This window comes from Culex quinquefasciatus, chromosome 3, assembly GCF_015732765.1.
Source record: "Culex quinquefasciatus strain JHB chromosome 3, VPISU_Cqui_1.0_pri_paternal, whole genome shotgun sequence".
NCBI lineage: Eukaryota > Metazoa > Arthropoda > Insecta > Diptera > Culicidae > Culex > Culex quinquefasciatus.
The window spans coordinates 15,067,014-15,581,659 of NC_051863.1; the positions used below are offsets into that span (position 1 = coordinate 15,067,014).

Genomic DNA, 514,646 nt, shown 5'->3' on the forward strand with positions numbered 1-514,646 from the left:
TTCAAAAAACTTTTATGTTCACTTTTTTTTACTTTTAATTTAATATTAGGTTAAAAAATAAAAACAAAAAGATACAAAATAATAACAGTTCAAAGTACTAAAAAATAACACTTTTTATCTCGCTTTTTATAACTTAAAATTTAAAAAATAATCAAAAAATAGAGCAGTAAAAATACATAAAAAATTAAAATAATAAAAAATAAAAATAAAATGCAAACAAAAATGTAATTTTATTTTTTTTTATAAACCAAAAAACACTAAATTGAAAGTTAAAAAAAATAATTATAAAATGTTTGGTTTAATTTCGATATTTTTGAATACAGTTCAGACCTAGGTTCAGACTCAATTATCCGAAGCCTTGATTATCCGAAGTTTAGATTAACCGAAGTTCGATTATCCGAAGGTTTGTATGGGACTTCGGATAATCGAGAATATTTCTGGAGTTTTTTTTGAAAAGGTCCAATAAACCAAATTTTCAGTTTTTGCATTTTGGGTGTTTTTTAATACCCCTGACTCACGACGGTTTCAAAAACACCCAAAAAGCAACAACTGGAAATTTGGTTTATTGGATCTTTTCAAAAAAAAAAATCCAGATTTGTATTTTTCGTATTTTTTTTCTTGCTTTTTTTTCGTGATTCGATTGTCCGGATAATCGAGTATGGACTGTATTTACACAAATGAAATAAAACAAGCACGAAATTATATTTAAGAATTTAAAATTTTTCGAACTTCATATTTTTTGTGGGTTGGTTGAGTGTTTTAGCAGAATGCATTACTGTGAAAACAAAGAGACGAGTTGTTCCTGAACAACTCGTCTCTTTGTATTCATATTTTTTTTGAATTTTTAATTTTTATGTTAAATTTTTGGATTTCAAAGTCTTATTTTCTTCTTCTTGTTTTTTTTTTTCGTTCTTGAATTTGGTTTTGGTTGAACTCCTTTATTCTTCTAGAAGGCCGATTTCCTCCGATTTCCCGGCCAACGCGGTTCACCGGACTCTTTTCCTCGCACCATTTTCCCCTTTCTCGATGTATCGGTTTCCGCGCCGGGTAAGCCTTCCTACCACGGCCACATTCCCTTCTTCGTGACCGACCAACTTTTCGGGAACCTGTTTCCTCGCTTCAGTCTGTAACCACACCGAAGGGTGTTTTTCCAGCAAAAAATCAAAACAAATTTTCGTAAGTGTCAATTTTGACATTACGTTTGACAGGTTGACGATCAATTTCGTCGAGATTTTGACTAGCTGAAGCCGGATTTGCCTAGCTGAAGTCGGATATGCTTAGCTGAAATTGGATTTGCTTGGATTTTTAGGATTTCACACGTTGAGTCGGATTCAATCGGATTTTTTGAAAATGCTGAAATTTTAACCAAAATTCAGCATATTTCACTGTGTCGTTCCCCTCGGTTTTGCCCTAATGTTAAATTTTCAAGTGACTTTTAAAATTTTTAATCTTAAACTTTTGTTTTGTGATTTTTTGAATTTTGGAACTTTTTGGTTTGAAATCTTTGAATTTGCAAAGTATTGAATTTTGATTTTTTATTCATATTTGCTTTCTTCAAATTCTCAAAAAAAAAAAAAAAAAAAAACGTTCAGAAATCCACCTTCAGGTGGTTGATGTTTTCCTCTCATTTAAAGTGATTACAACCCCCCTAAAGTGTCCACATGTTTATGAATCTCCCCTAACTTTCGCAGCACCTAAGAGGTCCTAATAAAAATAAGTGATGAGTAAAAAAAACAGACTTCCAACAGACTTTTTGTCAAGATTATACAGACACGGCCTTTGAGGAAAATGGCATCCCTCTACACGGCTGTTTCGTGGCGATCAGACCCGACCAGTTGAGGTTATGTGAATTCAGACCATTTTTTAAAACGCTTGTAATTTAAGATAGGTAAGTCAGATCTTGAAAATTCTTACTCAACCTAAAAGGTCTTCTTATATGCTTTCTAAAAATATATAACATGTGAGGGTTTCATGAAAAAACCGCCCTTTTTACCATAATTTTAATTTAATATGGAACAGTTTTTTTTAACAAAACTTTTTAAATACATGATAAAACTGCATGGATTTAAATAGCAACTTAGGGGACGTTAAGACGGATTAAAACCATTCCGGCCAAAATCGGTTGAGCCTGTGTCGAGATATTCCAGTGACATTGATTTGGTACACATGTCTACATACAGCCAAACACACAGACATTTGCTCAGCTGGTGATTGAAGGTAGGTCTAGGAGGTCTAATTAAAAAGTTTATTTCCAAGTGGTTTTATAGCCTTTCCTCAGTAAGGTGAGGAAGGCAAAAATGTATTCAAAACTATGCTCCCGGTTTGCCGTTACTAACTGGGTGCTGATGAGTTCACGACTGATACCGAAAGATTTTTTTTCTTGAGATCAAATTAGCTATCTGTTTTGCTACGTGAGGTGCAAAACACGGGGGTAAACCCGGTAAGAACCAAAGCGAGTGTTAAATGGATGAATGCTAATTAAAATCTTGTGAAGTTTTTAAATAATTAAAAATCAATTTTTTAATACACTGATGAGGTATTTGACAATAGATTATTTCGAGTTCCGCGGCATTTCACGGTATGCACCAAATAACACGGCCACCAGTCACGACGCTCTAGCAGGATTCTGGCAGAACCAACTCTGTTAGAATATTTTGTGACTGGGCAAGGTTAAATTTTACGGATTACGCGGCATTCGCAAAATCGTAAAAAATCACTAGCCCTGCTAATAATAGTTTCAAACGATGTTTCGTTAGTATCAACCCATTTTGCAAATAATAGTAAATTTGAGCATTTCAATAAATCACAAAAAATTATGACAATTTTACTGCCGTTCTACGCATAATTCGACGGTAACATTTCGAAAGGCATCATGTACATTTTGACACTTGCTGGGTTATTGCATATTCTAAAAGTACTCCTAATAAGCTACCTCTCCACCAAAAATGAGCAAAAGTTACTTCAGTAAAGTCTGTTTAATCATGATTTTAAATAAAGTAACATAAACAAAATCTCTGCCATCAGCAGTCCCTGTTTATATAGCCCTGTCAACCTGTCAAACAAAAGACTACATAAACCTCGTGACGAAAAAAGCATCATGAACAAAGCGCCATGTACATTCGGAAATAAAACGACGGAAATAATGTTTTATTGAATTTGGATGATCAAGTATCAATGAACGCAACGTTTTTCATCGTTTGTTATTATTAGAACATCTTATTTTGCTTTTATCTTAAAATGGGAATTGAAAATGGATGCTCAACATTCAAATGCGTTTTTCTCAAAACGCATGGTTTGTACATGATGCTTTTTTAAATGTTGGCGTCGAATTGTTTTTTTTTCAAAATCCTAAAAACGTCAGCGCAAATTTGTGTTGTGCAGTTTTATGCAGTTTGTTGGTCAGAAAATTTACACTCCTTTCGCGCAAGTTCATCCCAACGTGCACTCAGCTGCCACCTGTCTTTCTTTTCGCTGTCAACGAAAGGGGTGAGGAGGGGGAGTTGGTGGGAGTCACAGCCCACCCACTTTCGATGCGTGTTTACGTTTTTTTTTCGCTCATTCACAGTTTTCTCCCCTCATTCATCACTGACTGGGTCGTCGAGCGAGCGAGCGTTTTTTTTTCGTGTGCGGAGGTGGCCAAGCCAGGTTTAATCGATAGGTGAAGAAAAATCTGGTCTCGTTGGAATTTTTAACGCGTGCGGGTTTAGTGGGTATTCGCGATGGACGTGGCCAAGTCCCTGTTTGGTGCCCGTGACCACGAAGGTTACGCTGGCAAGGAGGAACATATGGTAAGGTTGCGACTTTTCTTTCGGCGTCGAGGGCGATTTCACTTTTTTGATTGTTTTGTTTCTAGAAAAAGGTAGAATCTGCAAACTCGGAGGACGATGGTGAGCTGGTCGAGTTGGCCGAGGGGTTGCACATCTCGGAGAGTGAGATTCGGCCGACGGCTGGGGGGCCGTTTTCGGCGTTGACGCCGTCGATGTGGCCGCAGGATATATTGGCGAAGTTGGGGCAGCCGGAGACGGACGAGCCGCCGAACCACCAGCCGGACTATCGGTTCGATGAGTTTGGGTTTAGGGTGGAGGAGGAGGACGGACCGGAGCCGAGTTCTAATAGGTTGTTGAGTATTCCGTTTATGGAAGATCCGGCGCAGCGGCTGCAGTGGGTGGCTCATTTGGAGTTTTCTCATAATAAGGAGGCTACTGAGTTGACGTGGGACAGCGTTGAGGTGGTTCTGCCGAGGACGGAGAAGCTGAGGGCGATGGTTCGTCAGGGGATTCCGCACTCGTTGCGGCCGCAGATGTGGATGCGACTGTCGGGGGCGTTGCAGAAGAAGCTGAAGTCGGAGACGACGTATCAGGATATATTGAAGGCTTCGTCGAATGATGCTCTGATGACTTCGAAGCAGATTGAGAAGGATCTGCTGCGGATTATGCCGACGAACGCGTGTTTCAGCTCGCTCAGCAGCACCGGAGTTCCGCGGTTGCGTCGGATCTTGCGTGGTATCGCCTGGCTCTATCCGGACATTGGATATTGTCAGGGAACGGGCGTGATAGCGGCGTCGTTGTTGCTGCTGCTGGAAGAAGAGGACGCCTTCTGGATGATGGCCACGATTGTGGAGGATCTGCTGCCGGCGTCGTACTATTCGTCCACGCTGCTTGGGATTCAGGCCGACCAGCGGGTCATGCAAACGCTCATCGGAAGCTACCTGTCCGGGGTTGATGAAACGCTCAAGAGCCACGACATTGAACTCTCGCTCATAACGCTGCACTGGTTTCTGACGCTGTTCGCGAGCGTGGTTCACATGAAGATTCTGCTCCGGATCTGGGACTGGTTCTTCTACGATGGGTCGATCGTGCTGTTTCAGCTGACGCTCGGTCTGCTCAAGATCAAGGAACCATCACTGGAGAATCTGGAAAATTCCGCCCAGATATTCAACTCCCTGTCGGACATTCCGGGCGACATCGACGACGTGGAGCACCTGTTTGCGATCTCGACCGAGGTCGGCGGCTCGCTGTCTCCAATGGTGATCGAAACGCACCGCCGGCGTCACCTGGCCTATCTGATGGCCGATCAGGGCGGGCTGGTCGGCAATCCGGAAGCCGGTTCGAACCTACCGAAGCAACATCTGGCCAGGCGTCAGGTCAAAAAGTCCAAGTCGATGCTGCAGATGATTCTGTTCGGTAGCGACGACGGCGACGAGGAGTTGAAGAACAAAAACATCCGCCAGACGGAGATCTTGGTAGATTTGAGGGAGGCAATCCTAAAGGTCGCCCGCCACTTCCTCGCGATCGAACCGAAACTCGCCTCCCATATCAAACTGGTCGCGGATTACACGATGGACAGTCACGCCAAAGACCACGAGAACTACATCAACGTGTCCCGCACGCGAAGCAGACGCGCCAAGGCGCTGCACGACTTTGAACGGCACGACGACGACGAGCTCGGTTTTCGCAAGAACGACATCATCACCATCATCAGCCAAAAGGACGAACACTGCTGGGTTGGCGAGCTGAACGGCCTGCGCGGCTGGTTCCCCGCAAAGTTCGTAGAACTCCTGGACGAACGCAGCAAGCAGTACAGCTGCGCCGGAGACGACGCCATCTCGGAAACCGTGACCGACCTGGTCCGCGGAACGCTCGCCCCCACCCTTAAGCAAGTCCTCGAGCACGGAATGCGTCGTCCGTCGTTCCTCGGCGGCCCGTGCCATCCCTGGCTGTTCATCGAGGAAGCCGCCACGCGCGAAGTCGAAAAGGACTTTGAATCCGTCTACTCGCGACTCGTCCTCTGCAAGACCTACCGCCTCGACGAAGACGGCAAAGTCCTCACCCCAGAGGAACTCCTCTACCGTTGCGTTCAATCCGTCAACCAAAGCCACGATGCGGCCCACGCCCAGATGGACGTCAAGCTGCGCTCGCTCATCTGCCTCGGCCTCAACGAGCAGGTCCTCCACCTGTGGATGGAAGTCCTGTGCAGCTGCTCGGAAATGGTCCAAAAGTGGTACCACCCGTGGAGCTTCATCTACTCGCCCGGCTGGGTCCAGATCAAGTGCGATCTGCGGCTGCTGTGCCAGTTCGCGTTCAACCTGAACCCCGACTGGGAGCTGCCGGCCAAGCGGGAAGCGGCCAGCCAGAGCCAACCGCTGAAGGACGGCGTCCGCGATATGCTCGTCAAGCATCATCTTTTCTCGTGGGATCTGTAGATAAAAACACAAAAACAGTAGCTAGGCGCGTGTTCAAATAGTTCAACCTGCAAATTTTATTTATCAGATGAGATTTATTTTATTTACACCATATTTGTTTTTTAATTTGTTAACAAGAGTCTCGTTCGTTCTGTTTTGGCCATTTCTCCTCTTGCCGCATTTGCAGTATTAGTTTTAAGTCTGGAAAATGTTTTGAGTTTCATAAAAAACGTAGCATTTATGAACGGAACATTGCGGAATAAAAATATGCTGTAATATTTACTTCTAAAATATATATGTACAACTACCAAACAATGTAACAAACTTTGCGAATAAATAAACTTATTAAACCAAACTTTAAAACTGTTTCAATTAAAAACAGCCAAAGAGAAATTCCAACAAAATATATGTTGATTTTATCGAGTTCTATCGGGCGAATTATATACCATTTCTTTATTTGCAGCGCTTCTCATTCTCTACACCACCAATTAAGCTGTCCCTCTGGCGCAGCGGATAGCGCGTTGGACTTCTAATCCAAAGGTCGTGGGTTCGATCCCCACGAGGGATGCATCCTCACGGAAATATTATTTTTGCCAACGTCATACCTATCCTTTTTCAACAGCTAATTTTTGTGCTACTCATTTATGGATTGTTTGAAAATCTTCTTTTTTTTAGAAAATAAAATGTACAGATAAATATCAAAATTTCGAAAAATGTATCTCAAAATGCAAACATTTAAAAATTTTCAGGTGCTCAAAAAACAACAGTTGTTTGAAAATGCAAAAATAAGTGTTATAAAAAACATGTTAAATAATTATACTTATATTACTTGTATAACAAACAAATTTTGAGTCAGAAAAAAATGTGTGATATGGCCTCGAAAAATATGTGAATTTACATGTTTTAATGTGTTGCTGCTAGTTTTAATGTACATTCATACAAATAAGTATGTGAATATTCTAATATCCGTAGCAGGAAAAGGGATTTTCTGATCAATTTGGTGTCTCCGGCAAAGTTGAGGGATAAGATTAGGTTGAGGATTAGGACTTTTCGGTTTTTTTTTTTTCTTAAAATTTTGGTACGTTCTAGAGGAAGAAAAAAGGCATCTTTTGTGTTGGAGTAGATGGTGCAAAAATCATTACAAAAGAAGTGTTTTTTTTTTATGAAAAAATGTTTTTTGTTTTTCGGAAAAAAATCAAAAATATTTCCAAACTGCAAAAACAATGAAAATAGCTTCAAATTTTATTCGATTAGGTGTAACGTTATCTAATTAAAAGCATTTGAGTTTTTTTTTAAATGTTAATTCTTTGAAAAAACAATCCTGCAAATTACTTTATTTGACTTTTTTCACCAGACTATCGATGCATGTTACAATTTTGTGAGGAATGCGTTTTTTCTGTGTAATCTAATTATCCCTAATTTTTTGAATATCGACAAAATAAGTAGTTTCTTGATTTTAAAAATTTTAATTTATTTTTGTAGAAAGAGCAGAAAATTTTACAAAAGTTTATTTTTTTTCAGGCCAATAGTTTTTAGTTGAAAAATTTCAGCTAAATAATTAGACGACACTGAGATAAACTCAATTTTCACAATAAAACTCTTTAAGAGTCTGTATCTCAGCAACCAGCAGCAGCCAACCAAAGTCAAGTGAAAACAAATTGTGGGAAATTTTCAATGCTTGCGAGGATGCTTTTTAAAACATATTCTTCTAAATCACAAAAAAAAATCGAAAAAAAACTAACACTGTCTATAACTTTAAAAAGGTAAATGCACCGTGTGAATCATATAGAGTAATGTTCGATTGAAAATTTAATTTTGCATCAGACAATAATTTTTGAAATATTTTTTTTTCAAAAAAAAATTTTTTTTTCGTAAGCTACTCTTTTTTTAAAGTTAAGTTCCGGTACAAGATTTTGCACCACCCTAAACATGACTTTTTTAGTTTCCAACTTTTCATTTCTTGCTAAATGAGTAGTATTTTTATTTGCATTTATCTTGTTTAGTTTCTGTTTGTTTCTAATAGTATTTAGCTCATTTTACCACTACTTTTGCTTTTAGTTTTTTCATGTTTTTGTAGTTACTTTTTGAATTTTTTGCTTGTTTTTCCCTTTTTTTTTTTACTCTAAAATGGTAGCAATATCATAAAAATTCGTAGATCGTCTGAACCAACAAAACATAACAAAAAAGAATGCATACACGTTTTTATATAAAATATATTGAATGTGAGTGAAAATACACAGCAAAAATTGACTTTTGAAAAACATTATAAAAAAAATTTCATAAATTTTAGGATTTCTTCTTTCCAGTGCCACAGTGGGGCGAGGTGGCAATCTAGCGGGACAAAATTGCTAGCGCTCTGGGGTTACGTCCTAGAGCTTCGATGTCTTCAGCAAAGTTGCTCAGAAAAATCAGGACTACATTTTGGTAATAAAATGTAGTTCCAATTTTGGCCGCATAGGTGGCGCTGAGATTTAACTTTTTCCAGTGACCTTCTAGCGAGTTGATGTCTTCGACAAAGTTGTAGATCTCGCCAAATTACGTATAGTAACCGAACATGTCGAAATTTTCAAAAATAACTGTGCTAAGTTACAGTTAGCTTAAAAAATAGTCATAAGATAAAGTCAACATAGCGCCGGGGGGACAAAATATGGCCCGTGAGGTGTTTTTTTTTGTGGCCCGCGGACCTATTTTGAATAAATGGTTGAATAAATGGCCACTTTTAAGTGATATTTTTAAGGTTTATTTTAAACTTTGTTATGCTTATAATTTATTTTTGTTAATACAAAACTAATGATTTATCAATTTTTGAACCTCATTTACGACACAATGTTAAAAATCTTTCTAATTGAAAGAATTTCACACGTTTTAGTGTAAATGTCAAATTTTTCATCAAACATGTTTGGAAATGTTTATGAAACGTTCAAATTTGACTTAGGTAGAAAACTTTAATAAATGTGAAAATATTAGTATTCTGTATTAATTTGAAAGTCATTACCCTTTTTTATAAACTGAGCCTCAAAATTACTTTGCATTAAGAAATTTTCCACCTCATTCCACCTCGGAGGAATAAGGCTGTTGCAAATACAGTATGTACTTAGTATAAAAGTTTATATAACTCTGGAAGTTCTATATAAAACTTCAAAAATCAAATTATTCGCTCTACAGCATTGCCTTGGCGTTCTCGATTCCTACTCGAAACTAGATGTTCGAAGGCTTGATTGATGATTATTCTATTATTTTAAATACCAAATTAAAAAAAAAACAGAAATTTAAAAAAACTTCAAGTGATAGATAATTTTTAAGTCTCTTTAATTAAAATAAAGTTATTTCATTTTTTAAATAAACCAATTTTTTGGCCCGCAAGCTAAATTGTGTAATTATCAAACTAACTGTAACTTAGCATAGCTATTTTTGAGAATTTTGACATGTTCGGAGACTATACGTAATTTGGTGAGATCTACAACTATTTTCAAGACACCAACTCGCTAGAAGGTCTCTGGAAAAAGTTAGATCTCTGCGCCACCTATGCGGCAAAAATTGGAACTACATTTTAGTACCAAAATGTAGCCCTAATTTTTCTGAGCAACTTTGCTGAAGACACTAAAGCTCTAGGACGTAACCTAGCAATTTTGTCCCGCTAGATTGACTCAATATTCATAACTTAATTATAACTATTTTTTAGACTAACTGTAATTAAGCACAATTATTTTTGAGAATTTTGACATGTTCGGAGACTATATGTAATTTGGTGAGATCTACAACTTTGTCGAAGTCACCAACTCGCTAGGAGGTCACTGGAAAAAGTTAGATCTCAGTGCCACCTATGCGGCCAAAATTGGAACTACATTTTAGTACCAAAATGTAGCCCTGATTTTTCTGAGCAACTTTGCTGAAGACATCAAAGCTCTAGAACGTAACCCCAGAGCGCTATAAATTTTGTCCCGCTAGATTGACTCAATATTCATAACTTAATTATAACTACTTTTTAAACTAACTGTTACTTAGCACAGTTATTTTTGAGAATTTTGACATGTTCGGAGACTATAAGTAATTTGGTCAGATCTACAACTTTGTCGAAGTCACCAACTCGCTAGGAGGTCACTGGAAAAAGTTAGATTTCAGTGCCACCTATGCGGCCAAAATTGGAACTACATTTTAGTACCAAATTATAGCCCTGATTTTTCTGAGCTACTTTGCTCAAGACACCGAAGCTTTAGGACGTATCCCCAGAGCGCTATAAATTTTGTCCCGCTAGATTGCCACCTCGCCCCACTGCAGTGTTTTAAAAATATTTAAAATTGGTAGAAAAATGGATTTTTGACGAATGTTTAGATATTTGGTGGTATAAAAGTCAGTTAAAAAATCGGGATTTTATGTACCTATTTTTTTCTCAAAATTACAATCTACAGCTTTACAGAAGACACAAAATCGATCAGAAAATCTCTTCTCAGGATTCAGGATTTTGTAGTAGCAGTTGTTAAAATTGTATGGAAATTTGTTTGGAAAAATTAAGGATGCATTATAGCTTCTTGTTGACATATGGAATGAACGGATAAAATTCATGCGAGTAAAAAATTTACAAGGAAAAGTCGATTTGCGAAAACGTGTACTTAAACTCTGAGGTGATTTATTTCAAATGTAAGCGTTAATTTGAATAGAATTTTGAAATATTGTTATTCAAAAGATGATTTTTGAAAAATCATGTTTTAAAAATGTGTCAATCGGGTCCTTAAATTGGATTTATTAGCTTATTTTTCTGAGCATAATGACCCTTTGTACAAGCGCAAAGGATTTAAACTGAATTTTAAATTCAATTAAAAAAAATCACGGCCCTTCTTGGCAGTGCTTTTCAATGGAACCGTAGTTGATCCATAAAAAATATTGTCTTGTCAATTATTTTTTTTCTGCAGTGATCAGGAATCTTATCGTCTAACTCAGGCCTGCCCAACGTCCGGCCCGCGGGCCGGATCCGGCCCGTGAAGCCATAGGGACGTGGCGTTACATCGTGCTGCCATCTGGTTTTTTTAAGCGCAAGAGTGGAAAAGTGCTGAGTCATCGTCTAAAAATAGACGGCGTCCTATCTCGCCCAGCAAAATGGCGTCGCTATTTTTAGACCACGTTTTCCACTTTTTCTCATCGAAACCGACTACTTTATCGACTTAATTTTGCTGGGCGAGATAGGACGCAGTCTATTTTTAGACGATGACTCAGCACTTTTCCACTCTTGCACTTAAAAAAAAACAGATGGCAGCACGATGTAACGCCACGTCCCTATGAAGTATTAAATAAATTAAATTATTGTCTGAATTCAAAAATAAGCTTGAGATCAAATTTTAACATATTGCATGAACATTCTTCATGTTTGAATTTAATTCTTATAATTTTTGTATTGATATTATCAAACTGAAAAAATATCTATTTCGTAAAATTGTTAAATTTATGAAAAACCTTCGATTGTTATCTTAAAATTTACAAAGAAAAGACTTAATGTTATTTCTTTCAGTTTCAACTGTTTTTACTTCAATTTTAAGTTTTTTTTTCTATTTTCTTTTTTTTTAATAAGGCCGATGCAAATATTTAAAAAAGTTTTTGTTCTCGGCCCTGGCCGAGGTCAAGGGGGGGGGGGGGCAAAAAATAAAAAAATATAAAAATTTAAATAACAAGCCATAGTCTCTACATTTAAATGAAAAAAGTGTTTTAAAATGCATTTTACACTATTTCAGTTGTTTTGCAATAATTAGTTTTCAAAAAATCTAAGATCTGACAAAAACAAAAATTGTATCGAAAAAAAAAGATTTTGATCGAAAATTTTCAAAAAATCTTAAGATTTTTTAATAAACCCAAACATGCTAAAAATTATTTTAAACGCAGAAGAATGTATTTTAATTTGACTTCAGCTGGTTGCACATGAATTTTCATTTAAATTGACGAACTGTCACTTTTTACACGGCGCTCACGCACATTATCAAAACAAACGTTTGGTAGTGTATGTGTGAAATCCGTGTAAAAGGGGTATCAAGCTAAAAAGTGACTCCGTTCGTTTGACAACAGTTGGTGTCAAACTATTGGGGTTTGAGTGTATAATAAATTGTTTCTACAAATTTGCTGAAAGTTTTAAATCAATAAGAAAATTCGTACGCAGGATGTATTTGTATTGATCAATTCTGGAGTTTTTTTTAAAAGGTCCATCAACCAAATTTTCAGTTTTTGCTTTTTGGGTGCTTTGCTTTTGCTTTTGAAACCGTCCAGAACTTGATATTTTTGACAAGACACTCGCCAAAATTATAAAGAGACTTGTATATGCAATTCCAACAGAAAAACAAGTCCGGAAGTCATTTGTACCAAAACTTGGGCTTTGGAAACGCTTGTTTTTTAGGGTTTCGCAAATGTCAAATTTCTCATCAACATTTCTATTTTGCTTGGTAACTTCTAGACTCTAAAATTCGTAACGGTCCAAAAAATTTCATAATCTTGTCCAATCATCCAATCAACGCGCTTCACCTCGGTTGACGCGGTCCAGCGAAATGGGTCAATCACGTGTCGTCTCGTCGTCGCTTTTAAGTCGGTTGTCCCACCAAGACAAGATTGACTGACTGACGGGGGACATGACCATCTACTGCGGTTGCACCAAGATGCTCTGCACGCGATATATAGGTAACAGTTGACAGTTGAGAGATTTGCATGTGAGATTCGGGTAATACGGATTGGATCTCCAACACCTATTCATAAATCTGGGCCAAGTGAGCGGAGAGGAGCGCGCGCAAACCGTTGCTGGTTGTTGTGGATTAAATTGAATGTAATTCTCTAATTTAGTTCAAGCTAATCCCATCGGGGCAACGCTGGACGCTGGGGTGGACACGGAGGGAAATGTGAGTATTGATTTACAATCGATTCTTTAAACTGTAAGGACTTAAGAAATTTAGGATTTTTAAAGACACAAACATTACAGAAATATTTCCCTCCGTGCCTTTTCAGGATCGGTTGGTGACTGTGACCATCAATCTCGCGGAGATGATCGTGTCCACCGTTGAGCACCACCGGATTACCGTTCAGCTTAGTTCTCAGTACGAGTTGGACCGGGGATCGGATTAGACGCTAGTCAAAGTCGGAGAATCCGCGCGCGCGTGTTTGTGTGTGTGTAGATGTAGTCAATCAATTAATCCGGGACGAAAATAGATATCCTTTAGAACTGAGGGCGCGTGGCGCGTGGACAACCGTTAAAGATCGTTGATCTGTCGTGACAAGTGGAAAGTTTCCGTGGTTTGAAAACTAAAGTGGCCACAAAATGAGCGAACTGGAGGATATTGTGGAGCACATGAGGCGCTTTGCCTGGCCGGATTATCTCGTGTTTGTGTTGATGCTGTTCCTGTGCATCATGATTGGGGTGTACTTTGGGTTTGTGCAGCGGAAGCCGAACACCGAGTCCGAGTACCTGATGGGTGGCCGGACCATGCTGGTGTTTCCGATCGCGCTCTCGCTGATTGCAAGGTTTGGTTATTTTGTTATTTACACCTTACCAGTATGGGGATTCCCCCATATTCTAGAGCTTGGGAATTTAGATTTTAGGAAGGGACACATCTTCCTGGGATCTCTATCAATCCTATAGTTGCTATAAATCTAATTTAAACTTTCTACGAATAAAGAAAAAAATCTCATAGATATAATTAAAGAAATCATCATTCAATTAATTAAATGCTCGATTATTACAAAAATCGAAAAATATAGGTTCAATTTTCAAGTCGTTCTTGGTTACGTCTGGCTTTTCTTTCAAATTTAAGTCAGTCATTTGTTTTAATTTATGACAGCCTATTTTCACATGATTTTTATTGGTGAAATCAATTCAAATCAAATTAAATTTTGGCGAGTGCCGTCAACGTGATGACATTAGTCATAAGTCATAAAAATTATTTATCATTTAAAAAAAAATCTTATGTAAGCCATTTTTGTGTATATGGAGCCAGTTACACTCGATAATGACATTTGAGAAGGGCGTAAGTGTTTTAAATATTTTTGTATTTCGTAAGCCCATACTTCCAATTGAAATGTGGTCAAAGACAAACGTATGGGAAATTGGACGAGCTTTTCGGTAAAAATATTTTCGAAACTGAAAAATCAATTCTGTCATAAAGAAATTGCCAAAAACCATCATAAAACCTATTTTTTCAACATTTTTATTTTTAAAACCGCTGTATCTTCACAAGGATTGGACTTAGGACAATCGGTTTTTGAAAATTTTGATGTTTAGAGCACTTTTGAAAAAAACAGTTTCAGTAAATGATTTTTGTATTTTTGTAGGTGAGTTGCTCCATCCTGCATTTTTTGTGAGTCTTTTTGTAACATCTTAGGCTATTTTTACAAAAATTATGAACGAAAAAGAAACGTGGGCTCACCTTCAAATTTGACTTTTAAATTTAAAAATCAAAAAATCTCATGAAAGTGACGTGTTTTTTTCTTTCAGTGTATTTTTTTCGGAAAGCCCGTCAAATTTCCTACAAGTTTGTCTTTGACCACTTTTTGATACGATGCAACGGCTTCAAGATACAGCAATATTTAAATTACGAAATACAAAAATATTTAAAACACTTACGCCCTTCTCAAATGTCATTCTCGAGTGTAACTGGCTCCATATACACAAAAATGGCTTATATAAGCGTAGGATAACTTCTGGAGTTTTTTTGAAATGGTCCAATAAACCAATTTTCCAGTTTTTGCTTTTTGAGTGTTTTTAGAACCGCCTTGAGTCAGGGGTATTGAAAAACACCCAAAAAGCAAAAACTGAAAATTTGGTTTATTGGTCCTTTTCAAAAAAAACTCCAGACTTGTCTACAAAGTTTCATTGAAATCGGAGAGGGTCGGGTACAACCGATTCCCTATTTGACATGGAATTGCTCCCTTTTTAAATTTTTATAAAATAACTTTATTTATTGCGCAATTCCCACTAACATGGACTTCGCACTATATTATTGCTACCGATCGCACTATTGCGACTTGTCAAACTGTCTTGGAAAATTTAAAATTTTCACAAAAAAGGTCAAAGCGAGCCCCGGTTGCCGATCGTTTTTCAGCTGTCAATCGCAATTTAAAAGTGTGAAACGTCCAGTTTGGTGGAAACTGCGACTGGAAATGTAAACAAACAAAAGCTGGTTGCCTAGTTTTTTTTAAATGTTGTTGTCAAAAGTGCGAGAAATAAGTGCGGGAAAATCCAAGTTACAGTGAAAGGATCAATAATCAACTATATTATACAACGATGAACAAATTGCATTTAAAATTTTGGAATATAAGTTACGTGTTTTGATTCAATTGATTAGTAAAATAATAAATAATGAAAACATATATGTAAACCATTTTGCAATGTATTATATTTTTTCTTGAACTATCAATAAATGTTACAACTGCTTTTAATGAAGTAGTGCGTAAACTTTATTAAAAACTAAAATTTTCCCGTATTGCTGAAATTAGGGAAAGCATAAAAAAATATGTATTGCACTTATTTTAATGATTCTAGTTTGAATGACATGCTTCTTTTGGAGGTATTTAAGCAAATTAATTTGTAAAATCTCAATAAAATTGAAACAGCTGAATAATAAAATCTTGCCTTTTTTATAAGGTCCTGTAAACCAATGTGAAAACCTAATGTTATTGGAGTAAGCGGGATACACTCAATTTTTACATTTGTTTGCAAAATCTTATAAAATAATCTTGAATTCAACTGGCGGAAATTCTTCAAAATTTCCCAAGACTAATCCAATGCTCCTTTTTTTTTAAATGAATAATTTGTGTCAGGGGGTTTTATTTTGTATCTAGAACTACTGCTTACTTTTAAGACACTTTTCTGTTAATAATTTTGCTAAAAGAATACATTTAACGTTTATTTTGAGCAGTTTTCAGAGTACCGTGAAATTGCCGTGAAATTTCAATGTGAGCAATTCTCTACAAAACCGGCCGATTTCGACCATTTTTATTTTTTGTATTTTTTGATTTGGCTCAAACTTTGTGGGGGCCTTCCCTATGACCAAAGAAGCCATTTTGCATCATTAGTTTGTCCATATAAATTTCCATACAAATTTGGCAGCTGTTCATACAAAAATGGTACGTAAATATTCGAAAATCTGTAACTTTTGAAGGAATTTTTTGATCAATTTGGTGTCTTCGGCAAAGTTGTAGGTATTGTTAAGGGCTATTTAGAAAAAAATAGGTACACGGAAAAACAAATTTCCCGATTTTTTTATTAACTTCTATTTTACAAAAACTCAAATTCCCAAAATACGTATTTTTTGATTTTCGAGATTTTTTGATATGTTTTAGGGGACAAAAATCCGCAACTTTCGAGCTATAGAGAAACATGGTCAAAAAATCTGCCGCCGAGTTATGATTTTTTGAAAAACTGGTGATTTTGGAAAAAATCGAAATTTCATACATAAAATTTTTGACCTCATTTTTATGAAAATTGAATTTGCAATCGAAAAGTACTTTACAGATTTTTGATAAAGGGCTCCGTTTTCAAGATATAGCCACCGAAAGTTTGATTTTAGCGAAATATTTGCAGTTTTCAATTTTTAAAAATAGTGACCATGAGTGACCATTTCTAAAAATATTTTTTGAAAAGTTCAGAAAATTTTCTATAAAATTGTCTAAGAGACATTGAAGATTGGACCTCTGGTTGCTGAGATACAGCGGCTTAACACGAAAATTGAAGTTTTCTAAGTCTCGCCCAAACAGCCCACCATTTTCTAATGACGATATCTCAGCAATTAATGGTCCGATTTTCAATGTTAATACATGAAACATTCGTGAAATTTTCCGATCTTTTCGAAAAAAATATTTTGAAAAAAAAATAAATCAAGGCTAACATTTTAAAAGGGTCAAACTTTGAATATTATGCCCATTAAAAATGCTAGTATTGATTTATTTTTTTTCAAAATATTTTTTTCGAAAAGATCGGAAAATTTCACGAATGTTTCATGTATTAACATTGAAAATCGGACCATTAATTGCTGAGATATCGTCATTAGAAAATGGTGGGCTGTTTGGGCGAGACTTAGAAAACTTCAATTTTCGTGTTTCTTTTTCTTTTAGCCGCTGTATCTCAGCAACCAGATGTCCAATCTTCAATGTCTCTTAGACAATTTTATAGCAAATTTTCTGAACTTTTCAAAAAAAATATTTTTGGAAATGGTCACTCATGGTCACTATTTTTAAAAATTGAAAAACTGCAAATATTTCGCTAAAATCAAACTTTCGGTGGCTATATCTTGAAAATGGAGCCCTTTATCAAAAAATCTGTAAAGTACTTTTCGATTGCAAATTCAATTTTGCATAAAAAAATGAGGTTAAAAATTTTATGTATGAAATTTCGATTTTTTCCAAAATCACCAGTTTTTCAAAAATCATAACTCGGCGGCAGATTTTGACCATGTTTCTCTATAGCTCAAAAGTTGTGGATTTTGTCCCCTAAAACATATAAAAAATCTCGAAAATCAAAAATACTTATTTTGGGAATTTGAGTTTTGTGAAAAAGTTAATAAAAAATCGGGAAATTTTTTTCCGTGTACCTATTTTTTTCTAAATAGCCCTTAACAATACCAACAACTTTGCCGAAGACACCAAATTGATCAAAAAATTCCTTCAAAAGTTACAGATTTTCGAATATATACGTACCATTTTTGTATGAACAGCTGCCAAATTTGTATGGAAATTTATATGGACAAACTAATGATGCAAAATGGCTTCTTTGGTCATAGGGAAGGCCCCCACAAAGTTTGAGCCAAATCAAAAAATACAAATAAAATCCATTTCCGGTTTTGGTAGAGAATTGCTCATGTTTTGTAATTGGCATGCCACGTAATTTCGATTTTTTTTGCCGTGAAAAATCACTAGCCCTACTAATGATCAAATAAGGCATTTTGTTCGTTCAAACATTTCTCCATACCACTTAAGCAGCTGTCCATAAGCCTGTCCCATTTTGAGGTCATGTCGAGGAATTTCATGTGCTCACTTCTTAAATAATAGAAACAATGTTTTCTTAGACAAGAAAAAATAATAAAATACTTTCTCGCACCCCCTAATCGATTTGCTGAAAAAAGTCACTTTTTTGGACAAATTTTCTAAAATCGCTTGGAATCAATACAAAAACTGATTCGATCAGGTGTGTACTATCTTCAAACGATGGGTTTTTGTCCAGAGATTAAGATGCACTATCAGTATTGGACCAAAATTTAAGCTTTTGGATTATTTCCATACAAAACAAATCTTTTTGATATGGAGAGTGGACAATCCTTGACCTTTCAGACATATGCTTGCAACATCATGTAATTAGTAGGCCTTGCTTCAGAATTCTGAGAAAATTTTGAAAATTGGAACTTTTTTTCTCACTAAAATTTAAATATCTCGGCTGTGGAGTGTCGAAATTGCATTTTCTTAGATAGAAAAATGTTCGCCATAAAATTTTACAAGATTTTTTTTTAAATTTTACAAGATGAGTATCGTGCAAGCAGTGGTGATGGGAAGGTGGATTTTTGTGGTGTTCTCTTTGTGCTATGTTCGTGTTCATGTTCCAGTCATGCATGCAGTGGGGGGTCATTGTGGTAATTAATATTATTGCGCGTCAGTATCGTGTGGGCAGCAGGGCCAGGAAGATGGTTTTATTGTTGTGTTCGTTTTGTAATGTATTTGTATTAAAATCTAGCATGACTTTTTGTGGTGATGGTATGGTTTTGGTGGTGGTGGTGGTGGTGTTAAAAAAAACAAACGTTCAATTTACTAACATTGAGTCCAAAACCTCCCTACAAACATCTATACCACTAGGTGACGTAGAGATCTCTGCGCATTCTAGATAGATGTTCACTAACATACCTTCCAATCCCCGAGGTTAGCAAGGTACCGGCCAGGAGCCCGTTATCTTACTGGATAGTATTACACGCTCATCTAAAGAGGAAAACATGGTATCTCCCGTGTTGGAATATTGTAACCGGATGAGAGTCTAGTGCTATCATACGTTTAATTACAGTTAAACAGCAAGTTAAGCGTTGTGCAGCCATCCGGAATTTTGCGACCTTTATTGCTAATGCTAATGCTGATGCTAAAATTTTTAAAATTTTACAAGATGCATGTATTGGTTTTACTGGGAAAAATAGGCTATACTGCCCACCATTGAAAAAACGGCTAATATCCACTTTTGGCAAAAACGAGATATTAGCACCAGGTGGTAGAGGATGTTCCAACGCATCTTCTGGAACATGAATTTCACTGAAATAGTGTTTAGACTTGGCTGCCGATGCGAAAAACCAAACGGCTAATATGCCACTCTTATGGGAAATAGCCTTGACAGAGATTTTGTGACAAACACTAAAACGCGTTTTTCTCGGAATACTTGATTTGGCATAATAGCCGAATTTTCAATTATGGGCAGTATACCCAAAATTAAATGAGAATTTCTGAAAAAAAGTTTCGAAAAAAATGCGATTTTTTCGACATAAATCCGCCTGGGAAGGTCCAAAAGCTTAAATTTTGGTCCAATACTGATAGTGCATCTTAATCTCTGGACAAAAACCGTTTGAAGATAATACACACCTAATCGAATCAGTTTTTGTATTGATTCCAAGCGATTTTAAAAAAATTGTTCAAAAAAGTGACTTTTTTCGGTAAATCGGCTAGGGGGTGCGAGAAATTCTGCATCTTGATGATGATAGGAACACTCCAGAAAAAAATGCACTAAAAGTGATATTCTCAAACCCATATTATTTTTTTAATGTTTTTGGATAGAGGTTTTTCAGCTAAGACAAAGGACTCATCCTATGAACAAGTAGGGTAAATCTATGATTTTTAATTTGAATGTGGTTTTACCTACAGATTCAACATTTTTATAAAACTTATGCCAGATTCGAATTAAAAAAAAATCCAATATTTTGCTGTACAATGTTCCAATTCTTCTTTGATAATTTTATGAAAAAACTGTAAATTTAGAAAAGAAGATAGTTGATTGAATTATTTTACAAGAAAGTCTTTCAAAAATCAATGACAATTCTTGAATGTATCTGTTGTCAGCTATATAATTGGTTATTTAATTGTAATATACGGGGAAACTCTATTTAAATCATGTTTATTAAAGAAAAAGTTCATACCTGTTTGCGCACGCAAAATTTGATGTTCATTAAATATTTTAAAGCACAAAAAAAAACAATCCCGTCTTTTGCAACCAATATCATTAAAATTGAAATCGTGAGAAATAATCGATTTTGTTCTTCAACCCAGCAGAAAGGCATACGATTTAAGGCAAGAAAATTCATTTGTGGCGCCGCCTACATTTAAAACATAGCGCGCTGCAAAACTTCAACTTATTTTCATTTTTTTTTCATGATTTAAAAAAAAACAATAGAAATGTTATTTTTTTTAAAGAAACATTTTGAAAAGTGAAATTAAATTTGAAATCCATTTTTTTATGATAAGATGCTCCATTTTCATGTTAAGGTCAGTTGAGGGTTAATGTCAGGTAAATAGTAATGTTTTCAAATATTGTTCATGTATGTTCATTCCAAAAATGTTTTTTTTTCGATTAGCTGGAAAATTGGTAAGAGAGCATTCCAAAGAATTGATATGAAGTCAATTGTATAACAGGTCAGTTTTAAGTGGATCTAGGCTAAATAGAAAAACTCTCAATGTATTGTAAAAAAGGAATTGATTTTTTTTAAACAAGGCGTCATCTTCAAATAACGTACAAAATGCCAAATCCATTCACACACTCTCAGACCCTCTCCCTCTGCTGAACAGTAAAAAAATGCACTCTGTTCTAAAAGCATTTTGAAATTTTTTTTTTTCAAAAAGTTAGCCCAATACATTCATCTGAAGTTTTTGTCTCTCCCCTTTTAGAAAATTTGCCCAAAAAGAAAGGTAAACAAATATTGCTAAAAAAACAAATTTAGTTCTGTCAAACGCGACATTTAAAAGCTTTTTACAAACTTTGAATTTCATCGGAAAAATAAAAGATTTTTTATGAATTCTAAGAGTTTTTGAGTTTTTGAAAGCAGAATTCATTTTTTTAGTGTTTGTATTACCAAAAGATGCTTTAAAAATTTTTGTTTCACATCTGGTTATTTTAGTTTGCCAAGTATTTGGATATTTTTATTAAAAAATTTCATCTTTTTCTTGTTTTTTGAAGATTTTGGGAAAAACGTCGTTTCAGGATTTTGGCGGCAGGTTCTTACCAAAATTTGTTCAACTGTGAGATTCAACAACTCTAACAAAAACACATTTCTTCTTTCAGTTTCATTTCCGGCATCACCCTGCTAGGACTACCAACCGAGGTTTACTCCTTCGGAATCCAGTACGTGTACGTGGCTCTCGGTGTCATCGCGATGGGCCTTGTTATGGGCTTTATCTATCTGCCCGTGTTTCACAAGCTAAACATCACTTCCACCTACGAGGTAACGTACCAACCATTGAAAAAAAAAAAAAACAAAAAGTCTAACGAACTCAATTTCGTCATCAACATTTCGAATGCGCGGGTGTTTTTTTTTTATGGGGCCAACACGATTATCTAATTGAATCATCGTCCGAAATGATTGTTTCGGAAAGTAAATCCCTCCAACTACCACTAGCAAAGTGATCGAGTGAAGAACCTTTCCCCGATATTACATGCAAATAGCGAGCAGCAAACTACCATAACAAAAATAAATTGTTGTAGTGGCGCTTGGCCACTTTCGCCATTCACAGAATTGTTAATTGTACACAATCAAACGGTTTGCCATTCGACAGTGAGAGCGAAAGTCAAGCACGATTCTGTTTGCTCTCGCAAACACGTGCTGCTACCGGTCTGGTGGCGTCGCGACGCTTTCAACTGCGCGCGCTTTTCGGTGCGATGTCAACACCGGCGACGTCTGCTGTTGATTGTGGTGGTAGTTGCAGGGTTGTTATGGTGCAATTCCATCTCAAATCTGGTATTTTTCTGGTACTTTTGTACCCGACCCTCTCCGATTTCAATGAAACTTTGTAGACATGTTATCCTAGGCCTTTATAAGCCATTTTTGTGTATATGGAGCCAATAATACTCGAAAATGACATTTGAGAAGGGCGAAAGTTATTTAGATATTTTTGTATTCTGTAATTTAAAAATGACTGTATCTCGAAGCCGTTGCATCGTACCAAAAAGTGGTCAAAGACAAACTTGTAGGAAATTGGACGGGCTTTCTGAAAAAATACACTGAAAGAAAAATACACGCCACTTCTATGAGATTTTTCAATTTTTATGTTTAAAAGTTAAATTTCAAGGTGAAGTCACGATTTTTTTTCGTTCAACTTTTTTGTGAAAATAGCCTAAGATGTTACAAAAAGACTCACAAAAAATGCAGAATGGTATGTCCCTCCTAAAAAAAATTACAAAAATCAATTACTAAAACTGTTTTTTGGAAAAGTGGTCTGAACGTCAAAATTTTAAAAAGCCGATACTAGGAATCGATTCTCCAGACAATTTTACATAAAAGTCTCCATATTGACCATTGTCCTAAGTCCAATCCTTGCGAAGTTACAGCGGCTTTAAACTTAATAATGTTGAAAAAACTGCTTTTTTGCAATTCCGTCGTGAAACTATTTACTTTTCCTGTCATTCTTGAACGACGAAATAGCCTACTTTTCTGTACCAAAAATAACAGAATCGAATAGCAAAACATTTCAAAATAAATGCTGAAAAGTTCTACTTTTCAGCACTCAAATGGGTGCTGAACTTTTCAGCACTTTTCAACATTTTTTTGATTTAAACGATTTTTTGACAAAATACATGAAAATTTGACATAAAATTTCACTCAGTGTGTGTTTTTTGGAATTGCAAAAAATGTTGTATGGAACTCGTTGCAAAACTTGATTTTTTCAGCACTCTTCGTATTTATCCAACTCGGTGAACCTCGTTGGATAAATGTACGACTCGTGCTGAAAAAATCCTCTTTTTGCTACTTGTTGCATAAACTACTATTTTGATGGTTTTTGGCTTTTTCTATATGACAGACTTGATTTTTCAGTTTCGAAAATATTTTTACCTTAAAGCTCGTCCAATTTCCCGTAAGTTTGCCTTTGACAGTTTTTCAATTTGACTTGTCTTATTATTTACGTAAGCTTATTTAGTATCCAGGTTTCTACCACACTGAAAAAAATATTCTATTTACAGTTATGAGCAATGTAATTAAACTTATATCTGTAAGCCCATACATTTAATTGAAATGCTGTCCACTTATGGGAAATTGGACGAGCTTTCCGGTAAAATATTTACGAGACTGAAAAACCAAGTCTGTCATATAGAAATTGCCAAAAACCACTAAAAAACCTATTTTTCAACATTTTTATTTTTAAAACCACTGTATCTTCCCAAGGATTGGACTTAGGACAATGGTCAATATAGAGACTTTTAGGTAAAATTGTCTGGAGATTCGATTCCCACTATCGGTTCCGAAAAATTTTGACGTTTAGACCACTTTTCAAAAAAACAGTTGCAGTAAATGATTTTTTTAAATTGTTTTAGGAGAGACATACCATCCTGCATTTTTCGTGAGTCTTTTTGTAACATTTTAGGCTATTTCCTCAAAAATTTTGAGCGAAAAAAAAAAATCGTGACATCACCATCAAATTTAACTTTTAAACTTAAAAACTGAAAAATCTCATAGAAGTGGCGTGTATTTTTGTTTCAGTGTATTTTTTTCAGAAAGCCTGTCCAATTTCCTATAAGTTTGCCTTTGACCACTTTTTGATACGATGCAACGGCTTCGAGATACAGTAATTTTTAAATTGCAAAATACAAAAATATTTAAATACCTAACGCCCTTCTCAAATGTTATTTTCAAGTACTATTGGCTCCATATACACAACAATGGCTTATATAGGCCTAGGATAACATGTCTACAAAGTTTCATTGAAATCGGAGAGGGTCGGATACAAAAGTACCAGAAAAAATCCTTATTTGAGCTGGAATTGCTCAATATTTATTCTCCCCCTCTACAACGCAAAATTAAGTGGAAAATGGATTTTCCGAGGGATGGTGAAGCTTTGCTGTCTTCAGAAAAGTTGTTGCAAATGGAAAAGGGGAACTTTTGGTTTGGTTAGGGTGGTTCACGATAAGGGGGATTTTTGAGAACTTTTCAGAAATATTTTTGAGATTTTTTTTGTCTTCTAGAATGTTGTTTCCAAAATTTTATTTTTTTACAAGTCAATTTGGACTTAAAGGACAAAAGTTAGGGCCATTAAAAGGTAAAAAGAGGTAAATTTAAAATTTATATATCTCGAAAAGCGTAGGCCAAACTTTAAATGCCAGGTTGCATTCGAAAGGGATCTAGCACTACAAACGCTGAAAAAATCTCAGGAGTGTTTTTCTTTTGATTCGAGATATCTGCATTTGAAAGTGTCTACTTTTCAAGGGACCACCCTAACGAAATTCAAAAAAATTGTCCAGCTATATATTTAATCATGCAATTTTGCTCGCTGAATCTGAATCTGCCCTCGGAATTGATCCAACTTGTCAAAATATTTTTTTTGTGGTCATATTTTTGGTTTCTATGTGAAACTATCAACCTTGACGCAGGAGAGAGAGCAGAATTCTGTGTTCAAGTTCAAGTCAGATTTGGGTAAATTTTTTGATAAATATTATTTTTTTTATCCGTTCCCCATCCCTCCTAAAACATATTTTTGTTCGTAAAGTTCAGAAAATTGTACAACCAGCTTTCAAGAAAAAATGGTAATGTTCCAAACTTGTTTATTTGATCAGGGTGACTGTAATCGAAATGGAGCCATTCGTCACCTTTTAGAGATAATTAGTTTAATAGGGCTATTTTTAATAACAAAAACTTTTATTTCAATGTTTTCTGTTTCAGTACCTGGAGATACGTTTCGATAAACGGTTACGAATGTTCGGTTCAGTGATGTTTACCATAATGAATGTAAGTTTTATTTGTCATAAGAGGCCAAATTTAATCCATTTAATAATATTATATTTTCCCCCAACAGATTGGTTACTTACCAATAGTTATCTACGTTCCAGCACTTGCTTTTAATCAAGGTATTTTTTTTCTACTTTTTTGTGATTGAAATAGTTTATCTTAAGGTGCCATTCTACTGCCAAAAACATAAATAAGACAAGACACATAAAATATTCCAAGGTTTGAATCTTGTCTAATTTGAATTCAAATTAAGTTTTCCTGCAATTGAATACCTCCTTAATTGAACGTTACACAAATTATTAATCTTTTACTGTATTTCGTCTACACTTTTCTCTTTTACCTAAACACCACCACCACCACCACCCCCCAGTGACCGGCGTCAACATCCACGTGATCACTCCTATTGTTTGTGTCGTGTGCGTGTTTTACACCTGTGTGGTAAGAAATGGCGTCCTGGTTTGCGTCCTAGCTAAGCTGGAAATATTTCATTTGTAGGACAGACGCCCTCATGTTCTTGCATGTACTTCATAGTAGATGAACTTGCATGATTCGACCGATTTCATTGGTATGTTGGATTGGTTCGTTGAAATTTTGGGATTAATGTATTTTAACCTTCTTTAGGGTGGCCTCAAAGCGGTCGTTTGGACCGATGTCGTGCAGACTTTTTCGATGTTCGGCGCGCTCGTGCTGGTGGCCGTCAAGGGAACCATCGACCTGGGAGGATCGGATGTTGTGTTCAGGAGTGCCTGGGAAACTGGTCGGTTGGAGAGGCCCAAGTATGGTCATGGTTTTGGGGGTTTCCAACGCAAGTCTTGGGTAATAACGTTCTGTTTTTTTGTTTGTAGCTTTGACATCAACCCGACCACGCGGCACACCCTGTGGTCACAGTTGATCGGTGGGTTCGTGTACTGGCTACAGACGAACGCCGTCAGTCAGAACATGATCCAGCGGTACCTGTCGCTGCCGTCGGTGAAGGCTGGTCGGCGGGCTCTGTGGATCTTTGTCTTTGGAGTTTGTCTGCTGATGGCGTTGTGCAGCTACTGCGGCCTGTTGATCTACGCGACCTACCAAAACTGCGACCCGTTGACGACCAAGGTGCGTGTGTATTTGCTAAACGTCAGTTTGAAATATTTCACGCCATGCAACATTTCAGCTCGCCAAAGCCAAGGACCAACTGCTCCCACTGTTTGTGATGGACATCCTCGGGGAACTTCCTGGCCTTCCTGGGCTTTTCGTAGCTGGAGTGTTCAGCGCGGCGCTGAGTTCGCTGTCGACCTGTCTGAACTCAATGTCTGCCGTCATTTTGGAAGATTTTGTCAAGCCTTACGTGAAGAAGCCGCTTTCGCCGCTGGCCATCAACTGGATCATGCGCTCCGTCGTCGTTGGCGTCGGTGCCCTTTGCGCCGCGCTGGTCTTTGTGGTCGAGAAGATGGGCACGGTTCTCCAGCTGACCATGAGTCTCGAAGCCATCACCAACGGACCATTACTAGGCACTTTCACGCTAGGCATCCTGATTCCTTGGGTTGAGTCCAGGGTGAGTATACTCCACCAATCCCATCAGCCAAGACTCAAACCTCCCTGAATTTCTTCACAGAGCGCCCTTACGGGAGGCATCGTCGGCGTCCTGTTCATGTCCTGGCTCAGCCTTAAGGCCCAGTACGCGGTCGCAACCGGTGCCATAACCTACCCCCACAAGCAGATGTCCGTCGAGGAGTGCAGCTACGAGTTTGACCGGTCCGCCCTGAACGCCACCGTCACGAGCTCCGTGGCCGCCGAGTGAGTCCGATTCCGACCTGGAAACGTCATTTTTTTTTCAAACTCCATCTTCTTCCAGGGACATCTTCCCTCTGTTCCGGGTGTGCTACATGTGGTACACCTTCCTGGGGGCGGCCGTTACGATCTTGGTGTCGCTGGCGTGTACCCTGGTCTACGGACGGAACGATCCCAAGACGGTGGCGCCGGATCTGCTGGCGGGATTCGTGCGGCGGTACGTGTACGGAGGGGAGAAGGAAGAAGCGACTGGAAGCGGATGCAACGGGAAAGAGGTTAAGGCGAGGTTGAACAATTCGACGGGGGGTTGTAATCACGACGAGATTTTGAAAGAGTCGCAGCTTTGAGGAGGCGCGGGTATTTTGCGGAAGATGCAAGTGTTCCTATTTTATTGTATGATGATGGATTTATAATAATAATGATAAATAAGAAAATAACTGGTACACATTCAATGAAAATCACACTCCTACTTCTATGAGTCACCATCCACATGTTTTAGCCTTAGGTTTCTGATGGGATCAGACGTATTCAACAACCTAAATAACGTTGTTTCCAAGGTTGTTGACGATAAATTGATGGAGGCTCGATAACGATAATTCTATCGTTATTTTCGGGACGATATCAATAATCTATCGTTATCGTTATTTCGATAATTCTATCGGCGATATCATTTTTAAAATCTTTCTAAAAAAATCGTTGCACTATGGGTATCAAATATTGCAAATTTGAGTATGTACTTTCGAAAAATAATAGTATTTAAGAAAACTCTGATAAGTTGAAAAAGCATACAAAATTTCACTTCGTTGGATAGGCATATTAAAAAATTTGAAAATTTTAGTATATGAAAAAACTCTAATGAAGTGTAAAAGCATACAAAATTTTGCTTCGTTTGAAACCCATATTGCAAATCGTGAAAATTTAAGTATTTTCGAAAAAATACGGTATTTTGTGAAATTGTAGTGTTTCAAAAAACTTTAAAATGAAATGCATCGTTGGATACCCATATAGTAAATTTTGTCAAAATTTAAAAAAAAAACCTAGTGAAGTGAAAAACCATACAAAATTTTGCTTCGTTTGATACGATGATGGTTAAAATTTTGCTGCGCACTAACGAATATGTGTGTGTGAGTTTTTAGTATAAGTTTAACGATTTTTAAATAGTCAAGATATTTGTTTCGATCATGTTTTAAGTTTTGTAAGCTTATTTTTAATTTATTTTGTTTTTATAGTTTTTAAAATTTGTAAAATATTTTTTTATGTTTGTAAATTTTGTAAATTTTATTGAGTTTCAAGTTTTTAAAGTTTTTTTATATAAATTTGTTTATGTTTTAAAAGTTTTTAAAGTATTTGGAATCTCCAAGTACTTGAAATTTATGATTTTTTGTGTATTTTTTCAAGTTTCAAGTTTTAAAAGTTTTCAAATTTTTCAAGTTTTACAAGTTTTTTAAGTTTTTTAGGTTATTCAAGTTTTCATTTTTTTGTTATTTTTTCCGAGTTTTTCAAACTATCAAGTTTTTCGATTTTTTCTGGTTTTTTATGGTTTTCAAGTTTTTTTTAAAGGTTTTTCATGTTTTCATTTTTTTTCCGAGTTTTTCAAATTATCAAGTTTTTCAAGTTTTTCAGGTTTTTTAAGTTTTTCAAGTTTTCAAGTTTTTCAAGTTTTTCATGTTTTTCAAGTTTTCAAGTTTTTCATGTTTTTCAAGTTTTTCTTGTTATTGAAGTTTTTCAAGTTTTTTCAATTTTTTCAAGTTGTTCAAGTTTTTGTAGTTTTTCAAGTTTTTCATGTTTTTCTTCTTCTTGTTTCTTTTTAAAGTTTGCAAGTTTTTCATGTTTTTCAAGTTTTTCAAGTTTTTTCAATTTTTCAAATTTGTCAAGTTTTTTAAGTTTTTTAAGTTTTTCAAGTTTTGTAAGTTTTTCAAGTTTTTTCAATTTTTTCAAATTTGTCAAGTTTTTTAAGTTTTTTAAGTTTTTTAAGTTTTTCAAGTTTTGTAAGTTTTGTAAGTTTTGTAAGTTTTGTAAGTTTTGTAAGTTTTGTAAGATTGGTAAGTTTTGTAAGTTTTGTAAGTTTTGTAAGTTTTGTAAGTTTTGTAAGTTTTGTAAGTTTTGTAAGTTTTGTAAGTTTTGTAAGTTTTGTAAGTTTTGTAAGTTTTGTAAGTTTTGTAAGTTTTGTAAGTTTTGTAAGTTTTGTAAGTTTTGTAAGTTTTGTAAGTTTTGTAAGTTTTGTAAGTTTTGTAAGTTTTGTAAGTTTTGTAAGTTTTGTAAGTTTTGTAAGTTTTGTAAGTTTTGTAAGTTTTGTAAGTTTTGTAAGTTTGTAAGTTTTGTAAGTTTTGTAAGTTTTGTAAGTTTTGTAAGTTTTGTAAGTTTTGTAAGTTTTGTAAGTTTTGTAAGTTTTGTAAGTTTTGTAAGTTTGTAAGTTTTGTAAGTTTTGTAAGTTTTGTAAGTTTTGTAAGTTTTGTAAGTTTTGTAAGTTTTGTAAGTTTTGTAAGTTTTGTAAGTTTTGTAAGTTTTGTAAGTTTTGTAAGTTTTGTAAGTTTTGTAAGTTTTGTAAGTTTTGTAAGTTTTGTAAGTTTTGTAAGTTTTGTAAGTTTTGTAAGTTTTGTAAGTTTTGTAAGTTTTGTAAGTTTTGTAAGTTTTGTAAGTTTTGTAAGTTTTGTAAGTTTTGTAAGTTTTGTAAGTTTTGTAAGTTTTGTAAGTTTTGTAAGTTTTGTAAGTTTTGTAAGTTTTGTAAGTTTTGTAAGTTTTGTAAGTTTTGTAAGTTTTGTAAGTTTTGTAAGTTTTGTAAGTTTTGTAAGTTTTTCAAGTTTTTCAAGTTTTTCAAGTTTTTCAAGTTTTTCAAGTTTTTCAAGTTTTTCAAGTTTTTCAAGTTTTTCAAGTTTTTCAAGTTTTTCAAGTTTTTCAAGTTTTTCAAGTTTTTCAGGGTTTTCAGGGTTTTTAGGTTATTTCAAGTTTTTCAGGTTTTTTAGGTTATTTCAAGTTTTTCAAGTTTTTAAGTTGTTCATGTTCTTTTTTAAATTTTCCAAGATTTTTAAGATTTTTAAGCTTATAATTTTTAGTTTTTGGTTTTTAATTTTCTTAAAGGAGATTTTTCTGAGATTTTAGCACAGATATGATTTATGTTAATGAAAACTTCTACATAAATTTATAACACTTACCTTTTATATTTTCATTGTTAATTAGGTAGCCATTGGACGAGATTGTCACATGTTATCAAAAATCAACAAAAAGCTTTAACTTTCATGCATTTTGTTCCTTACACACTGATTCTTAACCAGGGACTTTTCACATTATTAATTTTCACCACATTTCTTTCCTCCTCAGAGTATCATCAAACATTTATTCCCCTCTTCTTCCTACCGCGACCGACTACGTTGCCGTTTACTCTTCTTGGTTTTCTTCTGCTTGTGCGCATCCCGCCTTCGCGTCTCCTCATCGTCATCGGACGATCCTCGCCGGTGGTTCCGCTCGCGATCCCGTGACCCCCGTTCCCGCTCCCTCGAGTACTCGCGCCGATGCTGTTTGTACTTGTGGGACTTTTTCTTCGTCCCCGACGACGTTCGGGACGGTTTGTGGTGCGATCGGTGGCGGGAATCGTCCTCGCTGGTGGAGCTGTCCCTCCGCCGGTCGTCACGGTCACGATCTTGGCGGGAGTTGCGATCCTCACGGTCACGATCTTCGCGGTGTTGGGACCGGCTGGAGTGCTGCTGGGTCCGATCTTCGCGGGAGGTGACACGCGGGGGAGGACTTTCCTTTTTCAGCTCCCTCTGAAGACGGGGTTCTTCCGAGGTCGCTGTCTTGTCGTTGTCTTGTCTCTTTTTGTACTCCTCGTACTTTTCCTTATCTGTAAAAATTAAAAATGAAAAGCAATTAAAATCTGTTCAACTGATCATTTGACCGACTCCGCAAACTCACTCAACACCTTGCCGTACTGATCAAACTCGGCCCTGGACACCAGCTGGAGCAGGTACTCGTTGACGTAGTCGCGGTTGCCACCGATGGCGAACTTGACCATCACACGGCCCGTGTCTTCGTTGAGGCTTTCCACCTGGAATTCATTGGAAAGAAATTACAACCATTAGTGTGTGGTGGCCGCCGACAGTGAAATTGTCTTAAATTTTCAAAAGATCCAATAAATTAATAATATTAGCATTTGTTTTTTCAATTGAGGGGCATTTTCCAATTTATCAATTAATTTCACATGGGGGAAGAGGTCAAGATTTCCCAAAAAAGTATCCACGATAAACCACGGATGGTTTTAAATAAATCTAAAAAAATCTCGAAATCTAAAAATCACCAAATCAATTTAAATTTAACCTGAATTTAAAAATATCCTAAATTTAAGACCATAAAATCAAAAACCAGTAAAGAGAGAGTAGAGTGTAAAATTAAAATATTCTATTGAATTTAAATTGATTTTATTTTCATTTAGAAATTAATAACCCAAAAAAATAAAAAATTCAATTATGTAAATATTAAAACTCGAAAATTCACTTCCTCAAACATTCTTTAATAAGGCATTATTTGCAACGGCCTAAGGAGATTTTAAAAAAATACACTCAGAACTCGGGTATTCGAAGTCCTAGCCAAAATGTCACTTTGGAAAATTTAGTATGAATGAATTTAAAAATGTTAGAATTTTACGATTTGAGAATTAAAAAAATTTTAGTTTTACAAATTTAACAGATCTGACAAATTTTACAAATTCAACAAATTTAACAAATTTAAGTAATTTAACAAATCTTAATAATTTCAGAAATTTTAGAAAATTACTAAAATTTCCAAATTAAAAAAAATAACAAATCTGACAAATTTCAAAAGCCAACAATTTCAATAAATTTAACAAATTTCAGAAATTTTACAAATTTTAGCAATTTCAGAAAATTTTGAAAATTTAAAATTCAGCAATTTTAAATTATACAAATTTTACAAATCTTACAAATTTTACAAATTTTGTAAATTTTGTAAATTTTACAAATTTTACAAATTTCACAAATTTTATAAATTTTACAAATTTTAAAAATTTTACAAATTTTACAAATTTTAAAAATTTTAAAAATTTTAAAAAATTTACAAATTTTACAAATTTAACAAATTTAACAAATTTAACAAATTTTACAAATTTTACAAATTTTACAAATTTTACAAATTTTACAAATTTTACAAATTTTACAAATTTTACAAATTTTACAAATTTTACAAATTTTACAAATTTTACAAATTTTACAAATTTTACAAATTTTACAAATTTTACAAATTTTACAAATTTTACAAATTTTACAAATTTTACAAATTTTACAAATTTTACAAGTTTACAAATTTTACAAATTTTACAAATTTTACAAATTTTACAAATTTTACAATATTACATAATATGATGAGGAATTTAAGGAATTCAGTTATTTCAACGAATATAACAAAATTAACAAATTCAACAATTTTAACAAATTTAGCGAATATAGGAATATAACGAATATAACGACTTTAACGAATTCAATTAATTTAACGAATTTAACAAATTTAATAAATTTAACAACCCAACCCATTTAAAATGCTAGTCTAGATTTAAAAAAATTCAAAATATTTTTTTCGAAAAGATCGAAAAATTTCACGAATGTTTCATGTATCAACATTGAAAATCGGACCATTAATTGCTGAGATATCGTCATTAGAAAATGGTGGGTTGTTTGGGTGAGACTTTTTCTTTTTCTTTAATCCGCTGTATCTCAGCAACCAGAGGTCCAATCTTCAATGTCTCTTAGACAATTTTATAGAAAATTTTCTGAACTTTTCAAAAAAAATATTTTTAGAAGTGGTCACTCATGGTCACTATTTTTAAAAATTGAAAAACTGCAAATATTTCGCTAAAATCAAACTTTCGGTGGCTATATCTTGAAAGCCCTTAATAAAAAAATCTGTAAAGTACTTTTCGATTGCAAATTCAATTTTTCATTAAAAACTAATGTCAAACTTGTTTTTGCATGAAACTTCGGCTTTTCCAAAAATCACTATTTTTTTTAAAATGCATGACTCGGCGGCAGATTTTTTGACCATGTTTCTTAATGGCTCAAAAGTTGCGGATTTTAGTCCCCTAAAACATATCAAAAAAATCTCGAAAATCAAAAAATACGTATTTTGGGAAATTGAGTTTAATTAAAAAAAAAGTTGATAAAAAAATCTGCAAATTTGTTTTTCCGTGTACCTATTTTTTTCTCAAAAGTCCTCAACAATACCTACAACTTTGCCGAAGACACCAATTTGATCAGAAATTTCACTCAAAAGTTACAGTTGTTTGAATATTTACATACCATTTTTGTATGGACAGCTGCCAAAATTGTATGGAGACATGTATGGGTGAACCAATGACACAAAATAGCATATTTGGTCATAGGGAAGGCCCCCACAAAGTTTGAGTCAAATCAAAAAATACAAAAATAAAAATGGTCGAAATCGGCCGATTTCGTAGAGAGTTGCTCAAATTTTACAAATTTTACAAATCTTACAAATCTCACAAATATTACAAATTTTACATAATATGAGGAAGTTAAGGAATTCAGTTATTTCAACGAATATAACAAAATTAACGAATTCAACAATTTTAACAAATGTAGCGAATATAGCGAATATAACGAATTTAACGACTTTAACGAATTCAATTAATTTAACGAATTTAACAAGTTTAACAAATTTACCGAACCAGCTTAACAAATTTAGCGAATATAACGAATTTGACGAATTTAACGAATTAAAAGAATTTAACGAATTTAAAGAATGTAACGAATTTAACGAATTTTACAAATTTTACCAATTTAACGAATTTGACGAATTCAAAGAATTCAACGAATTTAAAAAAAATAAAAGAAGTGAACGAATTGAAGAAATCTAACGAATTTAACGAATTTAAGGAATTTAACGAATTTAACGAATTTAACGAATTTAACGAATTTAACTAATTTAACGAATTTAACGAATTTAACGAATTTAACGAATTCAACGAATTTAACGAATTTAACGAATTTAACGAATTTAACGAATTTAACGAATTTAACGAATTTAACGAATTTAACGAATTTAACGAATTTAACGAATTTAACGAATTTAACGAATTTAACGAATTTAACGAATTCAACGAATTTAACGAATTTAACGAATTTAACGAATTCAACGAATTTAACGAATTTAACGAATTTAACGAATTTAACGAATTTAACGAATTTAACGAATTTAACGAATTTAACGAATTTAACGAATTTAACGAATTTAACGAATTTAACGAATTTAACGAATTTAACGAATTTAACGAATTTAACGAATTTAACGAATTTAACGAATTTAACGAATTTAACGAATTTAACGAATTTAACGAATTTAACGAATTTAACGAATTTAACGAATTTAAGAATTTAAGAATTTAAGAATTTAAGAATTTAAGAATTTAAGAATTTAAGAATTTAAGAATTTAAGAATTTAAGAATTTAAGAATTTAAGAATTTAAGAATTTAAGAATTTAAGAATTTAAGAATTTAAGAATTTAGAGATTTAAGAATATAAAAATTTAAGAATTCAAGAATTTAAGAATTTAAGGTTTCAAAATTTAAGAATTTAAAATCAAAATTGTTACATAATTCCACAAGAATTGCTCTGCTTTCAACTGTTGACTGATAGGGTCAAGTGTGCACGAGTTAATTAAAGAGTTCAATCTAATTGACAGACACGTCTGCTGCGAGTTCTTTCGGACAGAAACCGATATCTACACTGCCAATTCGAATAAAGTGGAATGTGTGAAGTTTTAACTTGATATTCAAAGGTAACTTATTGCTAAAATCCTTCCAAAGTTAGTTTTGCAGTTTTCTTTTTTTGATATTTTTTTAGAAAACGTTATTTGACAATACCATTTTAAGTGAGCAAACTGAACAATTTGTGGACATCCCCGTTCGAGAATCGTGCGCTCCGCAATCATTCGCTGCTCGCTCAGCAGATTCCAGTCTTGCTTAGAACGTTGATTAGAACGGTACTGGGCTCGTCCAACGGTCGGTGTTGTGCTTATTTATTATCTCATTCCTACTGCCACCTGTTTGATGTGGCGAGCATTTCAACCGTGACAATTCAACAAAATACGGAAGACCGTGCCCAGTCGCGTGTTGGAAAGTGGACGCAGATTTGCATCTCAATTGGTGGCGGAAAAGGTACGAAATTGTTTGGCTCGTAAACTATGCAAATAAAGTGCAAAATGTATTTCATTATCAACCCTCACGATCTGCTGATGCATTGTCGGAAGAATCACACTACTTGGTTTAGTGATATTAGACTATCAGCGTGATTGAAAAACGTTTGTTGTTACCACACCCTCAATTTGAATTTATTTGTAGACACAAAAACAAACAATTTTTTTAAACCCAAACCAAAAAACTATAACACTAATTGACAGCTTTTCTGACAATTATCGTTTATCAGTTGAGCAGTTCTCTACGGAATCATTCTTTTTCTTTAATTTTAATTTTTGTATTTATTTATCCGGCTGAAACTTTTTGGTGCCTTCGATCATATAATTTTCCATACAAATTTGGCAGCTGTCCATACAAAAATGATGTGTGAAAATTCAAAAATCTGTATCTTTTGAAGGAATTTTTTTATCGATTTGGTGTCTTCGGCAAAGTTGAAGGTATGGATATGGACCACACTGAAAAAAAAAAATGATACACGTTAAAAAAATTGATGATTTTTAATTTAAGTTTTTGTCACTAAAACTGGATTTGCAAAAAACACTATTTTTTTAATATGTTTTAGAGGACATCAAATGCCAACTTTTCAGAAATTTCCAGAATGGGCAAAAAATCTTTGACCGAGCCATGGTTTTTTGAATCAATACAGATTTTTTTCAAAAATCGAAATATTGTTCGCAAAAATTGTTCAATTTAATTTTTCGATGTAAAATCGAATTTAAAATCATAAATTACTTTAGTGAAATTTTGATAAATTGCACCGTTTTAAAGTTACTTTTTTTGAAAATAGTCTCAATTTTCCATTTTTTTTAATTAGTGCGCATGCCCACTTTTGAAAAAAAAATATTTTTGAAAAGCTGAGAAATTCTCTATATTTGGCTTTTTTGAACTTTGTTGATACGACCCTTAGTTGCTGCATATTGAAAAAGGAAAATTGATGTTTTTTTAAGTCTCATCCAAGCAACCCACCATTTTCTAACGTCGATATCTCAGCAACTAATGGTCTGATTTACAATGTTAAAATATGAAACATTCGTGAAATTTTACGATCTTTTCGAAACAATATTTAAAATAAATAAATCAAGACTAACATTTCAAAAGAACCAAACATTCAATATTACGCCCTTTTGAAATGTTAGTCTTGATTTAATTTTTTTGAAAATATTGTTTTCCAAAAAATCGGAAAATTTCACGAATGTTTCATATTTTAACATTGTAAATCGGACCATTAGTTGCTGAGATATCGACGTTAGAAAATGGTGGGTTGCTTGGATGAGACTTAGAAAACATCAATTTTCCTTTTTTTCTAATCATTGCATGGCAATATGTCAGCAACTAAGAGTCGTATCAACTAAGTTCAAAAAAGCTAAATAAAGAGAATTTTCTCAGCATTTCAAACATATTTTTTTTCAAATATGGGTAATCATGGGCATGAATTGAAAAAAATGAAAAACTGCGACTATTTTCAAAAAAAGTTACCTAAAAATGGCTATAACTTGAAAACGGTGCACCTGATCAAAATTTCACTTAATTACTTTTTGATTTTTAGTTTGATTTTAAAACGATAAATGAAGTTGAAAAATTTATGCGACCAATGTTTCGATTTTTTTAAATATAATTTTTGATAGATTTTTTTTTTCCTTAAAACATATAAAAAATAGTGTTTTTTGCAAATCATGTTTAAGTGGCAAAAAGTTAAATTAAAAATCACCATTTTTTACCGTGTATCCTTTTTTTCCAGTGTAGTCCTATCCATACCTACAACTTTGCCGAAGACACTAAATTAATGAAAGAATTCCTTCAAAAGATTTTTGAATTTCCATACATCTTTTTTGTATGGACAGCTCCCAAATTTGTATTGAAAATAATATGAACGAACTAATGATGCAAAATGGCTTCTTTGGGCATACCGAAGGCACCAAAAAAGTTTCAGCCTGATTAAAAAATACAGAAAAAAAATCTAATGATCGAAATAGGAGAGAATTGCTTATTACCTATTTTTTGACAATCTTGAACAAGACAAGTTCCAAGCCGAACGCAACCCCTGCTATGATCAATCCACCCAGCAGTCCCATCCAGGCCGGCGTCAAGTCCGCAAAGTGTAGCATTTCGTCGACCTCGGTGTGCATTATGCCCAGTTTCTGCAAGCTGGGATAGGCTAAAGATGTAAGGTAGTCCTTAATGCCAGCTTCGATCAACGCTGCGCACACCAATTGGAACGCTTCCAGAAGGGGACTTCGCTTTAGCAGCCGGAACTTGTAGACCACCGTGTTTAGGGTTTGGTCCAGGATGTTGTAGCGGAACATCCGGTGCTTGTGGTCGTAGTACATGGGTAGGACGCCAACGGCGGTTTCCCGGACGACTACGTGGGCGTGGACCATGTCCATGTTGAACACGGACTCGTTGCTTACGACGGTGGAATTCCCCAGAATGTGATGCTTCGAAAGGTAGCTGTTCACCTGGGTGTTGGATTTGATCTTTATCCCAGAGTCAACCAGGGCTTGAAGTGTTCGTATGGGATGGGATGAGGGTCGGTTGACCAACAGTTCAATCAGTTTGGTACTATACGCGTTGGTCATGAAGAACATAAACACCACCAAGGCAAGTAGTATCAGCTTTTCTCTCCGAGTAGTTTGGTGCAAATCGTGTTCTTGGAAGCCACACACGATAAATAGAAAGGGATCATTGCGAAACGTTGAAGAATACATGAGGTGAATGATTTCCAAGATACCAATGAGTACAGATAGAACTACCCAAACTTTCCAGTCAAACGGTATGAAAAACAGGTCTATAATACTTAGCGGACTACTTGGAATTAGAACTACCTCTGAGCTGGTCATGGTTGTGGCTAAAGTTTCAAAGTTGCGCTCTTGCGACGATCTCATAGAGTAATAGGTACAGTCAAAATCTACACTGTTGTCTATCATGACCATTTCATAGCAGAACGTACTTGATCTGTGGCAAGAGTGCAGCACTGCCAGCACGGTAGTATTCATGAGGGATGCTGTGCTCCTCACCAAGGTAGCCGTAAACAGTTTACATCGATACAAAGGTCTTTCAATAATTGTTATTGGGATTCCGTTGAGACTAAAAAATCGATTACTAGCAAACAGCCGCTCTGGTTTTGGGTAGTGCGCTATACTTTCATGAGAAACTGAACCGTCCATCAGGACGACATTATAAAATAGCAATGGAACCACTAGTTGCTTATAGAAAAACGCCTGTTCTTCGGAGGTTACCAAAACCAACACCTTTGTGCTGGAACTGAACGCACGTAGATGTTTCGCCAGTTGATTGATACAGAAGAAGACATCACCTTGCAGTACGATTAGCGTCGGCTTCGCCGGTAGATACCTAGTCTGTTCCATATTCGCGCCGCACGAGATTACAATCCTCGACACACTACTGTCCAGCCGGGGATCCCGGATGACGCGACCGAGCAGACCATCGTGGAAAGGATTCCGCGGGGATAGGTCGTAAAAGACGACCTTCGGGACGGCGGTTTCGGCGGCGGCCAGATGGTTGATTGTGGCCACGATGTAGTTCACCAAACTGTACCGTACGGCCACTGTGGACGCGAAGCAAGTGACCAACGTGAAGATGGTCAGGTTTCGTCCGGAGTAGGCCATGGCTGAACGGTAACTGAACTGGTCATTCCTATACCAATGCAGTATGTATCTGCACGTGTCCGGTGATTAGTAGCTTGATGTGCACGTGCTGCGTCGTGGGAATAAAGCTTAATGTTGGTTTATGCTGATACAAACTTATCTCAGTCCCGGGTGTAAGGTGGTAACGGACTTGTCGCGGCTTATAATGACCCAATTTAGATTGGCAAATATCCTGGTGGTCAAACTTCGAGGTAATTGGTAACTTATTCATGGGTATGGTGCATTTGCACTGTACACGTTAATTTATTCCTTCGTGGTTCTCAAATTCATGAACACAATTCACGATTTCGGGAATTGATTTTTTTCGTGTCGGGTAGAACCAAATTTGCACCAAATGGCAAGTCCTACCTGTCGTCGTCGAACAAGGCTTGAAAAACAGGTTGGTCTCAGACTGAGATGAGGAGCAGGTTTTCAGATTCAGATGAACGTAGCAAAAATTTACATGGTGAAACGACGAAGAAAATAGTCAAAAATTAAAAAAAAAATCAAGAACAATAGGAAAAAAATCCAAATCACTACACAATTAAAATTCTATGGAATAACAATAGAAATTCACTCCTTTTATAAAAAAAATACACGGGTAATTCTCCGCCAACTCCCACAGCAGTTGCCCCGACCCCTCTTCGATTTGCGTGAAACTTTGTCCTAAGGGGTAACTTTTGTCCCCGATCACGAATCCGAGGTACGTTTTTTGATATCTCGTGACGGAGGGGCGGTACAACCCCTTCCATTTTTTAACATGCGTAAAAAGAGGTGTTTTTCAATAGTTTGCAGCCTGAAACGGTGATGAGATAGAAATTTGTTGTCAAAGAGACTTTTATGTAAAATTAGACGCCCGATTTGATGGCGTACTCAAAATTCCTAAAAAACGTATTTTTCATCGAAAAAAAAAGCACTAAAAAAGTTTAAAAATTCTCCCATTTTCCGTTACTCGACTGTAAAAAATTTTGGAACATGTCATTTTAAGGGAAATTTAATGTACTTTTCAAATCTACATTGACCCAGAAGTGTCATTTTTTCATTTAGAACAATATTTTTCATTTTAAAGTTTCGTGTTTTTTCTAACATTCCCGGGTTATTTTTCAGAGTGTAATAATGTTCTACAAAGTTGTAGAGCAGACAATTACAAAATACATAGACATAGATACATAAGGGGTTTGCATATAAACATCACGAGTTATCGCGATCTTACAAAAAAAAAAAATTAAAAAAAAAACTTTTTACGTTGCTCTTTGTTTCGTCGTAGGTGTCTGTCGTGGGTGACTATGAACGGCCATGATCGATAACGACCAACTTTTTCAAAACTTTTTTTCGTAAAATCGCGATAACTCGTGATGTTTATAAGCAAACCCCTTATGTCTATATATCAAATTTTTTGTAATTGTCTGCTCTACAACTTTATAGAACATTGTTACACTCTAAAAAATAACCATGCAAAGTTAGAAAAAACACGAAATTTTAAAATGAAAAATTTTGTTCTAAATGAAAAAATGACCCTTCTGGGTCAATGTAGATTCGAAAAGTACATTAAATTTCCCGTAAAATGACATGGTCCAAAAAAATTTACAGTCGAGTAACGGAAAATGTGAGAATTTTTAAAACTTTTTTAGTGTTTTTTATCGATGAAAAATACGTTTTTTTCGGAATTCTGAGTACGCCATCAAATCGGCCGTCTAATTTTACATAAAAGTCCCTTTTGACACCAAATTTCTATCTCATCACCGTTTCAGGCTGCAAATGATTGAAAAACACCTCTTTTTTCGCATGTTCAAAAATGGAAGGGGTCGTACCGCCCCTCCGTCACGAGATATCAAAAAACGGACCTCGGATTCGTCATCAGGGACAAAAGTTACCCCTTAGGACAAAGTTTCACGCAAATCGAAGAGGGGTCGGAGCAACTTTTCCCGATTTCGTGTGAGTTGGTAGAGAATTACCCACACAATACATTTTTTAATTAAAAAAAACTAAAGAAAAAGAAATAAAGAAAACTAACAAAAAATTCTACAAAATAAAAAAATAAAAAAAATAATCAATTGAAAAAAAAATCAGCTTGAAAAAAATAATGTTTTTTTCAAAGTCAAATTTAGTTTATTTTTGCTTTTATCTTAAGGGGTTACATACATGTAGAAAATCAAAATCATATTACAGAAAATTTATAGAGTACACTAAAAGATGATTTTCAATCACTCAAGAAAGTTTCATGAAGATATTACATTATAAAATTGAGTTAGAGACGAATTTAAGCTCAACATTTTGCCGTGCGCAAAGCGGACTGTCAAACTTTCTGAGCGTTTTTCTCGACACGCCGAGTTGATTTAAGGGTGCAACGATATCTCGAGATGGGATGGACCAAATTGGCTGAAATTCAGGGTGAAGACTCTCAAGTCATATCCCGTGCGCATGACGAAGCCCGATTTTGAAATTTTGCTTTTTAAAAAATATAAAAATCAAAAACTGACGATTTTTTTATATGAAAAACACAAAAATATTTTTATTTTTTATATAAATAATTTTTTTTGAAAATCGGCCTTCGTCATGCACACAGGACCGGTTTGACGAGTCTTCACCAAAATTTTGAGACGATTTGGTCAAGGCAGTGTTGAGATATCGTGGCACCCGTTTTTTGAAACTGCTAACTTCAAATAGCCATATCTCGACAATGATACAACCAAATGTCTTCAAATTTGTTTTGATAATACATGAAAATGTATATTTTAATGCCCTGAAAACAGATTTTAAATAAAATTTAGTGTGTGCTGACACCAACCTCTGTTTTTTTGCCGATTTACATGTATGTAACCCCTTAAGTAAATTTCATTGGAACTTGAAAGAATAACTAGGTTCGCAAAAGGTGAATTTGATAATCTAAATACTTGGAAAAGGCTAGGTTTATTGGAATCCACCTTTGCTGGCTTGCTGCATTCGTCGGGTGGCGTTTTCCTAGACAAAAAAAAAAGGTTCGAAATTTTCGAATTCGGGTATTTTAACCATTAGTGGACCCCCTAGTAGAGCCGAAGCACATTTTTCATAAATTTTCAATATTTTAAGCACTTTTTCATAACCCTTTGTACAAAATAATGAAATCTGAAGTCTTTTGAACAATTTTGAGTATTTTTTTCATCAGTTATTTGTTTTTTTTTAACAGAAAAATAGCCATTTGAAAAAAAAAGTTTTTTTTTGCCTGTTATGGACCCCCTTTTCCTGTAGTGGACCCGGGTCCATAATCCATTTGTGGACCCGGGTCCACTATAGGCAAACTGTTATTTTTATACCAAATTTAACCGATATTTGATGTTTTGATGCATGGTGTAGGTCTAATGATAGATATAATGAATAAAAGATGGATTTTGCTCACTTTTCATCATAAACAAATATGTTTTGTTAACAAATTTGGCTTTGAACCACAAAAAACCTTACAGACATTTAAACACATTTATTTCCGAAAAAGATCAGAGAAAACGTTTCAAAATCCACTGTAAACATAAAAATAATTACAAAAAAGTAAATTTGATGCAATTTTTTCCATATTAATTACATAAATGGTTGACCGAAACTAAACAATAGATTTGTTTACAGTAGCTGATAAAACCACGCATGTTTATTTAAAAATAATGTTTTGTTATTGATTTATTATTATAAAATATCATTTCAAACTGCAACTATGATGCTTCAGTTAAGTACCATTAACTAAAGTTTTGATTTATTATAAATTCTTTCGGCTTCAGCATATTTGGTACTTTTAACATGTAAACAGCTATAGTTATACTCATAATTGAAAAAAAATGCGTTTAGGTTGATTACAACAAGCATTAATTGTATTTTTTAGAGAAACTTTTGCTTAAATACACATTTTTCTTTATTTTTGTAAGTTAAATTAACAGGGGTCCACTTTTGGAATAGTTTGGTTTTTCTTTGTCCTATATTGGACCCCCTAATTTTTGCTCAAAAATTAGCAGTTCTTCGCTTTATTTTAGTAAAGTTCCTTAAAATAACATTATTTCGACTTGCTGAAGTTGAATAATCAGTCAAAAAATGATTGGATAGTTAATTCAATCATAAAATATAAATGCAGTTTTGTTGTGAAAATGCTAGTGGCCATTGCTAATTTCAGATGTCGAACACAAAACACTTATTTTGGCTGAAAGGACACGTAAATGTCAGCCAACATTGTTTTAAATGATGCTGATCATGCCAAATAAAATATTTGTAGACAACAACACGCTTGAAATTGTGATTTTATTGAATTTTTCATCAAAAACCCTTCAGAGGGTATAGGAAAGGGGTCTACTAATGGATAACGTACCCTCTTAAATTCAATAATTGAGAAATTCGAAAATTAAAAAAATACTCGTAATTAAAAAATACTGTAGTTAAGAAAACCAAAAAAAAATCACCTTGAAAAAACTAATTTATTTGATATCTGTATTTAAATTTTTGACTTTTCAAACTATTTAATAGTTAAGTAAATTTTTAAAAATTACTATTCAACGTAAAAAATGATTGAGCAATATTAAAAGAAAATAAAACGTTTTTTGTTATGCTAAAAAAAATAATTTTTGATATTCCTAGTGCAAAAAAAAAGTTTAAATAAAATGTTTAAGCTTGAAAAATTATTTTTATTTTTTATGCATAATTGATTTTAATGTTTCGAAAATCACTAAATTCGTATTTTCCTGTATTCTCTGCTTTGTTTGCAATAGGTCGCAACAGTCATCGCGTTTTTGGATGAAAACTTACTCGAGAATTCTTGAATTTTTGTTTTTTTTTTGCTTCGAATTGATTTTTTAAATTGTTGAAGTTTCAAATCTTAGAATATCAGCATTTTTGAACTCGATTATTTTTATTATTGAATTGAGAAATTTTAGAAATGAAGAGATTTGGCATTTTAGAATTTCAATGTTTTGGATTTTTGAATAACGATGTTTTTCAATTTGGTCATGTTTTCTCTAACCTACTTTTTTGCATTTTTGAATTTCAAAATTTCAAGATTTTCCAAACCATAGAGTTTTTGTTGAATTTTAGAAAATGAACATCTCAAAATTTAACATTTTAAAATTTAAAATTGTGAATAATTTGTTTTGTTTTGAATTTAAGAAATTTTGCATTCTAGAATTTTAAAATTCAGAAGTTTTGGAATTTTGAATAACTTTTTTTAAATATATTTTTGATCATATTCTCTCACTAACAAGAGAGTTCTCTATGATTTCGCATTTTTTTTTTGCGATTTTTAAATGTTTGATTTGGATGAAACTTTGTCAGAAGAAGCAATTTCGCATTATTTGTTTTCCATACAATTCTCCATAGAATTTTGCGGGCTTGGATAAAAATGGGTATGCAAATGTATGAAATTTTGAGATTTTCTGATTAATTTGGTGTTTTCGGCAAAGTTGTAAGTTATGTGATTTGAACTGTTCGGAAAAATAGGTACACATTTTTTACATTTTTTTAAAACCCTTAGTCAAACTTTTAGTTTAACTATTCGTTCCTAAAAGTTCAATTCTCAAAATTAATATTTTTTCCAAGAGTTTTGGATTGTTGTATGTACAAAATTGTGCACCTTGAGAAGGGATTTTCTAATCGATTTTTTGCTTTTGACAAAGTTTTAGGTTATCATTAGGACTGTTCGGAAAAAGTAGGTACACAGAAAAAAACCTATTTTTTATTATTTCATAATGCGTATTTTAAAATTTTCTGAGTCTTTTGATATGTATAAAAAACATTAAAAATCAATTTTTAAATCATATTTTTATTTACAATTGAAAAGTATTTTACCATTTTTTTTAAATAAATGTTCCGTTTGTTAGTAATATCAGCTTTTAAGTATTAATTTTACGTTTCTTTTCATGTTTTCGTGAATTTTGAAATACTTCTCGAAAAAAAGCACTCCTAAAAAAATTTATTTATGAAAAGCTAAGAAAAAGTCCTGTTTTCTCTCTAAAACTTTGAAAATTGGGTAAATTAGTTTCTGAGACACAGCCTCACAAAGAAGTCGAATCGATGAAAATTAATTTCTCTAAGTTTTACCTAATTAGTCTGTAATTTTCAACTGGCGATATCGTGTTTCCACGCTTGATTTTTAATGTTAAATATTGAAACTTTTGCGAAATTTTCTGATCTTTTCAAAATCGTTATTTCCGTGTATGTACTTATTTTTTCCGAAAAGTACTAACCATAACTTACAACTTTACCGAAGACACCAAATCGATAAAAAAATCCCTCCTCAAGGTACAGAATTTCATACATTTACACTGCTCATGTTCGCATAAATGGATACGGATACGTAAAGATACGATATTTTTGGTTTTTCTGAAAGAGCACACAACTTCATCAAATACTGAAAAGTGATAAAAAAAATGCAAATAGGACATTTATGCGATCAGGGGCAGTACTTTGCCCTAGTTTTGCGGTACTATTAGAGTACTAGAAAATGAGTACTCGGTGTTCATAAGATGGGATTAAATTTGGTTTTCAGCTGATCTACCTTTGGTATGATCAATACCGGCGCCCTCCGTGGGAATGATTATAACTAGTAGTGGGTTTCTTTTCACGGCCAGGCCTACTGCGTGAAGTGAACCGCTGGTTCGCTGAAAAACGGTGAGGTTGAGTGTTTAATGCTTTATTAAATGTTCAAACAAGCTAGTAATCTCGCTTCTTGTAACACGTTTTCATGATCCACATATGATCTTGTTCAGACAAACTTCCAAACCAAACACACTTTCTGTACACCTGGGCGTTGGATTTGATCTTTATGCCCGACTCGACCAAGTCTTGGAGTGTTCGGATTGGGTGAATTGACACCCGTGATTGATCAACATCGTAATCAGTTTGGTACTGTAGGCATTGGTAATGAAGAACATCAGCACTACCATTGATAGTAGTATCAGCTTTTCTCTCCGAGTAGTTTGGTGGAGTACCTTTCCGAGAATTCCTTTCTGGAAAGGATTCCGGAGCGAAAGGTCGTAAAATACAACACTTGGGATGGCGGTATCAACCGAAGTCAGATGTTTGATAACGGTCACCACGTAATCCTCTAAACTGTATGGAACGGTCACGCCTTCAGCAATGCGGGTGATGGCGATGAAGATTGTCAGCTTACGTCCGAAGTGAGTCATGGTTGCAACGCAACTGAGCTACAAACCAGACGAAATGGTATCAAACACCACGTGCTGCGTATTTGGTAGTCTCCAGAATCCCTTAGGGAATCGATAGAAGTAAATATCATCAACTATTAGAAAAAATCCCCTATGAAGAAACGACACCGAGCGATGCAATCCGATACATGTGTATATCTACAAAACCTTTATCTACCACACGAACCCGAAAAATTTCGATAATCTGGCGATTACGGATTCCCGATAAGACAAGCAAATCCCTGGCGCGCCACCTGGTGCACGATGATATCCGAGCTTTCACCCCCCTCTTCGAAAAGAATCCCGTAGTCCGTATTCAGTTGTTGCAGCAGAATGTCCGAAACCCAGCCGGTGCCGATCATGTCGATGGTTTCCTCCGAGGTTCACCCGCCGGAGTGGGACTCGCCGGACGCGACCAGCGGCTCGTTCCAGCTGGTTCCGGACGTGGCCGCACCAACGGGATCCTTCGTGCTGACCGAGGAGGCGCCCATAGTGGGTGACTCGAATGGGTCGTTTGTGCTGAAGGAGTCGGTTCCGATCGTGGGTACCGAGGAGTCGGACGGATCATTCGTCTTGAAGGAGGATGTTCCGATCGTGGATACGGAAGAATCGGACGGATCGTTCGTCCTGAAGGAATCGATTCCCATCGTGGACAGCGGTCCGTTTGAGTTACCTCCGTTTGTGGAGCAGGCGATTGCCAGCGTAGTCCCCGAAGAAGGATTCACCCCGGGACACTTTGTGGTATCGATCGATCGAGCTGCGGAGTGCGAGGGATTGATCGGAGAGATACACAAAGCCGTGGTGACGGAAGGTGAGCGGGAGTTGACGATCCTCTGCAAGATACCACCGCTGGATCCCGTCCGTAGACAGCAGTTCAACTCGAACATCCTGTTCGAGCGGGAAATCAACGTGTACTCCAACGTTCTTCCCACCATGTTCGAGTTCCAGCGGCAGAAGGGAGTTACCGAAGAGTTGAACGCCGGATTCTTCAACGTTCCCAAGTGTTACCTCGCGCGGTTCGATCCGGACAACGAAGAAGCGCTGATCTTGATGGAAGACCTACGCGTTCGCGAGCTGGCAATGTGGAACAAGCTGGAACCGATCAACTACGAGCACGCCCGGTTGGTGATGATCCAGCTTGGCCGGTTCCACGCGCTGTCTTTCGCGATGAAGGATCAGCGGCCGGATCTGTTCGAAGCGTGCAAGATCCCGGACGCGATGGTACCGGCTATGCAGCACAACGACCAGCTGATGGGAATGTTCGGAGTGGCACTGGACGCGGCCATGAACGTGCTGGATCCGGGGGATGAGCGGACAAGCTGGAAGATGCAGGGATTGCGGAACGACTACTTTGCCGTGCTCGAGAGCTGCGTAGACGTCGAGCGTGTCGAGCCGTATGCGGTGCTGAACCACGGAGATTGCTGGATCAACAATCTCATGTTCGGTTACCAGGTATGACGTATTTCAACGATGATCTCCACGAACTAATCACACGATTCTTTCCAGGACGGAGCCGCCCAATCGGTGACCTTCATCGACTGGCAGCTGGCACGGTACGGCTCACCGGCGCTGGACGTCCTGTACTTCCTGTTCTGCTGCTCGGACGAAGCCTTTCGCGAGAAGCACTACGACGAGATGCTGCGCATTTACTACACAGCCCTGAAGGACCTGCTCGAGCAGCTGGGCAGCGAAGCGATGGACGTCTTTCCGTTTACCGCTCTGCTTCGCCAGCTCAAATCAACGGGCAAGTTTGCGGTCATCATGGGCGCCCTGGACATCCCGATTCTGTGCACCGATCCGGCCGACGTGCACAGCCATGGCGACGCTGCGACGGCGTTTGCCGCCTCCGGTGAAGCCCAGCAGCGGTACGCCCAGCGGATGGGTGGTGTGATTAGGGACGCGATCAAGTACGGTTATCTGTAGATGCGTCAATAAAGATTTGCTTCGTTCAAACTTTCTGTCTTGTTATCTAATTTCGAAACTCGAAGTTGTGAATCACAGTTACTTTTATTACCACGAGATGTCTCCGCTATCATCGTGCAGGTCGTCAATCATACCATTTGATAAGCCCCCCTCCCTACAGATAAGATAATACCGTTGCAACTATTGCAGGTCGCACGCAGAAATCACCCGTTAGTCACGAAGATAAGCTCGTACCACCATGAGCGACGAACCGTCCCAACTTCCCGGCTTTGTCCGGGACGCCGTGCGGCAGGTCGCCTTGACCAAGCTCGGCTTCACGGAGGGAAGCTGCGTCATCGAGTACAAACCGGGTTCGAACTGCAACGGACTGATTGGGGAGATTCACCAGGTGACGCTCCGCGAAGGTGATCGTTCGGAGGAGTTGTTCTGCAAGATCCCACCCCAGGATCCGGAACGGCGCGGACAGTTCAACTCGGACGAGCTGTTTGAGCGGGAGATTCTGCTGTATTCGAAGCTGCTTCCGGCGTTGTTTGAGTTCCAGCGGCGGAAGGGAATCGCTGAGGAGGATGGATTCTTCGATATTCCCAAGTGTTACCACACTCATTTCGATGCGGAAGCAGGTGAAGCTTTGATTCTGATGGAGAATCTGCGCAGTCGAGAGCTCCGGATGCTGAACAAGCTGGAACCGGTGGACTACGATCATGCACGATTGCTGATGATCACGCTGGGACGGTTGCACGGACTGTCACTAGCAGTGAGGGATCAACAGCCGGAATTGTTCAAGCGACTGAAGGTGGCGGACATACTGTTCAAATCGATCAAAGCAAGCGAACCACTGCTGGAAATGTTCAGCTCGGCACTGGATGGAGCAATTTCGTTGCTTGGACCGGAAGAGGAATCTGCTCGTGAGCGGATGGAGGCTCTCAAGGCGGACTTTGTTGGCAGTATGGACTATTGTATGGACGGAGCCAACGCGGAACCGTACGCCGTAGTGAACCATGGCGATTGCTGGGTCAACAACTTCATGTACGGATACAAGGTAAGTGTCTCCTGTCTCCTAGCAATCGGATCATAACCTCCAAAGTTTGTTTTATTTTTGTATTTTTTGAAAATACTCCGATTTTTACAATTCGTATTATTGTAACTTAACGAAACGACATTATGTTTGCAATTTTTACTTTATAAGAGTTTTATGTAAAATACAGGATTTTTCACAAAATAAGGTATTTATTCAAAATTACTCAAAATATCATTCGCAACATGGGTTTGATACAAAAGCGATATTGTCTATGCATTTTCACTTCATCAAGTCTTCACAAAAAAAAAAGTTTTTAACAATAATATTTTCATAACTCTCAATGTGGGTATCAAACGAAACGAATTTCAACTTTATTAATATTTTTTTTTTTCACAAAATATCAAAATTTTCACACATCATCATATTTTTGAAAATACTCAAATTTTTATAAATTGCAATATGGGTATCAAACGAAGCGCAATTTTGCATGCATTTTCACTTTATTACAGTTTTTTTGCAAAATACTATTTTTTTACAATATACCGTATTTTTGGAAATAATAAAATATTAATAATTTGAAATAAGAGTATCAAACGGAGTGAAATTTGGTATGCATTTTCACTTTATTAGAGGTTTTTATACATACTAGAATTTTCACAAAATATATATTTTTTTCGAAAATACTTTTATTTTCATAATATGCATTATGGCGATAAATCGAAGCGAAATTCTGCATGCATTTTTAACTCATTTTTGTGGAATACTCCAATTTTCATTCAATAACTTATTTTTCTAGAATACTCAAATTTTAATAATTTGAAATACGGGTACCAAACCAAGCAAAATTATCTTTGCATTTGCACTTTATAATTTTTTTCTTTATAAAATTGTCAATGTTTTAAAATAGATCGTAGTTTTTGAAAATACTATTTTTTTAGAATAATTTTCAATATGGGTATCAAACGAAACGAATTTATGTTTGTATTTGAACTTTATTTAATACAAAACTGCAAAATATCAAACTTTTCACAAAATATCACATTTTTCAAAAATACTCAAATATTTATAATTTGCAATATGGGTTTCAAACAAAGCTATATTTTTGATGCATTTTCACTTTAGTAGAGTTTTTTTTTTCGTAAAATACTAGAATTTTTTTTACAAAACATCGTATTTTTTAAATACTAAAATATTCATAAATCGCAATATGGGTCTCAAAAGAAGCAAAATTTTGTATGCATTTTCACTTCATTATTTTTTGTAAAATACTCAAATTTTCACAAAATATTGTTATTTTCTTTCAAAAATACTGAAATTTTAACAAAATATTTTTTTAATTACCAAAATTTTCATATTTTGCAATATGGGCATCAAAGGAAAAAAAAATTATGTATGCATTTTCACTTTATTAGAGTTTGTTTTGTAAAATACCAGAATTTATACAAAATATCGCAATTTAAAAAATTAAAACATTTATAAGCAGCAATATGGATATCAAAAGAAGCAAAATTTTGTACATTTTCACTTCATTACAGTTTTTTTTTTGTAAAATACTAAAATTTTCACAAAATTCAATTCAGTTTTTTATTCAAATATAACAAACGATTTATAAATGAAAAATTATGAAAATTCTCACATTTTTTTTAGAAATGGTCATATTTTCATAAAAAAAGTATTTTTTTGGAAAATACTTTTTATTATTCGCAATTTTCTACGCATTTTGACTTATTATTTTTTTTCAGAAACTAAAATTTTCATACAATATAGAATAATCAAAATTCAAAACTTACAATATGGATATCGATTATCCGCCTGCAAAATTTTACTTTGGGTAATCGAAACTCATTTTTTTGTTGCCTTATTTTTGTAGTGCATAAATATGACCCCTAAACTACGTTAAAGTGATTTAGAATTTTTAATTCCAAGATGGCGGTCAAAATGTCGGCGATGTAAATTGAAAAAATGCAGTTTGTAAATTAACAGGTAATCAACTATTCAAATTTGACTAAAATGTGGTCGTAGAACTAAAATTTGTTGTTTAAATAAATGTTTATTTTGGTCATGATTTGATAATCCGAAGCCGAAGTTCCATACAAATACAATATTCGGATAATCGAGTCTGGACTGTATTCAAATTTTAATGAAAATGTGGTATTTTTAAAGTATGGAAATTTGGGAAAATTTGAGTATTTTAAAACAAAACTGTAATATATAGAAAAAAAACACTTCTTGCAAATTATTTAAAATTTAAGTGTTTTTTTTAAATACGGTAATTTGTAAAAAAAAAATATTTTTCAAAAACACATAAACAAATTAAAAAATCTAAATAGCGCTTCGTTTGATAATAATATTTGAGATCTGCTTAATATGACGAAAAATTAGGCATCGAAAATCGAAAAAACACGGTATTTTGAAAATTTGATTACAGTCCAGACTCAAAAATCCGACTTTTCGATTATCCGAAGGTTTGTAAAAGACTTCGGAAAATAAAATTTTGAAAAAAAAAAAAAATATTGGGTAATTCTCCGCCAACTCACACAGCAGTTGCCCCGACCCCTCTTCGATTTGCGTGAAACTTTGTCCTAAGGGGTAACTTTTGTCCCTGATCACGAATCCGAGGTCCGTTTTTTGATATCTCGTGACGGAGGGGCGGTACGACCCCTTCCATTTTTGAACATGTGAAAAAAGAGGTGTTTTTCAATAATTTGCAGCCTGAAACGGTGATGAGATAGAAATTTGGTGTCAAAGGGACTTTTATGTAAAATTAGACGCCCGATTTGATGGCATACTCAGAATTCCGAAAAAACGTATTTTTCATCGAAAAAAACACTAAAAAAGTTTTAAAAATTCTCCCATTTTCCGTTACTCGACTGTAAAAAATTTTGGCACATGTCATTTTATGGGAAATTTAATGTACTTTTCGAATCTACATTGTCCCAGAAGGGTCATTTTTTCATCTAGAACAAAATTTTTCATTTTAAAATTTCGTGTTTTTTCTAACTTTGCAGGGTTATTTTTTAGAGTGTAACAATGTTTTACAAAGTTGTAGAGCAGACAATTACAAAAATTTTGATATATAGACATAAGGGGTTTGCTAATAAACATCACGAGTTATCGCGATTCTACGAAAAAAAAGTTTTGAAAAAGTTGGTCGTCATCGATCATGGCCGTTCATGGTCACCCGCGACAGACACGGACGACGAAACAAAGAGAAACGCAAAAAGTAACTTTTTCAAAACTTTTTTTCGTAAAATCGCGATAACTCGTGATGTTTATTAGCAAACCCCTTATGTCTATATATCAAAATTTTTGTAATTGTCTGCTCTACAACTTTGTAAAACATTGTTACACTCTAAAAAATAACCCTGCAAAGTTAGAAAAAACACGAAATTTTAAAATGAAAAATTTTGTTCTAAATGAAAAATGACCCTTCTGGGACAATGTAGATTCGAAAAGTACATTAAATTTCCCATAAAATGACATGTTCCAAAATTTTTACAGTCGAGTAACGGAAAATGGGAGAATTTTAAAACTTTTAGTGTTTTTTCGATGAAAATACGTTTTCGGAATTCTGAGTACGCCATCAAATCGGGCGTCTAATTTTACATAAAAGTCCCTTTGACACCAAATTTCTATCTCATCACCGTTTCAGGCTGCAAATTATTGAAAAACACCTCATTTTCGCATGTTCAAAAATGGAAGGGTCGTACCGCCCTCCGTCACGAGATATCAAAAAACGGACCTCGGTTTCGTGATCAGGGACAAAAGTTACCCCTTAGGACAAAGTTTCACGCAAATCGAAGAGGGGTCGGGGCAACTTTTCCCGATTTCGTGTGAGTTGGTAGAGAATTACCCTATTTTTTTTCTAATTCTTAATTCTAACGTCAAATTCGTGTACTGCGTCGAAATTTTAGCCAAATTTAAATTACTATTATAATTTTATCGATTTAAAACCTCATCTTCCAGGACGGATCCCCCTCCGAACTCGTCCTGCTGGACTGGCAGCTCGCTCGGTACACATCACCCGCCCTGGACCTGTCCTACTTCCTGTTCTGCTGCACCGACGAGGTCTTCCGGGAAAAGCACTACGACGAAATGCTCCAGATCTACCACGCTGCGCTGTCGGACTTCCTAACTCTCCTGGGTAGCGACCCCTCGAAACTACTCCCATTCGACGCCCTGCTCGACCAGATGCGCAAGTTTGGCAAGTTCGCGCTCATCATGGGCGCCTTCGACATTCCGGTGCTCTGCACCGATCCGGCCGAAATGCCCGATCTGGGCGGCGAGCTGGCGTTCGCCCAGTCACCGGAAGCGCAACAGCGGTACGCGTACCGCATGGGTGGCGTCATCCGGGATGCCGTGCGGTACGGTATCCTCTGAAGAAGTGTACTAATAAAGAAGCGTTTTGTTTTCTTATCGGCTGCGGTGGTTTCAGCTCTAAGGTTTGAAGAATTCCCCGGTAGATGGCTCTTTTGGCCAATTGCCCATAATGGAAATTTGGCCGTCAAAGATAAAAAGCACAACGGGTGTTCGATTAGATAAGCACGTAATAATCCAATTTGTAGGCCGTTGACGCAAGCTGCGCCGTGACCCCGTCAGTAACTTGACGAGTTTTGACGAATCAGCACGATGGGTGAGGAAGCTCCGGTATCGGTTGGCGAGGAAGTTGAAGCGGTTCCTGCGGAACCGAGACAGGAAGAGGTTAAGGTAGCTGCTACATCAGCGGTACCAGTGGTAGAGTCCGGCACGAAGGAGCTTCCCCAGTACATGCACGATGCCGTGGCTCGGATTGCGCCGGAGCAGGGATTTACCCCAGGTCAGTTCAAGATAGACTTTGAGGTAGGTTCCGGCAAGGGGGACGGATTCGTGGGGGAGATGTTCCGCGCTCGGATTACCGAGGGTGCACGGGAGTTGGTGGTGCTGTGCAAGATCCCGCCGATCAACGAGGCGCGGAGGCAGCAGTTTGGTTCGATGGTGATCTTCGAACGCGAGGTGGAAGCGTACTCCAAGTTGCTACCGGCGATGTACGAGTTCCAGCGGGAGAAGGGCGTCACGGAGGAGTTGGATGTCGGATTCTTCAACGCTCCCAAGTGCTACCTGTCGTACTGGGACGGTCCGAAGGAGGAGTCCGCGATCTTGATGGACGATCTGCGACTTCGAGGTTACCGGATGTGGAACAAGATGATACCGGTGAACTACGAGCACGCCAGGCTGTTGATGGTTCAGCTGGGAAGACTGCATGCCGTGTCGTTCGCCATGAAGGATCAACGTCCTGAAGTTTTTGAGCAGTTCAAGCTTCCGGATCCGATGACACGCATGATGCTAGAGGGTGAATCCGGTGCAGTGTTCGTTGGTATGATGAACATGTCCATGGATCGCGCGATAGGTCTGCTTCAGCCGGAGGAGGAGAAACTTCGTCAGAAGCTGCTGAAAGCGAAGGACAGCATGTTTGATGATTTGAAGAATCTTACCAGTCCAGCTCAGTGTGAACCGTACGCCATTCTCGGACATGGCGATTGCTGGGTCAACAACTTCATCTACTCGTACAAGGTATAGTATCCACCAAATCTCATACTCCAGTCCCCGTCCAACGAATCCCAACCTTTCAGAACGGAGTCCCCACGGAGATCGTCCTGCTCGACTGGCAGATCTGCCGGTACGTATCCCCGGCCCTGGACCTGCTCTACTTTATCTTCGGCTGCACCGACGGCGAGTTCCGCCGCAAGCATTACGACGAGATGATCCGGCTGTACCACCGGTCGCTGACGGAGCTACTGGAGAAGCTGGGCGGTGACCCGACCCGCCAATTCCCGTACACGGCACTGCTGCGCCAGCTCAAGCAGCACGGCAAGTTCGGCCTGTTCATGGCGATCTTCATGGTGCCGATGCTGTGCGTGGACAACGCGGACCTGCCGGACATGGACGCGCAGGCGGAAAAGTACAAGGAGACCAAGGAGAGCGGCGGAATGGAAGAACTGGACAACGAGTGGATGCAGATGATGACCAAGTCGGAGGACAAGTACCGCAAGCGGATGGGCGACGTGCTGCGGGATTTGGCCAGGTTTGGTTACATCTGAGTAAGATTATTTGTTGATATTTGTTGGAAATAAAGGTCAGGGTTTGACGCACGAACTACTTGCTTGTATCTCTTGAAAGAATGACTAACCAGCTATGACGGACAACAGGTTGAAGATTTCTATATATGGTATAACAAAAATCGCTTCTCACCACTACCGAAACATTCGATTAGATAAGAGATCCAACGTAACAGTAAGACCATTCACCTTCACGCTATCATCGGTACAGTCTACCTTGAGTGATCAAAAAAGACGCAGCTATGGCACCGTCTCTGGAAAACCTACCGCAGTACATTCACGATGCGGTAGCTCGGATAGCCCCCGAGCAGGGATTCACTCCTGGTCAGTTCAAAATCAGCTTCGAAGTCGGTTCCGGAAAGGGTGATGGTTTCGCTGCAGATATGTTCCGTGCCCGGATAACCGAGGATGGCCGTTCATTCCTTTGTGGACCATCATTCAGTGAGGTACTCCTGGATTTTAGCTCCTGAAAAGTGCTTAAAAAGTGCAAAAATGCCTCAGGGCAAGAAAAAGAGGCGGTCCTCACCAGCAGGATCGGCAGATTTGAAGAAGCTAAAGAATGCCGAAGCGCTACCTGCAAAGCCAGGCAGTTTGAGCAAGGACGCTCAAAATTCGTCTGGAAACCAGTTCGCTACCCTCCCTGTGGACGTGAGCGAGAAGGAAGAATTTGAACGACGGGAGAAGTTGCCACCCATTTTTGTGAAAACATTGTCATCGGATTCGGTGCGAAAGTGGCTGACCGGGTTTATCAAATCTGGTGCTTTACGAGCTTCCATTCGCTTGTGTGCTGATGGACTCAAAATTCTGCTACCTACCAGAAAGGATTACAACTACGTTCGGGATTTCCTGAACAACACAAAGATTGAATACTACAGCCATGACGATCCAGGTAAACGCCCCATGAAACAGGTCCTCCGAGGCCTGTACGACATGGATGTGAGTGTGCTGAAAGAAGAGCTCAAAACTCTGAAGTTGAACGTGATCGAAGTCTTCAAGATGACGAGACACAACAAGGACATCAAGTATCGTGATCAACTGTATCTGGTTCATCTCGAGAGAGGATCGACAACGCCGTCTGAGCTGAAAGCAGTTCGGGCAATTTTCAACATCATCGTGACTTGGGAACGTTATCGTCCAGTGCACCGTGACGTGACACAGTGTTCGAATTGCTTGCAGTTTGGACATGGTGGAAGGAACTGTTTCATCAAGAGTCGTTGTGCAACCTGCGGAGGTGAGCACAAAACTCAAGCGTGCAACACAATCAACGAGAACATCGAAGCGAAATGCTTCAATTGCGGCGGCGACCATTCTACCAAGAATCGAAGCTGCCCAAAACCTGCTGAGTTTGTAAAAATTCGGCAGCAAGCGACGACGAGGCACCAACCAAATCGTCGCAAAACACCACCAGCATACACGGACGTGGATTTTCCTGCTTTGGCGTCACCAGGAGCAGGATCTACTCGAGTGGTTCCAAATCTGCAGCCATTGCCGTTGAATCAGCGGCAAAGAGTTGCAGAGCATACAACACCTCCAGTGAACGAAGCCCGCAGACAGCACTTTGGCGCAACGATCATATACGAACGAGAGTTCGATGCGTACTCGAAGTTCTTACCAGCTATCTTCGAGTTTCAGCGAGAGCGGGGCGTTACGGAAGAACTTGGGGAAGGATTCTTCAACGTACCCAAGTGCTACTTGGCGTACTTCGAAGCCGAGAAGGAGGAGACGGCAATCTTGATGGAAGACCTGCGTCTCCGAGGTTACCGGATGTGGAACAAGATGATACCGGTGGACTACGAGCACGTTAAGCTGCTGATGGTTCAGCTGGGAAGACTGCACGCCGTATCGTTCGCCATGAAGGATCAACGTCCTGAGATATTCGAACCCTTTAAGGTTTCCGATCCGTTTTCAATGATGGTCGACGGAAATGAACCAGTTATGGGAATGATCCAAACGTCGTTTGAACGTGCCATTGGATTGCTGAATCCAGAGGACAAGCTGCTGCCAAAGTTGCTCGCGTTCAAAAGCACCCTATTCAAAGACTTGAAAGACCTCATCATCGGGCTACCTACGTTGGAGCCAGCCACAACACAATTTTAGTGCTCCGTTAAAATTTCGATTTTTTCACGCCGCGGGTGAAGTATTTAATCGCGAACTTGCCGCCCGGAGATGCCCAAGCGTGGCGCTAGGCATGGCAACTCGAATGCAGCACCGGGGACCTCGCGGAACCCGTCTCCTGGCCGGATTACTAAAAATAATCCGGCCAATAGTCAAATCAAGCCTTCCACCGCGGCGACAGCGTTGGAAGGCATTGACAAAACAAAGCTGCATCCACACTATCGCAGCCCGTACCAGCTACGTGTGAAGACAGCTAAGGCAGGCCGGCAGGCCTCCGGCGTCTCCTCCGTCACCCCCGTCCCCACACGCAACGAGTTCGAGCCGCTGAGTGGTGACGATGAGGACAATGAAGACGACTGCAGCACCAGCAGTAGCGGCGACGATGACGACCCTGCACGCGGGTCGAAGAAAGGAGAAACCAGCAAAACTGCGGCGAAGGAAAGAAGACCTCCGCCGATATTTGTCGTCGACACACTAGCCGATCATGTGGACGAGCTACTGGAGGTCAAACCTACTGTTTGAAGATCGGTAAGAAGAATGTGCAAGTGATCACGTTGTTAAGAGCGAACTACGATAAAGTGTTGATGGTCCTCAAAACACACAACGTGAAATACTTCACATTCGATCCGGCTGAAACAGTGCCGGTTAAAATAGTCCTGCAAGGGTACACGGACCGGCCAGTGGAGGACCTGGCTGGGCACCTTGCCGACGTTAACGTTCACCCCCGGGACATCAAGGTGCTCTCAAGAACGACTACCGTCACGGGTACTCACGTGCTGTACCTACTCTACTTCGATCGTGGAACCGTCAAGCTCCAGGATCTCCGACGGAAAAAAACGTTGGACGGTTTCTGGGTGACTTGGAGGTATTTCTCAAAGAATTCGACAGACGCAGCTCAATGCCACCGTTGCCAAAAATTCGGCCACGGCTCAAGAAATTGCAACCTCCCGCCGCGCTGCGTTAAGTGCGGTGAAATGTATTTCACGGAGAAGTGCAAACTTCCCCAGAAAGCGAGGCTGAGTGAAAGCGACGCTCAGCAGCACCGGTCGCGTGTCAAGTGCGCGAACTGCGATGGCAACCATACAGCGAACTTCCGCGGCTGTGCCGCGCGTAAAGCATACCTCGAGGAGCAGGCTAAGAAGAAAAAGAAGCTTCCAGCGACCCGGCCGCCTCAAGATTAAGCCCAACCGTTCCTGTAGCTGGACAAGGCGCGGCAGATCGGATTACTCCAGCGATTCCTCCCGGCTGGGGAGGTTCCTACGCAAGCGTGACCGCGGCGAGCGGTACAGTTCCGGAACAAGCAGCTGTGTCCGGAGATGACCTATTCACTCTGCCAGAGTTTTTTCGCTCGCGGGGAAATGTTAACTCGTTTTCGTGCCTGCCGGAACAAGGCAGAACAGTTCATGGCTCTGGGAGAGCTCATGATCAAATACGTATACAACGGATAAGCTGCCTCGTGCAGCGCTGCTCTTCGGCGTCAACAGACAAAATCATACTGTGATCTAGATTTAAGTTTTCCTCTAACTATCCCCTTTCTATAGCAATTTTGTAGGTTTTTTTTTCTTGAACTTTTTCCTACTTGTGATTAGCCTTTAGAATAACCAATTGTGTCAAAAGACAAATTTATCAACACATAGCTGAAAGGACCTCCAAATCTCTATTAGGTTTAATTGTAAAGAAAATTGTGAATTGATTATTTACTTAATAAAAACTGAATTGAAAAATTGAAATTGAAAGACCTCATGAATCCAGCACTCTGCGAGCCGTACGCGGTTCTTGGTCACGGTGACTGTTGGATCAACAACATGATCTTCTCGTACAAGGTAATTGCTCAAATACTACCTCCAAAACCCATCTTCCCAATGCTTCCTCAAACTTTCAGAACGGCACCCCCTCCGACATAGTCCTGCTCGACTGGCAGATCTGCCGTTACGTATCCCCAGTCCTGGACCTGCTCTACTTCATCTTCTGCTGCACCGACGGCGAGTTCCGCAGCAAGCACTACGACGACATGATCCGGACGTACCACCAATCGCTGTCCCAACTACTCCAAAAGCTCGGCGGTGATCCGGCCCGCCAGTTCCCGTACCCAGTCCTCCTCCGTCAGCTGGGCCAGCACGGCCGGTTTGGGCTGCTGATGGCGGCGTGTCTGACGCCGATGCTGGTCAGCGAGAGTCGCGATCTGCCCGACATGGAGCAGCTGGCGGAGCGGTTCGAGGAAACGCGCACCATGACGCTGGAGGTCAAGACGGACGAGACGGAGCGGCGGTACCGGAAGCGGATGGGCGAGGTGCTGCGGGATGTGGCCGCGTTTGGGTACATTTAAGAGGGGGGGTTTAGATGATTATCTGTTTATATAAATAGCGTAGACTATGATGCTTGCAATAAAAAAAAATACAATGGAGAATTTCCCTTATCCTCTTAACATTCAAACTCCCAACCCCTTAAAAAAGTTGTAACGGTATCTTCAACTTGCTGATTCTCGGGCATTACTTAACCAATCGTGAAAGATCAGATTGGGTACACATACATGACGAAATCCAGTATGCAATCCGCTAACCCGCTAGAAGATTTTATTTTCCTACTTAATGTTCTGTAAATGATTAATTATTTAGGAAATGAGAAAAAATAGAACTGGAAGTAACTTTTTAGATACGTATTTTATTCTTAAAGCTTTTCTACCAAACTATGTATGTTTATCTCGGTTTCCCTCTAATACTTAAATTTTGTTGTCTTAAAATCCAAAGCTTGCTAAAATTTAGAACTCATACATAAAATATAGTTAACAAATAAGAATATTTTGAAACGCAATGCTAACGAAGGTTGATTTTTCAAAAATGTGTACATGTTTTGGGTCCCCCCCTTCATTTTGTCCGGAAATTTTCGAGAGCGGTTTGAAAAAAACACAAAACATTAATGAAAAATATTATTTTTGAACTAAGATGAAAAATATTTAACTCATTTTTTATTATTGTTTCCTAATTATGTATTTTAAAATACAAAAATCAATATATTATATATTAAAAAAATTCCAAAAATGTAGAACTTTTTAAAAAGGCCGTTGCCAATATTTTTTGAAGTTTATGATTTTTGAAAAATATTTGCAACGGCCAAATTGAGAATATACTTTTGTTCATAAATTACAGAAATTGTAAAGATTTAAATATATTTATAAATATATTTTAAATTTCAAAATTTAAAAATCCTCCTTTAAAAAATCAGTAATTCAAAAAAATGTGCAAATTTCAGCATTACAATAATTATAAAAATAAAAAAATCAATCTTTAAAAAAATTTGTTTATGAAAATTATAAGAATTTAAGGATTTTAAAAATTTTAATTTTTTAAATATAAAAAGATAAAAAATATGTTTTTTTTTAATTTGGAATTTTGAAAATAAATAAATCTTTTATTCTTATATGTTTCAAAATTAAAATTTTAGTGTTTTTTAAGTTTCTAAATTACAAAATAAATGATTTTTTGAATTCTTGAGTTGTTATTTTTTTTAATTGTAATGTTCAGAATTTAGAATAATGCTATTTTTTAATTCTTGAATTTTTAAACTCTACGAAATCTGCAGATTACGACATTTCTTCTAAAGATTTTTTTGATTTGGTTCGAACTTTCCTATGACCAAAGAAATCAAGTTGTGTCATTGGTTCACCCATACAAGTCTCCATACAATTTTGGCAGCTGTCCTTACAAAAATGGTCCGTAAGTTTTCAAATATCTGAAGGAATTTTCTGATCGATTTGGTGTCTTCAGTAAAGTTATAGGTATTGATAAGGACTTTTTAGAAAAAATATCTAAATGGAATTTCATTTGCCGATATTTAAATTACTATTTTTTACAATGAAAAAACCCAAAATCATTTTTTTACAATTTTTATGATTTTTAATCAGTGACAGGGACAGGCAAAATTTAGTTTTTGAGAAAAAAAATAAAATTTTAGTCAGACCAAATTTTTGACTTTACAGAATTTCAAAGATTATTTGATAAAGTGCAGAACGAAAGAAATTTCCCATTGTTCGATTTTTTGGAATAGTTATGATTTGATTGGTTCCATAATGATTTTTTAAAAGGTTCTGAAATTCAGCGAATAAAAAGATACAATAGAAATTTCTCAAGTCTCATCCACACATGTACACACTTTCTAATGCAGAGGCATCGAAATATTGATCTTTAGAAATTGTTTTTTTTTTTGTGAAATAAAGTTGATTTAAAAGTCGGCAGAATTTTTTGTTTTGAATGTTCCTCGAAGATACCAACTCTATCAGAATATTACTTTAAAAGGCTTCTTTGGTCATAGCAAAGGCCCACACAAATTTTGAGCCAAATCAAAAAATAAAAATTTAAATTAAAAAATGAATTAATCTTTTCAAAAAATTTAAGGATTTCAAAATTTCGAAATTTTAATAAAAACATTTCAAAATATATTTTTTTAAATTTTGGAATTATGAAATGTTTTCTTATATTTTGTTATGTTGAAAAACTTATTTTTTTTATTTTAGATTTACTGAACTTCTTATGATTTTTTTTGGGTCAATACATCTTCAAATTATTATTTTATTATTTAACTATTCAATAATAGTTAAATAATAAAATAATAATTTGAAGATGAACTTTTATGTTGTTTTTTGAATTCAAATATTATTAGTTTGTGGTTTAACGTGGGTCATGAGTTTTTTTTTGTTTTGAAATACATATCTGGAGTTTTTTTTTAAAGGTCCAATAAGCCAAATTTCCAGTTTTTGCTTTTTTAGTGTTTTTGAAACCATCTTGAGTCAGGGGTATTGAAAAACACCCAAAAAGCAAAAACTGATAATTTGGTTTATTGGACCTTTAAAAAAAAAATACTATAATTTTTTTTGAATATTTTTGTTAGTTTTAGTTCTAGCCGTGCATTTGAATTAAATAAGGGATCAGTAGTGTAAAACTTCAAAAGTGTATCGAAATAGTAGTTTATGCAACATGTTGCAAAAAGTTATTTTTTCCACACGGGTCGTACATTAATCCAACGAAGTTCACCGATTTTGTGTGAGTTCGTAGAGAATTACCCATAATGATTTTTTTTTCTTAAAAATTACAAGAATGTCAAGGATTAAAATATTAAAAATTAATTCTACGGGAGTAATGCGTGAAACTTTGTTTTGTCCCGATCACGAATCCGAGGTCCGTTTTTGATATCTCGTGACGGAGGGCATGATTTTGAACATGCGAAACAGTGCAAAATTTGAGCCTGAAATTGAATTGAAAATTGGGGTACTATTAAAATTAGACCTGATTTGATGGCGTACTCAGTTACTTCGATGTAAAAAATATTGGAACATGTCATTTTATGGGAAATTCAATGTAAAAGTACATTGAATTTCCCATAAAATGACATGTTCCAATTTTTTTTACATCAAGTAACGGAAAATGAGAGAATTTTTAAAACTTTTTTAGTGTTTTTTCGATGAAAAATACGTTTTTTTCGGAATTCTGAGTACGCCATCAAATCAGGCGTCTAATTTTACATAAAAGTCCCTTTTACACCAAATTTCAATCTCATCACCGTTTCAGGCTGCAAATTATTGAAAAACACCTATTTTTTCGCATGTTCAAAAATGGAAGGGGTCGTACCGCCCCTCCGTCACGAGATATCAAAAAACGAACCTCGGATTCGTGATCAGGGACAAAAGTTACCCCTTAGGACAAAGTTTCACGCAAATCGAAGAGGGGTCGGGGCAACTTTTCCCGATTTCGTGTGAGTTGGTAGAGAATTACCCAAATGTTTTTCTAATCCTGGAATTGTGAAAACTATTTAATCTTATTTTTGAATATTGAGAATTTAAAATTTAGTTTTTTTATGAACAGGTAGTTCAAAAAAAACTATTTTTTATTCTTGAATTGTTAAATTACAAAATTATTAGAAGATGAACTTTTATGGTTAGTTAAAATTAGTTTTTTTTCAAAATGGAATTACAAAAATCTATATTATGTAAAATTATCAAATCAAGAGGATGACAATGTTCCAACGTGAAGTATACTCACATCAGCGAAAATTATCCCCTGACCGCAAGCAACTAATACTAAACAAAATAGCTCCGCGTTGGTGCTAGCTAGCTGTGCATAGAATACGTACTAAAAATAAAAACACCTCTTGGTGAACGTGGCGTGGTGACTTCATTCATCCGATCTCACACACTTGTAAATCGTCAGAAAGCTGTTAGTTTTGTGTGTTCGTTCTCCAGTGTCAAGTTAGTATTCATCAACAATCCGCGGTGGTCAACAGGTTAGATACTCTCGCAATTTACGTTGGTTTAGTACCACTCAAAGCTATTGTTTATTCAACTAATTGAAGACTCGAATTCCAGAAGCAAAGCTACAACAACACCAATCGATACATCCAAGTCAAGCAAAAATTACCTAGTCACACCCATCTTATCTCAAGCAGGTACTATTTGAATACGGGTTCTGCCGGTAGAAGTGCCATTTCAGTATCACCGACAACGTCGTCCAGCAAAAATGGAAGCCGAACCTTCCTCCTCTCCCCAACAAGACTTGGTCCTTCCCCAGTACATCCACGACGCCGTTGGCCGGATTGCCGTCGAAAACGGTTTCACGGCGGGTCAGTTCCGGGTCGACTTCCAGGTGGGATCCGACAAGGGCGACGGATTCTCCGCGGACATGTTCCGAGTTCGCGTTACGGAGCAGTCCCGCGAGTGGGCCCTGCTGTGCAAGGTGCCACCGATCAGCGAGGCCCGCCGACGGCAGTTCGATTCGATGGCGATCTTCGAGCGGGAGGTGGATGTTTACTCAAAGCTGTTGCCGGCGATTTACGCGTTTCAGCGGGAGAAGGGCGTGCGGGAGGAGGATGGGTTCTTCAGCGCTCCCAACTGTTATCTGTCTTACTATGAGAAAACGAGGGAAGAATCGGTCATCTTGATGGACGACTTGCGTCTCCAGGGTTACCGGATGTGGAACAAGACGGTTCCGGTGGACTACGAGCACGTCAGGCTGTTGATGGTTCAGCTGGGACGGCTGCACGCCGTTTCGTTCGTCATGAAGGAGCAACGTCCGGAGCAGTTTGAGCAGTTCAAGGTACCCGATCCGATCTGCACCATGATGAGATCGAACGAAATGTTCACGGTGATGCTGCACATGTCACTGGATCGAGCGATTGGAGTCCTGGCCCCCGAAGAAGACAAGCTACGCCAGACTCTGCTGCAGAGCAAAGACACCATGTTCGACGACTTGCAAGGTCTGGTAGACCCAAAGAACTGCGAACCGTACGCAGTTCTCAACCACGGAGACTGCTGGATCAACAACACGATCTTCAAATACGAGGTAAGCCCTACAACCTTCAAAAGCCAACTCTTCACCCAAATATCTCTTCCAGAACTCAACCCCATCGAAGATCGCCGTCCTCGACTGGCAAGTCTCCCGTTACGTTTCCCCAGCCCTGGACCTGCTCTACTTCATCTTCTGCTGCACCGACGGCGACTTCCGCCACAAGCACTACGAAGAAATCCTCCAACTCTACCACACCTCCCTGTCGGAACACCTTGAAAAGCTCGGCGGTGATGCCAGCCGGCAGTTTCCGTACGAGGAACTTTTAAACCAACTCAAGCGGCACGGCAAGTTCGGCCTAATGATGGCGGTCTTTATGGTGCCGATGTTGTGCGTTGAAAACGCGGACTTGCCCGACATGAACGAGCATGCGGAAAAGATGGTGGAGAGCAAGGAGGTGGATGTGTCGTTTATGGTGGGCAAGTCGGATGGCAGGTACCGGAAGCGAATGGGGGAAGCTTTGAGGGATTTGGCGGCGTATGGGTATGTGTAGAATTGTCTTGTTCGTTCTGAATCAAATACAAAAATGATTTCAATATTAATTAAATTAAGATGTGAAAAAAGTTAAATCAGTGAAAATGTACAATCTCCATTGTGTAATAGTTCAAAGTAAGAAACTATCAAAATAAAACTATCAAAACCTAGCTTATGCAACGAGTTCCTAAATGAAGAAACTAATTAAATCTTTTTTTTTTTTTTGTTCGATGCCACTATCCACTGCGACCAGGAATTAGATCTATTGCGGACTTGCAATTCTATTTATAGAATCACAAAGGCTTTTTTCTGTTATTAGGCAGATGGGACACGCACACACGCTATTGTTGAGCAAGTGTGTCGAGCGATCCACTGCCGTAACTTCGCCGCCGAAGAGGTTTGAATGTTTTTTCAATCCTCTTTGGCTCTGCCTTTTCCACTCTGTACTGTCCAAATGTATCGCTAGAACCGAAGTGCACATTTTACGTTTACTTATACCCAGCTAGCCCTTAAGTTCTGGTTTCTGGAAAACTCGTCCCTTCAAAGCACTTTTTGCGATCGGGCCGTGGAGCTCTGTAGGGCAATTATACAGAGAACAGTTGGTCCTTATACATGTGAAGAGTACAGGGGAAAGGATGTGCCAAGCAATGTGGGTTTGAAACCACGATCTTCCGCTCGTAAAGCGAAACCTGTAAATTAAATCTTGCCTCTAATGTTGCCATATCATAACTTTGACGTTCAATAACAGCTCATAAAAGGCGTTTTCAACTGAAATCGAGTGATTAACAGTCAAGTTACTAAGCCCCATTTTAGCGTTACATGGATTTTCAAAAAGCTGTAACTTGGTGAAAATTACATGAAATATCAACTTCATATATACCATTGGATTTGAAAATTAATCAACTTTAAGATAAAAATATTTAATATGGTGGTTTAGGGGGGCGGGTCCCCGGGGGGAGGGGCCAAAGGAAAAAAAACAGCGTTACATGGAATTCAAGGGCTCAGAGCACATCGTAAAATAACCCAAAATACCAACTTATATAGGTTTTTGGAAAGGGGAGAATCTCTACTTTAAGGGAAAAATATTTAAAACATGTTAAAAATATTTTAACAATTTTTAAAAAATAGTTATCGTAACTATTTTTACAAAAGTAATATTCATTTGAACTATAAAGCCAAATTTTGAAGAAATATGGTCATGCGACATATCAAAATTCATGAAATTATTCAAGGAATCGATATATGAGCAATTCAACCTGATTCGGTTGAACCGGTTCAAATAACCGGTACCGGTTGAACCGATTCCGGGGTTGTATCACTAACCATGTCATGCGACGTGTCAAAACTCTTCAAATTAGCTCAACAATCTTGTCGTGATAAATTTGAACCGATTCAGTTGAACCGGTTCAAATAACCGGTACCGGTCTGAACCGATTCCGGGGTTGTATCACTAACCATGTCATGCGACGTGTCAAAACTCTTCAAATTAGCTCAACAATCTTTTCGTGATAAATTTGAACCGATTCAGTTGAACCGGTTCAAATAACTGGTACCGGTCTGAACCGATTCAGTGTTTTTACTGCAAATCATGCCTTGCGACGTGTCAAAACTCTTCAAATAATCTCAACAATCTTTTCGTGATAATTTTGAACCGATTCAGTTGAACCGGTTCATATAACCGGTACCAGTTTGAATCGATTCCGTGTTTTTACAGCAAACCATGTAGTGCGACGTGTCAACTATTTTCAAATAATCTCTACAATCTATTGGTACTGAATATGAACCGATTCAGTGAAACCGGTTCAAACAACCGGTACCGGTTTAAACCGATTCCGTGTTTTTACAACAAACCATGTAGTGCGACGTGTCGAACATTTTCAAATAATCTCATCATTATATTGGTACCGTCATCAGGGGTGACAATGGGTCTGGGGGTGAGATTGGGTCATACAAATATCAGCATTTTTGTATGACCCAATCCCAATCCCCAGACCCAATGTCACCCCTGATGACGGTAATGAAATTGAACCAATATGGTTGAAGCAGATAAAATTACCGGTACCGGTAAGGACCAATTTTATATTTTATAGCAATCCAAGTAATGCGACCTGTTTTCGCGAATAATTTGAACCGATTTTGTTGTACTGTTTCAAAAATCTGGTAACGATTCGCACATATTCCATGATTTTACTGCAATGATATGGTCATGCGACGTTTAACATAAGGCTACTAAAAATCTTTTTCATAGTTTTGTCACTCCCATCCCTTCGAAATCTACTCGAAATATCAGGGGGCAAAAGACATTTCAAAAAACTTCAAAATTTCGATAGAAATATATGTGCAATCAGCTGAAATCAATTTAAAATGCATTCCTTTGCGTTCAGAATCATTTTTAGCATAAGCTGGCTTATAAAAAAAAATATGTTCGATGTAAACCTTTTAGCAATGTTTGTCGTATTTCAAACTATTTCCTTTTGACTTGAACAGTCCAACGTACAAAAATAACAACCGTTTCCTACCATAAATTGATAAATTGATAAATTGATATATTGATAAAATAATAAATTGATAAATTGATAAATTTATAAATTGAAAAATTGATAAATTGATAAATTGATAAATTGATAAATTGATAAATTGATAAATTGATAAATTGATAAATTGATAAATTGACAAATTGATAAATTGATAAATTGATAAATTGATAAATTGATAAATTGATAAATTGATAAATTGATAAATTGATAAATTGATAAATTGATAAATTGATAAATTGATAAATTGATAAATTGATAAATTGATAAATTGATAAATTGATAAATTGAAATTGATAAATTGATAAATTGATAAATTGATAAATTGATAAATTGATAAATTGATAAATTGATAAATTGATAAATTGATAAATTGATAAATTGATAAATTGATAAATTGATAAATTGATAAATTGATAAATTGATAAATTGATAAATTGATAAATTGATAAATTGATAAATTGATAAATTGATAAATTGATAAATTGATAAATTGATAAATTGATAAATTGATAAATTGATAAATTGATAAATTGATAAATTGATAAATTGATAAATTGATAAATTGATAAATTGATAAATTGATAAATTGATAAATTGATAAATTGATAAATTGATAAATTGATAAATTGATAAATTGATAAATTGATAAATTGATAAATTGATAAATTGATAAATTGATGAATTGATAAATTGATAAATTGATAAATTGATAAATTGATAAATTGATAAATTGATAAATTGATAAATTGATAAATTGATAAATTGATAAATTGATAAATTGATAAATTGATAAATTGATAAATTGATAAATTGATAAATTGATGAATTGATAAATTGATAAATTGATAAATTGATAGATTGAATTGAATAAATTTTGCCAGGCCTTCGGATAACCGAGTCTGGACTGTACATTGAATTATGCCAATTATAATTATTTTATCATTTTATCAATTTATCAATTTATCAATTTATCAATTTATCAATTTATCAATTATTTATCAATTTATCAATTTATCAATTTATCAATTTATCAATTTATCAATTTATCAATTTATCAATTTATCAATTTATCAATTTATCAATTTATCAATTTATCAATTTATCAATTTATCAATTTATCAATTTATCAATTTATCAATTTATCAATTTATCAATTTATCAATTTATCAATTTATCAATTTATCAATTTATCAATTTATCAATTTATCAATTTATCAATTTATCAATTTATCAAATTATCAATATATCAATTTATCAATTTATCAATTGATCAATTGATCAATTGATCAATTGATCAATTTATCAATTTATCAATTTATCAATTTATCAATTTATCAATTTATCAATTTATCAATTTATCAATTTATCAATTTATCAATTTATCAATTTATCAATTTATCAATTTATCAATTTATCAATTTATCAATTTATCAATTTATCAATTTATCAATTTATCAATTTATCAATTTATCAATTTATCAATTTATCAATTTATCAATTTATCAATTTATCAATTTATCAATTTATCAATTTATCAATTTATCAATTTATCAATTTATCAATTTATCAATTTATCAATTTATCAATTTATCAATTTATCAATTTATCAATTTATCAATTTATCAATTTATCAATTTATCAATTTATCAATTTATCAATTTATCAATTTATCAATTTATCAATTTATCAATTTATCAATTTATCAATTTATCAATTTATCAATTTATCAATTTATCAATTTATCAATTTATCAATTTATCAATTTATCAATTTATCAATTTATCAATTTATCAATTTATCAATTTATCAATTTATCAATTTATCAATTTATCAATTTATAAATTTATCAATTTATCAATTTATCAATTTATCAATTTATCAATTTATCAATTTATCAATTTATCAATTTATCAATTTATCAATTTATCAATTTATCAATTTATCAATTTATCAATTTATCAATTTATCAATTTATCAATTTATCAATTTATCAATTTATCAATTTATCAATTTATCAATTTATCAATTTATCAATTTATCAATTTATCAATTTATCAATTTATCAATTTATCAATTTATCAATTTATCAATTTATCAATTTATCAATTTATCAATTTATCAATTTTTATCAATTTATCAATTTATCAATTTATCAATTTATCAATTTATCAATTTATCAATTTATCAATTTATCAATTTATCAATTTATCAATTTATCAATTTATCAATTTATCAATTTATCAATTTATCAATTTATCAATTTATCAATTTATCAATTTATCAATTTATCAATTTATCAATTTATCAATTTATCAATTTATCAATTTATCAATTTATCAATTTATCAATTTATCAATTTATCAATTTATTAATTTATCAATTTATCAATTTATCAATTTATCAATTTATCAATTTATCAATTTATCAATTTATCAATTTATCAATTTATCAATTTATCAATTTATCAATTTATCAATTTATCAATTTATCAATTTATCAATTTATCAATTTATCAATTTATCAATTTATCAATTTATCAATTTATCAATTTATCAATTTATCAATTTATCAATTTATCAATTTATCAATTTATCAATTTATCAATTTATAAATTTATAAATTTATCAATTTATCAATTTATCAATTTATCAATTTATCAATTTATCAATTTATCAATTTATCAATTTATCAATTTATCAATTTATCAATTTATCAATTTATCAATTTATCAATTTATCAATTTATCAATTTATCAATTTATCAATTTATCAATTTATCAATTTATCAATTTATCAATTTATCAATTTATCAATTTATCAATTTATCAATTTATCAATTTATCAATTTATCAATTTATCAATTTATCAATTTATCAATTTATCAATTTATCAATTTATCAATTTATCAATTTATCAATTTATCAATTTATCAATTTATCAATTTATCAATTTATCAATTTATCAATTTATCAATTTATCAATTTATCAATTTATCAATTTATCAATTTATCAATTTATCAATTTATCAATTTATCAATTTATCAATTTATCAATTTATCAATTTATCAATTTATCAATTTATCAATTTATCAATTTATCAATTTATCAATTTATCAATTTATCAATTTATCAATTTATTAATTTATCAATTTATCAATTTATCAATTGATCAATTGATCAATTTATCAATTTATCAATTTATCAATTTATCAATTTATCAATTTATCAATTTATCAATTTATCAATTTATCAATTTATCAATTTATCAATTTATCAATTTATCAATTTATCAATTTATCAATTTATCAATTTATCAATTTATCAATTTATCAATTTATCAATTTATCAATTTATCAATTTATCAATTTATCAATTTATCAATTTATCAATTTATCAATTTATCAATTTATCAATTTATCAATTTATCAATTTATCAATTTATCAATTTATCAATTTATCAATTGATCAATTGATCAATTGATCAATTTATCAATTTATCAATTTATCAATTTATCAATTTATCAATTTATCAATTTATCAATTTATCAATTTATCAATTTATCAATTTATCAATTTATCAATTTATCAATTTATCAATTTATCAATTTATCAATTTATCAATTTATCAATTGATCAATTGATCAATTTATCAATTTATCAATTTATCAATTTATCAATTTATCAATTTATCAATTTATCAATTTATCAATTTATCAATTTATCAATTTATCAATTTATCAATTTATCAATTTATCAATTTATCAATTTATCAATTTATCAATTTATCAATTTATCAATTTATCAATTTATCAATTTATCAATTTATCAATTTATCAATTTATCAATTTATCAATTTATCAATTTATCAATTTATCAATTTATCAATTTATCAATTTATCAATTTATCAATTTATCAATTTATCAATTTATCAATTTATCAATTTATCAATTTATCAATTTATCAATTTATCAATTTATCAATTTATCAATTTATCAATTTATCAATTTATCAATTTATCAATTTATCAATTTATCAATTTATCAATTTATCAATTTATCAATTTATCAATTTATCAATTTATCAATTTATCAATTTATCAATTTATCAATTTATCAATTTATCAATTTATCAATTTATCAATTTATCAATTTATCAATTTATCAATTTATCAATTTATCAATTTATCAATTTATCAATTTATCAATTTATCAATTTATCAATTTATCAATTTATCAATTTATCAATTTATCAATTTATCAATTTATCAATTTATCAATTTATCAATTTATCAATTTATCAATTTATCAATTTATCAATTTATCAATTTATCAATTTATCAATTTATCAATTTATCAATTTATCAATTTATCAATTTATCAATTTATCAATTTATCAATTTATCAATTTATCAATTTATCAATTTATCAATTTATCAATTTATCAATTTATCAATTTATCAATTTATCAATTTATCAATTTATCAATTTATCAATTTATCAATTTATCAATTTATCAATTTATCAATTTATCAATTTATCAATTTATCAATTTATCAATTTATCAATTTATCAATTTATCAATTTATCAATTTATCAATTTATCAATTTATCAATTTATCAATTTATCAATTTATCAATTTATCAATTTATCAATTTATCAATTTATCAATTTATCAATTTATCAATTTATCAATTTATCAATTTATCAATTTATCAATTTATCAATTTATCAATTTATCAATTTATCAATTTATCAATTTATCAATTTATCAATTTATCAATTTATCAATTTATCAATTTATCAATTTATCAATTTATCAATTTATCAATTTATCAATTTATCAATTTATCAATTTATCAATTTATCAATTTATCAATTTATCAATTTATCAATTTATCAATTTATCAATTTATCAATTTATCAATTTATCAATTTATCAATTTATTAATTTATCAATTTATCAATTTATCAATTGATCAATTTATCAATTGATCAATTGATCAATTTATCAATTTATCAATTTATCAATTTATCAATTTATCAATTTATCAATTTATCAATTTATCAATTTATCAATTTATCAATTTATCAATTTATCAATTTATCAATTTATCAATTTATCAATTTATCAATTTATCAATTTATCAATTTATCAATTTATCAATTTATCAATTTATCAATTTATCAATTTATCAATTTATCAATTTATCAATTTATCAATTTATCAATTTATCAATTTATCAATTTATCAATTTATCAATTTATCAATTTATCAATTTATCAATTTATCAATTTATCAATTTATCAATTTATCAATTTATCAATTTATCAATTTATCAATTTATCAATTGATCAATTTATCAATTTATCAATTTATCAATTTATCAATTTATCAATTTATCAATTTATCAATTTATCAATTTATCAATTTATCAATTTATCAATTTATCAATTTATCAATTTATCAATTTATCAATTTATCAATTTATCAATTTATCAATTTATCAATTTATCAATTTATCAATTTATCAATTTATCAATTTATCAATTTATCAATTTATCAATTTATCAATTTATCAATTTATCAATTTATCAATTTATCAATTTATCAATTTATCAATTTATCAATTTATCAATTTATCAATTTATCAATTTATCAATTTATCAATTTATCAATTTATCAATTTATCAATTTATCAATTTAATCAATTTATCAATTTATCAATTTATCAATTTATCAATTTATCAATTTATCAATTTATCAATTTATCAATTTATCAATTTATCAATTTATCAATTTATCAATTTATCAATTTATCAATTTATCAATTTATCAATTTATCAATTTATCAATTTATCAATTTATCAATTTATCAATTTATCAATTTATCAATTTATCAATTTATCAATTTATCAATTTATCAATTTATCAATTTATCAATTTATCAATTTATCAATTTATCAATTTATCAATTTATCAATTTATCAATTTATCAATTTATCAATTTATCAATTTATCAATTTATCAATTTATCAATTTATCAATTTATCAATTTATCAATTTATCAATTTATCAATTTATCAATTTATCAATTTATCAATTTATCAATTTATCAATTTATCAATTTATCAATTTATCAATTTATCAATTTATCAATTTATCAATTTATCAATTTATCAATTTATCAATTTATCAATTTATCAATTTATCAATTTATCAATTTATCAATTTATCAATTTATCAATTTATCAATTTATCAATTTATCAATTTATCAATTTATCAATTTATCAATTTATCAATTTATCAATTTATCAATTTATCAATTTATCAATTTATCAATTTATCAATTTATCAATTTATCAATTTATCAATTTATCAATTTATCAATTTATCAATTTATCAATTTATCAATTTATCAATTTATCAATTTATCAATTTATCAATTTATCAATTTATCAATTTATCAATTTATCAATTTATCAATTTATCAATTTATCAATTTATCAATTTATCAATTTATCAATTTATCAATTTATCAATTTATCAATTTATCAATTTATCAATTTATCAATTTATCAATTTATCAATTTATCAATTTATCAATTTATCAATTTATCAATTTATCAATTTATCAATTTATCAATTTATCAATTTATCAATTTATCAATTTATCAATTTATCAATTTATCAATTTATCAATTTATCAATTTATCAATTTATCAATTTATCAATTTATCAATTTATCAATTTATCAATTTATCAATTTATCAATTTATCAATTTATCAATTTATCAATTTATCAATTTATCAATTTATCAATTTATCAATTTATCAATTTATCAATTTATCAATTTATCAATTTATCAATTTATCAATTTATCAATTTATCAATTTATCAATTTATCAATTTATCAATTTATCAATTTATCAATTTATCAATTTATCAATTTATCAATTTATCAATTTATCAATTTATCAATTTATCAATTTATCAATTTATCAATTTATCAATTTATCAATTTATCAATTTATCAATTTATCAATTTATCAATTTATCAATTTATCAATTTATCAATTTATCAATTTATCAATTTATCAATTTATCAATTTATCAATTTATCAATTTATCAATTTATCAATTTATCAATTTATCAATTTATCAATTTATCAATTTATCAATTTATCAATTTATCAATTTATCAATTTATCAATTTATCAATTTATCAATTTATCAATTTATCAATTTATCAATTTATCAATTTATCAATTTATCAATTTATCAATTTATCAATTTATCAATTTATCAATTTATCAATTTATCAATTTATCAATTTATCAATTTATCAATTTATCAATTTATCAATTTATCAATTTATCAATTTATCAATTTATCAATTTATCAATTTATCAATTTATCAATTTATCAATTTATCAATTTATCAATTTATCAATTTATCAATTTATCAATTTATCAATTTATCAATTTATCAATTTATCAATTTATCAATTTATCAATTTATCAATTTATCAATTTATCAATTTATCAATTTATCAATTTATCAATTTATCAATTTATCAATTTATCAATTTATCAATTTATCAATTTATCAATTTATCAATTTATCAATTTATCAATTTATCAATTTATCAATTTATCAATTTATCAATTTATCAATTTATCAATTTATCAATTTATCAATTTATCAATTTATCAATTTATCAATTTATCAATTTATCAATTTATCAATTTATCAATTTATCAATTTATCAATTTATCAATTTATCAATTTATCAATTTATCAATTTATCAATTTATCAATTTATCAATTTATCAATTTATCAATTTATCAATTTATCAATTTATCAATTTATCAATTTATCAATTTATCAATTTATCAATTTATCAATTTATCAATTTATCAATTTATCAATTTATCAATTTATCAATTTATCAATTTATCAATTTATCAATTTATCAATTTATCAATTTATCAATTTATCAATTTATCAATTTATCAATTTATCAATTTATCAATTTATCAATTTATCAATTTATCAATTTATCAATTTATCAATTTATCAATTTATCAATTTATCAATTTATCAATTTATCAATTTATCAATTTATCAATTTATCAATTTATCAATTTATCAATTTATCAATTTATCAATTTATCAATTTATCAATTTATCAATTTATCAATTTATCAATTTATCAATTTATCAATTTATCAATTTATCAATTTATCAATTTATCAATTTATCAATTTATCAATTTATCAATTTATCAATTTATCAATTTATCAATTTATCAATTTATCAATTTATCAATTTATCAATTTATCAATTTATCAATTTATCAATTTATCAATTTATCAATTTATCAATTTATCAATTTATCAATTTATCAATTTATCAATTTATCAATTTATCAATTTATCAATTTATCAATTTATCAATTTATCAATTTATCAATTTATCAATTTATCAATTTATCAATTTATCAATTTATCAATTTATCAATTTATCAATTTATCAATTTATCAATTTATCAATATATCAATTTATCAATTTATCAATTTATCAATTTATCAATTTATCAATTTATCAATTTATCAATTTATCAATTTATCAATTTATCAATTCATCAATTTATCAATTTATCAATTTATCAATTTATCAATTTATCAATTTATCAATTTATCAATTTATCAATTTATCAATTTATCAATTTATCAATTTATCAATTTATCAATTTATCAATTTATCAATTTATCAATTTATCAATTTATCAATTTATCAATTTATCAATTTATCAATTTATCAATTTATCAATTTATCAATTTATCAATTTATCAATTTATCAATTTATCAATTTATCAATTTATCAATTTATCAATTTATCAATTTATCAATTTATCAATTTATCAATTTATCAATTTATCAATTTATCAATTTATCAATTTATCAATTTATCAATTTATCAATTTATCAATTTATCAATTTATCAATTGATCAATTTATCAATTTATCAATTTATCAATTTATCAATTTATCAATTTATCAATTTATCAATTTATCAATTTATCAATTTATCAATTTATCAATTTATCAATTTATCAATTTATCAATTTATCAATTTATCAATTTATCAATTTATCAATTTATCAATTTATCAATTTATCAATTTATCAATTTATCAATTTATCAATTTATCAATTTATCAATTTATCAATTTATCAATTTATCAATTTATCAATTTATCAATTTATCAATTTATCAATTTATCAATTTATCAATTTATCAATTTATCAATTTATCAATTTATCAATTTATCAATTTATCAATTTATCAATTTATCAATTTATCAATTTATCAATTTATCAATTTATCAATTTATCAATTTATCAATTTATCAATTTATCAATTTATCAATTTATCAATTTATCAATTTATCAATTTATCAATTTATCAATTTATCAATTTATCAATTTATCAATTTATCAATTTATCAATTTATCAATTTATCAATTTATCAATTTATCAATTTATCAATTTATCAATTTATCAATTTATCAATTTATCAATTTATCAATTTATCAATTTATCAATTTATCAATTTATCAATTTATCAATTTATCAATTTATCAATTTATCAATTTATCAATTTATCAATTTATCAATTTATCAATTTATCAATTTATCAATTTATCAATTTATCAATTTATCAATTTATCAATTTATCAATTTATCAATTTATCAATTTATCAATTTATCAATTTATCAATTTATCAATTTATCAATTTATCAATTTATCAATTTATCAATTTATCAATTTATCAATTTATCAATTTATCAATTTATCAATTTATCAATTTATCAATTTATCAATTTATCAATTGATCAATTGATCAATTTATCAATTTATCAATTGATCAATTTATCAATTTATCAATTTATCAATTTATCAATTTATCAATTTATCAATTTATCAATTTATCAATTTATCAATTTATCAATTTATCAATTTATCAATTTATCAATTTATCAATTTATCAATTTATCAATTTATCAATTTATCAATTTATCAATTTATCAATTTATCAATTTATCAATTTATCAATTTATCAATTTATCAATTTATCAATTTATCAATTTATCAATTTATCAATTTATCAATTTATCAATTTATCAATTTATCAATTTATCAATTTATCAATTTATCAATTTATCAATTTATCAATTTATCAATTTATCAATTTATCAATTTATCAATTTATCAATTTATCAATTTATCAATTTATCAATTTATCAATTTATCAATTTATCAATTTATCAATTTATTAATTTATCAATTTATCAATTTATCAATTTATCAATTTATCAATTTATCAATTTATCAATTTATCAATTTATCAATTTATCAATTTATCAATTTATCAATTTATCAATTTATCAATTTATCAATTTATCAATTTATCAATTTATCAATTTATCAATTTATCAATTTATCAATTTATCAATTTATCAATTTATCAATTTATCAATTTATCAATTTATCAATTTATCAATTTATCAATTTATCAATTTATCAATTTATCAATTTATCAATTTATCAATTTATCAATTTATCAATTTATCAATTTATCAATTTATCAATTTATCAATTTATCAATTTATCAATTTATCAATTTATCAATTTATCAATTTATCAATTTATCAATTTATCAATTTATCAATTTATCAATTTATCAATTTATCAATTTATCAATTTATCAATTTATCAATTTATCAATTTATCAATTTATCAATTTATCAATTTATCAATTTATCAATTTATCAATTTATCAATTTATCAATTTATCAATTTATCAATTTATCAATTTATCAATTTATCAATTTATCAATTTATCAATTTATCAATTTATCAATTTATCAATTTATCAATTTATCAATTTATCAATTTATCAATTTATCAATTTATCAATTTATCAATTTATAAATTTATCAATTTATCAATTTATCAATTTATCAATTTATCAATTTATCAATTTATCAATTTATCAATTTATCAATTGATCAATTGATCAATTTATCAATTTATCAATTTATCAATTTATCGATTTATCAATTTATCAATTTATCAATTTATCAATTTATCAATTTATCAATTTATCAATTTATCAATTTATCAATTTATCAATTTATCAATTTATCAATTTATCAATTTATCAATTTATCAATTTATCAATTTATCAATTTATCAATTTATCAATTTATCAATTTATCAATTTATCAATTTATCAATTTATCAATTTATCAATTTATCAATTTATCAATTTATCAATATATCAATATATCAATTTATCAATTTATCAATTTATCAATTGATCAATTGATCAATTTATCAATTTATCAATTTATCAATTTATCAATTCATCAATTTATCAATTTATCAATTTATCAATTTATCAATTTATCAATTTATCAATTTATCAATTTATCAATTTATCAATTTATCAATTTATCAATTTATCAATTTATCAATTTATCAATTTATCAATTTATCAATTTATCAATTTATCAATTTATCAATTTATCAATTTATCAATTTATCAATTTATCAATTTATCAATTTATCAATTTATCAATTTATCAATTTATCAATTTATCAATTTATCAATTTATCAATTTATCAATTTATCAATTTATCAATTTATCAATTTATCAATTTATCAATTTATCAATTTATCAATTTATCAATTTATCAATTTATCAATTTATCAATTGATCAATTGATCAATTGATCAATTGATCAATTGATCAATTGATCAATTTATCAATTTATCAATTTATCAATTTATCAATTTATCAATTTATCAATTTATCAATTTATCAATTTATCAATTTATCAATTTATCAATTTATCAATTTATCAATTTATCAATTTATCAATTTATCAATTTATCAATTTATCAATTTATCAATTTATCAATTTATCAATTTATCAATTTATCAATTTATCAATTGATCAATTTATCAATTTATCAATTTATCAATTTATCAATTTATCAATTTATCAATTTATCAATTTATCAATTTATAAATTTATCAATTTATCAATTTATCAATTTATCAATTTATCAATTTATCAATTTATCAATTTATCAATTTATCAATTTATCAATTTATCAATTTATCAATTTATCAATTTATCAATTTATCAATTTATCAATTTATCAATTTATCAATTTATCAATTTATCAATTTATCAATTTATCAATTTATCAATTTATCAATTTATCAATTTATCAATTTATCAATTTATCAATTTATCAATTTATCAATTTATCAATTTATCAATTTATCAATTTATCAATTTATCAATTTATCAATTTATCAATTTATCAATTTATCAATTCATCAATTTATCAATTTATCAATTTATCAATTTATCAATTTATCAATTTATCAATTTATCAATTTATCAATTTATCAATTTATCAATTTATCAATTTATCAATTTATCAATTTATCAATTTATCAATTTATCAATTTATCAATTTATCAATTTATCAATTTATCAATTTATCAATTTATCAATTTATCAATTTATCAATTTATCAATTTATCAATTTATCAATTTATCAATTTATCAATTTATCAATTTATCAATTTATCAATTTATCAATTTATCAATTTATCAATTTATCAATTTATCAATTTATCAATTTATCAATTTATCAATTTATCAATTTATCAATTTATCAATTTATCAATTGATCAATTGATCAATTGATCAATTGATCAATTGATCAATTGATCAATTTATCAATTTATCAATTTATCAATTTATCAATTTATCAATTTATCAATTTATCAATTTATCAATTTATCAATTTATCAATTTATCAATTTATCAATTTATCAATTTATCAATTTATCAATTTATCAATTTATCAATTTATCAATTTATCAATTTATCAATTTATCAATTTATCAATTTATCAATTTATCAATTTATCAATTTATCAATTTATCAATTTATCAATTTATCAATTTATCAATTTATCAATTTATCAATTTATCAATTTATCAATTTATCAATTTATCAATTTATCAATTTATCAATTTATCAATTTATCAATTTATCAATTTATCAATTTATCAATTTATCAATTTATCAATTTATCAATTTATCAATTTATCAATTTATCAATTTATCAATTTATCAATTTATCAATTTATCAATTTATCAATTTATCAATTTATCAATTTATCAATTTATCAATTTATCAATTTATCAATTTATCAATTTATCAATTTATCAATTTATCAATTTATCAATTTATCAATTTATCAATTTATCAATTTATCAATTTATCAATTTATCAATTTATCAATTTATCAATTTATCAATTTATCAATTTATCAATTTATCAATTTATCAATTTATCAATTTATCAATTTATCAATTTATCAATTTATCAATTTATCAATTTATCAATTTATCAATTTATCAATTTATCAATTTATCAATTTATCAATTTATCAATTTATCAATTTATCAATTTATCAATTTATCAATTTATCAATTTATCAATTTATCAATTTATCAATTTATCAATTTATCAATTTATCAATTTATCAATTTATCAATTTATCAATTTATCAATTTATCAATTTATCAATTTATTAATTTATCAATTTATCAATTTATCAATTGATCAATTGATCAATTGATCAATTTATCAATTTATCAATTTATCAATTTATCAATTTATCAATTTATCAATTTATCAATTTATCAATTTATCAATTTATCAATTTATCAATTTATCAATTTATCAATTTATCAATTTATCAATTTATCAATTTATCAATTTATCAATTTATCAATTTATCAATTTATCAATTTATCAATTTATCAATTTATCAATTTATCAATTTATCAATTTATCAATTTATCAATTTATCAATTTATCAATTTATCAATTTATCAATTTATCAATTTATCAATTTATCAATTATCAATTTATCAATTTATCAATTTATCAATTTATCAATTTATCAATTTATCAATTTATCAATTTATTAATTTATCAATTTATCAATTTATCAATTGATCAATTGATCAATTTATCAATTTATCAATTTATCAATTTATCAATTTATCAATTTATCAATTTATCAATTTATCAATTTATCAATTTATCAATTTATCAATTTATCAATTTATCAATTTATCAATTTATCAATTTATCAATTTATCAATTTATCAATTTATCAATTTATCAATTTATCAATTTATCAATTTATCAATTTATCAATTTATCAATTTATCAATTTATCAATTTATCAATTTATCAATTTATCAATTTATTAATTTATCAATTTATCAATTTATCAATTGATCAATTTATCAATTTATCAATTTATCAATTTATCAATTTATCAATTTATCAATTTATCAATTTATCAATTTATCAATTTATCAATTTATCAATTTATCAATTTATCAATTTATCAATTTATCAATTTATCAATTTATCAATTTATCAATTTATCAATTTATCAATTTATCAATTTATCAATTTATCAATTTATCAATTTATCAATTTATCAATTTATCAATTTATCAATTTATCAATTTATCAATTTATCAATTTATCAATTTATCAATTTATCAATTTATCAATTTATCAATTTATCAATTTATCAATTTATCAATTTATCAATTTATCAATTTATCAATTTATCAATTTATCAATTTATCAATTTATCAATTTATCAATTTATCAATTTATCAATTTATCAATTTATCAATTTATCAATTTATGGTAGGAAACGGTTGTTATTTTTGTACGTTGTACTGTTCAAGTCAAAAGGAAATAATTTGAAATACGACAAACGGTTTAATTTCAAATACGACAAATACGGTTTAAACCGGTACCGGTTGTTTGAACCGGTTTCACTGAATCGGTTCATATTCAGTACCAATAGATTGTAGAGATTATTTGAAAATTGTTGACACGTCGCACTACATGGTTTGCTGTAAAAACACGGAATCGATTCAAACCGGTACCGGTTATATGAACCGGTTCAACTGAATCGGTTCAAAATTATCACGAAAAGCTTGTTGAGATTATTTGAAGAGTTTCGACACGTCGCATGGCATGATTTGCAGTAAAAACACGGAATCGGTTCAAACCGATACCGGTTATTTGAACCGGTTCATTTGAATCGGTTCAAATTTATCACGAAAAGATTGTTGAGATTATTTGAAGAGTTTTGACACGTCGCAAGGCATGATTTGCAGTAAAAACACTGAATCGGTTCAGACCGGTACCAGTTATTTGAACCGGTTCAACTGAATCGGTTCAAATTTATCACGAAAAGATTGTTGAGCTAATTTGAAGAGTTTTGACACGTCGCATGACATGGTTAGTGATACAACCCCGGAATCGGTTCAGACCGGTACCGGTTATTTGAACCGGTTCAACTGAATCGGTTCAAATTTATCACGACAAGATTGTTGAGCTAATTTGAAGAGTTTTGACACGTCGCATGACATGGTTAGTGATACAACCCCGGAATCGGTTCAACCGGTACCGGTTATTTGAACCGGTTCAACCGAATCAGGTTGAATTGCTCATATATCGATTCCTTGAATAATTTCATGAATTTTGATATGTCGCATGACCATATTTCTTCAAAATTTGGCTTTATAGTTCAAATGAATATTACTTTTGTAAAAATAGTTACGATAACTATTTTTAAAATTGTTAAAATATTTTTAACATGTTTTAAATATTTTTCCCTTAAAGTAGAGATTCTCCTTTCCAAAAACCTATATAAGTTGGTATTTTGGGTTATTTTACGATGTGCTCTGAGCCCTTGAATTCCATGTAACGCTGTTTTTTCTTTGGCCCCTCCCCCCGGGGACCCGCCCCCCTAAACCACCATATTAAATATTTTTATCTTAAAGTTGATTAATTTTCAAATCCAATGGTATATATGAAGTTGATATTTCATGTAATTTTCACCAAGTTACAGCTTTTTGAAAATCCATGTAACGCTAAAATGGGGCTAGTAGTCTACGGGTACTTTACTGGCATAGTTGCCTGACTGTTAATAGGAATTGATTAATGCTCAATAGGAAGTGATCAAACAAGTTTCTATACATAATTTTGCAAAATAAGTTGTTTAAACAGTGAAAATCGGCAAATTGGACGGAGTTAGGAGCGAGTGCTTAACCTGCCAAAGATACGAGAATTTCCCCTATGTCTAAAGAAGCTTTTTTGAATTTTGAAATATGAATTTTCTGTTCGAATTGTTTACATTGGTTAAGGACTACACTGAAAAAAATTATACACGCACAGCAAAAAAAAGTAGCAATTTGGCTGCGTGTAAAAGGCCTGGGTGTAAAATAAATGTTGCATTATTTTATGAAATTCTATGTAATATTACACTCTAAAATGTGTATCCCTTCAGTATGGGAAACCTGCTTGACCGAAATGTCAAGCTGATATCTGCGTTTATCCTATCCATTCCTCATCGGTCTGATGGCCGAGCGGGCTAAGGCGCCAGTCCTTACTGTTGGTGCTGGATTTGAATGCCGTCGATTACAACTCTTTTTTTATATGTGATATGTTGATATGCTGCATCAAATTCTAACTTTTCAGAAATTGCCTAGCATACATGCGACTTTAGGAAAGGGGCCATATTGCCCCTTTTACCTTAAAAGTAATGTAATCTAATCTAATCGAACAAAAGCGAGACACCTTTTATCCTAAAAGTAAATTTATTAAAGTAAATTTTCCTACATATTGTTTTTATCTTTAAAAATATTTGTACAAGCGTAAAATTAAACAAAAAGTAATTCTTAAATTCTTAAATTCTTAAATTCTCAAATTCTTAAATTCTTAAATTCTCAAATTCTTAAATTCTTAAATTCTCAAATTCTTAAATTCTTAAATTCTTAAATTCTTAAATTCTTAAATTCTTAAATTCTTAAATTCTTAAAAAACAAATTCTTAAATTCTTAAATTCTTAAATTCTTAAATTCTTAAATTCTTAAATTCTTAAATTCTTAAATTCTTAAATTCTTAAATTCTTAAATTCTTAAATTCTTAAATTCTTAAATTCTTAAATTCTTAAATTCTTAAATTTTAAATTCTTAAATTCTTAAATTCTTAAATTCTTAAATTCTTAAATTCTTAAATTCTTAAATTCTTAAATTCTTAAATTCTTAATTCTTAAATTCTTAAATTCTTAAATTCTTAAATTCTTAAATTCTTAAATTCTTAAATTCTTAAATTCTTAAATTCTTAAATTCTTAAATTCTTAAATTCTTAAATTCTTAAATTCTTAAATTCTTAAATTCTTAAATTCTTAATTCTTAAATTCTTAAATTCTTAAATTCTTAAATTCTTAAATCTTAAATTCTTAAATTCTTAAATTCTTAAATTCTTAAATTCTTAAATTCTTAAATTCTTAAATTCTTAAATTCTTAAATTCTTAAATTCTTAAATTCTTAAATTCTTAAATTCTTAAATTCTTAAATTCTTAAATTCTTAAATTCTTAAATTCTTAAATTCTTAAATTCTTAAATTCTTAAATTCTTAAATTCTTAAATTCTTAAATTCTTAAATTCTTAAATTCTTAAATTCTTAAATCTTAAATTCTTAAATTCTTAAATTCTTAAATTCTTAAATTCTTAAATTCTTAATTCTTAAATTCTTAAATTCTTAAATTCTTAAATTCTTAAATTCTTAAATTCTTAAATTCTTAAATTTAAATTCTTAAATTCTTAAATTCTTAAATTCTTAAATTCTTAAATTCTTAAATTCTTAAATTCTTAAATTCTTAAATTCTTAAATTCTTAAATTCTTAAATTCTTAAATTCTTAAATTCTTAAATTCTTAAATTCTTAAATTTTAAATTCTTAAATTCTTAAATTCTTAAATTCTTAAATTCTTAAATTCTTAAATTCTTAAATTCTTAAATTCTTAAATTCTTAAATTCTTAAATTCTTAAATTCTTAAATTCTTAAATTCTTAAATTCTTAAATTCTTAAATTCTTAAATTCTTAAATTCTTAAATTCTTAGTTTTCTTCATATTTGGCTTTTCAGTACGTCGAATAAAAGTAACAACCGTTTCCCTTCGTTACTTCTTATTTTTCGTATTTTTGAGGTAAAAAAACCTGCGGCCTTTTTCGTAATCAATTTCATGGGATTAGCAGCGGGTTAGGCCCCATTGTGGCGTTGGGTCTTGTCCTAAACTTTCACGTTTTGTTTCAAATTTTTTAAAGATTAAAAACTCTATGTTTGATTTAAGGTGTTTAAATAAGCGTTACTCAATGTATTCTAATTGATTTACAATCGTTTTTACACTGACAATTTAAATTTTTGTTAATATTTTTTTCCTCATTATTCGAAGGGGGGGATACCTAATTTTTCCATTTTGTTTTGTCTCTCAGATGTCGTAAGCCCCCCCCCCCCTCGAGCGGCTGTTCCCCAGGTTAGGGGCGGCTCGAAACAGCGTCTGTTCCCCAGGTTAGGGGCGGCTGATTAAAAGTCCCAGTGCCAGGGTGGGACTCTAAACAGTCCTGGTACGACGGCCCTCCGGCGAGACAGGGGGTTGGTGATGGCTACACGCACCCGCCGTAAAACAGAAGTGCAGAGAGCTCCACATGCGAGCCGATCCAATCGCCGACCCGATTTTCGGGGATCCAGGGATTGGAAACTCGGGACGTGGAACTGCAGGTCTCTCAACTTCGATGGGAGCGACCGCATTCTTTCCAACGAATTGCGGGTCCGCGGCCTCGAAGTCGTGGCGCTGCAGGAGGTGTGCTGGACGGGGAAGGACCACCGAGAGTACGGGGGTTATACTATGTACTGGAGCGGCGGCGATACACACGAGCTGGGGACAGCTTTTATCGTGCTGGGCGAAATGGCGAAGCGCGTGATTGGGTGGTGGCCAGTCAACGACAGAATGTGCCGGTTGAGAATCAAGGGCCGATTCTTCAATCTGAGCATCATCAACGTGCACAGCCCGCACATGGGAAGCGACGCCGATGACAAGGACGCTTTCTACGAGCTTCTTGACCGCGAGTACAGGAAGTGTCCAAAACACGACGTCAAGATTGTCATCGGCGACTTAAACGCTCAAGTCGGCCAGGAGGAGGAGTTTAGACCGATTATTGGGAGGTTCAGCGCTCACCAGCAGACGAACGAGAACGGCCTACGACTCATCGATTTCGCTACCTCCCGAAACATGGCCATACGTAGTACCTTCTTCCAGCACACCTCCTATACAAGTACACCTGGAGATCACCAAACGACACGGAGACGCAAATCGACCATGTTCTCATCGATGGTCGGCACTTCTCGGACATAATCGACGTCAGAACCTACCGTGGCGCTGACATCGACTCGGACCACTACCTGGTGGTGGCAAAGCTACGCCAACGCCTGTCCGAGGTCAACAAGATCCGGTACCGTCGCCCGCAGCGGTATAACCTGGAGCGACTCAAGGACCATGAGGTCGCTACCCAGTACGCGCGGGAACTCGAAGCTGCGTTGCCTGACGAGGGTGAGCTCGACGAAGCCCCTCTGGAGGCCTGCTGGAGCCATATGGAAGCAGCCATCAACGCAGCGGCATCGAGCGCCATCGGGTACGTGGACCGAGTTCGACGGAACGGCTGGTTCGACGAGGAATGTCAGGCGATTTGGGACGAGAAGAAAGCAGCGGGGACAAGTGGCTGCTGCACAACACCCGTGGGAACAAGGAGTCGTACAAACAGTTGCGAAGACAGCAAACCCATCTCTTTCGGGACAAGAAGCGCCGCCTGGAAGAGTTGGAGTGCCAGGACATGGAACAGCTGTATCGCTCCAACGAAACGCGTAAGTTCTACAAGAAACTTAGTCAATCCCGGAAAGGCTTCATGCCGCGAGCCGAAATGTGCCGGGATAAGGACGGAGGAATCTTGACGGACGAGCGTGAGGTGATCGAAAGGTGGAAGCAGCACTTCGACGAGCACCTGAACGGCCCAGAGGCGGAGTACCAGGGCGACGGGAGAAACGACGTCAGCGGTATGGTGGACGGCGAGGACGAGCCAGCACCCACGATGAGGGAAGTTAAGGATGCCATCAAGAAGCTGAAGAACAACAAAGCAGCGGGTAAGGATGGTATCGCTGCTGAACTCATCAAGATGGGCCCGGACAAGCTGGCGGCCTGTCTACACCGGCTGATAGTCAAGGTCTGGGACACTGAACAGCTACCGGAGGAGTGGAAAGAGGGAGTAATATGCCCGATCTACAAGAAGGGGGACAAGTTGGAATGTGAGAACTATCGAGCCATCACTATTCTCAACGCGGCCTACAAAGTGCTGTCTCAGATCATCTTCTGTCGTCTGTCGGAGCGAGCAAAGGATTTCGTTGGGCCGTACCAAGCCGGTTTTGTGGAGGGAAATCGACGACGGACCAAATCTTTTGCTACGCCAAATCCTCCAAAAATGTCGCGAGTACCAGATCCCGACGCACCACCTGTTCATCGATTTCAAAGCCGCGTACGACTCGGTCGATCGCGAAGAGCTATGGAAGATCATGTACGAGAACGGCTTTCCCGGGAAGCTGATCAGACTGGTGAAATCGACGATGGACGGGGCACGGTGCAGCGTGAAGATTTCTGGAGCGATGTCCGACCCGATCGAATCGCGCAAGGGACTGCGACAAGGCGACGGTATCTCCGGCCTCTGTTTCAACATTGGGCTTGAAGGTGTTATGAGGCGGGCGGGCTTCAACATGCGGGGCACGATTATCAACCGATCCAGCCAGTTCATCTGCTATGCCGACGACATGGACATTGTCGGCAGAACGTTCGAGGAGGTGGCCAGGCGGTACACCGAATTGAAGCGGGAAGCGGATAAGGTTGGATTGAAGGTGAACGTTGCGAAGACGAAGTATCTGCTGGCAGGAGGAACCGAGTCCCTTAGGACTCGCATAGGACCGAGCGTGACGATCGACGGTGACGAGTTCGAGGTTGTGGAGGAGTTTGTGTACCTCGGATCGTTGGTTACGTCGGACAACAACTGCAGCAGAGAAATTCGGAGGCGCATCATCACCGGTAGTCGTGCCTACTACGGACTCCACAAGACCTTACGGTCTGGTCACCTTCCCGGCGTACAAAGTGTACCATGTACGAAACGCTGATAAGACCCGTCGTCCTCTACGGGCACGAGACGTGGACGATGCTCGAGGAGGACCTGCAAGCGCTTGAAGTTTTTGAGCGACGAGTGCTTAGGACGATCTTTGGCGGCGTGCGTGTGAACACTGTATGGAGGAGAAGGATGAACCACGAGCTGGCGCAACTCTACGGCAAGCCAAGTATTCGGAAGGTCGCCAAGGCTGGCCGAATCCGGTGGGCCGGACACGTCGCAAGAATGCCGGACGCGCTGGATGCGCGCCAACCGAACCAGACTATCAATCCGGTGAAGTTGGTGTTTAATTCGGAGCCGGCTGGAACGCGGCGGAGGGGGGCGCAACGTGCACGGTGGTTGAACCAAGTGGAGGAAGATCTGGAAAGTGTGGGAGTTCCGCAGCGGAATTGGAGAGTAGCAGCCCAGGACCGAGTCCAGTGGCAGCGCATCTGGAGACAGCTCATGACCCGGAGGTTGTACGAGCAGTAAAAGTAAAAGTAAGTAAGTCGTAAGCAAGGTTGCCAGTTTGCCAGATAAAGCTGGGAATGACAGATTTTACAAGTTCCTAACGGAATAGAGATAAACAATACACTACTACAGATTTCGACAAATGTTTTTAGGCTTTCAGCCGATTTTAATTTAATTTATGACCAATTTTTTATTGCATAATATTTTTTAAGTGCAAATTTAGCCAATTTAAATCATATGAATCCAAGGATTTAAGCTGACAAATTTATTTTTTTTACGCAAGATTTCCCCCCTTCAACCCTCTCCTATCCGTTACTACACGGAGAAAAATAAGTTCTGAAAACGCTTGCCGACGATGTTAAACGATTTGAAGAAAGCAGGTTCTGAACCAATTAGTTCCAATATTTGAGGGCCGTTTAGTACCCTAAATGTAATTATAAAACATCTGTTCTGTATAACAAGGTATAAGGTATGCATTTTCAAAATTTGGTAAAAAAAATACCGAATTTAAAATCATAAAAAATATGGAAAGATATAAAGTAAACTTCCCCAATCAACGGGTTCATGAATCCCTGAATGAATTGAAAGAAAAGTACTCTGGCTTGACAAGAGATAAAACTCGCCAATTCACGATCACATCCCTAATCAAACGCATCAGGACAGTTGCACCACAAGCCATCGAACCCCTCCGCGCGGTCACCAACGGTCAGAACCAAGCTGCGTGTTATCATCATCTGCCCATATTCGTATTCATCATCCTCCGATTACGGGGGTCGGTTTATCTAATCACAATCCCGAGCGATAGCTATAGAAACCGACCAGCTGGACGTACTCCCGGCCCAAATCGAACTCCGCCGTCAAAGTGAAATGTCCGACCAGAAGAAAGAGCAGCAGCAGCAGCAGCCGGAGTACGTCCAGGTCGGTCTGGAGCAGATCGCGACCGAGCAGGGCTTCACGGCGTCCCGCTATCGCATCGAGTACGAGTCCGGCTCGTCCAACAAGGGCGATGGCTTCGTGGGAACGCTGTTCAAGGCGTACATCCGCGAGGATGGCCGGGATGAGTTGAAGCTGGTGGTGAAGGTTCTTCCGGAGCACGAGCTGAGGCGGCAGCAATCGCTTGGGATGTTCCACCGGGAGGCCATGGTGTATAATGCGGTGATGCCGTTGTTTGGGAAGTTCCAGGCCGAGCAGGGTTTGGATAAGGAGGAAGGATTTTGGCGGATCCCCAAGTGCTACTACGCGAATTGCGACCTGGAGAAGATGGAAGCGGTGGTCATCATGGAGGATCTCCAGCTGAAGGGATTCCGCATGTGGAACAAGTCGAAGCCGGCGGATCTTGAGCATTCGCTGCTGTTGATGAAGCAGTTGGGAGCGTTTCACGCGGTGTCGTTCGCCATGAAGGATCAGCAGCCGGAACAGTTTGGTCCGTTCAAGCACCTGGTTGATCCGATGAAGGTGATGATCGACATGGATCCCAAGAAGCAGATCCACGCGTTGTTTGGCCAGATGTATGATCGAGCGGCTACGACCCTGGAGGAAGTCGATACGGAAGCGAAGAAGGCCTTCGAGAAGCTGAAGGGAACCGTTGTAGATTCGTACGTGGAGTGTGTGAGTTCGGAAGCGGCGGAGCCTCACGCCGTGATCGGACACGGAGACTGCTGGATCAACAACATGATGTACACCTACGAAGACAAGGTAAGCTCTTAAAATGACCACCAATTGAGTACCCTTCAACTGACCCTCCCCCCTACCATCCCAGAACCCGAACCCCAAAGACATCCGGCTGATCGACTGGCAGCTGTCCCGGTACGTGTCCCCGATCCTCGATCTCTCGTACTTTATCTTCATCTGCACCGATGAAGACTTCCGCGCCAACCACTTCGACCAGCTGCTCGACTGCTACTACGATTCCCTGTCCGAGCACCTGAAGAAGCTCGGCGGCAACGCCGAACGCCAGTTCCCCCACGCCACCTTCCAGGATCACTGGAAGCGGTTCGGCCGCTTTGGACTGCTGATGGGACTGATCGTGCTGCCGATCGTGTGCACCGCCAAGGAGGAGCTTCCCGAGATGGAGGACTACATCGACCGGGCCGAGCAGCAGCAGGACGCGGAGTTCAACTTTGGCACGTCGGAGCAGGCGCAGGAAATGTACCGCACGCGGATGGCCGGCATGATTAGGGACGTGGTGCGGTTGGGTTATCTGTAGAGTTTGGGGAATTCGAGGGGTGCGCTGCATAATCGATTAGGGGGAGGGCGGGCTTATCTGAGCAGTACAATAAATGAGACATTGATTGTACGAAAATCTGGGCTATACATTCATTGAAAATAAGTAAGGCTACACAGCAAAAACAAAGTAGTAATCCAGCTGCGTGTAAAAGGCCAGTGTGAAAATAAATTTTGCAATATTTTATGAAATTTTATGTAATATTACACCCTGAAATATGTAGCCCATTAGTATGGGGAAACCTACTTGACCGAAATGTCAAGCTCATATATGGGTCATTCCATCTCAACTGTGCACGAAAAAGTGCAAATTTGAAAATTGCCCTCTCCGATCCTGCTCAAATTTGGCAGGGCTGTTGATACTATCAAAACATGCAAGAATCCCGAATTTCATCCAAATCGGACCACCCCCTCCATTTTTGTACCTCCCCATAAAATCGACTTTTTGGCGATTTTTGACCAAACCTCCTAGTTTCAAACGACGATAACTCAGGAACCACAAATCTTAGAGGGTCGGTCTTAGACTCAATTTTGAAGGAAATTGGACGTAGAATCCATTTCCGTGATCAAAATGTTGATTAATTTATTTATTCTACCTGTATTGCGCAATTGAAAACTTTAAATGGCCGTATCTCAAAACACCCAAACTTATTTTTTTTATTTGACCTCACCATCGGGTTCCCCGGCCAATTTTACATAAGAATCACTTATCGACAGAAATGAATATGTTTCGTTCCAGAGATATCGAATTTTAAAGTTCTGTGTTTTCGAGATTACCTACATCAGCTTCATTCGCCGCATCTGCTAGAAGCACACAGGCGGGCCGATCAATAACAGCTACCTGGTGTTCTGGGAGATGAATAATTTAATTTAAATTTTAAAAAAATTACGCAAATATTTATTCAAATGGCTGATACCTACCTTGATCAATCTATTTTTGTGAAAGGAATATTTATTGGGTTATTTTGAATGCACCGTTTTTTACGTGTTGCTAATCGTTTCAGAGTACCTCCGAGGCCATGACTAGGGCCTTTATCATGGGCGGTAGCAAAATAGTGCCATTCAGCAAAAACCCCAAAACCTGCTTTAATATTATTATTATTATCATTATTATAGTTTACTATTGACACTTTACCATAATTTGGCAAATCTGATTTATGGTTTAAAAGATTGATCATATTAAATCAATTTTTATATTGTTAGCCAGCTCCATTTGATTGAAAGATGATTTTGGTCAAAGTACATTTAATTTAAAAAAAATCTTCATACGTGAGGACAGCAGCCATGAAAGAAGAAAAAAAAACACTGTTGTTCGGACGGTGTCGAAATCATCGCAACTAAATTTGGGGAATTAGCCGCTTTGAAGCAGATCAAACTTTGTGATTTGCTTACATTTTTCAATTTTATACTTTCCAGAAATCCTTTTCCTACTCCTTGTGATCGTCCTTCACTAGAATACAACGTATCAACAAATTTTATTCATGTTAATTCATATTTTTTACTCAATAATGTATCGTTCACTTGTGTGTGTGTCGTTATTGCTCTGTCCTGTGGGTTAGCACATAAATTCATTTCATTAATTTTTTTGAGCAGATATTTCGCGATTATTCGCGATTAAACTTCAGTTTCCTACAGTGTTATACAGTTAATTTTTGCCCAATTTGGTAAAGATTATTTATGATAAAATATTATTTCAATAAATGACCAGGTAGCAGTTATTGAAGCCTGTGTGCTTCTAGCAGATGCGGCGAATGAAGCTGATGTAGGTAATCTCGAAAACACAAAATTTTAAAATTCGATATCTCTGGAACGAAACATATTCATTTCTGTCGATAAGTGATTCTTATGTAAAATTGGCCGGGGAACACGATGGTGAGGTCAAATAAAAAAAATAAGTTGGGGTGTTTTGAGATACGGCCGTTTCAAGTTTTCAATTGCGCAATACAGGTAGAAAAAATAAATTAATCAACATTTTGATCACGGAAATGGATTCTACATCCAATTTCCTTCAAAATTGAGTCTAAGACCGACCCTCTAAGATTTGTGGTTCCTGAGTTATCGTCATTTGAAACTAGGAGGTTTGGTCAAAATCGCCAAAAGTCGATTTTGGGGAGGTACAAAAATGGAGGGGGTGGTCCGATTTGGATGAAATTCGGGATTCTTGCATGTTTTGATAGTATCAACAGCCCTGCCAAATTTGAGCAGGATCGGAGAGGGTAATTTTCAAATGCTGTTCCGCTTCAGATGGAATGACCCATATGCGTTTATCCTTGCCATTCTTCATTGGTCTGATGGCCGAGCAAGCTAAGGCGCCAGTCCTAACTGTTGGTGCTGGGTTTGATTGTACAAAATGGGCTGGCCTAGATTCCGTTTACGTTTTAAAATACGTGTTTTTTATACTCTAAATATGTCCGAAAGACACCAAAATTGAAATGGTTAGCACACAATACATCTATCTCATCAAAGAGCGGAGATAGTTTTTGAAAACATTAGAAATTATTGGACCACCCTAATATTGTTTTGACCAATCTTGACCAATTTACAACCGATTTTACATGTTTTTCAGTGAAAATTTATGTTTTTTTTTATATATTTGAAGGGGGAGACAACAAAATTGTATTGGCTATATCCCATATTTTTTGAAGGCTACGTAGTTAATGAACAATCCCACGAACCCACGTTTTCTGTGTTGGATTTGAAGTATAAATGTCCAAATAACCCAAATTTCCAGTTTTTTGCTTTTTGGGTGTTTTTGAAACCGCATTGAGTCAGGGGTATTTAAAAACACCCAAAAAGCAAAAACTGAAAATTTAGTTTATTGGACCTTTTTTTAAAAAAAAACTCCAGATATAAAACTTAAAAAAAGAAGGTAGTCTTAAGCAAACTAACAAGACAAGACACGCACCCTTATAATTGTAAGCCTGAAATTTGTAAAGAATTAATTTTCGACCCTTTTTCAAATTTTAGTCTTGAATTTAAAATTTCTTTGTTCATCGGTTCCCTATGTTTTTTTTTTTCAATTCGGTTTTATTGGTGAATAATCAAGATACAATGAGTTATTTTGAAGTGCATAACAGAGTTTTGGAGTTCCTTACAGCTGTGTGTTGCATCATAATCCATTTAGGAACAATTATTTCTTTAACTAAGGCACTAGCAAGAGTAAGAAAAAACTATAAAAAAAAAACTTACAGAAATTGCAAAGGAAAGGGGATAGAGGAAGAGAAAGCTTAATACTAGATCACAGAAAATTTATCCTTTGTAGATGTGTTTGATCATCAGTTCCCCAAGGGCCAGGAATTGTTCTGCCTTGTTCCGGCAGCTCCGAAACCGCGTCATCATCTCCCCCGCGAGAGCAAAGAACTCCGGCAGGGTGAAGAGATCTTCCCGGTGACTTCTTGCTGGGCCGTACTGCCGCTACCGGCAGCGACCACGCTGGCGAACGAACGCCCCCAACCAGGAGGGAACGCTGAGTTTTCCGCTGGAACCGTACGCTGTCCAGCTGCAGGAACGGCTGCGCTCGTACTTCGCTGAGGAGGGTGGGACGCTTTCTTTTTTCTCTTTTCCTGCTCCTCGAGGTAGGCCTTGCGCGCGACGCATCCGCGGTAATTGCCGGTATGGTTGCCGTCACAGTTCGCACACTTTACGCGCGGCTTGGTTTGTTCTGCGTTTTCCCCCAAGTCCGCCTTTCGTGGCAGTGCGCACGCCTCCGAGAGGTGTGACTCACCGCACTTCACGCAGCGGGGCCGGAGGTTGCAGTTCCGCGAGCCGTGGCCGAATTTCTGGCAACGGTGGCATTGCGCTACGTCCGTCGGGTTCTTGGTGTAAAACCGCCAGTTTACCCAAAAACCGTCCAACGTTTTAGTCCGCCGCAGGTCTTGGATCTTGACGGTGCCGCGGTCGAAGTACAACAGGTACAGTGTGTGTGTACCTGTTACCGTTGTCTTGCGCGAGAGCACTTTAATCTCCCGCGGTTTTATTCCGGCGTCCGAAAGGTGACCCTTCAGGTCAGAGATCGGACGGTCTTGATAACCCTGCAAGACGACCTTAACAGGGGGCTTCTCGGGGTTGAATGTGTAGAAGTTGAAGTTGCTACGCTTCAATTCTTCAAACACCAGGTCGAAATTCTTTTTGGTCAGTGTGATCACTTGCACTGCCGACTTACCGATTTTCAGACAATATCCGAGGCCTTCCAGCAACTCGTCAACATCGTCCGCTAACGTGTCCAAAACAAAATTGGAGGTGGTCTACGTTCCGCTGGAGAGTTGTTCTTTTTGACGTCGGCACTTTTTCCGTGCACGACCATCATCGTCGTTGTCGTCGTCGGTAGTGCTGCTACCGTCAGAGTTGTTATTTTCTTCGTCGTCGCTCAGCATCTGGAACTCGTTCCTGATGGGGATGTTGGCGGATGTTGATGTGCCACTGGTCGTGGCACCGGAAGTACCGGAACGGGTTCGCACTGGTGATCTTGGGACATATCCAGGATGTAGTAACTTTTTGTCGATGCCTTCAGCGCTGACGCTCCCCTGCGCGATGGCGGCCGACACGGCGTTGGTTTGTTTACCTTTTTGCACACGGCCGGTAGACGAACTTCGCGGGTTTTTCGAGGCCGCACTCGAACTGCCACGGCCACGGCCGGCCTTTGGCATGCTGGAGAAGCAAACTCGCGGGTAACCACAATCAATTACGGCGAAAAAAATCGAAAAAACGATGGAGCACTGAGCACTAGCTGCATGCTCTCGTGCGTACACGGAGGGAGCTGTTCCCTATGTTTAAAAAGCCATTTTACATCATTACTTTCTTCAAACAAGTCTCCTACAAATTTGAGGCTGTCAATAGACAATTTTTATCTCGAGAAGGGGTTTTCTGATTGATTTGGTGTCTTCGGCAAAGTTGGAGGATATCATTAGAACTATTCAGAAAAAAAAACAGTTGATAGCTCTAAAAAATTCCCGTTTTTTTAATATTTTTTTATCCAGAAAACTCTATTTTCACAAACTTAGCCCCCTGGATATTTTAATTTTTCAATATGCACCATTTTTTTCGGAAATTCAGTAAAGTTTACTGAGTTTTCATCAACAGAAATTTCAATAAATGCTTCAGCAATTTAGACTATACAGAATTCGCAGACAATCGGGTCCTATGTCAGTTTATATGTACAACGGTAAAAAAACACGATTAAAAACTATTTCTAATCATTTCATATGTTATGTTTCATAACTATGTGTTTAAGATCACTTTAAAATATTTAAAAATCAAACACAACACATTTAAAAGTTCATTTTCACTTTGCTTAAACTCATATTCTATGGCCCTATTGAAATGTTAGTGGTGACTTCAAAAATCTGAATATTTTTTTTTCAAACAGTTGAGAAAATTACACACAAAGTTACACACCTTTTTTTGAAAATCTGATCAATGCTTTCCAAGATATCCGAAGTAACATTTCAATAGGGCGAATCTGCATTTGTAAACAAGCAGTCTATCCCTTTCGCTCAAGTGACAGTTTACGTCAAGTAAGAGGGGGATAGACTGCTTGTTTACAAACGCAGATTCGCCCTATTGCACTGTTACTACGGATATCATCGATTGCAAATTGGGGGTCAATTGAGAAGAACTTAAAAAAATCTCATTTTTGTTCATTTTCATTCCTTGCCATGCTAAAGGTTGGATCAAGAGTGTCCAAAAAAGCAAATCGTAGATAATTTTCGGAGCATTCAGAAAAAAAATTGTAGGATTTTTTGTTTTGTTGAATAATTTTACCTAAAAATTACTATAACATAAATTTAAGAAAAAAAAACAGGGTGACCACTCAAACCCAATTTTCAAATTCCCGACTTTTTCCAGACTTTTCCAGAAAGTTCAAATAATAGGCATTTTTTATCTAAAGAATGATTTCAAACAATAAACTTTCTTAAAAAAAAGTCAATCTGAACCATCGAAAAAAAACTAAACGAATTTTTAAAAAATCAAAGAATAGGCAATTTTTGCAAAACCCAGATACTAAACAAAAGATAAAAAAAAATACTCCAAAAAATTAAATTCATTATTATGATTCACAGTACAAACACAAACAATAAGTCTTTGAAAAATAATCGAAAGTTCAACAGTACTTAGGGACCATCCATAAACCACGTGGACACTTTAGGGGGTAAGGCGATTGTCCACGATCCATACAAAAAGATTTTTGTATGGACAATTGTCCACGAAGGGGGGGGGGGGGGGGTAAAAGATTCCCAAAAAAGTGTCCACGTGGTTTATGGATGGTCCCTTATAACCTTCATATTATTTTTTTAAAATTGGCAAACGTATAGTTTGTGATACTTCGGTTTAACTGAAAAATTTCAATCAAATTTTTTTCAAAGAACGATATTAACATAATTGCTGTTAATACTCTTTCAAAGAATTTAGAAAAATATCAAGGAATTCATAAAAAATTGCCCTTTTTAATTTTATAGTTTTTGATATTGAATTTTTAATCAATGTTGATTTATGTAGTGGTCAGTTTTCAACTGTTTTTTTTTCAATAAAACATCAGTTTGATATGATTTTATGTTTTCCCATTTATTTTAACAAACATGTTTGAAGAGACAATTATTCAATATTACTCACAAAAAAAGCTCAAGGATAATATTCGGAAAAAAATAATAATTTGAAATTATCTAATGAGTTTAGTTGAACAATTAGAAATATTTACCAAAAAATCATTGCCAAACTCAAGTTGGAATCTGTTTCAAATATTCAATCTACGTTAGGCTCTATTTTTATATTAGTTTTTCATTAACTAATAGCGATCATTTGATTCATAAAAAATATTATGAAAATCTGTGCAAAAGGCAGTATTTAAAAAAAATTGAATGTCTTAAACAGCTATTCCAAACTCAAATATGTTGAAATAGTGAAAATCTTAAATTTAAACTAAGTTACTAAAACAGAATTGAGTGAATTTAATTTGAAAACTGTACAAAATATTACAAAATTATTCAAGAGTTGAAAAAAAAATCATAAATTCTCGACTTTTTCCCAATTTTTGGAGGATTTTTGCGAATTCCCGGCTTTCCCGATTTCCTGACTTGAGTGGCCACCCTGACTTTAAAAGTTCTGTTCGATTTAGAATTTCATAACACAATTTTACAAAAAAAAAAATCATGACTTGGCCAAAAACAAAATGTCCGTCATACTCTAACGCTCTAAATGAAGCAAAAACGAAGACGGTTAGATTGTCAAATCGAAAAAGGCAACAAAATACGGTTGATCTGATCTAACCTAACCCTAGTCCAACCATTCCTTCGGAAGCATCCTGGAGAATGTTGAGGCGAGTACTGCCAACGCCGTTCTTTTCTAAACGGCCAGGCCAACTGCGTTACGTTAACCGCAAAGAAGATTCGTTGAATTGGGTTGAGTTTGAGCAAGAGTGTTTTAACAACAATACAGTTCTGAATCTACAGGGAAGAAAGAAACGTGAATTCGCTTTAAAGTGCAACAAAATACGGTTGAAGTTGTGAAATTAGACCCAAATAGCCGTCAACAGAAAACAATAAACAAAACAAATTGCATGAAAATGAATAGAAAGAAACCCCTAAAAGATAAGAAAAGTCCGGAGAATCACCAAAACAAACACAGCCATCCCTCTCGTGGCAGTAAAAGTTACCGAGCGCGACAAGCGCGCGATAATTGCCCGAAAAAGCCCACTTGCGTGTGCGAACGCACACATGGCAACATCTGCCATAAAGAAAAAGCATTCATCATCAAAACCACTGTATCCGACCACTCACTCGCGAAACTTTGCTCAACAATCTCCAACAAGCGCCGGAGACTCTCAGTACTGTCACGACCGGCGACATGACGACGACTACACCTGCTCCCCCGCTCTACGTTCGCTCCAAGCTGGAGCAGATCGTTCGCGATGCGGGGTTTGTCGTGTTCCGGATTGAGTACGAGCCCGGTTCCAAGCAGGGCGACGGATTTATCGGTCAAATTTTGCGGGCTCGGATCCGGGGGGATCGTCGGAAGGCGGAGGATGGCAGCGTGGAGAAGGGCAAGAAGTGGTCGCTGATCTGCAAGTACTTGCTGGACGATCCGGTGCTGCGGGAGAAGTTCAACTCGATGGTGCTGTTTGAGCGGGAGGTGTTCGTGTACCGGGAGGTGCTGCCGGAGTTTGAGCGGTTCCAGCTGGAGCGGGGGTTGGTGCGTGGGGATGGCGTTGGTTTTTGGAACTACTTGCGGTGTTACTGGGCTGGACACGACGAGGAGCGCGGTGAATCGGTGTTGATTCTGGAAGATTTGGCCGAACGTCGGATGGTGATGAAGGACAAGTACGTTCCGACGGACTTTGAGCACACCCAGCCGCTGATGGTGGCCCTGGGGAAGCTGAACGCGTGCTCATTTGCAATTAAGCAGCAGCGGCCGGAGGTATTCGACAAGATCCGCAAGCTGGACTACCTGATGCACCTGGTAATGTCAACGGAGCAGACGGCACCGCTGGCGGCGAGAAATTGCAAACTCGCCGCATCGCTCTTCACCGGTGCCCAGCGAGACCGGTTCCTCGCCCTGCAACACAACCTCTGGGAGAAGGCGCGCCAGCAGGTGGCCCCGGAAAACCTCGAACCGTACGCGGCCTTCAACCACGGCGACTGCTGGATCAACAACGTCATGTACGGCTACGATGCCAGCTCCGGCGCCGTCAACGACCTGGTTCTGTTCGACTGGCAGATGGCCAACTGTGGTCCACCGACGGTAGATCTGCACTCGTTCGTCCACCTCTGCGGACGGGTTGAACTCCGGAGGGAGAAGCTGCCCACGCTGCTGGACGCGTTTTACGACGCCTTTGCCGGGACGTTCCGTCGGTTGGGCGGAGGGGATCCGGAGCAAGTGCTACCCCGGGACGTGGTGCCGCGGTTGATGAATCGCTTTGGGGGACCCGTGTTTGCGATGGGGGTTTTTGGGATGCCAATTTTGTGCCAGTTGCCGGAGGAATTTTTCCAGGAGGACGAAGAGGGTCGGGGGAAGGAGCAGTACAGGGAGTCGTACGGGCGGTACGTTGAGATGGTGAAAGAGTTTGCGGTTGATATGGTAGACGTAGAATTTTAATAAAGTCAAGCATTAACAATAGGGTTTGAATTTAAAAATCACCAAAAACTGGTTTTTTACCTTTTCAATCTTAGTGTTTGTAATTTTACAAGAAATCCCCGACTCGGAGCAACTATAATTACTACAGGCCAATTAATCTCAACGCAAAATACGTAATTCCCCTCACTCAACTTCGAGAATAAGGTCTAAAGAGCAGGTATCGTACGAACAATACGTTAAAATGTTTGAATTTGAATAAAGTCCTAAAAAAAATATAAATTTTGATCAACTCACCGTCCCGTAAGCATCCTTCTGTCGTCCGGTCAGCACCTTCACGAACGCTCCGTTCCGCATCGCCAGCACTTCGTCCTTCGCCGGCGGGATAAGCTGCTTGCTTGCGTCCTTCGGTGCCCGTTCCGCCCCCAACCCCAACCCTTTCGGACGCATCATCGGTCCCTCCGGCAGCAGCTTATCGTCCTTGTCCTTCTTCTTCGCCGGATCCTCCTTAAATCCCATTCCCCGCAGCATGGCCATCCCAAACGACTCGATCGGAATCGCCTCATAGTCATCCAACGTCGACTCGCGCGCCCCCTCCAACGGCAAATCTTCCGGCTTCAAAGGAACCACAAAATTGTCCTCCTTCCCAAAATTATCCTGCCGCTCCCTCAGCTCTTCCATAATCTCACGAGCCGCCTTCTGCTCCAACGTCTCCACCCTCTTCTCACCAGCAACAGCCACAACACCCAGCCCACGATCTTCCTTAATTTCCTGCAGCTTCGCCAACCTCCCCGGAACCGTAGTTTTATCCTGCTCCCGCAGCGGAATTACCAAATCCTTCACTTCCCCATCACCGTTCTCCCTCCCCACAACCCTAATCGACTGCTCCTCGACGCACGAAATCAACTCGATCTTGTCCCGCTCGTCCTTCTCCCGGACCCCGATGGCCGACGGACCGGCCTTCAGCGGCGCCTTCCGGACGCTCTTGCTGAAGCCGAAGCTGATCTTTTTCATCTCCATCTTCGCTGCGGAACAGAATACACGTTCAAAACACTAACACTAACCGCGAAATGTAGCGCGGATCCGACGGAACACCGGAACGTTTACGGTGCGTTCGTCCGAAAAAAAAAGCCGCCGCGATCCAAACAAAAAGCGACGTTCCTCTGATGACAAACGACGGCGCACCGAAAGCCGCGGAAAGAGAGAAGCAAAACAAAACTGGAAGAGAAGTGACGTTTGGAGCGAACACGTTAAATGGAAATGTTAAAAAAATAGTAAAATTGAGAGATTCGACAGAAACGTGCACGCATCCTGGTGGCGAGTAGAAGCACTACGCAACGATGTTCGGAATGACAACGTGCTTGGAAATATTTTTTTTTGTAGTTTTTGATTTTTATTTCCTTCAAATATTTTTTAACTTCGATGAAAGTTATTGTAAAGTGTGGCAATCGCATAAACGAATCGAATGATGTATAAATCATAGGGGCTGAGTTAATTTTTCATGTTTTTTCCTCAAATTTACCAAAAAGATCTTTTGAAAAATTGATTTAAATATGATTTATTTGATTGATAATACTCATTATGTGTGTATTATTGCTAGAACAAACTATTAGAGTCATATTACAGCATAATTACAATAATTTTCTCAAAAAATTGCCAGTTATTCGAATTTTTCCAAAAAAATCCAAAAAATCACCAAAATGCATTTTTAAGATCAATATTTTGGTCAAAGGGGAAGAAAAGTAAAGTTTAAACACTTTTACATAACATTTCATCATTACTGTTAACTTTTGCAACATTTAACTCATGTTATCCAAAATATCGATCATCTTTTTAGAAAAATTGTTTAAATAAAATACCAGTCACAATTAATCCACAGACAAACAGATGTGACTCTCTATACAAATTATTTTTGAAATCCATCGTCCTTAATCAACCCCATCAGATCACGGCGACGCCAGCGCTGCCTGGTGAGCTGATGCCGAAGCGCAGCCCAAACATACCAATACAAATCCATTACTGTCATGTGTCATGTCAGTGTATGCGTGAGACAATCAAGCCTTAACGATTGTAAACATCAACAGCTGACCGACATAATTTTGTTATCATCAGTACCCGATGCAAAAAATAAAAATCAACGTCGAAGATGACGGTTAATCAGTTCCGTTTCCAATGGCAGAACCTCATGAGCCAAATCATGCGGCAGCACCAGCAACGACGCACTACAACCGCAACGATAGAGATCAAACCACTGGTCCTCCCCGTTGCTTCCAAGTTCTGTCGAAGATTCCTCCTCCCCCAGGAAACATCCGCGGGGAACGTGTCCACGGCGCAGTTAAGTTGCGCCAAACAATAAAAGCAAGGCAAAGGTTCCAAAAAATGCTGCCGTTAAATTTATCTCGAAACAGAACCACAGAAACTGAACTGTGGAAAAAAGATTGAGTGGCGCAACATCGCCAAAAGGCCAAAAGGACGACCAGCAGCAGCAATCTGAGCAGCAGTCCACGAAGGATAAGCAGGTTGCTCCGAATGAGATGACTCCTCCGCAGTAGCGGGCACCGCAGCAGCAGCCTCGACATCGGCAGGCAGTTGAACAAGCCTACCGGGTTAAGATTGGGGCAAGAGGCTATGGCCAAGGGAGCGTTCTTTTATTACGTAACGCGAAAAATCGTACTTTTAGACCCCCTCCCCCCCCTCGTAACAAAATTTCCATACAATTTTTTTAAATTTTGTATGGAGCGTAACACGGCCTCCGACCCCCTCCCCTACTGCGTTACGTAATAAAAGAACGCTCCCCAAGGCTGCCCCAACCTTTTCCTGCAAAGCCTGGATTGCGATTCACCGTTAGATTTCCTGAATTCCATAAATTTTTGTGTTCGCATTTGCTGATCGCACGTGCTCACGCTCATAGCATAGCATAGCATAGCATTGGTGTCTACCCGTAGCTGCTACTTCGTTATTGACCAGGACCCCCAAAAATTGCTCCGTGGACCACAGATGAAAAGTAGGAACCAATCATCACCCCTTCGCAATTTTCAAAGGTCCCTATCATGCTGATCAATACCGACGCCGGCCACGACCAGTGGTAAGACACGGGGAAGTGGATGGGAATGTTAGTCCGATACTTGAGTGATGGGACCGCCAAATCGACTGCGTCTCCGACAAAGTATCACATGAGTTTTGAGGGGTTAGTAAGATGGGTATGAGGTCAGGATTCACTGTGGTAGGTGATGCGACCATAAGCAATTTGTTTATCTGTTGAAATTTTAAAAATCTTAGGCAGCCGGCTGCGGAAAGATACACAATCATTGATTTAGAAATAGTTTTAATTCGAACGCGGCGCCAAATTATCATTCATTCCCCCGTCGGCGTGCCTTCCGAGCAACGACGCTGTGAGAAGGGCTCCTCCTTTTACTATTTAAACAATATATTAAATTGTATTTTCTGTGGTTTCCAAATGAATTATATCAAAACTTTATAGTGAAGTTTGCAATGATTTCATCGTGTTGCAGGATTTTATGACGAAATGATCCGAAAATAGTAATCTACGAGACCGACAGAATTGCGAAAAATAGTAACTGAAAGTTTTCGTTTCGAGCAGTTATTAATAAAGTGACACTATCACGAATGGTACATTTTTACGAATGGTGCATTTTAAGCCGAAGTCGTTATAGGTGGTTATATCTTTTACGTTATATTTATAATTATCGGAAAAATAAGATCAGAGTAAGAGGAGAACGAATCCGTAAAAACGACGCATGAACTCGAGTTAGACATTCTCGTTTAACGACCGGTATATTATTTTTACGCGACTTGAAAGAAGGAAAGAAGAAAAAGAAGAGGGAAAGTGGGGAAAAAATATGTAAAATATAAGATACATACAAGGATAAATTAAAGTAAATAGATAGATTGAAATAAATAAGTTAAAATAAATTGATACATTAAAATAAATTGGTCAATAAAAAAAATAATAATAAAATTAAAACCATTCATGCTTCCATCCATACATGAGCCAAATGATAGAGTTCACCAATTGTGGAAACTCACAAATGGCTCTTCACAAAACTATTCATGCATCCACCTCACTCGACTCACACATACATGCACACAAGCAAACTCACCCAGGGTTCCCAGTGTCGCATAAAACACGCTGACCTCTCCAGTGATAAGACACTCACCAAGGTATGCTTTTCCACCTAAAACACCAACGTTTGCATGAGCTTTCCGTTATCGCCCGTTAATAACACCACACCAAAGCTCCGGAAAGCTTTGAGATTGACTCCCTCTGCTGCACTATGCGTCGACATTCATTGTTACGATTCAAAGCAAGCAATACAACTCTTTCCAAACCCCCCATTTTGTTACTTTACCAATAAATCGTACTTAAAAATTACAAAAGCGTTGACTATGATTTAAAACTAAGAGGGATAGACACTTGTGTTTCAACAAGCATCTCTTAAATCTACACCTACAGCAACCATTTCCCGATTAACACTGATCATTCAAGTTTTTAATAATTCACAACCCGATCAAACCTTATACCAACCCCAAGAAAACAAAATAACAACACTTTTATCGATTCAAACTGTTTACCACAACACATGTTCTCACACAATCTGTACTGCTCAACGCGTTCGCATTTATATCACCGTAAACACTTTTACCAGACTTTTGAATAAGCTATTCCAAGCTTTTACTAATTTTCTTTGTAAACTGAATATTTTCCTCTTGCACTTTAGATTTTACACTTACACTTTTGTGTTTTGATAATCATCGATTCATCAAATCAAAACAATCCCCAGCACTACAACAATCACCTTTTCAGTTGGCAGACGGCGATATTGCACGGAGAGCCTAAACGTCAGGCTCCTCAAGCAAGCGCTTGGCAGAAAAAAACACACACACACACACGCACAAATCCCCCCATCTCCCACCCAACACACCCACGCAAACAAATCAAAACACCAAAGCACCCACTGCAACTTGACAGATGAAACTTCTGCCACTTCAATGTAAACATCAATAAAAGCTAACACCAACACAGTCATGCATCTGAAAAAGCTTTAGGCAAGCTTGACGTCGTATGACGTTCATGACGTTTTCTCGGAAGGAACAGGGGAAACGAAACTTCGCGAACGTTCCAAACAAAAACAACGAATGCGCTAACTGCAAATAAATCACATTTTTTTGCAATAATTTCAAAAACTATGACTGAACTTCACTTGATTCACCAAGAACATGTCGCGAGCTACCGGAAAAACCCAACTTCTGGGTAAATTGTCGAATTATACACACAACAAATACAAATATTCGCGGAGCCACGAACGACCGATCTAATCCGTTCCACTTGCCAAAAAGCTCCTCATTTGCTGATCGCACGTGCTCACGCTCAACTTAAAAACAAAAATACGCATCACACACACTGAGAAAAGACGAGTGAGCTGTCACGACAGCAGCGCCATCAGCGCCGGGTGAGTGAATGCCGAAACAAAATTGCATTTGAAATAACCGTTTTTGAAGGACCATGGTCCGGCACTCGAGTGTCCCGTCTGTTTGTCTGTGATTAATCACTACAAATCACCACGCATTATGATCGTTAGCGAAATTGCCACACTTTGCAATGCCCCACTTTTCTGAAAATGCTTGATTTTTCATCATAAACGTGATTTTTTCCTAAAAACTGCTCAAACTGTATGGGGGCTGTCATTCCGAACACCGCTGGAACAACAGCGAACCTAGCGGAGAAAACGTCGTCGAATTCTTCAATAATGGGAGCGTTCTTTTATTAAGTAACGCGAAAAATCGGACTTTTAGACCCCGTCCCCCTCCCCCTCGTAACAAAATTTCCATACAAATTTTAAAAATTTTGTATGGAGCGTAACACGGCCTCCGACCCCCCCTCTCCCCCCCTACTGCGTTACGTAATAAAAGAACGCTCCCTTAAAACTAGGGGTATGCTAAAGGCCGCCATCTCGGGTGAATGAGATTGAGGTTTTGCAGCGCGACTGCGTTTCAAATGTAGGTGGCACCAAAATGAGGTTACTTGCCTAAAATCGTATGCCTTTCTGCCGATTAAAGAGCAAAATCGATTATTTCTCATGATTCCCTGCATCAATCTTCATGAAACTGGTTGCAAAAGACGAGAAAAATTTTTTGCTTGAAAATAATGAACATCAATTTGTGAACTTTTTCTTTAAAAAACATATTTCAGAACACGAAAAAATTAGTTTCCCCATATATATCAATGAAATAAACAATGATATAGTTGATAACAGATGTGTTAACGAATATTCAACCATTTTTATTGATTTTTGACAGACTTTGTTGCCAAAAAGTTCGAATTACTGTCTTTTACTAAATTTACAATTTTCTCATAGAAAAATCAGACAAATATTGGAAAGTTGCACACCAAATTGTTGGAAATAATTTTTCTCATCCGAATCCGGCATAAGTTTTATAAAAATGTTGATTTTGAAGGTTAAAACACATTTTTTCGAAAAATCATAGGTTTACGCTATTTGTTCATAGGTGGCGACAAGTGTCTTTTAGCTTTGCTGCAAATTCTCTATTGATAAAGCGCGCAAACTGCGCACAGTGAAAACAAACATATTTTTTTTATTAATAATTCAGTTTTTGTTATAACAATTACTGTAGTAAAAGTCAAATTACACAGTATAGCAATGTTAAACGTTTCATGTGATAAAAGTACAACTTTAAATGAGGTCATCGGCCTTAATAATCCCAACTTTAGTAGTTAAAATTGATTAAATCACCTCAGAAACATATACTAACTCTTAAACGTACATTGCGGTAAAATTTTACATAAAAACAACACACTCAACTTTGGACTCAACCCCCGGAATTAAAAATTTGAATCTTGTTTAAAATTGGGCCGTTGAAAATATTTTTCAAAGTTCAAACCGAAAAATCAGGGGGCAAAACAAATATTTTTTCAAAAAACTTCAAAACTTTAATGAAACTTGACCGAGCCACGTAGCCCAGTGGTAACGCTTCCGCCTCGTAAGCGGTAGATCGGGTTCAAATCCCGGCTCGGACCAACACAACTGGTGATCTTTTCTCTTCTGGAATCGATTGCTTAGTAAAGGGAAGGTAGTGTATCGTCACAAACTGGACCTTATCACGACACCTTAGGGAGGCGACCTGTGGAATGTTGACATTAACCTTAACATGTTAACATTAAGTTGAGAATGAAACTGCCACTGAATCCGCTTTGTAAATGCCGGCCCCGATACTTTTCAAGGGTGTTCCCCTCAGGAACTGGGAAAGATTTACTTTTTAATGAAAATAGAAGTCAAATTAACTGAAAACAATCTAAAATGTATTTTTCAGCAATGTTTTGATTTTTTATGGAATATTTTTGAAACTAATGATTGCAAAACTAATTAACTGGACAGGGGTAAATCATAGACTAATTAAAGACTAAACACTCCGAACATTTTTTTCAAAAAAATATGACTCATATGCTGTGAACCGCGTGAACCACGTTGAACCGCATCGGCTTACCCCCCGTATGACAGATTTCCTTGGCCGCACTGCCTTTTTCAATTTTGCTTTGTGCTGTTTTGCGCGCGTATCGCATCGAGGCGCGATCGTGTTTGTTTTTGTTTTCGCATCAGCTGGACGGCGGAATTTTTGTTTTTGTTGCAGAACAACTTCGATTATTATTCAAACAAAATGGTAAGATTCGATGCCAACATTTCAAAAAGCATCATGTACAAACCATGCGTTTTGAGAAAAACGCATTTGAATGTTGAGCATCCATTTTCAATTACCATTTTTATATAAAAGCAAAATAAGATGTTCTAATGATAACAAACGATGAAAAACGTTGCTTTTATTGATACTTGATCGTCCAAATTCAATAAAACATTATTTCCGTAATTTTATTTGAGAAAAACAAACATAACTTCTTTTGAAATCACCAACGTCGATATCACCCTGCTGTCACTGAGGGGGGCGCTTTGTTATGATTCGTTTTTCTTCGCCGAATGTACATGGCGCTTTTTTCATGTTGCTTTTTTTTCGTCACGAGGTTTATGTAGCCTTTTGTTTGACAGGTTGACAGGGCTATATAAACAAGGACTGCTGATGGCAGAGATTTTGTTTATGTTACTTTATTTTAAATCATGATTAAACAGACTTTACTGAAGTAACTTTTGCTCATTTTTGGTGGAGAGGTAGCTTATTAGAAGTACATTCAGAATATACAATAACCCAGAAAGTGTCAAAATGTACATGATGCCTTTTGAAATGTTACCGTCCGATTTAAGTGTTATTAAATAGCACAAGATCAGTTGAGTAGTTCAAACTCTTCTTGCGATATGAGGATTTGAACATATTAACCAGATTTTCCTATCTTAAGCGAGAAATCATTTGTCTCTTTCCAGGGAATTCGCTGTCATGTCCTTGACCACGCCCGTGCACCGGCCTCCCAGATAAATGGAGCGGGGTCATTCGGTGCCCACTACCACCAAAACAAGTTGAAGGAACTTCAGTTGGAAAAGCAAGAACTGGCGGAGAAGAAATGCTCGAGTGAAGGCGTGAAATGACCAGGCTGAAGAGTGCCGTTACCGTTCCTCAAGGACGTGTGCAAGAAGAAGGCTTCCTTACCAACGTAGACCCTGCGACCAAGAAGAACCGCATCCGCGAGGGGAAGGCCCAACCTGGGGCTACCGTAGCCAAGTTGTCGACTTATGTGTGGGTGTATTTGTGTGTATGTTACTGATGTAAATTTGTGGTTAAGTTTGAATTGAAAATATATAAAATTTACAGCTTTTTGTCGATGTTTTAATCAAATATGCCATTTCCCGAGCTGTTATGTTAGAACCTGGTTTTAAATTCCTTAGCCACAGAAATGTCTTTTGATGACCGTGACTTAGCAAAATACAATCATATTGTTACAAGTCTTTTTCATTGTAAATTTGATTGTAAATGATGATTGATCTAATCAACACTCTAGACATCTTTTTTTAGTTTGAATAAACTTTTCGATTGAAGATTTAATTGATACTAAACAACTTAGAGCTATATCCAAGGGGGTTGACACTCGGTCATTCTGGAATAATTCCGGGTTAATTCTGGAATGACTGGAATGACGAGGATGATTCTGGCAAAAATGAGCAAGTGCAGATAACAGTGTGGCTGTCATAATATTTATCTTTCAGAATCAAAACATTTGTTGGTGCTGGGTACTTTGGAAGGGGAGTCTGCGGTTGTTCTGTGGACCGTGCCGTTTAGATCCGGAGAAACGACTGGACTGACATGTTTTGGCCTACACAAGTGTCTGACTGAGCGAACCGACCCGAAAACAATCCGGGTATTGGCCACGAGGTTGGCAGGATCGGCGAACGAGAGTTGGAGTTTGAGGAGTCAGTTTTGCCGACGTGTGTATGGATCGGTATTGGATTCTTGGCGGAGGGCGCACTCTTGACAGGTTCCTGCCATGGTTCTTCAAGGAGGTGTTAGATGATGGAGTGAAATATATTCTTCCGGACAAAACCCGCTTTCTGGTGGCCGCGCTGGATCTGTACTTTCTGTAGATGTGCGGGACGCAGTTCAGGATGAAATAAATAATGAAGATTTGGATCTGCTGAGTCCTTGGCTGAGTCTCTTCAGCGAGTTTAAACAGAGTCTGCTCAGTTTCGCGAATAGGAAATACAGTTGCAGAGGGTCAGGAAAGATCTGACGGCGGCGGGGCAGAAGTAGGGAACGAGACAGGGCCAACTCGTACAACAGGCGGATGTTCAGCTGTTTTTGCGGAGGGTGGTGGGGAGAATGAATTTTCGGCAGCGGCCGGAGATCTTCTGGCCGATTTCCCCCAGACTTTTCCCAGGTTTCTGAGTTCGGTTATGCGGTTACACTGATGGATTAGGTCAGATTTTAACTAGTTATTGTGGACGACATGGGCCAGATTTTAAGCGTATATCTTGGCTAGGTTCCGGCGTATTTCGGGGACATGATTTCTTCTAATTTTTGTTTTGGATTTTTTTTAATTTTTTTTTAGATACAAGTATGAAGCTTAATCACATGATTTTTTTAGAATTATATCAAACCGGATTGGGAGTTATTGCGATTGCTGGGGTTTCCTGCGTGATGGTGCGACTGCGGTGAAAATGTTCCACCAACTTATGCTGGGAAGTTGCAGAAGGTTCCAAATCAGTTTGAAGGGTCCGGGACTGAGTCAGGTTTCCAGAACGGTGTTCAGCTTCAGAACCAGGACGGAATGGTTGACTCCCATTTCGATGCGACCTACAGACCGGATAATCCAAACCAGCTGGCTTCTTGATGGCTTCCTTGTAGAGGGTGAGGGAGGGGGGCGTTGGTTCGGAATGCAGCTTCCTCACCAACTAACGCGTCGACTGCTACCTGAGGGGAATTTCACGCGGCTGATTGTATTAGAGCTTGGGCATTGCCAACGCCGTACCGGCTTCGCCAAGTTAGGCTTATCCAGATCATGCTGTCGGTGATCAGTTTCAGGTAGTACACGAGCCGGTTGGACTCCCAGTGCGGCCTGGCGATCTCGGAATGGTGGTGCCGCAGCAGGGTCGCCGTTCGGAGAAGGGGAACGCAAGGCCGCTGCAAATGCTTCTCCAGGGTGAGCTTCGTGCAGGGCAATGTTCCACTGCTGCCGTTCGCGGTGGACTCGCCGTCATCGTCTGTCGCTGTGATCGATCATGCGGCACTTTCGAGGCAGATTTGTGCATAGCAGGTTGAGGTTGACCTTGAAGATTCTGATAGAGTAGGCTGAAAAAAGAGGGTGATAATCCATTTCAAGAATATCCAGCTAATGCTGAGATGTACTACTAACAAACTTACTTTGATCCAAATGCAGCGCACACATGTCGTTCAGCAGGTTCGGAGGTTGTACCGAACCGGTTGCCGTCGCCAATCCTGAACTGCTGGTTTCCTCTTTCAGCCGTTTTCACCCACATTCGGAGATTCGTCGTTGAACGTGGGCAGGGGGACGATGCGGTCATATTTGGGGTTGTAGCGTGAGGGAGCCTCCTCGTTGAATAACTTGGGAGGTTCATGGGGGCGTGGAGATGGCCAAGGTGAAGAGGGATTGGATAGTGACTGGTATTTTTCGTGTTGTTCTGGTACGTGTTCCGTACCAAGGGCGGGCGGGTGGTCCGCCTGCCGGCTCTACCATCTGTCGTTCATCAGGGCATCCAGAAACCGACATCGCGAGAGCTGTCTGCGATTTGCGTATGACAAACTTGCTCTTCTGAGAACAATCGCGCGGCTGTTGGGGTGAATCGGGATCATGTGCTCCGGGCGGGCCTTCTCTCACGTGTTTCTGGTCAATCGCTAATCGAGCTCTGTAAATAGAGATTTTATGAAAGAACCATAAACTATCAACGACCAACTTCTGTTCACCCATTGATTCTCACATTCCACGCAATGTTTGTTCATATATCACCGTCGGCCGTCGTGCGTCAATGTCTGTCCTGCACTTCGACGGTCTTGATCTGCGTCTTGGGCCGAGCCTTGCCGCCTTCCTCGCGTCTTCGATTGGCTAAGATATTCCGGCCAGTTCTTGCCCGTGTTTCCCTCCTCGTGTATGAGCTGGTATGATGGCCACTTTGCTGCCGGGCTTCAGCTTCTGGCTGAGTTCTTCGAAGTCATTCATACTCTTGAGTGTCTTCAGATGATCATAGACGGCCAGCGGCACCGTGACGAACACTAGCAAGTTTTCGGCCACGCCTCGTCACCAGTAGTCAGGAAGACCTTCCGGTAGGCCACGTCGATCGACTACACCTCGTAACTTCTCGCGATGGCCACTCCTCCGTTCGACGCTTCGGCCAGCTTCGGTGGATCGATGTAGAGATCGTCCGGCTCATAGGAGATGCTCCGTTCGCTGTCGTTCCACTACTTGTACTTTAGCGGTTCCATTTCCGGGTTGAGCATGGTTCGTTGAAGGGTGGCGGTTGCATTTGCGGCATCACGGCTTCGTTGTTGATGGCCAGCACTTTGGCCGTCACGTCATGACCCTAGATAGCGCGGAGGGCGGAGAAGCTTGCAGATCTGCGTCAGTCCGCGGGTCGAGCACCGCGTTGAAAGGGGTCCTGGGATGAGGCAGAGTGGCGCTGTTTGACTGCTGCTGGTGGGTTTTTCGTCGGAAGGGCCAGCCTCCCGCTGTTACCGCAATGACCCGCCGGATTGTTTATGGAGTGTTGTTCCTTTGACGGAGAAGGTAAATAACGATGGACGTGCCGGAGATGTATTGTTCAAGTCAAGTTTCTGAAAGAGAACTCGTTGTTAAGAGCATCTAACTTGTAAATAAAAGAAAATACTTCGAAGACCTTCGAATGTGAACAGATTCACACTTGGAACTGGGAACCAGGAGAGCCTGCTCCGCGGCTTTCCCCCTCAAAAGTGGACACCACTGTGGCTATACTCTCCGATCAGTGATAGCCCAATCCGACGTCCCCCAGTCGTCATCGCCACTTATTCCAGGTTACGGTGGACTGTAGCAACCACCACCCGTCCCATTTTGTCGTGCCCACACATTTCACTGCGACCGACGACGGAACATACGATGCAACCTACGGGAACACGGATTTATTGGCCCTGAGAAGGATTTTTGCCGTTTGTTTACGTTTCGGCACAAAAAATGCAATGACATTTCCCAGCTCAACACGCAAAATTTATATTAGGAAGAATCAGAAAAATTGGCATCATTCCAACATCATTCTGGTTTCATTCTGGAATGAACGGAATGATTCGAATGAAAATATTTGATGTGTCAACCCCCTTGGCTATATCAGTTGGAACCTTGGTTGGAAATGTCCTGTAAGGTGGAGTTGGACAGCATTCTAATCAGGAGGGCTTGCGTCTAAGAAAAGCTTCAGCGTATCCTGGTTCCGATCGGTTCAAATACGTTCGATTCTACGACTTTCCCCGGGGTTCCGTGTACCGGAACCGGAAGCTTTCACACCGACCACCATCGTGTTCATTCCGGGAAGCACACAAGCCTTTTGCAATCGTTGCTCTCGCGTGCTTAATTTCTTGTGAAACCGGTAATCGGAAGTACCAAGGGATGTTACATGACCGCATGCAGCACCTGCTGATCAACCCGGAACCGATGCCGAATGGCCATTTGTTCCATCGGCGACTTATTACGAAATCGACGGAAATAGAAGGCAAAATTAAAATTAAATTAAAAAATTATGGCGATCAGCCTGAAAAACCTGTCGGTTGTTCCGGTTCTCCGATATTATTGGGATGGCAAATGCATCCTCAAATAAATCGAATGTGTGTGTTTGTTTAGATTCACCAATCAAAACAAAAAAAAAAGAAACGTCAGAAAATCGTCAGTGGAGCCAGTTCTTGACATTTTGATCTGTCATTTTTGACAGTGAACCGGCCGTGCCGAGGGGTCATAAAAAGGTTGAGTCATGGTTCAGATCCCACTGTATAGTCTTTTATTAGTCTATGGGTAAATGCTTGGGTAAATGTATATTTTTCTTTTATGTTTTTGCTCCCCCCCAATTAAAAAATTTATGTTGAAGTTTTAAATTCAAAAATTAAAATTAAAATTTCAAATTCAAAATTTCAAATTGAAAAATTTTAATCAAAAAAAAAAATTTCAGCAAATTTAAATTCAAAAAGCTTAGTTAAAAAATTCAATTAAAAAAATTTTGATTGAAATGTTTTTTATTGAAACATTTTAAATTCTTAAGTTTTCAATCCATACATTTTCAATTCATAAAATGAAAAAATAAAAAATGTAACATTTAAAAATTTTAATTATTTATCATTGAAAACATTGAAATATTAAATCTTGCTTAAATTAAAAAAAAAATAAAAAAAACATACAAAATTTAAGGTTGAAAACCTTAAAAAAATATTTTTTTAATATTATTAAATGCATAAAGTTCAAAAGCTTTGTTTAAAAATTCAATCCAACAAAAATTATAAAATTCTGAAATTCATAAGTTGTCAATTGAAAATAATTCAAGACACTATGATCTTAAATTCGAAGCTTAAAAATTCAAAAAAAAAATAAAATAAAAATAATAATCTTTAAAAAAATTATAGTAATTTCATATTCTGGATTTTTTCTTAGGTCCTTTAACAAAATGTAAAAATTCAGTGAATCACCCTCATACCTTTATTAATGGCATTTGACTTTGATCTTAAAAAAAGACTAGATTTAAACATTTTAATATTTGAAAATTTTAATTTTGCAATGTCTTATAGTTAAATATTTGAGTTACTTTTATTAACTGATCTTAATGCTTTTTATTAATTTATTAAATTACAATGTTTTGAATTTTTGATTTTTTTTGCATTGTTCCAATTTTCAATTCTGTTTGTTAATTATAGAATTTTGGATTTTTTGAGTTGTGGACGAGGTTGTGGATGAATTTGTTCCTAAAATTAGGTATTAATAGCTGATATTATTGTTCACAACGATAAAGCTTTTTTTCTGATCGCAATAACCTTTTGTACGACCACAAAGATTCAACAATATAAGGCTTTCTAGTCAGAGATTTACCAATACATTCAAAGTATGTTTACATTACAGCTGGACGTTTGTTTGCATCAGGTTTCCTATCTCTTTCTAGCAAAAGTTTTTTGTCCGGCGACTTCTAGATGGTTTTTTTGACTGGCCGCCCGATATGTCAGAAAACATACTTCACAGGGCAGTGACAGCTCGAGCTCGATCAATGTTTGCTTCAGTACACTGTGACGAGAAGTTCGTCATTTTTGGGTTAAATTATATTTTTTTCACTGGGCCTAGAAAGCCTTATATCTTAAATCAATTTTGAAAAATATTCTTCGCAGCCTTACGAATCTCAGAAATTTTGCAATGGTTTTAGCTTTATTTTAAAATATTGCTCCAAATCAAACAAAACATATTAAAAAAAATGTTTGAAAGATAAGATAAAAGTTTTTGCCTTTTTTTTTACTTAGGCGAACACTTATAATTGCATCCGAAAATAAGTAATTTTTATTCAAAATATCAACAAAGTTTACTCAAATTAACCCATTTCTTTATTTTTCTAATTATCCGTGCACGCTGCAGCAAAACTGTCAAAACAAAAGTACATGCAAAAAAGTTACGAACGCCGAATCAAAACGAAACGCCAACAAAAACGTCACCGCCGAGAGCTGCGGATCACTCCTTTGGCTTTAAATTTTCGCCCTGCAGTTCAGTTAAATCGTCGCATCTGTTTGGATTTTTCGCTAGAACGGGCTTAATCGATAGAGTTAACCTTCCGTAGATTAGTGGAACGTCGCGTTCAGTTGGTGTGAGCAAAAGTTCGACGTGGGTGGAGCATAAAGTTATTTTTTATTTAAATTTCCTGAAGCTGAAAAATAGTAAACAATTCGCTCAATATGGTGACGTTGGATTAGGGTTTTAGCAAAGACGAAAATAATAATAAAATAAAGGTGCAAAGGTTCAAAGGTTTATTTTTATTTTGAAAACCGATATTTACTAGCGTAAGCAACGAATAAAATGCTTTGCTACGAGGGCCGGCTGAGTTTGTACTGCTTCGTCAGTGCAATCTTCAGCCTGGCGCTGCTGTGGGTCTTCTTCGATTTGGGCATCTTTGCCGATCCGGAGTGGGCCGGTTTTTGGGCCCGGGTCGTCCTGCTGGCCGTGTACTACCTGGGACTGAACGTCGTCATCTGGCTTAAGTTTGCCACCAAGGATTATCAGGTGAGTTTAAAGATAGAGGAAAGAATTTTATTTATCTCTTAGGAAAATGACTCAAAATAAACACCAGCTTCACGGGTAGGTCGGAGGGGCACACGGGAGGCGAAAGGGTTTTCCTGATGACTTCATCGAAATCTGGCCGTACACAGCCTCTTTGTTTACATCTCATTTAAAATTTATTCACGCAAACATGAACGGTCTCGGGTTGATATGTAGCAGTTTCTTTTTTCAAGCTTTTCTTGAGTGAAAAGAGTGTTAAACTCGAAGAGAAAAAAATAAAATCGATTACAGACTATTTCCAAAGAAGATATTTTTAGAATGGGTCTCTGGCTATTTACGCAACATAATGAGTCGGGTTTTTAATTTTAAGCAACTTGAACGCAACTAATTCTCCCCTTCCGGCCAGGTCGCCGTCCGGGCCACCTTCCTGGGGGCGGTGTTCGCGCTCGGAGTGGTCATCTTCCAGGCTGGCGCGGACGAGTACCGGTCGTTCGGGGTGTACGGCACGCTGATGGCCGTCTTCCACTACTCGGAGTATCTGGGGATTGCGTTCTGCAATCCGAAAACCCTGTCGCCGGATTCGTTCATCTTGAACCATTCGATTCATTATGCGCTGGCGGCCGGAGCGAGTTGGTTGGAGTTCTTTGTCGAGGTGTACTTCTTTCCGGGTGAGTTCAGGGAGGGGGTATTTGAGATTCATTATTTTCTAACTTATTGATTATTTTTCAGAAATGAAAATACACTATATTTTGTGGATTCTTGGACTGGTGCTGTGTCTGGGAGGCGAAATTCTGCGAAAGCTCGCGATGATTACTGCGAGCAAGAACTTTAGTCACATTGTAAGTAGAAGCAATAGACACCAAGAAATAATTGTATGGCAGAACGAGTTTCGGAAAAATGGATGACCGATTGATTTTTGTTTTTATTTCGGTCAAACTTTGTCCATGAATTCTCTATATCCACATTTAAGGTTTGTGCAGTTTGTGACAGCCCGTCGACACACTTTTTCATTCAAATGTCGAAACCATGGCCAGTAATTTAAATTTTTATAAACGTTTGAAAAACGGAGAAAACGAATCCTCATTCAACTGGCGATATCTCGGAATGAATTCTATCTATAAAAATACCTTATAATTTTACTCCTTTTAAAATCTAAGGATTGATATCAGTTGCAAATTTATATATATTAAAAAGTGCAGAAAATCGCACAAAAAAAATTTGTTTAACCTGATTTTTCACCATCCAAAACTCCAAGATGCATTGTTTGGGTTTCCCTACACATGTTTTAAGAATTTAATTTCGTGTTATTGTATATTTCCATGGACCTATTTTTCTGAAAACTCTTTTCCTATTTTAAGTTTTTTTTGTGTTTCTAAATCCGTATTCAAAAACATTTAGGCAAAAAAAACGGATCATTAGATATCACAACAAAAAAACTGATAAAGTATTATCAAAAAAAAAAAAAAAAAAAAGCAATACAAAATTGAAAACCTACAAAAAAGAATTGCAGAGGCATTTTTTAAAAGGGTGATGTTTTTGTCAAGACCCGAGTTGACGGCAATTATATCATCAATACCAATTTATGTTATTAAGATGTTATGGTTAGTTGTTAAAAACAACTTCTACACGCAGAAAAATAAGGCATATTTGAATCAACAAAACGTTTTGTTGATTTGAAAATCATATTTTTTGTTGAATCAACGCTAAACGTCAAAGCAGCTTTTTCAAAACAACAAAAGACTTTTGTGGAATCGAGAAAATCAAGTTTTGTTTCAACGCAAAATCGGCGTTGATTATATTCAACAAAAATTTTGTTGATTCAAACCTCGTACAGGCTGATTCTACAAAACATTTTTCTGCGTGTAATAACAGAGCAAAATACAGGAAAATGTACTGAGAATATTTAACAAGAGAAAATTACTAGCTTTGCTTTGCATAGGGGAAATAAACCCTTTCTAATCAAACACCTATCTTCCTCATATGGAGAGTTTGATGCTCGATTAAAGCTCCAAAAATTCTATTTGGGCTATAAACTCACCAGCAACTGCATCGCCTCGAGTAAGCACGCAAATTCATGCCGTTTACTGGCCAAAAAGATCAAATTTAATGCACTTTTGATCATAATTTCTATTTTGCGAGACCATTTCTCATCATTTTGGTGGCACACACATCCACACGCAAGATGAGAGCTTAACTGCTTAACACTGGAACGCCCAACGCATGTCCAACTTACACGGACGCCCAAGCCTCCCAAAAAAGGTGGAACGGTAACTTCAACTCGCTGGTTCTCGGGCCTAACTCAACCAATCAAGATGACTCTTCTTTCCGGTGATTTGTTAGGATGTCTAGATGATTCTAGAACTTTGCAGAACTTAATTTGATCAAATCTGTAATTTCTGCGACCGAAAACATCGTTCCACCTTTTTTAAAAAGACTACCTCCGCGGAATTTTTGGCGAATTTTTTTTTACACGCGAAAAAAAAAGTTGGAACGATATTTTTGATCGCAAAAATTACAGATTTGATCAAATTAAGTTCTGCAAAGTTCTAGAATTATCTAGACATTCTAACAAATCACTGGAAAGAAGAATCATCTTGATTGGTTGAGTTAGGCCCGAGAACCAGCGAGTTGAAGTTACCGTTCCAACTTTTTTAGAGCCTTGGGCGTTGGAATGTTAACGAAAGTCGCCATCAATATCTTTTCACTTGCGCTAACGATTTCAAAGCGCTTAAGATATAAAATTGCTTCCAACTACCGGCAACATGTTCTTTTGACCATTACTTAGTCACTCACTTGAAAAATAATCCCGAAAAATGTAAATAATTAGCAAGCGCTAAGTCTTTTGACGTTTGACTTTTGACGACCCATTCCAATCGAAGGCTGAAGAAAACCGAGCGAGGAGCGAAGGCAAATAAAGAACAAAGGGTGGCCACCAACACCACCAACATGCTGGTGCAGCGCTTGTTGGAGTGAGCAAGTGCTGCCAGGAAACTTTTGCTATAAATGCTACTTTTCGTGAGTGTTCGCATAAAATTTCATCAATTTTGGCAGCACTAAGCAGACCCAAAAGAGCTCCGGAAGAAAAAAAGAACTAAGCTGAAAATAGAAAAATGGGCGTGTCCCAATGTACTCGACTGATTAGAATGCATTTTTGAAATATTTTTTTTTAATGCCTGTAAAAGGAATAGCAGAACTTTTAATTACAGTGAAAATAAACAGAAATGTTCATAGAAAGTTGCTCTACTCGTCCAGATTTTCCAGCATCATTAAACCACGACCGCTTGTTAGGCTTAAAATGGGCATATTTCCCCTACATATTGCTTATTGCGAGATAAAATCACTCTTCTCTTTCGCTTCGACTGACTTGAGATTATAGCCGGCGAACTACCGCGGTGTGAAAATCAGCAGGTTGAGCTGAAATTCTACGTTTATTGGCTGTCAACTTGGTTTGTTTTGAAAATTTCCCGAAAAGTCAGCTGAAAACTCAAGCCAACCTTTGACAGCAGCCAAAAATTTGTTTTGCCTTAGAAATCTCTTCGGGTTGTCAATAATTTTACATTTTCATGGCTTGCATAGACTTTTTTTTTCAGCCTGCATACACGTTGCCTTGTTTGCGAGTTTGGCAAACGGTCAAACACGAAAAAAGTGCGAGTTTGTTTGTTTGTTTGCGGTAGTGTAATGGCTCCTTTAGTGTGGTTCGCTCCTTCCACATATATTTGGACTGTATGCAAGTGTCGGCAGTGTCTGAATATTTTTGAAAAAATCAAGGTGCACGCTTTTCTGGAATCTTTTAAGTTCATGATTCTCTTCGAGTCATTTTTGTATATTTTTACAGGTCTGTGATGTTCGATGGGATGGGTTTAACCCTTTCAGGCCTGATGAGTCATAACCCAAAAACCGAAATTTCCAAAAATTACCGATAATTTTCGTATGGTCATAAGAATCATGTTTCCTTCATTAACTTAAAAAAATGTCTCAAAATGTATTTTCCCTCAAAAAGCAATTAGCTTGTAAAATGTAAACTTAGATATATCTACCCTCCCTGCAAAGGAATAGGATTTTTTTAAGTTGAAAGGTTCTCTAAATCTCGGAATTGAAAATGTAATATCCTGAATAAAAACTGTTAAATTCTAATAAAACACAAATTAAAGGGAATCGAATTATAGATATTCTGAATTTAAAGAAAAGTATTACGCCCATTTGAGATGCTAGTCTTGATTTAAAAAATTTAAAAATATTTTTTTCGAAAAGATCGGAAAATTTTACGAATTTTTCATGTATTAAAATTGATAATCGGACCATTGGTTGCTGAAATATCGTCATTAGAAAAAGGTGGGTTGTTTTGGTGAGATTAAGGAAACTTCAATTTTCGTGTTTCTTTTTCTAGCGGCTCTATCTCAGCAACCCGAGGTCCAATCTTCAATGTCTCTTAGAAAATTTTATAGCAAATTTTCTGAACTTTCAAAAAAATATATTTTTAGAAGTGGTTTCTCATGGTCACTATTTTTAAAAATTGTAAAACTGCAAATATTTCGCTAAAATCAAACTTTCGGTGGCTATATCTTGAAAACGGAGCCCTTTATCAAAAAATCTGTAATGTACTTTTCGATTGCAAATTCAATTTTGCATTAAAAAATAATGTCAAACTTGTTTTTGCATGAAACTTCGATTTTTTCCAAAAATCACAGTTTTTTTTTAAATTCATAACTCGGCGGCAGATTTTTTGACCATGTTTCTCTATGGCTCAAAAGTTGCGGATTTTTGTCCCCTAAAACATATCAAAAAATCTCGAAAATAAAAAAAATACGTATTTTGGGAAATTGAGTTTTAGTGAAAAAAAGTTGATTAAGAAATCTGCACGTTTTTTTCCGTGTACCTATTTTTTCTCAAAAGTCCTCAACAATACCTACAACTTTGCCGAAGACACCAAATTGATCAGAAAATTCACTCAAAAGTTACAGCTGTTTAAATATTTACATACCATTTTTGTATGGACAGCAGCCAAAATTGTATGGAGACTTGTATGGGTGAACCAATCACACAAAATAGTTTATTTGGTCATAGGGAAGGCCCCCACAAAGATTGAGCCAAATCAAAAAATACAAATAAAATCCATTTCCGGTTTTGGTAGAGAATTGCTCATATGGGACATTTATGCGATCAGGGGCAGTGCTGCGATCTTTATTTTCAGTATGACAAATTTACTTTTTAAAAGCTTTAAAAAAACAACTTTTGACTGCACAAATTTTTTGGCTGACTCACTTAAAAAAACATTTTTTATTAAAAAAGGCTTACTAAGCAGTAAACACTGTAAAAACTGTAAAAACTGTAAGAAATTCAAATTTTATGTCAATTTGTGCATTTTTAGACAGCAATCCAAGTTTCTTTTTTTCATTTCACTTTTTAACGAAATGAGTAATTTTGTTATCTTGCCCCATTTCACAGTTTATCAACCCTGAATTTCTAGCTAGAAAAAAAGTGTTTTTTGAGGGCTTGCTCTGATGCTATTCATAAAGCTAGTCGTAGAAGGCGTAGATTGCGAGATGAAATTTTGGTGCCTTAACAATGTTTTCTGTAACAATCGTGAACCATCCTAATTTTTAATCAATTCAAAAGTTGTTCCTTCCCACGGCTACGTCACGGCTGTCATCCCTGTCATCCACATACAAGGCGAGTGAAGTCAAAATCGAACCAAGATTTGGCGCATTTTTGGCGCGTAGCATTTGAAAAGGTCGTATGCGCATCGGTTATAATTGACAAAAATTAAAAGTTTTTTTCAGTTTATTTTTTTCTTTAGAAAGATTTACATTTAATCTCGGACCTGAACTTGGGGATCAGCATTTAATTCTATCGAACACCTTATGTTGGCTTATCACCTTTTTGGTGTTCAATTAAAACTAGTATAAAACATTTTTGACGGAAATTGAGTGAGTATTTTAATAGCGCAATCCTGGAGTTGTTTATAAAAGCTTTTTGGGAATCAAACGTTACTTATGTTGTTTCAAAGAATTGAATCTTTTTTATTTTTAGTTTAGTGTTTTGTGATATATTGCTTGGATGGTCAAAAAAAAACTTTGTACTATTTTGATATTATTATTGTTAAATGTGGAGAAATTTAAGTAATATTTGTAATTATCTCAAATATATATGCAAAAGATAGTAAAAAAATAATTTGGTAAAATAATGTATGTATTTCATACGACCTTTTCAAAAACCACACGTAAACAATACTGACAGCGCCTCTGACGGTGACATCAGAAAACTGCATGCGTGTCAGATCCTTGCTCCTTCCCAGATGATTGACCCAAAATAAGACAATGAGAAAAAACTCAATTTGCACAGAATTCTTGAAACCAGTTTTCAATCTTAAAACTGACTTTCACGAGCTTGAGCAAATTTGGATTTTCAAAATACTTTTCCCAAATTATTTCTTAATGTTTGAAATTTGCAAATTGCTTTATAAAATGAAAAAAAAATTTTTTTTTCGATATGTTATGCCATCTTGCATTTAAAAATTCTAAATCATTTTAGAGTAGTTTATGGGTTAAGCTTAACCATCAACAATACTGCCGTTCTACGCATAATTGTCCCATGTCATTTTTGGACGATTTTGACTTTTTGACATTTTTAAGTTTAGTTTGTCGTATACTTATAGAAAAACACATAAAATCTAGTACTTTGTTCGGAAACTCATCAAAAACAACACCAAGTCTGTTTGTCCCATCGTTACACTTCTACGCATAATTGTCCCACGAAGTATTTTCTCTCAAAGAATCATTAGTTTAACGAAGCATTATGACTTGTTTACCTATTGTATAGCAAGAGGATCATAAATAAGAGTGATAAACTACTAACTGGGGCGATTAGGGACACATAGGACGGATAGGAACCCACGGGACAATTATGCGTAGAAACATAGAAATCGGTCTAAAAATTTCAACAGCGTTTTTTTCAGTTGCACTTTTTTGAACATGGGACAATTATGCGTAGAACGGCAGAATAAGACATCCAATTTTTATTCTTTATTCGGTTATCCGAAGTGAAATTTTTCCGAGGTCTTCGGATAATCGCGTCTGGACTGTAAATAAAAAAAAAGCTTATCTATCGGTGCGCCGTCAGATCTGCCATGCCAAGAGATGGTCTTATTGCTAAATTTTATATAATATTTCAAATTGTTCGAATTATTAATGAGAGTTTTGTCTTTCCCCTTCCAGGTCCAGTTCGAGCGCACCCAGGGCCACGAGCTGGTCACGGACGGCGTGTACGGCCTGATGCGCCACCCCTCGTACGTGGGCTGGTTCTGGTGGTCGATCGGGACGCAGGTGGTGCTCGCGAATCCGGTGTGCTTCGTGATCTACACCGTCGCCAGCTGGAAGTTCTTCCACGATCGCATCTTCATGGAGGAAATTACGCTGCTGAACTTTTTTGGTGAGGAGTACTACAAGTACAAGCAGCGAGTGCCGACGGGACTGCCGTTCATTAGGGGGTACAAGGTGGAGCTGTGATATATCGAGCGAGCCGGCGACGAGCTGCCGGACGAGGTGGAGGGCGGTGGTCGGCTTGAAGATGGGTGGACAAATAGCAGGGAAGAGGGGGGAGACGAGGATGAAGATCGCAGAAATATGACGGGTGGGTTCTACCACGGTCGCAATCGGCGCTATTCCGGTAGCTACGATAATTTGTACGACGAGTCGACGATTGTTTGAGCGAGTGAGTGAGAAATGTGTAAATAGGAATGATTCTTTTTTTTTCTTCTTTTATACTCAAACGTTTTCGTTCCACCAAAAAGTTTGTTAGGTCGTAAAAGGAACAGTTTGCACAGTTGACGTTTAGCTTTAGAGAACTTATTACAAATGTTACAGTCGTAATAATTAAATGATTATTCCAATCAATAAACCATAAACTGCTGAAACTATCAAAAGTTTTCCAACCAACTAAAAGTTACTCATTTCAAAGACAGAGGGTGAAACTTTATTCAGACAATTCAAGCTTAAACCAACTAACAGAAGAGACTCTTGCTTACTTATAGACATAATAAATTCTTCTGTGTCACGCATCGCCCCAATTTTTTCAAACGAAATATTACTGAAACATAGTCAAAGAACGTGAAAAACGCGCAATAATCACACAACACTCTTGTTTAAAAGTTAAAACAATACAGTTCAAATAAATAAAACCAAAAACCAAATCCCCCCTCTCTAATTCCTCTCAATCCGAATCTTGGCCGACTCCTTCACGTTAAAGTTCGGCACCCGGTCCTTCTTCCCCAGGATCTTCGTCGTCGGTTCCACGTAGTTCACGTTGCTAATTATATTCCCAACCCGCCGTTCGATAATGCCCAAAAACAGCTTGGCGTTGTTCAGCGTAACGGTGCGCGCCGTCAGCAGGTTCAGAATGGGCGCCTCGTCGCAGTGCAGCATCTTGTAGATCCGCTCGGACATCCGCAGCAGCTCGTCCAGCTTGACGTCCCACTCCTGCTTGAGGTTGAAGGCCGCGTCGGACGATTCGCGGCCCTCGCGCTCGTTCCGCCGCAGCGTGTCAATGTTGTCGTCCACCGAGGACACCTTGGACTCGTTGATGGCCATCTGTTCGGCTGGAAAGGGAAGAGGGAAATCGAATTTTTGAGGCTGAGTATTCAAAAACACCAAAAAACAAAAAAAAATTAAATTGTGAGTATTGGACCATTTAGAAAAAAATCCTACCCCATTTTAGTCAAATAAAATTAACCAATGCATGTTCTCAACAGGGTTGTTAAAATATCAAAATATCACCTCTCAGCAACTACAATTATCTCGCCTGAATATTCATGCCTCAAATACAACTGCTCTTCTCTCTTCATTGAAACTCTCAGCGCCGAACATAGCCGAACACGTTTTTGTGTTTATCCACTCGCGATTGACATTTTCCTTTTCTCTCTCATTCTCGCTTCCACGATCATCCTACCGCAACAGCGTTTAACCACAAAAGCCGCCACAAAACCAATTTTGCAAACGCAGTTTGAAGGGGCGTCATGCGTGGTCGGCTCATATTCGCCATCTCGCGTTCTCTCATTGCATTTTTCGGAGAGGTTGAGAGACTCAGCGGTGAGAGCGCATAGTCGAGGAAAAGGGAAGGAGTGATAGAGAGAGAATGACATCGCTGGGAATCACGAGACACAAGAAGAGATCTCACAAGCTATAGTGACGGCCGCTATACTCTCGGATATTTTTGGTGCAGAGATAATCTATTGATAGCTTTTCTATCACTCTTTTGCAACACTGGTTCTCAATATTTCATCGCCGCCATTTTGGTCGCCATCTTAGATTTAAAAATTCTAAATCACTTTAGAGAAATTTAAGGGTCAAACCTAAAACCGACAATCAAAAATTAGACAAAGAAAAAAGATGTGGAAAAAAGATAAAAAAAATATAATACTAAAATAACAAGCCATAGTTTCAAAATTTGCAAAAGTGTTTAAAAAGGCATTTTATACTAGAACAGTTGTTTTGCAATCATTAGTTTTCAAAAAAAAATGTAAGATTTGAATAAAAAAAAAATTAAGCGAAAAAAAACTTTTTGTGATAATAATCATCGACAAATTTCGAAAATTCCAAAGATTTTTTATTATTATTATTTTTCTGAGTATCCTATGACCCTTTGTACGACCGAAAAGAGTCTAAACTGGATTTAAAAAATCAATTTTAAAAAATTAACCTCGCAGTCCTTCTTGACAGAAAAGGTCCTACTTGACAGCATGTTCCAAGGGGACCATAGTCCATCGAAAAAATGTTGCCTGGTCAATTATTTTTTTTTTTGTATTAAAATAAAAAAAGTGATCAGAAATGGCTTTCAATCGGATTTTTTACTGTTGTACATACAAATTGACATAGGATTTTAGGACCCTTTTAAAAAATATTTGGAGTTTTTGCAAAATTTTGTTGAAAAGCACCGAAAAAAGTTTTTTAACCGCAAAAAAATCTTCAAATCTAAATGTTATTGAAAATTAATGATTGCAAAACGACTGTTCTGCTGCAATTTCCATGACTTTTTGCATTGAAAACTAGAGTTTTTTTTTTTTGTAAAAAAAGGTCCTATAAGCTATTGTCTTTCATATGTTTATAGGACCTTTTAACGTTCTGTTATTTCAAAGTTAATATTTTATAAAATTTTTGGAATTTCTAAATTTGTATTGATATAATTTTTAATTTTTGGAGATAGATTTTTTTTTATTCAATTAGGCCGTTGCAAATGATTTTTCAAGTTTATGTCCTCCTTCAAAATTGGTCTGAAAAGTCAGGGGGCAAAAAAAAAAAAATCCAAAAAACTTCAAAATGTCCATGAAAACAGAAATCTAATCAACTCAAAATAATCTTAAATCCATCTAGCATGTTTGGGCTTGTTTAAAAATGTTTTGAATATTTTATGAAATTCTAATGTACAGCAACGCAAAATTTTTTTTTTGCAAAAAAATAAAATTACTGTCAATTCTTAGACATTCAGGAAACTCATGATGGCAGAACATCTCGACAGGTGTATAATGCACTTTAAAACACTTTTTACATTAAAATTTTGAAACCATGGCTTGTATTTTCAATTTTTAAACTTTTTTATTTTCAATTTTTTTTTTGCAATGGCCTTATTGTAAAATATATTTTTTCAATAAATACTTCTTTTTTTTCTTTTCGAAAATTATAGCATTTTCCATTATTTTAGCTTGGCTGAAAACAAATAGTCCGTTCCAAGGCCGTTTTTCAGTTTTAACACAAATTTGAAATTATTTGTTCTTTTACAAACCATATAAAAAAGGATACTGGTTAACTGTCTGTGTTTGATTAAATGTTTCATATACAAAACGTGTTTTTTTTCATAATGTGTAAATAATGTAAATTTGAGCTATGAGTAGCTCCAGTTTTTTGTTTGCTCTACAAATTACTAGAAAATTGTTAATCTCTAAAAACCTGAAAGGTTACAAAAAACAAGTAGGTAATTTTAAAATAAAATTTATTGCAGAGTCGAAACGTAAATTAAATTTCTCGTAAACAACATGTCTCTCAGGCCGCGGTAGTTGTAACATCGATGTCAGTAATTATTTAGAAACATAATATAGTTGTTAGAGATAAACTTTGATCTTTAAATTACTTTAATATCACATCATATGCGCCAATCCTTACCGCTCGGCGGGTGACAGTCGGTAACGTAAATTAATTTAGTAATTTAGTTTAGAGTACAATGTGCAACGTGTCGTTAGGAGCAGTGCTATTGTGCTGGTAAGTACCTTTTTTTTTAACTATTCCCCGGTTTGTGCTGGGAACTACTTAATTAAGTGTGTCGTTATTTCGTTATTTCGTTCGTTCGTTATTATCAACACCGGTACAGCCAGTAGTGAGATAATCAACACAATCCTGCACACACAGACATTTCCTCAGAACTTGACTCTAGATTGGATTTTATCGAAAAACCGCTAAGGTACAAAAAAAGGGTTAACCTTAATAAAAAAAAAAAAAACAAAAAAAATTAAAAAAAAAAAAAAAAAATTAGGGCATATTTTTTATGGAACTTAGAAAACAACAAACAGTTAAACAAATATCATTAATAATAGAACTAATGCCTCGTGGCAAGTTTTTATTCTTTCTTTCCATACAAATTTCAGGCATCCCTTGGATTAGCAACCAGAGGAAAAACGCACACCATTTAAAGAGGGGGAGGACGACTTAACGCATTGATGACACTAAAACGCTGGAATTATATCTTGATATGAATTTATAACATTTTAAAAATAGAAGAGTAGTTTCAACAAATCCTTTTTTTTCTTTTCAAAAATAATTCAATATATAAAAAAATTAAATATGATATGTAAATCGGAACATTTCAAACTAAAAGCAAAGAGGAATTTGAGTAGATTTAAAACGATTAGGCCATTAGGATGGTTTTTTACAAAAGAATCAATCAGAATAGGTTTAGTTGCACCTGAGCATACGGATAAAACGGCACGCGCAGAACCAGATGGGGGCTCGCCAAGGGGCTCGAGCGACAGATAGCACGAAATGGCACTGTCGGGCATTAGATAGCGGGTGAATTTGTGACGCCAAGGAGTATTCATTATTACAAGACAGCGAAAGGAAGAATTCGAACCCCGGACACCAGAAACAAGAGCATGGCAAAATTTGAGCCAATCTTAATTTAATCTTAAAACGCAAGGACAGCATCCCGTAAGTCGGTCCATGGATAGAGCGAAGACTTTTACTGAAGATACAAATACGCTAAGACTGCAAAACTATTTAACAAAAAAAAGGCGTAGTTGGTTCTAGGCCCCAACAAAACAGCAAAATAATCAAGATTCGTGGCAGTGTATTTTAGCAAACAGTACCTTACGCAATCAACGATAACAGCAATTAAAAAAAAGGCGTAGTTGGTTCTAGGCCCCAACGAAAGAGCAAAATAATCAAAATCTAGTACAGAGGGTTCGAAAGGAATAGTAGACGATGGATGTGTCACCGAAAACAACAGGAATTAAGCCAGTTATCTAAACGCCCGACCCGCCAATGGCTATCTGCACGATTTTAGAAGCCGGTTCGCGAAGAAGCTCCATCATAACGGTTAGGCTATAATTAGCTTTAAAATAAAAATAGTTGATAGTATGTCTTTAGTATCCACGAAACCTTATTTTATTCCAGCGTCTTACCTCTTGAGCTCGGCCTCTTCAAGGCCAAGCTCAAGCTCGGTAAGGGGGGGGACATGCACCGGACTTAGTCCGTGCGACCTACCCTAACTTAAATTATAGCAAAGACCCTCACTTGAGTTGGGCACAGTGGCCAAAGGTGCTTTTATTCACACCGTCAGCACAGACGCTCCGCGCGGCGGTGCAGTTTTGCAGCACACGGCCAGCTTTGCTGATGTGGGCTTTTGGGTTTCCCCTGGGGGACATCGAGTGTCTTACCAGGGAATTGATTCCATTATTAAGTGCTAGGCCGCGGTAGTTGTAACATCGATGTCAGTAATTATTTAGAAACATAATATAGTTGTTAGAGATAAACTTTGATCTTTAAATTACTTTAATATCACATCATATGCGCCAATCCTTACCGCTCGGCGGCGCATGAGTAACGGCTATTTCGAATTGCCGACTTTTCCAGAACCTCAAACAATAGGCAATTCTTACCCAAAGAAACATGTTTTAAATTAATGAATGTTAAACAACGAACAAAATTTCTAAACAAACTCAAAAGTATCAAATTATTTTCAATTCTTGTTGAAAAAAGTTCAAAATTTCTTAAAATTGCTCCACATTTCTAATCTTTTAAACATGTTTGTAATAACATGAACAAATTTCTTTGAATTAGTTGTTGCAATTGTAATATTTTTTTCATATTTTCAAAACGTAAAAAAAGTTTAGCTTTTTTCCATTCAGAACGAAAAACGTTAAAATTTTTTCGATGTTAAAGTTTTGGCGATAAATTTGAAATCAAGCTGTTCAAAAATCAAAAAATCAAGCTGTTATGTATATTAAATTACTCATACTCACAAAAAAGATTGAAGGAATCGAACATTTAGAAAACATATTAGTAATGACTTCAAAATTCAGTTTTACAATATAACATACACTGAAACCCCGATGGTTTGACACCAACTGTTATCAAACGAACGGGGTCACTTTTTAGTTTGACACTCTCTTTACACAGAGCTCACACTTACTACCAAACGATATGTTTGATGGTATGTGTGAGTGCCGTGTAAAAAGTGACAGTTCGTCAGTTTTTAGTTTGACCAACGGGGTACAAACTAAAAGAATGTCAAACGAAAAAGTGACCAACCACCGGGGGTTGAGTGTATTTTAAATTTTGATTTTATTATTCGTTAAAAAAAAATCGGCAAAATATTTCAAATTAATCAATAGTTAGAAAATGATCTTCTAACATTTCGGAAAAAATTGCGAATCCCTCAAATGATTATTTTATGTAATAGTTAAAGGGAAGGCCTCCACAAAGTTTTGCCAAATAAAATAAACACTTTTTCCGGATTTTGCTGAGTATCGTAAGACTTTAAATTGACCTCTTCTTCTGAGTTATTATGAAGATTTTTTTTTCAAATGTGTATGGGCAAGTCATTTTCAATTGCAAATATGAGTATGCATCAAAAACAAATAAAAAAAAAAAAAACAGTTTTTCATAATCTTTCAAAAACAGCTCTTTGATGAAGGTGGAGCAATACTGTGACCGTTTTGAAAACAACGTCATTTATGGACACCCCTGACTAAATTAAGAACAAATCAAGCAAAACATTGTAAAACGTCCAATCTCATTTTTCAAAACATTGAGAAAAACGAGGAATGTTGCTTGCAAACAAAATCGTGATTGTCCCTGGGCCGAACACGATTTCAAAACAAAACAAATCAGTTTCCACATTGGACGTTAGAAGCAAAGGGTCTATGAGGATTTTGAAAACAAACAAAATGTAATTGACTTTGGCCTTATGTAAAATAGATATTTTTCAAAGAAACATCATATTTTTCATACTTTGCTCGATATGTAGGGATAGTTTAACTCCCTTAGCATCGTTTGCAGAGAAAATCTGGTTTGTTTACATTTTTGAATTTGGACCTTTTACATTGTTTTGCTTGAAATTTCTGAGGATGATGGCACGGGTATGAATTTTCAAGCAATTTCAATATGGCGACTTGTATCAGAAGAAAGTGAGGCATTTTCGCTAGTTCTCACTGTTCTGTGTTCTGCGTGCACGTCCGCAAATATCGACCACACACATACTAACACAAAGCGCCACCAAGAGGCAAAAGAATATTTTTGGCACTTTTGTTAAAAAATATGCGGTTTTGTAAAAACAAATAACAAAACCAACTTTTAAGTGTAGTTCGACTATCAAACTTGTAATTCGTTGCTGATTTGTTGGGATTTTTTAAAAAAATAAAAAGTTTTTTTGCAGCACCCCTTTTGGGCGGACATTTCTGTTGTCACCTTTTGGTTCCTTGGATTTTCCATGGATAATTTCACAGTGTAATAAACAGGGCAGCTACCACCACGCGGCGGCACTCTTTTGATTGAGAAAATGGTACAGGTTTTTCAGACGAGTTTCAATCCCGTGATGATGGGGTAGTTGCCCATGTTGCCCCACCCTGTGCACGCTTGTGTTCAAAAATCTAAATTTTTCAAATATCTTCGGAACCATATTTTTTTACCAACATGCTCAATAAAGCAAAATACGTCTCCTGGATAGAAGTTCTACTCATAACTGTCCATATTCGAAACATGTCGGTAACTAAGAAAAATGTTATTGTAATTTTAACATCTGAATTCTATTTTTGCCTTCCTCACCTTACTGAGGAAAGGCTTTAAAATCACTCGAAAAATGAACTTCTTAGTTCGACCTCATAGACCCACCTTCATGTAAACCTATCGAGTCAGAATCAAATTCTGAACAAATGTCTGTGCGTGTGTCTGGATGTGAGTCCGTGCACCGAAAAATATGCACTCGATTATCTCCGGACTAGCTGAACCGATTTGGATCGTATTGGTCTCATTCGATTCGTCTTGAGGTCCCATAAGACCCTGGTTAATATCATAACGTTAAGTAAAGCACTTCAAAAGTTATGCTTAAAAAACGATTCTGGCTAAAGTTTGAAAGATTGTAAAAAGGGTCGTTTTTTTAAGAAAACCATACATTTTTAGAAAGGTATTTCAAAGACCTTTCAAATGAGCCTAAAACACACTTTTTGGAGGCCGGATCTCAGAAATTCCAATGAAAGCAATATCTGGGTCCATCAAGATTTGACAACCCTATCCAATGTTATTAGCACTTAAGTGTTATTTATACACTTTTTGGAGGCCGGATCTCAGATAATTTGGTGAAAACGTTGTCCGGATCTATCATGCGACCTGTCGTTGAAAAGGTAATTAAAAGACCTTTTCAACGAGTTCAAAAGATTCAAGATCTGATAACCCTATCAAAAGTTATAAGCACATAAGTGCCCTGAATTATGAAGATTTGACTACCCAATCTAATGGTATAAATAGTGAATCAAGTTGATAGAACACTGAAAGGTCCGCCCTTTTGTATCAAATTTGGATAGCATTACCCTCTAAATCTAAGGAAGGCACCAACCACCAAAGGGTGGATTAAGTACCGTAAACTGGGGTCAATCGGGACACATGGGGCGAATTGGGACAGCAGTTTTAACCATGTTGGAGCACAATATTTTGATTTTTCTGGTTGGTTTCGGTTAGAACAGGCTCAGGCCAACAAAATGTGTACATCCATTTCCATAATTTAAAAGATTTAAGTGCTCTAAAAACTGCTGTCCCTATTCAGACTGTAGTCCCGATTCACCCCAGATTACGGTAACGTTTTTAATTTACTTTGAAAATACGCTCGTTTCACCAAAACGGTTACAAAATGTGACTGCAAGGTTGATTTTAACCCAATACTCACTGATCTTATCCTGCAGCAGCTGCACACTCTCCGTCAACGTTTCCACCTCATGGCTCAGCTCATTCACATAATTAAACAGCGCAAAGTTCTCCTCCTCCTTCTTGATAAACTTGGCCACCAACCGATCGATATCATCCTCCCCGGAAAAGCTCATAATCCTCGTCATGATCTGCTCGTACTCGGCGTACTGCCGCTCCAGATTCTCCAGCATCTTCTGTCTCTTCTGTGCTTCCCGTTCCTCAAGTTCCGTGTTCGACCGCCGCTGGCCCTTAATTCCGAGGAACTCTTGCAGCTTGGCGTCGTGATCAAGCTTCCGCTGCAGTTCGCGCATTTCCTGCACGTGCGATGCCTTCTCCGCGAGGCCCTTGTCCTTCAGGATCTGCAACTTGGTGCACAGCTCCTCGCGGGTGTCGTACGCCGACGTGGACTGATCGATCAAATCCATCATGTACCGTTTGCCCTCGTTCAGCTTGTTCACCAACTTTTCCCACATAATGTTGAAAGTGGCACGTTCCTGCAGCATGTGATCGATCGTTTGCCTTAGCTGGGCATTATCGGCCATCGCAATGCCGGACTTTTTGTTCATCACGTCCAGCCGGTTCTCCAACTTCCGGACGGAACGCTGCGCCCTCGCGATCGTCTCATTGTACCTTATGTCCGTGACCTCGTTCTTCCGAATCTCGGCAATCTCGCGGTGAATCTTCTTAATGTGTCCCTCCAACTCCCACAGCGCGTCCTTCTTCACCTTCAAATCATGGGCGGCCTTTTCCTGGCGCTCGTAGCTCTCCTCCAGCACCGACTCCAACTCGGACTCGCGCTTCGAGTGGACTCCGTTTTCCTCGCAGTCCAGCTGGAGTCGCAGTTGTTGCTTCTCGCGCTCCAACAGGCGCAAACTGGCCCGGAACTTGCGCTGCGACTTGTTCTTGGTGTCCTGGAAGGTGGCGCGATCGATCTGGAGCGTGCGAAGGAGTTTGTGCAGCCGGCTGCTTTCCGCCTCGGCCAGCTGCTCCATCTCGTACTGCTCGGCCGCGCCCATCTCCGAGGACATCTTCTGCTGGCTGGACATTTTGGTGTGAGCTGGTGCTGGTGGGGGGGGGGGAAGAGAAAAGGACAGTGGGATTAAAAGATGATACGCCATGCTGCCCCATTGATAGCCCACACATCATGCTAACTTGCTCGATGGAGACGCATGGTTTTTCGCACCAAAAAATGTTCAAAAATTTGCCACATTATCATCAAGTTGGTTAACATCTGCTGATTTATAACAATAACCCTAAATCTTTTGGGCAGCGAATGACCGAAAGGTTAAAGCTGCCGGAAATAAATTAATTAACACCACCACCTAGCTCTTTTCTGGATTTTTTTTGGAAAAGGTCCAATAAACCAAATTTCCAGTTTTGCTTTTTGGATGTTTTTAGAACCGCCTTGAGTCAGGGGTATGAAAACACCCAAAAAGCAAAAATTGAAAATTTGGTTTATTGGTCCTTTTCAAAAAAAAAAAAAAACTCCAGTTTTGCATTTTTGCGTGACAGAATCACAAATCAGGATATAAATCAAAATGCTCCTATTTGGCGGAGGTTCTTGGCCAATATAATAAGCCCCATATTTTTTCTGTTTGACGATTACGGTTGTCCTGGTATTCTATCTTATTCTATCTTTTTTTATCTATCGTGATATAAATTTGACCTGTATTTTCTTTGTTAGGGAATTGGGCAATTGTCTGAGTTGTATCTGATTGTTTTGCATTTATGATTGAAAATGTTGGGTGCCTACCGTATACCCTGTTGGGTGCCTACCGTATACCCTCAACCCTCCCGGTGGTTTGAACCCCGTTAGTTGGTTAAAGTTAAACTAAAAAGTGACGATCGATCCCTTTTTACACGGAGCTCACGCACACTATAAAAACAAATGTTTGATAGTGTGTGTGAACTCCGTGTAAAAGGGATGTCAAACTAAAAAGTGACACCGTTCGTTTAACAACAGTTGACAAAAAATATTGAAAATTAAAATAACAAGCCATAGTCCCAAAATTTGAATGCAAAAAGTGTTTTAAAATGCATTTTACATTAGTTCAGTTGTTTTTCAATCATTAGTTTTCAAAAAAGTAAGGTTTGACGAAAATAAAAACAAAATTGCAAAAAAAATTTTAGCGATACTCAAAAATTTTAAAAACTCAAAACAATGTTTAAATCAACCCAAACATGCTAAAATTGGTTTTAAACGCAGGGGAATGAATTTTGAACAATTTCAGCTGAATGCACTTAAATTTCCATTGTAATTTTGATGTTTTTTGAAAAAATATTTTTTTGCCCCCCGATTTTTCGGGCCATCTTTGGGGAACAGACAAAAACTTTAAATAAAATTTGTACCAGCCTTATATGTTTTAGGGGATATAAATTTCATCTTTTCAAACAATTCTAGCAAGGGTATTTTTCAAAACAAATTATGATTTTTGTTAACCCTCGACAACCCAACCCGGTCCTAGACGGACTTCGATCTAAATAACCTCCAAAAATATTTTTTAAGCCAGCTTTAGAAAATTTTATGGTTGGAAGTTTGACTTGTTTTGTGTTTTTAAAATGTAATTTTTAGGAGTCAACTTTGGCTGTAGATTGTGTCACGTTCCCCAAAAAATCATTCTCCCGAATACCATTCCCCAGAATGTAACGTTACCCAGAAATATATTAATTAATTTCTAAAATTTAAAATTTCCAAAATTTTCAAAAAAATTAAAATTACCAAATTTTTTAAAATTTTTAAAAATTTCAAAATTACCAAAATTTCCAAAATAAATATATTTCATAATTTTAATTTTTTTAATTTCAAAATTTTAATAATTTATTTTCTTTTTAATTTTGATGTTTAAATTTAAAATTTTGAGATTTTTTTTTAATTTTGAAATTATTTGAGAATTTTAAAAATGTTTTTAATTTGTGAGCCTTGGTTTTTTAGACTTACCATTGAAATTTTACGATCGTAATATTTAGGTAGAGAAATCTCGATCCTGATTGTAATATTAATCACCACGTTAATTTGTGACTGACTAACACAAGTAGAATTTTACCTTTAAAAGGGAGAAGGAGAGTTTTACCTTCTTTAAGGAAGTGCTGACATGACTTTAATTTTTCGTTCTTCTTGTGACCACTTACACAACTTTTTGAATTTGTTATCACTGGTCAAGAGAGTTTTTCCTTATGGAAATAAGGAAGAAAACAAGAAAAAAACTAAAGTGAAAATTCAACTTCTGTTATCAGTTATCACAAGTCAAGACAGTTTTGAAATTCAACTTGTGTCACGAGGCCTTTAAAAGAAGGAAAAATTAATCAGTTATTGTAAGTTTTCCTCTCCAAAAAAGGAAAATTCAATGTTTGTCAGTTTAAAACAAATTTAGAAAGTTTTCTTTAAAGCGATTCTAATAATATTTTTTGTTGATAATTCAAATCATCAAATGAGTAATATGCCAAAGGTCCAATACGTCAAATGGAATTATACGAAATGATACCCATAATCCAATTTTAATTTTAACAAGCATTTTTCTTCTCTGCAAAAAATAAATGAAACTGCAATTTATTCGGCATTTGTATAACAAATTTAACATGACTGAAAAAGAAGGGAAAATTTCTTGGAATAATTGAATTTACATTTTTTGTTATTTTCTCAAGAACTGTTGACAAAAAAAAAGAAAGGAAAATTTCCTGGCAAGGATAAAATAACTTTTTCCATTTTTTTCTGGGAATTTCCTTAAAAGTCTAAACTTTGAAATTACTTTGCCTCAATTTGCAATATTTTTCGAGAAAGAAACTTTTCTGGGGAATGGTTTTGTGGGAAACGTGACACAATCTTGGCTGTGTTTTTAAAAACAAGAAAAAAACTGGAAAAGTGACTGCAAAAACATGAAAAAAATAAAAAGGCAAAAATTAATGATTGGAAGTGGTAGAATATGCCAGTTACTACCAAAAACAAAGATTAACTAAACAAGATAAATGCTAATTAAAATATTGAAAATAAAACAAGAAAAACATAAAACAAGAGAAGTAAATTTTTCGTAGAACAAAAGTTGTCCAAAAAGACCTCCTGAACACCGGAGAAATAAAAATTTCAAAAAAATGGACAGTACAGGGTCAAAAAAAGTAGTAAGTAAAAATAACTATTTTTTATCTATTTTTTTTTTCAAAATAGTGCCCATGTTTACTCATTTTAGAAAAAAAAATTAAATATTTTCGAAAATCTGTTTTTTTAAATATTGTTTATATAACCTTTGACCAACGACTGTGCTTTCCCGGGCAGACGGTAATAACAAAATTCATGCAATTTCAATAACAAATACTGTTAAAATAACAGAAAGTGTTATGGAAGCTTCTTGAAAACCCCATTTTTGCATAAGCGTTTAATAACAGTTTATGTTATTATACCAAAATTTGTTATTGGTCTGATATTGGATGAAAGCCAAAACAACTTTGGAATAACACTTTTTGCTATGGAAGAATACCTCCAACTGTCATTGGGATGATCGGATTACTTGTTAAAATGACATAAAAATAATAACAAAGATTTGTTCGAAAAAAAAACTAGAAATAATATTAGTCTGTTATTACGATAACAATCCAATAACAAAAAAAAATCATAACGACGAATAACAAATCTTGTTATAAATAACATAAAATGTTATTGGCCTAGTATTTTCAAATATCAAAACGTGTTATTCTTAAGTTATTCCCGTCTGCTCGGGTTGACTGCTGAGAGCCAACCAAAAAAAATGAAAATAGGAAAAATAAGAATTTCCCAGTTTTGCCCAATACAAGGGCTTTTATGTCCAGCCCGGGAGCATGTTGACAGCTCCCATACAACCTGAGCGTACCCCGTTTTGTGGGCCCAGTGGGCCTAAGATGGCGGCCTTCGATATAATTTAGCCAAACTTTTGAAAATGGCGAATAGTTTAAATAAATAAAGTTTTTGCCTTGTTTTGGTTTAAAACGACAAAATAAGCATTCTGGAATCGTTTTCTTTAAAAACATGTTTAGAGTTAAGCCACGTTCAAATATTAGTCTAGAACAGTTGAAGTGAGCGTTTCGCAAAAGCCGCCACGAAAAAAAAGTTTTCTATGCAAATTTTGCAAGTTTCGTATTTGATGGACGGACTCCGACGAGGCCAACTTGCCATCTGTCGGTGAATACGCGCAACTCACGAAAACTGTCATCTTAGGGTCCGGTTGTTTATGTCTTTTCTTTGGAACTAATGGTTCAATACAATGCTTAATAAAGACAATTTTGTGAAATTTACTGCTCTTATCAATCAAAATCATTTCGAAACTTTAAAATCCGTAAAAGAATGCAATTAAACTGCCAATAATAAGAGTTTTAGCCCGTTCCAAAAGTTTTTCTTGAGTGACGGATCATTTAGTAGAAATTGTACAATTTATTTGGGCCTAGTCTTGTTAGGGTTGTGCAAAAGTTTTGCAGTTTTGACGTTTGTCTGGGGGTTGAAAACGAAAGAAACTGGTGAAGTTTTTTTAAGCAGGATTTTGAGAAAAGAATTCAAATAAAAACTGTGTTTTTCAGCTCAGGTGGTATTTTTAACATTTTGTGATTGACTGCACTTATTTAGGAAATATTGATTTCACCGAAATTCGACGGGAAATTTCAAGTTTTATGTATAGGTTAAAATGTCATAGGAAATCAACAGACTCTATAAATTACTTGTTGAAATGAATGTACACTCAACCCCCGATGGTTAGTCACTTTTTCGTTTGACACTTTTTTTAGTTTGTACCCCGTTGGTTGGTCAAAGTCAAACTAAAAAATGACGAACTGTCACTTTTTACACGGCGCTCACGCACACTATAAAAACAAACGTTTGATAGTGTGTGCGAACTCCGTGTAAAAGGGATGTCAAACTAAAAAGTGACACCGTTTGTTTGACAACAGTTGGTGTCAAACCATCGAGGTTTGAGTGTATACAAATACGAAGATTGCTGATTTTTTTATTCTGCAATTTTTAATGAGAAATCGCCATCATCACAAAATTCTCATTTCTCAAATATTGTAACAAAATTGAATCAGCAAGTGTTGAATAGACGTTACTGATTGAACTAGTAATTTCAGCAGAAAAACAACAATGTATGAATTTTGTACAATACCAGCAGATCTTCCTGATAAGTGGATCAAGATCAGATTTCTCTCTCTTGAACAAAAAAGTTCACTTCACATCAGAGAATCAAACCACACTGGAGCCACATGCTTTCCCTTCGCAATCATTCCCGCAAAAAAACACAAATCTTTTCTCTAATTCCCCTTGTCACCATGTCGCCCATCAGCTGCGTTTCCGCGCGCAAAATTAAAGCAATAAAAACAACCCCGCAACAAGAAATGTCTTCTTCACACGCGTGTCTCATTTTCTCACCGTGGCGACGCCCCCGACCAGAGAGGTGACAATTTCCCGCAACGGCGGCGTGAGATTTGTCTCTTTCACTGCGGAAACAATAGAAGAGGACGCCGGCGACGCAGTCAAGCGAAATTGAGCAATATTAGAAGATGAGGGGGTTGTTCGAAAATTTGTTTAAAAAAAACTTGAATTTTCGCCTTTTTTGATGAGTAAGTAATTGATAACATTTTTTTCAAATTTGAACAAGATTAAAAAAAAACTTGATATTTCGTTACATTTCGAAAAAAATACGTAATTTAAAGACGTCCCACCGATTACGATTGTGCCGTGGAGACGTCGCGACGCACGTAATCGCCGCAAAATCGCACCAGATTGCTGCGATCGCCATTTAGCGGCGTGGAAAATCAACAATGGGAAATCCGCCCTACTGTGTGAGTGAATGTGTGTGCGCCGGGGGACGTCGCGGAAAAACAACACCGCCGCCGTTACCAGGGAGGGGGTGGCACAGTGGGCTTAATAGAAGTAGATTTTGGTCAAATTTTTGAAAAATTAAAAAATTTCAAATTCTGATTTAAACAAGAGTAAAATATAGTTCATTTAGGTAGTTTTTTAAAATTTTCTTTGATTTGATTACTTCTACAATTTTTACACTGTGCAATTCAAAAGAGGAGTTTCATTCATCTTTTTCACGGCTCGTGTGCCCCCCCTCGCGGGGTGCCAAAGACAATCGGAATTTAATTACCTTTCTAATGAGAGTATCTCGAGCAGCGCGACTTTTCTGTCTTCTCCGCGGCCGGGGTCCTCCGTCAGACCCCGCGCACACCCAACTTTGTTCAGGGTAACTCTCGTGCGGTGTGGGCTTTCGACGGAGGGGATTTCACTTGCACTTTTTTTTTTTTGCTCGGAGCTTCTTTTCACCTTCGCAAAGAGCTCAGGTAGGTTTAACCATGAAAAATCCGCTTTGGTAACAATGGTAATTGTAATTGTCGGGCTTTGATGGGAGAAGAAATGTAACGAAATTTGAAACTTTTGCGATCCGCGACGAATTCACTCGATGGTGACTTTTGCCTCAAGACTGAACCAATAACTCGGGTTGCAGGTTGGATTCCGGCATTGCTGTTTTGTTTGTGGAGCTGGGCAACGGTTCTTTGTTGGATCGATATCGGCCGGTGTAACGTTGCATTGCATTGGTTCAGAATAACCGTTGTTAGGAGGTTTCACTATCACGTTCATGTTTATTTTGAAATTATGGTGAGTTTCACACCATTTGACTGAATTCAATGAGTGCAAATCAATGAGGAAAAAATAATACAAAACGTTTTTTATCATCAATCACGATCCTTTCATGAGAATTGCTCAAAAATGATGTTTTTTTTAAATAGTTATCAAACGATCAAACGGAATTTCTCCTAATTTTGTCAAAACCACGTTTAAAAAAACATCAATTTCAGGTCTTGCCTTTTACGGATAGCAAATGATCATGAATTCGATTTTGATTTTGATACACTCAAACCCCGATGGTTTGACACCGACTGTTGTCAAGCGAACGGGGTCACTTTTTAGTTTGACACCCCTTTTATACGGAGTTCACACACACTATCAAACGTTTTTGTTGATAGTGTGCGTGAGCGCCGTGTAAAAAGTGACAGTTCGTCACTTTTGAGTGTATTGATAGCATTTTTTTAAATACTTTAACCCTCTACTGCCCAAATTTTTTTTTCGAAAATATTTATTTTTCCCGTGTTCAGGAGGTTATTTTGAGCAACTTTTGTTCTACGAAAAACTTTACTTCTCTTGTTTTATGTTTTTCTTGTTACATTTTTAGTATTTTAATTTGCATTTATCTTGTTTAGTTTATTTTTGTTTTTGGTAGTATTTGGCCTATTTTACCACCTAATATAATTACATTTTGCCTATCTAATTTTTTCACGATTTTGCAGTCACTTTTTCTATTTTTTCATGTTTTTCACATTTTGCCTTTCTTACTAAAGAAAGGTATAGGTTTTACTTTAAGGCTGGACGTCATTTTCATCTTCGTAAATATGTCGATTCAGCATGAATTTTCTTCGGAAAAATCGTCAAAAAATCACACTGCATCGATTTTAGACGCTCTATCGATTCACCTTGACAGAACTCGCCTATCTCCAACCCTCGAATTTTGAGAAAATAAATTCCGTGGAGTTCGAGTGATGTCCGTGTGTGGTAAATTTTTGCCAAATTTTGTGTCGCGTAATCCTCGGCTCCCCTATTTTCGATTTTGATTGTTCCAAGTGCATTTGAAAGCTGGTGTGCTGAACAAGGGTCATTTTGAGACCGAATTTCGAAATATCCATCTGTTTTCGGATGCGGCCAGACTTTTCAATTAAATACACAGTTTTCAAATGAAAATATGGTCAAAATTTTTCATTTTCTTTTCTTTTATTTATCTCAAAAATTGCATTTTTCGAGCTCTACAACCTCCCAAATTTTCATCCAGATCCATAATCTGGTTCTGGAGTTAGAGCCGTTTGATTAACCTACCAAAGAAAAAAATCCCTAAAAAGGTAAAAGCCCACCTGGTGACCTTTGCCAACACTTTTCATTTCCGATTTTATCCGAAATTTCTTTCTACATCCATAGTACAGACCATGAGTGAGCATCTGAAACAAATTTGACATCTATCGGCAATCCGGATCAATTTTTAGAGCGATTTACTTTTTGCCTTTCTTACTAAAGAAAGGTATAGGTTTTACTTTAAGGCTGGACGTCATTTTCATCTTCGTAAATATGTCGATTCAGCATGAATTTTCTTCGGAAAAATCGTCAAAAAATCACACTGCATCGATTTTAGACGCATCGTCGCCAAGTCGACAAGTTGTCAAGTTGAGCTTCTAATGCTGGCGCGTACTGCTGGCGCGTCTTGTTATTGGGATCCAATATACTCTAATATGTGTTGGGTGCCCTATCGATTTTCATTTGCTACTATAGACATCGTATATTTTTCGGCTCTTTAGTATTATCATTATATGCATAACTGTCCAGTATTTGTTTTGAAACCTGCGACATGAGACCATTATGCGATTTAAATTCTGTCATTTATTTTTGTTGTGTGGTGGTCTTGAGGTGAATTTGAAAGAGCTTTTAGAGAGTGGGGATCTTTTTAGAAAGTAGGGATCTTCTTCGAAAGTTCTTGGCTTGCTTCTTGTTGTTGGGTGAAAAAGGAAAGCATTGATCGCAAGCGAGCGAGGGAGAGAACTTATATTCCCTTCCTCTCCACACTCGCGCTCACCGCACACGGCGCCTTGTGCTAAAGAGGCGATGGTGTAGAGGTATAACTTCAAGCGTTGTGTTGTTGTTTTTTTTTCGTTGCCAGCTAGAGCTTCTTCTCGCTCGCGGGCAAAAAATCGCTGGCAACAGTGCCTGCGGCACATTCTGAAATGCCGCGCGGCGTGTATCTTTGAAAAAAACGGACAATACCACCACACAAAAGTGCTCGTACCGAAGCTGAAAACCCAAAACCGCGGTGTTTGTTGTCACTGGCGCAAGGGAAGCTTGCTATGATCGCGTTTGTCATAAACGCTTGTTTGATTACAAACTTACAAACATATTGTACGATTGAAAATATTCTTTATGTGAAAATTGCGTTTTTTATTTCCTTTGGAAATCATATCATTTATAATACATTGCTTTCATCATAAGACTTTCTTTTGTGCTGACGTTATAAATAAACAAAGTCGATGTTATGAATTGAAAAAGGTTATACCATTGTTATATTCTTTAGTAAGAAAGGCTCTATCTCACCCCAGGTGGGATTAAATCGGGTTTTTGCTTTAGAATGGCACCATCATTATTTAAATTGCAAAAAAATGCGTAGAGGCATAGTCTGGGACACTACAAAAATTACTGCATACTTCTTTTTACTGAAAATATAGAAAATGTTACTAAAAAACACAGCCAAAGTTGACCCCTAAAAAAATGACATTTTTAAAAACATTGACAAAGTCACATAAAACAAGTTAAACTTCCAACCCTGAATTTTTCTAAAATTTTAAGAGTTCTTCTTTCCAATGCTTTTTAAAGATCAAAAATCGGTTGGAAATTTGATTTTTGGCGATTTTTTAGATCGAAGCCCGTCTAGAGGCGGGGTTAGGTTGTAGAGGGTTAAATTTCACCAGACCAGTAGGAGTAGGAGTAGTAGGAGCTCTCGCCGAACTTAACCAATACTGCAACGTTTTATTTTCTAACGCCAGGCTACAAAAAAGTATGCGGAGTCGTTGAACGTACATTTCACAACAAAATTATTTTTTCTTCATTATTCTGGAAGAACTTGTAGTTAGATCACGCCCCAAGTTCTTTCTTGTCATTGCACAGTGGTCTATATCGCAAAATTAAGTGGAAAACGGATTTTCCGAAAAATGGTGAAGTTTTAGAGGTTTGGTTGTTGCAAATGGAAAGAGGCAACTTTTGGTTTGGTTTAAAATTAGGGTGGTTCACTATAAGGGTGATTTTGAAAATATAACTTTTCAGGAATATTTTTGGGATATTTTTTGTCTTCTGAAAAGTTGTTGGACTTGCCAATCCAAGCAACTTTGTCCAAGACACCAAAATTTTATCTAGTAATCTACGCCTTCTACGACCAAATTTATAGAAAGCATCTGAGCAAACCTTCAAAAATCAGTTCTTTGAATGTGGAAATTTAGGGTTAAGTTTTAGAGAAAAGTGATGTTCGGGGCACTTTAAGAGCTAATATATGTTTTTCCATGTAATTTTGCCCGCTGAATCTAAATCTGCTCTCAGAATTGACCGAAATTTTCAAAAAATCGATTTTTGGTCATATTTTGGGTTTAAATGAGTATTTTACATGAAAACCCAAAATATGACCAAAAATCGATTTTTTGACAATTTGGGTCAATTCTGAGAGCAGATTCAGATTCAGCGGGCAAATTTACATGAAAAAACATAAATTTGGACAATATTCGAATTTCGTTAGGGTGGTTCCATATGGTTTTCCCTTGAAAATTAAACTTTTTCATATGAAGATATCTCGAGTTTAAAGATAAACACCTCTGAGATCTTTTCAGCGTTTGTAGTGATGGATCTCCTCTTCCAAATGCAATCTGGTGCTTAAAATTTGGCTTGCGTCTTTTCGAGATATTTAACACTTGTAGCCCCAACGGGGTAAAAAAAGTTGGAAATGCATTTTCACCGGCTCTTACAACCCTTGGAAAAAAGTTGGAAATGCCTTTTTTATTATAATTTAAGGTAGACACATCTGTTTTGGATCTACCTTGTTTGAGGTGATTCTTGACATTCTTTTGGATCGAATGCAACAAGAATCATCCAAATCGGTTGAGTTTTCGCCGAGATACAGCCGGTTGAAGTTGCATTTCCATCTTTTTTGACCCCCTTGGTGCTTCGCGTAAGTTTTGACCCCGTTGGTGCTACAAGTGTTAAGTTTTAAATTTGCATCTTTTTTACCTTAAACTGGCTGTAACTTTTGAACCTTAAGTCCAAATGGACATGTCAAGAAATAAAATTGTTTGTTTTTTAGACCTCTAAAAGTGCCCTGAATATCTATATATATCATTTCTCTAAAACTTAACCCTGAATTGCCACGTTCAAAAACTGATTTTTGAAGGTTTGCTCAGATCCTTTCTATATATTTGGTCGTAGAAGGCGTAGATTATGAGATAAAATTTTTGTTTCTTCTACAAAGTTGCTTGGATTAGCAAGCCAAACAACTTTTTTCAAGCCAAAAAAAATTCCAAAAATATTCCTGAAAAGTTAGATTTTCGAAATCACCCTAATAGTGAACCACCCTAATTTTAAACCAAACCAAAAGTTGCCTCTTTCCATTTGCAACAACTTTTCTGAAACTTCACAATTTTTCGTTTAAAACTTCACAATTTTTCGGACAAATCCGTTTTCCACTTAATTTTGTGGTCCAGCACTGTGCATTGTTAATTAATACATTGCACTCATTAAAGCGGCCAAGCCTTCTGCGTTGCATCAGCCGCAGATAGGATTCTGTAAACGGAATACATTTCACAAAACCTACAGGGAAGGAAGGATTCGTGGACATACCATACCAAACGCTCAGGGTTGAATAAAAAGGGATGCTTTCTCTTGATGATATTAAAATGCAGAAAAAAAACATTCATTGGAAATCTCTACCTAAAAATGCGAACAAACTCAATGAAAATTTTATTTCAAGTCCCTGTTTCCACGGTGTGTTTGATAGAACACACTCAAAACAAACAAATCGGCTTGTTGAATATTTCCGAATTTTTGCGCGGTATACCGACATATTTCATCTGTAGTAACTTTTTTTTAAGATTTTTTTTTATAGTTTTTATTTGATTTTTCTTCAGAATAGACGCTATAAATCGATGGATTCATGTTGATATTCATCTAATTTCTTATGAACATGTCTTATAGCAGTGGTTCTCAACCTTTTTTGACCAATTCCCCCCTTAGAACATTGTCAAGGTCTTAATTCCTCTCTTCAATTTTTAATTTAGTATCAATTTACAAAAATCATAACGATTTCAATTTTTAATTAAGTATCAATTCACAAAAATCATGATAAGTTATATGAAATGATTTAATTTTTCAATACAAAAAAAAACTCTGGCAACAAAAAAACGAATTCTTAACAAATTGTTTTGATTATGTCGAATGGAATGCAAAACCTGATTTAAAATATAAAAAAAATCGTATTCGAAAAAAATCCCAGAAGTCGAGAGAATTATTTGAAAAACAACTAAAGCCCTGCTCATGTTTGAAAGATTGTCAATGGATTCTGTATCACAAACATTTAATACAGATTATTTTTGAAAAAAAGAACAAGAATATTCATGACCTGTTCATATTTTTTATAATAAGGAAATTCAAAGAAAATATAAATTCATATTTTTTATCATTCTATTGTTTTAACCCATATTTCATTATTAATATTGTATTACTTATATGGTTTCATTATATGCCATATTCCAAGCTATTAATCAATTTTCTTCCAGCAAACGAACGACGAAGTTGACTTTATAGCTGTCGGCCACCATTGCTAGTACCAACCACTAGTGTCTTCCTTTTATCTACAAGGACTTCGCCGCCCTGGGCTCCTAAGTGTATGAAAGTATGGCACGGAGCGACGGCGCCGAATACCCATATTTACACAAAGAATTTTAGAGCGCCCGCCGCGGGATTCGAACCGGCGACCTCTGGATTGTGAGTCCAGTGCGCGGTCCGATTGATCCACACGGGCGGGACAGCAAACACACTGCATAATACACTAAACACATTCCACACAGCAAATTGTAACTATTAATCGGAGCGTTTGGTACGGTATGTCCACGCATCCTTCCTCCCCTGTAGATTCTGTGAAATGTGATCCGTTCTCAGAATCCTCTCTGCGGTAAACACAACGCAGTAGGACTGGCCGCTTTAATTTTTGCAATACATTTTCGGGTGTTCTTGGATGTACTGCAATTATTAATAATGACAAGAAAAGTGCTTGGGGCGTAATCTAGTCACAAGACTTTCCAGCATGCTTTCATCGGACTGGCTATGTTTGTGTTAGATTAGATTAGATAAGATTAGATTAGAAATTCAAAGGAAATATAAATTATTATTTTGCGTCAAATATATCTTAGATATTTTCAAAGAAGAAACCGAAGGAAGAAAGAATTAAATTGTGAAAAAAAATCACACATTTTACGAGAAATTCAAAAACTATACTACAAAACAAGTTTTTAGCAAATACGTTCAAAAACAAACAATTTATATTGCATCCTCATTCCCCCCCAAGAATTACCAAATTCCTTCCCAGGGGGGAATTCCTTACCGGTTGAGAAACACTGCCTTAAAGGACTGTGAATTATATGTTTGACCAATATTTGTTCTCAAACAATATGTTTCCGAACCTAATTTGCTAGATTTCTCAAAGATTTCTCCCTTTAAATTTCTCAAAAACTAATAAAACAAGAGTAAAAACATTTTAAAAAAAAATCAAAAACAAATTTTTATTAGTTTATGCATTTTAATACAAATACAGAATTTTTAACATATTTTATAAATTTTGAATTTCCAATAAGGACGATACAAATTCAGAGTTTTTCTTTAAAGGTGCTATATGCTATTTGGTTTCATATGTTTATAGGACCTTTTAACAAAAAATCTAAAATCTATCCCCAGTTGATATGTAATCATAAGTTTTCAAAAAAGGAAAGATATGACAAAAAAATTGTCGAAAACACCAGCCGAATCTTAATTTTTATCAAAACTCATCACCCTGCTACCAGATGTTGCACCATTCTAAAGTCATGCGCAAAAAAATGTCTTTTGATCTCAAAAATAGAAAATTAATTTGTTTTTTTTTTCAATATTAACTTTTACTTTTTTGAGATAAATAACGAAAAAATGGAAAATTATTTTTCAAAGTTTAGCTACTTTTCCTGAAAAATGACCTTCAAATTGATAAATTGATCAGAAATTTCCATCTCAAGACGTAGACGCTAAAATTAAGCATCCAAAAAAGAAAAAAAAAACAGAATAATTAAATAAGACATATTTTGTGGAGTTCTTCAGAATCACTCAAAAAATTTATCATCAACATTAAATATTAGTCAAAAAAAAAAAACGCGAAGCTTTAATATTGGGAACTCACCACGACCATTTTTAACTCACCACATCACACGCACACTACCATAAATTTCATGTAGATTGCGCGTTGACAACTTATCGACAATTTATCGATCAGAGCCATCTAGTTCGAAAAATTTGAGCTTAAAAAAGTCCAATAAATTGAGTCCGTTTGGCTGTGACTCAACCTTTAAGATCTTCGCGTGCCGACCCGGCAATCAGTCATGTTGCATCTACCTATAGGAAGGTATATGTTACTATGCCGTAATACTCTTGGATCTTGACGAATCTCACCAAGTATCTCGCGCGCACGTACCTGGCTCCTGGTCTTGAGAGCTCAAACAGCTCTTCGCGGAGACGTGCCACACGCCATCGTTATCAACGGCCCCTAAGATATTTGGAGGAGTTGAGTAGAGTGTCTTCTTCGTTTTGGCGGGAGATTTGGAGATTGTACCGGTGCTGGCGTTTGTCGGTTTCGATCGTTAGAGTCTGTTAGGAGCAGGACTGTAATTAAGTAAAGGCAGACCGTATGGGGCACAGAAAAACACCTTGTAATCTACACCACGGCATGTGATCATTACCGCGTGTAGGTTTGAAGGCAGCTCGTGAAACATGGGAATTCGATATGCGTTGAGGCGCTCGTTAGGAAGTTTGACATTTAGTAGTACAAAATCTCATGAATGTCTGATAACTTAATATGCTGAGTGGATGTAAACATTGGAGCGAGTTGTGGCTTTAGAAATACAATGACTTATACTAGTGGGTCCAAAATCACCAGAAATTCTTAGCTTGGTGGCTCTTAATGATTTAATAATGACTCTATTTGAACTTTTTGCACGGAGCAAAAAAGAGTTCCCATGGGATTTGAACACTTTGTTCGTGGTTCCCATTTTCATGAACGCATGTTCACGATTTTGGGAACTCAATCAATCAACACAAACGAAAACGAAACTATTGGCACTACGCCCCCCGGGGTATGGCCTTCCTCTAACGTGGGATTTCTGCTCCAGCGCCTCTGACGAGACAGGAGAAACAATGAATTATAACTACGGTTAACCATACGTAGTAGGCCTGGCCACTGATTAAAAATAACGGTACACAAAAAAATCAATAGGCAAGAAAACCGTGACGTAGCAAATGAACTCAAAGAACTCAGTATTCATTTTGTGAGTGCCATTTGAGTGGTTTGACAGGTGTCAAAACGGGACTTAGCATTTTGTTGAATTTGAATTTGTTTCCGATTGCGCGAAACGTCATAACCCGAGTTTTTTTTCGTATAAGTGTCCGTGTGCTTGTCCGTGCTTCTGGCCGTGTTCGTGTACGTGCACCTGACCACGTAGTTGCCTGTTCCTGGACGTTCCCGTGGCCGTGCTCTAGGCCGTGTCTTTGTCCGGACTCCTGCCCGTTTTCGTGTCCCTGGCCGTGTAGGTGCCTGTTCCTGGCCATTTCCGCGGCCGTGTCCTTGCCGTGTTTTTGGTCGTATTTGTGTCCATGCGAAACGGAACAACCGGAACAAAATTATAATTTTAAAGTCCCGGAACTGACACCTGTCAAAAAAGTTCATTCGGTTGTTTACCTTTGAGGTTAAGTTCCGAGCTTTTCTCCTTTATTCCCGAGTTCGTGAATTGTGTTCATGAATTTGAGAACCAAGATGGAATATATTGACATTTATACTCATGATTAAATTCATTCGTGGTTCGCAAATTCATGAACACAATTCACGATTACGTGGATTGAGTGTTATTCCAGTTTAAGGCAGTTGCAAATATTTTTCTAAGTTTATGTCGTTTGTATTTAGTTTGTCAATCACTATTTCGCAATGACCCTGTGTTGTTTAACGTTTGTGGCTTTGAATAATTTTACATTCTTTTTTCTTCAAATGTTCGTCTCATATGAGCTTATGATTTGGGAAGATCTGCTGCTTATGACAATTTTTCAAATAAGTATTTTCATTATTACCTATTTCGTAATGTTTTTGTTGACCTCTTTTTCTTAGAATAAATTTAATTAGAATAAAAATATTGACAATTTCACTGCAGCTTTTTTTTGTTATTATTTTCTAGTACAGATTAAAAAAGCATTCGGACACATCCAACCCCATCCATAAATTCTGAAACAAACCAGAGTTGAAAGGTATTCCTCAGCCCTGAATTGTATTTTAATGAAAATGATGATTTCAAAACTGCGCTATAACATTTCAACAGTATTCGACTCATTCATATTTTTGGTCATATTTTGATGGCTCTTTTTATAAACTATTATTCAAAAACACTTTAAACTTGTACTATAATAAAGATTTTATCTGTTGTTGGTTAAAATTTGTGGGCAAAATCGAAAATGTTGTCCGTTTTCCAATCAAAACATAATTAAAAACCGTAAAACGTAATTAATTCGAAGACCAACGTTTTCGTAATAACAATTTTTCACAATTTGTTATAAATTGTTATTCAGTTTATGCAATAAAAATAACCAAAAGAAGATTTAGTTACAGCGTAATTGGTACGTTTGGTAAACCTCGTAAGATGAACAAGAAAAGAGTTGAATAAATCAAGTTTTGCATCGAGTTGAATAAAACATATTTTTTTTTTGCAATTCCGGAAAACATCTTTGCTTTTTTCAGTGGTACGTTTCTTTCCTCGCTTGAATGTTACATGCCATCAAGATAAGTGGTAAACTCCGAAACAGTTTCGAGAAGTAGTCACTAAAAAAAAGAATTAGTTAGAATTTTAATGAGTTTTATAACAAAACTAGGAATTTTGTGATGATTTTTAAACAAAAATGATGGTGGTTTTTTTTACTATTCATGTTTATGTATTTATATTTGGCTTGATTTAAATTAAACTAAATGTTCTGTAGTAATATTTGGTACACGGAAAAAAAGAGTTCCAGAAATCATGCAAATCGTACTATTTTTACTCGACGAGTTTTTGAATTATAAAAATTGGGCACGAATTATCTAGGAAACATGAATAAATATTCATGACATTCCATGACCGATTCCACTCGTAATCCTGAATAATGTTCATGATTTCATGAAATGGATGCATGCATTCCTGAAAAATATACACTCAACCCCCGGTGGTTGGTCACTTTTTCGTTTGACACTTTTTCAGTTTGTACCCCGTTGGTTGGTCAAAGTCAAACTAAAAAGTGACGAACTGTCACTTTTTACACGGCGCTCACGCACACTATCAAAACAAACGTTTGGTAGTGTGTGTGAACTCCGTGTAAAAGGGGTGTCAAACTAAAAAGTGACCCCGTTCGTTTGACAACAGTTGGTGTCAAACCACCGGGGTTTGAGTGTAACATGATTTTAAGAATAAAAATTCATGATTACGATAAAAAATATACCTCGTGAATAAAAATTCATGATTTCAGACATAAAATTCATGAAGTCATGAATTTTTATTCATGAATTCGTGCACGAAATTAATCAATTCTGGAATATTTTAATGAATAATTTTTGGAGGCGCAAACAACATTCGTAAAATCATGAATAAATTTCATGAAATCATGCATAAATTTCATGAATTCATGACAAAATTTTAATGAATAAAATTCATGAAATCATGAAATGTATCACGAAATCATGAATCAAAATATTCACGAAATCGTGAATCGAAATTCATGATTTCTCGCACATTTTTTTCCGTGTAAACTGCCATAATCAAATGATACGGAAATACTTTTTATTCAGAATTGTTTTCAGATAGCTAACTAACATTTACACAAAATATTGTTAAATTAATGAACCTTACCTTAAATGCCAATCTCACTTCTTAAATGTATTGACATTGGGTCAAATGAAACTCAAATGATGCTCAAATCCAAAGAAAGGGTAAACACAAAACTTCCAATAGTGTTACGCGTTAGAGGAAATCGTACTGACCAAACACGTAGAGGAAGGTGGGGCAAGACGACCATTTGGGGCAAGAGGAACAATCGCTCGTACGGCCGTGTTTTTTTACAATTTTGATTTTTTCCAGTATGAGGAATTGTTGCTAGCAATGCAATTAGCTGATTCTACTACCACGTAACCGCCAAAATGACTTAAACGCCTCGGGGCATAAGATTTAATGAAGTTTTTTCAAACCCTTTGTTTTCTTATAATATTTGGAAAGTACAAAATAAGGATTAGGGTTCGTTTTATCAATATGGGTAATTCTCTACCAACTCACACGAAATCGGGAAAAGTTGTCCCGACCCCTCTTCGATTTGCGTGAAACTTAACTTTGTCCCCGACCGAAATATCTGTGACGAGCGGTACGACCCCTTCCATTTTTGAACATGCGAAAGAGGTGTTTTTCAACAATTTGCAGCCTGAAACGGATGAGATAGAAATTTGGTGTCAAAGGGACTTTTGTGGACGCCCGATTTGATGGCGTACTCAGAATTCCGAATAAACGTTTTTTCATCGAAACACAAAAAGCCCATTTCCCGTTACTCGACTGTAAAATTTTGGAACATGTCATTTTATGGGATTTAATCGAATCTACATTAACCAGAAGGGTCATTTTTCGTTTACAACAAAATTTTTCATTTTAAAATTTAATGTTTTTCTACTTTGGTAGAGTGTAACAATGTTCTACAAAGTTGTAGAGCAGACAATTACTTGATATATAGACATAAGGGGTTTGCTTATAAACATCACGAGTTATCGCGATTTTACCAAAAGAAGTTTTGAAAAAGTTACTTTTTGCGTTTCTCTTTGTTTCGTCGTCCGTGTCTGTCGCGGGTGACCATGAATGGCCATGATCGATGACGACCAACTTTTTCAAAACTTTTTTTCGTAAAATCGCGATAACTCGTGATGTTTATAAGCAAACCCTATGTCTGTATATCAAAATTTTTGTAATTGTCTGCTCTACAACTTTGTAGAACATTGTTACACTCTAAAAAATAACCCTGCAAAGTTAGAAAAAACACGAAATTTTAAAATGAAAAATTATGTTCTAAATGAAAAAATGACCCTTCTGGGACAATGTAGATTCGAAAAGTACATTAAATTTCCCATAAAATGACATGTTCCAAAAATTTTTACAGTCGAGTAACGGGAAATGGGAGAATTATTAAAACTTTTTTAGTGTTTTTTTCGATGAAAAATACGTTTTTTCGGAATTCTGAGTACGCCATCAAATCGGGCGTCTAATTTTACACAAAAGTCCCTTTGACACCAAATTTATCTCATCACCGTTTCAGGCTGCAAATTATTGAAAACACCTTTTTTCACATGTTCAAAAATGGAAGGGGTCGTACCGCCCCTCCGTCACGAGATATCAAAAAACGGACCTCGGATTCGTGATCAGGGACAAAAGTTACCCCTTAGGACAAAGTTTCACGCAAATCGAAGAGGGGTCGGGGCAACTGCTGTGTGAGTTGGCGGAGAATTACCCATATGCTATTTTTCCTAGATCAGTAGTGTCCCTACCAATGACTTGACTTGGTTATTTTTGTTGAGAGCTTTTAAAAAATGTTATTCAGATGGAGCAAGTGTACCATATGGATTTTTAGTATGGAAAAAAATACAAATTGCTGCAACTACACATTTTATCGAGAAATAAATACATAAAAGTACTTTAAAACTGATGAACAATAGTTAAGAAAAATTGTCCATGCAAAATATAGTGATATTATGCAAATTTCCTTTTTTTCATCTAAGGAATATTTTTTTCGTAAAAGCGAACAAATTTTTAGTACAATATTATTTTTTAATCTAAAAATGAGAGAAACGTTTCAAAAACATTCTAATCTGATGTATCTAAGTGCTAACAGTTCAATTGTTAGCAAATTAACATGTTGTTTCATGCATTGTTCCTCTTGCCCCAACGGGTTTTTCGTCTTGCCCCACTAGTTGAGTAGAACGTACGGAAAAAAAAAAAATCTTAGTCAAGACCTGGAAAAAGATGACTATAAAAAAATCCGACAGATTTTTTAACGTTTTTAATGGGTTATAACGAGCATTTCCTTTGCTTATTACACTTGCCCCACTTTCCCCTATCTCAACTTTAGAAGCCAAAATGACAGGGTTTGTTCTGGGAGCGAGATTTTTCCAGCATTGTTTTCTCAAAATGTTTCCGAAACAACCTCTAAAATAGAATTAGGTTTTATTGAGAGGAACCTGAGAAATCGAAAAAATCGTCAAAAATACATTTTGACCCAGACTCAAAGTCACCCCGCACTAAAAATAATATGTGAAACTTTTGTAAGCTATAAATTTAGCAAACCAGCAGAATTGTTGCCTGCATGATTAAACTGAAATGGTCTATTTTTCATATTTTTCCAGATTTTGAGTTATCTGATTTTATGTCATAAAATGTATTTTTTGTATTAAATAATTTATTTCAGTTTATCAGATTTTGCTCTGTCTTTTATTTTCATTACAATTTTATTGTTTTTTTGTTTGTGTTATTTTATTTAAAAATTAGCAAATTGGAATTGATATGTGTCGGGCTTAATCATAACCTTATCTAAAGTCCAAAATTTTAATAGAGCTTCAAAATAAATCTTTGCAATCTCCTCATAACCCAGTGGTGATGACAAATGCCTGCGCTTTTTTCATTTTCATCCATCAAGTCATGTCTCCATCAAACTTAGATATGATGTGATGTTGTGGGAAGACTTGGATAGAGCAAACAGTAGGCCATCTATTTCCACCCTCTGGGTAACCGCTATAATTCAACTAGCATGGCCTCAAAACTACATTGCTGCGACTACTAGATCATCAAGATGTGCCCAAACACACGAATTTGCACAAAGTTGTGATTATCCAAAGTTGAGAATCATAAAAAAAAATCCCGGCTCCCGGGAAGCTTCATGAAAGTGAAATTTCGGTGCGCTCTAAAATGTTGATGAAAAGGTGTTTTTGTACCATAGCAAGCCATTACAACCTTTTGCAAGCCTCGTCTGCGTACCCATCATAGTGGGCGCTGCGTCTTCTGAGCAGATCTTGCAGCTGTAGACGAGAGAGTTCAGCGCAGAAACTTCAACGCCGGTCAAAGCATGAAACCTCGATGATTGATTGATACGCAAAAAAACAATAGTGAAACAAAATAAAGACACCTCAATTAGGTGCGAAAAACGAGTCCAGAGCTGCAACAGTTCAATCACGTCAAGTTGTTGCATCGCAAAGCAAGACCACACGATGATGAACGAGGGAAAACCATCTTCATAAGCCCATCAGAGACAGAGTGAGAGGTCGATTGCAAACAATGCACTTTAGAGATTCGCAGCAATCGAATCTGTCATGTCAGGCTGGCCAACCTGCGGCAGTAGGCCACGAGTTCGTGTTTGTAATTAAACAATCAACCGATAAATTAAGACACGCTGGCTACTACGATCTATACTAGCTGCTACTGGCAAAAATCAAAGTCGTGATCGGCTAGAAGGAAAAAAAATCAAACTCTGCTTTGAATCACGCCAAATTTCGCCGTTTCCTCCGATGTTTGTTTTCTTTTCGAGGACGGCTTCGGTGGGGGCTCGCCGTTAGGGGGCATAAATTTTCCACCTCATTGCATTACGATAATCCGCGCCGTCGATTTGAGTTCGAGTTACGACATCGCGACGATGGCCGGCGCGCCATTATTTCGCCAAGATCAGAGCGCGTGTGCCTCGTGATCGATATTTGGGGTCGCACATTTCGTTGGGGCGCATCGGAGAGCTTTGTTTGTTTTTGAAGAAAATTTCTTTTCAATTTGCATTACGTCTAAATGGAGTGTTGGGGTCGATGCGGGGTTCTCCGGCCTACGTTGTTTGGGTTGTTGCCATGGCACGTGGCTACTGCGATGGGCTAACGATGGGGAAACAGATCAACATGACGGAGATGTCCGAAAGTGTTAATGGCATCAGTTCAGCCGGCGCTTCGTGCTGAATATTATCAGTTTTCTAATTATCGGATTGAATTGTGCGGGTAATCGGTTGAACAACAACCCAGGGATGCAATAAGTTTATTATTGAACTGGTATGTCTCCATAACAAAAAAAAGTTATTGTTTTGGTTTATTTGTAATTTGCAAATAAACCTGCAGTTGCCATAACTCTTTTGTACTAGTCAGGGCTGCAGAGTCGGGTTCCTTCAAGCGATTTTGAATTTATACTTTGAAGACAACTCCGACTCTGGATGCAGAATATGACGTCAACGACGACTTCAGCTCTCCAAAATACCCAACATCATTCCGACTCCAAGTAAAAGTTGCTGAAAATTCGCTGAATCCGATGCAGTCTCCGAGGTCTCACTCTAGCTGGAACTTCAACGTCAGCTCCGACTTCCTGGCTCAGTGAAAATAATAACAGTTTTTGTTATTCACACTTCAAAAATTCTCAATAAATAAATCAATTCCGTAAGGGAATATAACAAAATTTAAAAAAAAGAACTCTCAAAAGTTAATTTTATCAGATTAATTTTAGCTTGAAACCCCATTTCATGGTGAAATAAATGACCCCGATGAAATTGGTCAAAATTATTTCATAGTTCTAGCCAATTTTAGTAAAATCCCTTAGGGGGTATATCAAATAATTAAAAAAATCAGCTTTCAAAATTTCAACTTTTTTGAATAATTTTAGCTTAAGGACCCCATTTCATGGCCAAAATAATGACCCTGACAAAATTGTTCAAAATTATCCCATTGTTCTAACCATTTTAAACAAAGTCCTTTAGGGGGTATATTAAATAATTAAAAAAATCAACTTCCAAAATTTCAACTTTTCAGAATAATTTTAACTTAAGGACCCCATTTCATGGCCAAAATAATGATCCCGACGAAATTGGTCAAAATTATCCCATAGTTCTAGCCAATTTTAGCAAATTCCCTTAGGGGGTTTATAAAATAATTAAAAAAATCAACTTCCAAAATTTCAACTTTTTAGAATAATTTTAGCTTAAGGACCTCATTTCATGGCCAAAATAATGACCCCCGGCGAAATTAGACAAAATTATCCCAAGATCTAAACATATTTAACAAAAGAAAAAATAATAACAGATTGTGTTATGGACACTTAGAAACTTTTCCATTTGTGCGATTTATGGTAATTTTATTTCTAAGTCAGTATACCGAACGAATAACACATTTTGTTATTAGGAGAGTTTTTGAAATGTAAAAAATTTCAAAGTTTAAAATTTTTTTTCCTCTAATTAGCGTGTTATTAAACATTTTCAATATAATATCACTTCAATACCAAATTTTGTTATTTTATCAGAAACTGTTATTATTTTTTTCCTCTTGAAGTTGAACTTCAGGATAAAAGAATAACACTTTTTGTTATTTTAACAGGATTTGTTATTGAAATATTATTAATTTTGTTATTACCGTCTGCCCGGGCTGGTCTAAAACCAATTTTAAAACACATTAATTTTTCAATTGTTGAAAGTTTGGCTTGAAATTTCAATTTTTATTCATTTCCGCCAAAAGGTAATACATTTTGACACTGTTTTGGAATTTAAAATTTTTCTTGACGACAAATTTGATTCAAAGAGGAATTCCTCGTCGCAAAACATGTTTTTTCAGCATTTATTATTTGAATATTTGATTGCATTTTAAATTAAAAAATGCGGTTTTCAATGTTTCAGCACCGCCATTTTGCCCGCCATCTTGGATTTAAAAAAAACTAAATCTTTTTAGAGTAGTTCATGAGCCATACTTAAGTTCGACAATCAAAAAATGGACAACGAAAAAAATATGTTCTTCGTGATTCGAGATAATCGAGTCTGGACTGTATGCCCAAAGAATCCATTTTGAATCATTAGTTTGTCCATATAATTATCCATACAAATTTGGCAGCTGTCCTTACAAAAATTATATTTGAAAATTAAAAAATCTGTATCTTTTAAAGGATTTTCTTTATCGATTTGGTGTCTTCGGCAAAGTTGTAGGTATGGATAAGGCTGCACTGAAAAAATGATAAACGGTAAAACATGTTTTGGTGATTTTTTATTCAACTTTTTGTCACTTAAACTTGATTTGCAAAAAAACATTTTTTTATAATTTTTTGATATGTTTTAGGTTGATGCCAACTTTTCAGAAATTTCCAGGTTGTGAAAAAAATCTTTGACCGAGATATGAATTTAAATACTGGTCGTAAAAAATTCATTGTTCGATGTAAAATCGAATTTGCAATCAAAAAGTACTTTATGAAATTTTGATAAAGTGCACCATTTTCAAATTATAGCCATTTTAGGTAACTTTTTTGAAAATAGTCGCAGTTTTTCATTTTTTTTAATTAGTGCACATGTTTGCCCACCTTTGAAAAAAAAATGTTTTTGAAAAGCTGAGAAATTCTATATATTTTGCTTTTTTGAACTTTAGTGATACGCCCCTTAATTGCTAAGATGTTGCCATGCAAGTTAAAAACAGGAAAATTGATGTTTTCTAAGTCTCATCCAAACAACCCACCATTTTTTGATGTCGATATCTCAGCAATTAATAGTCCGTGGTTACAATGTTTAAATATGAAACATTCGTGAAATTTTCCGATCTTTTCGAAAAAAATATTTTCAAAATTTTTAAATCAAGACTAACATTTTAAATGGGTCAAACATTCAATATTACGCCCTTTCAAAATGTTAGTCTTGGTTATTTGTGTGGAGTTATAAAAAAATTAAGAAGCGGGAGTGGTCGTGGCTGAATGGTTACGGTGTTCGCTTTATAAGCGAATGGTCCTGGGTTCGAAACCCATCTGCTCCCAACGAGAAAGTTCTGGACTCATTGAATTTAGAAATTAATGAAAAAAAAACATGAAGCTCACGGCGGGGTTCGATCCCCTGTCCTTAGGATTGGCAAGCAAAATGCTTTCCACTTTACCGTGGAGCATTGGTAGCTTGAGAAGGACTTAGACTGATATAGTTGAATCTAAGAAACGGACGAGAATAAAATTGAATGCAAGTTGAATATCAGAACATACAAGAATGCATTGCATTGCATGCATGCAGGCGCATTTGAAATGAACCTACATTACCTCGCTATAAATAGCCTGGGCGACTGATAGAATTCATCCAATAAGCGATGAGAAGAATTGAAAGCTTTCCCATTAGAAATGAGAACACACGAAGAATTCCAACAACAACGCAAACGGTCGTAACCACTCGCCTAGGGTGGCTCCTCAGACCATTCACCTTCCCAAAAACCGTCCAACTCCAAGCGAAACTTACTTGAGGATACCGTGGAGATTTTCCCTTAATACTCTGAAAAAAGTGGAGCATCAACACTTCCCGTCTTCCAAATCCCCTATCCTTGTCCCTGGTGCGCGGTGGAGATGGGAGCGGCCGGCAATGGACGGCTACACACAAAAAAATATTTCCGAATGTTACATCATTTATGATGTAACACTTTTGCACGTCATTAAACATTTAAATTTAAATGCAATTTGATGTAAATTTGCAACAAATTATACGTAAAAACATGATTTTACGTGTGATTCAACCGTTTACGTCGAATCTCAAGTTTACATCAACTGAGTTTACATGTGATTCATTTTTTCCGTGTCGAGTAAATTCACATATTTTTTTCTGTGTACCATGGTGGTGAGAATCTGGTTCAGGTGGAATTGGTTCTATTCCTACACCCAAAATTCAGAATCGAGATAATCGTTCTCTCAAAATTTATTGAGGGCTCAGTGCCAAAATCGATAGAATAATGGTATCAACTCACACCATCATAACAAATGAGTTCATTCGTTAATTGAATCAATAAATCTCCAACAAGTGTCATACATCGACTTCTGACTTCTCCATGGTCACCAAGCTGTGGTGGCCGAGGCAGCTAAGTCATTGGAATGGTTTGTCAAAGGTCTCTGGTTCGATTCCCGTTGTCGACACTTTTGGTTTTTTGTTTGACGGATGAACTTTTTTTGCAAATGAACCTCGAGAGAATAGTTCTATCGCCCATCTCGAGCTGTGTTCTCTGCGTCCGTGAATGGTACCACTATTCTCTCGACTCGAGACCATCATTCTCTCGGACTAGCGCTGCCAGTTTTGGGTGTAATTATCGATTCCTAGGCCACTTGGGCTTAGACAATCATCACATCACATGGCGAAAATCCAGTCTGCAATCCGCTAAAATCACCGTCTCCTAGCGAAGCGAAGTTATAAAAAAATTAAGAAGCTATCTTTTTCTGGTGACATCTAGTATCCTTGGAAACGAACTTGATTTTGAATAAATTTGATTCGAAGATTTTTGAATTTTTAATTTTTCAAGGGGTTAAAATGGATGAAAATAAACATTGCTATGCATGTTTCTATTGTGGAATTGTCTCAGGTATATGATAAAAGCAACAAAAATTTACAACAAAAAACACTAAAAGAAAAAGTATCTTTTTATTACGTTAAACTGCCTTACCCATAGCGTTCCTAGTCTCAGATGGTAGTCCCAGATGTCCCCTACAAGCTGCAGGTCGAACCGAGTTGATATCTGGATGGAGCATTTTTTTATTTGAGTTTGAAAATTGTGCTATTTTTTCACTAAAATGCCAATAACTCCCTTTAGATTCAACCAACACTGCATTTTGTTGCATTTTTCAAGCCTTTAAGATGCATTTAGAATTCTGAAATTTAATTGAATTTTGCCTAAGCTACATCATTTTAAAGATTTTTGACGTTTTTGAACCTTCAAACTTTGTGTCCCGATTTGTCCACTTCCAGTTGACCTAACTCGTTCTTAATGTTTTTTTTTTTTTGCAATTTGACTTATTTGTCTCAATTCTTTTCTTTTTGTTTTCATCAATACCTTACATCTAAAGATACGCAGGATATTAGTGAATATTATTAATTGAATTAACAATGATTTTATTTTGTGGTAATTATGAAATTATTTTTATTTCACTTCAAATTGAACATCAGAGAACCATATTTAACGGTAGTAATTATACCTACAAATTACCCTTTACACAATAGACGGAAAAGCATCGATAGTGAACATAATTCAACTCGACTTAGATAAGGCTTGATTTTTTTTCTTTCTGAGCGATTCTTTCGCACAAATTCAACCACATGCGCTCACGAGGCAAAAGAGAAAGGTTCATCGTTAAAATCGTTAAATAACCCATTCTAGTAGACTAAATTTGAATTTAATTCAACTAATTTACCTACTCCCATGGTCTGGTGGCTGAAACGCTTTTCCATACTGATAGGTACTTCCCGTTTCTCAGGCAGGGGCAACCATGCCCTGATTCACTCTAAATTCAACGTATGAAAAAACATACAAATATCAAACCACACAGAAATAGATTCATCATAACTCACGGCGCTTTTCTTTTGCCAACAAAACCGAAAGCCACCAAAATCAAACAGTGCAGCCAGTGGCTTTTTTAGAGCTTTTCAAAGTTACTGACCGTGAAATGTTGTTGCTGCTTCTTTATTTCTCTGTTTACACTTTCAAAGTGTTGGCTGGTTTGTTTTTCAACTCTATTTTCTTGTTGGTCTTTTTGAAGTTAAACTTTCAAATTTTTATTTTTAGTTTGTTTTCAAATCAAACCTTTAAGTAACTTTTTTGACACAACTCCCACGTACAAGTCGATTCACTTTCAGTGTGCAAGCCGTTAAAATCACTAATGGACTGCGCAAGTCGGTCGGTAATCCGGCAAAACGATGGTGACTCACGCATGAGCTCTAGATCTAGGTCAAAGTTGGCTACGCCCAAGATGATGCGTTTCGTCGCAGGTGCCTGAGCCGACAACACTCTGGTTTAAGGTGAAAGGTGCCGGAGATTGAGCAGGAAATTTCTCTAGACTCTCTCCCCGGAAAATGCAAGAAAAGCATTACCTCTTGATCTTCCCCAAGTTGATCTTGTTTGTAACTAACCGACAATTAGTGCGTCAATTAGTGCACATGTCGGCCATTGTTTACGAAACAAGATGGCGAAAGTGATCAAATTCTAAAACTCGCGCGATACGCGTGCGCTCTCTAATCTTATACCTTTTTTTTCTTCATTCCGATAAAGTGCATCTTACGCGCACCAAACGTTAATTTATGCAAACCTTAGCCCACCTCACGCGCACGACGCTGAATCTTCATGGCCTACTACCGCCCATCATGGGATGGGAAAATGGGTTTTCACCGACGGTGCGCAGAAAATTTTCACAACATTGTGGGGTTTTGTTATCGAAGCAAGCGATGATAAATACCCCTGCGGCGAGTAATGGCTAAGGCCGCCGCAGGCGCACGCGGCTGAGGTTGGGTTTGGGCTGAGCGATTAAATGGCTTAACACCTACGGAACACGTGAGTGTCCAGTTTTGAATTATTATTTTTTAGTTAATTTACGAGATATATCCACATTTACCAAAATGAAATAAATTAAAAAAAAAAAACAAATTAGAGAAACATTAGAATATGTTTTCAGAAAAGTGCTTCCAAAAATTTTATAAATGTCTTATTTGATTAAAGAGTGAAAAATAATACTTCTAGAGTTTTTTTTAATAGGTCCTCTAAACAAAGAAAAGCGCTAGAGTTGAAAAAAATTGTAAATGTTTTCGAATCGATTGTACAAGCTCTTTTTTTTTCATTAGCTCGTTATTATTAGGACCTGTTACAAGTTCTTCCTTTGATTTTTTTTTAGGTATTTGCAATTATTTTTCTAAGTTTAAGTGCTCCATTTCCCTTAAAAACTGACAGGGGGCAAACCTATTTTTTCAAAAAAAAAAAGCTATAAAATTATAATAAAAACTAAATTCAAGTCATCTGTGAACAATTCGACAAACATTTTTCTAAAAAAAAGGTTTTCATCAATACATAGATATTTTGAAAACATTGGATTTAAAAACAACTGGTCTGGTGTAAAACACATTTTAAATCACATTAATTCATAGCTGAGCAATTCTCTACGAAATCGGTCTTTTTTTTTAATTTTAATTTTTGTATTTTTTAATCCGACTGAAACTTTTTTGGTGCCTTCGATATGCCCAAAGAAGCCATTTTGCATCATAAGTTTGTCCATATTATTTTCCATACAAATTTGGCAGCCGGCCATACAAAAATGATGCATGAAAATTCAAAAATCTGTATCTTTTGAAGGATTTTTTTGATCGATTTGATGTCTTCGGCAAAGTTGTAGGCATGGATATGGACTACAATGAAAAAAAATTATACACGGTAAAATTTTTTTTGGTGATTTTTTATTTAACTTTTTGTCACTAAAACTTGATAGGCAAAAAACACTATTTTTAATTTATTTTTTATTTTTTGATATGTTTTAGAGGACATCAAATGCAATTTTTTTTCATTTTTCGATGTAAAATCAAATTTGCAATCAAAAAGTATTTTAGTAAAATTTATATAAAGTGCACCATTTTCAAGTTAAATCCATTTTTAAGTGACTTTTTTGAAAATAGCCGCAGTTTTTCATTTTTTTAATTTTGTGCACATGTTTGCCCACTTTTGACTAAAATATTTTTGAAAAGCTGAAAAAATTCTCTATATTTTGCACTTTTGAACTTTGTTGATACGACCCTTTAACTAAGTTAGTTGCTGAGATATTGCCATGCAAGTGTTTAAAAACAGGAAAATTGATGTTTTCTAAGTCCCTCACAAACAACACATTATTTTCTAATGTCGATATCTCAGCAACTTATGGTCCGATTTTCAATGTTAAAATATGAAACATTCGTGAAATTTTCCAATCTTTTCAAAAAAAATATTAAAAAAAATTTAAACCAAAACTAACATTTTAAAAGGGCGTAATATTGAATGTTTGGCCCTTTTGAAATGTTAGCCTTGGTTTATAAATTTTAAAAATATTATTTTCGAAAAGGTCGGAAAATTTTACGAATGTTTCAACATTGAAAATCAGACCATTATTTGCTGAGATATGGTCATTAGAAAATGGTGGGTTGTTTTGGTGAGACTTAGAAAACTTCAATTTTTGTGTTTCTTTTTCTTAAAGCGGCTCTATCTCAGCAACCCGAGGTCTAATCTTCAATGTCTCTTTGACAATTTTATAGCAAATTTTCTGAACTTTTCAAAAAAAATATTTTTAGAAATGGTCACTCATGGTCACTATTTTTAAAAAATTAAAAACTGCAAATATTTCGCTAAAATCAAACTTTCGTTGGCTATATCTTGAAAACGGAGCCCTTTGTCAAAAAATCTGTAAAGTACTTTTCGATTGCAAATTCAATTTTGCATTGAAAAATAATGTCAAACTTGTTTTTGCATGAAACTTCGATTTTTTCCAAAAATCACTATTTTTTCAAAAAATCATAACTCGACGGCAGATTTTTTGACCATGTTTCTCTATAGCTCAAAAGTTGCGGATTTTTGTCCCCTAAAACATATAAAAAAATCTCGAAAATCAAAAAATACATATTTTGAGAAATTGAGTTTTAGTGAAAAAAAAGTTGATAGAAAAATCTGCAATTTTTTTTCCGTGTACCTATTTTTTTCTCAAAAGTCCTCAACAATACCTACAACTTTGCCGAAAACACCAAATTGATCAGAAAATTCACTTAAAAGTTACAGCTGTTTGAATATTTACATACCATTTTTGTATGGACAGCAGCCAACATTGTATGGAGACTTGTATGGGTGGACCAATGACGCAAAATAGCTGATTTTGGTCATAGGGAAGGCCCCCCACAAAGTTTGAGCCAAATCAAAAAATACAAATAAAATCCATTTCCGGTTTTGGTAGAGAATTGCTCAAAGGTTAGTTTTAATATTTCATTTGTTATAAATACATTTGAATGTTTGTTTAACTACGTTTATAAACTTTTCATAAAATGGCATAAAATTGCGGGTCTGTACAACGCTGAAGGGGGTGCCACAATGGTAAATTCAAACATTTTAGACAATTTGTTTTTAGTTTTAGTTTATAAGCTTTTCAAAAGATGTATGTATGTTTCAAAAGATGTATGTTTCAAAAGATGTATGTTTAATTCAATAGGCCAACTTGACCCATAGCAAAGGTTAGTTTTAATATTTCATTTGTAAAAAATACATTTGAATGTTCGTTCAACTACGTTTATAAACTTTTCATAAAATGGCATAAAATTACGGGTCTGTACAACGCTGAAAGGGATGCCACAATGGTAAATTCAAAAATTTTAGACAATTTGATTGTTGTGCGTTTTTTAGTTTTAGTTTATAAACTTTTCATAAAATGTATGTAAATGTTAGCAAACTAAAAATGCAAAGCATGATCAAAATCCAAAAGAAAATGGTTTTTCATAAAAAACATAAATATTAACAATATTTAAAAAAAATTATCAGTTTTTTTTTAAATTGGCTATAAAATTGATTCTACTGAACTATAAATCTGATGGTATTTTTGATTCATGTTTCAGTAACTTGTAACCTAGAAACTTATTTTACCTGCTATTAGTGAGACATTTTTTATATAATCTGATAATGTAGCCGTTACAGCCCTTTGCGATTAGAACTTATTTTCATTGAAAAAAAAGCATGACAAAAGTATTAAAATGATCCTATTTATCTTAATTTCCTTATTCCATACAATTCCGTTTGAATTTAATTCGTATATTCTATTTTGCAAAAAAAAAACCTGCCAAAGTAACTCCGGCTATCAACATCAAATTTCAACATATGTTGGAAAACACAGTTAAAAAAATCGTGGCAGTATTACATTTGGGAAGGGGCACATCATCTATGTCAGAAAAAATGTGTAATTTTTACTATGAAACTGTGTAATTTTGCCACTTTTGTAACGCAATTTCACTTTTTCAGTCTTAATTGAGGTAAAATTATCTTAAAAAATTATGCCTTTCAATTTCAAACAATTTTTTACTGTGTACACTAGAAAATGTTTTGTTAAAAAACTTTCAGCGGTGCTGTACATTTGATGTACATCGAGTTTTTATTTTTACAGATAAAATCTGATGCCAAAAAGTAGAATTATTACGACGATTATGCCAAAAAAAAATCATTTGATTATCAAATTTTGATGAAATTACATTCAGTAAAATTTAGTTTCCAACCTTCCTAAATAATAAAATCAATAATATCGGACTTTAATATTTATTTTGCTCGTTCAAATGCCACTTGTGCAGTAAATCTACATTCAACCAAAGGCTTCAACGTTTGCGTCTTTTTCCCGAATCGTTCCTTTCGTTTTCCGCAACGCACACACACACACACACACACCATTCATCAATTCGAGAGAGTCGAGAGTTGCAGACTGACTTCCGCCATTGTTTTCACCCCGCTTGCACACGGTTAACGGCGATCTGTTTTGTACGGAAAGGAGAGGTGGGAATGTTTGCATTTATAAATGATGCTTTTGAATGACGATATAAAAATATTTATACCGTCATTAGTCAAAATCTACAGAAAAGGGTGCAAGAAGGGGGTAATTTGATCGCTTTATTTAGGTGGTGATTGTCTTATTTGTCGGATTATGATAATTAAGTACACTTCTTTTTTTCAGTATTGACAGAATTAATAATAAAAAGTTGAAATTTTCTTGCCCCAACAACATCGAAGCAGCTCATGAAATGTGCAACGTTCTACTTTCTAAAAATGATCGGTTGCCATAGAACCCGCCTCAATTTCCAACTTATAATAAATCGTCTCAGTTCACACCTGAATCGGGCGTGTTCCGTTACAAATCGTCGTTCACTAATGTTCGAAAGCTCTGCAATTTCGTCAAAAACAAATTTGCCAGCCTTGGCGCCACGAACTGTTGAAGAAGTATTTTTGCAACTGCCTAATTAGTGCATTGGCTCGGTACTTTGCAGAAACAACAAAAAGAAAAGGAAAGAAGACACTCAGCAAAAGGACGCGTCAATTTTCCTACCCAAAACGCATCAAAGTAACCGTTGGCGGTTAACTCCACAGCGCACAATAGCCCTGGCACATAGGAAAGATCATGAAAGTGTGTAAAACATTGAACAGAAACAAAACTAAACTGAACCAGTAAACAATCATAACCTCTAATTTGACGTGTTTATTTTCATTGCACAGTAGGCTCGAAACGCATTCAGCGGTAGCTGGTGGTGAGTTCAGTCAAGCATTGAAACGTCACAATGACAAATCTGTCAACAAAGCCAAAATACCCGCAGCTGTCACCTTCCACGAGTAAGGTCCAAAAAGGCACCACATACCTTACCCCTCCAGCGAACAACCACAGCACGATGTCTGGCCGACACGACCTTCGTTTGTGTGTGGCGTTGGTTTACCCATTGGTTTTGAACAATACGTACAACTACAAGCTCGCGGCGTGTAATTGATTTCGGCCGGTGTGTGGGTTTGTTTTGAACGCCAGGTGCGCGCGCATGTTGCGTTTTCCAATGGAACACGCAAAACTGAGCTTTGCCGTGCGAATGCACTTTTTTTTTGTCTTGTGTAGCTTCAAACAAACCATGTTGCAATAGTTGTACAAATCTACGAGCTCGTGGTTAGAGGCCATTTTTAGTTTTGATGTGTTTGGGGGTCAACACGCGGTTTGTGGCCGTAGGACATTGAAAAGATTTGTTGAACAACTAAAATCAAAAAACTAATATGGGTAATTCTCCGCCAACTCACACAGCAGTTGCCCCGACCCCTCATCGATTTGCGTGAAACTTTGTCCTAAGGGGTAACTTTTGTCCCTGATCACGAATCCGAGGTCCGTTTTTTGATATCTCGTGACGGAGGGGCGGTACGACCTTCCATTTTTGCACATGCGAAAAAGAGGTGTTTTTCAATAATTTGCAGCCTGAAACGGTGATGAGATAGAAATTTGGTGTCAAAGGGACTTTTATGTAAAATTAGACGCCCGATTTGATGGCGTACTCAGAATTCCGAAAAACGTATTTTCATCGAAAAACACTAAAAGTTTTAAAATTCTCCCATTTTCCGTTACTCGACTGTAAAATTTTGGAACATGTCATTTTATGGGAAATTTAATGTACTTTTCGAATCTACATTGTCCCAGAAGGGTCATTTTTCATTTAGAACAAAATTTTTCATTTTAAAATTTCGTGTTTTTCTAACTTTGCAGGGTTATTTTTAGAGTGTAACAGTGTTCTACAAAGTTGTAGAGCAGACAATTACAAAAATTTTGATATATATACATAAGGGGTTTGCTTATAAACATCACAAGTTATCACGATTTTACGAAAAAAAGTTTTAAAAAGTTGGTCGTCATCGATCATGGCCGTTCATGGTCACCCGCGACAGACACGGACGACGAAACAAAGAGAAACGCAAAAAGTAACTTTTTCAAAACTTTTTTTCGTAAAATCGCGATAACTTGTGATGTTTATAAGCAAACCCCTTATGTCTATATATCAAAATTTTTGTAATTGTCTGTTCTACAACTTTGTAGAACATTGTTACACTCTAAAAAATAACCCTGCAAAGTTAGAAAAACACGAAATTTTAAAATGAAAATTTTTGTTCTAAATGAAAAAATGACCCTTCTGGGACAATGTAGATTCGAAAAGTACATTAAATTTCCCATAAAATGACATGTTCCAAAATTTTTAACAGTCGAGTAACGAAAAATGGGAGAATTTTTAAAACTTTTTTAGTGTTTTTTTCGATGAAAAATACGTTTTTTCGGAATTCTGAGTACGCCATCAAATCGGGCGTCTAATTTTACATAAAAGTCCCTTTGACACCAAATTTCTATCTCATCACCGTTTCAGGCTGCAAATTATTGAAAACACCTCTTTTTCGCATGTTCAAAAATGGAAGGGGTCGTACCGCCCCTCCGTCACGAGATATCAAAAAACGGACCTCGGATTCTTGATCAGGGACAAAAGTTACCCCTTAGGACAAAGTTTCACGCAAATCGAAGAGGGGTCGGGGCAACTTTTCCCGATTTCGTGTGAGTTGGTAGAGAATTACCCATATGGGTTTCTTTTACAGACGAAATGATTCATTGAAACCCCTTTTTTTACGTCTCCATATCGAACTTCCATGAAAAAATGACGTATACGTCATTCCGCCATAAAACGGCAGTGAAGTACACAACTCTTCCTGCCGTGCTTTCTTCGACATGTGACATCTGGGTCAAATTAGGTTAAGAACGCCATTTTGTGCAGCTCTTGATGCCTCACCTTTTGACCGTCACAGATCCCCAAAATCCGTGTCCGATTTCAATACTGAGATATTCAATATAAAACGGAAAAAAACTCCGTGCATCGTTGTCACTCTGTCACCCTGAAAAATGCTCTAAGTGCGACAACTGGCCAAAGGGATTTCCAGTCAGAACGCGTTTGACACACGTACATGCCTGACTATCGTAAGCATTTGTAACTATAACTCGAAACTTCGACAACCGAATACATGCAAACTTCGGAACAATGCACAGAATGGTCAACGAAACAAAACGTGTTTGTTATTGTTTACATTGCGTGCTCAATTTTTGTTAATTAAAGGTCAAACGTTTTTCTTGGAACGTCAAAAAGCGACGTGCGTCAAGATAGAAACTGTTTTGTTTGTACCCCGTTGGTTTGACAAACGAAAAGGGATCAACTGTCACTTTTATCTACACGCTAAAACTTTCTACCTAAACAAACGTTTGGGGGTGTAAGTGAGCACCGTGTAAAAGAGACGTCAAACTAAAAATGAACCCCGTTCGTTCCACAACAATCGATGTCAAACTATCGAGGTTTCGGTGAACAATAAAAACAAGTTTTAAATACACTTTGAAATGTGTCACCTCGTTTGAAGTGTGCTACTAAATCTTGTTTTAGCTAACGGAAAACTAAACGTATACTCATGGTATCATGACACGTGAACTTTTAAAAACAAAGCCGACCAAAAAGTGTACAATTTTCAAACATGTGAGCCACCAAATTAGCCAACTCACCGGGCGTAACATTATGCAACTTTTTCTTGAAGAGGTGTCATCGCGTACGCGAACAAGGCTGTAAAAAGTAAGGTGACACGTGAAAGTTCACCACATTTTGCATTAAACGAAAAAGGAAACGAGTTTTCCAAATGAAACACACAAAAACTACAACTTTTTTACGACTTCTCCCAGACATGGCTGGGAGAAAGTCATGCGAAAGGTACACCAAAAGTGACAGAAGCTCGGGAAACTCGGCCAAAGCAAGTCGCGAGAAATGTCGCGACGCGAGGTGAAGGTCACGACGCAGTAGCCCATTTTTTGTTGACGTCGTCACGTCACACGGAGAGAAATCCTGTTGGGACGTTATCGTTGACACGGGTTTACGAATTGGGAAATGAAAATTTCAAGAGATTTTGATGCAATCGCTTGGCTGTTTCAAAGCGGTAAATTTCCATATTTATTGCGTTCAATTTCTCACACAATCCGCTTTGACGTAACCCGCAAGACCCAATTCCGCACCCTCATCATTTGAATAAACAACATTGCCCGCCGCGATCACCTGCTTGCCCAACCTAACCTAACAATACGTGTCAAAATTTTGCCCAAAGCGCGCTCTGTTTTGCATGGGAACGTGCTTTTTACGGCAATACTTGGCTTTTCTTAGGGGGTATGATTCGACGACGACCTTGCCCGGCCAAAGACAATGTGCAGTTTATCGTGGAACGTGCGGTCTTCGGAACCCGGTCATTATGGCAGCTCTCTATTGCTCTAATAATCATCGCAGCATGTGCCCTGTGACATGATCGCGGCGTCGGTGTTATAACAGCACCTTCGTCTGACATCTAGTAGGCGGCTGCATGATCAATGGATGTGACAGCGGTTGACCCAGTGGTCACTTGGATGAGTTTGACAGGTGGGTCTGGTGAAGCAACCGGTAGAATTGCACCGAGTTTACGCAAGGAAGTGGAAACTACCAGATCTCATTAGTGCGGGGTTCGTTCTTCAGCGGAAGTAATGATCGCGGTGACAGGTCTACAACAATCGCTCACACGTCAGTTTCACGCTTGATTAGGTTTTGACGTTCACCGGCGTGCATGAACCTGCCAAGGTAGCCGCCAAAAACCAACAGTCGGTGGTGGTTCGGGTCACGAAAGATTGCACCTAAATTGGCTCATTATAACAGTTTCCTATACAGTCCACGTGGTGTTCACCGCGTTGGGTTCGCGCATTCACGCGCGCGCCTCTTAGCGGGTATATCTCGAATTAAGTGGCTTAAAGAGGTTTGCGAAAAACCCTAAATCATGCTACGGATACTTTTATGGTACGTTCGTTTGAAGAGCCGATGCGGCACTGAGTACCGCACTTGGCGGTGCCAGTTTCGGTTCAAACGTCATTTATTAGTGTGCATGGAACTCGCAAATATCGAGTGCGGCACTAGAGTTTCAGTTCCAAGATGGCGGCGAAACTCGTGCGGAACTAGCGCGAGTTTCTTCAAAGAAACACTTTGACAGCTCTGAGCAGGGTTGCCAGGTTGCCAGATAAATCTGGGAATGTCAGATTTTGCAACTGTCAGCCTGAATAAAGATTCATCCTTCTCAGTGCCAGATTTTGACAGATTTTGCCAGATTTTTTACTTTATGTCAATTTGAACAAATTTTGGATTTAAATTAACGATTTTAATAAAAAAAAGTATATGGAATGAGTTTTTCTTAGATGGAATGATAATAAAACTTTTTTTAGATTATAAAATCAATTAAATTTTCTGAATTCTACAATTTTTTGAATTAATTCATATCCTCCCTCCCCTTCATCATTGAGAACGGTTTGATTTTCGTCTGCCAGATTTTTCCAGATTTTTTAACAATACTTTGCCAGATTTTTCCAATTTTGACCTGGTAACCCTGGCTCTGAGTGGAACTCAGTGTGGAACTAGCCATCAAACGAACGTACCATTAGTTTGTTTAGCTTTGCACCGCACGGAATGGCTTAATCATAACCTGCGAAAAAGTAATTAATAAGGAAGGTTTCCGATTCTAAGCGGCTTTGGCGGTAATTAAGCGGTTTGGCACTTCCTCGATTGGTAACTCAGGAAGGGCTAACTATCCAACTCATTTGAATGCGATTGTTAATAAATATAAACATGGATGAGAAAAAAAATACAAAATTTAAAAAATACAAAAATGATAAAAATGACAACACTGACAACAATGACAACAATGACAACAATGTCAAAAATGACAAAAATGACAAAAATGACAAAAATGACAAAAATGACAAAAATGACAAAAATGACAAAAATGACAAAAATGACAAAAATGACAAAAATGACAAAAATGACAAAAATGACAAAAATGACAAAAATGACAAAAATGACAAAAATGACAAAATGACAAAAATGACAAAATGACAAAAATGACAAAATGACAAAATGACAAAAATGACAAAAATGACAAAATGACAAAAATGACAAAATGACAAAAATGACAAAAATGACAAAAATGACAAAAATGACAAAAATGACAAAAATGACAAAAATGACAAAATGACAAAAATGACAAAAATGACAAAAATGACAAAAATGACAAAAATAACAAAATGACAAAATGACAAATATGACAAAAATGACAAAAATGACAAAAATGACAAAATGACAAAAATGACAAAAATGACAAAAATGACAAAATGACAAAAATGACAAAAATGACAAAAATGACAAAAATGACAAAAATGACAAAAATGACAAAAATGACAAAAATGACAAAAATGACAAAAATGACAAAAATGACAAAAATGACAAAAATGACAAAAATGACAAAAATGACAAAAATGACAAAAAAGACAAAAATGACAAAAATGACAAAAATGACAAAAATGACAAAAATGACAAAAATGACAAAAATTACAAAAATGACAAAAATTTCAAAAATGACAAAGATGACAAAAATGACAAAAATTACAAATCTAAAATTTCTCATGAAATATATTTCAAAGTTGTTAAAAATATTCAGTTCTTTGATCTTTGTACCTAAACTAAATTTAACAAGGTGACCAACAAAACCAGAAACGCCTGGCGCCATATGCACAATTTTTGCAAACTGTCAGCGCCAGCCCAGCTGGTGAGAACTCGACCACGCAAAGTAGGCGCTGGAACAGTTAGCGCTAGAGACGACAATCGAGGTCGTTGTCGGCGCACATAGCTGTCACACTCTAGACAACATGCACCAGAAGTCTTTGCTGGCAGCAGCAAAACAAAAACAATAATAATCTTGCAATCATAACAATTTCTCATCGCACGAGTCGCGTTGTCTTTCTGGGGTGAGACAGTGTGGCTACTGCGATGGCACTATGAGACTCGCACACATGATGGGGTGTAAAAGAGGTGACTTTGGGTTTTTCCTTCATCTTTCTCATGTGTGGAAATGGAACCGAACCGTTTCTGTTGGAATGTTTTTATTTTTTATATTTCATAAACGAAACGTTTAGTTTGCGCTTATGTGTTCCAGTTGACTGCTGGGACGTACCACGGTTTCGCGGTAATGAGAGCCAAATGACCGAGATAATCAAAGGAATACAGTTGAGAGTTATAACAAAAATAAAGTGTGCTTGCTGAAATTCTTTTGGATGGCCGGCTACGAAATTATGGGAAAGTATTGTTTTTATCAAACTTTGTTTTTTCCTAATACAAGTTATCGCAGACCCGGACATTCGGTGGAGTTAACCCTTGTGCCGCTTCTAATGTGCATTAAAGTATGACAGAGCTCCTTGCGGTCCAATTTTAATGTCACTGGGCATTGTCTGGCCCCGCCTAGACATGCAAGAATGCTTAAATATCGGTAATGCAGCTTGCTCAAACATGCACATGTCGACTTATAATTATGATATCAGAAATTCATCACAGCAAGCGTGCACCACCAACGTGGTCAGGTAAAGCACAACCTATAATCAGCACTTTACGCATGCAACCCACTCTATAGTCAACGCCTACTGCCGACAGTCCGCAGAACCTATTCATCAGTCAGTGCGTGTTGGAATTCCGTGGAATTTTAGTCACTGCTTCTAAGCTAATTGAATTAAACAAAAAAAAATCTGCGCTCGCCTCAGACCAACCTTCGAGGAAGTCCGGCAGCAGCCGGTCCTCCGGGTCATAAAACTCAGCTTAATTCGAAGCATTGTTTTGTCTCTCTCGTGCTAATCTCTACTTGACGTTTTATCCCAACAGTGTTCGTTAATTGAGAACTTTATTACGGGGCTTTTTTTCACTCTCAAACCCAGCTGTATAATGACATTCAACACAGCTCGAAAAAAAAGGCCATTAAAGAACAAACATAATCTATTCCCAACCCGCATTCTCAGCCAAGATCAAACCGCAGAACACGAAAAATTAAACGGTCCATGCTAAGACTAAAGCTCCGACGACTAGAACCTGTTTTCTTTCCGCTTTGCAGAATTTAATTTAATATAGAAATAAGAGACTCAAGAGAGAAAAAATAAAACCGCCAACGAAGAAACGCTTTCCGCAAAATGTCTGCGGATCACCTTGAGCAAAAACCACGCCAGCTTGGACTGTACAGATTTGTAACTTGGACCGGTGGAGGTAGGAGCAACGGATCTAATTTCAGCCTATCGAGTGACATTGTATCCTGTTTTCGACCCATCATAGTTTTACGATACTCGTTTTAAAAGTAAAAATCCCAATAAACTTTTAAAACAGTCGAAAATAGGTTCCTTCGACTTAAATATTAAAGAAGTGGGTGATATTACCGATACCCCCGGTACTGTCTATCTGGATTAGTGCTGAAACTTTAAGTATGTGTTTGGCGTTTGGTAGTTGTGTTGTATGTAACGATAATCCGTTTCATTTATTTATTGTTTCCCTCTTTTATAATATTTAACTCCATTTGACCGATTGGTGTCCGCGAGGTGGGTGACTCAGTTTGTGGCACTTTGGCCTTCGCCAAAGTTGATTAGCTGCAGTTTATGGCGCCGAGGAATGGAATTGCACGAATGGTGAGCTGGAAAAGATCTTTCACAAATTATTATAAAAGATGAATGTTGAAAAAAATTAAGTATAACTTGACATTATTTTTTCTCGCGAATTCAAATTTCTTCGTATATGTTTTTATTTGATTGAATCTTTGTATGGACATTTTTTTATGTCAAAAGTACCAATTATTACTCCATGGAAAAATTACGCTATTTTCTCAGCACAAAAATTTGGAATCGCTATTTTTTTTCACTAGTTTGGAAACCGGTCAAAATTGACTGAATCAGTAAAAAAAAATTGCAGGTTTAGTAAATTTTTTCGCTGTTTGGGGGTTCGGTTTCGCTAAAACTAGCGATTTTTCTGCTGTCCAGCGCATTTTTTCGCTGTTTCAGCGTTTTATTTCGCTGACGTTTGTTTTTTTTTTCGACCGTAGTTGTTTGTGCCAAAACGAACCAGAAGATTGTTTCGTTGGTTTCGGGAGAAAATTTGCTGGACTGGAAGCTGTGTTAAACGATAATACAATACATATCAACGGAGTTGGATGATTTTAAAAGTTAAATTGATGTTTCTCAACGTGTAAAACTTTGTTGGCAAAGTTTTCAAAACATAATTGTTTTTACAAGTTTGCAAACAATTTCCATTTCATACCTAGGAGACTGTTTACTTACACGTTGGAATTGTTGACTTTTTTGATAATCCAGCAGATTGTTAAATTTCAATTGAGTGCTCAACTCAACTGCACTCTACCACTTCATTACACCAATTTTCCTACTTGTTTCATTCAGTTCAAAAGCTTGTTGTGTTCCGCCAATCAACTCTGAGATGAAAGTGATAACTGTCATTTCGAGCCAAACATTTCATTAGGGCACAAAAGCAAAAACCGCGATTCGAGAAAATCGCTTGCAAAAAATGGACAACTTGTTTCAATTCCTATTTAAAAAATAAGCATGACTGATGGTATTTTTACTGATGATTCGATAAAACACACCATTATCCTCAACTCTGCTTTACTGCTTCTTAATTTATGTTGATTTTCGCAATAAAACTCATAATTTTAAAAATCTCGTTATTAGGCCCTTTTAGCTTTCCAACTGCTGTTCATAATGGGCCCTTTCTAAATGCAATTTCGAAGAGAACTAAAAGGGCACTAAAGCGCTGTCACCGGATTGTTGTTTTGAATGATGTTTATGGGCCCTTTTGTTTAGTTAGAAATAATGAGGAATTCAGTGGAAATTTTGATAATTGGTGAAGTTTTATGATCGAATGGAGCAGATAAGGTATGTGAAACATTAAAATTCTTCAAAAGTGTACTGAACAGCAGCCGCGGGCCGTATTCAATATTGTATTTCGACGAAGTTTTTTTTCTGCAGAAACCCTTGGTGAAACGTTAACCAAACTTTGTTTTGAAGAGAATTAGTGTTAAGAATGTATGAAAAGTTCACTTTATAACATAGAAAGTTCCTTAACCACGAAAAACTAACGAAAAAGAAAAGGGCACAATTGAACTTTTTTTCTGGTTTGGAGTGAACATTGTTATGTGCCCTTTTGTTTTTTTGATTTTTTCAATAGGAAATTGTTTGCTATCAATCTGATTCTTGGAGGGCATGTAGGGAGTGTACTATGGAGTGGAATAGTGGAATAATCCCGAATGTTTACTTTTTGGTTTTGTGCCCTAATGAAATGTTTGGCTCGATTTTTGCCAGAGTAGTAGAGAACTTCGTTGAAAATAGTGAAAAATTTCCCTTGTTTTTCTGCTGTCGGATATTTTTGGCAGTAATTATCGAAAACAAACCAGTCAGAAAAAAATGCAAACCAAACCAGAAAAAAATGCTGGTTTAGAGAAATTGTTGGCAAATATCAGCGAAATCAAAATCATCTTTCTGCTTTCTATTTTTTTTTCTTAGCTGTCAATGTTGCTTATTTCAACATTCTTTTTGAATTTTGATTACGCTTTCGAATGTAGATAATTATTGTTTGTGTTTAAAACATAACTTTTGTTTGAATTTCTTTCTATTTATTCAAAACCAGTCTTCCCGAAACGCGCGCACGCCGTACACGCCGTACAAGTTTTCAGTGCAGATGAACCTCAAACACACCAGGCTACACTGAAAAAAAATAAAAGTACCAAATTCCTAAATTCTAGGAATTTTGGCTCCTTTCCTTATTAAGTAATCCAAAAAACCCGATTACTAAATAAGGAAAAGAGGCAAAATTCCTAGAATAAAGGAATTGGGTACTATTTTTTTATTTCAGTGTACCATGTTCGAGTTCTCCCCGCACGGCGCACTCAAGTTTACACGCGGTGTAAACACGGGGTGCACACCTCGGGTACAACGCCGTGCGAGCGAAGAGCGTGTAAAGAGACGAAAAAATGACTGCTTCTCACTCTCTCTGTGGCAAACACTGTAGTGTGACTGCAGCGGAGAAAGAAACACCGCATTACAGCAGAGGGAGCGTGAGGGAACTATTTTTGTCTCTTTTCTGCGTCGTCGGCTTGCACGAGGTTTGTACCCGGGGTGCAAGGTTCGGTTTTAAACTCGAGGTTCGTGTGCGCGTACAGACTGTACACGGCAGAGTTTAGGTTTGCTTGTACGCGTGCACACGCGGTGCTGGTGTTTGATCGAGTACAGAAAACAGAGAACGCGGTTGAACGCGGTGCACGGGGATCACTGTTCAAAACCTATTTTTTTGTTCGTACCTATTATTTGAATGAAAAATGACCTCACAAACAAATTCCATTACGTAGAAATGGTCTGGTTCGAAGAAATGTGAAAAGATTATGGAAAACTTGAATTGTTGACTAAATTGCTGCAAAACAAATACTAAGTTTAAATTTGTTAATAAATTGAACTTTTTTTTCAGAATGATTGTTTTTAATATTCAACGTTAAAAACATCCTGGAAAAAATATTAACATTCATAAGATATTCAAAGCTGCTCAAAATACTTTTTTTTTGTAAAATTAAAAAAATGTCATGCCTTTGAAATTATTTTAAATTAAATTCAAAATATTGAATGCAAGAAACACAGCACTACAAGAAGTGTTTTTTTATTTTTATATGATACAAATCAAGTATTTTGAAAACCAAATAAAAAATTAATTATTATTTTTCATGTACCCTTTTGGAATTAAAATTTTATAAAAATGCAGCGATATTTATTATTTTTTTAAAAGTTATGTTTATTATTATATTAATTTATTGCAGTTGACAGAAACTATTTTAACATAATATTATTCAATTCAAAATTGAATTTAATCAAATCAACAATTTGTTAAAGGTTTTCACTATCTTTCATTGCACCGTTTTCGACTTATAGCCACTTTAAGTCTTGTTTAGAGTGATAGTCATCATTTTTCGATATCCAATTATTGTGCCCATGAGTGTAAATTTCTGGAAACATATTTTCCAAAGTGCTGACCAAATTCCTTATTAATTCGTCTAGGAAACGTTGAAGATAGGTCTTTTCGTTCTCTTAATTTTCAAAAGCCGATATCTCCGAAACTAATGATTCGATTTTCTATGTCAATGAATCATTGATTCCATTTTCTGATATCTTTGAAAAAAAAAAAAATAGGATGAACATTTTAATTTCTAGACTTATTTTCCAAAATGGTATAATATTGGATTGTTAGTCCTTTTATAATGTTAGTCTTCATATAAGAATCTTCTATCGCACAGATTCGAAAATTTCACTAATGATTTGTATGTGTAAAATCAAAGAATCAATAGTTTGTAAAGTTTAAGTATCAACTTGATTAGCTTCAAACAAATAGGCCTAAATTGGCGTTCTACTCTTCTAGTTTGTTATCTATTAGAACAAAGATACATACAGTAAAATCACGCAGTGGTACCAACATTACGGAAAAAGTGTGCCATGGCATGACAGCCAAATTTTTTTTCTCATGTTGGTGCTACTGTGCGATTTTGGCATTCGAACGCCATCTTCGCTTAAAAACCTGGATAAAATATGGCTTTAAAAATTGCCGTTCAAGAGCCAAACGACATGCGACACCTAGTGTTGAGTAGCAGAACAGAGCGAAGAATGTCGATTGAAATTTCCACCCTTTGAGGTTATGTATGCGAATTCTGTTTTGTTAAATACCAGCGTTCAAAACAACTTTTGAGCATAACTTCGAGCTGATACTTTGTTAACTTTTGATGCTCTATCATTTTAAACAATATTATTTTTTCAAAACATTTTTTTTTTTCATTTTCTTTTTCATTTTTTTTTATTGTGTTAATTTACAGAGGGCAAAAAGTTTAATAGTACCACTTGAATTTTTTCTCAAAAGTTGTTCTAAGAGCTGTAAATGCAATTCTAAGTTTTCATTCCTATGTAACCGAACAGCGAAAATTTGAATCGTCATTCTTCGATGCTTTGCGCCATCTGTAGGAATTTGTGAGCTTTTAATCGCGAATATAATATAAAACTTGCATTCGCCTGATCTATTTTTTTCGTATATATAAAATTAAATTATAGTTGTTTAACTGAGTTTATAAAAGCGATAAAGATGAGCATAACAACGGGTTTAAACAGTGTAGCAGTTTTTTTTTATTTTGGCAAGATTTTTTTAAATTTTTTCTTGCTTTTCAAGACGTTTAACAAATTGAACTGTGATAAACGTCATTACTGCAAAATATTTTTAATGCTTTCGTTGTTTTGCTTATTTATATCCTAAAAAATATCCCCTTCCTTTTTTACCGATGGCTAAGTTGAAAAAAAGCACACACACAGTTATTTAATTAAAAAAATGAATAACACCAACTTGCGAATAAAGTAAAAAAAAAGATTATAAAAAAATTCAACTTGATTTAAAAAAACTAAAAAAATATTTTTTGCAAATTAACTTGAGAAAATTCTCATTAGTTTTAAATGTAGCTAAACAATAACTCGACGCCAACATTTCAAAAAGCATCATGTACAAACCATGCGTTTTGAGAAAAACGCCTTCGATAGTTTAGCATCATTTTTCAATTCCCATTATAATAAAAAAGCAAAAGCAGATGTTCTAATGATAACAAACGATGAAAAAGGTTGCTTTTATTGATACGTAATCATCTATATTCAATAAAACATTAGTTTTTCATTATATTTAAGAAAAACAAACATAACATCTTTTGAAATCACCAACGTCTATATCACTCTTTGTTATGATTCGTTTTTCTTCGCCGAATGTACATGGCGCTTTTTGCAAGCGAAGGGGAAGTTTTGTTATGATTCGCTTTTCGTCGGCAAATGTACATGGCGTCTTTTTATTGATGTTTTTTTTTCGTCACGAGGTTCATGTAGTCTTTTATTTGACAGGTTGACAGGGCTTTATAAGCAGGCACTGCTGATGCCAGATATTTTGTTTATGTTACTTTATTTAAAATCATTATTAAACAGACTTTACTGATGTAACTTTTGTTCATTTTTGGTGGAGAGGTAGCTTATTAGGAGTACTTTTAGAATATGCAATAACCCAGAAAGTGTCAAAATGTACATGATGCCTTCTGAAATGTTGCCGTCGAACTTGTCTTTTTATGAATCTTTCTCCTTTTTGCATAGTTAATTCCAAATTCTTCCAAACATAAAAAATGACCCCACTCATTCATGCATTCCCAAACGCAAGCCACGACAAACAAAAAAAAACCCATCACACTTCGTGACGCTACCATTTCACCGTACCGTGCCGTGACTCCGAACCTCTCAACAAAACTGACTCACGCTTCGCGTTCGCGGACTTTCCGTCGCCTTCGTCACTCCGCGCGCTCGTCGCTTGCTTTGGTCGTGCCGTCGTCGTGGTTACCACCCGAGCCTCGGCACCGAAGAACACCCGAAGCGAGGCCAGGTGTTCGCGTTTTTTGTGCACACCTTTGCCAGCGGTCTCTTCGGTGGCGCACTTTCAGTGCGGTTAGAGTAGCGTTCGAGTGCGGGAGGAACAATTGCCGTCGCGCGGTGGTTTTTGTTGTTGTTGTTTTCGGGTTCGTGGTTTGTTTTTTCTTTTATTCGTTGACGGTTTCTGGTGTTTTCTATTGTGTGATTCGCGAGTTCCTCGCGATTATCGCGTGTGTCTGCGGGAGCTGTCACCGGAGTACAAGACTGGTTAGCATCGATTCCTTGCGGGTCGCTGGCGAAGGTTCTGCTGGGTAGCGCGGACCTTTGTGTTTGTTGTCCTGTTGTCGTTTACCTTGGTTGCTAAGGTTCCTTCGAAATCGATGTAATCGCGCGCGTAAAGTCCTGTTAATGGTAGCCTCGGCAGCCAAGGTAACGGCGGTTCATAGCCTGCTTCGAAGTCACTAGCTCGCTCATACTTTCGTGTCCACTAAAACGAACCAAACAAAAAAAAACCTTCCAAAATATTGGCGCATCGATCGGGGCCTGCTCGGATGTCGTATTTTGGGGTTCTGGTTTCTTTGTCGCTCTCGTTTTTTTTTTCTTCGTGCGTGATCGATTTCACCTAGTTTTTTTTTCTTCTGAACTGCCCCCACCTTTAGGGGCGTTCTTGCATGAGTGTAAGTGTATGGTTTGCGTCGGCACGAAGAAAATATTTGACGTAACGCGTGATACTTATTGTTGGTGCACTCATTTCCTCGCGTGATTAGCCAATCGCAGATGATTGAAAGGGAAACATTAGTGAAGAGAGTGCAAACATAACGAAATCAACGGGGAGAGGGAGAGCAAAAAAGTGGAAAATATCGCCGAAGATGGTGCAATGAAGAGAGCAAAATGAAAAAAAAAAAATATCAAGATATTGACGCTTCCGTGCGCCGAACAGCAAAGATTGGAAATTTTCGTTCGCTAAAAACTTTGATGGATTTCGGCGTAACCACAGCCCGGTGTGAGTGAGTGTGAAAAGAAGAGAGCTAAAGCACAAGTGTATCGACATGTATGTGAGGCAATTCGAATTCAGCTGTTTCTACACACGGTGGAAAGTGAACAAGTGTGCGAGTACTCACTGTTTTGTGCAACGACGACGGTGGAATTGTGCTAATGAGACGGTTAATTTCGCTGCTGGCCTGCTGCGATCGATGGTGTTCATAACGCGCGCTGCTGCTGCGAAACCGCACAATTTGTTATGTGTTTACATATTGACGTTACGGCTACTGACGGGCTGATCAAAACAAACCCACACACGCGGAGAGACAAAGCCACCGATGACCGATGTCAATCGAACATCGCGAGCGTGATCAGTGTTGGGGAATGACAACGCGGCGTGGCGATGAGAGAGTTATGAAAACATTTTTTTAAGCGATTGGCGATCAGTAAGTAGGCGATGGGACGCGCTTCGGCATGGGTGAGAGAGCGAGTTAATTGACAGCACGCGAAGGTCGCGAGAAATGACAGCTGTGGATCCTTCGGTTAGATTGTAACAACAGAAACATCTTAGAAGAAACTGAAATGGTTTCAGAGTGATGGCGTTAAAAGGTTCAACATCAAAAATGAAAACAAAATGTCAAAGTTGTTGTAGACATCACCGGAATTCCGTTGGAGTACGTAATCTAGATTCGTTTAATAACTACTCCGGATCATCCTTTTTTTTAGAATTTATAAAATTATGCATACCTGGACCATTTCTGGTTTCGGTCTTATGTCGTTTGTAAACAAAAGTTGAAAAGAAATGTAAACAATAACAAATTGTTTATTGACTATACGCACCAAATTTTAGTTGGATACAGTTCCTCAAGTAAAGGCCGTTGCAAATATTTTTCAAAGTTTATATCTAAATTTGAGGTTAAGTAAACAAAAAGTTTCAAATTTAATCAAAACTCATTAGAAATAGATTTTTTTACCACCAAAACCAATTTTAAAGCATAAATCAAAAGTTCTCAAACTTTTATAAGAAACTTGTTTTACTGAAAATGAGTATAAATCTGATGGAATTCTTGAATTTTGTTTCAAAACATTAAAATTTTGTAACTTATTAACTATAACTAGTGTTGAATGTTCATTGTGTAAAATTTTCCAAAAAATACAATATTGCAGTCCGTTTTTCGTCTTAAATCTTTTTATGAAGAATATCATGACACTTTGAGAAATTTTTTAATTTTACTTTTATCAAAGTTGTTTAGATACAGTTAAAATCATTTAAAAATCATTACTTCTTGAGGTTCCTTCGTTTTTTTTTTTCATTTGGCAAAACCCCTGTCTATCACGGTGTACGGTACCGTAAACTGGGGTGACACTTATAGCCCGGGATTACTTTGGTAGACATTTGAATCGGCTCTATTTTTGTTACCGTCATCTGGGGTGACATTGAGTCTGGGGGGTTATGTTGGGTCATACAAATTTCAGCATTTTTGTATGACCCAATCTTACCCTCCAGACTCAATGTCACTTCTGACGGTACATCAAATATTAGCATCACTTTTTTTGCTCCAAAGTCACCCGGTATTCGGTACACGGAATTACCGAAATATTCTTATATTTAGTAGGAGAGATGGGGGTAAGACGGCCACCCTAAGGGAGAAGTCTCATAAAATTAACACTACAGATTATGTTGATCTCAAATCAGGTACATCAGGTGTTCTACTAGTAGTTCATTATAGAAATGACATAAATTAGTTGGTCTAAAAAACAATTTTCAATACTTTTCAGCAATTAAAAAAAATTATATCGAGTATATATGAAATACGCGGGGTAAGACGGTCAGATTATAAATTAACTTAATAACTTTGCTTAATCCACCCAAATACCTACATGATTGGCAGAACAGACTTCTCTGAACATCATAATTATTTTGGCTGAAAACATAATGCTTGAAATATGAAGAAAATGCCGTTCAAAAATTTTTATTTTTTGGCATTGTGAATTTCATTTTATTGTGACCACATTTCATGGAAAACTTTGGATTTTTACACGAAAATATACCCAATTTAATGTAAATTCACTAGTTTGTGTATTTAGATTAGAATAAGTAAATCAAAATTTGTTTTGTTTGTTTGTATTGCTTTATCACAGTAAGTAATATTGTCGAACCGGTAGTTAACAGCAAAAATGGATGGTTTTATTGAAAATGGTTTTCTTTTTCTACAAATATGTCTTAACAGTCAAAAATCCTTAAAAATTTAACCTTTATCAAATTTAAGTTACGAATTACGGGTGGTCTTGCCCCAAAAATAACTTATTTTATAATATTTTTTTTTGCAAATAGCTAATCAAATTTTTTATTCTTTTTCGAGGGACATAATCTTGGGAAAACTTCAATTTAGAATGAAACAAATATTTAAAGAAAGGATTACATATTGTTACCCAACACAAATGCTTAAGTTGTAAATCATGAAAATTTTATCCAGTTTCAAGTTGAAAAATTATTTATTTATCTTGAGCTATTTTCAAACTATTTCAAACAATAGGTTTGGCAAAGGCTTTTTTATGAAGCCTTTTTAAATTATTTTTTGTATAATTTAAAGAAAAATCGCAGTCAAATTGGAATTTGAAAGACATTTTTGAAAATCATTATTTGTGCATATCTCTAGGTTTTCGCAAACCGACTTTTTAATATTGCTGTCCATAGAAAAATGTTCGAAAATCAAATGACTTATGATCGATTTGGTGTATCCGGCAAAGTTGAAAATAGGCATACGGAAAAATTGCAATTTTTGCCTTCCTCACTGAGGTTAGGCTATAATCTTGCTCTAAAAATGAACTTTTATGAAAAGCTCAAAGACCCACCTTCATGAATGTATGCATCGCTATTAAATTGTTTTAAGTTTCGATAATTAGTTCAAAAGTTATGTATAAAAATGTGTTTTCACATATACCCGGATCTCATTTATATGCATGTAAACGATGTCCATCATCCGACCCATCGTTGGTTATGTAATCGAGAGACCTTTCCAAAGAGCTTACAACATTGAAGATCTGGCAACCCTGTCTCGAGTTATGACCACTTATGTGATATTTATGTACTTTTTTGAAGCCGGATCTCACTTAAATGTATGCAAACTATGTCCGGATCCATCATCCGACCCATCGTTGGTTATGTAATCAAAAGAACTTTCCAATGAGTCCAAAACATTGAAGAACTGTATCCCTGTATAGAGTTATTACCACTCAAGTTATATCTGTGTACTTATTTTTCTGGATCTAAAAAAATGACTCAAGTATGTTCCCATTGTTGGTAAAAAGTGAGGAAGGCATCAACCACATAGGTGGATTAAGTTAGTTTTTATTAACAAAATGATTTTGACATAATTTACCTCCCTAGATTTTGTTAATTTTTTTATGTGTTTTAGTGGACAACAAATGTCAACATTTAAGCTGTAGAGTATGACAGACGTTTTGTTTTCGCCAAAAAATTTTTTTAATTGATTTTTTTTAAAGAGCCGATAACTCAGGGGTGACCAAAGTATGGCCCGCGGGCCAAACGTGGCCCGCGAGGTGATATTTTATGGCCCGCGGACCCATTTTGAATGATCATGTAAAATGGCCCGCTGACCACTTGTAATGTGATTTCATACTTTTTTAAAAATTAAGGTTTATTTTAAACTTTTATGAGCTAATCTTTTTTTTTTAATTTTTGGTAATAAAAAAACTTAACAATTTATCAATATTTTGATGCCTTCTTTAGGATACAAATAATTTATTCAAAAAATCTTATAATTAAAACAATTTTACACGTTTCAATGTGAGTGAAACTAGTAAATATCGTTAAAACTTTCTTCAAATATTTTTGGAAATAATAAAAATAGGTTCAAGTTTGACTTAGGTAGAATTCTGTAATAGTTGCAAAAATATAAGTTTTCTTTATTAATTTGCAAGTCATAACGACCCTTTTATGAACTGACCCACAAACTTACATTGCACTTTCTTTGGGATTAGAACTCATTACAGTTAGATAACGAATCTGATTGACTACCAACTGATTCAGGCAGACAAAATGTGGAAATCAGAGGATCAAGTTTGTTGCAAATATTTTACAAAGCTTTCGTCGATCAACCCACCCTCCCCATTATTAAAAAAAAAAAATGGCTCGAAAAACCAGGAGCAAAATTATATCCTCAAAAACTTCAAAACCTCAAAAAAAAATTAAGTGCAATCAGCTGAAATTAATTAAATATGCATTCCTTTGCATTTAGAACCATTTGAGCATGTTTGTGTTTATTAAAAATAATTTGAATTTTAGTGAGTTTTCGATTAAATAAATATTTTTTTTCGCTAAAATATTTTTTTTGCAAATTTTATTTTTTTTAATATTGAGTACAGTTTAACTATACGGAAGCTTAAAACATTATCTTACATTTTTTTATTTGAAATGTTAAGATGAATTGTTTAACATGTAATGTCACCAATTTCGAAATATAAAAACAAAACTTTATTTTTTTGAAAACACAAGTACATTCAGCTAAAAAAAATGTCTTCAAATACCTGAAACAATAAAATCAATAATACCGATAGAGAACCGTTATTTTGTGGTTTCTATTATTTTGAATTGACATTTTTTTTAAATAACAGAAATTAAAATATTTAAATAAAAATAACGATATTGATTTTTTTTAATATTTAAATTTTTCTGTAAAATTGGCCCGCAACCTCATTTGTTTTTTAAATTTGGCCCGGCCTCCAAAAACTTTGAGCACCCCTGCGATAACTCCTCCGAGAAAAATAAAATCAACAAATCAACTAACCTCTTGAAAAAAAAATATTAATAGATTTTAAAAATCACGATATACATTTCCAAAGGGCCTAGATTGAATTGTAGCTTATAAATATCACAAAATGTTGGTATATTTGCAACCTTTTTTGAAAATCACCAAAGATATTATGAAAAAAAAAGTTTCTATTAGTTTGAAACCATATCAAATTTAAAAAGTCCATGACTCCTTCAAAGGAATATTATAATTTGCTTCCAGTAAAGAAACAAATTTCATATTATTCTTATAATAAATTAAGCAATGCAAATTCTTAATAAACAAAACCAAAATCAGCTGTCGAGCCACCACCCACATGACTCACCCGTTTCGAGACCGTTCCACAAGCGACGAAACCGCGAGTGAAGAAAAATGTAACGTTCATTAACAGACTTCATTGCGGAATGCTTTTTTCGATCTATTTCGCACTCCTCGGAGTTGTCCGAAGCGTCCGAAAAGAAAGTTCGCGCACCAAAAAAAAAAAGGCGTAAATTTACCCTCTCACACAGGCACACATTAGCGGCGTCAATTTCACGCCAAGAAATTCTTTCGCTAAAACCGTTTACCTTCCCCCTCCCCCTTTTCCATGCGATTGGTTGGGGAAGGTTAAAAAGAAAGAAGCGTTTTGCAACGGAAGTTTGCGATTGTTTTTGTGCCGATTAATGCGCTTCATTTTGCGCTTAAATTGTTCCGAGGTGTGAAAGAATTATGTGTGAAAAGTGTGTTTTTGATGGTTGATTAGGTTTGGTACCATTTTTGGGGGGTTCTTCTTAATTTATAACTGTGCATTGAATTATTTTTTGAGCCATTTTGGGACTAGAAGCCTTTTTACGAAGAGATAAGTTGTCGAGTATATTTACATCAGTCTTTAAAAAAACGAGTCCTCGGTCCAAAATTTGACCAACGAGTAATATTTATGAACCAACATGCGAAAAGGGTGGATTTGTTCAATTTGTAAAATAGTTACAGCTGTCAAAATGCTTATGCACCCTTTTCAAATGTTGGTTCAGTTTTGTGACCCTCAGGGTTAAAAAAAAACATTTGATTTGTGGATAAGGCCGAAATTAATTAGAGACTTATCTATAAAACCATGTTAGAGGCGTTTCTGACCCTCGGGTCATTCCCCGAAACACTAAAAATTGGGTTCGCGAATGACCCCTTACGTATGCGCCCCCCTTTTGTGACAACCTCGCCATCTAGGCCACTGGCTAGAATACTTGCTCCGATTTCTGCGCTGAAACCAGGCCGGTACCACACGACCAAGTAGTAAATGCCGTGCCCGCCAGGGACCACCAAGTCCTTGATGGCCGACTCCATGGCCTGCTACGCTTCTTGTTCACGGCGCTCGCGTGTCTTTCGGCAATCACCGTCGTCGTCGACGCAGCAGTCGCGTAGTAGGCCGCCTGATCGAAATCGAAAATGCTTGTAGTGATGTTTGGAAAGGGCGTATTTTTGTGAATTTTGACGTTTTGGTCGTCATCTTTAGGGTCAAAAGTATTTATTTTGGTTTGAAATTTGACAGATTGAAGCAGTTTCGCCATTTTCAAATGTGTTTGTTGACACTGGTGTCGTAAACAGGCCGACAATCCAACTCAACGCAGAGAAATTGGAGGTTATTCCTCTTCGTCTTCACGACGGCCGCCCAATTGAAAAACCGCCCCGAAAATTGCCGCTCGATTTTCGATGTTTGTTTGGTTTCGCGCTGGAAAATCACACAGAAGCAATCATTCGTCCAAGGTCTTCCAAATTCGGTCTTGGCTGGTCTTTGACGGCAACCACCGGTAGAAGGTCTGTTTTGGACGAATCGGTTTCGTATTGTGGATGAATATTGATGAGAGTCGATCGACGGGAACGGGCGCGGCTTCTTCAGTGTACTGAAACTTCCTGGGCCCCGTTACCAACGTATCCCCGGTCATCCGTGACTCCTGAGTCACCACCGCCGCGGATTGAACCGGTTCGCGGCTTTCCAAACCATTTCTCCGCGATGACCCAAAGTGATGATCGCAGCAACCCCTGAAGGTGACGCACCGTCAACTTCAAAAATAGCTGGTTGTTGACGGAATTAATTATTCAATTCAGTAATTCAGTGGTCCAAAAGTACCCCTCGGAACGCGACGAGGGGTGATTCGACGCAAGTTTCACCTGCTCCGCCGTGGAAAACGCGGAATAATATTACAGCTATTGTTGATTGCGCTGTTGTTGTTGTTGTTGTTGGGGAGATGCGCACCCCAGACTCTCACCTTCTTCGCCGTAGACCGGCAGCGTTGGCGGCGCAGCGTAATTATTCACATTTTAAATGATGCGCCCAGGCGCGAAACTTTCGCTGTTGTTACCGCAGTTTTCCCCACCGGAATCTACAATACCGCGGCGGTGAGATCACGGGTCGCGTAGTAGGCGGACGGCTACTGCGATACACTTTTGGTTTCGACCGAGGGTTGCTCCTTTTTTTGGGATGTTCACCCCTTTGATTCGCACCGCGAAGACGCAGAAATCGAGCTGATCGTCTTGAAACGGGGAAGAACAATACAAATTACCAAATTTAATTAAAATTGTTAGCTTTCCGTTGTGTTCCGGAAGCTAAACTGGAACCCCCTCCCCAAAATTGTATAACCCGCTGAAAACAACAACAAACTTGAGTCATGGCCAACCGTGTCTTGCTCACCTGACAGTTGGTGGTTTGAAATTTGCTCAAGTGGTCAAAGTCGTCGTCGTTGTCGTGCCAATAAAATGTGACTCATTGTGCGCGTTGACGTTGACGTTGATAACATGCGCTGATAACAAAACAGGGGGGAGCTTTATACTCTGCGCTTATCTTATCTGCGCAAAACACGGTGAAAAGTGCCACACCGCGAACAAGTGCTTCGTGTTGTTTCATTCCGAAACCTGATGAGATGGAATTTGAGAGATAAGGTTAATATTTGTTACTGGAAATGAAGTTTTGAGTTCACTTTAGAAGTTGCAATTGAACAAATATTTGTTTTTAACAAGAAGTCAAAAGCCTCATCGTACACTGAAAAGAAAACAATTCTCGAAATCGTGAAGTTTTTCAGTAATTCACGAATGATTCTAACTTCTCATAAAAAGAAAAAAAATACATTGTTGAGAAAAGATCAATGCGGATGGAGAGTAAATCGAGCTCAGTATCCCCAATCAAATTAAATACTTTAAATACATTTAATAATTTAAATTTCTTAAAATAATTAAAATACTTTAAAAACTTTAAATACTTTACATATTTTAAATACCTTGAATACCTTTTATACTTTAAATTATTTAATCACTTTTAATGCTTGAAATCCTTTAAATTCTTAAAATCATTTAAATACTTTAAAAACGTCAAATACTTCAAGGGATTTAAATAAATCAAATACTTCAAAAACCAGAAATTCATTAAATACTTTAAATAATTTTATTACTTCACATGGCTAAAATTCATTAAATACTTTTAACACTTTCAATAACTAAAAGAGATAAATCTGATTTTTGCCTAAAAAACTATAAAATTTTATTTTTAGTTTTAAGAGACGTGTAAACTTGTTTAAAAATTATATTTTGGTTTATGTTGAATCAGTAACTATTATTCGATTTAAGTTTTTTTTTAAATTTAATGTTTTCTTTAGAAATGTGATTAACTTTTCATTTAAAATTAAGTCGACAAATCGTTAAAGTTATATCTCTTGATTAAAATATTAATAATAACAACATAATAGAATTCATGTCAGTATTTTTTTTTAGTTGTTTGTCTTTTCCGATATGGGAATCCAAAAATTCAAAATTCGTTAGTTACCCTAAAGTTCGGTATTGATTAAGGTATTGTTATTCATTAATAATCGATTGTACAAGTTTTTACTACTTTTAAACTCCTCTAACTTTGTTTCCTTGATTTTTGAAAACAAAAAAATGAGAGAATGGGGGGAAAAACTTTAGATATCAATTCCATTGGTCTTACAGTATTTGAAATCACTCGAAAAAATATTTTTTTGGTCCTCTTAATCAACTTTATCGTGTACACACAATCTCGAAAAGCATGTGAGCAATTCTCTTCAAAATGAGTTTTTCTTAAAATTTTGCATCATCTGTTTGTCCATGTCTTTTCCATAGTAATTTGTCAGCTGTCCATAAAAAATGCCATGATAAAATTATTTTTTTATCGATTCGGTGTCTTCGGCAACGTTGTACACACTGAAAAAAATCGATGCACGAGAAAAACTGTTGATTATTTTTAAAACTTGTTGTCACTTTAAATTGGTTTCCAAACAAACACTATTTTAATGTTTTTTTAAATGTATTTTATGGGAAATTAGTTAAATCTTCTTAGAAAATACCAAAACATGCAAAAATTCTTTGACCAATCATTACTTAAAAAAGTGATTGTTCAGGAACAGTCTTGAAAAAAAAGAATGGATTCAGTCGTACTTTTTGAAATAGATATTTTGGAGCATTACAATACATCAAGGTTGTTAACGATAAAATTATCGACGTTCGATATCGATAACGATAGATCTATCGTTATCGTCGGAACGATGATGATAATCTATCGTTATCGTTATCGTTATTGCGATAATTCTATCGGTGATAATTTTATCGACGATAACAGACGATAACTTATATTTAATATATTTCTAAAATTGACTAAAACCAACCAAATTATGATAAATTTTCAAGCTTTCTCCTAATAAATAATTTTTTGATAATATGGTAAGTTTCAAAGTATAAATACTTTAAAAAATCACAAAATACCGTATTTTCTCGAAAATACTCAAATTTCTATAATTCGCAATATGGGTATCAAACGATTCGAAATTTTGCATGCATTTTCACTGTTTCAGAGTTTTTTGAATGGAATACTAAAATTTTCACAAAATACCGTATTTTCCCGAAAATACTCAATTTTTTTTAATTCGTAATATGGGTATCAAACAATCCGAAATTTTGCATGTATTTTAACTGTGTTAGAGTTTTTGGATTAAATACTCAAAATATCACAAAATACCGTTTTTTCTCGAAAATACTAAAAAAATATAATTGGCAAAATTTCGCTTTGATTGATACCCATACAGCAAATCATGAAAATTTGTTTACTTTTAAAAACATTCGGTATTTTGTGATAATTTGAGAATTTCATAAAAAAAAACCCTTAAAAATAGTGAAAAAGTATGAAATATTTCGAATCGTTTGATACCCATATTGTGAATTAAAAATAATTTAGTATTTTCGAGAAAATACGGTATTTTGTGAAAATTTTAGTATTTTATTCATAAAACTCTAAAACAGTTAAAATACATTCCAAATTTCGAATCGTTTGATACCCGTATTGCATATTATTTAAAAAATAGTTCTTTAAAAAATACGGTATTTGTGAAAATTTTAGTATTTATGCTTTGAAACTTACTACATTATCATAAAATATATACTAAGTGCATGCATTGAAAATTTAACATGATATTGATGGATTAAATCAATTTAAGAAAGTTTTAAAAAAAGATTTATCGTCCGTTATGGCCAATAAGATTATCGTCGATAGAATGATCGAAATAACGATAATGATAACGATAACCATTATCGTTATCGTTAGACGATAATACACCCAGAACTGGGCTTCGGCATACGAGAGGATAAAGAGCATGGTTCGGTAGTAAAATGGTACTGTGTGCTGACTGAGAGGATAAATCCCGAAATTACCGAGAGTACTTTACTCATGGGTTCATCTTCAAAAAAAGTTCATCTATCAAAAAAAAAGTACTCGAACCCAAGACCTTCGGCTTATTGAATCGTGTCTTTGCCGTATGGGCGACCACGGTTCGGTGACTAAGTGGCGGTCATTTGTCCATATATGCCACTGAATAGGATGAACTGTTTCAATGAACGAATGAACACGCGAGAGGTCTTTACTCACGCAGAATAGTACTTTCCTCACGTTTCTTTTCGGGAGAACTATCCCCTCGATCTTTAACTTTGGGTGTATTATCGACGATAATTCTATCGATTTACAACCTTGCAATACATGCTCCAATTCATTAAACACAATTTCATTAAACACTTGTTTCTGCATGGTTCAGATCGTTCAATGTTCTAACAAGTTTTAGATAAAATTATTCAGTTTGTAATACTTAAAAGGAAAAAAACTTAACTTCAGAAAAACTTTATTATTGTGTTGGAGCTTTCGATCTTTCAACAATAAAAAAAGTCCAAACCAACTTTACCTTCGAATATTCACCTTGTTTATTAAATACCCGCCGTGAGATTGAATGCCGAGCTTTCCATCCCGCTTAGCTATGTCGTGATCGGGGACTTTCTTTTATAATAAAAACACAGATATTTTGCAATTAACAAACAACACGTCTTATTCCACAGAAATTAACCACAAAACTGATTTGACAATCTTCATTCTCTCTTTCGCCAGCCGCGCGCATCTCGTTATTTTCTCGCTTGTTGTTCTCTCTCGCAGCTCGCTAGCGCGCTCTCGCACTCCATCCGCAATCAGCTAACAAGGCAATATTCATGAAGGTGCGCACTTTTTGTTGCGCTCTTAACTATTATTTATGATTTATTTCAATGTTATAATAAATACTCATTTAATAATTTATTACATATTCAATCCTGCAACCCATAATCCCTACATTCTCCCTCTTTTCTACTCTCAAGATGACGAATATCAATCATAATTCCTAACAGAAAAATTGCATGAATGCTAAATTAATCAATGTTTTTTTTTATTTCCTAAAAGATTTTCGTCGGATTCCTCGACTTTGTTTTCATGCTGATCTAAATACGAAAGCGCAGTCTTCGAAATGTTTCATCTATGTTGTCCAAGAGACTGACATCCGATCGCAGGAGTTGTAGAAAATGGAATGCACTGATGAGGTTGAAAATTTAAAACACCTGAAAATATTGCTTATTGCGAGATAAAATCACGTTTCTCCATTGCTGTGAATGACAGGAGATTATTGCCGCCTAACTACCGCAGTGTAAAAATCAGCAAGTTGAACTGAAATTCTGCGTTGATTTGGCTGTCAATTTGATTTGTTTTGAATATTTTCCAAAAAGTCAGCTGAAAACTCAAGGCAACCTTTGACAACCGCCAAAAATTTGTTCTGCGGTTGTCATGCGGCTGTCATGCGACCATTATCTTGCGGTCGTATCACCGCACGTGAACTCTAATTATAAACGCCCGCAGTAATATAAGAAAAAGAAAAAAAACGAGGAGAAAAACAAAAACCACAAATATTTCTCAAATAAACGCAGGTTTATCAATTTTTTTTATGCAATACGAGATTAGTGATTGTTTACCTGATTTTCTTTAAATTTTATGTAATTTAAAATTAAAAAGCAAATTTTACAAACATTGCTGAAACAACACAACACGATTTAAAAAAATAATAATTCAAATTCAAAAGCAATTTTTTTTAAACATTTCGTATTAAATGGAATCAAATTATTTTTCTTTATTATCATTTTGTGAATATGAAATATAAAACAATGTGTTCTAAATTCAAAATCTAACATGTTGCTGACTTAAATAACAAATGAAGCATAATCCTGGCGTTTTTAAAGTTTTAAATTCATGTGTACCATATAAAACAAAGAATAAATATTTCTAAAAATATATACAATGTGGTAATTTATTTAATTTATTTTTAAAAAAATCTGAAACAAAAACTATGACAGGCACAGATATTGTTTTTACTCAAATTTACACTTTGAATTTATGTGCGCCCGCCACGGAGTTCAAATCGATCAGCCCAGTGCCACGTCCGATTGATCCACCAGACGGGACTTGAAGTTAAACATAAACTGATTTTAATATTAAATGCAGTCGAGACGAAAAGTATATGTTTGTAATTAATACCCAAAAACACCCAAAATGGATCTACAAGCAAGCTTATTCCTTCCTCATTTTCAATATTTTTATCTGTACTTTTCTGTAATTTATTCCCAACCAAGCTGTACAGCTAAAACAAACAACTTTTTTATATAAAGGCTAATATGGAAATCGGAAGGAAAGGAAGGCTTTACGAACAGCAGAACAAAGGAGAGGGAGCGTTTTCTTGGGGCTTTTCTTCACCCTATCTGGCTTGCTTTCGCTTCTACTGCTGCCCATTTGATTTTTTCTTGACCGGTTCCTTCTGATGTACACACACCGCTTAACATTGTATCAAAAATTACCGCATTTTAACTAATTTTGAAACTGTTAATAAATCATGGCAAAAATTACTAAAATGCAAAATCAGTAATATTTTTAAAGAATTTGTTTTCATCAGTACCGGTACACTTTCATAAAATAAAAAATAGTCCGTATTTCAGTTTAGGATGATTTCTTAAAAGCAATCTCAATAAATGAAGCAAATTGCAAAAATAAGATAAATAATTCAATTAATGCTCAAAATGTGCTTTGCTGCACAAAATACATTTTTTATAAAAATAAAATCAAATGTTGTTTATTCTTGCCACAAAAGCTTTCTTAATTTTTTTTTTACCGATTTAACGATTTTGTTCTGTAAATGCATGGTAGTATCAAGATTTTTCAACTTTTATATTAAAAATTTTGAACTTTCTATTAATATTCACTTACGCGATCTTTTAACCAAACAAACGATAGTTTTTACCGAATAGTTTTTTTTCTCTGTTGTGTCTACTTAATAATATTTTTGTTTATCTTGTTCAGAAAATATTATTCTAATGAATAAAACAAAATCATGTGGTAAATTGTTGCAATAAAAATAAAATATATAAATTGAAATAAATGCCGTTCCGCTATATTCGATTTCTATTATATGTCAAATTAATTTTCTCTTCAAATTGTATTTAAAGTAGCTAAAGGAATGGATTCAAGCACTTTTGATATTACCGTAGATTAGATTATTTAATGTTACATTTAATCATGATCCAAACAATGTTTAAGGTCATTTTATTTATAAATACCTTCAAAATTTACTGTGCTTATCAGATAACAACAAAAAAATATTTTGTTCAATTATTCTTGTAATGCATAGATGTATAGATTGCAATCTGACTACTTTCTCAAAGGGTTCCAGCTCAGGCGAAACATTTTTCAAACTACTACCGCAGAGGTCTGTCAGGCTCCAACACGGTGGAGACAATATCCTAACCATAAATTCCTTCAAAACGTATCTTGCTTACCTAAAAACAGCTGAAAGATTTTTTTAATGTTTTATTTTTAAATATTTGGTTTTATTTTTCTCGTAATGTAAAATGGGTTCCAAGCAACTTTGATATATTACTTGAGTAGATTGTTCACAGAAACTTATTTTTTATAATCACGATCTTTACGATCCCTGTCAATGGTTTCTTTTCTTATTTAAAATTTTAACTTTTTCTTTGCTGATAAACTCCTGTTATGTAATTTGAAAATGTTTGGTTTCATAATTAAGTACAATCGATTAAAGAACCCCAAAGTGTCTATAATTTATTTTAAAATAATGTTTCTTTTAATTTAATTTTGATATATTTACTTTACTAAAATTCTGAAAGTGTTTTATTAACTCAATAAAATGATACATTGTTAAAATATAATTTCTATCGAAATTAATGAATGATTTTGAACTATTTTGATGCAAATCACAGATATTGCATTGAAAAATAAAAATTAATATAATAAATATAAATATTTCCTAGTTTTTTTTTTAATTATGTTTTTTTTTTTCGTTGCTCAAATTGTCACTCATACTTCTAAATTCTAGATTAAATTTTCAAAACAACCTATCCCTCATAGGTTTCCTATGCAGATAGGGCCTTTTGAAAATTTAATCGAGAATTCAAAATTAATATTTAAATATTTGTATTATTTTCTCTTGTGACGCAACGCTCTCACACTTTAAATTATATTTTAAGAATTTCTGATGATTGATCATTCCTTTATTTATTATTTAAAAATGCATCAAATTAATTATTAAGTGAATTATTTTACCTTTTTTAACTAATAATGTAATGTTCATGTTAACGATTACTTAAATTTTTACTTCCCTGTGAAATAATGTTGGGTTTCAAGCAACTTTTGTATCACAGCTGAGTAAATCGATTTAAGTAACAATTAACCATAACTACTATCAATATGGAATACTTAATCATTAACGTCTTTCAATTTAGAGGTTTATCTTTCAAGAGAGGACACTCCAGTGTTAGATAAAGTGACAACCGTTTTAGTCCTATTCGATGAATTTAAAATCATTTTTTAGGTAGTTCACAGACATAACGCCAAAATACATATTGCTTTATTTGTGGATACCAAAAAGTGCTCACTTTCACATTTAAATTTATTTATTCATTTTCTTATGTCAATTTCTTTTGTGATGTTAAAGACGGTCCTTAATTGAATGAAAAGATTTGCTGAACAATATATTTCTAAAATCCATAAGGCTCCTTCTGCGAAGTTATTTAAAAAAAAATCATCGCAAAAGTCTGTCGGGTTCCTTTATCGAGGAGATTGTTATCTGACTGCTTTCGCAAAGAACTCCAGCACAGATTATTCATTTTTTTAATCTGACTACCATCACAGAGGTCTGTCTGTCAGGCTCTAACACAGAGAAGACTTTTTCTGACTACCATCGCAGAAGTCTGTCAGGATCCAACACAGAGGAGACTTTTTTCTGACTACCATCGCAGAAGTCTGTCAGGCTCCAACACAGAGGAGACTTTTTCTGACTACCATCGCAGAGGTCTGTCAGGCTCCAACACAGAGGAGACTTTTTTCTGACTACCATCGCAGAGGTCTGTCAGGCTCCAACACAGAGGAGACTTTTTTCTGACTACCATCGCAGAGGTCTGTCAGGCTCCAACACAGAGGAGACTTTTTTCTGACTACCATCGCAGAGGTCTGTCAGGCTCCAACACAGAGGAGACTTTTTTCTGACTACCATCGCAGAGGTCTGTCAGGCTCCAACACAGAGGAGACTTTTTCTGACTACCATCGCAGAGGTCTGTCAGGCTCCAACACAGAGGAGACTTTTTCTGACTACCATCGCAGAGGTCTGTCAGGCTCCAACACAGAGGAGACTTTTTTCTGACTACCATCGCAGAGGTCTGTCAGGCTCCAACACAGAGGAGACTTTTTTCTGACTACCATCGCAGAGGTCTGTCAGGCTCCAACACAGAGGAGACTTTTTCTGACTACCATCGCAGAGGTCTGTCAGGCTCCAACACAGAGGAGACTTTTTTCTGACTACCATCGCAGAGGTCTGTCAGGCTCCAACACAGAGGAGACTTTTTTCTGACTACCATCGCAGAGGTCTGTCAGGCTCCAACACAGAGGAGACTTTTTTCTGACTACCATCGCAGAGGTCTGTCAGGCTCCAACACAGAGGAGACTTTTTTCTGACTACCATCGCAGAGGTCTGTCAGGCTCCAACACAGAAGAGACTTCAAAATTAACTATGACTAATCAATTATAACGGCAAAAACGTTGCTCAAATCAAATTTCAAAGCAAAACATTGATTGTCAATTTCTGCATAAATCTATAAAATTTTCATTAGATTTCTAAAACGATAGTTTTCAATTTCCACAGCATCAAGCAACAATCTAATATTGCATCAAATTCACATCAAAAAATTTATCGTCAATAATAACAACAATCAAATCTTCATTCAAATGAGAACTATACATTTTTTCATTAACCATAAAATTAATAATCAAATTTAGCATCAACTTCAAAACAAAACATTGGTCATCAATTACCATATGAACAATCAAATATTGCGTCAAATTTAAAACTCAAAATTGCCCATCATAAAACCACAATCAAATATTGCATGAAATTTAAAACCGAAAAAAATACCTTTCTATAATAACAAAACTCAAATTCTGAAAACAAATCTTGGCCTTCGATTGCCACAACAAAAAGCAAATCTATCATCATATTCAAAGTAATAACTGGTTTTCGATTACCACAATATCAATCAAACCTCGTATCTTAATCGAAACAAAATATTGGTTTTCATTTTCGCAAAAATAAGCAAATTTGTCATCTTATCATAACAAAACATTGGTCTTTAATTCCCTCATCAACAATCAACTCTTTCAATCAAAATTAAACCTGTAAATTTTGTAATTTGTGATTTTATTGGACTTTGCATCAAGTTATTGCCACAACAAGCATATCTTTCATTAAATTTAAAACAAAACTAACAAGAAGCAAATATTTATCTTATTCAAAAATAAACATTGGTCTTCAATTACCAAAATAACCAGCATCCAATCCAAAATAAAAATAATGATCATCAATAATAACAACAATCCATAACAATCAAATTTTGCATCAAATTCAAAACAAAACATTGGTCGTCAATTATAATAACAACTATAAAATTCAAACAACAAATTTGATTTCAATTACCAAAACAACAACTAAATTAAAAACAAACTATCTACCTTCAATCGCAAACTAATCCTCCATCAAATTCAAAAAGAAATATTGATTTTTAATTTCCACAATCTTGTCAAATCTTTTGTCAAATTATAAACAAAATATTGATTTTCATCAATCACAAAAATAAGAAAAAAAATTGAAGTCTAATTCGTAACAAAACATTGGAGTTCAATTTCCACAACAACAATTAAACATTGCATCAAATTAAAACAAAACATTGGTCGTCAATCAAAACAACAACAATCAAATCTAAAGCAAAAATGTGATTGAACAAAAACAATCAAATTTCGAGCAAATTATTTGCCTTCAAATTCCACCATTAACTTAGAATAAAACATTGGTTTTCAATTATCACAACGAAAAGCCAAACTTACTACTTCAAAACAAAACATTCAGTCCCAATATCACAACAAAAAGCAAATCATTCATTAAATTCAAGACCGTCAATTATCGCAGATAGTTTTATGCCTTTTATCAATTTCAAATAACAAGTTCAAGCAAACATCTACCTGTTTCAAAACACAGGCAAAACAACAAAGCGAAACTTTGGACCTGCATCCTGGCAGGTAAACAAAACTGTTGGATTTCACAACACAACAATTCAAGCAAAACAAATGATCTTTCATGAATCAAATGGTTCGACTTACCGGACTGTGCCATTGTCGTGATCGGGGACTTTCTTTTATAATAAAAACACAGATATTTTGCAATTAACAAACAACACGTCTTATTCCACAGAAATTAACCACAAAACTGATTTGACAATCTTCATTCTCTCTTTCGCCAGCCGCGCGCATCTCGTTATTTTCTCGCTTGTTGTTCTCTCTCGCAGCTCGCTAGCGCGCTCTCGCACTCCATCCGCAATCAGCTAACAAGGCAATATTCATGAAGGTGCGCACTTTTTGTTGCGCTCTTAACTATTATTTATGATTTATTTCAATGTTATAATAAATACTCATTTAATAATTTATTACATATTCAATCCTGCAACCCATAATCCCTACAAGCTACACACAAAAAGATGCAATAAAACGCTGCAGCAGGAGAGATGATTCGCTGATTGCGGAAATTGTTTTGATCATGATCGGTTGGCACAGAGTATGGCGCGCTCAACACCGCGGAACGATCATCATAATATTGTTTCGCGAATCTCTGGTGCCAAGTCGTTGACCTCAACTCCGCTTAGCTGAGATCAGATGACAACTACATCCGGACAAGCGCACTAAAGCATAACTTCGCAAAAAATAACACGACACTGCAGATCCTTGCCCTCAGCTTGGCGCGGTTCTCATCCAAAGAACAGTACTGTTCAACGACGGGCACGAAGCAGTCGATGAGTCATCCACTCCGCTCGCGCCATTGGGAGTCTTGCGAACAAAGCAAGCCATGATCATCACGCTTGACCTATTCCGCGAAACTGGCAGACCTTTCCGCACGTACCTACTGCGATCTTCGTCAAGTCTTGTTGGCCACGTTTTCCACCCGATTGGACAGCTGATGGCATGGCCTACGCTGATGGGCATGGCCAACTCGGCGTTCGCGTGATCTAACATTGAGGAAGCGCAGGAAACCACCGCTCGTACTCCGCGTATCGGTGTGTACGAGAGCGGTGTGTATAACTCGAGCATACGTCATGTTTGAGTGGAGAAGCCTCTCGGGCCTGATGCAGCCGGAATGCGCGCGTTGCGTAATCTACGCGAGCTCCACAACTCAATCGCGTTGTGTGCGCGATTAATACCAAATTGAGGGAGATGATCCGATTTAATTACGATATGTGTAAATCTTCCGAAGAAACGGAAAGTTTTAGCTTTCGATCTTATCTCTTATGTGTTATGCGGCAAACAATATGTGAGGTTCAATTTTGAGCCACGATCCGCTGGTGCTTCCGCGTGAAACTGTGAGGTCGTGAGATGAGTTTCGTAAATTATGTTGCGACGCGTGTCCAGAAGTGACTTCACCATATTAGACGCTGTTTAACCCCAAAAGTTTGAAGTTCAAGTTTAAAGTTTAAGTATAACTCACACTAAAATGCTTTTCATCTCCCCAAAGGGAAGTCACTTCCTTTTGCATCTCAACGGAGAGGTGCACACTTAAGGTCCATCACGGTCAATGAAAACAAGCTACCACGCGCCCCGTGGAATTCATGGTCGCTAGACGACGACGTGTGTGGACGACTGACCTGCCCAGAAAGAAGGCGGTTTAGTATAATTTAATCGCTTGCCGTCTGCTGTGCGGAGTCTGCACGATCCAGTCGTCGGTAATGAGTGTCGGCTGCTTACCGAGGTTCCGTTAGCTAAAGTGATGCTTCAGCGTGATGACTGCGAAACTTGGCTCGGACAAAGAATTCTCGTGCGCGTGGTTTAGATCGTTAACGAAGTTTAAGTAAATGCTTAAAAAGCATTAAAAGAAACAACCTTGAAATAGACTACGAAATTTGGAAAAGGAACAAAGGAGTTTACTTGCATTTTTTCTTGATTTTCTCGACTGAAAATATTTTTGAGATACCAATGTTTCTCAGCATTGATTTTCATGTTCAATAAATTTGAAATATGGGTAATTCTCCGCCAACTCACACAGCAGTTGCCCCGACCCCTCTTCGATTTGCGTGAAACTTTGTCTTAAGGGGTAACATTTGTCCCTGATCACGAATCCGAGGCCCGTTTTTTTATGTCTCGTGACGGAGCGGCAGTACGGCCCCTTTCTTTTTTTAACATGCAAAAAAGAGGTGTTTTTCAATAAATTGCAACCTGAAACGGTGATGAGATAGAAATTTGGTGTCAAAGGGAGTTTTATGTAAAATTAGTCGCCCGATTTGTTGGCGTACTCAGAATTCCGGAAAAACGTATTTCTCATCGAAAAATAAAAAACACTAAAAAAAGTTTAAAAAACTCTGTCATGAACATGTCATTTTAAGAGAAATGTAATGTTCTTTTCGAATCTACACTGACCCAGAAGAGTCATTTTTTTTCATTTCAAAACTTTTTTTTTCGTAAAAACGCGATAACTCGTAATGTTTACAAGCAAACCCCTTATGTTTATATAATATTTTTTTGTAATTGTCTGCTCTACAACTTTGTAGAACATTGTTACACTCTAAAAAATCACCCTGCAAAGTTAGAAAAAAACACAAGATTGTTTCTTCTAAATGAAAAAATAACCCGTTTTTTTAATTACATGTTCCAATTTTTTTACAGTCAAGTAAAGAAAAATGACAGAGTTTTTAAAACTTTTTTGTGTTTTTTCGATGAAAAATACTTTTTTTCGGGATTCTGAGTACGCCATTAAATTGGGCATCCAATTTTACATAAAAATCCCTTCGACACCAAATTTCCATCTCATCACCATTTCAGGCTGCAAATTATGCAAATGGAAGGGGTCGTACCGTCCCTCCGTCACGAGATATCAAAAAACGGACCTCAGTTTCGTGATCGGGGACAAAAGTTACCCCTTAGGACAATGTTTCACGCAAATCGAAGGGGGATCGGGGCAATTTTTCCAGATTTTGTGTGAGCTTGTAGAGAATCATTCATATATAATGTATTGCAATTTTTTTTTCAAATCAAATCGAAGTTTTAACTTTTGAAATGGATTTGGCCTTCGAGAAAAAATAAATTCAAATACTGAAAATTTAGGTATGTTAATTGAATTTTATGGCAAAAATAATGAGATACTTAAAAAATGATTAAAATATACTAAATTTTTCTTGAAAACTCATATATACCAGTTTTGGTTTAAAGGTCGATTCAATTCCAAAAATAAAAAAACGGAAAATTTTAATGCAAGAATCAGTTCAGAGTACTTATTTTAAAGTGATCTGAATATTTTGACAGCTCCTGAAAATTGTTCAATGATTGGCCTTTCAGACCCATTAAAAAATTGATTATGTTTATTGTATGCAAAGGCTTTTTGCATTTTAATTGAAAACTTAAAATAGTAGTTTATGCAACAAGTTGCAAAAACAGGATTTTTTCAGCACGAGTCGTACGAAGAGTGCTGAAAAAATCAAGTTTTGCAACGAGTTCCATACAACATTTTTTGCAATTACAAAAAACACACACTGAGTGGAATTTTATGTCAAATTTTCATGTATTTTGTCAATAAATCGTTTAAATCAAAAAATGTTGAAAAGTGTTACTTTTCGAAACAAGTGCTGAAAAGTGTTACTTTTCAGCACCCATTTGAGTAGAACTTTTCAGCATTTATTTTGAAAATTGTTGCTATTCTATTCTGTTATTTTTGGTACAGAAAAGTAGGCTATTTCGTCGTTCATGAATGACAGGAAAAGTAAGTAGTTTCACGACGGAATTGCAAAAAAAATATGTTTCGATACAAAATGAACAAGTTATTTGTTTTACTATTTAGGCCGTTGCATTTTTTTTTTGAAGTTTATGTCCCTCGGCTCTGACCAAAGTCAAGGGGGGAGGAAGCAAAAAAAAAAAATAAAAAAATATAAAAAATTATTTTACAAGCCAGGCTATTAACATTTTAACGAAAATAGTGTTTTAAATTGCATTTTACACCTGCCCAGCTGATTTGCAATCATTAGTTTTCATTATTATATTTTTTTTTCGCAGAAATTTATGTTTTCTGTGCTGTATATTGGAATTCTAAAAAAATGAAAATATTTTTGACCGATCTCAGACATGCTTAATTTTATTTAAAACGCGGGAAAATACATTTAATTTTTTTTGAGTTGATTATATCTCTGTTTACTGTAAATATTTGAAGTTTTTATAAAACATATTTTTTGCTCCCCGATTTTTCGGAGCGATTTTTTTTTTAGGGGAGGGGGGAATGAAATAAACTTTGACAAATATCGGCCTTATCATCAATAAATACTTTTTTTTCCTGTGTTTTTGGATAACTGCAGAGAAGAGAGAGCAGCAAAACATTTTTTTTTTGAATTTGCAATAGCATTATTGTAACGTAAATGTGAAATTATTATGAAAACAAATTTTCGAGGCAATAAATAAAATTTAAATAACAAACCATACCCTAAACATTTGAATGAAAAAAGTGTTTTAAAATACATTTTAAACAAGTACAGTTGTTTCGCAGTCATTAGTTTAAAAAAAAAGTTTTGACGAAATAAAAATTATTTAGCGAAAACAACTTTATGTGAAACTGTACAATTTGAAAATTTTCAAAAATTCAAAAGATTTATAATAAACCCAAACATGCCTAAAAATTATTTAAAACGCAGGTGAATGCATTTTTAATTCATTTCAGCTGATTGCACTTGAAATTCCGTAAAAAATTTGAAGTTTATTGAAAAAAAAATAATTTGCCTCCAGGTTTTTCGGACTCTTGTTGGGTGGTGACAAAAACTTTTCAAAATATTTGTTTACACCAGCCTTTTTTGAATAAAAAATGAGATCTTAAAACAATATTTAGATTTTCATAGAGTATCCAGTATCCAAAGAAACCTAAAATTTTTGGCTGCACTAAAATAAACTACCGTCATCGGGGGTGGCTCATACAAATATTCAAAAACTGGTAATTTGAGAACTTAGGGTAAGTTTGATGAGAAAAATTCAGAATTAAAAATAATAACAATAATATTTTTTCTGTAAAACCTCTTGACACACATATTTTCATGATGGGAAATATCCAAAATAACGGTTACTAAAATATGGCTCTGAAAAAAAAGCAAACAGAAAAATGAAGTTTTCGGAGCGTCCAATATCAAGATGGTCAAATCTCAAGAATTTTGATTGCAAGTAAAATTGTATGTATCAAGATTTGGCCTTCGGTCCCACAAAAAAAATCAAACAGCACATGATTCTGGGGACTTTATTGTTTATGCTTTCCCAAGAATTCGCGATTAAAAGCTCAAAAATTCCGACAGCTGGCGCAAAGCATCGAAGAATGACGATTCAAATTTTCGCTGTTCGGTTACATAGGAATGCAAACTTAAAATTGAATTTACAGCTCTTAGAACAACTTTTGAGAAAAATTCAAGTAGTACGAGTGTAAACTTTATGTCCTCTATAAATTAACGCAATAAAAAACATTTTCAAAAAAAATAATTTCGAAAAAAAATATTCTTCAAAATGATAGAGCATTAAAAGTTAACAAAGTATCAGCTCGAATTTTTGCTCAAAAGTTGTTTTGAACGCTGGAATTTAACAAAACAGAATTCGCATACATAACCTCAAAGGGCAAAAAATTCAATCGACATCCTTCGCTTTGTTCTGTTACTCAAAACTAGATGTCGCATGTCGTTTAGCTTATGAATGCCAATTGTGTTTGTATTTTAGTTAAAAATATTTCGGAAAGAATTTCGTTGTCAAACGAACGTGGTTACTTTTAAGTTTGACACCCTATTTACACTGAGTTCACACACACTAACAAACGTTTGTTTTGATAGTGTGCGTGAGCGCCGTGTAAATAGTGACTGTTCGTCACTTTTTAGTTTGACTTTGACCAACCAACGGTTTACAAACTTAAAAAAAGTATCAAACGAAAAAGTGACCAACCACCGGGGGGTTGAGTGCATATAATAAAACAAGCTATGTTGATATGTTATTTAAAAATGCAAAAAAAAACATCATCGAGCAAATTTTCATAGAGAAACTTAGTTTGCAAATTTATTCAAAATTGCGTCTATGTACCAAACCGGTAACGAAATTCAATGCTTGGGAAACTGTTCACCCTACAATCAATAAAAATTCAAATAAAAAAACTGAAAAGCTGTCTCGCTCTTACCAAACTCCAAGCCCAAGAAAAACAATTGGAGCGTCAAAAGTATACAACGGCATTTCATTCCCATAAAAAGCCAGCAAACAAAACACACACACACACACACAAACACTTCCCCAAATTATGCGCATGTATTTGTTGTTTTCTCACTAATGCAACAATTTTAACATCAACTTCCACTTAATTCGAAACTTTCGCCCCTTGTTTAGGGCTTTTATTTTAGCGCGGCGTTTGCACAAAACTTTACACACATACACAAAAAAAAACTTGGTGAGTGATTTCCCAAGGAAAGGGCGTTTTACTTTCTTGTGAGAAATAGACACACACAAAAAAAAAACGCATCGCGCAACAACCACGTGTGTGTGTGGTGCATCTTGATTGGTTCGCCATTTTTGCGTTTGTTTGGTTATTATGTGTTGCAGATTGCCCGCCTATTGCGTATTGTTCAAATACTGACTTAAAACGCTCTTGTTAGGTAAAGCTTTTAATGATAGGGGACTCTGGGATTAAAAACGTGTAATGGTGAAATTTTTCGCGCGTTTTTGTTTTCTCTGCAATGCGTAATGAATTGATTGGCGGTTAGTTCCAGCGCCGTCCGCTAGGTGGTGCGCGCTGCATTTTGATTGATGGGAGCCCGGAAAATGCAAGATTTGCGTTAATTATCCGCGCAGGAAGAAAGCGCCGATGGCAACACGGAGGAAAAATCTGCAATTCTTGCGGGTTTGCGCGCTCTCTCGCCCATGTTGGGAAATTCACAGCGAAAAGTGTGTAATTTTACAGTGAAGAAAACACGCGTCGCGTCCAGTGATCGAAGTGAGCCAAGAGTTGGGTGTGAGAGTGTGATGAAAAATGCATTTGGCGGCCAACTTTGATGCGCTCTGGCTTGTGCAGACAGGTGACTTTGATGATTTCGGAAAACAGAAGAAGAAGAAGAAGAAAATGAGAGCGTGAAGAAACCAACGAGCAGTGCGATTTGATCGTGCCGATATTATCATTTCTCATAAAATTTCATTGGGATGCAGCACAGTAAAACACCGATGGTTTGACAAACCATCGGAATTTTACAACCTAGAATAAGAAAACACCGAATGCTAACGAAACTAACCGTATTCCTTCAAATTCCATTTCCATTTTAACCCTTGCAGTGCTATTACCGGTCATCGAAACACCCACAAACGCATGTTCCCAAAAATTCGAGTGTAGTTAGAACGTCCCCAAAGTGTGTGTCCGTCCCATTCTGTTTATCCACCCTCCTGTGTTAGTCCAAAACCGACCGGTCGGTCCCGCGCCGAAAGTGGCCAGCCCCACCAACCCCAAAGTGCAACCCGTTCGTTCAAAATTGGTTTCTTGTCACCCCGCAACCGTGCCGCGCCATTTGCATGGATAAGCACGCCAGGTCGAAGCCCACCCTCGAGGATTACATCATCGACATGGAGACGCGACCGCCCGACAGTGGCCGCGGCGAGGCGGACAAGGACGTCTGGGCCCAGCTGCACCAGAAGGAGGCCGACCTGCTGCTGGCGGCCGAGCTCGGCAAGGCGCTGCTCGAGAAGAACGAGGAGCTGCAGAAGCAGCAGGAGAAGCTCATCGACGACTACTCGGTGAAGCTGGAGGTGAGTTTTTTTAGTTTTTTTTTTTATTTGTTATTAAATGCAAAGTGACAAAATTTACGAAAGAAAAAGTTATTTGCTGTTCATCAAAAATAATTTTTGTAAAATTCACAAATCGATTTGTTGTATTTTAAAATTTAATTAATTAGAGAGATTGGTTCAAAAGAACCCTACAGCTTTTAAAATGTGTTCTTTACACTTTTTTTTCACTTTTTTACACTAAAATTCAAACTTCTTTCAATTTTTTTTGAAAAATAGTGATTTTGCAAAATGTAATTTTTTTCAACTAGCTTTTGTCCATTTAAAAAACTAAGATTTTTTTTCAATTCGTTTTTCTATCAGAGGTTATATCTAAACCACAAATAGCCCAATCTTCAATGTTTTTGAAGCATAGGAAATTTTTAATTTATAGGAAATTAAGGTAAATTAAGTCGTTTTCAATACAAAAATTTAGCTTACAGAAAAAAGATTTTTTTTTTAAATCTGTGAATAATGAAAGATTTTGTGTAAAATAAGTGTGAAATTTTACATCAGAAACAATTAAAAAATCTGAACCTTCCAAAAGTCGCCTTTTTTACACTGTGTACACATTAGAAAACCCGTCATCAGGGGTGACATTGGGTGATACAATTTTTTTGCATTTTTTTATGACCCAATCTCACCCTCCAGACAAAATGTCACCCCTAATTACTTCAATTTTGGATGGTTGATTTTTTTTTTAAATTGAATATCACTTCTTTCTATTGTTTTTTCCTTGATTAATGTGTTCAAAAACATTCAAAAGAAACTGATGAAAATTTCACCACTTCCTGATGTAATATTACACAAAAATGTGTTAAATTTAACAACAGGAACTGCTGAAATTTTTATCAGTTTCTATAAAATTTCAATTTTTTAAACAAAAAAGAGATAATTTAACATATTTTACTTTGTTGATACAATTTGAAATATTTGCACCCCTTCAAATGTTTTGTTGTATACATTTCGACTGATTTTTTTTAATAGTAAAATGTAGTCAGAAATGTATTTTGACTGTTATTTCAATACTTTGCAAAATAACTACTTTTTCAAAAAATCGTAACTTGGCCAAAATAATTATAATCCGTTTGTGCCAGAGCTCTGTAGATGTCATTTTGGCAAAACAAAACTCTTAAAAGTTTTTTTTTTTGCGGGATTAAAATTGCTGTATTTTTTTTAATGTAAGGTGGTATTTTTTAAAGAGTTTAGCCTATTTTTTTTCAAAGACACTTAATCGATCAGAGAATTTCCTCTGAAAATATGGATTTTTGAGCATTTTCATAACATTTTTGTATGAACACCTCTCAAATTAGTATGCTAAGGAGCGGCCGTGGCTGACTGGTTACGGTGTTCGCTTTGTAAGCGAATGATCCTGGGTTTGATTCCCATCTGCTCCCAACGAGAAAGTATAGGAAATATAAATCTTGAAATTCTGAACATGAACGAAAAATCAAAGTCGCTCGAGTCGGGGTTCAATCCCCCGTCCTTTGGATTGGTAAGCAAAAATGCTAACCACTATGCCTTTGCGACTTAGTGAGCTATGACTGGAATTAGGAATACTGTTACTATCAACTATATACGCGCTGGGCCCTTGTCCATTTGACAAGGGTTCGGAAGTTCTAAATAACGTGTGAATCCTATTGGTCCAAACGTTCTTCAGGGCGGGGCTTGTCGATAAAGCTGAAGTACCTCGCGCTCGGCTAGCCAGCGTAGAAATGGGTCACCGAAGCTCGGCAGAGCTAACACCTTCCAAATGCCTATGCGAGTTATTTGCATGTATAGAATGTAGATCTAAAAATACATGGAAACAACTCAATTTGTAAGAAGCGACCGCGTGGTCCCGTTTGGTTGGTTGCATACACAAATACACACACAACACCTCTCAAATTAGTATGCTCAGTAGTATACTCACTAAGCAGCATTTTGAATATATTTCCGCAACATTAATGAATTGGAAGTGAGATATTCAAATTATAAAAATATGTTGTGTTTCAAAAAATACTCAAATAAAAAAATAAGTATTAAATGTCGCGATGTTTTGAAGGGATCATAAACATTAAATTTAAGATAAAAATACTCAAATTTTCACATAAAACCATTTTTAAACTTTTTATTAAGATCAACCTGTACTACCCAGTCCTGCGCTATATTTCAAATTACAAATAATATGATATTTTGTGAAAACTAAAAAAAAATTGTTTTGAAAAAGTTACTTTTTGCGTTTCTCTTTGTTTCGTCGTCCGTGTCTGTCGCGGGTGACCATGAACGGCCATGATCGATGACGACCAACTTTTTCAAAACTTTTTTTCGTAGAATCGCGATAACTCGTGATGTTTATTAGCAAACCCCTTATGTCTATGTATCAAAATTTTTGTAATTGTCTGTTCTACAACTTTGTAGAACATTGTTACACTCTAAAAAATAACCCTGCAAAGTTAGAAAAAACACGAAATTTTAAAATGAAAAATTTTGTTCTAGATGAAAAAATGACCCTTCTGGGACAATGTAGATTCGAAAAGTACATTAAATTTCCCATAAAATGACATGTTCCAAAATTTTTTACAGTCGAGTAACGGAAAATGGGAGAATTTTTAAAACTTTTTTAGTGTTTTTTTCGATGAAAAATACGTTTTTCGAATTCTGAGTACGCCATCAAATCGGGCGTCTAATTTTACATAAAAGTCCCTTTGACACCAAATTTCTATCTCATCACCGTTTCAGGCTGCAAATTATTGAAAAACACCTCTTTTTTCACATGTTCAAAAATGGAAGGGGTCGTACCGCCCCTCCGTCACGAGATATCAAAAAACGGACCTCGGATTCGTGATCAGGGACAAAAGTTACCCCTTAGGACAAAGTTTCACGCAAATCGAAGAGGGGTCGGGGCAACTGCTGTGTGAGTTGGCGGAGAATTACCCAAATATAATTTTTTTTACAAAGCTATGTATTTTTGAAACTTAAACAAAAAGTTTGAAGTTGTTTTACAATATGGGTATCAAACGATCGAGATTTTTTTATGTATTTCGGAATTTTTATCACTTTTTTGAAAATACTCAAATTTTTCCCAAAACTACGTATTTTTGAAAGAAGTACTCAAAACTTTATTTTTTTTCACAATATTGATATCAAACGATCAATTTTTTTTTAAATTCGAATGTAATGACTACATTTTTTGAAAAAATACTAAAACATTACATAAAGCTATACGTATTTTAGAAAAATACTCGAAGTATCAGTTTCATTTCAATATGGGTATCAAATGATTACGATTTTTTGATACATTTGAAATGTAGTATAATTTTTGTTGTAAATACTCATAATTTTCACGAAACTTCATATTTTCCAAAAAAAAAAACACTCAAAATTTCAGTTTTTTACAATATGGATATCAAACGTTTGGGATTTTTTCATACATTTCGAAAGTTGTAACACATTTTTTTGAAAATTCTCAATTTTTTCTCAAAACTACGTATTTTCGAAAAATGTTCAAGATTTCAGTTTTTCACAATATCGGTATCAAATAAACGAGATATTTTAATAAATTTTGAAAGCTATAACAATTGTTTTTGAAAATACTCAAAACTTTCACAAAACTACGGGCTTTCTAAAAAACTTCAAAGTGTAAAAATTTATTACATTTGAAATCTTTGAATAATTCAGATCATATGTTACCCAACTGAAATTTTTAGTGTTTTTTTTTGGAAAATAGGTAGTTTTGTAGAAATTTTGAGTATTTTCAAAAAAGGTTGTTACTACATTTGAAATGTATGAAAAAATTCCGATCATTTGATACCCATATTGTGAAATTTTCAGTATTTTCAAAAAAAATATGACATTTGAAATGAGCATGAGAGCATGAGCAGCATGAGAGATCACCCATGGTTGCCCCTCCGTTGCTGAACAGAACCGTAATATCCTTTCAGCACTACTGATTATAGGCTTCGACGATCTAGTGGTGTTTCCCTTATCAACAGCATGTATGAATGCGCTGAAAAGATAAAACACCAGCTAAAACTAGATCAGTTGCGAATAGGTAACAGTCATTGGCCACCAACGGCGCCCGCCATGTCAGTTTGTAGACCTCGATTTTAGGGACGGAAATGTTAGTTAGCGCAGGTTGCTACTAGGGCAGCTGATTTACTCTGTGCTTACACCCCACGAGCGCCAGGAACCTTTTTCAAAAAAAAATATGACATTTGAAATGTATTACAAAAACACGATCATAAGATACCCTTATTCCATTAACAAATATTATGAGGTTTTTTTCTAGAGTAGAAACATTGCATTTTAAAAATACTGGAAAAATACGTATTTTGTGAAAACTTTCATGTAATAATTTGTTGATGTTCGATTGTAGCCAATGTCTCCCATATGGCCAAAATCCTATAGGGGAAAGTGGGGCAAGTGTAACAAGCTAAGGAAATGCTCGTTGAAACCCATTAATACGTTAAAACATCTGTCGGATTTTTTCATAATCATCTTATTTCAGGTCTTGACTAAGACTTTGATAGAACAAATTTTGAAAAAATCCTTTTTTTCAATGTTAAAAAATGATTTTAAAATTTTTGATTTTCCGTCCGTTCTACTCAACTAGTGGGGCAAGACGAACAACCCGTTGGGGCAAGAGGAACAATGCATGAAAAAACATGTTAATTTGCTAACAAGTGAACTGCTATCACTTTGAAACATCAGATTAGAATGTATTTGAAACGTTTCTTTCATTTTTAGGTTAAATAATAATATTTTATTAAAAATTTGATCGTTTTTACGAAAAAAATAATTACTTAGATGATAAATAGTAAATTTTCATAGTATCACTTAATTTTGTGTTTAATTTTTTTTAGCAATTGTTTATCAGTTTTTAAGAACTTTTTTTTTTATTTATTTCCCAATAAAATATGTTATGGCAGCAATTCTTATTTTTTTCCATACTAAAAATCCATATGGTACACTTGCCCCACCTGAATAAAAAATTTTAAAAGCTCTCAACAAAAATAACCAAAAGTCAAATCATACTTTCTAATAGGTGCAAATCATTGGTTGGAACACTACTGATCTAGGAAAAAATGCATTTTGATAAAATTAGCCTTAAAACGAACCCTAACCCTTATTTTGTACTTTCCAAATATTATAAGAAAACAAAGGTTTTTGAAAAAACTTCATTAAATCTTATGCCCCGTGGCGTTCACGTTATTTTGGCGGTTATGTGGTAGTAGAATCGACTAATTGCACTGCTAGCAACAATTCCTCATACTGGAAATTATCAAAATTGTAAAAATTACGGCCGTACGAGCGATTGTTCCTCTTGCCCCATATGGTCGTCTTGCCCCACCTTCCCCTAAGCTCTGTGCTTCAGTTATGCACGCCTCGGTTTGGCATCTCCCATATGCGGTGCTAAACCAAGGCATGACTCTACACTCTAGAAGTTGATTCGTCCGAGGTGATGAACCATGCCATCTCCTCCCTGGGCAAAAAAAAAAAAACATTAGACTGAGATTATTTATATCAGCACATTTCAAGTCTTTTATTATACTTTCCTGTAATTTCGCTGCCGGCCAGCCTGCCGGGTATTACAAAACAAACAAAAATACGTATATTTATTATTATAAAATACGTTTTCCATGTTTTCCCATCCCAGAAAATAAAAATGCATCAAAAACCGAAAGGGTGTTAGTTTTTTTCTTATTATTTTTTGTACCTGTAAAAATGAGTGTGAATCAATAAAAAAACAATCAGAAATCGAAAAAACGCTAAGCTTTCAACTTTAAAAAAATGCCCAAAACAATTAATGTGTATAGCAAAATTTAAACATGTTCCTTTAAATGTAAAAAAGCTATATTTTAGATAGAAATTATGTTTTCCTCATTTCGTGAATTTTCCCAAAGATAAGCTAAAATAGAAAATTACCTACATTTTGTCAAATAAATATTGACAAAACACGTCTCTTGTAGAAAATCATTGCAATGATACTGTGATTGCCTCAGTGGTTTGATGGTTTGAGATTTGAGAGTGGTCTCAGTAGTCATGGTTTGATATGAACACTTTGTAAAACTATAGAATAGGGTAATATTTTTTGTTATTTTTGTTCAATTTCAGCTTCAAATCGGACTATGAGAACATTTTCTGTATTTTTTTATAAGTTTGAATAAGATTTCTAATGAAACATTTGAAAGAAAAAAAATGTGTTTAATAAATTTTGTAAATATGGGAATGATAAACATTATGTACATAATTTAGTGCATGATCTATTTGAAAACACTCGTTTATTAATACCTTCACTTTTATACATTACTTGAAGCGTGAAATAACGTAATAAACCATTGCTTATTTATTACCCCGTCAGAATTTGTCATCCATTCTCTTCAATTTGGTCATAAACTGACCCTACGCCACAAAGTAATTATAGCTAGAGCCACCGTGGCCGGCCCGCGTGAAGGTCAGACGAATTCATCATGCCACAACAATTCTCTGACCCTTTGGTGGCCTCGCCTATTTTTTACCATATTGTGCTAAAAATAATTTGCTTCGTTTTATTTTTTCGACGACAAATAGTCCTAGCCCTTGTGTGTGTCCAGTGTCCACGTCCCAGCAAGACCATGCTCTAGAATCACGTGTCCTAAAAGGTGGAGCACGTTGCACCCTAATAGGTCTAGTCGATTTGTTTGGACTGGGTTCAACTATACCGTCGCTAACATTTCAAATAGCGTTATGTCGCATGGTAAGACTATGTTTATGGCGCTATTTGATTCATCGACTGGTGGCGACCCAAATGTGGTGATCTTAATGAACGATAATTGAATCTTAATATTCCAGATAAATCTAAACCTCGATCGAAACAGTTTAGAAGACACATTTGAAGTATTTGTGATTAGATGAAGACGTCTTCTTTTCAATAACAAAACAAAAAACAGCAAAATCAATCCACAATGGGGAAGGTTATGAAACCGCACTGCCACCGCAACGGTTCATACTTCATCAGGCATTGATTTATACCGCCGAAACGTCAGTCTTCCGTGACCAACAAACAAACCAACCGCCAAACGAAGATAGTAAACACAAGTGTGTGTTTGTAAACACAGCCCTGTGGGTGACGGGTGAAATCCAATCACGAGGAACGTGTCTTTCAACGCGTTCAAAAATCTGGCTAGAACTCCCCCCCAAGGATGTCATGATGAATCGTCAAAGTAGGCTCGTGGCTTTAATGGAGCCGTTTTGGTTCTTGTCAAGTTCATGTTGAATTTTTCATAAAGGTTAGAATTTTTAATTAGGAAATCATCGAAGGGTGAAATTTAGCAAAAATGTGTTTTTTAACTTACAGCTTATAATTCTGAATGTTAAGGCAACTATTAAAACTAATTTTTTTCATAACATTTTTTTACTTAGGAGTGTAACTCTAACCGGAAGTCAAAGTCCGCGAACCATATGTTGCATATTTTTCCCTCTAGTTTAATGAGGTGGCACACCGTTAACTGTTTGAAAAATAACCGATTGTGGCAAACGTTCAGGCAAAAGCGATTCACAACTTTTTGGTGCGGTGAGCAATTTACACTTTACTTTTTTTTATCTTTCTAGTGAGAGACAAGATTAAGATTTTGTAGCAAAATTATCAATTTAAGTTATTAGTGCAGTTTGCCACATTTTAAAAACGATAAAACATGGAAATGGTGTTATTAGACTTAAAAAGGAAAACTTTTAATATTTTTCTCAATTTTTCTCAAAAATAACCAATTATTTATCAAGTATTCATTTGTAATTAAACCCTCATTTTTATACAAACAGGACTGGCTTTCTGAGCAGATGGAAATAACTTGGGAATAACATTTTTTGTTATTTGAAAATACTAGGCCAATAACATTATATGTTATTTATAACAAGATTTGTTATTCGTCATTATGATTTTTTTTGTTATTAGATTGTTACTGTAATCACAGACAAATAACATTTTTAGTTATTCTTCGAACAAATCTTTGTTATTATTTTTTGTTATTTTAACAACTAATCCGATCATCCCAATAACATTTGGAGATATTCTTCCATAACAAGAAATGTTGTTCTAAAGTTGTTTTGGATTTCAACCAATATCAGACCAATAACAATTTTTGTTATGATAACATAATTTGTTATTATACCCTTATGCAAAAATGGATTTTTCAAGAAGATTCCATAACAATTTCTGTTATTTTAACAGTATTTGTTATTGAAATGGCATGAATTTTGTTATTACCGTCTGCCCGGGTTGTCTTGTGGGCGCTCGATAACTGGGCCCCCGTTAAAAAGCAGACAAACCTAAAACAAATAAAAAAGCAAAATGATTGAGGGAACAGTTGATGCAAAAATTAGGATGTGTGACATAAGGTCGAATGGAAAAAAGGTTTTTTTTTTTCATTTTTTATTTTTTATTTTTTTATTTTTTTTTATTTTTTTTTAGGTTGAATGCAAAAAATCGAATGGTCGAAGACAGACTTCTAAAATATTTTTGTACAATTAATTTCCTTAGAAAAAAAATCGTATTTCATGTGAGTCTGAATTATATTTTTTTTTCTTTTTTACAAAAACAAACAATTCTTGAAAGTTGAAATATTTTTATGATTTTTTCCATTCTTTCAAACATGAGCAGTTATTTGAAAAAGAGTCCGAATCAGAATGTTTTTTTAAAGTTATTTGTTCTGTTTTTTTTTAAAATAACTTATTCTTGGGGAGCGTCCTTTTTTTACGTAACGCAAAAAATTGCCCTCTCCCCCCCCTCGTAAAAAAAATTTCATTCAAATTTAAAAAAAAAAATTATGAAGCGTAACACGGCCTCCGACCCCGCCCCCTCCACTCCAACTGCGTTACGTTATAAAATAACGCTCCCTTGGTTGCCGTTACATTTTTGCGAGTTTTTTTTTCATTTTTCCAAACATGAACTTTAAAAAAGAAAATGTCTGAGCTCTTAAAGTATTCTGACGGATTTTCTATTCTTCAAAAATAAACTTTTCTTGATAGGCGTAATATTTTTGTGAGTTTTTCTATTTTATGAATATTTAATTTTATATTTAAAAAGTTCTTTTTACTCAATTTTTTTGTGTAAAAAATTGTTCATGCTTTCAAGCATGAGCAATTCTTTAAAACAATAGTTGTTCTTCTACAATATGTTGCAATTCTTTAAAAACTAATTATTTTTGATGGTTGGATATTTTAGTTATTTTTCCATTCTTAAAAAAAGCAGATCCAAGTAATGGAAAAAGTCAAACTTCTTAGATATGTTTGCATGTTTTCTTTCCTTTTTAATCAATCCTAATAATCATTTTAAAAAAACTGACTGTTAAAATATTTTTATTTTTAAAATATATTTCCCTCCCCCCTCTCAAAAAGGCATCTAATTTTAATGAAAACAGAAGTTGAAAATTTCTCTTGAATATTTTATTGGATAAATTTGTTTTGAAAGGAAGTTAAAAAGAATAATTGATAATTATGCTTGAACCTTCCGAATTATCCTTTAAAAATCAAACTTGCAGTTGAATAAAAAAAATCTAATTTGAAGAGCTTTGTCCAAAGCAAAAACGCAATTAAATTTCAAGAAGTTGTTTTATGCAAAAAAAAAAAAAATTCCCGAAGAGGGTTGAAAATCCGTACGGTACGGAACAATCCGTACAGTTGTTAGCCTAACCATTGCACCATGTTTAATTTCCTTCCTGATGTAAAATTACACATTTTTCAACCTGAAATTGTAGTTTGTATGAGGAAGTTTGCTGAAATTTGCTTCAGTTTCTGTTGAATATCACTGTTTTACACATTATTCCAGGTAAATTATACAAAAAAGGGAGGAAACATTGAACCATAACATTTTCAACAATTTTTTTATGTGATAATTTTTTAAGAAAATATGTTGCATCGATATTCCCTTAATCACTTTTCGTTCAACCGAGTTACGTATTCGCTATTCATTTGATTAACTAAAATAGCACCAAAAAAGTGAGCATATTTAACCCTCAGTTCTACGTTGATAAAAACAACTGGTTGAAAAAATACCAACCACGGGAATCGATCCCGTGATTTTTGGTTAACAGCGACACGCCTTTACAGTATCGGCCACTACGACTTGATACTCTGAACCGTTTGATATGAATTTTTAATTGTGTAAATTTTTTATTATGAATTGAAATTTTTTTCTCCAATTTGTTCACTATTCGATGAAACAAATTTCTATTTTTTGTAAAGTTCAATAACGTCTTGATTCGAAATCCGGACACTTAGTAGCATATCATTTTTGTTATAGCTGGCAAAAAATCATGAAATAAGTTGGAAATGTAGAAATATCATCAGGATGTAGTATAAACAGTCAGTTTCAAGAAAATGCATGCAAAATATGTCTTTTCAAACAATTTTTCATCAGAATTTCAAAATTTAGATGATTTGTTGTGCTTCGAATCCCGGACACTGATAAAAGCTGATTCGAAATCCGGACACTTTTGCTTCGAATTCCGGACACTCGATTTTACTTATGAATCGCACAAATTTGGACTGAAATGTTAATGAATAACATTCTTTAGGTCTCAAATAAGCTGATAACATCAAAACAATCGATAGTTTATATAAACATTTGCTAGACTTTAAGGAAATTGTAACCATAAATTTCTGCTTTGCCTTCCCGGTGCTTCGAACGCCTATGAAATATTTCAAGTGAAATGTTTCGCATTTTTGGTAAACTTATAATTTTATTGTATGTAATTGTTTTGGCATTAACTACAGCGTTCAAACAAACTTTAAATGAAAGTTGATGTTGGAGATCATCAAATAACACAGTTTTGGCATTCATAATGCGAACTTATATTCAAATAATTGATAAAACAAAATGAAGTGTCCGGGTTTCGAAGCGTCCGGGAATTCGAATCATGACGTTATAATGTTGAACATTTTAAGTTGTGATGTTATACCGTGTTCAGCACTGTAAATGGATTTAATCGGAGTTGAAATCAACATTTTTTTCCTTTCTCTGCTCAAAGTGAACAAATAGTTGTAACCAATTAGTCTCACCATCCAGGGTGGGAAAACATTCGGTATTTGATTCGGACAGTTGAACTTGATTGCTTCACCTTTTTAATAACATTTTCAACTTTTTGCCTCTGATTATTTGTTCATAAGTTGATATATTTAATGCTAAAGTTGGTTGCTTAAGATACTTTATGAAAAAAAATTTAAATTTAAAAAAACTTTGATTTTTTATAAAATTTGCCTCACTTTATAATTTTAATTCAACCGACTTCAAACTCCAACCGGGCATTCATTTTTCGACCGAATGCACATTTTTGCCCCCGTCTCAGAAGCAAACAACCGATATGCATCCGTCAGGGAGGGGGGAGTGACCCACTTCTTCAAGCGTGGCACAGACGGGTTCGTTTCGATTTCCTGCGCACTGCCCCCCCAAAACGACCGACGATTCTTGAACTTTCGCGTTTCAAGTGAGTGGGACAGTCACTGGACTCTTGGAATGAATTTGCAAAATTTCAAATTTCATTGTTTTTTTAATTCCTCAAATTTTGTTATGTTGCATCATAAAGACATTTTTCAACATTAATTTACGTTTTTTTTCACTGTGTAAAAAATGGGAGGAGAAAAAGTGATTGTACCTGCATTGAATGTGTCCACCTGGAGTTGCAATTGCAGGTTGTCTTTCTTTAAACCCGAGAGTAACTCAATATGTAACCTAAAGGTCGCCCAGCGAATAAGTCAGCGCCTACTGTTGCTAGTACGAAACTCCGAACAGAACACCTGAGCAGTGCCTCACGTGGTTCTGCTCCCCGGACTACTTTGATTCCCCATTAGCGATCCAAGTCCGCTCGCTAATCTCCCAATGCGATTAGCAAAGCCGCGCGGATTATCCGGAAGACCCAAACCCAGCTACCGCTGGTGACCTAAATGGTAGCGCGAGCAACATTTCAAAAGGTCGCACTGCCAACAGTTGCCAATACGACCTTTCGCGAGCTCAAGGTAGGCTGTGTGTGCCCTGCCCTACTAACATCCGAACCGATCAGGGAGATCAGCACGACACAGCCTACTTTTGTACTCTTTTCACTGTCTGTTTCTCAACGCTTGCTTGGACCACGAGTGTGCCACAAATGCCCAACAAATTGAGCGATTTCCTTTCATTTTTTTTCTGCCCCAACTCCCTTCGAGACCGGTCGCGTTTGTTATTTCTGCTTGAAATTGCCTTTTTTCACGACGCGTTGTTGTGGCTTTTCTGGTGCAAACTGTATGAAACCAGTTTTACCACATGTGCGGCTGCCGTCGTTGGATCTTATTTTGCTGTTTCATGAGCAATACGGCACGGATATTGGACTCCACCCAGCGGAGACCCCCGCTCGTGGAGGTGCCTTTGGCATCCCGGATGCCGGACTGTCACAAATCTCAAACAGAGAAAAACAGCAAATCCACTCAACGTATGAAACGCCATCGAGTTCTTCTTAGTCACCGCCCAGAGCGCTGCAACGCGCAACGGTTCATGGCTACCTCGATTGAACCTTCACCGCGACGTCGTCCACAGTGGCAATAAACGGCAGGGTAACCTTCACCACGCCAACGCACCAATACAAGCGCAGTAGGCTGGTGCGTTCTAACTCTCGAAGCGCTCCCGTAGTCCTTCGCGCTGAATCAATACTCCCATCCATGGCTTCCTGTGATGACCTTCTCAGCTTACAGTCAGCAGTGGGTATTGTCGATTACAGTTTTGCGCACACGTGATCATGCCGACCGCAGTTAAAAACGGTAACGTTTTACCAGGACGATGATGGCGTGACGGCTTCGAACCGTGCCATTAGCGCTAAGTAATTGGTGTCCCTTCGCAGCTGTCGCCAGTGACGAATGGTTCCACCTCCTCCGTGTACCTCGTGCCATGAGCTGCACCAAACGTGAACAGGCTAATTATAGTGTACATGGTCGGGACATACACCGAAACGCAAAATAACAAAGTTGTTCGTTGACTCGAGCTTCACAGAATTCTCGAGCAACTTTCCCAACTTTTCGGTCATCGCTCTCGAAAAACTCAGGTGATCAATTGCAGCTCATCGCCCGTGGGTAACCAGCTGTCAAACCGGTTCATGATTGACGATCTTCAAATAGCTTCAAGTCATGATACAACTTAAACAGCTGATGTCAGAAGTCGTCGAAACTTCTGACTAATCGTGATATCATCCCCGTCATTGGGGGCTGTGCGCAAACCGGAGCTTGCCAGAAGTGACTCATCAAAGTGAGCGGCGCCGGCCAACACACCTTGGATGTGTGTGAGAAGGTGGTTTTGCGCGATCCCACACTCACACTCTCGATCACACTTTGTTGGTGATCGGGAATTGGAGTGACATCGATGGTACAGTAAGCGACGAATTCGGGAACAAGATCGTTGAATTTATCTACACTGAAAAAAAAAAGTACCGAATTCCTAAATTCTAGGAATTTTGGAACCTTTCCTTATTAAGTAATCCAAAAAACCCGATTACTTAATAAGGAAAAGAGGTGAAATTCCTAGAATAAAGGAATTTGGTACTATTTTTTTTTATTTCAGTGTATTGTTATAGAAAAAATTGGAGTTTTATTTTTGAAAAGGTCTAATAAACCAAAATTCCACTTTTTGCTTTTTGGGTGTTTTTGAAACCGTCTTGAGTCTGGGGTATTAAAAAAACCCAAAAAGCAAAATTTGAAAATTTGGTTTATTGGACCTTTTAAAAAAACTCCAGAAATGGTCCCTGAGACATATTATTTTGAATATTTTATGTTTCATTGTAGACACTGAAAGTACATTATTTTCCCAACATTTTCGTGTGTTTTTATCTCTCAGAGGGTGTATCTTAAAAGTCCATTCTTCAATGCTTTTATAATAGTATTTTTTAGAAAAACATAGTACTTTTTAATTTAACATGCATTTTAGATCTTTGAATCAAGCCATTTTTTTTTATTTTTCAAAAATTGACTTAGAAAAAACATGATTTTTTTTAAATAACAGCACATGGAATTTTGACTACTTTAATTTAACATTTAATTTAATAAAAGGAATTTTTGTCCAAACCATTTTTTTTGCATTTGCTCTGACCAACAACTTTGCTGAAGGTATAACAACGATCGGTAAATCCGTTCTTAAAATACCGATTTTTTAACATTTTGATCGCATTTTTTATGGCTGAGCTGTTCTCTAGACTTTGTAAAACTTTACCCCCTCCGATTTTTTATTTTTTCAATGCCAACTTTTGAGCTTTAGGAAATGGCGGACTTTTTGGTTATGACCAACATATTTTTTTCAAATATTTTTTGAAATATTTCGAAAATAAAACACACAAATATTCAAAGAATCTTTTGGAAAATTTAATTTTGAACAAAAAGTTTTTTTGATTTATTTTTTTTTTGTACTTTTTATTTGTATAAAACTTTGTATAAAAAACTATTTTTTTTTCAAGCTATCCATTTTTAAATGACTTTCTATCACAAATACTAAAGTTTTTCAAACTTTACCCCCTTCGATGATTGTGTCACGTTCCCCAGAAAACCATTCCCCAGAAAACCATTCCCCAGAAAAGTTTCTTTCTCGAAAAATCAAAGTAGTTTCAAATATTAGTTTGTTTGAAATTTCTTAGAAAATATAAAAATTGGACAAGGTTATTTTATCCATGCCAAGAATTTTTTTTTTTGACAACAATTCTTGAGAAAATAACAGAAAATGTTAATTCGGCTTATGACTCGTTCTATTATTCTAAGAAATTTTCCCTTCTTTTTCAGTCATGTTAAATTTGTTATAAAATGCCGAATAAATTGCAGTTTCTTTTTATTTGTTGTTTTCCGTGAATGCTATTTTTATTTTGCAAAGAAGAAAAATGTTTGTTAAAATTAAAATATGATTATGGGTGTCATTGGTATAATTCCATTTGACTTATTGGACCTTTGGCATATTGCTAATTTGCATGATTATTTAAATTTTCTAAATTTGATTTAAGGTGACAAAATTTAATTTATCATTTTTGGAAGAAGAAAACTCTCTTGACTTACAATAACTGATTATTTTTTCCTTCTTTTAAGGTCTCCTGACACAAGTTGAATTTCACCTTCTTTAAAGAAGGGAAAACTGTCTTGACTTGTGATATCTGCTAACAGAAGTTGAATTTTCGCTTTAAAGTTTTTTTTTCTTGTATTCTTTCTTGTTTCCATGAGGAAAAACTCTCTTGACTAGTGATAACAAATTTAAAAAGTTGTGTAACTGGTCAAGTATTTTTTACCTTACTTAAAAAAGGGAAAATTAAACCCGTGTCACAGTTATAATAACAAGGCTATAAATTTTTCACTTCCTTACAGAAGGGAAACCTCTCCTCCTCCCTTTTAAAGGTAAAATTCAACTTGTATCAGTCAGTTAAGTTTTCCTTTCTTTAAAGAAGGGAAAACTTTCTAGCCTTGTAATAACTGCTGACACAAGTTAACGTGGTGATTTTTGCACTCGAGCGTAATATATCAATCTTTATTTCTCGCATCACGATTGAGATTTTTCGATCTAAATATTACGATCATAATTTGTTAATGGTAAGTCAAAAAACCAAAGCTTCAAAAATGTCATGAAATAAAAACATTTTCAAAATTCTCAAAAAAAATCAAAAAGTTTGAAATTCAAAAATCAAAATTAAAGAGAAAACAAAATTTGAAATTAAAAAAAAATCAAAGATTATGAATTTTATTTTTTTTAGTTTTTTGAAAATTTGAAATTATGGAAATTTTGAATTTTCTAAAATTTTGGAAACTTTAAAAATTTTGGATATTTTAGAAATTTTGGTTATTTAGTAAATTTTGTAAATTTTGGAAATTTTGGAAATTTTGGAAATTTTGGAAATTTTGGAAATTTTGGAAATTTTGGAAATTTTGGAAATTTTGGAAATTTTGGAAATTTTGGAAATTTTGGAAATTTTGGAAATTTTGGAAATTTTGGAAATTTTGGAAATTATGGAAATTTGGAAAATTTTGAAAACATCCAGAAATTTTGAAAATTTTGGATTTTTTTGAAATTTTGGAAATAATTATAATCACCACGATAAATATTTCTGGGGAACGGTACATTCTGGGGAATTTATTTCTGGGGAATGGTATCTGGGGGAAAGGTTTTCTGGGGAACGTGACACAATCAATGTTTATGGCCAAGGTATGATTTTTTTCCAAATGATTTTTGGGTAGTTTCGGAAATTTACACACAAATATTCAAACCAGCAGCTGTAAATGTAAAATTGAATTCTAAATTGAAAAGTTCTTTTGTATTTTTCTTTAAAATTTCACCGTTTTTGGGTAAAAGCCATTTTAAGGTTAAATTATTCAACAATTTTTTTTTAAATAGCGTCCTACTTGTCCATCCTTGAAAGGTTGGCTAAATTCTCTACATTTTACATTTTTGGATATTGTTGATGCGACCTTTGGTTGCTGATTATGCCATACCAAAACCATTGATCAGATTTTCAATACCAATAAGCGAAAATAGAGTGAAATTTTCTCAATTCAAGGAAATTTATTTTCTGATTTTTAAATTCAGGACTAACATTTAAAAAGAGATAAAACAATATTATTTAGCCTTCTTGTAATGTAATTAGTGATTTCAAAAACCTAAAAATATTTTTTTCAGATGGTTTCAAGAAATCATAGATTGCAAATTCCAGGGTCCTTAAACCAACCAAATAAAAATAGTCAAAGAAAAAAAATAATTCTTTGTTCTTGAATACGAAATCTTTGGCGAGACAAATATGCAAACATTCCTCCATATACTTCAAGTGCATTTTTCTCAGCTTCATGATAGAAAGAAAAAAAAACATCAATTTTCAAATCTTATTCAATTTGTAAACTTGCATCATAAAATATAAAAAATAAAATAAATAGTTTATTTTATATTTTAGTTATATCCCAAACTCGGTCGCTTCCTGCTTTTTTCTTTCCCTTCTATCGCTATACCTGTTAACTCCTAGTCTGAGGGATTTTTTCTCTCGGATTGGTGTTGCGCTGCTTTAGGTGAATAATTATAGATAGTTTGTTATGCAAGGAATATGTAACACATAACATCGTATAGCCCTGATTCAATGTTCAGAAAAACAAAACTGCGAGCTCAATAAAATTAAGATGCTACCATAACGGTTAACTCGTTAAAATGATAACAGAAGCTTATTTTTTTTTGCTACTGCATAACAATTAAACTCATCGTCAAACTGCGCGCTTATGGCATTTATTGACCGAAAGGCAACCATTATCATTATGTAGCCGAGTAAACAAGCTTTCTGCAAAAAACACAAATAAATAATAACAGCGATAATAGCTTATCCGAGCTCGTCACGACAAAACTATAAACGGCCACATTTTCACAGTGCAATAACCACTTCCCTGCGGTGGGAAACACTCAATTGAGCAACACACACACACATTCGCAGCTCATTTTGCACATTTTCACCCCCATTTTTGCCTCCGCCAGTTTATTGACGAATTGTTGAGTTCGCCCGGAGGCCATCACGCGCCGCCTTTTTGGTTCTTCTATTGCTGGAAATAATGTATACTCTCATCGTATACACTGCAATGTGATGAAAATGCCATTAGGAAAGCAAACCCCAAGACGGGTTCTTCGCTCTGCTGATTGATACATCCTCATCCTCGAACCTCATCAAACCGTACCGTTCTTGGAATCTCTACCTGCGTTGCAGTCGCTCAAACAATAGAATTGCGCGCACTGCAAAACGATCAAGATCTTCGACGAAATACCGCTAAGCTGCCGCCAGAAAAGGGTTTTACCTCGGTCTAAGAAACGGTTTCGTAACTCGATTTCGTTTAGCTCTGTGATTAGCGAAATGCGAAACCTCCAGTAGTAAGAAGCCGCCACGCCAGTAGGCCACGGGGCTGATTGGTCGGCACTTGAAGTCCCGCTGAAGAGTAGGCCTTGCCGATCTGCACCGGTGGCTTGCCGCAATAGAGCTTCGAGTCTGATGCATTTTTCAAACGCATTCCAAGAATTAAAGATTTCCTGTTGTGCACGGTTAAAATAAAGATTGAAAAAAGGCAAATACAGTCATCCCACATATTCGGAACGGTTTCCAGATCGGCCAATGTTCAAAAAATCATAGCAAATCGATAATTGAACTTAATGAACATCTGCAAATTTTACTATTATATGAAGATTTTGAAGAATTACTTTGACCCTTGAAATCCACAAATTCGGAACACTTTTTTCTTACGAATGTAAACAAACTTTGGATCTCTCCAGGAGTACATATGTATTACCAAATAATGACTTCACACACTGAAACCAATGAAACTCAAGCTTAGTGATGTTTTATACATGGTTTGATAACATTTTTGTGAAAATATCTGTAAAATTCAGGTGTTTCACAATTGTGGGAGGCACAATAACATCCCACAATTATGAAACAGGCCATTTGGAGGCAGTGTTTTGCTGCTCTGAACAAAATAGTCTTGGAATGTAGTTTTTTGTTCAAAAAGTACTACTTTTACTAGTGAAGTAGGAAGATAATGTCCAAATGAAGGTTCTAAAAATAGTAAGTTCGACAGAAAAACCACTGTTGGCATGCTATTGACAAATTATCATAAAAGTGTTCCGAATTTGTGGGTGTTCCGAATATGTGGGATGACTGTAACAGAAGTAAGTTACAGTTGAAGATAACAGATAATAATCGAGCGTTTTTTTACGGTGTACCTGGAAGTCCTTTTCAGACAAACTGGGCACTTCCGACATGTTGTTTGGATTTTATGTGCATTTTAATAGCTTTTCAATATAAAATTTAATGTCGTTACTTTATCCATCATAAGGTGGTTCACGCCTTCCTATAAAAAAAACAGCAACATACCTTGATAAGGTTGCCAGATTTTCAACCTCTTGGACTCATTGGAGCGGTCTTTTGAATGCTATCAGACGATTATGAAATTCGACAAAAGCATAGCCTCAACAAAAATTATCCTCTTTACTTAAATGCTCATAACTATTGATCTTCAAACTTTTTGACACTTCTGAAAAGTCTTCAAATACCTTTCTGATTCCCAGTGGTTCTTTTTCAGATGACAAGTTTTCCTTCAGGAAGCATTACAGTCGTGCCTCGGTTTTGCACGCCTCGGTTTTGCACTGCCCCGGTTTTGCACCGTTCAGCTGCCTCGGTTAAGCACGGCCCAGTGCTTAACTGAAGCACAGAGCTTATGGGTTTTTGGCTATATGGGACGTATTTTTGTAAAACTTTTCAAAATTTCTGTTTTTACAATAATCAAATCAATTTTTTTTTTCAAAAATACGTACTTTTGTGAAAATTTTGAGTATTTTCATTTTTTAAATAACTTTTAACATGTATGGAAAAATCCCAATCGTTTGATACCCACATTGTAAAAACGGAAATTTTTAGTATTTTTTTTTGAAAATACGTAGTTTTGTGAAAATTTGGAGTATTTAAAAAAAATGTTATTACATTCGAAATGTATGAAAAAATCCCAATCTTTTGATACCAACATTGTAAAAACGGAAATTTTGAGTATTTTTTTTCGGAAATACGTAGTTTTGTGAAAATTTTGAGTATTTTCAAAAAATATTGTTATTACATTCGAAATGTATGAAAAAATCCCGATCATTCGATACCCAGATTGTAAAAACGGAAATTTTGAGTATTTTATTCGGAAATACGTAGTTTTGTGAAAATTTTGAGTATTTCCTAAAAATGTTGTTATTACATTCGAAATGTATGAAAAAATCCCGATCGTTTGATACCCATATTGTAAAAATTGAAATTTGGAGTTTTTTTTTCAAAAAGACGTAGTTTTGTGAAAATTTTGAGTATTTTCTAAAAATGTTGTTATTACATCCAAAATGTATGAAAAAACCTGATCATTTGATACCCATATTGCAATAACAATAAATTTTTGGTTTCTTCAGAGAGAAAAAATGCATTTTCAAAGTACAGGAAAAATACGTGTTTTTGGGAAAATTTTCTTGAAATAATAATTTTAATGGATAGCTGACATCATCCCGATTTCAAAACACTATAATTTTTAGATGTTACATGATTTTTTGCATCCCCCATATGCGGTGCTAAACCGAGGCAGGACTGTATTTTTTCCAATCTTTCGGAAACATGCCAGCATTGTCTTTCTAGCAACAAAACCTTACAAGTTTCAATACACGGAAAAAGTTGATTCCCGAAATCGTGAATTGTGTTCATGGATTTGAGAACTACGAAGTAAAATATTCACGTTTATATTGCAAATCATACTTATGAATAAATTCCTTCGTGGTTCTTGAATTCATGAGCACAATTCACAATTTCTGGAATTGATTTTTTCTGTGTATGGACTTGTAGGACATCAGGAACACACCTAATGTCCAAGAATTTGTTCAAAATTTGATTCTGAGGCGATGTTTATACGTTCATTTTTCAAGTGATATTATATCTTTTACTCAGTGAAGAAGGCAAACACTGTACGGATGTTTTTTCTTAATGTGATGGATGTAACTTTACTTTGGAAAATCGAATCTGAGCTCAAACACGACTTTAAAAATACGTCAAAGTGGGCTTATAAATAAATTAAATTACTGAATAACAACAAAAAACTGTTAGCACATTTTCAACTCACGCGGAAGCATATATTAGACGGCCTCCATCATCAACTTGAATTTGATTTTTTTTTTTATTTGTGGGATTCATATTGTTTTTTTTTTCAAGGCTATTAGGATACTGCAATTTTTATTCAAGTTTGTATTGAAAATTTTATTTAAAAACATAAACTTCCTCAGAGTAGATCTCGGGTAAGTTTGCAAAAGGTCCTAAGCACAATTTATAAGCTACACTCAAAGTAAAAAGTATCCTTTTTTCAAGTTCACCCGTCGTCACCCTTTAAAAGGGTATCGAAAATGTACTGAATCGACATACCCTTTTAAAAGGGTGACGCCGGGTGAACTTTAAAAAAGGATAGAAAGTATCCTTTTTAAGGATTGAAAGTACCCTTTTGAGAGATACTTCTGACTTTGAGTGTAGGGTAGAGTAGTCATCAATGAGACACGGGGAACAATGATAAAATGGCTCTCACAAGACGTAGTTTCAATCAATCAGGCTCATATTTGGGAAAGGTGTGTCTACTAGATACACGTCTGCCATAATTGTGGCTTTGGTTATGGATGCTCCCATGTAAAGGGGTGTACCCCATTTGGCATAATGGACATTTGGCATAACGGGTTTTCAAGATGGACGTTTGGCATAATGGACGTTTGGCATAATTGGTCCAAGACATCAGGGACGTTTGGCATAATGGACATTTGGCATAATGGACGTTTGGCATAATTCGTTCAAAACCCATCAAGGACGTTTGGCATAATTTTTGCTTGCTTTTTTTTTTTGTTCAATTTGTATTTATTTTTTTAGTAAAGAATAATAATTCATAGGTTTTTTTTTCCTTTTTTCTAAGCAGATAACCTTACTTTAAAAATGATTTTTGTTTTCAAGAAATCTAGTATCTTTGTCATTTTCTCCCAATAGATGTATTTTTTTTTCCTTTTTTTTCTAAATAAAGCTTTAAAATGCAATTTTTCATAAATATAAAATGCATTTTTTCATAAATATATAATATTGAGATTTGTCTTCTTTTGAAATATTTTGCAGCTATTTTTTTGTATTCAATTATTCCTTTTTTTTATTTTAAATTCAACCTAACAAAGTGATGTAAGTTTTGCCAGTCTTTGAAATTTAGCAATAAAGATTTTATACTGTTTACCCTTTTCCCTCTTTTTTTAAATTCAACCTAAAGAATGTATGTACATTTTGCTCTTCTTAAACGAAATGCATTTAATTTTTTTAAAGCAATTTGCTCTTCTTTTATTTTAAAGCTAAAATAAGGTAAAATCTCTCAAAAAATGTGCAGTTTGTTTTTTTTTCTTCAAAATTTTGCAATTATTGTTTTTATGCAATTTTTCTCTTTAATATTCATCCTTAATAAGGGATGTACATTTTTTCTTTCTTTAAATATTTGACAAATGAGTTATGAAATTTTCCCTTCTTTTATTTTAAATTCAACTTTTAGAAGGGAAAATCTCTAAAAACAATACTTTTCGAATATTTGACAATTAACTTCGATTATGAAATTTTTTATAAAATTTATATTTATTTATATAAAATTCAACTTATGGAAGGAAAAGTAAATTTAAAGATTCACATTTTGACACTCTTAAAATGTTTGACTATCGCAATATTTTTATGTTTTTCACCTACCTCTCTTAAAAATAACATTTAATCAGCATTTATTTTTTTCTGGGCAGCTGTCCCTTCTTTAAGATTAGTAGGGGAAATTCTCGTATTTTTGGCAGGTTAAGCACTCGCTCCTAACTCCATCCAATTTGCTGATTTTCACTATTTAAACAACTAATTTTGCAAAACTTTTTATAGAAACTTGCATGCTCACTTCTTATTGAGCTATTTATCACTAGAGTTCAGTTGAAACCGCTTTTAATTAGCTTTAATTGAATGTCAAAGTTCTGACCTGCCAACATTAGAGGCACGCTAGAATTAGATGCTGTTCCCCTATTGAATAAATAAAAGAAGGGAAAATTCCATAAACAACTTTATTGCAAAAATTAAACCAACAGAGAAAAAATGTGCAGAAATTATATAAATGTTTAAAGACAACATCTATAAGAGAATTTCCCTTCTTCAAGTTAAATATAAAAAATTTTCCCTTCATTGAATAAAAAAAACTTAATTGCAAGATATTTAAAGAAAAGCAACATCGACATCCATTCACCCAAAATACAGGATCGAGAGTATAATTCCATCAAAATTTATAGAGAGCCCAATGCTAAACTCGATAGAATAATGGTACCAACTCACACCTGCAAAACAATTAATTTAATTAATTAATTGAAACAGTAAATCTGCAACAAAATCTGACTACTCTTGTGTCACCAAGCTGCTGTGGCCAAAGCAGTTTAGTCATTGAGTTAGTCTATTAAAGGTCTCTGGTTCAGTTCCCGTAGAGAACACTTTTTGTTTTGAAGGATGAACTTTTTCTTGAAAATGGACTCGAGGGCATAATTCTCTCGGTCATCTAGAACTGTGTTCTCTGTGTCTGTGAATCTTTCCGCTAGTCTCGTGTCGGATGAGTGCTGCCCAGTTCTGTGGTTTCTTTAAATTAAATTCGAAAAAAAGGGAAAATGTGAATTCATTTAGAGATTTCCTTCTTCAAGTAAAATTTTGATCAAAAGAAGGGAAAATTGAATTATAAAAGCTCAATTGTCGAAGATTTTAAGAGATTTTCTCATCAGGAATTTCATATAAAAGAAGGGGAAATTTCATTTAAAAAATTACTGCTAATTATATTGAAAGGGGAAAAGTCTTAAGCTAACAAGAGATATTTTCTTCTTTATACTAATTATTTAATAAAAATATCAAAATTTCATTGAAAAGACTTATTCTGAATTATTCAAAAAGGAAAGAATTTACTATTGGGGAAAAAATATTGAGATACCTAATTTTTTATAGAAAAAAATGATAATCTCTTAAAAAATATACATTAAAAAATATACATTTTCATTCGTGAAAATGACAAATACTTAACAAAAAAAAACAAGCTAGTAATAGTTATGCCAAACGTCCATTATGCCAAACGTCCTTGATGGTTTTTGAACGAATTATGCCAAACGTCCATTATGCCAAATGTCCATTATGCCAAACGTCCCTGATGTCTTGGACCAATTATGCCAAACGTCCATTATGCCAAACGTCCATCTTGAAAATCCGTTATGCCAAATGTCCATTATGCCAAATGGGGTACACCCCATGTAAAGTTATTCATACATGTTTGATTCTGGGGTGTAAAAGTAAATTATGACTAAAAATTACATTTTCGCTCATAGGCTGCCATTAACACAAAAACTAATATTTCTCCAAATTTCTTTCGTCATTTTATTGGGTTTGACCAAAATTTAGAATATACCCAGAATCCAGGGCTGTCTCATTGTTCCCCACTCTTTTCTACCCATGGGTAACAATGAGACACTTTGATTTTTCTTCATTAAACTTTTCAAAATCTGTGGAAATCTTTCAAAACATGATTTGGAAGTGATTTTTGGCATTTTTATTGAGTTTGAACTTCATTTAACCAAAAATATAAAGTTATTTGATAAAATATATGGATTTTACAAAATTTAAATACTTTTTAGTATAACTTTTGTAAATTGAAGTTTCATGTTGACAAAATTGCTTGAAAATATTCAAAGCAAGTCACCTGCAATGGAACAATATAAAAGCATGATGTTTTACTAGAAAAGTATTGATTTTTGTAGAGTGTCTCATTGTTCCCCAGCTGTCTCATTGTTCCTGCCAAGTGCGTCTACAATAAGACAGTTGAATAACTTTGACTGTAGACGTCAGATCGATCTCTTTTTTTGGTCAATGTTTGAACAATTTATTAGAAAGAAAATGCAACAAAAAGTTCTTTAAAATATTCTAATGAAAAAAATACAAAAATCGTTGAAGTTTAAAAACCAAAAGTGTCTCATTGATGACTACCCTACCCTATGCCGTTTTCCAATCGATTCTCGTTCAATTTACGAATTATTGACTTAGAAAAAGGTTTGAACTAAATTTAAAACTTTTCATCTGCACGTCCTTTCATGGAAACAATGAAAATTTGATCTGTTTTAGAAGACTGCTACGATGTGCAAGCTAACCTGAGAAGATTTTAACATAAAATAAATGTTCAGCTAAATATTGAAAAAAAAAATCTTGTCCTTTTTCAAAATCATGAGGAAAAAGTACCGTGAAATGCTTTAGGTAAGACTACAGTTATGAAATATCTAGGAATTATACAAAATATTGTTTTGATGAAGTTTTATGTTCTTTTTGGAATCGAGGCCAAGAGCTAAGTCTCATTTGATTTTAACATGCTGAAGGTTATGCTTCCCCTTGAGTTTGCTTTATCAAAACTTTAGGTCCAGATATACAGATCAGGACTGTATTTTGAAAACGAAAACGTTTGATTAGGACGCCATGGAAATTTGTTTTTAAGATATCTCACATAGACAAAGATCAACTAAAAATACCACCAAGTTCACCAAACTTTACCTTGCACTTTTCCCACACCCTACAAAAATTCGAAACAAAATAGAGTCATCAACCGTGAATTCGGACTTTCACCCGCGCGCTCGCTCTCTGAAATTGGACTCAATTGTAAACATGAGCCTACTACGATTACTGCATCGCATCACACACATGGGTGTGTGCGATATGTTGTGTCTGTGTTTCATTCACTGACCACCAGCACCCTCTGGAGTGCTCATTATATCACTTTTATGAAATGTAAGAAGAAGACTCCCCGCCAATTAATACAAATCGTCTCCATTTTCTTACCATTTCTTCTTCTTCCTACTCACTTTTTCTACAAACACGTGTGCGAGAGTCATTCACAATCTTAACTCTTTTTTATGTTTTGGTTTTTCTTTGTTCTTCGAAATTTTCTTTTTTCTCTCTCTCTATCTGTCTTGGGCGGTATCGCGTAACAAATTACATCGGGCGCCACACTCAGATAAGCATAGCAAAACGAGCGTTGATAAGTATCCGTCTCCATTCAGAAACAAAAACTATGTTTAACGATGTTCCAGTAGACATTAAGGTGACTAGAAGAATAGTGGAATAGGGTTGGAAAGAGAACTAAAAAAAACAGTAAAAACTTATTTCTTATTATTTTTCAAAAAAAATCAAATAAAAGAATTTCCCCCTGAAGAAATTCTTGCAACAAGAAAATAATCCGTGCGAAACGTCAAAGCCCTAGTAGGCACTGTTGTGATTTGGGTTACCAGAGCATCACGCGCCAAAGCCTACTGATTCCCGTCACGTCGTCATTCTGTTTATGATGGACTAACGAGGGACCACGGAAAAGTGCTTGTTGAAAACACGACATGATTGCTGCATGATGATTAAGGCAGGGGTGCCCAAAGTTTTTGAATGGCGGGCCAAATTTGAAGCTCACATGAGCTAGCGGGCCAAATGTGAAAAATTGATTATTTTTATGAAATTAAGTTACGTTATTACAATCTATAAAACAGAAAAATACATTTATTTGCTGAGGTACACAGAAAAAATTATGGTAATATTCATCAGGAAATGGTGACAGATTTTGTGACAAAATAAATGATAAATTTTACCCCAGAAAATGTTGAATTTTCATCAGTTTTTGATGAATATTCATCAGGTTCACATTTTTACACATTTTTTATGTAATATTAGACAAATAAAGAGGTAATAATCAACCTACCAAATTTTCAACATTCCAAAATTCAACTTTTTTTTTCTGTGTAAGTTGAAATTCCATGTTTTTTTTTTCATTTTTGTTATTGACGGTTTCCATGCCAAATTCACGGTGGCATTCGAATTTTAAAAACTGCTTTAGTTTTTTTTTAATTATTTGTGATAACGTTTAATTAGAAAATTTCAATTTAGTTTTTGAAAATGTTTAAATGGGAATCGCGCGCTCTTTTCAATGAAAATATTTTCAAAATCCTAAACTTGCATTTTCGAGCAAAAAAAAAATTAAAAAATCTAAAATTCTTCGAAAATCAGACTGAATACACACTAAGGTATTTTTTTACGCATTTTTATTCGAAAGAGCAGAAAATTTCAGACACCAAGTTGAAGCGTTGTCGAGTGGTTTTTAAAATTACTTTTTTTTTACCAAATTACTGTTAAACATATTTCTTTTTGTTTCCAAAGGAAATTATTGTAGCTTACCAATATGGCTGAAATTTTCAGAAGATGTTTACACATGAAGAGGTGGCATTTGGACAAATTTTGAGTAGCTTAGGGAAATAAAATAAAATAATAAATGTTCTATATATTTTGGTTTACCTGAATAAGATGTAAGTCAATTTGATTCATAAGTTTGAGGCCCAGCTCATAAGAGAATGGTGCGCTATTACTTTTAAATTAGTTCGGAATATCTATGTTTTTGCTATTTTAACAGTTTTCAACATAAGTCAAATTTGATCGTTTTATGACTCATTTCCAAAAATGTTTGTAAAAATATTTAAGAAATCACAACTTTCAATCAAATTTAATTTTTCAATGAGATAGATGTTTCAACAAAATATTTGTGTCGTATAATAGGGATCAAAGCATGGATAAAGCATTATTTATATATCTACAAAAAAAAGTTTCACAAAAGATTCTTAAACTAAACATATCTTAAAAATATAAAATCCAAGTAAAATCACATTACATATGGGTCAAAGGGCCATTTTACACCACCTTTCAAAATAAGTCCGCGGGCCACAAAAGATCACGTCGCGGGCCACGTTTGGCCCGCGGGCCATACTTTGGTCACCTCTGGATTAAGGGGTGAGAAATTGTGTCACTTGGACTTTTTCCCTGCAAAATTTCAGATTTTAGAGCGAAAACTAGGTTAAGAACAAATGAGAAAATGTCATGCTTGAGCTTGAACCAAACCTTTTGCTTTTGTTTACATGCAGTGGAGGACATTCGAGAATTACGTTACGTCTTACTCGTACTCAGATATGAGGGAATCGCAAGAACTACGAGACCATGGTCGTACAAGACAGTTTCAAAGACATAAAACTGTAATTAAAATTGAGTAATTCCATGTTCTAGTTGGATGCACAACCAGCTGTCAAAAGTGCGCACAAAGTGTTACTTTAATGGACCAATTAAACCTGAAGTTTTCCAATTTGTCCACCGACTGCCAAAGCCAGCGCAGCATGTCGACGTGAATGTCATCGCGCTGTCAAATTAGTTGACAAGATCGTAAAACTACTGCACTAGCCTACTGTGCGTCGTCCGCACTCAAGTGCCCATCGGCGAGCATCCAAAAGTTCAGAAGCAAACCCGTAATTGCATCATTGTTGTCTTATTACGGCGCTCGAGCGCCGTTACAAAGCCGCTGTTGGTCACCCGGTAATGCGATCACTATCAACGGAACATTAGCACAAATTAACCCCGCTTTCTGCGTACTTTGGACGCAGCCGGCCAGATAACGCCGGATCCTTCAAGACCCCCTCCATTAGCGGCTGGTTTAACATCCATTAACGGATTAACACCTTCATGCTTCTTGAAAACAAATCCGAGATTTTTGCACAGAATTCACGATTTGCAATCTGAACAGAGCGATTATCACCGCTTCATCAAAACAACATTGAACAAGAACGTTCCGCTGATTGGATTTGAACGCGCTCGCGCGCTTCCCAACACCTGTTGAAGAACTTGGCAGCAGCCGCTCGACATAGCTGTCAGTTGGCAACGTGTGTGTTACGCAAAAAAACATCGCAGCATGCTCCGACAAAACCGCTAGTACAAATTGTGCGCCGTGTTGATGATGGCCGTTCAAACAACGTGGCGGAGTAGGCTGTGGCCAAACAACAACAACACCAGCGAAAAGTAGGATTATAATTCAATTTACGTGAGCAATTTCTCGATCGTGGCAGGCTGGAATGTTCTCCGTTTTATCGTGCCGACGCACGTCACCGTAACGGCTCTGTTTGGTGTGGCAGCTTGAGATGTAACTGGCCAGGCCTACTGTCTAAAGTTAGCCGCAGAGAAGATTCGTTGGAATGCCAGTGGAACAGTGTTGCCAGAACCTTGAAACACTTGCCGCCTCCATTGAGCGCGGATCTATTACACTTTCGAAAAACGTGCCACTCTAGAACAGTACAGTAATTAGCGCCACCTAAACGTTACGTTCTCTGACGGCGTGCAATTTGTCGACGCTTTGGCAGAGTTCCTTGGAGGGGGCCTCCTTCGCCGTCGTCGCGGTAGGCCGTGTGGTTAATTGCTCGATAATCGGTGAGGTGATCGCAGCAAGCTGTCTCGAGCTGAATGTGTTCATCTGCATTGAGCGGTTTGGTTAAGGTATGCTCGAACGAATGGTCGGATTTGTTGAGGGTGAAACTTGGTGATTGATAGTTGTGGAACGATCTTTATGGCCATTTTTCACGATTGTTATAAATACCTCACCTGGAACAAATTTGCTCGAGGGGCATTCTAAGAAGCGTTTCCTTTAGTCCATCCACATTGAAAATCATTCTTCATATTTTTTTTTTTCATTATTAAAGCTATGCATTTTTGTTTCTTTTTTTTAAATTCTGTAAAAAAAACTAAATTTCATACTTTAAGCCTGCTACACATTCATGGTTATGCTACAATCAAATATTTGCTAAATTTTGTAATTTGTTGGTTTATTGGATTCGACAACTTGTTAGTTTACACTATTAATCAGGTCAAGGAAGAAAATGCCAATGAATTTATACAAACATTATCATTCCAAAGCTTTTACAAAATTTATTATTTGTAAAAAGATTTAGATATGTTTATTTTAACTCAATTGCATAAAAAAGCTTAATACAATGTATTTTGAACATTTTGCAATCGATTTTAATGTTTTTTTTTACAAAAAAAGTCAATTTTATTCCAATTTTGTAGGAAGGAAGGGGGGGGGGGCAATAACTTGAAATAAAATTTGCCATGGCCTTATATTTGATGACTTTTAAAGATGTTAAATTGGTTGTGTTCATAATTCTGTAGATTTTTTAAAATTAAAGTTGTATTGTATTTTAAAGTACTAACTCGATTATCCGAAGCCTCGATTATCCAAAGTTTCGATTATCCGTAGTTCGATTGGGACTTCGGATAATCGATTCACGAACAAAACTTTTTTTCTTTTTCTTTTTTTAATTATCAAATTCGAGTTATGCGACCCCATGGTAGTCAAATTTAAATAGTTGATTTGCTATTAAATTATAAAATGGACTTTTTCAGCATTTCTATAAAGCCATGTTGGTCGCCATCTTGGATTTAAATATTATGAATCTTTATAGCGTAGTGTAGGGGTCATACTTAAACTCGACAATTAAAAGTTAGACAATGAAAAAAACATGTCGTTGCTCGTTGCTCGCTGCGTTTCCCTGTGTTAAGAATCACTTTTAGCATTTTTGAGTTGATTTAAACATCTTTTGAATTTTTGATAATTTTCGATGTTCAAGTGTTTTTTTCGCTAAAATTTTTGTTTTCGTCAAATCTTTAATTTTTTTTTAAATTAGTGATTGCAAAACAACTGAACCAGTGTAAAATGCATTTTGAAACACTTTTTTCATGCAAATGCTGAAACTATGACTTGTTATTTTAATATTATAACATTTGAGGACCTTCCCTAGACGCCGTTTAGTGTCATCAAAATCATTAATTTAGGTCAAAATCAAAGTACATCTAAAATTTCATGTCTATTGCTCATCACCAGCCAGAGCACTAATTCATACAAGTTGAAAAATCATTAATTTAGGCCAAAATCAGAGTGTATTTTCAATTTCATGTCTATTGCTCATCACCAGCCAGATCACAAAATTATTCAAGTTGAAAAATCATTAATTAAGATCAAAATCAAAGTATATCTTAAATTTCATGTCTATTGCTCATCACCAGCCAGAGCACTAATTCATACAAGTTGAAAAATCATTAATTTACGCCAAAATCAAAGTATATTTTCAATTTCATGTCTATTGCTCATCACCAGCCAGAGCACTAATTCATACAAGTTGAAAAATCATTAATTTAGGCCAAAATCAAAGTGTATTTTCAATTTCATGTCTATTGCTCATCACCAGCCAGAGCACAAAATTATTCAAGTTGAAAAATCATTAATTAAGGTCAAAATCAAAGTATATTTTCAATTTCATGTCTTATGCTCATCACCAGCCAGAGCACTAATTCATACAAGTTGAAAAATCATTAATTTAGGCCAAAATCAAAGTATATTTTCAATTTCATGTCTATTGCTCATCACCAGCCAGAGCACTAATTCATACAAGTTGAAAAATCATTAATTCATATTTAACAAATTTTAAATAGCACTAATTTTTCTCTAAATATTGACCCCAAAAAAATCCAAAATGGTGGCATGTGTAACCTGGCATGAGTGTTAATATTTTGTATGGGAGTTTGTATGGAAATTTGAAGAACACTAAATCTGCCCTTGGAGCACTAAAAAGCACTAATTTTTCTCTAAATATTGACCCAAAAAAAAAACAAAATGGTGGCATGTGCAACCTGGCGTGAGTGTCAATATTTTGTATGGGAGTTTGTATGGAAATTTGAAGAGCACTAAATTTGCCCTTGGAGCACTAAATAGCACTATTTTTTCTCTAAATATTGACCCCCAAAAAATCCAAAATGGCGGCATGTGTAACCTGGCATGAGTATCAATATTTTGTATGGGAGTTTGTATGAAAATTTGAAAAGCACTAAATCTGCCCTTGGAGCACTAAATAGCACTAATTTTTCTCTAAATATTGACCCCAAAAAAATCCAAAATGGCGGCATGTGTAACCTGGCGTGAATAGACTGCTGCAAGGTTGGATTTAAAGCATCACACATTTTGTGAAACTGTTGTTAATAATAACTCTTAATGTAAACAAATGTTTAGCAAAATTTGTGATGCTTATAATCTCTTTTTTCATTCCAAAATATTTGTTCAAACAAACGCTGGAAAATGCATTTAAAAATGTTTTAGGTTTTTGCTAACTATTTCCAATAAACATTGAAGTTGCTTGAAAAAATAAAATGCCCATGTTTTTTTAGGATAAATAACTTAAATTCAGTGTCAGTTAAGTTCGTGCATCTTAACTCTTGATTTTGTTAGCTAAAAAATAGGGTCATAAAGCCCTATGTAAATTTTATATGTAAAACACGATTCAAAACCATTTGTGATCACTTTTTTTTAAAGCAAAAAAAAAAACAGAATAACGAGACAACCTTTTACGAAGGATTAACTATGGTCTCGTTGGAACGAGCTGTCAAGTAGAAGTTATTTTTTGTAAATTGAATTAAAAATCCGTTTAAAGTCTGTTCTGGTCGTATAAAGGGTCATGTTTTTCAGAAAAATAAAGTTTGTCGTGGTGAACAATAATATCACGAATTTAAGCTTAGGACCCAATTCCTTACTATAATTATGTTTTTTTAAATGGTTTTTTTATTTGATCTTGAGTTACTCAATCAATCAAATTTTTACCACCCTATTGTGGAACAATGCTTCATGACGGTTAACCCCCTTTGAATATGCCCGCGGTGGTCTTGTAATGACACACGCCGTGTGTGTTCATGACGGATGGGAATGCAAAATCCATGGCATTTTTCTTCGAACAAGCATCAATTGCTCGAATTCCACGTGGCACATAATTCACACCTGACATGAGACACCTCAAGGTTCGTTTTATGAGGGGTGCGAAAGGGTGGAAGGAGGCTAAATTATCAGTACAGTAAGATCCATTTTAGAACCGCCACTAGGTCACAAGTGAAACGTTTTTTTAAACAAATTTCGAGAGTAACACTTGAAAATGTCTTATATTTAAAATTTATTTTTTTATTATTTTTTTCAAAAAATCTTCGAACAAAAAAGGTTTTTGGAAATTTCTTTCAACCCAACCGCGAACAAAACTGCTGTTCACGCTCTGCCGGCTTTTTCTGCTAGTTGAAATTATAGCATGCCATGCCACGACGTGATTGCTAAATGCATACACGTGGTGGTGGTGGCGGTGGTGGAAGCGCGAAATTACGAAACAAAGACCAATTGGCAAAACATGATGCCATCATCGTTCAGAATGGAACGTTACCGAAGCCTACTTTGGTGCTGGAGCAGAAGAAGAGGCTCTATGCTAGACACAATCGTGACAGATTAGATTTGTTGACGGCCTCGCGGGCTTTTGCTTTGAATTGTGTTTGATTGTTATGACGTTTTGCAGATGTGTGGTAATTAGGCCCTCCTGGGCTTCGCGGAATGTGCGCCATGCAACTGTCACGGAACGATTGTTCGACAAGGTTATGTTTGATGTAATGGCGGCAGTTTAAGGAAACTTGAATCTTGCATTATTTGCAAACTGAAATGTCTTTCTAGTCTAAAATAGTTTAAATATGTTTGCTCACACCTGTAGAACATTAAGTAAACTTTTGAGCCCATAAAGATACAAAATTGTTGAGATATTTACCCCCAAAATCACGAAGTGACGGACGGAAGCCATCTTGACTTATGCTACTTCCGGGGTGACTGTTTCAAAACGTGTTTTCTGGATCACGTAACGGCAACAGCAATGATAGTCGATTACAAACACACGTGCTCCACGGTAGGAACAAAAAATGGCACGACAAATGACAATCATCATTTATGAAACGTTCTACCACCAACTTCCTTCATTTGTTGCCATTTTCGTGATTTTTGGAGCAAAAACAAAGCTGGCTGTTTTTTCTGCTTGCTTTGTTCTCCGGAGTATCGTTTTTGCTTTGTTAGTCAGTTTCAGTTTAGTTGAAACATGATTTAATTTATTCAAAAGCGAATTTTCCGTTTGTCATCGTTAACTTTGATCCCATCAAACCCACCCACTCACACAGCCTGCTGCGATATGCCACAGCACACCTGGCCGGCGAAGAGTTCATCGTATCGATTTTTCCTTGACATTGAACGAAAAACTTCACCACCGATATGAGCTCATCAACAAAAGTTTTATTTTTATTACAACTACAGCCGCACCCAGTACCACCTCGTCAGGGAGGGCTTCTCCTTCCCCCAAACGTCAATCCCCCGGAGAGCCCCACCCATTACGGGGAGTTCTGTTTGGATTTTTTTTTTATCTTTACCGACAACTTGCGCGCGGAATAACAAAACTTACACTTGTAACAGCTGGCTGTTTTGTGTGGTGAAATTTGGGGTTGGTCCCTATTTTGGGACTATGTTTTTTTTGGGGTAAGATTTTTTTTAAGGTATTTCGCATTTAAGTTTTGAAACATTGTTTTAGAGATATCTAGGCTAAAATCAGAAATGAATCCATCTTGGTTAAAGGCATTCAAAAAAAAGTTGCTACTTCCGATTATAATAGTAATATTATCATCATCGTTATCTATCCACGATTTTCAAAACGGTAAAATTATTTGGTATCAAAATAAAATAATTTAATTAATTTTAGCCACTTATTAATCTAATGGTGTCATTGTTTTTTTTAGTTTCAATAAAGCGTGCTGTTTTCATAATAAATTAGCGATTTTTCTGTAACAAATTTTTTTTTTAAGCCAAGCCAAACTCGATTATCCAAAGGTCTTGTAAAATGCATTTTTTAATTTAAAAGGCAATATACTTATAATATAAAAGAGGATCGCAGAACTGGAATTTCATGTTAAAAGTTATAAAAAAAAATTTTTTTTGTTCATGATTCAACTATCCGAAGTCCCATACAAACCTTCGAATAATCGAGGCTTCGAATAATCAAGTGTGGACTGTACTCAAATTTGACTTAGCTTGAGTATAGTTTAAACCAAGTAATATTTTGAAAAGTTTGGGGGTTTTCAGATGAATATTTTCAAATATTTTGTCGAAAAAATATTACTTAGTAATTGAGTTCACAGTCAGCACTCAAGCAAGTCAGACGTGCTTACAGTTTCTAGCGCATATTGTTTGAGATTGTGAAGATTTTTTTCGGCTATTGTTTCACTGGCCGAGGTGCCAGCCAGTGACCTTGGAAATCGCTCGGCGTAGCACCAAAATGGAACCCAAACGCGAGAGTACGATCAAACTCCGTTTCGGAGCCGGATCCAGGGGACCGAACAATGCGGAAGTGTTCAAGTTCTTCGGAAAGCAGGAATGGACCCAAGAGGAGCTTAGTGCGATGTATCGGGATGACTACTCGATTTTCGTGAAGTTCAAGACGGAACAGCAGATGCGGGAAGCTTTGTCGAAGCTCGGTCCCCAGACCAGATTCGAGTACGATGACGGAACCTCGATGATGGTACCGGTCACGGCAGCAGCGGGATCCTTCAAGTACGTCCGAATTTTCGGACTGCCTCCGGAGGTGGACGACCGGTTCATTGCTACGGCAATGTCCAAATACGGAACGGTGCAGCAGATGATTCGGGAGCGTTTTCCGGTGGAAACCGGGTTCCCGATACACAATGGAGTTCGCGGAATACACATGGAGCTCGTCTCGGAGATTCCAGCGCAGCTGACAATTCAGCATGTCAAGGCGCGAATCTATTACGACGGACTACAAAACAAGTGCTTCGGATGTGGAGCTTTGGACCACCTCAAAGCAGCGTGTCCAAACCGGAAGGATGTCAACAAACGGCTGACTCCGGCGCAGAAACCAGGGACTGGTTCCTTTGCCAGCGTGGTGGCCAATGGAACAAGCGGAAAGGCAGAAGAGCTACCACCCAATTCTGGGATGGTTTTGCTGGGAAAGCTTGGTGCGGCGCCGCCAACAGCTCCGGCAGAGTCAGTGCAGCCATCGGAACCGACGCCATCTGGACCGCCGGAAAGCGGCCCATCCGATCAACCGCAGCTGCCAGCGGACCCGGTGATGCCACCGGTACCGATCGCACCGCAAGAACCGACGCCACCGAAGCCAGCGGACATCGCGGAAGAAAAGCAAGATCAGCCAATGGAGGAAGATGGGGAGAGAGAGCAGTCGGAGAGCGACGGTGAACCGATGGAGAAGGATGGTGAGTGGATTGAAAAAACGGGGAAGGGAGGGAAGGGGAAGGGAAAGCGTGGTCGTCCGAAAGGCAGGCCCGGTTCGGACTCTTCCGAAGTGGACACGAACGGCCGAAAGAAGTTCATCGTGCCAGGACAGGTCCACGATCTGCTCGATGCACAGGGAGACCGAACGAGATCGCGATCGCGATCAGCAGCCAAACCAGCAGGCAACGACCTGCAACCACGCAAGTAAAAGAACCGAATTTTCCGGCGTTGACCCATTGCACTCACACATGGACTTGTTTTTGATTCGTGGACCATTTACTAACACAACCGATATTACTAACCCTTTTACTAACACCTTAACAATAGTTTACTTACTAACACAAAAGAAAAGACAACTTCTGTAAATATGAACTTTGTATATACTATAGCAACACTAAACTTAAACAGCAGCAACGCAAATGTAAATAAAAATTTATTGAAGGATTTTATTATGGATTACAATGTAGATATAGTTTTTTTGCAGGAGGTTAGTTTTGAAGATTTTTCGTTTATTTATTCACATAATTCATTGGTAAATATAAGTATTGATAAGAAAGGCACAGCAGTGCTTATTAGGAAATCTTTTTCATATTCTGATTTTATTCTAGATCCATCAGGTAGAATTGTTTCGGTTAGGGTAAATGATGTAAATTTGATTAATATTTATGCACACTCTGGGAACAATTTAAGGAAAGAGCGGGATAATTTGTTCACCGAGGCTTTGACAGTTCACTTAAATAAACCTGGAACCAAGTCGATGCTGATTGGAGGTGACTTTAATTGCATTTTGCATGCAGAAGATAGTAGAAGTTCACAAAAAAACTTTTCTTGTGGATTGAAACATTTAGTTGATTTGTTTAAATTAAAAGATATCGCGAAAATACGGAAAGAATGCAAATTCACCTTTCACAGGGGAGAATCTGCTTCCAGGTTGGATCGATTTTACGGATCTGATAACATCATTGGGAATGTTACAAGTTGTTCAACTATTCCACTCGCGTTTTCAGACCATCATGCTGTTTTGATCAAATTAAAATTAGATGATTATAATTTATCCACAAGAGGACGTGGATACTGGAAAATAAATCCATGCTTCTTGTCGATGGAAGACGTAACTGAAAAGTTTAAACAAGAATATTTGAAACTGAAGCAAAGAGAAATATTTAATCGTGATTTGAGTAAATGGTGGTTTTTTCATTTCAAAGGGAAGGCAAAAAACTTCTACAAAAGTGAAAGTTGGCATTTTAACCAATCGAGCAGAAATTGTAAGGCTGTATTACTGAATAGATTAAATGAGCTTTCTGACAAATTAGCAAATGGTGATAATGTGGGTGATGAAATCGAGCCAAACATTTCATTAGGGCACAAAACCAAAACGTAAACATTCGGGATTATTCCACTATTCCATTCATTAGTACACTCCCTACATGCCCTCCAAGAATCAGATTGATAACAAACAATTTCCTATTGAAAAAATCAAAAACACAAAAGGGCACATAACCATTTTCACTGCAAACCAAAAAAAAAGTTCAAATGTGCCCTTTTATTTTTCGTTAGTTTCTCGTACTTAAGGAACTTTTTGTGTTATAAAGTGAACTTTTCATGCATACTTAACACTAATTCACCTCAAAAAAAAGTTTGGTTTACTTTTCACCAAGGATTTCTGCAGTGAAAAACTTCGTCAAAAGAACAATATTTAATACGGTCCCGCGGCTGCTGTTCAGTACACTTTTGAAGAGTTTTTATGTTTCACGTACCTTATTTATACTATTTAATCACAAAACTTCACCAATTATCAAAATTTCTACTGAATTCCTCATTATTTCTAACTAAACAAAAGGGCCCGTAAACATCATTCCAAACAACAATGCGGTGACAGCGCTTTAGTGCCCTTTCAGCTCTCTTCGAAATTGCATTTAGAAAGGGCCCATTATGAACAACAGTCGGAAAGTTAAAAGGGCCTAATAACGAGATTTTCTTAATTTATGAGTTTTATTGCGAAAATCAACAAAAATTAAGAAGCATTTAAGCAGAGTTGAGGATAATGATGTGTTTTATAGTATCATCAGTAAAAATACCAACAGTCAAGCTTCTTTTTAAAATAGGAATTGAAACAAGTTGTCCACTTTTTGCAAGCGATTTTCTCGAATCGCGGTTTTTGGTTTTGTGCCCTAATGAAATGTTTGGCTCGAAATGTCCGTGATTAAATCGAAATTGATGTCATTAGAACAAAATCGTTTAAAGAATTTAGGGGAAAAACTACCAGCTTGTACTTTAGCAGAAGGAGAGAAAATTACAATTTATCAATTATCCAATAAGATACACCGTGGAAACATTTTTGGCTTACAACTGAGAGACGGTCCAAGTCACGAAGTTTTAACCGATAATGCTATACTCGGGCCAGTTATTCATCAATATTTTTCTAATCAATTTCAACAAAGTGAAGATAATATTAGCAGTGCGGAAATAGATAATTCAATTGAATCAATAAGTAAAAATTTAAGTAATGAGCAAAAAATTAATTTAGTTAAACCAATTACTGTAGAAGAACTTTACGAAACTTTGAAAAAATGCAATCGAAAAAAGTCGCCTGGTCCTGATGGATTAACTTACGAATTTTATTTATGCCACTTTGATATTCTCAAAAATGATTTATGTCGTCTATTTAATCTTTATTTAAGAGGAGAGAGTTCACCTCCTAAAGAGTTTTCAGAAGGAATAATTACTTTAGTTCCAAAGAAAGGGGATAAAACACTTTTGGAAAACCATAGACCGATTTCGTTACTTAATACAGACTACAAACTTTTTACTAAGCTTCTCGCAAATAGAATTCAAATATATATGGAGGATTTATTAGGTTCAGGTCAAAGTGCATGCATTGCTGGACGATCATGTACTGACAACTTGAATGATGTTAGACGTTTAATCACGAAATCAGTTGAAAGCAAAACCTTTAAAGGAATGCTACTAAGTATAGATTTAGAAAAAGCTTTTGACAAAGTCAATCATAAATTTCTTTGGAAAATTCTAGAAAAGTTTGGGTTTCCAGAAAAAATTATCAAAATTTTACAGTGCCTCTATTCCAAAGCAACATCAAGAGTATTATATAATGGATTTCTTACAAATGAAATTAAAATATTTTCTTCTGTCAGACAAGGATGCCCGCTAAGCATGATTTTATTTGTATTGTATATTGAACCATTAATTCGTAAAATTGATCAATGCATTCTCGGGGTTCTTACTTACAATAAGTTCCTCAGAGTTGTGGCATTCGCGGACGACTTGAATGTATTTGTTCGAAACGCAGAAGAGTTTGACAATGTCCTGAGTATTGTTGACTCCTTCTCCCGATATTCGAAGGTTAAACTTAATTATAAAAAGTCTTGTTTTCTAAGAATCAACAGTTGCATTGGTGGACCTTTTAAAGTTCAAGAAACTGAACAATTAAAGCTTTTAGGTATTACTTTCAAGAACACGTGGAAGGATATCGTTGATATAAATTATTCTAAATTAATCAGTGACATGAAATACAGAATTAATCTCAACAATTTTCGAATGATGAGTTTATTAGAAAAAGTTTGGTTCATAAACACTTTTGTGTTATCAAAGCTATGGTATTTAGCACAAATCTTTCCACCAAAAAATCAGCACATTGCTACGATCAGGAAAATTATTGGAATGTTTTTATGGAAAAATAATATTTTTCGTGTTGATAAAAGACAACTTTATCTAGATGTGGATCAAGGAGGTTTGGGTTTAATCGATCCAGAATCAAAATGTAAAGCATTATTTATTAAAAATATTTTAAAGGAGCAAAATATATCTGCGACTGATGTTAGCGAAAAATATTTATTAGGTTTAAATTTTACATCAAAATTAACAAGAAATGGGAAGGAGTGGATTATGGTAGCTGCTGATTTAAACTGTAGTAGTCCGACTATAAATACAGCAAAACAAATTTATCGGAATTTCATTCATGAATATTCGTTTAAACCACGTGTTCAAGTTGAGCTTCCTCAAGTCAATTGGGGAGCTTTGTGGAAAATCATGGGCCATACTTTTATTCTGGCCAAGGATAAAGCTAATTTGTACTTATTAATTAATGATTTAGTGCCAAATAAACGGAAACTAAAGCAGTACAACATTGGAAGAATTGATAGTGAAATTTGTGATGAATGTGGACAAGTAGATACAAACTCTCATCGGTTACGAACATGTACAGCAGGTTCTGAATTGCGTGAGTGGATGATAAAAGTTTTAAGAAAAAGATTCGGAATCCAACTTGGGCAGATTGATGATATTTTGTTTTGGCAAATTGACGAAAATAGTCACCTCCAAAAAGCAGCAATGTGGTTAGTAGTACGTTATGTCGCCTTTTGCGTGGACAAATTTCCCGGCCTTAGCTTATTTGTATTTCAGAAGAGTATTAGAGAATTTAGATGGAACTCGCGGACCTTTGTAAAACGATATTTTGATACTAACTTAAACATTTGTTAGTGATATAAAGGATGGATCTTGTAGGGCTTAGTAGGGCAAACTTGAGTGATACTATGTACATCAGGGAATTTAGGAATCCTCAAAAAAGTTGCTTGCTGTTTGAAATGTAATCGATATGGTAAACAGTTGCTAAATACAGAAAAGTTTTTAGAAAAAAAAAAAAAAAAAAAAGTGATGATGATGTCTTATTCATTTCAATTTAAAGTGTTTATCTCTTTTGATTTTTTTTTACAAAAAATGAGGGTTCAAAAACGAGTTTAAAAGTTCAAATTAAGATGAGGTTTAGTTAAAAATTTAAGTTTAAATTAAATGACATTATACATCGTTTGTTTCCGCATTTTCAATCAAATAAGATACTTAGGCTATTTATATATAAAAAAAATAAATAAAAATAAAAAAAAATAAAAATAAAAATGAAAATAAAAATTTCCCATTTTCCGTTACTTGACTGTAAATAATTTTGGAACATGTCATTTTAAGGGAAATTTAAAGTACTTTTCGAATCCACATTGACCCAGAAGGGTCATTTTTTCATTTAGAACAAAATTTTTCATTTTAAAATTTCGTATTTTTTCTAACTTTACAGGGTTATTTTTTAGAGTGTAACAATGACGAGATATCAAAAAAATAAACGTGAAACGTATTAAAATTTAGATAGGTCTAAAACAGCTACATCAATTGTTATTCCTCCAGCTATCGACAGTTTGGAATGTAAAGTTATGCAGGCGGCAAATTTCTGAAGCCCACGTTGATTCATTCACCGGCGCCTTCGCTCAATGGGGTTGAACTATCAGTCGCAGCAGGCTGCCGCACAATATCACTCCCACGTGTGCGTTTGTGTACCGGTTTGAACTCTATTCTTCTCCAAGTTCAACGCAACGCGTCAAGTTCATGGACTGCTTGGGTTGGGTTCATTTCTTTTCTTTTTTTTCGGGGAATAACTTGCTGCGATTAGGTTACAACCTGGGCTGACCTTGCAAACCGAAAAAGGGGTGAATCCTTCCGTCAGTTGGCTTCCAGAACGCAAGAGGAAACCGTCCATTACGGTACTGCTAGTTTGTCGAAGGACGTTGGCAAAAAAAGGTTCATCAACAGTGCAAAGCCATGCTTTTTGCTCTCGGGACGGGTTCCGTGGAAGTCACGCGAACTCGTGCTCGGCACTATCTGTCATCATTGCGGCGTGGTGTGGTCATTGGCCGTGTTGGGGACTTGGAGCAGTACACGGAACGCGGCGAATCAATTATTCATTCCCACCCTGGACTCTCACCGCGAGACTGACCACGAATGGAATATTGATTTTTTTTCTGTAATGCTAGCTTTTTTCAGAACGGATTAGCAGATCTAGTCGCCCACGGGCTAACCCCCTCCTAAAAGGGGATTGGGACACTTTTGGATTGGATCGAAGTAGCCCACGTCATCCACCACCAACAGGTCACAGAGTCGACTGATGCGGATTTGTGTAGCCTGGGGATTGGTGATTCAGTTTGCGCAGTTTCCGTCAAAAAAGTTGTGTAGTTTATGGCGAGTTGCCAAAAAAAACAGAGCTCATTGTTTTGTTGGTGATCAGCCTGGCGGCATTTGGCCATAAAGAGCTTTTTATGACATTTCGTTTGGGTGATCGTTTGTAGATTTTTTTTGTATTCTTCTCTTTTCAATATTTTTATTTAATAGCTTTTTTCAGAATGGTATTGTGTCGGTAACAATTGTAATTCTTCAATAAAACAAGGATTTTTGTTCATGAGTTCTCATAAATGCACTGAATATTTTTAAATTATTTTCGTGTTGACTTTATTTAAAATTGTAGAATATTCAAGAATACATGAATAAGTACCACAGCCCAGCCTGACAAAAAAAAAACCTCAGTTCTAAGACCAATTTTTTCATGAGTTTCCTACTGAAACAGAATTTTCTTTGTAGATTCTACCGTTTTATTCCACTCTCTCTTGAAATGCCCATATTGGAAATATTAGTTCAAGAGCCTGCCAGTTTAGGCCTGGCCACACAGAAAAAAAAATGTAAATTTTGAAGCTGTAATTTTGGAAGGTTGAATATTACCTCTTTTATGATGTAATTTTACCTCAATTTAGACTACACCTTTTTTCTGACATAAAAGATGTACCCCTTCCCAGATGTAATATTACCATGATTTTTTTTCTGTGCAGTAAAAAAAATACGTTTAAAAATTGTCTTTCAAACAATTTATTGATTTCTACCAGGAAATCGCATAGGTTTACAGTCGATTCTTAATTTAAGTCATTCGTTTTTTATTTCTTTCTTTTTTCAAACAATTCATATCATTATGGTTTTTGAAGCTTTCAAGGGGTCATATAGGCATACGGATTAGGCTGTCCCAAAAAAAGTAAAAGTATTCAAAACCATGGTACCGTCATCTGGGGTGTATCGGGACTACAGTCTGACAAGGGGCAGCAGTGTTTAGAGCCCTTAAAGGGTTTAAATTTGGAAATGGATGTACACATTTTGTTGGTCTGAGTCTGTTCCAACCAAAAAATCAAAATATTGTCTCCTCTGCTGGTAAAAACTGCTGTCCCAATTCGCCCCATGTGTCTCAATTCACCCCAGTTGACGGTACTCACCCCTGGAAATCAAAAATTTCGAAAATAATGGGCCATTTTCAAGTTATAAGAATTTTAATTTAACATTTCAGAAAAAAAATCAAAAACGAAAAAAAAATTTAGTAAACTTTTTCTACATTTTTCATTTTTAAGACTTTATTAATTGGACTTGGTGCTGAGCAACAGCAATATATACAGTTTTATGAAATTTTCTGTTCTTTTCAATAAAAAATAAAATTTAAATGAGTGTTTTAAGCTCTTGCCTTTTTTCTCAAAGAAATATTTTTAAATTGCAAATGTAGATCATTTTTGGAAATTTTAACCTATAACATCTAAAAATTAATTTTATTTTATTTTTTGACAATATGCTTTTGCATTGCTCCCCAAAAACGAGTATTTGTAATCACATCGATATTTCAGATTTTTTTTGCAATGTGACGCAAGCGAAAAATACTTTCGATTGCAAATTTACTTTAAAAACGAACTTTGATTTTGTTTAGGATGTATATCACATTTTTCAAACCCACTGTTGTTTTAAATCAAAATATGGCAAAAAATATTTTGTTTATTGTACTTTTAAGTACAAAAAAGGGTGTTAAAGTTGTACAAAATCGACATTTTATATTAACGTTTAGTGAAATAAATGTTGTTTTTTTTGTGAAGAGTGTAACGTTTTTTTTAATAGTCCTGACCATTGCTAAGAACTTTTCTAAGACTTGTTAGAATAAAAAAATGTCTTATTTGGACACATGGAATCAATGGAATCGAAGTTGAATTGAATTTCTGGCTGATATGATGACTCTTAAAAAAACTAAGATATGTAAAACAAAAATATGTTTTGCTTTCATTACAAATTTTTAAACTGTAATAAATTGAACTTTATCAGCAAGAAAAATCCATATATGAAAACGATAAACTTCACAACAAAATAGTTTTCAATTGTAAATTTTGATTTTTGAAAAAAAAATCTGCAGAAATCACATTTTTCAAAATTCATAACTTTAATACCAGATTTTGAATCATCCGCATAAGATGCTTTTTTGTAGTTCCTTAAAACATATCCAATAATTATGAGCAATTCTCTACGAAATCGGTCTTTTTTCTTAAATTATAATTTTTGTATTTTTTAATCCGACTGAAACTTTTTTGGTGCCTTCGGTATGCCCAAAGAAGCCATTTTGCATCATTAGTTTGTCCATATAATTTTCCATACAAATTTGGCAGCTGTCCATACAATAATGATGTATGAAAATTCAAAAATCTGCATCTTTTGAAGGAATTTTTTGATCGATTTGGTGTCTTCGGCAAAGTTGTAGGTATATTTTTGAATTTTTGAATCAATACTGATTTTTTCAAAAAATCGAAAAATTGGTCGCAAAAAATTTTCAACTTCATTTTTTGATGTAAAATCAAATTTGCAATCAAAAAGTACTTTAGTAAAATTTTGATAAAGTGCACCGTTTTCAAGTTAAATCCATTTTTAGGTGACTTTTTTGAAAATAGTCGCAGTTTTTCATTTTTTTTTAAATAAGTGCACATGTCTGCCCACTTTTGAAAAAAAAAATATTTTTGAAAAGCTGAGAAAATTCTTTATATTTTGCACTTTTGAACTTTGTTGGTACGACCCTTAGTTGCTGAGAAATTGCCATGCAAAGGTTTAAAAACAGGAAAATTGAAGTTTTCCCGCTCAAACAACACACTATTTTCTAATGTCGATATCTCAGCAACTAATGGTCCGATTTTCAATGTTAAAATATGAAACATTCGTAAAATTTTCCGATCTTTTCGAAAAAAATATTTTGAAAATTTTTAAACCAAGACTAACATTTCAAAAGGGCCAAACATTCAATATTGTTTGTTTAATTGTTTTTTTCTGTGTGGATCCTAACTAAACCCAAGTAGTCGCCGTATAAAAAGTCTTTATCTCAGCATAAACGAGTATTTTCAATACTTAAAAATAAAATTGTGAGCTTTGAATAGTATTCTTGTTTTTGAAACCATTTTTTATTTTCGTTTTTTGCGTTCTTTGTACTTTTTTCAGACTCATTGTTACGAAGCAAAAAAAATCCAAGGTTTGATAAATATTTGACATCTTTGGATGTTTTTGTTACATCTTTCTAATCAGCAAAACAAAACTTGAATTTGCTCAACATTTTCCTAATCACTATGAAGAAGAAAAACAACTCTTCTATTCGTTTGTCCCCTTAAACACTCAATTGTTATCTAAACCGCTTCAAATTGTCTCCATTTTCGATAGCTCTTAACCTGTAGATACTTCGACTACTCGAGTAACGCCTTTTGGTTCGTCATTTGAGAAAAAAAAAGAAGAAGAAAAAAAACAATTTACACAACTGGTGGCTTCTCACGTCAAGTGCCATTTTTACGATAATGAATCCCATTGATGAAGACGACTCTTGTTCCACCACCCCATTCTACACGTGGGCCACGTTTCACTTATCTTATCCATAATGATGGTATAATGTTCTCATCACCTCCCCTCTCCGCCCTTCCCGTAGACAGCCCGAAGTGGGTGGCCAAACCATTATCACAAGTGCCACATCAGTGCGGGTTGACTTCGAAACTATTTATCTCGCCACTCTCAGGTGAGCATCGAAATTGAGAAGAAGCAGGCCGTGACATGAGTTTTTCGATCGTTATCGTTGGTTGAAATTTGGGGTTTTGATCGTTACGGGGTTTATGATTGCTTGAAATTTGTCGTTTGGTGTCACATTTGAGATTTCAAAAAGATCAAAAAAGATGTCAATTAAAAAAAAAATATGCTAAAACAAGTTCATTCTAAAACTTAGTAGGCGTGATCCAAACACGTCAAAACACAAAGAAAAACAAGTGTTATTGCCACACGGTGACACTATTCAGACCGTGCCAAAAATAGCAGGCCATGTGCCAGTCTACTGGGGCTCTGAGCTGCTCTGATGTCATTTTCGGTCCGCAAGCAGACTAATCAATTTTAATCTCATTAGCAGCAAACGACTTTGTTTGGACACCTTTCCAGCGAACGGTTATTTTTGTCGCACCGGATTCGATTACCTTTTAGAACCGTGTCAATTGATTCGTTTTACTTCTTTCTTTATATTTAAGCAAATCGAAACAAATGTATTTCATGAACTTTTTATCAGATTTTACTTCACCAAATGAAAAAAATGGTTTTTTTTTAATTTTAATATTTAAATTTTTCAATGCCATCGTTTCCAAGCTGCAAAATCCAATTCACACCTCTGAATCAACGGGGTGTGAAAAATGCACTCAAAAAAAAAAACCGCTCAATTAAACGATTTGCACCCTTGATCACAAAAAAAATCCTTCGAAAAATCCACCATTAAAGCCAATTGCCGTTTTGACCATCAAAACGTAGCTGAGCCAGCTCCAATGCGAATGGTAAACATTTCGTAAGACCAATCAAGCCGATTCAATCAAAGCAATCGTCGAAATGGAAACATCTCATCATCGGCCCGCGTTGACAAAGAAGAACAGGTTGGCAGGTTAGAGGAGGAAAAAACATCGAATTGAAGATTTAAATGGAGAAGAAATGGCTAAAACTGACGATTGACGTATAGAAGGCACCTTTTTTTTTGTTGCTGGCAAACAAAGTAGGCTTGATTGGTTTTGAATAAAGTGCTGTTCAATTGTTGGCTTGGATGCAATTTTGCAAAGATAAGTGCTTGGATTTTATCGTTTTTTAATCCTTTCAAACATTTTTTTTTTATTTTGATCGTTTTTGGAAAAATAATGTAACCATCGTTCGAACAAATTCGGTTAATTTTTTTAAAAACAATTCGAAACATTAATATTTTGCTTGAAAATTACTACGAAATTACAACATCGATTTTGTAATGAAATTTTCCATGAATCATTACATACAAATAAAAAAAAAATATGAATGTGTTGTAGAGAGTTAAATCATATTAGTGGAAACCATCTCTTATGCAACGCCAAAAATCGGTAAAAATGTCTAATCTAATCTAATCTGACACAACCGCAGCCGGTCCGATGGAAGCATGCTGGAAAGTCTTGTGATTAAATTACGCCCCAAGCATTTTTCTAGTCATTATTTATATTTGCATTACATCCGAGAACACTCAAAAAATTAAAGCGGCCAGCCCTACTGCGTTGTGTTTACCGCAAAGATGATTCTACAAACCAATTTCTCATTATTGAATTCAGTTAAATTTACTGAAATCTGCCCTACTGAAATTATCAGTACCGTAAACCGGGGTGACTTTGATAGAATTTCAATTAGTTTTTAGCATATTTTCCAACAGGTAAGGTTTTTCTCAAGATTGTTATTTTTAAAACATGTACTGGGGTAGACTACACAAAGTCCATGCACTATTTCGGAATAAAAGTTTTTTTTCAATAATGTTTAAAAAATTAGTTACGTTAAAAATTCTTAGTTTTAATTCCGGGGTGACTTTGATAGTCATAGTTTTTCTTGTTAAAATCTTATTTAAGATGTTCAAACTTTATTTGTACCCTAAATGTATCATCACTAAAGTAGCTGATATAGTTTTTAAGAAAAAAAAAAACAATGTTTATATTTAGTTAACTAAGTGTATAAGCTTTCAGGCAAAATACATATAAATTTAAGGTAAAATTGTTAAAAAGTCGAAATTTCGCCTAAAATTTGTTAAAACTGGTTTTGTTTATAAAATTATCGATTTAATTTGCATTTTTTACAGAATTTGAAGGACGAATCACAAGTTTTCACATTTTAGATGAAATTTATTTAACTGAAATTGCTTTTAAATTTGGAGATTTTTTTAAATGGTGTTTCAAAAACACATATTATTTATTATTTACAAATTTATTTAACCTTCTTCTAGTGGAAAATTGTCCAAAGAATCCGAAAATGCATTCCGTTTTCCGATTAAAAATCATGTTCATTGAGAAAATCATGACACTTTGAGAAGTTTAAAATAATGCCTTTCATCAACATTTTGTTAACTATAGTTAACTAACTATTTGAACTTGTTAAAATTATATGAAAAGTTCTTCTTGAGATACTTTGAACACTTCTCTACCACGGTCAGTATGTTTCTAAACCTTTCCTTACGTATTTTAATTGTACTCTTCATTTTGCGGAAAAATCGCAAACCTATCAAAGTCACCCCGTTTTACGGTAAATGAAAACTTGCTAAAATTTCATCAACCTTTGACAGGTTCCATTTTTAGCTGAAGTTCAGCAAGTAACTAACTGAAAATTTCAGTAGTACAGTTTTCTGTAATTATTTACTGAAAACTAGGAAATACAAAAAAAATGAATAAACTTTAACTAACAAACACTGTGGGTTTTACTAAATATTTACCTGTAGTCACGGAATTTGCCAAACAGTTTCAGCTGTCAAAATGCTTATGCCCTTATGAAATTCAAAATTTTGGAAAATCTTTAGAGGGGTAGCTGGTACGATTTATTTGGTAAAAAAAAAGAAAATGTGCCAATATTGAGCCAAATCGGTTAAGGTTCAAGGGTCGTTGTTGGTCGTTGATGTTTACATGGGAAAATTTTGCAAAAATGTATGGGAAAAGCAAAATATTTTTAAAAAAATCTTCCAAAAGGTGAGGTTAAATGTGTCGGATCATTGTCAAGTGTTAGAATCTTATGTAAATTTTTATGATAAACAACTTTGTCGAAGAGCGCAAAACGATCCGAGTTAATCCTAACAAGTTATTGATGATTTCTAGATGAAATTATCAAAACAACCTATTCGTCATGGGTTTCCTATGCAAAAGGACCTTTTGAAAATTTAATTTAGATTTAATGATGATGTTTTTGTATGAAAAGATTTTTTTTCGGCAACTTTAACGATCAAAATCGACCTTTAAACTCTGACCGATTTCGCTCAAAATTTTCACAGTTTCTTATTTTTGTCTAAGAAATCGAATCAGGGGGTATCCCTAAGGACGATTTTTTTTATTATTATCGTAATACATATTTTAATATGAGATTTAATCATAAACTCAATTTTAATTTTTGATCAAAACATCAAACAAGTACAGTTATGAAAGCAGCTACCAATAAAACGAAGTCAAATGACGCCATAGAGATGAACCCAATTTCGAAAATCGTAAAATCAATTACTCACCCACCTGCCCACACTGATTGTCCAAAAGAAAAAAATTGAAAATCCAAACGAGTTTGCTCAATATTTGTCGTCAACCAAATTTGTCGAACCCTCAGACCCACAGAAGTCATGAGTGGCAACAAAAAAACAACAAAAAAATGTCCTCAATTACCAATGGATGGGACAAAGTAGGCCGTGTGAACACACCTGAAGTGGGGTGACCGCCCCCACACGTGGCTGCTGTCGTTCATTGACCTGAGTTTTTTGCCCGCCGTCGCGACGCGGAATTGATTTTCTGATATTGTTATTAATTTGCTAATCGCCTACTTTGATTCTTTTCTTCTCTCCCCACAGAAATTGGAACAGGACAAGTACATCCTCAAGCGCCAGCTGGAAATAACCTCGAGCGAAAACGATGCCGTCATCCTGGAACTGCAGGCGGACATCAAGTCCTTCAAGGAGAAGCTGGAAGCGCAGGAACAGGTGATGCGAGCGATGGAGCGCGAGAAGAACCTGCTGATCGAGGAACTCACCGCCCAAAACACGAGGCTCTCGAACGAGCTTAAAAAGTCCAACGCCGCCGAACTCCAGCTCTCGGCCCAGCTGCAAGAAATCAAAGAACAGTGCAATCGACGTACCCTCAGCATACAGGACCACGTCAACAGTCTCGACAGCCTCAAGAACGAACTCCGGCTGATCCTGGAGAAGAAGAATGACCTCGAGAACCGGCTGCACATGTCCGTCAACGAAAAGGAGAACCTCTCGATTGCGCTGAACGAAGCGTCCGAGCGGATACACATCCTGGAGCGGAGCACCAAGGAGCAGGACACCAAGTACCAGATGACCGTCCAGACGTTGGACCGGTTAGAGCGGGAAAATGGAACGCTTAGCGAGCGGCTCGAATCGTTCGACTCGCAGCGATCGGGAGGAAGCAGCGGCGATCACGCCAATCATTCGTCGCTGCTGCAGGAAATGTGCGGCGAGGATGAGTCGATGATGATGGTGGGCGGAGGGGGAGCAGGGGGAGCGGGCGTTCCGGCCAGTGTGAAGGACGAGGCGACGCTGCTGCTGTACAAGGAGGCACAGTCGGTGTATCGGCAGCTGAAGACGCTGTGTCAGACGCTGCGGAGTACGCATCACGATGATGATTCGGGTAAGATTTTTGAGACTTGTAAATCTTGTGATGCATACCAACCAGAGTAGCTCACACTGGACCCTTGTTTTGTTCATTACACAGCATAATTTTGGTGTTATCCTGAGCTCAAATCTTTAGACTGATTCGAGCATTCGAAACAAAACATTATCATTATCATAAACATTATCAGTCAATGACAGCTACCCTTAATGGTAACGTGTCATCCTGAAATATGCGATAATAAAATGGGTATACCGCAATAGATCAACCCTATGGTCGCAGTGGTTCTAAACCCAACATAAAAAAAAAAAAAATCGAAACAAAATCAATTTTGAAAGGTTTAATACATTCAAAATCGATTTATATTGGATTATTGTCTTCCGTGTTTCAAAGAACAACTTTGTTGAAGACTGCGAAGCGATTCGTATCCTCTTAAAAAATATATAACTTATAGCATTTTTTATCTAATAAATAAAGAAGAATAAATATTGATTTTATAAAAAGCAGCTTAAATCAAACAAAACTTCAACTTTTTTCTGGACTATAACAGCCAATAAATTAACAAATTTCATCAAATTTAGTAAATGAGCTCAAATTACTGTTTTTAACAAAAAATATCACAAGTTGTTTCTACATTATATTAGAGCAATTCTCTAGAATATCGCAAATTGAATTTTCATTGTATTTTTTTTTATTTGTATGAAACTTTGTCCATTTAATCCATATGCCCTTAATAAGCTAATTTTCATTATCAATTTCTTCGTACAAGTCTTCATACAATTCTCGGGTTGTTCATAAAAAGTGCTTTGAAAACGAAAATCTGTATCTCGAGATGGGTTTTACTGGTCGATTTGGTGTCTTCGGCAAAGTTGAAGGTTTTACTTAGGACTATTCAGAAGAAAAAAAGTTACACTTTAAAACTAATATACTCATATTTTTAATTACTTTTTTATGATAAATACTCGGTTTTGACAAGCTTTACTTAACTCCTTTTTTCTTTTTGGTAGACAAACAGTGATTTAAGCCCTTTTGAAACAAAAGCCGAAATTTTTAAAATCCGGAAAAAAAAATAAAAATCTTATCAATTGTTTCCAAGATATCATCTATTGAAACAAAGTCCAATAAAGCAGTTTGTAGAGAATTTTCTCAGCTTTTCGAATATATATATTTTTTCAAAGATGGACAAGAATGAAAGTCTTTTTCTAAAATCAAAAAATATTATTTTGCTGAATAATTTAACCTAAAAATAACTATTACTGAAAAACGGTGCACTACATCATAATTTTTCCATAGTAATTTTCGATTTAGAATTCAATTTTACATCTATACAAAAATTCCCCACGAATACAGCATGATTCGAATAAAAGTTCTCCGATCGGGCTCGAAATTTTTCTGGGGGTTCTTTGGCCGAAATAATTAGACCCCTATTTTTTTTTTGGTCATTACGGTGACCTACGCCGTGTTAGGGTGGTCCGAAAATGACAATTTTCGTTGATTTTTGCAAAAAACATATTTTTCAAAAAATCATAACTCCGTACCATTTCAACCGATTTTAGCTGTCTTGGGTGAAAACAAAAGGGTTTTAGATAGGATTTTAAGGAAAAATAGTTGAAAGTTTAAAAAATCTAGTCTAACATTTGAAAAGGTCAAATGAAAACTTAAAATGCTTTTTTGAGGGTCTCGGGACCAAAGAGCCTATATGTCTGAAAATATTTTTATCGGATTCCTCGGAAAATTTTATATAACATATCAAAAAAATGGTGAAGTTATGTTTTCAATATTCCGAGATACAATTTTTTGAAAATAAAAACTGGATTTATAGACGCGCAAAAAAGGAAGAATGACGAAATCGGCAAAAAACGACCTTTTTCAAAAAAAACTGCGATAACTTAAAAATTTCAGTTACCGCAGTTTGTTTTTTAAGTCAATTTTTTGCCGATTTTGTCATTCTCCCTTTTTTGCGCGTCTAAAAACCCATTTTGTATTTTCAAAATATCGTATCTGGGAATACTGAAACCATTACATTACATTACATTTTTTCTTTGTTACACAGAATTTTCAAAAATAAATTGCTGTATTCAAAATTTCAATGGAAGGAAACGCAAATGAGTTGGAGCTTTTTTTATTTTTAAGTTTCTTCAACATTGATTGAATATCGATGAACAAATCGCATATAACTTGAGGAAAATATTAGAAAGGGAATATTTTGATTATGGAAAACGTAGCCAATCCTACGAACACATGTGTGAGATCCTGAAGATTGCCTTGTTAGTGTCTGTTTTTGCAATAAGAGAGTGGGTTTTGGGCATTTTTTTAAAGGTATTTTAAATCAGCAAAAAAAAATGCACCAGCTTTGCAGAAAGCCTTAGACTAATTCAATTTATCGGTTTTCATAGAAAGTTTTAAAATCCTTCTTGGGTTGTGAAAATTAAATACGAAAACACAGCTATATTCAAGAACCACTAACATATCATCATTTTTCAATTCCTTTTTTAATATAAAAGCAAAATAAGATGTTCTAATGATTACAAAAGATGAAAAACGTTGCTTTCATTGCATTCATCCATATTCCCTGCTGTTATTGGAGGGGAAGTTTTGTTATGATTCGATTTTCTTCACCGAATGTACTAGCGCTTTTTGCAAGTGGAGGGGAAGTTTTGTTGTGATTCGCTATTCGTCGGCAAATGTACATGGCGTCTTTTTCATGATGCATTTTTTTCGTCACAAGGATCATGTAGTCTTTTATTTGACAGGTTGACATCGCTATATAAACAGACACTGCTGATGCCAGAGATTTTGTTTACGTTATAACCATAACCCAGAAAATGACAAAATATACATGATACCTTTGAAATGTGGCCGTCGAAATGTTACGTTCGATTCGCGAAACTTTTTGCAAATCAAACTAACGTCATGATTCGAAATCCGGACACTTAGTAACATATCATTTTTGTTATAGCTGGCAAAAAATCATGTAATAAGTTGGAAATGTAGAAACATCATCAGGATGTAGTATAAACAGTCAGTTTCAAGAAAATGCATGCAAAATATGTCTTTTCTAACAATTTTTCATCAGAATTTGAAAATTAAAATGACTTGTTGTGCTTCGAATCCCGGACACTGATAAAAGCTGATTCGAAATCCGGACACTTTTGCTTCGAATTCCGGACACTCGATTTTGCACAAATTTGGACTGAAATGTTAGTGAATGGCATTCTTTAGGTCTCAAATAAGCTGTTAACATCAAAACAATCGATAGTTTATATAAAAATTTGCTAGAATTTAAGGAAATCGAAACCATAAATTTCTACTTTGCCTTCCGGGTGCTTCGAACGCCCATGAAATATTTCAAGTGAAATGTTTCGCATTTTTGGTAAACTTATAATTTTATTGTTTTAAATTGTTTTGGCATTTACTACAGCGTTCAAACAAACTTTAAATGAAAGTTGATGTTGGAATTCATCAAATAACACAGTTTTGACATTCATAATGCGAACTTATATCCAAATAATTGATAAAACAAGATGAAGTGTCCGGGAATTCGAATCATGACGTTATGCCACTTGAAAACATTGAAAACCATGCGTCTCCTTTGAAATTTTATGCCTGAATAAACCAATGGAGATGAGACAAACCTGCATGTTTTTCTAACCATTCCATTTTCCCCCCTCTCCACAGGCCTCCACTCGGACATGTCCTTCTCCTCGATGGACAACACGTCCTCGTCGGCGCCCCAATCGGTGGATGCTGGCCCAAACGCCGGCGCCAACTCCATGCTGGGAGGTGGCAGTCTGCGCCCGTCCGGCGGTGGTCTCGGCCCCAACAGCAACGGCCAGGACAAGTTCGTGCGCGGAATGCTATCCTCAGCGGCCGACGAACTCGTGCACATCATCATGAACATGGACGCGATGCAGTTCAAAACGATGTTCGAGCAGACGCGCGCCATGCTGATCGACCAGGAGGACGAGCTCAAGAAGAAAACCGAGCTGATCCGGGCGCTGGAGAGCAAGGTGGGATGGCGGGTTGTCGTGGAGTTGAGTCGTGGATATTGATGAGGGGTTTCTTTTTTGCAGATCTCCGGCCAGGACATCGAGCTGCAGAGTGCAATCGAGGAGCGGAACCAGGCGCGGGACGACGCGTCCCACTCGAGTCTGGCCCAGGACGAGACGGTGGTGCAGGCGCGAGCCGATCGGGACGCGGCCATCGAACGGCGGACAAAGGCCGAGGTCGAGCTGGCGAAGAACCGGGTCGAGCTGATGCAGGCCAACAGCCAGCTGCTGGAGGCCATCCAGCAGAAGGTGGAACTGCTGCAGCAGCTCGAGCAGTGGCAGATCGACATGCACGAGCTGATCGAGGAGCAGATGAAGAATAAGCTTAGCAACGAAACTAGTACAAAAGGGCAGAACCAGTCGCAGTCGTCGCAGCAAGCCGCGGGTTCCGCGCAGTCGTCGTCGGGCGGTTCGTCCGCTGGAAATCGCAAAAGCCGCCTGCTAGATCTGTTCTACCATCGATGAGATCGCGCAGTGTGCGTCGATCAGAGACCAAAAAAAACCGGGCTACTGCGATCAGGTGGGGAACGATTCAACTTTGCATTTATGTTCGACCTTTCCCCCCTCCATCCCCCTCCCAACTGTAACTGTTTTGAATCGTTCATCCAAGCAACCGCGCTTCCTCGCGAGTGTCGGTGCTCCTCCCCCACGCAAAATCAGCCTACTACGATGGCTCATGTGATAAACGAGATCGAGAACTGAGAGAGCCTTGATTGAAAAGTCCGCAAAAGCCTTGCGAAAACAGTATTTTTGTATGAAAGACGAACTACTAACAAGAGTAACATAATCAACAGTTTTAACCACCCATAACAAAAAAAAAAACATTTAAGCGAAAAATAACACACATTCACACACACATATCCAGACTCCCGTAATCAAATGTCAATCTGTGAAATGAAAATATCACACACACAAAAAACGAACCTGCTTGCAGAACTTCAACAAAAAAAAAGAAATCGCAAACGAATTGTGTACTAACTTAAAACGTGTAATTTATGTAGATGTTCATTCTTACCTACACCCCGTGTAACCAAAAATTTGTATTGTGAGAAGCAAAAATCCTAAAATTCCACAGTGAAAAAAAATTTAACCGTGGAAAATTGATTTAATTGTAGCGAAATAAATCGAAAACAGTGACAGCAACTGATTGCAACGAGAATGCCTTGGTAATGCCTAAATTAAAACATTTAAAAAACCAGCAACGCAAAACGCTACTGAAACTATTACTTCTAAGCGGCCTTTTTCCAAACCCAATCAAAAAATGTTTTGGCGAGAAAAATTAAACGGTTGTAAATAATATTTCTTGTTTTTTTTTTTTTTTGTTTCTGTGGAAAGTAAAAAGCTGCGCATATCCATTTTAAGCTGTTTGGCGAAATTGAAAAAATGTTTGAAGGCCCCAAGAGGATAATTTATATCATAATATATATATGTATGTAAACAACTCTAGCCGACTAGACGAATGGAACACGTTAAAGCTGAGATGAGGTCATGCCGGAGGTAACTAATCTTTAAATAATGAAAAAAACAACTACTGTAACCTCTGCTGTTGTTTACTGTATGATGGCAACTGTGGAGAGAAATGATAGAATAAAGTAATATGATGAGATTACAAAAGGGTTGGGGTTTTTCGTTTTGATATCCGAAAATTGCAAATATTTTTGTAAACTAGAAACATGCTAAAAAAAATAATTATCAACACAGGGAAATGCATTCTTTATTGTTTTTAGTAGATCATTTCCATTGATATTTTGAAGTTTTTTTTTTTGTTTTACGTTGAATTCTAAAAATACTCTTTTTAAATTTCGATATTTTCTGATGATTTAGGGGACAAAAAACTGCACCTTTTCAGTTCAAATTTTAGGATACTGCAAAATCTAGTGTAAGAGTTTAATTTTTTTAGTTATTGCTTTTGAAAAAAAAAATCAACTTCATAGGCATTTTAAGACCGGATTTTTCAAAAAATTACATTTTTAGGATGTTAGAAATAGTACATGAAGTAATACATTTTTTTCGGAGAGCTGAGAAAATTGCTTACAATTTTCTTTGTTGATAGAACAGTTGGTTGCTGTGATTAAACCTCTTTTATTTTGAATTTATTAAAAAATTAGTGTTTCTCTATGTAAGCTATGAAGCTCTTGCTTTACATCTGAAAATATTTATCTAAAATAAATATTTTTAGCAAGGTTGTTAACCAATAAACTTATCGTTGATTATATTAGTTTATAACTACAAAATTAATGTTTTTTTTTGTGAAATACTCAAACTTGATCCAAAAATCCCAAAACCGTATTAAAAAATCACTTTAATTTTTTTATAATTGGCAAAATGAATATCGATCGAAGCAAATTTTTGTATGCATTTTTATTTAACACGAGTTTTTTGCAAAAAAAAACGCGTATTTTTTCGTTAAAATATTTTTTTATTATTTGCATTAATTTGAAATAAGTGGGTACCGTAATACGGGGTGATTTTGATAGGTTTGCGATTTTTCCGCAAAATGGAGAGTACAATTAAAATACGTACGGAATGGTTAAGAATCATACTGATCGTGGTAGAAAATTGTTCAAAGTACCTCAAAAAGAACTTCTCATACAATTTTGAAAAGTTTAAAAAGTTAGTTAACTATAGTTAAGAAAATTTTGATGAACGTCATTATTTTAAACTTCTCAAAACGTCATGATTTTCTCAATGAACATGATTTTGAATCGGAAAACGGAATACATTTTCGAATTCTTTGAACAATTTTCCAATAGGAGAATGTTAAATAAGTTTATAAATAATAAATAATATGTGTTTTTGAAACACAATAAAACAATATCTCCAAATTTATAGGCAATTTCAGTTGAACACATTTCATGTAAAATGTGAAAACTTGTGATTCGTGCTTCAAATTTAGTATGAAATGTAATATAAATCGAAAGTTTTATAAACAAAACTAGTTTAAACAAATTTCTGGCTAAATTCTTACTTTTTTGCAATTTTATCTAAAAATTATATGTTTCATGTTAAAAGCTTACCAACTAAGTTAACTAAATATAAAGATGGATTTTTTTTTCTTAAAACTATATCAAATACTTTAGTGATGGTACATTTAACGTAGAAATAACGCAACTTTTTTTCTAAACACTATTGGAAAAACTTTTTTTTTTCCAAAATAGAGCATGGACTTGGTGTGGCGTACCCCAGTACATGTTTTAGAAATAATAATCTTGAGAAAACCCTTTACTGTTGGAAACTATTCCAAAAACAAATTGAAATTCACAAATTTCCGCACTTTTGAAAACACTATTTTTTTTAAATTGCAAAAAATGAATCAAATGATGCAAAATTTTACATGTATTTTCATTTAGTTATATTTTTTTTTTGTAAAAAAAACTAAAATTTTCAGAATATACCATATTTTTAAGACACTCTATTTTTCATTGAAATTTAAAATTATTTCGGATAATCGAGGCTTCGGATAATCGAGACTAGACTGTATTGCAAATTATGAAAAAATGCGTTGCTTTAAAAAAAACAGAATTTTGTTCAAACACACACAAAATTTCGCTTTATTTGATGCCCATTTAGCAATTTATGTAAATTTTAGTATTTTGGAAAAAATACGGCATTTTGTGAAATTTTAAGTAGTTTACAATAAACTCTAACAAAGTGAAAATTTTCAGAATTTACCATATTTTTAAGACACTCTATTTTTCATTGAAATTTAAAATTATTTCGGATAATCGAGGCTTCGGATAATCGAGTCTAGACTGTATTGCAAATTATGAAAAAATGCGTTGCTTTAAAAAAAAACAGAATTTTGTTCAAACACACACAAAATTTCGCTTTATGCCCATTTAGCAATTTATAGAAATTTTAGTATTTTGGAAAAATACGGTATTTTGTGAAATTTTTAATAGTTTACAATAAACTCTAACAAAGTGAAAATGATTCAAAATTTTGCTTTTACGCATATTGCAAATGTGGAAATCTTGTCTGTGATTTTCAAGAAAAAAAAAAACATGATATTTTGAGAAAATTTTAATATTTTATCAAAAAACAATAATTGAAAATGCACACCAAATTTCACTTCGTTTGATAAATATTTTGCAAATTATGAAAATTGGAGTTTTTTTTCCAAAAAAAACGATATTTTGTTTGAATTTTTTGAGCCTAATAAGCGGTCGTGTTTGAATGATACTGGATTATCTGGAGTGTTCTTTGAAATTTACTAAAAACCAAGTACACCAACGAGTAGAGAAACTTTTTGGGAACATTCCTGTTTATTTTCAGTTTTACTAAAAGTTATTCTATTCCTTTTACAAGCATTTCTATTTTCAGTTTAGTTTTCAGCTCAGTTCTATTTTCAGCTTAGTTCTATTTTCTTCCAGCGCTCTTTTGGGTTTGCTTAGTGCTGCCAATTGGGTACTAAACCCTGTGTAAATTTTTATGTACAACGGTAAAAAACACGATAAAAAACCATTTCTGATCACTTTTTTTCATTTTAATGCAAATTTTTTTTTTGACAAGACAACATTTTTCCGATGGATCAACTATGGTCCCCTTGGAACGAGCTGTCAAGTAGGAGCTTTTCTGTCAAGAAGGACCGCGAGGTTAATTTTTCAAAATTGGTTTAAAAATCCATTTTAAACTCTTTGTGGTCGTACAAAGGGTCATTGTACTCAGAAAAATAAGCTTTATCGCTGTAAACAATAATATCAGCAATCTAAGCTTCATTTTAGGACCCAATTGTGATGAAATTGTAATTATAGAGAATGCTTCCTGGCATCACTGGCTCACTCCAACAGGCGCTGCTGGTGGTGTTGGTGGCCACCCTTTGTTCTTTATTTGCCTTCACTTCTCACTTCGCGATCAAAAGCTCAAAAATTCCGACAGATGGCGCAAAGCATCGAAGAATGACGATTCAGATTTTCGCTGTTCGGTTACATAGGAATGCAAACTTAAAATTGAATTTACAGCTCATAGAACAACTTTTGAGAAAAAATTCAAGTAGTACGATTGTTAACTCTTTGCCCTCTATAAATTAACGCAATAAAAAAAATATTTGAAATAAAATAATTTTGAAAAAATAGTATTGTTTAAAATGATAGAGCATCAAAAGTTAACAAAGTATCAGCTCGATTTTTTGCTCAAAAGTTGTTTTGAACGCTGGAATTTAACAAAACAGAATTCGCATACATAACCTCAAAGGGCGGAAATTTCAATCGACATTCTTCGTTCTGTTCTGCTACTCAACACTAGGTGTCGCATGTCGTTTGGCTCTTGAACGGCAATCGGTTGGAATGGGTCGTCAAACGTCAAATGACTTGGCGCGTTTGTTTTTTTTTATGGCGCTTGCTAATTATTTTCATGTTTCGGGATTAATTTTCAAGTGAGCGACTAACTAATGTTCAAAAGAACATGTTGCCGGTAGTTGAAAGCAATTTTATATCTTAAGCGCTTTGAAAACGTTAGCGCAAGTGAAAAGATAATGTGTGTGCCATCAAAATGATGAGAAATGGTCTCGCAAAATAGAAATTATGATCCAAAGTGCATTAAGAGCAAGTTTTTCACCAGAGTGTAACAGGTCGTATCGAGGTGCTCCGATTAGGATGAAACTTTCAGCGTTTGTTTGTCTATACATGAAATGAACTCATGCCAAATATGAGCCCTCTACGAAAAAGGGAAGTAGTGTAAAAAGGGCATTGAAGTTTGAGGTCCAAAATACTTGAAAACTCTTAAAATTGCTCCCATTCGCGTAAAGCTGGATCAATTCCAACTCTCTTAAATGCATTCGAAAGGTCTTTTGAACACGCAGAAAAATATGTTGTAGAATCAGCCTGTACGAGGTTTGATTCAACAAATTTTTTGTTGAATATAATCAACGCCGATTTTGCGTTGAAACAAACCTTGATTTTCTCAATTCAACAAAAATCTTCTGTTGTTTTGAAAAAGTTGCTTTGACGTTTAGTGTTGATTCAACAAAAATCTTGATTTTCAATTCAACAAAACGTTTTGTTGATTGAAATATGCCTTATTTTTCTGCGTGAAGCACTTTAAATGTGCTATATACATCTAAGATTGGTTTGACTTTTTCTCAAAGATTTGCATGAGTTCATTTCATGTATCGAGAAATTAAATGTGAGAGTGTGTGCGTGCAACATGGAGTTAAACTTTTCAAAGTGCCATGGTAATCTTCACAGCAACTTCACAGAAAGTTTAACTCCATGTTGCACACACTCTCACATTTAATTTCTCGATAGACAAACAAACGCTGAAAGTTTCATCCAAATCGGAGCACCTCGATACGACCTCTATAACAAACCGAACAAAATCTAGAAATACTGTCTCTTAAATTTAAATGGCACAGTCGCTATTCTACACTCAGCCAGAGCGGTCGCATTTTGCGCTCGTGAACTTTTCGCTTACTTCTGTGAGACGGTTGCGGCCCAAGGTCGTTCATTGTTCGAGTGCAAGCCAAACGAAATGAAAACTTTTCGCCAGAACTCCCTGGTTTTTGACTTTAATGTCATGCCAGCGGTTCCCGAATTGGGGACAATCCAGAACTTTCTGCAGCAGCAGGTCAAACTGGACCTGTCGTCGGTGCGTAACCTGCAGGTGAACGTGTCGAGGAACCAGGTCATCATCGAGACAACAACGCCAGAACAAGCTTTCCACATCGCCAGGGACCACAATTCCAAGCACTTCATTGTGCATGAGAAGAAGCGGTTCCTAATTCCGATCTACGTGGAGGATGGCACTATTGAGGTTAAAGTCCACGATTTGCCACCTCGAATGCCAAATCATCTCATCGAGGATCAACTACAACAATACGGGGAGATAACTTCAATCCACAATGAGGTATGGCGCGACTTCTTCCCCGGTATCCCGAACGGGGTGCGGGTCGTGCGGATGAAGATCAAAAAGCCGATACCCTCATTCGTCAAGATTGAGGGTCTATCGGCGTACATTGTTCATAAAGAACAAATTAAGACGTGTCGCTATTGTTCCCAAAAACTACATGCGGGGCAAAAATGCACCGTCGCATCAAAACAAATGGACAGCAACAGCACCAGATCAGATGAAGAAGACGAAGACGACACCGTGAAAACAACAGAACCAGAAGAGAAGATTGACAACGATAACGCACCCGATCTATCGTTCCAAGATAGACACGAAAAAGAAGCACAAACACCATACACCGCAATCAACAGCAGCAACGAAAATAAAAATCCACTTCAAATAACGAAAGAACCATGCTTTGTTTACGCAGATACAAAAAACTGCTACAACTTGCTGGAAAAGAAGAAGAAGTTAAGAAGATTAAACCTGGCCCAAAAATGTATTAACAAGAAGCCAAATAAATAATTTTAAGCAAAAAAAAATTTAAATGGCATACATTTGCGTGCTTACTCGAGGCGGTGCTGTTGCTGTTGAACTTACTTATACCGGAGCTTTAATCTAGCTTGACTCTCCTTATGAAGAAGATAGGTGTTTGATTAGAAAGGGTATATTTCCCCTAAACCGTGTTGCATACCTCCGGGAGTTTCGCTGGTTTCAAATTTTCCAGTTTCAATTCCAACGCGTTCCTTACTCCACAAATTTCCTAAAGGGCCGCCGCCGTCGACAAAAGAAAAGCAGGAGAAACGTCAAACGCTTTATTTTTTGTTATATTTACATCGTCATTCATCCCATCAGCAGCAGCCGCCGCAGAAGTGGAGCAAAAGCAAAAGCAAAAGGGAACCAGAACCATCAGGAACCATCCACTCGAAATCACTCAAAACAAAAGTCGACGTTTTTCGTTTGTGTTTCCTCCACCTTCGCCAAGTCAGTGCCAGTATAGGGACGAAACAAAGAGACTTTCTTTTCCGTTCGTGCATTTCGTAATTGTTTACGAAGGTTGTCTGTGAGTTTGGGCGATTTCCGGAAGTGACAAACAAAGGCTCTCGCCAAGATGGTAAGTGTTCCGAACGCTGCGAGTTCCGGCAAAACAAACAAAGTGTCTCATTTCCGCTAGTTTCAGTTCAACGGCTTCAACATGATGTTCCCGGACCACTCGCGTCCCTTCAACACGACCTACAAGTGCTACTCGGTGTCGATGCTGCCGGGGAACGAGCGCCAGGACGTGGAGAACGGGGGAAAGAGTAAGATTCTCAATACCCTTTAAGGTTCTTGCGGTAACTTGATATTCTTTATTTTTTTAGTAATCATGCCGCCCTCGGCGCTGGACCAGCTGACCCGGCTGAACGTCGAGTACCCGATGCTGTTCAAACTGACCAACAACAAGATCAACCGGAGCACACACGCCGGCGTGCTGGAGTTTGTCGCGGACGAGGGAAAGATCTACATTCCCTACTGGATGATGCACAACTTGCTGCTGGAGGAGGGCGACATCGTGCAGATCGAGAGCGTGTCGATTCCGGTGGCCACGTACTCCAAGTTTCAGCCGCAGAACGTCGAATTCCTCGACATCACCAACCCGAAGGCCGTCCTCGAGAACTGTCTGCGGAACTTTGCCTGCCTCACGACCGGTGATCTGATCGCGATCAAGTACAACAACACCAGCTTCGAGCTGTCCGTCCTGGAGACCAAACCCGGCCCGGCCGTCACCATCATCGAGTGCGACATGAACGTGGAGTTTGCGCCGCCCGTCGGCTACACGGAACCGCAGAAGAAGCCCAAGGAGGAGGAACCGATGGCGGTCGATCCGGCGGAACTGATGCCGGAACCGGCCGGCTTTGTGGCGTTCAAAGGGGCCGGAACGCGTCTCGACGGGAAGAAGAAGAAGGACAATGGGGCGAACGAGGCGGCACCGGTGGCGAGGGCCAACTACGTGCGCGGAATTCCCGACTACGAGCATCCGTTTGGGCTGCTGCGGTTCGATCGGACCGTGCGCAAGGCGGAAGCGAACGAGGGCGGCAAACCGGAGGAGGATCCGTTCAAGGCGTTCCAGGGGGAGGGCTTTAGCTTAAAAAAGAGCCGGAAATGAGAGGTTGGTCGTGAGTGAGGAGAGGGAGGAAGGCGTTTTATTTATCCGCTGTAATTTTCTTGTAATGCGTACTTGGAATAAATTATAAATTTATCGCGTGAAAGTGTACATTTTGCTTGTTTTTCACATATCGAAATTGATTGCCCATGTTATTGAAACTCATAAATTGTTCTGAATTTTCATGGACTGAAAAAAAAATGATTTTTAAATAATTTTAATCAGTTCTCATGTTTCAATTGACGCTAACTAAAAAAAACTTCAGATAAACTTTTCGCTCTCCCCATTGAAAAAAAAATTAATCAGCTATTAATTTTGATTAAAGGTCAAAATCTGTGATGATGAAATTCCTTCTAAATTTTTTTAAATATTATTTTGTGAGAGATCGGAAAAAAAGTTTTCAATTACACGGTCCGATCAAAAATCCTTAGATTTTTACAATTCTAAACTTTGAAATTATAAATTTTCTAGGCTTCTAGATTTCTAGACTTCAAAATTTCATCCGAATTATCTTGATCAGAACAGTATAGCTCTGGTTCCTTGCGAGTGTCCTATTTTCTTACCTCCACGTTGGCTTGGTTTTCATGATGACCTAGCTGGTGGCCTGTGGAAACGGATCGTAAACCTTTGACCACCGCGGGTCAAAGTCGAGACGGCTAAAAGAAAGGGGCGCGACCGAGGGGCGTGACAATCGAAAATAATTAAATAATTTAATTAATTAACTGCAGAAATTAACGAATTAACGCAAAATTAATTGTTGTTTACGATCAAAACATCGCCACCTCTTTTTACACCACATTGAACCAGTTTGACATTGCGAGCGTTTGTTTTTGTTGTTTTTGTTGTCAGAGAGAAGTGCCTACAGGAGAACGCGCAAAAAAAGAAAAAGAGACCGAGGACACGGTGAAGAAGGGATTCCTGGGACCACTCCAGCTGCTCGGTAAATAGCTTCAGCCAAGGCGCCCCCGCTGGTCGGCGGTCGATTCAGAAGACGTTTCTGTGGATGAGGCCAACAACATGCAGGACATTTGAGTAAGTTTTCAGTGGAGGATTCCTAATTCCAGGGGTAACTCCTTATTCCTATTTCAGACTTCTTCAAGGTGAACGACCAACATCAGAAGAACGATTCCACGCATGTTTCGATGAGCAAAGACCGCCTCCGCGACGTTACCAATCGCCATCCTGATCTTCATCGACCTTATCGGTTGAAACTTGTCCCGTTTCCGTGGGACGGTCCGCGGGACTTCTGAACCTTATGACGGCTGGGAAGCCTCACGGCCGAGCTGCGAGAAAAACGCGCCACAACAGATCGTTCAACTAGTGCTGGCCCCTCTGCCAGCTGACGACCCGGACAGTTCCAGCGGAAATGAACTTAGCTATCTTGAGACTCTAGTGGCGGTCACAGTCGAAATGGAACGTGAGATGTTGAGATTAAAAAAATAAAAATAGTTGAAAAATGAAACTCGAATAAAATTGAACTCTAAGCGAGACTCAAAGGTTTCTTAAAATTGGGGAGCATAAACACAAGCAGAAGATTCTTTATTTGATGTTTCAGATCAAACAATTGCATGCAGCTGAATAAAAAAAAGCACTACAAAAAATGCACAATTTTTGTTTGTGGATAAAACGCCAAAGCAACCGGCAGCAGCCATCCGGCGATGTTGCCACGAAGAAATCCCTCATTCAAAGAGACCGAATCCCATGTCGTCATCATCCTCGGATTCGAACTCTTTTCCTTCTTTGCTCTATTCTTCTCCTTGGCGGCAGCGGCCAGGGCAGCACCACCGGACGGCATCCAGGAGAGCTTCTCGCGGCGGGTAGCGAATCGCTACTAGCGATCAGTTTCACGACGGACTTGCCCTTCAGCTCGTTGACCACCTTGGTGACTCGGGTTGAGTCGGCCTCGATACCGACCGAGCTCAGGACCTTCTCGATGTCGGGTTTCGACGGAACGGCAAGGAGACATGCGCAACTGCGGCGAACAGGCCCAGCAGGAAGTTCAGATGAATACGGTCAAGGCCTTATGATCGTTATAAGCTGCCGGTTTTCCGAGAATCCGAAATCTTCGATGAAAACTAGATGCGGAAATGGACGATGGATCACCTTTTGCAGCTTCTAGCAACAGAAATTTACTGATTCCTTCCGGAAACATTCGCAAAAACAAATTGAAAACAAAAAAAAACTGATCAGCTTTGCCAAATTTTTGACCAAGATCAAATAATCAACACAAACTTGACAGGAGGGTGCGCGAAGGAGACGCAAAACAAATCAATGTTTTCGACAAAGCAGGTTGGGCGCTGTCAAATGTTAGTTGACAAGAGGAATTTAATTCCTTAATACATTAAATGCGCAAATTAAATATATTAAGGCCAGTTTCGCGCCCCTCGTTGTCGATTATAGTATGTAGTTGTGAAGTGCAAGTTTGAAAGGTGGTTTACTTACATTCAGCTGCTTATCAAATTGAGTTCCACCAACTCTGATATGCGCGGAATTAGTCAGCAGCATCGCGATGGCCTACTCAGATGTGCACAGGGCGTTTCTGCAAGCAATTTCGCATCACGGCTTTATCAGCTCCAAACAGGCCCTCACAATTTTGCTGTCCATTTATACAGAATGTAAGTCGGTTCTTTTGGAAAGTAACATAGTTTTACTTAATTTAATACTTTTTAGACCACACCGATGACACTATTCCGAACGAGCATCACCTCGTTGGCGTAATCACTTCGATCAACGCCAAAATCGCTCGCTACAGCCAAAAGATCAAGCTGGTTCGCTTCGAACCGAACCGCACGGATTACTACGTGTTTTGTAACCTGTCGGACAGGAGTCTCGCAGATCGACTGCATACCTGCTACACCGATTCCGAAGTGGCCTACTTTTGGATTGTGTTGAAAGAAATCGCTTGCTGCGATGGCCAAAGCGCGAGTCCGTTCTTGTGTCTCAACTTGAACGAGCATATTACGGACAGACCACGGGTGTCGAAGGTTCGCGCCGAAGAGCTGTTGGACGAGTGGACAAGGGCGGGCTACTTTTTCCCGGAGTCGAACGGAACGTGGATCCTGGGAGTCCGAACGGTGGCAGAGTTTGGTCAGTTTCTAAGGGACAAGTTTGAGGATAAGATAGACGTGTGTTTGCTGTGCAAAGAGGCGGCATTTTATGTAAGAATCGTTTGAATGTTTAATTCGAAAAAGAAGCTAATTATAATAGCTATTTTTAGGGTGTGAGATGCCGTCATTGTCCAGAGACGTTCCATACGAGGTGCATCAACACGTATCTTCAACGGCTTACGGTTTGTCCGGGATGCAAAGAGGTGTGGATAGTTACGGTAGATGGATTAAAATCTGAAGAAGAGGTTCCCAAGTTACCACGGGGCTCTATGTAGCGGTGACATTCCATCTCAAACGTACACAGCACACGAAACCAACATTTTCTGATTAAGCTTAAAGTTTTTGTTGTTTCTTGTTTTAAAAACCTTGCTTAATCCACTTAAGGGAAGATTTTTTTCTACAAATTTGTTATAGCAAACACGAGAGCAAACTTTTTTTTTTGAAGATCGATACACTGATAAGGGCAGTTCGTTAAAAATCCGTTAACACTGGAACGCCCAACGCATGTCCAACTTACACGGACGCCCAAGCCTCCCAAAAAAGTTGGAACGGTAACTTCAACACGCCCGTTCTCGGGCATAACTCAACCAATAGGGACGATTCTTGTTCCCAGTGATTTGTAAGAATGTCTAGATGATCCTAAAATTTTGCAGAACTTGATTTAAACAAATCTGTAATTTTTGTGACCGAAAACATCGTTCCAACTTTTTTAAATGACTGCCTCCGCGGAATTTTCGGCGAATTTTTTTTTACACGCGAAATAAAAAAGTTGGAACGATGTTTTTGATCGCAAAAATTACAGATTTGATCAAATTAAGTTCTACAAAGGTCTAGAATCATCTAGACATCCTAACAAATCACTGGAAAGAAGAATCATCTTGATTGGTTGAGTTATGCCCGAGAACCGAGGGGCGTGACAAAGGCCTTAATATATTTATTTTCGGTATTTAATACATTAAAGAATTAAATTCCTCATGTCATTTGAGATTTGACAGCGCCACACCTGCTTTGAAAACATTGGTTTGCTTCGTGTCTCTTTCGCGCGCTCGTCTGTCAAGTTTGTTTTGGTTTCGCGCTTGTCAAAAAAATGGACTTGTTAATTATTGTACTATCGAATATTTCAATAAACCGCTGAGTTCTAGACATTCTTGATCGCGTTGAATAAAAAAGAAAGATGCGGAGAAGATTCAGGAGCAGGAAGGTGTAAACGTGCCAAGGCGGAGAAGAGTTGGAGCCGGCAGAATTTGATTACATTGGCCAGTAACAAATCAAAAAGCTGCGAAAGTGTGGTTTCATCGATGCGCCTTGCAGGGTTGCAGGATGCAATTCAAGTTTAAAAATAGCAATCAGACATCGAACACTACCAATATTTCGTTGCAGCTGGTGGTGGCTTGTGACAGCGATGCCTTCAACAAGCCGGCACCGGGGGAAATGAAATCCTGTGCATTTACGCTCGGTTGCTGGAGTCATTCATCCGGCAAATGATTCAGGTAGCTGGCCACTTTAACGCTCGCAGGTTCAGGACCGTGGGCCAAGGAAGAACAAACATTACCAGGGTTAGTTTCTTGGAGTGGCATCTAGTTAGGTGATGACTTTTTGGTAGATTTGATTGAAAATAGACGAATAAAATAACAAATAACTCAACTCCTTTGTTTCATTTATTTCAACAAAAATCGTATAGAACCGTGTTGAGTTGGTAATTTCTTGAAATGTCTGGAACAGCAGCGCCGAGTTCCAACTGAGCATGGGGAGGGGGAGGCAAATTGGAGGGCAGCCTATCTCGTCAAGGAAAAGGTCAAAAAGGGGGGGGGAGGGCCCGTGCCCCCCCCCCTCCTAAGTCAACCCCCTGGGTCTGGAACAAAAATGCCACCTTGCCGATCGCTAAGGACTTTGGTGCATAAGCTGGATGTGAACAAATACACAACATTCTGTTCCCGGAAAGAGTCCTCATTACTTTCAACCGACGATTGCTTTTCCGCCGGGTGATGGAGGTTGTCACGGGTCTAATGGAGGTCGAAAATTCGATAGTGATGAGGTTGGCAACGTTAGGCAACATCAGGGAAACTAGGACCTTTTTCTCCGAAATATGTGGCCCATGGGAAGAATTGGAGTCGAGGATCCGTTTCAGCAAACGCAGCATCCAGGTGGCCTTCTCCAATGAATCTTCCGCCTGGGCCAGCTTCGATATCGTCCAGCACGTCCTGTTTACCACCTTGGATGGCGCTGCGTACTTTTCCGGTTCGCCTGTGCTGCGATTGCACTTTGCTGCTCGACCTGCTCTTCGAGAACGCAAATTTTGCACCAAAAACAACAACAAACACGCGCGGTGTCAAACTGTCAAATCAATGTAGTGTAAGGAGAGGTGGCGATGTTTTGACCGTAAACAATCGTTAATGTATTTAATTTCTGCCGTTAATTAATTAAATAATTTAATTTTTTACTTTTGTCGCGCCCCTCGATCGACAATCTTGGATTACACGTGTGGCAAGCAAATGTTTCTCGACAGTTTTGCGAATTATTTTGTTTAAATAGTGTTTTTTCTTTATTTTGTTATTTTTGACTGACCAAGCCTTACGTAAGAATCGAGAACCGGCTCCGTGGCTTAATGGTTACGGCTTCTGTCTCACAAGCAGAAGGTTCAGGGATCAAACCCCAGTCCGATACCTTTGAAATTTGGAATCAGGAATTTGAACTTTGAATATGAACAAAAACGAAAATGAATCAGGTGGGATTCGAACTCACACCTCTGGATTGGTGGTCTGGGACGCTAAGCAGTCGGCCATCAGAAGGTTTACACTCTAGTAGTGAATTGATCCGTAGTGTTTTTTTTTTGAATTAAATATACTTTATTGAATCTTTCTTATAATAATTACATTTGGTTTACATAATAAGTGGTCAGCTATGGCTCTTCAGCTTTAGTTTGCTTTTCGTGATTTAAACACTGTTCATATTCATAACTTTAAAAGTATATGATTTATCATTTTTGTAACACTAGGTACAATGAAGAAAAAAAAAAAATTAAGAAAACATAACCTAACCTAAAACTAACTTAATCTTACCATAAACTAAACCAATCCTTGAATCAAGGGGTATTCAGATATAGCACATTTTTCCCTGAATTTCAAACATTTTTCTTGAATCTTCTGATCCAACATTTTTACTTCTGCTAATTCATGAACCTCACTTGATCTTGTCCAGCCAGGAACATTCAAAACCATTTTGAGTACCTTGTTTTGGACACGCTGGAGCTTCAATTTATGAGTTCTAGCGCAACACTCCCAAACAGGTACTGCATACTCAATAACGGGGTAAATTATTTGTTTGTAAACTGCTAGCTTATTTTTCAAAGATAACTTTGATTTTCTGTTAATTAAAGGATACAAACACCTGATGAGAATGCTGCACTTGTTCAATATTTTATCTACATGCTGTCGAAACAATAGTTTCGAGTCAAGTATGAGACCTAAATATACAACTTCCTTTGACCAGGGTATTGAAACATCATTCATTTTAATCAAAACATCATCCTTTGGGACAAATCGGGCCGATTTGGAAAGTGGAAAAATGATGGTTTGAGTTTTGGCTGCATTTATGCGAATTTTCCAGTCGCCAAAGTATTCGGAAAGAACGTCAAGACCCTTCTGAAGACGGCCAACTAAATATCTGGTTATTTTACCCTTATAAATAACGGCAGTGTCATCAGCAAAAAGTGACAACACACCATTACCAGGAAGAGTAGGCAAATCAGATGTAAAAATATTGTACAGAAGTGGGCCAAGAATACTTCCTTGGGGAACCCCAGCATCAATGTTGAATAATCCAGAAGCAATCCCATTCAGAAAAACCCTGAACGATCTCTCCGAAAGATAGTGCTGGATAATTTTGATAAGATACATTGGAAAACCGTATAAATACAGTTTATGTATCAAACCATCATGCCAAACATTGTCAAAAGCCTTCTCAACATCCAACAAAGCCATAGCAGTTGATTTAGACTCAAGCTTGTTCTGCTTGATGATTTTAGTTACTCTCGTAAGCTGATGAGCAGTATTATGCCCTTTCGGAAGCCAAACTGCTCATTCAAAATTATATTATTATCGTTGGTAAAATCCAAAAGCCTTGAATAGATGACCTTCTCAAAGAGTTTGGACAGACTACTCAAAAGACTAATGGGACGATAACTTGTTGGCGATGTTGGATCTTTTGAGGCTTCAAAATTGGTATGACTTTGCCCAGCTTCCAATTGGTGGGGAAGTAACCAAGTTGCAAACATTTATTGAAAATATTGGCTAGATGTTGAAAGAACTGATCACTCTGTTTTTTCAACACTAGATTAAAATGTTATCAAAGCCAGGAGCTTTCATATTTTTCATTTGTTTAACTGCAACTTTGACTTCCTCACCAGAAACATGGGAATCTGCAGGAAATTCAAAGGTAGAGTCATTGATTGTTGAAATACTATTGGCAACTGATGTTTCTTTACGGCTGGTCATGGAAGCGCCAAGATTATGTGAACTAACAAAATGAAGCCCAAGTGCATTTGCCTTTTCCTCGGATGTAATCAAAGGAGAATCCTCAACAATAAGAGGAGGAATAGGCTTTGGTTTGTTTTTAAGAACTTTTGAAAGTTTCCAAAATGGTTTTGAATAATTCCCAAGCTGGCTTACATGTTTTGAAAATTCTTGATTTCTGATATTGTCAAGTCGGTCTTGTATGATTTTGTTCAAATTGTTAACTGAAATCTTTTTGTCATAGTCCCCAGTCCGTTGATATTGTCTCCTATAAACATTCCTAAGTCTAATCAAGTGTTTAGTATCTACGTCAATATCAGTTACCTTAAAATTAACAGGAACCTCCCGAACGTTGGCAGCCTCTGCTTGGTTGATAGCCTGCTGGATCACCTCCAGCGAACGATCAATATCAGCAGAAGTTTCCGGGTGTTGATCATAGTCGATGTTGCTGTCTACCACTTGCTGAAACTGCTGCCAGTCAACGTTGTGGTAATCTTTCCGGGTTGGTTGCCGCTGCGGAGTAACGGAAGCTCCAACCTCCACAACCACCGGATAGTGATCAGAACTCAACTCTTCAAACACCTCAGGATGAGCCACGTTCTCAGCCATATTGGTAATGAAGAAATCGATGATTGAGTGATTCCCAGACCGAGCCACCCTCGTTGGACGATCCGGACTCACAACGTTGTAGTATCCGTTTTGCAGATCGTTGTGCAGAATCACTCCGTTCCGATTCCTCCTGCTGTTGCCCCAAACTTCATGCTTCGCGTTGAGGTCACCAGCGATGATGTAACGTCATGATTCGAATTCCCGGACGCTTCGAAACCCGGACACTTCATCTTGTTTTATCAATTATGTGGATATAAGTTCGCATAATTATTGTCTAAACTGTGTTGTTTGATGAATTCTAACATCAATTTTCATTTAAAGTTTGTTTAAACGCTGTAGTTTATGTCAAAACAATTAAATAAAATAAAATTATAAGATTACCAAAAATGCGAAACATTTCACGTGAAATATTTCATAGGCGTCCGAAGCACCGGGAAGGCAAAGCAGAAATTTATGGTTTTGATTTCCTTAAATTTTAGCAATATCGATTTTTTGATGTTAACAGCTTATTTGAGACCTAAAGAATGCCATTCACTAACATTTCAGTCCAAATTTGTGCAAAATCGAGTGTCCGGAATTCGAAGCAAAAGTGTCCGGATTTCGAATCAGCTTTTATCAGTGTCCGGGATTCGAAGCACAACAAGTCATTTTAATTTTCAAATTCTGATGAAAAATTGTTAGAAAAGTCATATTTTGCATGCATCCTCTTAAAACTGACTGTTAATACTACATCCTGATGATATTTCTTCATTTCCAACTTATTACATGATTTTTTGCCAGCTATAACAAAAATGATATGCTACTAAGTGTCCGGATTTCGAATCATGACGTTACTTTGCGCTCCGCCGTGTCAGCTTCTGGATATCGCCCTTCAGTTTTGCTGCTGAACCATCTCTGGCATTCACCTGACGTGGACAGTATGCAGCAATGAAGAGTACTGGGCCAACCGAAGTGGGAATTTCCACTCCAACGGCCTCGATGATGTCCAGCTTAAAGTGTGGCAGCCGGCGTGGCTTGAGATCACGATGAACAGCGACAAGCACACCTCCTCCTCCAGAGGTGGTCCTATCGAGCTGCGTCGCGATCTTGTAGTTTTGCAGATAAACTTTTTCACCGGGCTTCAGATGAGTTTCCGTGATGGCGGCTACGTCGATCTCCTTCTCGCGAAGAAAATCCACCAGCTCTAAGTTCTTCCTCCTAATGGAGCAAGCGTTCCAATTCAGCAGCTTGAGGGACCTACGATCCATACTGGATGACGAACGAGGTCAGCACTTCAATCTGCTGGGTCTTGGTTTTGCATCCACGCAGTGCAGCGGACATCTGTTTGAAAATATTGAGGAGTTCGGTTGAGGTGTAAAGATCATTACCATTTTCCTCAACTGCTGGTTCTTGGGTTGGTCTTGGCTCCTGGCTGAAGCCCGGTGGTGGCGGTCTCGGCTCCTGGCTGGAACCCGGCCGTGGATGATTCATCTCAGCTCTCTTCCTGGGATCCAACGGCAACGGTGCCAAGTTCGGGACCTGGCGTCGCGGTTGAAGAGGTGGAAAATTTTGCTCCACCAGGGCTGGAGGAGTTCTACGACGCTGAGGCTGATTCTTCGTCGATGCTTGCTGCCGAATTTTCACGAACTCAGCTCTCTTGGGGCACTTTCGGTCGGTTGACGAATGCTCACCGTTGCAGTTGAGGCACTTCACCAGCGAATCTTGGATGCACTGGGACGTGATGTGCGCATCAGTACCACATTTGGCGCAACGACGCTTCAGGTGGCAGTTCTTACCTCCGTGCCCGAAGCCCAGGCAGTTGAAGCATTGTGTGACGTCACGATGCACTGGTCGGTATCGCTCCCACGACACGATAATGTTGAAAACCGCTCGGATTGCCTTCAGCTCAGGAAGCGTCGTCGATCCCTTAGCCAAATGCAGCAGGTAGAGCTGGTCACGGTACTTGATGTCTTTGTTGCGTCGGCTCATTTTGTGCACGGCCAACACATCCAGTTTCAAAACTTTTAGCTCGGCAGCTAATTCCTCCACTGGCATGTCGTACAGACCTCTGACGACGATTTTGTACGGCTTATCCATGACGACATCATGGGTAAAGTACTCCGCCTCGTTTTCGGTCAAGTAATCCTTGACCAGTTGATAGTGCTGCCTGGATTGCACCAGCACCTTAAATCCGTCCTGACACAGACGAATGTTGCCTTGGACTTTCCCAGACTTGATGAGTTCAACAAGCCCCGCACGAAAGTCGATCGTTGCTGCTGATTGCCTCACATAAAAAGGAGGCAGTTTCTCCTTTCGCTGTTTCACTTCATTCTCCTTTGCTTCCGCTACCTGGTCCTCGTCAGGCAGTCCAGCGAACTTGTTGTTCTTCAAAAGCTGCTCCTCGTGCGATGAAGAGTTCTCCTCCTCCTCATCCATCGGTACAGTACCGTCGCTCTTTTTCGTCTTTTTGCTGTTCGATGTCACTTCCAAAAGCACCTTCCTTTTGGAAATTCCCGGTTTTTGGCCATCAGTTGAGGCCTCAACCTTCCTTTTGGAAATTCCCACTTTTTTGCCTGCTTGAGCCGCAGGTAGGGCAATATTGCCGGCGTTTTGCGCCGGGACGCGACGAGTCATGTTGATTCAGACAACCTTCACCAACGAATGCTCGGATAACAATGATGACCGTAGTGTTGAAACATGTTATCTTCTCATATTAAATACGCGCTGATCCCTGATTTGCCTGACGGGATTTGGAAGTCTAAATCTGGATTCTTTTTTGAAAAGGACCTATACACTCAACCCCCGGTCGTTGGTCACTTTTTCGTTTGACACTTTTTTAGTTTGTACCCCGTTGGTTGGTCAAAGTCAAACTAAAAAGTGACGAACTGTCACTTTTTACATGGCGCTCACGCACACTATCAAAACAATCGTTTGGTAGTGTGTGTGAATTCCGTGTAAAAGAGGTGTCAAACTAAAAAGTGACCCCATTCGTTTGACAACAGTTGGTGTCAAACCATCGGGGTTTGAGTGTAAACCAAATTTTAATTTTTTGCTTTTTGGGTGTTTTTAGAACCGCTTTGAGTCAGGGGTATTCAAAAACACCCAAAAAGCAAGAAATGAAAATTTGGTTTATAGGACCTTTTAAAAAAAAAACTCCAGAAATATAGATCCAGTTTCCTTCAGATGCTTGCTTCTTAGTTGAGGCGGGGTCGAACAATGCCCAGCGACCTCGGAATTGGACTGTGCAAGGAGCTCTGTCATTCTGAAATGGGTCGTTGGAAGCAGCGCGAGGGCTACATCACCTCCTAATACCAGGGACTGAGATAAGTTGTATCAGCATTCGGCATGTACAAAGTCTGATACAAATTATACTTTCCCATAATTTCGCTACCGGTTAGCGGATATTGGACTACACACACACACACACACACACACACACACACACACACACACACACACACACACACACACACACACACACACACACACACACACACACACACACACACACACACACACACACACACACACACACACACACACACACACACACACACACACACACACACACACACACACACACACACACACACACACACACACACACCAGGCCTTATGTAAGGATCGATCTTTTTTAGAATATGAAAATTCGTTTCGATTCTTAAAAGATACTTCCATTTTAATACACCCATATTAACCTGATTTTTAGAGACTAAGCAGTTCTCTACGGAATCGGTCTTTTTTTAGAATTTTAATTTTTGTATTTTTTAATCCCACTGAAACTTTTTTGGTGCCTTCGGTATGCCCAAAAAAGCCATTTTGCATCATTTGTTTGCCCATATAATTTTCCATACAAATTTGGCAGTTGTCCATACAAAAATGATGTATAAAAATTCAAAAATCTGTATCTTTTGATGGAATTTTTTGATCGATTTGGTGTCTTCGGCAAAGTTGTAGGTATGGATAAGGACTGCACTGAAAAAAAATTAAAAAAAAAAATATTTTTATTTTTTTTGATTTTTTGATATGTTTTAGGGGACATAAAATTCCAACTTTGCATAAATTTCTATAATGTTTTGTTTTTTCAAAAAATCGAAATACTGGTCGCTAAAATTTTTCAACTTAATTTTTCGATGTAAAACCTAATTTTCAATAAAAAAGTACGTGTAAAGTGCACCATTTTCAACTTATAGCCATTTTTAGGTAACTTTTTTCAAAACAGTCTCAGATATTCATTTTTTTAAATTAGCGCCCATGTTTGCCCACTGAGATATTGCTATGCAATGGTTTAAAAACAGGTAAATTTATGTTTTCTAAATCTCACCCAAACAACCCATCATTGTTGAAATGTTAGCGACGAATTGTCCCAATCTCCATTCCTACCCTCTTCTTAAGATTTGTTTAGTTCGAATACCTCAAAAGCTCGACGCCACCGACAAAATAAATTATAGATCGATTACAATACTTGCCACTTCATGGTATCATTTTGCGAACAGTAAATTGGTTCCGCTTTGACAGTCCAAAATTGAGGCCGCTTTGCGAACCACTATTCTGCACCCAGGGCACTAGAGGTGGGCAAAAAAAGAGCGAGCCGCTCAAAGAGCCGATTCATTAAAAAGAGCGAACGAACCATGGCTCACAAAAAAAGAACCGCGGTTCTTTTTTACACTCCGGTCTTTTGAAAGAACCGTTCCGAGATGGATTTTTTTAAATCCAAAAAATACAATTTCAAAAATTTAAATGCAAATAAAAAAATTGATCCCAAGATTGTCCCTTGATTTTCTTTTTCGAGTACTTTAGGATAAAAAAACGGCAAATTAAAGCGGGCAGTTTCCCGACATTTTCGTCATATATATTTCATTGGGGTGTCTATAGCAACTTTCTCATCATTGAAGACAGCATTTGAATACAACTTTATAGTTTTCATGCTCATATTTTAGTTTCCTATTTTTTTTTATTTTCTTAAAGTGAATGATTTTCGTTTCGTTTTCGTTTTACGGAGCAAGGTGGGGGACGCGGCCTCAAGTCAGTCCAAGTCCGGTTTCTTGTGGAAAAAAAGGGTAGTGGCCGAACTAGTATTGCATACAAAATGAACACCACCGGAAGATATAGGGGATCGGGAGGGGGAAGGTGAAAGAAGAGTCTGCGATCAGCAGAGAAGCGAGTCAGACGTGCGTCCCTCACAAACCAAAAAAGTGCTAAAAAGTGCAAAAAATGCCTCACGGCAAGAAAAAGAGGCGGTCCTCACCAGCAGCATCGGCAGATTTGAAGAAGCTAAAGAATGCTGAAGCGCTACCTGCAAAGCCAGGCAGTTTGAGCAAGGACGCTCAAAAATTGTCTGGAAACCAGTTCGCTACCCTCCCTGTGGACGTGAGCGAGAAGGAAGAATTTGAACGACGGGAAAAGTTGCCACCCATTTTTGTGAAAACATCGTCATCGGATTCGGTGCGAAAGTGGCTGACCGGATTTATCAAATCTGGTGCTTTACGAGCTTCCATTCGCTTGTGTGCTGATGGACTCAAAATTCTGCTACCTACCAGAAAGGATTACAACTACGTCCGGGATTTCCTGAACAACACAAAGATCGAATACTACAGCCATGACGATCCAGGTAAACGCCCCATGAAACAGGTCCTCCGAGGCCTGTACGACATGGATGTGAGTGTGCTGAAAGAAGAGCTCAAAACTCTTAAGTTGAACGTGATCGAAGTCTTCAAGATGACGAGACACAACAAGGACATCAAGTATCGTGATCAACTGTACCTGGTTCATCTCGAGAAAGGATCGACAACGCCGTCTGAGCTGAAGGCAGTTCGGGCAATTTTCAACATCATCGTGTCTTGGGAACGTTATCGTCCAGCGCACCGTGACGTGACACAGTGTTCGAACTGTTTGCAGTTTGGGCATGGTGGAAGGAACTGTTTCATCAAGAGTCGTTGTGCAACCTGCGGAGGTGAGCACAAAACTCAAGCTTGCGAAACAATCAACGAGAACATCGAAGCGAAATGCTTCAATTGCGGTGGCGACCATTCGACCAAGAATCGAAGCTGCCCAAAACGTGCTGAGTTTGTGAATATTCGGCAGCAAGCGACGACGAGGCACCAACCAAATCGACACAAAACATTACCAACTTTCACGGACGTGGATTTTCCTGCTTTGGCGTCACCTGGAGCGGGATCTGTTCGAGTGGTTCCAAATCTGCAGCCATTGCCGTTGAATCAGCGGCAAAAAGTTGCAGAGAATACAACACCTCCTGGCTTCAGTCAGCAACCGAGGGAAAACCAACCAGCATCAACGGATGAAGGCAGCAGTGACCTGTTTTCACCACAAGAACTTATGAACATTTTCATCGAGATGACAACAACATTGCGTGGATGCAAAACTCGTGCGGAACAAGTAAGAACGCTTGGAGGATTTATCTTAAAATACAGTTCGTAGTTTACTCGTTCTAATGATTTTGAATATTTCAATGAATTTGCTTTTTAGTTTTAAGTTAGGATTAGTTGTTAAAGTGATTTTTTTCTTTTTACCCAAATGTATTCGATTCAATGCAAAAATGTAAAACAATTTGAAGTAAATAAATGAATGTGAACAGTTAATAAGAAAACGAAAAATAAAACAAAGATGAAGAGCATTTAGCCATACCACTTAGAATGTAAATGAAATGTAATTATTATAAGAAAGTTCAATAAAGACATATTTAATTTCAAAAAAAAAAAAAAAAAAGGTGAAAGAAAATTAGTGTAGGTGTGAGTAGTAAGAACTTGGATGACTCGAGCAGTTACGTTAATCTAACTTTAAAACTGAATAAAGGAAATCTGAAATAATGATTTAATCTAAAACTAATTTGAGATTTATACAAAGGGAACCTATGATGTATTTAAAATTTAAAGGAAATCTAATAATTTACTGGAAAATTAAAGATGAAAACTAACTTGTCAAGGGAACATGAATCTTGATGCCTTTTTTCTGGGAAAACTAACTAACTTGAATCAACCTCAAATAAACTGTCTAAAAGTAACTTGAATTGAGATTCCCGAAATTTTAATTACAAAGCCAAACATATCTTTACCTAGTTTTAAAACCTGCCTTGCTGCTTCCAAAAACAATATACAATAATGAAATGTTTATATTTTACAAGTTGAACACTCGTTGTTAACCCTCTCACGCCCATGGTTACTCCAGAGCACCAAAACTTTGAACTCAAATATCTCGGAACTGACACAACTTTTCATGATGCTTTAAGTTGCAGGTGTTCATGTAGAATGTATACTAATATCTCCCCAAATTTCATCAAATTTGGTTAAGCACAAGCAAAGTTACAGTGTGAAATGTAAACAAAAATGGGCCAATTTTAGGGAAATAAATAAGACCTGTTTTCGAAAGCCCGTAAAAATTACCAAACACAAAATTTAATGAAACAAAAAATGTTTTGCTATCATTTGGACCTTGGACAAGAACCCCTGTGAATAACATTGTGAGTTTGGACCGGTTTTAAGTGTTTTTCAACCTTTTTCATTTGGTGCACCAGAGCACCACCTAGGCATATGAGCAACTAAATATTCAGGAGCACTTTTTTCTAAATTACAGAAAAAGCTTATTTTTATCAAAACAAAGTTTATAAACGTTTTGACTATTCATAAACAAGACAAAACATTGTTATTAGACCGATAATTTTATTATTTTCCTCATTTTTCATGAAAATGGTTGTTTGTGGGTTTTGAATGAGCCAATCAAAGAAACCTGAAAATGCAGAGATTTTAGAATTTGTAGTTAATACTTCAGAAATATGGTCTTACAGCAAATAATAAGTAGTTTTTAACACATTTCGAAGCGTTTTCAAACAAATGAACCAATAGATTTGAAGAAAACGAGATTTTGTGGTTTAAAAAAAAGTTGCTCATCTTCCTGATGGTGCTCTGGTGCACCACTTCAAATTCTACTTTTTTGCCTCAATTCGATGTTTGTAAGTCAAAGTAAAGTATTTCCTGCATTATTGTACCAAAATTAAGCCATTTACTATTTTTACGATAAGTAAACAGCTCTGGGCGTTAGAGGGTTAATACGACTATTTCGTGCCTCCCATTTCATTAGGGCACACAAGCTTTGCAAACAAGAGTGTATCCCTATCATACCTTATGTAAACTATCATTTGAGTGAAAAAGACACAATCCTGTTCACATCTGTGTGTCCTTTTAAAATGTTGGGCTCTATTTGATCGCCAAAACTCCAATAGATCCTCGATTCGCAACAATGGTCGATACAACCATAATCCGAAAACCGTTAGTTCAACAGATTAACGAATTTTGTCCGATATCACTTCATTATTGATTTATCGAGACTCAATGGATTTTTTGACAATTCAAAATTGGTAGTGTACCACTTCAATTGAAATCAGAGATTCTGATAGCATTACTAAACTGGCTTACACATAACTGGAGTCTAGGATTATAAAACAACCTAAAAAAAAGTTACAAAAACAACTATCTATTCCTCCCCATTATCAAACAGATTTAAACCTGTTCATAACAGATTTTACGAACAAGAATATTGAGACTCAAATAAAAAAACAATATCTTGCAATTTTACATATTATAAAAGTTGTGATTTCTATCAACACAAGTATATAAATATAAAATAAATGTGTGATATATATCAACATCGGAAACCATCTTTGCAAATAGCCCTGAAACGACGGCAACGTGTGGCTCCATCTCCAAGGATTTTCTTAAAGTGAATGATTTTCTTAACAAAATGAAAAAAACTTTTCAATGTACTGTTCGTACATTAAAGTATTACTCAATACAAATTTGAGCATTTCAAATTGCTAGTCTTGTAAATTATTACCAAAAATCTGCTAAATAAAGATTTTGAAAATAAATTAAATCCTCTTGCCCGAATAAACTTATAGACTTTATCGATCAAATCAGAATGTAGAAAAGAGTTAACAGAATGTTGTCTCCAAATAAACTATCAGCATTAGTTCAATTTTGGCAGAGATAAACGCAATTTTAAAATTAATAGGATTTTATCCAAAATCCTAAAATGAAGTTTGGATGCCATTCAATTATTCGAACGTATAGGTTCGAGTAGACAATATAATAATATATAGAGACCGCTAAGATCTATGGTTTTCAAGGGCATCTTCTTGTTTTATGTTAGTTTTTTTTTTTCCAAATAATTTATATAATTCCAATTTTAAATAGCTTTAAAAATCACACCACCCTTACAAAATATCCTTTTCATCCATATTTTGAAAAAGAGCGAAAGAACCGTTCAAAAGAGCGGCTCTTTTTGACGAGCGAACGAAAATGAGCGGCTCCTAAAAATGAGCGGTTTTGCCCACCTCTACAGGGCACTATTCTTAACAACTTGTTGAAGGAATTTTGTCAAAATATTGAAAGCGACGCAAAATTTATATCTTTGAACGAAAAATCATGACAATGATGGAAGTCTTCACGTTTAAATCGTTGACGTTTTTCTGGATTTCTCGAATTTTTCAATTTTGGCAATTGGGTCCTAAAATGAAGCTTAGATTGCTGATATTATTGTTTACAGCGATAAAGCTTATTTTTCTGAGTACAATGACCCATTGCACGACCACAAAGAGTCAAAAATGGATTTTTGAATCAATTTTGAAAAATTAACCCCGCGGTCCTTCTTGACAGAAAAGCTCCTACTTGACAGCTCTTTCCAAGGGGACCATAGTTAATCCATCGAAAAAATGTTGTCTTGACAAAAAAAAAATTTGCGTTAAAATGAAAAAAAGTGATCAGAAATGGTTTTTAATCGTGTTTTTTACCGTTGTACATAAAAAATTACATTGGGCTTTAGTACCCAATTATTTTTTAAATTTCTGATTTTATGTTTTTTCAATCGAATTTTTTTAAGTTTTGTATTTTCAAATGTTTGGAATTTAATTTGTTTGAATATTTGAAACTAAGAATTTATATTTTCATTTTGAAATATTTTTACAATTCTTTCCAATCTTTGGCTGCTTTTGTACTAAGGACACTAATGCGATCAACATCATTGCTGACGTTTCCCCTTTTCAACAGTTTGCTTTTTGTTTGTACACAAACATCACAAAAGTGTAAACATCTTGCGTGGAACTGATAAAATTACAGAACTTTCGTCGTATTTTATCGTAAAAGTAAGTTCTGCTAACTTTTTCATTTCAAATCTTCAAAATTATAAGTTTTTTGTTCGATTCATAAACTCAGATAAAATCATGAGCCGCCGCAAGGCATCCGAACCGGACACAAGCTTCGAAGACGACGATGACGACGGCGTTGAGGATGACCAGATTGACGATGAACACACCGAACCGATCATCAAGATCGAAATCCTCGACCGGATCCCATCGCCTGAGGACTGCGACGACCTGGAAGAGGATGAACCTTCTCCACCTTCCTCCTCCCACCAAAAGGTCAAGTACCTGAAGAAGGTCGCCAAAGCGGCCGTCAACACGACCTGCGAGGACCGGGTGCGCCAATATCCGAAGGGGACACTCCACGTCGATGCGGTGTCAGGGGAGTTGGTTTGTACGCGGTGCAACGTCGTGATGGACCACACTCGGAAGGGATCCATCGATAAGCACTTGAAGGCGCAGATGCACCTGAAGAATCTGCGGGGGAAGGAGGAAGGATCGTCGAAGGCTGCTTCGGGGAAGGTTAGGAAGCCGGAGCGGGAAGAGGGTGAGGTGGTGGAGAGTACTCCGGGGAAGGTTTCGCTGTACGTGTCGTGTGAGACGCGCGTTCGGCAGTATCCGGAAGGGACGCTACACGTCGATCCGGACAGCGGGGATTTGATGTGTTCCACGTGCAACGTGATAATGGACCATACGCGGAAGGGTTCCATCGATAAGCATCTGCAAGCAAAGTCACACGTCAATCACAGTGCGAAACCTGCAGCCAAGCGGGACAATTCCGTGCTGCGGGTCAACACGTTCCAGAAGTACCACGCCAAGAAGCGAAAAGTGGACCAGGACGCACCTCCGGAAGACGCCGATCAACCCTCCGTCGAACGCTACCCGCCCAAAACCACCGCCTCCAACGCCATCTCCAAGTCCGCCATCAAGGTGACCCCGGCGGAACGCGTCGCCCAGTACCCATCCGGAATGCTGCACGTCGAAGACGACGCCACCCTCTTCTGCTCGATCTGCAACGTCAGTCTGGACCACACCCGCAAGGGCTCCATCGACAAACATCTGCGAACGCAACTCCACACCGAAAAGCACGAACGCCAGGAACGGCTCCGGGAAGCGCGCGAACGGCGCCAGTCGGCCGCAGTCTTCGACGCGTTCCCCCGCACCACCGAAGCCCGGGACGGTCGCAACATGGCCCTGTTCCGGCTGGTAGAGGCGTTCACCGCAGCGGAAATCCCCCTCCACAAGCTCGATCACCCCAAACTTCGAGACTACCTCATGGAGAACGTGTCCAACCTGGGGGCGTTGCCGAGTTCCGCCCGGCTGCGGGTCGGTTATCTGCCCAAGGTGCGGGAAACGTTGCGGCGCGAAAAGGAGCAGAAAATGGCGGCCCTCGACGAGACGATCGACTCGGTGCGGATCGACAGTCTGTCGTACCTGATTCATGGCGGGGAGGAGCAGTGAGTGAGCGGGAGGGGCAGGAAGATCGATGAAGGCTGGAAAAGGTGTTATTTTGAATAAATGATTGGATTTGTTGTTGTGTGTTTGATTTACGGTTGGCAATTTCAATTGGGTACTAAAGCCCCATGTTAATTTTTATGTACAACGGTGAAAAACACGATTAAAAACCATTTCTGATCATTTTTTTTTTTTCATTTTAATGCAAATTATTTTTTTACAAGACAACATTTTTTTGATGGATCAACTAGATCAACTATGGTCCCCTTGGAACGAGCTGTCAAGTAGAAGCTTTTCTGTCAAGAAGGACCGCGAGGTTAATTTTTCAAAATTGATTTAAAAATCCATTTTAAACTCTTTGTGGTTGTACGAAGGGTCATCGTACTTAGAAAAATAAGCTTTATCAGTGTAAACAATAATATCAGCAATCTAAGCTTCATTTTAAACCCAATTATGTATTTTGTAAGACCGTAAACCGGGGTGACATTGATAGAATTTCAATTTATTTTTGGTAACTGGTAAGGTTTTTTTTTCAAGATTTTTATTTTTAAAACATGTACTCGGATAGGCCACATAAAGTCCATGCACCATTAGGTTTTACGCCGACTCGATTTGGAGGTTAGAAAGGAGTGTACTGTTTACATGAACTTAGCACAGTTCGATGCGGTCGTCGATTTTGTTCGGGAAAATTCGTCGACAATCGACGAAGACCATGTAAACAGTGCACACGAGCTGTCAAATGACGTCACGCTGTAAAACCTACACGCAGAAAAATGTTTTGTAGAATCAGCCTGTACGAGGTTTGAACCAACAAATTTTTTGTTGAATATAGGGTACGTTATCCATTAGTGGACCCCTTTCCTATAGTGGACCCTCTGAAGGGTTTTTGATGAAAAAATCAATAAAATCCCAATTTCAAGCGTGTTATTGTCTGCAAATCTTTTATTTGGCATGTCCAGCATCATTTAAAACAATGTTGACTGACATTGAATTGGCATTTTTGCCAAAATAAGTGTTTTGAGTTCGACGTCTCAAATCAGCCATGGTCACTAGCATTTTCACAACAAAACAGCATTTCTATTTTATAATTGAATTAACTATCCAATCATTTTTTGCCTGATTATTTAACTCCAGTAAGTTGAAATAATGTAAGTTTAATCAACTATACTAGAATAAAGCAAAGAACTGCTCATTTAAAAGCAAAAATTAGGGGGGTCCAATATAGGACAACGAAAATCCTAACTTTTCCAAAAGTGGACCCTGGTTAATTTAACCTTCAAAAATGAAGAAAACTGTGTATTTAAGCAAAAGTTTCTCTTAAACATGCAATAAATGCTTGTTGTAATCAACCTAATTGCATATTTTTTATTTATGAGTATAAATATAGCTGTTTTCATGTTAAAAGTATCAAAAATGCTGAAGCCGTAAGAATTTATAATTAATAAAAAACTATAGTTAATTGAACTTAACTGAAGCATCAGAATTGCAGTTTGAAATGATATTTTATAATAATAAATCAAGAACAAAACATTTTTTGAAAATAAACATGGGTAGTTTTATCAGCAGCTGTAAACAAATCTATTGTTTTGTTTCGGTCAACTATTTATGTAATTTATATGGAAAAATGTGCATAAAAATTACTTTTTTTTATCATTTTAATGTTTTTATTGTTTTTGATACGTTTTCTTTGATCTTTTTGGGAAATAAATTTGTTTAAATGTCTGTTAGGTTTTTTGTTGTTTTAAACAAAATTTGTTAACAAAACATATTTGTTTATTATGGAAAATCCATCTTTTATTCATTATATCTATCATAAGACCTTCACCATGCATCAAAATACCAAATATCGGTTAAATTTGGTATAAAAATAATAGTTTTCCTATAGTGGACCCGGGTCCACAATCGGATTATGGACCCGGGTCCACTATAGGAAAAGTGGGTCCATAACAGGCAAAAAAACTTTTATTTTCAAATGGCTATTTTTCTGCTCAAAAACAAATTACTGATGAAACAAATTGTCAAAATTGTTCAAAAGACTTCAGATTTCATTGTTTTGTAAAAAGGGTTATGAAAAAGTGCTTAAAATATTTAAAAATTGTGAAAAATGCGCGTCGGCTCTACTAGGGGGTCCACTAATGGTTTAAATACCCTAATCAACGCCGATTTTGCGTTGAAACAAACCTTGATTTTCTCAATTCCACAAAAGTCTTTTGTTGTTTCGAAAAAGCTGCTTTGACGTTTAGCGTTGATTCAACAAAAATAATGATTTTCAAATCAACAAAACGTTTTGTTGATTCAAATATGCCTTATTTTTCTGCGTGTAATTGAAAAAAAAAAGGTGCAGGTGGTTATGTTACACATGACCAGTTTAACAAAGAACTTTGCACAATGCTCTCGAAATATTTTTTTTATCCTTCAGTTTTAGCAATAAAATTGTTTCCTAATTGGGTCCGTAAATGCAACAATTTCTAATGATCAGTCAAAGGATAAATTGAGACTAATGAGAACTTAACTATCATTCAGATTCTTTAACCCGGTTTTTTTCATTACCAGTTTAAAAAAAAAAGAGGTTTTGGGTGACTCACCACACATAACCTTCGGACGCCTAGAAATGAGCAGAAACGTGCAACAGAGACCACAAAAGACCCGGGGGTCGTTAAAATGGATTGCTTTGCTTTTTTGCCTTCCTCACCTTACTGAGGAAAAGCTATAAAATCACTCAAAAAATGAACTTATTAATTTGACCTCGTAGACCCACCTTCACGTATACATATCGAATCAGAATCATGTTCTGAGCAAATGTCTGTGTGAATGTGTGTAGGCAAGTGGACAAAAAAAATGTCACTAGATTATCTCCGGACTGGATGAACGGATTTTGACCGTATTAGTCTTATTCGATCCATCTTGGGGTCCCATATGTCTCTATTTAAAATCTGCAAGTTTAGTTTAGTACTTAAAAAGTTATGCTAAAAAAACGATTTTGACGTATGTCCGGAAGATTGTAAAAAGGGTGGTTTTTGCAAGAAAAACATAGGGACCATCCACAAACCACGTGGACACTTTTTCGAAATCTCAACCCCCTTGTGGACAATTGTCCATACAAAAACCTTTTGTATGGAGCGTGGACACTCGCCATACCCCCTCCCTCCCTCCCAAAGTGACCACGTGGTTTATGGATGGTCCCATACCATGTCATACATTTTCAGAAAGGTATTGCAAAGACCTTTACTATGAGCCCAAATATCGACGATCTGACAACCCTATCAAAAGTTATTAGCACTTAAGTGTTATTTATACACTTTTTGGAGGCCGGATCTCAGATATTGTGAAACAAATATTGTCTGAATCTTCCATGCGAACTACAGGGTTGTTACGAGAAAGTCAAAAATCAAACTCATTTTATGTTAGAAGGAATGAAACCAAAAAATCCTTTTAAAAGATACCTCAAGATTGACGTCACGAAAAGTGTCACCTAAAAAATCCTTTTTGCAAATCAGAGGGACACTACAATAATTTTGACCAACATAAAAAAATAGAAAATTATAAACCAATATAAACAAAATTTAAAAATCTAATAAATGAAATTTGACTTCAAAAATATAAGCTCAAAATACCAAAATCTTAAATTTCAATATGATTAAATTTTAGATTTCAAAATTCTAAAAATTCTAAATCTTTAATTTTAATACAGATTGTATTCCAAATTCTTCACTAAATTTCATTCCGAAACAAATTCATTTCCAATATTTGAAATATTTTCTACCAAAAATTTAAGAATTTATGAAATAAAGAATTAAAGATTTTAATAATTTAAGAATTAAAGAATTAAAGAATTAAAGAATTAAAGAATTAAAGAATTAAAGAATTAAAGAATTAAAGAATTAAAGAATTAAAGAATTAAAGAATTAAAGAATTAAAGAATTAAAGAATTAAAGAATTAAAGAATTAAAGAATTAAAGAATTAAAGAATTCAAGAATCAAAGAATTAAAGAAAGAATTTAAGAATTTAACAATCGAAGAATTTTTTGTTTTTTTGTTTGCAAAATTGTTTTAAATTTAATATTTTTTAGTTTTCAAATATTGATTTTTTTTAAATTTTAAATATTTGTTTTTTTTTTTAATTTTGAATTTTTGATTTTTTTTATTTTTTTGGAGTTTTCAATTTCAGATTTTCAAAATTCTTAATTCAGAAATTTCGGATTTTTCAATTAAAATTCTGAGTTTTAAAAATTTTGATAAAAAAAACTATTAAAATATAAAAAAAATTCGGATTTTAGAAATTTGAATTTTGAATGATGGAACATTAATTTTTGAATGTTCTGATCTTTTTATTTTTCACCAAGAATGTTTAAATTTAGAAAAAATATTTCTACGGGTAAATCCCATCTATAAATCAAAGGCAAATTGAATATATGCACTATAAAATTAAAAATAAATAAGGTTAAAAAAAACATTACCCAAAACTCAAAAGAAATTACATATTTATAGCCGGATTTATTTAATTTTTTTAAGAAATTGTTAACCAAACATTTAAAAAATAATCTCTTCATAATCTTCATCTTAATTTTTCGACGATTCGTATTAAGAAAATACAAACAAAAATTTTCAGAAAAAATATCTATTAATAAGAAATTGAAATTGCACTCAGTGGAAAAAAAAATACAAATTCTCGTGATTCTTGATATTATTTGTCTTAATAACTTGAAAGTAATTCTATCTTTTTATCTATTTATTTATTAAAATTGCCATCCGCGCGAAATTCGCGCCTGAGCAAAATTAGTCATCAAATCCGCGCCAAATCCGCGCGAAACGCGCCATCCGCGCCGTCGGCAACAACCCTGGAACTATCGTTCGATAGGTTTTTTATCAGACCTTGCCGATGAGCCAGAAATATTGAAGTTCTGCGAACCCTATCAAAAGAAATGAGTAAAAAAATTGATTTGTTAAACATGTTATGGGAGAATGTTGCTATTTTTACTGAATGTATTGACTTTATGAATGTGAGGAAGGCATCAACCACCTAAAGGTGGATTAAGTAACGTTTTTTTGCTTTCCTTGCCCCAAATCGTATGGTTCCCAAATTATTTCGGTAGTCCGGTGGCCGTCCTGCCAATCTTCAATAACTTCTTGGAACTCCTTTCAAGTTGGTGCACAAACTGTCTGTCTTTCAATGTGTTCGCGTGTGTGTGTGTGAGCAATAAAATTCCCAACGTCCGTCTTTGATAAAAGGCTGATGGACACTGAATCCCCCAGAGGCAAAAATTGTTGCATTGCAGACAACATCTCTGCTTGGGACGTAAGATCCATGTACCTAGAATGTCACGCCGAGTGCATGTGATTGTACATTTTCGAAATAAATGGATTGACACCGCAGATAGAGCGTTTATTCCCTCCTCACCGGCAACATTCTATTGTCTTTAAAGTATCAGCATTCTAATAGTACTTTTTTCTCGACCCTCTCCGATTTCAATGAAGCTTTGTAGACATGTTGTATATCAAATTTTGGTAACTACTTTTCTACAAAACGGACATCTATTATCTTCTGGATGTTCAAATAAACTGCCCTCCTCTGCTCGTTCCAATTACGACCTTGGGTAAACTCCTATCGAGTCCGCTGATCGAACCCACAGCCATTTGTCTGATAGGTCATGTGGTACCTAATACCAAATCGCCCGCTTCTACTCCGATAGAATCGTTTTCTGCTTCCTGGCTCTCCTTACAAACAGACATTATGTTTATTAGCCTAGTTAAGAGAAATAAAAAATGGTGTATTTAAAAAGGGGTTTCATCTGCCTTTGGTAGCATTTCAATTGGAAGTATGGGCTCAGATTTTTGGACAAAGAACTTTGTCTTAGGGCTCTATACAAGGGTAGCAATCCAGATTTTTCGCGAAGCGAAATGTAACGCGTAGAAGCAAATTTTCGAAAAAAGTGCAAGATTTCAAACGATTGTATCTTTTTTCCCTCTCGACTAATTTGAACGTTTTACCCACCAAACGAAAGGGGAAGACTTACTTAATGATCTTAAAACATGTTTATTACAGTACTTATTTATTTAAGTACTTAAAAGTTAACACAAAACTACTAAGAATAGCGAACGCTGATTGGTCAAGCGCAACCTTTCCCGAACACATTAATCAGATTCAAGTATCTAGCACTTAGTAAATTTTGCCTTGCCTCCTCCTTCCGTGGAACTGTCACGCGAGAATGTAGCACCATGGTTGCAACATGCCGTGCGATACTATTTAAGTTAGCACTTGGCCTCAGACAAATTCAGTGCCTACCGAGGTTTCATCCGAAGCGGACCTCGCGTTGGTTGTTTAAATGCTCACACATACATTCGCACACTCACACAAAGCACTGTTTAGGTTCCAACTCGGAAGGGTTTGTGTCTAACTTGAAAGGGGGTGTTTTTCGGCAGCTTACTCAAGCAAAAGAAACCAATTTTAATGTTTTTACGTGTATTTATTTGAAAAACATTTTGACAAAGAACTTTGTCCTAAGGTTTCTATACGTGGTGTCAATCCAAAATTTTCGCGAAGCGAAAACGTTACGTGACGAATTCCCCTCTCGGCAAATTTCCCCTCTTTTTGGTGCACGCTGGTTGGATGAACGAACGTTTCCCAATCAGTCAATCGAGAGACGTGAGATTGATGTATCTAAAGTCACCCCCACTCCACCTCATAATTTTCGGATCGTCGACGAGCCAACAAAACTCGGCTCGGTCGGTCCTAAAAATTCATTCTATTGCTGGACGTCGACGAAAACACACCAGAAGCAGATGGCCTGGTGGCCCGGTAGCAGACGGCCTGGAGGTCTGGGAGCAGATGGCTTGGAGGCAAGGACCAGCTAAGACATGGTAGTCGCGGGAGTCGATCATTGGAACTGGCCACCACCTGGACTGGAGTGGCCGGAGGCCCCGGGGATGTTCCGATGGGAGGACATTTGCCGAACCATAAGAGTAGGGGCAATATGGTTATCAAACTTTATGGTTTTTGATTCTGGATATGAAATTTGACATTTCGGCAGTAGTGGCCACAATCCGGAGTGGCCGGAGGCCCCGCGGATGTTCCGGTAGGGGGACATTTGCCGGGCCGTAAGAGTTGGGGCAATATGGGTATCAAACTTTATGGTTTTTGCTACTGGACATGAAATTTGACATTTCGGCAGTAGTGGCCACAATCCGGAGTGGCCGGAGGCCCGCGGATGATCCGATGGGGGGACATTTGCCGGACCGTAAGAGTTGGGGCAATATGGGTATCAAACTTTATGGTTTTTGCTACTGGACATGAAATTTGACATTTCGGCAGTAGTGGCCACAATCCGGAGTGGCCGGAGGCCCCGCGGATATTCCGATGGGGGGACATTTTCCGGACCGTAAGAGTTGGGGCAATATGGGTATCAAACTTTATGGTTTTTGATACTGGACATGAAATTTGACACTTCGGCAGTAGTGGCCACAATCCGGAGTGGCCGGAGGCCCCGCGGATGTTCCGGTAGGGGGACATTTGCCGGGCCGTAAGAGTTGGGGCAATATGGGTATCAAACATTATGGTTTTTGCTACTGGACATGAAATTTGACATTTCGGCAGTAGTGGCCACAATCCGGAGTGGCCGGAGGCCCTTCGGATGTTCCGATGGGGGGACATTTGCCGAACCATAAAAGTAGGGGCAATATGGGTATCAAACTTTATGGTTTTTGATACTGGACATGAAATTTGACATTTCGGCAGTAGTGGCCACAATCCGGAGTGGCCGGAGGCCCCGCGGATGTTCCGATGGGGGGACATTTGCCGGACTATAAGAGTTGGGGTAATATGGGTATCAAACTTTATGGTTTTTGATACTGGACATGAAATTTGACATTTCGGCAGTAGTGGCCACAATCCGGAGTGGCCGGAGGCCCGGGGATGTTCCGAGGGGCGGGGGTACATTTGCCGAACCATAAAAGTAGGGGCAATATGGGTATCAAACTTTATGGTTTTTGATACTGGACATGAAATTTGACATTTCGGCAGTAGTGGCCACAATCCGGAGTGGCCGGAGGCCCGGGGATGTTCCGAGGGGCGGGGGTACATTTGCCGAACCATAAAAGTAGGGGCAATATGGGTATCAAACTTTATGGTTTTTGATACTGAATATGAAATTTGCCATTTCGGCAGTAGTGGCCATAAACCGGAGTGACCGGAGGCCCCGGGGATGTTCCGATGGGAGGACATTTGCTGAACCATAAGAGTTGGGGCAATATGGGTATCAAACTTTATGATTTTTGATACTAGATATGAAATTTGACATTTCAGCAGAAGTGGCCACAATCCGAAGTGGCCGGAGGCCACGGGGATGTTCCGATGGGGGGACATTTGCCGAACCATAAGAGTAGGGGCAAAATGGGTATCAAACTTTATGGTAATTATGAATCTAGTGAATCTTGGGAAAATTGGACCAGACAATGTAATCGAAAATTTCAACAACCATCTTGCACAGTGTCTTGCGAACCTTCGTGGTGAACGGACACTAGAGCTGCGGTATTTTTTACTACCTAAGCCCAGAGTTATTTCAAAACAAAATTCACAGTCTTTTTAAAGACTACCTGAGTTATTTTTTAAAATTCTAAACAGTCTTTTCAAGACTAACCCCGCCTGAAATTTTGTTGTATTTTACAAACGAAGCCATCTTTTTAAGAGAACTTTGCTTGCAAAATGCGTCAAAACAAAGGTAAACGCAAATCTTCTGAAGATTTGGTCGATACGTCGGTGAAGCGTTTGAACGCTAAACCGGCTAACGGAAACAGAAAAAGAAAACAGCCTCTTCTGAGGTCTGATTCTGATTCTGAATGTGAGGTCAATCCTCCAATTCCATTGACAAACAGTTTCGGTGTTTTATCCGAAACTGATGACAAGGAACCTTCTCCTCGTACTGAGCCTTCTGCCGTCGAGAAACGAGTAAAGGCTCCGCCAATTGTAGTGACTTCCGTCTCCGATTTGGCCAGCTTTCGAACGCAACTGAAGAATTGCAAGGAAACTTGCAATTTGAAAGTTTCGTTCCAGCTTGGTCGAAGAGGAGAATGTCGCTTGTTGACGGAATCTTTACAAGATCACCAAACTTTTGTTGGTTATTTGAAAACCACAAACACAATTTCTACACGTATGAGACCAAGAATGCTCGGCCATTCAAGGCGGTCTTGAAAGGTCTCTCCAACGACTTGTCGGTGGATGAGATCAAAAACGAACTTAAGGTGTTGCTTGGCTTTGCCCCATCCCAAGTAATACCGATGAAGAAAAAATCAAACGGGAATATTTCTCGCTTTGGTTTGACTTCACAATTTTATCTGATTCATTTCAACAGAAATGAAATCAACAATTTGAAACTTTTGGACAAAGTTCAGTTTTTGTTCCATGTACGGGTAAAGTGGGAGCATTTTAAGAAACATGGCGGTAATGGCCAGAATCTGACCCAGTGCCGGCGTTGCCAGGCATTCGGTCACGGTACTGATCATTGCGCCATGGTTCCAAAATGCATGGTTTGCGGGGATTCTTCTCACGACAAGGACAATTGTCCCGTGAAAGAAGTCACCCAATTTAAATGTGCAAATTGTGGTGGAAATCACAAATCAAATTTCTGGGATTGCCCCATCAGAAAAAGGTTTTGGATTCTCGTGCTAAGCATCAGCCGAAATCCAAACCGAAATTTTCTCAAAGTCAGGTTGTACCTGCATCTTTAAATCAAACGTTCGTGCTGTCTCACTCGAACAATTCTAGAAATACCCCTACCGTGGAAAAGTTAGGTAACAACAATGGCATTTCTTATGCTAACGTCGTTTCGGGTTCATCCACGAATTTTAAATCCTCTACCAATCTTTCTGAAATTGGGCAGGTACCTCAAATCTCATTTGAAAATGTTTCTGCTGGCAACGCTTTGGGATTTTCTGATCTCGGCGATGTTACGTTTGAAAAAATGACTTTTTTGCAAAACTCACTGTTTGGTTTGATTCAAACAATGAGTAATGCTACATCCATGATGGAAGCTATCCAGATTGGATTAAAATTTGCGAATGATGTTGTTCTTACCCTGAAGTTTAATCATGGATCTAAGTAATTCCATCAATATTATGAATTTTAATGCTCGTTCTTTAAAAGCGAAAGAAAATGAATTTTTCAACTTTTTACGAGTTCATAACGTGCATGTTGCTGTTATAACCGAAACATTTTTAAAAACTGGCACTTATTTGAAAAGTGATCCAGATTATAAAGTTATAACCAATAACCGAATGAATCGAAATGGCGGTGGAGTTGCAATAGTTATCCACCGTAGTATGACTTATAGCACGTTACGTGACTTTAAGTTAAAAGTTATTGAAAGTTTGGGCATTGAACTTGAAACTTCTTTTGGGAAAATTATGATTGCAGCTGCATATTTGCCTTTCCAATGCACTGGGGAAAATAAAAATTATTTCAAAGGGGATTTGAATAAACTTACTCGGCATAGATCTCGATTTTTGATCATCGGTGATTTTAATGCCAAACACCAATCTTGGAATAATTCAAAAGTAAATTCCAATGGTAAAATTCTATTCAGAGATTGCACTTCTGGTCTTTATTCGGTTTTATACCCAAATGGGCCAACTTGCTTTTCTTCTCTTAGAAATCCATCAACAATTGATTTGGTTTTGACAAATCAAAGTCAGTATTGTGGTCCTTTAGTGACTCATGCTGATTTTGATTCTGATCACCTTCCAGTAACTTTTTCACTTTCTCATGAAGCAGTTACCAGACCCAATAGTTCTGTGTTTAATTACCACAAAGCTAATTGGGACAGGTATCAGCATCATATTGAGAATAATTTAAATCATGATTTTGTTTTAGAAACCAAAGCTGATATTGATTCAGCCTTGGAATCTTTAACTAATGCAATTTTGGATGCTAGGAATATTGCTATTCCTAAAGTCCAAGTCAAATTTGATTCTCCCATTATTGATGACGATCTTCAGCTTCTGATTCGTCTGAAAATGTTCGCCGAAGACAGTATCAACGTTCTCGTGATCCTGCACTGAAGCGAATTCAAAAAGATTTGCAAAAGGTTATTGACCACAGATTCACTCTCCTGCGAAATGAAAAGTTCGCAAGAGATGTCGAACAAATTAAACCTTATTCCAAACCTTTTTGGAAACTTTCAAAGGTTCTTAAGAAACCTCAAAAACCCATCCCTTCTTTAAACGATGGTGATAATATTCTATTAACTAATGGGGAAATAGCTCAAAAACTTGCTCAGCAGTTTGAGAGTGCTCATAATTTCAACTTGAATGTTTTGAGTCCTATTGAAAATCAAATTTCAATAGAATTTCAGAATATTGTTGAACAAGAATTTTCATCAGATGAAGTTTTTAATACGGATCTGAATGAAATAAAATCTATTATCAAAAATTTAAGAATATGAAAGCCCCTGGTGAGGATGGCATTTTTACATTTTAATTAAAAATTACCAGAAGCAACTTTAAGTTGCTTGGTCAAAATTTTCAACAAATGTTTTGATTTGGCATATTTTCCCAGTAGTTGGAAAAATGCCAAAGTAATTCCGATTTTGAAACCGGATAAAAATCCTGCTGAAGCCTCAAGCTATCGGCCCATTAGTTTGCTTTCATCTATTAGTAAATTATTCGAAAGAATAATTCTTAATAGAATGATGACGCACATTAATGAAAATTCAATTTTCGCTGATGAGCAGTTTGGATTTCGCCTTGGGCATTCAACTACTCATCAGTTGTTGAGAGTTTCAAATTTAATTCGAAGCAACAAATCTGAGGGCTATTCTACTGGCGCTGCTCTTCTAGACATAGAAAAAGCATTTGACAGTGTTTGGCATAAAGGTTTGATTGCGAAATTGAAAAGGTTTAATTTTCCGATTTATATCGTGAAAATTATTCAAAATTATTTGACGGATCGTACTCTGCAGGTATGTTATCAGAATAGCAAATCTGATCAACTACCTGTACGTGCTGGCGTCCCTCAAGGAAGCATTTTGGGTCCAATTTTATACAATATTTTTACTTCTGACTTGCCTGATTTGCCCCCAGGATGTCAGAAATCACTTTTTGCTGATGACACAAGCATCTCCGCCAAAGGCAGAAGCCTTCGTGTCATCACAAGAAGATTACAAAAAGCTTGGATATTTTCAATTCTTATTTGAAAGAATGGAAAATTACTCCAAATGCTGCAAAACTCAACTTATTATTTTCCCTCACAAACCAAGGGCTGATTTTCTTAAACCAAAAGTCATCACATTATAAAGATGAATGAGGTAAATTTAAAGTGGGAGGATCAAGTGAAATATCTTGGACTTGGTTTTGACAAAACCTTACTTACAAGGATCACATTGAAAGTATCCAGGTTAAATGTAACAAATATATTAAATGTTTGTATCCACTTATAAACAGGAATTCTAGACTTTGTCTCAAGAATAAACTGTTAATTTATAAACAAATTTTCAGACCTGCCATGCTTTATGCTGTGCCGATCTGGACAAGCTGTTGCTTAACCAGGAAGAAAAAACTTCAGAGGATTCAGAACAAAATTCTGAAAATGATTCTGAAACTTCCTCCCTGGTTCAGCACCAGTGAACTTCATCAATTAGCCGAAGTTGACACTTTGGATGTTATGTCCAATAAGATAATTGATGCATTTCGACAAAAATCATTGCAGTCTTCAGCTGCATTGATCCGCTCTTTATATAGTTTATAAGTTAGTTTTAAGGTATCCCTTTTCCCTTTTGTACATGTAGGACCTCCTACATTTGAAATCACTGAATAGCAAAAGCTACAATATTTCATGAATAAATGAAAGTTGCTAGTATTTAAAATTGAGGTGAAAAGTCATCGTTTGTGATTGGACACTCAATAATATTTTAATTGAATGAATGTACATGGAAAAGAAATTTAAATAAATATAAATTAAAAAAAAAAAAAAAAAAACAACAACCATCTTGCAAAGTTCTTTGTCATACTGGTCATGTGTAACATAACCACCTGCACCTTTTTCCATTGTGGTTCGGTTGATGGTAGTAATCTGGAAAGTAAATTAGCTTAAATTATCAAAAAACGATTTTTTTTTTTGACAAGTAGTCGAAGACAATCTTTTGGGAAATTGGACGAGCTTTACGGTAAGAAAATATTTTCGAGACTAAAAAATCAAGTCTGTCATATAGAAATTGCCAAAAACCACCAAAAACCATTTTTTCAACATTTTTATTTTGAAAACCGCTATAACTTCATAAGAATTGAACTTAAGCCTGTGGTCAATATGGAGACTTTTATGTGAAATTGTCTGGAAAATCGGTTCTCGTATTCGATTTTTGAAAATTTTGACGCTTAGAGCACTTTTCAAAAAACCAGTTTCAGTAAATGATTTTTGTATTTTATTAGGTGAGTTGCTCCCTCCTGCATTTTTTATAAGTTTTTTTGTAACATCTTGGGCTATTCGCAATTTGCAATCCGCAATTTTCAGTGTATTTTTGATAATCCTTAAACCAATCCATAAATTGAGTAAGGGCTCAAACCTCACTTGTTAGAAAAAAAGGGTGATGATTGAAAAAAATAGACAGTAAAAGATAATATATTTTATAAAAAATCAAGAATCAATAGTAAGAGAATGATGATTGTATTTTAAAGAACAAAAATGAGAAGCTGGATGTAGTAGATGTAAAATTAGACAATAGTTGATAAATAAATAAAAAAAACAAGCTTAGATTATAGTAACAGATAAAGAATTATTCAAATAAATAAATTCGCAATAAAATCAAAAAAAGATTAGGAAAATGATAAATAGACTTGATATTACTAGTGCATTAAGGAAAAGTATATTTCTAAGAAAAAAGCAAAGTTTGTTACAGCCGTATCAATTGGTAAAAAAGAGTTGAAAAGCTTTGAGAAATAAGAGAATCAAAAGTTAATAAAATCAAAATCAAATTATGGATATTAAATAGAAGAATCAGTGAAGAAGTGACAATCAGTAGAGCAAAATAAAAATAGGAGATAAATGGTAACTGAGAATGAAGAGAAGAGAAACCCCGTTGTGCGATGTTTCAGGTACATCCACAGCAGTTGACTCAACATACTGCGATTCAAAACAATACCGTCTACAATCACAAATTACTTAACTTTCCCACATTGTCGCGCCACTTTCTTTTAGCCGTCTCGACTCTGACCCGCGGCGGTCAAAGGTTTACGAGCCGTTTCCACAGTTTTTTTTAGATTTTTAATAATATGCTTCGAAATGGTTTTAAAATAATGACCAAAAACGTCTTACTCGCTAATAAGAAAAATAAAAGCGGCCAGCCACACTGCGTTACGGTTAACAGAAGAGAGGATTCTGTGCACAGATCACTTTTTACAGAATCCACAGGGGGCAACCACGCGTGCGAAATATTTAAGCCAGATATTCATAGATATTTCAACACTTCAATTTATCATTTTTGAAAATATGGCGAAAAAAAACTTAAATTCTGGAGCAACATTTGAAAAGGGCGCTTAAGCAATCTGACAGCTGGAAATGTTTAGCTAATTCAGAGACAAATTTTAAAGTAAAAGTAAGTGGAGCACTGGTGAGAGAGATAAACTTTTAAATGGGTCTCCTGCGAAAGGCCAACATCAAATTCAAATCGAACAGTAAACCTTCAAGGACATTTCTCAACCAAATTAAATCAGACACGCTGCTGTTTGAAGAAGGGTTAATCTAACGTACTTACATTTGGCTCATGATTAATCGGATACACTTTAATTCGTAGTAACTGTAATACTTGAAACATGTCTTCTAGAAAGGGTTGTTGATTTTTTTTTCTTAGCCTTAGCATATTCGTTCCACCGGGTTTAACTCCGAACGCTAAAATAAAGAAGAACAAAACTGTTCCATAAAAGAAGGGGATTAATCGCTGATGAGTCATGGTTTTGAGACAAACTTACCTTTCACGATAAAAAAAAACAAAACGTTGGAATTCCAAAATAAATTGCTCTCGTTGAATAAATGCACGCATTTCCCACCCGCGGCACCCCCTTTAGAACCGCTTCAGAAACTCCTCCGAACAGATACGGGCGCGCGCGTTGACCGCCAGCTTCATTTCGCTGATTTCCTTATCAATCTCCTCCATAAAGTGAATTACAAAATCGACCAGCTTGTGCTTGTACATCTGCTCCGTGTGAAAGTTCGTAATCAGGAAGCTAATGTCGTAGCCCTCGATCGGTTTCCGCCGCAGGATGATAAAGTTCTCCGCCCGCATCATCATGAACCGGGTGAACTTGTGGCACAGGATCTTCTCGATCTCGTCGGCCTGCTTGACGGCGATGCTGATCCGGACCGAGTTGACCGACGTTTCGATCAGGACGCGTTCCTTCTCGTTGCGCGAAATGACCACCGGCGTCAGCAGCAGCTCCTTGCTGGACCGCACCTCGACCTCCGGCTTGTTGTGCCGTTCGACGACCTGCGACGAAAAGTTGGTCAAACACATCGCCGCGGTCAGGGTGTGCCGGACGGCCGTCAGGTAGGGCTTGAGCGTCGCGGCCATCGGAACGGGGTGCTGCTGCAGTTGAAGATACGGGATTAAGGAAGTTGCCGCACAAGCAAATTGAACCAATCTCACCTGATTTTGCGGTGGAAATTGGAAAGAAATTCAGGCTCAAGAACCACCTCCCACTGATATCGAATTTTCTCGCTTTGATTACCTTTTTTTCGATGCGCGACAGCTCATGCAATTTTGACAGTTCCTTCAAGGGAGGGGAACGCAAGGGAAAGTGGAACGAACGCCCTTCGAACCTTGCGAGAGTTTCGAGTGTTGCCTGCATTTTGGCGCTTGTGGAGAAGGTTTGTGAAAGACAAGCTGAAAATAGATAATATTTTTAAAAGTTTTATGCAAAACATTAAACCTCTGAGGGTTCCCCCCTGAATGAAAACTTTTTAGAAAATATTCTGACTAGACTTAAAAGTCAAAAATGCAAAAGAAAAATTTAAGTAACATAATGAATTCAAGGCTAGACAAGAATATTAAAACAAAGACACAGACTGTAATTAAATCTTCATTTGATTTGGAAAAAAAAACGTGAAAAAGATTTACCTATTCAGGCGTAAATAAAAAAAATCAATAAATTATGGGAAAATGATTTTTATGCCCTTCCGAAATTATTGAATAGTTGTGGAAATTTACATTTTTAAGTCATATTGTACGATCAGTACCCAGTTGGACTCGGTCGTTGGAAACGACCGTCGTCGGCTCAACGACTGACGAAATAGGCGGCGGGCCAGATGCGGGCATAAAAATGTCAAACCCTCTCCCCCTCTCACTTCGTCTCACCATCAGGCTGCAGCTTTGTTGACAAACAAAACAAGCGGTCGCCTGATGGTGGCATCGAGCCAGCATTAGGGGTGATCATGTGATTAAAAATGAAAGTTTTTTCAAGAAAAATAATATTTTTCCTACTGAACAAAAAAAAAATGAGAGAATGTTCAAACAATTATTCCTGATGTCGGAAAAGTGATTAAAAACCAAAATTTTAATCCATATTTTTTTTATAAATTAAACTTTTTCACTCCAATAGGGAACCCCTAGGTTTATCTACGACCGTTTCCAATAACCGTGAGAAGATGCCAGAAAATCCAGCTACCAGCTAAATCCACAATATATGACAGACAAAATTAATTTTTCAGTCTCGAAAATAGTTTAACCTGAAAGTTGGTCCAATTTTCCTTATGTTTGTCTTAAACCATTTTTCAATATAATTTTATTATTAATGTCAGCTAATTTAGGCCGTTGCAAATATTTTTCAAAGTTTATGTCGCCTTACTCCTTCAAAGTTGGCCTGAATAATCAGGGAGCAAAAGAATATTTTTTCGAAAAACTTCAAAATTTTAATGAAAATTAAAGTTTAATCAACTGATAACCATTTAAATTTTTCCATTTTTTAAACATATTCAGCATGTTTGAACTCCTTTGAAAACATTTTAAATTTTCATGAAATACCAATGTACAGTCCCACGAAAAGATCTTTTTCTTGCGAAAAAAAATCCGTCAATCGAGAAATTAAAAGTGCAACATGGAGTTAATCTTACTGTCAAGCTGCTGTGAAATTTTCCATGACAGTTGCTAAAGTTTCACTCCATGTTACCGGCTCACATCTCTCTTTTTAATTTCTCGATACCTCGATATTTTCAAAACTTATGATTGGAAACATCTGTACGCCTGTAAAATGCATTTGGATGAAAATTGAATTGGTATCATTAAATGATTAAATGTCGCTAAAAGTGTTGTGCAAGAAGAATTAAGTTAATTTGTTAAAAAGTGATCGAGAAAGTACAGTTTAAAGTTGAAATTTACAAAGCACTAGAGCTACCAAGGACGTAAGAGGTTTAAATATGAAACTACTAAACTAGTTTTTTTTATCATTATAGAACAACAACATATTTAAAAAAAACTCGGTCCAAATATTTGAAAACTTTGAGTTGTTATTCCATAAAAATACAAGTGAAAAAGGAGATTTTTAAGGTTAATTAAAAACTAATCTATTTTTCTATCATGATTTGTTCTGATTTTGTATAATTTGTTCTGAAACAATTATTTGACATAAATAACGTATTTTTGATTTTTTTGTTTCAAATAATTTTTTTTGCCATGAAAACATACATGCAACATTATTTTTTCACTTGAACTTCATTTTCAATATTATTCTTTATAACATTCTCCTAAACTGGTCAAAGAGACGAATTCAAAGCAATTCTATCGGTTTGTACCATTGATTTTTTTACTAACTGTCCAAAAAATAATACATACTTCCTTATAAAAAATACTAATCATTACTTTTTGATATTTTGAAAGAACTGATAAACAGCATATAAATTTAGAAAAAAAATTTTTTGATGTAGTGTGTTTTTTTACAAGCAGTCAAGTCACTAAATGATCATCACACTTATTTTCGATGAATTTCAAATTTTCCGGGAATTCCCTGGTTTCCAGAAAAAAATGTTTAAAAATTTCCCGTTTCCCGGGAATATTTTAACCCCGGGAAATTGAACGCTCTACCATTCACTGAACTACACTGAAAAAATATTGTTTTTAGTTACGAGCGATGTGATTAAGCATATATCTTTATGGGAATATTTTCGAGACTGAAAAATCAAGTCTCACATATAGAAATGGCCAAAATACACTGACACCCCGATGGTTTGCCACCAACTGTTGTGAAACGAACGGGGTCACTTTTTAGTTTGACACCCTCTTTACACAGAGCTCACACTTACTACCAAAAGTTTGGTTTGATAGTGTGTGTAAGTCCCATGTAAAAAGTTACAGTTCGTCACTGTTTAGTTGTACCAACGGGGTACAAATCAGTTTTTTCAACATTTTTATTTTTAAAGCCGCTGTAACCATAAAAGGATTGGGCTTAGGACCATGGTTAATATAGAGATTTGTATTTAAAATTGTTCTCGCGATCGGTTTTCCAAAATTTTAACGTGGGTGTAGCAAAAATGAGTGGTTGCGCATGGTTGCTTAAAAGGATTCCATAGTATTTATACGCGAAACAAAAAACAAAAAACAAAAAAACAAAAAACTAAAAACAAAAAACAAAAAAAGCAAAAAAGCAAAAAAGCAAAAAAGCAAAAAAGCAAAAAAGCAAAAAAGCAAAAAAAGCAAAAAAGCAAAAAAGCAAAAAAGCAAAAAAGCAAACAATCAAAAAGCAAAAAGCAAAAAGCAAAAAAGCAAAAAGCAAAAAAGCAAAAAGCAAAAAGCAAAAAGCAAAAAAGCAAAAGCAAAAAGCAAAAGCAAAGCAAAAAGAAAAAGCAAAAAGCAAAAAGCAAAAAGCAAAAGCAAAAAGCAAAAAAGCAAAAGCAAAAAGCAAAAAAAAGCAAAAGCAAAAGCAAAAGCAAAAAGCAAAAAAAAAAGCAAAAAGCAAAAAAAAAGCAAAAAGCAAAAGCAAAAAAAAAAAAGCAAAAAAGCAAAAAGCAAAAAAGCAAAAAGCAAAAAAGCAAAAAGCAAAAGCAAAAAGCAAAAAGCAAAAAGCAAAAAGCAAAAAGCAAAAAAGCAAAAGCAAAAAAGCAAAAAGCAAAAGCAAAAAAGCAAAAAGCAAAAAGCAAAAGCAAAAAGCAAAAAGCAAAAAAGCAAAAAGCAAAAAGAAAAGCAAAGCAAAAAGCAAAAAGCAAAAAGCAAAAAAGCAAAAAAGCAAAAAGCAAAAGCAAAAAGCAAAAAAAAAGCAAAAGCAAAAAGCAAAAGCAAAAAGCAAAAAGCAAAAAGCAAAAAAGCAAAAAGCAAAAAAGCAAAAAGCAAAAAAAGCAAAAGCAAAAAAAAAAGCAAAAGCAAAAAAAAAGCAAAAAAGCAAAAAGCAAAAAGCAAAAAGCAAAAAAAAAAAAGCAAAAAGCAAAAGCAAAAAGCAAAGCAAAGCAAAAAAGCAAAAAGCAAAAGCAAAAAGCAAAAGCAAAAAAAAAAGCAAAAAAGCAAAAAGCAAAAAAGCAAAAAGCAAAAAGCAAAAGCAAAAGCAAAAAGCAAAGCAAAGCAAAAAGCAAAAAAGCAAAAGCAAAAAGCAAAAAGCAAAGCAAAAAGCAAAAAGCAAAAGCAAAAAAGCAAAAAAGCAAAAAAGCAAAAAAGCAAAAAAGCAAAAAAAGCAAAAAAGCAAAAAAGCAAAAAAGCAAAAAAGCAAAAAAGCAAAAAAGCAAAAAAAGCAAAAAAAGCAAAAAAGCAAAAAAGCAAAAAAAAAAAACAAAAAACAAATTGCAAAAAGTAAAATGCTGAACAGTGAAACAACCCCGCTTCACTTGGGTAAGTAGAAGGGAGAATTGGAAAAAGTGCGACACGCGTTATCAGTCCGACCTTTCAACACCTCCAAACTCCCGTCCACGTGTTCGTTCTCACATCTCGCTGAAAGCCCATTCCGTCCAGATTCCACGACCACCCGTACCGGATTGTTTACCTCACGTCCAAAAATCAACAATCACCCGACGACGCCGTCGTTCATCCCGAACCCCTTCCGGGGCGAAATTCATCCCGAGTTGTGCCCCCCCTCAAAACGGCGCATGCCCCTCCGAATCGGGGTCCCGAACCTTGCCCGAGCGTTCCATCGGAACGGACCGGCCAGACTGCTGGACGCCCCAAAAGCGGGCTCCAGCCGCGATGATTTCAGTTTCCCAGCATCCGTCAAGCGTGTCGAACGCGAAGCCCGCGTTGAGTTGACAGTTCTCTTCGAACGCGGGACAGAGCCCGTCATGGCCTGCTGCTGCCACCGCCGTTTCGGTTGAACTTCTCCAGGGGTGCTCTGCGAAAAGAAGCGCGCGCGAAGTCGCGGCCTACTCGGATGTTTTAGAGGGTGTTGGGGGTTGGTGAGCGCCGCGCGGGATGCACTCGTGTGGGAGGACCACGTGAGTGCGCGCGATTTGGCCGGATGGGGGCGCCGGAATTCACCCGTGACGATACGACAAGGATGCCAACAATGACGACGCTGATGATGATGATGGTGATGCTGGTGATGAATAAAGAGAAATGAAGCATAAAACGATAGCATAAAAAAGAGGAGGAGAAGGCAAAGAGCAGTGTTGTGTACGTTGTGTTGTCTCTAGGACGGGCAAGTGGCCACCGTACGTTAATCACCGTTCCGGATGGATGTGTCCTCGTGGGAACAACACCCGAAATGTGTCGGAAGTGTGAGGGCAGCAACATGGAAACTTGATTGAGGTGGACTCGGTGTCGGTGCGTTTGTTACGCCGCGGAACTAACCTAGAAATATAAAAACGACGACAGAACAAAGTTACAGTGTTGCCAGCGCGGTTGGCTTTGTGGTTGTTCAATAAAAGCCGGAACAAGGGCGTCGATGAGCGCGGAGAGAGGGAAAGGAGGTTGCACGACGGATTGTGGAATATACACCAGCTGGTTTTGGCACATCCAGATAGTGCTGTGGACGGGAAATTGTGTTTTTCGAAGGGGGTAGGAAGTGTAGTGTTATCGGACGTTGTGTGTCTGTGTCTGTAACGCTCAGTGTGGAGAAACATTTTTTAATTAAAAATTTGATGTCCGTGTGCCGGTCCGGGATATTTATGTGGCCGGGCTTGGGTTTCATGGGAGCGAGATGATCCGCCGGCAAGGGTGAGTATTTGGTCCATAACCTAGGATATGGGTGGTTCGGAAGCCGGCTAGGATTAAATCCGGATCAAGCTGGTAAAGCTGTTCATCAACTTTTATTTTAGTGCAAGCTGTAGAATAATGATTCAAATTGTGGATGATAAAAAATAAATAATCCATGCAGCAAATCTTGTCAATCGGCTCAACCCAACAGCGTTCCCGGAAGTCCGACGACCGTTCCGAGCAGCGTGGTCAACAGTCCACTCAACGAGCTCACCAGCGTGTTCACCTGGGTCGACAGAGACCCGGCGACGGTGTTCAGTGCCGTGGTGGCCGTGGACAGTTGGCTGATCAGCGTGCTCGGGACGGTGCTTCCGGCGGCGATGACCGCGCTAAGCTGGGTGTTGGCGGTGGTCAGGGCGGTCTGCACTCCGGCGGCGACGGTGTTCAAGCCGCTGGTGAGGGTCGTGGGAAGACTGGTAAGGCCGTTCGAGACGATGCTGGTCAAAGTGGACTGAAGACCGGTGAGCGTTGACTGGAGCTGGGTCAGAGCCGAAGCGGCGGCGCTGGTCAGGGCGTTGTTCGCCAGGGCGGTCTGGATCTGCGTCAGCAGGTTGGTGATCGTGGTCTGCAGCGATGAGGTGGTGGTTTGCAGGGTCGTTAGCGCAGTGGACAGCAGAGGAGCTGGAGACGCTGTGGTGGCCTGTATTAAGGGAAAGTTTGGACTTAGAAGATGGGATTGGGAAACTCGTTGGAGTTGGACTTACCGCCATCAGGCAGACACAGAATCCGACAATCAACATGGCTTTCATCTTGGTAAGTAGATGCTGTTCAGGGACTATGAAGCTCAGAACTGATATCGATTGAACATCTGGGGCTTGGTATTTATACCAAGTGTGAAATGAACTGAATTTCTTCTTATAAAACTCATCAATTCATCAATGTAAGTGACAATTGAACCCATTGTATTTCCTACGCAATTTAAGTAGGTTTGGATTGTTTGCGTCCAAATTGTTCTCGAAGTATGACGAACTAAACAAATATCCTGGCATTTACGAAAGCAAGGACAATATACACAATCGATGACGAAATTCCATTGGTAATATTTCTCTTAGAAAGTTCTAGAATTATTTCAAAGTATATTTTGTAACTTTGATCCTTCAGTTCATTCATTCGTTGTATTAAGTACCCAAATAACGCTTCAACAACGAAATAAATGGAATGAAATTTAATGCAAGTTCTGGTGCATGTTTGACAAAAGAGGCAGTTTACCATAATTTGGTAAATCCATTCCTTTGTTTCAAAAGTCTTAATTTGAATTTAGAAAGATAATATGCCTGCAAAAACATAACAACAAATAAAGAATTTTGTAATTGGATTAGTAATACGCACGAAACTTCATTTCAAATAAACTAAAAACTAAAGAAATGGCAAAACATGTCCAAGTCTGGAAAAGAGCCAAGTCTACCTTCATTCTGTTGGACACTAGCAAAATCTCGCATTCCAAGATTTATCTGCCATCCTGGCAACCCTGATCAGTTGGCCAAGCAATTCGCGAAAAAAAGGGTCCGCGAGGTTTTTCGATTTTAGCGATTTGTTTGACGATGGTAGATTTTGACAGATTTTGTTTTTCGGCCAATTTTGGACAACTTTTTGATTAAAAGGAACGAGTTATAAGTAAGGGAGCGTTCTTTTAATACTTAACGCAGATGGGGGGAGGGAGGGTCAGAGCACAGACAAACAGACGGGACACTCGAATGCCGATCCATCGTCCTTCTAAAACGGTTATTTCAAATGCAATTTTGTTTCGGCATCCACTCACCCGGCGCTGATGGTGCTGCTGTCGTGACAGCTCGCCCGTCTTTTCTCAGTGTGTGTGATGTGTGTTTTTAAATTGAGCGTAAGCACTAGTGAGGCAGCAAATGAAAACAAAACAATTATGATGGAATTCAGGAATTCTAACGATGATCCACAATCCAGGCTTTGCTGAACAAGATTGGGGCAGTCTTGGTCAGGGTCATTTGAACGGCTGACTAACGAGGACATTCCTTTTGCCCCACTATTAACCCGGGAGGCCTCCTCAACAGCCCGCCGGAGCAACCTGATGCTTATCCCTCGTGGACTGCTGCTCAGATTGCTGCTGCTGGTCGTCCTTTTGGCGATGTTGCGTCGATCAAGGGCGCCACTCAATCTTCATCTACAGTTGAGTTTCTTTGATTCTGTTTCGATGTATGATTTTGTGGTAGCGTTTATTGGAATCTTTGCGACTTTTTGCCTTTGTTGTTTAAGGCAACTTAACTGCTCCGTAGACACGTTCCCCGCGGATGTTTCCAAACGCTCATCATGGGGACCAATTCTGGTAGATTTGTATTGGATTTTTCCGAATTTCCACTACTGGTGTTTTCATGAACAGGGGTATCACGATTTCGGTGGAGGAGGAATCTTCGACAGAACATGGAAGCAACGGGAGGACCAGTTTTTTAGTCTCTGTCGTTGCGGTTGTGGTGCGTCGTTGCTGATGCTGCCGCATGATTTGGCACATGAAGTTCTGCCATTGGAAACAGAACCAACCGTGGAACCAACCCACCGTCATCTTCGGCCATAGGTGTTGATTTTTATGTTTTTCATCGGGTACTGACTGGACGATCAGCAAAAACAAAATTATTTCGATCAGCTGATTATGTTTACAATCGTTATGGCTTGATGGTCTCACGCATACATTGATATGACACATGACAGTGAAGGGTTTGTATTGGTATGTTTGGGCTGCGCTTCGGCATCAGCTCACTAGGCAGCGCTGGCGTCGCCGTGATTTGGTGGTTTGATGAAGGACGATGGATTTCAATAATAATTTGTATGGAGAGTCACGTCTGTTTGTCTGTGGTCAGAGGCCGTGTTACACTCCATACAACATTTTTAAAATTTGTAAGAAAATTTTGTTACGAGGGGTGGTCTGTGGGTAAAAAATCCGTTTTTTGCGTTACGTAATAAAATAACGCTTCCTACATTCATCCATTTTCAGACCCAAGAATCAATTGGGTACTAAAGCCCTATGCCAATTTTTATGTACAACGGTAAAAAACACGATTAAAAACCATTTCTGATCACTTTTTTTCATTTTAATGCAATTTTTTTTTGACAAGACAACATTTTTTCGATGGATCAACTATGGTCCCCTTGGAACGACCTGTCAAGTAGGAGCTTTTCTGTCAAGATGGACCGCGAGGTTAATTTTTCAAAATTGATTTAAAAATCCATTTTAAGCTCTTTATGGTCGTACAAAGGGTCATTGTACTCAGAAAAATAAGCTTTATCGCTGTGAACAATAATATCAGTAATCTAAGCTTCATTTTAGGACCCAATTCTTCAACAAACTTTTGAATCAGTTCATGATCTTCAAATAATTTGAACTGTCAAAAAACCGCCAAAGCATCTACCACATGGATCACACAAAAAACTGTGATAGAAAAATATTCACCGGTATACCGGTATAGATTGGTGGATTTTTGACAGTTGGAATTATTTCAAGAAAATCCACCGCGGTTAACCAAATCAATTTAACAATGCAACACAGATTTTTTAAATCCGAGTTGCATGGTTAATTTGATTTTTGGTAACTTTCCGGAATCAAAAGTTGCATTTCTGCAATTCATAAAATTCCTGAAATCTCTGAATTTTTAAGGTTATTCATTTGAACTAGCATCATGGATATCCATGGGTTTTTACACTTAAACCACAGACGCTTAAACTCCGATGGGTTGGCACAGATTGTTCTTTTGGTACTATTTAGTTTGACATCCCTTGTACACGGCTCTCACACTAGGGTGCGTCACAACAGCAAAAAGTTGAGCTAGATCGTATAGGCGGGCAGAATATCATAGCTTCATGTTCACAGAAGCTATCCTGAAAATTTCAGCCAATTTGGTCAAAATTGATCCGAGGTGCCCACTCGATTTCAATTTTGTATTGGATATTGGACCCGTTAGTATGGGGAAAACGACATTTTTGCATTTTATTGTCCTGAAAATTCAAAATTGAACCAAATAACTTTCTGGGCGAGCTGTTTATAGATTTTTATATGGGGAACAACGTTGTAGAACATCGCGAAACGATCTGAGCTGATCTGGCTTAGTTATAAGTGGTTCAAGCCAAAAGTTTTTCCCAGGGTCGAACTTAGGATTTAGGTACCGTAAAACGGGGTGACTTTGATAGCCGGGGTGACTTTGATAGGTTTGCGATTTTTCCGCTAAATGAAGAGTACAATTAGAATACGTAAGGAATGGTTCAGAAACATACTGACCGTGGTAGACAAGTGTTCAAAGTACCTCAAGAAGAACTTTTCATAAATTTTTGAAAGGTTTATAAAGTTAGTCAACTATAGTTAACAAAATGTTGATGGAAGTCATTATTTTAAACATCTCAAAGTGTCATGATTTTCTCAATGAACATGTTTTTTAATCGGAAAACGGAATGAATTTTCGGATTTTTTGGACAATTTTCCACTAGGAGAATGTTAAAAAAGTTTGTAAAAAAATAAATAATATGTATTTTTGAAACACAATTATAAAAACTCTCTAAATGTATAGGCAATTTCAGTTGAACAAATTTCATATAAAATGTGAAAACTTGTGATAGCTTGATAGCTTCTGTGGACATGAAGCTATGATGTTCTGCCCGCCTATGTGGTCTAGCTCAACTTTTTGCTTTTGTGTCGCACCCTACTCTCACACACACTACCTGCACGTTTGCTTTACAAGTGTGAATTAATTACTTACTTAGTTCGACGGAAACATGTCAAATCAACGGGGGTCAAGTGTCTTATGATAAATTTCTTAAAATTCTTATAAAATTTGCCAGCTTTAATAAATGTTCAAAAAATATTATTTTTTGCGTGAATTTATTAAAAAAAAAAATCTTCCCATTATAGAAGAAATGGCTAGTATCCACGTCACGCAAAATCCAGATTTCTCTGCCAAGTGGCAGAGGACGTTCCAATGAACGTTTTGAAACATGAGTTTCACTGGAATATTGATTGGTTTTGGCTGCCGTTGCGAAACCCCAAACGGCTGTTATCCTTGTCTTATGGGAAATTGCCTGGACGGAGTTTGGACTAATACTAGAAATACCATGAATGCTATCGATCGAGGATTTTGAAATTACCTGGATAACCCCTTCTCAATCTCAATCCGAATCGAGGGATACATTTATCAATAGTTAATGTTTTGAAAATGGTCCGGTTATTGTGAAAAGATGTGGGATATGTGTGAAAAACAAGCAACAAGATAAACATACGTTCAGCGCAAGGACAGTTGACTAATTGCAATTAAAACTGAGCGTATGTTTCATGAGACCGCCTTTCTAGAACGTACCGACCAAACGTAAGCAGCTGAAATCTTGCACGCGCAATTTGGAAGAACACAACTGGTTCAATTGTTTTATTGAAAATTTGATAAAGTTGATCAAAGTCGAATTTATTCCACACTTGGTATAAATACCTAACCGCAGATGCTTAGTCGGTATCAGTTCTCAGCTTGAAGTTCCCTGAACAGCATCTACTCGTCAAGATGAAAGCCTTGTTGATCGTCGGATTCTGTGTCTGCCTGATGGCGGTAAGTCCAACTCCAACGAGTTTCCCAATCCCATCTTCTAAGTCCAAACTTTCCCTTAATACAGGCCACCACAGCGTCTCCAGCTCCTCTGCTGTCCACTGCGCTAACGACCCTGCAAACCACCACCTCATCGCTGCAGACCACGATCACCAACCTGCTGACGCAGATCCAGACCGCCCTGGCCAACAACGCCCTGACCAGCGCCGCCGCTTCGGCTCTGACCCAGCTCCAGTCAACGCTCACCGGTCTTCAGTCCACTTTGACCAGCATCGTCTCGAACGGCCTTACCAGTCTTCCCACGACCCTCACCAGCGGGTTGAACACCGTCGCCGCCGGAGTGCAGACCGCCCTGAACACCGCCAACACCCAGCTTAGCGCGGTCATCGCCGCCGGAAGCACCGTCCCGAGCACGCTGATCAGCCAACTGTCCACGGCCACCACGGCGCTGAACACCGTCGCAGGGTCGCTTTCGACCCAGGTGAACACGCTGGTGAGCTCGTTGAGCGGACTGTTGACCACGCTGCTCGGAACGGTCGTCGGACTTCCGGGAACGCTGTTGGGTTGAGCCGATTGACAAGATTTGCATGGAATATTTATTTTTGAGGTCAAATATAACTTATCATTCGCAACAAACACACTTTCTGTCTCAATTCTTCCAGAAGAACACCCTTAATCTGTTTGCCGGAAAAGTCTACCCTCAAAATCCGGATGTCAAAACTATTAGACAGTGTTGTTTCGTCCTGGCCACACACTGTTCGATGGTGTGTGGGTCCATGCTGGGTTGGTCAAATAAAAGCTGGTTATCTATACTGTTCCGGCGGTGGACTTGCGTGCTCGGTCTCCCAAAAGCTGGACCGGATTTTCGGTAATCGAATTGTGGCCACCTCCCTCCACGTGGTCTGGCGAATGTTCGGAAAACTTTGCTCTTAAAAAAGTCGGTCCGACACCCCTTTCGCCTTGTCCGTCGCAGCAGGCCTTTGCCGAGGGTGGAAATGAGATTTGAATTTTCCGGTAAACTTTTCCCTTTTTTGCATTCACGATTCAGTGAGGCTGGCCTTTTTTTTGAAGGTTTTGCGGGGGTTGGACGAACCGGGCAGGGTTGCCAGCCGTCGGAAAAACTTTTCAAAACATTGATTGAATTATGGGAGTTGCCGGCGCTGAGGGTTTCGGGGGAAAAGATAGCACATGTTTTTTCGGAACTATGTACAAAGTAGGCGTTGAGGGATTTGATGGTCGTCGTTATAAATTTTAAACTGTTTGCGTGCCAGACTGGCCAGACTAAATGTCAAACTCAGAATTTGCCATTTTTGTCTGGTCGAGTTTAAAAGAAAAACAAGCTGCGTTCAATTTGAGGACCAGAACGACAAGAGTCGTGTACAAGTGCATTGTCCCCTCAATTTAGCTTTGCGTGATTTTCCGTGAAACTGGCAGCCAAGCGGCGCTCGCAACGGTTGCCAGCTGACTTTATCGTTGGCATGCTTTGATAGCAATGTTGCGGGGTCGAAAAAAAGGGACGCATCAAGTGGAAAATGAACATTTTCTGGCTTGGATGGTCTTTTATCCTCCCAATGTCATTTGTTGAGTTTGTAATTGTTCTGTGCACCGAGGTGAAAAATTGCTTGAAGTTTTAATGGAATGCACTGTAAAAATATCCTTGTAAAATTACAAGGGTTTTGTTGCACCTTGCTCAACAAAATAATGCAATGTTACATGAGAAAAGAGGTAAATTTAATCCAAATTGAAAAAAAATAATCAAAATAAACAATGTGCTCCCCTTTCCAAAATCAGTTCCAAATTGACAAGTTCAACTTCTGTCAATAATGGAAAAATATCACTTCACGGCAAAACAAGTCTCAAATTGAAGATTTTGCTCCACCTCCCACTTCAAGAACCAACATCAAACATGACGGTTGCCACTTTGGACATTTTCTCCCCCGTGCCACATGAGAAATAGTGTGAAAGAGAGAAAGTGGGAGCAAGCAAAAAGCAGGAAATGAAGCCATCAATAATGTAATAACACTTGTCGCAATCAGATCGACACCGGCCAGGTGTGTTTTTGTTCTTGTTTTTTTTTTTGCTTTCGGTTTCAACACCTACACACCTTGGCACTTTCATCTCGTGACTTTTGAACACAGTTAACAAAAAAAAATTAAATCTGGTAGTTGTAAAATTTGATGCTGTAAATTTACATGTTTCACCATGTAAATTTGCCTAAGTCAATGTAAAAAATAAATAAACGCAAAATTTACAAAAAAAATCAGGCAGAATTACAAATTTTTCACACAAAACCTGTGTTTCACTGTGCACGGAAAACCTGAGAGCAGGCGAGTGGGCGACGATGAAGGGGTTGAGAAAAAATGGATCAAATTTCCGTTCTTGTCCCTTTTGGACGACGCCTACTAGGGCGAGCGACACTTTGATATGGGCCTCACCTGAGAGCTGGATATCAGGCCAAAAGGTCAAATTTGAAAAAAAAAAACATTTTGTCTGAACAATATTTGAAGTGAAACTTTGTAATATAATGTATTTTTTGGTTTTTTAGTGTTTTTGAAACCGCTACACATAAAAAGCCAAAAATGTTTTTTTTGTTTGTTTGACCTTTTACTGTTAAAATTATGTAAATTTGGAAGGTGTTATTTTGGAAGTTTGAATATTACCTCTTTAATAATGTAATTTTACCTCAATTTAGACTTAAAAAGTGACATTACATCAGAAACAGGGATGCCAGGTCTGGTGGAAGTCGAATCCGTAGACTTGTTAAAAAATCCAGGTGGTTGGTGTCTTGGGAACCCAAAATATTTTTATTCTAGCTAGGGGTTATAGTATTTCCCAAACAAATAGTTTTCTTTTTAAAGTTTTTTTCACTAAAATTGAATTAAGGTTTTATCAAGATAAACAAAAAATTATTTTCAAATTTCATGCCTAATTTTACTATATTTCCACAGTTGTGCTAGTGTACATAAACTACAAAATATAAATGATTTTTCGAAAATATGTTTTTTCATGATTTTATGTGCATATGTCCGTTATGATGGTTATGATACATTGTGCCGTGACAGAATGACGTTTCTTTTTTTTCAGTTTTTTGCTGTAACTCGGAAATTTCAAAGAAAACATCCTCAATATTGTTACAGATTCTGAAAGTAAATATTATATTCTATTTTCTGGACATGATATGCTTTGGAAAATGTATCCTGACTACCGGATATGTTTCAGGATTCCAACATATCTTTCGCCATTAAATCAAGTTTTAAAATTTTCCTACTGGTATACTAGCCCGGAGAATGTGTCTTATAAACACAGGGAAATGTATTTTAATGTTGAGTTTATTGCACTCCTATTTTCAAGACAACTCTGATTTTTATTACAAAAAATGATTTACTATAATTTGTTAGGTACCCTATTTAGAAAAAATGGCAACATTAAATAACATTGAATTTATGTGTATTACATAAAAAATATGTCCACAGTCTTATTCCCATCATTGATGTATAATTTGATAAACCTTCATAATACATATAATATTACTTAAATGACATTTGCAACGTTTTCAAGTGGTCAATAGTCGAAATTTTTTATCTTGCGAATGAACTATTCGATTGATTTGGTGTTTTCGGAAATGCATTTTACACCTGCCCAGCTGTTTTGCAATCATTAGTTTTAAAAATATCTAAGTACTGACGGTTTTTTTTTCGCTGAAAAAAACTTTTGCAGTAATGTACAACGGAAATTCACTAAAAATCAAAATATTTTTTAATCGATCGCAGGCATGCTATATATGATTTTTAACTCTAACAAAAAAATACACATTTTTATAATTAACTTTTGAATTACCAAAATTTGCATTTAAATTTTTCCAAAAAAACGTATGTTTGGCCGTGACTTATACAATTTTCACACAAATTTTAAACATTTGAGCAGTTCTCTACGGAATCGGTCTTTTTTGCTTAATTTTAATTTTTGTATTTTTTAATCCGGGTGAAACTTTTTTGGTGCCTTCGGTATGCCCAAAGAAGCCATTTTGCATCATTAGTTTGTCCATATAATTTTCCATACAAATTTGGCAGCTGTCCATACAAAAATGATATGTGAAAATTCAAAAATCTGTATCTTTTGAAGGAATTTTTTGATCGATTTGGTGTCTTCGGCAAAGTTGTAGGTATGGATATGGACTACACTGAAAAAAAATGATACACGGTAAAAAAAATTTTGGTGATTTTTTATTTGGCTTTTTGACACAAAAACTTGATTTGCAAAAAAACACTATTTTTAATTTTTTTTATTTTTTGATATGTTTTAGAGGACATAAAATGCCAACTTTTCAGAAATTTCCAGAATGGGCAAAAAATCTTTGACCGAGTTATGAATTTTTGAATCAATACAGATTTTTTCAAAAAATCGAAATATTGTTCGCAAAAATTTTTCAACATCATTTTTCGATGTAAAATCGAATTTGCAATCAAAAAGTACTTTAGTGAAATTTTGATAAAGTGCACCGTTTTCAAGTTATAACCATTTTTAGGTAACTTTTTTGAAAATAGTCGCAGTTTTTCATTTTTTAAAATTAGTGCCCATGTTTGCCCACTTTTGAAAAAAATATTTTTGAATAACTGAGAAAATTCTCTATATTTTGCTTTATTGAACTTTGTTGATACGACCCATAGTTGCTGAGATATTGCCATGCAAAGGTTAAAAAACAGGAAAATTGATGTTTTCTAAGTCTTACCTAAACAACCCACCATTTTCTAATGTCGATATCTCAGCAACTATAAATCCGATTCACAATGTTAAAATATGAAACATTCGTGAAATTTTCCGATCTTTTCGAAAAAAATATTTTTAAAAATTTAAAATCAAGACTAACATTTCAAACGGGCCAAACATTCAATATTACACCCATTTGAAATGTTAGTCTTGATTTTAAATTTTGAAAATATTTTTTCGAAGAGATCGGAAAATTTACGAATGTTTCATGTTTTAACATTGTGAATCGGATTTATAGTTGCTGAGATATCGACATTAGAAAATGGTGGGTTGTTTAGGTAAGACAGAAAACATCAATTTTCCTGTTTTTAACCTTTGCATGGCAATATCTCAGCAATTATGGGTCGTATCAACAAAGTTCAATAAAGCAAAATATAGAGAATTTTCTCAGCTATTCAAAAATATTTTTTTCAAAAGTGGGCAAATATGGGCACTAATTTTAAAAAATGAAAAACTGCGACTATTTTCAAAAAAGTTACCTAAAAATGGTTATAACTTGAAAACGGTGCACTTTATCAAAATTTCACTAAAGTACTTTTGATTGCAAATTCGATTTTACATCGAAAATGAAGTTGAAAAATTTTGCGACCAATATTTCGATTTTTGAAAAATCTGTATTGATTCAAAATTCATAACTCGGTCAAAGATTTTTGCCCATTCTGAAATTTCTGAAAAGTTGGCATTTTATGTCCTCTAAAACATATCAAAAATAAAAAATTAAAAATAGTGTTTTTGCAAATCAAGTTTTTGTGTCAAAAGCTAAATAAAAATCACCAAAATTTTTTTACCGTGTATCATTTTTTCAGTGTAGTCCATATCCATACCTACAACTTTGCCGAAGACACCAAATCGATCAAAAATTCCTTCAAAGATACAGATTTTGAATTTTCATACATCATTTTTGTATGGACAGCTGCCAACTTTGTATGGAAAATTATATGGACAAACTAATGATGCAAAATGGCTTCTTTGGGCATACCGAAGGCACCAAAAAAGTTTCACCCGGATTAAAAAATACAAAAAAAATCGAATGACCGAAATCTCAGAGAATTGCTCATTTTCAACTGCATTTTTGAAAGTAGAATCGAAAAGCAGTTTTTAGAAATTTTGATAAAGATTTTAAAATGAAAAATTTTTCTTCATAAGTGTCCATTTCTTTTATTTTTTTTTAGTTTTTATTTAGTTACAATTTTTTTATAAAATCGTCTAAAAAAACATTGTAGGTTTGTCTTTTCGTTCTTGCGATACAGCCACTTAAATATAAAAAATAAAAAAGATAGTTTTTAAAATGTCACCCGAACAGCACGATTTTTTTTATTCAAGATGGCACTTTCATTCATTAAATATTATCTAAATTTAGAAAATTTTAAATTTTCCTCAAATGCTTAGCCAGGGCTACCTAACATCCGGCAGCGAAGGCATTTTATCTGGCCTACGGCGGTTTTCGAAAATTGTTTGTGTAGACCGTTCAAAATTATATTAATGTCATAAATTAAAAAAATAATCAATTATATGATAAAAATTTTAACATTTTTAACAAAACATTTATTGAAACATTTATATGAATTTTGTTTTTATCTTTTTATGTACAAAAAAAAATCAGGGACGTGCTGGTATGGAGAAAAGTTACAAAATGTCTATATATTTTTTTTAGTTTTTACATGGATTTCAGGTTGTGGGATATTACAGCGTTATTTTGCCAAAATTAACACATTTCGATGCCAACATTTCAAAAAGCATCATGTACAAACCATGCGTTTTGAGAAAAACGCATTTGAATGTTGAACATCCATTTTCAATTACCATTTTTATATAAAAGCAAAATAAGATGTTCTAATGATAACAAACGATGAAAAACGTTGCTTTTGTTGATACTTGAGCATCCATATTCAATAAAACATTATTTCCGTAATTTTATTTGAGAAAAACAAACATAACTTCTTTTGAAATCACCAACGTTTATATCACCCTGCTGTCACTGAGAGGGGCGCTTTGTTATGATTCGTTTTTCTTCGCCGAATGTACATGGCGCTTTTTTCATGTTGCTTTTTTTCGTCACGAGGTTTATGTATCCTTTTGTTTGACAGGTTGACAGGGCTATATAAACAGGGACTGCTGATGACAGAGATTTTGTTTATGTTACTTTATTTAAAATCATGATTAAACAGACTTTACTGAAGTAACTTTTGCTCATTTTTGGTGGAGAGGTAGCTTATTAGAAGTACTTTCAGAATATACAATAACCCAGAAAGTCTCAAAATGTACATGATGCTTTTTGAAATGTTACCGTCGATTTGAGCAATTCTCTACGGAACCGGTCTTTTTTCTTTAATTTTATTTTTTGTATTTTTTAATCAGGCTGAAACTTTATTGGTGCCTTCGGTATGCCCAAAAAAGCCATGTTGCATCATTAGTTCGCTCATATAATTTTCCATACAAATTTGTCAGCTGTCCATACAAAAATGATTTATGAAAATTCGAAAATCTGTATCTTTGGAAGGAATTTTTTAATCGATTTGGTGTCTTCCGCAAAGTTGTAGGTATGGATAAGTTCGACACTGAAAAAATATGGCAGTTGGTAAAAAAAATTTAGTGATTTTCTACTTCACTTTTTGTCATTAAAACATGACTTGCAAAAAACATTATTTTTTCTGATATGTTTTAGGGGACATCAAATGCTAACTCTTCAGAAATTTCCAAAATTCGATCAAAAAATTCCTTCCAAAGATAAAGATTTTCGAATTTTCATAAATCATTTTTGTATGGACAGCTGCCAAATTTGTATGGAAAATTATATGGACAAACTATTTATGCAAAATGGCTTCTTTGGGCATACCAAAGGCACCAAAAAAGTTTCAGACGGATTAAAAAATACAAAAAAAATCGAATGACCGAAATCTCAGAGAATTGCTCATTTACCATATTAATGTTCTGGACATATCTCGAAGCAAATTTGGTTTTAGTTTTTAAGAAATATAGAAATAATAAAATTTATAAACAAAAAATATTTTTATAGGTGGTTTGAAAAATATTTTTTTCTTAGTTTTGTTTAAAATCTTTGAATTTTAAATCAATTTGATTTCACAAATAAATAATTAAATAAAAAAAAAACATTATTTTTTTTTGATTATAAAATTAATTTAAAAAAACAGATTCAATGTTTGATTTTTAAATTGTATTTTGAATTTCATATCAATTTAAAGTAGAAAATAGAAACTAGAAATTAAATCATCGATTTGAAAATACTGCAACAAGAAAACTGACTTAGGATTTTTTTATCAACCTGTTTACTACGCCAATTGCAATTTTTAAATCAGAATTTTTAAAGCAATCGGCAAACATTTGAATTTAAAATCAATTCATCAAAGTGGGAAATATTAAGGAGGGCGCAAAATTGATGCTTCGCCAAGGGCCCTTGGACCCAAGGTGCATCCTTGAAGAAAAGTGACATTTTTCGTAGAGCAAAAGTTACTAAAAATGACCTCATGAACACGCGAAAAAATATGTGGAATTTTCACTTGTAACCTTTTCTTAGAAAGTTACTCAAAACCCTATACAATATTCCTATGCTCAATTTTTGTTAAAGTTTTTGATCCGGAGAATAACTAAGTATAACATCGCAAAGCGCTAGGAGTTAACTCCGAAAAGAAACAGGATGTTTTGGGATTTTTTTTTGTTTCTTGGGCCCAATACACACCACATGTTCCAATTTCAATCCAAATTAGCCTTTTAACTCAAGTTTAACTTATGTTACGATTTTGTTTTAAATTATTTATTAATGTTTTATGTACACCAACATAATTATTTTTCAATCATCGACTTGACGTGACCTCAACCCACTAGATCGATTACTCATCTATCCAGGTTTTAAGCGAAGATGGCGTTCGAACGTTGAACGTCCGAAATGTCAAAATCGCGCAAGAGCACCAACATTAGAAAAAAAATGCGGCTGTCATGCCATGGCACACTTTTTTCGTAATGTTGGTACCACTGCGTGATTTTGACATTTCGGGCGTTCACCATTCGAACGCCAAAAGCTGGATAAGCTGCACTGGATTTCAGCCATCGCCTCATTTCTCCCATTTCTCCTAAACGACTTTTCATTTTAACGTTCCTCAAAACTTCTTCTCTAAAACAGATTGTTCAAAACGTTTTCATAAAGCATTTTTATCACGCAAAAATATAATTTCACGTCCTTCATACAATTATCAGCCAGCATGAAAATCCGTAGATTTTGGAGATCAATCCGTAGATCCGTAGAAATGGCTGAAATCCGTAGATCTACGGAGAAATCCGTAGATATGGCATCCCTGATCAGAAAGGTGGTAAAATTACTCATTTTCAGAGGTAAAATTACACATTTTCTGGCAAAAAGGTGTACCCCTTCCCAGATGTAATATTACAATGTTTTTTTTTTTGCAAAACCATAAATATATTTGTTTAAGGTGATAAAGCCTATAATCCCTATAACAAAAAGTTTCTGAAATGCCCCATCCTGTTGGCAATTGCTCGAAACAGTTGTTATCAGTTTATCGAGGAAATAACCCCGAACAGAAACTTTACTTCCGCTCGATTTTCCAGTCGGTGGAAAGCCATGTTGAAAAGTTGATGACTGATTTTCCATACTCTTCCTTTCAAGGCTAACATTTCAAATTGACTAATGTTAATAAAGGACAAAACCGCTATCCAAATTATTTCAAGAAAATTTATAAAAATGTCCGCAAAGGCATTTCAAGTTGTAAAATCTGTTCAGCTCGTTTTGGTTTTGACACCTTGATCGATACAAAACTTTGGTTTGGGGGTGAAAAGGTTATCGAAAAATGAGACCAGAGTGAAACGATTCACACACACTATATCACTAGCGTGCCCAGATCCTCAAGGAAGGTGGGGCAACAATATGAGCGTTTTGAAAATTTCGTCGTTTATGAACACCCCCTTGGCAATTTTAGAACAAGTTTCTGAGGAAGGTGGGGCAACTGCCCCATGTTGCCCCACCCTGTGCACGCTAGTGCACTATATCATCGACGACATTTGGCACTCAAAGTTTGTATTGATATAAATTCTCATGATTGCCAATAGTTATTGTAGTTCATTATAATAATTTTCAAAGGTTTTAAAGTCATCGTAATTCAAAATTTAATATATAAAACTATTTAAAGTATATATTTAGGGCATTCTTGTCAGAAATTTACCAATACATTTAAAGTATGGTTCATGGCACCTGGACGTTTGTTTGCGTCAGATTTCCTATCTCTTTCTAGCTTTCTAGCTGTTTTTTTTACTGGCCGCCTGATATGTCAGAAAACATACTTCGCAGGGCTGTGACAGCTACATCTCGATCATTATTTGCGTCAGGACACTGTGACGAGAAGTTCCTAATTTTTGGGTTAAATTATATTTTTTTTTCTCTGGGCCTTATATCAAATTTGATGTTTAGTTTGACAGTTGAAGTTTCAAAATTTAAAACAAAACATGAAATATCGATTAATAAACTTTCAAAATACATATATTGCATCCACCCTTCATCTGGTGTTGAAGTATTTTCCCAACCTCCCTCCCATCGTCGTCCCCGGCAACGTAATAAATAAATGTCTGAAAGCTCTGAACTTTCGCACCTCGAAAACCCCCTTTCGCTTTTTTTTCCTGTCGACAGCACCACTGCTCTGTGACAAGCACGTGTTTTTCGAAAAAGTTTTCTCGGTAAAGGGGTAAGAGGTGAGCCAGCTCTTCATCGGTTCAAAGTTGGTCTCTTTTTTTCGGGAGTCAGAATGTATGGTTAAAAATTTGATAACATCTTAAAAAGCTAATTTTAAAAATCTTTGAAATTTAACCAAATTTATCTTTTAATCCTACAAAACAACTGGATTAAATTTTGAATTGGAGTTCTGCTAGAATTTGCTACTTTTGCCGAAAATGAACATTTTGCCGAAAGTATTTTTAGCGATAAAAAAATAGTAACGTTTTGATATTTATGTATAGCTATTTGAAAGAATGCAAGAACACTCATTTAAAAAAAATACTATGTTTTATGAAAATTGCTCATGTTTAATAGAATTCAAAAACCCGAATAAATAGAATATTAAAAAAAATTATAAGTTTTTGCATTTTTTTTCAGACACGAGTAGTTCTTTGAATTATATGAGAAAAAATAAGCGTTTTTTAGTCCTTTTCGCCCAAAATTCCGTCGTGAAACTATTTGATTTTCCTGTCAGCTGTCCATACAAAAATGATATATGAAAATTCAAAAATCTGTATCTTTTGAAGGAATTTTTTGTTCAATTTGGTGTCTTTGGCCAAATAGTAGGTATGATTAAGGACTACACTGAAAAAAATGATACATGGTAAATTTTTTTGGGTGATTTTTTTAATTTTTTTGTCACTAAGACTTGATTTGCAAAAAATAACACTATTTTAGATTTTTTTTGATATTTTTTACTAGACATCAAATGCCAACTTTTCTTAAATTTCCAGAACGGGCAAAAAATCTTTGACCGAGTTATGATTTTTTGAATCAATACTGATTTTTGTCAATAAATCGAAATATCGGTCGCAAAAAATTTTCAACTTCATTTAGTGAAATTTTGATAAAGTGCACCGTTTTCAACATATAGCCATTTTCAAGTATCTTTTTTGAAAATAGTTATTCATTTTTTTAAATTAGTGCACATGTTTGCCCACTTACAAAAATATTTTTGAAAAGCTGAGAATATTCTCTATAATTTGCTCTTTTGAACTTTGTTGATACGACCCTTAGTTACTGAGATATTGCCTCACCCAAACAACCCTTCATTTTCTATTGTCGATATCTCAGCAACTAATGGTTTGATTTACAATGTAAAATTATAAAACATTTTCGATATTTTCGAAAGCAATATTCTCAACAAAAAAAAATATCAATGCTAACATTTCAAAAGGTTGCGATATAGAATGTTTGGCTCTTTTGAAATGTTAGTCTTGATTTTTTTTTGAAAATATTGTTTTCGAAAAGATTGGAAAATTTCACGAATGTTTCATGTATTAAGTTGCTGAGATATCGAATTTAGAAAATGGTTGGTTGTTTGACACTTCCATTAACATTTTGATGTTTTTTGAAAAAAAAAAAAATATTTATTTTTTTTTTTGAAATTATGAGCAAATGTACCGCAAACAGTTTTGATTGGTTAAATTTTAGTAGTTGGGACATTCTACCTTTCACTATTTTTTTTCGCGATTTTGAACTGTTTTTTTGCCTTTCTTACAAAAGAAAGGTTTAAGGTTTGCTTTTGGAAAAACGCTTTTTTCAGAAATCTAAAAAAAATCGTGCACGGCGAGTATTCGTCCCAGGAAAAAATCCTATTACTAAATAGAAGGTTTAGATGCGCTCTTTCGATTGAATTTTGGCCCGAAACCCTGAACTCAAAGTCTGAATTTTGAGAGCTCTTTTTCTGAAATACATGGCCGATGTCTGTATCCGCTCTTAAAAATTTGTGTCTTCCATCACTGGAAAACCGCTCGTGAAACCCACAATTTTTAAAAGCCAGATCTGTAGCCGTGGGGTCGGAGACGAACATTTTATTTTTCGATTCACAATTTTCGACCAGTAAATGTGGTCAAAGCCATTTTTAGAGGTATTTTTTGGACTATTTTACAGATAACACTATCAAATTTAAAGAATTCAGTTTCAAACAAAAAGCCATTCGAAAACATGCGCCATAAACTGTTTGGGCCCAAAATTTGAAGCTTTTTCAAAATGTATTTCCAGAGATATAGCGATTTCAGTGTTTTTCGTCTTATTTTTACCCTATTTTTTCCTATTAAATTTTTGGATTTATACAAAATCATATACTGAACATCAAATTTGAAGTCCCGGCTCGTTCTCGCTCGAAAGCTCGACAAGTCGTCAAGTCGAAGCTTCAACGCCAGCGCTTTTACGCTTGCGCGTTTTACGCTGCGCGTGAAAGTGTTCTTTCTGGCTTCTCATAATTGATCGACAAAGTGCAATTGCGATACATATTTTTTTAAGTTAATCATAGACTAACATTATAGACTGAGTACCCTTTATTTTTTTATTTTTTTTCTTATAATGTCAATCCAATATGTTTTTCTTAATTAAATTTAAATGTCTTGCGACAAATAATGTACTTCTGAAATTAAAAAAAATGGCATTTGAGGTTAACCCTTAAAAGATTCGAAGCTTTAGGTAAAATTCTCACTGGATGGTATCATTATGTTTTTGAAAAAATAATTGCACCAAAATATATCTCGGGGTTTCATCATTTTGTAAGAAAGGCTCTGTTTCACCTCTGGTGATATTAAATCGGGTTTTTTTTATTATTTTCAAGAAACATTTTCCGTCGTTTTGTTTTGTCCATAATTTAAAGTGCGCCGTTTTCAAGTTAAAACCTATTTTAAACTAAAAAAAACCTTTTTTCACATTTTTAAAATAGTGTTTTTTTCGTCCGTCTTTTAAATTAATAATTCCAAAAAGCTGAGAAAATTTTCTTTTCTTGATATTGTTGGTAAAATTTTTGGCCTTTCAAAGAATGAAAATTTGAAAAAAAAAACTTATCAAATAGCTTTATTTTTTCCAATTTTCAATGTAAATAATAAACCTTTGTGAAGTTTTCTCACCTCCTTGAAAAAAAAATAACTTCAGGATGTCAAAATCCCGACTAACATTTCAAAAGGGCTTAACACTTATTGTTTAAAAAGTGAATTAGAAAAAAAAATACTTTTTAGATGAACAAAGGTACCTTAAAAGTTAAACTTTACTTTAAAAAGACAATTTATTCGAAAAATTTAACATAACAATTTTACCATATTTTGTATGTTTAATTCAAAAAGAACATTTTAAGGTCGTAGAAGGTGTCCTTCACTGTTGTGGCAATGACTGTCAATGATGGTTCTGAATTCAGGGTCCAGAAATAGTAAATTAAAATGAAAAAATAATCACTATATGTAAAATGCTTTTACAAACAACGCAAAGAAAACCATTTTTTGATTGAAACATTCTGAATCAAGATTTTATTTTTTTCTAAAATAAACATGGCCGCCAAATGGCCGATCTGGAATGATGCCTTTCAGAGCCTTAACATTTTAGCAAATTTTAAATTTTGGAACCACAGATTGAACTTTACAAATTAAACAGTTTTTAGATTTTTTATTCATATTTTGCAAATTATCGGTAGTCAAATTTGAAATATTATTTTTTTTTTAAATTTTTGCCCCTCACCTTCGACCTTGACCAGAGCCGAGCGACAAAAACTGAACTTTTTTATTACTCACATCGGTAAAGAGTGAGGAAGGCATCAACCACATTGGTGGATAAAGTTTGTTTTTGTGGTAAAAGTTGAATAAACATTTAAGGATTTTTTTCCGTGCACTATTTTTTTCACGAAAAGTTTTTATGAAAATCTACAAAATTGCCGACTGTACCAAATCGAATAGAAATTTAAACTTACAAATGTTTTTAAACTAAATTTATTTATCGAAAAGTCGACGTTTAGTTGCCTTTAAAAAATTTCCAACAGATTATTTTACATAAATCCTTACACAATGCTGAAATGTGTCAAAAGCTCAAAATCTCGTAATATGATTTTTAAAAGCATTTTATGATACTTTAAGCTTGAAATTTTTGAAATTATTTTCAAATTTGCTAACAAAAATTACTCTAGTGACATGTTTTTAAGAGTTACAGTCGTAGATCGTGCCTAATCGTGAAAATTAGTTTGGTTGATCCAACCTTTGATTCCTGAAGTTTTTGTTCTAAAGAATGAAAATTATGAAAAATACGATTTTCTTAGAGTTATCCATCCAGCTCACGATATCTTGAATACTTACTGTTGATCTGGGTGCAGAATAGTGGTCCGCAAAGCGGCCTCAATTCAGAACTGTCAAAGCGGAACCAATTTACTGTTGGAAAAATGATGCCAAGAAGTGGCAAGTATTGTAATCGATCTATAATTAATTTTGTCAGGAATAAAAAGGTCGAGGGCGTCGAGCTTTTGAGGTATTCAAAGTCAACAAATCTCAAGAAAAGGGATACATAATCTCGTAACTTCCATTCGGTTGCTCTTCTGATTCACAAAATTTCTCCCACTTCTGACGCAATTTTTCGTCAGGTTGAAAACAAAGAAGGACTATTTTGGCCGCCCATCGTTTAGTCTACGAATAAAAAAAGCGCAAAGAACTTATTTTTTCAGCGAAAACACTTCTGGAGTTTTTTTTTGAAAAGGTCCAATAAACTAAATTTTCAGTTTTTTCTTTTTGGGTGTTTTTTAATACCCCTGACTCAAGGCGGTTTCAAAAACACCCAAAATGCAAAAAACTGGAAATTTGGTTTATTAGACCTTTAAAAAAAAAACTCCAGACTTCAATATTATCAGATACAAAATGTTTCAAAACGAGTCACTTCAGCAGCAAAAAATATGTCACGCTTGAGCTTGAACATAACCTTCTACTTTGTTTATATTTACAGCTGTAGTGCAGTTGTATTAGTGAGGAGCAGTTGGGATCATTCGGAAATCACGTTACGCATTCTGTCTTTTCAGCACCCAGCTGTTGATCTGTCAAAATTTGAAATGTCAAAAAATGAAATTTTCTTATGCCTTTTTAAAATTTAAATCTGAATTTTGCAGTAACGAATGTAATTTGAAAAGGGGCTAAGTAATTTTACAATTTTTATCGTTTTTAAATTCTACATAGCCTTGATAAACTTCTTAATTTTTTTTTTAATTTTTTCATGCCGCGTTTGTGTGGACATTTCTCAACTGTAAAATGGTTTTGACCTGGGTGCTGAAAAGACAGAATGCGTAACGTGATTTTCGAATGCTCCCTACTGCTTCCCACTAATACAACTGCACTACAGCTGTAAACATAAACAAAGTAGAAGACTATGTTCAAGCTCAAGCGTGACATATTTTTTAGCTGGTGAAGTGATTTGATATGAAACATTTTGGATTTGTTGATGTTAGACTTTTCGCTCAGAAATTATGTGCTTCGCGCGTGTTTTGTTTATAAAATAAACGATGGGCGACCAAAACAGGCCTTTTTTGTTTCCACGTGACGAAAAATTGCGTCAGAAGTGAGTGGAATTTGATGAATCTTAATCTTCCTAAGATTAATTGACTTCGTATGCTTCAAAAGTTCGACGCCATCGATTTTTTTTAATCCTGACAAAATAAATTTTTGATCGATTACAATACTTGCCACTTCTTGGTATCATTTTGCGAACAGTAAATTGGTTCCGCTTTGACAGTTCTAAATTGAGGCCGTTTTGCGAACCACTTTTCAACACCCAGGTTTTGACATATTTTTAGCAAAAAGCTTAAAATATGAAAGTGGAAGAGCGACATAAAAATCGGGAATATTTGGCAACGATCTCAAAAATATTGTATCGACTAAAATACACGCAGAGCATAAATCCACGTTGGTTCTGTCAAAATCTGTCCAGCCAGTGTCATGCGCCATAAATTATTCAAACGCCAATTCGGCTTTTCGTGGGTCAGTTACCTAAACCCCAAGATTTAGCCTCGCCCGTCCAGCAAACCTAAAATATGTCCCCGTTTTATTAGTTGTTACAGCGAAAATAATCGACGCAGAACGCACCTTTTCCCTCTCACATACAACCTTCCCCTCACCACCACCCTTCTCAGAAACACATCCGAAAAAAAAACCCCATATTCAATTCAATTCAATTCGGTTTTATTTGTGAATAATCAATTTACAATGAGTTCATTTAGGTACACAACAGAGTTTTGGTGTTCATTTCAGCTGTGATTTACATCGTAATTCAATCGAAAAATTATTACTTATAACTATGGAATAGACAAGAGTAAGAAAAAGTTTTCAAAAAACTTACAGAAAGTGCAATGGGAAAAGGATAGATAGAGAGAAAGCTTAAAACTAGATCACAGACAAAAATAATATCAATTATAGATGTGCTTGATCATCAGCTCTCCGAGGGCCAGAAATTGCTCCGCCTTGTTACGGCAGCTCCGAAACCGCGTCATCATCTCCCCCCGCGAGAGCAAAGAACTCCGGCAGGGTAAAGAGATCTTCCCCGGTGACTCCTTGCTGGGCCGCATCGCCGCTACCGGCAGCGACCACGCTGGCAAACGAACGCCCCCATCCAGGAGGGATCGCTGGGTTGTCCGCTGGAACCGTACGCTGCCCAGCTGCAGGAACGGCTGCGCTCGTACTTCGCTGAGGAGAGTGGGACGCTGCTGCTTTCTTCTTCCTCTTTTCCTGCTCCTCGAGGTAAGCCTTGCGCGCGACGCATCCGCGGTAGTTACCGGTATGGTTGCCGTCACAGTTTGCGCACTTTACGCGGGGCTTAGTCTGTTCTGCATTTTTCCCCAAGTCCGCCTTACGTGGCAGTGCGCACGCCTCCGAGAGGTGTGACTCACCGCACTTCACGCAGCGGGGCCGGAGGTTGCAGTTCCGCGAGCCGTGGCCGAATTTCTGGCAACGGTGGCATTGCGCTACGTCTGTCGGGTTCTTGGTGTAAAACCGCCAGTTTACCCAAAAACCGTCCAGTGTCTTAGTCCGCCGCAGATCTTGGATCTTGACGGTGCCGCGGTCGAAGTACAACAGGTACAGGTGTGTGTACCTGTGACTGTTGTCTTTCGCGAGAGCACTTTTATCTCCCGTGGCTTTATTCCGGCGTTCGAGAGGTGTCGCTTCAGGTCGGCGATCGGACGGTCTTGGTAACCCTGCAAGACGACCTTAACAGGGGCTTCTCTGGGTCGTATGTGTAGAAGTTGAAGTTGCTACGCTTCAGTTCTTCAAGCACCAGGTCGAAATCTTTTCTGTTCAGTGTGATCACTTGCACTGCCGACTTACCGATTTTCAGACAATATCCGAGGCCTTCCAGCAACTCGTCAACATCGTCCGCCAACGTGTCCAAAACAAAAATTGGAGGTGGTCTTCGTTCCGTTGGAGAATTGTTCTTTTTTGACGTCGGCACTTTTTTCCGTGCACGACCATCATCGTCGTCGTCGTCGTCGGTAATGCTGCTACCGTCAGAGTTGTTATTTTCTTCGTCGTCGCTCAGCATCTGGAACTCGTTCCTGATGGGGATGTTGGCGGATGTTGATGTGCCACTGGTCGTGGCACCGGAAGTACCGGAACGGGTTCGCACTGGTGATCTTGGGACATATCCGGGATGTAGTAACTTTTGTCGATGCCTTCAGCGCTGACGCTCCCCTGCGCGATGGCGGCCGACACGGCGCTGGTTTGTTTACCTTTTTGCACACGGCCGGTAGACGAACTTCGCGGGTTTTCGAGGCCGCACTCGAACTGCCACGGCCACGGCCGGCCTTTGGCATGCTGCAGGAGCAAACTCGCGGCTAATCACGGTAAACTACGGCGAAAAAAATCGAAAAAACGATGGAGCACTGAGCACTTGACTGCTGCTTGCTCTCGTGCGTACACGGAGGTGGAAAAAAAAAACCCCATAAAAATCGTCCCAATTCTACCTTAAACTTTATTGCCCAATAAATCTCGACGACGCCAAGGCCGACGACCACCGCAAAAAGAAATATCGTCCCCAACATGACAATCGTCCAACCAAAAAAGCCTCAACCGCAAATCAAGAAAATTTTCCGGAAACACCAGCAAAAACCGCACCCGGAAAACGGGGTCAAGAATTTGTTAAAAGGATTAGAGCCTAATAACTCTCTAATAAAATAAACTTTGACAGTTAGATTGATAGTCACGTTTTTGGTAGCGATTCTCACTCGTTGAAATTTTCATGTCACACGCCGCCCACAATAACTGAGGAGGACCCTCTTCCGAATCCTGTGGGATTTTGAGCGGGGGACGAAAGTCGGGGCGTCGTCGCCTTTGACGAGGATGCTTATTTGTTTAGGGCTTTTCCCTTGCCTCCCAATCCCCAACCCCAAGAGTATGAAGCGGAAAAGTTTTCCTGGCCGCAAAATTGTACCAAGAAATAAGAGCGGGGAAGCTTTTCTCCGGCTTGATGAAACAACACGGACGGGAAAGTTTTCCTTTCTTGGACGGTGTGGACAGGGATGGGAATGTTGGTTGTTGTGTTTTAGTCATCATTATTTTTTTTTAACTTTACAATGTTAATTTTTATTTTCTGTTTTTTTTATCTTATTTCCGACAAACTTGGTCTGCGTTTTCAAACTACACATTAAATATTTTCTTTTTTGATATTTTTACTTAAATCTACAGTTTAAAATAGTTTGATGCAGTTTGTCGACCAGTTTTGAATCATTTAGCGAATAAACGCTCTAAATTGGAAATATTTTGAATGCTCTCAACTCAACAACAAAGAAAATTCATTTTGTTCCAGAGAAATGTGCAAAATTGTGCTAGAGGTCGTGATGGCTGATCGAACCTAGCAATCTATTGCATGGTAAAAAATACAAATTGTGTTTAGTGCGTGTTTCCAAGTTTTTTTTATTTTTTTTAGATCTAATGTAAAATTTAGAATTTACAATTGTGTGAAGCACAACGCCTTTTATTTTTTTTTTAATTTTCTAAAGAAAAAGTGAAAAAATTCTATAAAAATGTAAACCTTTTTCATTCTTTCCTCAAACTACTGGTTTAGAAATTCGTTAAGAGTCAGGCAAGGATCTGACCTGCATGCAGTTTTCTAAAGTCACCGCCAGAGGCGCTGTCAATATTGTTTACCTGTGGTTTTTGAAAAGGTCGTATGAAATACATACATCATTATTTTTCCAAATTAATTTTTGGAAAGTTTTCACTATCTTTTGCATGTATGTTTGAGATAATTACAAGTATTACTTAAATTTCTCCACATTTAACAATTATAATATCAGAATATTACAAAGTTTTACTTGACCATCCAAGGGTGATTCTCTACCAACTCACACGAAATCGGGAAAATTTCGATTTGCGTGAAACTTTGTCCTAAGCGACAACTTTTGTCCCTGATCACGAATCCGAGGTCCGTTTTTTGATATCTCATGACGGAGGGGCAATACGACCCCTTTTATTTTTGAACGTGCGAAAAAAGAGGTGTTTTTCAATAATTTGCAGCCTCAAACGGTGATGAGATAGAAATTTGTTTTCAAAGGAACTTTTATGTCAAACGCCCGATTTAATGGCGTACTCAAAATTCCGAAAAAACGTATTTTTCATCAAAAAAAAAAACACTGAAAATGTTTTTAAAATTCTCCCATTTTCCGTTGCTCGACTTTGAAATTTTTGAAACATGTCATTTTATGGGAAATTTAATAACGTTCCGAATATACATTGAACCAGAACGGTCATTTTTTCATTTATAGAACAAAATTTTTCATTTTTAAATTTTGTGTTTTTTCCAACATAGCAGGGTTATTTTTTAGAGTGTAACAAAAAAAAGGTTTTTAAAAAGGTACTTTTTGCGTGGTACTTTTTTTAAACTTAAAACATATGAATAGGGTTTGTGAATTTTCACGATTTCGCAGACAGCATGAAATTCGTGAAATTTGACGATTTCCGTGATATCCCGTGAAATTTGTAATTTTTTTCAAATCAATTCTTTTAAATAATAACATTATCAATATTTCATTCATTATTGACTTTTTTATGTAAATTTTATTAGTTTTCAATTGAAAAGTGTGATATGAACCATTTGAAAAAATGTTAGCAGAACCTACATTAACATGAAATTGATAAAACATTTACTAAGAAATGAATGCAGCGAAAACTTGAGTGATGTTTATAAAAAACAGTCAAAGAAAAAAATATAATCTCGCATTTTTTTTAAAATAAAATCTGTATTTTTTCAACCGAAACTTGTTAAATTTTATTTTATTGCGTTATTTTTTTATTTTTTAAGAAATCAATTAATAGCAAACATTCTTTTAAACGTAACATCAAGTAGAAAAAGTCGTCTTTCCCTTTTCCTCAGGTCATTGATTTAACAGGAGGAGCAAAAAAATAGATTGAAAAATTGAATTTCATCAGGGTAAAGAAAAATATTGAGTGAATAGATTGCTACTTACTAGATAATCTAAAAAAAGTTTATCAATTTTACTTAGGAAACTAACTTTATTTTGCAATATTTTCATGACCCGTAATAATAATTAAATCATAATTTAATTTGATATTTAAAACATATAATTTTATAAGAAATTTAAAGAGTCATGCTTGGTTTATGCAACATTAAATAAATATATTATTTGTTAGTTTTTTTCGATTTTGTCTTTTTATCTTTAAAGTCACTTTTTAAAAACATTTAACCTGTTTAATTTTGATTATTTGCGTGAATGGCTACCGTGGAAATTAAAAAAAAAAGTTTTATGTTCGTATTTTTAATAATATGTTGAAGTTTTTTTTGCAGATTAAATTATATTTGCCTATTGATTTTAAATTTATTTTTTGAAAAGTGAGATGAAAACTCAAAAAATATTTTCAACTGGGCAAAATGTCACAAAAAACTTATTTTAATTGATAGATTATTTTGTTGAATTTGGATTTGATATGAAATTCAATAAAATGTAAAGGATAAAATAGTAGCAAATCAGCGAAAACTATTTAGCACTATTAGACAAACATTAAAAAGCAGCTCAATAAATGGCTATACGTGTTTTTTTTTACATTACTCTACATTTTTTTAAGTGTCACGTTCAAATAAAGTTATGATTTTTAAGTTTATTGAATTTTTTTTTTGAAAGCAAGCATGAAAAGTAGTTTTTGAGATAGTTATTTTGAAATTTTTCACGTTCTGCGAAATTTCCGTGAAATTTGGTGTTTTAAAATTAAGGTCCCCATGAAATTTGCAACTTTTTAGCGTGAAAAATCACTAAGGTAGGCTTAGTAATGGTTGTTTAAAAATAGTTCAATTTATGTGTTAAAAAATAAAAATTTGCTAAAAAACTGTTTGGGAAAATTTAATGTTATGTAGATATTTTGTTCAATTGTTTGGAAAAAAGGTATTTTTATTTGTTGTCCATAAAATCACGCTTAACTAATAAAAATTGAATTGAATTTAAGATTTATATGTTTGATTTAGATAAAACTTTTCGCGTGCATTCTCAATATCAATAAAGCCATTTTCCAAGTCCCCATACGAATTTACTGGCTGGAAAGAGAAAATGGGTTTATAAATTTATTAATATCTATATCAAAACACCTTCTTTCTGATAAATTGGAAGTCTTGAAAAAATTTTTGGACTTGTAGGTATTGTTTAGAACTTTTGAGATAAAAATAGAGACAAGGAAGCAAAAAAAAAAAAGATTTTTTATTTTGCTTTTGAGCACTAAATGTTATATTCCCAAATTCGAGGTTATTAATTTCCCAAGTATTTTTTTTTGAAAATGTTTAACTTTTAGTAGTTTCAAAATATGTTATGAAGGAAAAAAATAAATAAGTAACTTTTTTTCCTGTCATTCTCGAAAGATGAAATGACCAAAAATAACACTACCAAAGGATTATTTTTCGACTCTTGTGCTGAAAATTTCTGTTTTTCGAAGAATTTACTGATTGTTTCATTTTAAATCCCATTGAAAGAGTGTTCATGTTTGAATATATATATATTTTTTGTATGAAACTTGATGCAGAACTCGATTTTTTTCAGAGTTTGTCATATTTGTCTAACTATTAAAGCTTACATTTTGTGAAAATTTGCTTTCTCGGTGTTTCCTTAAAAGCTCACATTTTTCTAATCTAATCTAATCTAATCTAACCCTAGCGCAGCCAGTCTTTCGAGGGCATCCTGGAAAATGCCTTAGGTTGATTGACGCCTAGCATCCTCTTGTCATTATTAACATTTGCAGTGCCCCATTGCATTAGAATGCATTGAAACATCACAAACGTTAAAACGGCCAGGCCAACTGCGTAAAGTTTACCGCAAAGATGATTCGTTGAATTGGATTGAGTTTAAACACGAATGTTAAAACAGCAATACAGTTCTGAATCTACAGGGGAGGAAGAAACGTGGGGATCCCCCGCTCACGTTCCTGTGTTTAGAGCAATTTATCGTTGGGAGCAACCATGCTAAGAAGTTTTGGTGCTCCGGGACCCTCTGGGATGGGACATTGTATTTCCACAAATGCCCTGGACACTATTTGCCGTAGTTATAGCGCCACAACTCGCTCTCTGTTGATGATAAAACGAGGATAAGTACAAAATCACGACATTTTTTAATTAATAGGTGTTTAATATAAATACTTAAATATAATTTTAATTTAATTAGCTCACATTTTTCAACTAAAACTTATCGTTTGATTTTCAATGTCAAAAAATGTTCTGCAATCACATTTTTCAACTATTTTTTTTCAACATTTTTGCTCACATTTTTCAACTAAAACTTATCGTTTGATTTTCAATGTCAAAAAATGTTCTGCAATCATATAATTTAAGAATTTTGAATCAATCCTAACATATCAAAAGGGCAAAAAGCACTTATCTTAGACATTTGATTTTCAGCTGATTGAAAGTTTTGCTTTCCGGGGTGCTTTTTCTTATGTTTTTAAATTGCATAATTTTGATCATTTTCTGAAATATTTTAACTCGAAATCTAAAACACTAAGTACAAATAAGTTTGCAGATGCTTCAAAACGCGGAAATGTTAAAGCAAGTTTTGTTCACCCTGAAAATTACTTATTAGAACTAAATAAAGTTTAAGAAAGTGCCTGTTTTTAGTTTGAAAAACATGTTACATTAAATCTTGTTTGATTATTTTTCCTATTACTAGAAAAATTATCTTTAGAGCAAAAAATACCAAAATACCAATTTTCGCTTCGTTTGATACCCATATTGCAAATTTTGAAAATTTGAGTATTTTCGAAAAAATGTAGTATTTTGTGAAAATTTAAGTATTTATTCTTTGAAACTTACTATACTTCCGTATTTAAAATTTATCATAAAATGGTGTAAAAAAGTCGACTTAAGAAAGATTTTGGACGATAGTCCATTCTCGGCGATAAGATTATCGCTGATTGAATTCTCGAAATAACGATAACGATAGATTATCGTTATCGTCGTATTATTTAAGGTGAAACGGGAAGCCAGCGTCATATGGATACCTCGACTCGAGTTTTTGGAAGCAATTTATTTTTGTTTGATTCTGCAAAAAAATCATAGTTCAATATTGATTTGTTTTCATTATTTCTTGAAAAAAGAAAAATCGACATTGCAAAATTGTAATTTCTTCGCTGCATCCAAATTTCAACCTTGTTGTTTTGTTTCCAAACTTCAAGTGGAGTGTGGGCTGATGCCTTGCCTCCCCCTTCCTCCCTGCTAGGAGGGTTAGTCGCTCACTTGAATATCCCCTTCACCTTCCTCCCAATTCGAACCGCGAGCAAATAAAATTATTATTTCACTCACATTATTCCCATCATCGAAATTGCCGCCGGAATATTGTTTCTCGGACCTTTTTTTTTCTTCTCTCGCGCACCAGTCTCTTTCTATCCCTTTCATTCTATTGTGCCGGAAAAAAAAGAGCGGGGTCCTTTGTTTGGTTTCGGGCATACTTTCGGGATTTGGTCCGATTTGGCTCGTGTGCATGTTCCGACTTTTTTTTTTGTTTCTTTTCCTTCCTTGTGTTGTTCTTCTCGGAAACAACTTATCTGGTCGTTATTTATATGGTCTGGTCTTTTTTTTGTGCACTGTTTCTGTTCTTTCCCCGAGTTCCGATGATCATTATTTGCTCGGTTGCTGCCGGATTTTTTCCCTCGCTTTTCCGCGTTGGCCTCTTCAAATTGTTATTATAGGTATTTTGCCTGAAGTTCTTGAAGATTTTTTTGTTGATTTTTTTTTTCGTTCGATTTTGTTTATTTTTCCCCGAGTTGCGTGTGTGTGTTTGTGTGTGTGCATAACAAGCAAAATCGTTTTCGACACACTTGACGACCTCTCGATCCGTGAGGCATGCGTGTGTGTGTTTAAGTGGAACGAGGGTTGCTTTGTTTTTGCTTTCGTGAGTTGATGAAAATGTTTCTGCCACACGTGCCTCGATTGTGGGTGGCTCTCCAAATGTCACATCAATAATGTTTAAACAAGAAAATTGCTTAGTTTTGTGCTACACAATGATGCTACATTTTTAAACTGTTATGATTCTGAATCCGAAAACTGAAAACTGAAGAAATTGAATGAATAAAATAAAAAAATGGTCTTTCATTGAAACATTTGATAATTATCCAACATATTTCAAATGGGCGTGATATTGACTGTTCGACAATTTTGAAATGTAAGTCTTGATTCCAAATTATTAAAAATTTCACAAATGTTTCATTTTGGAATTGAAAATTGGACCATTAGTTGCTGAGATGTTGCCATGAGAAAATGTGGGAACGTTTGGATGAGACTTGAAAAACTTCAATCTTCTTGTTTCTTTTTTTATTCGCTGTATTCTTGCAATTTTATCGGACATTTTCTAAACCATAAAAAATTGAAATGGACACCTATTTAAAAAATCATAATATGAGTTGTTTTAGTTAAAATTTAATTTAATCTTGAAAACGGTGCACTCTATCAAAAAATCTGTAAAATACTTTTCAATTGCAAATATGAATTTACCAAGGTTATTAACGAGTAAATTATCGAGGTTCGATAAAGATAACGACAGTTGGGACGATAACGATAATCTATCGTTATCGTTTTTTCTGATAATTCTATTGGTGATAATTTTATGTACGATAACGGACGGTAACTTATATTTAATATATTTTTAAAATTGAATAAAATCAATCATTTTTTGAAAATATGGTGAGTTTCAAAGTATAAATACTAAAATAAAATCACAATTATTTGAAAGTACACATTTTTTATAATTTTTAGTATGGGTATCAAACAATTAAAAATTATGCATGCATTTTTACTATTTTAGGGTTTTTTGAATCAAATTCTCAAATTTTTTTCTGTCCAGTTGTTTTGCAATCATTAGTTTCCAAAATACCTAAGTATTGACGAAAATTTATTTTTTTGCCACAAAAAAAAGTTTTTGCGGTGCTATACATTGGAATTTCATAAAAATTCAAAATATTTTAAATCCAGCCCAAACATGCTAAATATGATTATCAATGCAGAAAAATGCGTTTTAGATTGTTTTCAGTTGATTTAACTTTTGTATTCATTAAAATTTTGAAGTTTTTTGATAAATATTTTTTTGCCCCTTGATATTTTGGACCAATTTTGAAGGGGGGTGACATAAACTTTGCAAAATATTTGCAACGGCCTAAATAGTGACAAACAGGTAAAATTTTGCTTCGCGTCAATATGGGTATCAACCCTTATTGCGGATTATAAAATTATTAGTATTTTAAAAAAATACGGTATTTTGGGAAAATTTTAGTTTTTTATTCAAAAAATGCTATTTTGTGAAAATTATAGTATTTCATTCAAAAAACTCTGAAACAGTTAAAATACATGCAAATTTTTTTCTTTTTTAGTATTTTCGAGAAAATACGGTTTTTTGTAAAAAAAATGAGAAGTTCATTCAAAAATTCTTAAACAGTAAACATACATGCAAAATTTCGAATCGTTTGATACACATATTACAAATTTTAAAAAAATTGAGTATTTTCGAAAAAATACGGTATTTTGTAAAAAATATTGTATTTATACTTTGTAATTTACTACATTATCAATAAATATATTCTAAGGGAATTGAACATAATATTGATGTTTTAAGTCAATTTATGAAAGATTTAAAAAAATAGTTATCGTCCGTTATCGGCGATAAGATTATCGCCGATAGAATTGTCGAAATAGCGATAACGATAACGAAAGATTATCGTTATAGTCCCGAAGATAACGATAACCATTATCGTTATCGTTAGACAATAATATTATCGACGATAATTCTATCGATTATAACCATGAAAAACCTTGAAATATATCTTTTTTCTTTTTTTTTTTTTTTCAAAAAACCATAACCCGGCGTCATTGTTTTGTTAATACTTCTCTATGGCTTAACAGTTGTGGTCTATTGTCCCCTATCAAATACCAAAAAAATCAAATAATGTTAAAATAAGGATTTCTAGAATTTTGCAAAAAATGTTGATTTTAAAATCGATAGTTTTTCTGTCATGTACCTTTTTTTCCGAATAGTCCTCATCAATCTACAATTTTGCCGAAGACACCTAATCGATCATAAAATTCCTTCAAAAGTTACCGATTTCCGAAAATATAAGGAGACTTGTATGGGTGGTTTACTGACACAAAATTGCTTCTTTGGTCATAGGGAAGGACCCCATATAGTTTGAACCATACTATAAATTATACATAAAATCCAGTTCCGGTTTTAGCAAAGAATTGCTCATTTGCCAAATTTATCTGTTTATTGGTTAAGACATGTTTAATATTCCAAAAAATAAACTTAATTGGCAGCGAATTTAATAACTTATTTATCTGAGCAATAAATATATTCAATACATTTCAGGCAAACTCTGCATTTTAAATTGTTATTAAGACAGAAAATTTTAATTAAATATTAAATGAATTGGTTTTGAGAATGTTTTTGTTTGTCTTAGGCTTGTACAAGAAATTTGGGATTTTCATTAAATAAAATTCAAAATTTCAATTCCGATTTTCAAAATTTCAAAACAATAATTTTTACAAAATGCTTTGTACATTGCCATTCTCAACTTTACGTAAAAAAAAAAACTCAAAAAAAGAATATATTTCATTGAAAAACAAAAAAAAATTCAATACATGCACACTAGGGTGATCAGAAAAAAAACCCTGTCCTACAAGAGGCCAATGGTTTTTTAGGATATTTTAAGGGGTTACATACATGTAGAAAATCACAAAATTTCATATTACTGAAAAATTATCAAATCCACTAAAATGATGATTTTAAACATTCCTGAAAGTTTCATGATTAAACTGAGTAAGAGACGATTTAAGCTGATTTCAAATTTTGTGAGCGGTTTTCTCTTAACGCCGATTTGCTTTACGGGTGCCACGATATCTCGAGATGGGATGGACCATTAGGGTGTAATATCAAAATCGATTTTCCAGCACAGCAATTTTTCAGTTCCTTTTGGGGTCCTAAACAACTCCCCAAAGTTTGGGCACGATTGGTTTAGTCCTCACTTTGCGCAAAGCGATTCAATTTTCCATATAAATTTGTATGGGAAAACCCATTTTTTTGAATTTTGATAATTATAAAATCCTCGTTTCAAGCTGTACTAAATCCGGATTCATATTCGGATGCTCTGGAAGGTGCTCTACAACTTTCCCGAAAAAAGTATGGTGCTAGCATGTCCCTGAAAGAAGATACAGCGTCCTCAAAACTCGTCTAAAACGTTATTTTCGAGCAAAAAACACGTTTTAGACGAATTTTGAACACGCTGTATCTTTTTTTAGGAGCAAGTTAGCACCATACTCTCTTCGGGAAAGTTGTAGAGCACCTTCCAGAGCATCCGAATATGAATCCGGTTTTAGTACAGCGTAAAACTTGGATTTTTTAAATATTAAAATTCAAAAAAATGATTTTTCCCATACAAATTTATATGGAAAATTGAATCGCTTTGCGCAAAGTGAGGACTAAACCAATCGTTCCCAAACTTTGGGGAGTTTTTTAGGACCCCAAAAGGAACTGAAAAATTGCTGTGCTCGCTAAATTTGGACAACTTTATTTTTTTCCATACAACCATATTACACCCTAATGGACCATATTGGCTAAAATTTGGGGTGAAGATTCTCAAGACAAATCCCGTGTGCATAATGAAGCCCAATTTTGAAGTTTTGCTTTTTCAAAAAATACAAAAATCAAAAACTAACGATTTTTTTTGTATGAAAACCACAAAAATATTTTTATCTTTTTTTAAAATAACAGAAAGTGTTATGAATTCTTCTTGAAAAATCAATTTTGGCATAAGATTTGAATAACAGTTAATGTTATCATAACAAAACTTGTTAGTGGTCTCCCGGGCAGACGGTAATAACAAAATTCATGCCATTTCAATAACAAATACTGTTACAATAACAGAAATTGTTATAGAATCTTCTGGAAAAATCCAATTTTGCATAAGGGTATAATAACAATTTATGTTATCATAACAAAAAATGTTATTGGTCTGATATTGGTTGAAATCCAAAACAACTTTAGAATAACATTTCTCGTTATGGAAGAATATCTCCAAATGTTATTGGGATGATCGAATTAGTTGTTAAAATAACAAAAAAAAAAAAAAAAATTGTTCGAAGAATAACTAAAAATGTTATAAGTCTGTTATTACAATAACAATCCAATAACAAAAAAATCATAACGACGAATAACAAATCTTGTTATGAATAACATAAAATTTTATTGGTCTTGTATTTTCGAATATCAAAAAAATGTTATTTCCAAGTTATTTCCGTCTGCTCGGGTCGGCCTTCGTCATGACAACCAGTCAGGAACCAGTTTAACGAGTCTTCACAAAAATTTTGAGCCGATTTGGTCAAAGCAGTGTCGCGATATCGTGGCATCCGTTTTTCAAAACTGCAAGCTTAAAAAAGCTATATCTCGGCGAAGACACAACCAAATGTGTTCAAATTATTTTATTGATAGATGAAAATGTATATTTTAATGTCATAAAAACAAATTAAAAAAAATTAAATGTTTGCTCATGCCAGCCTCTGACATTTTTGCCAATTAAACGTTTGTGCCAATTTTGAGCGAAATTGGTTAAGAGCGAGTTTTTCACCAATGTGTAACAGGTCGTATCGAGGTGCTCCGATTTGGGTGAAACTTTCAGCGTTTGTTTGTCTATACATGAGATGAACTTATGCCAAATATGAGCCCTCTACGACAAAGGGAAGTGGGGTAAAACGGGCTTCGAAGTTTGAGGTCCAAAAAACCTAAAAAATCTTAAAATTGCTCGCATTTCCATAAAACTTCATCAATTCCAACTCTCGTAGATGCATTTGAAAGGTCTTTCGAAGCACTTCAAAATGGGCCATAGACATCCAGGATCGGTTTGACTTTTTCTCTTAGCTTTTGCAAATTACTGTTAAAAATGGATTTTTTTAAAACCTTAATATCTTTTTGCAACAGCTTCCAACACCCATACTTCCATAGGTCAAAAGATAGGTAATTATATGGACTAAAAGCCTACGGTATTAACTTTTTGGCCAATCGCAGTTTTTCTCATAGTTTTTCGATTTTTTTACAACAAACATTTTACAACGTTAGTTTTTGCCCTGTAGGCCTCCATAGTAGCACTTTTTGGTCTCAATTTTGTCATATTTGGAATCCTCGGATAATTTCACGTTAGTTAGAAGTATTGGAGTGGTAAATTTGATTAAAAAAATAATTAAATTAAACACTTTTGAAAAAAGAAATTGATTTTATTTACCCTGCGATCAATGCGTCAAATGTTGTATCAAGTAGGCGAAAACCTGTTTCACCCCTAATCCAACAAATTGTTAAAAAATATTTTAATTCATTCTACATGGCAATTTTTCCAATTAAATTTACAACTCCAATACTTCTAACTAACGTGAAATTATCCGAGGATTCCAAATATGACAAAATTTAGACCAAAAAGTGCTGCTATGGAGGCCTACAGGGCAAAAACTAACGTTGTAAAATGTTTGTTGTAGAAAAATCGAAAAACTATGAGAAAAACTGCGATTGGCCAAAAAGTTAATACCGTAGGCTTATAGTCCATATAATTACCTATCTTTTGACCTATGGAAGTATGGGTGTTGGAGGCTGTTGCAAAAAGATATTAAGGTTTTAAAAAAATCCATTTTTAACAGTAATTTGCAAAAGCTATGAGAAAAAGTCAAACCGATCCTGGATGTCTATGGCCCATTTTGAAGTGCTTCGAAAGACCTTTCAAATGCATCTACGAGAGTTGGAATTGATGAAGTTTTATGGAAATGCGAGCAATTTTAAGATTTTTTAGGTTTTTTGGACCTCAAACTTCGAAGCCCGTTTTACCCCACTTCCCTTTGTCGTAGAGGGCTCATATTTGGCATGAGTTCATCTCATGTATAGACAAACAAACGTTGAAAGTTTCATCCAAATCGGAGCACTTCGATGCGACCTCTAGAACAAACCGAGCAGAATTTACAAATACTGCCTCTTAAGGTTAACCCATTGATACCTAAACTTGAAGTTGGCAAAACATTTTTTTCATGCAAAAATTGCGATTTAATCGCTAATAATTTTTCAGGATCGAGTTTTACAGCTTTGGTATGTTTTACAAAGTTGTAGAGCATTGAATTTCTAATGAGAAACTTTTGGAATTTTCCGATTTTTCCCATGCAAACTTAACCTTCGAGTATAAATGTTAACCGATTTTGCTCATATTTGGCTAAGAGTTCTAAAATAGCACAAGGAAAAATATTCAGCTTGTGGAAAAAAGTCCCATTTTCTGGACACCCTAATGCACACACAAAACATACAACACATCATATCTGACTTGGTGCGTTTCGTACGGTATGTCCACGCATCCTTCCTCCTCTGTAGATTCTGTGAAATGTGATCTTTTCTTCGGCCTGGCTGGGTTGTGTTCGATTAGATTAGATCAGATTAAAAATGGAAAGTGTAGAGCCTCAAGTTACAGGCTGTTAAAAAAAATCCTTTTCTTAATGTATAGAATTACATCTAAGATGCAACATGACTTGTTTATCCATGAAGAAAGATATTTTGTCCGCAAATAACAAAGTATAAGATGAAAATTCAGCATTTTAGACACAGTTCAGAGTAACTCCTTTTTCCAATCAAGTTTTAAGTTAACATAGCAAAACATTTATTGCCTTTTCTGATCTTTACCTTCACCACTATAAACAATCTACATAAAATTTCTCTTTTTTCTCTCTCAATCCCTTCCCATTTCAGCTCATTACCATACTAATCAAAACAAACCGACCGTCTGGATTCCTAAAAAAAAAAAACACCAAGAAAAGTCATCCTGCTGAGAAAGAGAAAAAACTTTGTTAACTTTCCCAAGTGATGGAAAAACATTGGCCGTCGTGGAAGCTCGGGAAAAACAACTAAACACTACGAAAAGGTTACAAACTGATGAGGGTTTGCGGGGTGGGGGTATGTGGTAGTGAAACAAACACAGAAAACGCAAGTTAATACAAACACGGTGGTGGGAGTGAGTAGAGTGAAAAAAAAAAAAAAACAAGCAAGGCCAAGAAAGATAAAAAATGTGTCAATAAAGTGTGAAACTTTTGCGCTTCTTCGACCAGACCCAGAAGATTTCCACCGGGAGTCGCTCGGCGAACGTCGCCGCCTACTTAGCTTCCAAGTCAGGGCCCGCTATCAGGTCGTTATAAAAGTACACACAAATAACACACACACACACACAGCGCATAGAAAAAAGGGTCTTTCGGTGTGCGTGTGTCTGTGACGGAACGTGTTTGGAATTTCAAAATGGCGCCGATCGACGACCAAGGAAGCTGTCCGGCGGTGACAGGACAACGCCGTGGCAGCAAGCGGCTGCTGCGGGGATTCGCCAGGAGACCGGCGGTTCAAAATCCGGTGACCACCGCCGGAAGTGGACTGCTGCTCTGGCTCGGACTGCTGGTCGTGCTCGTCAATGGTGAGTTTTGGGAGGGATTTTATTTGTACCTTTTTTTTTCGAGGGGGAGGTAATCGGTATTGATGGAATAGGATTTACTGTGAGGACCATTCTTCAGCGTGGACAGTGTCGGTTAGGAAATTTGTGGAATTGTAATAATCTTTTTCAGAAAACCATAACATATGTGCAAACATTTATTTCATGTGTGAACTACCGAGGGTTTCCTTAGATGGATTTGAGTAATCAACGTTTTCAAGGAGTCTCATGGTCGTTTTTCAACGGGGCATAAGAAAACGCGGAAGACTGAAATTTACTTTAAACATTTTGTTAATGATGTGTTTTAATTTCAAGAGCTGTAATCATATATCGGAAAAAATATTCTTCTTATAAAAAATAATCGAGGATATCAACCTTTTTCGTTTCAATGTTTTCTAATCAACCCGGGCAGACGGTAGTAACAAAATTTATGCCATTTCAATAACAAATAATGTTAAAATAACAGAAAGTGCAAAATCCATTTTTGCATATGAGTTTGATAACAGTTTATGTTTGTTATTGGTTTGTTCCAAGTTGAAATCAAAACATCTTGGGAATAACGTTTTTTGTTATGCAAGAATACCTCCACTAGTTATTGGGATGACAAAATTAGTTGTTAACCCTGTACTGCCCAAATTTTTTTTTAATTTTTTTATTTTCCCCGTGTTTAGGTCATTTTGAGAAACTTTTATTCTACGAAAAACTTTACTTGTCTTGTTTTATGTTTTTCTTGTTTAATTTTTTGTTTTTTAATTTGCATTTATCTTGTTTAGAGTTCTTCTTTCCAATGCATTTTAAAGATCCGAAATTGGTTGAAAAATTGATTTTTGGAGATTTTTTTTTAAATCGAAGCCCGTCTAAAGGCGGGGTTGGGTTGTAGAGGGTTAAAATAACAAAAAATAATAACAATGATTTGTTCGAAGAATAACTCAAAATGTTATTAGTCTATTATTACAATAACAATCCAATATAAAAAAAATCATAACGAAGAATTACAAATCTTGTTATAAATAACATAAAATATTATTGGCCTAGTATTTTCAAATATCAAATAATGTTATTCCCAAGTTATTTCTGTCTACTCAGGAAGTATTATAAAAATCATCAAGAATAATATGACACTCATGATAGTTTATACTAAATATTTATTTGAGTGTTTTTGAAACCACTTTGAGTCAAACTTCAGATTTGTTTAACGGATGAAAAAAAAAAAAAAAAAGTCGAAAAAACAAATGATCGAAAGTGACAAAATTTTAGTAGAAAAAATAGGGTATATGGCCCTATTTTGGACCTACTATGCAAAGCGTCAACATATTTCGCATTGTTCTCAGGAACGGTCTAACTAATTTGGCTCGTTTCAGGATTGTTTTGTGCCTTAATTTATGCTTAACAAGGTGTACTATTGAAATTTGGAAATAATTCAACCATTTCATTGCAATAAGCATTTCAAGTAAAACAGTTTTTGGATGCTTTTTGGACTTATTGAATTTATTTTGGAGACATCGCTGAACCTATTTTGGACCTACATTCTGATTGGTTGAAATTTGGACAACTCGGATTGCGGCGTGCGGTGGCAACACGCACACTTACAGAAACTCGGTTTGATAAACCAAAGGGCCTATCCACGATTATAATTTGGAAAATATTTTTTTCAGAAATTAAATAATTATGATAAAACAATGGATTTGAATTTGAAAACGTGTTTTAATTATATTGAATGGAAACTCACGCATCTCTGGCAGGTCTCTGTCCTTTTTAGAATTTGCGTATTCTTACGATCTAATTGTTCAAGCATTAGAACATAAAAGACAACCCGTTATTAGTCGCAATAAAAACACCTTAACTTAAAATAGGTACTAGGTCCAAAATAGGGTCATATACCCTACTTGAAAATATCAGCAAAACTTTGAGAAAAAGTCAGAATTCAAGCATATTTTGTTGAAAAGTTAATTGAGATTTTTTTATGTGCGACGACTCGTCGAAATTCTTAAGGCTGAAAGGATAAAAGTACGAATGCCAAAAGGTCGAAAGGTTGAATGACGGGAAAATTAAGGTCGAAAGGACATAAGGTCGAATGCCAAAAGGTCGAAAACATAAGTAAAGAAACAAATAGTCGAAAAGATAAAAGGTCGAAAAGATAAAAGGTCGAAAAGGATAAAAGGTTGAAAGGACAAAAGGTTGAATGAACAAAAGGTCGAATGGACAAACAATCGAAAGTAAAAAAAGTCGAAATTGAGAAAAGGTGATTGAAAAACATAAAAATAATACAAAAAATAATGCAAATAATCATATTTCAAATATTTTTCATAGAATTCTTTTAAAATAATTTATCCTTGTTTTGGAAAGATTTCTGTGAGCTTTCTATTCATTCAAAATGATTTATTCTTACATGACCGGTTTATACAATAATTTTATAGAAAAATGTCTGAATTTCAACTTCTTTGAATCGTTCAATGAGATTTTTTTTGATTGCATTAGTTTCTACTTTTTGAAAATAATTTATAATTTTTTTAATTGTTTTTTTTGAGAGTTTTACCAATCTTAAAAAAAGAGTAGACATATTATTTATTTTGCATTCTTTAGGTTTAATTTATTTTATGTTGTCGTAATATTTATTAAGTCTTTTTACTCTATAGAACATATTATTTTAGAATAATATTTTTGTGAGTTTAATTAAACCTTATAAAATCTAAGTTCTGTAACAAATTTATAAATTTTAATGCTTTAAAACATATTTTAAATATTGTTGTCTTGATAAGTATGATTTTTTGAAAAATAGTGATTTTTGAAAAAAATCGATATTTCATGCAAATAAAATGATGAACTTATTTTTAAATGTTGAATTGAATTTGCTATCGAAAAGCATCTTACAGATTATTTGATAAAAGGCTCCGTTTTCAAGTTATAGCCACCGCAAATTTAATTTTAGAGAAATATTTGCAGTTTTTCGATTTTTGAAAATAGTGACCATGAGTGACCATTTCTAATTTTTTTAAGTTCAGAAAATTTGCTATAAAATTGTCTAAGAGACATTGAATGTTCGACCTCTGGTTGCTGAGATATAGTGGCTAAAAGAAAAATAAATAGGAAATAGTAGTTTATGCAGCAAAAAGAGGATTTTTTCAGCATGAGTCATACATTTATCCAACGAGGTTCACCGAGTTGGATAAATACGAAGAGTGCTGAAAAAGTCAAGTTTTGCAACGAGTTCCATACAACATTTTTTGTAACTCCAAAAAACACCCATTGAGTGAAATTTTATGTCAAATTTTCATGTATTTTGTCAATAAATCGTTTAAATAAAAAAAATGTTGAAAAGTCTTACTTTCGAAACAAGTGCTGGAAAGTTCAACTTTTCAGCACCCATTTGAGTGCTGAAAAGTAGAACTTTTCAGCATTTATTTTGAAAAGTGTTGCTATTCGATTCTGTTATTTTTGGTACAGAAAAGTAGGCTATTTCGTCGTTCAGGAATGACAGGAAAAGTAAGTAGTTTCACGACGGAATTGCAAAAAATACTTTCACTCAGTGTGTGTTTTTTGGAATTGCAAAAAATTTTGTATGGCACTATTTTTTTTCAGCACTCTTCGTATTTATCTAACTCGGTGAACCTCGTTGGATAAATGTACGACTCGTGCTGAAAAAATCCTCTTTTTGCAACTTGTTGCATAAACTACTATTTCGATTGCAAATTCAATTGTGCATTAAAAAATAATGTCAAACTTGTTTTGCTTAAATTTTCGTTTTTTTCCTAAAATCAAAAATTCATTACTCGGCGGCAGATTTTTTGACCATGTTTCTCTATGGCTCAAAAGTTGCGGATTTTTGTCCCCTAAAACTTATCAAAAAATCTCGAAAATCAAAAAAATACGTATTTTGGGAAATTGAGTGAAAAAAAAGTTGATTAAAAAATCTGCAATTTTTTTTCCGTGTACCTATTTTTTCTCAAAAGTCCTCAACAATACCTACAACTTTGCCCAATTCACCAAATTGATCAGAAAATTCACTCAAAAGTTACAGCTGTTTGAATATTTACATACCATTTTTGTATGGACAGCTGCCAAAATTGTAAGGAGACTTGTATGGGTGAACCAATGACACAAAATAGCTTATTTGGTCATAGGGAAGGCCCCCACAAAGTTTGAGCCAAATAAAAAAATACAAATAAAATTCATATACGGTTTTGGTAGAGAATTGCTCAACATGTTTATTTTTTTAAATATTGCAGTCACACTTTTTAAAATTTTCTATTCTTTTAATTGTTTTTTTTTGTTTCTACAACATTTCTGTGATTTTTTACATTCTTTCAAACATGAATAATAGCTTCTAAGAAATTACTTTAAGAAGTAGTCTAGATTTTAACTTTTTTCCAAGTTTGTTATTGCCTGTAACATAATTTAATGTTATGTTTTTAATAATTATATTATTTTATTTCGATTCTTTTAACAATTTTTTGTTGTTTTAGTAATATTTTGGCAAGTTTTTTTTTCATTATTCCTAACATGGTCAATTATTTATAACGTATAATTAGAGAAAATTTGCATTGAAATATAGTTTGAAGTTTCTAAATTCTTAATTATTTTGCGAATTTGAAAGTCTTAGGTATTTCTTCTAGGAAAAAATAGATTTTGTGTTTTATCATATTGAATTGTTGAAAGATACATTAGGCGATTGCAAATTTTATTTTATTTTTTGCCCCTTCAAAAATGCCCGAAAAAAGAGCAAAAATACTGTTGAAACTTTAAAAAAAATATTTTAGTTTTTTCAGATGAGGAAAAAATTAGAAAATGTCTCTCTCTACTTCAAAATCACATTTCTGATCATGTTTTGTATAGGAGGAATAAGTTTTACCAAATAAGCTAATTTTATTTTCAAGATTTCTTATTGCAATAACATACTGCCCTTGATTGTTGTGTCATCATCAGAGCAAGTATTTTTTCAGTTTTAGCAAATGTATTTTTGCCTTCCTCACCTCACTGAGGCAAGGCTATAAAATCACTCAAAAATTGAACTTTTTAAATAAGCCTCCCAGATATACCTTTACGTATACATATCGACTCAGAATCAAATTCTGAGCAAATGTCTGTGCGTGTGGATGGACGTAGAATTTTTTTTCTCACTCACTTTTCTCGGAACTGGCTCGACCGATTCTGTCCGGATCTATGTTTTTGGATTTGCCTTCAGGTTCTTTAAGTCTTTTTTAAATTTCATCCGGCTTGGTGCAGTACTTTAAAAGATATGTTCGAAAAACTATTTTGGTTGATACTAAAAAGGGTCATTATTTACATAATTTGAAAGCTCCGGCGGATAGCTGTCGGAACTTTACGCTCAGTGCACGCACACAAACACTGCAGTGCTTTCAAATGGTTCATTAAATTTATCATACCTAGATGGCAGCACTCAGATGTATAGTGTCTTTACTAAGTAAGCGTTAGCCAAAGCTTTCGTAGTGTGTGGTTGCAAGGCTTTTAGGAGGAAGGCAGCAACCACCTTCCGGTGGATTAAGTAACGTTTTTTAAACTTTGTTTTCTTCAAGATTTAAGTTAAGCCCGAACTTTCAACCCAGCCTGTGTTGTTTTTCCACCAAACAAAAATGAAACACAAACAAGCCGTCCACCGGTTCTCCTCAGCTGGGGCTCCAGCTCCAGCTCCGTAATTTGATATTCAGCCCAAGTAAATCGTAATCGAATCGTTCCGGGGGACCATTTTCACACGTTTTAACATGTGTTTTTCTTTGTGCCGAGGATTTTTCGGGCGGCTAACCGGACCGACTTCTTTCCCCCCTCTCTCTCTCTCTCTCTCTCTCTCTCTCTCTCTCTCTCTCTCTCTCTCTGGTGGGTGTTGATGTTGGAAAAAAGGTGTCGTTAAAGTGGATGTTTTCATCGTGTTTTTCACCTAGAGCTGGCCGATGCGATGGTGGAAACGAGAATTTCGAAAGCACTCGGAGTTGATCCCGTGAATGAACAAGTGGAAGCGCCTGTTAGTTGGGGGGGAACTATATTGTGCTAGAACGGAAGGCTTGTTTCGACGATGTGCGAGTAATCTCTGCCCCTTAACGATGCATTTACTGTTACTGCTTAGACGGTGAATTTGGAGATTAGTGAGGAAGTGTTTTGTAAGGTGGATTATGTGGGATTTTGCTGTATGAAGTTGTGTCATAAATAGCAGCGCAGGTTAAATTGCAGCACATATTAGAACATAAAAATAATTTGAAACCATTTTAATTTTAAAATCTGCTCTAAAAATTTGACTCAGGAAATGTTTTTTTGCTGTTTTTGACTTAAACCGATTTGACTAGTAAGTTTTTTATTGCAATTTATTAATTTTGAGAATGACTTTTGCTACCTTTAAGGTGAAATGCCTTCAAATCCGATTTGGGTTTCTTCTTATTTTTGTTCTTCTTCATAGTAATCATTGAAATCATTAATCATTATCAGTATGCTTGTGTTGGTAAGACTATCACCAATACCAACACACACCATGTTAGTGTTTGTGTGCTTATGAAATGTTTATCAAACACAAATCTCTTTGTTTTGTTTGACGGAAAATGTAAACATTTATAAAAAAGATAATTCACATTGCAGTGCAAAAATGAATCATAAAAATAAAACATTTTTTTTAATTCCTGGCAATCAGCGACGCCCAGTTCTGACTCCCCCCCCCCCTACACCCAGTCAGGATGGCCGCCGGGGGGGGGGGCAACCTATCGCGCCAAGGGAAAGGGTCCAAATTTAAAGGAGGGGGGGGGGCAAAAGGTCCCGTGCCTCCCATAGTCGGGTCTAACTTTTGAATGAAATCATGTCATATTCTTAAGAAGGGGTACCTCATTCACGGTCCGCGGACCCAACTTTCGCCAAGTGATATCATCCGGCCAGCAATTGCTCTTGAAAAATCTTCTGAGAGTCTTGGAGGCGCATTGTTAAATATTAATTTTTATTGGCAGTTGCAATTTTATAAAGTTAATTTCCCTCGACTTTTTCTCGTCGGAAGGCTGGAAGTTTACAAACGATTTGAGATTTTGCCTGAAAATGTTCGCATAGTCATTGAACACCGATAGAACGTGCTGCAGAACATCGCTAGAAAGCAGGACCAATCAACCTCGTCAATAATCCCAAGTGGGTTTTGCTCGTTGCGATCCCTGTTTCAGCAGCCACTCTTCCGGGTTCACACCGAAAATTAAACCGGATTCACGGTGCCCAAAGTGACCTGAACCGACGAAACCTCGACAGGATCCGCCAAAGATTTCGCCAAAATCTTCCTCTGCAAATACCTCAACCTGGTAGAGTTAGCTTGTTCTCATAGACGCTCCGATACGGTTGTACTTCTGAAGAGCACTTCACTGGCCAACAGATTAAATACTCCGGCTCATGCTAACCAGAAGTACCGCCCAAAGGTGGTCCTGTCTCGCCATGATTTGGTCCACAAAGATCCTTTTGCAGCCTGAAATTATAAAAGTTTTAATCAATCTCGATCCTCTTTCGCGATCTCTTGAAAACCAACCGAAAATGTTCCGAAACGGCCTGTTGGCTTGCACCACTGGACCTACGTAGACCAATTTGACCTAGGCCACAAAGCTGTCTCGACGAGCACCAGGTAGCACTCGATGTGCAGTGGAATTTCCAATCCGGATTGTAATATCCCTGCACAATGGCCGAGCTGACTGACCTTTAACAGAAGCACCGGAACCAGCGCGATGAAAATCAAATCGTTTGAACTCGAAAGGAGAATTTGCTCCGACCGTGGCCCAGCGATCGTCCCAGCAATTCTGAATCCCTCTCCGCCGGAAGTACATTTTCGTAGTGATCGGGCGACCATCTTGTCATCGTCCGACGGTGATAGGGTCGGCTCAAAAAGGCAACTTATCGCTTGAAGAATTGTTGATTCTAAACCGGAGAAAAAAAAGTGAAAATGATGAAATGATTTTAGAAACAATCTTATTGCCAAAATATATTTTTATCGTACGTACTCTTCTTGGTTGGAGTCCTCCGGGTCCTTTGTCGGGATTCCCGTTGCATCTTCAGAATATCCTCCAAAAAGACCACTTCCGTTGGGCCGCTTGACGACGGAACACTTTTCGGGGACATGCCCAGCTTGAAGATACCACAGCGGACACGGTAACAGGTTCCAATTTCCCTGCAGCTGGTTTGTTTTGCTGACACTGACACGAATGTTTTGTTTTTGTTTTCTAACCCCAGCCGCATGACAAGACTGCGGTCGCAGTGCAGTGATGCTAGTTCAAGTGTGGCTAAAATACATCTGTCGGGTATTTTTTTTTCATTTTAGTTTGGTTTTAGTTGCTCCTATTTGCTAATAAAAATGTGTTTTTATGTAAGGGTAGTTGATAAGTTGCTTTTATATTGAATACGCAAATAATAGGTATTTTTAACTTAGATGGAATTTATTTGATTTCAACACTTTTTACATCTTCTTTGACAAATGTTTGGATAGGGCTTGTTCCGATTGATATCAGTGGAAGATACTGTGTTGCAGTACGTTTTTTTCAAATGTTAATTTTGAAATGATGGATTTACACATACTAAGAAAGGTTTGTGTGTACAGACAGAGGCGGTAAAAAGAAAACTTTCTTCAACCGGTCGCTCGGGTTCAGTGAAAATCAGCAGATTATAATCGAAAAATTTGGATTTCAGCGGCTCAGAAGGTGTGTTCCGGAAGATTTGAACAAATCAAGTTGAGTGAAATAGTTTGGAAGCCTGACCGACCAAAGGAACATTAAAAATTTAATGAAATAATGTAGTGACCAAGTTTATGAAGAAGAAGCGGCAAAATCAGGAAGCCAAAGGAAGAATAAGAAGACCGCCAGGAAAAAAATAATGTGCTTCCGAATTTTTCGAAGTTTATTCGAGTTTTAAGAAAAATTATGGAAAAATGTGTATTTATTTAGGTAGCAAATGGCGATATAATTGTGGAGTTCACTTTTGAGAAAGGTAGGTTGTTAAATATTGATGCAAGAGCTATTTTTCTGGAAGGGTATTTTTTTCGATGGTAAAGGTTAAGGTTGCACAACAAATCATTGAAGGACATTAAGGGCAAACGACGGCAGCCTTTTCGGCCATTTTTGGGATGTGCTCCAATTTCACCTTAATTGACAAAATTACTGCAAACTATTTAGATGCATTTATTATGCAGATTTCTAAATCTCTTTTAAGGTTGATTTTTTAAACATAAAATTTGAACGGTAATTTGTGTACCAATTTTGATGATTTTTGAAAAATAACTGCTTGCAATATAATTTTTCAGGCGAACATAGGAGGCAGGAAGGGGGAGGAGGGAAGGTGCGACATAAACTTTAAATATTTGCAACGACCTTAATAAAAAAAACTAACTTAATCCACCTATGTGGTTGGAGCCTTCCTCACAACAATGGCTGTACACAAGTTTCATCTATTTTTTAGATCCGGCTTCCAAAAAGTACATCGATATCACTTAAGTGGCCATATCTCGAGACAGGGTTGCCAGATCTTCAATGTTTTGCACTCGTTGGAAAGGTCTTTTGATAACCTAACCAACAATGGGTCGGATGGTGGATCCGGACATAGTTTACATACATTTAAGTGAGATCCGGCTTCAAAAAAGTACATCATATCACTTAAGGGACCATATCTCGAGACAGGGTTGCCAGATCTTCAATGTTTTGGACTCGTTGGAAAGGTCTTTTGATAACCTAACCAACAATGGGTCGGATAGTGGATCCGGACATAGTACACATACATTTAAGTGAGATCCGGCTTCAAAAAAGTACATCATATCACTTAAGGGACCATATCTCGAGACAGGGTTGCCAGATCTTCAATGTTTTAGACTCGTTGGAAAGGTCTTTTGATAACCTAACCAACAATGGGTCGGATGGTGGATCCGGACATAGTTTACATACATTTAAGTGAGATCCGGCTTCAAAAAAGTATATCAATATCACTTAAGTGACCATATCTCCAGACAGGGTAGCCAGATCTTCAATGTTTTGGACTCATTAGAAAGGTCTTTTGATAACCTAATCTACGATGGGTCGGATGATGGATCCGGACATAGTTTACATACATTTAAGTGAGATCCGGCTTCAAAAAAGTACATCAATATCACTTAAGTGGCCATATCTCGAGACAGGGTTGCCAGATCTTCATTGTTTTGCACTCGTTGGAAAGGTCTTTTGATAACCTAACCAACAATGGGTCGGATGGTGGATCCGGACATAGTACACATACATTTAAGTGAGATCCGGCTTCAAAAAAGTACATCAATATCACTTAAGTGGCCATATCTCGAGACAGGGTTGCCAGATCTTCAATGTTTTGGACTCGTTAGAAAGGTCTTTTGATAACCTAACCAACGATGGGTCGGATGATGGATCCGGACATAGTTTACATACATTTAAGTGAGATCCGGCTTCAAAAAAGTACATCAATATCACTTAAGTGGCCATATCTCGAGACAGGGTTGCCAGATCTTCAATGTTTTGGACTCGTTGGAAAGGTCTTTTGATAACCTAACCAACAATGGGTCGGATGATGGACCCGGACATAGTTTACATACATTTAAGTGAGATCCGGCTTCAAAAAAGTACATCAATATCACTTAAGTGGCCATATCTCGAGACAGGGTTGCCAGATCTTCAATGTTTTGCACTCGTTGGAAAGGTATTTCGATAACCTAACCAACGATGGGTCGGATGATGGATCCGGACATAGTTTACATACATTTAAGTGAGATCCGGCTTCAAAAAAGTACATCAATATCACTTAAGTGGCCATATCTCGAGACAGGGTTGCCAGATCTTCAATGTTTTGCACTCGTTGGAAAGGTCTTTCGATAACCTAACCAACAATGGGTCGGATGGTGGATCCGGACATAGTACACATACATTTAAGTGAGATTCGACTTCAAAAAAGTACATCAATATCACTTAAGTGGCCATATCTCGAGACAGGGTTGCCAGATCTTCAATTTTTTGGACTCGTTGGAAAGGTCTTTTGATAACCTAACCAACAATGGGTCGGATGGTGGATCCGGACATAGTACACATACATTTAAGTGAGATCCGGCTTCAAAAAAGTACATCAATATCACTTAAGTGGCCATATCTCGAGACAGGGTTGCCAGATCTTCAATGTTTTAGACTCGTTGGAAAGGTCTTTTGATAACCTAACCAACAATGGGTCGGATGATGGACCCGGACATAGTTTACATACATTTAAGTGAGATCCGGCTTCAAAAAAGTACATCAATATCACTTAAGTAGGCATATCTCGAGACAGGGTTGCCAGATCTTCAATGTTTTGCACTCGTTGGAAAGGTCTTTCGATAACCTAACCAACGATGGGTCGGATGATGGATCCGGACATAGTTTACATACATTTAAGTGAGATCCGGCTTCAAAAAAGTACATCAATATCACTTAAGTGGCCATATCTCGAGACAGGGTTGCCAGATCTTCAATGTTTTGGACTCGTTGGAAAGGTCTTTTGATAACCTAACCAACAATGGGTCGGATGGTGGATCCGGACATAGTACACATACATTTAAGTGAGATCCGGCTTCAAAAAAGTACATCATATCACTTAAGGGACCATATCTCGAGACAGGGTTGCCAGATCTTCAATGTTTTAGACTCGTTGGAAAGGTCTTTTGATAACCTAACCAACAATGGGTCGGATGGTGGATCCGGACATAGTTTACATACATTTAAGTGAGATCCGGCTTCAAAAAAGTACATCAATATCACTTAAGTGGCCATATCTCGAGACAGGGTTGCCAGATCTTCAATGTTTTGCACTCGTTGGAAAGGTCTTTTGATAACCTAACCAACAATGGGTCGGATGGTGGATCCGGACATAGTTTACATACATTTAAGTGAGATCCGGCTTCAAAAAAGTATATCAATATCACTTAAGTGACCATATCTCCAGACAGGGTAGCCAGATCTTCAATGTTTTGGACTCATTGGAAAGGTCTTTTGATAACCTAATCTACGATGGGTCGGATGATGGATCCGGACATAGTTTACATACATTTAAGTGAGATCCGGCTTCAAAAAAGTACATCAATATCACTTAAGTGGCCATATCTCGAGACAGGGTTGCCAGATCTTCATTGTTTTGCACTCGTTGGAAAGGTCTTTTGATAACCTAACCAACAATGGGTCGGATGGTGGATCCGGACATAGTACACATACATTTAAGTGAGATCCGGCTTCAAAAAAGTACATCAATATCACTTAAGTGGCCATATCTCGAGACAGGGTTGCCAGATCTTCAATTTTTTGGACTCGTTGGAAAGGTCTTTTGATAACCTAACCAACAATGGGTCGGATGATGGATCCGGACATAGTTTACATACATTTAAGTGAGATCCGGCTTCAAAAAAGTACATCAATATCACTTAAGTGGCCATATCTCGAGACAGGGTTGCCAGATCTTCATTGTTTTGCACTCGTTGGAAAGGTCTTTTGATAACCTAACCAACAATGGGTCGGATGGTGGATCCGGACATAGTACACATACATTTAAGTGAGATCCGGCTTCAAAAAAGTACATCAATATCACATAAGTGGCCATATCTCGAGACAGGGTTGCCAGATCTTCAATGTTTTGGACTCGTTAGAAAGGTCTTTTGATAACCTAACCAACGATGGGTCTGATGATGGATCCGGACATAGTTTACATACATTTAAGTGAGATCCGGCTTCAAAAAAGTACATCAATATCCTTTAAGTGGCCATATCTCGAGACAGGGTTGCCAGATTTTCAATGTTTTAAACTCGTTGGAAAGGTATTTTGATAACCTAACCAACAATGGGTTGGATAGTGGAGCCGGACATAGTTTACATACATTTAAGTGAGATCCGGCTTCAAAAAGTACATCAATATCACTTAAGGCACCATATCTCGAGACAGGGTTGCCAGATCTTCAATGTTTTGCACTCGTTGGAAAGGTCTTTTGATAACCTAACCAACGATGGGTCGGATGATGGACCCGGACATAGTTTACATACAGTTAAGTGAGATCCAAATATTTGTGAAAACACATTTTTATACATAACTTTTGAACTACTTATCGAAACTTCAATCTGTATAAAACTCGATCTATGGGACCCTAAACCAAGTCGAATGCAACAAGTTCGGGTCAAATCGGTTCAGCCAGTGCCGAGAAACATGAGCTAGTTTGTTGGTCACATACATACATACACACACACATACACACACACATACACACACACATACACACAGACATTTGTTCAGTTTTCGATTCTGAGTCGATATGTATACATGAAGGGTGGTCTACGACGTTTTTATACGAAGTTCAATTTTAGAGCAGGATTATAGCCTTACCTCAGTGAGGAAGGCAAAAAAATAGCTAACTGCTTGGGAGTTAAATCAGGCAATAAAATCGAACAATTTGGTGTCTTATCCTCCTCGCGGATTTTGGTACGATTTTTTTTTTCCTATTATACGGATTTGTACAGAATTCAGTGATGACAATAAAATCGTTTTAAAAATCATTTTTTTTTCCATGGGGGGAATTCGGTCATTCTTGGAGCGAATGACTTTTTTTTTGTAAAAAACGTAAATATTTATCTGGTACTTTATTTAATATTATATTTAAAAACTTAAGCTTGAAATTTATTTTTGTCATTTGTAAATTTGTTTGATAAACAACAACCGCCATTTTATCCCTAGATTTCATGACAATGACCTAAACTCAAAAATGTTTTCAAAAAATTAGATGTTCGGTTGAATTGTGTTTCGCAAAATGAAAAATCTTTTTAATTTTTTTTCTTTTTTTTTCTTTTATAAAAAAAATATTTAGGGGGAGAGGGGGTAATATGCACCCCCTAAGGGAAAACTGTGATTTCTCAACCATTTCAGCATTACTGTGGAAGAATTTTGTTCGATGTTCTAAAACAACTATTATTCTTCATCATCCATGTGAAAAAAGTCTTATAAAACCTCAAAAATGTTCGAAAATATCAAATTTCTAAAAACATTTTTGATTCATTTCAAACAACCATGCGGGGCAATATGCACCGCAACATTGGGGCAAAATGCACTACAACAACGGGGCAAGATGCACCACAACATGGGGCAAAATGCACCGGGTAAAAGCAGTTTGCACTAGTCACCACTAGATGACACCGCTGTTTTTACAAAGGAGCTTCACAGCGGTGCATTTTGCCCCGACCACGCTTTTTGCAGAAAATTTAATTGAAAATGCATTTTTTGATGTTTTTGAACTCATCTATCTACAGAATAATGAAGATTATGGAACAAACTATATACCTCAACACTTACAATATCAATAAATGCTTTTTATTCTGTCCAAAAATCATAATGAAAGTTCAATAAAAATTAGATGAAAACACAACATTTTAAAGTTTTGCAAATAACTTAAGCTGTTTTTTTACTACGATGCTCAAATTTTACCAGCATGGTTTAGCAATGTTAAGCTTCCAATTTCTATGACTTTTTCCCGGAAAATTCTTCCAAATACCGAGAAAAGCAAGGGGTGCATTTTGCCCCGGGGGTGCATATTACCCCCTTTCCCCCTAACAAAATTTTGAAAACAACAAACAATTTTTTTTCTAGTTTTCATCATAATTATATTTTCTTGCCGATATTTTAATTTCAGTTAATTCTATAATTTTTTAAAGATTTTTTTTTGCAAATTTAGTTAAATCTGAACTGAGGACTGATTTTTTCTTTTAAATATTTTTTTAAGATAATGTTGGGAAAATTTTAAGTTAATAATGGGAAAATGATTTTTGGGTCTCTGACCCATCAGGGCTTGTAAAGGTAAAATCGGAGCATTTTTTTGAAGAAAAAAAAATATTTTTAAAGTATGCGTTGATTTGATTTTGTGTGACCATTATTTACTTAATATCTAGGATTTGTTTTGCACATTTTTGAGCGTTAATAGAAGTTTTAACAAATAAATCACATTCTAAGCCAAACATACATCTAGGGATTATTCTTCCCTGAAATAGCACTCAGCTAGCAAAATCTAAACTTAGAAATACGTACCCTACCTGCAAAGGCTTATGAATAAATTTCAGTTGAAACGTTTTCCAAATCTCTAAATTGCAAATTTAGCATACACAGTAAAAATTGTGTAAATTTGTAAGGAATTTTGGAAGGTTGAATATTACTCCTTTAATGTTGTAATTTTACCTCAATTTTGACCGAAAAAGTGACATTACACCAGAAAAGTGGTAAAATTACACATTTTTTCTGACATAAAAGATGTACCCCTTCCCAGATGTAATATTACCATGATTTTTTTTAACTGTGTAGGAGAACTGTTGTATTCTGATAAAAACATTTGTTGAATTGAATAAAATCATTTTTTTGTTTATGTTAGTTTTCATTTGATATTTCCTTTTTAAATTTAAATGAAAATTTCAGTCAAGATTAATGTTTTGCCATTCTTGGGGGGGGAATGACGAAGCTATAGAAATTCAATGCGTTTTTGTAAAAAATGTAAATCTTTGTTTGTATTTTTATAACCTTTATCACAATATATTTGAAATATATGGGAATTTCTGTGATAAGATAAAACAGCAATTTTTTATTTCTCGTTTATCTCGTTTATCGAAAATAATAGAAAACTCCGTGAAATTGATCAGAATAATACCATTTTTTTTAAATATTTGCATTCTCTTAAACATGAGCATTTTTTGAAGCATGAAATTTCAGAAATATTTTTTTGTGAATTTTCACATTATTTTAAACATGAGCATATTTTGTAATAAATTTCAAAAATTAGCCTAACATATATTTTTTTAAATAATTCAAGCTTATTTTCATTTCCTTTTAAAATGAGAATAAAAATATTTTTATTTTATGTCAATTTTGCTTTGGTTTTGTTAAGTTTAGGTATTTATTTTAAACTTGATAAAATATATTTGTGTTATTTACGAACATTATTTAAATTAATTCCTGCGAGTGCTCGCAACTTTTTGGGCCAAATTCCAGTACTTAAATATTAGTTTTTGTAAAAGTTATTTGACGTCTTTTAAGACTTTTTCTTTATATAAAATATCAATCATGATTTCTGTCTGTGATTGATAAAAATTAAAACTATAAATTTTGCAACATACAGGAACTTTTATAAAATGATTATTAAAAAAAGAGTTTTTTCGTGGGCTTTTGCATTCCATCAAATATAAACAGACAATGAAAATTCGTTTTAAAAAGGCTGCAAGTATGTGTAAATTGTTGCGAGTGAAGAGAAATTTAATGTTGTGAAAAATGTAAAGTTTCTGCAATCATTAATACCAAAACTATGACATTTGTGCAATGATACCCATTATTTGGGGGAATGATGTTCCTGAAATTCAGCCAAGGGAGGAATGGATCAATAAAGGTCGAGAACTAAAGGAACATTTCGACGTCGTCGTGCTATCTTGTCGCACCCGCCATTTTGACGTTCCGAGAAAAACGCGTTTTAATGTTTGACCTTGAATATTCAAAAACGAGAGCACGCAATGAAAACAATAACAAACACGTTTTTTTTGGCTCACCATTCTGTGCATTGTCCCAAAGTTTGGATGAAGTTGGTTGCTGGAGTCCCGAGTTATAATTACAAATGTTTACGGTAGTCTAGCTTGTACGTGCGACAAACGCATCCTGACTTTCCTGGCCTGAAATCCCTTTGTCTTTTTGTCACACTTACATCAATTTTCATGGAGTGACAAGATAGCACGACAAGATTCAAACTACTTTCATATGTAAAGTGACAAAAATGCACGGAGTTTTTTCGGTTTTTGTTGAATATCTCAGGATTGAAATCGAATTTTGGGGATCTGTGAAGGTCAAAAGGTGAGGCATTCTGAGCTGCACAAAATGGCGTTCTTAACTCAATTTGGCCCAAAATGCACGTACGACAAGTTAGCACGATGGCGACGATTTATAAACATTCAATTTAACCAATATTTTTCGTAAGATTTTGCTTTTTTTACATGAAGAAAATTGTTTCACGACTGTTATGACCCACTATGGCAAACACATATTCGGCAGTGCTGCCAATTTTTGAAACAAATAAAATTTTGGGAAAATTTTGGAAAACACTCGATAAAATAAATTAATTTATTAAAAAAAAATCACAATTTTTAAAATATTTTTTTATCTTTTTTTTTAATGTTATAAATGTACCTAGCAGAAATTTTGTCAAAGTGAACAGTTTTCGAAGTGAATCCATACTAAGCTTGAATATCTCGGTTTTGCGTGGACATAAATTGAATGTTAAAAAAGCAAAATGATCGCCGTGAAATTCCCTATAAGCTTAATGCATTAGTTCTGAAAGCAACATTTTTTGGCTCGTTTTGGGGAGTGATTTTTAATTTTTTTTAGCTAAAAAATACAAATTTTCTCCCTTAAATGCTCTGCCATTCCCAAACACAAGTTTTTATGGATTATGTCTGTACAGGAATTTATTCAGGGGACATTAAACTATAACTTGAAGCTTAAGGCGACCAAATTTGAATAACTTTAGTATGATTATTACGCGCATTTCTGAAAAATACTCGAAAAAATGCACATTTTTGATTCAAGCTCTGCGCGCGTGTTGTAAACCATTTTTGGGATTTTTGTTGTTGTATAAAACATTGTTTCTGACATCCTAATCTATCATTCTAGAGGTAAGCACCAAAGATTTGACAACTTTTAAATTTTTTTGGGACCCCCAATTGCTGATATAATTTTCAAGAAAAAAAAAATCAATGTTTATATTTAGTTAACTAAGTTTTTAAGCTTTATATCAAAATACATATAAATTTTAAGTAAAATTGTTTGAAAGTTGGATTTTGCCTGAAATTTGTTAAATAAAGTAATGTTCATACAATTATCGATTTATATTGCATTTTCTTTATGATTATAAGCACGAATCAAAAATTTTCACAATTTATATGAAATTTGTTAAACTGAAATTGCCTATAAATTTGGTGTTTTTTTTAATTATGTTTAAAAAAACACATTATTTATTATTTTCAAACCTTTTTTAACTTTTCCTTGTGGAAAATTGTCCAAAGAATCCGAATATGCATTCCGTTTTTCGATTCAAAATCATGACACTTTGAGAAGTTTGAAATAATGCCTTTCATCAACATTTTCTTAGCTATAGTTAACTAACTTTTTAAACTTTTCAAAATTTTATGAAAAGTTCTTCTTGAGGTACTTTGAGCACTTCTCTATCACGGTCAGTATGATTCCAAACCATTCCGTACATATTTAAATTGTGCTCTTCATTGTGCAGAAAAATCTCAAACCTATCAAAGTCACCCCATGTTACGGTACCTGAAAATGTTGTTTAAATAGTGGAAAAAAGTGATAAGAATAGGATAAAGGCTTAGTGGCGTATAGGAAAAGTTTAAACTTGTGAACCAAAAGCACTTTTGAATACAGAAAAAAAAGAAATTCATAACGCATTTTTTTGCAATGATCTAATTTTAGGTGAATTTACTTCGGAACCCTCATTAAAATGTTTGGCCATAGGGAAGGCCCACACAAAGTTTAAGGCTACAAGCCTAAAAAAATGCAAAAAATAATCTAAGGCTGAAATTTACATACTTTCTACTGCGACACTTTCTCCAACAGCTTTAAAACGTAACCTAAAGCATGGCCTCCTAAAATTGTGTCATGTTCTACACGAAAGCCACGTCCCGAGGCAGAAAACTGGGCCAAACTGGAACGCACCCCCAGCAACATTTGATCTCCAGTCGTGAAGGGAATTTGGGATTAATTAAGAGATGATGCTCGAGTGCTGTAAAACGCCCCTCTCCCTTTATTCTGTAAGCAAAAAAAAAAAAAGAGTAAAAAATGACAGTGGGGTTGGGCGTCAACTTCAACGCCACCAGGGTTGATGATGCTCTCAAGGCCTGCTTTGCTCATTAAATATGCCAAACTTACAACAAGAGGCCAACTCCTTTCTGCCGTCAGCTCGGCTGTATAATTATGAGGATGTTAAGTTCCAGGGGGGGATCCCTTTCGCCACGGTGTGTGATGCACAGTGGGACGTAGGGTGGTCATAATTAGTTTCGATTTTTTTGTGTTTTTAATGATTTAAAAAAAAGCAAGTCTCTTCAAATTTTCATCCAAATTTGTTTTACCAAATTTGATCGCAGTTTGCCAAGGGTTAACTCCCCGAACCAGGACGACCTCTGAACGGTGGCAATTATGGCGGAAGCGAAGAGCTTTTTACGCTGGTTGACTGCTCTCGCAAAAAGGTACGATAAGAGCGACTTCATTACACAATTTGCATTTTGGGAAGATTTGTTGCGGAACATGTTTGGAGAATACAAATGATCTGTTGAAGTGGAGAACACAGAGCTTTGTGTGGAAAATAACGCGGGTTGGGCAATGATAAGCTAGAAAATGGAGCTTAAATTAGCATGATGCGGGGGAAAAACAGCCTGTCTTGGCGGAGATTTATGGTTGAGCTATTCAAAACGAGTAGCTTAAGTTTGGTGAATGATTTGCTAAATATGGTGGCTAAACCAGGTAACAAATTGTATTTTTTTCCAACATTTTTCCCATTCAAGTTCCACAAACATGTGCCATATCACGTATGCAGTGATTATAATGGAATAATATTTCCTGACCTGCTTGGATCAACGAATGCATACTGGATGAGCTTCACTGCGCACATCATAGTAAGTAACTTGAAAAAGAACAAAAAAAAAAAAAGAAAAGAAAAGTGCACTGGCAAGCATTTTTCCATCCAATGAATTCACTTTTAGTTTTTCCATCTCAAGTTTTCCTTCCGAAAAATGCAAACTTGCTGGACCGCAAGAATTTACATCTCGCACTGTGCCACAAATGTTGAAAAAGTGCCCCAAGGGTGCAGAACTCTCGCTGCAAAAACACCGTGTGTAACGAAACCGATAGTTGAATATTCAAATACTTGGACCGGAGTTTTACTGCGAAAAACAGAGCAAATCCATCGTGCATCACACGTAGAGCGCAGTTCTTTTACTGGGATGAAAATTTTGCACCGTCAGCTCTCGAGTCCGGCACACTCGGGACGACCGGAATGCAATTCCGGTGGAACATTTTTCATTCGGTTTGGTCCCCTTGCTAGCACGGAGCCCCGGAGGTCACTGCGCGACTCTCTTGCAAATAGTCACCTTTTCCGTTCCATTTTGTACGATGTATTAAACTACAATGTGCGGTTTTCGGCTGGATGAAAACGCTTGTGCATTCGGGGGTTGAAGAATGATAAATTGATGGAAATAAAAATGTGTATTTTAAAGCAATTTCAGCTTTTCTCACAGTTTTATTAATTTTTCAAAAAAAAAAAAAAAATATTTTTCGGGCAGGTTACTTTTTTATTCAATTCCATCCGATTTCAATTAAACTTTGAAGCTATTTAGAAAATTTGATAATGTTCTGAAATAAAAATACTTTCAATTAATTTCTGTGAAATTTGTTTAAGCTAAAAATAAAAATGTAAAAAAAAACAGGTGGTTTGCTCATTAACAACACAAAGCTTATCCCGTAGGCTTGCTCAAGAAACAAAATGAAAATTTTGCTTAAAAATAATAATTTTTACAGCTTAGCCAGATGGAAATAATTTTTTGTTACTTTTATGACCTTAATTCAATGTTTAGAATTTCCACTTTTTTTTAGACTAAAGATAAGGGTTAGTGAAATTTCACGATTTCGCGGACAGCGTAAAATCCGTGAAATTTCACTTTTTCCGCGAAATTCCGTGAAAATTTATGTTTTTGTGAAACTGTAACGATTTTGCTCAAAATAATTCATCAAAGTCAAATAGGAATATAAATAATCTTATTAACTACTATAGAATTAAGCAAGTGAATAGCCTTATTTAATTACAAATTTAGGGTTAGTGATTTTTGACGATTTCGTGGACGGCGTGAAATTTATCTATTTTCTCAAATATTGTTTTCAAATATCAGCATTATAAATATTTGTTATCCATAATAGTAGTTTATGCAACACATATGATTTTTTCAGCACGAGCACAGTCATGCCTAGGTTTAGCACCGCATATGGGGGATGCTAAATCGAGGCGTGCATAACTGAAGCAAAAAGCTTATGGGATTTGGGCTATATTGGCATGAAAAATCATGCAAACATAAAAAAATATAGTGTTTTGGAATCAGGATGATGGCAGCTAACCATTGTAATTATAGTTGCATGAAATTTTTCACAAGAAAAAACGTATTTTTCCTGTATTTTGAAAATCTTTTTTTTCCAAAAAAAAAAAAAACAAAAAAAAAAAACTCAATATTATTGATATTGCAGTATGGGTGTCACATGATTATAATTTTTCATACATTTCGAAAGTTTTGACAATTTTTTTTTAAATACTCAAATTTATCACAAAACTACGTATTTTCGGAAAAGTACCAAAAATTTAAGTTTTTTACAATATGGGTATCAAATGATTGGGATTTTTTTTCAAACATTTCGAAAGTTACAATATTTTTTGTGAAATACTCACAATTTTCACAAAACTACGTATTTTCGTAAAAATGCCTAAACTCTTGGTTTTTTTACAATATAAGTTACAAATGATCGGGATTATGTAATACATTCTGATTGTAATATTGTTTTTTTTTGTGGAAAACTCAAAATTTTCACAAAACTACGTTTTTTTTGAAAAAGTACTAAAAATTTCAAAAGTTACAATATGGGTATCAAATGAACGGAATTTCTTTTAAATTTACAATTTGGATATCAAATGATCGGGATTATTTAATACATTCCGATGGTTATAATTTTTTTTTGTAATTTGATACCCATATTGTTAAAAAAATATTTAGTATTCGAAAATACGTAGTTTTGTGAAAATGTTGAGTATTTCACAAAAAAATAATGTAACTTTCGAAATAAATGAAAAAATTTCGATCATTTGATGCCCATATTGCAAAAACTGAAATTTTTGAGTTTTTTTTCGAAAATACGTGGTTTTGTGAGAATTTTAAGTATTTTCAAAAAATTGTGATATAACTTTCGAAATGTATGAAAAAAATCCGATCCTTTGATACCCATATTGTAAAAACTGAAATTTCGAGTTTGTTTTCGGAAATACGTAGATTTGTGAAAATTTTAGTATTTTCAAAAAATTATGATAAAACTTTTGAAATGTATGGATGATTCCAATCATTTGAAACCCATATTGTAAAAAACAGTCGTTTTTAGTATTTTTTTTCGAAAACATGCAGTTTATAGCCAATGTCCCCTAAAAAAAAAAAAAAACAACACTTTAATTGGAATTTTAAGTCAATTGTCTATTTGTTTAGTCAATTCTCTAAAACAATCAAAACAATATGTGCTGAAAAGTATCACTTTTCGAAACTTTTATTTTTACTAATGAAAAGTAGGCCTTTTTGTCATGCGAGCATGATAGGAAAAGTAATAAGTTTCACAACGGAATTGCAAAAAAGACTATTTTGGTAAATTTTGTTAGTTTTCAATTTGAAGTATTGTTCAGATTTTTAAGTTTTTTTTAAGAAACTAACTAAGTTGAGCAATATTTTCATTGGCTGTTATAAAAATTTTACGGCTGTTTCATTTGAATGGTGAAGTTTTAAAAGAAATTAAAAGAATCATTTTAGAATCATTTTATCATTAGTTTTATTCAAAATTAAATGAAGAGTATTTTTCATCTTTGAAATCATCTTTAAAAAATTATTCGTTTGAATGTTATAAAATACTACTTTTTCTGCTTTCGTTACAAATTATACTGGTTTTGCCTATTGAATTAAAATTTAAATTTTAAAAAGGGAGATGAAAACCTTAAATTTTTTACTTAAATTTTCATACCGTATTTATTTTAAAATACTCAAATTTTCCAAATTTGCAATATGGGTATCAAATGAAGCGAAATTTTGCATGCTTCATACTTACATTCAGTGTTAAATTAAAAACGAAGCAATTTAAAATTATGAAAATTTGAGTATTTTCGAAAAAATATGGTATTTTATTAAAATTTTTGGTTTCTTACAAAAAAAGCTCTAATGGAGTAAAAATGCATAAGAAATGAAAGGAGGAGGGGGAGCGTTTAAATGCTTGACCTCGAATAAACAACAACTAAAGCTCGCAATGTAAACAATAACAAACAAGTTTCGTTTGGTAGGCCAGTCTGTGTATTGTCCCGAAGTTTGGTTGAATTTGGTTTGCCGGAGTCTCGAGCAGGCTTGCCAGGTTGCCAGATAAATCTGGGAATGCCAGATATTTCAAGCGTCAGTCAGATTGAAGATTAAGTATTATTTGTGCCAGATTTTGACAGGTTTGCCAGATTTTTAATTTTCTATCGATTTCAATCATTTTTATTATATGAAAATCTGTTTTAGCAAAAATTAAATTTCATACCTTTTAAGGCCACAAAATCAATAACAACATCTGAATTCTACAAACTTGTGAACTAATTCATATCCCCACCACTCTCTATTCATAAACGCAAGATTTTTTTGCCAGATTTATCTAAATTTTGTTTTTATGCTTGGCCAGATTTTTTCGGTTTTGACCTGGCAACCCTGCCCAAAATGCACGTGCGAGGAGATAGCTCGACAACGACGACTTTAAATCGGTCGATTTTATATATTGGTGCCATCATCACTCAAATGTAAAAGCCGCTCACGCATCCTATTTTTATGAAATTCTCAAGAGATTTTTCTGTCAATTCCTGTCCGAGGGTACTTCCGGGATGTGTCTACCCAAGCGTAGGCAGGAGACGATAAAAACGTTTCGCAAAGCCACCCACGAGGTCGGCTCGCCGCCCTCACAAAATGTAGATAAAATTTGGGCTTTAATAGACATGTTGATGAAAATTTATAGCAGATTGCAGCAGCGCAGCGAGAAATAAGCCCAAGATTTTTCTTTTGCGAGAGAGTCTCGTTTTTTATGGTCATGTTTTGCTTTTGGTCACCCTTGAACAGGCGTAGCATAGCAGGCCATGACGGTGGGAAATTGAAATGCGACGGAAAAAAATGGGAAAAATCCAAACGCAATAAAGCGGATTGCTTTGATATCGTAGACGACATCAAGGGCGGTTCGGAAAATAAGTGATATGAATAAATATTGAGTTTTTGGTTTATTTTTCAACTCGAAGGAATTTAAGCAGGCTGAGTTATGATACTTCTTTTGACGCGTCGCTTAAAAGCAATGACACGTTTGTTTGAAGATTGGCTAAATCTCGTAGAACTCGTGCCAAAGTTGACTAATCAAAGCACAATTTGCACTCAGAATTAATCAACCTAACCGGAAAATTCGCTTAAAATCCTCAAGAACCAGTCCTTATTCAAGTTAAGCTGTCAACATTTAATTCAACGTTCTCCACCGCGCCTAATGCGCTTACGACACGACCTTCAATTAACGTCTCCGTAACCTTTTGATTAAACCCTAATCTGTTCCAAATGGCGAAAAGAGGCCCGACTTTTATTCGCTAAAAATGTTAACCCGCGCTGCAAAAAATTCATTACCGTCATCGTTTGCCGCTGGGAACCCGGCCAAGGCTGCCGGTTCATAAATATTTACATCCCCGAAGCCCAAAAAAGCAGAAATTCAGGCGAAAAACAGCTGGGCCAACCCTGCCTGTGCGCAGCGCCGTTCAGAAGTCAAGGATTTTCCCGAAAGCTGCGGGAGAAAAAAAAATCCTACAACACCCTGGCAAAACATAAACCTGACCCGCTCCAAATGGCTTGAATCTTTTATTAGCATAATATTCAAGTTCAGCGGGCGAAGCCCGTGTTTTGAGCTTTTTCGTTGGAATTTGTTTTTTTTGGTGGTTAAATTCAACGCGTTGGAAACAAAAAAAAAAAAAAATACGGGTGTGGTCGTGGAAAAACGGAACTATTTACAGCGTTATGCTCCGGATAGCTTTGCGGAACGTGCGGAACAATCCTAGGAAGTCATGAAGAAACAGTTTGCTCCGGTATCAGCTGCACAAGTGAACCGTGCCGTGTTCGCAGCATGCTGCGATGGAAACATGGACTTCAGAAAAGCAAGTAAAATAAACGTTTATTTAGAAAGTTTAGCTTTTCTCTTGTACAAAACCATAGAGACACCGCGAAAGAGCTCATGAAGCTGATTCTGACTGAGCTCTTTTTAAAAATGTTACGAACTTTATAAAATATTTGAATTCAAATAAGTAAGCTGCAACAATGCTCAAACAGCAAACCATTTAATAGATTGTTAAACTTATGTTGTATTTGTAAAGTCTAATAAAAAAGTTCTCATATAAATATTTTCATAAATTTACATTTAAAACAATCTGATTTTACCATTGAAAACACAGAAAAAAATGATTGCAATATTCATCAGGATTTTGTGTCAAAAAATGTGTAATCAGAAAATGATGAATTTTCATCAGTTTCTGGTGAATATTCATCAGGCTCACATTTTTACACATTTTTTAGGCAAAAACTCAAAACTCAAAAAGAGGTAATATTCAACCCACCAAATTATCAAAATTCCAGAATTCAACTTTTTTTTGCTGAGAAGGTTTAAAATGGCGCAACAAAAACTATGTCACGCTTGAGCTTGAACATAGCCTTCTACTTTGTTTATGTTTACACCCACATTGACTGGGCAGCCCGCTGGCGGTTCGCAGGCGGACCGCTAAACCGCTCTGGCGATCCGCCAGCGTTTGATTTGGCGGACCACGGGCGACCCGCTGGCGGATAAAATTTGCAACAATTTGGCGCACGATCAGTTTTTTTATCGTGACGTTGGTCCGCCAGCGACTCGCCCCGGGGTCGCCCAGGTTTGCCTTGAAATGTTTCACCCGCCGTTCATCCGCCCCACATACGCCGTTTTGTATGGTTCAACCGCCAGCGGGTCGCCCTCGATACGCCTCCCATAGAAAGTTCATCCGCCTAAAAAACCCCAACCGCCGTGACTCGCCCTCGACCCGCCTTTCATATACGGTTCGTCCGCCCCTGTAAGATGGTCCGCCAGCGGGTCGCCCCCGATCCGCCCCCTATATAAAGTTCATCCGCCCAAAAAGCCCCAACCGCCTTGGCTCGCCCTTGATGCGCCTTTCATATACGGTACAGCCGCCCCTGTAAGATGGTCCGCTAGCGGGTCGCCCCGATCCGCCCCCTATATAAAGTTCATCCGCCCAAAAAGCCCCAACCGCCGTGGCTCGCCCTCGACCCGCCTTTCATATACGGTTCGTCCGCCCCTGTAAGATGGTCCGCCAGCGGGTCGCCCCCGATCCGCCCCCTATATAAAGTTCATCCGCCCAAAAAGCCCCAACCGCCTTGGCTCGCCCTTGATGCGCCTTTCATATACGGTACAGCCGCCCCTGTAAGATGGTCCGCTAGCGGGTCGCCCTCGATCCGCCCCCTATATAAAGTTCATCCGCCCAAAAAGCCCCAACCGCCTTGGCTCGCCCTTGATGCGCCTTTCATATACGGTACAGCCGCCCCTGTAGGTTGGTTCGCCAGCGAGTCGCCCTTGATACGCCCCCCATATAAAATTCATCCGCCCAAAAAGGCCCAATCGCCTTGGCTCGCCCTTGATGCGCCTTTCATATACGGTTCAACCGCCCCTATAGGTTGGTCCGCCAGCGGCTCGCCCCCGATCCGCCCCCTATATAATGTTCATCCGCCCAAAATGCCCCAACCGCCTTGGCCCGCCCTCGATTCGCCATTCACACATATTTCATCCGCCCAAGCAGAATACCCGTTCAGGTTCCTTCAGGATTCTGATAGTGTTTTTTCAAGTTCATCTAAAACTGGAAAAACACAAAGTGCCTTATATAGAAATGCAGATCTTTGTAGATTCTTGTGTGCTGAAATTTAGAAATAAAGCAAAAATATGAAAAAAAAAACATAAGTTTCAAAATAATTTTGTTCTTAATACATCTTACGTGCGCTGTTAGTTCACTGAGGTGAAATGATGAAAAAAATAAAGAAACAAAATAATTTATTGATAAGCAAACCTGTTGCGAAGATTTTCCATTTCCTGCAAATAAAAATAATTCTTTAACTAATTCTTAAAAACTAAATTATTTAAAATGTTCATGTATTATTGGTACTTACATATAAACAGGCAACGTATTGAATGTTAACAATTCATACTCGAATCTAATCAAACACAAGCGCAGCTAATCCGAAGAAAGTATCCTAGTAGATTACACCCCATGTTCTTTCTTGTCATTCAATCTTATATATATATAAAAAATTCGACGGTTTTGTTCGAACGCGAATCAGAACAATACGGAGCGTCGGATCGAGGTGCTTTTTGTTGCGTTGGGTTCGTATAAGCCCAAGGAAGGTTCTTACGCTAACTAATTGACACTTTGGCCACTCTGGAACCGATTCCGGAAAAGCTGCAGATTGTATGGGAAAAGTTACGTAAAATCAAATTTTGATCACAGGAGGCTGAATAAGCAAACAAGCATGAAACGTCAGGAAACCAAAAAAGGGCAGGACGAAGTTTGCCGGGAAGAGCTTGTTTGATCATATATTGTATGGGGGAATGGTAGATATGAATATAAAAATGAATCTTACAGTGAAAAGATAAATACAAATAAGCAGTAAATTTAAAGATGATTCCGGAAAGCTGCAAAACAAACAACTATAATTAAAAAGACAAATGCTCCAGATGGTTCCATTGCTGAAAGAAAAGGAATAGAATAAGGAAGGATATAAACATTTAAATAAATCATCTAGTGAATAGATAAATGTAGGCATTAAAATTGAAGAAGATTCCCGGAAGCTGGAAGAAAGATAATTATATTTTAAAGACACATTCTTCAGATGGTTTCATTGCTATTTCAGTAACTGTCGTTAGTCCATGAAATTTGATCATATATGGTATGGAGGAATGGTAGAAAAAAGGACAAGGAATAGGAATGATAAAAACATTCAAATAAATCAAATGAAGAATAGATAAATGCATATAAGCAGTTCATTTATAAATGATCCAGGAAGCTGTAAAAAAAATTAAACAAAATTTTAAATGATATTGTTGCCGCTGAACTGATAATTGAAAATAATTGAAATTACTTCCTACCCATGTCCTGCATCATGCACACCTAAAAAACGTCAAACAAAAGAAAGACAAAAATCGCTGCTGCACCACTAATTACCTCCACTGCTGGCACTGAACCCGCAACCTTTGGAGTGTTAACATTCACACAAAAAAACATTAACATTAATTGAGTAAACATTGGCACAAAGTCCGCTTTGTAAATGCCACCTCGAAACTCTTCAAGAGGTTTCCCTGGGAAAGATATACTTTTTACCAAAATGTACACCAAATTTCCATACAAACATACAAATAAGAACAAATCAAATCATAACAACAATGAACCATCAAATTCTAAGTATTCCAAATGTTTGCACATCTGCCAACAATATTTATAAGGGGTGTCACATAAATTACACCAACAATAACGATTATTCTTGCAAAACAACCTTCAATCACTATTTCAAACGCACTTTCAACTGTTTGTTTACATAAGTAAACAATCTAAACAACACAACACTTCTCCCAACACAAACTTAACAACGAAAATCAGCAGCCGCCGATTAAATAACAACACCCACCAAAGCTCGTTGAAAACTGACTGAAATGTCAAATTCGAAATAAATTCCTTCAGATGCAAACCGCCACGGCAATCAGCCTTTGGCTCGCCGCGGCGATTGAGGGGCGAACGATATTGAAACATTTCAGCGATCAGTTTGAACCGCCCAGGCGATGCGCCCATGGCACGCCAAGGCGGATGGAGGGCGGACGAAATTGAAAAATTTCAAATGTCAAATTTCAACCGCCCAGGCGGCCCACCCTCGGTCCGCCAGGGCGGTTCTAGGGCGGACCACACGATCAGTAACGGCCGCCGATGCGTAACGTCCGCACTGAGTTAATGTGGGCAGCTGTTCTGCAGCTGGAGTAGTGGGGAGCATTCGAAAATCACGTTACGCATTCTGTCTTTTCAGCACACAGATGTCGTGAATTGTTTTTTTAACTAAAAAAATAAATAAATATTGAACCTTTTCAAATCATTTAAATTAACATGTTTTTAAAATTTCAAAACCAAATATTTCGAAAGAGTTAAACTCACAAATTTTGTCCATTTTGCTATGATGTCGATGTTGGTATGCTCTCTTGTACTAAGCTTGATGGGTGTCCTATTTATGTTATTCAAACAAACCAAAAACACTCAGATTTTTTTTAATGTATAAAAATAACAAAAATCACTCAAATTATTTGTATTTAAGAGCGAGTCCACGAACAGGGCATACCCCTTTGTATGGGACGTCGTTTGGACCTCACCAATCTGCCTGAAATTTTCAGGGGTTTTTTGTACATATAAAAATAGCATCTGGCCAAAATACGAGCACTCTAGGTCAACGGGAAGTGGGGCAAATCGGGACACAAAGTTTGAAGGTTCAAAAACGTCAAAAATCGTAAAAAGGCTGTAACTTGGGCAAAATTCAATTTAATTTCAAAATTCAAAATGCATCTTAAAGGGCTTAAAAAATGCAACAAAATGCAGGGTAGAGCATCCCAGCTGGTTGAATCTAAAGGGAGTTATTGGCATTTCAGTGAAAAAATAGCACAATTTTCAAACTCAAATAAAAAAGTGTTCCATCCAGATATCAACTCGGTTCGACCTGCAGCTTGTAGGGGACATCTTGGACTACCAACTGAGAACGCTTTGGGTAAGGCAGTCTAACATATTAAATAGACACTTTTACTTCAAGTGAATTTTTTGGTTGTAAATTTTTGCTCGGGGGACCCCTCAGATCCCATTTTCTGGTGATAATTTTATCATATTCGTGTTCCTGAGACAATTTCACAATAGAAACATGCATAAAAATTTTTATTTTCATTCATTTTAACCCTTTAATAAATGATAGTTAAAAAAAATCTTCGATTCACATTTATTGAAATTCAAGGTTGTTTCCAAGGATACTAGATGACACCAGAAAAAAAGCAGCATCTAAATTTATTTTAACTTTCATTTTTCAATATAAACCTCAAACTAAAATGAACTATTGGTGAGATACATCGATTATACTGAAAAAAGTCTGATTTTGCGCAGCACTCTGTACTATGAGTTCAAATCCGAAATAAGTTTCTCACATATAAAAACTGAACTATGCGGGATTCATCCCTTTTTGTTGTACTTTCGAGTGCTGCGCAAAATCATACTTTTTCTGTAAAATCGCTGTATCTCAACAAAAGTTAATTTTAGTTTGAGGTTTGCATTGATTTTTATGTAAAATTGTCTGGGCAACACGAAGGTGATAAAATTAAAAAAAATAAAATATAAGGTACTGGTCAAAACTGAATTTTAATACTTAAAACGTTAAAATAGAATTTTAGGGAGCATTTAAGGGTTTCTTGAACAATTTTCTATAAAATGCAACCTGTCGAAAGTCTTTTGCTCACATAGTTGCAAAGTTATGATTAAAAGAATAAAAAAAGTTTTTAGAAAATCGTCAAAAAAGAGGGTGGTGCTAAAAATAGAGGGATGATCCAATCAGGACCAAACTTGGGATTTCTGTTAACTAACGATAGATGAACGTTCCCTTCAAGTTTGGTCCAAATCGGTGAAGGTCGAGTCCAAAAGTGTACCCAGTTGACCTGGAATGCCCGCATATTAAATCTATTATCAAAAACTCTGTTTCATATAACTTGGAATCGTTTTTGATTTATGAGTAATTAAGTTTATCAAATATTAAACTTTTTTGTAGCTATATTTTAAGACTGCATTTTCAGTAATCAAGAAATAGTCTAGCGTGACGTCACAGTCTCACGTACCCCCCCCCCCCTCTCCCCCTTGTCACACTTTGTTACACTTACGACAACCCCCCTCCCCGCTAGAGCGTGACGTGCTTTGTGGATGACGCCAAACTACCTTCATATGATACAGATTTTTGAATATTTACACATTTTTTATTACACAAAATTATTTCTTTGGTAGAAGTTTGGGGTAAATACAGCGGCTCAAAAGCGGAACCATTTTACTGTTCGCCAGTAGCAGCAAGTATTGTAATCGATTATAAAGGAAATTAGTGTAAAAAGCAATTGTGGTTTGTTGTTTTTCTTGTAAGGGATGGGAAGTCGATGGAATCCAAATATTTGTTGAGACTATGCTTTCGAAACGATACATTTTAGGTTAGAGTTAGTCAATTCCAAGCAATTCCATGAGAAATTTCAATCTTGCAGTAAGAAAAGTCGTCGTCGATTTTCCCTCTCGTTTGAATTTTGTTCCCAGAAACCATAAGAAAACCCTCTTTATCCAGCCGCCGTTTGGTGTTTGTGCAGAAGGTGGCGAAACACTACAACAAATTTCAAAACAAATTATTCAAGAGCATAGAGAAAGTCACTCTTGTGCTTGAACCACCTCGTACTTTTTTATGTAAACAAAGTGGGATCATTCGAAAATCACGTTACGCATTCTCTTTTATCATCCCCCAGGTCATAAAAATAAAATCAATAACCGGATATTGTAATGAACAGCTCTTCTGTAAATCTCAAAAGTCGTTTTAAAACATCCTAGTTGAGTTTAATTGAAGTACTTTTTATCTGTTTTTTTTTAATGATCTGCAGCAGGTTTTACCTTTCCACATCTAAAAAACTTACTACAGCTGATGAGCCAACATTGGGTGACAGATGGTGATGCCTACTGTTTCTTTCAGTTTATGTCCATGGTTCTTCAGAAGTTAAAGTCTACCAAAGTTGAGCGAACTTTAAACGTCGCGCAAGTCATTTGACATTTAGCGACTCTTTTCAGAGCGCGCGCGGGTGGCGGCATGGCCTCCTTGGATCCGCACCACGCTGGAAAATGGATCACTTGTCGTGAAATGTATGCTGCTTTACGGTGTGGGTGTGTCACCGAAACGCGAGAATCACTGCGGGGATCATTCAGAAATGAATTAACATTTTTGTTGTTGTTTGTAAAATAAGGATATTAAGACTAAACTGACTTCTAAAGATTTCAGACAACTTAAATGTAATAAAAAAAATCATGTTACGTCATCTGGGGATGACGCCTAGGGCAAAATGACACCGGAAATGGGAAGAGGGTGCGGAAATCTTTTGACTGAGACTGACAGTAAAACTGGAAAAATTCTCGCCCTGGATTTGGGCTTCCCCTTCTCCCTCGGGGACTGATGGAGAGTTTGAGGTTAGGGTAGGACAGGGACATAAAGATGTGACAGAAAGTGTCTCGCGAGGGTTTTGGGTGTGGGGGAGTGGACTTTTTTTAGGAATATCTTTATTTTGTACGCTGCTTGGGATTTTATTTGGTTATATTAAATTTTTTCTTCTGTCGCAAGCGTGAAATATAGTCGTCGTCTAATGCTGTCATCTGTCTAGGATTTGTCTGTCGCGTTGCTTGCCGAAAGCAGTGTTGCCAGATGGGATGAACAGTTGTGTTGTGTTGTTTTTGGTGAAATTTGTTATTTCAAACTTTTCTTTTCTATCTCAGTTGAGTAATTCTTAACTTTTTTTTTAATTTTAAATTTAAAATCGAAATTAAACTTGGCAATCCTGCTTAAACTGAGGAAACGGAAAATCAAATACCATTCCAACTCTTTAGTTACACGAATCCAGGAAAAAAATTCAAATTCTTTTCCAAGAGGAATTTGTCTCAATTTGTATCTTTTCCACCCCCCTCCCCCCAAAACCCGGGTTCGGAATACGAATTTGAATACCGGTTTCCACGCCCTCGCCCAAGCTCAATTCACTCAATCTATTCCAGACAAATGGAAATGATTACCGTGAAGTGCCGCACGGCGCGGAGGGTACATAATAGAAACCTTTCCCAGAGAGTGAACAAAAAAAAAAAGGAAAGATTCAATTTTCCGCTGACTTGTCGTAATTCGTTCCAAAGTTCAACCGATCCCGATCGTTTTTTAACCGTATCTCACCGCATACACCAATTGGCATCGATTGCTAACGCAACGTGCAAAATGGGGAAACCTTTCATTAGCGAGATATTTTTGAGATGAATGAGATTGTCGGTAGCTCTTTTTCAATTATGAAGAGACCGTTGGCGGAAAATCCTCGTCGCTTTAAAGTTTAAATTAGTCTGATTTTGACGGGAGTCTATTTCTGCGTTTTCAACAACCGTCAATGAGTTCAAAGTTCTGCCAAAGCTTAAATTAATAAAGCATTTCCACGGAATTGTTCGGGAGGGATGAGGTTGAAAAACTTTGGTGTTATATTTGGAGCTAGAAATATTAAATAGGTGGCAATCATCCGATGATTCTTTAAGTGTATTTAGATTGCCGAATTTTGTTATGTTGTTGTTAAAAATGGTCTAACTTCACTTTATTGGGATTTTTTTTTTAAAAGTTTGATTTTATTATTGAGTGAAGAATTCTTTTTTCTAAATTAATTTCTGTTTTGTTTTTCCATATAATATTTTTTTTAGAATCCTGGCTTCGGACAATTGACTCTAGACTGCATTGCATTTTTAATGTTTTGTTAAAATTTTAACATTATTAAAAGAACATTGAAACCATCTCACTTTGAAAATCAAATTCTATTTTGTCAGTAATTACTATTCATTACTATTGAAAATATTTTTTTGCGGTTTATGTTTTTCATGTCAAGTTTTTTAGGAAGTAAAATCTAATAGTATTTTTCAGAAGTTTTTTTTTGTGCATAGCGTATATCTGGACGAACACGAGAATAGGGCGAATAAGATTTTGATAGTTTGAACTTTTTGCTTATTTCCAGTATTGAGGTAACATTTCTCAAACATTGAAGATTAAAATTGCTCTGTCGGGTTTTGTTAAATAGTTACCTGTTTTGTCACGTTACTTGCAAAGTTGTTTCAGCTGTCAAAATGCTCATGCCCTGTTTTAAAATGTTGAATTTCACTCTAGATTTCAAAATGCTTAAGAGTGTATTTCAGCTTTTCACGGACACAAAGTTACTATATTTCCGATAATTTTAATTTAAAATTCAATAAATTTGCGACGAATTTTCGAAAGACATAAGGTCAAATGGACAAAAGGTCAAATGTCAAAAGGTTAAAAGACATAAGGTCGAATGGACAAAAGGTCGAAAGTGGACAAAAGAACGAATGGACAAAACGTCGAAAAGACGAGATAATTATAATTATAAACTTCTTAAAAAATTCTAGAAAAAAAAAACATTTTCTTGCGAACAAATCTGATTTTTTTCTGTAAGTTTATCCTTGGTTAATCCATCCATTTAGAAATGATCATTTTTTAAACAAACAGAATAACTTCCAAACCATTTTTTAAGAAGATTTCCATTTTTTTTAACATTAGCAGTTCTTCTAAAAAAAGTTCGATATCTGAAATATTTTTTTATGTTTTTATTTTATTTTTTGAAAACAACCTTTTCTTGATCGTCAAAATATTTTTGTGAGTTTTATTCCAATCATTCTAACATGAGCAGTTCTTTGAAAAAAGTTCGACTTCTGAAATATTTTGATGGTTTAAGAACAACCTTTTCTGATCTGTCGTGATATTTTTGTTATTTTTTACATTCAGTTCTTTGAAAAAAAAGTTATTTTAAAAACAACCTATTCTTGATTGTCAAAATATCTTTGCGATTTTTTTCCATTCTTTCAAGCATGAGCAGGGATGGAATAATCGCGAAAAAATCAATTTCGCTTGCGATTTTCTTCACCCGCGAAAGAGAGAGGAAACAAATCACGCAAAAAAAATCGCTCCCGAAATTCTCCAAGAAAATCAATCTACTGATGATTTTTTGTGAATTTCCTTGTCAGCACCACTTAATGTCATTTATTTCGCTTTGTTTACACACATTGCCCATCTACAAAATGTAACAGGTCATTTTTCGACGTGTGAAGATACACTTGCAAGTGTAGTAGTGAAAAACATGTTCCGCCGAATAATCAAGATGATGATTTTTTTAGATTCTTTTTACCGACGCACGAAAGGTGAGAGAGGAGAGCTATTCTCCCTTTGGATTTTTCTCTTGATGAACAACCAAACATTTTCTTTTGATGATGATTATTCCATCGCTGAACATGAGAATTTCTTGCAAAAAAAAAAGTTCGACCTATAAAAAATTTTATGTTTTATTTTTATGAACCTATTCTTGACTGTCGTAATGATTTTGTGAATTTTTTCATTCTTTCAAATATTATTCAAGAAAATAAAAGTGAAATTAAAGAAAATCGTTCAAATCACCTTTCCTCAGCTGCTTTTCAAGATTTGTGTATTAGGGTAGGGTAGTCATCAATGAGACACTTTTGGTTTTCAACTTTCAACGATTTTTCTAATTTTTTCATCAGCATGTCTTAATGAGCTTTTAGTTGCATTATCTTTCTTTTAATGTGTTCTATCATTGACCAAAATATGAGGTCGATCCGACATCTACAGCCAGAGTTATTCAACTGTCTCATTGTAGACGCACTTGGCAGGAACAATGAGACAGCTGGGGAACAATGAGACACTCTACGAAAATCAACATTTTTCTAGCAAAACATCATGTTTTTGTATTGTTACATTGCAGGTGACTTGCCTTCAGGGTAGATGTTTAAGCACAGTGCAGTGCAAAAATCACAGGAGTCGTGCTTTCGTTGAATCAAAGCACCCACAATTTTTAGTGTCTACGGTTGAACACAGCACACATTGATTTTGGCGTGCTTGACAATCCCGTAAGCACGTCACATCATAAGCACGTTGCTGCACGCGTGCTTATTTTTTTCGGCAAATTTCTCGAGGTTTTTTTTTATTGAGCCGATAATTTCCATAAGAAGAATCATAAAAAGTCAAATAATCTGACTTACGGGACGATTGTAATAAAATTTCCCCGGACATGGTTATGGCAAAAAGCAGTTTGTAAGATCACAAATGGACAACGGTCACACTTTTACACTGGCTGGGATTCCCAAATATAATATCCTTGAAATAACTCCTAAAAAGTGATTACATCCGAACTCGTCTCTTTGTATTCATACGAAAGTCTCAGTTTGTTCGAGATTAATGTCCTTATTATGAGAATTGGACTGAGAAACACAACCGTAATGGAGTTCTGTGGTGTATTTCTGGATGAAAATACAATTCATATCAGATTTAGCTTTATTCCATCACACAAACGCAAAAATGTCTCAATTTTCTTCCGCTTTACAAGGTCATTTCATTTGAACAACAAATTACAACCAGGTTTTTGCTTCACGGACCACGGTTGTAAGTTCCATAACGGAAATTGAAACACTAACAGAATCGAAGATGACGCGTAGGATTGTCTTCCGAGCAGTTCTCTAGGATTTCGGTCATTCGATTTTTTTTGTATTTTTTAATCCGACTGAAACTTTTTTGGTGCCTTCGGTATGCCCAAAGAAGCCATTTTGCATCATTAGTTTGTCCATATAATTTTCCATACAAATTTGGCAGCTGTCCATACAAAAATGATGTATGAAAATTCAAAAATCTGTATCTTTTGAAGGATTTTTTGATCGATTTGGTGTCTTCGGCAAAGTTGTAGGTATGGATACGGACTACACTAGAAAAAATAATACACGGTAAAAAAATTTGGTGATTTTTTAATTAACTTTTGTCACTAAAACTTGATTTACAAAAACACTATTTTTAATTTTTTTATTTTTGATATGTTTTAGAGGACATAAAATGCCAACTTTTCAGAAATTTCCAGGTTGTGCAAAAATCATTGACCGAGTTATGAATTTTTAATCAACACTGATTTTTCAAAAATCGAAATTTTGGTCGTAAAATTTTTCAACTTCATTTTCGATGTAAAATTAAATTTGCAATCAAAAGTACTCTAGTGAAATTTTGATAAAGTGCACCGTTTTCAAGTTATAGCCATATTTAAGTGACTTTTTGAAAATAGTCGCAGTTTTCATTTTAAAATTAGTGCACATGTTTGCCCAGTTTTGAAAAAATATTTTGAAAAGCTGAGAAAATTCTCTATATTTTGCTTATTCGGACTTTGTTGATACGACCTTTAGTTGCTGAGATATTGCAATGCAAAGGTTTAAAAACAGGAAAATTGATGATTTCTAAGTCTCACCCAAACAACCCACCATTTTCTATCGTCAATATCTTAGCAACTAATGGTCCGATTTTCAATATTAATATATGAAACATTTGTGAAATTTTCCGATCTTTTCGAAAAAAATATTTTCAAAATTTTCAAATCAAGACTAACATTTCAAAAAGGCCAAACATTCAATATTACGCCCTTTTAAAATGTTAGTCTTGATTTAAAAATTTTGAAAATATTTTTTTCGAAAAGATCGGAAAATTTCACAATTGTTTCATATATTAACATTGAAAATCGGACCATTAGTTGCTGAGATATTGACGATAGAAAATGGTGGGTTGTTTGGGTGAAACTTAGAAAACATCAATTTTCCTGTTTTTAAACCTTTGCATTGCAATATCTCAGCAACTAAAGGTCGTATCAACAAAGTCCGAATAAGCAAAATATAGAGAATTTTCTCAGCTTTTCAAAAATATTTTTTCAAAACTGGGCAAACATGTGCACTAATTTTAAAAATAAAAACTGCGACTATTTTCAAAAAGTCACTTAAATATGGCTATAACTTGAAAACGGTGCACTTTATCAAAATTTCACTAAAGTACTTTTGATTGCAAATTTGATTTTACATCATACGACCAAAATTTCGATTTTTGAAAAATCAGTATTGATAAAAAATTCATAACTCGGTCAATGATTTTTGCACAACCTGAAATTTCTGAAAAGTTGGCATTTTATGTCCTCTAAAACATATCAAAAAATAAAAAATTAAAAATAGTGTTTTTGTAAATCAAGTTTTAGTGATAAAGTTAAATAAAAAATCACCAAATTTTTTTACCGTGTATTATTTTTTCCAGTGTAGTCCGTATCCATACCTACAACTTTGCCGAAAACACCAAATCGATCAAAAATTCCTTCAAAAGATACAGATTTTGAATTTTCATACATCATTTTTGTATGGACAGCTGCCAAATTTGTATGGAAAATTATATGGACAAACTAATGATGCAAAATGGCTTCTTTGGGCATACCGAAGGCACCAAAAAAGTTTCAGTCGGATTAAAAAATACAAAAATTAAAATTGAAGAAAAAAGACCGATTTCGTAGAGAATTGCTCTTCCACGGGATGAGCTTGACGGATATGATCCGCCGGTGGCCTTCCTGAACTTACGCAACTACGGCAGGAACAGCGACGGATTCAGATCCCTCTCTGAGGGCAGCTTTCCCCCAAATATGAGCCTGATTGGTTGAAACTACGACTTATGAGAGCCATTTTATCATTGTTCCCCGTGTCTCATTGATGACTACTCTACCCTAAGGCTCTCATCAAAAGTTTTGTTTTGTAAAATGTTTATTTTTTTTTTTAAATTCGACTTTTCGTCCTTTTGACCTTTTGTCCATCTTTTGTCATAAATTCAATCGAAACTTCGGTTAACCGAAAAAAAATCGCTGTCTAATTTTTGATTGTTGAGCTTAAGTATAGACCCTAAACTAAACTAAAATGTTGCTAAAATGATTTAAAATTTTCAAATCCGAGATGTTGGCCAATATGGTGGTGATGAAATATTGCATTTTATTATTTAAATTCAAATTAAAAGTAAAAAAAAGAAAAAAAACATTTTTTTTTGTTCGTAATTCGGTTATTCGAAGGCCCATACAAACCTTCGGATGATAGAAAATCGAATGATTGAGTGTGGACTGTAAAGTTAAAAGAACAAAGGTTGAATGCCAAATGGTTGAAAGACATAAAAGCGTAAGAACAATGGGTCTAATGTCAACGTATAATTTATTCTTTATTTTTGTTTTTTTTTGTGAAATTTGTACTCTATGAAACAAATTTAAATTTTTGTTTGCCTTTGACTTTTAATATTCAGATATTTTATATTTATGCATAGATTTTTTTTTAAGTTTCAACCATTTTCAAAAACAAAATAATTATTAATTATTATTATTAATTCTTTTAAAAAAATATGAGAGTTTCTCCATTCTTTTAATCATGAGCCCTCAATAGACAAATCCAGCGAAAGCTCAACGCTACTTTTTGATGGTGAGAGATTTGACAGCTCCCATTCTAAATGTCTGGATTTTCATACTTTTTGTTAATTTTCTTTTAAAATAAAATACTTAATTTATGAAAACTATATATTTTTGGTGCTCAAAATTCCTGCTGAATCGAATGGTGTTTTTTTTATTTTAATAATATTCTAGACACATTTTGTGCACCTAATCAATCAATACTTTTATCATAAATAATCATTTCATTGCTTAAAAATTGAGTTTTCCTGAGCTCCCATATTCAAAAACATGGAAGCTGTCATTTCTAACACCATTGGCCACCTAGCGGCCATTTCAAACTGGATTCGTCTATAGTTTGCCTCTTAGATATTTTACATTGTTTTTTTTTTCCATTGTATTAAACATGATCAATTTTTAGTAATGCTGTTTGAAAAATAGTCCAACTATAATCATATTTTAAACAATTGTGTATTGTCAAAAGGGCTTTCAATTGTCCCAGGTTTTAAATTTCCTGGAAAACGGGGAAAAAAAATTTGGATCCCGGGAAATTTTAGAAACAATCATAAAATCATTGTTTTCATTATTTGATTATCTACACTTCAATCTAGACAAAGACGACAGTTTTTAAATTGTTTAAAAGAATAAAAAAAATGATTTTGTTTTGTTTTTTTTTTTTATTATTTTGTTTTGGATTTTAAATGAGCCGCAATTTATAATTCCAATGTGATTTAAATTAAGTAAGTCTTTTATAAATATGTATTTTTATTTTTTTATAATACATGACTGGAAAATATTGAAAAAATTCTATGAAAATGTTTAAACGAACAAGAAGCGAAATGATACCAGTCAATTTAAAAATTTAGATACTTTTTGGATTTACAAATTATCTTTAAGATAAATCAGGAGACTTTGTAGCAATACATTTGGAAATGGGTTTTATAATTGTTTTGTTGTGTTCCTGTTATAACCGAAGTCATTCAAAACATTATGGAAAAAATTGCTTCAGAAGCTGCTTTTATTTGTCCTGATTTGCCTCAGATGCCGTTGTTTGCTAAAAAAATAATGTAATATGATTTTGATACGTTATGTGAAATTTTCCGAGGAATCCGATAAAAATATTTTCAGACATAGGCTCTTTGGTCCAGACACGGTTAAAACGCCATTTTAAGTTTTCATGCGACCTTTTCAAATGTTAAGAAAATTTTTACTATTGTTTTCCAAATAGCCAAACTCATCACTTTCTTTTGCGTCTAAGACAGCTAAAACCGGATGAAATGGCGCGGAGATACGATTTTTTGAAAAAAGAGGTTTTTGCGAAAAATGACAAAAATTGTCATTTTTCGAACCACCCTAGCACGATGTAGGTCACCCTATTGATCAAACAAAAAAATACGGGTCTAATTATTTTGGCTAAGGAACCCCCAGAAATCTTTTGAGCCCGATCGGAAAACTTTTTTTTCGGTTTAGGCTCTTTTCAAATGGAATTGCTGTATACGTAAATATAATATCCAGTCCTTTAAAAATATATACAATAAAATAGAAAAAATGAAAAGCGCTCGGCATTTTGCGGAAAAGTAATCTAAAACGTTGACAATTTTCTTTAATAAACCAAATTAATGGTGATATATACCAAATATATTTTTTTTTCTTTAATATTCTTACTAATGTTCATCTATTTCCACAACCAAATCTGAATTTACTATTACTATTAGTTTTTCCGATCTGTAAAAAAAATAGAAAATATTCTAATAATTTAATGGAAAAAGTGTACTTTTGATATTTTTTTTTCATTTTATAAAACGAGTGGATTCTGAAAAAATCACAAGATGTTGGAACCGATGATAAAAAGAAGTATTTTCAAATTTCCACCTTAAACTTGTAATTTTTTGTCTCAAAATCAAATATTTGGGAAAAGCCTTGTGAATTTAAAATCCTTTCAAATTTTAACTCTGCTAAAAAAACTAATAAGTGAACTTATCACTTTTTTGTATATATCTTTTAGTGAAAAATCCATCTTTCAGCAGGAAAACTTATGAAAATTCGTAGAATGTGTGGTGTTGTAATCATTATTAGGACTTTGTCCCTAAATGACCCGAAACTCCAGCGCCGGTCTTGCGATGATAGAAAAGCTCCAAATTAACATAGAGAAGCTTTGCGCGTGTATTTGGCCGGAAAAGGCCTACTGAGATGGAGGCGTCAGTAACAACAACACCAGCCAACCAGCCACCAACATCAACTGCCTGCTGTAAGCCAACACATAACTTTCATCATCCTGCGTCGGTCGGTCAGAGGTGGCTCGACGATAAGACAGACAGAACGCTTTTCACAGTGCACGTTGGCAAGCCTCCGGCGTTAAAGTCGACTACTTAGGTGGTGCACAGTGGGTTTGCAGTGGTCAAAAAATTTGTTTTATTTTGAATTTTCAAACTAGTTTGTCAATTTTCGTAAAATTTCTTAGACACTAAAAATATATTTATCAAAATTAATAATTTTGATAAAAAAACCCATTGTGACGAGGACTCCCGGAAGGATCACCGCGTGTGGCTCCTCGAACTGGAAACCCTCTAATGAAAACCAATTTTGGGCCGGCAGGCAAACAAATTGCCGGCAAATTGAATTGAATGAGAGGGCAGGGTGGGTGGCTTGTGTTGTGGGTGGTTGGTTTTGGGGCAAGGCCCCAGGGTGACTGATTTTGACTTACATTTTGGTTTGCGCCACCTTTGATGGGATGGTTGTTGGTGGTTTGGGTGAGCGATTGCAGAAATTCAGGCTCAAAACCAAAGCAATCTGTTTGTACTGGAAATTTTCTTGTGGGGGTGGGAGGTTAAGTTGGTTTTGGTTCATTGGTCAAAGGAAAGGGGGTTGTGGAAGAAAATGTTTTGAGGGAAATTTTACCAAGACAAACAACCGGGCAATGATTTCTGTGGGTTTAGTGATTGAAGTGGTTGACAATTTGATTTATTGATTTAACATGTTTGAAGTTTGTGAATCGATTACGGTTTGATTGCGTTTGTGTAATCAAATACCATCGACAAAATTATCTTCAAATATTATGACAATATTGTACAACATTTAAGAGCACAATATCTAAAACAACCAAACTCGTCTCATGTTTTCGAAATTAGATCCGGTGCTCAACAAATTCTCGCGAAACGTCCCAACAAAGTTGAGACGATACTTTCCGCGAAATTGGCTCTGAATCTTCACGTCGTGAAAGATTTAACCCACCTTGGAGATTTCCATACCAGGTACAACCCACCAAAAATGAAGCAGCAGTAGGGTGGGGCAGGCTAATCACAATTCCACACACTCCCACGCACTGTTCACCACGTACATCATCGAGAATTCTCAACAACAACAAACACAAACAACGCACACAACCTCACTCCATTATTCAGTGCAAAAACCCATTACAAAAGAAAGCTCTCGCGGGCAACGGCAATGGCTACACTCGTATGAAAAACAAATCACTTCCCCACCACCACCCACTTTGGAGTCCATTTCAACCCACAAAGAGAAGGAAGAAGGAAAAATCCCACATCCATATGGATGACGAAGCAGGCGGTTGCGGTAATGTTTGCGCAATGTTAAAAAGTACTCTCTCTTTGGGGGCTGTGAGAATGAGGAAAAGTTTTCATTTTTTGTTGAATATCTTATTCTCGAGGACCAGCAACCCAAAAAAGTGAAACAAATAAAGACTAATCCACAATGATATATTTCATCCTCAAACGCTAATACTCAGTGGGCGTTTCCCCCAAGGAGAAAGAAATTCACTGTAATGTTAGGGAAATGAAATAAATTATATAGTTTTTAAAACCTGAAAACTTCTAAGATTATATAGAATTTTAAGAATTTTAAAAATTTTAAAATGTTTAAGAATTTAAGAATTTTAAGAATTTTAAGAATTTTAAGAATTTTAAGAATTTTAAGAATTTTAAGAATTTGAAGAATTTTAAGAATTTTAAGAATTTTAAGAATTTTAAGAATTTTAAGAATTTTAAAATTTTAAAATTTTAAAATTTTAAGAATTTTAAAATTTTAAAATTTTAAGAATTTTAAGAATTTTAAGAATTTTAAGAATTTTAAAATTTTAAAATTTTAAGAATTTTAAGAATTTTAAAATTTTAAGAATTTTAAGAATTTTAAGAATATTAAGAATTTTAAGAATTTTAAAATTTTAAGAATTTTAAAATTTTAAAATTTTAAGAATTTTAAAATTTTAAGAATTTTAAGAATTTTAAGAATTTTAAGAATTTTAAAATTTTAAGAATTTTAAGAATTTTAAAATTTTAAAATTTTAAGAATTTTAAGAATTTTAAGAATTTTAAGAATTTTAAGAATTTGAAGAATTTGAAGAATTTTAAAATTTTAAGAATTTTAAGAATTTTAAAATTTTAAGAATTTTAAGAATTTTAAAATTTTAAAATTTTAAGAATTTTAAAATTTTAAGAATTTTAAAATTTTAAGAATTTTAAAATTTGAAGAATTTTAAGAATTTTAAGAATTTTAAAATTTTAAGAATTTTAAGAATTTTAAGAATTTTAAGAATTTTAAAATTTTAAGAATTTTAAAATTTTAAGAATTTTAAAATTTTAAGAATTTTAAGAATTTTAAAATTTTAAAATTTTAAAATTTTAAGAATTTTAAAATTTTAAGAATTTTAAAAATTTTAAGAATTTTAAAATTTTAAGAATTTTAAAATTTTAAAATTTTAAGAATTTTAAAATTTTAAGAATTTTAAGAATTTTAAAATTTTAAGAATTTTAAAATTTTAAGAATTTTAAGAATTTTAGGAATTTTAAGAATTTTAAAATTTTAGAATTTTAAAATTTTAAAATTTTAAAATTTTAAAATTTTAAGAATTTTAAGAATTTTAAGAATTTTAAGAATTTTAAAATTTTAAGAATTTTAAGAATTTTAAGAATTTTAAGAATTTTAAGAATTTTAAGAATTTTAAAATTTTAAGAATTTTAAGAATTTTAAGAATTTTAAGAATTTTAAGAATTTTAAAATTTTAAGAATTTTAAGAATTTTAAGAATTTTAAAAATTTTAAGAATTTTAAGAATTTTAAGAATTTTAAGAATATTGAGAATTTTAAGAATTTTAAGAATTTTAAGAATTTTAAGAATTTTAAGAATTTTAAGAATTTTAAGAATTTTAAGAATTTTAAGAATTTTAAGAATTTTAAGAATTTTAAGAATTTTAAGAATTTGAAGAATTTGAAGAATTTGAAGAATTTGAAGAATTTGAAGAATTTGAAGAATTTTAAGAATTTTAAGAATTTTAAGAATTTTAAGAATTTTAAGAATTTTAAGAATTTTAAGAATTTTAAGAATTTTAAGAATTTTAAGAATTTTAAAAATTTTAAGAATTTTAAGAATTTTAAAATTTTAAAATTTTAAAATTTTAAGAATTTTAAGAATTTTATGAATTTTAAGAATTTTAAGAATTTTAAGAATTTTAAGAATTTTAGAATTTTAAATTTAAAATTTTAAAATTTTAAAATTTTAAGAATTTTAAGAATTTTAAAATTTTAAGAATTTTAAAATTTTAAAATTTTAAGAATTTTAAGAATTTTAAGAATTTTAAAATTTTAAAATTTTAAAATTTTAAAATTTTAAGAATTTTAAGAATTTTAAAATTTTAAGAATTTTAAGAATTTTAAAATTTTAAAATTTTAAAATTTTAAGAATTTTAAAATTTTAAGAATTTTAAAATTTTAAGAATTTTAAAATTTTAAAATTTTAAGAATTTTAAAATTTTAAAATTTTAAGAATTTTAAAATTTTAAAATTTTAAAATTTTAAGAATTTTAAGAATTTTAAAATTTTAAGAATTTTAAAATTTTAAGAATTTTAGAATTTTAAGAATTTTAAAATTTTAAGAATTTTAAAATTTTAAGAATTTTAAAATTTTAAGAATTTTAAAATTTTAAAATTTTAAGCATTTTAAAATTTTAAAATTTTAAGAATTTTAAAATTTTAAAATTTTAAAATTTTAAAATTTTAAAATTTTAAAATTTTAAAATTTTAAAATTTTAAAATTTTAAATTTTAAGAATTTGAAGAATTTTAAGAATTTGAAGAATTTTAAAATTTTAAGAATTTTAAAATTTTAAAATTTTAAAATTTTAAAATTTTAAAATTTTAAGAATTTTAAGAATTTTAAGAATTTTAAGAATTTTAAAATTTTAAAATTTTAAGAATTTTAAGAATTTTAAAATTTTAAAATTTTAAGAATTTTAAGAATTTTAAGAATTTTAAAATTTTAAAATTTTAAAATTTTAAGAATTTTAAAATTTTAAAATTTTAAAATTTTAAAATTTTAAGAATTTTAAAATTTTAAAATTTTAAGAATTTTAAGAATTTTAAGAATTTTAAAATTTTAAAATTTTAAGAATTTTAAAATTTTAAGAATTTTAAAATTTTAAAATTTTAAAATTTTAAGAATTTTAAAATTTTAAAATTTTAAGAATTTTAAGAATTTTAAAATTTTAAAATTTTAAAATTTTAAGAATTTTAAAATTTTAAGAATTTTAAGAATTTTAAGAATTTTAAGAATTTTAAGAATTTTAAGAATTTTAAGAATTTTAAAATTTTAAAATTTTAAGAATTTTAAGAATTTTAAGAATTTTAAGAATTTTAAAATTTTAAGAATTTTAAATTTTAAAATTTTAAGAATTTTAAGAATTTTAAGAATTTTAAAATTTTAAGAATTTTAAGAATTTTAAGAATTTTAAAATTTTAAAATTTTAAAATTTTAAGAATTTTAAAATTTTAAGAATTTTAAAATTTTAAAATTTTAAGAATTTTAAGAATTTTAAAATTTTAAGAATTTTAAAATTTTAAAATTTTAAGAATTTTAAGAATTTTAAGAATTTTAAAATTTTAAAATTTTAAGAATTTTAAAATTTTAAGAATTTTAAAGAATTTTAAAATTTTAAGAATTTTAAGAATTTTAAGAATTTTAAGAATTTTAAAATTTTAAGAATTTTAAAATTTTAAGAATTTTAAAATTTTAAAATTTTAAAATTTTAAGAATTTTAAAATTTTAAGAATTTTAAGAATTTTAAGAATTTTAAGAATTTTAAAATTTTAAGAATTTTAAGAATTTTAAAATTTTAAAATTTTAAGAATTTTAAAATTTTAAGAATTTTAAAATTTTAAGAATTTTAAAATTTTAAAATTTTAAGAATTTTAAGAATTTTAAGAATTTTAAGAATTTTAAAATTTTAAGAATTTTAAAATTTTAAGAATTTTAAGAATTTTAAGAATTTTAAGAATTTTAAAATTTTAAGAATTTTAAGAATTTTAAGAATTTTAAAATTTTAAAATTTTAAGAATTTTAAAATTTTAAGAATTTTAAAATTTTAAAATTTTAAGAATTTTAAAATTTTAAGAATTTTAAGAATTTTAAAATTTTAAAATTTTAAAATTTTAAGAATTTTAAAATTTTAAGAATTTTAAGAATTTTAAAATTTTAAAATTTTAAAATTTTAAAATTTTAAAATTTTAAGAATTTTAAAATTTTAAAATTTTAAAAATTTTAAGAATTTTAAAATTTTAAGAATTTTAAGAATTTTAAGAATTTTAAGAATTTTAAGAATTTTAACAATTTTAAGAATTTTAAGAATTTTAACAATTTTAAGAATTTTAAGAATTTTAAAATTTTAAGAATTTTAAGAATTTTAAGAATTTTAAGAATTTTAAAATTTTAAAAATTTTAGGAATTTTAAGAATTTTAAGAATTTTAAAATTTTAAGAATTTTAAGAATTTTAAGAATATTAAGAATTTTAAGAATTTTAAGAATTTTAAGAATTTTAAGAATTTTAAAATTTTAAGAATTTTAAGAATTTTAAAATTTTAAAATTTTAAGAATTTTAAGAATTTTAAGAATTTTAAGAATTTTAAGAATTTTAAGGATTTTAAGAATTTTAAAATTTTAAGAATTTTAAAATTTTAAGAATTTTAAGAATTTTAAAATTTTAAGAATTTTAAGAATTTTAAGAATTTTAAGAATTTTAAGAATTTTAAGAATTTTAAAATTTTAAAATTTTAAGAATTTTAAGAATTTTAAAATTTTAAAATTTTAAGAATTTTAAAATTTTAAGAATTTTAAGAATTTTAAGAATTTTAAAATTTTAAAATTTTAAAATTTTAAGAATTTTAAGAATTTTAAGAATTTTAAGAATTTTAAGAATTTTAAGAATTTTAAGAATTTTAAGAATTTTAAGAATTTTAAAATTTTAAAATTTTAAGAATTTTAAGAATTTTAAAATTTTAAGAATTTTAAAATTTTAAGAATTTTAAGAATTTTAAGAATTTTAAAATTTTAAGAATTTTAAAATTTTAAGAATTTTAAGAATTTTAAGAATTTTAAGAATTTTAAGAATTTTAAAATTTTAAGAATTTTAAAATTTTAAAATTTTAAGAATTTTAAGAATTTTAAGAATTTTAAGAATTTTAAGAATTTTAAGAATTTTAAGAATTTTAAGAATTTTAAGAATTTTAAGAATTTTAACAATTTTAAGAATTTTAAGAATTTTAAGAATTATTTTAAGAATTTTTAGAAATCTTGGAATTTTTTGGATTTATAGTATTTTTAGTATTTTTAGTATTTTTAGTATTTTTAGTATTTTTAGTATTTTTAGTATTTTTAGTATTTTTAGTATTTTTAGTACTTTTAGTATTTTTAGAATTTTTAGAATTTTATAATTTGAGTTTGTTACAAGTTAGGGTAGGCAGAAGTAAAACAATATTCTTTTTCTATATCTTGTCTTGGAAAATCTCATCTTAAATTCCAGTGTCCCACATTAAAATTTCCACCACACAATGTGAAGTTGTTTCTAAAGATACAAATTTCCTAGGAAAGCGCTGGGTCGAAATTCCCCATCGTCCTTACCCTCAGTCACGCGCATAGCCACAAACACAACCCACAGAAATATAGACAGCCGAGATTGCTCGTCGCAGGAAAATCTTCCGGAAACTGAGACAAACAGACGCACACTCCCACATCAATGTGGCCCACAGCATTATTGTTTTGAATTCGAAATTGGCAATAAATCTACATTTAAATACATATATATAATTCAATGATGGCATGCGCTATCAGTAGTTGTGATTCGCTTCTGGTCTCTTCTTCCAAGTCGACTCGAGATTGAGCAAGCACCAAAGACATATCCGGTTTACTGAAAGTTAAGGAAATTATACTAGGGTAGGAGGACCTATGCTTGTCTATGGCTTGATGTGTAAGTCTTCAAATGGTTCAAAATAGGAACTTCTACTCCGATATCGACTCCAGAAAAGGAAGAAGAGCCATAGCTCTGTGATATCAAATGAATGGGACGAATACTTTGAGTTCCTTCTAATATATTTATGGCGAAGCATATTCTCGAGTATGTGTGTGTGTTTTGGTTATGAAGAGAAGGTAGATTACGTATGCAAAGTAGAAGATTATGCCGTTTAAGAAGGAACGGAGCGCTCTAATGAAATATTCCTCGAATGCTTATTATTGTCTCAGGATATTCATAATAGTGCGATGTCGTTGCGTTCATACCGTGTGTGAGCGGCGGTGGCTGACTGGTTACGGTGTTCGCTTTCTAAGCGAATGGTCCTGGGTTCGATTCCCATCTGCTCCCAACGAGAAAGTATAGGAAATATTAATCTTGAAACTCTGAACATGAACGAAAAATCAAAGTCGCCCGAGTCGGGGTTCGATCCCCCGTCCTTTGGATTGGTAAGCAAAAATGCTAACCACTAGGCCATCACGGCTTGGTGAGCGACGTCTGGAATTAGGAATACTGTTACTATCAAACTATATACGCGCTGGGTCCTTGTCCATTTGACAAGGGTTCGGAAGTTCTAAATAACGTTTGAACCCGATTGGTGCAAACGTTCTTCAGGGCGGGGCTTGTCGATAAAAGCGGAGGGACCTCGCGCTCGGCTAGCCAGCGTAGAAATGGGTCACCGAAGCTCGGCAGAGCTAACACCTTCCAAATGCCTATGCGAGTTATTTGCATGTATAGAATGTAGATCTAAAAAAAACATGGAAACAACTCAATTTGTAAGAAGCGGCCGCGTGGTCCCGTTTGGTTGGTTGCACACACACATGTCGTTGCGTTCATACCGTTTACCAGGAAACGTTGGAACTTATGAGTGAGGAATGTTTCCTGTGCTTAAACCTATTGACTGGTGCTCTAAATTTAATATGATTCTTTTGATACCAAAGTTCAACAATTAAACCAACCAACCAGCGAATCTTCGTCAAAACAGTTTCTCATCGATCAATTTTAGACACGATGGATCATCGTTCAAGCACCAAGAAAAAAGATCCCAGCAGGCTTTGATTTCAAACTGACAGCACCAACGCCCAATGTATGCACTGAAAAAAATCCCCTTGCGGAAGTGTTCACTGAAACGTAATGAAATGGAGTGCCTTGCGGGCTCAATCCGGCGTGCCGAAAGCTTCTGGCCCGTGCCCGGCAGATGTAATTAACGGAATGGCTTCCAAACAACCCCGGACAAATACGGATCTCGAGATATCATCTCACAGAGCACGCAAAAAAGCGTACAATTTAGCCTGGTCGCTTCTCATCTCTCCGTGGCTTGGTAAGTGATTGCGAAAAGCGAAAATCAAATTTGATTAAAACATTTCCAAAGTGGAGCCAAATGCGCCAACAGTCGGAACATTTCGAATTCGGAACCACCTCGTACGAATGCTGGATGCGGGCTCAGTTTCTCACGTTTTACATTTTCATGAAGTGTACATTGGCGTACAAGTTGGTCCCTCCCCCGCGCCCTTTTTCCCGCGAGTGTGTTCCGGGTGGAAAATTTGCCATGTTCGTCATCATCGGTGAAATGGTTCCGGCACCGAGCTGGAATCCCAAATGAATCAAGCCCCCCACCCGGATAAGGTGGATACGGGGAAGGGGGGGGGGGGGGCTGGATTTGCAGGCGATTCCACAGACACTTGAGCGGGCCCTGGTGGTGAGAACCTCAAATTCTGGGGTTTGTCAGGATTCGGACGAAAAAGTACACCGAATGGTGCTGGATTCGTTTAAGCGTGTACGGATTTTGCTGAGGTTGAAATGTTGGTGCGATTGGGAGCGTTTTGACGTTGGCTCTTAAGGGAGGGAGGGGTTAAAGTCTTGTTTAAAGCCCTTTTTGTAGAATGGTTTTTCGGACTTAAAGATGGTTTACCATAAACTTATAAAACAATATAAATATAATTATTAACTTTGCAATTCTTATTAATCACAAAAAAATCAAAAAGTGCACACGGAGAAAAATCAGCTGACAGAATCGATAGCAAACGTTCACGAAATTTGGACTCACGATCAAAATGCTCCAATTCCATAGAAGCTTTTTGAAAAGCGTACCACGCCTACTGCCACACTTTGTTCGTGGTTCCGACTTTTATGAACGCTTGTTCACGATTTTGGTAACTGACTTTTCTCCGTGCATACAGCATATAAAGCTTAAAAAATAAGGTTAATTCTAGAGTAAATTTTCAAAACAACCTACAATTCATGGGTTTGGTATGCAGAAATGACCTTTTGAAAATTTAATGTACTATTTTTAATTATATCACCAACATGTATAAAAACATGTTATTTATTGAAAATGCAAAAAAATATGTCGAGTTGATATTGAAAACTTTACAGTTTTCGTTTTGAGCAAAGGAAATGTTCAAAAAATGTTTTTATCTGGAAAAAAATAAAAATAAAATTAGAACTAAATCATCGATCGATCTGGTGTCGTTTAGCAAAGTCGTAAGTATCGAATGGGTTATTCAGATAATCATTACGCTCTTAAAAAGACTCATTTCATCATTTTTTGCATTTCTGTGCTTTGTTGCCAATCGACTTTTCACTTAGTTTATTTTTTAAATTTTGGTGAAACTTTGTCTATTGATTCCTTATGTCCAAATAAGTCATTTTGCATGATTAGTTTCTCAATTTTTGTTTAGATTTAGTTTCAAAACAACTGTTCAAAAATGAAACTTGCGGTGAAATTGTTCTCTGATAAAATTGAATTTGGAAAATGCTTAGTTTAATTTGGAAATGGCTTTTTTGAAATATTTAGCTTTAAATTTGTTTAGGGGAAAACCCTAGTTTATTATTACAATACTTTTTATTCGAAAATGTGATTTTCGCGAAAGTTGATATTTTGTGTTGAACCACTGAAGCATTTTTTTAAAAATAAAAAAAAAATGCGAATTTCTAATTTTATTATCTTTCATAAACAAAAACTTGATTGGAATGATTAATACCTCTTTAAGTTTTTTTTTCCTTTTTTTTATTAATTGAAAAAATATTGATTTTATTTTACAGTGCTATTACAAAGATTTGTTGTTTTTGTAAAGATGGGCTAGTGAAAATTTTATAAAAAAATGTCACCTGCCCCCTCGCAAACAAAAATTCAGGAGGGCAAAAAAAATTCAAAGCGATAAAATTTTCATTGGAATTTCAAGTGCAATCAACTGGAAACAATTAAAAATGCATTCCTCTTCGTTTGGAATATTTTTAGCATTTTTGGGTTAGTTAAAAAATCTTTTGAATTTTATTAGAGGTGGGCAAAAAAAGAGCGAGCCGCTCAAAGAGCCGGTTCACTGAAAAGAGCGAATGAACCATGGCTCACAAAAAAAGAACCGCGGTTCATTTTTATCTTCGGGCTTTTGAGAGAATCATTCCAAGATGGAATGATTTTCAAACTTGTTATAAATATAATTTATTGAATTTCGAACAAATTGTAGCATAAAATTTATGTTAGAGAGTTGAAAATGCAATTATAAAAAAAATCCCAAAATAAAATTGCTGGCAAACACCACTTAAAAAAAATTTAAACTCATTTCAGTTTCCTACTTTTCTTGAAATTTCAAAAGTAAATGATTTTCTAAACAAAATGAAAAAAAAAATCATTGTACTACAACTAGTTATACATTAATGTGTTACCAAAATACAAATTTGAGCACTTAAAATTGCTTAACATGTCAAATATTATCAAACATCTACTTAAGGAAAAAAATAAATTCTCTTGACCGATTAAACTTTTGCGTTTAAAGACTTAATCGACTAAATGAGAATATAGCAAAGAGTTCACATAATATTTTCTCCAAATAAAATGCATTACTTCAATTTTGTCAAAAATAAATGCAATTTTTAAAATTGATAGCGATTTCTTTAAAATCCTAGATTTGAGTTTGGATGCCATTCAATTATTTCAACGTTTTGGTTCGAGTAGAAATCTTGTCATAGAGATCAAATTATTTATAAAAGTCCAATGTGAAATAATTTTGAAAACTATAGCATTCTAAAAAATAACCTTTTTATCAAAAAATTTAAAAAAAGAGCGAAAGAGCCGTTCAAAAAAGCGGCTCTTTTAAATGAGCGAACAAAAATGAGCGGCTCCTAAAAAAGAGCGGTTTTGCCCACCTTTAAATTTTATTGAATTTTCGTTGCAAAAAACCACATAAAGTTTTTATAGCATAAAATTTGTTTTGGCCTTTTTGAAAAACGAACAATTGCATATTAGGGTGATAATAAAAATAAAAATCGAGCTAACGGATGCCCTTAGATTCAAATCCATAGGCAAAAAGATGCAACTGTGAAAATTTTGGGCGAAATCGGTAAAATTTTCATGCAAAAAAGTTTTCTTTAAATTTGATAAAGTTTTTTTGTCATAAAATTTCGTATAAGAATATCACACTTGACATTGTTCTGACACATTTAACGCCACATTTTGGTGGAATTTTGATTTTTTTGCTTTTTCCCATACATTTTAGCAAATTTTCCCATCCCATAACTTCAACGATAGCGATTGCGACCCTTAAACCACAAAAAATGGCTCAAGATTGGTAGATTAGGGTTTTTCAAAATTAATTTTTTTTCTTGTAACACTGAATAAGTCTTAGGGGTATTTTTCTGTAAGCTCGAGATATCTTAATTTGAAAATGTCTCATTTTTATGGGAAAAGTGTATGGGAAATTCAATAATTGTTTATGCTTCTCGATGTAATTTTGCCGCTGAATCCGAATTCGCCCACAGAATTGACTCAAATTATTAAAATATCGAGTTTTGGTCATTTTGAGTTGAAATGACGGACAATTTTAAAATTTCGCTAGGGTGGTCCCATACGCTTTTCCTTTAAAAATGAGACATTTTTAAAATGAAGATATTTCGAGTTTAAAGAAAAATACCCCTGAGATTTTTTAAACGTTTGTAGTGTTAGATCTCTTTTGAGCAATTCTCTCTGATTTCGGTCATTCGATTTTTTTTTTGTATTTTTTAATCAGGCTGAAACTTTTTTGGTTCCTTCGGTATGCCCAAAGAAGCCATTTTGCATCATTAGTTTGTCCATATAATATTCCATTCAAAGTTTGTCAGCTGTCCATACAAGAATGATGCATGAAAATTCAAAAATCTGTATCTTCTGAAGGAATTTTTTGATCGATTTGGTGTCTTCGGCAAAGTTTTAGGTATGGATAAGGACTACACTGAGAAAAATGAGACACGGTAAAAAAAATGGTGATTTTAAGGTTAACATATTTTCACTAAAGCCGCTGTAGCTCAGCAACCAGAGGTCCAATCTTCAAAGTCTCTTAGACAATTTTATAGCCAATTTTCTGAACTTTAAAAAAATATATCGGAAATGGACACTCATGGTCACTATTTTTTAAATTGAAAAACTGAAAATATTTCGCTAAATTCAAACTTTCAGTGGCTTTATCTTGAAAACGGAGCCAAAAAATCTGTAGAGTGCTTTTCGATTGCAAATTCCATTTTCTTTCCCATATTGTTTTGGTCACCGAGAACTGATGTTAATTTAATCTAATCGGTCTTTATCGGTGAAATCTGACGCAAATTTTAGAAGAAAGATAATGAAATTTTAGGTGGATAGGTCGACTAGGAGTCATAGAAGAAGATATAAAGGACGGAAAACTAAGTCAACGAAGGGCCATTTGAGGAAGTATGTGTGTGTGTTCAAGTCTTTTAGCCTTCTAATTTGGCTCTGTACAAGTACTGAGAGAAACACACAGTAAATGTACAGAGACAACTTATTCCTGCAGCGTCATCCATATGACTCTCGGACGGCCCTAGTCGACCTACCCACCTAAAATTTCATTATCTTTCTTCTAAAATTTGCGTCAGATTTCACCGATAAAGACCGATTAGTTTAAATTACCAAATTCCATTTTACATTAAAAAAATTATGTCTTATTTTGTTTTGTATGAAATTGATTTTTTTTTCAAAAATTCATTCTGTAAAGTTGAGGATTTTTGTCCCCAAAAACATATAAAAAATATCGAAAATAGAAAAATATCCTGGGAAATTGAGTGTTTGTGAAAAAAAGTTACCAAAAAACAGCTATTTTTTCCGTGTACCTATTTTTTCTTAAAAGTCCTCAACAATACCTACCACTTTTCCGAAGACACCAAATTGATCAGAAAATTTACTCAAAAATTACAGCTGTTTGAATATTTATGTACCATTTTTTTTTATCAGCTGCCAAAATTGTATGGAGAGTTGTATTGGTGAACCAATGACACAAAATTGCTTATCTGGTCATAGGGAAGGCCCCCACAAAGTTTGAACCAAATCAAAAAATACTAATAAATAATATCAGATCTTAAGTTGCCTCACATTCCCCTATCGTGCTAAAAGTACGTGCTCGAAGCTTCATTTCCATCGTAAAGTGGAAATCCACGTGCAGAGGCTGGGGGGATAGCCCACCTCCCCAAACCCGACTCTAAGGATGCTTCAAGCAGGGTACAACCGTGTGGCACATCAATGCAGACAGACTTTTGCTGGTAATTGAATTATATTATTTGAGAATGCCTTATTCATTAGCCTGTTGTAAATGTAAGTGAACGCCCGGGATGAGGGATCCTGCAATTTCTGGCTCTCTCTCTCGCTGGCATCTGACAGTGTGCCGGAGGTTTAATTTATTGGATTACGGATAACCCGTTCCCGAATCCCTCGTCACACCGCTCGTCACATCCCGGAGTATCATCATCATGGTTGGCCATGGAATTGCTCGCGGAAACGGGCTACACCAGACAACACCGTTCAGGGCGGTTGGTATGGTCGACTGCGATGGCTTTCTGCGGAATGACTCATTTGATTACCGAGTGGGTGTTTGTTGCTGCTGCCGGTGGAATTACGACGAATTTAACATTAAATCAATCCTTTGCATGTGGTGCCTGGCTGGGTGTCTGGCCTTTCATGGAAATGGAACATCAAAGGGTTTGCGCTAATTGGCACGGAAATCACACAAACGTAAGAGTTTTTCTATGGATTCGGGATTAAAATATTAATTGAAATCAACAATTACGTATTTTTCAATGGAAAGAGGTCATCATGCGCTACATGAAACTCAAGCCTGGAGCAACTTTTGAAAAGGGCTAGGTCACAATTTCCATGTACGTTTTAAAAATAATAATAACGGAGTGCTAATGGTGATTCCAAAACATCCAAATTTACTGCGAGAATTGTTGTACTGAAAATGCCTGAAAGTCTGATGATAGTTTTGCAAGTATTTTTCAATTCTGTTATAACAAGGATTAAAACTTGTAACCTTGAAACTAGTTTAGCTGTTTGCTTTGTGTGTATTTATTTTGAGCAATTCCAGCTCAAACCAAACATTTTTTTTTTGTATTTTTGTACCCGACCCTTTCCGATTTCAATGAAACTTTTTAAACATGTCATCCTAGGCCTATATAAGCATCGTATCAAAAAGTGGTCAAAGACAAACTTGTAGGAAATTGGACGAGCTTTCAGAAAAATACTCTGAAATAAAAATACACGCCACTTCTGTGAGATTTTTCAATTTAGAAATTTTGATGTTAAATTTTAAAGTGATGTCACGATTTTTTTTGTTCAATTTTTTTGTGAAAATAGCCTAAAATGTGACAAAAAGTCTAAACTTAGAAATTTTCAATAAAAATTTTACATAAAAGCCTCCATATTGACCTTTGTCCTTGTGAAGATACAGCGGTTTCAAAAATACAAAATGTTGAAAAAATAGTTTTTTTTTGTTGAGATTTTAGGCCATTTCTATATGACAGACTTGATTTTTCAGTCTCGTTAGTATTTTTACCGGAAAGCTCATGTAATTTCCCATAAGTTTGTATCCGACAGCTTTTTAATTTGACTCGTTTTAATATTTATGTAAGCTTACTTACTATTTAGAAGTCTACCACACTGAAAAAAATATACTATTTTCAGTTATGAGCAATGTAATTAAGCTTAAATCTGTAAGCCCTTACATCCAATTGAAATGCTGCCATAGACAAACTTATGGGAAATTACACGAGCGTTCCGTTATAAATATTTACGGGACTGAAAAATCAAGTCTGAAACATAGAAATGACTAGTGACATCACCTTAAAACTAAACTTTTAAACTTTAAAATTGAACAATCTCATTAAAGTGACGTGTATTTTTGTTTCAGTGTATTTTATCAGAAAGCCCGTCCAATATCTTACAAGTTTGTCTTTGGCCGCTTTTTGATACAATGCAACGGCTTCGATATACAGTCATTTTTAAATTACAAAATACAAAAATATTTAAATAACGCCCTTCTCAAATGTTATTTTTGAGTACGATTGGCTCCATATACACAAAGATGGCTTATATAAGCCTAAGAAAACATGTCTAAAAAGTTTCATTGAAATCGGAGAGGGTCGAGTACAAAAGTTTCAAAAAAATCCTGATTTGAGCTGGAATTGCTCTTCAACAACAACAAAAAAAAAAAAACTTCAACCTGTCAAGAGCTACCCGGCTATCAGTAGCACAAATTTATTCATAGAAGTTTAAAAATGTATTTCTTGAGAAGCAATTTTCTGATCAAATTGGTGTTTAAGGCAAAGTTGTGGGAAACGATCTGAGAAGAAATAAAATATTAAACATAGATATAATCCACTCAGAAAAAAATGATGGTAACATTCATCAGGAAATGGTGACAGATTTTGTGGCAAAATAAATGATACATTTTACCCCAGAAAATGATGAATATTCATCAGGTTCACTTTTTTACACATTTTTTATGTAATATTACTCAAAAAAGAGGTAATATTCAACCTACCAAATTTCCAACATTTACAAACAAATTTACTCAAAAAAATATTTTTTTATTTCTTAAAGTAGAAATTTATCTTATTTTCCATACTTAACTTACAATTTCAGATCCTGAAATTTGAAGTTTTTCAAACAATTAGGATATTTCCACAATTGATTGCTTTTTCGTTGAGAAAAGAAATTGAAATGTAATGAAAAAACATGAATGTTCACGGCGAGGTTCGATCCCCCGCCCTTTGGATTGGCAAGCAAAAATGCTTTCCACTTGACCGTGGAGCATTGGTAGCTTGAAGAGGACTTAGACAGACACAGTTGAATCCAAGAAACGGACGAGAATAAAGTTGAATGCAAGTTGAATATCAGAACATACAAGAATGCATTGCATTGCATACATGCAGGCGCATTTGAAATGAACCTACATTACCTCGCTAAAAATAGCCAGGGCGACACATAATTCATCCAATAAGAGATGAGAAGAAATGAATAGCTTTCCTATTAGAAATGAGAACACACGAAGAATTCGAACAACAACGCAAACGGTCGTAACCACTCGCCTAGGGTGGCTCCTTAGACCATTCCCAAAAACCGTCCAACTCCAAGCGAAACTTACTTGGGGACACCGTGGTGACTTGCCCTTGACCCCTTAAACAGGTGGAGCATCAACACTTCCCGTCTTCCAAATCCCTTTCCTGGTCCCTGGTGCGCGGTGGAGATGGGAGCGGCCGGCAATGGACGGCTGTCATGGTGTTGAGAAATCTGGTTCAGGTGGAGTTGGTTCTATTCCCAACTACCAATTCCTAGGCAATCTGGGCTTAGACATTCATCACGAAGCGAAGCGAAGCGAGAAAAGAAATTGAAATGTAAATTAATTTAAATAATTAATGACAATATCAAAAAATAAAAATATATAGACCTTTAGTGACGTCATTGGAGCAAGGGCGTCTATACGAAGTTTCCCTACATACCCTACAAATTTCCGGTGTTTGAAGAGGGGGAGAGAAAACTATTTTTATTAATAGCGCCGGTAGTTTTAGCACTAAAATTCGTTCAAAAATAAACTTATGTTCATGGGTGTTCAGATTATGGAGTAAAATTGTAGTTGTAAGGATATCATTAGACGTCAAATATAAAATGTAAAAAAAATGAATAATGATGTTTTTGTTAAGTAAAGTTTTGGTTAATTTCAGTCATTTTCAGCTACTTTTTTATGATTTTGAATATAAAAATAGCTTTATAAAGATTCATGTTTGTTTGTGTTTGATCAATTTGCCCACATGCTCAAAATATAAAATATCATGATTAGAAAAAATATCGAAAAAACAGTAGAAAACGATTTTGATGTTTGATCAGATTTGCATTCGCAAAACAACAAGTACTACAGAATGCTTTTGACAAAAGTGCTAAATGGAAATCATTTTTGTCTAGTTGAATAATTTATGTTATTAAATGTATTTGTTTAGTTTTCTTAATCTGCTTGAAAAAAATTCAAACCAAAACTGCCCTTTAAAACTTATTTCACAACACTTCCTTGCACCGCACCAACACTAAGTGAGCAATTACCGTCTCGTCCCTTTTGAGCCAGCCCGTTAATAGCATAAGCGGCTGAAGTAGAGCAACATTAGTGCCAGAATCAACCATTGAATCTTCCACAAAACAAACGACCTTTCCCACCAACCTACAGCTGGTTGAACAAACAGGGGGGGCAAATATTAATGCAAACATTGAGGTGAGAGAGAGTGCCTCTAATTATCGTTATCACGCAAATATGGAAATTACCTTTCCTGCCTTCCGGTAAATTTAGCGTGTACACTGTGAAAACTTACTTTTTTAAATGATTTTTTGAACAACATCAAAAAAACGTGATTTTTCAATATAATTCAAAGTTTCAATTTTCGTTTTTCCTTGCTAATTTCTTCTCACAGTGCACTTTTGACAGTTGAGATGAGCATCACTTGCGTGGGGGAAACGTATTCGCTGTCGTTAAACGGTGCACAAACTTGAAAAAGGACCCCCGCCTCTTACTAACACACACACACTCATTCAGTGCGAACATCGTTTACCTTTTTTGTACCCACCACTTTGGGTCCTTTCTGGAGGTGGTTCTAAACTTGAAAAGGGGTGGAAGTGCTTCACCTACAGCAGGTTAAGGTACACTCCAACGAAGAGTGTTGAGTGCTCACTTGAGGAAAATGCAAAACCGTGGAGTAGTTTTCATCTTTTTTTGAAGAGCCCGCCCCGCGCTTGAATGTTGTTACGGTGGGACAGACATTTGGCGTGGTAAGCGATCCCGGAAGAATGAAGAAAAAGCAGAACAGGAAGTTAATGAGATTAATTTGGCGGAAATGTGGCAACGAAGTGGTACTTAAGTGATGTGGTTAGCGGAGGTGACAGGGTGAATAATTTAGTTGTTTTTTGAGTAGTCTTGCTTGGATATTGACAATTCAAAATATGGGTATTCTTTGTTTAAAATGTTATTGTTTTCACAGTGTTTTTGGTAAAACACTGATAAAAATGCTTTGATTATGACTATATAAAAAATCTTAAAATTCTTAAAATTCTTAAAATTCTTAAAACTCTTAAAATTTTTAAAATTCTTAAAATTCTTAAAACTCTTAAAATTCTTAAAACTCTAAAAATTTTTAAAATTCTTAAAATTCTTAAAACTCTTAAAATTCTTAAAACTCTTAAAATTCTTAAAATTCTTAAAATTCTTAAAATTCTTAAAATTCTTAAAACTCTTAAAATTCTTAAAATTCTTAAAATTCTTAAAATTCTTAAAATTCTTAAAATTCTTAAAATTCGTAAAATTCGTAAAATTCGTAAAATTCTTAAAATTCTTAAAATTCTTAAAATTTTTAAAATTCTTAAAATTCCTAAAATTCTTAAAATTCTTAAAATTCTTAAAATTCTTAAAATTCTTAAAATTCTTAAAATTCTTAAAATTCTTAAAATTCTTAAAATTCTTAAAATTCTTAAAATTCTTAAAATTCTTAAAATTCTTAAAATTCTTAAAATTCTTAAAATTCTTAAAATTCTTAAAATTCTTAAAATTCTTAAAATTCTTAAAATTCTTAAAATTCTTAAAATTCTTAAAATTCTTAAAATTCTTAAAATTCTTAAAATTCTTAAAATTCTTAAAATTCTTAAAATTCTTAAAATTCTTAAAATTCTTAAAATTCTTAAAATTCTTAAAATTCTTAAAATTCTTAAAATTCTTAAAATTCTTAAAATTCTTAAAATTCTTAAAATTCTTAAAATTCTTAAAATTCTTAAAATTCTTAAAATTCTTAAAATTCTTAAAATTCTTAAAATTCTTAAAATTCTTAAAATTCTTAAAATTCTTAAAATTCTTAAAATTCTTAAAATTCTTAAAATTCTTAAAATTCTTAAAATTCTTAAAATTCTTAAAATTCTTAAAATTCTTAAAATTCTTAAAATTCTTAAAATTCTTAAAATTCTTAAAATTCTTAAAATTCTTAAAATTCTTAAAATTCTTAAAATTCTTAAAATTTTAAAATTCTTAAAATTCTTAAAATTCTTAAAATTCTTAAAATTCTTAAAATTCTTAAAATTCTTAAAATTCTTAAAATTCTTAAAATTCTTAAAATTCTTAAAATTCTTAAAATTCTTAAAATTCTTAAAATTCTTAAAATTCTTAAAATTCTTAAAATTCTTAAAATTCTTAAAATTCTTAAAATTCTTAAAATTCTTAAAATTCTTAAAATTCTTAAAATTCTTAAAATTCTTAAAATTCTTAAAATTCTTAAAATTCTTAAAATTCTTAAAATTCTTAAAATTCTTAAAATTCTTAAAATTCTTAAAATTCTTAAAATTCTTAAAATTCTTAAAATTCTTAAAATTCTTAAAATTCTTAAAATTCTTAAAACTCTTAAAATTCTTAAAATTCTTAAAATTCTTAAAATTCTTAAAATTCTTAATTCTTAAAATTCTTAAAATTCTTAAAATTCTTAAAATTCTTAAAATTCTTAAAATTCTTAAAATTCTTAAAATTCTTAAAATTCTTAAAATTCTTAAAATTCTTAAAATTCTTAAAATTCTTAAAATTCTTAAAATTCTTAAAATTCTTAAAATTCTTAAAATTCTTAAAATTCTTAAAATTCTTAAAATTCTTAAAATTCTTAAAATTCTTAAAATTCTTAAAATTCTTAAAATTCTTAAAATTCTTAAAATTCTTAAAATTCTTAAAATTCTTAAAATTCTTAAAATTCTTAAAATACTTAAAATACTTAAAATTCTTAAAATTCTTAAAATTCTTAAAATTCTTAAAATTCTTAAAATTCTTAAAATTCTTAAAATTCTTAAAATTTTAAAATTCTTAAAATTCTTAAAATTCTTAAAATTCTTAAAATTCTTAAAATTCTTAAAATTCTTAAAATTCTTAAAATTCTTAAAATTCTTAAAATTCTTAAAATTCTTAAAATACTTAAAATTCTTAAAATTCTTAAAATTCTTTAAATTCTTAAAATTCTTAAAATTTTTAAAATTCTTAAAATTCTTAAAATTCTTAAAATTCTTAAAATTCTTAAAATTCTTAAAATTCTTAAAATTCTTAAAATTCTTAAAATTCTTAAAATTCTTAAGATTCTTAAAATTCTTAAAATTCTTAAAATTCTTAAAATTCTTAAAATTCTTAAAATTCTTAAAATTCTTAAAATTCTTAAAATTCTTAAAATTCTTAAAATTTTAAAATTCTTAAAATTCTTAAAATTCTTAAAATTCTTAAAATTCTTAAAATTCTTAAAATTCTTAAAATTCTTAAAATTCTTAAAATTCTTAAAATTCTTAAAATTCTTAAAATTCTTAAAATTCTTAAAATTCTTAAAATTCTTAAAATTCTTAAAATTCTTAAAATTCTTAAAATTCTTAAAATTCTTAAAATTCTTAAAATTCTTAAAATTCTTAAAATTCTTAAAATTCTTAAAATTCTTAAAATTCTTAAAATTCTTAAAATTCTTAAAATTTTAAAATTCTTAAAATTCTTAAAATTCTTAAAATTCTTAAAATTCTTAAAATTCTTAAAATTCTTAAAATTCTTAAAATTCTTAAAATTCTTAAAATTCTTAAAATTCTTAAAATTCTTAAAATTCTTAAAATTCTTAAAATTCTTAAAATTCTTAAAATTCTTAAAATTCTTAAAATTCTTAAAATTCTTAAAATTCTTAAAATTCTTAAAATTCTTAAAATTCTTAAAATTCTTAAAATTCTTAAAATTTTAAAATTCTTAAAATTCTTAAAATTCTTAAAATTCTTAAAATTCTTAAAATTCTTAAAATTCTTAAAATTCTTAAAATTCTTAAAATTCTTAAAATTCTTAAAATTCTTAAAATTCTTAAAATTCTTAAAATTCTTAAAATTCTTAAAATTCTTAAAATTCTTAAAATTCTTAAAATTCTTAAAATTCTTAAAATTCTTAAAATTCTTAAAATTCTTAAAATTCTTAAAATTCTTAAAATTCTTAAAATTCTTAAAATTCTTAAAATTCTTAAAATTCTTAAAATTCTTAAAATTCTTAAAATTCTTAAAATTCTTAAAATTCTTAAAATTCTTAAAATTCTTAAAATTCTTAAAATTCTTAAAATTCTTAAAATTCTTAAAATTCTTAAAATTCTTAAAATTCTTAAAATTTTAAAATTCTTAAAATTCTTAAAATTCTTAAAATTCTTAAAATTCTTAAAATTCTTAAAATTCTTAAAATTCTTAAAATTCTTAAAATTCTTAAAATTCTTAAAATTCTTAAAATTCTTAAAATTCTTAAAATTCTTAAAATTCTTAAAATTCTTAAAATTCTTAAAATTCTTAAAATTCTTAAAATTCTTAAAATTCTTAAAATTCTTAAAATTCTTAAAATTCTTAAAATTCTTAAAATTCTTAAAATTCTTAAAATTCTTAAAATTCTTAAAATTCTTAAAATTTTTAAAATTCTTAAAATTCTTAAAATTCTTAAAATTCTTAAAATTCTTAAAATTCTTAAAATTCTTAAAATTCTTAAAATTCTTAAAATTCTTAAAATTCTTAAAATTCTTAAAATTCTTAAAATTCTTAAAATTTTTAAAATTCTTAAAATTCTTAAAATTCTTAAAATTCTTAAAATTCTTAAAATTCTTAAAATTCTTAAAATTCTTAAAATTCTTAAAATTCTTAAAATTCTTAAAATTCTTAAAATTCTTAAAATTCTTAAAATTCTTAAAATTCTTAAAATTCTTAAAATTCTTAAAATTCTTAAAATTCTTAAAATTCTTAAAATTCTTAAAATTCTTAAAATTCTTAAAATTCTTAAAATTCTTAAAATTCTTAAAATTCTTAAAATTCTTAAAATTCTTAAAATTCTTAAAATTCTTAAAATTCTTAAAATTCTTAAAATTCTTAAAATTCTTAAAATTCTTAAAATTCTTAAAATTCTTAAAATTCTTAAAATTCTTAAAATTTTAAAATTCTTAAAATTCTTAAAATTCTTAAAATTCTTAAAATTCTTAAAATTCTTAAAATTCTTAAAATTCTTAAAATTCTTAAAATTCTTAAAATTCTTAAAATTCTTAAAATTCTTAAAATTCTTAAAATTCTTAAAATTCTTAAAATTCTTAAAATTCTTAAAATTCTTAAAATTCTTAAAATTCTTAAAATTCTTAAAATTCTTAAAATTCTTAAAATTCTTAAAATTCTTAAAATTCTTAAAATTCTTAAAATTCTTAAAATTCTTAAAATTCTTAAAATTCTTAAAATTCTTAAAATTCTTAAAATTCTTAAAATTCTTAAAATTTTTAAAATTCTTAAAATTCTTAAAATTCTTAAAATTCTTAAAATTCTTAAAATTCTTAAAATTCTTAAAATTCTTAAAATTCTTAAAATTCTTAAAATTCTTAAAATTCTTAAAATTCTTAAAATTCTTAAAATTCTTAAAATTCTTAAAATTCTTAAAATTCTTAAAATTCTTAAAATTCTTAAAATTCTTAAAATTCTTAAAATTTTAAAATTCTTAAAATTCTTAAAATTCTTAAAATTCTTAAAATTCTTAAAATTCTTAAAATTCTTAAAATTCTTAAAATTCTTAAAATTCTTAAAATTCTTAAAATTTTTAAAATTCTTAAAATTCTTAAAATTCTTAAAATTCTTAAAATTCTTAAAATTCTTAAAATTCTTAAAATTCTTAAAATTCTTAAAATTCTTAAAATTCTTAAAATTCTTAAAATTCTTAAAATTCTTAAAATTCTTAAAATTCTTAAAATTCTTAAAATTCTTAAAATTCTTAAAATTCTTAAAATTCTTAAAATTCTTAAAATTCTTAAAATTCTTAAAATTCTTAAAATTCTTAAAATTCTTCAAATTCTTAAAATTCTTAAAATTCTTAAAATTCTTAAAATTCTTAAAATTCTTAAAATTCTTAAAATTCTTAAAATTCTTAAAATTCTTAAAATTCTTAAAATTCTTAAAATTCTTAAAATTCTTAAAATTCTTAAAATTCTTAAAATTCTTAAAATTCTTAAAATTCTTAAAATTCTTAAAATTCTTAAAATTCTTAAGATTCTTAAAATTCTTAAAATTCTTAAAATTCTTAAAATTCTTAAAATTCTTAAAATTCTTAAAATTCTTAAAATTCTTAAAATTCTTAAAATTCTTAAAATTCTTAAAATTCTTAAAATTCTTAAAATTCTTAGAATTCTTAAAATTCTTAAAATTCTTAAAATTCTTAAAATTTTAAAATTCTTAAAATTCTTAAAATTCTTAAAATTCTTAAAATTCTTAAAATTCTTAAAATTCTTAAAATTCTTAAAATTCTTAAAATTCTTAAAATTCTTAAAATTCTTAAAATTCTTAAAATTCTTAAAATTCTTAAAATTCTTAAAATTCTTAAAATTCTTAAAATTCTTAAAATTCTTAAAATTCTTAAAACTCTTAAAATTCTTAAAATTCTTAAAATTCTTAAAATTCTTAAAATTCTTAAAATTCTTAAAATTCTTAAAATTCTTAAAATTCTTAAAATTCTTAAAATTCTTAAAATTCTTAAAATTCTTAAAATTCTTAAAATTCTTAAAATTCTTAAAATTCTTAAAATTCTTAAAATTCTTAAAATTCTTAAAATTCTTAAAATTCTTAAAATTCTTAAAATTCTTAAAATTCTTAAAATTCTTAAAATTCTTAAAATTCTTAAAATTCTTAAAATTCTTAAAATTCTTAAAATTTTTAAAATTCTTAAATTTTTTTAAATTTTTAAAATTCTTAAAATTTAAAAAAAAATAAAATTCTTAAAATTCTTTTGGGATACACTCTAAACATTGTTTATAAGACCTAATAAAAAATACCAGAATTCATGTTGACCAGGAATTGACCAAAAACTGCTGTCACGTTTCACATTAAGGATACTGATAAAAAGCAGGTGGATTCAGCTGGATTTAAAAAAAATGTAATTTGTGGTCAAGTCAAATTGTCACCCCCGAGTAATAAATAACAACTTCACACTCTGCATAATCACCATCTGTGGCCCGTGACGTTAAGTGAATCAACTTTCAACAAGATTCTAGTGGAACTTCTCCTCCCTCTTCCATTCAGAAGTGATGATAATGGTTTGTGTTTGTACGCCTCCTCTAGATTTGCATAAGTGGTGGAAAACGCTTTTAACCCAGCCGCGACACCATGTCAGGCGCGAAACCAGAAAGCTCCAAAACCAAAAGAGTCGAAAAGCTTCCAAAGCAAACCACCAAACTAACAGACAAACAGACCTTGGTTCTAGGCTATTAAGTGGAAGGAGTAGGTGTTGGTGTATTTTTTATGTTTGGCTTAGACGTGTTTAACAATTTTTTGGGGTTTTTGAACCCTCAAGTGACAATTTTAGAAATGTTTGAAAATCAAAATATGTTTTTTTTTCGACTGAATTCGGACATAAAACTTACAATACTTCACAAATTAACCCTTTGAGGGTTAACGGGGTATAAAAGGTAAACCCCACGCGGTCGTAAAGCTACACTCACTCGAAAAAGTGGCTCTCTGAGTGTTTGAGTGTGTGCGTGTCTGGAAAAGTTGAAATGGATCCTGAACTTGCTCATTAACAGAGATGTTCGTCGCTCGTAAGAGGGATGATTTGACTTTTGAGCTCTCAAGACCGGTTAAGGGGTTACATACATGTAAATCGGCAAAAATTTCAGAGGTTGGTTTGAGCACACACTTAATTTTTTTTTAAATCTGTTTTAAGGGCATTAAAATAAATATTAGTTAGTTATATTAGTTTGAAGACATTTAGTTGTATAATTGCCGAGATATAGATATTTGAAGTTAGCAGTTTCAAAAAACGGGTGCCACAATATCTCAACACTGCTTTGACCAAATCGGCTCAAAATTTTGGTGAAGCCTCGTTAAATCGGTCCTGTGTGCATGACGAAGCCCGATTTTCAAAAAAAGTATTTGAAAAAAAGATAAAAATATTTCTGTGTTTTTCATATAAAAAATCGTCAGTTTTTGATTTTTGTATTTTTTTAAAATGCAAAATTTCAAAATCGGACTTCGTCATGCACACGAAATATGTCTTGCAAGTCTTCACCTCAAATTTCAGCCAGTTTGGTCCATCCCATCTCGAGATATCATGGCACCCGTAAATCAACTCGGCGTTTAGAGAAAAAAGCTCACAAAGTTTGACTGAAACTTTCAGGAGTGATTGAAAATCATATTTTAAGTGGATTGAATAAATTTTCTGAAACATGAAATTTTGTGATTTTCTACATGTATGTAACCCCTTAAGGGGCGCACTCAGTTATGGGAATGAATTTTTGTAGTTTGTTTTTAAAAAGCTGTTTTTTAATTCTTATTTATCGAACATGGACAAAAATTTGGTTGACTTGTTTTGTTTTCGTTCTCAGTTTATTTTTATTTCAGAATTTTCTTATTTATTTATGCAACTGAGTGTACAAATTTCCACCAAAAAGTCTGCCTGGGGTGGTGGCAAAACCCCTCACGGCACACCAAACTGGATGTTTATTATGATAATTTAAATTGCTCACTTGAATCGCCCACGACTGTCTGTGTGTGCGTGTGCGTGTGTGTGTGACTGTATGTTGATTTGGGGCTTAAAGTTTTCAAGTCCTGCGACTCCAACTCCATGACGAGGGACTTTTAAAAGGCCTCTTGAGAGTTGTTTTAGGCGAGGCGTGGGAGGGAAAACTTTGTCAAGCGACGAGTAATTTGAATCGAGGAAGTTTCACGACAAACGGAGCAAATAAGTGGAGGCTCGAGCTTTTTTGATGTGGCTTTCTTTTGTGAGGGTGAGTGTGTGTGTGCGTGTGTTTGGATTAGGATAAAGAAAGCACAAGATGGATTATGTGGCTTTTTGCCACACGACTGGGGTTGTTTTCTTTCCGGTTGTGACGAGAAAAGCTTCAATTATTGAGGATTACCAGAGTGATGCTAGTATGAGCGGTTTGCCTGGAACGTGACTTTCAGATACCATCACGCTGCCTTTGCTGCTGAAGGATGCTCTGGTGGGCAACCATGAACTTTGGCTTGCAAAGCTCTTCACACAACTTGGAAGTCGTTGATGTTTTCTTGACCGAAGATTTGTCGTACAGAAAGTTGCCTATGCTAAGATTGAAGAGATTTGATATAATAAATGCCTCTTTTAAACAGGTGGCAATTTAATTACAACATCTGAAAAAACACGTTAATTAATGTTTTTTTCTAAGAGTAGGTACTTCATACAACACGCTGAATAATTTTTGAACTTTAATTAAAACTGAATTCAAAACATGAAAAAAATCGATATTTAAAAATAAAATAGAGTTTTAAAATTTTTAAGAATTTTAAGAATTTTAAGAATTTTAAGAATTTTAAGAATTTTAAGAATTTTAAGAATTTTAAGAATTTTAAGAATTTTAAGAATTTTAAGAATTTTAAGAATTTTAAGAATTTTAAGAATTTTAAGAATTTTAAGAATTTTAAGAATTTTAAGAATTTTAAGAATTTTAAGAATTTTAAGAATTTTAAGAATTTTAAGAATTTTAAGAATTTTAAGAATTTTAAGAATTTTAAGAATTTTAAGAATTTTAAGAATTTTAAGAATTTTAAGAATTTTAAGAATTTTAAGAATTTTAAGAATTTTAAGAATTTTAAGAATTTTAAGAATTTTTAGAATTTTTAAATTTTTAGAATTTTTAAATTTTTAGAATTTTAAGAATTTTAAGAATTTTAAGAATTTTAAGAATTTTAAGAATTTTAAGAATTTTAAGAATTTTAAGAATTTTAAGAATTTTAAGAATTTTAAGAATTTTAAGAATTTTAAGAATTTTAAGAATTTTAAGAATTTTAAGAATTTTAAGAATTTTAAGAATTTTAAGAATTTTAAGAATTTTAAGAATTTTAAGAATTTTAAGAATTTTAAGAATTTTAAGAATTTTAAGAATTTTAAAATTTTAAGAATTTTAAGAATTTTAAGAATTTTAAGAATTTTAAGAATTTTAAGAATTTTAAGAATTTTAAGAATTTTAAGAATTTTAAGAATTTTAAGAATTTTAAGAATTTTAAGAATTTTAAGAATTTTAAGAATTTTAAGAATTTTAAGAATTTTAAGAATTTTAAGAATTTTAAGAATTTTAAGAATTTTAAGAATTTTAAGAATTTTAAGAATTTTAAGAATTTTAAGAATTTTAAGAATTTTAAGAATTTTAAGAATTTTAAGAATTTTAAGAATTTTAAGAATTTTAATAATTTTTCTTTGTAACGTATAAATTTGCAATTTTGAAGCAATTTATTTAATCCCTGTTTGATCGCTATAAAGCCATTAAATTTCAGCAAGCATCATGTTAAACCTAACACTTGATCCCTTTTTAATGAACAGCTTTCGTTGGCCTCGCAAGTACCCATTCATCAGCACAACGAAAACTTTTAAATTTGCAATTAAAAGCTAGCCCAACATTTCATTCATATATTTTTTTTTCGCCCCCTGTTCCATTGTTCCTCTTCGTGTGTGTGCCAGTGTTGCCAGACATTTGTCCCATTATTTTCAATTTAAAAGCCATGTTGGCACTTGTTTCGATTCCCAGGGCAGATGTTCGGAAGTTTTTTTTTGTTCGTTTTTTTTTCTCTGCCCAAAGTGTCTCATACACTCACTCACACTGGAAGGACTCGATGATTTTTGCCTCCGAGTATGTGTATGTGTGACGGATGCTTTCATCTTTGCTTCATTTTGCCCGGCAGGGGCCAGCCTGCCAACCAGCTAGCAAGCCGTCCGTCGAGGGCATGTTTTTCAAATAATTTATTCTCGCAATTATGGTGAATAATAGAAGCAATTAGATAACTTTTTAACTCCTCGTGGCATGTTGCTGCGCTGTGGCGGAGTGGCCAAGAATACACATTGGGGAAGGGGACGGGGGAAGGAAAGTGCTTTTGATTTTGTTTTATTGTTTTTTTTGCCTAAGCACACGTACAGAAACACAAACACTGGCACATATTTGAACATGAGCCTGAGCTTTGTGCTTTTTGTTGCTTTTCTTCTTGTTGAGCTGGCAACACGGGATATTTCCTTTCTTCTTGAGAGTACTTGTACAAATATGCCCCTTGGGTAGAATGCTCTTAATAATTTAATAATTTTAATGGATTTGTTTTCGATGAGAGAAGAAATCAGGTGTATTTTGGTTAATCCAAGGGCGTGCGATTTAATGACATAATTTAAATATTATTTTTTACCTAAATGTGTTAGAAGGAATAATAAGTATTATTTTGCTAATTCAACGAGCAACATGATGGGTCTTTTTTCATTTTTGCAGCATCTCAAAGCAAAATATTGTATCATCATAATGCCAATGAACGAAAAAAAACAAAACAAATTGGCCCTTAGGGTGGTTCGAAAAATGGTCATTTTCGAGAATTTTCGCAAAAACCACATTTTTCAAAAAATCATAACTCCGCACCATTTCAACCGATTTTCGATGTCTTAGACGCAAAAGAAAGGTGATTAGTGTGGATTTTTGGGAAAAATAGTAAGAAGTTTAAAAATCTAGCTTAACATTTGAAAAGGTCGTATGAAAACTTAAAATGCTGTTTTGAAGGTCTCGGGACCAAAGCGTCTATGTCTGAAAATATTTTTAACCTGATTCTTTGGAAATTTTTACATAACATATCAAAAAATGGTGAAGTTTTGTTTTCAATATTTCGAGATATGATTTTTTGAATAAAAAACTGGGTTTTTCGACGCGCCGCACGCAGAAACAAGAAAATGAAGAAAACGGGTAAAAATCACCTTTTTCACAAAAACTGCGATAACTTGAAAAATTCAGCGATTACCTGTACATTAGAGCGTCCAATTTCCCGGGGTTACAAAATTCCCGGGAAACGGGAAATTTTCAACAAATTTCCCGAGAAATCCCGGGAATTCCCGGGAAATTTGAAATTTAATGAAAATTATTCTAATCCTGTTTCTGATTAATCTTTTGCAATGAAATTATATAGAACAGCAACTTTAATGGTCAAAATGAGTGTGAGGATCAATTAATGGCTTGACTGCTTGTAAAAAATCATGCAACTTTGAGAAAATATAAAAACTAACTAGTAATTAATTTGATAAAGTAAAAATAAAAAACCAAAAAATTCAACTTATGCATAAATAAATAATCATTGAATTTACCTTAAAAATTTAATTTCTAGCGCTTTTTAACTTGAAACACTATTTTTTAACTTGAAAATTTTATAGGAAGTTGTTTTTAATGGTGTTTCATGGTTTTATTATATGACTTTAGTTAAATGGTATTCAGCCTAATAAATCAATTAGATTAAAATAATTTTGAGCATTTAAAAATGGTTGAAATTCAACAATATTTTTCCATATATAACGTGCTTCATAAATTTATAACTTCAATCTGTAATTTCTCGAATACTTTGAAACATATCCTTCTTACACAAACCTTTTTAAAAAAATTAATTATATCAGTTCAATTTTCATCCAACATTTTCATGGTAAAAAAGAGTCAAACAAATCTCAATGTTGATCTTGGCCAGAAGATGTAAATATCTTATTTTCCAATGATATTACAAAAAAAAAAAACATTAAAAAAGGCTGTCAAAAATAAAATAGTTTATATTCATTCCATTACAGCGTAAGTTTTGTTGTCCAACATATAAGCAAACAATATTCCTAGTGGCGAATGCTTCAGAAATAAATATTATCTGAATTAAACCTTGACATGAAATTTACAGACAAGCTGATTAGTTAATTTGAACAGTAGATGGAAATAAAAAAACTCAATCCTCCAATTATTATTTTTTGTATAATTTCAAAACATTGGTGCCAAAAAAGTAGGAAAATGTATACTTCTGCTTGTATTTCGGGAATTCCCGGGAAATTTACAAATTTCCCGGGAAACGGGAATTATTTTTTTCCGGGAATTCCCGGGAATTTTTTTCCCGGGACGGGAAATTGGACGCTCTACTGTACATGTTTGGGTCTCAAAAAATTGCGTCTTTCAATTACGAAATTTTGGGTACCCAAACATGTACAGGTAATCGCTGAATTTTTCAAGTTATCGCAGTTTTTGTGAAAAAAGGTGTTTTTTGCCGTTTTCGTCATTTTCCCATTTTTGTAAGTGGCGCGTTGAAAAACCCAGTTTTTATTTGTTGGAAAATCGTATCTCAGAAAATTTTAAACATGATTTCAACATTTTTTGTTTTGTTCAGACAGGCTCTTTGGTTTAGAGACCTTTAAAACAGCATTTTAAGTTTTCTTACGACCTTTTCAAATGTTGAACTAGATTTTTTAAACTTCTTACTATTTTTCCCAAATAGCCAAACTTATCACCTTTCTTTTGCGCTCAAGACAGCTAAAATCGGTTGAAATGGTGCGGAGTTTTGATTTTTTTTAAATGTCGTTTTTCAAAAATCGACGAAAATTGCCATATTTTGGACCACCCTAACGCCGCGTAGGAACCCCCGAAAAATTTTGAGCCCGACCCGAGAACTTTTTTTTCGAATCATGCTGTTTTCGTGGGGAATTGCTGTATATAGATTAACAAAAATACTAAAATGGTATTATGATAAATGTGCTTTTTGTTAAAAAAATAAAATAAAATAAAAAACTCTATTTCTAACTCTTTTCCATTCTTGTATAATTACCCATTCAAAAAAGTTAAAAAAAAAAAACTTTCATTTGTAGCAATATGCAAGTAAAATTATCATTACAATCAGCAGTATTTAGCTATTCATTAAGACTGATTGTTTTTTCTTTGAAAAAAAAATGATACAAAAATCCGTGAAAAATCGGGACAAAGTTGGGAATCTCAAGCACACTTGTTCGAAAATATTGTCTAATCCTTGAAGAGTTTATAATACTTTGTACAATTTTAAGATAGATTTCACTTAATTTGTATTTATTAAATCTTAATCTTCCATCGAACAAAAAGGTTATCTGAGATAAAGATGCCAATTGATTTTTGAAATGTCTGTAAATAAGTCTGTGTATGTCTGTGCATTTGTCTAAAATTCTAATAATTCAATTTACAGTCATAGAACTCCATCGAAAAATGCGTTTTTAGGCATTTGATGACAAACAAAATAAGTTTCGGTTGATATTTTTACAAAATATTAATTTAATTAAGTTTTTCAAAAGTCTGTGCATCTCTAAAAAATGTCTGACACAAGCTCAAATTTCTATGAAACAAAGACAAATCTGTGCATCTGGCACCCTTGATCAAATACATATTTTTTTTTATTATTTAAAAATGATCTTAAGGATAGAAAAATCCAATCGTTTTCTTAACAAATGAAGAAAAACAAAGATTTCCGTAATACAAAGATAGTATTATAAATTATCAAAAAGATTTGAACATTTTTTCCAAGTTACCTGCTATAATATTCAAAAAATAAATTAAAATGAAATAATATGTTGTTTAGCTTATTCAATTTTATTATTTGTATTTTTTAATCCGGCTACAACTTTTTGGTGCCTGCGGTATGACCGAAGAAGCCATTTTGCATCATTAGTTTGTACATATAATTTTCCATACAAATTTGGAAGCTGTCCATACAAAAATGTCAAATGAAAATTCAAAAATCTGTATCTTTTGAAGGAATACTTTGATCGATTTGGTGTCTTCGGCAAAGTTGTAGGTATGGATAAGGACTTCACTGGAAAAAAAATGATACACAGTTAAAAAATCGTGAGTTTTTACTTAACTTTTTGTCACTAAAACTTGATTTGCAAAAAGACCACTATTTTTTTTATTTGTTTTAGAGGACATCAAATGCCAACTTTTCAGAAATTTTCAGGTTGTGCAAAAAATCTTTGACCGAGTTATGAATTTTTTTAATCAAAATATTTTTGAAAAGTTGATACGACCCTTAGTTGCTGAGATATTGCCATGCAAGTGTTTAAAAACAGGAAATTTGATGTTTTCTAAGTCTAACCCAAACAACCCATCATTTTCTAATGTCGATATCTCAGCAAATAATGGTCCGATTCACAATGTTAAAATATGAAACATTCGTAAAATTTTCCGATCTTTTCTAAAAAAATATTTTCAAAATTGTTTAACCAAAACTAACATTTTAAAAGGGCGTAATATTGAATGTTTGGCACTTTTAAAAGTAGTTAGTACTTTTCTTAAGTAGTTAAAGTACTTTTTGATTGCAAATTTGATTTTACATCAAAATTAAAGTTGATAAATTTTAGCGACCAATATTTCGATTCTTGAAAAAATCGTATTGATTAAAATAATTTTTAACTCGGGCAATGATTTTTGCACAACCTGGAAATTTCTGAAAAGTTGGCATTTGATGTCAGAGGACATTTCAGAAAATGAAAAAAAGTGTTTTCTTGCAAATCAAGTTTTAGTGACAAAAAGTTAAATAAAAAATCACCATTTTTTTACCCTGTATCATTTTCTCCAGTGTAGTCCGTATCTATACCTTCAAAAGATACAGGTTTTTGAATTTTCACACACCATTTCTGTAAGGACAGCTGCCAAATTTGTATGGAAAATTATATGAACGAGCTAATGATGCAAAAAGGCTTCTTTGGGCATACCGAAGGCACCAGCAAGATTAAAAAAATACAAAAAATAAAATTAAAGAAAAAAGACCGATTCCGTAGAGAACTGCTCATATGTTAAGAACGGCATAGAGTGATTAAAATAGGTATATTTCCCCTACTGTTTGTGAGGTAAGAAATGCCTATTCACCATGATGACTGCTTTGTTTTTCAAAAACTATTTTGAAATTTATTTAAGAAATGTTGTTCGATGGTTGATTTTGACGTTCTCTGGAAAACTGGCCCAATTTTCAATTAAAAGAAAATATTTTCGGAATTTCTCAAACCACGACTAACTTTAAAAATGGCAATATCATTAGAATTTTGTGAATTTGAAATGCTGGAAATATTTTTCCTTAAAGATGATGAAAATGAGGGATTGATGGGAAATTCTAGAAAAATTATATTCATAATATTAACTTTTTGCAAGGCTGTTAAAGGTCCGATTTGCAACGTAAAAATTTTAAACAAAGATTTACCTCTATGTAAAAATCTTCAAAAAAGCAATGTCATGTGTGGATGGCGTGTAATGTTTTTTTTTTTTCATTTTTTATCTATTGAGGTACTTTGAAATCTTTCAAATATTTGGAATTTTGGAACCACACATTAATTAAAGAATTCTAACTTTAAGAAAAAATAATAGAAAATCGTTTTTATGCTTAACGCCCTTTTTAAGAAATTTCTGCTTGAATTTTATGACGGCTTTGCTTGAAATTTGAAATGTATTGAACAATCGGGACACTTAAAGTATTTTTTATTAAACAATTTCCGAATTAAAGATCTAAAATTTAGCATTCTTTTTCTTACTTGTTAAACAAACTCTTTGATTTCTTACCACATTAGTCCCATTCCAAAAACGCCACTGTCATTTCCTTCTCATTCTGGCCAATATTCCCACTCATACTCCGGGGGGAAGGGGAGGGCAGTATATCAATATTTGAACTTTTGCACGTGATTCACTCGGATCCACTCGAAAAGTCATTCCCAAGTGGTTTTGCTACTCGGGCAGCTGCTGGAAAAAGTTCTCCCGAGCAGTGTGTGAAATGTGCCACAAATCCACAACTTTTCCAGCTGGCTGACCTCCTGACTTGGCTCGGCTGGTCAGTTCGTATTCAGGTTTGAGCCAAGAGGGAAAGGGGGGGGGGAGAGGCAAAGTCATCAGAGTGAATAAATTCCAGCAGACTGGTTGGCCGGGCCCCGATTAGAGGGACGTTGCATGTCTGTATGTCTGTTCGTTTGTGTGTGTGTGTGTGTGTGTGTTTGATCAAAAGGCCACCAGAGGACACGAGACAAGAGGACAAAAATGCATTATTAATGTTATTAGTTTTGAATGGGAGTTGTTTTGCTGTTGTTTTAGCACTAGTAACAGTTTTAGTTTTGCTGTTTTCGGATTTTGCTAGAGTGTGGGGGGTGGTGCACTCACTGAGAGGCTTTGATGCTGGGCTTGAATGAGGGCTTTAACAAATATTTTCGTTTGCATTTTCGAGGAATAAATTCGTACATGTTTTTCTGCTGATCAATATTTACTTATGCTTGTGGAATGGAAAATGTTTGCTGTTGTAGGAATAACTTTTAATCGCTCTGATTGGGTGAAGTCAATATAGTTGGATACTGTCAATAAAAGGAACTATCTGTGAGCAAAACAATGATAGAATTTCTTGAAACCATTATCTCCCTTGAGACAGCTGGTGATATTTTTCAACACTGTTTTATTATTGAAATGATAGTAAACCCAACAAATTTTGCAGTTAACAGTTTTTCGTTATTTTGTACATTTTAGCCGTTTTTTGTGAATATTTTCATTTCATTTATCGATGGTTTTTCATACTGAGAATTTGTTTCAAAACTGCGCAAACATGGGCACTAATTTAAAAAAAATAAATAACTGTGACTATTTTCAACAAACTTACCTAAAAATGGCTTTAACTTGAAAACGGTGCACTTGATCCAAATATCGCTGAAGTACTTTTTGATTGCAAATTCGATTTTACATCAAAAATTCATAATTCTAGAAACTTCTGAAAAGTTGACGATTGATGTCCCATAAAACATATCACAAAAAATTGTGTTTTTTTGCAAATCAAGTTTTACTGACAAAAAGTGAAATATAAAATAATCAATTTTTTTACCGTGTATCATTTTTTTCAATGTAGTCTTTATCCATACCTACAGCTTTGCTGAAGATACCAAATCGATCAAAAAATTCCTTCAAAAGATACAGATTTTTGAATTTTCATACACCATTTTTGTATGGACAGCTGCCAAATTTGTATGGATAATTATACGGACAAACAAATGATGCAAAATGACTTCTTTGGGCATACCGAAGGCACCGACAAAATGTCAGCCGGATTTTCGTAGAGAATTGATTGTAAAGCAAGGAAAAAATATTTTTACATTAACTCTCTACTTTCCAAATTTTTTTTTGAATATTTTTATTTTTCCCGTGTTTTGAAGGTCATTTTGAACAACTTTTGTTCTACGAAAAACTTTACTTATCTTGTTTCATTTTTAGTATTTTAATTTTCATTTATCTTGTTTAATTTATGATACATTTTTCCTATCCTATTTTTGTCATTTTATTAAAGTTACTTTTTCAATTATTTGCTTGTTTTCACATTTTCTGCTATTAAATGGCACCATTATCATTTAAATTGTACAAAATGCGTAGAGGCAAAGTTTGGCACACCAGAAAAATTACTGCATATTTCTTTTTACTTAAAATATAGGAAATCTTAGTAAAAAACACAGCCAAAGTTGACCCCCAAAAAAAAACATTTTTAAAACATTGGCAAAGTCATATAAAACAAGTAAAACTTCCAACCCATACATTTTCTAAAATTTTAATAGTTCTTCTTTCCAATGATTTTTAAAGATCAAAAATTAATTAAAAAAATTGGCGATTTTTAAATCGAAGCCCGTCTAAAGGCGGGGTTGGGTTGTAGAGGGTTAAAATTCCAATCGAAAGAGATAGAATAAAAAATATTATTTTATGTAGATTTCAAATGGGAACATAAAAATGTAAACATGATTTTTAAGTTTTTTTCAGCAGACAAGTTTTTGCTCGCCCCCCTCCCTCCCTCTTTACAATTTCTAACAAATAATTGTTATTAGAAATAGCAGTTTTAATAGATTACAAAATATTGCGATTACCGTGTTTAATGTTTATTTTTGCATTCATAATCAAAAAAGGGCTTTTGATGCTTTCTATAAATCTTTATATTGGAACCATGGTTCGGAAAGAGGCTTAAAATTTAGGAAATAAAAACTGTTCAAAAAGTAACTTGATTTTGTTTAACGGGAACTCAACTAAAATAATGTACTTCGCATTTTGTGATAGCTTTTTGTTAAAAAAATAGCATTGAAATTTAAAATTTAGGAATCTTATGCTCGATTCTGTGTCCTTGGTAAAGTTGAAGGTATTGATGAGAACTATTCAGAGGGAGAAAAAAGCCCAAACAAATATTTTGTAGAGTTTTTTTTGCCGATTTTTTAATTAGCTTTTTGCACAAATTTCATTTCACTAAATCTCATGTTCCGGAAAGAATTGCCCAACAATTTTTTTTAACTACGGTATTTTAATATAATATCAAATTTGCAATCAAAAAGTACTTTACAACAATTTTAATAAATACACCGTTTTGCAGATATGGCCTTTCAAAGTTAGATTTTAACTTACCTATTCTTACTATTTTAGTTTTACCCAAGTCCAACCCATAAAGCCTAGATTTTCCAATGCCAATATTTCAACAACTAATGTTTCAATTTTCATTGTAAAAAATGTAAAATTTGTAAATCTTTTTGAAAAATTATTTCGAAAATTATAATTCAATATTGCGATGCGATGAAATTTGATTCTTGATTTCAACATTTTGCAATTTTTTTTTTTGAAGAGCAGAAAATTTTACAAATGTTTTATTTTTTAACATTGAAAATTGGACCATAAGTTGCTGATATATAAAACATTACAAAATGTACAAATGGGGCTTTATGGGTGAGACTTGAGTAAGACTTTGAAAGCTTCAATTTTCCTGTTTTTGTTTTGTTAGTTTGTTAGACTTTTGACTTATCCTCCGCAACTTCCACAATTACCCGAGCAGGGGTAAATAACACGGGAATATCAAATTCTGGTATTACTTGAGCAAATAACAGCGACCAAAATGTGCCCTTGGTTGCCCAGTAATAGATGGTAAAATACCATGAAATCATACCAAAATCTTGTATGTGTAAGGGCACAACAATACCAAACCATGTTATTCCAAGGGTAAAATAATACTTCAAAATAAAACCATTTCAATACCAAGTTGAGGTCTTCTGGATTTTTGAACATTGCTTTTATTTTTAGGTATTCCCGCGCCCTTGGAAAATCAGATTTTGGTATTCCTGTGGTCTTCACACACATGATTTTGGTATGATTTCATGGTATTTTACCATCTATTACTGGGCAACCAAGAGCACATTTTGGTCGCTGGTATTTGCACAAAAAATACCAAAATTTGGTATTTTCATACCATTTTTAGTGCAGCAGTTGCAGTTAGTGAAAAAACGGAAATGATCCATATGCAACAGCCAAATCTACTCACCTGATGATTCCATGTTCTTCTTAGTGATATTCTTGACCACATCGAATGCATTTGTCATTGATGAACGGCCTGTTGTCGAAGTTCTTGAAGATTCTAAAAAATAACAAGATTGAAAAATAAGTGTTATTAAAGTGAAACTGGATTGAAATTCACCAAAATTGTTGTATTTGGCTATCCCGACTCAGAGAAATTTCAAAGGGTATATTAAAAAAAAAAAATTGAAAAACAGCTTTAACATTTTTTTTTCATTTAGCGCAAAATTAATTATCTCGTCAAAATTTATAAAAAAAATTACCATAGTTTCAGAGGAAATTGATGAAACCTTTCAATACCAAAATAATACCAAAACGTGCCATCCTGACTCAGAAAATTTTCCACAATTTCAAGTCATTTCTTTAAGGGGTATATCAAAAATGTTTAAAACCAAGTTTAAAATTTTCGGTTTTCAATGAAAGCATTCGCTTTGAGACATCATTTTAGCGCAACATTAATTATTTTGTCAAAATTGGTCCCATAGTTTCAGAGGAATTTAATAAAATACTGTAATAACAAAAGAATACCAAAATGTGGTGTTCGACCATTGACAAATTCTGAAATTTTGTAATATCAAAACAATACCTTAAATTGGTATGAAACCACATTTTGCTCTTGCACAATCCTTAAGACAAATTTTAAAGGGTCCAGGAATACCAAAATTTGGTATTAACACCCGAGAAAGGTATTATTACGCATTTCCTTTGTTATTTATCCATGCTCGGGTATATCGCTTTTCTCTGCTGGACTCTACGATTGGGTATAGTTACTGAGAATTGCTTTTAATGGATTTTCCTAAACTTTTCACAAAATGTCTCAGATTTCTCTTATGCTAAACTCCGTCATAAACAGATACATTTTTACTGAATTCATTTCTAGAAAATATATCTTACAGGACTGAATTTTAGGATTCTGATTTTAATTTTTCTTATCTTTGTATAAATTATGATAGCCCAAATTTAAGAAAATTGAGCTAGTGGAACTTTGTGAAGGTTACTTTTAATTTATGGAGTTTTGAAACGTGATAATGTCTTTTCTAAAAATTTTCAACAGAGTTTAAAAATTACCTACTTGTTGTACTTCGAAACGAATTTTAGTGAATGGCATTCTTTAGATCTCAAACAAGCTGTTAATCAATATGTTGTGTAAAAAATTGCTAGAAGTTAAGGAAATCAGAATCTTAAATTTCTGCCTTGCTTTCCCGTTGCTTAGGGACCATCCATAAACCACGTGGACAGTTTAGGGGGGGGGGGTATGGCGATTGTCCACGCTCCATACAAACAATATTTTTTTGTATGGACAATTGTCCACGAAGGGGGGGGGGGGGGGTTCGAGATTCTCAAAAAAGTGCCCACGTGGTTTATGGATGGTCCCTTAGGACGCCTATGAAATGTTTCTGATTTTTGAGAAACTCATATTTTAATGTTATTTATTTGTTTTGGCATTGAATACAGCCTGCAAATAAATTTGTAACGAAAATTGAAAAATAATCAAATAACACAGTTTCGACAATTGACAATTGATAAAACAAGATGAGGTGTCCGGGAATTAAGCATGACATTATTTTTTTTAATGGAAACTTGCTTACTCACTTCCTATTGAAGTATGTAATTGAACGCAAAAATGCTCATCAGGTGAATTAAAGTTCGAATATCTGGCAACCCTGTTTTAAGTTATGGCCACTTTAGTGATATTTTTGTCCTTTTTTCAAGTAGGAACTCACTTATCTGTATGAAAGCTATGTGTCCGAATCCATCATCCAACCTATCGTTGATTAGGTGATGCAAATACCTTCTCAAAGAATCTAAAAGTTTGAAGATTTGGCAACCCTGTTTGACAACTTAGGTGAAACTGATGCACTTTTAGAAGCCAGATTTGAATTTGCTGTTTGATGTCAATTATTTCCGAATCTTTTGTGTAACCTTTTTTGTGCAGTAGTGAGAATGACATAAAACTTATAGGTGGATAAGGTTCTTTGTAGCTCAAAATTAGTTTTTTCATTTATATGCAAAATTATATATATATTTTTAAGGCAACATATTGCTCAGATCCTTTTCATTTCCACCCCGTCACTCCACCACCATTATTGTGTGTACCCTTTTGGGACCAACACCAGAGAGGAGTGCACCATTATATTTTCCTGTACTTAGTTTTTTTGTTGCCGTCCACCCACAACTTTCTATAATGTTAAAATCTGGTCACTTCTGCTCGACTGGAAACCACAACTGGGAGCAGTCTGTGGCGCACTGCATCTCAGCAGGCTGGGACCAAAGGATGAACCGGCAGACCAGAAGTAGATAAAGATAATTCGCAGCTTCATAATGGGAAAACGTGTTGGGACATGTCCGAGCGGGCCAGCAAGCAACAAAAACCAACGAGAAGCGAAACTGAAAGGACTTTTGCTTCCGGGAAATGTGTCATTCTGGGTGTGTGTGTGTGTGTGCGTTTGGAGATTGGTAATTTATTGTAATGATTGCTATCACTGGACTCTTGCGTTTTCTCTTTCTCTCTGGTGGAGCTTTTCTAGTTTGAAAGTTGAACCAAGTTTGAACAGCTTTAAGGTCGGATTTCCTCTCTTTTTCACCACAGTTAAACTTTAAGCTGAGAAAGGGGAAGATATAAATTTCCTTTGTCAATGTTTTAGCAACTGTACCGTATACTTAATGAAAACTTTTAACTTATTCTTTCGGTTTTTCCTTTCTCTATTTTTTGCAGGCAACACAGACTCCAGGAATGAGCAGGAACCGAAGCCGAGCTTTGCCAGTCCAATAGAAAACGTGACAGTTCCTATCGGTAGAGAAGCGACCTTAAGTTGTGTTGTACAAAATCTTGGTGCCTATAAGGTAAATTGTTATATTGTCAATTTATATGCATATCTGGAGTTTTTTTTTGAAAAGGTCCAATCAACCAAATTTCCAGTTTTTGCTTTTTAAGTCAATTTAAGACAATTTGGTTTATTGGACCGTTTCAAAACAAAAATTCCAGATATTTTATTATTTAATTTTTTTTCGTCAAAAAAACAGGTTGGATGGATGCGCGCGTCCGACCAGACCGTGCTGGCGCTGCAGGGCCGCGTCGTGACGCACAACTCGCGGTACGCGGTCACGCAGGAGGAGCCGAACGTGTGGCGGCTCAAGATCCGGAACGTGCGCGAGTCCGATCGGGGCTGCTACATGTGCCAGATTAACGCGACCCCGCTGCAGAAGCAAGTGGGCTGCGTGGACGTGCAGCGTGAGTAAAAAAAATGACAAAAATGACAAAAATGGCAAAAATGACAAAAATGACAAAAATGACAAAAATGACAAAAATGACAAAAATGACAAAAATGACAAAAATGACAAAAATGACAAAAATGACAAAAATGACCGATAAGACAAAAATGACAAAAATGACAAAAATGACAAAAATGACAAAAATGACAAAAATGACAAAAATGACAAAAATGACAAAAATGACAAAAAATGACAAAAATGACAAAAATGACAAAAATGACAAAAATGACAAAAATGACAAAAATGACAAAAATGACAAAAATGACAAAAATGACAAAAATGACAAAAATGACAAAAATGACAAAAATGACAAAAATGACAAAAATGACAAAAATGACAAAAATGACAAAAATGACAAAAATGACAAAAATGACAAAAATTACAAAAATTACAAAAATTACAAAATTACAAAATTACAAAATTACAAAATTACAAAATTACAAAATTACAAAAATGACAAAAATGACAAAAATGACAAAAATGACAAAAATGACAAAATGACAAAAATGACAAAAATGACAAAAATGACAAAAATGACAAAAATGACATAAATGACAAAAATGACAAAAATGACAAAAATGACAAAAATGACAAAAATGACAAAAATGACAAAAATGACAAAAATGACATAAATGACAAAAATGACAAAAATGACAAAAATGACAAAAATGACAAAAATGACAAAAATGACACAAATGACAAAAATGACAAAAATGACAAAAATGATAAAAATGACAAAAATTGCAAAAATGACAAAACTGACAAAAATGACAAAAATGACAAAAATGACAAAAATGATAAAAATGACAAAAATGACAAAAATGACAAAAATGACAAAATTTATTTTTTTCTATTTTCACATTCTCCAGTGCCGCCGGACATCTCGGACGAGCAGTCCTCGTCCGACACGACGATCCGCGAGGGCGGCAACGTGACGTTCTTCTGCAAGGCCACCGGGCATCCGGAACCGCGGGTCACCTGGCGGCGGGACGACGGCAGCCCGCTGTACCAGCGCCGCAACGGGACGGAGACGCGAAAAGGTAACTTGATTGTGGACAACTGTCAAAATCAAATGATTGAGGTTAGAGAAACCTAAAACGTAAACAAACCCGTGACCTTGCCCTGTGGCGGACCACCATATAAACAGTACCAGAAGTGGCCACTTTACACCGTTCCCCCCCATTGAACGGTCAATGGGCCGGCTGATTGAGCACAATCCATCTGCACGATGGATGGACCCACTTGTCTTGTCCGGTCCCACTCGATCCATCTCTCTTCTTCGCACTCACTCAAGGCCTGCTGAGATGATTGAGCATGAATAAACAACGACGGAGAAGGATTCGTTCTTTTCGAAAATTGGATTAGACAGCGGAGTGCCTACTGTGATGGGGTCGTGGAGTTGAGAATTCGATTTTTGAAAAGAGGTTGTTAGGTCAAACTGTAAAGTCGCAGGTCTTTTGATGGTAATCGAGCGTGTCGCGAGTTCGAATCCCACAGTCGCAATTTTTCCATCACTGCCAAAAAAAAAAAAAAAAAAACAGATGATGATTGTTTGGCGTAGCCCTGAGCTGGAAGTGACGAGCAATTGATTAATGGTCCTGTCTTGGCGGGACCTCCACGTCGTGGAGAAAGACCATCTTGACGTCTGGCTTTTCCGAAGACGGTATCTTGCGGGTGGTCGGAGTTGCTTCCGGTGGGTTGGCGGAACCAGCAAATAATCGCTCATTTTCACTTTAGCCGACGATTATCTCCTGGTTCGTTTACGTTTGTATTGTTGTGTAATGGCACCGACTAAGAGTTACTGAAAAGAAGAAGAAGAAACTGAAGAGATGGTGGCTCCCCTATTGTTTTGTGTGCCCGGGAAATTGGATGCGGATTTAATTATTCAGCAGGATTCCGGGGATTTTGATTTCATCAGGCTCTGGCCGCCGGCAATTGGGATTGGGCGATTTGGTCTAATTAAATCATCGTCCTCGTGGTCTTTGGATGACGTAATTGTCTTTTGATTAACCATCTGTGGATCAAGTTTTGGTTGGAATATTGGATGCGGATATTTGTCAAAGGAATCGCGGATGATGACGACAACAACAGGTTCTTCAAAGGGAGTTGTTATTCTAGATTTAAGGATAAGCTCTCTTGTGTTCATTAATATGCTTAATGGGTTTGAATCAAGAGAGGAGTTAATCACACTGACAAACGACGGATTATTTGCTAATTCAATTTGTTGTCCAGGATCTGCACAATTGAAAATTTATTGATATTTGTATTGATTATCTATTCAGTACATGGTTTGTTCAAGCGTCCACTATTATTTGTTCAGTATTGAATACTTGCTTAAATGGAACTGATCATTCCAATCAAAAACATAAAACCAAAACAAAGAACAAAACACAAAACACAAAACACAAAACACAAAATACAAAACACAAAACACAAAACACAAAACACAAAACACAAAACACAAAACACAAAACACAAAACGAAAAAAAAACGCAAAAAACGCAAAAAAAACGCGAAAAACGCAAAAAACGCGAACAATGCAAACAACGCAAAAATGCAAAAAATAGCGAAAAAAAGTGCAAACAAGCATAATAAAAAAATAATCCAGAAAATACACAAAACTATCGCAAAATCTGAGAAATAGAAATTCACAAAAAAAAAAAAACAAAGAAACACAGAAAAATGTAGAAAATACACAAAAAAACACAGAAAAGAAACTCAGAAAATAATGCCATCGCAAATATTTTTCAAAGTTTATGTCGCCCCCGCCCCCACTTCAAAAATGGTCCAAAAAATCAGGGGGCAAAAAATATTTTTTCAAAAAAATATCAAAATTTCAATGGAAATAGGAGTCCAATCAACTGAGAACATTTTTAAATGCCTTTGCCTGCATTGCACTATGGGCCATCTCCATACAAACAGGCGGCCAAATTATTTTTTTGCTTTTTAAATGTTTTTTTGATACAAATTTAGGTAATTGTATGGTATTGAAATGATATACGTCGATTTTTATGACTTTTCATGTTTTTCAATAGTTGATTTTTATAATAAATAGTCTTTTCATACATTTGCAAGTGAAACAGAATTGCATATATATTATATTGCAAGTTTATATTATTAAATTATGGATAAGCTCCCACCCCACTTTAAGGACACAACCCCTCCCTCCTCTTTCTTTCACCCCCTCTCCTCCTCCCCACCAACAAATTTTTGTTAAGCGTAATAAATTCATTTTAAGTCAAATATTTATTATTTCCTGTTGTGTGTTTCTTTTTGTGAGTCCATGCCGTATAACTTGAGACCACCCCCTCCCACCCTTATGGGCATAAATTGCGAATATTTTAATTATTAAATCAAATAACAGAAAAATTAATTTTATCCACAATATTAATTATGAAGTAAAACGATAAAATACAAACCATATTCTTAAAATTCATTTGATTATAGAGTTTGTGACAGCTTCAGGATATGTTAAAGGTACTTTTTATGATGTTTTGTACTAACCAACATAGAACTTAAATGTGGATCAGTTTCATGGATTGATCGCAGAAATTCATCATGCTAAGTCAACATTTTGCTGAATACTTTTTTCGGTATCAAACTGAGATTCTCCTGTTTCGCTTGAGAAACTTCGGTACGAATACCTTATTTTGACTAAGGTACTCAATTTTAAATGTAGGCAACAGAAAATTCCAATAAAGTCATTTCGAACTTCTTGAAACCAGGTATTGATTTTTGAAGCGACGATGCCCACGAAGTAGGTAGCAAAGCAAGTGAAATAAACGGGCGCATATGTAGATTGCAGCAAATTTTGATAAAACGTAAATGTTCAAAATGGCATATCTCCGAAAACGCAAAAAATCGCAGGCTGGAAATTTCAGCAATGTTAGATTATAATCCAATCTTTCAAGTGATCTTAGTTTCATGTTTAGCATCGGTTAGCAAAAAAAGTACTCGATTAACAAACACAAAAAAATATGATTTGTCCAAAAATGCTCCAATTATTCGATGAAAACTTCAGTTTTTGGTTTGGAAACAACATTTTATCTATTAATAGTTTCAAAGCTTATCTCATTACCTTTCCAACGATGTATATTTGTCCTAATAAAACATTTAAAATGGCTGAGCTATGTTAAAATTAAACAATCAGCCTTTTTACGAAAAACGCTTGTTTTTACTCAATTTTTTGACTTTCAGCTTGCGTATCTCCGTAATGAACAAACTTAGAGCTTTGAAAATTTGGATTTTTCTTAGTTAGAATGTTTACTTTCGAGAAAAAAAATACCAAAAAATATTTGGAGAAGGTCACTTTTTTGAAACTTGGCCACCCAATGTACCATAGTGCATTGATAATCATATTTAACATGTTTGGACAAAAAAGTTTAGAATATAAAAATTTGAATTACGAGCCTAGGTTTCAACATTTGGATGAAAAAAGTGTTTTAAAATGCATTTTACACGCGTCCAGTTGCTTTCCAATTATTAGTTTTCAAAATATCGATGTATTAACGATATTTATAACTTCGCGGGACTGTACACAAAAAACATACACGACATACACAAAAAAAAAGAAAATAAACACAGACTAAAACATTCTAAAAATACAGAGAAAAAACTAAGAAAAATAGAAAAACTCATAAATCAAAGAAAAATAACAGAAAAACACACAATAAAACAATACAAAATTCAGAAAAACCCAAAAAAAGAAAAAATGCACAGAAACTCAGAAAAAAATTAACAAATAATAAATTAATCAAAACATTTAAAAAATACAGAAAAAACATGCAAAAAAGAAAATAAACAAAAAATCAAAGTTTATAAAAAAACACAATAATTACAGGAAAAATACAGAAAAATACACAAAGTAAATCAATTTTAAAAAAATCAGAAAAACACTCAAAAAAAGAAAATAAACTTAGAATAAAACATTATAAAAATATAAAAATAAACACAAAAACCAGAAATATCATTAAAAAAACACATAAGGGACCATCCATAAACCACGTGGACACTTAAGGGGGTATGGCGATTGTCCACGCTCCATATAAAAAAGTTTTTTTTTGTATGGACAATTGTCCACGAGGGGGGGGGGGGGTTTGAGATTCGCGAAAAAGTGTCCACGTGGTTTGTGGATGGTCCCTAAATAACAGGAAAAATAAAGAGAAAACGCAAAACACACATAACGAAACATTATAAATATAAAGAAAAACACAGAAAAATGAAAAAAAAAAACACAGAATAAAAATACAGAAAAATAGAGAATAATAGAAAAAAAAATCATCTAAAGAATACATAAAATACAGGAAAAATTAAGAAAAAAATGGCACAAAAACACATAATTCAACATTATAAATATGAAGAAAAACACAAAAAATTGAAAAAAAGACACAGAAACACAGAAGAAATAAATACAGAAAATAAGAAAAAAAACAAAGAAAAACATAGCAAACATATAGAAAATAATCACAAAAATGACAAACAAAAAATCACGAAAAATATAACAACACAACAAAATAACAAAAGATAGCAAAAAAAAGTTGAACATTGAAGATTGAACATAAATCATAAAATTTATACTTGAAAAGCTTAAAACAATACCAAAATCTTGGTAGAAATCTCAAGTCATTCTTTTGCATTATTTATTGTTTTATTTAGCTGTTGGCAACCAACACGACTGTGCAGAAGAAGAAGCCAATAATCTGCCCCTTTTTCATCATCTCGATCTAATCGTTTTTATCGTTTTCATACGTTTCCTTGCCGGGGAAGATTACGGCCGCTGCCGTTTTTTTGCGGCCGCACTCATAAAGCTGACTTACTCGAACTTTAGTAGCTGCCTTTATTGCGTGTGCTCACCGCCATATTTACGTTATTTATGCCCTCCTCTCAATAAAACACCCCAGGCTGACGGCTTAATCAGGGATTATTATCGCGAAAAGCACACACACGCATTCACACACGCACGCACATAATTCACACATAAGGCGAAAGTAAGAGAACGCTCAAAGAAAAGTAAAACATTTGAGTAATCAGTTTTTGGCCCCGTCAACAAGTGTGCTAAAATGGTTTGGTGTCGATAAAATTCATGGATTTTTTTTTGCGAGGGAGGAGTCGTGTGGTGGTACTAGGCCGAATCCGGAAGCAGAAGCTTTCACCACCAACGCGGAAATCGCTGGCAATAACTCAGCTTTCTTATTATGACAGGACGCGTGGAGGGTTGGATGAAACGGGGGACGGGATGAACAACGTTGGCAAATTTCTCACCTCTCAAAAGCAGCAAATTGCAGGGTGGCTACTCTTAATTTAAATTAGAAATTTGACCAGAAATAATTATCGTGATTTTTTTAAAGAAATCTTTGAAACCGATCTTTGAAGCTGAATTAAACTATGCAAAAGTGTTTAAAACTTTTTAATTAAAAAAAAAAACTATTTGGAGCAGCCACCCTGCTGGCTCTATTACATCAGTGCAAATATCGCCACGAAGCTCATATTTTGTCACAGTTTATTCACTGTGGTTTGGTTTTTTTTCGCTCTCCACGTTCTAGCTCACGTCACTTTCCGTCTCTTTCCCTCGCAACCTCATCTCCACCATATTCAAGCCCGGATAATTTATGGACCAATTTCCCTCGCAGCATCCGGCCCCCCAAACACGACGAGCGACGACGGGGCCAACAATTCATCTTGCTAAATTTTATTAACTCTAACCATTCTTTTTTTTTCTCTTGCTTCCTCTTGTTTCATGCCACCAGTTGATACCCATATCGGTAATTTTCTGAACCTGTCGAACGTGGACCGGAGCCAAATGGGAGCTTACCTGTGCATCGCGTCCAACGAGGTGCCACCCGCCGTCAGCAAGCGGCTCTATCTGAACGTGCACTGTGAGTATCGTGGTGATGATGATGATGAGGATTCGATCGTGTTAGTTAGGAGGAACTTGCAATTAATATTATGCTTCGAGCACAAAAGGTCAATCATTATTAATTGCATTTTAGAATGGTGAAGGGTAGTCAGCCTGTTGCATGCATTGATTTTGATTAAATTTAAATTATTGCATGATTTGAATTTATGAAATTTTCGGAAAATTCGTGAAAAATCGGAACCAGAATTGTTAGAACTGTAGAATTGTTTTTGACAATGTTTTTTTTTTCTTTTCTTTTTTCGAAAAACTACAAATATTTCGCTAAAATCAAACTTTTGGTGTCTATATCTTGAAAACGGGGCCCTATATCAAAAAATCTGGAAAGTAAATACTTTTCGAATGCAAATTCAATTTTACATTACAAAATTAAGTTGAAATTTGTTTCTGCAATTTTTTTCTGGAAAAAAAAAATTTAAAACCGGAAAAATAAATTTCGGTGTACCTATTTTTTCTGTATTCTATATATTTTTTATACCTATAACTTTGCCGAAGACAGTTTACTCAAAAGTTACAGAGTTTTCAATATTTTCGTACTATTTTTGTATGGACAGCTGCCAAAATTGTATTGAGACTTGTATGACATCAAATAGTTTCATTGTTCATAGGATAGCCCCACAAATTTTAAGCCAAATAAAAAAATACGAATAAAATCCATTTCCGGTTTTGGTAGAGAATTGCTCATATGGAACCACAGATAGGAAATACATGTAGCACTCCGTTGTTTGTTGTTTTTTCAACAATAACATTTAACTGTTAAAATGTATAAAACTTTAATGGATATGTTTTACTATAAAAAAATGCTTTAAATTTGATAATATTTGTTTCTTTATTGTCAAGAACAAAATAGATTCAGTAATCTGTATCTTTGAAAGAATTTTCTGATCGATTTGGTGTCTTCGGCAAAGTTTAAGCTATGGATATTAGCCCGGGTCAAAAAATTAAAGTTGCTCAAATCAAAAATTATATGAGATTGCCCGAAAGAGTACTCAAAATGGAGGCTCAGGCCAAAATTTCAGCCCATCTGGTTGGAAACTGGCTTGCCTTGAGGGTATCATAAATTTTTGCTTTTAAAGGGGTTTTGTTATTTCTAGGACACTTTATTCAACCAGATATTTGATCAAAAACACCTTAACAACGCTAAATGTAATTTTGAAGTTGATTTTGCAGTTATTTTCCTGCCACGTGGTGGCTGATTGCCATGTGGCGTCTTCTGATCGAGGCAGCCTTCTTAGTGTGCTTTGATTTTTCCCTATACATTTAGCTGGGACCAAGAGAATTTCTGCGACGCCGGAATGAATTCGATTCAAGGCATGTCCAGGGGCCTCGGATCGTCTTGCACCCTTCGGAGGAATTGTTCCCTAGACCATCCCCTAGGACCCCATGGTATGCAAAATTCGTCATTTGTTAACGGCTGACTTGTACATAGCAATTTACCTAAATGCTCCACACACTAAAAAATTTGGAATATTACATTTACCGGAATCGCTAATGTGATGTAATATTTGTTAATGTAATTGAGAATTTGATGTAAAATTATGTTTATTTTGCCGTAATAAGGCCAAATTTGCATTGTCTTGGCTTCATAAATCATTACATTTTGCCAAATCTAATAATGCGTAAATTTTAACCCAATATTACATTAAATTTAATGCACATAACTGGAGCGTGTTTTAAGATGTAATATTACATCAGATTAAACAGAATATCACGCTCTTTTTTCGTCCCATGCTTGTTGAATGTGTTGTGCAAAAAGTGACAGCCATATTGAAAATCATAGAAGTTGCTGTGACTGGGGATTTACCTCTAAATTATTGACGATATTTCGACGGAACTTGCATTAAATGACCAACGAAAACATTTGTAAGCAGTTAGCAATGGTAAATATACTATATTTCTGTAAGAATCAGATCGATTAAACTTAAATTCACTCTGCTTCTCATTACAGATGATGCATTGTTTACTTTCTTACGGACCTGTTCCAGAAAGATGGTTGACCAGGAACCCAGTTCTGGGCACCGTGGATTTGCAGTTTTTAAAGCGGGCCAATGTTTCGGTCGCAAGAATCAGCATCCCGGAAAAGTGGAAGTTTAAATTGTGAAAGTAACGGTGTGGCGAAGTTGATAAGCTTGAAGCAGATTCCCTTGAACCGCGGATTTCTTTCAACAGAGCGACCAACAACATCTAGTGAATGAACGCAATAATATCGCAAAGTGATTTTAAACAAAAAAAAACAGATTGATGTGATTTAATAAAAATAATGTCAAAATAAACATCAGTTACGGTCGTGCTTTACATGTGTTTGTTTGTCTTATCAGAATCGAATAATTCCAATAAGACTATCGCCCACCAAAAACACGAAACGAAACGAAACTATTGGCACTACGCCCTCCGGGGCATGGCCTTCCTCTAACGTGGGATTTCTGCTCCAGCGCCTCTGACGAGACAGGAGAAACCGGGACCGACGTTATACTTCACCATCCGATAGAAGCTCAGTGGATAAGGCGGAATCGAACCCGCGTCTCATAGCATCATCGGGATCGGCAGCCGAAGCCGCTACCCCTGCGCCACGAGACCCACCAAAAACACGTTAAGTGTAATTTTACACGACCTCGATTGGTGGTTCAAATCGTGTAATTTTAAATTTGACGTAATTTTACATCTTATTTGATGCTCCAGTTATGTGCATCTAATTTGACGGAAAATTACACGATTTTTTCTTAGTGTGCAGTTTTACGGGTTAATTCCCATTTAAACTTGTTCCTGCTCAAGGCAAGCCAGTTTCCAACCAGATGGGCTGAAATTTTGGCCTGAGCCTCCATTTTGAGTACCGTCAACTGGGGCGAATCGGGACACATGGGGCGAATTGGGACAGCAGTTTTAACAATGTAGGAGCACAATATTTTGATATTTCTGGGTGGTTTCAGTTAGAACAGACTCAGACCAACAAAATGTGTACATCCAATTCCAAATTTAAAACCATTAAATGCTCCAAACACTGCTGTCCCTATTCAGACTGTAGTCCCAATTCACCCCAGATGACGGTACTCTTTCGGGCAATCTCATATAATTTTTGATTTGAGCAACTTTAATTTTTTGAACCGAGCTAATGGATATGGACTTCACTGAAAAAAATGATACATGGTAAAATTTTTTAATTTTACTTTTTGTTAAAAAAAAACACTGTTTTTATTTTTTTATAAATTTTCTGATATGTGAAATTTCCAGGTTGTGCAAAAAATCTTTGAGCGAGTTATGAATTTTTGAATCAATACTGATTTTGTTCAACTTTATTTTTCGATGTAAAATCAAATTTGCTATCAAAAAGTAGTTTAGTGGAATTTTGATTAAATGCACCATTTTCAAGTTAAATCCATTTTTAGGTTACTTTTTTGTAAATAGTCGCAGCTTTCCATTTTTTTGAATTAGTGCACATGTTTGCCCCATTTGGAAAAAAATATTTTTGAAGAGCTGAGATTTTTTTTTTATATATTGCTTTTTTGGACTTTGTTGCTGAGATATTGGCATGCAAAGGTTTAAAAACAGAAAAAATGATTTTTTCTAAGTATCACCCAAACAACTCACCATTTTCTAATGTCGATATCTCGGCAACTTATGGTCCGATTTACAGTGTTAAAATATGAAACATTCGTGAAATTTCCGATCTCTTAGATTTTTTTTTCAATTTTTTTAAACCAAGACTAATATTTTTAAAGGGTGTAATATTGAATGTTTGGCCCATTTGAAATGTTAGCCTTGATTTTAAAATTTAGAAAATATTGTTTTCGAAAGGATTGAAAAATTTCGCGAAAGTTTCATATTTCAACATTGTAAATCAGACCATTAGTTACTGAGTTATCGACATCGATTGTTTGGGTGACACTTAGAAAACATCAATATTCCTGTTTTTAAACCATTGCATGGCAATATCTCAGCAACTAAGGGTCGTATCAACAAAGTCCGAATAAGCAAAATATAGAGAATTTTCTCAGCTTTTCAAAAATATTTTTTCAGATGTGGGCAAACATGTGCACTTTTAAAAAAAAAAAATGGAAAACTGCGACTATTTTCAAAAAAGTTACCTAATTATTAAAACTTGAAAACCGTGCACGTTTTGAAAATTTCACTAAAGTACTATTTGATTGCAAATTTGATTTTGCATCGAAAAATGAAGTTGAAAAATTTTTGCAGCCAATATTTTGAAATTTTCAAAAAATCAGTATTGATGAAAAAAATCATAACTCGGTCAAAGATTTTTTGCATAACCTGAAAATTTCTGAATATTTGGCATTTGATGTCCTCTAAATTATATATGGGTAATTCTCTACCAACTCACACGAAATCGGGAAAAGTTGCCCCGACCCCTCTTCGATTTGCGTGAAACTTTGTCCTAAGGGGTAACTTTTGTCCCTGATCACGAATCCGAGGTCCGTTTTTTGATATCTCGTGACGGAGGGGCGGTACGACCCTTCCATTTTTGAACATGCGAAAAAGAGGTGTTTTTCAACAATTTGCAGCCTGAAACGGTGATGAGATAGAAATTTGGTGTCAAAGGGACTTTTATGTAAAATTAGACGCCCGATTTGATGGCGTACTCAGAATTCGAATAAACGTATTTTCATCGAAAAACACTAAAAAAGTTTTAAAAATTCTCCCATTTTCCGTTACTCGACTGTAAAAATTTTTGGAACATGTCATTTGATGGGAAATTTAATGTTCTTTTCGAATCTACATTGTCCCAGAAGGGTCATTTTTTCATTTAGAACAAAATTTTTCATTTTAAAATTTCGTGTTTTTTCTTACTTTGCAGGGTTATTTTTTAGAGTGTAACAATGTTCTACAAAGTTGTAGAGCAGACAATTATAAAAATTTTGATTTACAGACATAAGGGATTTGCCTATAAACATCACGAGTTATCGCGATTTTACGAAAAAAAGTTTTGAAAAAGTTACTTTTTGCGTTTCTCTTTGTTTCGTCGTCCGTGTCTGTCGCGGGTCACCATGAATGGCCATGATTGATGACGACCAACTTTTTCAAAACTTTTTTTTCGTAAAATCGCGATAACTCGTGATGTTGATTAGCAAACCCCTTATGTCTATGTATCAAAATTTTTGTAATTGTCTGCTCTACAACTTTGTAAAACATTGTTACACTCTAAAAAATAACCCTGCAAAGTTAGAAAAAACACAAAATTTTAAAATGAAAAATTTTGTTCTAGATGAAAAAATGACCCTTCTGGGACAATGTAGATTCGAGAAGTACATTAAATTTCCCATAAAATGACATGTTCCAAAAATTTTTACAGTCGAGTAACGGAAAATGGGAGAATTTTTAAAACTTTTTTAGTGTTTTTTTCGATGAAAAATACGTTTATTCGAAATTCTGAGTACGCCATCAAATCGGGCGTCTAATTTTACACAAAAGTCCCTTTGGCACCAAATTTCTATCTCATCACCGTTTTAGGCTGCAAATTATTGAAAAACACCTCTTTTTTCACATGTTCAAAAATGGAAGGGGTCGTACCGCCCCTCCGTCACGAGATATCAAAAAACGGACCTCGGATTCGTGATCAGGGACAAAAGTTACCCCTTAGGACAAAGTTTCACGCAAATCGAAGAGGGGTCGGGGCAACTGCTGTGTGAGTTGGCGGAGAATATATATGAAAATATATGAAAAATAATAAAAATAATGTTTTTTTGCACATCAAGTTTTAGTAACAAAAAAAGAAATTGAAAATCACCAAAACAAAATTTACCGTGTATTATTTTTGTCAGTGTAGTCCATATTCATACCTACAACTTTGCCGAAGACACCAAATCGATCAAAAAATCCTTCAAAAGATACAGATTTTTTGAGTTTCCACATATCATTTTTGTATGGGCAGCTGTCAAATTTGTATGGAAAATTATATGAACGAACTAATGATGGAAAATGGCTTCTTTGGGCATACGAAAGGCACCAAAAAAATTTTAGCCGGATTAAAAAATACAAAACAAAATCGAGTGACCGAAATCTCAGAGAATTGCCCAAGATAGAATTGAGTGTTGTTTGACGTTAGATTATATAGGTTTTTTTAGAATTTGGCAATTTTTCGGAAAGAATGACGATACAATAAAATAAAATCAAATCCATTTTACTTTTGATGTACTCTTTTGAACTTTCAGAGTTTACAGTATATTTGAATATGTGTGAATTACTTTTATAAGATAGAGCAACAATGATTATTTCCTTAGCTTTCATCTTTGCACTGCCCTTGTTTGAAAAGGCCAGTTTGTCTCACGCATAAGGCTGAGAAAAAAAACATGTTTATTTAAAATTCGGCAAAAAAAATGACATGGCCTATTTGCTCCATCAATACTTGCATTTTTGCCCAAGGTCGCAAAATCGATTTTTGGTCATATTTTGGGTTTCCATGAAAAATTATCATTTGAACCCAAAATATGACCAAAAATCGTTTTTTTGACAATTTGGGTCAATTCTGGGGGCAGATTCAGATTCAGCGGGCAAAATTACACGGAAAAACATTAATTTGGAAAATTTTCCAATTTCGTTAGGGTGGTCCCATATGGTTTTCCCTTGGAAATTAGCCTTTTTCAAATGAAGATATCTCGAGTTTAAAGAAAAACATCCCTGGGATTTTTTAAGCGTTTGTAGTGCTTGATTTCTTCTTTCAAATGCAACCTAGTGATAAAAATTTTGGCTTGCGCCTTTTCGAGATATTTAAGTTTAAATTTTTTTTTTACCCTTAAGTCAAAAATGACCTGTCAAAAATTAAATTGTTTGTTTTTTAGTGCTCTAAAAGTGCCCCCAACATCACTTTTTTCTAAAACTCAACCCTGAATTTTCACATTCAAAAAACTGATTTTTGAAGGTTTGCTCAGATGCTTTCTCGATAATTTGGTCTTAGAAGGCGTAGATAACGAGATAAAATTTTGGTGTCTTGGACAAAGTTGCTTGGATTGGCAAGCTTAACAACTTTTTAGAAGACAAAAAAAATCCCAAAAATATTCCTGAAAAGTTAGATTTTCTAAATCACCCTAATAGTGAACCACCCTAATTTTCAACAAAACCAAAAGTTGTCCCTTTCCATTTGCAATAACTCTTCTCAATACACCAAAGCTCCAAAACTTCACCATTTTTCGGAAAATCCGTTTTCCATTTAATTTTGTAATCTGGACCACTGTGCATTGAAACTCGAGCCTAAAGTTGGCGAAAAATACATAAATGACATATTTAAATCGCTGATAACTTTTCAGGATCGAGTTTTACAGCTTTGGTATGTTCTACAAAGTTGTAAAACATCAAATTTTCAACAAGAATCTCTCTTTTGAGAATATTTGGATGAAAGTAGCGCGCCCAACAGACAAAACCGTAAGAAAATTGGGTTTTTCATTAGTTATTAAATATCAATGGGTAAGTGTTTGCTCATATTTTACATAGAGTCCTAAAATAGCTCGAGGAACACTAATCAGCTTGTGGAGCAGGGTTTTGGAGAAAAATCCCATATTCTGGGCACCCTAATGGACAGCTAAAAAGATGTATGGAGCTTTTTATGGGCGAACTAATGACACACAATGGAGTTTTTGGTCATAGGGAAGGCTCCCACAAAATTTTAGCAAAATAAAAAAAAAACAAAAAATAAAAATACAAGAAATCAGCCGAATTTGTAGAAAATTGCTTTCCCACTTTTCGAAAAAGTCCTGAACCAGCGCTGTCATGATCTGCTATGAGTTAACCACAAAGGCGCCTACTTTGATCGAAATATAAAAAAACGATTTTCATGTATATGATATAGGTATTTAATTTATTTATAGCTTTTTTTGAAGCGACAAAAGAGGCACATACCTTCTTTGTTTGCTTTTTTATGATCGGTAATCCATTCTGTAAAAATAAGCAATATTTGTACAAAAAATTTGTTGAAACATCAACTACAATGAACCTTACTACTGAACTTCAGTTATTATTGACACCAATTAGTGATTCCACGTCAAACCTGCAGGATCCAAATCAAAAGTGCTCCGAGCAAAGAAAAGCAATCTACTTTAACGACCCTCGGGTCTTTTGTGGTCTCTGTAACCGTTCGGAACCTCACTCGTGAAGGTTACCGCGATTTACGCGATTTGTTATTCGTTTTCTGTAAAAGTTGGGAAGTGTTCGCGTGTCAAGTGTTTTGTCTCCGGTCAACGGCCCAGCAAGTGACGTCCACCAAGAACGCAGCCAGCAGAAGCTTCCGAAACCGACCACCAGAGGACCTCGTCGGCAGTGGGCGGTAGAGATGTGACATGACGGTAGGTTGGAAGGTCAGGGAAAAGGCGCGGAAAGAGGAGGGGAAAGACGAAGACCGTCAACCGCCAAGGACTCCTCAAGACTCGTCCAATTGCCCGGAAAGAGTCATAGCGAACAGTTGGAACGCTACAACTCCACTGTTTCGCCAAGTAGTGCACGGCCACGGCCGTGAGTGATAGTGCCAGCGGGAACCAGGAGTGTTTGGGACCGCTGAAGGACATCAGGTATATCCAGAAAACCCGCCAGTTTGCCAACCCTAACGACCCCATCCGCCTAACCAACAAATCCAACCGTCATGGCTCACCTAACCTCAACCATCACCTCCAGGACCCCTCGTACCTCACGTTAAGTGCCAGTTCGGCACCGCCTCGCAACAACCGTGTCGAGGACACCAACTGGGGACTCGCCGCAACCATCGAGTCACCCCCAGAATCCAGTCCGCAGCCGGACGTCTACCCGCTTCGTACCTGCGCCTCATCCGGGTATTCCGGACACCCTCGATGGTGCTCCGAAGGTCGAAGGACGCAACCAACCACGACAGAGGGCAGGACGACAAGAACCGGAACGAGTGGGACCTTGTACGACCGCAACCGGTCAAGTACGCCGCCAAGACCATATCCAGGAGGCTACGCCGTGATACGGCGAGTGCCAGAACAACAACGAGCGGTTGCGCCGCGTAGCGGCGAGTAGCTGTAGCAACAGGAGAGGAGGAAGCGACGTCACCGGAAGCAGGGTCGGAGTACGGGGCCCCGAGAAGAAAGAAGGAAAAGAAGGTCAGATAGTTATAAGAAAGTGGGAGGACAAATAGAGAAAGTTCGATCGAAGTTGTGGAGTTTTACCTTGGCCGAAAGCATTTCCCAAGCTTACCGCGATTCAGGACCGCAGCACTATGGGGTTTCAGGCGGCCATAAATCGAAAAACCGACATACTCTAATTATTTTTTTGGTATTTTTTTTCGAAAATAAACATTCTAACTAAGAAAAATCCGGAGTTTGAAAGTTGTAGGTTCAAAATTCACTGAATTGCAGACCTTCAAAGGCGAAAATGGTAAGAAAAAACATGTTTTTTGACAAAAAAATGATTATTTTTCATAGTTGTACTGTGTAGCTGTTTATGTATTTTTTCCTGCATCATTATATATATTCAGAAAGGTAATTGATTCAACTTTTCAATAACATTTTACAAACACACTTTTACAGGCTAAACAAAAATAATAAAAATCAAAAAAGATGGATTTTTATTCAAAATTTAGTTTTTTTCAACTTTGTTAATGGAGTACTTTTTTTGTGTGCATTTGTGCGATCCGAAAATTTTGCAGCTTAAAATTTGAACTATGTCCTAACTTGTCTCCAAATTTCAAAGTGCACTTATGTGCACTTTTTGAGTTATGCCATTTTGAACATTTTGATTTATGCAAGAAAATTAATGATTTCGCGTATACGCTTGGTTAAAATCACATTATTTACCTGCGGAGGCAGAAATGACGTACCTGCTATGTATGTTTTGAAATTGATTTGATATTCATGACTTTGTTGGTACTTAGGTACGTTTAATAAAATTAGAAATTCCTATTCTAAGTATTTTACAGTATTTTCAGTTCGTTGTTGTGTTCTTTTGAAAGTATGGATAATAATACCGTAGTGTCCCTGTACGATATAACGAAGCACTATTCTGAAAACGTGAGAACTGCTTTCGAGTATATTTGTAAGAATTACAACATTGCAGAACCATCACATGATCAACTCAGGAAAAACCCACAGAGGAAAAACTACGCATGCTGTTCTGTAGCTTCAAAACGAGGTATACAAAAGCCCATAGAAGAAGTTCATATTTGAAGTAATCTAACGACAATCGGTTACATAGTGATTTTGATTTAGAAGAATTTATCGTGGAAAACGTGAATTTTGCTAGTGGATCAACCAAAAACGTGGACGAGAATCCATACAATGTTCCATAAAATAAACCGTCTAAAATTCTAAAACACCGCAAAAATCAAATTTTAATTGGAGAAGGATGGGGGGTCTTCAAAGAGAGGTGGATTTAAACCAGGGGTGACCAAAGTATGGCCCGCGGGCCAAACGTGGCCCGCGAGGTGATTTTTTGTGGCCCGCGGACCCATTTTGAATAATCATGTATAATGGCCCGATGATCACTTGTAAAGTGATTTTTTACTTTTTCAGAAAGTAAGGTTTATTCTAAACATTTTTATGCTATTTTTTTTTTGCTGGTAAAAATACTAATGATTTATTAATGTCCCTATTTTAGGACACAGTTTTACAAGTTTCAATGTGAGTGAAACTAGTAAATATTCATCGAACATTTTTTGAAAATTCAGGCTTTCAGGATTAAGGCAGATTAAATGTTGAAATCGGAGGAGTAAGGCTGTTGCAAGTATTTTACATAGTTTTTCGAGAACCTCCCTCCTCCCATTATTACAAATTGGCTCATGGGCAAATTTAATTCAATAAAAAACTTCAAAATATCGATAGAAATTTAAGTGCAATTAGCTGAAATCAATTAAAAATGCAATTCTTTGCGATTAAAATCATTTTGAGCATGTTCTGGATCATAAAAAAATTAGATGAATAATTTTTTTTTGCTAAAATGTTTACATTTACAATGCATCTTTACGGGTGCTTAAAACATTTTCTAAAAATTGTTTTATGGAATTGTTAAATTTCTTGCTCTCAAAGATTTCTTATTAGTCACTCGTAATTCAAAGATAAAATTACGATATTTAATTAGTCACACTTGATTTTAAGATAAAATTACGCCGATACTAAATTAGGCAGATTACATGTCACCGTTTTCAAAATATAAAAAAAACTGTAAAATTTCACGGAGAGCACAAGTACATTCAGCTAAAAGCTTTTGTGTCTTTCATTATTTTTAATTAAAAAAATGTTGAAAAATGATAGAAATGAAAAAAAAAACTTCTGCTGATAGATTTTTTTTCTAGTCTTATAAATTAAAATAAAGTATTTTTTATAAATATCTTATTTGGCCCGCAAGCTCATTTGAGCTTCAAATTTGGCCCGGCCTCCAGAAACTTTGAGCACCCTTGATTTAAACTCAAGAAAAAGAGGAGGGAGATTGAACGTAAATCAGAAACATTAACATAGCATAAACCGCCATTCCGTGCATCAAATAGACAGAGCTCAAATATATGAAAAAATCGAAAATTAAACTTTTTTTTTGGAAAAATATCAAAATTCATTTGTTTTCATTATACTAAGTACAAACAGCACAAAAAAGTCACAAAAAAGCAAAAAAATATTTTTGGTCGCTCGCTTATATGGAAATACCCCATAGTGGCGCAGGCATGCCGACCCTGAGGCTACATGAGGGAGTCTCGGTAGCGCTCGTGAGCCGGTGGTAACCCGACAGTTACATCTCTCTGTACCAAGATTCTGCTTATTTCTAGGCGTGCTCCGTTTTGACGCAAAATTTGGCATACAAATTCTTTTAACAAAATAATTAGACTTTTATTTTGTTGTCTGGTGATCAGTCTAAGATCCTGAATCCATGACCGTGACAATTGCCATCCACAAACCACCTTCTTTTGGCAAATTTTGTTGGAATGTTTAAAAAAAATGTTCAAGTTGGCACTGAAAGTAAAACATCAAATAAAAGTCAAAGCATTGATAAACCACTCACTCATAAATTTTCTATTTTCCCTTTCTTCCCCCTAGTCCCCCCGAACGTCACCACGGAACGTCCCCTGCTCGGCGTGTACGAGGAGTCGGACATGGAGCTGGTCTGTGCCACCGAGTCCTTCCCGCGCTCGGTCAACTACTGGACCAAGCTGTCCGGCACCGGCATCAGTTCCGGATCCACTCGAAACTCGGGCCCAAATCCCAGCACCGCCCAGGAGGTCATCGTGAACGGCGATCGGTACGAGATCCGCGAGCAGTACCGGTCCCAATACTCGGGCCAGATCAGCCTCCGGATCCGGCGGTTCGAGACGGCCGACGCCGGCAGCTACATGTGCATATCATCGAACGCCTTCGGCAAGGCGAACAAAACCATTAGGGTTTATGGTAAGTCTCAGACAGGGATGGGCAGCCATAAAACTATATTGAAATTTGGTGCCAAATTACTGGCGCTCGAATGTGACCAAGACTAGAGAATATCCACTCGCTATCGGTTCCGGTGACGGAGCCGGAGACGTCGGTCCCCCTATCAAAATTGTGCCTCTGCCATAAAAGGTGCCATAAAATCAACTAACAGAGTGGAGGCGGCGGCGGCCTGGGCATTAAAGATTGATAAAAATGAAGCCTCCGGAATTTTCCCGACCTTCCGGAGGATTCTCCTTCTTCTTCTTCTTCTCGGCGCGCTTAACACCGTTACGACCAATGAGGTCGTAAATAGAGGATTTTTATGATTTTCGCCAACTATACGGTACAGTGGCGACCTTCGGGAAAGTTTCGTTCGTTCGGTGTTTTTTGCTTAACCTTCGACTGTCCAATATGTGCTTTTCTTTGATATTTTTTTTTTCGTTTGAGGAAAACAGACAGCAGATTTAATTTAGAATTTATTATGCATTAGAAAGCTGACGTTTTGGTTTCCCCAATTCTAAAAATATGTTTTCTTGATTAAATTTTCAAAATGTCCTATCTGCGTAAGAAACCTATGGCTGATAGGTTGTTTTGAAAATTTAATCTAGTATTCTGGATTGCTTGTCGAGCATCCCTCCGAATTTGAAGTTCAAATGAAATGTTTCATTCAAATAGAAATTTTTAAACAAAAAAAAATGATGTTTTGCTTCCAATATTTTCATATTTTTTTAATTTGTTAAATATTTTTAAGTTATTACAAATTTTGTTCACAGATTTGTCATTCAACCGGTCAAGGGACAACTCATAATATCAAATATAATTTTTTATCACAAAATCACCTATCACAAAAATGTAAAAAAAACAATTTGTTCGGATAAGTTTACAACTGTTTGATTTATACTTTTTTAAAGTAATTATTAGGTTTTTTTTGCAATATTTTTTATTTTTTGAGTAATTTTCTAAATTTTGCTTCGAGAAAAATACTTGATTTCATAATTTACATATTTATTTTTAAAAACTAAGTTTTTTCAAATGATAAAAATTGAAAACTGAACAAATGTCTGTGTGTGTGTGCAAGAGTGTGATGTTACTTAATTTTCTCGGCAAAGTTTTTTTATTCAACATTATTTTTTGTAGAATTTTAAATCTAAATCTAAATCTAAATCCAAATCCAAATCCAAATCCAAATCCTAATCCTATTCCAAATCCAAATCCAAATCCAAATCCAAATCCAAATCCAAATCCAAATCCAAATCCAAATCCAAATCCAAATCCAAATCCAAATCCAAATCCAAATCCAAATCCAAATCCAAATCCAAATCCAAATCCAAATCCAAATCCAAATCCAAATCCAAATCCAAATCCAAATCCAAATCCAAATCCAAATCCAAATCCAAATCCAAATCCAAATCCAAATCCAAATCCAAATCCAAATCCAAATCCAAATCCAAATCCAAATCCAAATCCAAATCCAAATCCAAATCCAAATCCAAATCCAAATCCAAATCCAAATCCAAATCCAAATCCAAATCCAAATCCAAATCCAAATCCAATCCAACCAAATCCAAATCCAAATCCTAATCCTATTCCAAATCCAAATCCAAATCCAAATCCAAATCCAAATCCAAATCCAAATCCAAATCCAAATCCAAATCCAAATCCAAATCCAAATCCAAATCCAAATCCAAATCCAAATCCAAATCCAAATCCAAATCCAATCCAAATCCAAATCCAAATCCAAATCCAAATCCAAATCCAAATCCAAATCCAAATCCAAATCCAAATCCAAATCCAAATCCAAATCCAAATCCAAATCCAAATCCAAATCCAAATCCAAATCCAAATCCAAATCCAAATCCAAATCCAAATCCAAATCCAAATCCAAATCCAAATCCAAATCCAAATCCAAATCCAAATCCAAATCCAAATCCAAATCCAAATCCAAATCCAAATCCAAATCCAAATCCAAATCCAAATCCAAATCCAAATTATTTCGTTTTAAATTATTTTGCAAAAACGTGGATTATTTTTCAAATAAAAAAGGTTTTTAAATCTTTGAAACACTCAAAATACTAACGAAATCCACAAAAAAATCTAAAATTTTACAAAATAATCAGAAGACTGTTGAGCAATTCCAGCTCAAATCAGGAATTTTTCTGGTACTTTTGTATCCGACCCTCTCCGATTTCAATGAAACTTTGTAGACATGTTATCCTAGGCCTATATAAGCCATTTTTGTGTATATGGAGCACTCGAAAACTACATTTGAGAATGGCGTAAGTTATTTAAATATTTTTGTATTTTGTAATTTAAAAATTACTGTATCTCGAAGCCGTTGCGTCGTATCAAAAAGTGGTCAAAGACAAACTTGTAGGAAATTGGACGGGCTTTCTGAAAAAAATACACTGGAACAAAAATACACGCCACATCTATGAGATTTTTTGATTTTTAAGTCTAAAACTTAAATTTTAAGTCGATGTCACGATTTTTTTTCGTTCAAAATTTTTGAAGGAATATCCTAAAATGTTATCAAAAGACTGACGAAAAATGCAGGATGGTATGTCTCTCCTAAAAAAATACAAAAATCATTTACTCAAACAGTTTTTTTTGAAAAGTGGTCAAAACGTCAAAATTTTTGAAAACCGGTAAAGGCAATCGATTCCCCAGACAATTTTACATAAAAATCTCCATATTGACCATTGTCCTATGTCCAATCCTTGGGAAGATACAGCGGTTTTAAAAATAAAAATGTTGAAAAAACGGGTTTTTTGGTGGTTTTTGGGAATTTCTATATGACAGCCTTGGTTTTTCAGTCTCGTAAGTATTTTTACTGGAAAGCTCGTCCAATTTCCCATAAGTTTGTCTTTGACAGCATTTCAATTGGATGTAAGGGCTTACAGATATAAGCTTAACTACATTGCTAATAACTGAAAATAGAATATTTTTTTCAGTGTGGTAGAAACCTAGATAGTAAATTTGCTTACGTAAATTGTAATTGTAATTTGTAATTTATTGGAAACGATAGCCTGTTAGTATAACACTTTTTATCAGGTTAAGGAAGGACGTTGTGATGATTACTTTAGATCCAAAATAAACGAAACAAATTAACACCTAGATCTAGTTTTGTAAATGACTTCTCAAAGAACTTTTGAATGCTGATAAAGTTGGTTTGACCTTAACTTCTGTTGGTAGATTGTTCCAGCTTGAGATCCCAGCAATTAGCACACTTTTCCCACTTGACGTCGTGTGCTGCGGGACAATCAGCGATCGCGTTCGTTGCTGCTGGCCGTGGACAAGGTGATCCAGAATGTAAATATAAAAACGAATCAAATCAAAAAACTGTCAAAGGCAAACTTATGGGAAATTGGACGAGCTTTCCGGTAAAAATATTAACGAGACTGAAAAACCAAGTCTGTCATATAGAAATTCCCAAAAACCACCAAAAAACCCGTTTTTTCAACATTTTTATTTTTAAAACCGCTGTATCTTCCCAAGGATTGGACATAGGACAATGGTCAATATGGAGATTTTTATGTAAAATTGTCTGGGGAATCGATTGCCTTTACCGGTTTTCAAAAATTTTGACGTTTTGACCACTTTTCAAAAAACTGTTTTAGTAAATGATTTTTGTATTTTTTAGGAGAGACATACCATCCTGCATTTTTCGTCAGTCTTTTGGTAACATTTTAGGCTATTTCTTCAAAAATTTTGAACGAAAAAAAATCGTGACATCACCTTTAAATTTATGTTTTAGACTGAAAAATCAAAAAATCTCACAGATGTGGCGTGTATTTTTGTTCCAGTGTATTTTTTCAGAAAGCTTGTCCAATTTCCTACAAGTTTGTCTTTGACCACTTTTTGATACGAAACAACGGCTTCTAGATACAGTAATTTTTAAATTACATAATACAAAAATATTTAACCCGGGCATGGTCTTCGGGTCTATAGGACCCAGTAGCACTATAAAAGTGATTGTAACTTTTGACCAAAAACACCTAGAGATCTGAAATTTTGTGACTTTGTGTAACTTATTAAGACACACATTTTGGCCAAAAATGAACTTCCGGTGGCCACCGGAAGTGCCCGCCAAAAAAAAAACTGACACCAATGGTATTCCGGGTCTATAGGACCCAGAAATGTTTTCGGCTGCCAAAATTCGAAATTGTAACCGATTTTGGATGTCTTGACCTCAAATGAAAGGCTAGGATGTCTACTTTTTGAATCTGACCAGCAGAACCGGTTTTGGACACCGTGGCCTCCGGGAACCTGCTATAACTGAAAAAGTCCTTTTGAGGCCCCTACTTTACGGAACTGAATCTCCGAAACGATTGCACATAGCAGGTTGCTTCCGGTTGCATTCGACAGATAATAACCTGAATTTTAAGCCCCAGAAAAAATAATTGGTCCATAGTGGCCACCGGTTTCGGTAACCCGGAACTTCCGGAAAACTTGATTTTTGCAGTTTTTGACATAAAACCGTCACACGGACCAGTCTTTTGAAACGGATTATTTTGCAAATCATTGCAGAAGGATACTACATACTACCCCTGACTGTTTGGTATCGGTTCTGGCCAACTGTGGCCAATCCGGAACCGGTTCCAGGGGTACCATAAACGGTTCCAATAATTGTCTCGCTAGAAATCCGTCAAGTTGCATATCAAACTTCATGAAATTGAAAGTTATGAACATCTGGGGTCATGCCGATGTCTGCTGACCCAACCTGGTCACTCCGGAACCGGTTACCGGTGGCCACTGAGGGACACTATCGGAATATGCAATGAACCCTATCATCCGACCTATCAAACTTCATGAAATTGAAAGTTATGACCATCTGAGGTCATGCTGATGACCTCTGACCCAACCTGGTCACTCCGGAACCGGTTACCGGTGGCCACTGAGGAACACTATCGGAATATGCAATGAACCCTATCATCCGACGTATCAAACTTCATGAAATTGAAAGTTAGGACCATCTGAGGTCATGCTGATGTCCTCTGACCCAACCTGGTCACTTCGGAACCGGTTACCGGTGGCCACTGAGGAACACTATCGGAATATGCAATGAACCCTATCATCCGACGTATCAAACTTCATGAAATTGAAAGTTATGACCATCTAAGGTCATGCCGATGTCCTCTGACCCAACCTGGTCACTCCGGAACCGGCTACCGGTGGCCACTAAGGGACACTATCGGAATATGCAATGAACTGTATCATTCGACGTATCAAACTTCATGAAATTGAAAGTTATGGCCATCTGAGATCATGCCAGAAGACGAGGGGTTATTTTGCAGACATAGTTTATCCATTTATCCGGCAGAGTAAATCTGCCAAGCTTTCTAGCTCAGTTAAACAAAAACGACAGTGGTTGTAGGCCACATGCCGATTTTGTGCAGGTTATATCTAGCAGGACAATGTCCTGTTAGAAGCCCTGCGAGTATTCGTAGTTCCCTATGGTTTAAGCCAAGAAGTTTCTTGGTAATTGAAGGACTTGGAGTGATAAAAGTTTTAGCTTGTTCATTACATATTCCGATAGTGTCCCTCAGTGGTCACCGGTAACCGATTCCGGAGTGACCAGGTTGGGTCAGACGACATCGGCATGACCTCAGATCGTCATAACTTTCAATTTCATGAAGTTTGATACGTCGGATGATAGGGTTGATTGCATATTCCGACAGTATCCCCAAGTGGCCACCGGTAACTGGTTCCGGAGTGACTAGGTTGAGTCAGAGGACATCAGCATGACCTCAGATGGTCATAAATTTCAATTTCATGAAGTTTGATAGGTCGGATGATAGGGTTCATTGCATATTCCGATAGTGTCCTCAGTGGCCACCGGTAGCCGGTTCCGGAGTGACCAGGTTGGGTCAGGAGACATCAGCATGACCTCAGATGTTCATAACTTTCAATTTCATGAAGTTTGATACGTCGGATGATACAGTTCATTGCATATTCCGATAGTGTCCCTCAGTGGCCACCGGTAGCCGGTTCTGGAGTGACCAGGTTGGACCAGGAGACATCGGCATGACCTCAAATGGTCATAACTTTCAATTTCATGAAGTTTGATACGTCAGATGATAGGGTTCATTGCATATTCCGATAGTGTTCCTCAGTGGCCACCGGTAGCCGGTTCCGAAGTTACCAGGTTGGGTCAGAGGACATCAGCATGACCTCAGATGGTCATAACTTTCAATTTCATGAAGTTTGATACGTCGGATGATAGGGTTCATTGCATATTCCGATAGTGTCCCTCAGTGGTCACCGGTAACCGGTTCCGGAGTGACCAGGTTGGGTCAGAGGACATCGGCATGACCTCAGATGGTCATAACTTTCAATTTCATGAAGTTTGATACGTCGGATGATAGGGTTCATTGCATATTCCGATAGTGTCCCTCAGTGGCCACCGGTAACCGGTTCCGGAGTGACCAGGTTGGGTCAGAGGACATCAGCATGACCTCAGATGGTCATAACTTTCAATTTCATGAAGTTTGAAACGTCGGATGATAGGGTTCATTGCATATTCCGATAGTGTTCCTCAGTGGCCACCGGTAGCCGGTTCTGGAGTGACCAGGTTGGACCAGGAGACATCGGCATGACCTCAAATGGTCATAACTTTCAATTTCATGAAGTTTGATACGTCGGATGATAGGGTTCATTGCATATTCCGATAGTGTTCCTCAGTGGCCACCGGTAGCCGGTTCCGAAGTTACCAGGTTGGGTCAGAGGACATCAGCATGACCTCAGATGGTCATAACTTTCAATTTCATGAAGTTTGATACGTCGGATGATAGGGTTCATTGCATATTCCGATAGTGTCCCTCAGTGGTCACCGGTAACCGGTTCCGGAGTGACCAGGTTGGGTCAGAGGACATCGGCATGACCTCAGATGGTCATAACTTTCAATTTCATGAAGTTTGATACGTCGGATGATAGGGTTCATTGCATATTCCGATAGTGTCCTCAGTGGCCACCGGTAACCGGTTCCGGAGTGACCAGGTTGGGTCAGAGGACATCGGCATGACCTCAGATGGTCATAACTTTCAATTTCATGAAGTTTGATACGTCGGATGATACAGTTCATTGCATATTCCGATAGTGTCCCTCAGTGGCCACCGGTAGCCGGTTCCGGAGTGACCAGGTTGGACCAGGAGACATCGGCATGACCTCAAATGGTCATAACTTTCAATTTCATGAAGTTTGATACGTCGGATGATAGGGTTCATTGCATATTCCGATAGTGTTCCTCAGTGGCCACCGGTAGCCGGTTCCGAAGTTACCAGGTTGGGTCAGAGGACATCAGCATGACCTCAGATGTTCCTAACTTTCAATTTCATGAAGTTTGATACGTCGGATGATAGGGTTCATTGCATATTCCGATATTGTCCCTCAGTGGCCACCGGTAACCGGTTCCGGAGTGACCAGGTTGGGTCAGAGGACATCGGCATGACCTCAGATGGTCATAACTTTCAATTTCATGAAGTTTGATACGTCGGATGATAGGGTTCATTGCATATTCCGATAGTGTCTCTCAGTGGCCACCGGTAACCGGTTCCGGAGTGACCAGGTTGGGTCAGAAGACATTGGCATGACCTCAGATGATTATAACTTTCAATTTCATGAAGTTTGATATGCAACATGACGGGTTTCTAGCGTGACAATTATTGGATCCGTTTTAGTGGTACCCTGGAACCGGTTCCGGATTGGCCACAGTTGGCCAGAACCGATACCAAACATTCAGGGGTAGTATGTAGTATCCTTCTGCAATGATTTGCAAAATAATCCGTTTCAAAAGACTGGTCCGTGTGACGGTTTTATGTCAATAACTGCAAAAATCAAGTTTTCCGGAAGTTCCGGGTTACCGGAACCGGTGGCCACTATGGACCAATTATTTTTTCTGGGGCTTAAAATTCAGGTTATTATCTGTCGAATGCAACCGGAAGCAACCTGCTATGTGCAATCGTTTCGGAGATTCAGTTCCGTAAAGTAGGGGCCTCAAAAGGACTTTTTCAGTTATAGCAGGTTCCCGGTGGCCACGGTGTCCAAAACCGGTTCTGCCGGTCAGATTCAGAAAGTAGACATCCTAGCCTTTCATTTGCGGCCAAGACATCCAAAATCGGTTACAATTTCGAATTTTGGCAGCCGAAAACATTTCTGGGTCCTATAGACCCGGAATACCATTCGTGTATGTAGAAAACGAAGACCATGGCCAGGTTAAATACCTTACGCCATTCTCAAATGTTGTTTTCGAGTACTATTGGCTCCATATACACAAAAATGGCTTATATAGGCCTAGGATAACATGTCTACAAAGTTTCATTGAAATCGGAGAGGGTCGGATACAAAAGTATACTGGTATACCAGAAAAATTCCTGATTTGAGCTGGAATTGCTCTGTTAAGGGTTACCACCTTCCGAGTGGCAAAAAGATGAGCAATGGCGACAAATGCAATCGTTCGTATACAACATCCAAGAAGGCTTTGCCCTACACTAAACCCATACCGTACCGTGGGCATTGTTTATGTGTGCGTGCCCGGCCATTTAACTTTGTTTATTGGAAGTTGTAAGAGGGAAGCTCGCACCATTTTTTCCCTTTTTATTTAGGGGCGCGCACTAACTCATGTCACGGCGCGGTGGAAATTGGGAGGTTGGGAAAGTTATATTGGTTGGCAACAACGCGTCGCATTATTTGGGCAAGATTTTTAGCTGCCGTTGTGATCAATAATTATTGTTGAACTTGGTTTGGTTCATTGCGTTATTTTTGTTGAATTTCCTGATTGTTTTTGAGAACTTTCTTCATTTTATTTCTCAGAAATCAAGCGGCCAACTACGACCACCACCACAACAACAACGACTACCACAACGACGGAGGCGCCAACAACGACCACAACCGAAGCGCCTACTACGATCCCGGATCGTCGGACCACGCTGATGTCACATCGTAAGTTGATTTGGATTGTTTTTATCATTTCAGAGTTTTCAAATACTCGTGTCTCCCCCAGGATCTCTGGACCCATTCCCGGCGCACCACCCTCCAACGGACTACATCTTCGAGTACATCACCAACTCGCCCCCGTACGGCGTCGAGTACGGCAGCAACGGCGAGATGTACTACAACTACCCGCAGCTGACGGCGTACAGCAAGTCGTCCCCGTCGAACCAGTATCCGGGCGGGGGCGGCTCGGTCGGCACTTCCGGTGGCGATCACGACGGCTCGGGCGGAGGTTCCGGGGCGCGGTCGCTGCTGGTGAGCTGCTCCGGCGAGGACCGCCTGGTGACGATTCTGGTCATGGCGGCCCTTTCGTGTTTGTCGTTTTTTCGGCTCTTTCAAGTCTATCTGCCCTGGATAACGGTGCTGGTGCTGTTGCTGTTGATTGGCCGGAGGCCTAAGGAAAAGGAAGACGGCTTCCGGGAGTTTGGGGGACGGGCCGTGTAGTGGGAGTGGGAGGGCGAGGAATATGTTGAGTTTTCCGTTGATTTGCTCATTTGTTCAAATTAGCCTAAGTCAGTTTGTAGGTGATCATTACGAGATGCAAAAGGAAGGTAATTGAATCTATAGAAGAAAATAATAATACAATTTAGCACGCGGTGAAATTGAAAATGACGTCGTGTGAAAATCAAAAAAGATTGTGAAACAAAAACATACCAAGAAAACAATTAGTGAAATTGTATATAAAACAATACGGCACACACAACACAACACATGAGCAGTAAAAATCATTAAAAAAAACAAAACTTTGGCCAGGATTTGAAACAATCGTGGCGCATTGTGAAAATCACAATAGGAATCAGTTATAAACAATGGGATAAGTACGTTTAATAAATGATGTATATTATGAATAAAGTCTTTTTACTACTTCTTGAATATTCCGAAAAATTATATAAATAAAAAGATGATGAAGCATCAAGTAATAGGAAACAGGTATGTAAACGTTCAAATTTTTAGACTGCTTAAATTTGAATTTTTTTTAAAGAGAAAAAGCCGTAAATTGCCCTAAACACGGTTGCTTTTGTTAGTGTTTTTTCCCGGGAACCGTGGTGTAGAGGTAAGCGTGATTGCCTATCACCCAGTCGGCTTGGGTTCGATCCCAGACGGTCCTGGTGGCATTTTTTGAGACGAGATTTGTCTGACAACGCCTTCCGTCGGACGGGGTAGTAAATGTTGGCCCTGGTCTAACCTAGAGGTTAGGTCGTTAGCTCAATTCAGGTGTAGGAGTCGCCTCCCTGGGTCCTGCCTCGGTGGAGTCGCTGGTAGGCAGTTGGCCTCACAATCCAAAGGTCGTCAGTTCAATTCAAGCCTTCGGACACCTTGTTTCGAGTAGGAATCTCGGAATAGAGAACGCCAAGGCAATGCTGTTGAGCAAATAATTTAATTAGAGTGTTTTTGTCCACTACTGCCAATTTTTTTTTCGAAATTTTTTATTTTTCTCAGGTTTAGGAGGTCATTTTGAGCAACTTTTGTTCTACGAAAAACTTAACTTCTCTTGTTTTATGTTTTTTTTCTAGTTTCATTTTTAGTATTTTAATTTGCATTTTTCTTGTTAAGATTATGTTTGTTTTTGATAGTATTTGGTCTTTTCTACCACTTTCTATTATAACATTGTGCCTATCTAATTTTTTCATGTTTTTACAGTCACTTTTTCAATGTTTTGCTTGGTTTTCCCATTTTCTGCTTTATAATGGCACCGTTATCATTTAAATTGTAATAAAAATGTGTAGAGAGGCATAGTCTGGGATACTAGAAAAATTACTGCATGATTCTTTATAGGGACCATCCAGAAATCACGTGGACACTTTTTTGGAAATCTCTTTGTTTAATGATGAAAACATTTGGCTGAAACATAAAACATATATAACATTTTGATGAAATTCACCGAAATTATTTTATTATATAATCATAAAAAAACTCAAAAGGCGGTGTTCATCGTTTGAATGGGAATTAAATCCAAAAATTTTGGAGAAAGTCACTTTTTATTTTACGAAATTGGTTAATTCTCTGCTTATTTTGAACCAAAATTGATACTTTTTTCATGGACATTGTTCAGAAAACTGTTCTCTACAATGTGATTGATTAGACAATATTTTAAATTATTTTTGTGTTTTATGGCGGAGGATTGAAAAAATAATGTTGGAAACCGTTTAAGTAATAAATAGCTTTTAAATGAAATACTTTATGTAAAGCAATGGTTTAAGCTCGAATTTGTATCCGGGCTTTCTGTTGCTGTATTTTCATGACAAATTGTACAAAGAAAAGATTTTTATTTGGTCGTTTTGAGGTTTCCAGCTTGGATGTTGGGGTTATTTCAAAGAAACCTAGAAATCTGGTAAATTTGTGTTGGAAACTTTTGATTTGAGGTCGAATGTGTAATTAATTGTCTTTTAAGGCACATAAATAAGAAGTTTGATGGACATGAACATGAACCCATCGATTTCCATCGACTTTTCTGAAGAAACATCCTATAAAATCGAAAAAAATCTTCAAAAAAAAGTTTCTCTAGACCGAAAAATGTCGGGAAAGAGCCCTTCTTTAATGGTGCCAAATATCAAACCTGCCGATTTTTTTTATCTTAAGTTTGTTCTAGGAAACACACCGTGCACAGAAAAAAATGATGGTAATATTCATCAGGAAATGGTGACAGATTTTGTGGCAAAAATAATGTTTAATTTCACCCCAGAAAATGATGAATTTTCATCAGTTTTTGATGAATATTCATCAGGTTCACATTTTTACATATTTTTTATGTAATATTACCCAAAAAAAGAGGTAATATTCAACCTACCAAATTTTCAACATTCCAAAATTCAACTTTTTTTCTGTGTGGGGTAGCTTGTTATCCTTAAATTGAGCTATTTATTACTTTGAAATAGTCAAAAATACTTAAGCTGTTATTTAAGGTCAGAAAGCGATGAGAAAGGACAATATATTTTTTCATTTTGATTTTTCCAAATTAAATCTGAATCACAATCACAAAGAACCTAACATAGATTTTGGAAGAATCATGGATTTCAAGAAACAGGCACTCTAATTTTGAATAAAAAAAATACAATTTTCACAATCATTAATTCGTTGCCAAAATACGGTTTCGTGAAAAGAACGAATATATTCAAAAGTTTTTTTTTCGTACAAACCGCCTCCTCGCAAAATTAATAGTAAAAGCTACTGTTTGTAAATTCATTGCGCTTGAATGCCTGCAAAAGCCTATGATAGTTTTGTGGTACAGTCTAGATTTGATTATCCGAAGTTCGATCTACAACAAAAGGTTTGTATAGGACTTCGAATCATGATTAAAAAAATGATTTTCGTTCTTTTTTAGATTTCATGCTTTTAACATCAAATTCTTGTTCTGCGAAATCATTTTATTCAAATTTGAGTAGTTGATTGAATAATTAATTAATAAAAAGCATTTTTTTCAATATTTCTTCATTGCCATTCTGGATTTTTTGGATTTAAAAAGTTCTAAATTACTTTAGAGTAGTGTAGGAAACAAAATAAGATAGAGAAAAAACATGTTTTTTTCACGATTTGATTATTCGAAGATTCGATTATCCGAAGTGAAATTTGTTCAAGACCTTCGGATCATCGAGTCTGGACTGTAGTTCTAAATGAAATCCACAAGAGGTCAAAATTCAAAACGTTGGCACCACTCTCGGTATTTTTTTCGGTCATCTGTATATCAAACCTTTTAATTGCTTCCTCCAAGATTGGTTTCTACGTAACTACAGTCCAGACTCGATTATCCGAAGTTTCGATTATCTAAAGTTCGATTTTTCGATGGTTTGTATGGGACAATCAAATCATAAAAAACAAACAAATTTCGTATTTTTTTATTCAAACTTTCTTTCTTTGAGCTTCAAATTCGAATTCTGCGACCCCATTTTAGTCAATTTTGAATGGTTGATTGCCTATTATATTGAAAAATGTATTTTTTTTCAATATTTCATCAAATCCATTTTGGCCGCCATCTTGGATTTCAAAATTCGAAATACCTTTAGAGTAGTTAAGGGATCAAAATAAAGCTCAACAATAAAAAATAGTCACCTGGGCAGACGGTAGTAACATAATTCATGCCATTTCAATAAAAAATTCTGTTAAAATAACAGAAAGTGTTTTGGAATCTTCTTGAAAAATCCATTTTTGCATAAGAGTTTAATAACAAATTATGTTATCATAACGAAATTTGTTATTGGTCAGATATTGGTTGAAAGCCAAAAAAACTCGGGAATAACTTTTTTTGTCATGGAAGAATACCGCCAACTGTTATTGGGATGATCGGATTAGTTGTTAAAAAACAAAGATTTGTTCGAAGAATAACCTTAAAAAAATATTAGTCTGTTATTACAATAACAATCCAATAACAAAAAAAAAAATCATAACGACGAATAACAAATCGTGTTATAAATATCATAAAATGTTATTGGCTTAGTATTTTTAAATATAAAAAAATGTTATTCCCAAGTTATTTCCGTCTGCTCGGGCAACGAGAAAAAAAATCCTGATTCGATTATCCGCAGTGAAATTTGGCTAAATCCTTCGGATAATCAAATCTGGACTGTATTGAAATACTACTCGAAACTTTGTAATTTTTGTAAAAGATAAATGGGATTATTTTAAAAAAGATAGATCGTTTGATACTGATCAGGACGATATCGGTCGAGCATTGTTATATTTAATTTAATAAATATTTTCAAAAATAAAAAAGGTGCTATAATTTGGTAATTTTCGGTTAGTTTGTCAATGTTTTAAGTCAAACAACTCTCTTTTAAAAGATGTTTTATCGAAATACTCAGTATTTCAGAAAATTTGTTTTTCGCTAAAATTCCTCGGGTCCTAGTGATTTTAAAAAGTCATGATTGCAAATCAACTAGACTTTTTTTTCACATTTTTATGATTTTAAATTTATGTTATTTTCGAGATTTTTTATATGTTTTTGAGGACTGAAAAAGGCATTTAAAATCAAAATCAAACCATCCACATTAACCCCTTCAAGCCTGATTGGTCATATATGACCCAAAAATTGAAAAAGTGGCCTATAGTTACCGTATGATTCTCAGGATCATTTTCCCATCATCAACTAAAAAAATATTTTTCAGAAAAGTCAGGCCTTAATTTTTCGATCTTTCGAAAACAATACTTTTAAAATTCTTGACTCCAGACTATCATTTCAAAAAGACCAAACATTCAATATTACCCCCTTTTGAAATGTTAGTCTAGATTCAAAAATTATAAAAATTTTGTTTTTGAAAAGATCGAAATAAGCCATTTGAGCAACTCTCTACGAAATCGGCCGATTTCGACCATTTTTATTTTTTGTATTTTTTGATTTGGCTTAAACTTTGTGGGGGCCTTCCCTATGACCAAATAAGCTATTTTGTGTCATTGGTTCACCCATACAAGTCTCCATACAATTTTGGCTGCTATCCATACAAAAATAGTATGTAAATATTCAAACAGCTGCAATTTTTGAGTGATTTTTCTGATCAATTTGGTGTCTTTGGCAAAGTTGTAGGTATTTTAAAATTCGAAAAACTGCAAATATTTTGCTAAAATCAAGCTTTTGGTGACTATATCTTGAAAACGGAGCCCTTTATCAAAAAAAATTTAGAATAGTTTTCGATTGCAAATTAAATTTTGCATCAAAAAATAATTTCAGATTTGTTTTTGAATGAAATTTCGATTTTTTCCAAAAATCACTATTTTTTTCAAAAAATCATAACTCGGCGGCAGATTTTTTGACCATGTTTCTCTATGGCTCAAAAGTTGCGGATTTTTGTCCCCTAAAACATATCAAAAAATCTCGAAAATCAAAAAATACGTATTTTGGGAAATTGAGTTTAAGTAAAAAAAAAGTTGATAAAAAAATCTGCAAATTTTTTTTCCCGTGTACCTATTTTTTTCTCAATTGTCCTCAACAATACCTACAACTTTGCCGAAGACACCACATTGATCAGAAAATTCACTCAAAAGTTACAGCTGTTTGAATATTCACATACCATTTTTGTATGGACAGCAGCCAAAATTGTATGGAGACTTGTATGGGTGAACCAATGACACAAAATAGCTTATTTGGTCATAGGGAAGGCCCCCACAACGTTTGAGCCAAATCAAAAAAATAAAATCCATTTCCGGTTTTGGTAGAGAATTGCATATTTATGAAAAAATCTGCAAAGTACTTTTAGATTGCAAATTCAATTTTACATAACAAAAATAAGATTATTTTTTATGCATGAGATTTCAATTTTTTCAAAGAATCACTATTTTTCAAAAAATCATAACTCGGCGGCAGATTTTTTGACCATGTTTCTCTATGGCTCAAAAGTGGCGGTTTGTTGTTCCCTAAAACATATCAAAGAAGCTCGAAAATAAAAAAAATAAGTTTTTTGGGAAATTGAGTTTTTGTGCAAAAAAAAAAATCATTAAAAAGTTGGCCAATTTTGGTATACCCTCTATTGTTAATTTCTTTGAAAATAGTGGAAAAAACTGTAAATGTAATATTTTTTTTCAGAAAGCTTAGTGTGCTGCCCTTGTGTGAAAATTTTGTTGTGATAACAAAAATCATTTAAAAAAAAAAGAAATTGTATCAAAGTTAATTCAAATTTTATAGCTTGTTCAGTTTACTAGTTTAACCATCATTCTTCTTTTTTTTTAAATCTTTTTCTGCTGATTTATCCCTGAAATAGCTAATTCAGTTGTTGCTTTGCCTAGGCTGGTTTCTCTGCGTGCGCAAAATGCCATTTTTAGTCACAATACTTTTCTTAGCAAACTTTAAAATCACTTAGACTGCATTACCACCACTTTCCATCACCATTTCCCAACCTTTGCCGAATCAACAAATTTAACCACAAGCGGCGCACCCTCTCCTAGAATAATTGATGTTTCATTGGCCCTAGCGTTACGTGTGACATGGTACTCCTCGAGCCCGCCCGATAACACGTTTTAATTGCAAATGTTGCCACCCACGTTTGACATAATCGGCTCAGTTTTCCCCCCTTCCCACCATCATCATCATTTTGTCGAATTGCATAAGCTTTATAACGCTTGCCGGCCTGGGGTGGAAAGCTATTAAAAATCGTTTTGCTGGATGATTGTGTGTGTGGGGGGGCTGGAAAAAAAAGGATTTTAATATGATTTTCGCAAAATAAATTTTTAATTACTGTTCATCGAAGCGCGAAGATGATTGGTTGGCGTTTCGGGGGAGATTTTTTTTTCACGTTCGAGTGATAATGTTTAAAAAAAAGAAGAGAAATAATTGCAGACACAACACGTGAATGCAAATGAAGGACAAAACTTGCTGGGTGGGAAAAAATAAATAAATATAAAAAACATGCATTAATTCGCCGAGCGCATTAAAAGCTGTGGCTTAATCAATGAAATTAATCGTGTGCGGCAGCCCAAAAATTCATGTTACTTAAATCGATGGGATTATTGGCAACAAAAAAAACATCGGAATAATCTGCGTGGGAATGCCGCGATCGAATAAATCGCGAAACGTTCATTTGTCAGCCCCGCGTTGGAAAATGGCAACATTTGTGAAATAATTAATACGAGCTTGTGGGATGTGAGGAGAGTGGAAAAAAATCAATTGATGTGTGGCATTAAATTTATGAAATTTTAAATTATGCCTCATGGTGCTGATTTAAGCAAAAAGTAAAAAAATCGCTTTAGTAACCTATCGATATAAAAAACTTTTTTGTTCATTTTCATTAACGAATTATTGTAATGTATTCACGTTTTATTCATTTATTATCAACTCATTAGTTTATTATGTGGTTTAAACGTCATTGTTCCGATGATTTATCAACGCATAGAAATGCATCAATAGAGCCAAAACCGGAAATGGATTTTATTTGTATTTTTTTTGTTTGGCTCAAACTTTGTGAGGGCCTTCACTATGACCAAATATACTATTTTGTGTTATTGGTTCATCCAAGGTTCATCCATACAAGTCTCCATACAATTTTGGCTGCTGTCCATACAAAAATGGTATGTACAGTATGTAAAAAAAGTATTTACACCCCTTGGGCACTATGCACATATTGTGATGAAACATGTAAACAATTTAATGTTGACATAAAGCTAGTACTACGTTTTGTTCAGAAACTCATGCCGAACATTTTGCTGCAAAAAGCTCATGAAAAGATGTTTTCTATAAAAAGTTATATAACAAATACTATTACAAAAATAAAAAAGGTGCAAAAAAAGTTTGTACACCTTTCGAAAAATTAACATAAATAAAGTTATTTGTTGACAAATCACCATAAATCCAGTCTCCCAACTCCAAATAGGCATCCTTGACTGATTTAAAAAAATAATTTGGATTGAATATAAAGTTTACTAATTACTTAGTATAAAAGATTATATAACTTTGGAAATTATAAATAAAACTTATTTAAACTTAATTTTGCAAACTTTCAATTTAGCTAAATGTCAATATATTACCATAGAATTGCTAAATAAACATTCTGGAGTGGGTATAACACCGTTTTGGGGGTCTTTGTATCGCTAGAATAGATTTTTCGTTGGAATTTCGTACCAACCCGGAATTACGTCGTCGGAAAATCCGCCGGCATTCGAACCGGTCCACGATTCACAAGTCAACCTATGTGGCATCGGAAAGGGCATAAAATTTCCGATCTTTTGATACCCAGACATCTAGGTTTTCTATAAAACCCACGTTTTTAAATACCTAGGCAAAAACGTTGTTATGGTTTCGTTTGAGCAATCTGCCAAAAATGTATGGAATTTCGTAATTTTTGTTCTCGTGGATCAAATTTACTTTTTGCCCAGGTATTTAAAAACGTGGGTTTTATAGAAAACCTAGATGTCTGGGTATCAAAAGATCGGAAATTTTATGCCCTTTCCGATTCCACATAGGTTGTCTTGTGAATCGTGGACCGGTTCGAATGCCGGCGGATTTTCCGACGACGTAATTCCGGGTTGGTACGAAATTCCAACGAAAAATCTATTCTAGCGATACAAAGACCCCCAAAACGGTGTTATACCCACTCCAAAATGTTTATTTAGCAATTCTATGGTAATATATTGACATTTAGTTAAATTGAAAGTTTGCAAAATTAAGTTTAGATAACTTTTATATAGAATTTCCAAAGTTATATAAACTTTTATACTAAGTAATTAGTAAACTTTATATTCAATCCAAATTATTTTTTTAATCAGTCAAGGATGCCTATTTGGGGTTGGGAGACTGGATTTATGGTGATTTGTCAACAAATAACTTTATTTATGTTAATTTTTCGAAAGGTGTACAAACTTTTTTTGCACCTTTTTTATTTTTGTAATAGTATTTGTTATATAACTTTTTATAGAAAACATCTTTTCATGAGCTTTTTGCAGCAAAATGTTCGGCATGAGTTTCTGAACAAAACGTAGTACTAGGTTTATGTCAACATTAAATTGTTTACATGTTTCATCACAAAATGTGCATAGTGCCCAAGGGGTGTAAATACTTTTTTTACATACTGTAAATATTCAAACAGCTGTAACTTTTGAGTGAATTTTCTGATCAATTTGGTGTCTTCGGCAAAGTTGTAGGTATTGTTGAGGACTTTTGAGAAAAAAATAGGTACATGGAAAAAAATGCAGATTTTTTAATCAACTTTTTTATACTAAAACTCAATTTCCCAAAATATGTATTTTTTGATTTTCGAGATTTTTTGATATGTTTTAGGGGATAAAAATCCGCAACTTTTGAGCCATAGAGAAACATGGTCAAATTATGAATTTTTGAAAAAAAACAGTGATTTTTTGAAAAAATCGAAGTTTCATGCAAAAACAAGTTTGACATTATTTTTTAATGCAAAATTAAATTTGCAATCGAAAAGTACTTTACAGATTTTTTGATAAAGGGCTCCGTTTTCAAGATATAGCCACCAAAAGTTTGATTTTAGCGAAATATTTGCAGTTTTTCAATTATTAAAAATAGTGACCATGAGTGACCGTTTCTAAAATTTTTTTTTTGAGAAGTTTTCTGAACTTTGCTATAAAATTGTCTTAGAGATATTGAAGATTGGACCTCGGGTTGCTGAGATAGAGCCGCTTTGAGAAAAAGAAACACGAAAATTGAAGTTTTCTTAATCTCACCAAAACAACCCACCATTTTCTAATGACCATATCTCAGCAAATAATGGTCCAATTTTCAATTTTAATAAATGAAAAATTCGTGAAATTTTCCGATCTTTTCGAAAAAAATATATTGAATTTTTTTAAATCATGCTAGTCATTTTAAATGGGCGTAATATTCAATGTTTGGCCATTTTAAAATGCTAGTCGTGATTTAAAAAAAATTCAAAATATTTTTTTCAAAAAGATCGGAAAATTTCACGAATGTTTCATGTATAAACATTGAAAATCGGAGTTGCTGAGATATCGTCATTAGAAAATGGTGGGTTATTTTGGTGAGACTTAGAAAACTTCAATTTTCGTGTTTCTCTTTCTTAAAGCGACTCTACCTCTGCAACCAGAGGTCCAATCTTCAATGTATCTTGGACAATTTTATAGCAAAATTTCTGAACTTCTCAAAAAAAGTATTTCTAGAAATGGTCACTTATGGTCACTACCCAAGCAACACACTTTGTCAGATAAACGTATTTCCTAACTGGTTGTATAACCGAACGGCCTCGTTACCACAACTTGTTCTACAACTCCTGTGCATTGGAAGAAGCGCACTTTTTTCTGTTGTATAACTTGCCAGAATAAGATGCAAGTTATCAGAGTAAGTTGTACAAATGTATTTGACAACACTGTGCTAGCTAACAAGAGATTCTACGAAAAAAGGGGGCGTGGTTTACGGTTGTGCTGTCAAATCAAAGCGCACACTGAAAAGGAAAAATAGATTAAAAACAGTTGTCTAACCGTTACCCAACTTACATACAAACAAACAGTTCTTATCAGAATTTCAATCAACGACGAAGACAATATGAATAGTATCTCTGACTATTTTGGTACGCTTGTATCTGCCCGATTTATTTAGAAAAAAAAAATGAAATTGTATGAAAAAAAAAATCCTTTCGCGCTCTTTAACTGTGATTCTTGTGAAACCCTCTTCATGGCGAACTTTTAGATTATCCTTTTTTGATGAACTTCGTCTTTCCCAAGATTCGATCCGATGACTTCGACGATAAGTTGTTATCTCCTCGGCAGGTCCAGGCACGCTTCAAGTCAGTTTTTATAACTCCATTATGTAACTTTGTTATAACAAACAGTTTCAACTGTCATTTCGATTACCATACCATGGAGTAACATTGAAAATTGGTGTGATTTTAATTTGTTGTTTTCTCTATCATGAACTTCGTAAGCTGATATTTTTTGTAGCTTTTACCGGCGATATGTTTATAAATAATCGGTCAACAATTAAAATTATTGCAATCTTCGATAAATCAACATTATTGAAACTCTAAACACCTCACATACAAATTTACACCACCTTACAACACGCAATGTCAAGTTGAATATGTTTGTTGAATATCAGTTATATAACCTATTCTCCGATAACATTTGTGTAACAAAGCGAGAAAACCTAAGGTTATTTATAGAATGGTTGGCCACGCCCATTTTTCAGAAGATGCCGTCACATGACAATGTTAGATAGGCAGGGAAACAAACAGTGCAATATTATTCTTATTCAACAAACTGTTTTCGAGGAAAACAATGCAAATGAGGGAACAGCATCTTGGCATATCAGCTTTTTAACGATTAATTACAGCTCATAAAAAGCGTTTTCGACTGAAATTAAGTGATAAATACCTCAAACGGAAGTGAGCAAGCAAGTTTCTATCGAAGGTGTTCCAAAATAAGTTGTTTAAACTTTGTAAATCAGCAAATTGGATGGAGTTAGGAGCGAGTTCTAAACCTTCCAAATAGGTGAGAATTTTTCCTATGTTGTGTTTTAAAGTTAGAAAAGAGTGAATTTGACTTTGTTTTAACACTTTTGTGGCACAAAAGACGATAGTTACATAAGTCAGTTATACAAGCAGTGAAACAAACTGTTATTTAAGTTATGTTCAGATTTTTTCTCGTATGTTTATCAAAAACAATTGTCTAACTATTATTCAACAGTCAACAAGTTATGAGTGCTACTTGGGCTATTTTTAAAAATTGAAAAACTGCAAATATTTCGCTAAAATCAAACTTTCAGTGGCTATATCTTGAAAACGGAGCCCTTTATCAAAAAATCTGTAAAGTACTTTTCGATTGCAAATTCAATTTTGCATTAAAACATAATGTCAAACTTGTTTTTGCATTAAACTTCGATTTTTTTTCCAAAAATCACTGTTTTTTCAAAAATTTATAACTGGGTGACAGATTTTTTGATCATGTTTCTCTATGGCTCAAAAGTTGCGGATTTTAGTCTCCTAAAACATATCAAAAAATCTCGAAAATCAAAAAATACGTAACTTCTGGAACCACAAATCGTAAAAGGTTAATCCAGGACTCATTTAAAAAAAAAATGAGACGAAGAATCGATAAACATTATCTATTTTGAAATTTTACATTTTTTTCCGTGTGTGTACCCGAGCAGACGGAAATAACTTGGGAAGGTCAGTTTTTGATATTGTGAGAAGACCAAAATATGTTATTGGGATGATCGGATTAGTTGTTAAAATAACAAAAATCAATAACAAAGATTTTTTTCGAAAAATAACTTAAACTGTTATTATGTTGTTATTGCAATAACAAACCAATAACATAGAAGGAATCACGAAGGAATAACAAGGTTTGTTATTTTGTGCGGAGAGGTGAAGCAGCATAATAACAAAAAATGTTATTGAACTGGTATGTCTCCATAGCAAAAAAAGTTATTGTTTTGGTTTATTTGTAATTTGCAAATAAACCTGCAGTTGCCATAACTCCTCTGTACTAGTCAGGGCTGCAGACATGACGTCAACGACGACTTCAGCTTTCTAAAAATACCCGACTCGACAGATTCCGACTCCAAGTAAAAGTTGCGGAAAATTTGCTGAATCCGATGCAGTCTCCGAGGTCTCACTCCAGCTCGAACTTCAACGATAGCTCCAACTTCCTGGCTCTGTGAAAATAATTCCGTTAGGGAATATAATAAAATAAAAAAATGAACTCTCAAAAGTTAATTTTATCGGAATAATTTTAGCATGGTGAAATAAATGACCCCGATAAAATTGGTCAAAATAATTTCATAGTTCTAGCCAATTTTAGTAAAATCCCTTAGGGGGTATATCAAATAATTAAAAAAATCAACTTTCAAAATATCAACTTTTTGGAATAATTTTAGCTTAAGGACCTCATTTCATGGCCAAAATAATGACCCCGACGAAATTGGTCAAAATTATCCCATAGTTCTAACCATTTTAAACAAAGTCCTTTAGGGGGTATATCAAATAATTAAAAATATCAACTTTCAAAATTTCAACTTTTTGGAATAATTTTAGCTTTAGGACCCCATTTCATGGCAAAAATAATGACCCCGACGAAATTGGTCAAAATTATCCCATAGTTCTAACCATTTTAAACAAAGTCCTTTAAGGGGTATATCAAATAATTAAAAAAAATCAACTTTCAAAATTTCAACTTTTTAGAATAATTTTAGCTTAAGGACCCCATTTCATGGCCAAAATAATGACCCCGACGAAATTGGTCAAAATTATCCCAAAGATTTAAACATATTTAACAAAAGAAAAAATAATAACAGATTGTGTTATGGACACGTAGAAACTTTTCCATTTGTGCGATTTATGGTAATTTTATTTCTAAGTCAGTATACCGAACGAATAACAAATTTTGTTATTAGGAGAGTTTTTGAAATGTATAACATTTTCTCTTATTAGCGTGTTATTAAACATTTTCAATGTAATATCACTTCAAAACCAAATTTTGTTATTTTATCAGAAACTGTTATTATTTTTTCTTCTTGAAGTTGAACTTCAGGATAAAATAATAACACTTTTTGTTATTTTAACAGGATCTGTTATTGAAATATTATTAATTTTGTTATTACCGTCTGCCCGGGTAGCGCAAACGAAAACTTGAAAAAGTTTTAAATATGATGTGGGAATTGGTTGTTCGTACACTTAAAAGAATGAAATATTTAATTTTTAATGTTTTAAAATTGATGTCATTTTATTTACTGTAAAGATTGTAAAAAAATGCAGACAATTTATATTAAAAATAAAGTTCAAATGATTGCTTCCCTAATATGGCATAAGCCTTGATTCCTAGAAGCAATATAAAAAATGTTAATACAAATTTGGTTGAAAAGGTTTCATTAAGATCAAAATACAGGCAAATTAGTCATTCAAACAGTAAAAAAATAAATGACATTCACAGCAATTTCCACGTATCACACGTTTTAAACCGTTGCAAACTGGCACAATCACACACTCTCACAATTCATGCGCATCCTATTTAATCACACACACTCACACTAAATTTGCCACAAAATGGGGGGAGGTTGAGAGAGAGAGAGAGAGAGTCCGCTTACAAAAGTCATATTTCACCTCGCGTATTAATTATCTAATGGGCCATTAAATTTCAATTCGCCGATTTATGACGTTGCCGGGGCAATGATACCAACACTACACTGCACACACACACACACACACATTTACGCAGTTAATGAGAAGGGAGGACGCATGTGTGTGTGTGTGTGTGTGGCTGACAGTAGGCCGTAGCTTAACGAGCGAACGCTTTAACGGCCTACTGTGCGCTGTGGTTTATTAACGGTTTCCTGGTTTGACGTTTTGCGTGTTAAACGGCACGTTATGGCGGGGGGTAGTTTTGATGACATGAGTTGTTTTAATTTATGTGATAACCAAATTTCAACGAACGACTTTTTTTTTTTGGTTTCAAAAAAGGTATGCATTTTTGTTAAACAATTGAAAATATTTGGTTATTCTAAAAGATTGTATTAAATTTAAATTAAAACAATTAATTTTAAGCTACGTAAGCTACAAATGGTCCCTTGTTGGCTATTCGTACCCTTAAAAAAGGGTGACAAATTGCTCTTCCTGGGAGAGACGCAGGCCGTATTTTAGCGATTTGTTTGTCGGTTGCGCCTTATCAGTTAAACTTTATGCGGTTTTGTGGTTCAGGCATTTGCGTGTGGGATTTGAATTAAATTCGATTGAATTAAGTTGGACGGCAGGGGGATTATTGTTTCGATATTTGATATTGCAGTTGAATTGGAGGAACAATAAAGTTGATGGTTGGCTAATAGTTTGAAGTCATTAAATTGACAAAAAAATATTATTAAAAATGCTCAATTGTTAAAATATTCCAGTTAAAAATAAAATGAAAAGAGACAAAAAAAGTGATTTATTGAAATGTGTCAAACATGTAGGAAAAATCAACAATTTGTATGATAATACTCTCACAGTCAAGTCAAAACGTGGTAAATTCATGAACTCTCCCATCATCACTTTGCATCGAAAATATACTGCCACGATTCCTTTCAAAAGCATCCCATAATCAACTTTCCACCCACTCTCTAAACCCCAAGTAGTGATACATTAGTGGGAAATTTGTGCACACCAGTGTATGTGTGAGTGTGAAGAGAAAATCTTTTCTTTCTAGCGTCCTCCCAAGAAAAAGTGTAACGAATCGCGAACCATCCATAAACATTACCGCGCAGCATTATTTAACCTACTAATGCTGACCCCCCCCCCCCCCTCCTGCTCTTGTCCGTTGTGGGTACTGGCGTGGGGTGAATGGGGACGACCTTTGAAAGTGGAAAAAGTGGATGGGATGGCGAAAAATAAGTAAAACCACTAAGACTTTGCAGTGCTGCAGCGAAGGTCCTCTGCCTGATGATAATGCACTTGTGGGGAATAGGGAGAATGTCCAGTGGAAGTGATATTAAAGTTTCAAACATTGAAACGTGTCCAAAATCGGCGATATTCTATTCCATTTAGATGTAAATGTGAAAAACGACAACATTGTTTTAATAATCCGATTTTTTTTAGAAATTTGGAAACATGAATACATTGGAATGTACACAAAAATTTGACAACACAGAGTTACCGAGAAAGCTCGGATTTGGACCACCCTAGGGTACATCTTTTATGTAAGAAAAAATATGTGATATTACCTTTGAAAATGTGTAATTTCTACTGTAATGTCACTTTTTAAGCCTTAATTGAGGTAAACTTACATCATAAAATCATTAATATTCAACCTACCCAAATTTAAATTTAAACATTTGTTTACTGCAGATAATGCATTTTTATGCTAACTCAACTTTTAAAGAAAAATAAAACCTTTAAACGTTAAGAGATGTTAAAATCTCATCGTGAAGTGAGAAGTAACTCCCAAACGACTTTCAATATAGTTTTGTTGATGTGGCAAGAGCGTGTCTACAACGACTTTTTTTACGAGGTTTTTAAAATATATATTTATAAGACCACATTGAATTAAAAAAAACAAAGCCCATAAGTTGTCATCAAAATATTATGCTGAAACAAGTTCAAAATATCAAATTCAGCTCTGCATGGAGTATTTAATTTAAACCAAGTTAACATAAAAACCCCAGATAATATTTTTGTTGGTTACAAAATGGAGTTTGTCGATTTTCCTAACAATCCTCAGTGGTCCAGATCGCAAAATTAAATGGAAAATAGATTTTCCAATAAATGGTGAAGTTTTGGAGCTTTAGTGTCTTGAGAAGATTTGTTGTAAATGAAAAGGGGCAACTTTTGGCTCGGTTGAAAATTAGGATGCCCGAGCAGACGGAAATAACGTGGGAATAACATTGTATGTTTTTTATAACAAGATTTGTTATTCGTCGTTATGATTTTTTTGTTATTAGATTGTTATTGTAATAACAGACTAATAACATTTTTAGTTATTCTCCGAACAAGTTTTTGTTATTATTTTTTGTTATTTTAACAACTAATCCGATCATCCCAATAACAGTTGAGGTATTTTTCCATAACAAAAAATGTTATTCCAAAGTTGTTTAGGCTTTCAATCAATATCTGACCAATAACAAATTGTGTTGTGATAACAAAAACTGTTATTCAACTCTTATGCAAAAATGGATTTTGCAAGAATATTCCATAACGCTTTTTGTTATTTTAACAGTATTTGTTATTGAAATGGCATGAATTTTGTTATTACCGTCTGCCCGGGTGGTTTCCGATAAGGGTGATTTTTTTTAACTTCTAGAAAGTTGTTGCCAATTCAAGCAACTTTGTCGAAGACACCAAAATTTTATCTCGCAATCTACGTCTTTAACAACCAAATTTAAAGCATGCATCTGAGCGAACCTTCAAAAATACGTACCAATTCAGGGTAAAGTTTAAGAGAAAAGTGATACTCGGCGAACTTTAAGAACTTTAAAAAACAAACGTTTTAATTTTTTGACATGTCAATTCAGACAGCCGTTTTGAGATAAAAAAATGCAAATTTAAAACATAAATATCTCGAAAAGGCACAATTTTAAGCACCTGGTTGTATTTGAAAGAAGAAATTCTGCACTACAAACGCTGAAAAAAACTCAGGGGTGTTTTGCTTCGCTAGGAGACGGTGATTTTAGCGGATTGCAGACTGGATTTTCGCCATGTGATGTGATGATTGTCTAAGCCCAAGTTGCCTAGGAATCGATAGGAATTGGGAATAGAACCAATTCCACCTGAACTAGATTCTCACCACCATGGCAGCCGTCCATTGCCGGCCGCTCCCATCTCCACCGCGCACCAGGGACAAGGAAAGGGATTTGGAAGACGGGAATTGTTGATGCTCCACTTTTTTCAGAGTATTAAGTAAAAATCTCCACGGTATCCTCAAGTAAGTTTCGCTTGGAGTTGGACGGTTTTTGGGAAGGTGAATGGTCTAAGGAGCCACCCTAGGCGAGTGGTAACGACCGTTTTTGCATTGTTGTTCGAATTCTTCGTGTGTTTTCATTTCTAATTGAAAGCATTCCTTCAATTCTTCTCATCTCTTATTGGATGAATTCTATCAGTCGCCCAGGCTATTTTTAGCGAGGTATTTTTAGATTCAATTTCAACTGCGCTTGCAATCTTGCATGCAATCCTGTTTGAGTTCTGATATTCAACAAGCATTCAATTTTATTCTTTGTCCGATTCTTGGATTCAACTATATCAGTCTTAGTCCTACTCAAGCTACCAATGCTCCACGGTTAAGTGGAAAGCATTTTGCTTGCCAATTTTAAGGACAGGGGATCAAACCCCGCCGCGAGCTTCAAGTTTATCATTTAATTCAAATTTTAATGAGTTCAGAACTTTCAGCAGCAGATGGGTATCGAAGCCAGGACCATTCGCTTATAAAGCGAACATCGTAACCATTCAGCCACGACCGCTCCTTGAAAAAATCTCAGGGGTGTTTTTTTTTAAACTCGACCCTTAGGTTAAAACGGACATGTAAAAAAAGTTTGTGGTTTAGAGCTCTAAAAGTGCCTCGAATATCATTTTTCTCTAAAACATAACCCTGAATTGTCACGTACAAAAATACTGATTTTTGAAGGTGTGCTCAGATGCTTTCTATGAATTTGGACGTAGAAGGCATAGATTACAAGATAAAATTATGGTGTCTTCGACAAAGTTGCTTGAATTAGCAAGCCAAACAACATTCTGGAAGACGAAAAGGATTCCGAAAATATTCCTGAAAAGTTAGATTTTCAAAATCACCCTAATCGTGAACCACCCTAATTTTCAACCAAACCAAAAGTTGCCTCTTTCCATTTGCAACAACTCTTCTGAATATACCAAAGTTCCAAATTTGCTTATTTCATTATAAGTTTTTTCAAACATAGTTCTAAAAATTTTGCAAATGGTAATACAAAATGTTCATGTTAATATTTCAAAATCATTATCATGAGAAAGGAGTTGGTGTATTTGGCAAAGTTGTAGGACTTTTCACAAGTTGGGTACTTACACAGAAAACATTTACTGATACTTTTATGATTTTTTTTAATTCATATTGTTTGTAACAATTTTTATTTTCAACTTTTGTTTTGAATACAAAAAGTATCTTTTGTGCTAGAGTTTAGGGTGATATCATTTTTCTAGGACAAATTTAAAACAGACAAAATTTTAAAAACCATTTCAAGCAGCAAAATCAAATTTGAAATCGGAAAAATCCATAACAAATCAAATGATAAAAAATCCATTACACATCAAATGATAAAAAAATATTGCGAAATTTTGAAATATGAAGAAGCTTTAGAAAATTGATTTTATCTTTGACTTATTTTGGTCATTTAAATATAGTAGGCATGGGCAAGCAATAAAAAAGTTTGAAATTTTAAATTAAAATTAGAAAAAGCAGTAAAATTCACACAAATTCAAAGTTTTTAATTACAAATCATATCAATAGTTTCAAAATTTAGATGACATTGAAATACATATTTTTTAAAACTTAAAACTTTAAAATGCTGTACATCCAGTATCCAGCATAATGAGGAACAATGTCAAAAATCGAAAACGTCGTAAACGTTTCAAAAATATTTTATTTTGCAGCGATTTTGTTATAGTAATTTTAAAAAGCAAAAAAAAAACTGAACATTTTTCGAAAAAAATTGGACTCGGAAACTTGATTTTGCATCTATAAACGATTATTTTATTTTATTTTATTTTACAGTATCAATAATATTTATTTTCAAGAATATTTTTTAAAATTGCGAAGCATAACATAATTTGAATGCTACCATTTAAAGTACAAAAAATATCATCATATGATTATATTTTTTATTTAAACCTTTATTTAAAAATTTTCATTTAAAATTCAAAATTTGTAAAAACGACAAAGAAGAGTTTCACTTTTAGTCACTCCCTCCTATCAGCACAAAACCCCCCACCATTCTCGCAGTCATTGATGACAGTGACCCGTTTGTTCAGCGCGTTTGCTTTGGCTCTGCCATCGAAGGAACCCACCACCACCACCGAGAGTGGGGTTGCCCTTGTTCGGGTTCATTACGATGTGTATAAACAATAATAATGCTAAACAATTTATTCACCAAGCAGGGCAGAGATCCTGAAATATGCTGCTTGGAATAATTTACGACGCTTCTCGTGCTGTCAAGGGGTAAAAGGGTTGAGTTGATTTCGTTTGCTATTGGGGGGACTCGATAGAGGTTACTCAAACTGATGAGTTCCACTCGTGGTGGCACTCATGGAAAGGTTGGGAAAGTAGGCTTTGAAATTGTTAAAAGTATTCGTTTCCTAAATCATTCATGAACATCACAACTTACTCAGTTTAATTTGATTTTTTTTCTTTATAGAGTTTAAGAGCTTATAAAAATTGAGAAGATGGCAAAATTTTCATAATTTTAAAATTCCGTCCACTTTGCAGCCGTTTATTAATAGATCCTTTTTTCCACAAAAAGGACCATCGTCCTCGCTATTCTGACCAACAAACGACACGCTTTGTCGTCACCCTCATTTGCATAATATTGTGTTTGACAAAAGCTTTTCCGGTACGGTGCTGTTTTGTTTACCAAAAGGACGACAAAAAAGTGTTTTGCAGGAAGGCTAAATTAGGGGATGGAATTGGGAGTAGAAGGGCAATTGTTTAGGGTAAATTTTAGATTAATTAGGGGCGAGTAAGTGAAGCAAATTTTGAGTTAGAATTTAAGATGGTTTAAAATATATTTTTCTGACATTTTTTTTTAGTCAATGAAGTTGATCAGTTTAAACTTGAGAAAATTGACAGAATATTAGTCGAACTCATTAATAGTTGTCAGATTCAACCAAACTTCAATCAAAAACATAAAAATATTCACCAAGACCCTCTCCAATTCATTCTCCAAATGGAAAAATTAAACATTCACAAGCTTCAGACAATTTCCTGTAGCAGCAGCTTCCTGTACAAATAAAAACCGCACATTCCCGTGTTGCATAAGAAAACACTTCCAGCAAAACCCATCTCATCCACGGTCATCGCATCTCCCCCGGAAGGCGGAGATATAACGGTTATGGTTTTCCAATACTGTTTTAAACTTTGCTGCTGGCCATCCAAACGAGCGAAAACCGAAAATGGTCAAATTACGAATTTAGCACCGTTAACTATTCACAAATGGGCGCCATTTTTCGCGTTTCTAAATTACACCTGGCTTTTTTTTTAGGTTTGCTTGAGTTTGTGGCACCACCCTTCTGAGAAGAGAGAGAGAGAGAGAGAGCGCGGAAATCGGGAATGGAAAAAAGAAAATATTTAAACTTTTCAAGAACTCAATTTTCTCGCTTCTGCGAGCACTGCCTTCGTTTGCCTCTCGAGGTTGCGATTAGTTTCCACGTGTTTTCATTTTTTGTTCGTTTGTGCTTTTTACAGTTTTGACGTAAGGCGCATAGTTGTCCTATAAATATTTTGAATGAATCGGGTTAAAAAACTAAATTGTTTCTTGTTTCTTGTTTCTTGTTTCTTGTTTCTTGTTTCTTGTTTCTTGTTTCTTGTTTCTTGTTTCTTGTTTCTTGTTTCTTGTTTCTTGTTTCTTGTTTCTTGTTTCTTGTTTCTTGTTTCTTGTTTCTTGTTTCTTGTTTCTTGTTTCTTGTTTCTTGTTTCTTGTTTCTTGTTTCTTGTTTCTTGTTTCTTGTTTCTTGTTTCTTGTTTCTTGTTTCTTGGTTCTTGTTTCTTGTTTCTTGTTTCTTGTTTCTTGTTTCTTGTTTCTTGTTTCTTGTTTCTTGTTTCTTGTTTCTTGTTTCTTGTTTCTTGTTTCTTGTTTCTTGTTTCTTGTTTCTTGTTTCTTGTTTCTTGTTTCTTGTTTCTTGTTTCTTGTTTCTTGTTTCTTGTTTCTTGTTTCTTGTTTCTTGTTTCTTGTTTCTTGTTTCTTGTTTCTTGTTTCTTGTTTCTTGTTTCTTGTTTCTTGTTTCTTGTTTCTTGTTTCTTGTTTCTTGTTTCTTGTTTCTTGTTTCTTGTTTTTCAATAATTTGTAGCCTGAAGCGGTGATGAGATAGAAATTTGGTATCAAAGGGACTTTTATGTAAAATTAGACGCCCGATTTGATGGCATACTCAGAATCCCGAAAAAAAACGTATTTTTCATAAAGAAAAACACTATAAAAATTCACCCATTTTTGCCTTCCTCACTGAAGTAAGGCTATAATCCTGCTCTAAAAATGAACTTTGTATGAAAACGTCGTAGACCCACCTTCATGTATACATATCGACTCAGAATCAAAAACTGAACAAATGTCTGTGTGTATGTGTGTGTGTATGTGTGTGTGTGTATGTGTGTGTGTATGTGTGTGTGTACGTATGTATGTGACCAACGCACTAGCTCATGTTTCTCGGCACTGGCTGAACCGATTTGACCCGAACCTATTGCATTCGACTTGGTTTAGGGTCCCATAGATCGAGTTTTATACAGATTGAAGTTTCGATAAGTAGTTCAAAACTTATGTATAAAAATGTGTTTTCACATATATCCGGATCTCACTTAAATGTATGTAAACTATGTTCGGGTTCATCATCCGACCCATCGTTGGTTAGGTCTTCAAAAGACCTTTCCAACGAGCCTAAAACATTGAAGATCTGGCAACCCTGTCTCGAGATATGCCCACTTAAGTGATATTGATGTACTTTTTTGAAGCCGGATCTCACTTAAATGTATGTAAAATAGGTCCGGATCCACCATCTGACCCATCGTAGGTTAGGTTATCAAAAGACCTTTCCAACGAGTCCAAAACATTGAAGATCTGGCAACCCTGTCTCGAGATATGTACACTTAAGTGATATTGATAAACTTTTTGGAAGCCGGATCTCACTTAAATGTATGTAAACTATGTCCGAATCGACCATCCAACCCATCGTTGGTTAAATTATTAAAAGACCTTTCCAACGAATCCAAAACATTGCAGATCTGGCAACCCTGTCTCGAGATATGCACACTTAAGTGATATTGATGTACTTTTTGGAAGCCGGATCTCACTTAAATGTATGTAAACTATGTCCGGATCCACCATACGACCCATCGTTTGTTAGGTTATCAAAAGACCTTTTCAACAAGTCCAAAACATTGATGATCTGGCAACCCTGTCTCGAGGTAAGGCCACTTAAGTGATATTTATGTACTTTTTTATTCCGGATCTAAAAAATAGATGAATCATCATCACATCAGCCATTGTTGGAAATAAGTGAGGAAGGCTCCAACCACGTAGGTGGAATAAGTTAGTTTTTTAATATATTTTTTTTTGTAATTGTCTGATCTACAATAATATAGAATATTATTACACTCTATAAAATAATCCTGCAAAGTTTAAAAAAAAAACAAAAAAAATAAAATGAAAAAAATTGTTCTAAATTAAAAAAATGACCCTTTTGGGTCCGTGTAGATTCCAAAAATACATTAAATATCCCATAAAATGACACGTTCCAAACTTTTTTACAGTCGAGTAACGGAAAATGGGAGAGTTTAAATGAAAATTAGTGTTTTTTTTAATGAAAAAAAAAAACGGTTTTTCGGAATTCTGAGTACGCTATCGAATTTGGCGTCTAATTTTACATAAAAGTCTCTTTAACACCAAATTTCTATCTCAACACCGTTTCAGGCTGCAAATTATTGAAGAACACCTCTATTTCCGCATGTTCAAAAATGAAAGGGGTCGTACTGCCCCTACGTCACGAGATATCAAAAAACGGACCTCGGATTTGTGATCCGGGACAAAAGATACCTCATAGGACAAAGTTTCACGCAAATCTAAGAGGGGTCGGGGCAAAAAGTTTTTAGTTTTTAGTTTTTAGTTTTTAGTTTTTAGTTTTTAGTTTTTAGTTTTTAGTTTTTAGTTTTTAGTTTTTAGTTTTTAGTTTTTAGTTTTTAGTTTTTAGTTTTTAGTTTTTAGTTTTTAGTTTTTAGTTTTTAGTTTTTAGTTTTTAGTTTTTAGTTTTTAGTTTTTAGTTTTTAGTTTTTAGTTTTTAGTTTTAGTTTTTAGTTTTTAGTTTTTAGTTTTTAGTTTTTAGTTTTTAGTTTTTAGTTTTTAGTTTTTAGTTTTTAGTTTTTAGTTTTAGTTTTTAGTTTTTAGTTTTTAGTTTTTAGTTTTAGTTTTTAGTTTTAGTTTTAGTTTTTAGTTTTTAGTTTTTAGTTTTTAGTTTTTAGTTTTAGTTTTTAGTTTTTAGTTTTAGTTTTTAGTTTTTAGTTTTAGTTTTTAGTTTTTAGTTTTTAGTTTTTTTTTTAGTTTTTAGTTTTTAGTTTTAGTTTTTAGTTTTTAGTTTTTAGTTTTTAGTTTTTAGTTTTTAGTTTTTAGTTTTAGTTTTTAGTTTTTAGTTTTTAGTTTTTAGTTTTTAGTTTTTAGTTTTAGTTTTTAGTTTTTAGTTTTTAGTTTTTAGTTTTTAGTTTTTAGTTTTTAGTTTTTAGTTTTTAGTTTTTAGTTTTTAGTTTTTAGTTTTTAGTTTTTAGTTTTTAGTTTTTAGTTTTTAGTTTTTAGTTTTTAGTTTTTAGTTTTTAGTTTTTAGTTTTTAGTTTTTAGTTTTAGTTTTTAGTTTTTAGTTTTTAGTTTTAGTTTTTAGTTTTTAGTTTTTAGTTTTTAGTTTTTAGTTTTTAGTTTTTAGTTTTTAGTTTTTAGTTTTTAGTTTTTAGTTTTTAGTTTTTAGTTTTTAGTTTTTAGTTTTTAGTTTTTAGTTTTTAGTTTTTAGTTTTATTATTTATCAAATCTTCTGTTGGATGTTGCCTAAGTTGAATCAAAATTAAATATATTAAATTATTTCGCAGAAAATTGCAATTACAGGAATTTCTACATTTTAAATCAGCAGTATTACAAATTCTTATAGGACAACCATCCCGTCAACGTCATTCATCTCGGCTAAAGCGCTGTTCTTCATTAAAAATTCATTCCGCAGCATCGCTCCATCGCGCGTTCGTCGACGTCGTCGTCAGGATCAAGCAGGCGATGAGACCCAAGCCAAGCCAAGTTAAGACCGACTGGTTCTGTTATAACAGTGAATACTAGATGAGGCAGCTCTTCTTTCCAGCGATGAACCCCCGTCACTCGTCACTCCTCGTCCTGTGGCGGGCGTCGTTGTTCTTGTACAACACCTGTAAAAAGATGTTTTTACGCCGGCTTTGGCTTTCTCTGAGCCTTCAACAGGGTAAAAAGGACGAAAGGGATCATCCGTAGATTCCTCTTTATTTTACTAAAAAAAATTGGAATTATTTTTTCTTAATAATTAGTTTTAAAAGAACAATACAGTGTAACGTTAAGAAAGTCATGACTACATCTCTCGCGAATGACCCACAAAATAAAGAGAGGAGGTGTTTGTACACTGTTGAACTACCCCCCGTCAAAATTCATTTTCCACAGTGCCTCCCCCACCCCAAGTGCAGTGCACCCAGAGGGGTAGGTAAGTTTTACCGAAGATTCGGTGTGTGTGGTTTTTACCTTTTACGATAGATTTGGGGGCCAACATTTGAGAGCATCTTGTGTACATCACAGATTCCCGGCCACCCCGAATAGTGGTCCAACGGAAGGACACCTTTGTGCCGCATGGGGGAACGGGATTTTCCGAAGGAAATTAATTTAAGTAAAGTGTTGGCGCTTTGGAATGTCTTTTACAAGGGTTTGAACTGTTTTCAAGAGTGATTGATGAAGTGGTTAAAAGCTTTGATAGTTGGTTTATTGGGAGTGACAAAACATGAAATATTTTGCTTACCTTTCCTTTAAATTAAACAAAAACAAGAAATTGTCATCAAGAAAAGAAAGAAAGCTCAATTTTTCACGCTCAAACTCAGTAATTTATTATCACGTTTCGTATTACAAATCTACAATACCTTTCTCGTTCCTAATCCTAATTTGCGTCATCTGAGAAAGTGAGAGCATAAAAAAATATATATTATAAAACCGTCCCGGCATCCGGTCCTTCCCAATTTGCACTTGTTCCGGTCTTTTTCCCCCATTTCCGCTCCTTTTGTCCCTTTTCTTCCCTCTTTTTTTCCTCTTTTCTCAAATGGCAACTCATTTTGACAGGGCCTTCTTTGTTTGGCCTTGGCTCAGCCGGCGTACGTCTGGACCAGTTTGTTCCACTCCTGGGGGAAGTTCCGCTGCAAGTGGGCCAGCGTCTTCTTGATCTGGTTCATCTCGGTGGCCGTACACTGGGGACAGGCGCCACGCAGCACGAACGGGGCCAAACCTGGTGGGTGGGGTGGAAAAAAAAGGGACGTTATAAATAAAGGAAATTAGATTTGTTTCCGTGAAATGATGGATTTTTAAGGGCAAACAGAGCGGAGCAGTGCTGCCAGCAGTTGTTCATGAGATTTTGACGGGAAAAGATGCGTTTTAAAAATTTCAAACTAAACATAATTCAATTGTTGACTTGACAGGATTTGTCCTAAGGAGGATCAACAACAAAAAAAAAAGATGTCTCTCCTCAAATTAATCTACAAAGCATGGCTTGCTGGTACACCTACGAAAATCCGTCACACAAAATCCCACTCCAATGGCTGAACCCACGGACAGAGGAATTGCGGAATATGAGTAGATCAAAGCAACCTGTGCCATCGAAATCCCGCCCACCATGACCGCAGGCAACAAATTTGTCTCGTTTCGCCCCGAGGGCGCTGGAAAGGGCCCTGATGATGTGGCCCGGCGTTATCGATATCACTGATGTATGAATGCAAAGCCGACCGGGGCTTGGGATGCCTCCTCGTTGGGAATTTTTATTTGGTGATGTATTATTCTAATGAGTTTAAAGATCAAAAATTAAATATAAACTCGCTATTAAAATCTTGAAAATTCAAATTGTAAAAAAAATCATTCATTTTTGGGTGTTTTTGGCTTTCTCATAGTACAATTCAATAACGTGAGTTGTTTTGTTTTTTTTTTTTTTCTAAAAAGGACAACACAAATGTCACAAATGACATGCAATCATCATTATTCATGGGAAAAACAAGATCATCAGTGTCAGTGAAAATTTTAGATATGTATTTAAAGACTAAATAATTTGGAGAATATGAAACGCAAAGAAGGCTACTATTTTGAGTTTCCTGTTATTCCAAGGAAACACTTCTTCTTATAAGAAGAATAAGCTGAAAAAAATAATTTCAATTTGTGAAACATTATCCAATTTCCAATTATATTAAAAATGGAAAAAAATAAACTTGGGTTTCCATTGCACCGGATTTGATTTGAACAGTTGCCTCGGTTAAGCACGGCCCAGTGCTCTTGATTTTTTCAGCACTCTTCGTATTTATCCAACTCGGTGAACCTCGTTGGATAAATGTACGACTCGTGCTGAAAAAATCTTCTTTATGCAACTTGTTGCATAAACTACTACTACACAAAAATTAAAAAAAATGCGAATATCCTTTAACTCATTTCGGAGATATGATTTTTTAAACATAAAAACTGGGTTTTTCGACGCGCCGCGCGCAAAAACGGCAAAATGACGAAAGCGGGTAAAAATCAACTGTTTTACTAAATCTGCGATAACTTGAAAATTTCAGCGATGACCTATACATGTCTGGGTACCAAAAGTTGCGTCTTTCAACTACAAAAATCGACGAAAAATGCAATTTTATGGACCACCCTATTTCAGATAGGACCACCCTAATCGCCAAACAAAAAAAAATACGGGTCTAATTATTTGGGCCAAAGAACCCCCACTCTAAATTTGAGCCAAATCGGAGCACTTTTGATTTCGAAACTTCCACATTTTTTTTGAAAATTTTTACTACGTATTTTTGAAAAAAAAAAAAATCTAAAAATTTAATTTTCCTGAAATATGGGCGGCAAATAGTCGGAATTTTTCATACGACAAAACTTAACAAAATTTAAAACACACAATTTTTTGAAAATACTAAAAAAATCACCAAACTTCATATTTTCGAAAAAATACACAAAATTTCAGTTTTTACAATTGAAGTATCAAATAATCGGGATTTTTTCTTACATTTCGAAAATAATCAAATAATAGTAGTTTATGCAACAAGTTGCAAAAAGTAGATTTTTTCAGCACGAGTCGTACATTTATCCAACGAGGGTTACCGAGTTGGATAAATACGATGAGTGCTGAAAAAATCAAGTTTTGCAACGAGTTGCTTAAACATTTTTTGCAGTTCCGAAAAATACCCATTGAGTGAAATTTTAAGTCAAATTTTCATGTATTTTGTCAATAAATCGTTTAAATAAAAAAAAATGTTGAAAAGTGTTACTTTTCGAAACAAGTGCTGAAAAGTTCAACTTTTCAGCACCCATTTCAGTGCTGAAAAGTAGAACTTTTCAGCATTTATTTTGAAAAGTGGTGCTATTCGATTCTGTTATTTTTGGTACAGAAAAGTAGGCTATTTCGTCGTTCAAGAATGACAGGAAAAGTAAGTAGTTTCACGACGGAATTGCAAAAATATTTTTAATAAACTCTAAACCGCGTATTTTTTATACAAGCTCAAAATTTCAGTTTTTTGGTACCCACCAAATGCTCGGGATTTTTTCATATACTTCGATAGTTATAAAACTTTTATTTTTGAAATTACTATAAAACTTTTGAAATTAATTTTCATTAAATAAGGCCGATGCAAATATTTAAAAAAGTTTTTGTCCCTCGGCCCTGGCCTAGGTCAAGGGGGAGGGGGAGGGGGGTCAAAAAAATAAAAAAAAAATAAAAATTTAAATAACAAGCCATAGTCTTCACATTTAAATGAAAAAAGTGTTTTAAAATGCATTTTACACTAGTTCAGTTGTTTTGCAATCATTAGTTTTCAAAAAATCTAAGATCTGACAAAAATAAAAATTGTATCGAAAAAAAAGATTATGCATCGAAAATTTTCAAAAAAAATTTAAGATTTTTAATAAACCGAAACATGCTAAAAATGATTTTAAACGCAGAAGAATGTATTTAAATTTGATTTCAGCTGATTGCACTTGAATTTTCATTGAAATTTTGAAGTTTATTGCAAAAATATTTTTTTTGCCCCCTGATTTTTCGGGCCCATTTTGAAGGGGGTGACAAAACTTTTAAAAATATTTGTACCAGCCTAATGTATTTTCGAAAAATACTAACAAATTTCAGTTTGTTACATTGAGTAATTTTTGAATATTTTCTGTAATTTGTATTTTTATTTTCGAAATGTATGAAAAAAAACCCGATGATTTGATACCAATGCTGTAAAAAACTAAATTTTAAAGTATTTTTTAGTTTTGTAAAAAAGTTTGGTGTTTTAAAAAAATGTCATATCTTTTGAAATGAATGAAAAAATCCCAAGCATTTGTTACCAATATTGAAAAAAACTTAAATTTTGAGTACTTTTTTCTTAAATATGTAGTTTTGTAAACATTTTTAGTATTTAAAAAAATGTCCTGTACTACTTGTCCCAGTTTGCAGTAGTGACTTAAAAATAATTAGTTAAATATGTTTTATATAAAACATGAAATTCTAAACTTATCAAAAACCTTACATTGGCTGTTATCATTTTGTTTTTAATTTTCCGTTTTTTGTTTTTTATAGACAGTTTCAATGTTTTTTTAGCTTTTTAAGTCATGTCAAACGAAAATAATAATATAAATATATAATCAAGAAACTTAGTTAAATTGAATTTCATTGAATAAAATTACTGTTTTTGTTTAGATTGAACTGTACATTATCAACAATTACAATTGAGGTCATAAATGATTTTAAGCTTGATAAATATGACAAAAACATAGATTTGTAGACTGCTTAAAAAATTTCCCCGACATTCCCGGGATTTAAACCATATTTTTTTCGTTTCCTGGAAAATTCAAAACCTGGGAAAATTGGATGCCATACTTGAAACAGTTTCTTCGTAGGATTTAAATCCGAAATTTACCATTTTATTTATTGGCAGCAAATTCACTTAAATGTAATTCTGTCGATAGTAGCGTGTAAATGGAGCTCACATCTATCAGACTGTTAAATTTGCCATGTTTTTGAACTCATGGTTTTCGACAAACATCTCAGTAACATTTTGTTAAATTTTAAATGTTTCATAAAATTTATTTACGTTAAATTTTCAAAATTTCAAAAATAAAATAGGTATTTTTTCAGTTTTTTTATTCTTTTAAAAAAAACTGAGATTTAAAATGGGTCTAATTTATAATTTCTTTCTCAAAAATGTTTTTTTTTTGTGTTTATTGATTCGCATGAAATTTTGTCCCTGCATTCCCCATGTCAAAAGAAGCTATTTTGCGTTGTTAGCTGATCTTATGGACATGTTAAATTTGTACTTTGAGAGAGTAGGATTTGGTAAGACCTCATTAGAAAAAAATAATTTGAATTTTACCACTAAAATTTGAGTTCCAAAGAATCATATTTTCAAATTATCGAAATAGTTTATTGTGTTTAGGGTTATAAAATGGTATTGGAGAATTTTGGAAAAAAGATATTTGAGCTAAAGTTAAAATGTTTTCAAACAATGTTTCAAAAATCTTGTTATGATTTAAAACCAAATTAACAATTGAAAATAATTGTTCACTTTTGTTTTGATAAAGTCCGGCATTTTCATGATTAAAGCATGTCAAGGTAAAATTTTTCGATTTTTTTCAATAATCTTAGGAATTCCTGCATTTTTTTTCTATTTCGACTTTGTTTGTCGAACTGATGTTTGCTGAGAAACAGCCTTTTTGCCTTCCTCACTGAGGTAAGGCTATAATCCTGCTCTAAAAATGAACTTTGTATAAAAACGTCGTAGACCCACCTTCATGTATACATATCGACTCAGAATCAAAAACTGAACAAATGTCTGTGTGTATGTGTGTATGTGTGTGTGTATGTGTGTGTGTATGTGTGTGTGTATGTATGTATGTGACCAACAAACTAGCTCATGTTTCTCAGCACTGGCTGAACCGATTTGACCCGAACTTGTTGCATTCGACTTGGTTTAGGGTCCCATAGATCGAGTTTTATACAGATTGAAGTTTCGATAAGTAGTTCAAAAGTTATGTATAAAAATGTGTTTTCACATATATCCGGATCTCACTTAAATGTATGTAAACTATGTCCGATCCACCATCCAACCCATCGTTGGATAGGTTATCAAAAGACCTTTCCAACGAGTCCAAAACATTGAAGATCTGGCAACCCTGTCTCGAGATATGGCCATTTAAGTGATATTTATGTACTTTTTTGTAGCCGGATCTCACCTCAATGTATGTAAACTATGTCCGGATCCACCATCCGACCCATCGTTGGATAGGTTATCAAAAGGCCTTTCCAACGAGTCCAAAACATTGAAGATCTGGCAACCCTGTCTTGAGATATGGCCTTTTAAGTGATATTTATGTACTTTTTTGTAGCCGGATCTAACTTAAATGTATGTAAACTATGTCCGGATCCACCATCCGACCCATCGTTGGATAGGTTATCAAAAGGCCTTTCCAATGAGTCCAAAACATTGAAGATCTGGCAACCCTGTCTTGAGATATGGCCCCTTAAGTGATATTTATGTACTTTTTTGTAGCCGGATCTCACTTAAATGTATGTAAACTATGTCCGGATCCACCATCCGACCCATCGTTGGATAGGTTATCAAAAGGCCTTTCCAACGAGTCCAAAACATTGAAGATCTGGCAACCCTGTCTCGAGATATGGCCATTTAAGTGATATTTATGTACTTTTTTGTAGCCGGATCTCACTTAAATGTATGTAAACTATGTCCGGATCCACCATCCGACCCATCGTTGGATAGGTTATCAAAAGACCTTTCCAACGAGTCCAAAACATTGAAGATCTGGCAACCCTGTCTTGAGATATGGCCTTTTAAGTGATATTTATGTACTTTTTGTAGCCGGATCTCACTTAAATGTATGTAAACTATGTCCGAATCCACCATCCGACCCATCGTTGGATAGGTTATCAAAAGGCCTTTCCAACGAGTCCAAAACATTGAAGATCTGGCAACCCTGTCTCGAGATATGGCCATTTAAGTGATATTTATGTACTTTTTTGTAGCCGGATCTCACTTAAATGTATGTAAACTATGTCCGGATCCACCATCCGACCCATCGTTGGATAGGTTATCAAAAGGCCTTTCCAATGAGTCCAAAACATTGAAGATCTGGCAACCCTGTCTTGAGATATGGCCCTTAAGTGATATTTATGTACTTTTTGTAGCCGGATCTCACTTAAATGTATGTAAACTATGTCCGGATCCACCATCCGACCCATCGTTGGATAGGTTATCAAAAGGCCTTTCCAACGAGTCCAAAACATTGAAGATCTGGCAACCCTGTCTCGAGATATGGCCATTTAAGTGATATTTATGTACTTTTTTGTAGCCGGATCTCACTTAAATGTATGTAAACTATGTCCGGATCCACCATCCGACCCATCGTTGGATAGGTTATCAAAAGACCTTTCCAACGAGTCCAAAACATTGAAGATCTGGCAACCCTGTCTTGAGATATGGCCTTTTAAGTGATATTTATGTACTTTTTTGTAGCCGGATCTCACTTAAATGTATGTAAACTATGTCCGGATCCACCATCCGACCCATCGTTGGATAGGTTATCAAAAGGCCTTTCCAACGAGTCCAAAACATTGAAGATCTGGCAACCCTGTCTCGAGATATGGCCATTTAAGTGATATTTATGTACTTTTTTGTAGCCGGATCTCACTTAAATGTATGTAAACTATGTCCGGATCCACCATCCGACCCATCGTTGGATAGGTTATCAAAAGGCCTTTCCAACGAGTCCAAAACATTGGAGATCTGGCAACCCTGTCTCGAGATATGGCCATTTAAGTGATATTTATGTACTTTTTTGTAGCCGGATCTCACTTAAATGTATGTAAACTATGTCCGGATCCACCATCCGACCCATCGTTGGATAGGTTATCAAAAGGCCTTTCCAATGAGTCCAAAACATTGAAGATCTGGCAACCCTGTCTCGAGATATGGCCATTTAAGTGATATTTATGTACTTTTTTGTAGCCGGATCTCACTTAAATGTATGTAAACTATGTCCGGATCCACCATCCGACCCATCGTTAGATAGGTTATCAAAAGACCTTTCCAACGAGTCCAAAACATTGAATATCTGGCAACCCTGTCTTGAGATATGGCCTTTTAAGTGATATTTATGTACTTTTTTGTAGCCGGATCTCACTTAAATGTATGTAAACTATGTCCGGATCCACCATCCGACCCATCGTTGGATAGGTTATCAAAAGACCTTTCCAACGAGTCCAAAACATTGAAGATCTGGCAAACCTGTCTTGAGATATGGCCTTTTAAGTGATATTTATGTACTTTTTGTAGCCGGATCTCACTTAAATGTATGTAAACTATGTCCGGATCCACCATCCGACCCATCGTTGGATAGGTTATCAAAAGGCCTTTCCAACGAGTCCAAAACATTGAAGATCTGGCAACCCTGTCTCGAGATATGGCCATTTAAGTGATATTTATGTACTTTTTTGTAGCCGGATCTCACTTAAATGTATGTAAACTATGTCCGGATCCACCATCCGACAAATCGTTGGATAGGTTATCAAAAGACCTTTCCAACGAGTCCAAAACATTGAAGATCTGGCAACCCTGTCTTGAGATATGGCCTTTAAGTGATATTTATGTACCTTTTGGAAGCCGGATCTCACTTAAATGTATGTAAACTATGTCCGGATCCACCATCCGACCCATCGTTGGATAGGTTATCAAAAGGCCTTTCCAACGAGTCCAAAACATTGAAGATCTGGCAACCCTGTCTCGAGATATGGCCATTTAAGTGATATTTATGAACTTTTTGGAAGCCGGATCTCACTTAAATGCATGTAAACTATGTCCGGATCCACCATCCGACCCATCGTTGGATAGGTTATCAAAAGACCTTTCCAACGAGTCCAAAACATTGAAGATCTGGCAACCCTGTCTCGAGATATGGCCATTTAAGTGATATTTATGTACTTTTTGGAAGCCGGATCTCACTTAAATGCATGTAAACTATGTCCGGATCCACCATCCGACCCATCGTTGGTTAGGTTATCAAAAGACCTTTCCAACGAGTCCAAAACATTGAAGATCTGGCAACCCTGTCTCGAGATATGGCCATTTAAGTGATATTTATGTACTTTTTGGAAGCCGGATCTCACTTAAATGTATGTAAACTATGTCCGGATCCATCATCCGACCCATCGTTGGTTAGGTAGTTGAAAGACCTTTCCAACGAGTCCAAAACATTGAAGATCTGGCAACCCTGTCTCGAGATATGGTCACTTAAGTGATATTTATGTACTTTTTTATTCCGGATCTAAAAAATAGATGAAATTTGTGTACAACCCCATCAAATCAGCCATTGTTGGTAATGAGTGAGGAAGGCTCCAACCACATAGGTGGATTAAGTTAGTTTTTAGTTTAAATTTTGTGATGAATGAATTTTTTTCAGTGTCGTCTAATTAGCCCTTTTTTCGAAAACTATTGGTTAGACTTTCAATATTTAAAATAGCCAACATTTGAAAATGTCACTTTCAAAAAGTGATTCTAGATTAAAAAATATTAAACAAAAAATCTTATTTCGAGCAGAAAACATAAAGAATTTTTTTTTTTCAAGGATTTATAACTTCTCTATCAAATTTTGCACCATCCTAAACTATAACGCAAAACATACCTTTTATAGAACCCGAAATCTTATCATAAGTTAAAAACACGTATTTTGGGGACTCAAAATACAGTGATAAAAGTCAAATGAAAAATTGTCAGTTTTTTTTAAAATAAAATAATAAGTCATAATCAACCATGCCAGATTATTTTAAAGTAGATCTGTATTTTCTTAAAAATAAATCTGGATTTCATCTATATCATGTCCAATTTGGAGCCGCAGAAGAAATTTTTCCGATTTTCAACAGCAGATCTTAGCATTTTAACCATTTTAAAGCATACTTCAATGAATAAATTGTTTAAAATTCAATATAATTATTTTTCAAAAATCATTTTGTACATAATTTTGTGATTTTTGGGATCGAAAAATCTGTAAAATTCAGATTTATCTGTATATCTGGCACGTCTGGTCATAACCTAAATCTCTGCCAAAGACACCAAATTCCTGTCCAAATACAGATTTTCAGATATTCACATGCCCATCGTAAAAAAAATGTAGGGAGTATGGGAAAACTAAAGATGCAAAATGGCTTCTTTTGACAAATTCATAAATAAAAAAATGAAAATCTCGGAAAAAATGCAAAATTCAAAAGAAAAACTTAAATGCTAAATTACTTTTTTGAGCGATTGATTGCAGTTCAGATCGATGCCGGTGTTTTTTTTCTACTGTCCAATCAAACAATTTTAAATATCCAGAATTTAATTCAAATCAGTTTAAAAATTCGACTGAGACTTGCTGATTACAAAATTTAAAAATTGAACATATAGGCTTATACTTGGGGTGAATACTTGTCTATATCTGAGTTCCGAGTATATGAAAAAGGCCAAATCTCGAAAAAACCAAAACTTCCATGCTGGACAGGAAATTTCAAATGGTTTCTAAATAATTTTCCCATTATCAACAAACAAAAAATTGTTTGGAAATTCTGGCCGGAAAATGTTTAATAAACTTCCAGCAACCCTAAGTTTCACAGAAACCAACATTGCAGAAATCTAGCTGCTAGGCATCTGTGGACGAGCAAAGGGATTCCGAGAGCAAATTTATTGCCGGTATTAATCCAAAATCCATTGAAAGGGGTTCCAGTTTGGGGGAGCGGGTTGTTGTTCTCCGGACCAGGTATTACATCAACATCAGATGATGGGCCTGCTGGCCAGAGTTGAGTTGAAATTGACCGGTCCATTTCGCCGGATGATGGATTGCGAAATGTCACGTAGAGAGTGGGGAGATTTGTGGGGTCGAACAAGTTCGGGTTAATTTCAAAATTGCCTTTTTGTACCTTCCACAGAATTTTTGATTTCAAGACTAGCTAAATACTCACTCTTTAGTCGCTTTCCGACGGGATCGCACGGCACCTCGCCGAGGGCACACTTGAGCTGTCGCATCAGGTACCGCTTGTCACTGAGGGCCTTGTCCAGCGCTTCGTCCGACACCTGTGACTTGGTCGGGGGCGTCTGGGGCTGGGCCTGGGCGCTGGTTACGCAGCAACAGAGCAGCACCGTGCTGACCGCGAAGACCGCCAGCAGAAGCCACGACGCCAGCTGATCGCAGTAGACCGGGGTGCGGTGGCGGCGTCGTTGCTGTTGTTGTTGTTGGTGGCTAGACATCTTGGTGGTGACCTGGATTGGATTTGAGAGAGAAGAGAGGCATGATGTGAGAAAAATTGCACGTTTGCTTGGATTGAGTTATGACATAAAAATCACAATAAATTTATTTTTTTAGTTGAAACTGTGAATCTTGGTTTTTAATTATCGGGACCTATGATCATTTAAATTTTGACGTTAAACAATTCAAGTGTTTGAAAAAATCGAAAAAAAACAACAAAACTTTACCTCCTAGAAACCCTCCGTGCTACAATCACAGTTCTATATCTGTGAATCTATGCCAGGCAAAACACTCCTAGTCAGCGCTCCATAACCAGCCCAAAGCAGTGGCAACCGGTGCCGGTCCGGGGCCAGGGTACGTGCCAAGCAACAATTTAATTGCCACTTGGAACGTGCCAAAGCCATTCCCAACCCCTTCCAAACATCACCCGCGATGACGACGACGCCATTCGATACCCTGCTCACAATACTCTCTGTACAGCAGACCGATTCAGGGTGAAGTGATTGCCATTAATAGAAAACACATTACGATCGATCACGCGGCGCAGATAGGACACAATATCCCACAATTATCCCGATTTTAACATGGTTCTGTTTTAATTCATGCATGATCTAATCGGGAGGTGTTGTTGTGAGGTAGGTAAGTAAGATTGAATCAAGATTTTTTCAGTATTTCAAGTCGAATAACTTTTCAGACCACACTTGTTGAGTCTAACTTGCTTCCCGGTATTAATTTAATTTTCATACATTGATTTGTTTAAAAAAATATTGAAAATTATTGACAGTGTTCTTAAAATTTTTCATAGTTAGATATTGTATGAAAAGAAAAAATATCTTTGATGGCATTGGAAAGATTTCTTCCTGGTTCCCGATGCCATGGACTTTGTTCACGTTTATACTATTTTTTTTTGTTGCAAGTAGGAGCATGTTATTGTAACTCTGAACGCAAAAAAAACGATACAGTTTTCGTTGGCAAATCACCGAATATTGGTTGAAAGAAGAATTTTAATGAGTTTGCAATCAAATTTTGGTATAATTTATCATAATTCGACAATCTTGGTTATTTCAGGTGAAATTTTTTTTTTTTCAAACAGCCTTGTTTCGTGCCTTTAATATCGTAAAATTTGATCCTGCCCTTAAAATGCATCTACAAATATTTGTTAAACTTTAAAATTCATGCCAACTCTTGTTTGTCATTCTCATGCAAAATTAGCTGAACCTTCCGAAAAAAATACTTTCAAAAGCACAAGATTGAGTTTTAGGGGTTGAAAATTCGAAAAACTGGTCAAAATGGTCAAAATCATAACTTTTAAAAAAACTTTTTTGGAAAATTCTGATAACTCGTGAAGAATACATGCAAACCTCTTAAGTCTACATATCAAAATTTTAGTTTTTGTCTGCTCTACATTTTTGTACAACATTGTTACACTCTAAAATGTAACCCTGCAAAGTTAGAAAAACATGTAATTTTAAAATGAAAAAAAATTGTTCTAAATGAAAAAAAAAACCCTTCTGGGTTATTTCAGATTCAAATAGAACATTAAATTTCCCATAAAATGACATGTCTCACGATTTTGGACAGTTATGTAACGGGAAATGGCAGCGATTTCAAAACTATTTTTGATGAAAATACGTTTTTTCTCGAAATTCTGAGCATGCCATCAAATCGGGCGTCTAATTTTACACAAAAGTTTCTTTGACACGAAATTTCTATCTCTTCGCGGTTGCGAGCTACAAATCACTGAAAAACGTGTCTTAGTAAAAAACCAGAATAATGAAAGGAGCCATACTGCCCCACCGTCACGAGATATCGAAAAATGGACCTCGGATTCGTGATCAGCGACCAAAATTACCTCTTAGAGCAAAGTTTCACAAAAATCGAAGAGGGGTCGGGGCAACTGCTGTGTGAGTTGGCGGAGAATTACCCCCATACATCTTGGACTAGATTGTGAAATTTTAGATTAATATATTTTAGTTTGTTTTTGCCAGTTCATTTGCGTTTTTTTTTTGAATAAATCTTGAATTTGGATTTGGAGCGGTCGTGGCTGAATGGTTACGATGTTTTCTTTATAAGCGAATGGTCCTGGGCTCGATACCCATCTGCTCCCAACGAGAAAGTTATGGACTCATTAACATTTGAATTAAAAATGAAAAACTTTTGATGCTCACGATGGGGTTCGATCACCTGTCTTTAGAATTGGCAAAAACGCTTTCCACTTAACCGTGGAGCATTGGCAGCTTGAGGAGGACGGAGACTGATATAGTTGAATCCAAGAATCGGACTAAGAATCAAATTGAATGCAGGTTGAATATCAAAACTCAAACAAGATTGCAAGCGCAGTTGAAATTGAATCCAAAAATTCCTTGCTAAAAATAGCCTGGGCGACTGTAGAATTCATCCAATAAGAGATGAGAAGAATTGAAAGCTTTCCCATTAGAAATGAGAACACACAAAGAATTCGAACAACAATGCCAAAACGGTCGTTATCTCTCGCCTAGGGTGGCTCCTCAGACCATTCACCTTCCCAAAAATTGTCCAACTCCAAGCGAAACTTACTTTAGGATACTGTGGAGATTTTCCCTTAATACTCTGAAAAAAAGTGGATCATCAACACTTCCCGTCTTCCAAATCCCTTTCCTTGTCCCTGGTGCGCGGTGGAGATGGGAGCGGCCGGCAATGGACGGCTGCCATGGTGGTGAGAATCTGGTTCAGGTGGAATCGGTTCTATTCCCAATTATCGATTCCTAGGCAACTTGGGCTTAGACAATCATCACATCACATGGCGAAAATCCAGTCTGCATTCCGCTAATATCACTGTCGATTAGCGAAGCGAATTTTTTAAAAGGGGTTACGAGTATGATACAATTTTTATCGTAGTTTTAAGGTTTTCAAAATAGTATTTTTTTCGAAAAGCTGAAACAAATATTATTGGATGCTTTTATCTCCAATCCATTAAAAAATACTTTGAAAAACCAGTGAAAATAATTGTAAGTCTTAAAAATTAAATTATTTACGTAAAAAATATGAACATTCTTTTATGAAATATTTTGAGTAAATGCATAAATTATGTCGTTTTTCTTTTTTATTCAAATGAATGTGGTCAGAAATAAGAAATTGTTGATTAATCTACCAGTTATATCATTTTAATTGAATTGAATGATACCTTCATGATTTTAAGAATTTTTTTTTGCTATTTTTGGTCTTAATCGATTTATGATTCGTTCTACTTCGAAATTTTTAATATCAAGAATTACATTTCAATGCTTTGTGTGTTTCTAACACCTCCCTTTCCTCATCCCTCTTGTTCTCAATCAGGGGCTTAAGGGCTCAAATATTTTATTAAAAATGTATTTTCATTTTTTAAATAACAGCTTAAAAAACAAAATAAATATTGTTTAATCATTGCGAAATTCTAAGGTCAGTATTGACGGGTAAGACGGACTAAAGCAAATACTGTTGTTACGTATTTTTCAGACTGAATAATAAACAGGTTTATTTATTTTTCACGCTTAAAAATACAATTTTCTTGGGGACTATACTTTCAATACACAACTTATCAAGCAATTTTCAAGAAACGTTTAAAATTAAGAAATAAGCTTGAAAATCTTATTGTAAAATTACAGAAAGCACTTTTTTTGAGTATACTCAACTCTTTATTGTTGTAGAATATGCTCATTTTTATATTGGTTTTTGAAACATATTCCATATTTGTACATCTCAATATTTTGATAAAATGTTCCGTATTCAAGTTTTAGCTATTTTTGGATATAAATTATACACCTGAAAATAAGATTTTTTAAGAGCTGAGAATATTTCCTACAATATTTTCTCTGGAACTTTGAAAGGGAAACAGTTTTTGAGATACAGTATCACAAAGAATTCGATTAGAAGAAACTACATTTCTCCAAGTGTTACATAATTAGCCAGCTTCAGCTGACGATAAACTTTTGGTCCGATTTTTAGTGTAAAATTATTTACTCATTTTATATTTAAGACAAAATTCGTTTTATTTCAAATTAAAAACATGTATAATTAACATAAAAAGAAATATATGCTGAATTTTGTTTTGATTCAAAATATGTGAAATTTGAAGATTTTTTAAAAGGAAATTCCCAAATTTCATTGATTGTAAGCTGTCCGTGAAATCGTGATAATTAACTTACCCTAATAATCAAGTTAAACATTTCAAAATGCAAAAAAATGTTTTTTCAAAATTTAAATTTTGGAGACATTTCAGGACAACGGTGAATAAGGCGACTTAGATGAAAAATGTCAGGAGAATGAATTCTCGTGATCGCAAAAAAAATATTAATGTTTGCAACATTTGAAAGAAAAAGTGTTTAGAGTGTATTTCTCAACAGTCGAATTGTTTAATTTTCATTTGATTAATTTACAAAATATTTCAGTATTGAAAAAAAAGTTTGAACAGATAAAAAAACTCGCATACCGTAAACTGGGGTCAATCGGGACACATGGGGCGAATTGGGACAGCAGTTTTAACCATGTTGGAGTACAATATTTTGATTTTTCTGGTTGGTTTCGGTTAGAACAGACTCAGACCAACAAAATGTGTACATCCATTTCCAAATTTAAAAGCTTTAAGTGCTCTAAAAACTGCTGTCCCTATTCAGACTGAAGTCCCGATTCACCCCATATTACGGTACTGTACATCTGAAATTCAAAAAAAATAAGTATGATTAAATGAGCTCAAACATGCCTTATATGATTATAAACGAAACAAAATGCATTTTTTTTAAATTATTGGACTTCATTAAAATTTTGATGTTTGCCGAAATAGTAGTTTATGCAATAAGTTGCAAAGAGGATTTTTCAGCACGAGTCGTACATTTATCCAACGAGGTTCACCGAGTTGGATAAATACGAAGAGTGCTGAAAAAAACAAGTTTTGCAACGAGTTCCATACAACATTTTTTGCAATTCCAAAAAACATACACTGAGTGAAATTGTATGTCAAATTTTCATGTATTTTGTCAATAAATCGTTTAAATCAAAAAATGTTGAAAAGTGTTACTTTTCAAAAAAGTGCTGAAAAGTTCAACTTTTTTTTGCAATTCTGTCTAAAACAACATACTTTTCCTTTTATTTTCGAGTGACGAAACGGCCTACTTTTCTCTAAAAGTAACAGAATGAAAAATCAATAGATTTAAATACCAGTGCTGTAATGTTCTACTTCAACTTGAACTTGAACTCAGCACTGGTGTCGAAAAGCAACATTTTTCAATATTTTTTTGAGTTGATCGGTGAATATACTATACATGCTTCGAAGCAACTCGTTGCAAAACTTGATTTTTTCAGCACTCGTCGTATTTAACCCACTCGGTAAACCTCGTTGGATAAATGTACGACTCGTGCTGAAAAAAAAAATCTTTTTGCAACTTGTTGCATAAACTACTATTTTGGCCCGATTTTTCAAGCTGATTTTGAAGAATATTTTCAATTGCCTAGCTCGGGTACAACCGATTTACTGTCATGGAATTATTGTACAGAATTACTGATTCAGAGTTTCTGTTTCAAAAAATTCCACCAAATGCATTTTCTTCACCACAATTCCTTAACTTGACACTGCTGTAACTTTAAAATCCCATCAAATTGCACTAAACAGAATGTAATTACTCACTTTTAAAAGTATTCCTTCCCGTGGTCCTGTGAAAAGCTTTCCCAGCTTGCAAGCACCGTTCGACTTTCCGCCGCCAAAACTTGAGCGGCAAATTTTCGCCGGCTGACCGCACACTGCAATTTTCCTCGGAAAATGTCGGTCCCCTTCAACGGCTCCGCAAACCCTATTACTTAATAGCGCCGGCTTTTCGCTTCACTCACTCAATTTAACGAACTTTTGCTCCGCATCAATTTTTGCTTCACAAGAATTTTCCCTTCACTTTTGCTCACTTTTTCCTGGGCGATGAAAATCTTTGTAATGAAATTTGCGGAAAACTTTGGCGCTCTTTCGTCCGCGAGAACCTGGTTCAAACTGAGCGTCACAAGTCCTGAAGACCTGTCTTGAAGCTGGGGGTAGAAGCGGTGCAGCGACGACGACAAAAAATTAAGGTACACCAAATTTGAAGCTACCAAAAACGCGAAAATCCCCGAAGTACTGCCCGACCGAAACTGATTGCTGAAACTGATCGGCAACTGGCTTAAAGTGCCTCGAACATGCCTGCCTGCCGATGTTGAAAGAGTCGTGCGTGTGTACACACACGCCTGCACTTAAGCCGCATCATAATTGCGGCCTGGCACTTTAAGCAACAAGTATTAGTGCTACTTGCTTGGGTCGCAGAAAACGAAAGAAGAAAAAAAAGTGGGGAGGGGAACTTTACTTGTTCACTTTTTTGTTACTCACTTGGTACTACCTGCACTTTACTCTTTGCTCTTTAAGTGTGCTTTCGGGCTAACTTACTTACTTGCAGTTTACTCTTCTTTTTTGTCTCCTTTCGCTAGTCTTGTTTTACAATCTCTCTCTCTCTTTACACACCTCTTAAAATGATTGTCTGATTTTTATTGCACACACCTTGGCACTTGTTTCTCGTTACCTCTGCGCGGTGCACAGTGCAAAATATCGATGTAATTTGACGTTTAAAAATCTGTAAAAGTTGTTGTGAAATCTTACGCTTGAATCTTTTGTTTAATTTTCATACTCTCGTCAATTTTACCTTCTTTCTCATGTGTCGTAGTCACACGCCATTGACTGGAATTGAATCGCACAACACACACACACACACACACACACACACAAACATCACGTCACACCATGCATGGAGCTCAGTGTCTACCTGAGGAGACCTGGTTTTATTGCCCTGCTGACTGACTGGCCAACTGCCAGCAGCATCCAAGTAGACGGGGCGATGAAATGTAATCAATTCTCCGGGCACGACGTAAGCCATCACCGGTGGCGCACAACACTTGGACATGAAGGTGTCTACTAGGATTGATGTTCGGGATGGGTTCTTGTCTTTCTGTGAGGAAACGAATAGCAATCAATTTTGAAGGAACGATAGAATTGCATTACTTGTCAAACAGAACAGAGCGGTCATATTCGATAATCGAATCAAAAATGCTTTGTATTTTTTATAATTGACCTAATTTCAGAAAAATTCGAATAGAATTTCCATTTTGGCCGCAATCTTGGATTTAAACATTCTAAATAACGGTGTTGAGGGGTCATAGGCAGGGTTGCCAGGTTGCCAGATAAATCTGGGAATGCCAGAATTTTCAAGCATAAACCTGAATAAAGATTCGCCCTTTTCTGTGCCAGATATTGCCAGATTTTGCCAGATTTTTCACTTTATGCCAATTTTGAAAGACTTCTTGATTAAAATGAACGAATTTAAGTGAAGATCAAATAAATTAAAAAGTGTTTTTTTTTAAAGAAGAGTTAAATTTAAAATTATTGAAACATAAAATCAATTAAACCATCTGAATTCTATTTTTTTAATGAATTCAGATCCACCCTCCATCCAAGATTGTTAGATTATCGTCTGCCAGATTTTTCCAGATTTTTAATCGATTATTGGCCAGTAACCTGGGGCATAGGGCAGAGGACCCAGTAATCACCCACTGTATTTGACGTGAATTCAATGAGAATTTATGATTTTTGGTACAAATCGTTGAGAAACAACTCATTGATTTTAAGTTTTCACAAGATTTTTTTTATTATAAACAAGTTCAATTTTGTTAACATTTTGCGTTTTGATGCAGTGCTCTGAAGTGCCTATTTTCGCCCTCCTTAGAAAATCACAAAATTTCATGTTTCAGAAAATTTATTCAATCCACTCAAAATGTGATTTTCAATCACTCCTGAAAGTTTCATGAAGATATTCCATGATTAAACTAAGAGACGATTTACGCTCAAAATTTTGCCATGCGCAAAGCGAACTGTCAAACTTTGTGAGTGTTTTTCTCTAAACGCCGAGTTGATTTACGGGTGCCACGATATCTCGAGATGGGATGGATCAAATTGGCTGAAATTTGAGGTGAAGACTTACAAGACATATTCCGTGTGCACGACGAAGCTCGATTTTGAAATGTTGCTTTTTAAAAAAATACAAAAATCAGAAACTGACGATTTTTTTTATGAAAAACACAGAAATATTTCGATCTTTTTTTCAAATAAATTTTTTGAAAATCGGGCCTTATCATGCACACAGGACCGGTTTAACGAGGCTTCACCAAAAATTTGAGCCGATTTGGTCAAACAAAGCAGTGTAAAGATATCGTGGCACCCGTTTTTTGAAACTGCTATCATCAAATAGCTATATCTCCGCAATTATACAAACAAATATCTTCAAATTTATTAGTCTATTAGTTGAAAATATATATTTTAATGCCCTTAAAACAGATTTAAAAAAAGTTTAAGTGTGTGCTCAAACCAACCTCTGAAATTTTTGCCGATTTACATATATGTAATTCAATTTTCGCCCACGACAAAAATCAATTATGGTCTTTTATTGATACATGATGTGCACATAATTAGTCGAAAATAAAATTGAAGTTTAAAAACACTCTAAGACTGACAGATATTCTCATTATTGAAAGAATATCTCTCTAGCGAAAAAACATTGCCTGAAGAGAGGCCTTCTGAGTTTACTTGGATCTCGGTTTTCCCTGGCTTTCACTTGATTGCTGCGTGTTGCAGAGACAAATTCAAATGTGAATGATTGGGTTTAGTCGTCAGCTTGCTGCGATTTAACCAGTTCTCCCCTTTGATGCCAGCAGCCATGGGTATTAGTAGAATTGTTCGTATTGTTTTCGAACTATTCTAACTAAAACCAAAACGTGTTGATTATAAGCCAAAGTATAACTTAATCCGTTGTTGAAAACATTTGCAATGAAATCGTGAAGAGATAGAAAGTTGGTGTTATTATTCATTACTTTGATTTTAAGCTAGTAATATAGTTATTCATTAATTATTTAGAGTAGTTTAGAGAGTTTGAAGTAGTAAAAGTAATGAATGGTTATTTAAAGTAATCATTGAGTGATTCCGGTACTTAAACATGTTAACAACTGAACTTGTTAAACGAATCATAAGATTATTGTTAATAATCTATTCCAGGCCTGTCTAACCTTTTTGGTTAAATTTTTACATTTTTGATCGTCAAATTCTCAGATGACCAGTGATTACATAACTTTGTCAATAGTATGGAAACAATGTTTTTGCAGGTCGTTTTTGCCTTCCTCAGCTTACTGAGGAAAGGCTATAAAATCACTCCAAAAACAAAATTCTTAATTTGACCTCCTAGACCCACCTTCATGTATACATATCGACTCAGAAACAAATGTCTTTGTGTGTGATGGGATGTTAATCAAAATAATTTGCACTGGGTTATCTCGACACTGGCTGAACCGATTTGGACCATTTTGGTCTCATTCGACTCGTCTTGGGGTCCCATAAGTCACTATTGAATATAAAAAGTTTAGTTAAGTACTTCAAAAGTTATGCTTAAAAAACAATTTTAGCAAAAGTCCAGAAGATTGTAAAAAGGGTGGTTTTTGTAAGATAACTCATCATGCTATACATTTTTAGAAAGATATTTGAAAGAACTTTTCAATGAGTTCAAAAGATTGCAGATCTTACAATCCTATCAAAAGTTATAAGAACTTAAGTGTTATTTATGAACATTTTGGAGGCCAGATCTCATTTATTTCGATGAAAACGTTGGCCGGATTTATCATGCGACTTGTCGTTGGGTAGGTAATCAAAAGACTTTTCCAACGAGTTCAATAGATTGCAGATCTGACAACCCTATCAAAAGTTATAAGCACATAAGCGCCCTGAATTATGAAGATCTGACTTCCCAATCTGATGGCATGAATAATGAATCAAGTTGATAGAACACTGAAAGGTCCGCCCTTTTGTATCTATTTTGGATAGCATTGCCCTCTAAATGTGAGGAAGGCACCAACCACCTAAGGGTGGACTAAGTAACGTTATATTTAAGTTTTTAGTGAAAATCGTAAAATGTAGATATAAATGACTTGAATAAATATTTTTATCCATATGTTGGCAAAGTTTTGTTCACTGGTCATCTAGGAACCGATTCCATCAAATAAACTTTTTTTTATCTGCATTGTTGTCGTTTTTCTCATTTTTATTTTCACAAATTTTTAGATTAATTTTTTTAATTTCGCTGAAACTTTGTCTATTCGTTTTAAAAAATTTGAAAATAAAACTAAATTTGGAATTGAAAATTACCTTAAATTTTGGTTTATTCTAATTTCGCTAATTTTCAATTTGACCGATTCTTAGCAAAGCTACAAAAATGTCACTTTTTTCAATTTTCAATGTGATTGTTTATATGATACATTTCATTTTTATTATGATTCAATAATTTAAATGTACTATAAATGCGTTTTCTTACCTCAAAAGCCAATAATATTGTCCAAATGTGGTCTGCAAGTCATTAAATGGGAGAGGAGTTTTTTTTCATAAATCTACTCCTTTCGTTGTCCCGTCACGCAAAAAATGGCTGGCAAAAACTCAAATTTCGACCAATTCGTTCAGTTGGAGGAGTAAAAGATTGTTTTTTCCTTCCTCACCTTACTGAGGAAAGGCTATAACATCACTCAAAAAATGAACTTTTCAATTAGACCTCCTAGACCCACCTTCATGTATACCTATCGACTCAGAATCAAATTCTGAGCAAATGTCTGTTTGTGTGGTGGGATGTTGATAAAAAATTGTCACTCGATTATCTCGATACTGGCTGACCCGATTTTGTTTGTTGATCTATTTTAAAATTTTTAGTTTTCGTTTTAACGAAGTTTTCTTCTTAAGCCAAATAAACATAAACTGGTTCAATTAAAAGTTTCAAGAAAAATTGTTTTATTTTAAATCCATCTCTTTATTTTCAGTGATTTTTTGTATATATCTATTATTACATTTTAAATAGAGTAACCGGATGATCAATTTTCGAATAACTTCATTGTAATGCATCGGTTAGAGCCATTTAAAGATATACACACATTTATATAATTTTAACCAATATTATCTATTCAAGTGAAAAGTAATTAAGTAATTAACTTATTTGATCATTTTGACCCAATAATTTGAGTTATTACTAGGATGTAACAAAAATGGCTTTTTGACGGGCATTCAGGGGTTTGTTCCGGTGGGCATACTGGGCCCAAATCCGAAATATGAGCTTGATTAGACGTAACAGGAGGCTTTGCATATGAATTTTAAATGGGATTTAACCCATACAAAAAGGTTTTTTTTTTTCTTAAAATGACAATTTTTGGTAAATAACTCTTTGAAAAATGGAGCAACCTGGAGTTCGGTACAGATCTTCAAAGTTTGGCATTTTTTTCTGAAAATCGGTCCCAGAATGATTATTTTGACGTTTGTTGTGGCTCGTTCATAGCTAAAAAACGAGATCAATTTTTGAATTTTTCATCATATATTCTAACAAGAAAAAACCTACATTTACAAACTCTGAAAGATGCCACCATTCTGATGTCAAGCTATTGTCTCACCCTGTGTTGTTTGCAACAGAAAACGTGGATGTGAGTTGTACTCCACATTCTCACCCCTTTTCGCAGCCTAACCTAGTCAACCAGACTGTTGTCAAAAGAAGAATTCAAAACAACCATCGTCGTCGTCGCCGCCGCCGCCGCAGGCTTGGAAGTAATTTAACTTTTGCCAAGTTTGTATGACATATGTACGCAAACACACTATCTATTGTCAGCCGCCATTATGCAGTGCTGCCAGCAGGCTGCCGCCATTAGTTTGTGCGCCCAAGACATGTCGTCTGATGAATAAATACCCACCTCGGCGCGTGTAAGTGTGCGACTGTTTGGAAAACAAACAGCGACTCTAAATGTAAACAAAAACAAAAACAATGCAAATTCTGTGTGACAGCCAGCGGTTACAACAATGGTGGCCGGGGGTGGGGATGATCCTTTGTAAACACAAAACCACCATCCTTCAGCTGCACGTGGCCAACTTGGATCTGAAGCGGAGCTGAGGGTGATGGGGGTACTCTTGTGCCAACGCCTGCTGCGCCTCCAGGGTTTTGCGCTGTAAACAAGACGCAACAAGAAGAGGAAGATGCAACTCTTTGGTGATACCATATTATGCTCATTGTGCATAATCTGGGCAGGTCGTCATGGTTCGTTATTTGGTAAGTAGGAGGAGATATTCTTAACTAATGAGTACCTATAGGGGAGATTAGCAGATTAATTCAATGAGTATCAAAAGTGACAGAATTAAAATGTAGAATTTAACTGCAATCAAGTAGGCGCATTGAAGTTCGCTAATTGAAGCAACTGAAATTTTTAAAAACCACAAAATCACGTGCTCGGAAAACACACTGAACAATAAAGGTTAAAAATCTGCAACCAAAACAAGTTACACAGTGACATGTATGCATTACAACTGCAACGAAGGTAGTTAGTTGTTGGGTAAAACTCTGTTGTTTCCACTTCCACCGTAGTTTGAAAGGGTCGTGCACTTTGTTGGCGAGCCACCCTTCCCACATGAGAATGAGAGTTTTGTACGTGTTTAGTTGCGTTGTGAACGAATGTGTGTCCTCCAACCACGGCTTTGTTTTCACAATGAATGGTATTGTTCTTTTCCGCTAACCATTCTATCCTTGCTGTTATGTGTTCTAGACTGTCATGCAAGTATACATATTCATTTTGTAAGATACGAGTACTGATGAATATTTGGGCCGAAAGAGAATTTCTTTTCATTTATTGAGCGTATTATCAGGGAATCCATTTTCACAAAACAACAGGTTTAAGAAAATTCTTATTTTTATTTATTGCAAGGTTAGTGTTTTATGATCGCAATATTTCTACAAATTTCAAAAGTGGCCGAATGGTTGTAAAAATTGTCTCTAAACAAAGGATTTCTGGAAAATTATTAATAATTATTATGTATTTTTTTGCGAAACGTAAAGATTTTTATTAAGACGCTTTCAAAGTGATAATATTGTTTTAATAAATAAATAAAAAAACAACGAATTTTCGAAAAAAAACTGCAATTTAAGTTTCTGCAACAAATAAAACAAAACTTAATTTGTTTCAGTTAACAATGTGGGTGTTTAATGATTACAAATTTATGAAACATTAATAATTTTTATAAAATCCTTAGTTTTGATCAAATTTTGAGGGTTTTAGCAAAAACTAATTACTTTAATATTCCCAATGTCACACTGAACCAATTGAGCTTTTCGTTTTTTTATATTTAATTTTAAACTTAGAAATTATTGGCCTGATTTTCCATGTTGAAAATTGAAACTTTTGTGGAATTTTGTTATCTATTGAAATTGTTTACAAATGGAAAACTTTCCTAAATTTATGTTTCATATCAAATTTCATATTTTTTTCAACATTGAAAATCGGATCATTAGTTTTCGAGGTACGGTCAGTTGAAAAAGGTGAAATAGGTGACACTTAGAAAAAAAAAAAAACAAAAAAAAACATTTGAATCGATTCGAATTCTTTGTGAGGCTCTGTTACTTAGTAATTAGCTGGGTGCTGAATAGTGGTTCGCAAAACGGCCTCAATTTTGAACTGTCAAAGTGGAACCAATTTACTGTTCGCCAAAAGTAGAGAGTATTGTTATCGATCAATAAAAATTGATTTTTTGCAAGAATGAAAAATGTGTGGCTTTTGAGGACCTGGAGTTGAAATCAAGAAATCTTAAGAAAGTTGAAAAAAAGATCGTAATTTTTATGATTATGAATGGAAGTTGTTTATGGAGTCGATGCGGCTGTCTTTATTGTTTGATTCCGTTTGAAAACCTGGTTTAGTGAAAATCTTCTCTGTTTGTTGGATCAACTTTGCTAGAATTAGCGATGTTTTTTCGCTGGACCAGGAAGAGCTGCAGGATTCCAATATCAGCCAGGGAGTTTATCTGCGACATCGCAAAATGACACTCTGGCCGTAGTTCTTCGTCACCCGTAAAAAAGAAAAATCTCTCCTAACCGATCGAAACGCGACAATTTTCTAGCAAAAATGTCAAAAACTGGACAAAATGAAACACATACTGTACTGATTATAATACAGCTCATTTACCAGTAAGAAAAAAGTCTTGCTTGTGCTTGAACAGCCTCCTACTTTGTAGATGTAAACAAAGTGGGATCATTCGAAAATCACGTTACGCATTCTCTCTATTCATCACCCAGGTAATTAGCCTCAGTTTTTCTAAAAATAGATAAATTAAATTGCAAAGTAATTTTTGATTGAATGTTCAATTATGGTTTTAAAATTTATTAACAAAAAAATCATGTCTGCAAAACTAGATTTTGCACCATAACAAGAGGTTAACAAGAAAAATTTATAATTTGGGAAATTTTTCAGAGATACCCTTTGGCTCGATTCTTTAGGTGAAATAAATTAACAGTGCCAATTTTGGGCCAAATTGGTCAAGTGCATGGAAAAAATCGAAAAAGTGTTTGCGGAAAGTCAAAAATTTCTTAATTCCACCAAAAGGTGGCGTTAAATGTGTCAGAGTGTGTGATTCTTGAGACAAATTTTAGTGACAAACAACTTTGTCCTAGACCGCAAAACGATCCGAGTTAACCCTGACGAGTTAGCTATTTAAAGGAGTCGGTATTGTATGAAAAGATTTTTTTCCACTAACTTTAATAGTATTTAGCGACTTATCTTAGCGACTATTTTGAAAAAGTTTCCTTAAAAGGCTATAACTTGAAAACGGTGCACTTTTAAAAATTTACTCAAGTACTTTTGGATTGCATATTCGATTTTACATCGATAAATGAAGATGACAAATTTTTGCCACCAGTATTAGGATTTTTTTAAATCAGTATTGATTCAAAAATTCATATCTCGTTCGAAGATTTTTTGCCCATTCTTTGTCTTCTAAAACATATCAGAAAATGAAAAAAATACAAAAATTGAGTTTTTTTTTGCAATTCAAGTTTTAGTGACAAAAAGTGAAATCAAAAATCACCAAAAATTTATTTACCGTGTATCATTTTTTTAAGCGTAGTCCTTACCCATACCTTCAACTTTGCCGAAGACACCAAATCGATAAAAAAATTCCTTCATAAGATACAGATTTTTGAATTTTCATACATCATTTTTGTATGGATAGCTGCCAAATTTGTATGGAAAATTATATGGACAAACTAATGATGCAAAATGGCTTCTTTGGGCATACCGAAGGCACTAAAAAAGTTTCTTTTATTTTATTTTTTGCGAAATTTTTTTTTGCGGTGCTGTACATTGAAATTTCATAAAAAATCAAACATTTTTAAACAAGCCCAAACATGCTAAATAGTTGCCCCGACCCTCTTCGATTTGCGTGAAACTTTGTCCTAAGGGTAATTTTTGTTCCTGATCCCGAATCTGAGGTCCGTTTTTGATATCTCGTGACGGAGGGCGGTACGACCCCTTCCATTTTTGAACATGCGAAAAAGAGGTGTTTTTCAATAATTTGCAGCCTGAAACGGCGATGAGATAGAAATTTGTTGTCAATGAGACTTTTATGTAAAATTAGACGCCCGATTTGATGGCGTACTCAGAATTCGAAAAACGTATTTTCATCGAAAAAACGCTAAAAAGTTTCAAAAATTCTCCCATTTTCCGTTACTCGACTGTAAAAAAATTTGAAACATGTCATTTTATGGGAAATTTAATGTACTTTTTGAATCCCCAGAAGGGTCATTTTTTCATTTAGAACAAATGGTTTCATTTTAAAATTGCGTGTTTTTTCTAACTTTGCAGGGTAATTTTTTAGAGTATATTAATGTTCCACAATGTTGTAGAGCAGACAATTACAAAAAAAAATGATATATAGACATAAGGGGTTTGTTTTAAATGAAAAAATGACCCTCCTGGGTCAATGTAGATTCAAAAAATACATTAAATTTCCCTTAAAATATTTTACAGTCGAGTAACGGAAAATGGCAGAGTGTTTAAAACTTTTTTAATGTTTTTTTCGATGAAAAATACGTTTTTTGGAATTCTGAATACGACATCAAATCGGTCGTCCAATTTTACATAAAAGTCCCTTTGACAACAAATTTCTATCTCATCACCGTTTCAGGCTGCAAATTATTGAAAAACACCTTTTTTTCATATGTTCAAAAATGGAAGGGGTCGTACCGCCCCTCCGTCACAAGATATCAAAAAACGGACCTCGGATTCGTGATCAGGGACAAAAGTTACCCCTTAGGACGAAGTTTCACGCAAATCGAAGAGGGGTCGGGGCAACTTTTCCCGATTTCGTGTGAGTTGGTAGAGAATTACCCAAATATGATTATCAATGCAGAAAAATGTGTTCATGAAAATGTAGAAGTTTTTTGGAAAAAAAAAATGTTTTTGCTCCCTGATTTTTTAGACCGATTTTGAAGGGGGCGACATAAACTTTGAAAAATTTAACCAAATCGCCTAACCAAATCGCATGATCCATTCCAAACCACCCTTAGTCATAGCATGCCACGAGTTGGGGTTTTCCCCCCTTCTGCCTGATCCGCGACCATGACGACGGCGCGGTGGTTGCTGCATGAGATCCACACACACACACACGCGTGGCGTCAATGGCCCCAGACATGTCTACCGGTGTACTTGCGTTGTACAAGCTCAAGAGTCAGCAGGTAAACCAAGATGTGTGGTTTTGGGTCATATTCAACCGGTTCGTCGGCCTGGGCACATTGCTTTGGCTTATGCAATTACTGCCTTGCAGTACATGTGACGTCACGAGTCGCGGTGGGAAAGTGAGCGATTGTTTGTAGAGTTTTTGTTTGAATATTCGTAATTTTTGGGGATTTTCAGAGTTCAAGGAATGAGTCACTGTGAAAATGTTAAAAAATTATACATAAATAAATTAAGGTCAAAAACTAAGAGACCTATCCCACCTTGCTGACACCATAAAACATGCAGTAATCGTCAAATGAAACCGTAAATCTTTTAGCAAATTAGGACCACTTCTCCGTCTCCGAGTGTAACTGTCCCCGACTGCTCGAGGGGGGCTCAATTGCCCATTGCCCGAATCCTCTCATAAGCCAAATTGCTCGTGAATATTTGCTCACCTTGGCGGCGGCGCTTTCTTTGCTTGCCTGCCCCGGCGTCGCGACGGTTGTTTATTGCTTCAGCGACGCTCAGTCAGTCAACAGTTAAGGGCAAACAGCCTGCGAGCATTTTAGGAGGGCGTTCCGAGAAATGGCAATGGGTGAAGGGAGATTGGGGTGTGATGGATAATCTCAAAACAAGAAATATATCTTTCATGAATTATATTTTGCTGTTTTAAAAGTCTGCGAAAAGATGTAAGAAAAACCAGAACACCCCACATTCCCCTATGGAAACCCCCAAAGACGTGGAAAAAATACTACTCGCCGCGACGATTGCAGCAGCCGTGAGAGTTTTGGCGACAAGGTTTACTAGAGCTTTGGGTCATTATGATTTAACGATAAGCTCCCTCCCACTTGTGGTGCTAAGTTGTTATTTTTGCAACATAACATAAGTGTGTATTAACCAGTTTTTCTTCTTAGAACCATAAACTCATTCGTAACGAGAATGTTATGGCCTATCTACAATCACTTAACTTGAATAATTCTTCGTAACGTAGAAATGTATATCCATGGAACGGAATCTTTCCGGAACGGAAATTTCCGTATCAAAAGTAAACAAACAACTGCATCGCAACGTATAACAGCCCTGCAAGATTTGTAAGTTCTAGCCTAGAACTTTATGAAAATTTCACTGAAGTATTTTTTGATTGCAAATTTGATTTTACATCGAAAAATGAAGTTAAAAATTTTTGCGACCAATATTTCGATTTAAAAAAAAATAGTGTTGATTTGAAAATTCCTAATTCAGTCAAAGATTTTTTGCATTACCTGGAAATTTCTGAAAAGTTGGCATTTTATGTCCCCTAAAACATACCAAAAAAAAAAAAAAAAAAAATAGTGTTTTTTGCAAATCAAGTTTAGTGACAAAAAGTTAAATTAAAAATCACCAAATTTTTTTTACCGTGCATCATTTTTTTTTCAGTGTAGTCCATATCCATACCTACAACTTTGCCGAAAACACCAAATCGATCAAAAAATTCCTTCAAAAGATACAGATTTTTAGATTTTCATGTTTCATTTTTGTATGGACAGCTGTCAAATTTGTAAGGAAAATTATATGGACAAACTAATGATGCAAAATGGCTTCTTTGGGCAGACCAAAAGCACCACAAAAGTTTCAGCCGGATTAAAAATTACATAAATTAAAATTCTAAAAAAATGAGACCGATTTCGTAGAGAATTGCTCAAATATTCAAAATGCATTCTGCTAAACGCAGGAAAATTAACTTTTATATGTTTTAAGTTTAAGTTTCAAAAAGGTTTTTAATAATGTTTATGCCCAAGGGCATAATTTTTAGCGAATTTCAAAGAGGAAATAAACTTTAAAATTTATAAATGCTTTTCCTACTTTCAAAACTTTACAGGTTTTCTTTTAGAATGAATAAATATTCTAAAAAGTTGTAGAGCAGAAAAATATGTGTAGGTACGTAGAGAGTTTGCTTGCTTTCTTCACAATCTTTTAGAAGTTCAGAAAAAAAGTTTTTAAAAAGTGATTTCTTTTGTCATTTTGTTTCAATTTTGCCTAGTTTTCACCCCTGAAACTAAGTTCGTGTGCATTCGAAAATAGTTACAAAGTTACAAAAACGCGCAATTTTCAAATGAAAATATTTGTTCTAAATCAGAGGTGACTAAAGTATGGCCCGCGGATTCATTTTCAAAGATCATGTGCCTTTTGACCCATCTATAAATTGATTTTAAAATTCTTATAAATTGAGGTTTAGTTTAAGCTTTTTATATGCATTGACCCTAAAGTTTGAATATGATTGAAAATGGTTATTTCATCAAAATTTTCATCAAAGATTTTTGGAAATGAGTTATAAAACATTCAAATTTGACCAAAGTAGGAAAATGTTAAAATAGTAAAAACAGGTATTCCATAACAATTTAAAGGTTTAAACGCACCGATCTCTTAGAGGCTGGGCCTCAAAATTATTTTGCGCTTAGAATATTTTCGCCTCGGGATTCAAACGTATGAAATTTTGATTATAAATCTAATTGAATAATAGCTTATTCAGGCATACACCTTTTTTTTTATATTTTATTGAAATTAGAAGAATACTTGTTGAAATTATTTTTTGAGGTGATTCACCATAATTGTTGCACCTCGTTTCAAGATAAAATAATAATTTTTTTTATTGAACATTGAAATTTCAAGGAAAATATAAAAGCATTAAGTTAAACACCTTTTTAATGTTCATTTTATTTGTGAAATTACGTCTTCAGCCATAAAATGTTCATCCATCCCTTAACATTATGCGTGTTATATAAACTTCTTACACAATTCTTACAAAAACATTTGCAGTTGTTTAAGATTTCAATGTTTTTTGAGGCATGCCAATTCCAATGCAAGTTTTATGGATATTTTGTTTTGGTTTTTTTTTGTTTTTTTTTTTTTTGATTTTAATAAATTTGACCCAATTAATTCGAAGCTCTTTTTTAACAAACCTGCCTTGAAAAATATCATTTTTTGTTCTCACAAATATTGAAAAATACATGTACTTTAGCTGATGAATCTCGGGTTAGTTCAAAAGCCGTTTTTCGATCAATGACCCAATTTTCAAATTCAAAAATAATTTGAATTGTTCATCTGCACGTCCTTTTGGTGCTCTTTGCAGAAAAATGTGAAATTTTGATTTGTTTCAAACAAAAAAAAATCAATTAAGTGTCGGAGGCCACGATAGTTGTTAAGACGTATAGCAAACTTACTAGAGAAATGTAATTTTCAGTGTCATTGTTTTTAAAAACGTAATTTAACTATTCAAAGACAAAGACTTCTGATAAGTGATTGGGGACCAAAATTACACTTCAGAGCAAATCCTCGCGGAAATCGAAGAAGGGTCGAGGCAATTGATGTCCACGTGATTCTGGTAAACATTTAGATTGTAACGTGTTAAATACGCGCAGTCGTATTTATGTGACTCAATTGCCTGTTATTCAACTGCAGTATTAGAATTCTTATCCAATGTCGAGTTTATCGTGTGTAATTTATAATTATTTTATTTTAATTTAATACTGTCAGCAATGTCATCTAATGTTATCTTTGCAGACGGTTTTTAAGAGCATTTTTTTAATTTGTTTATCTTTTTTTCAACGATGTATTCCGTTAACAATGATGTATAACTTTATGCCTCGAAACACGTGTATTCCTAAATTCCATGGCCCTCGTCCCAGGCAGTGTTTACCTCGAGAGGAATGTAATAAAGCACGGCCTGCTGGGAGCAACCCCGAGGAAGGCAATATTTCGCCGCCGAAAGCCCCCGTCAGCTTCACGATGGGGGCGTTCCGGTAATCCTGCCCTTAAGTGGCCTGCCGGAAAATCCCCTTCTCATT

The 514,646-nt window shown here is 34.8% G+C and overlaps 19 protein-coding genes, 1 long non-coding RNA gene, 1 other non-coding gene and 1 pseudogene across 31 annotated transcripts; 16 read left to right on the forward strand and 6 right to left on the reverse strand.

Moving 5' to 3' along the window:
• Window positions 1–3,547: 3,547 nt before the first annotated feature.
• On the forward strand, window positions 3,548–6,536 carry LOC6042883 (small G protein signaling modulator 3 homolog). The gene is made up of 2 exons (XM_038264486.1): window positions 3,548–3,788; window positions 3,854–6,536. Exons 1-2 carry the CDS (start codon window positions 3,720–3,722, stop codon window positions 6,200–6,202), a joined length of 2,418 nt encoding a protein of 805 aa, XP_038120414.1. The 5' UTR covers window positions 3,548–3,719; the 3' UTR covers window positions 6,203–6,536.
• A 140-nt stretch (window positions 6,537–6,676) lies between these two features.
• Window positions 6,677–6,749, forward strand: Trnar-ucu. Its single transcript has one exon. It is a non-coding gene; the product is annotated as a tRNA-Arg (tRNA).
• Window positions 6,750–13,224: 6,475 nt separating this feature from the next.
• On the forward strand, window positions 13,225–27,299 carry LOC6042891 (sodium-coupled monocarboxylate transporter 1). Its single transcript, XM_038265757.1, has 10 exons — window positions 13,225–13,669; window positions 21,441–21,600; window positions 25,027–25,092; window positions 25,160–25,211; window positions 25,463–25,530; window positions 25,714–25,868; window positions 25,938–26,187; window positions 26,246–26,626; window positions 26,687–26,868; window positions 26,927–27,299. Exons 1-10 carry the CDS (start codon window positions 13,467–13,469, stop codon window positions 27,207–27,209), a joined length of 1,800 nt encoding a protein of 599 aa, XP_038121685.1. The 5' UTR covers window positions 13,225–13,466; the 3' UTR covers window positions 27,210–27,299.
• A 7,520-nt stretch (window positions 27,300–34,819) lies between these two features.
• On the forward strand, window positions 34,820–53,235 carry LOC6053930. The gene is made up of 3 exons (XM_001869898.2): window positions 34,820–35,042; window positions 47,989–48,838; window positions 52,784–53,235. The coding sequence occupies exons 2-3, from the start codon at window positions 48,038–48,040 to the stop codon at window positions 53,195–53,197; spliced, it is 1,215 nt and encodes a 404-aa protein (XP_001869933.2). The 5' UTR covers window positions 34,820–35,042; window positions 47,989–48,037; the 3' UTR covers window positions 53,198–53,235.
• A 118-nt stretch (window positions 53,236–53,353) lies between these two features.
• LOC6053931 lies at window positions 53,354–54,949 on the forward strand. The gene is made up of 2 exons (XM_001869899.2): window positions 53,354–54,367; window positions 54,427–54,949. The coding sequence occupies exons 1-2, from the start codon at window positions 53,447–53,449 to the stop codon at window positions 54,892–54,894; spliced, it is 1,389 nt and encodes a 462-aa protein (XP_001869934.2). The 5' UTR covers window positions 53,354–53,446; the 3' UTR covers window positions 54,895–54,949.
• Window positions 54,950–63,156: 8,207 nt separating this feature from the next.
• LOC6053933 lies at window positions 63,157–65,002 on the forward strand. 5 transcript variants are annotated; one of them, XM_038266414.1, is made up of 3 exons: window positions 63,157–63,300; window positions 63,383–64,355; window positions 64,408–65,002. In XM_038266414.1, exons 2-3 carry the CDS (start codon window positions 63,534–63,536, stop codon window positions 64,849–64,851), a joined length of 1,266 nt encoding a protein of 421 aa, XP_038122342.1. In that variant the 5' UTR covers window positions 63,157–63,300; window positions 63,383–63,533; the 3' UTR covers window positions 64,852–65,002. The 5 variants fall into 5 exon arrangements, with proteins under 5 accessions (XP_038122342.1, XP_038122344.1, XP_038122341.1 ...); XM_038266416.1 differs by having other exon boundaries at window positions 63,170–63,322; XM_038266417.1 differs by having other exon boundaries at window positions 63,185–63,300; window positions 63,463–64,355.
• A 24,831-nt stretch (window positions 65,003–89,833) lies between these two features.
• Window positions 89,834–91,340, forward strand: LOC6047997. Its single transcript, XM_001864926.2, has 2 exons — window positions 89,834–90,737; window positions 90,802–91,340. Exons 1-2 carry the CDS (start codon window positions 89,910–89,912, stop codon window positions 91,246–91,248), a joined length of 1,275 nt encoding a protein of 424 aa, XP_001864961.2. The 5' UTR covers window positions 89,834–89,909; the 3' UTR covers window positions 91,249–91,340.
• Window positions 91,341–99,009: 7,669 nt separating this feature from the next.
• LOC6047990 lies at window positions 99,010–100,418 on the forward strand. Its single transcript, XM_001864927.2, has one exon. The coding sequence runs from the start codon at window positions 99,105–99,107 to the stop codon at window positions 100,350–100,352; it is 1,248 nt and encodes a 415-aa protein (XP_001864962.2). The 5' UTR covers window positions 99,010–99,104; the 3' UTR covers window positions 100,353–100,418.
• Window positions 100,419–100,616: 198 nt separating this feature from the next.
• On the reverse strand, window positions 100,617–101,348 carry LOC6047985 (G-patch domain and KOW motifs-containing protein). Its single transcript, XM_038258853.1, has one exon. The coding sequence runs from the start codon at window positions 101,346–101,348 to the stop codon at window positions 100,617–100,619; it is 732 nt and encodes a 243-aa protein (XP_038114781.1).
• A 14,467-nt stretch (window positions 101,349–115,815) lies between these two features.
• LOC6047986 (protein-S-isoprenylcysteine O-methyltransferase) lies at window positions 115,816–123,776 on the forward strand. Its single transcript, XM_038259007.1, has 4 exons — window positions 115,816–116,019; window positions 116,423–116,684; window positions 116,746–116,855; window positions 123,231–123,776. Exons 1-4 carry the CDS (start codon window positions 115,816–115,818, stop codon window positions 123,519–123,521), a joined length of 867 nt encoding a protein of 288 aa, XP_038114935.1. The 3' UTR covers window positions 123,522–123,776.
• Window positions 123,777–124,060: 284 nt separating this feature from the next.
• On the reverse strand, window positions 124,061–181,364 carry LOC6047987 (coiled-coil domain-containing protein 63). Of its 2 annotated transcripts, none has more exons than XM_038259006.1 (3): window positions 181,076–181,364; window positions 132,436–133,518; window positions 124,061–124,609 (listed from the first exon to the last, which is right to left on the reverse strand). In XM_038259006.1, the coding sequence occupies exons 2-3, from the start codon at window positions 133,499–133,501 to the stop codon at window positions 124,215–124,217; spliced, it is 1,461 nt and encodes a 486-aa protein (XP_038114934.1). In that variant the 5' UTR covers window positions 133,502–133,518; window positions 181,076–181,364; the 3' UTR covers window positions 124,061–124,214. The 2 variants fall into 2 exon arrangements, with proteins under 2 accessions (XP_038114934.1, XP_038114933.1); XM_038259005.1 differs by lacking the exon at window positions 181,076–181,364 and adding an exon at window positions 139,559–139,878.
• LOC6047988 (bicaudal D-related protein homolog) lies at window positions 180,000–261,918 on the forward strand. Of its 3 annotated transcripts, none has more exons than XM_038259002.1 (5): window positions 180,000–180,221; window positions 206,223–206,447; window positions 255,475–256,273; window positions 259,934–260,265; window positions 260,329–261,918. In XM_038259002.1, the coding sequence occupies exons 2-5, from the start codon at window positions 206,265–206,267 to the stop codon at window positions 260,767–260,769; spliced, it is 1,755 nt and encodes a 584-aa protein (XP_038114930.1). In that variant the 5' UTR covers window positions 180,000–180,221; window positions 206,223–206,264; the 3' UTR covers window positions 260,770–261,918. The 3 variants fall into 3 exon arrangements, with proteins under 3 accessions (XP_038114930.1, XP_038114931.1, XP_038114932.1); XM_038259003.1 differs by having other exon boundaries at window positions 205,980–206,447; window positions 260,329–260,769; XM_038259004.1 differs by lacking the exon at window positions 180,000–180,221 and adding an exon at window positions 180,242–180,383 and having other exon boundaries at window positions 205,980–206,447; window positions 260,329–260,769.
• A 6,034-nt stretch (window positions 261,919–267,952) lies between these two features.
• On the forward strand, window positions 267,953–269,381 carry LOC6047989 (ubiquitin fusion degradation protein 1 homolog). 2 transcript variants are annotated; one of them, XM_038264989.1, is made up of 3 exons: window positions 267,953–268,243; window positions 268,304–268,430; window positions 268,491–269,381. In XM_038264989.1, the coding sequence occupies exons 1-3, from the start codon at window positions 268,241–268,243 to the stop codon at window positions 269,273–269,275; spliced, it is 915 nt and encodes a 304-aa protein (XP_038120917.1). In that variant the 5' UTR covers window positions 267,953–268,240; the 3' UTR covers window positions 269,276–269,381. The 2 variants fall into 2 exon arrangements, with proteins under 2 accessions (XP_038120917.1, XP_001864967.1); XM_001864932.2 differs by having other exon boundaries at window positions 268,310–268,430.
• A 630-nt stretch (window positions 269,382–270,011) lies between these two features.
• On the reverse strand, window positions 270,012–271,285 carry LOC119768629 (annotated as a pseudogene).
• Window positions 271,286–271,547: 262 nt separating this feature from the next.
• On the forward strand, window positions 271,548–272,927 carry LOC6047991 (non-structural maintenance of chromosomes element 1 homolog). Its single transcript, XM_001864933.2, has 3 exons — window positions 271,548–271,887; window positions 271,943–272,430; window positions 272,490–272,927. The coding sequence occupies exons 1-3, from the start codon at window positions 271,782–271,784 to the stop codon at window positions 272,652–272,654; spliced, it is 759 nt and encodes a 252-aa protein (XP_001864968.2). The 5' UTR covers window positions 271,548–271,781; the 3' UTR covers window positions 272,655–272,927.
• A 14,575-nt stretch (window positions 272,928–287,502) lies between these two features.
• Window positions 287,503–289,266, forward strand: LOC6047992. Its single transcript, XM_001864934.2, has 2 exons — window positions 287,503–287,631; window positions 287,702–289,266. Exon 2 carries the CDS (start codon window positions 287,710–287,712, stop codon window positions 289,087–289,089), a length of 1,380 nt encoding a protein of 459 aa, XP_001864969.2. The 5' UTR covers window positions 287,503–287,631; window positions 287,702–287,709; the 3' UTR covers window positions 289,090–289,266.
• A 14,520-nt stretch (window positions 289,267–303,786) lies between these two features.
• LOC6047993 (actin-related protein 2/3 complex subunit 4) lies at window positions 303,787–304,841 on the reverse strand. Of its 3 annotated transcripts, none has more exons than XM_038265680.1 (3): window positions 304,707–304,841; window positions 304,033–304,643; window positions 303,787–303,973 (listed from the first exon to the last, which is right to left on the reverse strand). In XM_038265680.1, the coding sequence occupies exon 2, from the start codon at window positions 304,629–304,631 to the stop codon at window positions 304,125–304,127; it is 507 nt and encodes a 168-aa protein (XP_038121608.1). In that variant the 5' UTR covers window positions 304,632–304,643; window positions 304,707–304,841; the 3' UTR covers window positions 303,787–303,973; window positions 304,033–304,124. The 3 variants fall into 3 exon arrangements, with proteins under 3 accessions (XP_038121608.1, XP_038121607.1, XP_038121606.1); XM_038265679.1 differs by having other exon boundaries at window positions 303,787–303,952; window positions 304,033–304,646; XM_038265678.1 differs by having other exon boundaries at window positions 304,033–304,646.
• Window positions 304,842–309,235: 4,394 nt separating this feature from the next.
• Window positions 309,236–459,024, forward strand: LOC6054176 (lachesin). The gene is made up of 9 exons (XM_038262948.1): window positions 309,236–310,184; window positions 347,269–347,977; window positions 429,379–429,506; window positions 429,687–429,894; window positions 430,805–430,975; window positions 436,682–436,810; window positions 448,827–449,174; window positions 458,001–458,129; window positions 458,191–459,024. The coding sequence occupies exons 2-9, from the start codon at window positions 347,809–347,811 to the stop codon at window positions 458,622–458,624; spliced, it is 1,716 nt and encodes a 571-aa protein (XP_038118876.1). The 5' UTR covers window positions 309,236–310,184; window positions 347,269–347,808; the 3' UTR covers window positions 458,625–459,024.
• LOC119769662 (hepatitis A virus cellular receptor 1-like) lies at window positions 310,249–311,012 on the reverse strand. The gene is made up of 2 exons (XM_038262950.1): window positions 310,928–311,012; window positions 310,249–310,863 (listed from the first exon to the last, which is right to left on the reverse strand). The coding sequence occupies exons 1-2, from the start codon at window positions 310,970–310,972 to the stop codon at window positions 310,363–310,365; spliced, it is 546 nt and encodes a 181-aa protein (XP_038118878.1). The 5' UTR covers window positions 310,973–311,012; the 3' UTR covers window positions 310,249–310,362.
• LOC6047994 (hepatitis A virus cellular receptor 1) lies at window positions 315,658–316,402 on the forward strand. The gene is made up of 2 exons (XM_038262949.1): window positions 315,658–315,769; window positions 315,834–316,402. Exons 1-2 carry the CDS (start codon window positions 315,725–315,727, stop codon window positions 316,332–316,334), a joined length of 546 nt encoding a protein of 181 aa, XP_038118877.1. The 5' UTR covers window positions 315,658–315,724; the 3' UTR covers window positions 316,335–316,402.
• Window positions 438,609–439,143, forward strand: LOC119769664. Its single transcript, XR_005278475.1, has 2 exons — window positions 438,609–438,728; window positions 438,797–439,143. It is a non-coding gene; the product is annotated as an uncharacterized LOC119769664 (long non-coding RNA).
• Window positions 459,025–483,828: 24,804 nt separating the features above from the next.
• On the reverse strand, window positions 483,829–500,763 carry LOC6051741 (putative odorant-binding protein A10). The gene is made up of 3 exons (XM_038265344.1): window positions 499,901–500,763; window positions 493,979–494,276; window positions 483,829–484,246 (listed from the first exon to the last, which is right to left on the reverse strand). The coding sequence occupies exons 2-3, from the start codon at window positions 494,262–494,264 to the stop codon at window positions 484,107–484,109; spliced, it is 426 nt and encodes a 141-aa protein (XP_038121272.1). The 5' UTR covers window positions 494,265–494,276; window positions 499,901–500,763; the 3' UTR covers window positions 483,829–484,106.
• Window positions 500,764–514,646: the final 13,883 nt, after the last annotated feature.

Coding starts and splice junctions, on each gene's coding strand:
- LOC6053931 (XM_001869899.2), top strand. CDS start 53,447: ATGGGTGAGGAAGCTCCGGTATCGGTTGGCGAGGAAGTTGAAGCGGTT. Junction 54,368..54,426: donor ACTTCATCTACTCGTACAAG/GTATAGTATCCA, acceptor CCAACCTTTCAG/AACGGAGTCCCCACGGAGAT.
- LOC6051741 (XM_038265344.1), bottom strand. CDS start 494,264: ATGTCTAGCCACCAACAACAACAACAGCAACGACGCCGCCACCGCACC. Junction 484,247..493,978: donor CGTCGGAAAGCGACTAAAGA/GTGAGTATTTAG, acceptor CCCACCCACCAG/GTTTGGCCCCGTTCGTGCTG.
- LOC6047992 (XM_001864934.2), top strand. CDS start 287,710: ATGAGCCGCCGCAAGGCATCCGAACCGGACACAAGCTTCGAAGACGAC.
- LOC6054176 (XM_038262948.1), top strand. CDS start 347,809: ATGGCGCCGATCGACGACCAAGGAAGCTGTCCGGCGGTGACAGGACAA. Junction 347,978..429,378: donor GCTGGTCGTGCTCGTCAATG/GTGAGTTTTGGG, acceptor TATTTTTTGCAG/GCAACACAGACTCCAGGAAT. Junction 449,175..458,000: donor CAAAACCATTAGGGTTTATG/GTAAGTCTCAGA, acceptor TTTATTTCTCAG/AAATCAAGCGGCCAACTACG.
- LOC6053930 (XM_001869898.2), top strand. CDS start 48,038: ATGAGCGACGAACCGTCCCAACTTCCCGGCTTTGTCCGGGACGCCGTG. Junction 48,839..52,783: donor ACTTCATGTACGGATACAAG/GTAAGTGTCTCC, acceptor CTCATCTTCCAG/GACGGATCCCCCTCCGAACT.
- LOC119769662 (XM_038262950.1), bottom strand. CDS start 310,972: ATGAAAGCCATGTTGATTGTCGGATTCTGTGTCTGCCTGATGGCG. Junction 310,864..310,927: donor TCTGTGTCTGCCTGATGGCG/GTAAGTCCAACT, acceptor CCCTTAATACAG/GCCACCACAGCGTCTCCAGC.
- LOC6047987 (XM_038259006.1), bottom strand. CDS start 133,501: ATGTCCAGCCAGCAGAAGATGTCCTCGGAGATGGGCGCGGCCGAGCAG. Junction 124,610..132,435: donor GCTGCTGCAGGATAAGATCA/GTGAGTATTGGG, acceptor TTCCCTTTCCAG/CCGAACAGATGGCCATCAAC.
- LOC6047986 (XM_038259007.1), top strand. CDS start 115,816: ATGCTTTGCTACGAGGGCCGGCTGAGTTTGTACTGCTTCGTCAGTGCA. Junction 116,020..116,422: donor TTGCCACCAAGGATTATCAG/GTGAGTTTAAAG, acceptor CCTTCCGGCCAG/GTCGCCGTCCGGGCCACCTT. Junction 116,856..123,230: donor GCAAGAACTTTAGTCACATT/GTAAGTAGAAGC, acceptor TTCCCCTTCCAG/GTCCAGTTCGAGCGCACCCA.
- LOC6047990 (XM_001864927.2), top strand. CDS start 99,105: ATGACGACGACTACACCTGCTCCCCCGCTCTACGTTCGCTCCAAGCTG.
- LOC6047994 (XM_038262949.1), top strand. CDS start 315,725: ATGAAAGCCTTGTTGATCGTCGGATTCTGTGTCTGCCTGATGGCG. Junction 315,770..315,833: donor TCTGTGTCTGCCTGATGGCG/GTAAGTCCAACT, acceptor CCCTTAATACAG/GCCACCACAGCGTCTCCAGC.
- LOC6047985 (XM_038258853.1), bottom strand. CDS start 101,348: ATGGAGATGAAAAAGATCAGCTTCGGCTTCAGCAAGAGCGTCCGGAAG.
- LOC6047991 (XM_001864933.2), top strand. CDS start 271,782: ATGGCCTACTCAGATGTGCACAGGGCGTTTCTGCAAGCAATTTCGCAT. Junction 271,888..271,942: donor GCTGTCCATTTATACAGAAT/GTAAGTCGGTTC, acceptor AATACTTTTTAG/ACCACACCGATGACACTATT. Junction 272,431..272,489: donor GCAAAGAGGCGGCATTTTAT/GTAAGAATCGTT, acceptor AGCTATTTTTAG/GGTGTGAGATGCCGTCATTG.
- LOC6047997 (XM_001864926.2), top strand. CDS start 89,910: ATGTCCGACCAGAAGAAAGAGCAGCAGCAGCAGCAGCCGGAGTACGTC. Junction 90,738..90,801: donor TGTACACCTACGAAGACAAG/GTAAGCTCTTAA, acceptor CTACCATCCCAG/AACCCGAACCCCAAAGACAT.
- LOC6042891 (XM_038265757.1), top strand. CDS start 13,467: ATGAGCGAACTGGAGGATATTGTGGAGCACATGAGGCGCTTTGCCTGG. Junction 25,531..25,713: donor GCGTGTTTTACACCTGTGTG/GTAAGAAATGGC, acceptor AACCTTCTTTAG/GGTGGCCTCAAAGCGGTCGT. Junction 26,869..26,926: donor ACGAGCTCCGTGGCCGCCGA/GTGAGTCCGATT, acceptor ATCTTCTTCCAG/GGACATCTTCCCTCTGTTCC.
- LOC6047988 (XM_038259003.1), top strand. CDS start 206,214: ATGGATAAGCACGCCAGGTCGAAGCCCACCCTCGAGGATTACATCATC. Junction 206,448..255,474: donor ACTACTCGGTGAAGCTGGAG/GTGAGTTTTTTT, acceptor CTCTCCCCACAG/AAATTGGAACAGGACAAGTA. Junction 260,266..260,328: donor TCCGGGCGCTGGAGAGCAAG/GTGGGATGGCGG, acceptor TCTTTTTTGCAG/ATCTCCGGCCAGGACATCGA.
- LOC6053933 (XM_038266414.1), top strand. CDS start 63,534: ATGGAAGCCGAACCTTCCTCCTCTCCCCAACAAGACTTGGTCCTTCCC. Junction 64,356..64,407: donor ACACGATCTTCAAATACGAG/GTAAGCCCTACA, acceptor TATCTCTTCCAG/AACTCAACCCCATCGAAGAT.
- LOC6042883 (XM_038264486.1), top strand. CDS start 3,720: ATGGACGTGGCCAAGTCCCTGTTTGGTGCCCGTGACCACGAAGGTTAC. Junction 3,789..3,853: donor CTGGCAAGGAGGAACATATG/GTAAGGTTGCGA, acceptor TTTTGTTTCTAG/AAAAAGGTAGAATCTGCAAA.
- LOC6047989 (XM_038264989.1), top strand. Junction 268,431..268,490: donor CGTGGAGAACGGGGGAAAGA/GTAAGATTCTCA, acceptor TTATTTTTTTAG/TAATCATGCCGCCCTCGGCG.
- LOC6047993 (XM_038265680.1), bottom strand. CDS start 304,631: ATGGCCGCGACGCTCAAGCCCTACCTGACGGCCGTCCGGCACACCCTG.